Here is a 576,716-nt window from a genome sequence, read left to right as displayed (position 1 = left end):
CCACGTTTGGCCCAACCCGGCATGGAGCCCGCGGCCGGCCGCCTTCGTAGGAGCAGACAGAGGGCAACCCTGGGGCCCCCGTGCCTCTGCCCCTAAGTGACCCTGCCCGTCGCAGACCAGGCCGCCCGCCTCTGACTGCCGCGTCCCCCCCGCCAGCTCCGGCCCGGCCCTCTAGAGACTCCTCACTCCCTGGAGGGCAGGGCTGACTGCCCCTCGGCCTCCCCCCCACCTCTGCCTGTCCGTCTGCCGTCCCTGAGTCAGGACACCGCTTCTTCCGTGAGGCTCCCGGATTCCGGCCTGGGGCCCCGCCCCCCTCCCCACGCCCCCACGAGCTGTGTCGACCACCAGGATTGTCACCTCAAGAGACCCCGGAAGACAGACTCCCCGGGACGTTAGAATGGGATTTTTGTGTGCAGATGGGCCACCGCAGAGCTGCCCGGAGCGAGACGAGGTCACTGGCCTGTGTGCGGGCGTCCTCATGGGGGGCATTTGGACCCAGACACACGGGGGAGAAGGCGATGTGACGGCAGAGACAGAGACGGGGCTGGCAGTGGCCTGGGACCGACCGACCCCAGAACCCGCGGAGGAGCGGGCCCCAGCACCTTGACCTCGGGCTCCAGGCCTGAAAGGATGCGTCCCCTGCCCCAACCCCGCCCCCGTCTGGTGTCCTGTGCCGGGGCTGCAGGAATCCCACACCCGGCCTGCAGGGGGGCGGCGCTGTGCTTGCTGACACCCAGGACCGTCACCGGTCGCCTCCCCTCTGGGCATGACGCCCACTCCTCCTCGGGGAGGACCCAGGGCCCAGGACCCCCGTCCCACACGTCCCTGTCACGGCGACCTCCCCCCTCCCCCAGCCACCCCTGGGGCATCTCAGGCCCCAGAAAGGAGCCGCAGCGGCGTGGTGACCTCGGCGAGTGGCCACAGGCCACCGCACCCATCGCCAGACCTGAGTGTGGCCATCTGAGAAGGGACCCACCAGCCCCCCGACCCAGGCGCCCCGTTTCACAGGGCAGGTCCTCGTGCCGAGTCCCTGGAGGGGGCTGTTGAGCAGGGGTGACTGAGGCCTGTGAACATGTGGGCCGGAGAGGTCCTCCCCAGGAGCCCAGGCGCAGTGAGCCCAGGACGTGTCCATCCCTCCCCTGCTGTACCCCACGGAGTGAGGAGAAAGCCCCAGTGAGCCCCAAGAAGAGACAAGACACCCAGAGGACTACACCATCCATAGACGGGGGACTGAGTGTCCCCCTCATTCCCTGAGAGTGAACGATGTCTTCTCCGGGGCCGCCAGACTGGCCCATGTGCTCCAAACACCAGCTTCAGTGAACCAGCCGGACAGAAAACCCTCTTCCAGGGTCCCCTGTGTTAATAGACCCAGTCTGCGGGGGAGGGGGGCCGGCCCGAGCGAGGATGCACGTGCTCCAGCGCCGGACACTCACTGCCCGTCCCCCTGACCCTCCCCCTGTCCCTCTCCTGCTCCCTGTGGCCTCACCCCCTCAGGAACCCTCCTCTCCAGGCTCCGAGCACCCACATTTCCCACCTCCACCCCGTCACTCTCCACTTCAATTTGCCTGTTTCCCCGCCAGGTGAAGAGGAGGGCAAACGTCCCGCACTGGTGTTTTCAGCAGTGTAGACGGGGCTTCCTTTCTCTTCCCGGCTGGGGTCTGGCCGGACACCAGGTGCCTTCCAGCGGTGCGGGGCTAGGCGCCGCCCTGCACGGAGCAGCCCTGATCCCACGCCTACAGCGCTGCCTGCTGGACACCAGGTGGTTTCCAGTCCTGCAGGGCTCGGGCGCCGCCCAACAGGGAGCAGCCCTGATAACCGCACCTACAGCGCCACCTGCTGGTCTCTCCGTCCTCCCATCCGGCACAGTCTTCACCTTCCCCGGTGCCTCGAATGGTCCGTCTCCTCACTGTCTGACGATCAGCCCCTCCTCCCCACCGCCATCACCCCCAGCTCCACAAACCTCGTCCAGCCTCAGGGATGACCCAGGACTCTCGCTGGGCTCCCCTGCCTGCCCACCCTTGGTCGCTGTCCTCAATCCCCCTGTGCAGACGGGTGAGGATCCCCTCCAGATGCTCCCAAACGCTTCACCCCTACATCCTCCCCGGGGTCGGCACCGTGTCCTGTTGGGATGGTCCACCGTCACCAAGACCCCAACTCCATGGCGAGGGCAGGCATCAGGCCTGCTACATGCACTGCTGTGCGTCCTGCTGTATACACTGGCATGACCCTGCCCCAGGATGCAGGAAAGGCTGCCCTACGGTGGGATGTGGGGAGACGACTGACCACAGGGTGGACGTCAGGTCTCAGCTCACCAAGCAAGGGCAGCCGGGTTCTCACTCCTCGGACCCTTTCTCACCCAGCCTGTGACCGGCTTTGTTCCCACCCCTGTTGTCCCTCCATTGGCCTCGCTCTTGCGAGCAGAGCAGGACAGTGTGGTCAGCGGTCACAGGCTGAGGCACACAGACACTGGCTGAGCAGCGTGCACCCATGCTAACCACACGGAAAGGGCACTCCACCAGGGCCCGTGTGGTGTGGGTTCACCTGCCCACAGAGAGGCCAGGCCTCTGCTCCTGACTCCGGGAGGTCACCTTGAATCTGACGGGAGTGTCTGCTCCATGGGCCTCGCTCCAGGCTGGTTTGTGCTAAACGGCATGATGCACGGTGGGGTTTCCTAAGTCCCCCTCGGGGGCTGGAGGCCAAGGTCAGGCACATGGTGGTCCCCACGCTGACATGACAGACCCCAATAAACCCTGCACCTCAGGAGTCAGGTGGGCTTCCCTGGGCTGCCACAGCTGAGGACGCTGGACCCTGCTCCTCACCTCTGTCCTCGCTGATTTTAATCTGCATCCTTCACCGTAACAAACCCAGACTGTAACAGCTTTAGGGAGTTCTGGGAGCCTCCAAGAAAAAAGGAGCCGGGGAAGGGGTCTCTGGGTCCCCGACTCTGCAGGTGGGGTCAGAAGTCGGTGGGGAGGATCTTGGGGCCCTGAAATCTGAAGGGCCCCTCTACCAGGGGAGGGGTAGGAGACCCCGGGTGGAAGTTAAGCTGAGTCCAAGGCCCTCCTGCGTAGGAGGCATCCTAGCCTCGGGGATCCTGAAGAGGCCGGCTCCCTCCTCCCCTCAGCCCCCAGGCCTGGTCCCTGCTCTTGAGAAATTCCCTAGGGTGGGGTCCTGGTGCTGGAGGTGCCCCGATGCTGTGGCCTCCTGAGCCTCCAGGGAGGATAGCGGGAGTGGGGGAAGACTTGTTCACAGAAAGGGAGCTTCTGCCAGAACAAAGCCTGGGTCTGCTGCCCCCGACCCCAGGTGCACTGGGGCAGGAACGTGAGAGCGAGGCTCCGTCCCCTCCCAAGACACACAGGACACATGGGCGCTGGTCACTGGACTCCCACACAATATTAAAATCTCCCTCGCAGGACTGTTGGGTGAGAGACACCACTTAAAGACTATTAACGGGGCCAGGGGGGCCCAGGGGGTGAGGCTGATGTGGGGAGAGTTGGATAATCACCCAAGGTTGTGCTGTCCCTGCAGGGACCCCCCAGGTAAGCCCAGGTGGAGGTGGACCCCTCAAGTCAGAGCCCTCATGGCTCAGACACCCATATTCCGGGCATTTGGGAGACCAATACCCAAGCACCCCCAGTACTTGCGTGCACCTGCTGCAGTTAGGGCCTGCCCTGTCTTCCTCATGGCCAAGTTCTTACCCCTCCCAGAAGGCCTCTTGGAGGCTAATGGGATGGGGGTTCCATGGCAGGAGCAGGGGTTCACGACTGGGTGGGGGTGTGCACAGCAGGGCCGGAGGGTCTGTGGTGGGCTGGAGGCCACGTGGCAGGCAGGAGGGCTCCCACCCATCTTGCCGGTCCACACGTCATGGTCGGAGGCCTGCACACAGTGCACCAGGCTGTGGATGTGGTAGAAGGTGCAGTGGTCCAGGGACCGGTCCAGCCCATGCAGGTGTCTGACCACAGAGCGGTGGCCGTGCTCCCACACTCCCAGGTATGACACTTCAGCATGGCCTCTGGAATGACCGGGAGGTCAGCCAGCAGTGCCCCCCACCCAACCTCACTAAGTTACCACAAGAAACAAAAGACACCTCTGTGCAGAAAGACAGAACATCACCAGCCTGATGGTGTCCTGAGGAAGGTTGGCTGGCATCTGGGAACTGACTGCTATAGTGGGTTGAATGGGGGGGCCCCCAAAAGTTATGTCCACGTCATGCCCCTCAGAATCTGAGGATGGAACCTTATTTGGAAGTAGGGTCTTTGCAGGTGTAATTAGTTATGGATCTGGAGATGAGGTCATCCTGGATCAAGGCGGCTGTAAATCAATGACAGTGTCCTTCTAAGAGACCAGAGAAGAGACACAGACACAGAGGAGACAGCAGGTGAAGACGGAGGCAGAGATGGGAGAGATGTGGTCACAAGCCCAGGGACGCCTGGAGCCCCCAGAAGCTAGAAGAGGCAGGAAGGACCCTCTCCTGGAGCCTCCGGAGGGAAGGTGGCCCTGGGACCCCTTGATCTCAGACGTCTGGTCTCCAGGGCTGAGAGAGGACAGGTTTCTGTCGCTCTGAGCCTCGGTTTGTGGTCGTTTATCACAGCTACCCCGGGAAGCTAATGCAGCTGGTGAGCAGCTCCCTGCCCTGATCTAAACCCTCCCACCTCCCTTTAGGGGCAGCCCCCTGCGCCTGTGCTGTTTGCACAAACCATGTGGCTCATGCTGAGCCCCGGCTCCCCTTCTGGGCACTGGCATTTTGGAGGGTGAGGGCAGACAACACCACGTGACCAGCCCCCAGCCGGGTGCCAAGTGTCTAATGAGCCTCCCTGGGGGGACGGGGGTGGGGGTAACTGTCATGGTTCTGCCCTTCGTCGCTGGGGGAAGAGACACCCTAGAGACCCTCGAGGGAAGGAGTGGGCATGAAGGGTCATGAGGTGACCGGAGCAGGGGCCCTCCCTCCCGTGCATCCCTACTGCGTGCTGTGACCCATCTCAGCTATGAGTACACAAGCCACAAGCCTGTGCTGGGTCCTGTGAGCCTCCCAGCCAGTCCCTGAAGGTGAGGGCGGCCCTGCAAACCCCAGCCTTCTCCTCCACGTCTAGTAGGTGGAAGACCCACTTCTCCTTGCCATTCCAGAAGCGGTTCTGGGGCTGTCCTGGGAGGGCTTCTGGGGTTATGCGGGCTGAGCCCCTGTTGCTAAGCCCCCACTTCCCCACAAGAACGTCCAGAGCAAGCAGTTTGTCCTGTTGCCCGAATGCCCCCCTCCACCAATATTCTCAGGAAACAATCAGAGAGGACGCTCATTCACACGCCCCTCCCAGCACACAGGGCTCTCCTGGGCAGGCCCCTCCCAGGGCATGGGACCCACCTGGGCAGGCCCCTCCCAGGGCATGGGACCCACCTGGGCAGGCCCCTCCCAGGGTATGGAGGACACCTGGGCAGGCACCCAGCAGCCCACGGGGCTCATGTGGGCAGGTTCCTCCCAGGGCACAGGGCCCATCTGGGCAGGCACCCCTACAGGGCTGGGCACACAGGAACCGTGCACATAGCCCTCATTGCAGAGCACCCCCAGCCCACCTGTTGGTCAGAGCTGACCCTGAGCACCTCAGAGCAGGGCTTGAACTAACAAACAGCAGCTCCGACAGGTCTGTGACCCTGGGCTTCACTCATGTGGCCTCCCTCCACCGGGTCTTCCAGAGGGTTCCGCTGCACCTGGGGAACTGGGCTCCTGTCTCCACCCACCACCCCTCTTCTCCCTGACTCCTGGGTTCTTCTCAGTAGGAGAGGGTCTTCTTGAAATTGTCTCCCACTCTTGAACCAGATAAAATGTTTAGAGAACAAGCCAGAGCTGCAGCCCCTTGTCTATCCTGACCCTCAGGACCCTACACCTGTTCCTTGGACCTGGCCAGTGCAGCAAAGGCCCATTTTCTGCAACTATGAGCCCCTGAGGGGCGAGGACTGGCTGACCTGGGCAGCCTGACCTGGGCGGCCAGCCCTTCCCCAGGTGTGCCTGGGTTGAGCTCTGTAGAGACACCCCTCCAGGCAGCAAGAGCCCCTGCAGCTGTGCCTAAGGCCATACTCTCTGCCCCATCAGCCGCCACAGGGCTGGGCTTGTGGAAGGGAGTGAGGGCCCACGGCCTTGTGGGTGGCCCGGTCTGAGTGGGGCTCTGCTGGACCTTCCACTGGAGTTGCCGGGCTGCTACCTGCTAAGGAAGAGGATGTGTCGCCCATACCTGCCGTTGGAAGTTCTCCCCAGGCAGAGGTGAGGAAGGAAAAAGGCAGTGGGGGCCAGGAGAGGAGGGGTAACCCAGGTAGGGAAATGGAAGGCTTCCAGAAGAGCATCTGGGGCCAGGACCACCCTGTATGGCCTGCGGGACCCTACTCAGCAAGCATGCTGTCACTGGCGTGGCTCCAAGCCCCTTCCTCTAGCCGGTAAGGTCCTTGCACATATTTAGGCTCGCTTCCCTGGGAAGGGTGGATAAAGTTCAGGAGCAGCTGGCTGGGGGTCAGCTAAGGCTAAGTTAGGAACGCAGTTAAGGAATTTAGCATTTTTTAATGTATGGAAAGATGCAAGAATCTGGGCTCACCAAAATCGTTTTTTTTGATATGTACCACAGCTATCTGGGGCCTGTATCCTATATTTGCATATCCTGAGTTTCCTCAGAGCTCACTGGCTCATGTTGGAGGGCTGCAATCACTGATGACTGACCCTCTCCTCCTGGTCAGGAATTTGACCAATATTAGGGAGACATTTTGTGATCAAATTTTGTCCCATGGTGCTGGGAGGCTCATCCCAGGTCAGGCGAAATTTCTCAATATGCCACTCCAGGTGCTAATTTTCGGATTAGGCCCTATTGATAATTAAAGATTCTCTGGATCCTCTGTCTAATTATGATCCAGTCCACATTTTCCCTTGTTGCTCCTTCCCATACCTAGAATCACATTATTACGATTATTTTATGTTATAAAAGTGATCTACTTCCTTAAGATTTTCAGCCACAGAAGTTTTGCTGGAGGCCCGGTTACACACTGGGTACTGCAAGAGACAACAATCTTATAAAATACACAGGATATAAGTAATGCAGCTGGTAACACTGACAAAGACATAGTGCAGCAGCAAGACACAAAGCACAAATAATTTGGAAATAAAAACAAATGAAAACAATGATTAGCATAATATCAAGTCCACAGGAGAGCCAGCTGGAGACGACAAATTCTGACAGGATCAGGTAGAGAGAAAAAGATAAATGTTTCGTCTTTGTTTACAAAGTCACACTTTATTATCAACTTGTTGTAGGTCATAGCATAAGAGAAAATGTTTTTCCGAAAAACAAACATTAAAGCCAGTATATTTCCCAAAGTCATAAAGTTATAAATCACATTTACCAGTTTTTTCAGTCCCATGTCATTAATTCCTGTTGATCTGGATCAAATAATCAGGTTCCCCATTAGTGTTATCATTTGTTACCCAATCCAGTGATATTATGTAAAGGCTATGAGAAACTTACATTTGTTTAAAAGTTCCTCTTTATTAGTCGTCTTGAAAATCTTCATTTTGTAAAGGCATCAGGACAAGACTTAAAATAGCACGGTTAGTGTGGTGAGGGCCTGCATTACACTGAGTACTCACTGTCCCCCACCAAGCGGTCGGATGCCAACATTGACCAGGCACTGGTGTCAGGCCTGAGCCTCTGAGGTGGGAGAGCCAAGTTCAGGACACTGGCCCACCACAGACCTCCTAGCCCCACATAATAACAATTGGCGAGAGCTCTCCCAAAGATCTCTGTCTCAACGCTAAGGGCCAGCTCCACCCAACGGCCAGCAAGCTCCAGTGTTGCACACCCCATGCCAAACAACTAGCAAGACAGGAACACAGCCCCACCCATTAGCAGAGAGGCTGCCTAAAATCATACTAAGTTCACGGACACCCCAAAACACACCACTGGATGTGGCCCTGCCCACCAGAAACACAAGATCCAGCCCCACCCACCAGAACACAGGCACCAGTCTGCTCCACCAGGAAGCCTACACAGGCCACTCACCCACTCGGGGAAGGCACCAAAAACAAAAACAACGGGAACTACAAACCTGCAGCCTGCAAAAAGGAGACCCCAAACACAGTAAGTTAAACAAAATGAGAAGACAGAGAAATATGCAGCAGATGAAGGAGCAAGGTAAAAACCCACCAGACCAAACAAATGAAGAGGAAATAGGCAGTCTACCTGAAAAAGAATTCAGAGTAATGATAGTAAAGATGATCCAAAATCTTAGAAATAGAATGAAGGAAATACAAGAAACGTTTAAAAAGGACCTAGAAGAACTAAAGAGCAAACAAACAATGATGAACAACACAATAAATGGAATTAAATATTCTCTAGAAGGAAACAATAGCAGAATAACTGAGGCAGAACACACAAATGACCTGGAAGATAAAATAGTGGGAATAACAACCACAGAGCAGAATAAAGAAAAAAGAATGAAAAGAATTGAGGACAGTCTCAGAGACTTCTGGGACAACATTAAATGCACCAACATTCAAATTATAGGGGTCCCAGAAGAAGAAGAGACAAATAAAGGGTCTGACAAAATATTTGAAGAGATTATAGTTGAAAACTTCCCTAACATGGGCAAGGAAATAGTAAATCAAGTCCAGGAAGCGCAGAGAGTCCCATACAGGATAAATCCAAAGAGAAACCCGCCAAGACACATATTAATCGAACTACCAAAAATTAAATACAAAGAAAAAATATTAAAAGCAGCAAGGGAAAAACAACAAATATCATACAAGGGAATCCCCATAAGGTTAACAGCTGATCTTTCAGCAGAAACTCTGCAAGCCAGAAGGGACTGGCAGGACATATTTAAAGTGATGAAAGGAAAATACCTACAACCAAGATTACTCTACCCAGCAAGGATCTCATTCAGATTCAATGGAGAAATTAAAACTTTTACAGACAGGCAAAAGTTAAGAGAATTCAGCATCACCAAACCAGCTTTACAACAAATGCTAAAGGAACTTCTCTAGGCAGGAAACACAAGAGAAGAAAAAGACCTACAAAAACAAACCCAGACCAATTAAGAAAATGGTAATAGGAACATACATATCAATAGTTACCTTTAATGTAAATGGATTAAATGCTCCAACCTAAAGACATAGACTGGCTGAATGGATCCAAAAATAAGACCAGTGTATATGCTGTCCACAAGAGACCCACTTCAGACCTAGGGAAACATACAGACTGAAAGCGAGGGGATGGGAGAAGATATTCCATGCAAATGGAAATCAAAAGAAAGCTGGAGTAGCAATTTTCGTATCAGACAAAATAGAGTTTAAAATAAAGACTATTACAAGAGACAAAGAAGGACACTACATAATGATCAAGGGATAAAACCAAGAATAAGATATAACAATTGTAAATATTTATGCACCCAACATAGGAGCACCTCAATACATAAGGCAAATGCTAACAGCCATGAAAGGGGAAATTGACAGTAACACAATCATAGTAGGGGACTTTTAACACCCCACTTTCACCAATGGACAGATCATCCAAAATGAAAATAAATAAGGAAACGCAAGCTTTAAATGACACATTAAACAAGATAGATTTAATTGATATTTACAGGACATTCCATTCAAAACAACAGAATCCACTTTCTTCTCAAGTGTTCATGGAACAATCTCCAGGATAGATCATATCTTGGGTCACAAATCAAGTCTTGGTAAATTTAAGAAAATTGAAATCGTATCATGTATCTTTCCTGATCACAAAGCTATAACACTAGATATCAATTACAGGAAAAAACTGTAAAAATACAAATACAAGGAGGCTAAACAATACGCTACTAAATAACCAAGAGATCACTGAAGAAATCAAAGAGGAAATCAAAAAATACCTAGAAAAGAATGACAATGAAAACAATGACAACCCAAAACTTATGGGATGCAGTGAAAGCAATTCTAAGAGGGAAGTTTATAGCAATATAATCCTACTTCAAGAAACAAGAAAAATCTCAAATGAACAACCTAACCTTACACCTAAAGCAATTAGAGAAAGAAGGACAAAACCAACCCCCCAAAGTTAGCAGAAGGAAAGAAATCATAAAAATCATATCAGAAATAAATGAAAAAGAAATGAAGAACACAACAGCAAAGATCAATAAAATTACAACCTGGTTCTTTGAGAAGATGAACAAAATTGATAAGCCATTAGCCAGACTCATCAAGAAAAAAAGGGAGAAGACTCAGATCAATGGAATTAGAAATGAAACAGGAGAAGTAACAACTGACACTGCAGAAATACAAAGGATCATGAGAGATTACTGCAAGCAATTATATGCCAATAAAATGGACAACCTGGAGAAATGCACAAATTCTTAGAAAAGCACACCTTCTGAGACTGAACCAGGAAGAAATAGAAAATATAAACAGACCAATCACAAGCACTGAAATTGAAACTGTGATTAAAAATCTTCCAACAAACAAAAGCCCCGGACCAGATGGCTTCACAGGCGAATTCTGTCAAACAATTAGAGAAGACCTAACACCTATCCTTCTCAAACTCTTCCAAAATATAGCAGAGGGAAGAACACGCCCAAACTCATTCTATGAGGCCACCATCACCCTGATACCAAAACCAGACAAAGATGTCACAAAGAAAGAAAACTACAGGTCAATATCCCTGATGAACATAGATGCAAAAATCCTCAACAAAATACTAGCAAACAGATTCCAACAGCACATTAAAAGGATCATACACCATGATCAAGCGGGGTTTATCCAAGGAATGCAAGGATTCTTCAATATACACAAATCAATCAATGTGATACACCATATTAACAAATTGAAGGATATTAACCATATGATAATATCTATAGATGCAGAAAAAGCTTTTGACAAAATTCAACACCCATTATGATAAAAACCCTCCACCAAGTAGGCATAGAGGGAACTTACCTCAATATAATAAAGGCTATATATGACAAACCCACAGCCAACATCGTCCTCAATGGTGAAAAAATGAAACCATTTCCACTAAGATCAGAAACAAGACAAGGTTGCCCACTCTCACCACTATTATTCAACATTGTTTTGGAAGTTTTAGCCACAGCAATCAGAGAAGAAAAAGAAATAAAAGGAATCCAAATTGGATAAGAAGAAGTAAAGTTGTCACTGTTTGCAGATGACATGATACTATACAAAGAGAATCCTTAAGATGCTACCAGAAAACTACTACAACTAATCAGCGAATCTGGTAAAGTAGCAGGATACAAAATTAATGCACAGAAATCTCTTGCATTCCTATACACTAATGATGAAAGATCTGAAATAGAAATTAAGGAAACACTCCCATTTACCATTGCAACAAAAAGAATAAAATAACTAGGAATAAACCCACCTAAGGAGACAAAAGACCTATATGCAGAAAACTATAAGATACTGATGAAAGAAATTAAAGATGATAAAAACAGATGGAGAGATATAGGATGTTCTGGGATTGGAAGAATCAACATAGTGAACATGACTATACCACCCAAAGCAATCTACAGATTCAATGCACTCCCTATCAAACTACCAATGGCATTTTTCACAGAACTAGAACAAAAAATTTCACAATTTGTATGAAAACACAAAGGACCCCGAATAACCAAAGAAATCTTGAGAAAGAAAAACGGAGCTGGAGGAATCAGGCTCCCTGACTTCAGACTATACTACAAAGCTACAGTAATCAAGACAGTATGGTACTGGCACAAAAACAGAAATATAGATCAATGGAACAGGATAGAAAGCCCAGAGAGAAACCCACGCGCATATGGTCACCTTATCTTTGATAATGGAGACAAGACTATACAATGGAGAAAAGACAGACTCTTCAATAAGTGGTGCTGGGAACACTGGACAGCTAAATGTAAAAGAGTGAAATTAGAACACTCCCTAACACCATACACAAAAATAAACTCAAAATGGATTAAAGACCTAAATGTAAAGCCAGACAATACAAAACTCTTAGAGGAAAACATAGGCAGAACACTCTATGACATGAATCACAGCAAGATCCTTTTTGACCCAGCTCCTAGAGAAATGGAAATAAAAACAAAAATAAACAAATGGGACCTAATGAAACCTAAAAGCTTTTCCACAGCAAAGGAAACCATAAACAAGACGAAAAGACAACCCTCAGAATGGGAGAAAATATTTGCAAATGAAGCAACTGACAAAGGATTAATCTCCAAACTTTACAAGCAGCTCATGCAGCTCAATATCAAAAAAACAAGCAATCCAATCCAAAAACGGGCAGAGGACCTAAATAGACATTTCTCCAAAGAAGATATACAGATTGCCAACAAACACATGAAAGGATGCTCAACATCACTAATCATTAGAGAAATGCAAATCAAAACTACAATGAGGGGGCTTCCCTGGTGGCGCGGTGGTTAAGAATCTGCCTGCCAATGCAGGGGACACGGGTTCGAGCCCTGGTCTGGGAAGATCCCACATGCCACGGAGCAACTAAGCCTGTGCGCCACAACTACTGAGCCTGCGCGTCTGGAGCCTGTGCTCCGCAACAAGAGAGGCCACGATAGTGAGAGGCCCGCACACTGCGATGAAGAGTAGCCCCCGCTCACTGCAACTAAAGAAAGCCCGCACACAGCAACAAAGACCCAACGCAGCCAAAAATAAATAAATAAAATAAATTTAAAAAAAAAACTACAATGAGGTATCACCTCACACCAGTCAGAATGGCCATCATCAAAATATCTACAAACAATAAATGCTGGAGAGGCATTTATTGGAGAAAAGGGAACCCTCTTGCACTGTTGGTGGGAATGTAAATTGATACAGCCACTATGGAGAACAGTATGGAGGTTCCTGAAAAAACTAAAAATAGAACTACCATACGGCCCAGCAATCCCACTACTGGGCATATACCCTGAGAAAACCATAATTCAAAAAGAATCATGTACCACAATGTTCACTGCAGCTCTATTTACAATAGCCAGGACATGGAAGCAACCTAAGTGTCCATCGACAGATGAATGGATAAAGAAGATGTGGCCCATATATACAATGGACTATTACTCAGCCATAAAAAGAAACGAAATTAAGTTACTTGCAGTGAGGTGGATGGACCTAGAGTCTGTCCTACAGAGTGAAGTAAGTCAGAAAAAGAAAAACAAATACTGTATGCTAACACATATATATGGAATCTAAAAAAAAAAAAAAACAGGTTATGAAGCACCTAGGGGCAGGACAGGAATAAAGATGCAGACCTACTAGAGAATGGACTTGAGGACATGGGGAGGGGGAAGAGTAAGCTGGGACAAAGTGAGAGAGTTGCATGGACATATATACATTACCAAACATAAAATCGATAGCTAATGAGAAGCAGCCTCATAACACAGGGAGATCAGCTTGGTGCTTTGTGACCACCTGGAGGGGTGGGATAGGGAGGGTGAGAGGTAGGGAGACGCAAGAGGGAAGAGATATGGGGATATATGTATATGTATAGCTGATTCACTTTGTTATAAAGCAGAAACTAACACACCATTGTAAAGCAATTATACTCCAATAAAGATGTTAAAAAAAAGGTTTTATTATATTTAACAACTGATTTTCCTCTCAAAAACAAAAAACAAACAAACAAAAAAATGAAAAAGAAATGAAGGACACAATAGCAAATATCAATAGAACTAAAAGCTGGTTCTTTGAGAAGATAAACAAAATTGATCAAACATTAGCCAGACTCATCAAGAAAAAAAGGGAGAAGACTCAAATCAACAGAATTAAAAATGAGAAGGGTGAAGTAACAACTGACACTGCAGAAATACAAAGGATCATGAGAGATTACTACAAGCAACTGTACGCCAATAAAATGGGCAACCTGGAGAAATGGACAAATTCTTAGAAAAGCACACCATCCGAGACTGAACCAGGAAGAAATAGAAAATATAAACAGACCAATCACAAAGCACTGAAATTGAAACTGTGATTAAAAATCTTCCAACAAACAAAAGCCCCGGACCAGATGGATTCACAGGCAAATTCTATCAAACATTTAGAGAAGAGCTAACACCTATCCTTCTCAAACTCTTCCAAGATATAGAAGAGAGAGGAACACTCCCAAACTCATTCTACAAGGCCCACCATCACCCTGATACCAAAACCAAAGATGTCACAAAAAAAGAAAACTACAGGCCAATATCACTGATGAACATAGATGCAAAAATCCTCAACAAAATGCTAGCAAACAGAATCCAACAGCACACTAAAAGGATCATTCACCATGATCAAGTGGGGTTTATCCCAGGAATGCAAGAATTCTTCAATATGTTCAAATCAATCAATGTGATACACCATAATAACAAATTGAAGGATAAAAACCATATGAGAATCTCAATAGACTCAGAAAAACTTTTGACAAAATTCAACACCCATTTATGATAAAAAAAAAAACTCTTCAGAAAGTAGGCACAGAGGGAACCTACCTCAACAAAATAAAGGCCATGGGATTTCCCTGGTGGCGCAGTGGTTAAGAATCCACCTACCAATGCAGGGGACATGGGTTTGATCCCTGATCCAGAAGATCCCACATGCCATGGACAACTAAGCCTGTGCCACCCAGCTACTAAGCCTGCGCTCTACAGCCCGTGAGCCACAACTACTAAAGCCCGCGTTCCACAACTACTGAAGCTCACGCGCCTAGAGCCCGTGCTCCGCAACAAGAGAAACCACCGCAATGAGAAGCCCATGCACCGTGAACAAGAGTAGCCCCCGCTCACCATAACTAGAGAAAGCCTGTGTACAGCAACGAAGACTCAACACAGCCAAAAATAAATACATTTATTTTAAAAATAAAAAAATAAAATAAAGGTTATATATGACAAACTCACAGCCAACATCATTCTCAATGGTGAAAAACTGAAACCATTTCCTCTAAGATCAGGAACAAGACAAGGTTGCCCACTCTCACCACTATTATTCAACACTGTTTTGGAAGTTCTAGCCACAGCAATCAGAGAAAAAAAAAAAGGAATCCAAATCAGAAAAGAAGAAGTAAACTGTCGCTGTTTGCAGATGACATGATACTATACACAGAGAATCCTAAAGATGCTACCAGAAAACTACTAGAGCTAATCAATGAATTTGGTAAAGTAGCAGGATACAAAATTAATGCACAGAAATCTCTTGCATTCCTATACACTAATGTCGAAAAATCTGAAAGAGAAATTAAGGAAACACTCCATTTACCATTGCAACAAAAAGAATAAAATACCTAGGAATACACCTACCTAAGGAGACAAAAGACCCGTATGCGGAAAACTATAAGACACTGATGAAAGAAATTAAAGATGATAAAAACAGATGGAGAGATATACCAAGTCCTTGGACTGGAAGAATCAACATTGTGAAAATGACTATACTACCCAAAGCAATCTACAGATTCAATGCAATCCCTATCAAACTACCAATGGCATTTTTCACAGAACTAGAACAAAAAATTTCACAATTTGTATGGAAACACAAAAGACCCCGAATAGCCAAAGCAATCTTGAGAAAGAAAAACGGAGCTGGAGGAATCAGGCTCCCTGACTTCAGACTATACTACAAAGTTACAGTAATCAAGACAGTATGGTACTGGCAAAAAACAGAAATATAGATTAATGGAACAGCATAGAAAGCCCAGAGATAAACCCACGCACATTATGGTCACCTTATCTTTGATAAAGGAGGCAAGAATATACAATGGAGAAAAGACAGCTTCTTCAGTAAGTGGTGCTGGGAAAACTGGACAGCTAAATGTAAAAGAATGAAATTAAAACACTTCCTAACACCATACGCAAAAATAAAGTCGAAATGGATTAAATGCCTAAATGTAAGGCCAGACACTATAAAACTCTTAGAGGAATACATAGACAGAACACTCTATGACATAAATCACAGCAAGATCCTTTTTGACCCACCTCCTAGAGAAACGGAAATAAAAACAAAAATAAACAAATGGGACCTAATGAATCTTAAAAGCTTTTGCACAGCAAAGGAAACCATAAACAAGTCGAAAAGACAACCCTCAGAATGGGGGGAAATATTTGCAAATGAAGCAACTGACAAAGGATTAATCTCCAAAATATACAAGCAGCCCATGCAGCTCAATATCAACAAAACAAACAAACCAATCCAAAAATGGGCAGTGGACCTAACAGACATTTCTCCAGAGAAGATATACAGATTGCCAACAAACACATGAAAGGATGCTCAACATCACTAATCATTAGAGAAATGCAAATCAAAACTACAATGAGGTATCACCTCACACCGGTCACAATGGCCATGAACAAAAAATCTACAAACAATAAATGCTGGAGAGGGTGTGGAGAAAAGTGAACCCTCTTGCACTGTTGGTGAGAATGTAAATTGATACAGCCACTATGGAGAACAGTATGGAGGTTCCTTAAAAAACTAAAAATAGAACTACCATATGACCCAGCAATCCCACTACTGTGCATATACCCTGGGAAAACCATAATTCAAAAATAGTCATGTGGGACTTCCCTGGTGGTGCAGTGGTTAAGAGTCCGCCTGCTAATGCAGGGAACATGGGTTCGAGCCCTGGTCCAGGACAATCTCACATGCCGCGGAGCAACTGAGCCCATGTGCCACAACTACTGAGCCTGTGCTCTGGAGCCCACGAGCCACAGCTACTGAAGCCCATGCACCTAGAGCCTGTGCTCTGCAACAAGATAAAGCCCGTGCACAACAATGAAGACCCAATGCAGCCAAAAATAAATAAATAAATTTATTTTAAAAAAAATAGTCATGTACCACAATGTTCATTGCAGCACTATTTACAACAGCCAGGACATGGAAGCAACCTAAGTGTCCATCAACAGATGAATGGATAAAGAAGATGTGGCATATATATACAGTGGACTATTACTCGGCCATAAAGAGAAACGAAATTGAGTTATTCGTAGTGAGGTGCATGGACCTAGAGTCTGTCATAGAGAGTGAAGTAAGTCAGAAAGAGAAAAACAAATACCGTATGCTAACACATATATATGGAATCTAAAAAAAAATGGTTCTGATGAACCTAGGCAGGACAGGAATAAAGATGCAGACATAGAGAATGGACTTGAGGACATGGGGAGGGGGAAGGGTAAGCTGGGACGAAGTGAGAGGGTGGCATGGACATATATACACCACCAAACGTAAAATAGATAGCTAGTGGGAAGCAGCTGCATCGCACAGGGAGATCAGCTCAGTGCTCTGTGACCACCAGGAGGGGAGGGTTGGAGGGAGACGTAAGAGGGAGGGGATATGGGGATATATGTATATGTATAGCTGATTCACTTTGTTATATAGCAGAAACTAACACAACATTGTAAAGCAATTATACTCCAATAAAGATGTTTAAAAAAATAGCATGGTTAAAGATTTGAGTACAATGCAACTGGCAGGAAATTTGGATTTAACATTTTAGAATAACTAGTATTATGGTTGAGAACATATCAGGATTGGGGCCTTGCCCCAGTATTCCCTGACGGGGGCCGGCTAGCCACAAGCAGCAGGGCTCCTGGCTGGCTAAGCCAAATTTGTTACTGAGTCCAAGCTCACTCTGCTCGTCACACGACAGGCCAACGAATTGGAGACGAGGTGCTGAGGCAAGGAATAGGACTTTGTTCTAGGACTTTGTTCGGAAAGCTGGCAGACCGAGAAGATGGCAGACTAGTGTCTCCAATAAAGGGTTTGGATGCCAGTTTCTTTCATAGCACAGAGGGGGTAGGAGATGAGGAAGTAAAGTAAAAAGGCCATAACATTTGCAAATGTCCCCTGGAATGGCCAGCCTCGGAGAGGGGATGTGTTAATTTCTTCTTTCTTGCAGCCATCCGCAGGTGGACGGGGTCAGGATGCACAAAGGCACTTTGGTTTAACGTTCAGGCAGAGGGGCAGGGTTCCCCGAGGCAGGACATTCTGTATGATTATAATAACAAAAGCAATGAAGAGCAAAGTTTAAAGTCAAAGAAATAGATCAAACTTGGAGTCCGATTTAGCTCTTCCCTGTTACAGGGACAGGGAGCTTTGTCAGGGCCTGACGGAGGAACGAGGCCCAAGACAGGGCTGTGGGTGTAGAGGGGAATTAGTGTGGGGACTGGCCATAGACTCTGGAGGAGGAGCTGACAGTCACTGGAGCACAAGGACAGTGGGACCCTGGAAGGCCCCAGTGTTACCGAACCAAACTTGGTTCCACGCACCCATGGGTGGTAAAGCCAGTCTACTGACACCGGCTGTGGTGAAGGAAAGCAAAGCATTAATTGTAAAAGCACCAATACAAGGAGGACGGGTGGCTTGTGCTCTAAAATCCAAACTCCCTGAAGGGTTTCAGCAAAGCAATGTTAAAAGGCCAGGCGAGGGAAGGGGGTTGCAGGGTATGCGATCAGCTGGTGCACAGTTCTCTGGCTGATGGTGAGGTAACAGGGCGGTTAACATTATAAATTCTTAGGCACCAGTAGCTCTGGGGCTACGTGTTCATGATCATCAAGTAGTTAATTTCTTCCATTTGGTGGTGGTTTTAGTATTTGTAAAACAACTCGGGAAGTGTGCATCAGATACTATTATCTAGGTACTTCAGAGAGGAGTTACAACAAAGGATGTGAAGGAGGGGTCTGTCCCGGGAAGGCCCCAGAGGGTCCTGCTCGCTTACAGCAGGTGTCTGGGCTCAGCAACCAGGGAAGGTGAGTACCTCCTGGGTGTGGGGAGCTGCAGGATCCCAGTCCTCTGAGGGGCCTGTTAGCCCCCAGGGTGAGATGGGGATGCAATGGCTGGACAGAGGCGTCTGGCCTGGGAGAGGGGTCCAGGCTGGAAATGTCACTGGAATCATCACAGGGAGGGAGAGGAAAGGCCAGGCGGAGGCAGGTGGGTCACAGCAGACTATGTGCAGGTGACTGCGGTCCTGATAGAAGCAACTCAGAACCAGAAAGGAGTGGCTGTCAGGGGCTCAGCTTCATTCTCTCGTTCCTTTATAAAACTGCTATGACAGTTTGAAGCACCGCCAGGAGACTTCTGGGCCCAGCGCTGCCATGGCTTCATCAAAGGGGCCCTGGTGGAAAACAGAACCACTACAGGCCCCGCTCACATCCCCACTGGGAATGAATCCCATCAGGGCACCGGGGCTCACAGACTTCAGTGAACCCCTGCCCTCAGGACTGGTCTTCCTCCTTGCTCTCACCTGCGGGTCAGAGGCCCAGGCACCCACATCCTGGCTCCACCCCCCTCCCCCTGGGACTGAGTAGTATTCCATTTTATGTCTGTACAACATCTTCATTTTTCTGTCAATGGACAATTTGGTGGTTTCTCTGTCTTGGCTATTGTAAATAGTGCTGCCCTGAAAATAGGGGTGCACGTGTCCTTTCAAATTATGATTTTCTCCAGATCTAAGCCCAGGAGTGGGATTGCCAGATCCAACGGGAACTCGATGTTTTGGTTTTTAAGGACCTCCATACTGCTCTCCACAGTGGCTGCACAAATTTATATCTCCATCAACAGTGTAGGAGGATTCCCTTTTCCCCACGTCCTGTCCAGCATTTATTCTTTGTAGATTTTTCTTGGCGATGGCGATTCTGACCGGTGTGAGGTGATACCTTATTGTAGTTTTGATTTGCATTTCTTTAATAATTAGTGACGTTGGGTATCTTTCCATGAGCTTATTTTTTATACAGTGTGAGTAAAATTTACCTCTTGCAATTGGCTTCTTGGAAGTTGGCCCAGTTTTGAATTCTTTTCCGATGATTTACCCCAGGGCCTTTCTTGAGGGCAGGTGACATTTAGAGCCCTGCAGGCCTAGTGAAGATTAAAAACAAAAAACAAAAAACAGTAAGTAAAGTTTAACTCGTGATATTTTCTTCCTGAAAATTTGCCCTCTTTTGAAATTTTTGTCGATTTCAGACCGTAGGACATTTTTTGTGGGCAGGTGTCATTTACAGCCCTGCAATCTTTGTGAATTATTAGTGACCATCAGCACCGGTTTTAAAGTTGTTGTTATGGGAAATGGCCACAAGGCAGCAGCATTTCTTCATGCCCAACTCCGGTTAGTTGGGCAACCAGAGCCTGAGCAAAAGTCCTCTTCCTGGGTTTTCAATTAGAGTGGAATGTGCCTGAAGAAACACCCAAGGCTTGTGTCTCATGACTTCTTCCCCCTAACCCTTTCTCCCCGGGACAAATCCCAACTCCTGAAACACCACTCTGCTGAGGATGCTGTCATCCATAGATGGGGCAACCCTGAGGAAGGAGGCTGGAGGTGGGAAACCCCCCACCAGGAGACATGGAGCCCAGGAAACTTTTCAAAGCTCTTCCAGACCCGAGGCTCCACCATCCTTTGGGTGCACTAGGCTTGCTTTCACTGTAGGAGGGTCCGGCTGGATCTGGAGATTGTGGGCTCACACAGAGGGGAACAGGCACTCCAGGGGCTCACTGGCTGGCTCGCTGGCATCCTCACTGGCGCACTGGCACATCCTCCCCAGCTCCCTCAGCCCCACGGCAGTCCAGCTTTGGGACACAAGCCTGCTCAGGCTCCAGGGATGTGACACAAGCCCAGGTCACCAAGGACTGAGGGGAATAGAGTCAGCGTTTCTTTTTTTTTTTTCTTTTTAATGTTTATTTTGGATTGGAGTATATAGGTGATTTACAATGTTGTGTTTTTTTTTTTTTTAAGGTGTACAGCCTCTTGATTCACTTATACCTAGACATATATGTGTTCTTTTTCAGGTTCTTTTCCCATATTGCTTATAACAGAGTGTTGAGTAGGGTACCTTGTGCTATACAGTGGGTCCTCGTTGACTATTTTATAAATAGTAGAGTGCATATGTTAATCTCAACCTGCTAATTTCTCCCTGCCCCCGACCTTTCCCTTTCGGTAACCATAAATTTCCTTTCTATGTCTGTGAGGTTGTCTCTGTTTTGTGAAGAAGTTCATTTGTATCCATTTTTTTTTGGTATCCATTTTTAGATTCCACCTAGAAGTGATATCATATGATACTTGTATCTCCCTGTTCTTACTTCACTTAGTATGATCATCTCTACTTCCTTCCCTGTGGCTGGAAACGACATTATTTCATGCTTTTTTATGGCTGAGTAATATTCCATTGTGTTTATGTACCACATCTTCTTTATCCATTCATCTGTCCTTCTACACTTAGGCTGCTTTTGTGTCTTGGCTATTGTACCTAGTGCTGCCATGACCGTGGTGGTGCAGGTGTCTTTTAAAATTCTGGTTTTCTCTGAATCTATGCTCAGGCAAGGTTTTGATGGGTCACATGGTACTTCTACATTTAGTTTTTTAAAGAACCTCCATACTGTTCTCCATAGTGGATGCACCGATTTACATTCCCACCAACAGTGCAGGAGGGTTCCCTTCTCTGCACACCCTCTCCAGCATCTATTTTGTAGACTTTTTGACGATGGGCATTTTGACCAGTGTGAGGGGATACCTCATTGGACTTTTGATTTGCATTCTATAATAATTAGTGATGCTGAGCATTTTTTCATGTGCTTTCTGGCCGTCTGTATGCCTTCTTTGGGGAAATGTCCATTTAGATCTTTGGCCCATTTTTTTATTGGGTTGATTGTTTTTTTGATATTGAGCTGCTTGAGCTGTTTGTATGTTTTGGAGATGAATTCCTTGTGGGTATCTGAGGGTTGTCTTTTTTTTTCGTTTATGATTTCCTTTGCTGTGCAAACGCTTTGAAGGTTAATTAGGTCCCATTTGTTTATTTTTGTTTTATTTTTCATTATTCTAAGAGGTGTATCATAAAAGAACTTGTTGAGATTTATGCCAAAGCGTGTTCTGCCTATATTTTCCTCAAGAGTTTTACAGTATCCATCCTTACATTTAGATCTTTAATCTATCTGGAGTTTATTTTTGTGTATGGTATTAGGGAGTATCTAATTTCATTCTCTTTTCAATTGTTTAAGGAACCTCCACACTGTCCCCCACAGTGGGTTTTACCATTTTACATACATTCCCAGCATCAGTGCAGGAGGGTTCCCTTTTCGCCACACTTTCTCCAGCATTTCTTGTTTGTAGACTTTCTGACAATGACCATTCTGACCGGTGTGAGGTGATACCTCATTGTAGTTTTGATTTTCCACTTCTCTAATATTTAGCGATGTTGAAATTTTTTCATGTGATTTTTCTTTTAAACAGTGTGAGTAAAAGTTACCTCTTGCAAATGGCTCCTTGAACATCTACCCTGTTTTCAATTCTTTTTTTTTTTTTTTTTGAATTCTTTTTCGATGACCTACCCCAGGACATTTCTTGAGGGCAGGTGTTTTTTTACTTACAGCCCCGCAGGCCTTGTGAATTTTAAGTGCCCACAGCACAGGTTTTAAAGTTGGTGTTATGGGATAACAGCCACTGGGCGGCAGCATTTCTTCAAGTCCAAATTTTTTTTTTTTGTAATTTCATTTTTATTTTATATTGGAGTAGAGTTGATTTCCAATGTTGCGTTTCTTTTAGGTGTACAGAACCTTGATTCAGTTATACACAGACGTATATCTATTCTTTTTCAGGTTCTTTTCCCATATAGGTTATTACAGTGTTTTCAGTAGAGTTCCTTGTGCTCTTCAGTAGGTCCTTTTTGATTATCTGTTTGATATATATTAGTGTGTATCTGTATATCCAAACCTCCTAATTTATCCCTCTCCCTACCTTTCCTTTTTGATAATCAGAAGTTGGTTTTCTAAGTCCGTTGAGTCTGTATCTGTTTTGGAAATTATTTCATTTGTATGAATTTATAGATTCCACCTGTAAGCGACATCTTAGGATATTTGTCTTTCTCCTTCTGACTTACTTAACTTACTATGATTATCTCTAGGTCCATAGGTGACTGCAAATGGCATTATTTCATTTTTTTCATGGCTGAGTCATATCCCAAGTGTACATGTATCACTCCTTCATCCATTCATCTGTCGATGGACATTTAGTTTGCTTCCATGTCTTGGTTATTGTGAATAGTGCTGCAGTGCACGCTTGGGTGCACTTGTTTTTTCGAATTCTGGTTTTCAACGCATATACTCTTAAAAGTGGGACTGCTGGCTCATATGGTAGCTCTATTTTTACCTTTTAAAGTCACGTCCATAGTGTTCTCTATACTGGCTGTTACCAATTACATCCCACCAGTGCCACAGGAGGGTCCCCTTTTCTTAACCCCCATTCTAGCATTCATTGTCTGTAGTCTTTTGGATAATGGCCATTTTGACGGGTGCGTGGGGTATCGCCTTGCAGTTTTGATTGGAGTATCTCTAATAATATGCCACGATGAGCATCATTTCCTGTACTTTTTTTTAAATGGTGCGAGTTGTTGATTTTTTCTTCTTGATAGTTTGCCCTGTTTTTAATTATTTCCAATTGCTTTGCCACTGGAAATTTTTTGAGTGCAGGTATAATTTAGAGCCCAGCAGTCCTTGTGAATATTAAGTTTCCATAAGCAATAGTTTTCAGATTGCTGTTGCCAGAAATGTCCACAAGGCGGCAGGATTTTTTCGTGCCTAACTGGTTCGTCCGGCAACCAGAGCCTTAGCAGAAGTCCTGATTCGGGGTTGAAATGTGAGTGGAAATTTCCAGAACATACACCCAATAGCTGGTGTCTCATTAGGTCTTCTTTTTATTAAATTAATTTCTATCTTTTAATTGGAGTAACATTGACATGCAATGTCTGTGTTGTAGGTATACACAAACTATCTCATTTATACATACACATATATCCAACCATCGCTAGATTCTTTTTTCATATAGGTTATTACAGAGTGTTGGTAGGCATCCCTTGGTATATACAGGTCCTCGCTGATTATCTATTTTATATGAAAGAGTTGGTATTGTTTAATCCCAACCTCCTAATTTATCCCTTGACCCCTTCTGTCCCCTTTGGTAATCATATGTTTTTTAAGTCTCTGAGTCTGTTTATGTGTTCTCAATTTGTTCAATGGTGTGTATTTTTAGATTCTAACTAAAAGTGATATCATATGATATTAGTCTTTCTGATTCTGACTTACTTTACATAGTATGATTATCTGTAGGTTTATCTGTGTTCCTGCAAAGGGCATGATTTCATTCACTTACATGGCTGAATCATATTCCATTGCATACATGTATCAGGCTACTTTATCTGTTCATCTGTCCATGGACATTTTGTTTGCCTCCATTCTTGGCCCTCGTAAATGGTGCTGCAGTGCACACTTGGGTACATGTGTCTTTTCGGATCCTGGTTTTCTCTGCATCTACTCTTTGGGGTAGCAATGCCAGATCATATGGTAGCTCTGTTGCAATGTAAATAGAAGTGAGTTTTCTTTCTTCTTCTCCTTAGAGCAAGGAAAACAAAGGAAACAGCAAACAGGCTAGAGGAGAAACAACCTGCCCTGAAAGAGTTAATCACTCCTTGTTTTACTTTGTCACTAATTTGTAGTAACTAGATTTGTACTTTACAAAGCTAACCTCACTCCCTGACACTATGTAATTTATATAGTTCGGCACCCATCACCCCTAACTCTGTGTGAATTACATCCTATGCCTCTCACTCCCTAACCTTATTACTTCCCGGCGCTTACGTTCTATACGCCCCTCGTAAGAAATCACCCCTGGTAGTTTTTGCATTTAAGAAACAAGGTCACTGGCCGATAAACCAGAGGCAAACGGACGCAGTTACCAGACTGCCGGACCCCAATTACCGGGCGGCCTGACGCCAGTTATGACTGTTTTGAAATAATGCAAAGGAAAGTAAGAATGCAAGACCTTCACTACTTTGATCCTTATACCCCGGACTGCGAGAGCCCCACGTATAAAATCTTCCCTGATTCCCAAGGCGGGGGCACAGTTCCTGAGGTGCTAGCCGGCTGTGTCTTCCCTTCTGCCTGGAAGAAAAATAAAGCCATCTCTTTCTTCCTCCAAAATCCCTGTCTCCGTATTTCTGTTCGGCGTCTGTGCACAGGGAAGCCGATATTTCGGCAACACTTCCATAATGTTCTCTATAGTGGCTGTTACCATTTACATTCCACCATCACCACAAAAGGGTTTCCTTTACTCCATGCCCTCTACACCATTAACTCACTGTCGATTTTTGATGATGGCCTTTCAGAGCGGTGTAAGGTGATCCCTTGTGGTAGTTTTTGACTTGGATGTCTCTGCTAATTGCTAGGTTGAGCATGTTTCTATGGGCTGTTTTTCTTCATAAACAGTGTGAGGAGAATTTACCTGTTCAAATTGCCTTCTTGAAAGTCTGTCCTGTTTTCAATTATTTTTGAACACTACCCCTGGACATTTTTTGATGGCAAGTATCATTTAGAGCTCAGCAGTCCTTGTGAATATTAAGTGCCATAAGCAATCGTATCGAGGTTGCTTTTGTGGGAAAAGTCCACAAGGCGGCAGAATTTCCTCGGGCCCAACTCTGCTTACCCCGGGAACCAGAGCCTTAGGGGAAATCCTGTTTGGGGCTTGTAAATTAGAAAGAAATGTGCCAGAACGAACACCCAAATCTTGTGTCTCATTACCATTTTAAAAATTAGATTAATTTTTATTTTTTATTGGAGTAACATTGATATACAATGTTGTGTATGTTGTAGGTATACAGAATCATTTTCAGTGATACATATAGACATATCTAGGCATCTTCAGCATCTTTACTCACACTTTTTTTTTAATTAAAAAGAAAAGGACAAAGGAACTTCCCTGGTGGTCCAGTGGCTAAGACTCCATGCTCCCAATGCAGGGGGCCCAGGTTTGATCCCTGGTCAGGGAACTAGATCCCACATGCCGCAACTAAGAGTTCACATGCCACAACTAAAGATTCTGCATGCCGCAACTAAGACCCAGCACAGCCAAATAAATAAATAAGTATTAAAAGATAAAAGGACAGAAAAAATGGTCAACATCACAGATAATTAGAGACATGCAAATCCAAAAATAAAAGAGGTATCACCTCACACCAGGCAGAATGGCCATCAGCAAAAAGTCTAAAAACAATAAATGTTGAAGAGGTTGTGGAGAAATGCATACCGTCCAGTGCTGTCAGAGATATGTAAACTGGTAACAGCCACTAATGAGAACAGAATGGAGGTGCCTTTAAAAGGTAAAAATTGAGCTACCATATGATCCGCCAGACCCACTACTGGGCCTATAACCTGAGAAGACCAGAATCGAAAAGGCAGAGGCACCTAAATGTGCACTGCAGTAACATTTACAGCAGACAAGACTTGAAAGCCACCAAAATGTCCATCAACAACATGAATGGACAAAGGATAAGTGGAACATATACACAGTGGAGTATCAGCCAGGAAAAAAATGAAACATTGCCTTTGGAGCACCATAGATGAGCCTAGAAATAATCATACTATGTGAAGTAAGTCAGAAGAGAAAGACAAACATCCTCTGATATCATTTACAGGTGTTATCTAGAAATTGATACCAATGAACAAATTTCCACAGAGGAAGACACTCACAGACTTAGAAGAAAAACTTATGGTTAACCAAAAGGAAAGGTGGGAGGAATGGATAAATTAGGATACTGGAGTTAACATACATATACTAATACATGTAAAATATATAATCACCAAAGACCACCGTGTACCAAGGAAGGTCTACTCAACACTGTGTAATAACCTACATGGGAACAGGCTCTGAAGATGAATAGATATATGTATACGTATAACGGAACAAGCTTCTGTACACCTAGAACAAACACAATGTTGTAATCAAATTTACTCTGATAGAAAATAAAAATTAAATTAAAAACAAACAAGAAATAATGAGACATAAGCTTCTGGGGCTTTGGCCTGGCACACTCCACCCCAAATGACAACTTAGGAACACAACTTCCAGAAAGGCTCTGTTGCCCTGGTAACCAGAGTTGGGAATGCAGAAATCATGCCTCCTTGTGGCCGTACCCCGCAAAAGCATCTTTAACTCCAGTGCGAATGGTCACTTAATATTCACAAGGACTACAGGGCTGTAAATGACACCTACCCTCAGAAAATGTCCCGGGGTGGTGAATTGACAAAAATTTTCAAAACACGGCAAAATTTCAAGAAGATAATTTCAGGAGGTAAATTTTTCTCACTGTATTTTTTAAAGAAAAAAAAAGAGGACATGGAAAATTGCTCAACATCACACGTAATTAGAGATATGCAAATCTAAACTAGAAAAAAATATCACCTCACATAAGTCAGAGTGGACATCAGCAAAATGTCTACAAACAATAAATACAGAAGTGGTTTTGCAGAAATGCGTACACTTTATGCTGTTGGAGGGATGTAGACTGGTAATAGCCACTAATGAGAACAGAATGGAGGAGCATTTAAAATATAAAAATTGAGCTACCATATGACCTGGCAGACATACTACTGGGCCTATCAACTGAGAAGACCAGAATCAAAAAGGCAAAGGCACCCAAGCATCCACTGCAGCAAGATATAGAATAACCAAGACATGGAAGCAACCAAAATGTCCATGGACACGTGAATGGACAAAGAGGAGATGGTACATGCACACAATGGAATATTAGCCACAAAAAAGGATGAAACAATGGCCTTTGCAGCACTACTGATGAGCCTAGAGATAATCATACCATGTGAAATAAGTCAGAAAGAGAAAGACAAATATCCTATGACATCATTCGTAGGTGTTATCTAAAAATTGATACCAATGAACAATTTTCCACAGAGAAAGACACTCACAGACTTACAAGACAAACTTATGGTTAACCAAAAGTAAAGGTGTGAGGAATGGATAGATTAGGATACTGAGGTTAACATACATATACTAATACATATATAATATATAATCGCCAAAGGCCACCGTGTACCAAAGAAAGTGTACTCAACACACTGTAATAACCTACATGGGAACACGATCCCAGGATGAATAGATTTATGTGTACGTATAAAAGAACCATATTCTGTATGCCTAGAACAAACACAACAATGTAATTAAATTCAGTCTGATAGAAAATAAAAAATAAATTAAATAAACAAGTGAAGAAATGATTTCCCCGGTGGCACAGTGGTTAGGAATCCGCCTGCCAATGCAGGGGACACAGGTTCGAGCCCTGGTCCGGGAAGATCCCACATGCTGCGGAGCAACTACACCCATGCGCCACTACGACTGAGCCTGCACTCTGGAGCCCACGAGCCACAACTACTGAAGCCCGCACACCTAGAGCCAGTGCTCCGCAACAAGAGAAGTCACGGCAATGAGAAGCCGTGCACCAAAAAGAACAGTAGCCCCCACTCACCACAACTAGAGAAAAGCCTGCGCGCAGCAACAAAGACCCAACGCAGCCAAAAATAAATAAATAAATACATTTATAAGGAAAAAAAAGCGAGAAGTAATGAGACATAAGCTTTTGGGGTTTGTCCTGGCACATTCCACTTTAGTTGACAAGCTAGGAACTCGACTTCCAGGAGGGCTCCGTTGCCCTAGTAACCAGATTTGGGAATGGAGAAATGCTGCCGCCTTGTGGCCGTTTCCTGCAACAGCAGCTTTAAACCCAGCGCTAATGGTCACTCAATATTCACAAAGATTGCAGGGCTGTAATTGACACCTGCCCTCAAAAAATGTCCTGGCATCGGGAATTGACAAATATTTCAAAACACGGCAAACTTTCAAGATGATAATTTCAAGAGGCAGATTTTTCTCACTGTATTTTTTAAAGAAAAATAAAAAGACATGGAAAATTGCTCAACAACACGCATAGTTAGAGACATGCAAATCTAAACTAGAAAAAATACACCTCACATCCGTCAGAGTGGCCATCAGCAAAAAGTCTACAAACAATAAATACTAATGTGGTTTTGGAGAAATGAGTACCCTCTATGCTGTTGGAGGGATGTAGACTGGTAACAGCCACTAATGAGAAAAGAATGGAGGTGCCATTAAAAGGTACAAATTGAGCTACATTTAATCTGGCTGACCTACTACGGGGCCAAGAAACTGAGATGACCAGAGTCAAATAGACACAGGCACACAAGCGTCCACCACAGCAAGATATACAATAACCAAGACATGCAAGCAACCAAAATGTCCACTGACACATGAATGGACAAAGAAAGATGGTACATGTACATAATGGAAAAATGGTACATTGTGGAATACTAGCCAGAAAAAAGAATGAAAAACTGCACTTTGCAGAACCATAGATGAGCCTATAGGTAATCATACTACATGAAGTAAGCCAGAAAGAGAAAGAAAAATATCCTATGACATCATTTATAGGTGTTATCTAAAATTGATACCAATGAACATATTATCACAGAGAAAGACACTCACAGACTTAGAAGAAAAACTTACGGTTAACCAAAAGTAAAGGTGTGAGGAATGGATAAATTAGGGTACTAGAATTAATATACATATACTAATACATGTAAAATATATAATTGCCAAAGACCACCGTGTACCAAACAAAGTGTACTCAACACCCTTTAATAACCTACAAGGGAACAAGATCCGAGGATGAATATATATATGTGTATATATAAATGAACCAGGTTCTGCACGCCTAGAACCAACACAACATTGTAATCAAATTTACTCTGATAGAAAATACAAATTAAATTAAAAGAACAAACGAGAAATAATGAGACATAAGCTTTTGGGGTTTGTCCTGGCACATTCCCCTCTAATTGACAACAGAGGAACAGGACTTCCAGGAAGGCTCTGTTGCCCTACTAACCAGAGTTGGGAACATAGAAATCCTGCCGCTTTGTGGCCGTTTCCTGCAACAGCAGCTTTAAAACTAGTGCTAATGGTCACTAATAATTCACAAAGATTGCAAGGCTGTAAATGACACCTGCCCACAAAATATGTCCTATGGTCTGAAATCAACAAAAATTTCAAAAAAGGGCAAATTTTCATGAAGAAAATATCACGAGTTAAACTTTACTCACTCTTTTTTATTAATAAAAAAAAAAGACATGGAAAAATGGTGAACATCTCAAATAGAGACATTCAAATCCAAACAACAGAGAGGTATCACGTCCCACCAGGCAGCTTGGCCATCAGCAAAAAGTCTACAGAAAATAAATGCTAAAGTAGTTGTGGAGAAATGTGTACCCTCATATGCTGTTGGAGATATGTAAACAGGTAATGGCCACTAATGACCACAGAATGGAGGTGCCTTTAAAAGGTAAAAAGGTAAAAATTGAGATACCATATGATCTGCCAGACCCACTATAACTTGAGGATACCAGAATCGAAAAGGCAGAGGCACCCAAACCTGCACTGCAGCAATATGTACAACAGTCAAAACTTGGAAAGAACCAAAATGTCCACTGACACATGAATGGACAAAGAATAAGTGGCACATGTACACAGTGGAATATTAGCCTGAAAAGAGAATGAAACATTGCCCTTTGCAGCACCATAGATGAGCCTAGAGCTAATCATACTATGTGAGGTAAGTCAGAAAGAGAAAGACAAATATACTACGATATCATTTCTAGGGGTTATGTAAAAATTGGAACCAGTGAACATATTTCCACAGAGAAGACACTCACAGACTTAGAAGACAAACTTATGATTAAACAAAAGGAAAGGGGGGGATCTTCAAGATGGCAGAGGAGTAAGATGTGGAGATCACCTTCCTCCCCACAAATACATCAGAAATACATCTACACGTGGAACAACTCCTACAGAATACCTACTGAACGCTGGCAGAAGACCTCAGACCTCCCAACAGGCAAGAAACTCCCCATGTACCTGGGTAGGGCAAAAGAAAAAAGAAAAAACAGAGACAAAAGAATAGGGACGGGACCTGCACCTCTGGGAGGGATCTGTGAAGGAGGAAAAGTTTCCACATACCAGGAAGCCCCTTCACTGGCAGAGACGGGGGTGTGGCAGGGTGGAAGCTTTGGAGCCACGGAGGAGAGCACAGCAACAGGGATGCAGAGGGCAAAGCAGAGAGATTCCCGCACAGAGGATCGGTGCCGACCAGCACTCACCAGCCCGAGAGGCTTGTATGCTCACCTGCCGGGGCGGGCTGGGGCTGGGAGCTGAGGCTCGGGCTTCAGAGGACAGATCCCAGGGAGAGGACTGGGGTTGGCTACGTGAACACAGCCTGAAGGGGGCTAGGGCGCCACAGCTAGCCGGGAGGGAGTCTGGGAAAAAGTCTGGAACTGCCTAAGAGGCAAGAGATCATTGTTTCCGGGTGTGCAAGGAGAGGGGATTCAGAGCACCCCCTAAACGAGCTCCAGAGACAGGCGCAAGCCATGGCGATCAGCGCAGACCCCAGAGACAGGCATGAGATGCTAAGGCTGCTGCTGCCGCCACCAAGAAGCCTGTGTGCGAGCACAGGTCACTCTCCACACCTCCCCTCCCGGGAGCCTGTGCAGCCCGCCACTGCCAGGGTCCAGTGATCCAGGGACAACTTCCCCGGAGAACACATGGCGCGCCTCAGGCTGGTGCAACGTCACGCCGGCCTCTGACGCCGCAGGCTCGCCCCGCCTCCTCTGTACCCCTCCCTCCCCCCGGCCTGAGTGAGCCACAGCCCCCGAATCAGCTGCTCCTTTAACCCCATCCTGTCTGAGCGGGAACAGACGCCCTCAGGCGACCTACACGACCTACACGCAGAGGCGGGTCCAAATCCAAAGCTGAACGCCAGGAGCTGTGCGAACAAAGAAAAGAAAGGGAAAACTGTTCCAGCAGCTTCAGAAGCAGCGGATTAAATCTCCACAATCAACTTGATGTACCCTGCATCTATGGAATACCTGAATAGACAACAGATCATCCCAAAATTGAGGGGGTGGACTTTGGGAGCAACTGTAGACTTGGGGTTTGCTTTCTGCATCTAACTAGTTTCTGGTTTTATGTTTATCTTCGTTTAGTATTTAGCGCTTATTATCATTGGTAGATTTGTTTACTGATTTGCTTGCTCTCTTCCTTTTTTTTTAATATATTTTTTTTTCTTTTTCTCTTTTTGTGAGTGTGTATGTGTATGCTTCTTTGTGTAATGTTTTCTGTATAGCTTTGCTTTTACCATTTGTCCTAGGGTTTTGTCTGTCCGTTTTTTGTTTTTTGTTTTTTGGGGGGTTTTTTTGGTATAGTTTTTAGTGCTTGTTCTCACTGGTGGGTTTGTTTTTTGGTTTGGTTGCTCTCTTCTTTCTTTTTTTCTTTTTTTTTAATTACTTTTTAACTTTTTTTTACTTTTAATAATTTTTTTATTTTAATAACTTTATTTTATTTTCTTTCTTTCTTTCTTTCTTTTTTTCTCCCTTTTCTTCTGAGCCGTGTGGCTGACAGGGTCATGGTGCTCCGGCCAGGTGTCAGGCCTGTGCCTCTCAGGTGGGAGAGCAGAGTTCAGGACATTGGTCCACCAGAGACCTCCCGGCTCCACATAATATTAAATGGTGAAAGCTCTCCCAGAGATCTCTATCTCAACACTAAGACCCAGCTCCACTCAACAACCAGCAAGTTCCAGTGCTGGACACCCTATGCCAAACAACTAGCAAGACAGGAACACAACTCCACCCATTAGCAGACAGGCTGCCTAAAATCATAATAAGGTCACAGACACCCCAAAACACACCACCGGACGTGGTCCTGCCCACCAGAAAGACGAGATCTAGCCTCACCCACCAGAACACAGGCACCAGTCCCCTCCACCAGGAAGCCTACACAACCCACTGAACCAACCTTAGCCACTGGGGGCAGACACCAAAAACAACGGGAACTACGAACCTGCAGCCTGTGAAAAGGAGACCCCAAACACAGTAAGTTAAGCAAAATGAGAAGACAGAGAAACACAGAGCAGATGAAGGAGCAAGGTAAAAACCCACCAGAACAAACAAACGAAGAGGAAATAGGCAGTCTACCTGAAAAAGAATTCAGAGTAATGATAGTAAAGATGATCCCAAATCTTGGAAACAGAATGGAGAAAATACAAGAAACGTTTAACAAGGACCTAGAAGAACTAAAGAGCAAACAAACAATGATGAACAACATAATAAATGAAATTTAAAATTCTCTAGAAGAAATCAATAGCCGAATAACTGAGGCAGAAGAACGGATAAGTGACCTGGAAGATTAAATAGTGGAAATAACTACCGCAGAGCAGAATAAAGAAAAAAGAATGAAAACAATTGAGGACAATCTGAGACACCTCTGGGACAACATTAAATGCACCAACATTCCAATATAGGGGTCCCAGAAGTAGAAGAGAAAAAGAAAGACACTGAGAAAATATTTAAAGAGATAATGGTTGAAAACGTCCCTAATATGGGAAAGGCAATCGTTAATCAAGTCCAGGAAGCGCAGAGAGTCCCATACAAGATAAACCCAAGGAGAAACATGCCAAAACATATATTAATCAAACTATCAAAAATTAAATACAAAGAAAAAATATTAAAGCAGCAAGGGAAAAACAACAAATAACATACAAGGGAATCCCCATAAGGTTAAGAGCTGATCTTTCAGCAGAAACTCTGCTAGCCAGAAGGGACTGGCAGGACATATTTAAAGTGATGAAAGGAAAATACCTACAACCAAGATTACTCTACCCAGCAAGGATCTCATTCAGATTCGATGGAGAAACTAAAAACTTTACAGACAAGCAAAAGCTAAGAGAATTCATCACCACTAAACCAGCTTTACAACAAATACTAAAGGAACTTCTCTAGGCAGGAAACACAAGAGAAGGAAAAGACCTACAATAACAAACCCAAAACAACTAAGAAAATGGTCATAGGAACATACATATCGATAATTACATTAAATGGAAATGGATTAAATGCTCCAGCCAAAAGACATAGACTGGCTAAATGGATACAAAAACAAGACCCATATATACGCTGTCTACAAGAGACCCACTTCAGGCCTAGGGACACATACTGACTGAAAGTGAGGAGATGGAAAAAGATACTCCATGCAAATGGAAATCAAGAGAAAGCTGGACTAGCAATTCTCATATCATACAAAATAGACTTTAAAATAAAGAATATTACAAGAGACAAAGAAGGACACTACATAATGATCAAGGGATCAATCCAAGAAGATATAACAATTGTAAATATTTAGGCACCCAACATAGGAGCACATCAATACATAAGGCAAATGGTAACAACCATAAAAGGGGAAATCGACAGTAACACAATCATAGTAGGGGACTTTAACACCCCACTTTCACTAATGGACAGATCATCCAAAATGAAAATAAGTAAGGAAACACAAGCTTTAAATGATACATTAAACAAGATGGACTTAATTGACATTTATAGGACATTCCATCCAAAAACAACAGAATACACTTTCTTCTCAAGTGCTCATGGAACATTCTCCAGGATAGATCATATCTTGGGTCACAAATCAAGCTTTGGTAAATTTAAGAAAATTGAAATCATATCAAGTATATTTTCTGAACACAACGCTATGAGACTAGATGTCAATTACAGGAAAAAGTCTGTAAAAAATACAAGTCTGTAAAAAATACAAGTAGTGTATTGTTTAGCATGGAGGCTAAACAATACACTACTAAATAACCAAGAGATCACTGAAGAAATCAAAGAGGAAATCAAAAATTACCCAGAAACAAATGACATTGAAAACACGACGACCCAAAACCTATGTGATGCAGCAAAAGCAGTTCTAAGAGGGAAGTTTACAGCAATAAAATCCTACCTCAAGAAACAAGAAACATCTCAAATAAACAACCTAACCTTACACCTAAAGCAATCAGAGAAAGAAGAACAAAAAAATCCCAAAGTTAGCAGAAGGAATCATAAAGATCAGATCAGAAATAAATGAAAAAGAAATGAAGGAAATGATAGCAAAGATCAATAAAACTAAAAGCTGGTTCTTTGAGAAGATAAACAAAATTGATAAACCATTAGCCAGACTCATCAAGAAAAAAAGGGGGAAGACTCAAATCAACAGAATTAGAAATGAAAAGGGTGAAGTAACAACGGACACTGCAGAAATACAAAGGATCATGAGAGATTACTACAAGCAAGAGATTACTATACGCCAATAAAATGGACAACCTGGAAGAAATGGACAAATTCTTAGAAAAGCACAACTTTCCGAGACTGAACCAGGAAGAAATAGAAAATATAAACAGACCTATCACAAGCACTGAAATTGAGATTGTGATTAAAAATCTTTCAGCAAACAAAAGCCCAGGACCAGATGGCGTCACAGGCTAATTCTATCAAACATTTAGAGAAGAGCTAACACCTATCCTTCTCAAACTCTTCCAAAATATAGCAGAGGGAGGAACAGTCCCAAACTCATTCTACGAGGCCACTCTCACCCTGATACCAAAACCAGACAAAGATGTCACAAAGAAAGAAAACTACATGTCAATATCACTGATGAACATAGATGCAAAAATCCTCAACAAAATACTAGGAAACAGAATCCAACAGCATGAGCAGAAGCAAGAAAAACTATAACCCTGCAGCCTGTGGAACAAAAACCACATTCACAGAAAGACAGACAAGATGAAAAGGCAGAGGGCTATATACCAGATGAAGGAACAAGATAAAACCCCAGAAAAACAACTAAATGAAGTGGAGATAGGCAACCTTCCAGAAAAAGAATTCAGAATAATGATAGTGAAGATAATCCACGACCTCGGAATAAGAATGGAGGCAAAGATCGAGAAGATGCAAGAAATGTTTAACAAAGACCTAGAAGAATTAAAGAACAAACAGAGTTGAACAATACAATAACTGAAATGAAAACTACACTAGAAGGAATCAATAGCATAATAACTGAGGCAGAAGAACGGATAAGTGACCTGGAAGACAGAATGGTGGAATTCACTGCTGCGGAACAGACTAAAGAAAAAAGAATGAAAAGAAATGAAGACAGCCTAAGAGACCTCTGGGACAACATGAAACGCAACAACATTCGCATTATAGGGGTCCCAGAAGGAGAAGAGAGAGAGAAAGGACCAGAGAAAATATTTGAAGAGATTATAGTCGAAAACTTCCCTAACATGGGAGAGGAAATAGCCACCCAAGTCCAGGAAGCGCAGAGAGTCCCATACAGGATAAACCCAAGGAGAAACACGCCAAGACACATAGTAATCAAATTGGCAAAAATTAAAGACAAAGAAAAATTATTGAAAGCAGCAAGGGAAAAATGACAAATAACATACAAGGGAACTCCCATAAGGTTAACAGCTGATTTCTCAGCAGAAACTCTACAAGCCAGAAGGGAGTGGCATGATATACTTAAAGTGATGAAAGGGAAGAACCTACAACCAAGATTACTCTACCTGGCAAGGATCTCATTTAGATTTGATGGAGAAATCAAAAGCTTTACAGACAAGCAAAACCTAAGAGAATTCAGCACCACCAAACCAGCTCTACAACAAATGCTAAAGGAACTTCTCTAAGTGGGAAACACAAGAGAAGAAAAGGACCTACAAAAGCAAACCCAAAACAATTAAGAAAATGGTCATAGGAACATACATATCGATAATTACCTTAAACGTGAATGGATTAAATGCTCCAACCAAAAGACACAGGCTTGCTGAATGGATACAAAAACAAGACCCATATATATGCTGTCTACAAGAGACCCACTTCAGACCTAGGGACACATACAGACTGAAAGTGAGGGGATGGAAAAAGATATTCCATGCAAATGGAAATCAAAAGAAAGCTGGAGTAGCTATACTCATATCAGATAAAATAGACTTTGAAATAATGTTACAAGAGACAAGGAAGGACACTACATAATCATCAAGGGATCAATCCAAGAAGAAGATATAACAATTATAAATATATATGCACCCAACATAGGAGCACCTCCATACATAAGGCAACTGCTAACAGCTATAAAAGAGGAAATTGACAGCAACACAATAATAGTGGGGGACTTTAACACCTCACATACACCAATGGACAGATCATCCAAAATGAAAATAAATAAGGAAACAGAAGCTTTAAATGACACAATAGACCAGATAGATTTAATTGATATTTATAGGACATTCCATCCAAAAACAGCAGATTACACTTTCTTCTCAAGTGCACACGGAACATTCTCCAGGATAGATCACATCTTGGGTCACAGATCAAGCCTCAGTAAATTTAAGAAAATTGAAATCATATCCAGCATCTTTTGTGACCACAACACTATGAGATTAGAAATGAATTACAGGGAAAAAAAAGTTAAAAACACAAACACATGGAGGCTAAACAATACGTTACTAAATAACCAAGAGATCACTGAAGAAATCAAAGAGGAAATCAAAAAATACCTAGAGACAAATGACAATGAAAACACGATGATCCAAAACCTATGGGATGCAGCAAAAGCAGTTCTAAGAGGGACGTTTATAGCTATATAAGCCTACCTAAAGAAACAAGAAAAATCTCAAGTAAACAATCTAACCTTACACCTAAAGGAACTAGAGAAAGAAGAACAAACAAAACCCAAAGTTAGCAGAAGGAAAGAAATCATAAAGATCAGAGCGGAAATAAATGAAATAGAAACAAAGAAAACAATAGCAAAGATCAATAAAACTAAAAGCTGGGTCTTTGAGAAGATAAACAAAATTGATAAGCCATTAGCCAGACTCATCAAGAAAAAGAGGGAGAGGACTCAAATCAATAAAATTAGAAATGAAAAAGAAGTTACAACAGACACCGCAGTAACACAAAGCATCCTAAGAGACTACTACAAGCAACTCTATGCCAATAAAATGGACAACCTGGAAGAAATGGACAAATTCTTAGAAAGGTATAACCTTCCAAGACTGAACCAGGAAGAAACAGAAAATATGAACAGACCAATCACAAGTAATGAAATTGAAACTGTGATTAAAAATCTTCCAACAAACAAAAGTCCAGGACCAGATGGCTTCACAGGTGAATTCTATCAAACATTTAGAGAAGAGCTAACACCCATCCTTCTCAAACTCTTCCAAAAAATTGCAGAGGAAGGAACACTCCCAAACTCATTCTATGAGGCCACCATCACCCTGATACCAAAACCAGACAAAGATACTACAAAAAGGGCTTCCCTGGTGGCGCAGTGGTTGAGAATCTGCCTGCCAATGCAGGGAATACGGGTTCGAGCCCTGGTCTGGGAAGATCCCACATGCCGCGGAGCAACTGGGCCCGTGAGCCACAATTACTGAGCCTGCGCGTCTGGAGCCTGTGCTCCGCAACAAGAGAGGCCGCGATGGTGAGAGGCCCGCGCACCGCAATGAAGAGTGGCCCCCGCTTGCCACAACTAGAGAAAGCCCTAGCACAGAAACGAAGACCCGACACAGCCATAAATAAATAAAATTAAAAAAAAAAAAAAAGATACTACAAAAAAAGAAAATTACAGACCAATATCGCTGATGAATACAGATGCAAAAATCCTCAACAAAATACTGGCAAACAGAATCCAACAACACATTAAAAGGATCATACACCACAATCAAGTGGGATTTATCCCAGGGATGCAAGGATTCTTCAATATACGCAAATCAATCAATGTGATACACCATATTAACAAATTGAAGAATAAAAACCATATGATCATCTCAATAGATGCAGAGAAAGCTTTTGACAAAATTCAACACCCATTTATGATAAAAATTCTCCAGAAAGTGGGCATAGAGGGAACCTACCTCAACATAATAAAGGCCATATACGACAAACCCACAGCAAACATCATTCTCAATGGTAAAAAACTGGAAGCATTTCCTCTAAGATCAGGAATGAGACAAGGGTGTCCATTCTCACCACTATTATTCAACATAGTTTTGGAAGTCCTAGCCACGGCAATCAGAGAAGAGAAAGCAATAAATGGAATACAAATTGGAAAAGAAGAAGTAAAACTGTCACTGTTTGCATCTGACATGATATTATACATAGGGAATCCTAAAGATGCCACCAGAAAACTACTAGAGCTAATCAATGAATTTGGTAAAGTTGCAGGATACAAAAATAATGCACAGAAATCTCTTGCATTCCTATATACTAATGATGAAAAATCTGAAAGAGAAATTAAGGAAACACTCCCATTTACCATTGCAACAAAAAGAATAAAATACCTAGGAATAAACCTACCTAGGGAGACAAAAGACCTGTATGCAGAAAACTATAAGACACTGATGAAAGAAATTAAAGATGATACCAACAGGTGGAGAGATATACCATGTTCTTGGATTGGAAGAATCAGTATTGTGAAAATGACTATACTACCCAAAGCAATCTACAGATTCAATGCAATCCCTATCAAATTACCAATGGCATTTTTTATGGAACTAGAACAAATCATCTTAAAATTTGTGTGGAGACACAAAAGATCCCGAATAGCCAAAGCAGTCTTGAGGGAAAAAAACGGAGCTGGAGGAATCAGACTCCCTGACTTCAGACTATACTACAAAGCTACAGTAATCAAGACAATATGGTACTGGCACAAAAACAGAAACATAGATCAATGGAACAAGATAGAAAGCCCAGAGATAAACCCACGCACCTATAGTCAACTAATCTATGACAAAGGAGGCAAAGATATACAATGGAGAAAAGACAGTCTCTTCAATAAGTGGTGCTGGGAAAACTGGACAGCTACATGTAAAAGAATGAAATTAGAATACTCCCTAACACCATACACAAAAATAAACTCAAAGTGGATTAGAGACCTAAATGTAAGACCAGACACTATAAAACTCTTAGAGGAAAACATAGGAAGAACACTCTTTGACATAAATCACAGCAAGATATTTCTTGATCCACCTCCTAGAGTAATGGAAATAAAAACAAAAATAAACAAATAGGACATAATGAAACTTCAAAGCTTTTGCACAGCAAAGGAAACCATAAACAAGACGAAAAGACAACCCTCAGAATGGGAGAAAATATTTGCAAATGAATCAACGGACAAAGGATTAATCTCCAAAATATATAAACAGCTCATTCAGCTCAATATTAAAGAAACAAACAACCCAATCCAAAAATGGGCAGAAGACCTAAATAGACATTTCTCCAAAGAAGACATACAGATGGCCAAGAAGCACATGAAAAGATGCTCAACATCACTAATTATTAGAGAAATGCAAATCACAACTACAATGAGGTATCATCTCACACCAGTTAGAATGGGCATCATCAGAAAATCTACAAACAACAATTGCTGGAGAGGGTGTGGAGAAAAGGGAACCCTCTTGCACTGTTGGTGGGAATGTAAATTGATACAGCCACTATGGAGAACAATATGGAGGTTCCTTAAAAAACTAAAAATAGAATTACCATATGATCCAGCAATCCCAATACTGGGCATATACCCAGAGAAAACCGTAATTCAAAAAGACACATGCACCCCAATGTTCATTGCAGCACTATTTACAATAGCCAGGTCATGGAAGCAAACTAAATGCCCATCGACAGACGAATGGATAAAGAAGTTGTGGTAGGGCTTCCCTGGTGGCGCAGTGGTTGAGAGTCTGCCTGCCAGTGCAGGGGACACGGGTTCGAGCCCTGGTCTGGGAAGATCCCACATGCCGTGGAGCAACTAGGCCCGTGAGCCACAACTACTGAGCCTGCGTGTCTGGAGCCTGTGCTCCACAACAAGAGAGGCCGCGATAGTGAGAGGCCCGCGCACCGCGATGAAGAGTGGCCCCCGCTTGCCGCAACTGGAGAAAGCCCTCGCACAGAAACGAAGACCCAACACACCCAAAATTAAATAAATTAATTTAAATAAAAAAAAGAAGTTGTGGTACATATATACAATGGAATATTACTCAGCCATAAAAAGGAACGAAATTGAGTCATTTGTTGAGACATGGATGGATCTAGAGACTGTCATACAGAGTGAAGTAAGTCAGAAAGAGACAAACAAATATCGTATATTAACGCATGTATGTGGAACCTAGAAAAATGGTACAGATGAACCGGTTTGCAGGGCAGAAGTTGAGACACAGATGTAGATAGAGAACAAACGTATGGACACCAAGGGGGGAAAACCACGGTGGGGTGGGGATGGTGGTGTGCTGAATTGGGCGATTGGGATTGACATGTATACACTGATGTGTATAAAACTGATGACTGATTAAAAAAAAAAAAAGAATCCAACAGCACATTAAAAGGATCATACACCATGACCAAGTGGGGTTTATCCCAGGGATGCAAGGATTCTTGAATATACACAAATCAATCAATGTGATAAAACATATTAACAAATTGAAGGAGAAAAACCATATGATCATCTCAATAGATGCAGGAAAAGCTTTCAACAAAATTCAACACCCATTTATGATAAAAGCCCTCCAGAAAGTAGGCATAGAGGGAACTTACCTCAACGTAGTAAAGGCCATATATGACAAACTTACAGCCAACATCGTTTTCAACGGTGAAAAACTTAAACCATTTCCTCTAAGATCAGGAGCAAGACAAGGTTGTCCACTCTCACTGCTATTATTCAACATAGTTTTGGAAGTTTTAGCCACAGCAATCAGAGAAGAAAAAGAAATAAAAGGAATCCAAATCAGAAGAGAAGAAGTTAAGCTCTCACTGTTTGCAGATGACATGATACTATAGAGAATCCTAAAGATGCCACCAGAAAACTACTAGAGCTAATCAATGAATTTGGTAATGTTGCAGGATACAGAATTAGTGCACAGAAATCTCTTGCATTCCTATACGCTAATGATGAAAAATCTGAAAGAGAAATTAAGGAAACACTCCCATTTACCATTGCAGCAAAAAGAATAAAATACCCAGGAATACACCTACCTAGGAAGACAAAAGACCTGTATGCAGAAAACTATAAGACACTGATGAAAGAAATTAAAGGTGATTCAAAGAGATGGAGAGATATACCATGTTCTTGGATTGGAAGAATCAACATTGTGAAAATGACTATACTACCCAAAGCAATCTACAGATTCAATGCAATCCCTATCAAACTACCAATGGCATTTTTCACAGAACTAGAACAAAAAATTTCACATGTTTTATGGAGAAACAAAAGACCCTGAATAACCAAAGCAATCTTGAGAAAGAAAAACGGAGCTGGAGGAATCAGGCTCCCTGACTTCAGACTATACTACAAATCTACAGTAATCACGACAGTATGGTACTGGCACAAAAACAGAAATATAGATCAATGGAACAGGACAGAAAGCCCAGAGATAAACCCACGCACATATGGTCACCTTATGTTCGATAAAGGAGGCAAGCATATACAATGGAGAAAAGACAGCCCCTTCAACAAGTGGTGCTGGGAAAACTGTACAGCTACATGTAAAAGAATGAAATTAGAACACTCTCTAACACCATACACAAAAATAAACTCAAAATGGATTAAAGACCTAAATGTAAGGCCAAACACTATAAAACTCTTAGAGAAAAACCTAAGCAGAACGCTCTATGACATAAATCACAGCAAGGTCCTTTTTGACCCACCTCCTAAAGAAATGGAAATAAAAACAAAAATAAATAAATGGGACCTAGTGAAACTTAAAAGCTTTTGCACAGGAAACCACAAACAAGACGAAAAGACAACCTTCAGAATGGGGAAAAGTATTTGCAAATGAAGCAACTGACAAAGGATTAATCTCCAAAATTTACAAGCAGCTCATGCAGCTCAATAACAAAAAAACAAACAACCCAATCCAAAAATGGGCAGAAGACCTAAATAGACATTTCTCCAAAGAAGATATACAGATTATCAACAAATACATGAAAGGATGCTCAACATCACTAATCATTAGAGAAATGCAAATCAAAACTACAATGAGGTATCACCTCACACCAGTGAGAATGGCCATCCTCAAAAAATCTACAAACAATAAATGCTGGAGAGGATGTGGAGAAAAGGGAACCCTCTTGCACTTTGGTGGGAATGTAAATTGATACAGCTACTATGGAGAACAGGATGGAGGTTCCTTCAAAAACTAAAAATACAACTACCATACGACCCAGCAATCCCACTACTGGGCATATACCCTGAGAAAACCATAATTCAAAACGAGTCCTGTACCACAAGGTTCACTGCAGCTCTATTTACAATAGCCAGGACATGGAAGCAACCTAAGTGTCCATCGACAGATGAATGGATAAAGAATATGTGGCACATATATACAATGGAACATTACTCAGCCATAAAAAGGGATGAAACTGAGTTATTTGTAATGAGGTGGATGGACCTAGAGTCTGTCATACAGAGTAAAGTAAGTCAGAAAGAGAAAAACAAATACCGTATGTTAACACATACATATGGAATCTAAAAAAAAAAAGGTTCTGAAGAACCTAGGGGCAGGACAGCAATAAAGACGTAGACATAGAGAATGGACTTGGGGACACAGGGAGGGGGAAGGGTAAGCTGGGACGAAGTGAGAGAGAGGCATGGACATATATACACTACCAAATATGAAACAGATAGCTAGTGGGAAGCAGCCGCATAGCACAGAGTGATCAGCTTGGTGCTTTGTGCCCACCTAGAGGGGTGGGATAGGGAGGGTGGGAGGGAGACACAAGAGGGAGTGGATATGGGGATATATGTATACATATAGCTGATTCACTTTGTTATACAGCAGAAACTAACACAACATTGTAAAGCAATTATACTGCAATAAAGATGTTTAAAAAAACACCCAGAACAGACTGTTAAGGGGAGGCCTTCGAGCTGTAGCAGCTACTTGTGACATACTTCAGGAAGCTGAGAAGTTTCCCCTGGGGCAAACCCTCCACAGTGTATGTTCCTCACTGTGTCCTTTCTTTGCTGGAGCAGAAAGGGGGCTATTGGCTGACTTCTGGGAGAACGAGAAAGTACCAAGCCATTCTCCTGGACAGCCCCAACGTAAGACTCCAAGTCACTTCAGCCCTAAATCCAGCCACGCTGCTCCCGATTGATGCTGCACAATCCCCAGAGCGTGACTGCCTGCATGCCATCCAGCCAGTGCACTCTAGCAGACTGGATTTAACAGACCAAGCCCTGGCCAAGCCAGATATGGAACTGCTCATCAACGGAAGCAGTTTCGTGGACCAAGGTAGGTGATGAACTGGGTATGCAGTGGTACCCCTTGAAAGGATTGTTGAGGCAAAAGCCCTGCCCCCAGGGAGCTTGACGCAGAAGGCAGAAATCATTGCTCTGACAAGAGCCCTGCTCCTCGCTGAAGGGAAGTGAGTAAATATACACACAGACTCCCGCTACGCATTCTCTGTGGTGCATGCTCACGGGGCGATCTGGAAAGAAAGGGGGCTTCTCACCTCAAACGATAAAGACATAAAACATGCTTCTGAAATCCTGTCACTATTAGGGGCAGTCCAGAAGCCCTCACAAGTGGCCGTAATGCACTGCCCAGGCCACCAGAAGGGTGAGACTCATATAATAAAGGGCAATCAATTATCTGACCAAGCTGCAAAGACAGCAGCAAAGGAAAGGGGTTAACAAGCCACGATAGGGTCACTTCGCCTGCAGATCGACTTGTCAAGATATCAGCCAATGTATTCAGAAAAGGACAAGGAGAGGGCCAAAGAGTGGGGTTTCACTCTTGACCATAACTCACCTGGCTGGAAATGTAATGCACAAGGAACTGTTTTGATTCCTGAGGCCCTCTTGGACACTGTGCTGAAGCACATTCATGACAGTACCCATTACAGGAGAGATGCCACCCTGCGATGGAGTCAAAAGTATATAATGGGACCTCACCTACAAAAGACTATCCAGCGAGTCACTTGGAATTGCATGATTTGTGCTAAAAATAACCCCATAACTGCTGTCAGACCTCCCCAGATGGGGACTCAGCCCAAAGGGACCTGCCCCACCGAGGACTGGCAAATAGAATTTACTCAAATGCCTCGAGTTGCAGGAAATTCCAGGTACCTGCTAGTGTGTGTGGATGGGTGGAAGCATATTTTTCAGGATGGGTGGAAGCATATCCCCCCGGACAGAAAAAGCCTCCGAAGTGGTTAAACACCTCCTTAAGGAAATTATCCCCCGGTTCGGACTACCTAACACCCTTCAGAGTGATAACGGGCCTGCTTTTGTCTCTAGCATAACCCAACAAGTGTCTAAAGCACTGCGAATTGATTGGAAGCTGCATTCATCCTGGAGACCACAATCAATGAATGGATTCATTCATTCATTGATTGTGGTCTGAGAAAATGAATCATACATTGAAAAGGAGCATTGCTAAAATACGTCAAGAAACTAATTTAACTTGGGATAAGGCCTTGCCAGTTGCCCTGCTACAGATCAAAGTGGCTCCCAGAAGCAGGCTTAAATTAAGCCCCTTTGAAATACTGCATGGTAGGCCATTCCAGGTGTCTGCCCGGGCAGGGGCATCTGTAAATGCTCTGAAAGACCTAGCTGTTGTTAACTATGTTAAAGCTTTGAGCACTATACTAACTTCTGTTCATGAGTTTGCTTCCAGCAGGTCTGCCTATCCAACTGAAGTAGCCTTACATCCTTTCCGACACGGAGATGGAGTCCTTCTTAAAACCTGGAGAGAACAAGGGCCTGAGAACCAGCTGACCGCAAGGGGGATAGGCCCACACATGGTACTACTCACCATGCACTCATCTGTCAAACTGGCTGGGATAAAGCCTTGGATTCATCACACTCGGATTAAAGCTGCACCACCATTATCAAAAGGTGCCGCAACTCCTGAGAGGCCTGGAGAGCAGTGGGTTTGTGAACCCTTAGAAGACTATTCAAAACTATTCAAATCTACAGAAGAAAACTGACATGCGCTTGGGTTTGGTCATGTAGATCATGAGCTTTGAGTTTTAACACACAACAAAAAAGGCAAACCAGAAAGAAAAGCAAGTAACACTGTGGACTTTGTAAAATGAAAGATTTCTACTTGTGAAAGACCTGATTCAGAAAATCAAAAGACAAGTCACAAACTGGGAGAATGATATTTGCAAACCCATTATCTAATAAAGGATTTGTCTCAAAATATGCAAAGACCTCTAACACAATCCCATTAAAAATAGGTAAAGAGCTGAACAGACACCTGGCCAAAGAAGATATACAGATAGCATACAGAAATATGCTCACCATCATATACCATTAGGAAATTACAATTAATACCACAATGAGATACCACTGCACGCCTATCAAAACTACTAAACTACAAAAAAAAAAAAAAAAAAAAAAAAAGACAATACCAATAACTGAAGGGTGAAGAATGACAGGAACACTCCTTCATTGCTGGTGAAATGTATGTACATTTGGAAAGAGAGTTTGGTAGTTTTTTCCAAAGCTAATAAACAAGGACGACCTGAGGATCCAACATCTAGCCCCTAGTACTTAGACGACTGCTTTGAAAAACAGTGTCCAAACAGAAACTAGCATGCAATAATGCACAGCAGCTCTATTCATAAAGGCTAAGAACTTAAAGAAATTATGATGTCCTTCTGAAACTGGCATATGTCTATGTCAAGGGGAGCAGGACATAACACCTCAAAATATACCTCTTTGACGTAAGGATTATTTGGGGATGATTAATTTTTAAAACCAGCAGACACAGGAGAATCTCTGAAAACTGAGTAGAAGCTGCCCTTTTGGGAGGGAAATTTACATTTATAAGGCAAATGTCCATGTGTAAAGGTGTCTCCCTCTCAGTACCAGGAATAGAAGAATAAATATCTCAAGAAACTCTTATCAAAGGAGAAGGCCTGAACTTAAGTCTGCGTTAACAACCATTTTCTTGTTTACTGTGCTTTGCCCGATAGCCTCCGTTAACTGGTTTCCCCCATCCTGCATCATCTTTCTTTTGTTTTTAGCTGAAGATGACATTTAAGGTATGGCTTGGGCCATTTCAGGCAGTTACTCAGTTTTCCTGATTATCTCCCAACTGTACCAGAGGTATACGTGTTATTAAACTCCTGTTTGCTTTTCTCCTGTTAATCTGCCTTTTATTACAGGGGGGATCTCAACCAAGAACCTAGAAGTGTAGAGGGAAAATTATTTCTCCTCCCATACAACATGCAATGGAATACTATTTAGAAATGGAAAGAAATTGGGGCTTCCCTGGTGGCGCAGTGGTTGAGAATCTTCCTGCTAATGCAGGGGACACGGGTTCGAGCCCTGGTCTGGGAAGATCCCACACGCCACGGAGCAACTAGGCCCGTGAGCCACAACTACTGAGCCTGCGCGTCTGGAGCCTGTGCTCCGCAACAAGAGAGGCCGCGACAGTGAGAGGCCCGCGCACCGCGATGAAGAGTGGCCCCCGCTCGCCGCAACTAGAGAAAGCCCTCGCATAGAAACGAAGACCCAACACAGCCAAAAATAAATAAATAAATAAATAAATAAAAGTCTGTCTTCTAAAAAAAAAAAAAGAAATGGAAAGAAATTAACCATCAACCTATGTAAAGACATGGATGAATCTTACATGTATAATGCTAAGTGTGCCAACCTAATAATGATGATGATGATGATGATGCAGGAGACTGCAAACAGGAAAAGAGTTTATTTGGGGGACTTCCCTGGCAGTCCAGTGGTTAAGACTTCACCTTCCAATGCAGGGGGTGTGGGTTCGATCCTTGGTCAGGGAGCTAAGATCCCACATGCCTCGTGGCCAAAATAGCAAAACATAAAACAGAAGCAGTATTGTAACAAATTCCATAAAGACTTTAAAAATGGTCCACATCAAAAAAAAAAAAATCTAAAAAAAAAAAAAAAAAAGAAAGAAAGAACTGCATTTGGGAGACACAGATTCCAGTAACCCTTAGAGAGTGTCCCAGACAAGAGAAAGAGTCAGGGGCTTATAAAGACAAAAGACAACAAGGTTGTTAAAAGCCGCCTGGCAATAATTGTGATTGACTCTGACTTGAGTCAGAAAATATTTGTCCTTAAGGAATCACGAGTTGTTTTAGGGTAAGGGTCTGTTAAGTAGATAGACTGTCATGAACTACTTTAAGGTAAGGATACAGTAAGTATATAGGCTGTTACATCAGTAAGTTTCTGGCAGATGTTCTGGATGACCTTACCTGGTCAAAACATCAGATTCCTTTCAGGCTGAGATGTGATAAGTCACAGTTTCTTAATGGCCTTCCAGCTCCATTCCAAAGAGCTCTCTTATCAATACCAATTCCATTTTGATTTTCCTTTCACAAGTGAAAGAATCCAGTCTGAAGAGGCTACATACACACTGTATGACCCCATTTATATGACATTCTGGAAAAGGCAAACTAAGAGATGGTAAACAGATTACGTGGGGGGTTAGATGTATTCTATATGAGGTTTTAGTGATGGACCTCTAAGAGATGGTAAACAGATTACGTGGGGGGTTAGATGTATTCTATATGAGGTTTTAGTGATGGACCTCTAAGAGATGGTAAACAGATTACGTGGGGGGTTAGATGTATTCTATATGATATTTTAGTGATGGACCTCTGCCACTATGCATTTGTCTAAACCCATAGATTTTTACGGCCCAACGAGTCAACTGGAACCTATTCAAATCTAGTAATCAAGGAAGTGGGAGTGTCATGGGATGGAATATAGAATATGCCAAATAATCTAACTGCATTAGAAGTGTACGAAAAAGACTCACTGTCGGTGGTGGGGTAAAAGGTGCTGGACTCAGAAACTCTGGAAATGAACAGAATGTGTAGACCAAAGGCAAAATGAGCTGTACCTAAACACTGGACCCTATGTTATGAAGGTCGTTCCCATGGGGCTAGGAGCTAAGAATGCTGAAACCACTGTATCTGTGATCTGGAATAGAATGAGAAATGAAGTAAATGAATGAAAGACGGTGGGAACCAGGTTTGTTACTGTTTGAGTGGGAAGTTGCCGATAAGCAAGGGGAGAAACGTGATAATGTATCATGTTGGAGATATTATTATAAACTCCACATTAGCTTGATATGGATACAGACAGTTCCACATAGAAATCTGTATAATTAGGTGTATATACCGTTGGGGAGGGGGAAATTTCTCCCCCTATCCCTCTTGAGTTCTTGTGGCTAGACTAATAATAAAATCGACACAACAGGAGAAAAAGAAACAAATTTAATTCCTGCACACAGAGGTCTCATAGAAGTAGGACCTAAGAAGTAGTCAAAGCAGGTAGCTTTTATACTTTTAGACCAAGAAACTATAAATTTCTGAGGAGTTGACAGGCCAAAGAAACATAGGTTTTGGGTGCTCGATTAGTGAAGAATCTAAGCAGAGTTTGGGCTCAGGGTACTAAATTAAAGAAGTAACAGTGTTTGTTTACATAAGCTCTACACCTTTCACATGGGAGATATATTTATTTACCCTGCTTTTAGGGAGATAGAGAGGAGGGTCAGAGTGTCCCTCTTGCTCTGTGCATTTCTTAAGTAACTTTAATTCCAAACAATCTGTCATACAGAGTGAAGTAAGTCAGAAAGAGAGAAACAAATATCGGATATTAATGCATATATGTGGAATCCAGAAAAATGGTACAGATGAACCTATCTGCAGGGCAGGAATAGAAATGCAGACGCAGAGAGTGGATATGTGGACATGGCGGGGAAGGGGAAGGTGGGATGAATTGGGAGATTAGGTTTGACATAAATACACTACCATGTGTAAAACAGATAGCTAGTGGGAACCTGCTGCACAGCACAGGGAGCTCAGCTCAGTGCTCTGTGATGACCTAGAGGGGTGGGATGGCGGGGTGGGAGGGAGGTTCAAGAGGGAGGAGATACAGGTATACATATAGCTGATTCACTTCATTGTACAGCAGAAACTGTAAAGCAGAAATGCTTTACAACGTTGTAAAGCAATTATACCCCAATAAAGAAAAAATCGCTACGCCATTGTGCAGATTTTGGAGTGGCACTCCCTGAGCGACAGCCACGCACACAGGTTGGAATACATGCGTAAATTTCCTTGCATTGTCAGCTGAGCACAGTTAGCTCCCAAATGTAAGTTCTTAACACCATCCTCTAATAAAAGGAATCAGAGCTCTTTGAAGAAATGGCTGATACTAAGACTGAGATGGTAGATATACATGCCAAGATAATCTTGAATCTTTTATCAGAAAGTAAGGAAGTACCAAGAAAAAAAAAAAAAAAACCATAGATGGAGTGAGGAATGATGTCAAAGGAAACAGGAGCCAATGAGAAGAGGTGTCAACAGCCAAAGCAAGAATAAACTGAACAACCAAATACCCGCAGTGCTGAATTATAACCAAAAGCTTAAAGTAACTATCCAGGTGTCCACACTGGTAAAAATAAACGATGGCATAGGTTTTTTATAAATGTGATTGAACAGAAATCTCCTATGCAAGAGAATTCCCAATAATTGATAGAGACACTTGGCCATCCACCAGGGAGGTGGAGCTGACCCCGCTCTCCTGAGGTGTGGGCGCCACAGAGTGACTTCCTCCTGGAAGGTCACTGAAACAAGAAAAGTCTGAGAAACTGTCAGGGCCAAGAAGAGCCTCAGGGGTCGTGATGAGTAAATGTTATATAATACCCTGGATGGAATCCTGGAACAGAAAAGGGTAGAATGAAGGGAACCCGAATAAAATATGGACTTTGGTTAATAGTAAGGTATTGATATTTATTTATTCATTAATGTCACCATTGTGTAGAAAACTAGGGAGGAGAAAATAAAAGTCAAATAAGAGAAACTATTGCATCAAACTGGAAACCAAGAGGAAATGGGCGATTTCCTAGTGAAAACACACATTAACCAGATGGACCCTAAAATAAATACGCACAAACCAATTAGCCATCCGGGGACCTCTCTCCTCTGCTGGTTCTCCTCTCATCACTCTGGGGTTTTCATTCCTGGGACAGGGAAGGAACAGGGACAGAGCTGTGTGGCAGCTCCCCTAAGATCTGAGCCCACCCAGTGTCTTCACCTCCCCAGCCAGGTCCCACCCAGTGAGGGGACCATATGGAGAAAGTCTCAGGAGTCTTGCTTCTGATGTGGCACCTAGGACTTTTTTGATTCCAAGGAAATGGACACATTTACTGAAATAAAATAATTTTATATTTTTTAAATTTTAGAAACAAATTAGTACTTGCAAGTGGCAAGTTTAAGAGTGAGTTTGGACCTGGCAGGTCGAGGGGCTCGTACCCTCTCAGTGTGACCTGTCCCTCTCCAAACCTGTGTCCTGCTAAGTGACTGTGGGGTCCCCATGCACAGGCACAGTCTCTCTCACCGCATCCGGGGCCTCCAGCAACTCCAGGCTGACACCAACTCAAATCCATTTTACCAGACAGGGTTTCTCCTTCCTTGGGTTCCATGAAAATCACAGCTTTAAATGCCTTTGGTCCAGCTTGGGTCCCATTCTCATCCTGGAACCCAACACAGGAACCAGAGGATGGAACTCAGGATTGGCTAAGATTTAGATCATCAACCCATCTTCAAGGTGGGTGAAATGTAGGGTCGGCCTTTTGGAGCTGTTTGGACAGAAAGCAGGTAAAAAGGAGTTCCCAAAGGAAAGTGGCAGTGCTGGGCTTGGCCATGAGACCAGATGCTGGGTGGAGGAAAGCAGCAGATTCCCTGTCACTGACAGCCCACTGCACAGCTGTGGGATCTGAAGGCCAAGGAGGGAAGGAATCCACTTAGGGTCAGGGCTGCGGCCACCCATCCAGGGCCCTTGCTGTCCTCCCAGGATGACAAGAAGCTCTTCCGTTTGCTGTAAAGCAAGGTTGCTGACGGTGGTAAACTCAAGGCTCCTGCTTTGTGAATCAGGTCCTTGAATCTCAGATACAGGCCCAGAATAGCCCGTGTGTCCTCAGAAGAAACAAAGACCTCATTCCTGCCCCTGGAGGGTGGGAGCCCGGGAATCACACCTGCCCCCTGGCCACATCAATCACCCATCTCCAAAGAACAAGTCTGCTCATTTTCCAGTCTCTTCTCTCTCCTTTACAAAGAGCAGAGACCAAATGCTAGGGTGGTAAGGAAACTCTTGCTCAGTGAAGCAGGGGGAGGCTCAAGGATTATTTCATACCATGGAATGCAGAGTTGGCTGCCTTTCCAGAGGTTCAGGGACCGGGCCCTGGACACACATGACTCTCCAAGACGATGTGTCCTCAGTGTGAAACTGTCAAGTGGGAGGCCCAGCTCCTCCCATATCTTTAATTCTTAATGAGTATGAATGTGAAAACCTTGTTACAACTGGAAGGCCAAAGGATTGCAGGACCACGGTCTGCAGCCTCGCTGTTGTGGCCAGGGTCACAGCAAGCGCTTAGAGGGTACTACTGCTCTTGACAGGCTAAGAGGCTGCGAGGGAGGAGGTCCTTTTCTCACCCGCAGGGATGTAGGGAATTGAAACATCCCAAGGGTAGCTGTTCAGTTGCCCGGCAGCACGGTCAGCTCAGTAGTTGGCCAAGGGGGCTTGACAGGGCCCAGGCTGGCCTGAGCTGGAGAACCACAGATGCCTTCCTGGATGGTCAGAGTCAAGGGCTGCCCTGGCTGAGACGTGCTGGTCTACTGATGTCCACCCAGACGGGACAAATGCTCCACCAGTTCCCAGGAGGGCCCCACCAGCCTTCAAGGCGGCAGCATCTGGGGGTTGGCAGGTCACTCCACCCCGTCCTGTATAAATCCACACGTGTCCACTGAGTGTCCCACGTGTGAGGGCTGCGCTGAAACCTGGGCTGCCCAGACAGAGTGGGGTCAGCTCCACCCTTCTCAGGTGCCTGACCTCTGAGGCCTCACAACCCTTGACTAAGGTTGAGTTGGATGTGAAACAGTCAGTGACCAGAACAGACATTTCATTCTTCTACAGAGCCCGGGACTGAGGGGCAGAAAAACAGACATCCAGCTCAACCCTCTGACTCATGTGTGACCCCGGGCAAACCATGTCCATCCAGGAGGCTTCAGGGAAAAGGAGAGGAAAGAGGAGGAAGTGACCAGTGATGCTTAAAGCTCACTCTAACCCTAACACTCAAAACCTAACACCCTCACCTAGAACCCTAATCCCCAACCTCTAACCCTATACCCTAACCACCCTAATCCCAGACCCTGAGACTGTCAACTCTGACCTCTAAAGTCTAAACCCTGACCCTTAGCCTCACCCTAACCCCCTCACCCTGACTCTACAGCTCTGACAATAACCCTAAACTCTCACCCCAACCCCAGACCTAAACACTAGCCCCAGTCTAGCCCTGACCCATACCCTAACTCATGCCCTAAACCATACCATAACCCAAACTAATACCCTATCCCTAACCCTAACCCTTAACCCTTAACTCTAACCCTGCAAGATAACCTGTAACGGAACCCAAACCCGCACACTAAACTCCGAACCTGAACCCTGAATCCAAACCTTGAACTCTGAAGCCCCTAACTTGTAACCCTAACCCTGAACCGCAAACCCCTATACCCAGCAAGAGTCCTAATCCTAATTCCCAAACTCTATTCTGAGCCCAAGCCCAAGCCCAAGCTCTGAGCTGAGCCCTGACCCTAGCCGCTAGCCTTTAGCCCTTAGCCCTTAACCCCAAGCCCTTTCCCAATCCTGAGACCTGAAACTGAACCAGAACCAGAATCTATGACCATAACCAGACACCAGAAACTAGAAATCATAACCAAAACTATTAACAATAAATCCTAACCATAACCCTTAACACCAGCCTCAGCCCTAGTCCTAACCCCCTAAGCCACTAACACCAACGCCAATCTAATCAAGTCACACAAATACATCTTAAAAAATGAAAACTACAAACCAGGAATCCCTTCTAAATACAGATGTAAGAATCCTCCACAAAATAATAGCAATATGAGACCAACAGCACATCCAAAGGATTATGCACCATAAGCAAGTGCCTCTACACCAGAATTCCAGGTTGTTCAACATATTAAAGCCAAGCAATGTAACAGACCACAATAATTCTGTGAAGTAAAAACACATGGTCATATCAGTTGATGCAGAAAAAGCTTTAAACAAAATCCAATGCTATTTCATAACAGAAACGCTCAAGAAAGTAAGAGTAAAAGGAAATTTGTTCAATATGATAAAGAACATTATACAAAACCCACAGCAAACGTCATGCTTGATGCTAAAGAACTAAAGGTTTACTCTTGAAATCAAGAATAAGGCCATGATGCTGGCTTTCACCACTGTTACTCAATATTGTACTGGAACCTCTACGCAGAGCAATGAGGAAAGATGGAAAACCAGCCTTCCTTATTGTGGGTTCCACATCAGCAGATTCAGCCAGCTCTGGATAGAAAACAAAACAAAACACAAGTCCAGAAAGTTCCATTAAAAAAAACTTGAATTTGCCACGTGCCAGCAATTATTTCCATAGTATTTTTGTTTTCTTCATAACTATTTACATATCTTTTACATTGTAATATGTATTATATGTAATCTAGAGATGATTTAAAGTGTACAGGAAGATGTGCTTAGATTATATGCAAATACTACACCATTTTATATAAAGGACTTAAGCATTCACAGATTTTGGTGTTCACAGGGTGTTCTGGAACCAATCCTCCACAGATACCTAGGAATGATTGCATAAACTCTTAAAAAAACCATGGGGATAAATAATCATGACCTTGGATTTAGCAATTTTCTTAGATCTGACCCCTAAACACAAGCAACAAAGAAAAAAAAAAATAGATAAATTGGATTTCCTCAAAATTAAAAACAGTTGTGCACCAAAGATGCTATCCAGAAAGTAAAAAGACAGCCCACAGAATGGAAGAAAATATTTCCACATCATATATCTGATGGGAGTCTTTCCCCAAAATATATCAAGCACTTTTACAGTTCATCAACAAAAAGACAAACAGCTCAGTTTTTAAAATGCAAAAAGGACTTGAATAGACACTTCTCCAGATAAAACATACAAATAGTCTACAACACATGAAAAGATATCAAACATCATTAGTCATGATGGAAATGCAAATTAATACCATAATGCCATACTCCTTCAAACACACTAGAATGCCTATAATAAAGAAAACTAAAAATAACAAATGTTGGCAACAATGTAGAGAAATTGGAACCCTTACACATTGCTTGTGGAAATGTAAAATGGTACAGCCTATGGGTACAATAGCTTGTGATTTCCTCCAAAAATAAAAATACAATTACCCTATGGCTCCACAACTCTACTCCTAGATATATACCACAAAGAATTGAAAACATGTGTCCAAACAAAAAATTGCACACTAATATTCATAGCAATACTGTTCACAATAGCCAAAAGTTAGAAACAATTCAAATATCCATCAGCGGGTGAAAAGATAAACAAAATGGGGTGTATCGAAAATCTGCCATGTCTTTCTGCCATATAAAATAATAGAGTAAAAAGCTGCAGCCACTGTGGAAAACAACATGGCAGTTGCCTCTAAAGGGTCACTCGGTAAGCTAACTGCCTGCACAAGATTCTTGAGTTTGAATGGGTTGCATGGTGAGACTGGCCCTGGGAGAAAGGCTGAGTGTGGGATAAGCTGGGGGCGGTCCTCCCCGGCAGGAACCAGGGGGGCCGGCTGGCTGCCAAGGAGACTCTCAGTTATGATGGTGGCCCATGTCTTCTGCGTCCGCGAGACTAGGGGATGCCAGTGGGTGCCCAGAACATGTTACTGTGGGGAATATATTTTATATACGAAGTAAAGTACATACTGAAAAAATGGAGACTAAAATAAAGGTGACTGATAGTTGCGGGGGAAGCACTGGTAGTGAGATCCATCCAGGGTCTGGCTCTAGCTTGTCAACACTGCTCTTACCTCTGGGACTAAGTGGGCTAGAAAAGGTGCCCGCCGGGCAGTCATTCTGTGATGGGTCTTTGCTGAGGTCAGCTACTCTTACCCGTGTGTCCCTGCACAATCTTTTGCTTTTATGAGTCTGTGCTTTGGAAACAAATTGCACGTTTCATGTTCCATAAGCCTCAGGGGTGGAATTTCTGGTATGACGGCTTGTAGCTGCTGAAGAAACGTGTTTGCTTGTGCCTCTTTCAAAGGAAGCAGCAAAGGGAAAAAGCTGAAGTGAGGAAAAAGAAAAATAAAGTTCCCATTTCCGCAGCAGGACTTAAATATCCTTTCAAGTATCATCCAGCATCCACTCAAAAGTCTTTGTGAAGAAGTACTAGTAATGAAATTAATTAATATTTCAGGCATTTATTCCCCCATTTTGTTTTGGGGCAGCCGGCATTTTGATCAGGGTGGCAAATTCTGTGCAATGTCATTGCATCTGCATTAGCCCTCGTGGGCCAGTGTGTGTAACCTGACGGGTGTTTATCAAATGTGAGCGAGGTATCAGGGTCAGGGCAGGAGAGGCAAAGGCGGCACATTCCTGACCTGCCCTGGAACAGCCGCCTCTTTGGGGGCTGGTGTAGTGACAGTCAAGGGGAGGGAACACAGTCCCCTGGCACAGGGTCCCAGACTAAGGAATCTCCCCAATCATCTGGGCACAAGAGCAAAATCAGGTGACCTTGGTAAGAACGTAACATCTTTGGGGTTAGTTACACCTCTGAAGACGAGAGAGACTGGATTAGATGATGGATTACATCCCATCAGAACTCTATACCATGACCGCGTCAGTTAGTGTCCGGATCCCTGGGATGCCAGATTCTCACAGAACTTGAGTTCAGTGGGGGAACTGCGTCATCTCGCTGCCTAGAGAGTGACTCTCAGCCCTCGTGGTGCTAGAATCACCTGTGGGACTCAGATACCCAGGTCTTACCCCCCAGAGAGATCTGGCTTCCATTTGCTTGGAGCCCAGGCATCATCAGTTTTTAAAAGCTCCTCAAATGACGTGACCAACAAGGGCTTAATTTCCAAAATATACAAACAGCTCATACAACTCAACAACAACAACAAAAACACACAACCCAATCAAACATGGGCAGAAGACCTAAATAGACATTTCTCCAAAGAAGACATAGAGATGGGCAACAGGCACATGAAAAGAGACTCAACATTGCTAATTATTAGAGAAATGCAAATCAAAACTACAGTGAGGTACCACCTCACACCAGTCAGAATGGCCATCATCAAAAAATCTGCAAACAATAAATGCTGGAGAGGGTGTGGAGAAAAGGGAACCCTCTTGCACTGCTGGTGGGAATGTAAATTGATACAGTCACTATGGAGAACAGTATGGAGGTTCCTTAAAAAACTAAAAATAGAGCTACCATGTGATCCAGCAACCCCACTCCTGGGCATATATATGGAGAAAAACATGGTTCGAAAGGATACATGCACACTGATGTTCATTGCAGCTCTATTTACAACAGCCAGGACATGGAAGCAACCTAAATGTCCATCGACAAAGAATGGATAAAGAAGATGTGGTGCACATATACAATGGAATATTACTCAGCCATTAAAAAGAATGAAATAATGCCATTTGCAGCAACATGGATGGACTTGGAGATTCTCATACTAAGTGAAGTAAGTCAGACAGAGAAAGACAAATATCATATGCTATCATTTATATGTGGAATCTAAAAAAAAATGATATAAATGAACTTATTTACAAAACAGAAACAGACTCAGACTGAGAGAAAGAATTTATGGTTACCGGGGGAAAGAGAGGAGAGGGATAGATTGGGAGTTTGGGATTGACTTATACACACTACTATACTTAAAAGAGATAACCAACAAGGGCCTACTGTATGGCACAGGGAACTTTGCTCAATATTCTGTAATAACCTAAATGGGAAAAGAATTTGAAAAAGAATAGATACATGTATATGTAGAACTGAATCACTTTGCTGTACACCTGAAACTAACACAACATTGTTAATCAACTATGCTCTAATATATTATAAAATAAAAATTTTAAAAATAAAAAAAAATATTGTATGTAGATATTCCACCCTCAAGGAGGTGAAGCTCAACTCCCCACTCCTTAAGGATGGACTGCATAGAGACTTCCTTCCAGTGAAGACAGCGTGGAAAGGGTAGGGGATGGGAGGGTAACTTCACGGTGAAGCAACCTGACAAACACTCTCTTTGGCCACGTGGTTGAGGTCAATATCAACAGTGATAAGTCATGTTGATAGAATGTACGTTTCATATGATATGATGTGATGAAAATGGCACTTTACCTCTGTGGCCTTCCTCCTCAAAACTCAAAATCCAACTTTAATAAAGAGAGAAACATTGGGACTTCCCTGGTGGCGTGGTGGTTAAGAATCTGCCTGCCAACGCAGGGACACGGGTTCGAGCCCTGGTCCGGGAAGATCCCACATGCTGCGGAGCAGCTAAGCCCGTGCGCCACAACTACTGAGCCTGTGCTCTAGAGCCTGTGAGCCACAACTACTGAGCCCATGAGCCACAACTACTGAGCCACGTGCCACAACTACTGAAGCCCATGCGCCTAGAGCCCGTGCTCCACAACAAGAGAAGCGACCACAGTCAGAAGCCCGCGCACCACAACCAAGAGTAGCCCCCGTTCACCACAACCAGAGAAAGCCCGCACGCAGCAACGAAGACCAAACACAGCCAAAAATAAATAAATAAAATAAATTTATTTTTTAAAAAAAAGAGAAACATCAGATAAATCTCAACTGAGAAACAGTCTCCAAAATACCTGACCAGTATCCTCAGAAGTGCCACCAAAAAGAAGAAATGACTGAGAGAAATTGTCACAGCTCAGAGCAGACTTGGAGTCCTGCCAACTACATAGGAAATTAGGGAGAAAAGAGAGAAATCAAAAAAAAAATTATGGACATAGTTAATAATAATATGTCGATATTAGTTCATAAATTGTAACAAATGTTAATAGTGTAAGATGTTAATAATAGAGGAAACTGAGTGTGGGGTATGGGAAGTCTCTGTACAATCTTCCTAATTTAACTATAAATCTAAACTGTTCTGAAAAAAAAAAAAAAAAGAAACTGTGTATTGATAAAGGCAACTCTACCATGGGTTTAGAAAGGACACCGGCCACCTGCATTCTGTCAAGTACAGACGATAAACAAAATCAAACAAAGATTTATGTGAAGTTGTTTATAATGAGTTATTTATTAGTGTGGGAGCCAACTAAATCAGAAAATGGTCGAGTAGATTATGACATAATCACATGGCAGAATATTTGGCAGCATTGAGAGTTATGTTTTCTACAGATATTTAGTGGCAGAAAATGCTTACAATAAAGAGTCAGAATAAGAGATTTCAAAATTGTGTGTTACTCAATTTTATTTTTTTCATTATTTAAAAATAAAATGTAGACATTGCTCTAAAGAGGTTACCAAATTATGTACATGTAACTGAATTTTAATTAAAACATATCTGTGATACATGTAAATACATAAAAAGGTGGCTACCTTTCAGTGGAATGGTTATGGGTGGATATAGCTCTGGCTTTTTATTTTGAGATTTTTCAAATGAGGAAGAAAGTTTAAAAGAACAGTATAATGGATACCCATATGGCCTTTAACCAGATTCACCACGTTAACATTTTGCCATATTTGTGTGTGCATGTGTGTATGTGTGCATGTTTGTGCACACATTTTTGTTCCATTATCACATCTAAGAATGTTTAAAATAACCCCATAATAATGGTTACCTATCCATATTCGAAATGTCCCCCCAAACCAACTGCAATTGTTTACTAGGTAATCTTTAATCTTTTTCAATCTAGAAACAATCACTCCACTTTTTCCCCATGACAGTGACTTTTGGAACATTCCAGCCCAGCTATCTTATAGAATGTAGATTATGGTTGATTATTAACATATTGTTTTCTTTTTATCTCTTTTATAATTTTTTGCCATGAGCACTTTTTTTTTTTTTTTTCCGGAAAATAACAAAAAGTTTAAAAAACTACCATTTTTTTGGAATTCGTTAGGTGATACTTAACAGGAGTTGGGTTTGTTACCAAACTTGGGTCTGTTCATCCGTGTGCAATAAAGCCAGTCTACTGACACTGGGTCGTGATGAAGGAAAGTACAGAGTTTATTGCAGGGGCCAAGCAAGGAGAATGATGAGCAGCTAATGCTCAAAAGACCCGAACTCCCCGATGGCTTTCAGGGAAGGTTTTTTAAAGACAGTGTGTGATCTCAGGGTATGTGATCAGCTCGTGCACAATTTTCTGATTGGTGGCTTGATGAGGTAACCAGGTGAGGTCACAGGGGTTAGCGTTATCAGTCCTTAAGCTCCAGCCAGTCTGGGGTCTCCGTGCTGGTGGGCAGCATGCAGTTAACTTCCTCCACCTGGTGGGGGTTTTAGTATCTGCAGAACAGCTCAAGGACATTACTATCTACAGCCCCTGAGGAGGAACTAAAGGTCCTTGACTTTGTTTTATGGCTAAACTATTATTATTTTGTCTTGCTTGACTGCTTTCCTTTGTTTCTGTTTTTTTTTTTTTCACTTCTCTGGTTAAATTTGCTCTTTGAAACTTGGGGAAGGTCTAGGAGGCTAAAGCTTTTCTATAAACAAGAGGCAGGTGACACCGGGGGAAGGCCCTACAGGGTCCTGCTTGGTTTCAGGTTGGGGAGGGACTGGTGGCAATGGTGGGCAAAGAGCCAGGAGTCCACAGATTTCTCTCTGACAGTGAGCATGGATGGTCACAAATCTCCCACCCCAGCCTCAACGGTCCTGTGATCCTGCAGGAGGCTTGGCAAACGGCCTGGAGATCCTGCACGTGTTCTCAAGGTCAACGTGTGGAACCAAGGGTTTGTAATAAACTCTCTCTTCACCATCAGTGGACTTAAGCACATCAGCAGTGACCACCTCCTCCAGACCCAGGGAGGCAGTGAGGAATAAGTGTGGTGGCTGTAAAATGTTCTTCTGAACTGGGGTCCTTCTTAAACTGAGAGGGATGCTATTAATAACTGAGCCGAGAGGACAGGTATAAACTGAGAGTGTCCCAGGCAAACGGGCGTCTGCAGGAATCAGAGGGGTTGAGGTCTTGCTTTGGAGACACAAAGAAGGGCTTCTCAGAACTGATGCCAAGGAGGTTTTTCTAAGCCCAGACCTAAGTGCCTTCGCACAAGGGTGTTCACACCACTGGTGCCTGGTACCAGATGCCCAGGGCTGTCCTGAGCTACTCTCAATGGGACACCCCAGCTCAGCTTTGTCCCTGCACAGAGCTATGGAGAGCCTGGCTTGTCTGAGAGGCTCAAACCAAGACGTTTTTGTTTGCTTTATTTACACGTGAACATTTAGATATTTTTTTGACACTTCAAAACCACGAGACCAGAGAGCTTTGCATTTTAGGAGAAAAGGATGATTAAATGGGCAGGGGGGGAGGGACTTCCCTGGTGGTGCAGTGGTTACAAATCCGCCTGCCAATGCAGGGGACACGGGTTCGAGCCCTGGTCCGGGAAGATCCCACATGCCGCGGAGCAACTAAGCCCATGTGCCACAACTACTGAGCCTGTGCTCTAGAGCCCGTGAGCCACAACTACTGAGCCCATGTGCCACAACTACTGAAGCCCGCGTGCCTAGAGCCCGTGCTCCACAACGAGAAGCCACCGCAATGAGAAGCCCGTGCACCGCAATGAAGAGTAGCCCCCGCTCGCTGCAACTAGAGAAAGCCCACGCACAGCAATGAAGACCCAAAGCAGCCAAGAATAAATAAATAAATGAATAAATAAGTATACAGCCGACAATTAGCATCTCTGCATTCCTTTCTGCCTCTTGGAGATAGTCCTGATAATTACGAGTCGTGAAAAGATTAAAGCCTGAAAACCACTTTGAACTTCTTGAAGGAAAACACCAATTTTTCATTTTGAATCATGACCAGAACACCCACTGAGAAAATGCATGTTTCTTGGTGGTGAGCACACTAACTTGTGGATTGAGGAGGAGAGGGAAACGCAGTAGCCAAGAGCAGGCAAAGGGGCAAGGGTGGAGGGTCAAGGAAGGGACAGACGTGAGAGGGAAGGAGGGCGGCTCTCAGAGCTGACGGGGCTCCTTCAGGCAAGGATCCGCTGCACACATGCTCATCTCGCGCGGACCATCCTCCCCGTTCTCTGCAACGTGTTTGCTGCCTTTTGTCTCTGGTTTAAAATACCTTGGAAGAGTTGAACCCCTGTACCAGCAGCAGGACAATCAGGAGAGTGATTCTACAGCCAGGCTGGGGAAAAATTCCCTCCCTCCTTTCCTGGGCCTCACACTCACCAGCAATGGGCTGGGCACTGCAAGGACAGAGGCTGCCTTTGATTTCTCTGGGTCTTTATCTGCTTCCGTGATCTTGGGATCGCTGGAGTGTGAATGATTATCCCACTTTCTAACCAGAACAGTCACAAGTCAGGAAGTAACCTCCTCGATGAAACTGTCAGAATAGTCCCTCCGTGGCCTCAGTCCATCATTCCTCAACCCTTACAACCCATTCATTTTCCTCTGGACAAAGTGAGCCTGGAAGGTAGAACAACACCCCTGCTATCCTGAGAGCCACCAGCTGAGTCACAGCCCCGCTGAGTCACAGCCCCACCGAGTCCCAGTAGCTGATGCAACTAACTGTGGAGTCAAGTGGGTTCTTCTGGCTGGGAAGACCCGGGCAGGGCTCCTCACTCCAGACCATGATCCCTCCTCCTTGAAGCCCCAGCTCCGAGGCTCAGATTCTGCAGACATCACCCGGCCCCAGCGAGGTTCGCCCGTCTCGCCTGGGTCACCGTGTCTCTCCGAGGCCACACCTGCTCTGAGCTTTCAGGGCACGTGCAGGTGAGTCCTCCCACACCTGGTCCTCTCATTTCCTGCCATTTTTCTCCTCCAGCGACCTACTCAAAACAAGAGCCTGTGTGTTCCCAAATTTCATGGTCAGTTCTCAGTGCTCGCCCCTCAGCAGCATGTGACACAGGTGATCACACCTGGTTCCCTGATGCAGGTGGCCTCCCGACACTGCACCCCAGTCCTCCTGGGCTGGCCTGGGGCTTCCCGGGGCCACCCCTCTTTCTCCCTGGCCAGTCTCCTCAGATCCTGTGGCTTGAAATACCACCCACCTGCTGGCCACTCCCAAGTACACCCAGCTCAGTTTTTCCTCCACGCTCCAAACTCGTGTATCCAGCAGCTTACCTGACATCTCTGCTTGGAGAGCTGATATTCCTCTCCAAGGCAGCATTCCCAGAGCTAAATTCCTCCCCAAAACCTGCTCCGTCTCAGTTCAGGCCAGTGCCATCCCTCCTTTGCTCAGGGCAAAACTTGGAGTCACCTGGACTCCTCTTTCTTCCACACCTCACGTTAATTGGGCAGGCTCTGCGTTCACGACGCATCTGGTCTGTATCTCTCACCACCTCCGCAGCCCCTACCCTGGCCCAGCACCACTGTCATCACCAGGACGACGCAGACCTGAGTGTCTTCTCAGCCCAGCAACCAGCATGTCCGCCACAGCCTCCTCTGCTCTGAACCACCCAGGGGTCGCATCTCTTTCAGGGCAGCAGCCAAAGACCCTGTCTTCTAAGGGGACCCGGGGTTTGTTTTCATCAGGCATGGTAAGACACATAGACATGGGAATTACTGTCATGAAGGAAGATTTTTTTTTAATTAATTTTATTAATTTTATTTTTGGCTGCGTTGGGTCTTCTTTGCTGCACGCAGGCTTTCTCTAGTTGCAGCGAGCGGGGGCTACTCTTTGTTGCGGTGCACGGGCTTCTCATTGCGGTGCCTTCTCTTGTTGCAGAGCATGGGCTCTAGGTGTGTGGGCTCAGTAGTTGTCGCTCGTGGGCTCAGTAGTTGTGGCGCACGGGCTTAGTTGCTCCGCGGCATGAGGGATCTTCCTGGACCAGGGCTCGAACCCGTGTCCCCTGCATTGGCTGGCGGACTCCCAACCACTGCGCCACCAGGGAAGCCCCATGAAGGAAGATTTTATATTGACAGCTCCCTAGAGTCAGGAGGCACGCCACACAGGGCCATGCGGGGAAGCCCCAAGGCCAGTCCGGAGGCTGCCTCTATGGGAAAATGTGGCCAAGAGCCTTTACTGTGGTTTCCACAGGAAGGTGCAGGCAAGGCTGGTAATGGTGTAGGGACTGGGAGGTTTGAATGACTGAATAAGCTGCCCCGAGTTTCCCGGTTCCTGGCCTCGGGGTGAGCAGGCCAGGGGAGCAGTGGCCTGGACGGTGAGAGTGTATGGAGGGAGGGGCTGGGAGTGGGCTCTGAATTGGGTGGTTTGCATGCTTATTGTCTCTGGGGATGAGCTGACCTGGGAGGAGCAGTCCCTCCAGGGTCAGCAAGGCCCCAAGATGTCAAAGCAACAAAAACACAGAATAAGGAAGACACAGTTAATAGCTGTGGTGCCTCCCTGAGCTGTGCCCTCCGCCGGCTTCCTGGCCTCCTTGCCTACTGGCTGCACCTCAGCTGCCTGGCAAGCTCCTCCTGCCTTGGGGCCGAGCCTCGGCAGGACAGCTCCTGCCCAGCTCCCTGCAGGGCTCTCTCGGGTCTCCTCGTGCTCTTTGCTCGGATGACACCTTCTCAGTGGGTCTGCTCTGCCCACCCAGTGGTTTAAACTTGCACCCTTACCCTGTGCTCCCAACCCCCTACCCTGCTCTGCTTTTCTCTTTTCTAGCACTTCACACCTTCTTATATGCCCCATGATTTACTTTCTTAAATGTTTACCGTGTTTCTGTCTTCTTGACCACCGTGGGAAGATCTGACGTATCCCAAGTGCCCAGAGCAGTGAGCCGCACACAGCTGGCCCAAACCTGGATGAACGACGGGAGTTAAAGAGCCTTGAAGGACAGACGGAACCCCTGTGCTGCAGTTTTGGAGGCGAATAAACTCAGGCAGCCACTTCACAGCTTCTGAGAAACCCAGGTTCTGACTTAGGGAAGAAGAAAGGGCAAAGAGCCAGCGCAGGGAGAGGGACCCCGTCCCTCCTGAGTTGTAGGCTTTTCTCCCACGTGGCCAGTAGCCTCCAGCTAAGCCAAAAGCAAGAGCAAAACTCAGGGACTTTCCCACAAGGAGAGCAGCATGAGGTGTTCGGCTTCTATTGTGTGCCTCTCGGTTCTGCTGTCACATTTGTTTTTTACTGAGATGTAATTCACATGCCATAAAGTTCACCCTTCTGAAGTGTGCGGTTCAGTGGGCTTTGGTCTATGCCCAGACTTCTGCACCGACCCCCAGGAAGACACTGCACAGCCCTTCACTGGAACCCCCAGCCTCAGGCACCCAGACTCTCTCTCCGTCCCTGTGGATATGCCTGTTCCGGATGCAAACAGAGGCGGGGTTGTACAACACCTGCCATGCTGCTGGCTTTTTTCTGTGGCCACATTTGACCAGCACCTGATCCAGAAGAGAAAGGCCACTTTCCCCGGGCAGTAAGCCTGCAGGAGGTGGATTTGGGCTTGAGAGGCGGAAATTGAAAACTGATCACAAACTCTCCAGGATGCTCGAGGTTGGGGGTGGATTTGTAAGTAAGTAAGCAAGGGCTCCTGTGCCTGCAGTGCAGAAAGCCAAACTGTGATGACAGGATTTTGTAGCAAGGATTTATTAACAGGACACCAACCAAAGGAGCGGGAGACAAGCCTCAGTTCCACTCCAGCCTGGTCTTTGAGTTGGGGGTGCTTTAAACGGGAACAACAAAGAGGCTGGGATTGCTCATCAACTTGTGGCATTTCTGTGACATTACTTAATCATGGTTTCAGGGGTCAAGACGTCTCCGGTGGCTCATGGCTCAGGGGTCTGTTAGCTCATCTTGCCCTGGAGAAACAACCTGAGTGTGTATGTTAATGATGATATATCGACAGCAGCAGGGTTTTTTAATTTATTTATTTGGCCGCGCCGGGTCTTAGTTGCGGCACTCGGGATCTTCGTTGCCATGTGCGGGATCTTCATCGCAGCACGTGGGATCTTTAGTTGCGGCATGCAAACTCGTAGTTGTGGCATATGGGATCTAGTTCCCTGATCAGGGGTCGAACCCGGGCCCCCTGCACTGGGAGTGCAGAGCCTTAGCCACTGGACCGCCAGGGAAGTCCCAGCAGTTTTCCTTAGTACGATTGTTAGGTACGATCTTATCAATGCCAGCAACCTTAGTCACCTGACCTTGGTTGATTAGTGTTCAGTGAGCACAGGATTGAGGTCAGAGGGGACAAGAAAGGGAATAAAGTTATGGACAGAGAGATTAATCATAGGCAGTAGGAGAACTCGGTTTTCGGGGGACTCAGTTTCAGAAATAAGGCTGTGTTCCCCAGGACACCCACCACGGCTCAGTTTCACGGTACAGATTTTCCTTGGGGCTGCTCTGGCCCCCATCTCCACCCGCCCCCTGACCAAGGGGCAGGGGAAGCGCAGGAGGAGCCACAGGCTGGGACCCGAGATCACTGAGGAAGCCACGAGTCCCACTTCCGGGGCTGGCAGAACTTGGAAAGTGCTCCACAAGGATCGCTCCAGACCTGAACTGGTCCCAGCCTAAGGCACAGTAGCCCTGCCAAGTGTTAGGTCAACTGAGCATTCCTGCTTTGGTCCAACTCAGAGCAGAGCCTGGAAACCGGCCCCGCCTGGCGCCGTCCTGCAGGAGCCGCTCAGCTAATTTATGCCCTCAGCAGTGACTGATCACAGGACCACACCCCTGGGCGGCTCTCCCCCAGGTTCCCGCGTTTAGGCTGAAACCACCATTGTCAGGTGTTAGTTCAGGGAAATTTCTCTCCCAGTCATCAAGAGCTGACCGTGGCTGGTTCTGCTGCTGGACAGTAGGTCTGTTTTTCTTTAAACACATCTGCTGGGCTTCTGGCAGAGCTGCTGTAACGCTTAGACCCCAGGCCTCTGCTCGGCTGTTTGTGAAGAACCTGCCTTGCAGCAGGACACTGCTGGTGGCTCAGAACATTGTAAAACTTGCAGAACCAGATGCCGTCCGCCCTGGGGAGGGGCCCCGCTCTGGTGCGACAGTCAGGCAAAGAGCGAAGCCAAGGCTGAGCTGGGGAGGGACAGTCGCAAAGGCACTGTTGTGAACCCGCTGGTCACTGCGTGTGCAGGAAGGAGGAAGGTGGGTGAAGGGAGGAAAGCCAGGCGGGGTGGCACAGCTCCCGCACGGCGCTCAGGGCGCGGTCCCCCATGGGTGCCCTGCTGCTGGGGAGCCGCAGGCGGACGCCAGGCGGCCGGGCTTCGGAGGCGCTCAGTCGCCTGCTCGCTGCTTCACCCTTAGCTCATCGCCAGCCTCGAGTGCCGCTGAGGTTCTGTCACCTGTGCCAAGACCCTCCTCAGCTCCGCAAGAGTCTTGTCATCGGCACGTTTCTCTCCCTCATTAGCCTAATAACTCCTGGAGACCAGGAACCAGATGGCCTTTATGTTTATACCCCAATACGTACCCGATACAGATTAGGACACTTTATAACGGCTGGTTAAATTGAACGAAATTTTAGGTCAGGGAGAGAGGGTGAATTTTGGGAGTTCAGCTGTCACCTCTTCTTGGGAAAACATTTTATTGTTCACAGACACTTGGCGGTGGGATAACTCTTACAAAAGAGCAGTTTTTATGAGTTAAGTGTAGATGATCCAGCCCATATGGATCAAATTTCCCTGCAAGTACAAGAACATACTTTTAGAAATGGAGCAGAGATGGGGGGAGGGGGGAAAGAGAGGGCTTTCAGAAGGAAGGAATTTTAGAGTTTACCGGACCCGAGTGCAGGAGAGGGAAGAGGCAATGCCGCCAAGTCCAGGGTGTGGCTGGATTTTGTCACTGCTAATGAGAAGCAGGTTTGAAAATATGCTACAGCTACTTAAAAATCTCTCCACGAGTGACTTCCTGCTGACCCTTGCCCTCTTCCGGGCCTACTGACCCCAGTGCTAGCACTGCAAGGGAAAGATGAACAGCTTACATTTACGTGCTAACCCGTAGTTTTGTCCTAAATGGATCTGAAAAGAAATGTTAGACAGAGACACCATTCTCCACAAAACGGAACCAGGGCTTCTTGGAGATGGGGCTGATTCCAGGGACGGGTCAAGGAAACGACCAGATGACCCTAACTAGCTCGTGCTGCTGAGAGGAAAGGTGAGGAGGGGTAGTGGACCTGAAGGAACCCCTGCCGGGGCAATGAAAGCAGCAAAGTAAATAATGATAATTCTGGATTGTGACCCCTGTAAACTAAGCATTCTGGAGTCCAAACCAATGTAAACAAACAGCCGAGCAAGGAACTTAAGCGCATGTGCTGAGCCTAAAGGGGGCCAGGCACACGGGCTGCACGTCCTGGGCAGGAGGGAGGCTGCTTCTAAAGGGTAGCCGTTGGCTGCAAAACATGGAGGAGCCTGTGAGCAATTTTCCTTACACAGGCGTAGCCCAGTACAAGCTCTTTCCTGTTCAAACCGGCAGGTTTACGGTTAAACGAAGCAGGCCTTATCTGCATCACAGATGGGTGTGTTTACATTTAAGCACTGAAACCGGTTTGCTTAATAAGATTTGAGCTTGACGCTGCGACTTCTCCTAAAAAGCCATTCAGCCTCTTCACAACCGTCCGGAGGTCACTGGTTCAGGGCCTTGACTTGCTCTAGCAAAAATCCAGGGCCCCTGGAACCCTTCTCATAGGCTGCCCCTAACACCGCCAAAAGCCCTGAGATAAACACCCAGTTACCACGGGACTGAGCAAAACTGGTGAAACCATCTAAAAAAAAGTATTGAGATGTGAAGGCCAGAGGCTGGGAGACAAGGAAATTCCAAAATACACAAAATTAACCACGAATCTCTCTAAAAAATTACTCTTCTGTTGATATTTCTTCAGGAATTTTAAAACGCCAAATTCCCCCCATGGTTTACGTTCCCCCCCGCCCAGACTTGATCTGCTCTCCCGAATTCCCCCCCTCCCCCGCTGGCCAGCGCCCGTCACCCCTCTCCCATCCTCCTCCCTCCTTCACCGTCCCTTCCCGGCCCTGGGAACCGTTTCCCCCTGTTCTGTGACCCTGAGGTGACCCTTCCCACAAACAGACCAGAACCCAGCGCCCAGGCGCCCAGCCTGACAGGCCCCTGGGACCCCGTCGACCTGCGAATGCTGGTCTCGGGGGTCGGGGAGGGGCGTCCCGCCAGCTGGCCAGCCTGTCGAGCCACAGGGGCTTTCAGGGGTCCCACCCTCACAGCCCGAGCAGAGCGCTATGAGGGCCTGGTAAGACCAAAAGCCCTGCCCGGCTTCTGCAAACCACACGTAACTTGGTGTGGCCTCTACAAAGGCAATGCAGCGCTAACTGCCCGAATTTGGAAGAGACACATCCTGAGACCCAGGACTTCTCTTCAGTGATTAGCCTTCACTGGTGCAAGTACAAAACTGTGTCTTAACAGCTACTCAGTGTAACGTCGTCTGCCCTTACAAGCTCACCAGTGGTCACCTGGTTGAATAAATCGCGCGCCTCTGCACGTGGACCAGCGCACGGCTGTTAAAAAGAAAGCAGCAGGATTAGGTGCACTCGTACAGGAAAGCCGCAGGGTGTCTGGTAAGTGACGAAGGCGACGTGCTGAGCGCGAAAATACGTGTTCACAGAAGCCCGTAAGCACAGAATGTTTCTCGCAGGGTTCCCAAGGAGCCTAGTAGTGGCTGCCTGAGGGAACTAGATGGAAGGAAAAGCCGAGGAGAGAGGGAAGCTTGCTTTTCTCTTTCTCCCCAAAACTGTAACTTTACAATTTTGTTCATGTATATATTTACCTATTCAAAAAAATGAAGTCTTAAAAATATGTATAGTTTTGTCTCTAATAAAGTTGGGGGAAGTGAAAGGTTACTGAATTTAACCCCCTGTGGGCCTGGCACTTACCCCGAAGAGACACAGAGAAGAACACGAAGTGGTCTCTACTCAGAGGGAAAGGGCCACTGTGGCCCCCAGCAGGGTCCCCCGGGGTCAGGACGTGGACAGGAGCCAGCCAGCCGAGTCCTGCCCAGGAAGCCGTGCGTTTATTGCTCAATCTGCCAGCACACTGGGAGGACGGTCACTGACTCAGGGCTCGAGGCCAACAGCCTAACAGGACACAGAGGTGACCAGGTCAATGTTCTGGAAGCGATGTTGACCTGCAGGTCAGGCTGGGCCACTCCCAGTCCTGACACAGCGGAGGGAGGGGCTGCCTGGCCCCAGGCGTGTGAGCTGGTGTTTGACCTTCCCTGGGGCCCAGGTTCTGGGCCCCCAAGTCCTCTGCGTCCCGGCCACCCCACGCCCACCGCACCGCCCGTGGCCCTGCAGGCTGTCCGCCCGCCGTCCTCCCCGGCCCAGTCCCTGCACCTGTCACCCCCCCAGTCTGGCCTCCTCAGGAAGGTGCTTCCCCCTCCAGGCGCCCCAGCTCAGGGGTTTTGATCTGAAGGTCACACAGATGGACCTCTAGCCACTCCTGGTACCTTCTCCATCTCAGTCCGCTTTCCCTAACGAGTTATAAGCTCTCTGAGGGCGGGGACGACGTTATTCCACGTTTTACCAGACTCCCACTCAGGACTTTTCCAACAATCGAATGACTTAATCTCCCCTTCCTGATCATCACCATCCAAAAGTCAGGCTTGGCCATCCTCACCCAGGCCATCCCGTGGGCAACCCTTAAAGGGATAGTTGAAGAGAAAGCACTGTTTGCTTCTTATTTAACTAGGAAAATAAAGGAAGGGTGATCTGTCCTGGTCATAATCCTTAGAGGCAGTCCGCCAAGGAAATGAGACGGCCGGGTCCTCCTGATGACGACCCGCCGCTGACCTACAGGTCGACATCCCACTGACCGCAATGGCCACCGTCCAGACTGACAGTGAAAATTCCACTCCCACCACACAGGGACGGGGTCCCCCGCCCAGAGCTGTTTCTGGGATGTTGGTTTTTCCTGTCCCCAAGGTCCCATTGTGTGTCCCCATCCCTGCTGTGTCTGCAGGAGGCACACAGCCATCCCATGGTCTCAGAGTTAGGAGCGGAGCCCACCTCACTCCCGAGGGGGGAGACCTCAGTGCCCCTCCACGCACACACAACCCACACCAGCCACCTGGGGTCAGGCTTGGTGCAGGCTCACACCACGGTCGGGCCTTCAGTCCCCCTGGTTTTTCTTCCTGAAAGCCTGTGCTTCCCCAGTTCCAAATAAAGTGCAAACCCCATCTCCCCATCACCAGCACATGCACACACGCATACATGCACACACTGCACATGTGTATCACACACGCACACATACACACACACATATGCACATGTGTATCACACACATGCACACTGCACACGCGGAGCACACACACTGGCTCTTCCGACTGATAAGGAAACGCGGTCATTTTTATCCAGATCCTGGGTCCACACCTGCCCTGGGTAGCTCTGTGGCAGCTCCCTGTGGACTGCCCACCGCATGGGCATAAGCTGTTCCTGCTCGGCCCTGACAGCAGCCCAGGACAAGAGGCACAGGCCCACCTTCTGTTTCACCCCATCTTTGCTCAGCTTTTGGCTTGAAAGGTTCCGAGGCAGCTTCTGGATCCCCATTCATGTAAATTTCCTGACGTTAGCGTAGTGGCTCTCAGCCCCATCCCACCTTTCAAATTCCCAGTGCCTTTACTTCCCTCCAGACCAATTAAATCAGGATCTCTGGATGTGGAACTCAGAAATCAGTGGGATTTTGTTTTGTTCTGCTTTCTTCACAGCTACCAAGTGGGTATAATTTTCAGCCGCTGTAACTGAGAACCACTGCCTGGCAGTAACTAGCTGTGTCAGGTTAGGACGCTCTGGACTGCAAGAAACAGAAAATCCCAGGTCAACAGTTTAAACACTAAGAAATGTCTTATGTCCTCCAACAACAAGTTCAAAGGTGGAGCCGTTCTGGGGCTGGGTTAGCTCCCTGACGTGATGGCATCACCACCTCTGTGCTGGGAGGGTCCGTCTCACCTCATTAGCCTCTTCCTCGATTCCTGGCACTACATCCTCACACAGACAGGTCCATGGGGCTCGGCAGCAATGGGACGGGGCAGGGGCACGCTGCCTGGGGTATGGCCTCCTCACCTCCCTTCTGGAAGTCAACTCTTTGGACTTGTCACGTGCCCTGGCTCTTTTCAGTGATGTCATTAGCTTATCTGAAACTCACTTATATTTTGATCACTCTGGCCTCAGGGAATTCGATCTGGTAATTCTGATTAAGAGCGCGCTTCACTGAGCTCCTCCAAGACTGAATTCCAAACTGGGAGGAGATGAAAAAATGGATTTAAAGACGCAGTTGGTGGGGGGACAGCTATAGCTCTCGATTCCGACGGCCACACTAAGCAGCACCATCCAGGCTCTCGCTGGGGACACACCTGCCGGTTACAAAGTGCGGTTGCCTGCTGGTCCCTTGAGCCCACCTCCTGCGCCTGTCCCCCTGTCCCCCTGTCCCCCTGTCCCCCTGTGGGTCAGCGTACCTCAGCCTCAGCTGCACATCAGACTCATCCGTGGCTGAAAACACACTCATGTCCACCTCCAGAGATTCTGACTTAACTGGCCTAAAATGCAGTTTGGACAGTGTTATGGGCTGAATTGTGTCCCCTGAAAATTCGTATGTCAAAGCTGACCCCCAGGACCTCAGGATGTGACTGTATTTGGAGACGGAGCCTTTAAAGAGGTGACCAAGTTAAATGAGGTTTTTTAGGGCAGAATGTAATCCAGTAAAACTGGGGTCCTTATACGAGGAGGCGATTAGGACACAGACACACAGAGGGAGGACCATTTGAAGACGCAGGGAGAGGACGGCCGTCTACAAACTGAGGAGAGGGGCCACAGAAGGAACCAACCCTGCCCACACCTTGATCTTGGACTTCCAGCCTCCAGAATTATGAGAAAATAAATTTCTGTTTTTAAGCCACCCAACCTGTCGCATTTTGTTACAGCCTCCCGAGCAGACTGATACAGATGTTAATATTTCTCACCCCCTAAGTGATTCTCACAAGCAGCTGGGTTGGGAGTCAAGTGTTCAAAAGAGTGCCACCTGGGCCCCACCCCATGGGTTTACCTGATCAGGTGTGGTAAGAGCTCATTAGTGGTTTTGAAGGTCCCCAGGTAACCCCACCCTGCAGCTGATCCCGGATTATTTGGATGCTCATCTGGGCACAATTCACAGTGACACAAGCACCCAGGAAGGGGAGCGATGGGCCACATTCCCAAAATTCTCCCCGCTTTGGGATTCAGCACAGTTTACTGGGGTGACTGGGGGTTATTTACACTTTACTTCTTAGCTTGGGTTCCTTGGATTCCTTTCACTAGAACTGCTTTCCTCTTCCTACTAAGATGACATCAATCACCCTGAAAATTAGAATTTTGATTGGGGGAGGAAGAAGAGAGTGCAGAAGTATAAAATAAAAAGAAAAATCACACCTCTCTTCCACCCCACCAGCTCTCCCCAAAGATAATAATAGTTACCACTATTAATAATTAACAATGGTCACCAATATTAATAATTTCTTATGTGTCCTTCCAGAAAATGTTTATGTATATACCATCATGACTAGCCTCTAAACTTTTACACAAATGGGATCAAACTATACATGCCCTATTACACTCTACAGATATGTGTGTATACACACATTTGTGGCTATTGTTTTTAACTTAATAGCACACTGCAGCTGAATTCTTCCCTTTGGCTTTTCCATATGCAAGTTTCTCCCATTTAAAATGGATCTTGCGGTCCCCTCACCCACCTCCAACCACCGCCTCACTTCTCGCAGTTTCCACACAGTTTTCACATGTCTCTAAACCTTCCTTGACTTTCCCGGTGTCTACTCTTGAGGCTCTTGGGATTAACTGCTTCTTCCCCAGCACTGTGGCCAGAACGTTGTAATTATGGTGACTGTGGGATGAATTCCTCAACGGCAGATACAGAAAAGAAGAAAGGTGTCTTGGGGAGCTTTCTAGCTCATTCCTTTTAATAGTAAGTGGAATTTGATTTTGCAGAGAAACTACAGACTATTTAATCATTTCCACATTGACAGACATTGAGGTTTATCGTTTCTGGCTTTTTTTACTGTTACACCTAGTGCTGCAGTAAATACCCTTAGGCAGATATTTTGGCTTATGCCGTATGGTGACTTCCTCCAAGAGACCTGGGTCAAAGGATGTGTGTACTTCTACTTTTCACAGATGTTACCACAATGCCCTCCAACAATGTGTTCCAAGTCACCCTCTCCCGGGTGTGAGAGAACCTGCCTCTCAAATCACTACCAGCACTGCGGGCCCTCACCTCTGGCACGCTCGTCAGTCTGACGCGTGAAAAACAGTCCCAGGGCTGTGATTTGTGTTTCCTTCATTACGATCCTGTAAGAGTCACGTTTTAATGCTCTGTGCCTTCATTCGCTGCCTGGGTGGGGCTGGGGGAGGGAGGGTGAAGGAAGACCAGTTTCTGCAAAGGCAGGGATGAAACTGGGAAGACCACCGCTGCCAGGAGGAGGTCTCGCGTTTCCGAAAAGGTGGAAAGTCTACGGGGGATGGGCAGCCTCCTGCTGGGCACCAAGTCCTCCCAGACATGCCTCTGTCCCAAGCTGACGCCCACTGTGAGGTCTTCAGTGGGTTCCAGGGACCCTCCTCAGTCCTCAGGCTGCCCGGGGGAGGGGGCCGGCCGATGCCTCTTGCTTCCCTGACCAAGGGCTGCTCTGAGTTCTCAGGTCAGTGGCAGGAGCACACATGGATGAGACACAGTGGGAGCCGACGGGAGGGTGGCCAGCCCTGGGCAAGGCAGCCAGAGGTTTGAGGAAGATCCGGGGAGAGAGGAGCCAGACCAGTGGGCCCTCACCTTCCACGGAGGGAGGGGGATTCAGGGCTCAGAATCTCTGACGAAGTTCTAGAACCAGCACCCCCGTCCCACCACTGTGAGCCCTGGGCCAGCACACGGCAGGTACACAGTCAGTATTAGCCGAACACAGGACGGACGGGGCCGGGGCAGGGACCACCCACGGTGAAGAGCCCCGTTTCTGAGAACCCTGGCCTCTCCCTGGTGGCGGCCAGGCTGGCAGCTGGTCCAAGGGCACGGATCACACTGCCTGGGTTCCTCACTGCCGCGATTTGGGCCAAGTTACAGCTATCTGCCCCGTTTCCCATCCGTAAAAGGGGGATGAGGATACACCTGACATCATAGGTTAGGGGAAGCGGTAAATCCACTATATAACGTGAAGTGCTTACGTAACAGTCAATCAATGTTCCCGTCGTCATACGAGCCTCTGACTGCCCCTCTGACCCCACCCAACCTGCCGGTTCCCTTCTGCAATGGCCCCAGCAACCGTCCTCGGGGTCCTCAACGCCCTCCTGGATGGTGGTCAGATCTAGCGAATAACAACACCGAGCACCCAGCTAAGTCTGAATTCCAGATAAGCGGTCTAAGGACATCTCACGCATACTTTACTGAAACATTATTCATCGTTTATCTGAAATTCAAGCTTAACTGGGCAGCCTGCATTTTTATGTAGCAACTTTACCGCCGCACGCATTGGCAGGACTCCCCTTCTCCTTTTCCCCTACAGGAAATTGTAAAATCATTACAATATCTTGGACTATTTTCAAAACATCATCTCACTATTTACAGTAATGTGTTTATTCTTTTCCAAAGAATGTCCTTTGCACCAGAGCACTGTTTCCTAAACTTGTCTGATTGGAAGAAGAGCCTGGGGTCCTGGATCCCACCCCAGACCAACCAAATCAGAGTCTCCAGGAAACGGCCTTGGGAGCATGTTTTTGGCAAGCACCTCGGTGATCCTAAGACCCGGGACAGGCAGGTCTGGGAAGCACTGGGAAAAAGGCCATCTCTGCTCAGAGAACAGAAGAGATCATCCCCCCAGGGAGGTCTTGTCTCCACTGGGCTTGAGGTGGATGGAAGGAGTGAGGAGGAAGAGCTCCGTGAACCTCTGACGGCCAAACGAACGAAGACGTGGCCCTGGGAAGCAGACCACAGCCACGCGAGCCTCCTCGAGCACACGATGGAGGACGGCGGGGCCCCTGTGGTCACTCTGGGGCGCCAGGGCCCCGCACCCCGGCTGTGACTCTCCAGGTCAGCCTCTATGAGTTCCAGAGTTTCTGTGTTTCACCTTTCAAAACTGTCACAGTGAACAGTCCTTGACTTCCTCCCCTTCCTCTTTAATGCCACTTGATTTTTCTCCATCTTTGACATCGATCTCTGCTTCCAGCCACACACTTCTTCACAGCCCTGCCTTTCTTTTCTGAGTAAACTTTTATAAGATGTAATACAGGGGCTTCCCTGGTGGCACAGTGGTTAAGAATCCGCCTGCCAATGCAGAGGACACGGGTTCGAGCCCTGGTCTGGGAAGATCCCACATGCCGCAGAGCAACTAAGCCCGCACGCCACAACTACTGAGCCTGCGCTCTAGAGCCCGCGAGCCACAACTACTGAGCCCGCGTGCCACAACTACTGAAGCCCGCGTGCCTGGGGCCTATGCTCCGCAACAAGAGAAGCCACCGCAATGAGAAGCCCGCGCACTGCAACGATGAGTAGCCCCCGCTCGGCGCAACTAGAGAAAGCCCACGGGCAGCAACAAAGACCCAACGCAGCCAAAAATAAATAAAATAAATAAATTTTTTAAAAATGTAATACAAATTGCGTAAAGTGCATAAGTAAGCACACAACTAAAGAAAGTTTTCACGAGGTACAGACACATGGACAAGCAGCACAGAATCCAACACGCCCAGAAACTCGGAGACCCTCCTGTCTCTCCTTCCCCGGCTTCAGTGCCCCTCACAGGCTTGCCTGTCCCCCTCTCCCCCGTGTCGTGCGAACAGAGCTCCACGGGGTGTCTCCTTCCCGACCCGAGGGCTGTGCGGTCCCCGCTGCGCGGATGTCCCAGCACTCGTGCCCGCTCCACTGTCGACAGATGCCTAGGTTGCTGTTAGTTTGGTCATTACTAATGCTGCTCTTGCACTTGACTTTTGGTGAACGTATTGAAGGGTGAATGAAGAATGTGCCGCCCCGCTTATGCCGCGTTGACATAATGATGGTTTGGAGCTGAGGGCACTTGTTTCAAATGTATACATATACTCAAGACTTTTTAGAAGCTTGCTCTCTGGGTTTCTTCAACCTGAGGTTTATAGAATTAGGTCTGTAAAACTGTTTGGATGCCTTTCAAGGTTACAGTATTCTTCTGTCATAGTTGGCAAAAATCAGTTCCTAGTACTAATACTGTTAATTTACTTTGTTCACAGAACACAGACCATCAGTGCAACACAAGTAAAAGCACCAAGTAAAAAGCCAGTGAAAAACTGAAAAAAGAAGAGAGCTGCTAATTAAAGTTCAAATAGTTGCATATTTGTGTATATAACTATCAAAAAGGTATTTATTCAGTGCTAACAACCTTGAGTATTATTTTATTCACAAATCCATTATAAAATCTAGTTCTTTATACAGTTTCTTACATTACACTTTAAAATAAACGTCTGGAGAACTCTTTAACAGGTTTTAAATAACTGTCACTTTGGTAGGTCAAGTGGAGTAAAAGTTGATGAATGAAAAAGAATTTTCATAGTGTGTCTTTTAAAGGCCTGTGTCTTCTTAGACTATGCCCAAGTCAGACAGTTGGCCCAGTTCCTTAGGGAAGTGAATGTTAGCACCTGTGTGTGACAAAGGTCACCCAGCTCCAAATGGAGCTGCGCCTGTCTTCCCAGTCCTACGACATTCTTCTCTCCCGGAGCCAAATTCAGACTGGTTTCATCTGCTCACAAGTTGGGGGCGGGGAGGAAGGGCTGTGGCTTGCCTCTTGCCCCCCGGGGTCAGACAGAGTTTCCAGGCTGACGTCTCCCACTGTCTGGGAACCTTCACAGGTGATTCTCAAACTGTGAACTTTGAAAACTGTAAAATCCGCCTTCACATTCCTGGGCTCTAGGACTTAGTGAAACCCGATTCTGTTTCACTAAGTCAGGATACAAGCAGGGTTAGTCTGATTGAGATGGTGTGGGACGGTTAGATTTGGAAATTTCTCTCGGAAAACCAAGTAACCAGAAGTTTGCTCCAATCAGCTGGTGGAGGCCACCTTTAGGGCCATGCCTCCTCATCGTGAGGTGGGTGATACAAAGAGTGTAAGCTTTACTTTTTAAAGACAGACAAACATATGCATATGGTTGTCACATGTACCCATGTGTGGGTAGATGTCCCACTTTGATAGATATGCCACATACACCCGTACATATATACACAGTCGATCCTGTTGTTCACAGATTCTGTATTTGCGAATTCACCTGCTCTCCAAAACTAATTTGTAACCCAAAATTAACGCTCACCGTGCGTTCGTGGGCATTTGTGCACACTCTCAGAGTGGAGAGGAATGTGTCACCTGTCTGCACGTTCCCAGCTGAGGTCAAACAAACAGGGCTCTGCTTTCTGTTTCATGTCACACTGTCAGCAAGTGCCCTTTCTGTGGCCTATTTAGTTTCCACATGTTTTTCACATTTCATGCTGTTGGTAACGGCCCCAAGCATGCTGCTGGGGTGCTGTCGGGGGCTTCTAAGGGCAGGAAGGCTGGGATGTGCTGCAGGGAGAAGATGCACGTGTGGGATGAGTCTCATTCAGGCCCGAGTTACGGGGCTGTCACTGAGAGTTCAGTGTTAATGAATCAACAATTTATATTAAATAAGGTGTCTTTAAACAGAAGCACAGGGACTTCCCTGGTGGCGCAGTGGTTACGAATCCACCTGCCAATGCAGGGGACACGGGTTCGATCCCTGGTCCAGGAAGATCCCATATGCCACAGAGCAACTAAGCCCGCACGCCACAACTACTGAAGCCCGCATGCCACAACTACTGAAGCCGACACACCTAGGGCCTGTGCTCTGCAACGAGAAGCCACTGCAATGAGAAGCCCGGGCACCGCAACGAAGAGTAGCCCCCGCTCGCCGCGACTAGAGAAAGCCCACGTGCAGCAACGAAGACCCAACGCAGCCAAAAAATTAATTAAATAATTATTTTAAAAGTGTGAATTAAACAGAAGCACACAAAACAAGGTTATGTGTTGATTCGCTGATGACAGTGCTGTGTCACGGGACCTACCCCTGTACTTCCCTTGGGGCGACGAGCCAGTTTCCAGAACAGACCGGCTGCGGAGGCTGTGCAGCCGACCAGACCGAGTGTGGTGGCACCTCTGCCTTTGTCACTCCCGGGTCAGCAAAGGGCGGGCCCTCGGCAGCTGCTGGCTGAGAGCTGAGTGGTGGAAGGTTCCAGGTTTCTCCACAGGCTGTGCTCCTACTGTGCGCCGGGTCCACCTGGGGGGTCCCACTCTCGGTGGGTTGCAGCTCCAGGGCTACGGGGCAGCAGGGCCTTCCCTGCCCCCACAAGCCCGCAGAGCCCCTTGGGCCCCACTCTGCAGCCTGGATCCAGGCTCCCTTGGGAGCCCGAAGGAAAGAGGAAAAGGAAAAACCAAGTGTTCACTGTGTCTCTGGCACCAGGGAAATCTGGTCATTCCTTACTACTATTTGACTCATGTGCAACATTTTCGATGCAAATCTTCAGGGAACTTAAGTTCGCAGGAAGGTTCTGGATGTTTTCTTCCTGGGCTGCGTAAGCCCATCCGGAAGGCATTTCTGTCCCAGTCCAGGCCAGACCACGTGAGCACTCGGTTCAACTCCAGGCCGGAAGCACACCCGCCACCGCGGACGGGATTTGTCCCTCCGGGAGCGGAAGACAGGCTGTGGGCCCCTGGATGGCCTCCCAATATCCTCTGACACAGTTAACCCTCTGATGAAGTAGATTCCTGGGTGTAAGCATCTGAGATCCTCAGTACTTTTCACCCTTGGGGTCCTTTAAGAATTATGGATTTTGAGCGGAGACAAAAGGAAAGATCGTACCTATTTTTAAGTGAGATCAAAGAGCTAGTCTCGCCCTAAGAATTGTTTGGTCTGTACGTTCTGAGTGACAGGAGAGTGAGGAAATGTTGCTAGGCAACGCTGCACATCCCCCCAAAGCCCCTCATCCCCAGCCGCGGGCTCTTGCTGGACAGGAACATCGGGGTGCATCCCCTGAGGGCTGTCCTCTGGTCAGCCATTCTCTGTCTCTCAGCAGCTGGACTTACTGGGTGCTTATGAGTCCCCCTGCCAGGTTCTGGGGATGCATGGATCGAAAGAGGAGAGTCCAGCCTGGTTTCAGAGGGAGACACAGAAATGGATGGTTATACGATAGAGTAGCAGTTGCTCTGGTAAGGAAATAAAAGCTGCTTCATCTACACAGCTGACACCAGAGTTCTCCATTGGGAGGAAACTGACTTTATCTGGGAAAATGACTTGGTAAAACTTCTGGGTCAGGATTTGGTGCACGAGGGCATGGAGGCTGCCTGGGGAAGAGTCCAGGGGTGGGAGGGAGTTCCTGGAAAAGAGGAGAAGAAACGGGAGGGAGGACAGGGAGCTCAGCTGCGAAAATCCTGGCTGCGGCCCAGCTCAAGAGCCATGTGGATTTAAGTGCTTTGCTATTAAAAGCACTTCCTGTGACCCATAAACCTTCAGGAAACTTTCTGCTGATCCTGGCAGAATTCGGTTCGCTGTTACCGTGGAGGAGTGATCGGAGAGGACAGGCCTTGACTCTTACACGCTGACATCAGGGCAGAGGTGAAAGATGAGCCACATCACGGAGAGAAAGAGCAGACCGTGGGGCCAAGGCTGGAAACCGGCTAGGCTTGACCTTGAGACGACCAATTCAAAGAAACCTCGGGCGGGGCCCGGGTGCAGTCTGAAAGCTGGGTGACGGCACCTGAGTGCTCCATCCAGGTGTTGGGGCGGTGAGGGCCTGCCGTCCTGTGGGCCATCCTGCAGCGCAGGCGAGGGATGAGTCAGGGAAGGTGCCCAGAGGGGCTGCCGCCCAGGAGAGCTCCCGATGGAGGAGCGCGGGTGCCGATGAGAAGGGCGTGCGCAAAGGCCGTCTGCAAATCGGGGTGTTTGCCTCGGAAAAGGAGAATGTGCCATAAAGGGATGGGGCCCCATTTAGTGAGGAGCAGAGCAGAGGCAGAGAAACTCAGAGATGACATCTTAGCTTCTGAAAGACAACTGCCCCCTCTGCTCAGATTCAGATCTCACAGAGAAGATGGGAGAGACAGACGCCAAAGAAATGAGGCCGCGTCTCTGCAGGCGCGAGTCCCCAGGTGCCCAGAGGGCAGCCTCCGCTGTGGGCGGTGAGTCCAGGGCCCACAGGAGAAGCAGCCGCCCTGCAAAGACAGGATGAACACCGAGGAGCCTAAGGCAGTGTGCCCGTGCTCCTGTTGGTGAAAGCTTGCTGGCTTCCTTATTTTAGGAGGAAAAATGCTTCCTTTTCTTTCCATAGGAAGGCTCACGACCTCTCCTTCAGCTGGAATTTCCTGAGCCTCTCACATCACGTCAGTTCTCTGGCTTCTGCTCTGACAAAGGTAATTTCAGGGCTTAGGGCAAAACCTGTGCTTCCTCCCCGGCGGTGCTGAATAGGCAGAAAATCTGTCCTGTTGCGACGATGTTGCAGGGCCCGGACTCCGGGCAGGGTGTGTCGGATGCGCCTGCCCACACCCGCCTGCGGATCCCCTGCTTCGCTGTGAGAGCCACAGCTAACCTGCACTCGGCAGTTACTCACCGAATTGGGCAGGGAGGGCAGGGCAGAGCGCGCCTAGTAAGGGGGTGATGCTGGGGCAGGGCGTCCCGCAGAGGGCCTTGAGATGCTGAGGAAGAGCCTGCCCCGCTTTAACCCGAGCGCCCAGGGCCTCAGGGGTGGGAGGAGGAAGGCGGAGGGGGGACCAGGGCTGGAAGGGGGCCGGAGCGCCATGCGGCGTGGTCCCTCCAGCCTGCCGGAGGTCCTCCAGGGCACTCCGCGCAAGAGGCAGGACTCTGACGGCTGTTCCGTGGAGGAACCTCCTCGTTTGTAAATGTTTGTGGAAGGAGAAGCAGCCGTAATCTTCCTTCTCGGCCCCTGTGGTCCCCCTGCCCCGCCCAGTGACGCCTGCGTTCCCATAGGAACCAAGCAGTCCGCTCCCAGTGACGCGGAAGGGCTGCTGCCTGGAGCCTGAGGGGTGCCCGAGGGCCAGAGATCCGCGGGACCGTTTTCCTACACAGCCTTCAAAGCCCTCGCAGAGGCGGGCAGGCCGCGCCCCGCGCTGGTGGGCAGACGCTGCAGGACGTACTCGGGTCACGGCTTCGCCACCTCGTCCTTCGAGTTTGAAGGTAGCAGACGTTCTCCAGCATCAGAGGAAATCGGCACCTGAGGGCACTTTAAAATGTCACTGAAAATGAAGTGTAACCAACCAAGAGGTGAATCAAAATAGAAAATTAAGGGAGGGAGGGGCCATGGTAAAAAGACTGGCAAAGAGGATGACTCCACGTAAACAAAGAGTGAAGACTGTTCCACGGCAGAAAGTGTGGTTTCAGAAGAAAACGTAAACCTCGACAGCATAAAGCTGGCAAACTCAGGAGGTTGGGAGAGAGGAGGAAAGGAACTGTGAGAAGTTAATCTCCTTCAAATCAAGGCATTAGTAGATACTATCCAAAGTTGTAACAGAGTTATTTTAAAATAAATGCTGGGAATTCCCTGGCAGTCCAGTGGTTAAGACTTGGAGCTTCCGGTGCAGGGGGCGGAGCTTCCATCCCTGGTCGGGGAGCTAGGATCCCTCATGCCGCGTGGTGCAGCCAAAGCAAGCAAACAAACAAACAAACAAACAAACAAGAATAACCGCCGCCTATTAATGCTTTCCATAAACCCTTTTCTTAACTTTAGCAGCTTTATTTTAGAAACGAGTATTTTTTTATGGTGAGGAAACATCTATCTGAAATTCAGCAATTCCTTCCATTTTACTTCCGTTTTTTTTCTGTTAAACTCAAGTACAGTGACTCAAAATTGAATGTTTAAAATAGGATGCTTGGGGACTTCCCTGGCGGTCCAGTGGTTAGGACTCTGCGCTCCCAATGCAGAGGGCCCGGGTTCGATCCCAGGTCAGGGAACTAGATCCTGCATGCTGCAACTAAGACCTGGTGCAGCCTAATTAATTAATTAAGCAATTAGTTAATTAATAACATCGGATGGTTGCGCTCACCGCCGTGGAGCAGCATTGAGAGGGTGAAAGGTATCTCACACAGAGCGTGAGGCAGTATCTGCAACATAATCTTAACACGTTAATGAGAAGCAGGCAGACAACCCAGCAGAAAAACTGGGCAGAAGACTCGGACAGGCGCTTCACAAAACAGACACCCGAAACGGGCAATAAACGCGTGGAGAGGCACTCAGCCTCACTAGCCTTCAGCAAAATGCAAATTAAAACCACACAAGCTACTACTTGACTCCCAGAAATAGCTAACATGAAGAAAGGACACCAGGCCACGTTGAGTGCAAACAAGGCTGGGGGTCCTAGAACCCTCGTGCACTGTCTGTAAAGGTGAACGGATGCCACCGCCTTGGAAAAGTGGCCTTTCTGACTAAAGTGGACTGCGCATGCTCCGTGACCCAACAACTCCACTCCTGGGAATATCTAACACAAGTGTGCACACACGGGCTTCCCTGGCGGTCCAGCGGTTAAGAACCCGCTTTCCAATGCAGGGGAGGTGGGTTCGATCCCTGGTCGGGGAACTAAGATCCCACATGCTATGTATGGGGAAACTAAGCCTGCACGCCACAACTAGAGAGAAGCCCACGAGCCACAACGAACACCCGGTGCGTGGCAACTAAGACCCGACGCACCCAAAAATAAATAAATAAATAAACTTTTTTTTTTTTAAAAAGTGTGTACACACAGGCTGAAACATGGACAGGAATATCTAGAGCAGCATTATTTATAACAGTCCCAAACTGAAATACACAAGTGTCCACGGACAACTGAATGATTTGTGGAATACAACGGAATACTAGACAGCCATGAAAACCAGCTACAGAGACATACACCGATGTTGATGAATCTCACAAGCATAATTTTTTTTAATTACTTAATTAATTAATTTTTGGCTCGTTGGGTCTTCATTGCTGCGCATGGGCTTTCTCTGGTTGCGGCGAGCGGGGGCTACTCTTCGTTGTGGAGCACGGGCTCCAGGCGTGCAGGCTTCAGTAGTTGCAGCTCGTGGGCTCAGTAGTTGTGGCGCATGGGCTTAGCTGCTCTGCAGCATGTGGGATCTTCCTGGACCAGGGATCGAACCCGTGTCCCCTGCATTGGCAGGCGGATTCTTAACCACTGCGCCATCAGGGAAGCCCCCATTGCTCAATATTTGAACAGCTTTAATACGATCCTTTCACTGTGACTCAACGTTATTCTCAAAGAATCTTAGCACTAGATACCATGGTGTCTGTTTAAATAACGAGAGAACAGTGCGATTCTGATTTATATTTATTAGAAATGAAATCACTTTATTCAGGAGAGAAAGTGCGAATCAGCTTATACAACATGAATTCTGATTTGTGCTAATTTCAAAGTTATGAACTTGGGTAAGACTTTACGTCAAGTGACTAATGACAAACGCGGCTAATCATGCCTTTGGAGACCTCAGTCAACTTGGATTCCCTTCTGAGAGTGCATTCTTCCTCTCCTGTAATACAATGCCATTCTTAATTATTAAAAGTCACCCACACCAGACATGAAGTTATAACCAATTTAAACATTTATTTCAAGTTGGACATCCCTCTGCACACATGTATGACGTTCCTTCTATGGAAATATAGAGAAAGAAGATGGGTGTGTCCCGTTCCACTTAACAGACATCTGTCTGGCATTTCAGATGCAGGGTGCCTGCGTGTCCCCACAGAGCTGGCCATTAACCGTCACCAGGTAGGTGAGGTCTAGCTTTGGACCATTCATGAGAGCAGGCTATCCAGAGGGTGTTTCTAATTTAGCTGAAATGACTTCTCTCAAATCACATCACGGATTTTCTTGGCCCCAATGCTGAAATAATTGGACCGAAGATCAACCTCAGCCTACAGTTAATTTTTACCATCTGCCTTTTTATATATTTCTCCATTGGGGCTCTTGATTCCTCCCATGAATCTTCCTACTTTTCTAAATTCTTTCCATTTTCTTAACAGAATCATAGACCATGTTTTATCTCTTTCCATCCCCTTCAGGCTTTATTCTTCATTCACGAAAATTTGAGCTGAAGAAAACCCAGAAGACTCACATGACATTAATTAATGCCAGAGGGTAAATGAACTTTACAATTACTAACTAATGATCATATGAGATACACTTCAGAAATGATTGTATATGTTAGGCACCTGAACAAATGAAGCCGGGCTTCCTTTGGGATTTTACTTTTAAGAAAAGGAGTTGAAAATTAAAGGAAAGAAAGTGGCTCTAACGGACTGTGGATGCTTCACTCATTCCACACCTGCTCCCCGAGAGGCTCTCTGCTGCGCTTGCTGGGGAAAAGGAAGGTTGGACGCGGCCCCGATAGGAAGGCGTGTAAATGCGTGTACGAGGTGGAGTAGGATGGATCTACGGAGGCCGGTGATGCCATAGGACTTAGAAGGGCTGTGGGTATCATCTGAGCTACTTTGAAGAGTGGGCTGGCAAATGCACATGGGTAGGTCTGGAAGGGCATTCCAAACAGAATTATTCACTTTACGGTTGAGGAAACCAAGGTGCAGGGAGGTTAAGCCACCCAAGGCCATGAATTTGAACCATGAGCTATCTGATTCTGAAAAGTTTTTTTCCAGTCTAGATACACACAACAGTGTATTAGGGGTGCTCTTTTTTCCCTTTCTAAAAAAATAAATAAATTTATTTATTTATTTATTTTTGGCTGCATTGGGTCTTTAACGAATTTTTTTTTTTTAATTTTTATTTACTTATTTATTTATTTTTGTCTGTGTTGGGTCTTCGTTTCTGTGCGAGGGCTTTCTCCAGTTGTGGCGAGCGGGGGCCACTCTTCATCGCGGTGCGCGGGCCTCTCACTATCGCGGCCTCTCTTGTTGCGGAGCACAGGCTCCAGACGCGCAGGCTCAGTAGTTGTGGCTCACGGGCCTAGTTGCTCCGCGGCATGTGGGATCTTCCCAGACCAGGGCTCGAACCCGTGTCCCCTGCAATGGCAGGCAGATTCTCAACCACTGCGCCACCAGGGAAGCCCCTGCACTGGGTCTTTGTTGGTGCACGTTGGCTTTCTCTAGTTGTGGTGAGCAGGGGCTACTCTTCGTTGTGGTGCGCGGGCTTCTCATCACGGTGGCTTCTCTTGTTGCAGAGCACGGGCTCTAGGCGCGCGGGCTTCAGTAGTTATGGCACGTGGGCTCAGTAGTTGTGGCTCGCCAGCTCTAGAGCGCAGGCTCAGTAGCTGTGGCCCACGGGCTTAGTTGCTCCGCGGCATGTGGGATCTTCCCGGACCAGGGCTTGAACCCGTGTCCCCTGCACTGGCAGGCGGATTCCCAACCACTGCGCCACCAGAGGTGTTCTTTTTTCCCCAGGCCAAGACCATGCAAACAGTTCAAGTGAAAGGCAGGGTTTTGTTTTGTTGGTTTTGCTTTTGCTTGCTTGTTTTCGATTTAAATTAAGGCTACAGGGGCCCCTCAGGGAACCCATGCACGTGGGGTGGGAGGTGGGGTGGGAGGGTGGCACCCGGTGAAGCCCCGTCTCCTGACAGTCTCCCCAGCCTCCACCTCTACGCTTCTCATCCTACGAATGTGTCACCTCTCCTTCAGCACCCCAAACGTTCCCAATCCTAGGAGCTGCAGGGCCGGCCTCACCCTAATTCTCAAATGAGAGCCTTGACTCTATCTGGGCAGAACCCTTCACTGCCAGCCATTCATAAGTTGTTGCTCCGGTGTCCTCCCAGTTCCAAAGAACTGTGGCTGGAAGCAGTGGGAGTCGGGATGTACGGCTCCCGGCCACTCAGAGTGGGGTGGGACAGAAATGACACAGCTCCAGGGTACAAACCAGAGCCTCCCAGAGAGGTCATACAGCTAGCTCATCATCAAGGACAAACACTGCACCCCATCACCACACCACCAGCGTGTCTGCTCGGGCTCAGATGGGTTCCCGGCTGACCCCAGAAGCGGTCCCAGGAATTCTGAGATTCAGAAATTCTGTGATTGCTTACCTATTTGAGCTTAAATGTCATCTGTGCTGACTCAAGGTAAAAGGCCAGTGGAAAGCAAGACTTTGGGACATGAAGTAGCTAATATACTTGACAGTTATGGTTGTAACGAGGGTGGTAGTAGTAATGGTGGTAGCAATGATGGTTAGGGTCGTGGTGGTAGTAATGGTGGTGATGGTAGTAATGGTGGTTAGGGTAGTAATGGCGGTAGTAATGGTGCTGAGGGTAGTAATGGCAGCAGCAATGATAGTTAGGGTAGTGATGGTGGTAGTAATGGTGGTGATGGTAGTAATGGCGGTAGTAATGGTGGTGATGGTAGTAATGGCGGTAGTAATGGTGGTTAGGGTAATAATGGCAGCAGCAATGATAGTTAGGGTAGTGATGGTGGTAGTAATGGTGGCGATGGTAGTAATAGTGGTTAGGGTAGTAATGGCAGTAGCAATGATAGTTAGGGTAGTGATGGTGGTAGTAATGGTGGTGATGGTAGTAATGGTGGTTAGGGTAGCAATGGCAGTAGCAATGATAGTTAGGGTAGTGATGGTGGTAGTAACGTTGATGATGGTAGTAATGGCCGTAGCAATGATGGTAAGGGTAGAAGTGAAGAAGGACTGGTTTCTTCATGTTGCACTACAGGGCTCAGGAAGAGAAAAAAGCTAAGCTCAGGGCTTTAAACTCTTGGCTCAAGTCAAGGCCTGGTCAAAGAAACAGAACTCCCATGGAGGCCCTAACAGAATTTCTTATTTTTATATCACAGGCTGAGGACTAGACCCAAAATCTAGTCGTGCAAGCTTCTGAATCACAAGACAGTTCAGCCTTCAGCCTTGTAAAGTCTCTTATGTGAAGGGTTAGAAATTGTTAGTATGGCACGTAGGACCTTGAGATTGAGATGAGGACATCTGGATGGGTTTGTAAGAGTCTGACAACCTTGTACCCCAAATCCACAGAGACTTCCTTATCAGTAGCAACATGCCTTCCACAGCACCTGAGGCCACTCACCTGAGGTAAGTGTCTTTTAAGGAAATGCCTATTCTCCTGAAGACTTACTTTCACCTCTGCTCATTACTTCCAAACCCATAGTTACAGTCAGACCCATGCATCCTAGGTCTGTTCCCAGATAACTTATAAACCGAAACAACTCAAGATTTTGTTAAGTTTATGTCCACGGTCACCTGAGATGGAAAGAAATGTTGCACTGGATAATGGGGACTATTATTCAAGATCCTGGACTTTGTGTGCTGGCTCTAACAATCTGGTTCGTTGGTTGACTGAATTGTGGGCCCGACGGTAGTCTACATTTAACAAGAGAGGCCAGAATTTCCCTGGGATAATGTCAAGGAAGGAATCCAAAGATTTAGGAATATGAGAAAGTTGAAAAGAAATTATTTTGTGCAGCCCACCTCCTCACCACCTGATTGTCTCCCAGGAGGACCTGGAGACTCCCTTTTATTAAGGCTCTGAGAAATGCTTTGGTGAGTAGAGAACCAGGAGCCTTGAAAAGCCCTGTGCGAATGACAGCGGGAGCCTCTGCACTGAAATGGGCTTTCTGATCAGCAGGAATGGCGGGGTTCCGCAGCAATGGGTCCAGCAGACAAATGGGTGCAATTACTGTGATGTGCAAAAGGGGAGAAGACTGTCTGAAGTACAGAGATCACAGTCACCTCTGAAATGGAACGGCACCCTACCAAGGTTACTTCATCCACACAAGCAGAAAAGTTCTAGGTCAGCAGAAGCATGACTGAGTGACCAAAAAAGGAAGCTATTTCTCTTTCGACTCCCAGACCTTTGTCAGCTCACAGGAGCCCCAAACCCTGATGAAGAGGAGGCCAGATCCTCTTAGGAAGGAATCCTCAGCACTGTCAGAAATATAATAATCTGAGTCTTCGTCGGAGCCCTCCCCACAGGGACCTGACCTTACGGTCAGTTACCAGGTGACTGTGCGTCTAGGAAAGGAAACAACCAGACTTTTGAGGGCTGAGTCAGCACCGAAATATGTCAACGTGAACCTCTGGAAAGCCAAAACACCCCTGTTTCTACCACCCAGCGCACATCGATTTTATTCTACCAAGAACTGTAATCCATGCTTTTGAGAAACAGCTGGAGGTTTCCTCTTGGGCTTGTCTAGAGACTGAAAAGTTGACCAGGGGACACCAGATCAGCAGGCACTCAAGCTGCCATCATGAACTGGGTGCTGTGTGAGCCACCAAGCCACACGGCTGTGCACGCACAGCAGGAATCACCATCAAGTGAAAATGACTTACTTCTTTTGATGCATGAGAGTCCCTTGGTCAGAGTAAGGTTTTGCAGGATACCATGATGGTAAATAGAACATTCTTTGAATCCAAGAATAGTGGGGTTAGCAGAAGCACTGCAGGCAGGGAAAGCAAGTCCACAGCCAGAAGAGTTGTCTGTTGTAGTGAAGACAAACTGGCACCCTGTCCACGGAGGAAAGGGGTCTAATGCAATCAACCTACGACCACGTAGCTGGCCTGTCACCACCCCCTCTTGGAAGCAGCGCCCTTTCGGGGAAGAAGCATGGGCTCTGCCACCAGCAGGCTGGGCGCTCAGCAGCAGCAGTGGCCAGACCAGCCTTGGGGAGGGGTTGTCCATACACACAGCCTTCATCCCTGTCGCTATGACCACTGTGTACAGGGGGCCACTGAACAAGTGGGGGCGTGGGGAGCTAACATTCACACGTTAATGTCATCTTGTTCACCTGACTTCTGAAAGCCTCCTGTGTAGTGGATGCCGCTGGAAGCGCTCACAGGGGACACAGCCATCACCGTGCTCTGCCCACTCCCCAGGCTCCCTGCCAGAGTCGCCAACCAACCGGCCAAGCCATGAACCGCCATCTACGAACCTGTGCAGATCCTTATGGCCGGCTCTCTCTCCAGCTGGGCACGGCGCTCACAGTTCCGTCCACTGGGAAGCTCTCTCTCCGCGCTGTCCTCCAGGGAGGCCCTGGAGAGGGTCTGAGTGCAACCGCAGTCCCTTCTGTGCCGGTGCAGCAGGCTGTGCAGAAGCACCTGTAAACCAGACCCAAGCTTTCACGTCCTCTCATATGGACACAAGGAGCTTCCACGAGGGCTTGAGTCTGGGGTGGGGGCGGGAGGGCGATGCAGCAGGCAGGAGCTGTTATGCGACCCTAACCTCCCGGACCTGCCTGAGCCCAATCTTGTAAATGGTTGGTTAGGGAACCAGCTGGGAAGCAAGGCTGGGTGCTGCCCCCGAATGCTTTGCACCAAGGAGCGTATATGTGCTGTTTCTTCCACAGCAGGGTTCACAGGTGCAGGGGTCAGGGTAGAGATGATAGGGACCCTCTCACCATCACCTGGTAAACCATTTCCAGCCTTGAAAACTGGATCTGGAGGCCTAGAGTTCTTGGTTGTCAAGGGGGGGAGTCTTCGTCAGAGGCTGCAACAAGGTGCCACTGACTCACGCTGAGACCTGGCTACTTGGGGCTCCTCACACCACTGACCCACCAGGCAGACAGAGAAGGGGACATGCTGAGCTGGCTTTCCCTGGGGACAGGGGGTGGGCCCTAGATCGTGGGGACGAGAGACGACCAGCTGGGGCGTCCAGGGGTTTAGTGGGTCCTTCTTAATACTTCCGTGTCCCAAAGTAAAATCTAAGGGAAAACTACAGGCAGGACCACAGACGCGTCGAACCACTCAGAAGCAAACGTTTCTGTCATCCCACCAGCTAGAGAATGTCAACCATGCGATGGCAAAGGGAACTTGGAATGGGGGGTGAAAAACAAAAAGGTGACCATATCAACCCAATGACAGTTACAGAAATGAGAACTGTAGTAGTTTTAAAGAGTAAAATATAATGAATAAATAAATATAAAATATAACACGTCAGTTAAGTGTTAAAATTACACATACACACGCACCTATATTTCCGCTTTACCTCTTGCTTATTATTTTAGATAAGGAAAATGGGTGGTACTTAACCCGTGCAGTTCATAGACCACATTTGAAGCCACATCTGGATCTGACAGAGGGGGCTGTGCATCACCAGAGATCCTGGACTTTGAGATGGATCCAGAGATTGCTGGGACTCTGTGTCTCTCCACTTGGCGGGAGAGGGTACATTAAGGAGAGCGAATCCTGGTGGTTGGACCCGTGACGTCATCAAACAGGAGTTAAATACAGGCGGATACACGAGAACAGATGCTGAGCCACAAATGAGTGCCAGCTATTTGCCCTCTGCTTCCAGGTAGGACTGGACAGGTGGAGGTACTGGCGGGAGATTGGCAGGAGGAGGGAGGCAGGGCCCCTCCCCCTCCCCCCTGCTCCTCTGGCTGTGTCTCATCTGTGCTGCAGCTCTGGCTGGGCAGCTCCTCCCCCAGGGCCCCAGCCCCACCAGGCAGCCCCGGTGGCTCCAGCTCACACGGTGGTCCTTGCTCTTGGACACCTGGATTCACCCCCTCTCAATGTCCTTTCTGCCTTTCCTGAAATTGCTAATGTCTGGGACAGCTTGCCTTCCACCATGTTCTGTGGGCTTCCTCAGACATTGCTCCAAATTCCCCAGATCAAATTCCCACTGTCAATCTGTGCAGTTTAGGCTGTTTCCTGAGCCTGGCTGCTACCATGTGTGCTGTCACACCACTAGAATGTATAATGAATTTCCATCATCTCCCTGACTTTTGCTTCCCACAAAATCCAAACAAGCACAAATGTTTGTGAATCAATTGAAAAATCAAAGCCACACACAGCAGTGCCCTGCAAGGAACATCCAGAACCGAGACTGTTCCGGGAAGCTTCAGGATCACTGCAGCCTTGCCCTAAGAAAAGGACACAACTGTTTTGCAACAAACGGTTGCATGTCCTGTCATCACATCAGTGTGACATGCTGTGAGGGCGGGGTCACAGCCCCCGTGGGCTGTCACGGGTCCCCAAGTTCATCTCTGCCCAAGTAAATACGCGAGGCGGTTAATTTCCATAAAGGAAATTTGTGTTCTGGAATTCAGCTCTTAGAAAATGGAATATTAAAAAACTTGGAATTTTAGGACAGATAAATGAGGAATTAGTCAGATGCTTTACCAAAATATATATATATATATATATTTTAGGTAAGTATAAAATTCACAATATCTTTAAACACTGAACCCCTGTGATGCATTTCAAGCACCATTTTCAGGAACCCTTGATCATTACGACTCTTCTGCTGAGGCAAGGAGACGGGTAAATTACTCCTCTCCAAGCCATCTCCAAGCTTTCTGTTCCCCGCTTGAAAGAAGCTTCCCTCCCCTGCCTCCTTTCTTTTTGGCTGTGCCGCACTGCAGCTTGCAGATCTTAGTTCCCCTACCAGGGTTGAAACCCAGGACCAAGGCAGTGAAAGTCCTAACCACTGGACCGCCAGGGAATTCTCATCCCCCCCTTTTTTGAATGCTTAGGTAGTCAGGTGTTTATTTTCTAGTTCTCAACAAAAGCTGTAAGATTTTCATTTTTGGTAAGCACTGTGTCTTACCTTCTTGTTTATGGGGTGAAAGTAGCAGTTAACAAGCATGGTTCTACGTGAAGCAGCAGAAGCCTACTGGCTCTAATTAGGGTAGAGGCAGGTCCAGGCCAAGGTGACCTGGCCAGGTTACTCTACTCTTAGGTCACCTGGGCGCTGGTTAGGAGTTAGGGGTGTCTACCCCACCACACACCTACTGAATCCGCATTCAACAAGGCTCCCAGGTGATGCACATTCGCAATGAACGTGGAGAAGCCCCGCGCTGTGGTGTAGGGGTTCCCACTGAAGCCATGAAACAGAATGGTTGTGCTTGGTGCACAGACTGGAGGTTTGAACCTGCTGGCTGTCCCTGGCAGGTCCCGCAGGGCTCCCCACATACCTGGGGCCTCTTCTGAGACTGGGTTCTCCTCTCCTCCCCAGCCCTGCCAGCACAAGGAGCACCTGTGGCCTCAGAAATGTGAGGTGACACCCATTGTCCTAATTGACTCACCAAATTGCACCAAGGACTTTTTGACTCTACGTAATAGAAATTGGGACTTCCCTGGCGGTCCAGTGGTTAAGACTCTGCGTTTCCACCGCAGGGGGCAAGGGTTTGATCCCTGGTCGGGGCACTAAGAGCCCGCATGCCACGTGGTATGGCCAAAAAAAAGAAAAAAAAAAAAAAGAAATCCACTTACACCAGCTGAAGGGGGAAAAAAGGACTTGAGCATAAGGACGGGCATGTAGATCACGAAACTCAAGGCAGCCTCGTGGGGGAATTCCCAGGACCTAGAACGTTGTTCCAAGTCTGCACATCCCGTGTCTTCTGTCTCTGTCTACATGACCAGCCCTAGCTGTCTCCTCACCTCCCCACCATCCTCACCTGGAAGGTCTCCTTTCAGATAGAAACTTGGGGGGACCTGGATTTATTTTAATAAGGCACGGTCTCACTTACTAATGGCTTTACACAGAGAAGGAAATCTCTGGCTAAAAGGGTGAGCTTGAGGCATCACCCACTGACCTTGGCTGACTGCCCACTTGGCCAATTCACAGACTACCCGCTGCTCTAGGAGAAGGAGCTGAAATTACCGACTAAACTGGTGAGGATTTGCAACGTGAACCCCACCTCCTTCCTCCAATCCGCCTCTAAAGTTCTTTACCTTGGAAGGCTGACCCTATACTCCTGGCAGTCAAGGCTCAGAGACAGTGGTCAGGGAATTAAATTCACAGCCCGTGCAGGCACGCACCAGGGAGAACTCTGCCAACAGACTGAACGGTAACCTTGCTGCTGGCATCTGCACTGCCATTTGGGGTCCCACTGGCTTGTGAATGCGGCATTGTCCTTTGGGGCCACACAGTCGGGAAACAAACAAAAGCTGCTCAGTTAGCACTGCATAGCTCTCCCTAGGGGTGGGCGGGGACCAGCAGGAGCAAAGAACCAAGGACAAGTTTCCCAAGTCGACAGTTTGATCAGAGCGGTTTTTGCTGACTTCCTCTTCTGTTTGTTTTAAGTGACAGGCTTGGGGTTTGGCAATACGGGGTCCTGTGATCTGAAAATCAAATACTGACAAGCAGCCAGGGAAGCAGACAGGAAACAAGGTCCAGGTTTAGATGACAGCGCTGCTTCTTTGGAAAGTGGAGTGATGACCGCAGGCTTACATTCCACGCCAGGCTGCATCCAGGCAGCACTGCTGTGACTTCCCAGCAAGAGCTCCCGATGCCTGTGGGTGTAGAGACACCAGCCAACACAAAGCTCCTGTGGTCTGAATGTGTGCTTGAATGTGTTACTGCAGAAGCCTGATCTCCCTTTTTGCCTCAGATTTCTTAGTATTCATCTTAGAGATTCTGGAAAATTCTAGCTCTAACACAAACTACTTTTCTTTAACCATGCTCTCTCCTAGTGAACTTATTCAATCCCCTAGTTTTAATGCTATCTACTGGCTGATGAGTCCTAAGTGTGTATCTCCCCCAAGCTCCAGGGCTGGATGTCCACCTGGGGACCGAGATTTCTAATCCCATCTCAGACTCAGTGTGGTCACAACCGAACTTCAGAGCTCTGCCTACCTCTTCCACCTCCCAGTTTTCTTCAACAAGTTCATGGCCATCCTTCCGGCAGCCGCAGCCAAAAACTGAGGAATCATAATCAATTCCCCCCCGGCGACCGAAACAAATGCACAACCTAGAAGTTGTGAATTAAGTTTTATTTGGCCGACTTCTGAGGACTTAAGCCCGGGATGCAGCCTCTCAGAGGGCTCTGAGGGACTTCTCTGTAGAGGCAAGGCAGTGCTGGCGAGGTTCGGGAGGGGGGGGGAAATGGAGCCAGGATACATAGGAGCTTTTGCAACAGAAACCAGGTCGTCAGAACATCAAAAGATTACTGTTAATGTAGCGCTCTTCTATGTATGGGAAGATGCAAGAGTCTGGGCTCATTGAAATCATTCCTTTGATGTGCACCCTAACGATCTAGGGCCAATATCCTGCTTTTTTCCATCCTGAATCTCCTCAGGGTACACAGTCAAGGCGGCTGCAGTGGCTGGTGGCTTGATGACCACAGCATACTTTGTTTACTGATAAGGCAGGTGACATTCTTCATCCTCACCCCTTTCCTAATACCACTAGAAAACAGCCCTCTACTCCCCTCAAATATACCCCGAATTCATCAAATTCTCGCCATCTGGCTGATAGAACCAGAGTACAAGGCACCTCTGTCTCCACCTAGACCATATTGTGAAAGCTTCCCTTCCTCCCCCTCTCTCACTTTTTTATTTTTACTGTTTTTTATGCTTTAAAAAACTTTTTTATTATAGAAAGTTTTAAACATATAAAAAGTAGAGAGAATAATATAATAAACCTACTTAAACCTACCACCCAGCTTCAAAAAATCAACATCTTGCACATGTTATTTTTATATTTTTTCCCCACAAACACTGGTACTTTGTTTTGTTTCAGAATACTTTAAAGCAAATCTCTTATATCATGACTTTTTTCCTATAAAGACTGTAGTATGCCTCTGTAACTGATAAAAAGTTTTTAAGAAACATACCCACTATACTATTATCATATGTCACAAAATTAAGTTTTTTTCATATTGTACATATTGTCTTAAGGACCTATTCTTACAATTGCTCTGGTGGAATCAGGATTCAAACAAATTCCACATAGTATATTTGGCTAATCTGCCCCTTAAGTCTCTTTTGTAACCATCCTTCCCTTCCCTTTTTATGCCATTAATTTTGGGAGGACCTGGTCGCTTGTCCTCTGGAGTTTCCCACATTCTGGATTGATTGACGACATCCTCATGATGTCATTTACATTGTTTCACTGTCCCTGCCATTTCCTATAAGGGGCAGTTAGTATTACAGGCTTGACGAGATTAGGTTCCATTTTTTCCAGCAGACTATACATAAGTGGTGCTGAAAGCCTCCTAGTGCCTCACCCAGGGGTACCGTGTCTACTGCCCCAGTTTTAGTGAAGCTATGGTTGATCTGTGGGTTCAAGTGTCTTACTTAATTTTAAATAGCCTAAAATTCAGAACTCCAAATCAAAATTAATGAAATGGTGCTCTAATTTTACAGATTCTATGGGAATTCTATTTGGGAATCAAAGCCCAGAGCCTACACAGTAGGTGGGATGGGTTGAAGATAAGGGATGGGGTTGAGACCTGGAGATGAGGTGTCTGAAAACCGCAGGCCACCTGCCTCCCTGCTGGGATCACGTACTGAGTGGACACTGTCCTGAGGGGCCAGGTCTGGCCCTCACCCACCCCCGAAGCAGCCCCTGGCTCTGTGCTGGCCTCCTGGAGCAGGGCCTCTGCTGGAAAGGGGCTGTACCAGGCATCACACTGGCTTTTACTTTCTACTTTAAAGAGAAAATGCCAGCTGCTTCGCAAGGACCAAAAAATCCAGGTCTCACAAGAGTGGACCAGGCATCCCTCGCATATTTTAGGAAAATGATGAAACGACCTTTTGAGTTCTGAGAGTTTAAGAAAAATCTGTCAAGAGAGCACTGGCCAGCGAGAAGCTGGGGACGCGGAGGTGGCAGTTCTGCGTTTAGGAGGGGCCACGGCGGGGCAGGTGCTCTCAGCCTTCACGTCTTCCTGACCACCAGCCCCCATCCACCCACTGCGGGCTGCACCCCAAAGAAGACAGGCCGATGGGACTCCCCTAAGGACCCCTATTATGAGGGGTATCCTGTGTGCACTAAGAGGGAGGGGAAGGAAGGAAAGGAAGGAGATAGACTGCACTTCGAGGCTATCACCTCCCAAGAGCACATAAGAGCTTATGCACAACTGGTCTAAAATCAAACTACAGCCTGTGACTTGCATTCCAAGCTGTGCAGAGGGACAGCTGAGTTAATCGCAGCATGTGCTACCTTGTTAAATTCCTGTAACAAGCCTATGAGATGGTAGGGATCACTCATCTTTACTTTGCTGATGAGAAAACAGAGGCTCAGAGAAGTAAATCCTATGGATCTAAGTCTTACAGCTAGTAATATATTTTATTCCTGAAAATGAATTCTGGGACTTCCCTGGTGGCACTGTGGTTAAGAATTCACCTGCCAATGCAGGGGACACGGGTTCGAGCCCTGGTCCGGGAAGATCCCACATGCCACGGAGCAACTAAGCCCATGCGCCACAACGACTAAGCCTGCGCTCCAGAGCCCGCGAGCCACCACTACTGAGCCCGTGTGCTGCAACTACTGAATCCTGGGCGCCTAGAGCCCATGCTCCTCAACAAGAGAAGCCACTGCAATGAGAAGCCCGTGCACCACAACGAAGACCCAACGCAGCCAAAAATAAATTAATTAATTTAAAAAAAAAAAAAGAATTCTGCAGCACTGTCCTCTGAAAGACCTAGCAACAATGATAAGCCCAATAGCAGTGAGCACCTTAGAGGGCCTTACAGCATTTCTCACTAAAAAACTAGGCTGCCTTAGAGAAATGTCCAATTCCAGGTATGCGGAAGACAGTGTACCAAGGAACTTGGAAGATATTGCCATATTGGGAAAAAGAAGAGTTGTGTCAAAGGTGTTATCAGCCAATATGAGAGCCAATCAAAGGTCAGAAAAACCCTCTCGAGTTAGCTTATAATATGAAAATTAGAGCATAAGAAATAATTGCAGAGGGCAGAAGCCCAGTAAATGTGTTAAAGCTCAGAGCTCATCATGATGTCTTTGTACAGATCACTGGTCGCCTCTGGAAGATGCTAGGAAACCATTTTGTTGTTTGGAAAACCTGCAAATAAAGGGAAAACCCAGGCATGTACCCTTCTTTTCCTATATGAACTATATACCTCAGGGTAACCAAATAATTGACGAGAAGAAGTTTCCTTTTACAGGAGTAGACCAGCTAACAATTGAAGAAGGAATGACACAATTAGAATGTCAACATTTTGACCCTCTAATGAAATAACGGATCCGGGCAGGCACTGATCTTCCACACCCGCTACGTACAAACAACAGCTCTTGTGGGTCTGCTGTTAAAAGTGTTCTTGCCAAAATGGAGCCTGAGTGTGACTCAGCCTTAGATAGGACACCAATTTTCAGGAAATAAGGAGACAGAAGATCATGTTAAATGACACCACGGGGATGCAGTTCGCAAAATCTAGACTGTGGGAGCTCGACAGCAAAAATGGCCCAGTTTCTTCAACATCAAAAAAAAAAAAAAAAAAAAGATGTTGATGGGTAACTGGGGGTACCTATCAGTTAAAAGAGATTTAAGAGACATAATGACTGATTCAAATGCATGAACCTAATTTTTAAAAGAACCAAACTATTTAGAAATATGAGAAGATTGGAGAAATTTGAGCACTCTGAGTATCTGATGATATTAAGGAATTCTTGCCAGTATTTCAGGTGTAACAGTATTGTGATTGTGTGTGTGTGCACGTGCACACAAACGCATCTTTTCAATCTTGAGTTTTAGTAAGAATTTAAAAATCCAAACATTTCATAGAGGACCAGGAATTTCCAAATTACACAAGCCCATGTCCTTCACATTCACACACCCTGGTGACGTGTAGCCTGGCAGCACAGTAAGTTCTTTTATTTTTACTATCTGTAGAAAACTGGCAAATTTATATTACAGAATTACCAGACGCAATTTTAGACATTTCAACAATGCTTATGAACACTTTTTTTGATGTCTGGGTTTGCTTCACAATAACATGAGATGGGGAAAGTGGGTAGGGAAATAGATGAAAGACAGTTTCACCAAAACATTGATAACTGTGGAACTTGGTTTGTGGGGACACTGGGGTTCATATACCTTCCCCTATTTTTAACATTTTCCAAAATGCAAAGTTAGCAACAACATAAAAACCGCCCAGAGCCAACCATTTCCTACAAGGTGATGTCTTAGTTCTCAGGATCCACTATCTTTAGACAACAGTTCCCATCTCCTACCTCATCTTCTACTTCTGGGTAGTAAACACTTTTTGCTCATTTTGTCTCCCCAAATGAGATGCAGATTGCAGACCTGGAGTACATGCATCCTACTGTCCTGTTGCTAAGACCAACCCTTCCATCATCCCTCCAGGCATATTATTCCTGGCTCTGTCTCCTTCAATACCTCCCATTTCATGATTTCCCTTCTCAACACAACCCATCCATAAACATATATCTCACTTTCAGCACCGATACTGTTAGTTACCTTTCTGTGTGCCTGTGACTGTCCTCCTTACCTGGACTGTAAGTCCCTTAGACCAAAAGCCTTGTCTTGTACTTATTGGTACACACTGAAGACTTAGCACGATGGTCCACAGCAGGTGATTAGTAAATACGGTTTCGTTAAGTGGCTGTAATCACTCAATTAGATGCTAGCGGTAGAGCTTTGAAAAAAAAAGATGATGTCTGAAAGCAAAGTGAGGAAAAAGCAAAGCTAGAAGTGAGGCAGTCTGCCCGGAAGAGAGAACAAGTACCTGATGACAGCCTTCGGGGCACTCGGGGCTTAGCGTGGGAAGATGGTGTCTTATGACCTTAGCAGGTAACTTCAGCAGATTTCCCCGAGACTCTAAGTGAAGTGCCATCTGGTTCACACACAAGGGGCTTTTATTTCCTGCTTACGGCAGAACACTCCTGCCTGCCCCAAATGTTCAGCTGCCAAAGAGCAGCTGAAATACTGCTGAACATTTTGGCTGAAATACCCTCAATCACTCACTAAGTGGCCAATACTCAGTTCCCTTTAATAATCTGAATTCCTTTTTAAAATGTATTTCAAATAGCCAAAGGAAAAGAAAGAAAGGTTATTTGAGAAACGGAAAGCCTGACCCTGCCATTTACGTGACTGCTGTCCCTTTGTTCCCTAATCCATATTTTTTTAGTGTGATAAATATATATAATATATTATATATATATATATATAATTTACCATTTTAACCATTTTTTGGTGAACAATTCAGCGGCATTAAGTACATTCCATTGTTGAGCAACTACCACCACCTTCCGTCTCCAGAACTTTTTCATCTTGCAAAACTGAAACTCTGTCTCCGTTAAACTCCAGCTCCCCAGTCCCCCCTCCCCCAGACCCTGGCCCCCACCATCCTACTTTCTGTCTCTGTGACTCTGGCTCCTTTAGGGCTGTCACATGAGTGGAAGCATACAGTATTTGTCCCTTTGTGTCTGGCTTATGTCACTTAGCATGATGTCTTCAAGATTAATCCATGTTGTAGCCTGTGTCAGAATTTCACTCCCTTTTAGGCCGAATAATATTCCGCTGTATGTATAGCCCACATCATGTTTATCCATTCATCCACTGATGTCACTTGGGTTGCTTCCACTTTCTGACTACTGTGAATAACACTGCTATAAACACAGGTGTGCAAATACCTGTTTCAAGTCCCGACTTTCAATTCTCTTGGGTGTATACCCAGCTGAACCCATGTTTGGAAGCCATTATTTCCAGTTATATATTAAATACTTCTTAGGCATCCCGAGTATTTCCTTTCTTCCCCATCTTATTTTTAAGGTAATTCTAGAAGATTTAGCCTCAATTTCTAGCCATTGGTAAACCCCATGTAAAAGTAACCGCCTCTAAGTGTCATAAGATTGTCAGGTTGCTTTGGGAGCAGGATCCAGGCGGGTGTGGACGGGCGCCGTCTGAGTCAGTCCTTCCCGCCACACCTGGGCATGATTTAGAAAAACAGATGCTTCAGTCTCTAGGCTTGAGGACTTGGAATAACTGTTCAGTAAACAGCAGTCACACAGGATGGAAACAGAGAGCAGGCATCTGAAGCCCCATGTAGAAAGGGCCGAGTGGGACCGATTCACAGGAGCAGCCCGCAGCGGGAGTTGGGGGTGGGAACAGACTGCGGAGACAAGGCCTGCGTGGACGCAGTGAGTCATCAGCTCCGCCCTGGCTGCAGTTTACCTGCTTTGGGGAAAGGGATCCTGTAATACATGCTTCCTGTTCAGAGTTGTTGTGAGATTCGGGCTTTGAAAACACAAGGAATCATATAATTCCTAAGTATTCCTGTGAACCCTCCATTATGCTTAATGCACCCTTTCACAAAAAAATAGAGGGCAGGAAAAAAGAGAATTCCCAGCCCTTTAAGAGCAGCAAGTTCCTCACTGATACTATGTATAAAATGGACAACTGATGGGAACATGCTGTTAGCACAGGAAACTCACCTAGTGCACTGTGGTAACCTAAATGGGAGGGAAGTCCAAAAGGGAGGGGATATCTGTATGTGTACGGCTGATTCATTTTGTTGTGCAGTGGAGGCTAACACAACATTGTAAAGCAACCATACTACAATAAAAATTAATTTAAAAAAATAAACAGGGACTTCCCGGGTGGCACAGTGGTTAAGAATCCACCTGCCAATGCAGGTGCCATGGGTTCGAGCCCTGGTCCGGGAAGATCCCACGTGCCGCGGAGCAGCTAAGCCCGTGCGCCACAACTACTGAGCCTGTGCTCTAGAGCCCGCGAGCCACAACTACTGAGCCCACGTGCCTAGAGCCCGTGCTCCGCAACAAGAGAAGCCACCGCAATGAGAAGCCCGCGCACCGCAACGAAGAGTAGCCCCTGCTCACCGCAACTAGAGAAAGCCCGCGCGCAGCAACGAAGACCCGATGCAGCCAAAAATAAATAAATAAATTTATATTAAAAAAAAAAAGCTCAGCCATCAGGCTAGATTTGGCACACACACACCCCCAATAACAACAACAACAACAAAAAGAGCAGGAAGTTCCTTGGGTTCTCTTTCCCTCTTAACCTTGCACTGTTAGAAAACATGAATGACCTTTTGTAAAAGGCAGGTCAGAGCCTCTAGATTACAACTGATTCCCTCACAGAGTTTCCAAAGTCAGATCACTGTTTCACTGAAGGCTGCAGAAGACTCTGGAGAAATGTCTGGTTTATTCTTCGAGCAGATTTGGCCTAATGCTTAAATCCATCACTGAGTACAAATACTCTTTCAATTCAGAAGGTAGAGAACAAATGCACTTGAAAAAATCTGAATGAATCCCTACAAAGGGAGAGATGCTGCAGATGAAACCACTTTGACGTGAACAGTTGACGTGACAACAGAAGCGTCCTAAGCGTTGGGCAACAAGCTCCTCTTTCCACGAATATTGGAGAGAAAACCCAGGGGTGCTGTGCTAGATTGCTCCGTGTCTGCCGGGAAGGGGTTTGGCCAGCAGCGTCATCTTCTGGGTCCAGGCTCTGTTTGGAACATGACGGAAGCACCACTGGAGGTGGGAAAAAGTCTCCAGCCTCTATTTACTGCAAGAAACACCGTCGCAGAGGCCTGGCAGAAGAAACAGGGAGTCTTACGAGAACATCATCTCAACAATGCAACACCCTAGGCATTTGAACTGTTTCTTAACAGTTTTAGTGGTTTTTAACAGTTTAGTGCTTTTTAGGAGAACCAGTCCTAGTTGCTGAGACCAAGCCCTCATAAATGAGCCATTAAAAGAATCTAACAGACAGCAATAGCGTATTATAACCATCAGTTTTGCTAAGAACTAAATGATTCTTAAGTTCAACTACTACTAGAAAGCCCTGCTGTGGACCACAGTGAGTCATCAGCTCCACCCTGGCTGGAGTTCACCTGCTTTTGGGAAAGGGATCCTGAAATATTACTACTAAAAAGAAAAGATAATTATGCAATGTGATAGAGCTGCTAATTATCGCTACAATGTATAAATGTATCAAAGTAACATGTTGTACACCTTAAATTTATACAATGTTATATGTCAAATAAATTTCAATTAAAAAAGAAAGTAAAGATTTTTACAAAGAATCTAAATGAGAATTAAACAAAGGAAACCCTGTTGCTAAGATTCCATTAAAACATTTTTTTACCACTGTGCAAACCTACTATACAGTACATGGGGACTCAGGAATTGATCTGATTAACACATTTGTGAAAGCTAAGTCTAACTGGACTGACTTTTTTTTTTTAATTATTATTTATTTATTTATTTATGGCTGTGTTGGGTCTTCGTTTCTGTGCGAGGGCTTTCTCTAGTTGTGGCAAGCGGGGGCCACTCTTCATCGCGGTGCGTGGGCCTCTCACTATCGTGGCCTCTCGTTGCGGAGCACAGGCTCCAGACGCGCAGGCTCAGTAGTTGTGGCTCACAGGCCTAGTTGCTCCACGGCATGTGGGATCTTCCCAGACCAGGGCTCGAACCCGTGTCCCCTGCATTGGCAGGCAGATTCTCAACCACTGCGCCACCAGGGAAGCCCTGGACTGATTTTTAAACGAGTCAACGGAAGAGGCTGCACAGAAGGCCCAGTCCTGTCACTGTTACCTTTGGCAGGTGGCTTAGTCCCACTCTGGAGGTGCCTTCAAAAGCAGGTTCAGGAAAAACAATAACAAAACACTCAGTCCAAACACATGACTTGCACACCTGGCGAGGAATTTGGAACTTGAGTTTGCATTTATGGGACATAAAAAAGGAAGTTCCAGGGAATATTAAATCTCATGTTTCCAGAGAGCAACCCAGGGTCTTCCACTTTAAATGGACTTAACCTGCTTCTAGTGAGTACTACCAATACCTGAAATGCTTTATCTTAGTTTGAATAATAGTTGAATAATAGTTTCATTGAATAATAGTTTTATTCTGTTACCTTTTTTAAAAAACTGTAAGTTGCAATAAGAGCACAAAGAATTTCCATACATCTTTTGTCCTGATTCTTCAAATGTTAACATTTTGCCACACCTGCCCTGACTTTCTCTGGCTCTTGCTTCTTTCCCTGAATCATATGAGAGTAAGTTGCAGACATGATGTCCTTAAGTGCAGATAGTTAGTGTGTATTTCCCGGAAGCAAGGACAGTCTCTTACATAACCACAGAACAAAGACCAAAACCAGGAAATTATCATCACACAATACCATTATAATCTACAGGCCTTATTCAGATTTGGCCAATTTAGCTTAATAATGATACTGAGCAGGGCCCTGTGGGGCTCCTGGGCACAAAGCCTTTCTGTGTCCCCCATTTCTTTTCTTTTCTTCTTTTTTTTTTTAAATAGTAGTATGTTGGTTTTTTTTTTTGGCTGTGTTGGGTCTTCATTGCTGCACGCGGGCTTTCTCTAGTTGTGGTGAGCAGGGGCCTCTCATTGCGGTGGCTTCTCATTGCAGAGCACGGGCTCTAAGCACGCGGGCTTCATAGTTGCGGCACACAGGCTCAGTAGTTGTGGCTTGCGGGCTCTAGAGCGCAGGCTCAGTAGTTGTGGCGCACAGGCTTAGTTGCTCCTCGGCGTGTGGGATCTTCCCGGACCAGGGCTCGAACCCGTGTCCCCGGCATTGGCAGGCAGATTCTTAGCCACTGCGCCACCAGGGAAGCCCCCCCCCCCCCATTTCTTTGATCACAGGAAACAGACTTCTTCCAGCCCCCGTGACCCTCCCTGAGTCCCAATGGGCAGATTCAAGCAGTTGTTAGTTAGGGGAGGGAAGGGATGTGAGACCAGGGAGAAACAAACAGTCAAGAGCAGCCTTGGGGCAGGGTCCTGTTTCCCCATCAACAGAGAGACACAACAGTATCTTTGAGCTGTTTTGCAGATACTGAAACCCCCTGCAGGTGGCAGAAGTTAACGATTAACTTAACGAAGTTATGCTGCCCACAAGCATGTAGACCCCAGACCAGCTGGACCTGAAGGTTGATGATGCCGACTCCCAAATACCTCACCACCAACCCATCAGAAGAATGTCCACGAGCTGACCACGCCCTCTTTGAACAATTACTATAAAACTTCTCACTGTCTTCTCCAAGGAGAGGGACACACAGTTTTTCAAGGCAGGAGCCCACTGTGTCCCCCTTTGCCTGGCAAAGTAATAAAGCTCTCCTTTTCTATTTCACCCACAACTCTCTCCCAGATTTGATTCAGCACCGGTGCACACAGAAACTGAGCTTTCAGCATCAATAACATCCTTTCAGCAAAAGAAAAGCCTGGCTCCTGTGCTGCACTTGCTGTCGTATTTCTTGAGTCTCCTTTAACCTGGAACAGCTCTCAGTCTTTGTCTTTCACAGGCTTCACAGTTTTTAAGACTACATTTCAGTACACTGTAGAAAGTCCCTCCATTTGGGTTGGTCAGCTGTTTCCTAGTGACTCCGTTCAGGTCATGCACCTTTGGCAGAGATTTCGTAGCAGCCATGTGTTTTTCTAGTGCATCGTATCAGGAGTTGATGTATAATAATTGTTAACAGGAAAACTGTATCTTGGTATGCCCTTCTCAGTGAAATAAGAAACCATGAGAATTCTAAACTATCATCGGATTCGTAATAACTGCAGTAGGATTCTTTGTTTACGTATCAATTTCCAGTCGTAGGGAGAGTAGAGACTGGGTCTCATCCACGTTTATGACTTAGCAGCAGCGAAGGGCGTGACCTCCAGTTGGCACCCACCACGGGAGTGAGAACCACCCGTCTTTCCTTTTGGTTTCCACTGTCTCCCCCCATCTCCGTTTCTTCCTCAGCTCAGACAGGGTCAGACGGCCCAGTCCAGGTGCAGCTCCCTCTCAGGACGTGCTGTGTGGCTCTACCGGTGAGCAGTGGGTAAAACGTCCTCACCCACCACTTGACAAGGTCAGAGCATTGAAAAATAAACGATTAAAATCTGAGGGACTTCCCTGGGGGTCCAGGGGTTGAGACTCTGCCTTCTAGTGCAGGGGATGAGGGTTCGATCCCTGGTCCGGGAGCTGGGATCCCACATGCCTCGGGACCAAGGGATCAAGGCATAAAACAGAAGCAGTACTGTAATAAATTCAATAAAGACTTTAAAAATGGTCCACATCAAAAAAAAAAAAACCTTTAAAATACGATATGCCAAATAGTTATCTCGCTTCTGCTAAACACTGAAGTTGTGTAAAGTGGATTAAAGAACTAGACCACAAACAGTCAAAAAGTGTTCTTTTTGCAATTTCAGAAAAACTTAGGATAAAACATCATCAGTTTCAGGATTCTCCATAAACTGGTAATAACACTTAGGCTCTTGCCATAGCCTATGTGCAAGTGGGCGCTGGCAGATGACAAAATAAGTAAACGTATCAGCAATGCAATATTTAATGAGAAAGAGATGATCATGATTGTTTACCAGTGTGAAATAAAATTCATATTTTATGGCAAGACAAAAAAAATTTAAACATAAAAAATTCTTCTCTGCCCTTTGGCCTCCTCTCTCCCCTCCCTGTGCATCGTGTATCTGCATTAGGCATCCACCAAAGCTCCCCATCAGCAGAAATACCTGCTCAACCATAAAGAGTAACATTCTCCCAGCATCAACAAGACAACTCCTTAAAAGATAACATTCCTTCTTGATCTTGTAAGCGCTCACATGGCCCACCACGACTGTGCTTAGATCTGGATTATGTAAACTGTCAGTGATATGTCATTGGAAGGGAATTCCCTGGAGATCCAGTGGTTTAGGACTCTGCATTTTCACTGCAGGGGCCTGGGTTCGATCCGTGGTCGGGAAGATCCTGCAAGCCGTGCGGGGCAGCCAAGTGAAATAAAATAAAATAAAATAAATAACTAAATAACTAAATAATGTCATTTGATGTACAGCCCTCTGTCTCAAAAAACTTGACTGTGCCTTGACTTCTAATGGGTGGAAGAATTCTCAGAGCTTTCTGAGATGTTCTTCCCAGGTTATAATCCTCAAATTTGACTCGAATAAAATTTTCCATTTCTTTCTTAGATCGACTGATTAATTTTTCATGGACACCAGTTTTTTATTTCTTCATGGGTTCTCATTTGTGGTTGTGACTTTATATTATTTGCAAATAACTAATATTATAGCCATCATCCCCCACCTTCTGGCGCTTACTGTGCCATCAAGACATCAGCTCTCAGCCTAACTGTCCATTTTCCAGAGATGATCTGTCTTTTCTCTCTGGTTTGTTTTAATGTCTTCTCTTTGTTTCATGTTCGTCAGTTTAAGTATGTCTCTAGGCCTGGGTTTTTGTGGTTTGTTGGACTTCCTGGTCAATGACTGGTGTTTTCCCATCAGCTGGGGAAAATTCCCCGCCATTAATTCTTTAAATATTGCTTCTTCTTTCTCTCTATTCCCTCCTACTGAAATCCTAAATGCATGTCTCTTTGATGTCATCCTATGCTTTCTGGGTCTTAACTTCTTTTTTACACTAAAATAAAATCTGTCTCTCTGAGCTATATTCTAGAAAAGTTCTTTAAATGTGTCTTCCAGTTGATTGTTTTCCTCTCCTGGTGTAAGGCTGTCCGTTAAGTTTATTTTTTGTTTAAATTTCAATTATTACACATTTTATTTATGAACACTTTAATTATTTTTCAAGTAAGCTTATTCAACTTACAGGCTCTTGTTACTTGCTTACATTTTTGTGCTGACTATTCAGAAAGGAACATGAGAAAATCCACACCCTGAAAAAGCTTACCATGTAGTAGGAAAACAGGCAGGTAGAAAAACTGAATCACAGTATCACAGGGGAAACGCAACAGGGAACGCGCAACATATAATGTAACCAGCTCACCAAAAGCTTCCCGGAAAAGGTGACAAACTGCAATCAAAACCACAAGTTAATCCGTATTTCTACAATGGCGCTCATATGGTATCAGCTGCTGCACAAACTAGATTTTTAAGAGAATTAAATAGAATCAACTCCCAGCTACAGGAGAAGCACACGTCCGCTGACTCTGAAAATCAGCCAGTCAGTGGGAGTCTGGGAAGCTAGCTGTCTCTTAGGCTGAGTCCGACACCCATTTTCTGTGCTGTTAGATACCATCCGTTTGCCCCCAGATTCATTCTCTAGCCAAGTTTCCTTTTTAGCCTTGTCTTCACCTCCACCCGCCCCTGAGAATCGCTGCAGGAGGGAGACGAGGGCTGGACGGCAGTGACATGTACTTCTGGGGGGCAGGCCCGGGGGGCAGCTCTTCCACTGGCCCAAGGGTGGGGACAGCTTCCCTGGGAGCCTCAGCCTTCCCTGCTGGTTCCCTTCCTCCTGTCTATTCTTTTAAAAATCATTACTTCACTCGAAAGTCTTTCCCCAAATTTTAGCTGAATGTGCCTTCCGACTCCTGCCAGGGCCCTGACGCAGCTCTCCCACCCCGGCTTCCACAGAGCATGAGCACAGTAGAAAGGAACGACAATAAGTTTATGGCAACTTATTAAGATTTTGGAGCCGAAAGCAACCGGAATGGAAAGAAATCCAAAATGGTGCCTGTGTACTTCACCTTGGACAGCACGTACTGAAGAGATAACGTGACACCTGTTTCCTCCCACCTGGCTGCTGCCCACACCCAGTTCCAGCCACTGGGGTCAGCGTGGGCCTCACGGGCAGGGCGGGGTCCTCCGCAGGCTGCCCCAGGCACACTTGGTGCTCCCGTGACCCTCCCAGGTTTGACGGTTCACTAGAACAGCTAACAGAACTCAGGAAGCGCGAGACTTAGGAGGGCAGTGTTACTTTAAAGGACACACGGGGGCAAGATCAGGGAGAGTCCCAGATGCAGAGTTTCTGTGCCCTCTCTCCCTCCCTGCACACCAAACAGGGAAGCCCGGGCGTCCGTCTAGAACTTTGACTGGGGTTTCATTATGTGGGCAGGGTTGAGCAAATCACTGGTCACGTGACCGATCCCGATCTCCAGCCCCAATCCCCTCCCCCAAAGGTCAGGGGGTTCAAGGTCCCAACCTTCTAATCACAGGGTTGGTCTTTCTGGTGACCAGCTCCCATCCTGAACCTGTCTAGGGACCCACCAAGGGTCACTCCATTAGCATAACAAAGACTATCACTCAGGAAATTTCAAGGGATTTTAGAGGTTCATGCCAGGAACCCAGGACAAAGACCAGAAACAATCTTTATCATGCAAAATTGATCACCAATGCCTTAATGAACTTGTAGCTTCTCTCCTGAGCACTTGATTTTCAACCCTCATATTAGCAGTGGTGGGACTTAGGACACAAGTCAACATACATCTAGGGTTTCCCAAATTAAGGATTTGGCAAGTTATGACAGATGTCATCAAACTTATGAATTGATATCTGTATATTTAGCTCACTTTCTAAAAAGATTTGGGACTACGAATGACTTCTTCTCAAAATACTCCATTATAAGAAAGGGTAATTCATCCAAACCATAGAAAATAGTCTAAGTGGAGGCAATAGTATTAAGCTGAAACTCTGCAGGCTTAGGTCTGAGTCTTAGCTCTGGGGCAACATGACTGTCCCTTGTCTCAGCTGTTTGACTGTAACTGAGCAGGACCTTCTGGGGCCCTCCCGGGACAGGCCCTCCCCATATCCTCTGCGTTAGCTCCTCTCTGAAGTACCTGGATAACAGTAGTCGATGCACACTCCTGAGTTGTTTTGCAGATGGGAACTGCCCCCCCCCCCACCTCAAATGGAAGAACTACTTGATGATCATGAGCGCACAGCCCCAGGCCTCCTGGAGCCTCAGGACTGATACTGTGACCCCTGTGACATCACCCTGCTGCCTCACCATCAGCCAATCAGAGAATCGTGCGCCAGCGGATCACGTACCCTGCGACCCCCCCACCCCAACTCCCTTCAGGGAGCTCGAGGCTTTTCAGGGCAAGAGCCACCTCGTCTCCTTGCGTGGCCCTGCAATAAACCTTTCTCTGCTCCACACTCCGACCTTTCAGTTTGTCTGGCCTCACTGTACATCGGGCACATGAACTTGCGTTAACATCATATGTGGACAGCAAGAGCTGCAAGAGATGGTACCTGCAATCCGACGATGACCACGAGTCAACAGTTCACACAACCTTCAGAGAACCAGTGCTCTCAGGGTATTTTCAAAATATATATTTCAAGTGTTTAATCTTGGAAACTTTCCATCCTTATACATCTTTAGCTGTTACCCCACAAGTCTCCCCTGATCCTCCAGATGGAAATGATCTCATCTTCTTGAGAAATAAAATATTGCCCGCCATATCAGTAAAGAAAGGATGTCACAGTCATCAGCAACTGCAGCCCTCCAACCATGAGCTGGTGCGCCCTGAGGGGACTCAGGAAGGAAACAAAGAATACCTGCCATCTAGCAGCCATCAGACTGCAGCCACTCTGGTGAGCCTTGAGGAAACTCAGGATGTGAAAACAGAGGATACTGGCCCCAGAGAGCTGAGGTGCATATCAAAGGAATGATTTCAGTGAGCCCAGACTCTTGCATCTTCCCATACAGAGAAAAGCACTAAATTCATTGAGATATCTGGTTTTCTTTAGTTAACAATAATCTTTTGATGTTCAGACTACCTGTCCTTTGTTGCAAAACTTTTATATAACCTGGCTCTCCCCTCGCCTCCTTGGAGCAGTTCTCTCAGGGTTACGTGAGATGCTGCCTCCCGGGCCTGAGGTCCTAAGAACATCTGCCAAATAAAACAGAACTCTCAACTTTCAGGCTGTGTAATTTTTTTCAGTCAGCATTCTAAACCTCAGCATCACCTTGTCTGTATAAGCCACATAGATGTTTTTCTTATTCGTTCCTGCACTGCAGCTTTGGGGGCATGTTCTGTTTCACTTCTGACTGGGTCTCTTAAGGGCAGAGCCTGGGACCCTGAATCACTGTTTCCTCAATGGGGGAAGCACACTGCTGCTCTCCTTGTATGAGCTCAGAATGACTTTTAATGAATAAATATCAGCAAAAATGTATATATACACATACACACTTACACAAATATTTTCATACTTAACACTCAAATTAGTACCAAGTGGGACTGAGATTTTAAAATAAATTCTCTATTTAGTAAATATTTATAAAGCTAATTTTTATATTAAGGTAGAGATTTATCATTTTTCAAGCTTGTGGAAAATAAGGCCCAGTAAAATAAAAAATCAATATAACTTATCTTTCAAAAACTACTTTAGGGCAAATAATGTTTGTATTTGCTAGTAGCTATTCAGTAGGATTTATATTTAGTAGGACACATAATTGCCAACTTGCTTGCCAAGAACGTGAGATTCCTCTAGAGGGAAACGAATAATGATCTCACTTAAATTTTTTAAGGTTTAAAAATATCTACGGTTTAAAAGTAGACTGGGGCTTCCCTGGTGGCGCAGTGGTTGAGAATCTGCCTGCCAATGCAGGGGACGCGGGTTCGAGCCCTGGTCTGGGAAGATCCCACATGCTGCGGAGCAACTAGGCCCGTGACACAATTACTGAGCCTGCGCGTCTGGAGCCTGTGCTCCGCAACAAGAGAGGCCGCGATAGTGAGAGGCCCGCGCACTGCGATGAAGAGTGGCCCCCGCTTGCCACAACTAGAGAAAGCCCTCGCACAGAAACGAAGACCCAACACAGCCATAAATTAATTAATTAATTAATTAAATTTTTTTTGAAAAGTAAGAAAAAGTTTGGCATTACACTACAAACTGTGAAAGCGCTACCTTCTCCTACATTAAAAAAAAAAAAAAAAGTAGACTGAATGAACCACCTGAGCTGTGCCGCTGTGCAAAGGTAGCACGTCGTCATGTTGGTGAAACGTGTGAAACAGAAAAAGGTATAAAGCAAGCAGACAGACTTTGCTGTACAGCAGCGATCGGCACAACACGGTAAATCGACTATATTTCAATAAAGAAAAAAAGAGAAAAGAAAGAAAATCTATTCCATGTAATTTAAAACAATAAAATAATTAGCACATTAAAAAAAAAGGCCGACAGCTTTGGGGGAAAAAGGATGAGTTTAGCAGAAAGTATGAGAATACGAATGTGGACATAGTGAGGGAAGCGTACACGTGTAAACCGATGTGGCCACATTCGGGAAAATAGGAAACACCCTTTTTTAATGGTTAGTGATTAGCTGCCTGTGACAGAAACCAGGAAAGGGGACCCCTGCCGTCCCCCGGGCCTCGTGAGTGTTAGGGGACGACCGCAGGCCGTGCTTTGAGGACCCTCCCAGAAAACCACCAAACAGAGGACCATGGGGCCGCCCCGTCTTCACCGCCCGGAAGACGGAGAACCAGGAAGTCGGGCCCCGCCGCCGCCGCCGCACCAGGACCAGCGCTTCACATCACACAGCCGCCCGCGAACAGCAGCACAGCTCACGAGGCCCCGAACAGAAGCGCGCATCGACATCAACAGGAGAAGAGAGAAACTGTTACAGTCACACAACTACACAGCAAGGAGAATAAACAACTGCCACCATAAGCGAGAACATGGACGAATCTTACAAATACTGTTGAGCAAAACAGTCAGACACAAGGAGTACAAAACAGTCAAAATGAATTTTTGTCATCAGAGTCACGAGCCCGGAGAGGGTCGCCCTTGCGAGGAGGGCAGTGACCGGAAGGGGCGCGAGAGGGTTTTCTAGGGCTGGTGTCGCCTTGTGTCTCATTCTGGGTGACCCGTTACACAGCTGCTGTGGTGAGTTTACTGAAAAGTCATCAGTGTATACATAGAATTGAGTGCTTTCCGTAAGCATTTTCTTCACTTCCATACAGAAGTTTGGGTTTTTGCCTCAGCTGCGGATCCAGGCCCGCACTGCCCCAGCCGCGTCCACACCAGGGATGGGTGCCTCCACACGGCTCTAGCATCCCGAGGCTAAGGACCACACCAAGACTCTGCTCCCGGAGGAACCCCACGGCCAGCCTGCCTGTGGGTGACACGGCACTGCAGCCCACACCTCACTTTGATCTTCCTAACCTGCGAGCAGCAGTTTGGAAGCCAGTCTAAGTAAAATTCCCAGATTTGCGGGTCTGACAGGTGTAGCTGTGAGTGGGAGAGACATGAGGCTTGGACGGGGCTGCAGTGGAGTTGTGTGACCGCCTGCAGACCAGCCCACTCCCCTTCTGCCCGCTGGTGCTCCTGCCGTGGCCTCTTCCGTGCAATCTCACCGGGTCTCAGGGACAGTCATGCTTTATCACTTAGATTTTTATCGTGAATGAGTTCAGGTAAAGCAGCACAGTGAGGGAGAACGGAAGTGCCATGACACAGAAGACCAAAGAATGCCTGTCTTGTTCTTTTTTCCCTTGTGCAATATTCCAAACATATAGAAAAATATAGTAAATGTCTACCCATCACCCAGCTTTATCATATTTAAACATCTTGCCATGTTTGATTCAGATTTTTTTAAAGAAACAAAACTCCATAGATACAGTTAAGTTTCTCCATTTCGTTCTCCTTTTCCCCAGAGGTAAAGATCAGATTTAATTTGGTATACATCACCCTATGCCTTTTTATGATTTTAGAAGAGGAAGAAAACAGCCTGATTTGGGGAGAAAAGAGGGAAAAAGAACTCCTGCTTTAATTCCACTTGTGATGTGGTCAGTACTTTATTTAGTATTTTAAACCGTCCTCACGATATATCATTTGAATCTCAAAACCACTAAGTGTGATGGGCTGTACATACAGGATTTATCACCTCCAATTTATAGATGAACTACTGAAACTCAAAATACATAGCTGCCTACGTTTAAATGGCAAGTAAATGGCAGATCAATTTTCCAGTTGTAAAGAAATAGTGGTCGCTTTCAAGGAGAAAGTAATGTAGGTTTTTCATGAGTCAATTATATCTAAGTAAGTATTTTAAAATACTAAAAGCAATACTAATTGGGGGTGAGATCAACATGAATTGATGAAAAATCTGAATTACAAGATGTTACAAGTGCAATTCATTTCTATTTAGCAAACTCAAACTAGGCTGACAAATGTCTGCTTCAACATAGGTCCTGGGGTTAGCGAACACAGAGCGTGACCTGCAGCTAGGTTTCTGGAGCGCGAGAATAAGCATCTCTATCACACAAGTTTCTAATTAAAATGACCTCAAGGTCTAGCCTGCCCGACTTTCCACTGGTGTTAGGAATTCCCTCCTCAGTATCCTGTACTAGTGGCAGAATTCACCTCGAACGAAAGGCACATGGTGGTGGTTTAAAGTCCCCCTCGGCCCCAGCAACATTTCGCTTAAATACCCCTCTATTCTGTTCACTTGCTCCGCAGTTAGTTAAGGGCTTAATTTCAACACAGCCCACACCTGAATAAACAGATGCCTGTGTTCACGCAAGAGACGGCAGGAAGTGCGTGGAAGCCGCCGCAAGCAGAAGGGTCACCCGGGGCAGAGTCTATTATCCCCACCAGGGAGGAATGAGGAGCTGACCGCCAGGAACATCCCCAGGGGAGGCTCCCGCAAAACAGTTTCGTAGGATGGGCTGAACCGAGGCGTTGTTTTCATCTTGGCCTCAGACCACATCCAGGCCCCCATGGTCTCCTTTGAACACTTCGATGCAAACAGCTGCCAGAGAAGGGGATGCAGAGCCTCCCTCCTGGAGCCTGCAGACTGACAGGGGACGCCGAGCCCTGATGGTGCACAGAAGGGCGACCGTCATATTTCTGTAGACGCAAACGGGCACAAAGATGGCGCAGGAGAAGATCGCCATCCAGGGCTCCCCACCTCAGGCTCTCCTGGGTCCTCTCTCCCTTCTCCTTTCCTCTCCCCACCCCAACCTTACCAATCTTGCTGTGGAGTTTTTTCAGGACGCTAAATTTGTTTTGAAGGTGGTTTTCCAGCTTTTTGATCAAGGAATGCACGGTTTTCTAGTGGCGATTAAGGTTTAACGCGTTACCTCTCCTGGAAGGAACTTTCCCAGGAACAGGCATTGGGCAAGGCCCTGGGGAAGATAACCAGGGTGGGATGGCTTTTAAATGGACAACATGGCCTCACACAGACCCCGGACTCACCTCCTAGCAGCTCTCCACCAGCGCCACGCAGCACAGGTCTGAGGAAAAGCAGCTCCAGATGCATCCCCTTCTTGAAGATCCCAAAGCTGTGGGCAAAGTATAGACGGCGGGAGGGCCAGGTGGCCAGAAGAGCCGTTCATTCCTCAGTCTTCAAACAGCTGCTGAGAGGAAGCACATTCAGGATGGCGGGGCGAGACGAAGCCATGTGCTCTTGGGAACAGACAGGGGCCAGAAAACCAGGGCCCCGGGAGCCGGGGGCACGCGGCGGCAAACTGTCAAGTGGTCAGGGTTGGGAGGCAGGGAAGGGGCAGCGGCAGGAAGCGACCCCGCTCCCTGCGCAGCTCGGAGAAGGCTGCCGGGCCTGGACAGGGCCTGCTGTGGGCGGCGAGGGGCCGGAAGCGCGGCCGGAGGCCGGAAGCCGGCGTGCGGGCGGCTGTGGCGGAAGCCCTGGGGCGGGGCGTGCGCATGCCTCCCGCTGCAAGGGCGCCCCGGGGCGGGAAGCTCAATACCAGCTTTTTCTCACTTCTTCAACGTCTGCATTCCGTCTAACCCAGCAAAAACTGGGTAAATCATTTTAAATCAGGGAGACAGGCCAGCCTGAATTAAAGAAAAGTCCAATACCCAAAAGTATAGAAGGAACCGTTAGCTGGAGTTACGCGGGGATGGAAATGGCGGAGAAATGAGTCGTCTTTACTTTTCGCCCTTTCTTCTTCTAACTGGCGATGAGTATACATTTTTTAAAATATAAAAATAGTAAATAAATTAAAGCAAGGCATTTTTATTCATTTGAAGTTCATGCATAGTTAATTGGGTATCAAAGTTGTAGCAACTCATTTTTTAAGAGTAGTTTGCAAGCAATGAGGAGATATCCTTAAAGATTCTGTTCTTGGGACTTCCCTGGTGGCGCAGTGGTTAAGGATCCGCTTGCCAACGCAGGGGACACCGGTGCGAGCCCTGGTCCAGGAAGATCCCACGGGCCGCGGAGCAACTAAGCCCCTGGGCCACAGGTACTGAAGCCTGTGCTCTAGAGCCCGTGCTCTGCAACAAGAGAAGCCACCGCACTAAGAAGCCCGCGCACAGCAAGGCAGAGTAGCCCCAGCTTGCTGCCAGCGTGCAGCAACAAAGACCCAAGGCAGCCAAAAAACTTAATTAATTAATTACTTAATTAAATCTATTTAAAAAAAAGAGAAAATTACCTTCAAAAAAAAATATTATGTTCTTAAAGACATTCAACCATCTTCAACCATCACCCTTTGTAGTAGAGCAAAGGCAAGTGTCTGCTTATTCCAAAATGAGATTCCAAAATTCGGAATTAGTGGGTTACAAATTTAGAAATTTATGGTAAGGAAAGTGGTTGCCGTGTTGGTGGTTCTCCTCCAGGTCCACCTATAATCCCAGGATTATGCAGAATGGGCCCTTCCACTAGAGCTCAAGTGCTCAGACAAGTCGGTGGAGGTTGGGGGAGAGGAAGGAGAAAAACATAACCACACCCTGCACATTTTGGCAACTCCACCACTGTGAGGTAAGGAGATGTTCTTTCCCACCGCAGATGAATTTTACCCTAGGTGAGATGGAAAGGACCGAACACCCAAAAGTCCAGTTCTATTCTTTTCCTGTGCGGAAACAATATTAAGTGTGCAAGTCCAATCTGTCTCGCCCATTAGTGCTTGTCTGCAGTTTGTCTGGTCTCTTCTTCCACAGGGACAGTGCGCTCTCTGCATCACAGGGTGGTAGCCCTGCCTTCTGTGCTCCCAGAGAAGTGGCACAGCTCGTGGTCCCCGCGTGGCCTGGCGCCCAGCTGCCTGAGTTCAAGGCCAGGCTCTGCTGCTAACTCGCTTTGTGAACTTGGGCAAGCAGCCAGTTTCTGCCACGGACTCCTCATCAACGAAACGGAGATGCTAGAGTTGGGGCGGGGAGAGGTGGGAGAATTAAACAGCTTACTTTTCATAAAGTGCTTAAAACCTTGCCTGGCGTACACAGCCTGCCTCCTGGGAGAACTGACGGTGTTTACAGCCGAAGAACACCCTCGGCCAGCTTTCAATCCCCTCGGTGCCGACTCAGCCTGCAGCAGGGCGTGGAACTGCTGACTGCAACCAAGTAACTGCCTGGTGAATGCAAGCTGTCATGGACTGAAGGTTTGTGTCCCCCAGAATTCGTGCTGAAACCCAAACCCCAAGCTGATGGTGTGAGGAAATGGGGCCTTTTGGAGGGCTTCATCTAATGACGGGATTAGTGCCCTTACCAGAGACCCTCTGACGTGACAGCGGGAGGACACAGGGAACAGCCAACCGTCTGTGAACCAGGAAGCAGGCCCTCACTGGACACCAAATTTGCCGGGGCCTTGATCTTGCGCTCCCGGCTTCCATAACTGTGAAAAACAAACTCAACTTGTAACTGTTGTTTACAAGCCACCTAGTTTATGGGATTCTGTTTCAGCAGCCCGAATGGATGAAGACAAAACTTGAAGATCACATTCATCAATATTGGAAACTTCTGGACAAATCTCAAGGATTCTCAATTAGCTTTCTAGAGTATTTAGCTCAAAGTTTCTTACAGACCCGGAAGAATATTCTAACAGGCACTTCCAGGTTCTTTGATCAGAGCAGCGTAAAGTTTGGTTTAAAAAAAAAAACAAAAAACTTTTACGATCCTACTTTACTATTAAACTTCATTCTAAGTCAGCCAAATTTGGGCTGAAACTTTGGTCAGAGTGGAAGGCCTAGAGCAGTGTTTCTCAATACCGCATCAGTCACAGGGGTGCTTTAAAATGATCTGTTTTAGCTTTTCAGGTCCTCATGTAAGCCCTGACCAAATATTTCCAAAGGCTGAGTGTTCTACCTTATGCGACAGTCCATGGCATGTTTAAAATGATTATTAGAAAGTTCTCTAAGCTGAAATAAACTTCATCTCCCTATTCTCTTGCTTTTCATGGTTTCACAGAATAAGTAGTCATTTGTATGCATGATAATACTTAGAATATTTAAAGCCAGTTAAAGTAGATTCTCCTAGGGATTACGTACTTGAATAAACTTGTAAGGTAAAACTTCTTATAATCAAATTTACTGTTGAAAATCTCTTAAATTGCTTACAAAGTAAAATCCTAATAAAGCCGATTTTACCTCCAGGATTGGAATAGATTGTTCCTTGGGCTAGGCTGCAGATGCAGGGGTTGGCTGGCAGTAGAGCCACATTGTAGGAAAAATTCTTACCTTTATTCAGTTGGAATGAAGGCATATTGTTGACATTATCCATGTGATGCAACATTATGAAAAATTTCCTTAGAGTTTTCCATTAAAACAAAACACTTATTGTGTACCTTCGACATGCCAGGCATTGTGCCTGTGGGGACACTTGTCATTCATTCCCCGATAAATATGGAAAAGCAGACACTTTATCAGCTGAATGGGGAAGTCACTTCCTGAGACAAAAGTGACCTTTGAAGAGAAGATTGAGGAGAAAAAAGTTTGGTAACATGAAAGCAGTATTCTTCAGAAAAAAAAAAATCTGATAGTGTTGCAAACAACTCTGCTGCTATATCTTGAAAAACAGGTTCACGAAGGGTCACCTCCCAGCCCTCTAATAGTAACTATTGGACTCATCATTGAAGGAACACTGGTTTGCAGCAAATTCCCAAGTACTTTTAGGATTGATTTACAAGAAACTCTAAATAATACCATGTATTTAGCAAAACAAAAAATACTCTTTCACTAGGAAAAATCACAAAGATATCTTCATGGGGACTCCTCAATGAATCCTTTTAAGATACGTACTTCTAAGGAAAGAAGTCATTCTAGAAGCAGAAACTAGACTTATCTTGTTTTATAAGCTGTCATAAATTAACAGCAACCACAAAAAGCCCCAGCAGCGATCATAGCAGGATCTTCCTGAGAGGGACCAATGGCGGACAGTTACAGCAAAGATTCACAAGTCCCTCTGCCACCTGCTGAACTTGGTTAAAACAAAGATCAAAGGCAACCTTGATGAGGAAATAAATTCATTAATGTCCAATGCTTGATGGATATTAAAGAAAATGGAAAAAGGCATTCCCATCTTCCTTAAGCTCCAGTCTGGGAAGGGAGGGTTTCTGGTAGCTGGTGTGTGCTTGAGTCATGGGTTTTTAAAATTTTTTTAAATTAATTTTGATTGGAGTATAGTTGATTTACAATGTTGTGTTAGTTTCTGCTTTACAGCAAAGTGAATCAGTTAGACTCATATATACATCCGTTCTTTTTAGATTCTTTTCCCATACAGGTCATTACAGAGTACTGAATAGAAGTTCCCTGTGCTATACAGTAGGTTCTTATTAGTTATCTATTTTATATATAGTAGTGTGTATATGTCAATTCCAATCTCCCAATTTATCCCCCCCCTTTCCCCCTTGGTAACCATGTTTGTTTTCTACATCTGTGACTCTATTTCTGTTTTGTAAATAAGTTCATTTGTACCCCTCTTTTTAGATTCCACATACAAGGGATACCATATATGTCTTTCTCTATCTGACTTACTTCACTCAGTATGACAATCTCTAGGTCCATCTATGTTGTTGCAAGTGGCATTATTTCATTCTTTTTTTATGGCTGAGTAATATTCCATTGTATGTATGTACCACATCTTCTTTAACCATTCCTCTGTTGATGGACATTTTGGTTGCCTCCATGTCCTGGCTATTGTAAATAGTGCTGTAATGAACACTGGGGTGCATGTATCTTTTCAAATTACACTTTTCTCCAGATACATGCCCAGGAGTGGGATTGCTGGGTCATATGGTAATTCTATTTTAGTTTTTTAAGGAACCTCCATACTGTTCTCCATAGTGGCTGCACCAATTTACCTTCCCACCAACAGTGTAAGAGGGTTCCCTTTCTTTCCTCCACACACTCTCCAGCATTTATTTGTTTGTAGATTTTTTGATGATGGCCATTCTTCCTGGTGTGAGGTGATACCTCATTGTAGTTTTGATTTGCATTTCTCTAATAATTCGTGATGTTGAGCATCTTTTCATATGCTTTTTGGCCAACTGTATGTCTTCTTTGGAGAAATGTCTATTTAGATCTTCCACCTATTTTTTGATTGGTTTTTTTTTTTTTTTTTTTTTTGCTATTGAGCTCTATGAGTTGTTTGCATGTTTTGGAGATTAATCCCTTGTTGGTCCCTTCATTTGCAATTTTTTTTTTTTTAAGGTAGTGGTACTACCCTCTCCCCAAGCTGATTCCTCCACCGCTGGTGCCCAACAGCAGCACCTTTGCCAAAATTTGGCAATTCAAAGTGCAGAAAAGATAATGTTGTGGAAAAGCACCAAGTCTTGAGATCTTACTGCCATTGACTTTGTAACCCTGAACAGCATCAACCTTCATTCCCTTATCTGTAAATTAAGGATATACGGCCAGTGATTTAAGGGATAGAAAAAGGATCAAATAGATGCAAACTTCAAAAAGCATTGTGCGAAATGTAAAACCCCAGACAGGTAAAAATATAAAGGACTATAGTGATTTAGACAATTCAGAGGAAAAATCTAGTGTGAACGTTTTATTTTGACAAAAAACAAACTTTACAAATTTTACATTCTAAACTCCCAAAGTTTCACTTATTTGAAAAGTAAGAGACAAGGCATCCTGGACTCCAAGATTTCAGGCATGAATAGACTAGTGCCATATTTTCAAGTTTTATATGCTAGCTGCACTTTATACACCATAAAAGTGAAGAGAGCTGTGACAAATTCACTAGTGTCCAGTGCACCTGTAAGAAACACACCGACACACCTGGATTTTCTAACCACAGTTTCACATCAACGACCTCTGAGTAACTGGCGTGCATTATTTCCATTAATGGTAGGCACAACTCCACAAACATCAAATTACACAAATCACTTGCTTTTTATAATCTCAATTTAGAAATTGAAAAAATAAGAGGAACAGAGTTAAGTAGCTGAAAATGCTGCACTTACTGCACACAAGTACATCATGACAAGGAATGCTAGAAGTTCCCCCAGGAAAGATTTTTGAAATTTTAAAGTATATTTTATCTGAAAAGTTGAATTCTTTAATGTGAAAAGCATGTTAAGTATTGACTCAATCCCTAAAGATCTAGCAAATTATAGATTCTGTGCAATTAGGCACTAACATACACATTTGAGAGATTAACACTGACTGTTCAGTGGAACGGGGAGGTGGTTCCGCAGTGTTTTTATGGTTCAGTTTGGCTTCACACGTCCTTGAAACCGAAGACTCAGTGAGAAGTTACAACTTACCCCGCACTAGATACAGGCAATGTGTGTATGATCCGGAACAAATGACTGCTTTTCACCTTCAAGGAACCTAATTTTGATTTATACAAAATTAGATTTTCACCCACATGTATGGATAAAAGTGCTTCTCAAATGTATATATCCCACTTCCATAATCCTAAAACAAAAGTAAAGGCACACAAATGGACAATAGTTTATATATTTTATGTGAATGTTTTTCGTTAGTCTTTAAACGAAATCAATTGCTGTCTAGAGAGGTGTGACCAACTTGTTACAAATTTCTACAACTTTGGAAATTAAAGATCTAAGAACTCTCTAAACACTGCAGTTCTGTGCAATTCATGTATTGGTTCATTCACTCTGCAATCTGTTAACTCACTCTGTCATCACTACAGGCCGCAATACTTATATTTCAGCAACTATGAGACCAAAAAGACCAAGGGAGAAGGACGTTTTGGAATTAGTCTCCCACAAGTCGTTTTGAATCTTGTTACAAGTGAATTTAATATGCCTGTGAGTTAAACTGAACAATAATTATAAAGACACTCACCCTAACATATCTGAACGAAATATAGTTAAGAACCACAGTTAAACAAGTCTTTAATTTTAATGACCGATATTTTTTCACTTATATGTGAAGGGATTCAATAGCCAGCAGCATTTAAATATAGAAATAGTCCCATCTATTTTCTTTTCCCTTTTATAAAGTGCTATTTTTAACTGGGTAGATTTACTAGCCAGCTTTCCAATAACTTCACTCCATGTCTCTAATAGATTCAAGGAAACACTGGAAAATTGAAAAGATTGAGTATTTTAAACATTTGTAAAACATTGCTACAAAGTATTGAGACTATGAATGTATTTCATTAGTAAAATAAAAAGTGTACCTTATGTGAGAATCATTAAGTTCATTTAATAATTACTTCACAGAAGCATCAGTTCACTAACATTTATGTCAATTTTTGTTAATAATCTAAACCAGAAATAGTTTCTGTAGGCAATTCAACTCTAAGCACTGCCAAATAGGGTCATGCCAAGTAGAACCAACGGTTAAATGACCCCCAGAATAAAAACTCCGACAAATTCAGACTTTTGGAAAAGCAAAACAAGTTAGTGAGAATCAGAAGCAGAGGCAATATTTACTTAAAAGTACCATAGGTTGTTAAAAGTGTTTTCTTTAAATAAAAATTTGTGTAGTTATTAATAATGTACCTTAATACTAAGTGCAGTGGTATTAGAGATAATTAAGAGGAAACCACACAACAGATTAACTCAAAAGTGAATGCTGCCTATTTCTTTAGTTCAGTGACCAAAGTTGAAATTGCTTTTGAAAAGAGGTGAACACTACTTACAAGTAGGGTACCAAGAGATTCCCAATTGTATTCACATTATTCTCTAATTAGTATTTGTGCATTTCAACTCTGACCTGACCTTCAGTAGCATCTTAAAAAACAAATGCAATTAGTAAAAACACAGGGTAGTACGTCGGTTTGTTCACACTTACAAACACTACCAGCTTCATTACAATTTGCATTTCCTGTTGCTCTTGGAAGAGTCGCCACTATTAAAAACAGATACGAATGTGCAATGCTCCTTACTCTGCACGGTATCCGGCAATGTTTCAATCAAAGGGACCCTCAATCATCAACTCAGCACCTGATTTAGATACACTTTCAGTCCCTAGAAACAGGGACTCCAGCGCAGAAGGGTGGCAGGGGGAAAAGAGGCCTAGGTCAAGGTTTGAGGAATCGCTTGGAAATCCACTGCAGCCATACTGCTAAGGAGAATTCCTCCCCATCCTTTCCAACCCCCCGAAGTAAGAATGCAGCATTTAGCTTAAGTCTTTTCTGGTCTCACTTCCTTGTCTACACCTAGTACCCTATTCCTAAGAGGACAAACAAGTCTTAGAACGTTCTAAAAGAAATCATTTTTACCCGAATACATTGGACTTGGGTCTCAATTTGAATGAGGATGAGTGGCCTTTAAAAGACCGGTCCTCCTCTTCGTCCTCCCCCTCCTCCAGGGGCTGCTCCGGGTCTCTGAAAGAGGGTGTGGTGTGGATGATCTGGGTTCGGAAGCGGATTTTGTTGAGTCTGGGTTTCATCCGCCCACTAGAGCTGCCCGAGGCTTTGCGACCCGGCTCCTTCGCTTTGCCCGCAGCCAATCCCTCGGCCAGGTGATGGTGATGGTGATGGTGGTGGTGGTGGTGGTCCCCGCCGTCCTCCAGAGAGTGCGAGAGCCTGCCGGAGATGAGGGTCGAGGGCAGCACCCTAGAGAGCCTCCAGCGCCCTCCCCCGCTGCCCGCCGCGCTCTCGGCTTCGTCCTCGTCCAGGGCGCCCACCAGGGTCCGGATCTCCTCGGCGGTGCTCGGGCTCAGGTACTGCGAGGGCTTCTTGCCGCTGTAGTCGCGCACGTCCACGTCCGCGTCGTAGGCCCCGACCAGCAGCTTCACCACCTCCACGTGCCCGTGCATGGCCGCCAGGTGCAGCGCGGTGTAGCCGCCGCTTGTGCGCGCGTTGATGTTCACCGGCAGCCGGTGCTGGCCCGCGAAGCGCACCAGCAGTGCCAGCAGCTCCTGCCGGCCGTGCTTGGCCGCCCAGTGCAGGCAGGTGAAGCCGGTGATGAAGTCGCGCTTGGCCAGCAGGCCGGGCTCGCAGGCCAGCAGCCCCTCTAGGATGTCCCAGCGGCCGTCGGCGGCCGACAGCATCCACGCGTGCTCCAGCGGGTCCAGCGTCAGCGCGCCCGCGCCCTCCTCCTCTGCCGCCGCGCCGTCCACGCCCCCGGGGCCGCGCCGCAGCTGCGGGGAGCCCCCCGCCGCCTCCCGGGGCGCGGGGCGGCCGGGCCGCGGCGCATCGCCAGGCACCTCGGGCCGCGCGCCCTCTTCCGCGGGGCCGCCGCGGGGCCGCCTCCCCGGGGGCGCGCTCGGGGCGCCGTCCGCGGGGTCGGAGGGGTCGGCGGGGTCTGCCGCCGAGTGCCCCGGCTCCCTGAGGCGGCAGCGGGCGCGCTGCTCGGGCGTCCCGCCCAGGGCGCCCCCGACGGGCTGCTCCAGCTCGGCCTGGTCCCGGGCCCCGCTCTCCACTGGACCCTCCATGCGCGGCCGCGCACCTGGCCGGCTCCGGACCGACGCGGCCAGCCCCTCCTGAGGCTCCTCGCGCGCCGCAGCGGCCTGACTAGCCCCCACCGCCCCCCGGCCGCACCCGCGGACACGCCCCCGCCGGACGGACACGCCCACTTCCGGCCTTCGCTCTGGCCGCCTCACCGCTCCCGCAGGCCCCTCTCCTCTCCGCACCGCCCCCTTTCGGTCCCCGCGCAGGCCGCAATCAGTGCTCTCCCCGGAGAACACGCCCTGGCTCCACCCACTTCCGGACCGTGAGCGGTCCGCAATGGCCGCTCCTGCCAGGGGACACGCCCCGACCCCGCCCACTTCCGGCGCCCGCTCCGGCCGCAATCTGTGCTCCAGCCCCGCCCCGGCTGTCAGAAAAGCCGCGGCCGCTTTTCCGCGCGTCTTTCTCCTCGTGTCCCGAGTGTGCTCCATTCTCTCCCCGGCACTAACTGGTCGTTCTCTAAAAGGTCTGGGCACTCCTGTGACAGGCCCGCTTCGCGCGCGCGGCATCTGGGCGCGGTGGAGACGCGCGGCCCGCCCCGCCCCCTAGCTCACTGAGGCCACTGGACCCCTCCTCTCATCTCCCCTCCCCTCCCTCTTGGACCCCTGCCCCCCGCGCCATCCCGCCCGGCCCCCCACGTCACTGAGGCCGCGGGACCCCTCCCCTCAGCTCCCCTCCCTTCCCGACCGCACCCCGCCTCGAGCCATCCCGCCCGGCCCTCACGTCACTGAGGCCGCCGGACCCCCCACCGCCGCTCCTCCCTTTCTCCCTCCCGCCCGCGCCGCCCCGCCCCGTCCCGCCCCCAGCGCCCCTCCGCCGCCGGACGCGCCACTCGGCCCGCTGCAGCCGCCTCGCTGGCCCTCCGCCCGCCCAGCCCCGCCCGGACCATGTCTTCCGAGGTGGCGCGGCACCTGGTGAGTCCCCGATCCCCCGCCCCCCTCCCCGGGACCCCCGCCCTCCTGCCACGGCCCCTCCCGGCGGCCGAGGCTTCGCGGGGCTTCCCGTCTTCCCCGAAGTTGAGTCTGAAGCGGGGGCGGTTTCTGTAACGGTCCCGAACGCGCGAGAGCGGGCCGGTGGCAGGCTGGCCCACTGGACTCGGCCTCCCAGGCCTTCAGAAGCCCCCCATTTTACCCAGTATCGACCTCCTTGGGATTGGAGCCTTTTTCTCCCGCCTTGGCGCCCTTTTCCGTTAAAAGAACTGATGTGGCTGATTTGTTCGGTGTTCTGTACCTTTCAAGTCCCTTTTATGCACTGATCTCATTTCAGAGTAAGCCGTGGGATGGTCACAGTTGTGTCCTCGGCCATTCCAAGCTGTTCCTTGCCCTTTTCACTCTCATTCTCTTGTGAGTGCCGTGGAGTTTTCCAGACGCTATACATTGTGGAAGGACCACTTGCCTTTTGAAAATTTTGTTTTAATTTCTGATACTATAAATATCAGTGCTCGTAATCCTTGTAAACAAAAGCTCTTCGGGGGCCTGAGACCAAAAAGTTTGAAAAGTGCTGGTCTAAGCAGTCTCCCAGATTAAAAGTTTAGCTTGTGGGGACCTGAGGGGTTGGGTGATGTTCCCAAGTCACACAGCCAGTTTGATAGAGCCTGGAGAAGGGTTTTTGTCCTGATTCAGCCCAGGTCTCTTTCCTCTGTGTCCTGTCGTTAGGGAGGTCTCAGCTTTCCTGTCTGGACTGCCTTGTTACCGTTGCTGTTTGTGTGCACGTGTGGGTGAGGAAAATGTGTTTTAAACTCTTTGGTTCAGAGTGAAGTTCAGTCTTCAGAATTAAACTTGGGCTGGAGAGAGTTTAATCATTTAATTGATGGTGGATTTCTTGTCAGTTGCTGTGCTTATTTTGCAATAAGTTTACCTTTGATTAAAGTTTTTGAGATAATTGTAAATTCTTGTGCAACTGTGAGAAGTAACAGAATTCTCCAGCACCCTCTACCCAGTCTTCCTTAATAATAACACGCTGCCAACCACAGTGAAGAGCACACCCAGGACACTGACACTGCTGTGTGAGGACAGAGCTCTCCTTCGCCCCAGGGCCCTTCGCTGCCCTTTTGTAGCCACAGCCGCTTCCGTTCCACTCCACCTCCTCCTTAGCCCCTAGCAACTACTGCAGTCTGTGATTTCTTTGAGTTTGTCATTTCGAGACTGTTATATAATGGGATCGCTCAGTGTGTAACCTGTGGGGATTGGGTATTTTTCATTCAGCAGCGTCTTCTGGAGGTTCATTCAGGTGTCGCAAGTATCATTAGTTTGTTCCTGTTAATTGCTGAGTAGTACTCCAGGGGGTGGATATACCACACTGTGTTTGAAGGACACCTAGGTTGTTTCCAGTGTTGGGCTGTTATGAATAAAGCTGCTTTAGTAATGTTACATGAGGAAGAGGTAAGTCGTCAGTTCTCTGATTCACATGACAGTTGCATGTTTAGTTTCGTAAGAAACTGCCAAACTGTTTCCCAGAGTTTCTGCACCGTTTTTCATTCCCATCAGCAATGTATGCGAGATCAGTTTCTCCACATCCTCCCCAGCGCTTGGTGCTCCTGTTTTTTTATTTAGACCTTCTGATAGGTATGTAATGATATATTGGGGTTTTAACTTGCATTTTTCTAATGGCTAGTGATGCTAAACATCTTTTCATGTGCTTGTTTGCCATCTGTATATTCTCTTCAGTGAAATGTCTCTTCATTTCTTTTGCCCATTTTCTAATTGGATTTTTTTTCCTGATTTTTTTTTTCCTGATTTTAGAGGTTTTTAAAATATATATTCTAGACACCAGTCCTTGCTATGTGGTTTGCAAATGTTTTTTCTCATTTTTTGTGGGGTTTTTTTTCATCCTCTTAAAGAAACTTGTGCAGAGCCAACATATTTTAAAGTTTTGATAACATCCATTTTATCAGTTTTTCGTCATATGGATTGTACCTTTGTGTCAAGTCTAAGAATCCATTGCCTAACTCAGAATACCAAAGGTTTTCTCTTATTTTTTTCCTAACAGTTTTATAGTATGTTTTACATCTAAACCTACGACCCATTTTGAGTTAATTTTTGTACAAGATACAAGACTTAGGTCAAGGGTCATTTTTGGCTTATGGATGCTCCAGCATTTGTCGAAAAGGCTATCTGTCCTTTCTTGAATTGCTTTTGCACTTTTGTCAAAAATCAGTTGAGCGTGTTTGTGTGGATCTCTTTCTGGGGTCTCTGTTAGCATGCAGTCTTGATTCCTGTAGCTATATAAATAAGTCCTGAAATAGAGTCGACTGATTCTTCTCACTTTATTCTTATATTTCAAAAAAAATTTTGGCTATTCTAGTTTCTTTGCCTTTCATTATAAATTTTAGAACAGTCTTGTCTACCTACAAAGAATTTTGCTGGGCTTTTGATAGATATTACATTAAGTCTATATATTAGTTTACGGAGAGGGACTTTTAAACTTACAAATTTAAATTCCTTAATAGTTATCTGGCTATTCATGTTGTTTCACATTGGGTCAGTTGTGATGGTGTGTGGTTTTGTGATCCATTCCTTCCAAGTTGTCAGATTTCTGCGTATAGAGTTGTTCATAATAGTATCTTATAATCCTTTTGATTTCTTCAGTCTGTAGTGACAGTCCCTGTTTCATTCCTGATATTGGTAATTTGCATCTTCTGCCTTTCTTTGTCAGTCTTGCTAGAAGTTTGTCAATTTCATTGATCTTTTCAAAGAACTATTTGTTTCATTGGTTTTTCTCTATTATCTTTGTATTTTCAATAAACTGATTACTGATCTTATCTTTATTTCCTTTGCTTGCTTTTGGTTTATTTTGCTCTTCTTTTTCTAAGTTCTTGAGGGGAGACCTTAGATCACTGATTTGAGACTCTTCCTCCTTTCTAATATAGGCACATGGTGTTAATGAATTTCCCTCTCAGCAGGGCTTTAGCTGTGTTCCACAGATTTTAGTATGTTGTATTTTCATTTTCATTCTACCTTTAGTTTTTAAAGAGCTCTGTGTTAAATCTCACTTGAAACTCTTCAGATTTTCAGACCTTTTTTTTTCATAGAAGCAGACATTAAGACTCAAAGATATGTTGTACAACATAGGGAGTATAGCCAGTATTTTGTAATAACTGTAAATGGAAACTGACCTTCAAAGGTTGTATTAAAAAGACTCAGGGAGGTTTAGTGCATGCTCAAGGAATCACACTAGTGATGATGAGGTCTGCTTTTGGCCATATTTTGCCTGCCACTGTCTCCACATGTCCCCCATTAGTAATTGCATAAGTTTTATGATTCAAGAGATCTTGACTGTATATTTATTGCTGACTCTGATAGTGGATCTTGTCATGACGTTGGCTACCTTTTCCTGTCTCTTGAGAAATATACTCATAATTTTCCGCTTCTTCAGACTATCCTTACCAAAGCTTTTAAATGGTGTCCAGATCTCTTCAATTTCAATCTGCCTCTGTCATTTCCTGTTTCAGATGCTATACTTTTGAACTCTTATGTTTCTTTTTCAGTTATCATTCAGTGAGGATAATTTTTGTATCTTAGAAGCTTCCTTCATTTGTTTTACTTTCTACCTTGAAGTTGTGACTTTTAATTCTTCTCTTTTATGTCCTGGAGTTAATTACCGCCTCAGTGTTTCTGATCTGGAGAGACATCCCTTCCCACTGGTCCAGGTCCTGTAATCATCATAAGATAATGAAAGACCGAGTTCCTGTCCCATCTTCTCTGAAGCTTTCCCAGAGCACTTTAACCTGTGGCAGTCTGTCGTACTGCTTGTTTGCCACTGGTCATGTGCTTCCTTGCAATACCTCCTAACTTATGTTTTGTATTGTTACTTAACTTTTCACATCAATTAAATTTTAGCGAACCTTGCATTCCCCCCCCCCCCTCCTCAGTTAAATGATCTGTCTTCAGGAAAAGCAACCTGTAATATTCTTTGTATCCTCCATAGCCATGATTATACATCTTTGAGGACTGGTGTTGAATATTTTTTATATGGGAAGTATGTTCACCTTGAATCATTTTATTCTTGTTGAATGTTACACACATCAGTTATAAATTCTTATAGGCAGCCAGAAGCTGTTAGTCTGCATTTATGTGCTAACGAGGCTCCACCTTCCTCCAAGCCTTTGAGGTTTTTCCAGGCTGATTTTGATCCTAACACAGTTCCAGACTGTAACTGTTTGTATTGATTATTTATTTATTTATTTGGGTGTGTGGGAAAGGAGGAAGAGAGTGTTTTAAATTTTTATAGTTTACTACAGAATAGACTTACTCTTCTCAAGAATATTTATTAGCCCTTTATTTTTTATTTTATCTATCTATCTATCTATCTATCTATCTATCTATCTATCTATTTATTTTTGGCTGTGTTGGGTCTTTGTTGCTGCGCGCAGGCTTTCTCTAGTTGCGGCAAGCAGGGGCTACTCTTTGTTGCAGTGCACGGGCTTCTCATTGAGGTGACTTCTCTTGCGGAGCACGGGCTATAGGTGCGCGGGCTCAGTAGTTGTGGCTCGCAGGTTCTAGAGCACAGGATCAGTAGTTCTGGCTCATGGGCTTAGTTGCTCCGCGGCATGTGGGATCTTCCCGGACCAGGGCTCAAACCCGTGCCCCTGCATTGACAAGTGGATTCTTAACCACTGCACCACCAGGGAAGTCCCTGGCCCTTTATTTTTAACCATACTAAATTAATTTTCTCTGCTTAAGATTTTAAGTATTCCTGGTACAAAATACCTGATTCTCAAGGCTTTTTCAATGAGAATAATTTTTACACTTTCTTTTGATCATATCTGGGAGGAAGTTTGATTTAGATGATGCTTTATTTTAAAATTTTATTTAACACCTTTTACAATTTGTGTCTACCACTGATTTGAAGATCACAGAAATAAGCAGCTCACAGTCTCAATAACAAAACCACAAGATTAAAAACTACCATTTTAAATACCTTTAAAACCAATCATGATTTAGTATGCTTACAATTTTTTATTATTACTTTTAGTAAATATGCATATTTTGTTCGAGTGTTCTTCCTGTCTTTGAAATTTTGTATTTGGCAGTTACACTTATTTGAAATTAACTCCTTTCTTTGTATTTCTCAAAAAGTCCGGAGATTTCTTCATTGAGGATCTAGCTGAAGCAGTTTAGATACAATAGAACTCAAAAGTTCCTTACACTATGTGATTCGTTCCAGAACTAGTCATTGCAAAGGTGAGCTTTGGTGTGCTAATCTTAAAGTTGTCCAGAATTGTGTTTTGGTGGCCTCTTTTTCCTCATTTGTTTTGGTTAATTTAAATAATGCCACAGGGAGGTACAGGCTCCCTTTTGGCTATCTGCAGGCTTTCCCTGTCAGAGGCAAATGAAGGTGTGTGGTTAGACTTTTACCAGCTTAGGGACGCTCTGAGCCCTGGGTTTTCTGGAGCACTGCCAGGTGCCTTTCCAAGGACAGGATACTTTTAGACCATGTGTTTGGAGCATCTGTTTCGAGAAACATGGTGACCATATTCTCTCAGGAGCCATGATTGACTACATTCTAGAATTTTCAGATTTCTTTCAGTCTGCTTTTTCTGACACTAGAAAAATTTAAATTATGGAATAACTAAATTGTTGGGGCAAATTTTAAAAAATGAACCGGGTATTGAGACTACAAAAGGAAGGTAGAGTCAAACAGAGCATGTGAAATATTTTTGAAATGCAGCCTTTGGGAGAAATGAAGCGGAGGAAAATGAACCTAGGTGTCAGAATTTCACTCCCATTTCTTTGCGTTACAAGGGAAGATGCTTGGAGACGCAAGTAAGCAGAAGTGGCAGCTGTGCCATATGAACATGGAGGGCTGAGGCTGTGGAACCTCTGTTAGGGGAGAGGAATAAAGATACACCCTCTCAGCCATGTTCCATTTAAGGCCATCTGGAATCCTTACCTGTTGAAACAATCCTAAATACTCTGACATCTAGGCCTGAGACAACTGACAGATGGAGATGTAAGCATATGGCAGTTTGGTAGAGGTTGCGTGGTAATCATTTAGTTCACAAAGGATGTGTTTCAGAAATGCTTATTACCAGAAGTAGAAATTATACAGGAGGAATAGGGTTGTTTTCTGGGATGTCAGACCTGAGTAAAACAACTGAAGTAAGTATTAAAATTATGACATATGCTGAAAAAATAAAATACGCATCGTGAAGCATAAGAAGGGGTTACGGTTGGGGGAAAGGAGAAGAGGCAGTTTCTGTTTGAGATGTGTGTGTGGGGAGGGACCAGGAGGACGGGCTGGTCCTGCAGGTTCTTGCCAGTTGTGATGGGGTCCCCGGCCCTGCCAAGCCAGTATCAGGCAGCCTAGCGTCACACAACCACAGGGCTTACCAAAGATGAGGTGCAAGAACTGTGGGACGTCTTCTTTGGTCTCCTTTCGCTCTCCTCTGAAGAACCGGATCAAGGTTATCCTGCCCTCTATTCGGACCATGTTTATGGAGACAGTGAGGAGTCCTTTTGTTCTCATCAGACAGTGTGATTGATATGTGTAGAAAAAGGCCATAAGTAATGAAATGCTAGGTAGAGAGTATATTGATGGATACCATAAATGTTTTGTGAGTGGTCCGTACTCGTTTTTTCATGGACAGATGTAGTTGTGCACAGTGTTATTTTCGCTTAGTTCAGTGTATACTTTTTAACTGGACTATTACTTTGCGTTATTAATTCAGCCAGGATTGCTTGAATGATTTTCAAACATTAAAAGATGTCTTTGTTATAAAGGAGCTTTGTTTTAAGATGAGTTGTTAACTGGGGCCATCCTGTATGTGTAAGTGGGAAATTGTCCTCATCGGCAAATTGGTAGCTAGTGTGCTCAGTCTGCAGGGCAGTGACTCAGGGCTTCAGAAACAAAGGCATTGAGTTGTCCCCACCAAGTCTCCTCTTGTGAAAGTATAACTAGCTTAGGGAAAGTTAGTCAGAGGTCACTTTCCTAACCCCTGGTGAGAACTCGGGAACGGAAAAAGGAGCTTGATTAGCAGTGAAAACAGGTGGGCAGTTGATTTAGGACCAACCTGGGTGAAGAGACTGGAGCGCAGGGCAGCGTGGAGAGGGCTGCGGAGGAAGGTGGGAAATGCTGCATGCAAACGTGGCCTGTTTCAGTCTTTGTCTAGAGCAGTAATTATCATTTTTCATTATTGCCCTTTCTGGAGAAAAATGAAATTTAAATCAAATTTAGTTCATTAATAACATTTAATTAGTCTTATTAAATTAATTGTTCCAATTAATTAAGTTTTCCCTAATGAGAGGAATTTAGTACTAAAGAATAAATTTTTTCAGATAGGGTTGATTGAGCTTTGGAGGTCCACAAACCACTGATTTTTTTCTTTTTTGGTCCCCCAAGAACCAATTTCTACCACCTTAGTGGTGGGGGGATACCCCCATTGAGAATGCATGATCTAGAGTTAGTTTTTCTAGGAATAGGGCAACAGGTGTACTTTGTCTGCTGCTGGATTTGAAAACTTAGTCTAAGACTGTAAATCGTCTGTACATTATGGGTTAAATAAGGCATTTGTGAACCTACTCAGGACCTTAACTGTAATGTTGTTTCTATGGAAACAGTATTCTAGATCCAAAAAGCTTACTAAAATGAACTTTTGGAAAATACAACCTATATGTGAGATGGTGATTTGTACTAGCTTTAAATTTATATAAAGAGTGAGGCCTTTTTGCCAAAACTCAATATTGAGCTTAGTATTAAAGGAAGAGATGGCCATGGATTAGCAGGGAAGTAATATTTTAGGCAGGAAGAAGATTCTTCATCTCAGACTCAGCGTATATACTCAATCTTAAAATATCACGAGATGCCTTTCAATTGTGTTCGCCAATCATGAAAAAAATAGCTTTAAAATTTAATGCATATTTTTTAAAAACTAAAGGAAACTTTAACCATTATTTTCAACTTCTTTAGATGAATCTTTACTTTTTTAGTGGTCTGGTAATCTCTAAAGATCTTTGCAAACACTAAAGTATTCAAGGTATATTTTTGTATGGGACACCACTGGGGTAACTGAGTGCTCCCCATGCTAACATGCATTCACTGGGGCAAGTGCTTGACTTGCATTATCACATTTCTCCTCCCGACTCCACGAGCCGAGTACTGTTATCTCCGTTTTGGGGGTTGAGGGTTAACTCTCTCAAAATTTGTTAACAGACTGTCTCTTGTTTTGCTCCTGCTGTGCTGGTGCCTCTTTGGCCCGGGCCCTGGCACATGGCTTTGGCAGTTGCTTAGTGCTCCCGACCTTTGTATCTCTTGCCACCATAAGCAGTTAGCTCCAGCAGCCCTCTTTTTTAAATTTATTTTTATTTTTTATTTATTTATTTTTGGTTGCATTGAGTCTTCGTTGCTGCGCGCGGGGTTTCTCTAGTTGCGGTGCACGGGCTTCTCATTGCAGTGACTTCTCTTGTTGCGGAGCACAGGCTCTAGGCGCACGGGCTTCAGTAGTTGCGGCATGCAGGCTCAGTTGTGGCTCGCGGGCTCTAGAGCGCAGGCTCAGTAGTTGTGGCACACGGGCTTAGTTGTTCCGCGGCATGTGGGATCTTCCCGGACCAGGGCTCGAACCCGTGTCCCCTGCACTGGCAGGCGGATTCTTAACCACTGCGCCACCAGGGAAGTCCCAGCAGCCTTCTTAAGCCATACATTTACACTGATGTCATGTTAACCCTTCTCTCTTGTGACCTCGGTCATTGAGACAATTTCTAGGGGCTCTCTGTTTTGGGAAAAGATAGGCTGCTTGTCATATAGTAACAGAGATTCTGTTGTGTGGAAAAGAATTATAACTTCCAGTTTCCACATGACTCTGAGAGCCAAAAGAACCTAATACTTAATTGTAATTTGAACAATTGGAGAGACTATTTTATTCTCATTGCATATTTGAATATTTTCTTTTTTATTGCTTCTCACAAATAATCATACATGTATCATCTAAATCATTTGGTTTGTCTTCAGATATTGTTTTTGTTAGCTACTGCTTTCCCATGTATTGATTACTTACTTTTACTTAAAAATTTTTGTTATATCTTTAAGAATTAACTTTTTTATTAAGCTATAATTCATGCACAGTGAAATTTACTTTTTTTTGAAGAGGCCTGAGAATTTGCATTCTAGCAAATTCCCAGAGGACACTCACACCTCTTTTTTTTTTCCCGCAGTTGCATTTTTAATTAATTAATTTATTTATTTATTTTTGGCTGTGTTGGGTCTTCGTTCCTGTGCGAGGGCTTTCTCTAGTTGTGGCAAGCGGGGGCCACTCTTCATCGCGGTGCGCGGGCCTCCCACTGTCGCGGCCTCTCCTGTTGCGGAGCACAGGCTCCAGACGCGCAGGCTCAGTAATTGTGTCACGGGCCTAGTTGCTCCGCAGCATGTGGGATCTTCCCAGACCAGGGCTCGAACCCGCGTCCCCTGCATTGGCAGGCAGATTCTCAACCACTGCGCCACCAGGGAAGCCCGAAATTTACTTTTTTAGTACAAAGTTTCATGAGTTCTGATGAATACATACAGTCATGTAACCAGAGCCACAATGAAAAATAGAGAACTGTTCCAGCATCCTCCACCGCACATTCCTTGGTGCTTCTTTGCAGTCCTCCTCCTAGTGTCTATCACTGATCACTTTTCTGCCCCTATTGCTTTGCCTTTGCCAGAGCGTCATGCATATGGGATTCTCATAGCCTTTGAGCTGGCTTCTTTAGCTAAGAGCAGTGCCTATGAGATTCATCCATCACGTTGCTCATATCCCTCTATTGCCAAGTGCTATTCTGTTGTGTGGATGGTCCACAGTTTAGTTTGTTCATCCATTTTCCAGTTGAAGAACATTTGCGCTGTTTCCAGTTTTTAATAAAGTTACTACATACATACATTCACATACAGGTTTTTATTTGAATAATAGTTTTCATTGTACTGGGGTTGATATCTAGGAGTAGGATTGCTGAGTATAAGCGTGTGTTTTTGTTTTTTTTTTTGGCTGCGTTGGGTCTTCGTTGCTGTGCGTGGGCTTTCTCTAGTTGCAGCGAGCAGGGGCTACTCTTCATTGCGGTGCGCGGGCTTCTCATTGCGGTGGCTTCTCTTGTTGCAGAGCGCAGGCTCTAGGTGCGCAGGCTCAGTAGTTCTGGCGCACAAGCTTAGTTGCTCCGTGGCATGTGGGATCTTCCTGGACCAGGGATCGAACCCGTGTCCCCTGCATTGGCAGGCGGATTCTTAACCACTGCGCCAGCAGGGAAGCCCGGTAAGTGTGTTTTAACCTTAGAAACTGCCAAACTGTTTCTCAAAATGTTTGTGCCAAAATTTGTATTCCCGCTAACGATGGTTCTGCATCCTTGCCAGATAGTTTTTTTTAAAAGTCATTCTGATAGGTATGTAGTGATACCTTGTGTTTTAATTTACATTTGTCTAATGACTAAGGATATTGAGCCTCTTATGTGCTTATTTGCCATCCCTATATCTTTGGTGAAGCACCTGTTCCAGTTTTTTCCCCGTTTTTTTAAATTGAGTTATTGTCTTTTGAGTTGTACAAGTTTTAAAAAATATATAGATATTTCTGACATAAGTTCTTCATGAGATAAATGATTTACAAATCTTTTATCCAAGTATGTGTCTTGTTTTTTCATTCTCTTAACAGTGTGTTTTGAACAGCAGAAGTTTTTTAGTTTATTAGGTTCAGTTTATCATTTTTCTCTTGTGGATCATGCTTTTGGTATTGTAGCTAGGAAATCTTTGCCTTCTTCAGACAGAAGCCCCTTGACTGGAGAGGAGGAGCCTCTGTGGGGGACGCAGGGCGGAGGGGACCGGCGGCGGGGGGCTGTGTGTGGAAGCTTCCTGTGGCTCATGGACACCTGGCAGCACAGAGCCCCGAGGGGAGGTGGTCGCCACTCCCCATCATTCGCTCTCATCCTGGAAAGTTCCAGGCTTTGACTCTCACGGGGCTGGCATACTGTATGCTCACCGCCTCTGTTGAGCCACCTCTGAAACGCCTCCTGCCGCAGGGCCTGATGGATCTCTAGCGAGTGACCCGTGTGATCGCGGCCGATTTCAGCCTCCCGCCTCCTCTCCTTCAGTGTCCTGCTCGCCACCCTCCTTTAGCCTCGCCTTCTAGTGGGGAGCACCTTGACCTTGTCGTCATCCGTAAGGGCACCCCTGAGATCGCAGTCTGACCACGCCTCCCCTCTTCCTGTTCACTCCACCAGGTGCTCCCGGTCCCACGGTTCTCTCATCCCGCCGCCTTTCCCTTCCCCTCACATCCTCCACGCCCTCTTGTCGCTTCGTGGCACGTCTCAGCCGCCTCTCTCGCTTCATCGTTCTCCCCCAGCAAACCCACGCCGCCTGCAGTCAAGCGGTGCCGGACTCCGCTCCTGCGTCCTCACAGCTGAATGCGACGGAGGAGCATTGTGCTGAGTGGTCTTCCTTCATGTCGTGACCACTCGGCTCAAGAGGCCTTGATGCTGCCGACAGACTGTACCGCATGTTCCTCGTTCATTCACCGTCTCATGCTTCTAGGTCGAGGGTTGGTAAACATTTTCTTTAACGGGTCAAACAGTAAACATTTTTGGCTTTGCGAGCCATGTGGTCTCTGTGTACACTGTGTCCTGAAAGCAGCCGCACACGGTCGGTCAGGGAATGGGAGTGGTACTCGTTCTCTTCCAACGCTTTCTTCCAGGACTCCATACTTCTCCGGATTTCTTTCACCCTCTTTGACTGTTCCTTCTCAGTCAGTTGGACTGATTGCTCCCAGTGCCCCAAACTTGGAGAGTCCGAGTCCCCCCAGGGCTCAGTTCTGGGAGCCCTCTCTTTTCTAAGCACCTTCACTCCCAGGGTGACTCACCTCGTCCCACAGCGCTGAGGACTTGCCGTGTATGGGTGACATCAGAATTGTCACCTCCAGTCCGGGTATCTCTGCTCTGTCCACTCGAGCACCCTGCTGCCTACTCAGGACCTTCACTTGAGTGTCCAGCAGGCATCTCCAGTTCCAAGGAGAGCCGCCTTCCCTAACCCCTCCTTCTGCAGTCTTCCCAGTTCCAGGAAGGGACGCTCCCTCCTCCCCGTTGTTCAAGCCCAGAACTTTGGAACCGTTCTCCGCATCGCTCCACATTCTACACTGAGCCTTCAGCAGGTTCCATTGGCTCTGCTGTCGAGGTGGATCCAGAATGTGCCCACATCTCACCTCTTCCACCACTAACAGACTGCCATGGGTTAATGCAGTAGCCTTGCACCTTGTCTCCTTGCTTCTGCCTTGCCATCCTTCAGTGTCCTCTCAACACAGTAGCTGTAATGAATCTTTTACTACAAAGATAACTCACGTCCCTTTATGCTAAAAGCCCTTCAAAGCCAAGTTCTTCAGTACGCCATGGGAACCCTGTGAAGTCCGGCACCACTCTGCCTCTCCCTCCCTTTGCTGCTTCACCTGCTTGCTGTTCTGGGGACCCAAGAGCGCACACAGCTGCCACATCTTTGCAGGTGTCCATTCCCTCTGCCAGGGATGCTCTTCCTCCAGGCGCCCCTTCACCTGCTCTGCTCCCTGTGCCCCTTCTGGTCTTCGCTGAACTGCCGTCTTCCCTGCAATCACCCTGTTCAGAACGGTGGCCCTGACCGGTACCCCACGCCTCCTCCTCGTTTCCTACCCCCATCCCCCTCTGCTGCCTTATTGTTCTCTACTGCATTTATTATTCTCTGTTATCACGTCATAGCATGTGTTTCACTTCGATTTTTGCCTTTCTTCCCCTAACTGGAATGGAAGCTCCATAATGACTTAATTTTTTTTCTTCTATTTTATTAAGTTATTCAGCCCCAAGGCCTCGGACAGTTCCTGGAATATAGGAGGCACTCAATTCATATCTGCTAAATAAATGCATTTTTATAGATATTTGAGGAAGACATATTCTTTTTTCTACATTAGTCTTTGTTAAATTCACATAAGGGATAATGTTAATGGATATCAAGAAGAAAAGGAAATATTTATTCTCCTCCCTTTAGAATCAGACTCTATACATGCTTGCTCATATGTATAAATAATTTTTACTTGTAACCATGGTGTCAACAAAATCTTATATTCTTTTTTTGCCAGTTAATATCACATATAATTTCTCTTAATTTTCATAATTATTGCTTCTAATCTTTGTAAAAATATTCCCTGTTGCCAATATTTCAGTATAGACTCTTAGAATATGCAACTTTATCCTTCCTTTTGAAGATTTATCTTTTTCTGACTTACAAAAATGGGGTAATTACTTCTAAACTGTTACCAGTAGTGTAGTATTAACTATTATAGTATTAACTATGTTCTGTCTGAAAAGTAAACCTGACTGGCTTAGTGAGTTGGGCTGGATTTTTAGTGCTCGTATCAATGTGGAAGAGTACAAGTCTTATGGAATCAGGGGACACTTTTTAAAAGAAATGGGAACTACCACTGTATTTGTTTTTAATAACCCTGTAAAAATTACCCTAGATTTATTATACACTTGACTAAAGAGTCCGGTGATTAGGTGGAAGCTCCTTGAGGGATCCGGGGGCCCGTAGGAACCTTAAACTCAAATCTTCTTTCCTGCTAAGCACTGCGGCCTATCAGTTTACCTTTGTCTGAAAGGCGTGGAGGTGCTCCTGGCCTCACTGGGAGGCTGAGGGAATGTCCCGCCCTGCTGCCTTCTGCTGTCCTCCTCGCACTTCAGCTGAAGCCGCTGTAGGTTACACTGCACTTACTGCAGCTTCCAGCCACGCCAGGGGTGCATTCATGCTTTTGCACACACTGACTCCTTTACATCCTTTTCTCCTTTGCTAGGAAAATTCCTATTTCTCCCTCAAGGCTCAGCTCAAGCCTTTTCTTGGCAGTGCCATCTCTAACCGTGCGGGGGTCATTTCACCACGAGCCACTCCTGTGCCCTGTCCATAGTTGTATGCATGTCTCCTACCTGTGCTCAAATTCAAACCGCAAAGATATGACTTATTCACCTTTGAGCCTCAAATGCCTGGGGTCCTGAAAATGTAGGTCTTTTAGTAAATACTGTGTATATTTGTGGAATAAACGAAAAGCAATGTATATTGATAGACTTCCCACTTATTCTTCAGTATTCTTTTCTTCCCCAAATGTTCCTCGTCAATTTTAAGTCCTTTAAACGAGTTCTTCTGCCTTCCCCTGTCCTAAGTAATTGACTTCTCAACTTTGATTGGCTTGTCACCTAGCCTGCCTGGGACATACTTCCTCTCCCTGGAATGCAAACCATCTACTTTTCATTTAAATAAGCCTTTCCGTATCAACTAGGTGTGGTTGTGTTGTGTCTTTCCTTAATCCACCTTGTCTGTACTTGCAGTTTCCCATGACTCATCCTTCATTCTCCATCACATCACATACTTTTCCTCATTGCTTGCTCACAGGTCATACATTCTGAGTTGAAAGCGATCTTAGAAGATCAGAGCAGGAACTGGCGCCACAGTTTGCCTGGGTCAGCAGCTGAATCCTTCCCGGGCAGCCCATCCCATCTTGTTAGACAGCTTGAGACCTTCAGAAGTTTCTCTTTGCTGTGTCAGGTCAGCCTCTCTAGTTCATTCACGGGTCCTGCTTTTTCCCTTGGGAGATTCATCTCCATGAAACAGACTATAGATGTTTGAATATGCTTTGCTGTCCCCTGATGCTGCAACAGGCCAACAACATTGGGGAGAAGTACCTCACACAGAACTAGAAAGTAATTTTTAGAAGGCTTAAAAACTTCTGTATAAGACATGAAGCCATAAGAGAACTCGGAAAAAACTTAGATTCCTGTTTTTAAAAAACTTGGAGTGTGGAAAGATTTTCTAAGCTTTACATTTAAGGAAGAACCCATAATAGAAAAGATTGATAGATTGAGCTCTATGGAAACCGAGAAGATCAGTGACAAATCCAGAAAAGACATTTGTAATACACATGACAAGCATGGAGTTACATCCAACAGCTCTCGTTAATAAGAAACAAAAAAGGAATACCCTAATAGGCAAATGGGAAAACGTGAACTGGTGATGAATGAAAATATACTATGTACTTTTTAGGCCAGTAACCTGAAAAAAAATGTTCAGAATACCAGAAATCAAATTAAGATTTCAGTTTTTGCCTAACAGATTGACACTTAAAAATTGTTAACACCTGTATTGATGATGACTATATAATGAAATGATACTTTATTTTTATACTGATTTTGGAAATGTAAGTAGTTTGGCAATATGTTCATACCTCTGACCAGTAATTACATTCTAGGGATTTCTTGTGAGAAAACTTATCAGATAGATGTACACAGTGATCAGTGGTTGTACAGGTGTGTGTGGGGTCCTCAAGGAAGAGCCAGGAGTGTTAGAGATTGACTTGGGGGGGGCATGGGGTGGGGGAGGGTAACGCCCTGGAGGAGAAAGGGGAGGAAGCAGAATCCCCAGAGAGACCCTCAGAGGCCGTGCGGATCCGGCAGAGTCTGGGCCAGCCCAGTGCCTGCCAGGGCAGCCTGCGCGGGGCAGAAGAGCCCAGGTCCTGACACCGCACCGCGCTCAGGCCTCGGCTAGGCTTCCTGGGAAGGCGTGGTGTGGGGCCAGTCCTGCAGGCCCAGCTGCTGGAGGCCGTCAGCTCATTGCATCCTGTGTAGCCAGAGGGCAGTTCTTGTTGGAGGGACATCTGCGGGGCACACCGTTTGGCTGCCACGGAGGAGTGTTCATGGTAGTGTTATTTAAGTGACACAATTAGAAAGGGTGTTTTTTCCTGTAATAAACATAAAATACTCCTTTTCTAATTAAGTGGGGGAAATTAATTTCAAAATAAGATTGCATTTGTATCTGAAGCAGCTACTGTAAGGGTTTTTTTTGAGCTTAAAATCCCTAACTCTTTTTCATATGAATTACTATCAAGAATTTTCCCATCTTGATGATCTTTTGAGGCTGCATATGAGACTTTGTAGTTACCCTTTAACTTTTATGTTTATTGGAGATGGTGGTAAAATTGAAGTGATATTTTGATGGAACTTGGCCTACCCTAAGCTGCCCTCGACCAAGACTGTCTTGGAGGGACAGGAGGCCCACATGTTGCTTCTTGTGACGGTGCCCAGTCTTATTGATTCAATTGGATTGTTTCTTTTTTTCCCTGGTTGTAATTAGTATCCACTTCCAGAATCAACTTCTGTATAGTTTGAATAAGGTAATTTTACTACTTGTTTTTAGGAAAATTTTAGATGAGTATATTAACTTTATTTTTAAAGTTTACTTAAGCTGAAGATTTAATAAAATGATTTAAATAATGCATCTGTGGACTCTTTCAAAGTATTGTTTTAAGCCAAAGAACGCGGATCTCTTGAAACCCATAAAATAGGCCCAGATAACTATTTTGACCTCTCTGCTCTTCATTCTCTCTTACTTTTTTTTTTTTCTGGCCTAAAGAACTCCAAGCAGTACCAGAGGACAATTTGAAAACCGTGGTTCTATTTCTTGGATTAGCTTTACAAAGATAAAAACTGTGAGAAAGTGAAGTTAAAATGAAGCTATTGTAACCCAAGTCATAATTCTGTTCCTCCAAAGCTCACTGTTGCACCTAGAGAGGTGATGAAGCATTACAGGACTGTTTCCAGGCGAGTCAGAAGAGTTGTCAGGAAATCTAGGGTCCCGTTGTGAATCACCGAATTTTCCCCATAACTGACCGGGAGGAAGAAGGTCACCTACCACCTGTCTCCAAGGGACCCCAGGACAGATTGTGTGCAGTCTCTGTTGCGTTGCCCATACTCCCCAAACTGATATTTTGAAGAAGGTGGAGAACCTGATCTTCCCCAAAATGTTCTGGCATTTTTTTCTGTGATTCGTTATATACTACAACTTTTAAAAAATGTGTTAGACTTTGGCAGGAGTTAAAAGTACTGTATAAAGTTTTTCTTTCTAGGATGTAGGTGTAGAGATTTAAATACATGTGTGTTTGTGTATGTATGATGTATGCTTGTATTTAGAATAAAAGCTACTGACTGTCGTCATATGTAGATGGTGATTTTGTTAGTTTCCCTGGTGCCTTGGAATGAGATTTGATTGCCTATTATGAGCTTGTGTTTTCTCTGAGATAAGTTCTTAAGATCAAGGGCCGTGTCTTTTCCTCCTAAGACCCAGTTCCCAGCATAGGATTTGCTAAGAAGCTAGTCAGTGGTGGAGCGGACTGGAATTCCACTTCCAGTTTTTTTTAAATTTAGTGTTTGCCACTAGAGGGACGGGGTCAACTCTTGTCCCTTTGTTATTTTACCTTCAGTAATGTTAATTTATTAAAAACTGTTTTCATTCTAAAATGTGTTTTGGAAATTTGACTAGTCAGGTAGTACCAGTGGAAAATACTAAAAACAACTATTTATAATACTTTTATGTGACTCATTTTTACTTCCCGATCAAAATACTTATCCACAGAGATTTAAAGTAAGCTTTTTGGCAGGTGTTCAGAAACACAGGAAATGAATAAACAAAAGTGGATATTTGATATGAACTTACATAAATGACAGAAGTGTAACTTTGGTTTTATTAGTCAAAGTTTAAAGTTTAATCATAAAGGAGTACAAACCCTATCTCATTTTTTCTAAGCAAATTTTACACATCAATGAAACTGCTTCCTAAGCAGCATTTCACAAAAATTTTGATATGCTCTCCATTATATTAAAACCCCAAAACTACTTTCTTACTGTAGTTTTTTAAAGATTAATTTTCATTAGAGTTCTGTAGTTTATGAAGTTCAGTTAGACGTGGCGGCACCTGCTCCCATCCCGACGGCAGCGGATGGCTGCGCAGAGGCTCTGCTCGCTTTCCCTCCGGGCCTGCGCGGGGCCCTGAGCCGGAGCTTCGGGGGCACCTGGGTCCCGACAGCAGGTCCCAGCCCAGGCGGACACTCCAGGCCTCAACCCGCAACTCGTCTGCCCCCGCTCGGCTTCTCGCCTCTTCGTAACTTCGCAGCCAGAGACGATGAGCGTTGTGTTTCCAGCAAACTTTCCCTCACGGTTCACTTTATCCAGATAAGAAATCCGGCCTCCCTTCCGGGGCTCAGGGGTCATCCCACCTTATGCCGCCTCGCCTGATGTTTGGCCGTCTCTTGGCCCAGCGCAGTGTCGTTGTCTTTCCTCTTTGTGCGTGCGGCCGTGACCACTGCTCTCTTTTCCCAGTGCTCTCACTCTTCTGTGCTGGCTCAGAACAGGGGCTGGGGGGAGTCAGGGAGGTGTGTGTACAGTTAAAACCACACTAGGCCAGTTCTGGTGGGCTTCGTATCATTACGTGCTTTTCACTTTTTAAATGGTTAAGTACACAGCCAGTGCCTGTGTGTTCATCCCGAGCCTCGGCTGTGCTCGTATACGGGGCCTCTTCCCACTGGCCAGAGCCACCTGTCGCCACAGTGCGCTCAGTTGGCTGCTCAGGGTTTGGACTCGCTACGTGTCCTGTTAAGTCCCAGGGCCAGTCTTCAAAAGCTTACTTTACCCAGAAAGTACCAGAGGAAGGGGGTCGTTAGCGTTGCGTAGAACGCAGTCCCCATGTGCCCCGTGTGTCTGTGTGGCGTTGCGTTCACAGCCCAGGGTGGGGGGAAGGGCGGTTCGAGGCGCCAGACACGCCCCTCCCTTGCCGCAGGGTCCGTCCCCGTCCCCTGTGTGGGCAAAGCTGTTCACTGCAGCGTAGTTCACTGTAGTTAAAGACAGTGCCTCCTCATGTTGTGTAGTTTACAGAACAGAGCGCTGTCCTGTAGAGGGAGTGACACGTTCTGCCGAAACAGCCTGCACCAGAGAGGTTTTTTTTTTTTTTGAGAGGGAGTGTTCATTTTTTATTTATTTTTTAAACAGAGTCACAGATTTATTTATTTATTTTTGGCTGCGTTGGGTCTTCATTGCTGCGCGCAGGCTTTCTCTAGTTGCGGTGCGTGGGCTTCTCATTGTGGTGGCTTCTCTTGTTGCGGAGCACAGGCTCTAGGCCCATGGGCTCAGTAGTTGTGGCTCGCAGGCTCTAGAGCGCAGGCTCAGTAGTTGTGGCGCACAGGCTTAGGTGCTCCGCGGCATGTGGGATCTTCCCGGACCAGGGCTCGAACCCATGTCCCCTGCATTGGTAGGTGGATTCCTTTTTTTTTTAATTATTATTTTATTTATTATTTTTGGCTGCGTTGGGTCTTCGTTGCTGCGTGTGGGCTTTCTCTAGTTGCAGCGAGCGGGGGCTACTCTTTGTTGTGGTGCGCGGGCTTCTCATCGCAGTGGCTTCTCGTTGCGGAGCACGGGCTCTAGACGCGCAGGCTTCAGTAGTTGTGGCTCGTGGGCTTAGCTGCTCTGCGACACGTGGGATCTTCCTGGACCAGGGCTTGAACCCGTGTCCCCTGCATTGGCTGGCGGATTCTTAACCACCGTGCCACCAGGGAAGTCCCCCCACCATAGATTAAGTGGAAAGGAAACACCCGCTGCAGAGCATGGGTTATGTGCCATGTCTGTGAGCCAGAGACTGCACGTTCCCAGCACGCACATCCTCTACCCGCAGGAGGTGGCCTCTGGGGAGAGCACTGCCAAGGCTGCAGGGAGTCAGGGGAGGAAGGGAACGTACTTATTCTGCTCTGTGTTCTCATTGGCACTGTTTGCGTTTTTGCTTACTACATCCACGTTCCTGTTACTTTTTAAAAAGGCCACGTTTCCTCCGTGTCTTGCACTGCCCTCCAGAGTAGGGCGGCAGTGCCCTTTAGGCGGTTGCTCGGAAATTAAATTCCCACAGCTTCTCTGGTACTGTCTTCCCCACTCCCTGCATACAGGTGACTGAGTACTTGGTCTACACTTGGTACAGTAGAACGAACACCAGCTTTGCAGTCAGAGTAGACCTGTGCCTACAGCTTACTGGCTTGTATGGTTTAGGGTGAGTTACTTAACCTTTCAGAATCCTAATTTTCTCGTGCAGGCTGTGGAGTGGTAATGTGTGTAGCTCAGATCTGTCCTGAGGATCAAATAAGAGCACGTACTCCGTGAGCTGGCATGGTGATGGGCATGTGGTAGAGGTTCTATACATGATAATTTTTACATTTTTGTGTGTGTGGGTGTAAGTGCAATAATGTGTATCATGTGTTGACTATCACATATTACTTACCTGTGCAGATATCCTTCCAGCAAGAAAACCACAGTTTTAAACATGAGTCACTTATGTAGATCACAAGTCAAAGCTTGGCGATAATGACAATATTGGAATTCCTTTTTAATGTAAGTACATTACTTAGATATAGGTTTTTTTGGAGTAATATCTGTGTTTTCTTTTTCAGCTCTTTCAGTCTCACATGGCAACAAAAACAGCTCATATGTCCCCACAAGTATTTGACAATGAAGAGAAAGTGAGTATATCTTTTAAGTAGACCCACCTTGTACTCTGGATGCCTCTGTGGTTTCAGAATAACTACTGAGAGACCTGACAGACTTTTGTTGGTACTTACCTTGAATATGAATTAACTGTTATGTTGATCCAAGTTAAAAATCAGTGACGAACTGCATCACTGTCGACTGTCCACAGCGTCTCTACCCTGCCTGACGTTAAGCAGATGCAGGTTCCAGCTCTGCCACGGCAGGCGGGGGGAACCTGGCACTGCTGTAGCGGGCGTCCTCGCAGACCTTGGTGATGACAAGGTGGGACGCCACAGGATGGCCCTGTCAGAGCCTTCCTGAGTGCGAGGTCAGACCTTAGTGCTTCTGAGGGCCTTCTGAGGGCCTGCACAGGATGCGTTTGGGTAATTTGTATTAAAAGTTATATTTAAAAAGAGGGAGTAAATTTAATTTGGTGAACGAGGCAAGTTGTCCGTGTTTTGAAAGAGAAAACTGTAACCGTGAGCACGGGTCACGAGATCCCTTTCCTTTAGCTCCGTGCTCCAGCAGCCTCTGCCTCCCCACACGTGCTGAGGTCCCCCCAGTTCTGATACCACCGAGCTGGCCACCGAGCTGCCATCATTTTATCTCTCCTCTCTCACTGGTGATTGTAGTCTGTTCCATCTTTATTTTATCACCTCGCAGACTTTGAATTACTCTTAATCTGCCTTCTAACACGTTGCTTTGCTGAAACTACTGCAGTTGTTTAGTGACTGATGCACTGAGTGCTCACTGCTTAGTCCTCATTTTCTCCAGCCCCTCTTCTTCCTTAAATGATGCTGACCACTCCCACATTTTTGAAAAGCTTCTTTTATTTCCATGACACTAAAATCACGTGCTTTAGAACCAGGAGGGATTCTATAGGCCGTTTAGTTCAACTTTTGTGCTTCTCCGATAGAAACTCTAACAAGTACTGTTCTAATCCTCTTGAACGCTCTCACGGCCAGCTGGGAAGCATAGTGTGTTTCTTCATTCTCTCTTCTTTTTAAATCACAGAGATAACAGGCTTACCTGGTAAAAGGGACTCGAAGGGCACAACTCGTTCGTGGACTAGTTTTCTGTTGCTCCGTAACAAATGGCACGGACTGAGCTGCTTGAAACAGCAGCTGTTGATTAGCTCCCAGCCTGCGGGTCGGGAGAGCCAGGATGTCTCCCTGGCTTCTCCACCCAGGCCTCACGTGCAGGAGGTCGGCTGCTGGTTCCCAGCTGGGACCGCACCCCACCCCACCCCCGACTCTTCCAGGTTGTCGGCAGAGTTCCGTTCTTTGCTGGCCGGTTGCTGCCAGCCTCTGGAGATCATTCTTAGGTCCTTGCGACCCATACAGCAAGGGGAACTGGAAAGGCAAGGCCCCTTCATGCTTCAAATCCCTTCCACTCGGAAATCCTCTGTCCCTTTTAAGGGTCCACCCCGGATAATCTCCCTTTCTAAGGTTAACTGATTTGGGACCTTAATGACATCTGTAAAACCCCTTCACCACAGCACCTAGATTAGTGTTTGAATAACCAGAAGGTGTGGGTACACCCGGTGCCAGCAGTCTTGGGGTCCTCGTGGGAACTCTCCCACCATATACAGTGAAAAGCTCGTCTTTCTCACCTACACCTCCAGGTCCACTCCCAATAGTCTGCCACTACCCTTTGAGACATCTTCATCCATATTCATATATATATGAGAATATATGAAAAGATTTTTTCTTTTTGAAACTCAAATCACAGTGAATAAATCACTGTTTAGATACTTAGCATCTGAGATTTCTCCACGTGTGGAATGTGTCAGTCGTTCAGGATTCCATCGTGTGGATTCACTACAACTTGTTTATCCATTTGCCAGTTGTTGGACCTTTGCTTGTTTCTTGCCACTTCTGACTGTTTGGAGGAAAGCTGCTACGACCATCCGTGCGTCAGTCCTTGTGTGGATGGGTGCTCTTTATCTTGGGTGCTGGCAAGCGGGGTTTTCTGGCTGTGCAGTTACGTGTATTTAACTTTATAAGAAACCACTGCCTGCCTTCCAGAGCAGCTGTGCCATTTTGCATTTGCAGCAGCGAACTTATCAGAGTTCCCATTTTTGTTCATCATCTCCAACACTTGATGTTATCAACCTTTTAAATTTTTGCCATTTTAGTGGCTCTTCAGGGGTATCTTATTGTAGTTGTGCTTCACATTTTCCTGATAACTATTAATAATGTTGAGCACTCTTTCATTTGCTCATTGGCTATTTTGTTATCTTTTTTGTGAAGTGTCTGTTCAAGTGTTTTACCCATTTTTTTTTTAATGGGTTGTCTTGTTATTGAATCTTACAAAATTCTTTATGTATTCTGAATACAAGTGCTTTGTCATATATATACTATTTTCTCCCAGTCTGTGACTTGCATATTCCTTGATGACTCTAAGTTCTTAATTTTGATTAAGTAGACAAATAGGTAAATAATAGATTGTCACAATACCACACTCCTTGGTGATTGTAGCCTCAGATTAGGTACTGTAAGTCCTTCAGCTTGTTCTTTTGTACAATCAATCTAGCTGTTCTAAGTCTTCTGCCTTCCCATATGAATTTTACCATCAGTGTGTCGGTTACTGTATTGACAGCATATATTTGGGTCTTGCTCTTTTATCCAGTCTGACAATTTCCTTTTAATTGAAAAGTTTAGACCTACATTGTCTAGTATGGTGGCCACTAGCCACACGTGGCTATTTAAATTTAAATTAGTTTAAATTAAATAAAATTTAAAAGTTCCTTCCTCGGTTGCATGCGTTACATGCAGGTGCTCAGTGTCTGCACGTGGCTGGTGGCTCCTGTTGGCAGCTCAGCATTGTCATGGAAGGTCCTGTTGGACAGCTAGCTGGCTTAGACCACTTCTGTTTCATTATAGACACAGCTGTTTTAAGTCTACCAACTGGCCATGTGTTTTTTTTTTACGTTTTTTTTTGAATTGTATTTTATTTTTTTATACAGCAGGTTATTATTAGTTATCCATTTGATACATATTAGTGTATACATGTCAATCCCAACCTCCCAGTTCATCCCACCACCACTTCCCCCCTTGGTGTCCATACATTTGTGGCCATGTGTTTTCCATTTGTCCCATTTGTTCTTTCATTTTTTTTTTCTTTTCCTGCCTCCTTTTGGATTAATGGAGTATTTTTATGATTGCTTACTAGCTAACCCTCTTCGGTCTTTTATTTTTTTAAACAGTAATTGATGTGGGCTTTAACTTATCACTCACTGCCTTCAGTGTTGCAGCACTTCCTGTATAGTGTAGAAACCTTATGACAGTGTAACTCCATTCCCCTTCCCATCTTTTGTGCTGTCACAGTCATGCATCCTGCTTCTCCATGTATCATAAATCCTGTAATACACTGTTGTTATTGCTTTAAACAATCTATATTTTCAAGAAATTAAAACAAGCAAAAAATTCTCTTAACATTTACCCATATTTTTACCTTTCTGACAGTCTTCATCCTTTTTGTAGATCTGAGTTTCCATCTGTTGTCATTTTCCTTTCTCTTGGAGAACTTTTAGCATTTCTTGTCGTGTAGCATTTCTGGTCGTGACATTTCGTAAATGTCATTTGTACATTTAGCAAATGTAGCTGTCTTCATTTGCCTTCACCTGTGAGGGGTGTTTTCATTGGATTCAGAACTCTGGGCTGTCACTTCTTCTTTGGCGCTTTACTGGTGCTGTTCTGTCGTCTTTTGGTGCGCGTCTTATGTTGTACTTGTCTGTAATATGCCTCCCCACCCCTGGTTGCTTGTAAAGCTTTCTTCATCCTTACATGTAGATGGTTTGCTCTGATGTGCCTGGCCGTGGGATCCTTTGGATTTTTTCGTTTGTAGTTTGCTAGAATTCTTGGATCTCTGAGTTCATGCCGAAACAATTAGAACGTTTTCAGTCACCATTACTTAGACATTTCCTTCCTCCCTCCTCTGGCTCCCATTTCTTTCCCACCCGGCATTCCGATTATAGGTATGTTAGACCATTTGATATTGTGGCAGGTTTTGAGGCTCTGTTATAGTTTTATCTTTTCTATGAGAGATTTTTAGCTTGGATAAATAGATATTTAGCATGGATAATGATATTGAACAAAGTTTCCTTCCATTGTTTCATCTGCTGTTAATACTATTCAATAACTTTTTAATTTCTGATGTTGCATTTTTCCATTCTAGGAATTCCATTTGTTGCCTTTCGTTGTTGTCGAGCGGTTTCACGTTTCTCTTATAATTCCCTGTCACGTCACCCATTATATGCATCTCTTTTTCCTGTAGAAAAAGAGCACATTTTTCTTCTTTAACATATTTATCAGAGTTCTTTTTAAGTTCTTATCAGCTAGTTCAACATCTGGCTCATTTGTGGATCTCGTTTTTTTGACTGTTATTTTCCTTGACTATGAATCACATTTTTTTGCTTCTTCCTATGTAGTGCTTTGGTTGTATAGTAGATGTTGTGGATGATACACTGTAGAGGTGCTGGCCTCTGTCGTCTTCTGAGGAGTGTTGGCCTTTGATCTAGCACGCAGTTAAGTCACTGGCTGCTCACACTGATCTGTGTTATGGCAGGTCTATTTCAGCTGTGCCTTCAGTACCAGAGAGGTTTCTGATTCCTGGGATGTGATCCTCACTCCTAAAGTGAGGCCCATCTAGGGTTTTGTGTGTTTACTGAGCCCCTGTAACTTACAGACTTTAAATTCAAGCTCCCCAGGCTGGCCCTCTTGGAAACTCTGTTTGGCTCCTTCCGGTTCCCATTTCCCCTATACATGTGCAGTTCAGCACTCAGCCAAAGATTTGAGGGTGTGTATGCAAAGGCTGGACTCCCTCCTTTCTGGGATTTTCCCTTTGAGGTTTCAGCTGACCTGCCTGCCCTTGCCTCCACTGGCTTCTGACCCCAGTGAGACTCTCACCTCCATCCTGCACTCTGTCTGCTTGTGCGGCAGTGACCGGGGTCTGCCCTCAGGAGAAGCTAGCAGATGTGTGTGTCTCAGTGACCGAAGGAACTGACTGTAGTTGTTATTAGCAAGGAGGTGGGTGTGACATAAGTTACTCTGCCGTTACTGGGGACTGGAACTGTATCTGTAATTTCACACTGTACCTCTTTCACTTGACATTTTAATGTGGGAATTTAAGTTCTTAAACATTTATCAAAAACATCTTTCATGACTTTTACACACTTCATTTTGTGAATGATTATGCCATAGTTTACTTGAGTATTTTCCTGTTTTGGGAAATCAAATATTTTTATGTCATAAGTAGTGCTGGACTCTCATCATAGGAAGATAATAAGAAATATGTGTTTTGAGGGTCTGGACACAGGTTTCTCACAAACTTAACCAGTTGTATCTTGGGGGAGGTATAATGATCAAAAAGCCTTTAATTTTTTTTCTGATAAATTATGTTTATCTCTAATGTGCCTATATCCTGTTTTAGTAAAACTTTAAAAAATTGTTGCCGTTGTTTTTGTTTCCTTCCAGCAAAAAAAAGAAAATACTCGTTCTTTAGCCATGTCTGGCCATGTTGGTTTTGAGAGTCTGCCTGATCAGCTGGTCAACAGATCGATTCAGCAAGGCTTCTGCTTTAATATTCTCTGCGTGGGTAAGTGCCCAGCCCCCCTAGATTCTTCCTTCCTGCCCTGTGCTCACTTCCTTCTTGTCATGAGCAGCATGGTGCCCACGTTAGCAACTTAAGATCATGATTACAGATTTTTTTTCAGTTATTTAAATTCTATCAGTTTTGGTTTTCTTAGCTGTACTGCTTTAAACTTTTTGTTTGTTCTTTAAACATTTCAGTGCTTTCTTCAGAGTTCTGAGTAACTTAGCACACGTGATTCATTCTTATGCTCTGCTGGTGACTCAGTGGACCAGCCTTCGTATGTATGTATTTCAGGGACAATCCAGCCTTTGAAGTATTTGAAATATTTGGGATCCGTGAAACCATTGTAAGAGTTTACTGTTCTGTTTTTCTTCATCCATCCTGTGCACCTGTGAAGATGTCCCTGCATTTCTTTCAGGGGAGACTGGAATTGGAAAATCAACGCTGATTGACACATTATTTAATACGAATTTTGAAGACCATGAATCCTCACATTTTTACCCACATGTTAGTCTTAAAGCACAGACATACGAACTCCAGGAAAGTAACGTTCGATTGAAACTGACCATCGTGAACACAGTGGGATTTGGTGACCAAATAAACAAAGAAGAGAGGTACATGCTTTCCTCTTGTAATAAAATAGGTTTTTCTTATTTCAGGATATCTGCCTTCTTGTCCTATGTGCTGTGATTTGATTTTCAACTGTGGAAACCCATGCCTTTCCTCCCAGACTTAAATTTTTTAAATAATTAAGCAATATTTTATTATTGTTAACAAATTGACATTTTTCTATCCAGTTGTCTAATTTCTTTAGAGTAATTTGAATCACATTTTTAAAATGTGTTTCAGCAAAAATAGTTTTAGTTATTTCCTGATATGACAATTTGGTGTATATTAAGTGATTTAAACTAACTTTCAGGCAAGACTTGTCTTGTTGAGAAAAAAAAACAAAAAACAAAAAACAAGGCATATATGGCAAATATATGATTGCCAGATCCATGGTGCATGAATTGTTTTGTGAAATTCTAACTAAATTAGCCAGGTACATTATTAAGCATTGCAGGAAAGGTTTGATAACGAAATTTTTATTTGTATTTTATATTAGGTCACTATTTTTGTCATTATTTCTACGGTATTATAATTATTCTTTTTTAAAAATTTTATTTATTTATGTATTTATTTTTATTATTTTTCCGGGGGGGCTGTGACGGGTCTTAGTTGCGGTACGCAGGCTCTTTGTTGTGGCGTGCGAGTTTTTTCTCTCTAGTTGTGGTGCATGGGCTCCAGAGCACGTGGGCTCTGTAGTTTGCAGCACATGGGCTCTCTCGTTGAGGTGCACAGGCTCAGTAGTTGTGGAGCGCGGGCTCAGTAGTGTGGTGCGCAGGCTTAGTTGCTTTGCGGCCTGTGGGACCTTAGTTCCCAACCAGGGATCAAACCCGCGTCCCCTGCGTTGGCAGGCAGACTTTACCATTGGACCAGCAGGGAAGCCCCTCCTATGGTATTATAAAGATTGATTATAGATTCTATATGAAATTTAAACTATAAAAGGAGGAAATAGACTGGGGCAAAGCAATGACTGTTTGTTCTTTCTCCTTTTTGAAAATTATATATTTTCATTATTAGAGGTAGTTTCCTAGGTCCTAAAAGTTTGCTTTAGAGGGAAAATATGTTGCATCATTGACTGTCTTTATGTGTTAGCCTGTTCAGAACACTTGTGTGTTCTGCTTTAGATTTCAGGAAACAGTTTTGTGGGCTTTCTGGAGGAAGCAGGTCGGTGGAGGAGGCAAAGGCCTTTTCTGTATAGAAATCACTTACATTTATTCTTAGATATTTGGTAGTTTTGATGATCTTGTAAATGGTATCTTTTACAAATATTTCATTTTCTATTTAGTGTATGGAAATATAATTGATCTTGCATATAGCCACTTCTGTGAATTCTCTGATTAATTCCAATAACTCGTCTCTAAATTTGTTTAGGTTTTCTATGTATGTAACAGTATAATCTGAAACTAATGGCATATTCCTCCTTTCTAATTCTTTTGTTTCTTCTTTTTAAATAAGTTTTATTGCTGTATAATTTTTTTTTTAATTTATTTGTTTTTTATTTTTGGCTGCATTGGGTCTTCGTTGCTGCGCATGGGCTTTCTCTAGTTGCAGCGAGCGGGGGCCACTCTTTGTTGCGGTGCGCGGGCTTCTCATTGCGGTAGCTTCTCTTGTTGTGGAGCACGGGCTCTAGAGCACAGGCTCAGTAGTTGTGGCTCGCGGGCTCTAGAGCGCAGGCTCAGTAGTTGTGGCGCACGGGCATAGTTGCTCCGCGGCATGTGGGATCTTCCCGGATCAGGGATTGAACCCGTGTTCCCTGCGTTGGCAGGCGGATTCTTAACCACTGCACCACCAGGGAAGCCCTATTGCTGTATAATTTACATAGAATAATACAATGCATTGTTTGCTTAAGTGTACAATTTCGTTACTTTTGACAAATGTGTAGTTCCTACCCACCACCACGACAGTTATAGGAAGTGTCCACAGCCTTGAGTCCCCTCACGTGCCCTGCAGGCCACTTCTTCCCCAGGGGCTCCCCCGGGGCAGTGCTTTCTCCTGGGGCGGGTGCTGTGCCTTCTCCTCGGCACCCTCTGGTGAAGTCTCGGTGCTTTGGCCTCCCTGAGCGCCTGTGTCTCCTCCGTCCTCAGTGGGTCTGCCAGGCTTTGTGCTCTCTTTTGTGCTGGGCCCCAGAAACTTGTCTGCAGGCAGTGGGCTGGGAGGCTGTAGACTCCCCTCATTCATCTCCCTCCCAGTGATCAGCGTTCTCACTGCCTGTTGTCCTGTGTCTGAAACCCCCTTTCCATGTATTTTTGTCCGGGCGGGGGCGGGGGCGGGGTGTGGATCCAGTTGCCGCTCCTCCAGCAGCATGGCTGAAGACAGTGGTCTTTATTTCCTTTCCCACATTTTAATGCCTGACTGCACTGGGACTGGCAGTACTCCACTGGAGTCAGTGGGGATAGTGGGCGTCGTTGCCTTGCCCTGACTCCAGAGGGACCGCTTCCTTTTTGCCCTGAATTATGCTGCTTTCTTTTTTTCAGTTAGAATAAGGAAGTTACTTTATATTATTAGTAGAGTTGTTTTTTTAAAATCATGAATACGTATTATCAGATTTTTTTTTGCATTCTCTGGAAAAGATTGTAATTTCTCTCCTTTAATAAGATGAATTACAGTAACTGACTTTTTATTGGTAAATTAACCTGGCAGTCTTGGATACCATTTGGTATTCTTTTTATATTGTGCTGTATCTGATTTTTTTTTTCCTTTTAGTATTTTTGCATGTTATATCTATAAGTGGGGTTTTCAACCAGTATCTTATACTATCCTTTTTTTTTTTTTAAATAAAGGTTATGTTAGCCTTCTAAAATGAGTTTGGGGAGTTTTTCACTCTGTTTTTTGGAAAAATTTGTGTAAGATTAGAGTTATTCTTCCCTGGAATGATTGGTGGAACTTGCCAGTAAAACCATCCGGGCCTGGAGTTTTCTGAGAAGATTTTGAGTTATTAATTAATTTTCTTTAATGATTATAGGGCAATTTGGAGTTGTTTTTTGAGACAGTTTTGAAAAGTTACAATTTTCCAGGAATCTGTTTCATCCAAATTCCCAAATATATTTACTTAAAGATGTTGATAATATTCTTCTAATATATTTTCATTGTCTTCATCATCTGTAATGACATCTACACCTCCTTTCCTGGTACTGGTTATTTGTGCTTGTTTCTTTTCTCCTTGGTCAGCCTCGACGAAGTGTGGTAAGTTTACTTGGTCTTTTCAAATTTTGGCTTTGTCGACCCTATCAATTTTATACTTATTGTTTTTCCTATTTTATTAATTTCTGCTCTTATATCTGTAATTACTTTTCTTTGGATTTTGATCTAATTTGCTCTGATTTCTCATTGATTCTCAGCCTTATGTATTTAAGATTATAAATTACCCTCTAAGCATGGCTTTACCCATACTTACCCTCTAATAAGTGTGGCTGCGTCCCACAAATTTTGATATGTAGTATTGATATTTCCAATTTCAATTAACTTTTAATTTTTTCTTTTATTTTATCCTGAAGAACAGACACATTTATCACTATGTAGCAACCTTTTCCTCTTGTGAGGCTTCTGTGTTGTCAGACGTCACTTTCTTGTGGAGGCATGTTCTTCTGTTCCTTCACTTCAGCCTTTGGGTACTCTTGTGCTTTAGATGTGCTTCTGATCAAGCATATGGTTTTCTTTTTAAAATCCACTGTGACAATATTTATTTTTTAATTGTGTGCTTAGTCCATTCACAGGTAATATATTTACTGATATTTTACCTTTAAATTTACCATTTTATTTTGAGTTTTCTGTTTGTCGTGAGTTCCATGTTTCTTTTTCCTTTCTTGCTTGATTTCTATTCTTGTAGTTGTTACCCTAGAAATTACAAACATAATCTCTAACCTAATCAAGGTTTAAGGTTAATTAATATTTGCACTTGTCCTCGATGATACAAATAGACAATAAAATGGAATTTTGAACAGTTAAACTCTGTTAACCTCCCCCCACCCTGCCAACTCACTCTGTCATGTTTTCTCTTTTTCCTAACCACACAAGACATTATTATTATCATTTTATATAGCCAGTATTTACTACCCTCTTAACCAAAATTTTCTGTTTTACTCTCATACTTGAAATTTTAGTTGGGTATACAATTCTGGGTGGGCATTTATTTTCTTTCCTCCCATTGAAGATACCATTCCACTGTCTCCTGGCTTCTGTTTTTACTGCTGAGAAGGCAGCTGTCAGTCTGTCTTCCCCTTAAGAGTATCCTCCTTATTTTCCTCCAGTGCTTTTAAGATCTTTGTTTTCGTTGTTCTCCAGTTTTACCATGATATATCTAGGTTTTTATTTATTTATAATTTATCCTGATTGTGATTTGTTTGACTTCTTGAGTCTGAACAGTATCATCAGTTCTTTTAAAAAATCTGAGACATCATCTCTTCAGATGCTGTTTCTGCCCCTTCTGAAACGGTGTTAAATGTATGTTAGACCTTCTTGTTATGTCTTCTGTGTTTATTAATCTCTGTTCCATAGTTTTATCTTTTTTTTTTCTTCTCTCTGTTGTTCTCTGGATAATTAGTTTGGATTTATCTAGTATATTACTCTAGTATACTGATTCTCTCTTTAGCTGTGTCCAATATGCTTTTAAACTAATCCATGAGTTTTTCATTCTGGTTATTATAGTTTTCAAATCTGTACATTCTGTGTGGTTCATATTCATATCTGTAGGATCACTTTTTGTTACTTTACTATTCCCAGCATGTATATTCAAGTTCGCCTTTATTTCTATTTCTTTTGTCTCTATTTTGTAACTATATCTTATAATTCCAGTACATTGCAATTTTGCAGTTATTGTACTGATGTTTGTTTTTTCCTTTGGTTCTTATTCATTGTGCCTCTTCTCCCCTATATGCTTGGTTGTTTTTTTATTAGAGTTCTCATGGTCTTTGAAAAGTTATTTGCAGAGATATTCAGAACAGATTTGGATTTGCTTACATTAGGTCCCTCTGGGTGTTAATACTCAGGATCCTAGTTTCGTGGCTTGAGGTTCTCAGAATCAGAGGCCATGTGTGAACCCGGGCCATGGATTCGTGTGAGGGCTGACCCCGTGGCCACAAGTTCTTGAGGCTGGTTCTCCCTCTCCGTTTATTTTCCCAACTTCATTTAGTGCCAGGGCAACCTTCCCTCGGATCCTTGGGGAGAGGGGAGGAACTGTGGGTTTACTTCTAGCTCATTCCTGCACTGAAGGTATAGATCTGAGGACCTCAGCCCAGTGTGGGGAGGCAGTCTCCTCTGTGGACCTGGACTTTGCTTTCTTCCTTCTTGTCCCACAAATCCTTCGGGAGCAAAGCCGAAGAACCACATTGACAAACTGGCCTCCGGATGAAACTAGCACTGATGCTTTTAGTGCAGGGGCTGGTAGACCTTTTCTGTGTACCAGGCCAGAGAGTAAATATCTCAAGCTTTGCAGAACCTATGGCCTCTGTCCAAACTACTCTGCTTGTAGCGAAAAAGCAGCCTTCAGACTATGAATAACAAAGGAACGTGGCTGGATTTGGCCCATTTACCAAGCCCGCTCTGGTCCTCTGCTCACCTCCCTGTTTCTACTCTCTTCAGTTTTGACGTGGTTACTTCCTTACCCTTTATGAGTACTTTGAAAAAGGAGGTGGTTTTTGTATTTTAAGCCAGTGTCTTTCATTTCATTGAAGATTGAACCTGCAATGTACTGGAAACAGAAGCCTAGAGGAAAATACTGTGGAAGAATTTCTAATGTTATTATTACTTATTTAACAAAAAATGTTTATGGTTTTCATTTATGACAGGCATTATGCAAAGCATTCAGATAGAGGAATGTTTATGGCTATTTATAATTGATCTATTTTAAGTCATTAATAGAAGCTTCTTTGGAAATTTTATGTTAAATATGTACTTACAGATTAATTTTTACTGTTTTATTATTTTGGGGATGGCATCACGTTGGGTCACATTTAGACCAGTTTCCCAAGGATGGTGTTCCCAATAGTACATCTGATGTGGTGAAGGTGTGCCGTTGTGTTGTTGTGTGGAGAGCACAGAAGCGTAAGGTCCCGTCTCTGTCCCCAACTGCGTGCCGTCTGCCTGGGGATAACAGGAGTTCTGTGAGTTTGAAAGAAGGAGGTGATGATCCTCAAGGACTGGCAGGGCCAGGCGTTCCACTGAGTGCACATTTATTACTACCTCAGCTGCACAGTTACTGCTCCGTTTGGGGGCTACGGAGATAAGTGTAAAGGTGTCCAGGGAATTTGATAGAGGATCCGTTTGCTGCTTTTTTCACTTGGAAGCCCAGATTTGCCTGATGAGAATAGTTACGCATAGAAAGTTGAGGTTCACAGGCGGTGATTTAGCATACCAAAATGAAGTGGACAGTTCACAAACTATTGACTGCAGTGCATCATTCTGTGAGCTGTACCCTGAAGGGTGAACAGCCTGGGACAGCTGTGGGGGCAGGCGCGCCAGGCGGGAGGAGGGGTCCAGGCAAGGACTCGCGTGTCGGCTGCGACGGGCTTTCCCTTGCTTGTAAGTAAATGAGAATAAAGTCATGCCTGCGTCACCAGTTAGGCGCTTCCACGTGGGTGTGCCCTTCCTCCTTACTATGTTAATGCTTTCCACGCCTCACGATCCGATTTCAGAAGCAGGGAGTCATGGAATTTGACTTAAGTACCTTTTAAGTTGTTGATACTCATGCCTTCTCTCAGCAGAATAATATGCCATGTCCAGTTTGGTTGCAATTAGACGCCTACCCTCCTTCAGCAGCCTGGCAAGTGTGGGAAGCCGTGCCAGAAGGGCTCCAGTGTGTGAATGAGTGTGAGAGGGAATTAGTGTACGTTCAGTGTTGTTTCTGTAAAATGGTTTAAAGCACAGGTTGTTCTGATGGTTTCAAAGTACTGCCTTTGTACCTGCACGTTTGCACATTGTTTTATTACTTATCTGTTTAGCATAGATAGCAACTGTTCACTGGTGAAAATACAGATCTCAAACTTTAGATTTATGCATATACCTTATTAAGGTATCATGACTATATTGTATTAAATATTTAAATAATTGTTTTTTCAGCTACCAACCAATTGTTGACTACATCGACGCTCAGTTTGAGGCCTATCTCCAAGAAGAGCTGAAAATCAAACGCTCCCTCTTTAACTACCACGACTCTCGCATCCACGTGTGCCTCTACTTCATCTCCCCGACAGGCCACTCTCTGAAGACACTGGATCTCTTGACCATGAAGAGCCTGGACAGCAAGGTGGGTTTGGAAAAGGACCAACCATCGTGCTTCAGTTCATTTTAATAGTTCCAAGTTCATTTACTTGGAACTATTAAAATATCTTTATGCTATGTACATATGTCATAACTCTTATTCTGTGCATTTTAAAAACATTTGATAATTTTCAATTTTAGGATATTTTCCAGAGAAATGCAGTTTGGGAGATGAGATGCAAAGAAAAAGCATTAACATAAAATTTTAGTCCTTTTTTAGTGATTAAATTGCATGCCAGAATATGGGTATTCATTTTCATTTAACTATAGAATTTATTTGACACTAACTTTACTAAATGACACTATTAAGAGAGAAGAAGCTCACTGATTAAGATCAAGGTCTAAAGTCTCACTGCATATTACAGTAAATTACATTCTTATTTCAACCGTATCCAGAAAACCTATTTTTGAATTTCTGAGCCAATGAGCTATGTATAAATTCAGGGAGCTGTAAAAAATAGTATCCACAAATTAATTCATTTCAGATTTTTTTTATTTGTTTAAAAGATAGTTAAAGACTACTGTCTTATACTAAAAAAGTCTCCAGGGTTCTCCTGTGACCTCTGATGGTGTGAGGAATGCAGCTCCATTACCTGGCTGAGCATTTCGTGAGCTAGGACTGGGAAAGCAAGGGCATCTGGCCACTGCTGCTTTCTGTACGGAAGTCGGTGTGGAAGGCACGCGGGCCAGTGGGTACAGCATCGGTGCAGAGACGGGCTGGCTTCTGACCAGCACCGCAGTCCCCAGGCTGTGACGGGCCTGGAGGAAGCTCATGTGAGAGTCTGTTCACCTGATCGGATGTTCTAACCATTTAGCCGGTTGTTTTCATAGTTGAGTCTGATACAGGAAACCCATCTTATTCAAGGGACGTAAACCCAAGAGCGCACAGCTTTGTCTCAGGCTGCGCTTGTCTGGTGGCGGCAGAGATGCCTGCAGTACTCGCTCTGCCACCTAATCGCCCCTTGTTCCTGGCAGGTTCCTACCCTCCGAGCGTCCGTCTCCCTGCCTCTCAAACCAGAACCAGGAGAGTATCTACCTCGAAGGCAGGTGTGAGGGTGGACTAAATCGACAGTGTGTCTTGTTCTTACTACAGGGCTCCGCGGCTCCCTCCACGTGGAGAGTTACCTCCTGTGCGGGTGGTGACACGTCCCCCTCCGCCAGGGCCACTGTCGTGGCTGGGCCGGCCCTCTTGGTTCTTAGGGTCCCAGGATGCACATCAGCAACAAGCATCAGGGGACTCTGAGGAGCAAGGGTTGTTCCGACGGGTCCTGAGGGTGCACAGCACACTCGAGGCCACACGGTGCGGGGGAAGTGGGGAGGGAGGGAGGGAGGGATCGTGAACCTGGGCTCAGCCTCTGTCAGGGTCTGAGGGTGAGGCATCTGGGGTTTCACAGCTTCCCGCTTTGGTGGAGACTTTAAAGCACTAGCGTGGGAATTGGGGCTGGGAAGGGAGAGGCAGGTCGTTCTAGGCTCAGCCATCTAGGCTTTCTGAAGGGGGTTCCTCCAGGCAGGGCTGCCCGGTTCCTTACCTGATGGTAGCCAGTAGCTATGTCCGCAGCTGCAGTGGGTTTATTCGAATGGATGTCTTTGAAGTAGATGCCTCAGCAAAGGTCAGTTTCAGGCCATATGCTACAATCAAAAAGCTTAACGTCAGGTATGTACACTGGCCTGCTTCTGCTATTAATAGTGGAATCAATTAGAAGTTACTGACTTGGCATAATTTATTGAATATCTATGTATCAATATTATGATAACCGAAATAAAGAACCTGGCATCAAATTTTTATATACTTTGACTAATTTATCTTCAAAGCTGTTTACCCACAATTGCTGAATAGTTTGTTTCATGGATAGTTGGAAAAATCTTTACCTCCTTTGGAACGTATTTAAGACCAATAAATCCAAACGTACACAGTAAATCAGTGTGAAATTGGAGAAGAAAAATACATTTAAGAATAGAAAAGGAATTATGATATTTAGTTTTCACTTTCATTCTGAAAATGACATTGATGGCTCACTCTCTTGACACACATAACTACTTAGCCTGAAGTCTTTCACTAAAAACAAACTAATAACCCAAAAAACCTACAAACCCCTGAATTTGTGGAGACATCACTCTTTGGTGGGGACATTAATCATACAGAACTAGCGTTGCAGGTCAGTCGGTCTTCAGGACCCCACATCTCTTCCTCTCAGGCCAGTGATAGGACTTTTAAATGATGCTGAGAAAGGGGGACTTCCCTGGTGGCGCAGTGGTTAAGAATCCGCCTGCCAATGCAGGGGACACGGGTTTGATCCCTGATCCAGGAAGATCCCACAGGCCGCGGAGCAACTAAGCCCGTACGCCACAACTACGGAGCCTGCGTTCTAGAGCCCTGCGAGCCACAACTGCTGAGCCCACGTGCCACAACTACTGAAGCCCGTGCGCCTAGAGCCCGTGCTCCGCAACAAGAGAAGCCACTGCAATGAGAAGCCTGCGCACCGCAACGAAGAGCAGCCCCTGCTCGGCGCAACTAGAGAAAGCCCGCGTGCAGCAATGAAGACCCAACGCAGCCAAAAATAAAACAAAATAATTTAAAAAAAAATAATGCTGAGAAAGTTATTCCTTTGAGTCATGAACGTTTTTAGTTGGTATTCGTAAAATCTCCTTCTTTCAACATCTGGGTAAGAGTCTGACAATGGGGTGCAGGTCAGACGAAGTCATTGGGAAAAGGGACCTGCTTAAATAAGAGGCAGAAGGAGGCCCTTGGCCTGTTCCGTAGGTCTGCTGAGATCAGTCACCCTGATTACTTAGTGCTTAGAGTATTAAGAAAGAAAAAATTCTTAGTGAATTATGCAGCTGATTTCAGCTCACGGCTTACATTTTATTTATTTTGTGTATGATGGAATTGTCAGAGACTGAGAGAAGAAAATGTGAGATTTCTAAACCTGAATTCAGACGAAAGATGCACTTTATAAGAGCTGTGCTTTATTTATGTATGTATGGATGGATGGCTGCGTGGATGGCTGCGTTGGGTCTTCGTTGCTGCGCGTGGGCTTTCTCTAGTTGCAGTGAGCGGGGGCTACTCTTTGTTGCGGTGTGTGGGCTTCTCATTGCGGTGGCTTCTCTTGTTGCGGAGCACGAGTTCTTCAGTAGTTGTGGCACGTGGGCTCAGTAATTGTGGCTTGAGGGCTCTAGAGCGCAGGCTCAGTAGTTGTGGCACACGGGCTTAGTTGCTCCGCGGCCTGTGGGATCTTCCCGGCCAGGGCTCGAACCCGTGTCCTCTGCATTGGCAGGCGGATTCTTAACCACTGTTGTCACCAGGGAAGTGCCAGAGCTCTGCTTTTTAAAAGCAGTTATTGTAAGGCCAGCATTTGTAGGAGTGGTTGTATGTGAGTATCTGGTAAAAATGAAGCCAGTGATGCTATGTCAGGAGTCGGCAAGCTTTTCCTGTGAAGGGCCAGGTAGTAAATACTTCAGGCTTCGCAGGTCATGGGCCTCTGATACAACTACTCACTTCTGCTATTACAGAATGAAAGTGGCCATAGGAAATATGTAATGTGTAATGAATGGGCCTAGCTGGGTTCCAGTAACTCTTTATTTATGTAACCAGGCAGTGAGTGGACTGTAGTTTGCCCGTCCTCTGATCTAGGTCAAGGAAATTTGTAAGGGACTGAGTGGTTTTGAATGCAAAAACTTCAGGATTAAAAAATAAATCCTCAATCATGAGATTTTGTTTCTCTTTATTCTTAATAGGTGAACATTATACCAGTGATTGCCAAAGCAGATGCAATTTCTAAAACTGAATTACAGAAGTTTAAGATCAAGCTCATGAGTGAATTGGTCAGCAATGGTGTTCAGATATACCAGTTCCCAACAGATGATGAAACTATTGCTAAAATCAATGCTTCAATGAATGTAAGCTCTTAATTGAATATTATTTGTTTTACATATGAAAAAAGTGATTTATAAGTAACATTGCTACTAATGTATTTTCACTTCTGTCTTCCAAAACAAGGTGAGTTTTGAAAGAGTCCAGTACAGGGAAATGTTTTATTTTCTAGAGTTGGAAAAGTATAATGAGAATATATTTTTGAGCATTTTTCTTTCCTCCCTACTTTCACCTAAATGAAGTGATACATCTGTGAGTCCGGGATTCATCTTTTGTGGAACCATATTTAATTGCCTTAGAAAGATTCCTTTCTGTCCTGTCTTTAAGAACATGAGAAGACATTACAGCCTCCCTCAGAATGCTTTAGGATCTTAAAATCTTTAAGGAGAGCTTTCTAATCTGGTATTGAAGCTCATTCTCCCTTACAGGGTCGCAGGTACATATGAAATATTCACATAACTTTTTTATATTTTAATATAGAATATATTTAGTATATCTTAATTACACATAACTTAATATGATTGAGGATGACTAAGTTCCTTGTGTTACTTGAGGCTACCAAATTTCTTAAATACTTGGTTATATTTTGACGGATCATGGGTTTTGGAGTCAGACTTTACCATGTGTTCTTGTGGGAATTATTAACCTCCCTGAGACTGTTAACTTATCTATGAAATTGGGTTAATAATACCTGTCTTAAGGGTTGTGAGGATACAGCTTTGTCACTTTGTCACTGACACAGTGACATTCAGTAGCTGTTTGTTCCATTTCTCCCCTTTTGCTTTTCTGATTTTTTCATACTTTGTTCATATTAAGATACTTAAACTAAATATATAGAAAGCTGACTAATGTAAAGGAAGTGATATTAATTCCTGTGTGTTGTCTTTATATCTAATTTTGTTTTTTGTGCCCACCTGGAATAAGTTTTCAGAGGGGTGCAATTAAGAGACTAAATATTGTCAATTATTAAATATTAAACATAGTACTGTTTACATTAGACTTTTCCCCTAAATTAATCCTCAGCTTCAGACAGGACAGTCTACTCACTGCCATTAAATCTAGCTATTGTATCTTTGTTCAAAATCTTCTCCTTACTATGCTAGTTCTTCCTATTCTGCTTGATCCGTCTCCAGTTTGGGTTGTGTCTTCCTGCCCAAAGAGACCTCTCCCTCCTCTAAATTTCTATAACATTTGTATTTAGCATTAGTTTGGGACTTAAATATTATTTTATATTAGTGTTATATATGTATATATACACTATATATATATACTTTGGTTATATGGGGGTGTGTGTGTGTGTGATTTCCTCAACGTTATCTTTGTCTTTTAGGACCAAGATAATAATGAGGGAAATGATACCTGTGCTAGAATTGTTTTTGTATTCTTGCAGCAAAACAGGAATACGTGTGGGGCATGCTCAGTAAATAATTCTCTCTCTAGGGCCTGAAGATGACTCTGTAGAACAGTTGGCATACACGTGAACAGTTGTGAACACATGTTCACAGGGCACGTTTTAAAAGCTGAGGCACAGCAGATCATTTGGCTTTAACACATTTGTTATTTAGTAAATTTTCTCTTCTCTGTTTTTACTGGTATGAGATGTGATTGATGTCCTGTCTCCTTTCCAGGGACACTTGCCGTTTGCTGTGGTAGGAAGTATGGATGAGGTGAAAGTTGGAAATAAGATGGTCAAAGCTCGCCAGTACCCTTGGGGCATCGTACAAGGTAAAGGAGCTAAACGAGGATATGTGTGCTGCTGGACAGCCTGAAAGTGGCATTTAATGCGTTCTAGGAGGTGATGCTGATTTTGGGTTATGATTGGCTGTCAGAAGGGTTGGCTCTGTGCTGTTTTAGCCACGTCTGCAGAGGCCAGGCACAGCCTCCCTACTTCCTGTCTTAGATCACGTTACCAGCCCAGGTGCACCAGGACGTTCAGAAGGCGGGCAGCACTGGTCGGGTACTTTGAACAAAATTTGAGTGTAAATAGTATTGTTTAAACATAGTACGTAAACTAAGTACTAGGTAATTCTGGGACACAATAAACCACTTTGTAAATTTATATATTTTTACTCATCAAAGTATTGCCAACTATTTCCCAAACAAACCAGTCAGCCAACTAAAAATGTTTAGCATTTATCTGACTCTACGATTCGTAAGCACTTAGCACTGGCTGGGTCATTCATTCACGATGGGGAACGGATCACCCCTGCTGGTACTGGTTTCCCAGCGCTGCTTTTTTTAAATTGACAAATTTTGTAATTAGTGGAAAATATTGACAAAACTTAACATTTTTAACGTATAGAAAATATAAAGGTAATAATTGTACTTAAAAACTATTGGTCACAGTAACATATGTGACTCAGGATCACAAATGCGGCATTGTGTGACAAGAATTTGATGTTTATAGCAGGCACAGATGGTGTTCTCGAGGGTGCAGAATTTACCACCTTGAAGTTTTAGTGAAAAAATATTACATACTCTTTTCAGGCGGTATGTGAAATGTCCTGAGGACGGTTTATAAACTGCTAACAAAATATTAGTGAAATGACTGGAGCATATGGTACAGAACAGAATGTATTTCTTTCCTATTTCCTGTTTATCCTTGGCTACTAAATTTAAGCAAACCTCTGTTAATCCATATCGCCTATAATTCGGTGTGTGTAATAGAAGAATTGCTTCCTTGGTTACTTGTATGAAACAACCGTAGCTGTTAATCAGACTGATCATTTCGCTGTTTGGGTTATTTCAAATGTGTTTTCATTTACTCGTCCATTCAACAAATACTAATTATATGTCAGGACTAAAAATCGGTGTTGCTGTTTTCTGTTTTCCGGCTAGTGGAAAATGAAAACCACTGCGACTTTGTCAAGCTCCGGGAGATGCTCATTTGTACGAACATGGAGGACCTGCGAGACGAGACACACACGAGGCACTACGAGCTGTACCGGCGCCGCAAACTGGAGGAGATGGGCCTCACCGACATGGGCCCAGAGAACAAGCCGCTCAGGTGAGCGGCCAGGGAGGGAGGTGGGGTGGGCCTCTCCGTCTGCCCAGGATGACGGAGAGTCTCCCACACCATGACGTAGAGCCACCTGCTACGATTAATGCCTCTGCTTTCCATGCCGCTCTCGGAGGTCTCTGTCCTTATCCGACTCAGGGAGTTCAAGTAGAAGGGAGGACATAGGGCAGAAGCCCAGGATTTCAGCATCTGGTGAAGTGAGTACCCAAAGGAAAAATCTCTCATTATTTGGTTTTATTTTTGTATTTATGTGAAGAAGGTAAAAGTGTATTGATTATTATTTTAAAGATCTGGACTATGAATCATATTAAGTCAACTACAAAGCTGTTGTTTTTTATCCTGATGGAAGTTTTGGAATGACTACACTTAGGAAAATATCTTGTAAAGGAAGCATGAAAGTTCTTGTCGGGAGACAGAGATGAGACTGAAAATATTACCATAAAGTTACAGGAATCGTAACTTGCTCAGTGGTTAGAGCGTGAAGTGTTGTTATAAACTTGCTTCATAATTTTATATGCTGCTACCTTCCCAAGGTGTTTGTTTTTTTTGTTTTTTTTCATTAAAATATGTAAAGGTGGAACTCTAACCCTTAACAGAGTAAATCAGATTTGTTTTGACATCACATTCCCAAACGATTTTGCTCAGGACCAACGCTGTTCTCAACCTGTTACGGGACCAAGGGTTCCTCTGCGTTTCATTACTGACGTTCCAGCCGTTCCCTGGGGTCCGCGTCTGCACCAAACACCGCAGGAGGGGGGAGCGCTGGGTCCAGCTGCCACTGCACGTGACCTTCAGGAAGGTTTAATAATAGATGAGGCTCAACTTTGAAGCTTTTCCATTCTACACATGAATGAGTGTTTTAGCTCTGGTAGCGTAATTAATTAAGAATTCTATGTACTTCACGCTCCTCACCAATTTCGGGCATGCTGTGCTTCTAGTTACGGGCCAGTTCTGGTGAAGCGATGATTTTCTCTGCTGAAGAGAAAGCATCTAGCATTGGCTTCCCTTCGTGTTTCCCAGGAGGCTTCACTTCTCGCTCTTTCAAGTCTGTGGGTGGTGACGGGTCCCCACGTGCCTGAAGGAGACGCGGATCCTGAGTGACAGCAGGCGGGGCAGCCTTGCGTGCTGGAGGAGAGGGATTCAGGGGCCTGGTGGATTGGTCATCAGTCACCTGTGGAGGACTCAGAAATGCAGGTTCACAGTTTCCGGGTATGGAGCCGAAGAATCACATTTAAATGAAAATTCCCACTCAGCCCTTCAGCAGACACTTCCTGCTGGTCCCTGGCTAAGTGTGCACCGTGGGTGCAGAGAGGAAGATGGTCTTGCCCTGTGTGGTGAACAGGGGCTGGGGGAGTGAGGAGGCCCGGGCAGGAGGCTGCTGTGGGCGTCCAAGTACGAGCAGACAGAGGCCTGTGCTGTTGTGGCAGTGGTGGAGGTGGTGAGAAGCGTGGTCCCCACATGGGACTGGAAGGTGACGTCAACAGGACTCTTTGATGGTCTGGATATGGATGTAAAGGAAAGAGGAATCCAGGGTGGTGGCTCCAGTTACTGTTTTCGACCTGAGAAACTGGGTGAACAGTGGTGATGTTTATGGTTAAGAGCAAGACTTGGGAAGGGGTAGATTTCCTGGTGGGTAATTGAGAAGTTTGGGACATGTTACATTTAAGTTGATTATTAAATATTCAGGTGAAGACTTAGAGTAGGTTATTTCATAAATGAATCTGGAGCTTGGGGAGAAGTGAAGGCTGAGATGATACTTTGGAGTCAACAGTGAATAATACTGCATCTGGTGTTTGCAGTGCTCTAGGCTAAGTGCTGGTGAGGTAATACTGAATGAGACGATATAGTCCTGGCTGTCATGGGGTTTACATTCTCGCGGGAAGGGAGGCCAAAACCAAACAATTAATTGCACAATGAATTGTGGTTGTGAAATGTGCACGAAAGGAGAGGTGGTGTATCATGGGGGGAGGGCATCTGGATTTAATCTGGAGAATTAGGGAAGACTTCCTCGAGGCACGTATTGTTCTGAGCTTTTACTACCTGGGGAAAATAGAGGAGACGCACGCAGAGACCTAGAAGGCAAAGAGAGAAAGGCATCTTTAAGTCTCTGCAGGAAGATCGGAGGAGCAGAGCAGCCTGGTGGGGATTTGGTCTTTGTCCTCAGGGAGAGGCACAAACTGTGAAGCAGTGATCCCGATACCGTATTTGCATTTAAAAGATCACTCTTGGCTGCAGTGTGAGGGAGGGGTCAGAGGGTGTGCGGAGGTGCTGAGGAGCTAAGTACCAGCAGCAAGGACAGAGCTGGGTGGGTCTGAGAGACATCTGGAAGATAACATTGGAAGAACTTAGTGACTGTTCAGATACAATGAGGTAAAGGAGCAGAAGATGCCAAACGAAGACTTCTGCTGGCCTGGATCAGTGGTTTCTTCAGCTCGGCAGGTAGCTGTACCCTTCATGAGGTAGTGTCTCTGGAGGAGCACTGGCTGTTCTGTGGGGCAGGATGGAGACCGTTAGCTCAGTTGGGACCTGGGGACTTAAGAGTTTACTCTGAAACATCCAAGTGACAGTGTCACATAGGCACTTTGGCTGTTTATCTGGAGCTCAGAGGAGAGAGGAGAGGGCTGGGCCAAAGGGATGAACTTCAGAGTCACAGGCACTAAGAGGTGGTTAATTGAATACTGCGTATGGGTGAGATGCCTGGAGAGAGAAGTACATTTGGAAAGAAAGGTGCCTTGGAAACAGCCTTGAGTCCGCTGAATGTGTGTCAGCAGGAGAAGCAGACAGAAGCGGTTGAGAAGCCTAGGGTAGAGGAAGGAGGAAACCAGCAGGGTCATGTCTCGGAAGCCAAGTGAAGAGGGTCTCAAGAAGGGAGGGAGAGGTGGCCGTGCTGAAGGTGAGAGGGTTTTGCTGTGGAAGTACGGCAGTGTGATACAGTCCTGTTGCTCCCTTGACCCTGTTCTTTGACAATAACGAGGAACACGCCATCTGAGTCAAAAAGGACAGCACAGGCCAGGGCTTGCATATTTGAAGGGAGAAAACCAGTTTCATTCATGAACAAACCATTTCCAGCCTTCCTTCCAGGAAGGGGGATGTCCAGCGGGCCCAGCTTAGGACATGTGCCCGTGTCCTGGCTGGGTGGGTGTGAGCCTGACGGCCTGTCCCACCAGAATGCATCTCGTGGGAAGGAGTAGCTCGCCAAAGGTAACCAGAATAATAATACAACAGGAGAGAGAGATGGTGGGCGGGCACTCAGAACAGCCGTTTTTTAGCATTTCTTCAGTTTGGGGAGCATCTGCCCACTGGACAGGTGAAGAATGGAAAACTGGGAAAGGAGGCTCTTCAGCGGAGGCCAGGTTACAGAGTGGGCAGGAGCAGTGGCTGCAGGCTGCTCGCAGAGGACAAGCAAGGAGGACGGGGCTCGAGCTCAGTGTGAGGGAGGCCCTGCACACCTGCCCAGGAGCTGGCAGTCCTCTGCCCTTCCCAGGCCTGCAGTCCTGATGAGATGGGATTCCTTGGGTCAGGCGCAGCAAAATCTCTCTCCTCTTGGTGCTTTCTCATTTGTGAATAAATTATTTGATAAAATTCCTGTAGTTCTTTATATCCTGAGGTCTAGGACGGTTTCACCAGTGTGGTTTTAAGAACTTGTATTCTGTTTTCTTAGGAATCTTCCCATTTAATTTGGGATGTGTACAACAATAGTCACTATAATTTGGCTGGCATGTAAAATCTGTCCCTCAGTATTGTATCTATCAATAAGAACAGTTAGTTACATGAGCCTGTTAGGCTGCGCTCTGCTCTTTAGGGCCCGGCCTTTCTCTCTGCAGCCGCGCAGTGGCTCCATCTCTGCTTCACTTGAATGGCTGTGCTGAGTCATGGTTCGTGTCCCGTGTACCCACACCGATCTCATGCTTGTCATGAGGTCCAGGGGGTTGGCATTATGTGTACCCCTGTAGTCTTAATTAACTGATGTTTAATTATTTAAACTACATGAAACATGCTTTTATAAACCTCAAATCCCCAAGTTATTTTAGATGAACAAAACCAGTCTCGTTTGCCATCACTGAAGTGCTCTGGGCCCTAAGAGTCTGGAAGGGAGATTTGTGTGGTATTTTAGACTTTCTTAAGTGTTTGGCGTAATTTTTTGTGTCATAAACTTTGTGTCTTTCTGCACTTGGTCTGTGGTGGAAGCTCATCAGGCCTGTGAGAGCTGCACCTGGAGCTCAGGGAGATCCTGAGTCAGGGGGACCCAGCGATTTTCCTGGTGGACACAAGCAGTCAAGGATGCATTTTCTTCCTCTTTCGTTTTCAGCTCTGCCTTCAATCAGTGATGTTTGCAACTAGGGTAGGATGCTGCATTAAATATCACGGCAGCAGGAGAGCTCTTTTTCATTCTCAGATCCATGGCAGTCAACAGTGGTTGTATTAGTTTCACAGCCATTCCTCGCAGGCCCTCTCAGAGTTTCATTGCCACCTTTTGAAAGACAGTGCGGTCTCTTTCCTTGCAGTCGGCTCTGTAAGTTTACCTGTCACAGTGGGCGTCTGTGTGATGGATGCAGAACACGCGGGGGCAGTGTTTCCTCTCTACCTTTTGCTGAGGCATCACTGTAGGCGGGATTTATGCTGGTTAGGAGTACAGGCTTTGCAGCACGTCTGATCAAGCTCCAGCCCCAGCTTTGTACTTGCTAACTCTGTCCCTTTGTGCAGGTGACTTTACCTCTCCGAGTGTCGTCTTCTTACCTGAAGGACAGTGTTAGTGCTTGTTCTTCATGGCGCTGCGGGAATTAGTGAGTCCAGACCAGTCCCTGCTGGTAGCAGCTATTCCGCAAGTGTTTGGTCTTTTCTCTTTGCCAGGTGGCTTGATTTTCCTCCTGAACCACTCAAGTGCTTGTGTTAAGTAAATTAGTGAGAACTTTTTAAAACTTTGATTTGACATGATTTAAATACATTATTTAAACTAAGTTTGCCACTAAAGGCTATCAGTCCAGTGTAGGACCAGTGAAATGTGGGCGAAGGTGGCCTGATTGATTTAGAGGCTTCTTTAAAATGAGACCAAAACAAACACAGAAAAACAAAAAGCCTTATAAAAAGTAAAATGCCTCGAGATTAGAGGCATTTATGTGGTTATCTAGGGCATTCTGTACATTTATGAACTTTGCTCTTAAAGACAATGTGTAGGATTGTTCCTCCTTGGAATACATGCTCTGGGTACCACACACTCATGCTCAGCTGTAAGTGCTATGGTGTAACATTTCTTCCTCTGTTTTTCCTTAAATTTATACAGTTCTAGCCATGAAAGATTTCTCCAGTTATAAGATTAGTAAAATTCCTGAATTTCATCACATTTTAAATCTATTTAGCTATATTTTTATAAGTAATAGAAATTTCTAACTGTGACACAGCTGGAAAGTGAATCTGTGTTCCCTGTTAAACCTTGGGGATATTCTCCAAGTGAGCTGAAATGGAAGGGCCCTGCATTGCCGGATATAAGGTCTGTGGTTCTTCTGAAATGCCACAAGACAGACAGGCAGGCACTGGCCGCGGAGTTCCAGGACAGTCCCCGCTCTGCTTGGTTACACTGGCTCTACTTCCCTGCTAGTTTCTGTCATTAGATGAACATTTATGAAGAAACCGAAACATCTGGAGGGCTCTACTGGATAGCTGGGTCTTACAGAGATGCTGAGCTGTTAGGAGAGAGAGGCAGATGGGGTGTAAATGCCAGGAAGAGGTATAAACAAAGAGCCATGGAAGTGCTTGGGAGGAACAGTGGATTCCAGCTGGGGAGACTGGAGAAGCGAGGGACAGGACTAGTGGGTAGAGGGAGAGCTGGGAAGTGGGCAGCGGCTCGAGCATGAAACGTGTGGCACGTCTTAGGAACAATGGTTAGGTTGGTACAGCTGAAACCTTAGGGCGATTGGGTCTGTTGGACCAGATTGTGAAGTTTCTGAAGTGCTGCTATCCTGTAGATAATATAACTAATGCAGAGGAAAAAGATAAGGAGATCTCTGTTTTTGGTGGAAAAATCTTAGGAGTGGCAGGAAGAACAAAATGAAAGAAAGAGGAACTAAAAGCCTAGAGCTCAGCTGGGAGATTATTCCAGTAGTGAAGGCAGAAAAGCACAAAGATCAAGTTGGGCTGAACATGGTGTCTGTAGAAATCAGAACAAGACGGGACTGAAGTGATGTCGGGGTCTCAGGCTGAGCTCCCAGAGCCTGGTGATCGGACGTGGCAATGAGGGGAGGGGAGGAATCAACAGAGGTGGAAGGAGGGATCCGTCTGGGGTGAGATGAGCACCTCTAGGAGCACTGGCAAAGCAGGGACCCGCAGATAGACCCGCGCTCCCTGGAGCCACGTGTGCTGTGACAGTCACGGGGCCTAACCCGGACGTCTGAGTGTTCGCAAGTTTGTGACGTCATCTTGCTAACAAACATGAGAGTACCACAAATAACTTTTCAGTCTTCAGGAGACCTACGAAGCCAAAAGACACGAATTTTATGGTGAACGTCAGAGGAAGGAGGAAGAAATGAAGCAGTTGTTTGTGCAGCGTGTGAAGGAGAAAGAAGCCGTATTGAAAGAAGCTGAGAGAGAGGCAAGTATGCTGGTTTGCTGGCATGTGCACTTATTTGGGGTGTCCTGTTAACCTGGGGATAATAATCTCAAGAATTTGGAGATGGTTTTGAAAACTAGTTGTTCCTTAAAAAGTAGCTATTGTATTTTAACACATACTCTTTGGATGCAGGCTTCCCAAAAAAAGCACAGGCTGGAAACAAAAATTGTTGCCTTTTTGAACACGGTGTCTTCCATTAGAAGTAGTGGTTTATCGAGGACTTGTAAAGGACTAGGTTACTAAGAAGCGTTTTAAATACCTTAAAATACCTTTTAAATACCTTAACCAGGAGCCAGAAGTGTTTTAGCTGTGGCTTGATAAAGCCTTTTCTGAGAGTTTTGAGTCCTTGGGATTGTTGTTTGAAGTAGGTGACTCTGAAAGCTGTTAACTAGCCTTTGAGTTTGAAGTGAGGCTTCCTGGAGGTGGGTGGTCTGGGCAGCCTGGGCGCAAAACCGTCTGCAGTGCGTTTGGTTTGCTTCTGGTTCTCCAAGGATCAATTTTACTTTTACCTGAGTTAAGGTATTTTCTATAGACTTTACTGCAATGGCTGCTTTTAAATAAATGGCCACATTTAAGATGAGGGTCAAAAAGGATGAGCTGCAAAAAGGAATCTCTAAGAGAAGACAGAAATGTTAATACAAATGAACTTGCTGATGTAAGAGTTCCTGAGGAGTTATTTGTAAAGTAATTTAATGCTACAAATTTATTTTAAGTACCCTTATAGTACTTGCTATTTCAATAAACCCTGTAGTAAGTGGTTTTGTAAAATAAATAATCTAATACATCTTGTTTATAATTTGAATTTTGATCTTTATTTTGAAAAAGTTCAAACAACGGGAAAGTGAAAGTATGGGGTACCTGTGTCCCTCCCCACACCTAGATTTAGAATGGACATTTTGCCATCTTTAGTGTGTGTGTTCCCCTGGTCGTCTGAAAGCTCTGATTGTAGACATCACAACACTTTACTGCAGGCACTTCATGCATCTCTGAAGCTCAGGTGCATTTTCCTCCATAACCACAGTACTAGTACTACACCTAAGAACAGGAATAGCAATGCCACAGACTCTCCTAATCCCCAGTACACAAATTTCCCCACTCGTCCCAAGATTATCTTTTTTTTTTCTTTCATTTTTTAAGGTCAACTCTCTCATTTTATGATTTTATTTATTTATTTATGGCTGTGTTGGGTCTTCGTTTCTGTGCAAGGGCTTTCTCTAGTTGCGGTGAGTGGGGGCCACTCTTCATCGCGGTGCGCGGGCCTCTCACTATCGCGGCCTCTCTTGTTGCGGAGCACAGGCTCCAGACGCGCAGGCTCAGTAATTGTGGCTCACGGGCCCAGTTGCTCCGCAGCATGTGGGATCTTCCCAGACCAGGGCTCGAACTCGTGTCCCCTGCATTGGCAGGCAGGTTCTCAACCACTGCGCCACCAGGGAAGCCCCCCAAGATTATCTTTTATTGTTGCTTTCTCTTTGGTGATTTTTTGTTTTTGAACCAGAATTCAATCTTAGGTCTCATATTGCATTTGGGTGTTCTGTTTTGTTCAGTCTCTTATTTGAAAACAGTCCCTAGTTTGGAGTTATTTTTACTTATTTATTTTAAAATATTTATTTATTTATTGACTGTGTTGGGTCTTAGCTGCGGCAGGCGGGATCTTTCGTTGCGGTGCACGGGTTCTTCCTTGCGGTGCATGCACGGGCTCCTCTCTAGTTGTGGCACGCGAGCTCAGTAGTTGTGGCACGCAGGCTTAGTTGCCCCGCGCCATGTGGGTTCTTAGTTTCCCGACCAGGGATAGAACCCGCGTCCCCTGCATTGGAAGGCCGATTTTTAACCACTGGACCACCAGGGAAGTCCCTGGAGTTATTTTTAAATACAAATATTGAGGAAGGAGTTGTGATGAATAGGAAATAGGGTGCTGATTTTTCTTTTGATTAGTAGATGCTTCTCTTGTAAGAGTTTCTCTCTCATACATCATGGTTCTCAGTTTCTCCAGTGAGGAGAGAAGATGTAGAAGTGGTTTATAGTTGAATTTTAATTTTTAAAACCCCACATAAGAATATTTTGCTTAAATGCGTATTGTTTAAAAGGAAATTGAAAATTCAGGGTGACCAAATGGTTGAAAGAAAAAGAGAAGTATTATTTGTCAGTAGGTGCTTCATAGATGTTTATTTTTGTGATTCAAGCAGTGTCGTGTTAAGAACATTATATTAAAACTAATGAAGTTAGTTTAAACCAAGTTGTCACAAGAGTTCTAAACTTTTAATTATATAGGTTTAGAAGCAGATTACTGGCCTGTTTCATTAATATTAGTAAGTTCCCTCATGACCAGTTTCATCCTGCAAGGCTGGTACGTTAGAGTCAGGTCTGGTGCAGGGCGTCTGGGGGTCATCTTCACTCGCATGAGTGATGATTAACTCAAGAGCCATCAGTTAGGACTTCCCTGGTGGCGCAGTGGTTAAGAATCCACCTGCCAATGCAGGGGACACGGGTTCGAGCCCTGGTCTGGGAAGATCCCACATGCCGCGGAGCAACTAAGCCCATGTGCCACAACTACTGAGCCTGTGCTCTAGAACCCGCGAGCCACAACTACTGAGCCCGCGCTCTAGAGCCCACGAGCCACAACTACTGAAGCCCGCAGGCCTAGAGCCCGTGCTCTGCAACGAGAAGCCACCACAATGAGAAGCCTGTGCACCGCAATGAAGAGTAGCCCCCGCTCACCGCAACTAGATAAAGCCTGCACACAGCTACAAAGACCCAACACAGCCAAAAATTAAAAAAAAAAAAAAAAGAGCCATCAGTTGAAGGACCAAGGAGGGCCGTATAATTTACCGTCAGTTAAGTGCAGTTTTAGAGGGAAAGGAGGCTTTTTAGTAGTTACGCTGGACAACAGGTAGGTGTAAACCAGGTCTCTACTGGGCCAAGTGGGACATTCAAAGCTAGTTACATCAATAAGATACTGGCAGGTAACCCAAAACGTTATTTAAGTCTGTATTAGATGGCCTTGTTATTAAAATATCCTTGGCAATATGGTTGTAAACACATACCTCTTAATTCACCTTTTGTATGAATTTGGCTGATTTTCATGTATAGTACGGAGTTAGCTGAAAATGCAGTGAACGTCAGGTAACTGGAGTAGGGAGATGCACAGGACAGATATCATGTCAGGATACTGTTTAAATGGTTTCTTTTGTGCATCTTTTGTTAACATCATTCTGGATGCACAGCCCTTCCCCACCACAAGAAAAAGTGCACTTTATATTCATCCCTCAGGTGAAGTGCATGACCAACATTAAAATGTTACTACTTCTGAATTTTATATGCAAGTCTGTTTCTTGGTTAATTGCTCACTTAGCATTTATGCCTGTCCTGTTTTTCAAAGTATTCTAGATAATTTTCAGTAAACAAGTACAGCTGCACTAGAACCTGGACGTGGGGAGTCCAGGACGAGCAGCGAGGTTTGCACTCGGTGCGGCTGAGCCGCAGCGCTGGGTGCTTGTCAGTGACACTTCCGGGTCTCCAGCCAAGTACAGAGGTCAAGGTCAGGTCAAAGACACTGACTAGTTTGGCAAGAGAGGAATGTTGTCTCTGGTATTCACTTTTTAAAATGGATACTTTAAAAAGGATCACTGAACAACAGCGTGTATAGTGTCCTTAGAAGCAGGTTTACAAGAGACAGCGGCGCACCACGCTGGCCATAGAGGCTTCAGAGCGTCTGTGAGTAGTTTCAACAGCACAGAAGTACTTGAAACTGTGTCTGAGTTAAAGGCCTTGTAGTGAATATTGGAGCCCTTGAGTGAGCACTTCCTGCAGGTGGAGCAGACTGTCACTGACGAAAGCCGTGAACTCCACAGAATGTGAGTAAGTCACGTTCCCCCTGCCCCCTAAGACGTTTTTCTCTTCATAGTTTTACTGGAATTTTTAGTCAACCTCATAAATGATATATGAAGTACTCCATAACCTTTCAGGATATTTAAGGATACAAAGTACGCACCCTCCGTTTAAGTGTCTGTCAGAGATGTATCTCTGTTCACATAACGTAAATCTGCCCTCTGGCCTCTCTTTCCAGGCGTCACCCGCCAGCTGCCCCGCTCCTCTCCCAAATCCACGGGGTGCACGCATGCTCAGAGAGCTGCCAGTCTGTGTATTTATACCACCGATTTATTTATGTTTCTTTTTATAAAAAACATGGTTCCTTCTTTTATAAGGAACCATTTACATAAGCAAACACTAAGGAACTGATCCCTCTGGAAATGACATCCTCAGGAATAAGAGAATCTTCAGGCCTTACTTCATCTGTTTCAACCCTATTCTGTAAACTCTGCCGTCAGGGTTGCCGGCTCACTAGCCAGCCCGCTCCGTATCTGGAACATCTGATCTTTATTAGGAAGCAGCACGGCTCTCTGCTCTCTCTGCCCTCAGCCTCTGATGACTTCCTCAGTGATCATAAGCCATCTTTTCTGGAAACCAAGTCCTACTTTTTGTATAAATGTTAGGTTGCTGCCCAGAACTGAAAATACTAATTGAAAGTTTATCTAACCAGACCAGAGAATCAAAAACAAAGTTATCTTTTTGATGTAGAGTCTAGATGTTGTGCTTGTGTTCTTGGCACACAGCTGATTCGTAAGGAACCTGCTAAAGTCTCTAGATCTTTTTTCAGATACACAACAATCAAACCAGGGAATTCTCATGTTGTACTGTTACAAACTTTGGCAAAACTCATTTTAATGACTGCATTGAGTGTATTTAGCATAAGTGAATTTTAAAATGTTCTCTCTTAGAGACACAGGTGCTTTTTCCCAATTATGGTGTAAACCCAGCAAGTACAGCTGACCCTTGAACCACCTGGGTTTGAGCTGCATGGGCCCATTTATACGTGGATGTTTTTCACTCACCGAGTCCACAGGACTGCACCGTCTGTGCTTACGGAGCTGTGACACACTCGAATCTTCAACCGGCGGGGTTTGGCGTCTCCAACCCTGCAAGGTTCAAGGGTCAACTGTATTTTTATGTATAAAACTTTTATCTAAATTCAGGACTTTTTGATTTAGTTTAGATTTCAAGAAGGTGAATGACTGTGGGAAAAACATAACAGATGTTAAGGTTCTTGATTTAAATTGACACTTGCTTTCCAAACAGGTTCACCAGCGTAGTCAACAGCTATTTCACTACCACGTAGTAAATTTATTTGGAAAATAAGGGCTTTTTTTCCCTCTTTTTGATAACTTGCTTCTGTAATTTGTCCCTCACTTTTATTAAGAATGGATTTTTGAAACTTTATTTGAAGGGGCTTTGTGGGGAAAATGTAGAGCAAAAGAAAAACTCTTAAGAGGTCAAACATTTAAAAAACTGAGGTTTGTGCATGAGGCTGTTTTTATGTTTTGTTCATGCGTTTTCTGCGTGGGAGCTCATTCAAAATTACAGTTAGAGCAATTCCACATGTCGCCGCGCAGGCCGCGTGAGCAGGGCTGCGGTGGGGAGGTGCCGGGGCATGGGCTGCCCCAGCACGTCCTCAGCGGGAACCGCACTTCACTTCACAGCTCCAGGCCAAGTTTGAACACCTTAAGAGAGTCCACCAAGAGGAGAAGCTGAGGCTTGAGGAGAAGAGGAGACTTCTGGAAGAAGAAATAATCGCTTTCTCTAAGAAGAAAGCTACCTCCGAGATATACCAGAACCAGCCCTTTATGACCCCGGGTGGTAACGTGAGGAAGGACAAGGACCGCAAGAAGTAAGCGCCCCCCACCCCCCGCCTGTCTCACTGCCCCGACCTTCAGGGCGCTTCACCCTGTCTCCTTACTCCCGTCTGCTCCTGCAGCTCGTCAGTTCCTTGAGAGCAGAGAGCTCGTCCCTCTTGCTGTGCTGACTGATTCCCCAGCAGCTTAGAAGGGCACCTGGCACGTGTTCCGTGCTCCGTGCATCCTTGAGTGAGAGTCTGAAGTGAATGAACGAACGAAATAAAAATTTGCTACAACACGTAAGGGTCAGCGACCTGGGGACACTGGCTGCTCCAGGGCACGTCTAGTAACTGCTGACCACCCCCTCCCCCCGTTAGTTATGTCACATTTCATGCCTGACAGAGGCTGTATATTGGGGAGTCACAGACATAACAGTTGATAAAAAAAAAAATTCTTAGGTTTACTTTTTTAAAACAAATTCTGATAATGATTTTATGAGAATTTTTATTTTAATAAGGGAACCAGGCTATCGATTGGAACTCCTGTGCTTTGATGTCAGAGCTTGTGAAACGAGTGGTGGACGTAAAGATGCAGAGGAAGGTAGAGAGGGCCCCCGTGCATCGGGGCGGCCTTGGTAGCAGGTGGAGGATGGTCCCAAGGCTTGTAGGTCTGGGGTATGTGTTAAAGACAACGCAACCGAAGTCCTAGAAGATAAGGTTTTCTTCCTTTCTTGTTTTCACTTTACTTCTCCCACTTAAATGTCCTCATCACTTCGCCCGTTTGCTTGCTCTGTTGAGCACCCAGCCCCTCCGCGTGGGGAGCTCAGGTTCTCCCGTGCCCCAAAGGGCAGCCCTCAGGTTTACGACCACATCGTATTTCAGACTGATATTTTCAGAATATTGTAAGTCACCTTCAAAAAGGTAGGAGAACACAACATTGCCCATGATGACAGCTTTCCATTTTTGAACTATGGAGAAGTAAATCCACACGGTTTTGGGTGGATTTAATTGGCCTCTGGATTTTATGGTTTTGGGGAAGAAGGAATTCTCATGTATGATCTTTTCACATAAGCTCTTCCAGGGAGTGGATCTCTGTTTTGTCCGTTGATGTATCCACCCCCAGAGCCTAGGAAAAATGAATACACTGAATTTCAAAAGATAAACCACCCTCATTATCTGTGGGGGACTAGTTCCAGGAGGCCCCGAGGATACCAAAATCCACAGATGCTCAAGTCCCTCATATACAATGGCACAATTTTTGCAAAGAACCTATGCACATTTTCCTGTACACTTTAAATCATCTACAGATTACTTATAACACCTACTACAATGTAAATAGAATGTAAATGCTAGGTATATAGTTGCCAGCAAGTGGCAAATTCAAGTTTTGTTTTTTGGAACTTTCTGTTATTTTCTCCCAAATATTGTATTTTCTTTTTTTTAATTTTTTATTTATTTATTTATTTATTTATTTATTTATTTATTTATTCATTCATTCATTCATTCATTCCCCAAATATTGTATTTTCGATCCTCAGTCAGTTGAATCCTCAGATGTGGAACCCTTGGATCCACAGGACCAAGTGTATAAATATAATTTATAACTTCTTTTCAGTGTGCCTCGAATTATAAAGCTAAGGGGTCTTTTACCTTATCATCTCAACTTAGTCCAGTGTTACTAGATTTGGACTCCCTGACTTTATTCCATACGCATAAAACCATTTACAATCACCTTGTGGAAGTAAGGTATGGGCTGTTGTTTGCAAAATCAGGGCCAAGCCCATCGTTTGAGAGCTCAGAAAAATTTCCCCTCAAGAAATGTTGGTGTTTGTTTTTTCTTTTCCTTTCCAGAGTCCCATGGCTAGATAGCCTATCATATCCTCAATGTACATCTGCTCTTTCTGTAAAAGCTTTGTAAAACAAGTGATTTTTATTCCTATATGGTTTCCTATTGTACCAATCAAAAGGTTTTTTTTCTCTTTCCAGCTCCAGTTTTATGTAAAACAAAGGTTCCAGATCACAGAAGATCATCACAAGCGAAGTTATTAAACTGTTAGAAGTATGCTTTGATTTTCTTGCTGTTTTTACTTGCTGTATCACTTATTCTGTATCTGGCAAATGGCCACAGTTAAAGTATGAGGTCAGTACATAAGCCAGATTGGATGATGTTACTCATTCACTGTTAGACGTTCAAGTTGTTGGTTTGTGATGAACTGAGATCATTTCTCCTGCTGCCCAGAGCTTGCTATCACTTTGCTGTGACAAGAGTGTCGGTGCCTTTGAAAGTACAGGACTCGTTTATATTGTGGCTCTGATTGCATACATATTCCAAGATGAGCGTTTTGTGTACATACTAAAGGTATACTTTTGGGAATATGTTTTAAAATGTATTATGTACCTGAAACTCCAAGCTCAATAGTTTTATAGAACTTTAACATTTTTCATACAATTATTCCAACTGGTAACATGATCCTAAGCTTTTGCATCAAATTACATAATATGTGCTTCAGTGTTGTGGTCCATGGGTTGTTGTGATGAAACAATGTTTAAAGCAGAAACACTCAGGTAAATAAGCCCTTTTCTGGTGATAAGTACCTTTGGAACTGGGTGTCTTCACACTGTTTGCATGAGTCTATATTACATACTTGTTTCAAACTGTCTTCCAGGGAAAATAAATAATAAAGTTGGATCATCTTATAAAAAATATTTCTTAAAAAAGTTACTAGGAACATCTGAATATTAAAGATAAAAATTTAGATAATTCGTATTGTAAAGGATATTTGAATTCAGTGCCTCAGTATTTGCAGAACGATTTAATGGCCTCTAACTTTTTCTTAACAGTCGTTAAGTTTTCATTTTTTGTACTTGAATATTCTAAATGAAACTGATATTTACACTTGACAAATAAAATGTATCTACATATTCACTAAACTACGTTTAAAATTACTGTAACTCTTCTTTTTGCAAACTGTGATCTTAAACATCTTATCAGAACTATGAGAATTTAATTATATGTTTGAATTATTTTAAGACAGAGGTATATTACCAGTATTTTTCAGATAACAGAATGTTTTACTTAGCCCATGTCAGATTCTGAGCAGTGTACTTTTTTCATGAATTTGCGTAAGTTGCAAATAAAACCTTTCATTTTGTAGCACAGCTTATCTGGACCAACACTTTAAATTCCATTTTTGCATTTCTGCAGTTTAGTAAAATAAGTTACAAGCGTCACAGAAAAAGCTCTGCGCTTTCTTCTCAGGATCAGTAATGCCCAGCCTCTGGAAGGTGGGAGCAGGAGAGTCGGTGAGCCCCTGAGGGCAGGTAGCCTGGCCTCCCAAGCCCGGCCAGTGCCGCAGCGCTGAGCCTTAGCCCAGAAGCGACGCGGCGAGCTCAGTGAGGTGCTGCGAGTGGTGGTTGTTGGTAGCCTATTACATCAAACTGTGTATAAACAGCTCTCCTGAACTTTAATAAAGTTACTTTTAAATGCCAGAGTGGTTGTTGGCATGTTAAAACAGTTATTCAATTCCTAGTTGAAAAGGTCACGGAAACCTACCTCAGACCCGGAGGTGAAAAGAAGGGCCGTCACCTTGGGCTGCTAGTGACTCTGCTGTGAGGAAGACTCGCCACACGTGCACGCCCGCAGTGTGAATCCTGAATTCACTTCATATATCTGGGATTCCACATAAGATTTTATTTTAGAAGAGTTGCACTGCAAAGAACAAAAATAGTTTTAAACAATTACAGTACAGGCAGACCTCGGAGATAGTGCGGGCTCGGGTCCAGACCACCCAATGAAGCGAGTATCGAAATAAAGTCAGTCACATGAATTTTGGTTTCCCAGTGCACATAAAAGTTATGTTTACACTGTGCTTTAGTCTGTCAAATGTGCAACAGCTTATGTCTAAAGAACAGTGCACATACCTTAGTTAATAATTGCTAAAAAAATGCTAACCATCCAGCAAGCAGCAAGCCGTGGTAGTAACATTAAGATCACCGATCACAGATCACCGTAACAAATATAATGATGAGGAAGTTTGAAATACTGTGAGAAGTACCAAAACATGACACAGAGACAAGAAGTGAGCAAATGCCGTTGGAAAAATGGCACCAATCAGCACAGGATATGCAAATACAGTGAGGTCTGCCTGCATAACGCTCAGCTTCTCTTTATAAAGCTTATTAATACTCCAGGGTCACAGAGTGAGATATTATCCACTGGTGCTTAAGTTAATAAATTTCCTGGGAACAAAATAAAGCTAGACATGTTTTATTTTTTTCCATAAAGCATGTAAAACAGAACTGCCTTTCACCGCCAACCGTTAATCTTTGTACCGAGGACTCTGAATTTTTAAGCTCTTTCATACAGACTATGATTTCAGCTTCCAAGCGCTACAGGGATGATTACTATCCCCATTTTGAAGATGAACTCATTTTAGGCCCCATTTTCCCGTCTGGCCAGGAAATGGGAGCGCAAACTGAGGAGGGCCCCTGTGGGGCGGCCGCTCTGCGGAGGGCTCCTGCCCCTGGCCCTGGAGCACAGGGAGGCAAGCGGGTGGGTGTGGCTGGGCCTGGAAGGACTGAAGCAGCTTCCGAAGCAGGAGGGCAGGAGGGCCACCCGGATGCTGGGAACAGCAGGCTCCCGATGACGCCTGTGCACCCGGGGGACGGAGAGGATCAGTGAACAGAGAGGACTGGGAAGACGGAGGCAGGGAGCTGACGAGGGTTCACAAGCCAAGCCCAGCCCAGCGAGCAGGCGCAAGTCTGACTCTCAGGCCAGATGCGCATGGAGCCGGGGGAGAGGTGTGTTGCGGGGAGGAGCCAGGCCAGGGGCAGGCGGGCTTGGACTCAAGTCCAGGCCAGGAGTCCTACTACCTACCGCATATGCAGGAGGGTAACTAGGTCACGCTTCAAAAACACTGACACACAAAGGAACACGCTGTGTAAACCCATGAAAATGTCCTGTGGAGCTAGAAATAGAGAGGGAACAAAAATTCAAGACTGCAGTGGCACGTTAAGTTGGGAGAGTGGGATGCATGGCGTGAGGAGGTTCTCATTAACTGGGCAGAGGATAAAAGTCCCGTCAGCCGGGTAACGTGAGACTCAGGAAGGACCACGTACGCGTGGGAACACGTGTGCCTTTCAAGCCAGTAGACGGAAAACCGGTCTCATAAATGATCATCCAAAAGGAAACAAGGACATAAAGGAAATAAAACAGGTATGACAGCTAAAAAGCATTTAGTAATATGGTAGATTTAGACCCAAATAAATCAGTAATCACATGCTCTAATTTTTCTACATAGAAGTTTTTTTAAATCAGCTATGTCACTTTACAAGAGTGAGCTAAAGCTTTCTGTCCTGATAGGAAAAGGTACATCGTGTACACTGAGCCAAAAGCTGACGTGTAGCTACATTTTCGGCAAAAGGCGGCCCTGCTGGGGGGCGGCCTGGCCTCCGAGGCAGGAGGGCATCTGGCGGCTGGTTCAGGTCCCCAGACCCACGGCGTGAGGGGGCTGCGTGGCTGCCGACGTTCGTAAAGCACGCGCAAGCGGCCACCTCAACCACCTCTTACTATCTGTACGTTATGCCTCAGTAAGCCTATCTTTTTTCTTAAAGGCTGAAAATTGAAAGGCAAAAGCGGGGAATGAAAAAACAGAGTATCACTACAGATACTGGGACATTAAAGTGTCACTGATAAATTAGAAAATACAGAAGTATCAACAGAAAATAATTTTAAAAATTAATTTACTGATATAAAAAATACAAAATTTCTTAATAAAAGACAATTCATAACTAAAATCCCCCTACAGTTTGGGCCGCGAATCCTCTCAGCTGTCTCAAGAGGAAAGGCATTTGACCAGCTCTCCCGTGGTAGGTGGGACGCTGCCCCCACCCCAGAGATGCCCACGCCCTCGGCCCTGGGCCTGCGAGCGTGCTTCCTCACCTGGCAGCAGGCTGCAGAGGGCCTGAGACCGGGGGGTGGTTCTGGGTGGTCTCGGGGGGCCGCTGGAGGGACGTGTGGCTGGCGAAGCAGGGTCGGAGGGGCAGCACTGCTGGTTGCGATGCGGAAGAGGCCGTAAGCCTCGGAACGTGGGCGCTTCCTGGGGCTGGAAACGGCAGACGGGGATCCTCCCCTGGAGGCTCCAGAGGGCACAGCTGTGCCTGACACTTCGATTTTAGTCCGGTTCTGACTACCAACATCGTAAGATAAATAAATCTGTGCTGTTTAAAGCCACTACATTTGTGGTAATTTGTTACAGCAGCAATAGGAAACAAATACATTCCTTAAAAATGGATAAAAGAAACATCCCAAACTCATTTTACAAGGCCAACATGGTTTTCATTTCAAAGCCTAATAAAGACATTCTGAGAACGGACAATTATAGTCTAATCTCATACGTAAACAAACATGCAAAAATCCTAAACAAATTACTAACAAACTGAATCCAGGAACATATATTTAAAAAGATAGTTCCTCATATCCAGGAAGGCAATGACGTTTGAACATTAGAAAATTAACTAGTGTAACTCAGCATGAACGTTAAAAGAAAAATCATATGGTCATCCCTATAGAATCAGAAAATATTGATAAAATTTAGCATCTTTGAGATTTAAGAAAACAAAACAAAAAAAAAGACTCTTAGAATATCAAATAGAAGGAAACTTCCTTGATAAAGGGTATCCGCAAACAGTAACCAGCGCAGGCGTCACACTTACGATGAAACACTGAAAGCACCTTTAAGGCTGGGGGCAAGCAAGGCTGGCACAATCGTCCCCTTCCATTAGACACGTCACCGGAGCTGGCAGCCCCCTCAGGAGGCAAAAAATAAAGATGGGCTGGGCCTCAGTCCTCACAGGTGACACGGCTGTGTCTGCAGCGAGTCCACATGCAGCTGTGGCCAGAGCACGGGGACCAGGAATCCACAGGGTCGTGGCACAGCTGCCCACCGATGACGGGAGGGGGTCGGCCACCGGGCAGGCTCGAGTGTCTCACCGAGCAAAGAATCTCGGATCCCGAAGGTGTGTCCTGGGCTCTGTCCCGCCTGCCCCCTCCGGCCTCAGCCACTGCCCTTTCGTTAACTGGCTTGTGCTCAGGCTCTGCTGCCCCCAGGCCTATCTAACTGTGGTTTGGGGTCAAGGTCAAGGTCCTCCACAAGGCCCACCCACTCTCAGGTGCCTGCATGTGGCCTGTGCCTCAGTGAGGGAGGCCCAAGCAGCCTTTGCTTAAATTCCTGCCTCTGTGGAAACGGTTGCTTGTGTGGACAGAGCCACCGCAGGCCGTGGTCACCCACGAGGTCAAAGCCGCGTGCCCCCAAACCTCCAGTTCTCCTGCCCAGGCCCCCGGGAGGAGACAACCGCACAAGTAAACCACCCCAGGGCACCGGCCCCGGCACGGCGGCCTCAGGTCCCGAGAGGGGTGGTTCCAGGTCAGGAGTGGTGACCCGGGAGCCTGGGGGTAGGCCGAGCACCTGGTCCCACGAAGCCTCGCCCTGGCTCACTTGGTCGGCACCATCCTTGGTGCCGTTTCTCCACGCTCATGACGGTTGCCCCGAGGGTCAGCTTCCTCCCCCGAAGTTCTGGAGAAACAAAGTGAAAACGCAGCTGCTGGAAGGTGAGTGTCCCTTTACTGCTGACAAAGGCTACTCAGTGTGGGACTAGAGGGGGTTGTGAGATGAAGCCCAGAACTAGGGCACCGGCCCCACTCAGGCAGAACTGCACCCAGATGGCCTGACAGGAAACAGAAACACCTACTCCATGATGGTCAAGGGCAGGGCCATGTCCAGCTGCTCCTCCTGGGGCCGCCCACTCCGGCGGATTCTGAGGCTCCTGGGAGCCCTCCGACGCCCCTTGGGCTCCCGTGTGAAATCTGGGGAGCAGGCAGGCGGTGCTGCTGCCCAAGTGGACCGGGAGGAGGGTGAGGCCCAGAGGAAAGCGGCCGGAGTCCGAGGCTGCCCTGCCTCCCTGTGAGGCCGGCCCAGCTGGGGGAGCCCTGGCGTCCCTGAGTCTTTCCAAGTGAGAGGGAAGCCGTTCGTCCACAACACTTGGCATTGAGCGCCTGGCAGGTCAGCACAGGCTGGTGCCCAGAAAGCGCGTCTGCAGCTGCTGAGGGCGCTGACCTCCGGCATCAGGAAGCCACTTGGCACGCCCGGGCGAGATGACAGAAGGAGAGGGCGGCCAGCCTCCGCACCAACGCCTGGAGTGCTCGCCGGGGCCGCCCGATTCCTTATTTACCCTCTTTATTCCCCATTTCCCTGCCAAGTCGTTAATCTCAGCGTTTAAGGTGTTACCCCACGTGGCAAAAATACTAGCTTTAAAAAGAGATGCTTATAGAAGGAAACATCTTGCAGACTCCAGAGAGTCTGAATGACGGTGTTACCGAGTCCAAGCTCGTCCTGCTCACCACACGACAGGCCAATAAATGCAGAGGCGAGTTGCTGGGGCAAAGAATAGCGACTTTATCCAGAAAGCCAGCAGACCAAGACGGTGGGCTCGTGGCCCAAAGAACCATCTTGCTGAGTTAGACTGAGGCTCCTTTTATACTACAAGGGGCGGGACTAAAGCCAAGCACTTCCTGGTTCCCGGCAGCCTCCGGAGGGGAGGTGTTAATTTCTCCCTCGTGCAGTCATTCACAGGTGGGCCTGCTCAGGAGGGTCCGTGGGGGGCTAAACACAGGTGTTTGAGCTGAATGCTCATTACCTGGGAGGCAGGGCTCCCAGAGATGGGCCGTTATGTAGAGGTTAAGCTTATAGGCAGCATTCCTTTAGTGATTAACTTGTAAGAGAATACAAAATGTTCTTCCCTATTACAAGAGAAACTAGGTTACCAATGAACAAACACATCTTATCAAGAACAATGCAAACCAAGAGACAATACCTTTTCAAATGCTGAATGAAAAAAAGTCAACCTAGAATTCCATGCCAGTGAAAATATCTTTCAAAAATATGGGCAAAATAAAGACATTAAGACAAACAACAGCTGAAAAACTCCACTGCTACCACACTTGGATTACATGAAATGTTAAAGGAAGTGCTTCAGGCAGAAAAAAAGTGAAACCTAAAGGAAATTCAAATCTACACAAAGTAACTGGAAAGAGTAAACACGTAACATAAAAGACTGTTTTTCTCTAGTTTAAAAATTGCCTTGGGATTTCCCTGGTGGCGCAGTGGTTAAGAATCCACCTGCCAATGCAGGGGACATGGGTTCGAGCCCTGGTCCTGGAAGATCCCGCCTGCCGCAGAGCAACTAAGCCTGTGTGTCACAACTACCGAGCCTGCGTGCCTAGAGCCCGAGCTCCACAAGAGAAGCCACCGCAATGAGAAGCACGTGCACCGCAAGGAAGAGTGGCCCCCGCTCGCCACAATTAGAGAAAGTCCGCGTGCAGCAACAAAGACCCAACGCAGCCAAAAATAAATAAATAATTTATTTTTAAAAATTGCTTTAATATTATACTACTATATATAAAACAGATAACCTGAAAGGACCTACTGTATAGCACAGGGAACTATACTCAATATTTTGTAATATAAGGAGAAAGAATCTGAAAAAAATATAATTGTATGCGTAACTGAATCACTTTGCTGCACATTTAAAACTAACACAACACTGTAAATCAACTATACTCCAATAAAAAAATTTCTTTTAAATTGCTTTAAGATAACCAACTGTTTAAAGCAAAATCAAAATAAATTGTGGGCCTCTGTAACATATGATACGGATCAGGGCCCTGTGGGCTCCTGGGCACAGAAGCCTTTCTGTGTCCTCCATTTCTTGATTACAGGAAATGGGCTTCATTCGGCCTCCAGGACGCTCCCTGAGTTCCAAGGAGCAGGTTCAAACAGATGCTAATCAGGGAAGGGAGGGGATGCAGAGACAATAGAGGAGCAGTCAGGAAACAATAGCGCAGCCTTGGGCCAGGGTCCTGGTCCCCCTCAAGGGATGCACACAACAATATCTTTGAGCTGTTTTGCAGATACTGAAACCCCCTCCAGGTGGGAGAAGTTAACTGTCTGCTGCTCACAAGCACGGAGACCCCAGACCTGTTGGAACCAGAAGGTTGATGATGCCGACTCCCAATTACCTCACCACTAACCAACCCGAAGAGTGTCCACGAGCTGATCACACCCTCTTTGAACCACTACTATGAAACTCCTCATTACCCTCTTGAAAGGGAGCACAGTTCTTGAGGCCCTAGCCAGCTGTGTTCCCTCTTTGCCTGGCAAAGAATAAAGCTATTCTTTCCCTTCCTCCAAAACTCTGTATTTCTGTTCAGCATCGGTGCACAAAGAGCCAAGATTTTTGGCACAAACATAGAAGTAAAATGTATGAAAACAGTGGCACAAAGGCTGAGGAGGGTAGAATCAGTGTATTCGAATAACAAATGCTCACAAAATATGTGAAGAGGCATAATGTGTATCTTTAATATTGTGACAACTATCGATGACAACTAAATACACATACTTCGAACTCTAGATCAATCACAAAATTTTAAAACAAAGTATGCCTCTTGAGTCAAAAAAGGAAATAAAATGGAAACATAAAACATACTAAATTAATCCAAAGGAGTCAGGAAAAGAGGGAGAAATAATGAAAGGATGAAACAACAAAAAATAGCAAAACTGTAGATTTAAACCCAATCACGTTACTGTGAATGGTCAGAACACTCCAAGGTTAACAGGCAGAGACTGTCAGGTTGGATTTTAAAAGTAAGATACAGCTATCTGAAACACTACTTTACTATAACACTACTTTAAAGATGAAGACAGACTAAAAGGATAGAAAAAGCATATTTCATGAGAATAGGAATGAGACAAAAGCTAAAGTGGCAGCATAACTAAGACAAAGTCAATTCAGAACAAGGAACTGCACCAGGGAGAAAAGGGGTCATTTCTAAATGATAAAGGGGCCAATTCACCACGAGAACCTATCTATCTTACGTGTGTTTGCACCTAATAACCGAGTCAAAATACATGACGCAAAAAACTGATAGAATTAAAGAGACTTACAGATACCACAGACCTTAAAAGGACAAATCCACCATTGTAAATGGAAACTTCAACAATGTTCTCTCTGTAACTGACAGAACAAGTCGAAAGAAGATCTATAAAGATATAGAAGGCTTAAACAACACTATCAATCAATTTGATCTAATTGACATTTAGAGATCACAACCAACCCACAGCAGCAGGACACACGTTCTTTTCAAGTGTACACAGAACATTCACCAAAAAAGAACGTATTCTGGACCATAAAACCAGCCTCAATAAGTTTAAGAGAGCTGAAATTGTATAAAATATGTTCTCTGACCACAATGGAATTAAACTAGCAATCAACAATGGAAAGATACCTGGGAAATTCCTAAATATTCAGAAATTAAATAACACACTTCTTAGAAAAAAACCCTACAGGCCCCCCAAAAAAAAGGCAAATTTACAAAATATTTTTAACTTAATTAACACAAAAACAGACAAAAAATTTTGTGTGATGCAGCTGAAACACACGGTCGTGTTTTGTGTCGGGCCTTTAAAGAGGTGAGTAAGGCAAATGAGGTCACACGGGTGGGCTCGAATCCAACAGGACTGCTGTCCTTATAAGAGGAGGAGATCAGGACACAACGCACAGAGGGAGCCACGTGAGGACCCAAGGAGAGAGGCCTCCGGAGGAACCAGCCCTGCTCACACCTTGATCTCAGACTTCCAGCCTCCAGAGCTGTGGGGAATTAAAACTTGCTGTTTAAGCCCCCAGGCTGTGATGGCACCCCACACTCACTAAAGGGCCCCTTCTTCCCGAGAATCACTGTTCTGTGACGCCTGTGTTCCAATGTCCTGTGTTTTGTCTGGTTTCCTAGTTGTGTCAGGCGGAAGGGTAAATCCAGTGCTGTTTTTCCATTATGTCCATAAGCATAAGTCAGAACTGGCCTTTGGTCACTCAGCAATGTCTGCTCCATCTGTGATCCACGGAGAGACGACCATTCTAGAACGTCAGGTTAGAAGGCAACCCAGTGGAGATTGTAAAAAAAAACACAGGTGTAAGAGGAAGAAGAGTCTCCCAGTGATGGTGGCTTAAACAGACAAACGTTTACTTCTCTCTCCCGTGGGCAGGCCATCCACCGTGGCTTGGCTGGTCAGAGCCCCTCCTCCTCCTCCTTCTCTGCTGTCCACAGAGTTTGCTCCTGTCTTCGTGGCTGGAGATGGCTTTGACACATCCACGCCCCAGCTTTCAGAAAGCTGGGAAGAAGGGGGGTCCCCACTCATGGCCTGGGCTGGCTGCAGGGCAGTCTGGGAAATGCATTTCGCGGGAGGGACGGGGAGGGGCGGCTGTCGGTGCCCGCCATCCGGGGAGAGAGAGGCAGCCGTCCCAGTGGGACGCAGGCGCGAACTCCCCTCCACCCGGGGACAGCGGCCACGCCTGTCTCCACCGCCTCGAGGCTGTGAAGTGGCCGCACAGGGAAGCCCCTGACGGTGGCCTCATGCCTGGCACCGAGAAAGAGGAGAAACGAGCAGCGCTGAGACACTGGGCCCCAAACCAAATGCTGAGGCGTCCCGGGAGCACGGCCTCTGCTGAGTATGACGGACAGGGCTGAGTGGGGTTGCCCAGCTGTTTAACCTGACTTTGCAATCTCAATTCTGGATCACGTTTCCAAGTCTAACCACACTGACGAGACCCTGCAGGAGTCCATTAGAACAGCAGGCCCCCGACCCCCGACGGCTTGTCAGCTGTTACAGGAACAGCGCACAGAAGCTCCCACTCGCCTGGGAGACGCACAAAGGGCCGTGGACCGTGGGGAGCACCCACGCAGATGGGTTTCCCGGCCCCCGCCCCGTTTCCAGAAAAAGAGCCCTGCTTTCATCGGCCTTACGTGCTAGTCTTCCACAGAAGATTGCATCTGAACAAAGAGTTCCAGGGTTTTGAAAATATAAAATCTAGAGCACTTTTTTTTTACAATTTTACTTGGTCAATGCAACTTGACCGTTTGTACTAACAGACAATTAATTCCAAAGCCTGGAAAGTGACCTAGTCTATAAGCGAGGAGAAGCCCGCCTGCCTTGCCAGTCCTGCCCCTTTGTCCTGGGAGTCCCCTCCGAGTCCTGATCCCTGGGGGCAGCTGTGTCACCACTAATCCCTCCCCAAGCGCCACAGCTGCACGTGCCCTACGACAAGCGAGCCGCCTCACAGGACTCTCCGCGCACCCACCTCGGCAGTTTTGCATTTACTTATGCCACATTCTCCTTTTGGAGGAACCCTGGTCGCGCTGGTCGGTCAAACACAATAAACCGCAGATTTCTGTACATAAGGTTCTACAATTATTCCGGTCGTGCACGAATCTCTTCCCTTGAGGAAACTGTGACCTTGGTTCCGCTGTCTGTTATATCCACCTGTCCCACCAGGCTCTGGGTAATTGACAGATGTGATATTCACGCCCTGACGCCTTTACCTAAATTACACCGTGCTCTACTGGCAGAGCCCTGGGGTGTGCCACCAGAGACCTCCCTTCGGATTCACAGGGATTTGACTTGGCCCCAACAGAAGATTCTGAAGCCTTTGATTAAAATCTAGGTCCTTTGATGAGTTCACCGAAAAAACATGCATCAGCGATGCGGCGGGCGAACAGCTGCGAAGTCATTCCCAGGATGACTCACGTTTATCAGGGCTCTGATGCATATTTAAGAGGCGCATTAAAGGGCTGAGTCATCGGCGCGCATAGACGTGCCACGGTGCTAACAACTCGGCGGTGCTGCAGAGCCTGCCCCTCTCCCCGTTGTAAGTCAGCGCTCAGGCCACGGGGGCCGAGAAGGGAGAGCGCCCTGGACCCTCCGAGGGCCGCCGCCAAACGCGATCCAGCCCAGAGGGTGGGAGGCCGCCGCGTCGGAAACCAGCGTCAGGACTGCAGCTTCCGACGCGGAGCCCAGGAGCACCGACGTCCCAGGACACGCCCCAAGCCGGTCCTCGAAGGCCCGGCCAGGCCTGGGGTGGGGGCGGGGGCCGCGGGAGGCTCCGGGTTCTCCCTCCCTCTTCCAGCCCCGCCCCGCCCCCAGCTCAGAGGCTGCTCCCCCGCGGCGCCCCCGGGTCCCTCTCAGCCGCGCCGGAGGCAGCGGCTGCTCAGCTTCTGACTCTCACTCCAAACAGGTCATCTGACTTAGACGTGGGAAGCTACGTTCCAATGAGCCAGGTATTTACGTGGTAAAGAGTAAACGGCAGCGCTGAGGAACCTCCACAGACGCCCCGCCCACCGCCCAGGTTCCGCTCCCGCGCACACACGAAGCACATTCCGGTGCCCGCCACCTTCACACACGCTCACTCCTCCACGTCCCCTTCTCACAAGAACACGCGCGCCGCCCCCGCATCCTCACCTGCTCCTTCAACCACTGGCGTGGAGCCGCCGCAAACCCCTGTCTCCCAGGCCCGAGGGCGGAACCCGTGCGCCGACGTGCCGTGCGCCGACGTGCCGTGCGTGGGCCCTGCGTGAACGTCCCTGTGCGTGAGCTCCGTGCGCCGACGTGCTGTGCGAAGGCCCCGCGTCCACGTGGCACCTCCTGGGGCGCAGGTGCGCCAGGTCGCCCTCTGGGGCGTCACCTGCGTCCCAGCGGCTTGGCGGGCAGAGCAGCGTCCCGTCTGCGGGTCCCGGTGTCGTGTGGACCCCGTTCCTCTGATTACGAGGGCGGCTGCACGTCTTCTCTTACGGGGGCCGTCTCGTTTCTTTCTTGGAACCGTCAGGGCAAGAGCTGCTTATTTAGAGAAAAGGGCAGTTTGGTGCCAAAAAGTTGAGGCCCTGAGGGCCCTGGAACAGGGAGAGTCATTCCAGGAACAACCGAGCGGGGAGGACTGTCTCCCAGCCTAGCCCGAGGCAGAGGTTTCATCCAGGGGGGCGGGGTCCGTGGGAAGGAACCTGACTCCCCCAACCCCAGGTTGGGCCCCGGGCAAGCGCGGGAGGCAGGTGGCAGAGCCCGTCGCCGCCCTCCCGCCCCTGTCCGCCTTCCGCGCCCCACCCCCCGGATGCTCCCCTCCAGGGGACCCACACGCACGCACGCCGTTTTCTTGGCCCGTGTTCAGCCCCTGCCACTGCCGTGCGCACCCCCTCCTCGCGGGGCAGGCGTCCTGCCCGGTGCTAGCTGAGCCGCCCCCTCGGTGGCCCCTCCGCGGCAGCCCGGTGCCGGCGCTCACCTCCTCCGTGGGGGCCTCCCGGTCCCCCTGGAGCCTCTTCCTTAGCAGTTCCGGATGCTCCCCATCAGGAGCCCCCTCCCCGTTTGCCCTGCTGGCCCTCCTTCCGTCCCTGTTCAAACAGACCCACCAGCCCTCCCGAAATGGCCCAAGGCCCGGAGGGGTCCCGGGGGTCATTCAGGACCCGACCCGGGTCAGAGGAGCGTCAGCCTTTGGTTCCTTCAGCTTCAGAGTAGGCCCTGGGCGCCTCCCGTGCGCGGCTCTCGGCTCTCCGGCCTCCCTGATGTCCTTGCAAGGACCCGTGGGCACTCTGGGCCCACCCAGGGGGCCAGGAGGGTCTCCGTAACTCAGGGTCGGCCGGTTAGCAACCTCAACCCCTCTTTGTCACGTAACCTGACAGGTTCTCAGGTTCCGGGAGCGGGACACGGGCCGTGGTTCTCAGTCTGCAGGGCGCTTGCACACAGCCCCTCCCTGCTGCCCTCCCAGTCCCCCTCCTGCTTTGCCGCCCTGTTACCTCTGCCCTGCCTGGTGCAGGGGCTCCTCACGGGCCTCCTCTCCCCTTCCTTACCCAGAATCCCTTTTCTGAACCGCACACCCTCCCCTGTCCCTTCCAGCCTCAGTCCTGTGACTGGAGGTCTGGCTCCAGGCTTCCCAGGAGGACTGGGGGCTGTGGACGCACAGCCCGAAAAGGCGCGTCTAGTACGATCCCTGGAACAGCCCTCGCTCTGCTGTGGGCTTGGGGGGAGGAGGTGCGGTCTGAGGGATGGGGCAGGGTGAGGCCGCGCGGGCGCAGAACACCGCCACTGCGCACTCCACGGTGTCACCAATCTGTCCTCACCAATGAAGGGCCGGCTGTGGAGCGCCTCCCCCGGGAAAGGAGACCCGAGTTTCCCCAAGGCCAACGTGTGCCACCTCGTCAGTGTCGGGGGCAGAGCAATGACTCCTGCTCCCAAAAGCCACGGGGCTGAGGTCTCAGCAGAGTCCCAGTTCCCTGTGGACAGTGGGGTTGTCTCTGCTTCACAGGTGAGTGTCCAGCTGCCCTGACCAGCCTGGATTCGGAGGTGGCTCCAGGCCCAGGGGCAGGGGGTTGCCGTGTCCGTCCCTGTGGTCAGACTTGCCAGGCGGCCTGCGGGTCATGACAGCGCTGCCGCCCCCGGCCCTCAGGCCCGACGCACTGTTTCCACGGAGGGCCTGGCTCAGTGCCCAGCCTTGGGCACTGGTCTTGGGGATGCACTGAGCATGAGATCTGTCCACTTCATCTAACGGCCCACCTGGCGACGTGTCTCTGGCCCAGCTTGCTGGGGAGTGCGTGAAGCCTTCATCACTGCAGCACGGGCTGTCCTCCCCTCCGCACCCTGCAGGTGGTGTTACCAGTCTTCCGCTAGTTCACTGTGTTCGTTCACATAGAAGAGGGAAGTAGCTCCTGGCTAAGCTCCCCTCCAGCTCCAGTGATGTGACGGTCAAAGGCTCTGGGTGGGAGGCCCGGCCAGGAGGGCAGCGGGGTCTCCTCCAGGAAACACCCTGACAGGTCTTGGGTCGTGTGCAGCCCTCTGCCGGGCCTCCCTCTGTCTGGCTACTGGAGACAGGCCCCCACGCTCCCCCCCCCCCCCCGCTTTAGAGATTGGCAGCCTCCTGACGCCCCTCCTGCGGGTGGGTTCCAGAGGACAGGTCCCTGTGGCCCAGGCACCCGAGGCCAGACACACAGGCAGGGTAGTGAGTGTGCTGGTCTGGGAGGCCGATTCCAGGCACTCCTGGCCGACAGGACTTGAATGACTACTGACACGAAGGCTTCCCACAAGCAAGGAAGGGGCATCACCTACAGAAAGTCACTCTGCTTTTCCAGGCAAGCAAGAGCCTGCGGGGGTCCTAGAAGCCGCCCAAGCCCCACTGGCCAGGCTCAGTTCTTCCTCCCCAGCAGCAGAATCCCAGCCTGTGCCGGGAGTGGCTGTCTGGTGCCCCCAGTCCCCTCAGCGGCCCGCCACCCTGACACAGACCCCGGGTGGCCCGCTCGGAAGCTCCTGGGGGTGGCAGGGCTGTGCGCCCACAGGCTGGCAGAGGGGACGTGGGGGACACCTGCCGATTCTCCTGCCCAGCCCGGCCCCACCTGACTGCTCCCCCATCCAGACACCAGGCCTCTCCACGTTCAGTTTTATTTAAAGACTCGGAAACACAGGCATCATGGTTTGTCATCAGTCCGTCCCTCCAGAATCACACGCTGACGTCTGTGTCTAACAGAAGCAAGGGGTGCATGTGTGTGACTGTGCAAAGTGCCAACGATTTCCCACCAGAGCCCGGCATTCACTGTGAGGCTGCCATCTCCTGACTCTGTTCCCGTGGCCCTCTGATGGCCCGATGGCCCTGTCACCTCCGTGTCCTCTGATGTCAGTGCATGTGGCTGAGGACTCTACCCTGCTCCTCAGAGCATGTCGCCTTGGCCCCAAAGGCCACGTCACGACCACGGTGCGTGAAGTCTGGACCTGGGGAGTCTGAGGGTGTCAGGAGAAGGGCTGGTTCATCTTAGTGGCCAGGACGAGGGGACCCTTCCGGGCAGGACGGCCCCCGGCAGAAGGGTCTGCTTCTGCTCCTGCCCTGTCTGTGGTTCACTGGTCACGAGGGCTGATTTTCTGACCAAGGGTTTGAAAACAGCCCAAAGCAGGGGGGTGGTCGTGCGTGTCCATGCTCCCCGGAGCCTGGCCGGCGAGGAGGCCCCGACGTTGGTGGCCCCGGGGAGGCCCCAGCGCCCAGCCCTGACTCTGCGCAGGAGAGGCTGGCGACAACTTTGCTAAGACACCTGCAGGGGGGCATGCCCCCTCCACCAGGCGCCAGCCTCTCAGCATCACGTGGGCGGTGCCGGGAGCGGTCTGTGCTGTTGCTTGGTAACTGCCTACGTTTAGAAAGAAGACTTTCCTATCATCTGGGGACGAAGTCGGCTCTGGTTTCACTGGAGAACACGTGTCTCACTGAGCATGTTAATCCACGCGTGTTTTTGGTGATGACATAATTGTAGACACGCACAGGATTTCTGTGCACAGAAGGCAACTAATTTGGCAACCAGTGACAAACGCGCACCTTCTGGCTGTCATAAACTCGGTGCGTGGGACTCCCTGCATTTAAACCGGATTTTTTTCCCTTTGATTCGGAACAAATTTCTCAACTCTGTCAATCTATCATGTCCTGGAGAGAGGAAGAGCGCTTTCCCTGGGGGCGACCCGCCAGCGTGGAGCCACCGGGCAGCAACAAGTACCCAGGTCACACCCCAACACAGGAACTCTGACAACAGCGTTCCTGCCACGGCCTCATGGCAGGCCGGGGAGTGGGCTTCTGGATTTTGTTGCAGAGACATCCCAAAGGCTAGTGTGTTCAGCCTGATTTAACCCTGAGTGGCTTTATGAAGAGAGAGAGGGTTTGGGAACTGATAGGAACGTATTCCTAAGGTGTCTCTCTCACGGGCTCCTCCCGTCGGGGCTTGGGGGAAGGTGGACTCGTGGGTGCCCTTCATGGACCCCCGACAGGGAAGGTCCCAGGATCAGAGCTGCCCCTCCCCGCCCAGCTCCCTGGACCTGCAAGTCTGCATGATGCCTCAAAGCCCTCGTTATCCTCGTGGCTCTGCTCTCGAGACCAAGGTGTGTACTGAGAGCAGAGCAGTTATTTATTTAAAGAAAAAAAGGAGAAACCGTCACAAGGCAGTCGATCTGAACGGTGGTAAAAACCGCACGTTTGGACAGTGGAAGTGCTGGCTGTGGTGTCCCCTCTACAGCGCAGAAGGGAAGTTCTGCCTCCTGACCTGGGGTCCACCCTCCTGTTCCTTTACTGCCACCTCTCGTCAGAACATCTCCAGATGCGGCAGGGGCTCTGGAAGGGTGGAAAGACACGGGCTTTTCCTAACTCCCTCCAATGCCCAGGCCCCTCTGGCCCCACGAGCACCGAGGCTGTGAAGACCTGGCTCTCCAGGTTCACATGGTGCCTGTAAAAGTTCTGCCCCTTTGGTGTCTCCCCAGAGATTTTTTTCTTTCAAGCTCAACCAAGTCCTGACTAGTTTTACAAAAAGGCAGCACCAGATGTATGAAAAATAGGCAGTGAACGACCTGTTAGACATTTAGAAAGTCTAACAGCTTTGCAGTAAAAAGATGTAAGAAAGAAGCACGAGGGAGAGGGGACAGTGGTGGCAAAGCACGAGGCACTGCTGCCACCTCGCCCCGCGGGAGCCACGTGCTGGCCTTGCCCGGACGGGGCAGTTGACGACCCCGGACCAGGGCACCGTGCTGAGGGTCCAGGTGGAGGTGCCTGAGGTATAGCCGGAGACGAGGAGCAATCAGGACCCACGTGAAACCCGGAGCCGCCCAAAGGACACTCTCCAAACGCGCGGGGCCCTACCCCCCCACCGGCCCCGCCCGCAGACGGCAGAGGGGCATCCCGGCAGCCAACCACCCCAGCGCGTCTGCTCCCCGTCGGACACGGGGCGGGTGGAAGCCGTGACCTCCTCGCCCCCGGGTCCTGCGCGTGCGGGCGTCCCCGCAAGGTCCCCAGAAGGACCCGGGGCCTCGGGCGGCCGCTCCCCTGGGGTCCCTGCACCTCCGTCCCTGGGGGGCGGCAGGCACAGCCTCAGAAGCTCTCCACGAAGCTGCCGGGGAAGAGGCCGGTGCGGCCGTTCCTCTGCAGGGTCCCCTTGTACCAGCCGTCCTCACGCTTCTTGTGCACGAAGACCACGTCCCCTTCCTTCAGCTCGATCTCCGCCTCGCTCTGGGGCGGGTATGAGACCACCACGCGGTACCTGGGGAAACAGATACGCAGGGGTGAGCCGCCCACCACCTCCGGGGCTCCGGGGCTCCGTCCCTGTTTTCAGACCAACGTGCCATAAGATCCACCTGCAGACGTGAGTCTCCGCTGTGCCTCTGCCTGCCGGGCGCCTGAGCTCCGACCAGGAACAGACCCCTGGGCCTCGGCAGCTCCCGCGGTCTGAGACAAAGGCCTGCACCCCACACCTGCCCAGAAAGCCTCAGGGGAGGAGGAGGCTCTGAGGACCAGCCTTGCTCTAAGACGCCCGAGGGCGAGGGCAGACCGGCCGGGCCGCGTCCCTCGCTGCCGCCCAGCCCGGCAGAGCTGCCCGTGCCCCCCTCCAGCCGGGGACCCCGCAGGGCTCGTGTGTCCCGCTGTCCCGCCGGCCCCGAGCCCACCACCCTTACGGGGGTCAGGGCTGGTCAGGTGAGCTGGGGGCTCTGTGTGCAGATCCTCACTGTGGGTGGTCTCGTGGCCGGCAGGGCTGCCTGTTCTCGCTGCCTGCGAACCCCAGCTTGTAGGCACCACGGACCCCGCGGGCTGGGTGCCGGGGGAGGGGAGGGGAGGGGAGGGGAGGGGTCAGCAAAGGCTTCCCCATGGACCTGCCGGGCGCCGGGCACGCTCCTCTCCCTCCGCCTCCAGCCCGCCATCCACACCACCCTCCTCCGCTGGAACCCCGTCGCTCGGACTAGAGGCAAGCTGGGAAGAGGCTCTGTGCTCCCATCGCCCGCCCCCGCCAGCGCTCCGGCCCTTCCCGGTCATGGATGCCAGGCCCGCCGGTCCCTGCCACTCCCGGGCACCGCCCGCCTCTCCCTCCGCACCAGACCGACCTCAGCCCCACACTGCGCCCCCAGGTCCTCGGGGCGGGTGGGTCGAAGGGTAGGGCTGCTGGGAGAGTTGCAGGAGCAGTGGCCAGGAGTTCACGCACAGCTGACCCCGTTCCCTGCTCCTGGGCCCAGTCTGGCCAGCACCCCTGCCGTGGGCACTGGCAGAGCAGGAGCGCCTGTGGGCCGGGTCGGGGAGAGCAGCTCACGGGCGCCCTCCGTCCTCAGCTGCCTGCTCCCAGCCCCGCCCTCAGGGCCCGGGTCCTCCTCCGAGTCCCCAAAGGCCCAGGCGGCCTCCCTGGGCCAGAGATGCAGACCGTGCTCCCCCTTCCCTCCGGCCACCTCCCCACGCTCTCCGAACTCCAGGCTCTCCTGTCCCTCCTCCCTGGCAGCGCCTGGCCTGACCCTGTCCCCTGGGCCGGGCTTCCCTGTCAGCCACAGCCAGACCAACGGCCCCTGACGGAGGCCATCCGCGTCTGGCAGCTGGGGGTCCCTAGGGTCCTCAAGGGGTTCCGTCTGCAGAGCCTCTGACCTGCTGTTTCCTGGACTTGGAGAAACCGGGGTGCTATAGAGCAGAAGGTCCCAGGTCAGCTCTTCTTGAAGTGAGGCCACAGACAAGAGACCCCGGCCCTACCTGAGGGGATTCTGGGGGACGGGGACCAGGGAACGGGGGCTCTCGGGATCTGCCCGCCGACGCCTGAGGACCGAGGTGCCGAATGAGGCCGACTTCATCCCCCTCCAACCACCTGCGCACAGCCTGGGGCTGGCCCGTCCAGCTGGGGATGGTGCGGGGGACTGGTGAAGACGCTCACGTGCAGAAGACCCGGCCCGGCCCTAGGAGCTCACGGGCCCAGCCCACTCCAGGCGGTGGAAGCAGGGGGCAGAGAGGAAGCGGGTCGCGAGGCCGGCCCGGCCTCCCCAGGTGCCTGCAGCATGCAGGCCAGGCCAGTTGCCACCGCGGTCCCTTTCAGGGTGTGGATGAGGCGAGGAAGGGGACAACAGCTCCTGCCCTCCCAGCCCCGCATCCCTGCAGATAGCTGGGACACAGCAACGCCCGTGGGGTCAGCCAGCACACGCAGACTGCAGCTCCCACACCCCGGCGCCCAGGCTGCATGACTGCCAGGACCAGCACCGTGGCCCCCCCCAGGCTTCCTGCCCATCCTCCTCCTCCGAACACCCACCCCCTTTCCCTCAAATCCCCAGGAAAGAACGCGTCGAGATCATTCCTCACGCTCCCAACGTAAGTTTTAGCTTTTGCCTCAACTGCCAGATGTGAAACAAGCAACTTTAAAAAGTGTAATTTGCTAGAAAAAAATTAATTTGGTGCTTCTGAGCAATCCCGTGATTTAATGAGCCCGGATGGATGATGTGGGCTGAACGTCTACAAGACCAGCATTCAGTTTTCTGTCCAGATCCTTCCAAGACGCTGAAAGAAACGGATGCTCAGCGGCCCCAAAGGGCCAAGCGAAGAGTGGCATGATCCTGGCGTCACACGTCAGAGACTGTCCTGAGCGGCTGCGTCCACCACAGCCACGCTGTAGACATCAGACTCAGGAATCAAAGGTGCAGAATTCGAAGGGAATCCGACCGCTGCAGATGCAGTCGCTTTGCCTGTGGGGTTGGGCACGTCCTCCGTGTCACAGGAGGGGCCCTTCAGAGCACCCGTGTCGGTCCCCGTGAGGACAAGTGGTCTGGGGTCGGGGGCTGTGGTCACCACAGTAGTGTCCCTCCAGGACCTTGAAAATGGTAAGAATACTCCCTGAACACCATACTCTAAGGTCTACACACGCCTCGGGTCCCTGTGGCGGCTCTGACGGATTCCCACGAACAGCGCCTGACGACGTACACGTCTCACCTGGGGGTTCTGGAAGTCCGATGTTCGACACAGCCTCACGGGGCAAAGTTGAGGGATGGAGGCTCCGGGGTAGGTCATGTCCCCTCCCCCCCTCCAGCCCCCAGAGGCTGCGGCGTTCCGGTGGAGGCCTCTCCCTCCATCTCAAAGCCAAGACGGCGGGCCGAGCTCCTCGTCCACCTGCGAGGACTCCTGAGGTCACGCGGGCCGCCGCGGGGCCTGCACGACCTCTCCACTTTACGGTCAGCTGCTCGGTCCATCTGCCACCTTATTCTTGGTTTGGGGATCAGGGCAGAGACGTCTTTGGGAGCCTACCATGACCCACAATAGATCAAAGCAAGAAACTTCTAAATCCCAACAGAGCCAAACAGCTGAGAGGCCGGCGAGAGGTGAGGACACACGGACTGGGCGTGTGAGCACGTGGGGAGGCCCGTCAATCAGTGCGGAGGTGCGGGGACCACGGCCCTCCCCACGGCCTCACTGTCGTGTACGTGATGTCACACAGCGTCGTCTCACACGTCATCCCGTGCGTTGTTCCGGTGGTTGTTGCCCTTGGCGTTCACTACTCATTCATCCTGTTCCAGGTATTAATCTAGGTGTTTTGCGACCATTATGGCCACCAGGCACTATCATCCCCATGTTGTATGTAGGGGCCGGGACTCAAAAAGCAGACACTCGTTTGGGTGAAATGGCTGTTAAGTGGCAGGTGTTTCTCTTGCTGCACGATTGTGACGCATGTTGGGGGCGTGGACTGAGCCCAGCCTGCCCTTCACGCACCGCCCCCCGTGGCGGGCCCCCCAACAGGGGCTGGGGTGTGAGTGAGGGTGCGCCCTCCGTGCAGGACTCTTGGTCACAGCTGCGAGGTCAGTGTGACCCACCGGCCCGAGTCCAGGTGTTTCGGGAGCTGCCCCGGCCTGAAGGTCATGTTGCCATTGCCACGTCCTCAGCTCCAACCTGCTGGGGGCCGGTACATGGGAGTCATGAGGGCTGCGCGGGGTGAGGGCCGCGCTAGGCAGTAGTGGTCACTAAGGAGCTGTGCAGGGTTCTGGGGGCAGGAGGGCGCCCAGGGCCCCGGGTACAATATCCCCAATTAGACAGGAGAGTCAGCTAATGGGAGTAATTCCCTGAACTTCCTAGTTAATCCTAGACTCCCATGATTTCTTTACAACAGGGTCTTTAAGCCCTTTGCGGAGTCTAGAAGTTGAGGATCTGGGAAGGCAGAAGCCCAGGGGAGACACGAGAGCAGCTTTGACACGTTTAGGGACCTGTCATTCCCCAGAGCCCCCAACTTTGGGACCCAGAGGAGGGGCCGGGACCCCCATTCAGAAATCACAGGCAGCTGGGTTGGTCCCGTGGAAGAAAGAAGGTTCTGACGTGGGAGAGCCGCCCAAAGGTGGAGGCTCCCTTGGGGAGTGGAGGGAGAGAGGAGGGGGTGTGTGGAGTGCACTTGGTGTGTGTGTGTGTGGTGTACATGTTGGGTGTGCGTGTGACGTGTGTGGTGTGTCTCAGGCCACACGGAAGGGCTGGCATCGGTCAGTGTGGCCGGGGGGGGGAAGGATCTGCCAGGAATGCCAGGACTGTGTGCTCAGGAGATGCTCCCCTTTTTACCCTTTAGGCAGCTCTCCCAGGAGGAGGGGCACTTAGAAAGGAAAGCATTTCCTCCCCTGAGCACCCTCAGCCCTCTTTGAGGCTCTCTAAGGACCCATGACTCAAACGGGCTGGCCCCCAAGCAGGACACCAGCCTCTGGCCCCTTCCACCCGAGGCCTCGGGGGACTCAGTTTCCTGACCTGGAAGACTCTGTGCTGAACTCTAAGAAATTGTTGTCTTTGGCAAAAAACACGAATACCGGACATTTCACATGGTGTAACCCTGAAGGCAGTTTGGGGCCAGGTGTCAGAGTGGGCCGAGCCTGGAACAAGAGCTGCCCCAGGGCGGGGCTCGCTCAGGCCTATGGGGAACTCAGCCCGGGGTCACTGTGGGTTCTTTTGGGGCAGGGGGATGCAGGTCCCTCACTCCATTGCTCACTCTCCGGGCTCAGGACACCATCAGCTCCACCAGATTTCCAGATGGATCCCTTGTAAATACAAACTCAGGACCCAGATGAACTCAGAATGTGAAATGTGCTCCCGTTTTATCTGAGCCGATGGGATAGTGAGGGCCGCCTGGCGGGTTGAAACCCCAGAAACCTGCATCATCCCTGTTCCCCAGCATGGCTCCAGACCTCACAGACCACCACACCCAGGCCCGGGAGGACGCAGGCCCACCCTTACCTCTCTCTGGGCAGCAGCTTGGGCTCGGGGCGGACGGCGGCCATGGAGAGAGGGGCCTGCTGGGAGGGCGACGGGAAGCTCAGATCCAAGGAGCCCGCCTTCCTGTGCAGCGGCTCCAACCCCAAGGCCCCCTGCATCTCGCCCTCAACGGGGCAGGACCCGGCCCTGCCGTGGACTGACAGTGAGGACACTTCGGGCCCCACCGCGCCCTGGAGTGAGGCGTCCACCGCTGCCTGGGGGTCGTGGGTGGGAGAGGTGGACGGCGGGGAGCGCGACTTCTTCCTGGTGGACGCGCCGGCCAGCAGCTTCAGCAGCCCAGGCTTCTTGTCTTTCTAGAGAGACACACAGAATGGAGGCCAAGTGGGTTAGTTCTCCCGGAGGCCCTTGTTGTCAGCGAGGGGGTAGGACCCTGTCAGGAAACTCTAAACACGGCCCCGTAAAGATGCTCAGAGGAGGAGAACAGCGGAGACGGAAAGCTTTCCCAACTCTTTCCTTCCCCAGGTGTGGCACAGGTGCCAGCACAGAGCCGGGCCTGGAGGCGCCGATCCGACAGCAGCCCCGCCATCGCAGGACTGCGTTCCAGCCTGGAAACTTCACCTGGGGGTGGGCTGGGGGGCCGGTTATTCCACGTTAGCCGCCCCCCGCCCCAGGCTCACAGAACCCATGTGTACAGACACGGCCTCATCTGGAGGCCCCGGCAGCACCGTGTGGTCTGTACCACACGGGGAACCGAGGTGCGCGTGTGCGTGCACGTGTGAGTGCGGGGTGTGGAGGAGGAGGAGTGTGTACACGCAGAGATGCTTCCAGAGCAGTGTACTCGTCTTAGAATCTAGACAGTTCCAGGACCCTCCTGGGATTTACTTTTCTGACATTGGATGCGGATTAGCTGGCATGGGGTGTGGTGTGAAACAGGCAGCGCACGGAGCCTGACACGGAGCTCCTGAGTCGGTGAGGCCACCACAGAGTCTGCTCTGGTCACGGGGCCCGCCGGACCCTACGGCGGCTGGATGGGGACTCCTCTGCCCGCCCAAGCTGGGGACAGTTAGTGGTGCTGAGATCCCCTTAAAGTGCACTTAGTAGGGATGTGCATATCCTCAAGGTAAGTCAATAACACTTCAGTATGAACAAATCTGACGTTTTTCTCTACTCCCAGCACTGGTACTGATAGGAAGGATGGAAGCTGATGTCCTGCATGCTGTCCACGGGTGGCACGGGCGAGCCCTGGCCTGGAGGGGAGCAGGTGTGCGGGGAACGTGGCACAGGGCAGCCCTCTTCCAACATCCAAGAGAGATGTGTGTGGGGCACACTTAGGAGAGCTTCGGTCATTTGGCCACCAGGGGGCGCCATGCAGCTGGCTCAGAGGCGTCCCCGTCCTCCAAGCAGCCGGGCTCCTGTGGCCACCATGCAGAGGAAGGGGCTCCCAGGATGACAGTCTCCTAACCTGAGACCAGCAGGATAGGCACTGGCTCCGGTGGGCTGGTGGTCCCTGGACCTCGGGGCCTCTGGAAGGGGAGCCACGCCGCAGCCAGACACCCAAACACTGCCGGGTCTCAGGAAAAAAAGCCACAGGGTATCAAATGGTCAAGTGCGATCCTGAAGCCCAAAACTCTTAAAAGTGATTTAACTGTATGTGTGTATGCATGTGTATGTATGTGTGTATATATGTGTGCGTGTATGTGCAAGTGTGTGTGCATGGGTGTATGTGTGCATGTATGTGTACGTGCGTGTGTGTGTGCATGTGTATATATGTGTGCATGTACATGTACGTGTGCGCGTGTGTATACGTATGTATGTGTATGTATGTGTGCACGTGTGTGTAAGCAAGCACACAGGTGAATAAAACTAAGAGCCACGTGATGGGTCCCCAGAGCTCCCAGTGGCCCTGTGGTGCCGTCCACGACAGGGGGGGGGGGGCCATCACCCGACCCGCCTCGTCCCAGGGCTCCCCCAGAACACCATGCGGGCAGGGGACGTGGCTCTGACGTCCCGGCGCCCCCGTGTCCAGCCCGGGCCGAGAACGCTGCGGGCACCGGATACGCACCCGCCGAGCGGACGCGATGGAGGGCACGGGCTCGCCAGCGGGGGGCCCTGCGGCTGTCCTTCCTCCTGACGAGCACGTTCCATCAGCGAGCGCCTGCCTCTCGGACCCGCAGGAGCCCCGGGAACGGAGGGCGCGCGAGGCCGGCGGCTGCGGGTTTGGAGCCGGGCGCCCACACGCGGGGGGATTTCCTGTCACTCCCCGTGGTCAGTCACCACCGGTCACCCTCCCACTGACCTCGGCGGACGCCGCCCTCCCCAGACGTCCGCGTCCACACACCCCGTGGAGCGGAGCGCGGGCTCGGGGGCTGGTCCAGCCCTTCCGGGCCGCCCTGGTCTGCGGGCGCAGCCGAGAACCCGCCGATGGGCCCCTCGCGGGCGGCGGGAGAGGGAGGACGCGCGCTGGGGGGGATCTGGGTCAACAGCTTACGCTACAGGAGCACGGGTTTGCTGGGGTTTCCCCGGGCCTTCGCAAGCCCGGGCGGCGTGGGGAATCGCGCCCTGTTGCTTTTTGGGGCCACCGCTTTCCTCACAGCCCCCCCTCAGCACCTGGCTTAATTCCCCTCCCCTGAGCACGGGTCACTTTCCACCCCAGTGACCCTCCGAATGACCGAGGCTCAGTCATTTCAGCCTTGCTGGGGGACCCCAAACATCTGAACTGAACTGTGGGAACACAATGCCCCCTGGCCCCCCACCGCCTGCGGGGGGCAGATGGCACATCTCCAGAGAAAGGGGCCCTCGCTCCCCCAGACGAATGACGGCCCCGGCCACCCAGCCGGGCCGGCCCTTCCCCTGCGACACCCTGGCTCCCTGTGCAGCTGACCACCCCGCACCCTGCCTGCCCCTCCCCTGACAGAGCTCACCACGGCGGACTGCGCACTGGACGCCAGGAGCCCAGGGCAGCCCCGGTCCAGTCCCGGCTTTGCGTTTGGCTCACCGAGTGTTTAAGATCAGTGCAAGAGCTGGTTTAAACTATTAAAGTCCTCACAAAAATATGATTCTGTTGCTGTTTTTATGGTGTGTCTGGATATTTTTAAATGTTTGCAAAAAAACAAGTTTGCAAAATCTTTAGCTCCCAGTACATCTTTGCTTGTTTGTTTTTGGCAGGGCCACGCAGCTAATGGGATCTTGGCTCCCCGACCAGGGATTGAACCCGGGCCCGTCGGCAGGGAATCGTGGGGTCCTAACCACTGGACTGCCAGGGAATTCCCTGCCAATACATTTTTGTTAAACGAATAAAATCAACTTCACTTCCTGTTAACCCTTGCCTTGCCTTGGGAGAGCCCAGGGACCAACACAGGGCTCTCGGCTCCAACTTGTACAAAGAACCAGCCAGGGAGTTCGATAAAATGTAGATGTGGGGCTCTGCCCTCAAGGATTCTGATTCAGCAGGTCTGAAATGGTTCTGATCTAGAACCAAGGAAGTGATCAATTAGAAGCCGATGGTCACCTGTGCAACCAGATAAGTGATTCTGGAAGACGGCAGACAGGTAAGACACAGGGAAGGGCCCAGCTTCATGGGAAGGTGATCAAAGAAGGAGACTGTGTCCCCTACCTACTAAGTGCCCCAGCCCAGGGGACAGGCATGGGCTTAAAAGTCGTGCTATGAAGTGCTGGGGTGCACGGGGGTGGAGATTCTGATCCGTGTGTCTGGCTGCCTAGCTGGCTCCCAGGCGAGGCTGCCCTCCCCAGTTGCACTTTGGGTGGCAAGGGCCATCATTTGAGTAGGAGCTCACCAGGCACGGCAGCCACGCCAGGCATAGGAATGGGTGGGAGCCAGGCCTGCAGGCATGAGAAGCTCCGGCTCTCGTGCTACACACGCACCTGGGTCTGCACTCTGCCTCCCATACAAGCAATGTCATTACGTTAGAGAAGGGATTACAGGCGACATTAGGGCAACAAGCACACCGGCACACACTCACACATCCTGAAATAAAGTCACATCCTACTTTAAAAGAGTCATCTGGAAATCTAATACGAAAAAAAGAGACGTTCATTCATTATAGAAAAACTGTAAAACATTTTACAAATAATAAAATGATAGTGTCTGTCCCCAGAGGCCTTGTTTCATAAAATATTAATGCAAAAACTTGGCCAAAGGAAACAAAATTTAAAGCTTAAATTAAGAACTGTTGCCAGTTAAAAATCAATTAAAATTATGGAAAATTATCTCTGAAATTAAAGGAAATCAAAGAGAATAGAATTTGATTTATAAAATGTGACATTAAATTTTTCAGGGAGTCAATTCATTTCATTAAAACGAAGTAAACCTGTAACATGGCCTATGAGTGCCATGTCCTCCCTGTCATCTCCTCATTATCCTATGGTGATTAGGTGGAGAAATTACAACTAACACCACAGAAATACAAAGGAGTAACAAATTGTTACTATGAACAATTATACGCCAACAAAGTCGACAACCTAGAGGGAATGGAAACATACAATCTTCCAAGGCTGAATCATGAATAGAAAAATCTAAATAAACCAAATACCAGTAACAAAATTGAATCAGTAATCAAAAAACTTCCCCCAAACAAAGGTCCAGGTCTAGATGGCTTCACAGGTGAATTCTACCCAAGATTTAGAGAAGACTTATACCCATCCTTCTCAAATTATTCCAAAAAACTAAAGAGGAAGGAAACTCCCAAGTTCATTTTATGAGGCCAGCATTTCCCTGATACCAAAACCAGTCAAAGGCACCACAAACACACAAAAAGAAAACTATAGGCCAATATCCTTGATGAATATAGATGCCAAAATCCTCAACAAAATCTTAGCAAACTGAATCCAACAATACATTGTAAGGATCATACACCATGTCAAGTGGGATTCATTCCAGGGATGCTAGGATGGTTTAACATATGTATATCCAACAATGTGATACACCACATTAACAAAACAAAGGATAAAAATCATATGATCATCTCAATAAAAGCAGGAAAAGCATTTGACAAAATTCAACATACATTCATGATAAAAAGTCTCAACAAAGTACATATAGAGGAACATACCTCAACATAATTAAGGCCATATATGAGAAACCCACAGCTAAATTATACTCAACGGTGAAAAGCTGAAAGCTTTTCCTCTAAGATCAGAAACAAGACAAGGATGCCCACTCTCGCCACTGCTCTTCAACATAGTATTGGAAGTTCTAACTACAGCAATTAGGTAAGAAAAGTAAATAAAAGGCATCTAAACTGGAAAGGAAGAGGTAAAACTGTCACTATTTGCAGATGACATGATACTATATATAGAAAATCCCAAAGACTCCTCCAAGAAACTCTTAGAACTAATAAGTGTATTCAGCAAAGTAGCAGGATACAAAATCAATATACAGAAATCTGTTGCTGATAATGAACTATCAGAGAGACAAATAAAGAAAACAATCCCAGGTATAATCGCATCAAAGGAATAAAATACCTAGGAATAGATTTAACGAAAGAGGTGAAAGACCTGTACTCTGAAAACCATAAGACGTTGAGGAAAGTGACGGCAGATGATACAAATAAACGGAAAGATAATACCATGTTCATGGAAGAACTAAGGTCATTAAAATGCCCATACTACCCAAATCAGTCTACAGATTAAATGCAATCCCTATCAAAATTCTTATGGCATTCTCCACAGAACTAGAACAAACCCCAAAATTCATATAAAAGGCCCTGAATAGCCGAAACAATCTTGAGAAAGAAGAACAAAGCTGGAGGTATCACAGCCTCTGATTTCAGGCTATACTACAAAGCGACAGTAGTCAAAACAGTATGTTACTGGCACAAAAACAGCTCCATAGATCAGTGGGACAGGCTAGAGAGCCCAGAAATAAACCCACACTTATATGGTCAATTAATCTCTGACAAAGAAGGCAAGAATATACAGTGGGGAAAAGACAGCCTCTTCAATAAATGGTGCTGGGAAAACTGGACAGCTACATGAAAAAGAATGAAAGTGGACCACCTTCTTACATCATATACAAAAATAAACTCAAAATGGATTAAAGACTTAAATGTAGGACCTGAATCTATAAGACTCCTAAAAACATAGGCGTATGCTCTTTGACATCGGTCTTAGCAAGATTGTTTTGGATCTGCACATCAGGCAAGGCAAACAAAAGCAAAAATAAACAAACAGAACTACATCAAACTAAAAAGCTTTTGCATAGCAAAGGAAACCACCAACAAAATGAAAAGGCAACCTACTGAATGAGAGAAGATATTTGCAAATCATACATTCAATAAGAGGTTGATATCCAAAATATAAAGAACTCATACAACTCAATATAAAAAAAAACCCCAAACAACCCAATAAAAAAATGGGCAAAGGACCTGAATAGACATTTTTTCGAAGAAGACATACAAATGGCCAACAGACATATGAAAAGATGCTCAACATCACTATAATCATCAGGGAAATGCAAATCCAAACCACAATGAGATATCACCTCACGCCTGTCAGAATGGCTATTATCAAAAAGAAAAGAAATAACAAGTGTTGGTGAGGGTGTGGAGAAAAGGGAACCCTTGTGTGCTGTTAGTGGGAATATAAATTGGTGCAGCCACTGTGGAAACAGTACGGTGGTTCATCAAATAATTAAAAATAGAACTACCATATGATCCAGCAATTCCACTTCTGGGTACTTATCTGAAGAAAACAAAAACACTAATTAGAAAAAATATATGTACCCCTTGTTCACTGCAGCACTATTTATAATAGTCAAGATATGGAAACAACCTAAGTGCTCACTGATAGATGAATGGATAAAGAAGATGTGGTACATATATACAATGGACAACAATGTGTATATATATACTCAGCCATAAAAAAATGAAATCTTGCCATTTTCGACAACATGGATGGACCTGGAGGGTATTATGCTAAGTGAAATAAGTCAGATAGAGAAAGACCAATACTGTATAATTCCATGTGTATGTGGAGTCTAAAAAACAAGACAAATGAAGAAATAATCCAAAACAGAAACACAGTCATAGATACAGAGGACAAACTGTTGGTTGCCAGAGGGGAGGGGGTTGGGGGAGGAGAGAAACAGGTAAAGGGGATTAAGAGGTTCAAACTTCCAGCTATAAAATAAATAAGTCACAGGGATGCGATGTACACATAGGGGACGTAGTCAATAGCACTGCAACAACTTTGTATGGTGACGGATGAAAACTGGTCTTCTCGGGGTGAACATTTCATAATGTGTAAAAATATCAATTCACTATGTGGTATACCTAATATGATATAATAAGGTATTTTAATTTTAACTTAGAAAAGTCTAAAGTCCAAAGTCTCATCTAACTATCATCTAAATGAGATGTGGGTGAGCTCGAGCTATGATTCATCCTGAGGCAAATTTCCTCTCCAGCTGTGAGCCTGTGACACCAAACTAATTACATGCTTCCCAAATGCAAAGGTGAGGAAGGCAGAAAATAGACATTCCCATTCCCAAAAGGAGAAATGGGAAGAGGAGGGGGTGACAGGTCCAAGCAAGTCCAAAACTTAGCCAGGCAAGTTCCACTAGATCCCAAGTTGGAGAACAATCCTCTTTGGTCAACGCCTCTCTTCCAGGCACCCCCCCCCCCACCCCCGGCTTTGGTCAGAGGCCACCTCTGAACAGCCTTCAGGGCCCTTCATCCCTTTCCCGGAAGAAGAGTGCATGTTTGCAGCCAAACAGCCCTGTGGTCTGGTCCTGCAGAATCCAAGGAGCCCCACAGCCGTCCTCCCCTCCACCCTGCTTCCCCTGACCCCCGAAGTTCAGGCTGGCAGAGTCCTTGGTGCTTTAATCCCACCTCTATTCCTGGCTTGGCTGCGACAGCTGGTTTAGTCCATGAGTTGCACCCGTGGTCTCTTTATCAAATGGTGGTTTGGCCACATCCCTGGCGTCTCTTCAGAGCACGCTTTCTCATTTTGTACAATATGGTGAGGCTAAGGGTTTTCCAAATGTCCAAGCTCTGGTCTTTTTGGTTAACAAGCAACTCATTTCTTTCCTCTTGCATTTAACAGCCAGCCACCAGGAGGAACCACGCCTCTCCTTCAATGCTGCTCAGAAATCTCCTCAGCTAAGTACCCAACATCGACCTTCTGCAAGACACGAGGACACAGCTAGGCTGCCCTCTTTGCCACTTTCTAACCAGGGCTGCCTTCCTTGCCATTAACAGTAGCGTGTCCCTCCTTCCACCTGGATGTCCTTTAGCATTCACGCACCTACCAGAGTCTGTTCACGATCACTCTCGAAGGACCCTCGCCAGAACTGCCTTTAAGGCCAAACGTCAAGCCTCCCAGCCTCTCTCCGTCACCTGTTCCAAAGCTGCTTCTGCATTTTCAGGGTTTGTAACAGAAGCCCCTGCCGCACTCACGGAACCAGGAACCAAAATCTGTATCGGTTGTCTCAGGTGTCCATAACCCAGTACCAGAGCCTGGGCAGCTTAATCCACAGACCTGTCTTTTCTCGCCGTTCTGGAGGCTGGGGGTGCCAGCATGGACGGGTCCTTGGTGAGGACCCTCCTGGCCTGCAGACGGTGCCGCCTGTCAGGTGGTCACGTGGCCTTTCCTCATGACCCATCTAACCCTAATTACCCCCCAAGGGACCCCCCACACACTGGGGCTTCAACTTATGAATTCTGGGGGGACACACACATCCAGTCTGAAAGGGCCACAGCTACCTCAATGAGAGAGAGGAAATTCAAGTCCAGAGAGACGACGGGGATGGACCCCGGTCTCTGGCTGCAGAATCCCAGACTCTCTCGGCCACCTCACCGCCTGTCCCCGTGGCTGCTGGTGCATGAGGAGGAGGAGGCTTTGCTCGTCCTTCACCCGCCAGGCCCTACTCTGCCCCGTGCCCCAGGGCCTTACTCAGTGTTTGCTGAGCCCACCCGGTCCCCAGCCAGCGCCCCCTGAGCACAATCACGCGTCCAAGGCTGACCTGGCCCCAGCTCGCCCTCAGCTCAGGCTGGAGCTCCCTGGACCCAGCCCCACCTTCTCTGCAGAATGCTCTCCTGCCAGCCCTGGGCTCCCGCACCCGCTGTCCACCAGACACTGGCGGTAACCGCACACATCACCCTGACTTATGAGGAACAGCACCCTGCATACTCCCATCTGGCCCAGAGATCAGCCCATGTTCAATGAGGGTCATGGTGTGACCTGCACCCATCACCAGCCTCCACGGCAGGAAACCTGAGCAATGGACCCTGGGTGCCACCTCGAGATCTAGTTCAGCCGCTCTGGGTGGGCAGCCAGGTCACCTCTCTTGTGACCCTTGGTCCATCAGAGGAGCAAGCGCTGGCATCCCCAACTCCTCAATGTCCCACAGGCCGTCCTGGCCTCCCGGGGGCAGGACTGAGCAGCTCGCACCCTGGGGCCGAGCCCAGCCCAGCCAGCACCCCGAGAGGGCCCTGAACGCGGGATCAGAGCCTGGTGGTCCAGCCTCTGCCGTGTGGCCCCGTGATGCTGTCACTGTGCCCGGGGCAGGACCAGGCGCCCTGGGTGGCGTCACAAAGGCCACCACAGGGCAGGCACCGTGGCCGGTGCTCAGCGAAGGTGGGAGGCCTGTGGCCATGCACGTTCCACAGGGGCCAGAGCCCAGGCCAGGACCCGATGCTGAAGGGCAGGGGCCACACCGCCTGGCTCTTCTCCTGCCTCCCAGCCGGGTGCCCTTGAATGCGTGATTGCGTTTCCTGGGCCTCAGTCTCCTCACCTGTGGAGTGGGGGTAACGACGGCACCTGCCCGAGAGAGCTGTCTGGGGACCGGATGAAATACGACATGTTAGACATTAGCCTGCTGTCGCCAGCACCCTCTCCATCACCATGGTTACCACACAGCCACTTGGAGCCTTCTTTCTGCAACAGCCAGTTCGTCCAGTGATACATGAGTCTCCCTCCATTGCTACATCTTACTGTTTGGGAAGGAAAGTGCCACTCCTCAGCCAAAGGCACCGCGCCAGGATCTTTTTCTTCTAAAGCAGCGGTCCTCACAGGTACTGAGTTTGAGACCGCGCTTCCCACGGACTGCGATGACACACGTGGTGGAGCGGACCCTCCCCTGTGCTGTGCTGCAGGCGCCGCCAGCAAACCCGGAGCAGGAAGGAGAATGGTCTGGAGGTCTGTCACTACCCGGGTGGGTCAGGTGCTGGGTCACGTGAAGGACCTCAGGGGTCTGAACCGAGGTGGCTTCTGGGCTCTGTGAAGCCCCTGGATTTGCCAGGCTGGGCACGAGTAGCTTCTCAAAGCAGGCCATGCCCCTCCCCGGCGTGAAGAGGCTGATGGCGTGATTCAACTGAGAAAAAAGGAGGTGAAGGGCAGTGGGTGTGCAGGTCTGACCGGCGGAAGGCGTGGACGGGGCCGCGGGCCACCCGCACCCAGGCCGCTGCCGGGACGTCAGCGGGAGCCGGAGGCCAGGCTCTTTGGGGACAATAGGGACAACAGGGCGTCCTTTGCTCTCAGCCTGAGAGCCCCAAACAGGAGGGAGCTGTGACAGACGAGGACTCAAGGGAAGAGGGAGGTCACATGTCACCCTGGGTGGCGTGGCGAAGCGAAGCTTCCAGACGCGGCACGGTGCTGTCTCTCCTCCCTCGTCTGCCTCACGCGGCCCCTCTTGTAGGATCCGCGTCCCTGCCATGCGCCGGGGCCTCCCACGGCTCCAGCCGCAAAGCGCGGTGGGGACCCAGGGCTCGAAGACGCCGCCAGCTCGCCCTTGAGCAGAGACCGCTGAGGGGCCGCACGAGTGTCTGGCCGACGGCTGACTGAGGTGCCGGCCAGCAGCCAGGGAGCGGCCCGCAGGTGGCCCCGGCCCGGCCGGCACGGCGTCCAGGCCTCCCTCCGCTCAGCCGAGGCCCCGCCCCAGAGCAGGATCATTACCACCCGACGGGAGACGTTCTCCCGCACTGAGGTGCAGCCAGTTGTCGTGGCCTCGACGTGAGTTACCTTGAATTGTGTGCTGACTAAACAGCCTGTGGGTGACCTGTCAAACACACACTGCACGCCGGCTTTAATTATTAAAGAAAAGGGTGCACTGACCAGAAGTAAAGAACGTCCATGGTATAATACGGACTGGGGCTTCCCTGGTGGCACAGTGGTTAGGAATCCGCCTGCCAGTGCAGGGGACACGGGTTCGAGCCCTGGTCCGGGAAGATCTCACGTGCCGCTGAGCAACTAAGCCCGTGTGCCACAGCTACTGAGCCTTCACCCTAGAGCCCACGAGCCACAACTACTGAGCCTGCAAGCCACAACTACTGAAGCCCACACGCCTAGAGCCCGCGCTCCGCAACGAGAGAAGCCACCGCAATGAGAAGCCCGCGCACTGCAACGAAGAGTAGCCCCCGCTCACCACAACTAGAGAAAGCCCGCGTGCAGCAACAAAGACCCAACACAGACAAAAATAAATAAATCAATTTATAAAAAGAAAAAAATAATAAAGATGAAATGCCTCCCTTCCCGGGACGCCAGTGCTGGTCCTCCATCCATGGTAAGCCTTCCTCCCCAGGGGCCAAGGCCACACTGACTCAGTACGTGCTGGTCTGTTGTTTTTCTAAACCTTGAAGGAATGCATCCCTGACTTGATGTTCTTTGTTCTGACAAGACATAACACTGTGCTGAAAACCCTGCTTCTCCAGGGCAGTTCCTCAGGTTACCTGAGAGGCTGTCTTCTGGGCTAGAGTCCTCAGTTTGGCTCAAGGAAAACTCTTTCCTACCCTTAGCAGAGACTGTCTATTGATTATTTTCATCACCAAAAGTGAAAGCTGTTCTACACAACTGAGGCTGGGTGTGTGTCACACGGCAGACTTCACGAGATGCCTCCAAGATTCCCCGTCCCAGACCCAGCAGCGGGGCCGGGGTGCTGGCGGCCCTGCCCTCTGACGTGACCTTACCCGGGAGCTTCACACGCTCACGCACACACCTCGAGCACAGGCACTGTAGTTAACAAGTGTGGGACAGAAAAATGAAAGCACCTCCCAACAGACTTCTTTGGAAAAGTTTACAGAAATACTGGAAACACGTACAAGTAACAGATGAGAAGATTTCCGTGAGGAAGGAAGCCCAGAACTGAACTTCAGCAGATTTTTACTGGAAACACGAAGACCTCCAGACAACCTACAACCAACCAAACTGCAGGGCCCTAAAGTCCCAGGTCACACCCCACACTGATGGGGCCTCGGAAACTGGAAGGCCCGCCCTGATCTGGAGGCAGGACGCGTTGCCAGACGCCCGGGGACTCCAGCCACGCAGGTCTGAGAGCACCAGAGGAGCAGAGCCGGAGCCGCAGGGACAGGGGCGACGCTGAACGAGACCGTCCGCGGCTGCTCAGGGCCACTCCTCGCGTCAGGCGGCTCATCTCCCCTGTGCATCGGAGCCCCCGCGGCCCTCCCCTCGCTGTCAGGGATGGAGCACGCGGGGGTCTCTCCCTACGGGCCTCTCTCAGCCTTGTAACCGTCCCAGTAGCATCACTGGGGGTGGGCAGAGCAAGCAGGGCCCCCCGGGTGGAGAGGCGTCCTCTGCAGGCCCACCCGGAAGGAGGGTTCTGTGGGGCCGGGGTCCCATCGCTTCAGTCTCCACCTCCTGCGGGGAGAAGCCCTCAAGGAGGCGGAGGGCAGCCGCCCGCCCACCACGTGTCCGGTTGGAAGGGGGCCCTCAGCAAGGCGGGCAGAGCGTGAGGCTGACCCACAGGGCCTCCTGATTCTTTCTGACGGGCAGAGGCTGACGCGCTCTTTGGCGGGAAGGCTGTGCCTTTGTGGAGGAGGGGGGAGTGACTTTCTCTCCTCTGGGTCAGGTCCCAGCAGCCATCACGTGATGTGGGCTTGTGCGCCCCGAGGCCCCGCCTTGGGGAAGGATTTCCAGCCTCCCTCAGCCCTTGCACTGCAGAGCCAAGCTTCATACCCATTGGAAGAGTCCCAGCACCTTGCTTCGGGTTACATTACAGCTGCCAGGGACTCGTCTGAATGTGAGCTCATTTGACCTTCACCCGAGTCCCCAGGGGCACCAGGCCGGCAGCCTTGGTGTCCCCTGAGGATGTGGCACCTTGGATGCTGGCAGGCCTGGCGTGAGCGAGAGCCGGGCAGGCTTCTCTGCGGTGGGACCTTCTGCAGCCTTCCCTGTGCCAATAAGCTAATCTTTAAATTTAAATTTTATCTTGTAAGAACACGTAAGGAGACATGTACTCTTTTAGCGAGTTTGTAAGTGACCACGCTGTCTGGTAGACACCATAGGGGCACTCGCCGTAGGGACGGTCATCGGCGGATCTCTAGAAATAACTCACCGTGCTTCACTGAAGCTTTATCAATGACCTTAAGTTTCAGCGGAGCAAGCCAAGTTCTAATAGGCTGGGTTTTCCTGCAGGAGTTTTTTATTTTTTATCTGTTTATTTTTTGGTGGGCCTGGGGCTCTTCTGAAAGTGAAGGGAGGGTTCCGGCGACCTGGAAAGGTAACACCCAGCCGGCCCGGTGCAGGGAGGCCCCCAACACTGCTCTCAGTTGCCCTGCACGCCGCCGGCTCCCAGCGGGGGTGACCCTGCGGCCAGGAGACGCTCGTGACCACGGGTGGAGATACTTCTGGCATTGCGAAGCTGGGGTCCCGCGGGTAGAAGCCAGGGCTGCTCCGGGTCCTCCAGGGCAGGACTGCGCGGGCATCAGGCTCCCTCCCCGACAGCGGCCTGAGGCAGATGCTGGCCGGTGGCCTTCTGCACCCAGGCCGCCTCTCGCATCCCATCCACCCCCACCCTTGGCTCCGCGACCTGGGGGCTCAGGTGCTGAACTTGGAACAGCTCTTGGAGGCTGGGGGCCGGCGGACCCTTTGCATGGGTTTCCTCGGGGGGCGAGGAGGTGAAGAAAGAATGATCCAGGAGCCCTTGCATAGCCACAGAGAACACTGGAAGGTGCTAGTCTGCTTCTGGGACGCGGGGTGGAGGCCAGCCGGGCCGGTTCTGGGAAGGCCGCGGAGCTCTCCAGAGTCACCCCACCCCGAGCACTAGGGACCCCAGGTCTCCAGAGCCATCCACGGCCGTCTCCTGCGGCAGCAAAGAAGTATCTACGGCACTTTGGACAAGGTACAGGGCCCGGCCCCGACACTGTCCAGGGAGGGCCCCGCGTCTCCGCTGCCCCCGGCGGGCTGCCCGTGGTCCTGAAGCCGACGACACGGGCCCAGGGCCGTTCTGATTGAAGTCCCACCCCCAGGCCAGCATGGGCCTTGCTCACAGCGCCACGTGTCCTGCTCTCAGTTGTGCCCACGTTTTCCATCAACAGGGTGCCACGTCCATCGTGGAAACAGCCCCCCACCCCGAGCTCTGCTAGGACCTCACCAGGCAGACATTCATGATCAGCTCGTACCCAAACGACTCCCAGAAAACAGGGGCCTTCTTTCCTCGACCAGCCTGACACACAGCCATCAGACTCACACTTCAGCCCCTTCCTCCTGGCCCGAAAGGACAGCCACAGACAGTGTGCCCGCACCCACTGCCCCGGGGAGTGGCCGGGGTCCTGTGCTGGTGGGCGACTAGCACAGATTCTTGGTGGCCGCGCCCCCAGCACCTGCGTCTCTGAACACCCGCGGGCTCTGAAAACTGCCGCCCCGCTGGCCCTGCCCTGTCCATCTCAAGTGGGAGCCACACCCCAAAACCAGGGTGATGAGTCCAAACAGAGGCATGGCAGGTTCCCCCGGCACCACGGCCCAGTCCAGGACCGCACTTCCCGCATCTCTGTGGACCTTCTGACCCCGAGGGGGGCTGCTCTAGGGTGTGGGGACGTGATCCCCCAGGAGCAAGGGCGGCTGTGTGATGGGGTTGAGCCACACAAGTCAGCGGTTAGGAGCGAGGGGACAGAACGTGCGCCCCAAATCGTGTCTCTGTGGCATGAGGATTAATTTATTATGATGATTATATATATAAATAGAATTCACTTATGATTCTAAGGCCCAAAAGACTCAGGAAGAGCCTTCCCCTAACTGCCTAAAAGAATGTAGATGGAGGACCTGTTCCAGGAAGGGGGCGTCACCACAGGTAACTGTAGTAAAAACTGTTTGCTGAAACTTCTATGTCCACGGTTCCTGCCTGGCCCAGCAAACACGCGTTCACCAAACGTTTGCTTTTCCGTCTCCAGGTGAATTGCCTCCCTCCCGCTCTGAGTCCCAAACCCCCATCCCTGACATACTCCTTCGTCTGGGGCTGAAGATGGGATTTAAGGTGAGGGCTTCCGCCATTGGGGGAGTTCGTTTTCCTGGGCCTCTCCCATGCGCATGCTTTTAAACTTTTCTGATTTCCTCCTGTTGATCTGTCGCCTGTCAATTTAATTCTCAGATGTGCCAGAAGCACCTGAAGGGAGAGGACAACGTCTTCCCCCCGACAGGAGACACCCCAGGAAAGAGGCGCTGGGGGCTAAGGCGGTGGATGAGCCCCACCGAGAGGGGGGCCCAGGGCTCCCAGACAGGCGCGCTCAGGGCTCTCGCAGGGGCAGCCGGGCCGGGGTGCCGGGGGGGCACCCCCCTCTCTTCGCTGGCACCGCAGTCCCCTATCCCCGCCAGCCCTGTTCGTGCTTGTCGCCCTGACTGGGAGCCGTCTCCTCCCTGGACCTCGGTGAGCATTTCCAGGAGTTCATTTCTCTCTCGCCTGCTCTGTCCCCTCACACGTGTGCTGCTTTACCTGCCCCCATGTGGACCCCCGTCGTACTCATGCTGGTGCAGGTGCCGGCACCTGGTAAGCGGCCTGCGCCCACCTGCAGCTGCCCCCACGGCCAGAGGGAGGGTCTGGCACAGGCAGGGCTCCGTCTCAACCCCAAGTCCCCAGAGGAGCCTGGCTGCAGAATGGCCAGACTGGACCTCTGGGTGGCACTCACGTCTCCAGGCAAGAAGCCGGCCTCTCGACGATGCAAACTCCCCCAGAGCTGAGACAAGGGTTAACGGGCTTTAACGCAGTTAAATGAGGGAGAGTTAAAGTGCTGAGCTTTCACTTCTTTACAGATTCTTCTGGACTCAGCACTTGAGAAGCCGCGGCAGCAGGTCCTGTTCCTTTGCCATCTCATCCAATGCCATCATCTTTTCACTGAAGCAGGAAGGCCTGTTACCTCAGTAGAATTTATAGCGTAACATTAATTTCTTTAAAATGGCTTCGGAGGAGGTCAGGCCAAAAGGCAGAGACGAGAAACCAGAACAGCCCTCTAGCTCCAGGGTGTGTCCGGGCTGCTTTCGGCTTTGTCCTGTAGGACAACCTTGCCTTGAATGTACGTTTCCAACAGGCCTCTGCTTGTTTTCTGTAGAACAAATGTGGGGCTATCACAAATTATTAGATTAAATGCAACGCATTCAGATGAAATCTCTGTAAAATCTGGTATCCTTCGGAAAGGGTCTGGAACGGAACATGAAAGATAAACACGTCATTATCTACTCGGGTGTGCCAAGCTCGTGTGCTTCTGAATATTTTTTAAACAAAACAGAGGGGTAGAAATCACCTCATCCAACCAGAAAGGCAGCAGCAGGCCCGTCAGTTCCATATGGGAGGGGCTTTGTCAAGGGGATGCAGGATTTTGGAGGGTCACTTAGGAATCTAAGCTATTATTTCCATTAGCGCTGACGGGCAGCCCTGCAAGCTCTCAGGGAGGCTGGGATCTCCTTCCTGGACTTTGTGTGCTTCTTCAGACAGGCTGCTTCCAGGAAATGTGAGATGACACCCAGCCTGGGCACCAGCTCGGAGATCCAGGTTCAGAGGCCGCTGGCTGGGCCCCTCCTGCCGCTGCACGCTGCACGCAGCCCAGACCCTGGCCCAGCGGCTCCTCCCTGAAAAGGGCCCTGCCTGGGCTTCCATCTGGCCCTAAATTTCTCTAAGGAGCCGCCATCATGACTGCATGCCTGGTTGTCGTTATCCCAATAGAACGATTGGGAAAGGATGGAAATTTGGAAGAAGCCGAGGTGTCAGAAGCCAGGTGAACTCAGCCCAGCCAGGGGCTCGACGCGGCCCTCCCTGAGCTGCCAATGTAACCAGGGAGGAAATGGCCCACCTGGGAGATGGGGTCACAGGACTGGAGAGTTGCGGCATCCACTTCACCCTTCTCGAGCAGTCCTGGCAACGGAGGGTGTGGGAAAGTTTAACTAGAGCTGCTCCAGTGCCAAAGGGTAGGGTGAGTTATCCATGGGTTAGGGGTTAGTTTATCTTCTATGACTCAACTCTTGGGGCCGTTTCTACTGCCGGCTGCTGGTGGGGGACCCTGACGCCCAAGGAGACGGGAGGAACCCCCAAGTGAACCAGCAGGATGTGGGGGGACTGAGTGGGGGCGAGAAGTGGAGGCCAGACAGGGTCGGCACCCGTGAGGCCGGGGAGATCAGGAGATGTAGGCAGGAGGGGCCTTCCGAGAGGAACGGGAGAGGAGTGGAGGGCGATCGCCTGGCCCACTCGAGCCCAGGAAGCCTGCTGGGCTCCCAAGTGAGGTCCGCTGCCCTCTGAGACCAGGGGTGGGGGGCACGCCTGGGCCCCTTCTGTTCCTTGAGCCTAAAGCCCCACCCCCACAGTCCCCAGGGCCTTTTCCAGCCTTGTGGGTCCTGAGCATTGGCCCTGCCCACCACCCAAACCACACCCTTGCTTAGGCCCTGGCCTCCACAGCCAAGGCCTTCGCCCCCCGCCTTTTTTTTTTCTTTTCCCTCCTCCTCTTTTTTACTATTGTGGTACTGTGGTACCTTCCGGTTGTTGACTCATCTATATTTTTATTTTTATATTCTTTCTAGCATGTCTGTTAGTTTCCTAGTCTAATTTTATTTTTTACTTTGTTATTGTCCTCTTTTTTTTTTTTTTTTTGCCGCCCCAGGCAGCTTGCGGGATCTTGGTTCATGAGCCGAGGGTCGGGCGAAGCTCCTGCAGTGGGAGCTCCCAGTCCGAACCACTGGACTAACAGAGAACCTCAGGCCCCAGGGACTGTTCATCAGAGTGAGGTCTCATGGAGGTCCTCATCTCAGCACCAAGACCCAGCTCTACACAACAGCCTACAAAGTCCAGTGTGGGAAGCCTCAGGCCAAACAACCAGGAAGACAGGAACACAATCCCACTCATAAAAAAAAAAAAAAAAAAAAGAGACAGCAAAAAACTATGTCACAGATGAAGGAGCAAAGTAAAAACCTACATGACCAATTAAATGAAGAGGGAATAGGCAATCTACCTGAAAAAGAATTCAGAGTAATGATAGTAAAGATGATCCAGAATCTCGGAAATACAGATTGAGAAAATACAAGAAATGTTTAACAAAGATCTAGAAGAACTAAAGAACAAACAAACAGAGATGAACAACACAATAGCTGAAATGAAAAATACACTAGAAGGAATCAATAACAGAATAACTGAGGGAGAAGAACGAATAAGTGAGCTGGACGACAAAAGGGTGGAAATAACTGAGAGGAGCAGAATAAAGAAAAAAGAATGAAAAGAACTGAAGACAGTCTCAGAGACCTCTGGGACAACACTAAACACAACAACATTCGAATTATAGGGGTCCCAGAAGAAGAAGGGAAAAAGAAAGGGTCTGAGAAAATATTTGAAGAGATTATAGCTGAAAACTTCCCTAACATGGGAAAGGAAATAGTCACCCAAGTCCAGGAAGCACAGAGAATCCCATACAGGATAAACCCTAGGAAAAACACACCAAGACACATATTAATCAAACTAACAAAAATTAAATTCAAAGAAAAAAATATTAAAAGCAGCAAGGGCAAAACAAAAAATAACACACAAAGGAATCCCCATAAGGTTATCAGCTGATTTTTCAGCAGAAACTCTGCAGGCCAGAAGGGAGTGGCAGGATATACTCAAAGTGATGAAAGAGAAAAACCTACAACCAAGATTACTCTACCCAGCAAGGATCTCATTCAGATTCGACAGAGAAATCAAAAGCTTTTCAGACAAGCAAAAGCTAAGAGAATTCAGCACCACCAAATCAGCTTCACAACAAATGCTAAAGAAACTTCTCCAGGCAGGAAACACAAAAGAAAAAGACCCACAAAAACAAACCCAAAACAATTAAGAAAATGGTAATAGGAGCATACAGATTGATAATAACCTTGAATGTAAATGAATTAAATGCCCAACCAAAAGACACAGACTGGCTGAATGGATACAAAAACAAGAGCCATATATATGCTGTCTACAAGAGACCCACCTCAGACCTAGGGACACATACAGACTGAAAGTGAAGGGATGGAAAAAGATATTCCATGCAAATGGAAATCAAAGGAAAGCTGGGGCGGCAGTACTCGTATCAAATAAAATAGACTTTAAAATAAAGACTGTTACAAGAGAGAAGGAGGGACACTACATAATGATCAAAGGATCAATCCAAGAGAAGATATAACAATTATAAATGTTTATGCACCCAACATAGGAGCACCTCAATACATAAGGCAAATGCTAACCACCATGAAAGGAGAAATTGACAGTAACACAATAGTAGTAGGGGACTTTACCACCCCACTTACACCAATGGACAGATCATCCAAACAAAAAATAAATAAGGAAACACAAGCTTTAAATGACACAATAGACCAGACAGATTTAATTGATATTTATAGAACATTCCACCCAAAAGTGGCAGAATACACATTATTCTCAAGTGCACATGGAACATTCTTCAGGATACATCACATCTAGGGTCACAAATCAAGCCTTGGAAAATCTAAGAAAATTGAAATCATATTAAGCATCTTTTCTGACAACAATGCTATGAGATTGGAAATCAATTACAGGAAAAAAACTGTAAAAAACACAAATACATGGAGGCTAGCCAGTGCGCTACTAAATAACCAAGAGATCACTGAAGAAATCAAAGAGGAAATAAAAAAATACATGGAAACAAATGGCAACAAAAACATGACAACCCAAAACCTATGGGACGCAGCAAAAGCAGTTCTAAGAGGGAAGTTTAGAGCAATTCAATCTCACCTCAAGAAACAAGAAAAATCTCAAAGAAACAATCTAACTCTACACTTAAAACAACTAGAGAAAGAAGAACAAAGAAAACCCAGAGTCAGTAGAAAGAAAGAAATCATAAAGATCAGAGCAGAAATAAATGAAATAGAAATGAAGAAAACAATAGCAAAGATCAATAAAACTAAATGCTGGTTCTTTGAGAAGATAAACAAAACTGATAAATTCGAAATGAAATTCGAAATGAAAAAGGAGAAATCACAACTGACACCACAGAAATACAAAGGATTATAAGAGACTACTACAAACAACTGTATGCCAATAAAATGGACAACCACAAAGAAATGGACAAATTCTTGGAAAGGTACAATTTCCAAGACTGAACCAGGAAGAATTAGAAAATATAAACAGACCTGTCACAAGTAATGAAATTGAAACTGTAATTAAAAATCTTCCAAGAAGCAAAAGTCCAGGACCAGATGGCTTCACAGGTGAATTCTATCAAACATTTAGAGAAGAACTAACACCTATCCTTCTCAAACTCTTCCAAAAAATTGCAGAGGAAGGAACACTCCCAAACTCATTCTACAAGGCCACCATCACCCTGATACCAAAACCAGGAAAAGATATCACAAAAAAGAAAATTATAGACCAATATCACTGATGAACATAGATGCAAAAATCCTGAACAAAATACTAGCAAACAGAATCCAGCAGCACATTAAAAGGAGCATACACCATGATCAAGTGGGATTTATCCCAGGGATGCAAGGATTCTTCAATATATGCAAATCAATCAATGTGATACACCATATTAACAAATTAAGGAATAAAAACCATATGATCGTCTCAATAGATGCAGAAAAAGCTTTGGACAAAATTCAACACCAATTTATGATAAAAATTCTCCAGAAAATGGGGATAGAGGGAACCTACCTCAACATAATAAAGGCCACACATGACAAACTTACAGCAAGCATCATACTCAATCGTGAAAAACTGAAAGCATTTCCACTAAGATCAGGAACAAGATAAGGATGTCCACTCTCGCCACTCTTAAAGACGTGTGCTCCAAAAACTATAAAACACTGATCAAAGAAATCAAAGATGACATAAACAGATGGGGAAATACACCATGTTCTTGGACTGGAAGAATCAACATTGTGAAAATGACTATAGTACCCAAAGCAATCTACAGATTCAGTGCAATCCTTGTCAAACTACCAATGGCATTCTTCACAGAATTAGAACAAAAACTTTTACAATTCGTATGGAAACACAAAAGACCCTGAATAGCCAAAGCAATCTTGAGAAAGGAAAACGGAGTTGGAGGAATCAAGCTCCCCGACTTCAAACTATTCCACAAAGGTACAGTAATCAAGACAGTATGGTACTGGCACAAAAACAGAAATATAGATCAATGGTACAGGATAGAATGCCCAGAGATAAACCCACGCACATATGGTCACCTAATTTACGACAAAGGAGGCAAGAACATACAATGGAGAAAAGACAGCCTCTTCAATAAGTGGTGCGGGGAAAACTAGACAGCTACATGTAAAAGAATGAAATTAGAACACTCCCTAATACCATACACAAAAATAAACTCCAAATGGATTAAAGACCTAAATGTAAGACCAGACACTCTAAAACTCTTAGAGGAAAACGTAGGAAAAACACTCTTTGACATAAACCACAGCAAGATCTTTTTTGACGCACCTCCTAGAGTAATGGAAATAAAAACAAAAACAAATGGGACTTAATTAAACTTAAAAGCTTTTGCACAGCAAAGGAAACCATAAACAAGACAAAAAGACAATCCTCAGAAAATATTTGCAAATTAAACAACAGACAAAGGATTACAGACAAAGGATTAATCTTCAAAATATACAAACAGCTCATGGAGCTCAATATCAAAATAACAAACAATCCAATTAAAAAATGGGCAGAAGACCTAGATACACATTTCACCAAGGAAGACATACAGATGGCCAAGAGGCACATGCAAAGATGCTCAACATCATTAATTATTAGAGAAATGCAAATCAAAACTACAATGAGGTATCACCTCATGCCGGTCAGAATGGCCATTTTCAAAAAATCCAGAAACAATAAATGCTGGAACGGGTGTGGTGAAAAGGGAACCCTCCTGCACTGTTGGTGGGAATGTAAATTGATACAACCACTATGGAAAACAGTATGGAGGTTCCTTAAAAAACTAAAAATAGAACTACCATATGACCCAGCAATCCCACTACTGGGCATATACCCTGAGAAAACCGTAATTCAAAAAGAGTCACGTACCGCAATGTTCATTGCAGCTCTATTTACAATAGCCAGGACATGGAAGCCACCTAAGTGTCCATCGACAGATGAATGGATAAAGAAGATGTGGCACATATATACAATGGAATATTACTCTGCCATAAAAAGGGACGAAATTGAGTTATTTGTAGTGAGGTGGATGGACCTAGAGTCTGTCATACAGAGTGAAGTAAGTCAGAAAGAGAAAAACAAATACCGTACGCTAACACATATATACGAAATGTAAAAGAAAAAAGGTTCTGATGAATCTAGGGGCAGGACAGGAATAAAGACGCAGACATAGAGAATGGACTTGAGGACACAGGGTGGGAGGGGGAAGCTGGGGCAAAGTGAGAGTAGCATCGACATATATACACTATCGAATGTAAAATAGTTGGCTAGTGGGAAGCAGCTGCATAGCACTGGGAGATCAACTCGGTGCTTTGCAATGACCTAGAGGGGTGGGATAAGGAGGATGGGAGGGAGGCTCAAGAGGGAGGGGATATAGGGACATATGTATACATATGGCTGATTCACTTTGGTGTACAACAGAAACTAACACAGTATTGTGAAGCAATTATACTCCAATAAAGATCTATTAAAAAAAAAAGACCAGTAAAATTGATAAGCCTCTAGGTAAGCAAACTAAGAAAAAAAAGAGAGAAGACACAAATTACTAATGTCAAAAATGAAAAACCCTATGGATAGGAAAAGGTAATAAAGAAATTACAAATCATTTTATGCTCACAAATTTGATAAGCTAGATGAAATAGACCAATTCGTTGAAAGACACAAAGTGCCAGATCTTGCACAAGAAGAAATAGGCAATCTAAACAGGCCACTATCCATTAAAGAAATGGAATCAACAATTAATAACCTCCCAAAATAGCACCAGCCCAGATGGGTTTGCTGGTGAATTCCAGCAAACATTTAAGGAATAATGATGTCAATTCTCTACAATCACTTCCAGAAGATGAAAGCAGAAGGAATATTTCCTAACTCATCCTATGAGGCCAGCATCATCCTAATGCCAAAACGAGACCAAAAAAATCACAAGAAAACTACAGATCAATACTTCTCATGATTATAAATGCAAAAATCCACAACAAAGTATTAGCAGATAGAATCCAACAATGTTTAAAAAGAATTATATACCACAACCAAGTGGGGTTTATCTCAGGTATGCAAGGTTGATTCACAGCTCAAAAATAAATTAATGCAATCCATCACATCAACAGCTAAAGAAGAAAAATCACATGATCATATCAATAGATACAGAAAAAAAATTTGACCAAAATCCATCATGATAAAAACTCTCAGCAAACTAGGAATAGAGGGAAATTTCCTCAACGTGAAAAGGAACATTTACAGAAAACTTTAAGCTAACATATTTAATGGTGAGAAACTAGCAGCTTTTCTGCTAAGATTAGGAACAAGTTGAGGATGTCCCTTCTCACTACTACTCTTCAACATCATACTCGAAGTCCTAGCTAACACTAAATCAAGAAAAGGAAATAAAAGGTATACAGGTTGGGAAGGAAGTAATACAATCATCTTTGTTCACAGATGACATGATTGCCTACATAGAAAATTTCAAAGAATTCATACACACACACACACATAAGACTCCTGGAACTAATACACATTATGGCAAGTTTGCAGGATCCAACATTAATATAAAAATGTTAATTGCTTTCCTATATACCAGCAATGAACAACTGCATTTTGAAATCAAAAACACAATATTATTTACAGTAGCACCTCCAAAAGTGAAATACTTAGATATAAATTTAACAAATTATGTACAAGGTCTAAAAGAGGAAAGCTAGAAAATTCTGGTAAATGAAATCAAAGAAGAACTACATAAATGGACAGACAGTCCCTGTTCAGGGCTAGGAAGATTCAGTACTGTCAAGATGTCCATTCTTCCCTACTTGATACACAGATTCAACACAATCTTAACCAATATTCCAGTAAGTTATTTTGTGGATGTTTGCAAAGTGATTCTAAATTTTACATGGAGAGGCAAAAGACCCAGAATAGCCAACACAATATTGAAAGAGAAGAGCAAAGTTTTAGGACATACTACCAATATCAAGACTTACTATAAAGCTACAGTAAGCAAGATGAATTGTATTGGCAAAAGAAAAAGATCAATGGAACAAAACAGAGCACCCCAAAATAGACCTGTACAAATATAGTTAACTTATCTTTGCTAAAGTAACAAAGGCAATAACACAATGGAGAAAAGATAGTCTTTTCAACAGAGGGTACAGGAACGACTGGACATCCACATACAAAAAAAAAAAAAAAAAAGAAAAGCAAGAATTTAGGCACACACCTTATACTCAAAAGGGCTCATAGACTTAAATGCTTAAATGTAAAATGCAAAACTATAAGCCTCTTAGAGGATAATGTAGGAGAAATTTTAGATGACATTGGGTTTGATGATGACTTTTGGATACAACACTAAAGGCTTTCAAACCATGAAAGAAAAAAATTGATAAACTGGACTTCAATAAAATGAAAAACTTCTGCTCTGCAAAAGACACTGTGAAGAGAATGAGAAGACAAGCCACCAACTGGGAGAAAATATTTGCAAAACACAATTATGATAAAAGTATACAAAGAACTCTTAAAATGCAACAATAAGAAAATAAACAACCTGATTAAAAAGTGGGCAAAAGATCTGAACACCTCACCAAAGAGATATACAGAAGGCAAATAAGCATATGAAAAGATGTCCAATATCATATGTCATCGTGGAACTGCAAGCTAAAACAACAAAGAGATACCGCAGCACGCCTATTAGAATCATGAAAATCCAGAGCACTGACAACATCAAATACTGGTGAGGATGTAGAGCAACAGGAACTCTCCTTCATTGTTGGCAGGAATGCAGAATAGTGCAGCCACTTTGGAAGACAGTTTTGACAGTTACAAAACTAAACATGCTCTTACCATATGATTCAGCAATCACACACCTTGGTATTCACCCATGTGAGCTGAAAACTTATGTCTACACAAAAACCTGCACACAATGTTTACATCATCTTCATTTTTAATAGCCAAAACTTGGAAACAACCAAGAATCCCTCAGTAGGTGAATGGATAAACTGTGATCCACCCAGACAATGAAATATTATTCTGTGCTAAGAAGAAGTGAGTTATCCAGCCATGAAAAGACACGGAGGAACCTGAAATGCATGTTACTAAATGACAGAAGCCAATCTGAAAAGGGTCACGTAGTATGATTCCAACTCTGTGACATTCTGGAAAAGGCAAAACCATCGGGACAGTTAAAAGGATCAGTGGTTGCCAGGGGTTAGGGGGAGGAGGGATGAACAGACGGAGCACAGAGGATTTTTAGGGCAGTGAAATTATTCTGTATGATACTATATTGATGAAAACACGTCATTATATATTTGCCCAAACGCATAGAATGACCCTCTGTAAACTGTGGACTGTGGGTGCCCATGGAGGTTCACTGACTGTGGCAGATGTCCCACCTGGGGGGATGCCGTGCATGGGAACAGGTGAGGGTCTGTGGGAAATCTCTGCACCCTCTGCTCCAGAATCCAGAGAGGCCCACTAGGCATTGTGTCTCATTTTTGGCTGTCTCAGTTTTGCAGCCACTTATCCTTCACCTTACAAGGGGTATCTCGACATGCTCCACACACTGGACCCTAGAAATTTCACTGAGGGGGAAGAACCCTGAATTTTTGTTGGATTTATTTTCTACCCTCTGACATGCAATTGTCTTCCTGTAAGTCTGGAGTAGGTGCTCCTTCTCTCTCAGTAGGTCCAACCAGCATAATCACCAATGAAATGGACCAGTATGATAGTTTATGGAAGGGAAAGTGATCAAGATCCCTCAGAACTAACCTATGACTGAGGGCTGGAGAGTTGACATACCCCTCAACAGAGGGGTAGGACAGCAGAGGTGTGTTGCTGACCTCGCTAGGTAAAAGCAAACCACTGCTGGTGGGCCTCAGGGATGGGGTGGAGAAAAGAGCATTTGCCAGATCAAGAGCTGCAAAGCAGGGACCAGGAGATGTGTTAATTTGCTCAAGCAATGAAACCACATCTGGTTCAGCAGCTGCAATTGGGGTCACCACCTGGTTAAGCTTAAGATAGTCCACCGTCACCCTCCAAGACCCAGCTGTCTTCAGCACAGGCCAAATCGGAGGGCTGAACGGGGAGGTGGTGGGAGTCACCATCCTGCATCTTTCGAGCCCTTGGTGGTGGCACTGACCCCTGCAATCCCTCCAGGAATGCCCTATTTCTTTGGTTCACTGTTTTCCCAAGTAGAGGCAGCTCCAGTGGCTTCCACTTGGTCTTTCCCGCCATAACAGCCCTCACTCCACCGGTCAGGGAACCAGTGTGGGATCCCACCAGCTGCTGAGCACGTGTAGTCCAATGATGCATTCTGCACCTGGGCGGTGGGGGGGGGGGGGACACAGAAAGGGTCTGCGGACCCACTGGACCCACGTGAGAGGGACCTGTGCTAACCCTCCACTGATCAGTTGGCCTCCATGACGCCCTGCTCTGACTGGGGGGCCACGGTGGCATTTGGGGTCCCCTGGAATTTGTGTCAGTTCAGAGCCCGTGTCCGATTATTTCCTTTTCTCCAATGTGCGGCCACCCTGGTAAAAAGCTGCAGGTTCTTTTGGGAAAGGCAGGGAAAGATTAACAGTATAAATCGTTGGCAATGTAGTGGGGTCCTTCCTCAAGGGGACCTGGCTTCCCCTTCACTGAAGGGGTTCTGGGTCTGGAAGTCTGAGAACTGACCGCGGGGCCGTGACTCTGTCTTTGTGACCCAGGCCAGACTTCTGCTCACTAGACCCAGAGCTCTGCTGCTGACACGGGTGGAGCCTGAATGCCATCGCCTGCTCAGCTGCTTCTCTCCTGGGGCACCAGGGTCCATCACCCAATGCCGTGGGTTTCTTCTGATGGATGGTTTGACGCTGCTGCCCACTGTGGGAACTGTGCCCGCCTTGTCCTTGGCAAGTAACCACTGCCCCAGATCCAATCACCCTGTTGCTTTCTGGTTTCCTAATTCGTGCCCAGCTATCACTGTGGGGTCTGGCCTACGCAGGGCAGCAATCACAGAGCCCTCCTCACAAATCCCTTCTCTCCGTCCTGGGTGGGTGGGCAGGTCTTATGAGATAAACCCACGAGGACTCCAACCTCCCTCTCTGCCTCTGCCATGAGCCACGGCAGCTCTGGCATTTCAGCCTAATTTGCTGCATGTCACCTTCTGGTCCATGTTTCAGCCGAACAACCAACCAAACAGAGCCTTTCTAATCCCTTTAGGTGAGTCCAGGGCAGGCCGTAGGGTTTGGGAGCAAAGCCCTGCCAGCCTCTTCAAATAACTACTCTCCTCTTGAGAAACAGCTCTTGGCTGCTACTGGGCCTTAGCAGAGACTGGACGCTTGACCACGGGTCACCACGGTACCATGTGACCAAGCTGCCTATCATGAACTGGCTGTTATCTGACCCACAAGGCCATAAACTTGGATGTGCACAGCAGCAGTTTACCACCAGATGGAAGTGATAAATATGTGATCAGGCCCTGAGGGCACAAGGAAGCAGGCCCTGAGGGCACAAGGCCCAAGCAGTCCCTGAGGGCACAAGGAAGTCACATGAAGAAGTGGCCCAAGGGCCCATGGTCCCCACCCCTGCTACACTGCCTTCTCTCCCAGCCTGAACCTAGCCTCCTGGGGAAGTTCATTCCCTACAATCAGTAACAGAGGAAGTGAAGCCTCGGGCCAGTTTACAGCTGGTTCTGCACGGTATGCGGGCAGTCCTTGAGAGTGGACGGCTGCAGCTTGACAGCCCCTTCTGGGACGTCCCTGAAGGACAAGGTGAAGGGCAGTCCTCCCAGGGGACAGGATCTCAGGCCATGCATCTGCTTGTGCGCTTTGACTGGAAGAAGCAATGGCTGGACTGTGTGATTATAAACTGAGTCACGGGCTGTGGCCAGTGGTTTGGCTGGACCGTCAGGGACTTGGAAGGAACATGGTGGAAAATTGGTGACAAGGAGGTGTGGGAAAGTGGTTTGTGGACAGACCTCTCCGAATGGGCAGAAAATACAGAGATACATTTGTGTCCCATGTGGATGTTCACAAGGGCGACCTCGGCAGGGAAGGGTTTCCATGACCCGTCCTGTGGACACCAGTCAGCCTCTTTCCGCAGCCAGTCCTGTCAAAGTGGCCGTGGCGGCAGGGATGGAGATGACGTGTAGGCTCATTATCATGGGCGTCCACTCACCAAGGCCTCCCCGGCTGTGGCCACTGCCAAGTGTCCAGTCTGCCAGCAGCAGAGACCAGCACTGAGCCCCTGACACAGCCCATCCTCTGGGTGGTCAGCCAGCTCCCCGGCGGCAGGCTGGTTTCACTGGACCACTTCCACCACGGAAGGGGCAGCGTTTAGTTCCCACCGAAACAGCCACTTGTTCTGGATATGGAGCTGCCTTCCCCGCGTGCAGTGCTTCTGCCGAAACTAACCCCTGTGGACTTATGCAATGCCTTAATCACCCGCACGGTATCCCACACAGCACTGCTTCTGATCAAAGAACTCACTTCACAGAAAACGAAGCGTGTCAGTGGGCCCCTGCTCATGGAGTTCACCAGTCTCACCGTGCTCCTACAGTCCAGAAGAAGCCAGCCTGACAGAGAGGTGGAGTGGCCTTTTGAAGATCTGGTTCCAGGACCCACGAGTCTGGATCCAGGAGACCCCACGGGGCGTCTCAGTGTCACCACGCCCTGTGCTCAAGGTCAGTGGGAAACAAAGGCTGACGGCCGTTGTTTCCCCAGGCAGGCAGGACCGTTGACGACCCAGACCCTTCAGGAACGGAGCCCTGAGTCACCACCAGGTCAGAAGCACGGCAGCCGAGCTGCTTGCTGAGGGCGAAGGGGAGACGGAGCGGGTTGGGGGAGAAGGTGGATACAGAGACCAGGGCTGTAGTCGGCATGACGGTTTCCTCTTTGTTCTGTTAGGAATATGGCTGTGTGTGTAGGTGCACCTGTACGATATCCTTGTTTCTTCACTCTCCCATCCCTCATGATGGAACATCAGCGGTGCTGACTTTACAGCGCAGCGTTTCAGTTACAGGACACCAAGGAGGAGCGCGAGCGTCACGGAGGACTTGGCGTGCTCCCTGGGGAGGGTCGCGCGTTTCAGTGGCTCACAGCGCAGTGGTCTCACGCACGTCAGCAGAAGCGAGCTCCGCCGCTGACTGTATGTGCAGACAAAGCTGGGTCACAGAGTTGGGCCCGGGTGCCAAGCTGACGAGGGTGGATTGCGATGGTCCGTCTGCGCGGCAGCTTGGCCAGGCTGTGCGGCCAGCGGTCAACCGCTCGTCTGGATGCTGTGGGGAAGGCACGTCGCAGACGTGATTCACTCCCACAACCAGGGCCTTTAGGGAAGGGGGCGCCTTAGAGCGTGCGCCTCGATGGTCTGGGTGGCCAGTGTCAGCGGTCGAGGGCCTGGAGGGCAAGCAAGGTTTCCTAGGGAAGACCTTCTGCCTTGAGACGGTGTGTCAACTCCAGCCTACGTCCCTGCCTGTCGGCCCCAAGGTCCCAGCTTCCAGCCTCCCCGATCGTCGTTAGAGCCAGGCCCCCAGATGAGTATTTCCACCTGCACCTCTCTCTCCTATTGGTTCTGCTTCTCTGCAGAACTCTGACTGAACAAACCAATAATTAATTTTTTAGTCGTTAGCAGAAGACGTTATTCCCATCTTAGTATTAAACAAGCTGAAATCTTTGGGATTTGTTTAAGGTGATAAAAAGTGAGGCCGTGAGGACCTCCCTGGTGGCGCAGTGGTTAAGAATCCACCTGCCAATGCAGGGGACACGGACTCGAGCCCTGGTCCAGGAAGATGCCACATGCCGTGGAGCAACTGAGCCCACGAGCCACAACTACGCAGCCTGCACTCTGGAGCTGACTCAATCTGCATGACAGACTGGAAAAAAATCTCCCACGTCTTTATGAGGACACAGTGATCACGGAAGGCGGCTCCAGTGGTGGAATTCCGCACAAGAGAATCCAACCTGAGGTGGGATCACCCGTGGCCACTCGGACACACTGGACGCCCACCTTACACACCACCAGCGAGCTCTCGTGGCTGCCCTGGGTGTCCAGGTGTGAAATCCCCCCCCATCCTGATTAGTTACAGCAACTTCTGCCCTCTGGGGAGAGCTACAGAACGGCTATTACAGGTGATTCACAAATTCTTTTCCATTTCTAGAGTTTATTGCTATTTTAAAAATGAATTTTGGTTTATTGTTTTGCAGCAGAAACCCAATTTCTGACTGGAATAGTTTTCTTGGGCGCCATCCATCCTTCATGCTAAATGTCAGGTGTGAAACTGACAACTTTAAAAAAACCCTTTCTACCCGTGTTTCTTGGTGGACACAGGAAATGGAGCCTCCGGTGAGGAGATGAACATGTACCATTTCACAAACAGAATGCCAACTAACCTGGCTTCATCCCGAGTAGCCTACGTGTCTCGATTTGGCAACATTAAGTGTGCTTTTTCTGAAACTGCAAAATCAAATCCCCTTTTAATTTTTCCTTAGAAGCCTTGGGGATACAAGTTTTATTTCTGTATCTATCCCACAATTCTTATGGGATCTGGCCTTCAATGAACTATCAAATTCCTAAGAATAATCTCTCATAGTTTTGTCCAAATACCTGTGCTAAGCATGTATGAGATTAACTCACTTCCCCCCTCCAAACCCCAGGGTGGGAGATGCCATCGTGCCATCTTACTGATGGGGAAACCGCGGCAGAGGAAGCTCGCCCGAGTCCCCACAGCAGGCTGCCTCACCGCCATACTCATTCATCCACTTGTGCCTTCTTTCTCCAAATTCAGGTTTCACTGGTTATGTAGTAGTTTTGGCTCCTGCTTCCTCCCCCATCCTCCGCTGTACCCTGAACACCTGGGCACCCAGAAGGAGAAGCTGCCCAACAGGGCAGAGGAGAGGGTGTGGGCCCTCACTGGCCAACAGGGCCTGGCTTTACGCCCAGTGGTTACTAGATGCCTGACCTTGGGCCCTCATGGGCACATCTGTGCCCTGAAAGGCTCACCAGCACCGCACCAAGCGGAGACCCAGAAGTAGCTGGATTGAGTCTCAGCCCAGGACAAAGGCCAGGGGCAGTAAAAGGAGAACTGGGGGTGGCCAGGCCTTCCTGGGAGAGAGCAAAGGAGAAGGTCCCGGGCTGCCTCTGAGTTCTCTGCTGACCCAGGAGGCCCCATCCTGTCCCACTCAGGGCCTGTGCCCTTGTCACAGGGAGGGACGCTCCAGTGGCATATCCCCTCCAAAAATAAGTCGCCTGCAAAACCTCTGATGTTGCTGTTTTGACAGCTGGGATTCGTGCTTTCAGGATGGGCTCATTTTCTGTCTGAAGGTGACTCATCCACCACATGCCAGCTCTCCTCCTCCCACAGAGGGCAGTCCAGCCACAGGGAGTCGAGGGGAAGGCCTGAAGTCGCCGGGGCTCCAGCGGCCCAGGGCATTCAGCAAAGGGCCCTCTGCCCCGCCAGGGCGCCAACCCCAGCGCCGGTGCAGGCTGCCCAGCACGCGTGTCCCCGGGAGGACGCAGGCTTCCATCGACCACAGCTGACCGGATGACGGCCAGACTTCTCAGCGACTCATTCATGAAGCGGATGGGGTTCCCAAAGCCCTTGAGAACGTGCCACCTGGGCCGTGGGCTCAGCGGAGCTTCACGCGTAATCTGATTCCACTGCAGCCACACCTGAGGCGCAGCACTGATTGCAGGGCTCCCCGTGTTTGGGCCTGTCCTCCCCCAGGAGATCAGTGTGAGGACGGGGCCTGCAGTGGACTCCAGTCCTGGTGCGGTCAGACCCGGCCCACTCCCCCCGGGTTTAACGTCTGCAGGACGCCTCCCCCACCCCCGCTGGTGGGGCTGGCGGGGCTGAAGCAGCCAGCGTGTGAGGCGGGAAGGCACTGCCTGTCTCAAAGCTGGAAACACGCTGGCAGTGACTGATACATTGGTTACAGAGCGACGGCAGCCCCCTCCCAGTCCACATGTTAGGAACAGCACAGGCAACGGCTTGCTTAGTGCAGTGAGGCTCAGTGGGGGAAACAAATTCACAAACCAGTGGTTCTTCGCTTTAGGGAAAGCTGCCTGGTTGTTCTAAGAGCTTCATCTTCAAGATTTCTTCAGATTGCACAGTCCTGAGTTTTCACTAAATGTATCATTGTAACCCTCCCATCGTATATACACACACTTTGAATCGGGGGGTGTGGTTAATAAAGGACCGTTCCCCTGCACTCCCATTTCCACGAGGTCCCAACGGCAGGCAGGCCCGCCTGCTACTCTCCTGGCTGTCAGCCCAAACCCGTCCCCCGGAGACTTAGCCACAAAGGCCACACCTTGTGAGTGGGCTCGGTTGAGCGGTTCACTACTGTGGGGCCCCCTACAGCTGCACTCGAGTCGTGCGGAACCAGAAGGCAGACAGCCCAGCTCACAGGCCCCTTTCCTGGGCTGACCTCAGGGCCTCCTGCCAGCAGTTACCCTGGACTTCTCACCCCTCAACTCCTGGACGAGCCAAAAACACCGGAGGTCACGGCCTCATGGGGATGGGGGGGCCACCAAAGTCAGCGCCCTGGATCCCAGACGGCACTGAGACCAGAGTTAGGCTGGCTCCACTGCCAATGCTCTGTGACCCCAGGCAAGTGCCAGCACCTCTGAGCCTCAGGAGGATCACCAAAAATGAACATTTTAATGCAAACATCTTTAGAGGCTCTTTCCAGTTCCAATACGCTATTGCTTTGCGAAACGGAAACTCGCTCATCCATCAGCAGAAAGTTAACTTTCTTCTGACCCATAAAGTAAAGAATTTCCCACAAGTCACGTGAGTGAAACTCTCCTGGCAGCAGTTTTTCTGACACTCGTCAGTCAACAAATGTCACCAGGCCTTCTATGCACTCAGCACCCTCCAGGATCTGCCAGTCAGAGCCCTGAGACTATCTGAACTAAGTTTTAAATCAGGACTGAGCACAAAACAACAGACGCCCCCAAATACGCAGACCCCTCCTGTGTGCTGGACCTGCCGACCTCCTGCTGCGTGTCCTACTCTGTCTAAAAGCACACTGGTCCAAACCCACTAAGCTGGTTTCGTAACGCATGATGGGTTGTTTCAAACTCGGGGCCACAAGGAAGACCCTCAGCACGCTGGTGCCACGGAGAGCACGGCCAGAGCCAGGCTCCAGCGGGAGGTCAGCGGGAAGGTGAGGATGCAGGGGCGGAGGGGGCGGTGAGGGTCCTTGGTCAGGCCTGGCCCCCGACAACTCCAGCCGGGCAGCCGCGCTGACTTGAGCCGCCTGCCGCCCCCCCAGTGGCTCTTGGGCTCCCCCACTTCAGGCCACCTCCTCTGGCCCTCGCTCGGCTACAGCTCCCAGGAGGCCTCCCAGTCCCAAGGCGCCCCTGCTCCCCGTCCTCAGGCCTGCAGAGTCCACGTGCCCGTCCTGGACTCCGCCTGCCCCCTCGCCGTCGGCCCAGTGCCCAGCGCTCTGCCTGGCCCGGTGCCCGCCATGTGACAAACAGACAAGCGAGTGGGGAGTGACGTCCAGCTGGCCGGCCAGGAGGGCTCTAGCGCCAGATGCTCTCAGCTGCAGGGCGACCGCGAGCTGCTTCCACCTTCCTGGGGGCCCAGGACTCCCCTTTCTGATGACTTTCCCTGGAGTCACCCCGAGGGATAAGGATCCCCGCCACCTGGTGCTAATGAGCTCATAAAACCTCAAAGACAGGAAACAGCCGCTGAGGGACATGAGAGGTGAAATCTGGTAGTTGTTCCAAGCACAAAATAGATTTTCTAAGTGCAAAAGGGTTAACTGAAATCCTACAGAGCACCTTCTTAAAAGGCTTCCAAGATTTGGTCCCTGCTCTGCGATTTCTGGGTGCCACAAAGATGACCCCAAAAGTAGGATCCCTCCTTCAGAAGCACTAGATCCAAGTCCTTCAACGGGAAGATATGACTCCCACCTGCTGCACCTTCCGAAGACGAAACCTCCCTGTCTCCACTCCTGGGGTCTTCCCCACACCCTGGGGGGCCTCTAATCCTTCCACCCCTGGGGGCTGGGGGATCCTGCACTTGACGGCTGCACCGAGGGTCTGCTTCAGACTGGCAGCTTCGAAGTACATGTACTTCCAGGTCTCCTCGGAAGCACGGGCCCCTCCCATCCAGGGCCACCCCAGGCAGGCCCATCCCCAAGCAGAACAGATGCCTGGCCGGGCCAAGGGACTCAGGTTCTGGGAGAGTCTCCGGTGCTGGATCAGAACCAGCCCACCCAGGCCCCCCGGTTCCACACTCCGCCCTGCATTCTGGGTCCTCATCCCTGTGGATGCAGCCCGTGGAGCTGCTCTGTGCCGGCGGCCTGGCCGCAGGGCAGGCCCTGCAGGGAGCGGGTGCGACCAGGCCGGGGGGCGGGAAGAGCGCTGGGAGAGCGGCTGGGGGGCGCACACGCTGGCTCAGGGCCCTCCTGCCAGCACGTGAGTCTCTCTGACCCCCACCCCCGGGGGCCGAGCAGGGCCCACGTGCAGGGCCCGCCTGGAGCAGGGCTGACAGCCCCGACCCCCAGGGGCACAGCTAGCGACGCCCGCCTGCCAGGGACGGCCAGCAGCACCTCCACATGCAGGGCCGCCGCGCTCGGAGGGCCGGATGGAATTTCAGCGGAGCTCGGCACTGGGAACGCGGGCGCTGAGGTTCAGGTCCTTGCGGACGGTGCGGGTGGAGCTCACTGCCTTTTCCTGAGGAAAATTCAGTAACAGAAACGGCCTGGAGAATACTGCCAATTACCTTAAAAAAGCCTTTTGCCGTAATTAAACACGTGTGCACCTAGGATGGGCTCACCCAGGGATAGACGGGAAGCAGCCCGCCGCGCTCTCAGGGGGTGCAATCTGCGGCTCTGGTCTCAGAGGGGCAGGGTCAGCCCAGGGCCCCGCGGACAGGCCCCCGGCGCCCAGCTTGCCCCGGCTTCTCTCCAACGGCCGCCGCCAGCCCTGCTGCCAGAAACGGCAGCTGCGGCGCTTTGCGCTTCACTCTAAATTGGGAAAAATTCAGCTGGGGGTGCAGGAGGGAAAACACCCACAGGTGCCTTTTCAGACCGGTGCTTCTTCTCGCTGTGTCTGAGAAGTGAGAAAAGCAAGCCACACAGACGACGTGCTTGTCTCCCAGCTTTGACGCTGCCGGTCACGGCTGCCCCTGCGGACACCTGCCCGCTTCCTGCCACCAGATCCACGTCACCTCTGCCGGGAGCACAGCGGGAACCCCACACTCCCAGCACGGCTGGCACAGGCTGCTGCCTGGCCGACCCGAGCCGCCTGAGCTGAGGTGACGCGGCCGTTCCTCGTTAGGCGGGAGCTGCTGGCGGAGCATGGGCCTTGAGCGAAGCCAAGCGCCCCTAAGAGCGGAGCCAGTGACCACGGAGGAGGGCGGAGGGGTATCACTCCCCACGAGGCCCCCAAACACCCGACCCCGCTCAGGCAGCAGCCCCGTCTCTTTCACAAACTAGAAGGGGGGAACTTGTTCACAAACTAGAAGGAGGGAACTTGCGGCCAAGAACCAGAATCGGTCACGGAGCTACCACGGCGCTTCCCTTTCTGAGTCAGAGGCCCCAGGGAGCTTGTCTTCAGGAAGGTCGTCCAAGTGAGAGGGTGGGACCACCTGCCCTCCTGGGGAGACCTGGCTACGTCTCCCGCCCAGGCAGCGAGGTGGGAGAAGTGGACCACGACGGGTGATCTTCAAGCAGACGTGGACGCAAAACACAAGAGCAAAGAGTCCCTTCATGCCCAGGCACCTGCCGGTCTCAGGAGGAGGCAGCCGTCATGGCCGAGACGGAGGCCTCTCCCTCTCCAGGGAGCGTGGGGAGAGCATCCCTCTGGACCAGGGGACAGGTGGTGAGGAGGCCTGAGCATCCCTGTGAGGTGCCTGGGCCCTGAGAGCACAGGGTGGTGAGGGGTGGGTGTGCCTCTGGGGTCCCAGGCAGACAGCCTGAGCCATCTGGATTGGGTACCGTCCCCGACAGAGAGGAGAGGCTGCCATCTAGGTCGAGGGGCACACTCTAATCAAAGGCTGGCTTTACAGTGAGAGGTTTGAAAACATCCACAGACCATGGCAAAGCCAAGAGAGAGTGAGAACAAGCCGCTTCGAGAACAAGGCCAATAAAGGGAGTGGCCCCTGCCGGGGACCCAGCCCACTCTCCAGCACAGCCCGGGCAGCGCCGAGGCCTGACCACCCGACACGTCTCACTGGCTTTGGATGTGAAAGAGGCAAAACAGCTCATCAACAATTTTTTATACAGATCGTATGGTAAAATGACAACGTTTCTGGATATTCAGTCTAATAGAGTATACCACTAAAATGAACTCCACGTTTTATCTTATTTTTAAATTGTTTTAACTTTCAAAAATGTGACTTACTGGAAGACTGTAAGTTACATATGTGGCTTGAATTATGGTTTCATGGGACAGCACTGACTTAGAAATCTGGACTCTCGTGCTGGCTCACCTGAGGTCTAGCTGGTGGCAATGGAGGCAAGCTCCCTGGACTCGGATTTCTTTCCGAAATCAGCCCAACTTCCTTCACTGCTAAAGAAGAGCTGAAATGCCATCCACACCCACTAGGAGGCTGGCCTCCTCCTCTGGCTGCTGGCCCGTGGCTGAGCGGGTTGTGCTGCACGAGGACGGCACACTGAGGGAGAAGGCCCTGCTCACATGGCACGTGAGTAGATCCGTGGATTTGTTCTTAGAGGTCCTGGCACTTGGCAGAAGGTGGCTAATCCCAGCAAAGTGAGTAGTTTACAATGACTTTGCAACAGGAGGAACGAAGCATCTTGAGGGGGCACTTTTTCTCATGTGCGAGAAAACCAGCTGGGCTCCGGTCAGCCCTCCCCGAACCTGCGGTCACCGGAGCGCCACCGCTTTGCTGGCTTGGCCTCCCTCTGTGTCACGCGCCCGGTGCCCACACGCGAGCCTTAATTTACAAAACGAGATTGGCGTCTGATGCCCAAGAGGGACAACCAGCCGGGCCCGGGCCGCCCAGGGTGGGCCACTTACCCTTTCGCTTCTCCTCTCGTCGGGTCTACCTCCTGCGCTGGTGGGGCTGGGTGCCGACCGGCCGCCCGCAGGGCCCGCTCCGGCCTCCCCATTGAGGTGGACGGCGCTGACGTTGGGAGGAGTGACGGCCGAGGCTGCCGACGTGAGCGGGACGGCTGGCCGGGGGCTGTGCTGCGGGGACCCCACGGCAGGCAGGCTCTGGGCGCGCAGGGGCGACACCGTGGTGGTGGGCCGGCCCTGGGCCTGGGCCGGGTGGGCAGCTGGGAGAGAGGGGCGGAGAGAGCAGGGGGAGGTGAGTCTGTAGCCGGCAGCGTGGGGGCCACGGCCCGCCCTCCACCCGCACCTCTGCTGAGTCTCCAGCCCCAGCTGCAGCCGCAGGCGGGGCAAGGAGGCCTCTGGGCAGCCGGCCGCCCCCGCCGCACCAGGAGCCTGGAGGCGGCCTCTGAGGCTGCCGCAAACGAGGCCCTTCCCAGTTTCTCCCGTCTTTGAACTGGTGTTCTCTGCTGTAAGGAACCAGTACGCTCGGGAGGGTTTCAGAACCACCCCGTTCGGCCCTTCGTAGACCTGAATCCCTGCAGGAGCCCGGAAGAGGCCCGGGGAGGCCCTGGGCTGCCGGGCACCGCTGCGCGTGAGAGGACCCCTGTGGACAGCGCGGCCCCGGTGGGCCTCCACCCGCAAGTGGAGCGGCCCAGCCCTCGGCCGCCACACCCGCTGCTCGAGCTGGCCGAGCGGGGGCGGTTGTGTGAGGATCCACGGACCGATGGCTCACCGTCCGTCTCCCCACTCCAGCGTGAGCTCCACGGGTGGGACTTTCGTGTCTAATTCACTAACGTATTCCAAACAGCTGGAACAGTGCCCGGCACGTAGTAGGTGCTTAATAAAATTCATTCGGAATGAACGAGTCTTTGAGAAAGGAGAACCCTGGCTAAAACATCTCTACAGATTTCCCAGAACTGAATGGTTGGAGAAGAAAACAACACTCCATGAGAGAGAGGCATGGCTCACAACACAGGCCTGTGGCAGGCTCGGAATCCACAGGCCTTCGGTACAATTCACCCTCAACCTCACCCGCCCGGCAGGACCCAGACACACGCGCCCGACCCGTTGCCCTGCTGGGCCTGCTGGTCAGTGACGTCAAAGCAGACGTGGGCTGTCTGAGGACTAGCGTGGCCACGCCGTTACTCCCAGTCTCTGCCCCTCCTCTCCTCTCTATCCCGTTGTTTCAGTAGCTCTGGAGCCCCCAGATCCCGCTACCCTGCACAGGTCCACTCTGCCTCCAGGACCAAGGTCCAGTGGTGCTTTAAAGAGAGCAGGTGAATGAGTAAATGACCTACCTTATTGCCCACTCTGTCCTTTCCTTACTCTCAGGCTATCACTTCCCACTTCATGGATGGAACGGACGCTGGAGACTCCCCCAGCGTCAGGGCAACCTCTGTCCAGACCCAGCCCCTCAGCCTCCAGGGTGCAGGGTCCCACGGGGCGACCCTTCACCCTCACTGACAGCTCCCACACCCCATCTCTCCTGTCCTCAACTCCGCCCCTCCTATAACTGACTAACCAGCCCGAGGCCCTCCTCCCATACTCCCTCCTCTCTACCGGCACCTCCTTTCCTGCTGCCTTGGCCCCTAGGTGCTCGGAACAGTGTCCACATGGCCCTTCCTTCCTTTTCCCTCGACTCTCTGATGGGCCTGTGTTTGGTGTCTGCGCGTCCTCTGAGGCTTGACGGTTACGGTGAGTTTGGGTTTGCGTTTATGTCTGTGATTCCGCCTCACACGAGGGCCCATCTTCCGTCTGGGGGACCCTGCCGTGATCATCCTCGAGGATTCTCTCTCCCGGCCTCTGCTCTCTGCTTCTGAAAGTCGTGTTAGAAGTCATCTGGAGCTCGGCGTCCACCCCGTGTGTACTTTCTTCTCGTTTCGCCTCTGCTCCATCTCTGGACAAGCTCCTCTGCAGGGCTCCCGGTGTGGCCAAGTCCATCTCAGCTGTGTCCAGTCCAGAGCGTGTGTCACCCACAGAGGTTTCGTATTTAAATATATGTTTCCTTTCCAAAGTTTCAAGTTGCTTCTGTCCTATCCAGTGGTTTCTGATTCACATCCATCTACCTGCTGTTTTACTTTTCTTCTTCATAATACTATTTTTTCTTCCTTTTGTGGGATGGACATTATTCCTTCTTCTTCCTCTTGGAGGAGCTGAAATGTGCCGATTTCAAAGCCTTCTTCGGTTCTCCTGCCCGTTCTTCAGGCTGCTGGCTTCTGTGATGCAGGACTTTCCCACGAGCTGAGTGCAGGCTCGCCCTGAGCGTGAGTGTCTCGCTGCCCTGTTTCCCCTCTTTTATCCCCTTCTTGCAGTTTTGTTGCTGCTTCTGCCTGGCCTCTGGGACCTCCCCTCAGAACCAGGTGTAATCGGGTGGCTTGAGTCTGGTCCTGCAGGAAAGGTGCAGATCTAGCCCTCAGGCCAGAGCCAGACTCAGCTCCAAGTCCAGGTGGGGCTCCATTCCCTCCCTCATCCCAGGCAGGGGCTCCGTACTGACCACTCCCAGGAGGGGGCTCAGCCCTTAGACCAGTGCACCTGGCTTGGATCCCTGACGCCCTCCAGGGGCTGCCTGTCCATGTTCTCCTGCAGGAGGGGAAAGCCACCACCACCTGCTTCATCCCGGAACCCAGGAGGCCAGCATATCAACCCTCTCGTGTCCCATTTGTTTACATCCAGAGTTGCTTCTTTAAGTATCAAAAACCAACCAACCTCTCTGTGTTCACAGCAGAAGGGGGTGGGATTTCCACATGAATCACTCTTCCAGGCTTCCAGGAGTCCTCGACTCACTTCTGTCTCCTGAAATACGGTTTCTCACCCCATCATTCCATCAAATGTATCTGGACAAGATCAATTATGACTCCCCTGTCACCAAACTTAATGGGCACTTTTCTGTTTTCAGAAAAAGTATCTATTGATCTAGCCATTTCTCTTCACACCAATATCACATTGATCACTGTGGCTTTTTAATATGTCTTGAAATCAGTGTTAGCTTTCCAACTTTTTCTTTTCAAGGTTGTTTTAACTATTCTAGGTCCTCTGCATGCCTGTATGAATCTGGGAACCAGACTGTCAATTTCTACCAAAAAGTTGGGTGAGATCTTGATTGGTATTCCATTGAAGCTATAGGTCAGTTTTTGGCGAATAAACACCTTAACAATACTGTTTTCTCACTCCTGAATAAAGTATACCTCTCTACTTATTTAAGACTTCTTTCTTTCTTTAACTTGCAATATTTTGGAGTGTTCATTGTGCTGGTCTTACTCATCTTTTGTCAGATTTATTCCTAAGTAATTTATATTTTTGATGCTATTAAAATTGGTATCATTTTTTAAATGTCAATTTCCAATTATTCATTGCTGGTGTAGAGAAACAAAACTGACTTTTGTATATTGATCTTGTATCCTGTAACCTTGCTGAAACTAATTTATTGTCTCTAAAAAAATCTTTGTCTGTGTCTGTGTGTGTGTGACTGTGAATTCCTTAAGGTTCTCTATGTACAAGATCACGTCATCTGCAAACACAGATGGTCTTACTCTTTCCTTTCCCATCTCCACACCTCTTCTTCCTCTGCCTTGACTAACTGTTCTGGCTAGAATTTAACAGCACAATGTTGAATAGAACTGGTAAGAGTGGACATCCCTACCTTGACGCTGACCCTGGGGAAAGCTTTCAGTTTTTTCTTTTTTTAATTAATTTTATTTATTTTTGGCTGTGTTGGGTCCTCGTTGCTGCATCCGGGCTTCCTCTAGCTGCGGCGAGTGGTGGCTTCTCTTGTTGCAGAGCACAGGATCTAGGTGCGCGGGCTTCAGTAGTTGTGGCGCATGGGCTTAGTTGCTCTGCGGCGGCATGGGGGATCTTCCCAGACCAGGGCTCAAACCGGTGTCCCCTGCATTGGCAGGTGGATTCTTAATCATTGTGCCACCAGGGAAGTCCCAGCTTTTAGTTTCTCACCATTAAGTCTGAGGTTAGCTGTGGGTTTTCACATATACCCTTTATCAGGCTGAGAAGCTCACTTCTCTTTTCTCATTTTCTGAGAGTTTTAATATGCAGACGTGCACAGCGCAGCAAAAAAAACTTGAGTCATTTGATGCACATCTTTGTTCTGAATCCTACTCTGTCTAATTTATGTTGGATTTTGTCAAAATTTTTTTCCACATCTACTGAAATGATATTATGTTCATTTTTGAGTTTGTTAATACATTGAATTGTATTGACTGTCAAACATTAATCAAACCTTAAGTTCCTGGGATAAACTCTACTTGATCATGATGTATTATCCTTTTTACTTATCTCTGTATTTTACTTGCTAAAATTTTGCTGAGAACTTTTACACCTATGTTTTGAGTGATATTGGTCTGTAGTTTTACTTTTTAATGTCTTTGTCTGGTTTTGTTATGAGGGTAATGCTGGCTTCATGAAAGAGTTAGGAAGCATTCTCTCTTCTTTTCAATTTTCTGGAAGAGTTTCCGTAGAATTGTTATAATTCCTTCCTTAACCAATAGGTATAATTCATCAATGAAGCCACTTAGGCCTGGAGTTTTCTTTGTGAAAGGTTTTAAACTAATTCAATTTCTTTAATAAATAGAGGTCTATCCAGGTTTTTTAGTTCACCTTAAGTTATCAAATTGTGTCTTTTAAGAAATATATCCATTTTGTCTAATTTGTTAAGTTTATTGGCATAAAGTTTTTAAAAATAATAATCCCTTATCATTCTGTAGAATCTGAAGTGATGTCAGTTTTATTATCCATGGTATTGATAACTTGTGTATCTCTCTTTATTCTTTATCCATCTGTCTAGAGGTTTATCAATTCTGAATCAATTTGGATCCTGACTCCGTCACCTGCTAGTCAGGCAGCCTCAGGCAAGTCACTTAATACTTCTGAACCTCATTTTCTCTTTTGTAAAAGAAAGAAAATAGAATCTACCCTGATGGGTTGTTTTTAGTATTTAAGATTGTAGTCTGTTTGAGACGCACACATCTCACTTAGGGGCCACAGCTCAGTATTCACTAATTCAGTGATCATGGAAACCTTACAGAACACCATAAAACCATAGAGACTGCGAATAATGGGATCAACTGTGTGTCCTTCTAATTTTAACTGATTTATGGTTTTATATTTAAAGTATTAAAATCTGTTTTCTGTTCACAGCATATGGTTGGGTCTTGTCTTTTTTTTTTTCCGTAACAATCTCTGAATTCTACTTGAGGCTATTCAGATGATTTGTATTTAATGTGATTATTTATATGATTAGGTATAAACCTACATTTTACTACAAGTTTTCTATCTGACCCACGTACTTTGTTCCCGTTCCCCTCTTTTTACACCTTCTTTTGGATTAATGGAAGTTTCTGTGATTCTATTTTATCGCCTCTGTTAGCCTGTTTGCTGAAACTCTTTGCTTTGACGTTTAGCGGTTGCCTGCGTCTCTAGCTTATGGTCACCCACCTACACGTCCTCACACAGCACACGAACAGACTCAAGACTCCCGACAATGTGCACGGTGCTTCTGGGCCTCCCCTCCCACCCTCTGTGCATCTGCCATCACATACTTTACTTTTATACACATTTTTAATCCCAAACTGCACTATTTCTAGTTTTGTTTAAACAGTCAGTTTTAAAGATTTTTAAATAGTAAGGAAAAAATCTTATGCATTTATCCATGTAGTTACCATTTCTAGTTCTCCCCATTCCTTTGTATAGATTCCCATTTCCAACTGGTGTCATTTCCCTTCTTCCTAAAGAACGTTGTTCAACATTTTTCATAGTGTGGGTCCATTGGTGATGAAATCTTTTAGCTTTACTGTGTCTGAATGATTCTTTATTTTGCTTTCATTTATTTATTTATTTATTTATTTTTTTGGCTGCACTGGGTCTTCGTTACGGCACGCAGGCTTCTCTAGTTGTGGCACACAGGCTTAGTTGCCCCTCGGCGTGTGGGATCTTAGTTCCCTAACCAGGGATCGAACCCGTGTCCCCTGTATTGGAAGGCAGATTCTTAACCACTGGACCACCAGGGAAGTCCCGCTTTCATTTATGAAAGGTACTTTTACTGCGTATAGAATCCTAACTTGACAGATTCATTTCTTTCAGGATTTATTTAGTTTCCTACTGTCTTCTCACTTGCAGTATTCCTGACAAGAAATCTACCTTCATCCTTATTTTTTCCTACTTCACATGTGTTTTTTTCTCTTTCTACTTCTAAGGTTTTCTTCATCACAGATTGTGAACGATTTGATGATAATTTGCCTTGGTGTAGTTTCCTCCATGTTCCTTGTGCTTGGGATTCGCCAACTGTCACTGATCTGTGAGTTTACAGTTTTCATCAAATTTAGAACAATTTTGGTCATTATTTCTTCAAATAATTTTTCTGTCCCACCCTTTTCTCCTTTAGTTTGGGGACTCCAGTTAAAAATATATTTGGCCACTTGAAGTTGCCCCATTGCTCACTGATGCTCTTTTAGTTTTAAAAAATTCTCTTTTATCTCTGTTTCACTTTTCATAGTTTCTATCGCTATATCTTCAAGTTCACTAATATTTTCTTAGCAACGCCTAACCTGCCATTAATGCCATCCAGTGTATTCTTGATCTCACCCAGTGTAGTTATTTCTTAAAGTTTGATTTTGGTCTTTAACATATCTTCCATGTTTCTACTTACCTTTCTGAGCATATTGAATGCAATTATAACATCTGTTTTAATATCTTTGTCCGCTAATTCAAACATCTGTGTCAGTTCTGAGTCAGCTTTGATTGACTGGTTGGTTGATCTCGTCACTGTGGGGCATGTTTTCCTGCTCCTCCCCACGCCCAGTGCTTCTTTACTGCCATCAGACACAGGTGGGACGAGAGCGGTGCTGCCACTACCAGGCGAGGCCCCTCTGCACGGACGGCCCCGTGCCCTGGGAGCCGGCTGGCGGGAACAGGCGCCTTCCAGCTGCGTATCTGTGGACACTGAGAGTGAGGACCCTTCCTGTCACTGTGCTCCTGGCTCCATGCGTTCCTCACACACCCCTGCCTATTAGTCCTCAGCGTCCTGGTCCAGGGATGCTGTGTACCCGCTGGGCTTTTCTCTCTGTGCAGATCCCTCCCCACTGGGGCTCGGTCACCCAGACCCTCATCTCCGCACCACCCCCTCCAGGGCACCTGCTGGGCTCACCTTCGCGACCCTCCCCATGCCAACGCCTGGCCTTCTCTCCAGGCAGCGAGCTGGGATCCTCCTCTTTGCTCTCATCTACCGTGGGTCACTGTCCTTAGTTTTCTAGTATCTAGTGTCTCACAAACCACTGTGTTATATATTTGTCTGTTTTTTCAGTTGTTCTGGTGGAAGGGTAAATCCTGACCTCATTACTTTATCTTAGCCGTAAGCAGAAATCTAGTTTTATCCTTTGGATACAAAAATCTGGTTACATCTATTATTTAAAACCCTTCAGGAGCCCTGCTGCCCTCAGGATAAAAACTGAGGTTCCCGGACACGGTGGAAGAGCTGTCCTGCCCTGCTCCCTCCCGCACTGGGCCCCTTTGGGTCCTCAGGCCCCAGCCCTCAGCTGGCTCCGAGCCCCTCCCGCGTTCCACCTCACTCCACCACTGCACGCTCAGCTCTGCCGCTTTAAGACCAAAAGTAAACTTTGCCTCGGCAGGGAAACATCACCAACACCCAGCTTCTCCTTCCTACCTCTGGCTCAGTCACATCCAATTAGATAAAGTCACCCCACGTAGAAACCACGGTCTCTCTCCTCCCCACCCCTCCGCCCGCTCATCCCCCTGCTGGACTCCCTTTCTGCTTTGTCAGCCCACATACTTCCTATCAGTCCTTTAGGAAGCAAGGCGGCATCACCTCTCGAAGACGGTTCACAGGCTCCTCTGCAGCCGCTCCCACTTTCCTCCCTGGTCTGAGTGAGGTACCCCTCCCACTCCGTGCACCTTAGTACCCCCCAGGCCTCCACCCCAGTGCTTTTCAAATTCCACTGTAAGCGTGTGTCTCCTCGTCCTCCTCTCTGAGTGGGGGTAGAAACAGGTTTCTGGTTCTTCTCTGTATGTCTGGACCCCGGCAGAGGCCCCAGGTACCCAGCTCTCTTCCAGTGCTTTTTGCTGATGAGTGAATGGCCGTACAGGGCTCTTGCCCTCCGGTGCCATGGCCGGTGCAATCGGGCCTTTGTTCAACTGCCTGACTTTGGCTCGGGCTGAGAACACTGATGAGGGCCTCTCAGGTGCCTGGGCTGGGGTTTGCGGAAACGGGCAATCACTGCAGTGAGCAATCCACTGCCTGTGCTGTCAGCAGTGTGTTCTCGTCCTCTAGATGCAGAGTGAAGTGGAAAGTGCTGTGGGAACTCCGTGGCATTTAATTACTGAAATGATGGGGGTGGGGGAGCCTCCCGTAGCCTGGCTGTGGCAGCACAAGCATGCGGACAAGCCCTGGGCTGGAACGCGCCGGGGAAGCCGTTAAACCATCCTGCGCCTCACTCTTCCCACACGTAAAATTAAACAGATGGAAGAGCATGCCTGTCACCCATGGTGGTTACCATGGTGATCGAGGACAGAGACGCAGTGTTGTTCTGCCCTGGCCGTGCCAATTTCTTTCATTCTGCTCTCCTTCCGTTCCATAAATGAGACGGGCAGGTCACGTTCTGCTCTGAATTGGGGAGGGTGCTGTAACGGCGGGGCACGGAAAGGCCACTGCAGGGCACCTGGTGCAGAGCCAGGGCGGCCATGCTGGAGGCACACGCCGACCTCTCGGGGTCACCAGGCACAGGGAAGTGCGTGAGGCGGGCTGGGCGAGTGGATGAGAGGTTCACAAGCAGAAGGGACCTGGCTTGGGACTCGGGCTGCCCAGAACCTGCTCAGGTGCTCCCAGGGCCTAGGAGACCAGCATCTGGGTGCACGTCTCACCAGTCATGCAGCAGCAGTCAGGGAGCTCCCGGGCTCACTTGATCACTAGGTGCTCAGCGGCTGCATCGTAGCCAGAGGCTGAAATAAACACCATCAGCTGCTCTAAGCCAGGGCCAGCTGGAAGGTAACGGCTGGGGCGAGAGGTCTGGCACAGATAACATTCCTGCAGACTCTTTTAGGACAGAGACAACTGGTTCTTCCCCAGGGCCCCGGAGGCCAGTTGCAAGAACAGACCTTACTTTTCATTAATTTAAGCAAAACAACAACAAAAATCCATATATGAAGGACTATAGGCATTTACAGGGTCTCTGGGATGGCAGAGTCAGTCTTGGAGGCTCTACACCAGGGCAGTGCCAAGCCCACCCATGAGGCTTCCTTGGTACAGATCCCATTGCTGCTGTTTGGGAACACCACCCAGCACGAGGCTGAACACCAGGCACCAGAAGTCCGCCCTGCACCCACGGATGACCGGTCACTGGGCACAAGAAGTCCACCCTGTACCCACGGATGACCGGGCCCTGGGCACAGGAAGTCCACCCTGCACCCACGGATGACCGGGCCCTGGGCACAGGAAGTCCACCCTGTACCCACGGATGACCGGGCCCTGGGCACAGGAAGTCCACCCTGTACCCACGGATGACCGGGCACTGGGCACAGGAAGTCCACCCTGTACCCACGGATGACCGGGCCCTGGGCACAGGAAGTCCACCCTGCACCCACGGATGACCGGGCCCTGGGCACAGGAAGTCCACCCTGCACCCACAGATGACCGGGCACTGGGCACAGAAAGTCCGCCCTGGTCCCCTGAAAAGCTGGGTGTTTCACCACCACCTTCACCCCCAAAAGGGATCCAGGGGCCCCTCATGTTTCGTCCTCTGAAAGGGAGTCACATTCAGGATGTCTGTCCAGAATCCAGGCCGGCGCCAGCACCTCACCTGCCAGGCGCGGACGAGCAGCACTGCCCCCTACCGTGGCGAGGGGGGATTCACACACAGACAGGAGCCCCACATCTGGAGGCTGGTCCAGGTCTGCCAGGGCCACGCTGGACCAGCGCCCACTACACCCCTCAGAGCCACAGGCCATACCCTCCCCCGTAAACCAGACCCCTCTGGTCGCCTCTAGGTCAGGGGTCAGGGGGCGGCTTCGCTGTTCTCCAGGGCAGCCAATCCAGACACCGGCAAACTGCACTTGCAGCCCTGCCCCTCCCAGCTCTTCCATGCGGCCCCTGTGCCCCGCAACAGCTCATTATTTTGTCCCAGTTCTGCAACCCCATCCCTGGGGCCAGGTCACTGTCACCTCTCACCTGGACAGCAGCACCTCGCCAGTCCCCAAGCCAACTCTTCCTCCCTACTGTGCCCGGTGACGTCTGCTAAAGCGTCACCCTCTTGTTCGAAAGCCCTGGGGGTTCCCACGGCCTGGACCAGAGTTCGGCCCTGACCGCTGGTAAAGAATCACATGTGCCTTGTTGACTCCGTGCTCTGCGCGCTCCAGGGCTGTCCTCTCACAGGACGGTACAGGCGGCTGCGCTGAGCACGCGCCACACCCGCCGGGGGCACGTCCTCGCACACCATCCCGGCAGGAGGGGCCCCAGCTCACGCCCCCTGCTGCCCCTCGGGCCTTCAACCCGCCCTGCACGCTGCCCTCGCTGAACCGCTCCAGCTGGAGGACAGGGACGCGCTTCTCCCACTTCTGCGCCTTTGTTCCCTTCCCTCTGCCTGGGTGCTACAGGCGGCTCCGCCTGGGACCGACCCCTGCTGCGAAGCCCCCACCCCAGCCTCGCCACAAGCGCCCCCAGCAGGCCCCGCGCCAGGCACTCTCCGCCGCCCCCGCCCCCGCCTCCCTGAGGGCCCCGCCTCCCCGCCGGCCCCGCCTCCCCGAGGGCCAGTCCCGGGGCTGAGAGCAGGGCCCGCTCTGAAACGCTGGGCTTCCCGCCAGCGCTCAGCAATTCTTCCCCGACAGTGGGGGGCGGGGGGCGCCCGGACACCCGCCCCCCTCGTGCCCCTCGGCCGCGACTGGGAGGGACTGTGGCCTCACTGTGCTGAGTGTTGTCTGGGCTTCTCACACCCAGGAGATGCTTTCTGGAGACTCCTAGCGGGCCGTCTCTGGCTGGCCAGAGTCTAGAAAACAGTGTACTTTACTGCTCTAAAGAATTCACATGTTTTGTCCTTTAAGCCTTACTTTGAAAAGAAGAGAGATGATTTCTGAGAATAAGGTTAGGGTGGGAAAAGGAATTCTGTGTCATTTAAGTGAAATTCAGAGGTACCTCCTCCTGTTCTGGTCCCTTGTCACTGCACGGTGACAATGTTACTGGTTCTACGTGTCAGAAAGTTACTGGCCTGGCTCCCAAGAGCATCACATGAGCCACGCTTAGCGGCTCCTCTTAGCTCACTGCCAAGCTTCCAAGCAAGACGTGCTAAACCCTCTTCACGCCTTCACGATCCACCCCACACTTTCCGTCATCTCACTCTACACTGGGAGCGACCTGGATTCTCCTGAATTCCGGTCAGTCTGGCTATTGGTGAAGCTGCATGAAGGTGAAGAGTCAATGGCCATCACTCCCTCCACCCTCAAAGCATTTCAGGAAGGGACCCTCTGGATCTGTCTCATTACCGGCTCTGTCCTGGGGGTGCTGCCTAATCAGGAGACCCCCTTAGCACCTGGCACTTGGATGTAGGTGACCCACAGCGGCTGACGAGGGTGCCCAGAGGCGCCAAGGTAACCTCACTGGTCAACCCAGTCCTCTGGCTACCTGAAGTGTATAAACACCTGTGAATTCTCTAATCCATTCCAGCTGCCAGAACAGGCTAACATGATTAAGTCAACACATCCCCCAAGATTAGCACAAGTTCATGATTACGACGGGCCCCTCCATGGACTGCTCGAGACCTGGGCCAAAAGGATGCTCATGACTTCTGACCCTGAGACCACCCTCCTCAAATTTTCCAGCAGAGTGAGGCCCATGGGAGCCTGCTACGTACCGGGGGTGCCGGCGCTCCGGGCTTGGCTGGCCGCTGGCTGAACTGAGTGCCGCAGACAACTGCCCAGTGCGGGCGAGACTGCCTGGTGCTGGGCTGGAGCCTGGGCCATGGTGAGGGGGAGGGCCGGCCTCAGGGCCGTGGCCGGGCTACTCAGACTCCCACCGCCTGGGTGAAGGGTTGTGGCCATCCCCTTGGCCAGCGGAGACCCTCCGACTGCATTATTCCGGGGTGGCCCAGCCCCGCCTACAGGAACCCTGAGGAAATAAACAGAATGATGTCAGGGGAGGGCACAGATGCAACCACACCACACAGGCCATTGACGAAGGCCCTGAGAGACGGAGGCCACGTGGTCCAGGGACAAATCCTGAAGCACCACCAAGAGAACACCTGCAGGCATGCAATGCCCAGAGCTCAGGCTGGCAGCAGAGCCCCCTTTACAACGGCATGGTCTCTCGATGCGAATATTTGAGAAACAGCAAGAGAACCCTAAGAAACAGAGAAATGATGCTAATCAGATATTTTGTTCCAGAGCCACTGCCTTGATTTAGTGTAACAAACAGCTGTGTGTCCCCAACACATGCAGAAGGAATGGGCTTGGACGCATCTGGCAGGCGGCAGGCGGCAGGAAGCAGGACCCGTCTCCCTCTGGACACAGCTTCCTGGCTCTGGGGCCTCCAGGAAAGGGTGCAGACAAGCCCTGCGCTCCTCAGGGACGCCGGGGAACTTGCGGTTTCGCCCCATACTTTCCAGATGAAGCTGGTGTCGACAGCCCAGGAACACAAAAGAGCACAGGACCCTGAGACGGGCTCTGAGGGTCTCTCCTGCACGTGCCGGCGCTGAGCCGTGCACCAGCTCTGAGCATGTGGTCTGGGCTGGGAAGCTCCTGGGGTCCAGTTTCAGGGATCAAATGCCTTCCATTTGTCTAAGAGCTGGGAAAACATCCCTTCTGTCCCCTCAGGATCTCAGTCGTGAAACCCTGGAGCCACACGTGGGGGAGGGCAGGCACTGCCGCCAGGGTCCGGGGCCATGTGGGAGGGCCCCGGGGAAGCAGAGCCTCTGCGGAGCAGCTGTGGGGAGAAGGGCCTCCTCGTCCAGGGCCACGGAGCCACGGGGCTCACAAATGGTGGGCCTTTCCAGGAGGGACCGTGGGTGACGTGGCTCCCCTCCCCGCTGCTTCGAAGGTGCGAGTCGGTCCGGCGTCAGTGCAGGTTTGGGCATTGTTCAGTTGTCTTCCTGGAAGTCTTGTTCCAAAGAGAGCAGAGGCCCGGGGGTGAGTCTCCAGCGGACCTGCGTGTCCTGGGCTGTGAACCAGGGCTGGGTAATCCAGGGTTCCACCCTGCAGTGGACGCTCCCCTCCACGGAAACATCTGACAACCCTGGGTCATCCCTAGCGAATTTTTAAACTTGCTTTTCCTAGGTTATAAAAACTATCAGTAAATTTGTAAAACACAGGAAATCACAAGGAAGAAAAGAAATTAATCATCCATAATGCTCCGCTCAATAATAATGGTTAACTTCTGGGAATACGGAATCTTGCCTTCACGTGTGTGAATGGCATGTGCTTCTCGCACACACCCCCGCTGTACTCACACGTGCACACATGCACACGCATTCACACATGCCCGCGTGCCCACGAGGTCCCGCCCTGGAATGCACGCCCCCGCGTGGAGCTGCCGCGCGCGGCTCTGCTCCTCGTGGGCGCGCCTCACCTGGAGACGGGCGTCACGTAGTTCCCCGGGAACACGCCCGAGAGCCCCGTCCGCAGCGCTGTGCCCTTGAACCAGCCGTCCCGACACTTCTCCAGCACGCGGTACGTGTCGCCCTTGCGCAGCTCCAGCTCGTCGCTCTTCTGGGGCTTGTAGGCGTAGAGCGCCAGGTACCTACGGCAGGAGAGGCAGGCCGGTAAGGGGGCGCAGCCGGGAGCAGCTACCAGGAGGGGCGGGCAGGGAAGGGACCGAGCTCTCCTGGGGACCCAGCAGCCACGGCCCCCACGCCCTGCGCTGAGCCGGCCGGCGGAGCGCACGGAGGCCACGCGACTCGCCCGGGGCCCTGGAGGACCTGCCAGACCAGATGGTGGCGCCAGCTCTCTGGGCCCCCGCTTCATTCTCTTCTCTCTGCTTCATGCCTGATGCTCTGGGCAAGAGAAAGCCTTCGGGAAAACGGGGGTGAGCTACGCAGCCCCAGGCTGGGTTTTCCTCATTTCCTCTCACCTGCCTGCTTACCCATCCATCTAAGCTGGAAGAGACTCAGGGGCCCTTTTAAAGAAAAAGCAGCCCAGTTAGGGACTCCTTAGATCTGTGACTAATTGAAATTCTGCTTTTCTTTTAAGCCTTTTGGAACAATTTAGTGGTGTGAATCCTGGCCTAGGGCTTAGAAGCGGCGCCCTCAGGCACCAGCTGTATGTGCTCTGCTACCTGGGGGCTTTGTGGAACGGGTGGGTTTGACCTAACGGGAGAGTGGTTTCAGGCAAATACACTGCTCACGCTATCTGGGCAGGAAAAGTGGCGGGGCCTTCACTCCAGCAGGAAACCAGATGCATTTAAAGAAATATGTCTTGGCCGCACCACGCAACATGTGGGATCATAGGTCCCCGACTAGGGATCGAACCCACGCCTCCTGCAATGGAAGCACGGAGTCCTGACCACTGGACTGACAGGGAAGTCCCAAGCTGCATTTTTAAGAAGTGTCGTCTCCTGGGCCGCCTACCAGGACGTGCCTGATGGGCACACTGCCCCTCCCGGGCGGGCTCCTGGAGACAGGAGCTCACCGACCCCCAGAGCACCCTCCTGACCCTGGAGGCCCTTCTTAGCAGGTGACGCAGAGATGGGACACAACTCACTGGGGTCAGGCGAGGAGAAGGGAGGCCTCCTGGCTCAGAGGGGCCTTGGGAGGAAGAGGCTAGAACAGGCGGAGAGCCCCGCAGAGCACAGACGTCCCGGCTGTAAAATTCAGTAAAATGAGATAAACTAAACAAAACCCGCGCCACTCGGGTGCCCCTGCCCCGCCAGGCAAAGGCCTGGCCTCACCACTACCCTGCTCTCCTGTGAGAGGGAGACTGGGTGTGAGAGGATGGACTGGGTCTTAGAGACAAATCTGACAGGAGGAAGGACTCGGGGCCTCGGGGAGGGTGAACGAGGCCCCATCGGGAGGACCTCCTTGTCTGGGGTGAAGATTCACGCCAGCCACATGATGCCAGGCGATCAACAAAGAGCTGGGTGTCATCCTTCTGCCTGCACGTGTGTGCTGCTCGGGGGCCTCTTGGAGGGCCAAGAGGAATCACTACAAACCAAAGTCCCATGAAAACTGTGTTCACACCCAGACTGCCTCACTGGGGGGCAGGACGGGAGGGAGGATGGGGGCAGGGCCGCTGGGCTGGTCCTGGGGGGCTGTGAGCCGATAAGGATGAGACCTGCTCTCAAGGAAACAAAGTGAAACACAGATCTCACTCGTCTGCCTCATCCTGCCCTACGGTGGTGTGAGAACAGTCTTTCTGATTCTGCTGCCGGGGACGCCAAGCTGGGGGACACGTGGGCAAGCATCATGACTTGGGCATCCTCCCTCGAACCCCTGGTCTGTGGACTGAAGTCCTGCTGACTGAGGCCCCTCTTCCCAGGCTCCTGTCCCACGGGACTGCAGGGTGGGCGACCTCGAGGAGGGTGTGTGTGGAGAGTGCAGGTTCCCTTCTCCCGTGAGGAGTCCTGGCAGCTTGTCCTTCTGGGGCAGATCTTTTGTCCTCAGCTGGGATCCTGGCGGGTGGCCACCTGCTGCCCTGCGGCTGCGTCCATCTGCTGCTGAGGGAACCCAGGGATCCACCCAGAAGAGGGTGCGTGTGCCTGTCCAGCTGAGGGGACCCAGCAAACTGAGGTGCTCCCGGCACACACAGGCACACTCCTGCCTCAGGACCTTTGCACCTGCCCCCTCCACCTGGGGCTCTCCCCTCTCAGCTGCCCTCCCCCACAGCACGCTCCCCACGGGGTAGAGACGTTCGTGTTCTGTTCGCGCCCCACCCCGGGGTCTAGAGCAGTGTCTGCACCAAGCAGACGTGCACTCAACATTTACGGAAAGAACAAAATAGGGACTCTGGTTTTGAGACTAAGATCAAGACTGTTGAAGGAAAAGGGGTGTGTGTGTGGACGTGTGTCCATGTGTATGTGTGCATGTATGTATCAGCATGTGCGTGTATGTGCATGTGTTCATGTATTTGCACGTGTGTGTGTGCATGTATGTACTTGTGTGTGTGTGCTGTGTGTACGTGTGTGTGCACTGGGAACGGTTTCATCCAGCCCCGAGTTCTGCCGGACAAGCTGGGCTACGAGGATAAGTGGGGGAAGCGGGGCTATGAGTTTCCTCGTTTGGGGTCCGAGCGCACAGCTGGGACCAGAAGGAGGAGGGGGTGCCCTGGGAGGTGCTCCCGGGAGGATGGAAGGAAAGGCAGAGGGGCTGCTCTCCAGAAAGGAAAGGGAAGAAGCGAACAGAAGCAGAGGATGAGTGACACAGGCGTCGGTCCACAGGGCGCTAGGTCCAGAGGGAGGTGGAGGGCTGGCGGGACGAGGGGCCCAGACGGGAGCTGAAAGGGCGTCTCTTAACACGGATACCAACCGGCGTGCAGCCCCGGGGGGTCAGGGTCCCTCCACCAGGGCCCGGCAGGTGGCCTCTTTCTTTGCCCCCACCCACCCTTCTAGCCCCTGGGACCGGGTGACTTCAGGGGCCACCTGCCGTGGAGCGTGGAGCTGTGGATACAGGGGCTCCTGTGGGAGGGGGCGCCGTCCCTGCCGGGAGAGGACAGACCCCGGGTGGCGAGCGTGAGGCTCGGGGGTCTCAGCTGCCCAGGGCGGGCCCCCCCACCCCCGGCGCAGCGTCCGCCAGCACCCACCTCCACGGCGGAGTCAACTCAGGTTTTCAAAACAAGTGAGTGTCAGCGACCCCGGCGAAGAGCCGACGAGCCGTGTGTGTGTCTGTGATCTGGGGAGCGGCCATCAGACGACAGAGTAACGTTTCCGGGGACAAGCTGATGGTCTCACTCAGCATTCTGGGATCCCCGAGCCGTTAGGGAACAAGGTCTGTGTTGACTTCTCAGCATCTTCCCATCACACAAGAATAAGCATTCTTCAAACCGTGGGCCTCAAGTCATCTGGATTAAGCCTTTAAATCAGAAGAGGCTTCTTTCAAACTCCCACTGGTACTTTAGAGAAACACACCACGGTTCCTGATGAAGTCATAAAGGCAGAAAACAGGCAACTGAGGCGCACCTGGCTGAAACCACCAGCCGACTCGCCCGGCCTGGACCAACTGTGGGCCCCGCAGGGGCGGGGGCGCCGGCCTCCAGGACCACGGGCTCTGCTGAGGCGCGCGTCCTGAGCGAGTCTGCAGGCAGACTGGATCTATTCTGCGTCCCGCCTCCTCACGTGGGACGCCCAGAGTCTAACAGGGGGAAGCGAGGTTTCCTTCCCAGTTTCAGCTATTTATTTATTGGATGCATACTGGTTCTGGCACCCCTCGGGCGCTAACCACGCGTGGCAGAGGGGCTTACTTCCAAGGATGCCTTCAGCCCCGGGGAAACGAGGCGTCCTCCTCCTCCAAGTCATCAGAGTCAGAACTCTGCCCTACCTTGTTGACGGGGAGCTGTTGACGGGCAGCTGCACCCGTGGGGCAGCGTGCAGAGCCCCACCCCACCTCGGGTGCCATGGGCCGAGGCAGGACGAGGGTGCAGGGCAGGAAGCTGGCATTAGTCATGGTCTCGCCCAAGCCCCACGTGAGCTCTGAGGCTGGGCTACCCACCCATTTCACAGCTGAGCACACTGAGGCTCAAAAAGATGGAGAATCTGTGTTTACACAGCAGTGAGCTGGAGGCTGGTGGTTCCGTGGCCCCAGGGACCTGGCGGGGGCGAGGGGCACTGCGGGAGGCTGGGGAGACGCCCGGGCGGGCGAGGCCGGGGAGTGGGGGCTCCATGTGGGGGGCCTGTGCTGAGTGGCACCAGGGCACTAATGCCCTTGCTGTCTTCATCTTTATTTTCAATTTGTTCTCTGAGGAGTAATCCCTCCTCTGGTCTCAGGATTTCAAGTTCAGCCTCTCAGTGTGCATGGCTCGGGGGTGGAACGTAAACAAATCTGACTTCACCTGGAACACCTCTGGCCCCCCCTCCCCACGGGCGTTCTCCTGCACTTGGGGCCCGCACATCTGCGTGCAGCTTGCGCTGGGGCGGCGCTGGCCAGGGAACGTGGCATCTGTTTCCCCTGCTGTGACTCAAGAAAACGCCCCAGAGGGACCAGCCGGCTCCCAGCCCAACGCCTGCAGCTCTGCGGTCCCTGCCGTGCGCCGGGTCACTCCGTCCAGGTCCGAGTGCGGCCACAGGGTAGGGTGCATCCTTTGCACCCCTTCCCACCCCATGCCCTCAGCCGCGCCCACCAGAACTGCGTGCTGCCATCCTGGGAAAACTGGAGGACGATCCTCGATCCTCATGGAACCTGGGGGCCCCAGCCGGGCCTGTGGGAAACGGGAGAACCAGGCAGCCGCTGCGTGGTTCCCGGCGCCCCACGCTCCCTTTCCACTCCTTCCAAAGGCCTTGAGCTCAGCACAGGCCTCCACGGAGGACGCAGGGGGTCCTGCGTCACGTGCAGAGCAGGCCCGGGGTTCGCCTCTGCGCGTTCACACTCAAGGTTGGTACTGAAGGTACTGATTTCAGGCAGGAGTGGGAGCGTCTGGATCCCAGCGCCTCTTCCCCACAGCCTGGTGGCCGGCAGGGGGCTCTCGTGCCCATCGAAGAGGCGACCCCTCCTCCAGGCAGACGCAGCCCCATGTGAGGCGGGGGGAATGTCAGGCCCCTTCCCGGTGCCCTCGGCCGGCAGTGGCAGCCGTGACCGCCGAGCCTGGCATCGTGGGAACAGCAGCCAGCTGGGAACAGCCGTCATTCACCATATTACTTGCTCTTTCCTGTAGAAGATCTTCACTTGCTGTTAATTGTCTACAGACTCTAATCAAGCAGTGATTAAAGAACTCTAACGGTCATTAACTTCACACCCTTCCGCCTCCATGTGACGGCTTGCTCATTTCTTCTGAAACAAGCAAGGTTCCTTTCCATTCCTCGTGGGAGGAGTCTGCTCCTGTTCTTCTGGCTGCCAGGGCCGCATGGGCTCAGGTCAGCGAGACACGTGCCACTCGCTGACTCGCAATCAGCAGGATCAGCTGAGGAGAGGGTTCAGCACAGCAAGTTCCCGAGCTCGCCTCTCCCCACGGACACAGCAAGTCCACAACCACATGTGGGACAACTTCCTCGGAAAGGGACCTGAAAACTGGCTGAATGGAGCCTCCACCACGAAGGGTGGAAGGGCAGCATGGAGACGGGCAGGGGAAGCAGAGAGACGGACTTGCCCAGGAAAACCCCTCCCCAGCCACTGCAATCCAGTCAGGAGGGACCACAGGGGACGGGTCTCTTCCCTGAGGAGTGAGGGATTCAAGCTCCACACGCAGCCCCCAACCCTAGATCCTGTTCAGAGAGACCAGCCCCCAAACACCCGGCTCTGAAAACCAACAGAGAATACCCAGGAAAACTACAGAAGCACAGGGAATGGAAAACCCGCTCTCAGTGGAGTTGAGTGTGCAGACTCACTCAACCTAAAAACCAGCGCAAGAATACCAGACTGAACCGCTCACAGTCTACTTACTGACGCTGAAGCAACTGCCAGAGAGGCGGGGACCAGGTGGGATGGTCCCTGGGGACTGAGTCTCTGGTGGGAGCCATGTCCGTGATCTCGGGCTACCTTGCTAATGCTGGCTGGTGGGCGCAATTTTCGAATGCTCCATCTAACCTGTTAGTGTCCGTGGGCGTGCCCTGATGAAGCCCCGCCCACCCTGCACTTTGGCTAGGCCTCCCAGCCAGCTGAGCAATAGCCCTGCCCACCAGTGCCCAGCAGCTGCTGCGGCTGGGCCCACGGCCGTTTGGAGGCCAGCCCCACCCACCAGCATGCCTCAGCAGTGGCTGCAGCACCCCCACAATGGGAGGCTGCACACAGCCCACACAGGGGACCCTCGAGTGCCTGACTCTGGTGGCCAGGCAGGATTGCACCTCTGGGCCCACAGGGCATCTCCTGATAAGGCCACTCCTTCAAGACTGGGAGCTGAAGGAGCTGATTTACCTAATACATAGAAGCAAACACTGAGAGAATTAGGCAAAACGAGGAGGACGAAGAATATATTCCAATTGAAAGAACAAGATAAAACCTCAGAAAAAGAACTAAACAAAATGGAGATAAGCAATCTACCTGATAAAGAGTTAAAAGTAATGGTCAAAACGATGCTCACCAAACTCAGGAGAAGAATGGACTTCATGGATACGTACAGAATATTCCATCCCAAAGCAGCAGAACACCCATTCTTCTCAAGCATACATGGAACATTCTCCAGGATTAATCACACCAGTTTACAAAACAGGTCTCAATAAATTTAAGAAGGTGGAAATCATATCAAGCATCTTCTCTGACCACAATTGTGTGAAACCAGAAATCAATCAAAGGAAAAATTGGGGAAAACCACAAAAACATGGAAATTAAACAACATGAATGGACCACTGAAAAAAATCAAAGGAAAAATTTAAAAATACCTAGAAACAAATGAAAATAGAACCACAATGATCCAAAATCTATGGATCACTGCAAAAGCAGTTCTAGGAGGGAAGTTTATAGTGGTATGAGCCTACCTCAGGAAGCAAGAAAAATCTCAAATAAATAATCCAACCTTATACTTAAAGAAACTAGAAAAAAGAAGAAAAAACAAAGCCCAATGTTACTAGAAGGAAGGAAATAATAAATATCAGAGCAGAAATAAATGAAATAGAGACTAAAAAAAAAAACAATAGAAATGATCAATGAAACTAAGAGCTGGTTCTTTGAAAAGATAAACAAAATTCTCAAACTTTTAACTAGGCTTATCAAGAAAAAAAGAGAACTGGCCCAAACCAATAAAATCAGAAATGAAAAAAGAAAAATGAAAACTGACACCAAAGAAATAGAAAGGATCATAAGAGACTGCTGAGAACAATTATATGCCAACAACAACCTGGAAGAAATGGAAAAATTTCTAAAAACATATCATCTTCCAAGACTGAATCATGAAGAAATAGAAAATCTGAATAGACTGATTACTAGTAAGGAGAATAAATTAGTAACCAAAATTCTCCCAAGAAACAAAAGTCCAGGACCAGAGGGCTTCGCTGATGAATTCCATAAAATATTCAAAGAAGATTTAATACCTATCCTTTTCAAGCTCTTCCAAAAAATTAAAGAGGAAGGTAACCAAACTCATTTTACAAGGTCAACATTACCCCAATAACGAATCCAGATAAGGACACCACAAAAAAAGAAAATTACAGGCCAATATCCTTGACAAACATAGATGCAAAAATCTTCAACAAAATATTAGCAAATTGAATTCAAAAATATTGATACATTAAAAGGATCATACACTGTGACCAAGCGGATTTACTCCAGGGACGCAAGGATGGTTTAGCATCAGCAAATCAACCAATGTGATACACCATATTAACAAATTGAAGAATAAAAACCACGTGATCATCTCAATAGATACTGAAAAAACGTTTGACAAAATTCAACATCCCCTTATGATAAAAACTATCAACAAAGTGGATACAGAGAGAACCTATCTCAACATAATAAGAGCCATATATGATAAGCCCACGTCTAACATCATACTCAACAGTGAAAAGCTGAAAGCAATTCCTCTAAGGTCAGGAACAAGACAAGGATGTCCACTCTTGCCACTTTTATTCAACATAATACTGGAAGACACAGAGAACGGATGTGTGGACACAGGGAGGGGTGGTGGGATGAAATGGGAGATTGGGACTGACATATGTGCACTGCCATGTGTAAAACAGAGAGCTGGTGGGAACCTGCTGTATAGCGCAGGGAGCTCAGCTTGGTGCTCTGTGGTGACCTAGATGGGTGGGATGGTGGGGGCGGGGGGTGGCAGGGAGGTCTAAGAGGGAGGGGATATATGTATATGTATAGTTGAATCACTTCATTGCATAGCAGAAACTAACACAACACTGTAAAGCAACTATACCCCAATTTTAAAAAATAATAATAATACTGGAAGTCCTAGTCACAGCAATCAGACAAGAAAAAAAAAAGAATCCACATTGGAAAGGAAGAAGTAAAACTGCCACTGTTTGCAGACGACAGGATATTATACATAGAAAATCCTGAAGATACCACCAAAAAACTGCTAGAACTCATCAATGAATTTTATAAAGTTGCAGCATATGAAATTAATATACAGAAATCTAGCAACAAACTATCCAAAAGAAAAATGAAGAAAACAATCCCATTTACAATTGCATCAAAAAGAATAAAATATCTAGGAATAAATTTAACCAAGGAGGTGAAAACAGTGAAACCTATAAGACGTTGATGAAAGAAACTGAAGAAGACACAAAAAATGGAAAGATGTTTTGTGCTCATGGATTAGAAGAATTAGTATTGTTAAAATGTCCATACTCTCCAAGGCAATCTACAGATTCAATGCAATCCCTATCAAAACTTCAATGGCATTTTGCATAGAACTAGAACAAATAATTCTAAAATTTGTATGGAATCACAAAAGACGTCAAATAGCCAAAGCAATCCTGAGAAAGAAGAACAAAGCTGGAGGTATGATGTCTCTGATTTCAAACCATACAACCACAGAATGTGCGCATTAACTTGCAGTAGTCCGTTACGCTCAGGCTGGCCACAATCCGTCTGATGACCACCACGGCCAGCAGACACATTCCTGCCAAAAGGCTTATCACCCTTTGAAAGATGTATCTGACTCCCTTCTGTTACCCAAATGAAAACCTCCCCCCAAACAGGGACAGCCATGCTCCGGAAGTGAGGCAGAGGGAGTTGGCGGGGGGCTTGGGACCACACTGACCCCCTCATGCCCCAGGGCAGAGCAGGGGCAGGGGGAGAAAGAAGTCCCTCCAAACTTAAAATCCCTCAGTGACGTGGAAGTCTGTATGTGGCCGAGGCCTCCAGGATGTGCTGATGACTCTCGGGGAGTGATATTCCTGGAACTGGGTCTCCAAGGTAGAGCGGCCTCCTTGGGTGGCTGACCTGGTGTACAAGAGCAGGGGCTCTGGGCTGCCACCAGGACCCTCGGCGCCCAGGAGGGGAGGATCGGGCGCTCTCTGAACAAGGAAGAGTCACTGACAGCCTGCGTGCCAGGCATCTTGCTGGGGACGCCAAGATGAAACACCCGGGCCTCATGCTTCACGAGCTCTCCTGTCCCGCCTTGCACTTGGGGAACTACAGTAAGGCCTCACTGTCTCCCATGGACCAGGCCTGCTTCCTCAGGTAAAGAGTCCTGCACCCAGTTCTCATGAGCAAGACCACTGCCCATCCTTCCCCAGGTGCCCCGTCCCCAGGTTTCAGTGGAGGCCGTTGGAACTCATCCGGAGACCTAGTTGGAAGACGGTGCCTTCTGTCCAGTGTTGGTGAGGCCTGAATTTCTGCCTAAAGACATCGAGACAGCACTTACTAACCTACGTCCCCTCAGGAAGCTATGCAAAGACAGGTAGGTCCCAATGTCCTTGGCTTAGTTGGTTTCGGCAATAACCCAGTCACAGCAGGATGTTCAGGGATTCCTGTCTGCCGCCTGATAGAGGTGAGCGTTTGGCCTGGGCTCGAAGAAGGTGAACCTGTACCAGCGGATGTAACCGCCTTCTAGGAATCCTTCTGAAGACTGGCAAACTGCATTTTCAAAAGGCATCGTTCGCTTGAAATCCATTTTGATCTGCCACTACACAGGTTCTAAGTGTCCCTCTGGCCATATTGGACCTTGGGAACTTCCTACCTTGCCACGTTGTTTGCCAAATTCATATTCTCCACCTTAAACGGTCATTCAAGTAACTGAACTCATTGCCAAATAACAGAGCAGCCAGCAATGTGATTCTTCGGAGCACTCTTTAAATGGCGATTTTAAACGGCACATCTTTTAGGAGCTGTCATTTAACAAGAGCAGATTCTCTAAACAGACAAGCATCTCACTTCCCAACAACGGTTCATCTGGCTCGATTTGGGGATGACATGCAGCTGCTGTGCACTGGATGGCAGTGGGCTGTTAAAACACAGAGCCGGGCTTCCCTGGTGGCTCAGTGGTTAAGAATCTGCCTGCCAATGCAGGGGACACGGGTTTGATTCCTGGTCCGATAAGATCCCACATGCCGCGGAGCAACTAAGCCCGTGAGCCACAACTACTGAAGCCCACGTGCCTAGAGCCCGTGCTCCGCAACAAGAGAGGTCACCACAATGAGAAGCCCGCGCACCGCAACGAAGAGTAGCCCCCGCTCGCCGCAACTAGAGAAAGCCCGCGCGCAGCAACGAAGACCCAACGTAGCCAAAAATAAATAAATAAATTAATTAATTAAAAACAAAAACAAAAACAAAAACCCACAGAGCTGCATCTGGGCAGTTGGTGACGCCGGCTGCTCTGGCCGCCCTCTGCCCCGCAGGGCCCACGCCCACCTCCTCAGGGGCCTCTGGGGCCCTTTTTTGAGTGGCCAGTGAAAGTGTCATCAAATATCTGGACCCCCTCCCCCGCTTGTACCGAATGCCGGGGGGCAGTAACGTTGAACCCGCCAGCCTGCTGGCCAGGCGGCCCCGCCATCAGTCCTGTGAGTTGCACAGAACCAAGCGGGTGACACACTAGAAAACCCCACGTGGACACGCTACAGGGTGGTGGGGGGAGGCGCTGAAGGCTGGGACCTCAAAAACATAAACGGCAGCTCACACGTTGAGGGGCAGCTGGACTTTGGGAGCCGTGCCCTGCTGTTCAGCCGCTGGGGTGCATCCGGCCGCGGCGTCCTGGAAACAGACAAGAGGAGACAGTGAGTGGACACAGGCTCCAGGGGCAGGAAGCAGCCCGGGTGGAGTCTGGGCATCTGGCCCCCTCGGCTGCCTGACTCTGTGGCCTCCATGGGCCCGGGTTCCGCTGCCCAGGTTTAGTAGCCGTCCTTCAGCCCCGAAGGGGCCTGGCAGCCAGCGACCCCCGTCCCTCCCGCAGCAGCTCGGCCCGCGTCTGGCTCGGACAGCGTGGTGCCGTGTCCATCATGGAAAGAGGCAGTGGGGTGGCCAGCCTTCATTCTCAGGACTCGGATTCATTCCTCCTGTGTTTGGCCAAGAAAATCCAGACAAAACCTTTCATGCTACAACACGTCAGCTTATTTAGAAACCGTGTCCCCGAAAGCTAAAGAAAATCGGTCCTTTGGCAGTGGACAGAGGGGCAGCTAGAGGGTGCCAGGATGTAAAGCACTGCCTCTCCTGCCTGACCCAAGGCGCGCAAAGCTTCAAGGGTCTACTCTGCGAGACGACGGAGGGATGGCCCCCTTGCAGGAGGTTCCTGCCAAGTGTCAGGTGCACGGTGAGCTGGGTGAGGACCAAGCAGCGGGCTCTGGGCTGCAAGATGATGCTGGGCTGTCCTTAGGGAACCCCGTAGACTCAGCCTGCCAGTGGTATCATCCCCCGAGTCCCCTCACCACACACTGGCTCGTGCCGCCCCTGCCCTCCCCAGGTGGCATCCCATCTTTCTGCTCAGAGTACTGGGTGGCATGGCGAGTTGAACTCTGATCCCCAAAGATGTGCACAAGTCATAGCCCTAGTGCCTGTGAAGGTGACCTTATTTGGAATTGGGGTCTTTGCAGGGGTAATATCAGGCAAGGATCCTGAGATGAGATTATCCCACGAGACAGAAAAGAAGAACAGAGACACCAGAGGGGAGAAGGTGGCGAGCAGACACTAGGGCGACGCGTCTGCAAGCCAACGAGGTGGGGTGCTGGCGGCCAGCAGATGCTGGAGGGGCCTGGGTGGGGTCTCCATCAGCCCCATAAGGAGCCAATCCACCGACAGCTTGACTTTGGACCTCTGGCCTCCAGAACGCTGAGCAGGCACTGCCTGCTGCTCTGAGCCACCCGGTTTGTTACAGCAGCTCCAGGAAACTAACCCAGATGGGGACACCTAGGGGTATCTCAAAGCTGAGGGAGCTGGGGTGCCCTCCCCTCCTGGAGGCCCCCCACAGGGCAGGACAGGGACCCCTGAGGAACAGGGACCCAGATGAAGAGGGAGCCAGGCAGCCTTGGGCAGAGCCCTCAGGAGCTGCTGGTGCCTTGGCCCCCGGGCAGGTGGGGAAGGTGACCTGTCACCACGTGTGGGTCCCCAGGGCACAAAGAGCACTGAAGCACAAATCACAGAGAAGCACCTGGAACAGGCCTGGGGCGGCAGGATAACCCACACAGGACCGACCACCTCAGGGCCCTCTTGCTGCGTGGGGAGGGTCATTCTTGCCCATCGCTGACCAGCTCCATCCTCGAGTCTGGTCTCCGAGGCAGCCTCCCAACCCCCTCCCCCGGGGACCACAATGGGTGCCGGGACCACGGCCCGTCAGCAGCCCCTCAGGCGGACGTCAGAACTGCTTCTCCTCGTCAGGACACGGAGCTTCTGGCAGACTGAGAACGTGCGACACCCACACGGAACGCCGCCCGCATCCCCAGGTCACTGACGTCCCGGGGCCCTTCCCCCCGAGCTTCTGCACCTGCGAGAGGGACCCAGCTCCTCCGCAGACCTGTCCCTGCGGTTGCCGTGTGGATGCTGCGTAGCCAGGAAGGCGGGGACGTCCCTTTCTGCCCAGAGGCTCCGGGTCTCCTGCTCGCTGGGCACGCCTGCCCCCAGGAAGGGACAGCCCCGCAGCCAGGGAGACAGCACCCAGGCCCACGGCTCCCCTCGAGCAAGTGAGGGGCCCTCCCTGCTCGCTGACAAGGAGCAGGCAGGCGGCATCCGCCGACCACCTGAGCCCAGGCCCGGCTGGGGGCGCAGACACAGCCTGCGATCTCATGGGTTTCCTTGGGGTGGGGAGACAGGCGTCAGGCAGGTCGTTATAGACACGGGGTCCCAGCAAGAGCAGCGCCGCAGAGCACACGACGGGGGCCGAGGCTGGGTGTGGCCAGAGGGGCTCCTTGAGCACCCACTGAAGGGAGAGAGAGGAGAAGGCAAGCTTTGCAGGTTGGAAGCAGAGGCTGGAGGACCAGGGGCAGGGGAAGCCCCGGGAGCCCCTCCGAACCAGCTGTGGATCCTGGGCAGCACCTGGAAGCCAAAGACACACCTGGTAGGGAGGGCACCAGCCCACGTCTCCGCCGAGGACGGTCAGTCGTGGATCGGCGGTCAGGGTGATGAGAGGGCGACAGGGGGTCTGGATGCGCAGGAGGCCGTGGGTAAGGAGGGTAAGAGCAGGGATCAAAGCGGCCACCCCCCCACCCAGAGCTCACCAGGGACCAGGCTCTGCTCCGAGCACTTCGCCGGGAATAACGCATTTACTCCTCAGAAAAGCCTGTAGGCAGGTGCTGCTTTCTGTCACCACTTGACAAAATGAGGGAACCCAGGCCTAAGGCAGGAGGTGCGTGGCTCACAGTCACCCAGCCAGCCAGCGCCCCAGGCTGGGCGTGAACCCGGCAGCCCATGCTGGGGGCCGTGTGCACCCCCACCACCCCGTCCCCAGGGGCTTCCCGGGGAGGCGCCAGCGAGTGACCGCAAGCCCAGGGCCCGAAGCAGCACGGAGTCACCATTTCACAGGCCTGCGTCCTCACAGCCAGCAGGGCAGGCGGTCAGTCCTCTCGCTTCTGACTCTGACCCAGGGGATCCAGGACCGTCTTCCGCCTCTAGTTCCCTGTCTCTTGCCAAGGGAGACAACGTATTCGCAGGTTCTGGGGATTAGGACGTGGACACGTCTGGGCCGTTATTCCCCCTCTACCAACACAACTAGTGGATTCAGGGGCTGAAGGGCGCGAAGGAAGAGGATGAGCGAGTTTCCAGCCTTTGCGACTGGCCAGAGATGCCACGAGAAGGGATGGAGCACGAGACCCGCGGGAGGTCACGAGCTGGGCGCTGGACACGGTGAGGCTGATGCGCTTGGACACCCTGAGGATGAGGCAGCAGGGGAGGCCGACCAGGGGCTCAGAGGCGGGCATGACCTGGACGTGTACGTTCGGGGGTCAGCACAGGGTTGATCTGCCCTCAGCTCTCAGCGTGCGACCCTGGACGGGTTATGCCATCGAGCCGTGGACTTCTGCCCCGACCACGGTCGAGTGACAGGGACTGGATTTACCCTCCACCCAGAACAACTGAATACCAGACAAAATATGAATCCCTGGTTCCCAAGACTTTGGAAATCACGCAGTGAAGACAGAGGCCCTGGAGGGATGAGGAAACGGGGCCATCGCGGCCCCCCAGCTTCTAGGTTAGTTGGAATATTAGACACAGTAATTTAAAGGTGTGAGCAAGCCCTCAGGAAATGCTGGCATCATTCTTTCTGCAGCCACAGGAGGTGAAGATTCGGCCTCAAGAAAGGGCGGATGGAGGAGAGGGCTGACCCGAGACTCCGTCTGCAAACCAACACAGCCCCACACGACCGGGGAGAAGGACCTGCACGGGTGGGTGTGGAGGGCTGGCGGAGCACAGTGAACGGGATGGCGTGAGGGAACTGGACACCTAGGTTTAGCTTGTTTCTGTACAATGACGGGTGCATTTACATGGGGAAATTTACATACAAATGATAATGCCGGTACTTAGGGAGCTGGGATTTGAGTTAATATTTTTAAAAATCTGTACGTTCAAATTTTCCATCGTTTTACTATCAGCAGTGGTTTTCCACTACATTTTCAAAGTAAGATACACAGAATGACAGAGTTCAATTATCTGAGGTCTGTTTCAAGATCAAGCTCTGGCTGAGGTGACCCCATGTTTACTGGATTCTACCCATGCCGCCTTTGTGGGGGGCCAGGAGGGGACAGGAGAGGACCATGAGGGGACCCTGATGATCGGCTATGCTGCTGACCAGACCCGGGCACTGCTGGCCACAGCAGGGCCGAAGGGCCTTAGCCGGGCGGCAGGGCCCACATGACTGGCTTGGACGGAGCCAGACCCCTGACCCCGCTCTTGTCATAAGGGCCTCCTGGCCAAATAAGCTCTCCTGAAACAGCCAACCAGCCAAAGGCACCACACGGGAAGCCCCATGACCCGGCTGGGGGCTGCTGAGTCCCACTGTGCCTGGAAGGTGGCCCGCCGGGGGTCTCTGCACCCTGCTGCCTGCCGGCCACTCAGGCCGTGGTTCAACAGGAGGCGACATGTGCAGAGGAGGCTGGTCCCTGCCTCCAGGGCAGAGGGAGAGGCTGGCCAGGGCTGTGGGCCTCCAGACGCCCACCCGTCAACTCCGCGCTACAGGAGCCGGGGGGCAGCGGGCCTGTGGCGCTCCCCCAGCGCTGGGGCAACGAGGCTGCCCCACAGGAGCCACGGGGAGCTGCTTCGCCAGGAGCCTGGCCCTCGGCTGAAATCCGGCACAACGAAGGCCACAAGGCAAGTAAGTGGGATTTCACGGCAGACCCTCCATTAGAGCTGGATCGGGGGCATGAGAGGCCACACCTGTGACAACCCCTTTCCCCAAGGTCAAGGTCAAGATGGAGAACATCTAAAATTCCGCCCACTGAGCCCGGGGCTCCGACTTTTCCCCACGCGGTGCGGAGCCCAGATGAAGGCCCTTTGGGACACTGTGCCCGGTGGTGGGAGCCCAGGCTGTGACTCCCCGGTGGTGCAGGGTCCCAGCCGTCCTCCTCCGCGTCCCGTCTTCATCTCTGTTCCTGTCGACGGAAGGTGGAGGGGTGTCCCCCGCCGGCAGCTGAGCTGTGAACAGCCGAGGACACAGACGCAGCAGAGCAGGACGCGGCTGCTGAGATGGCGGTCCCTCCAGGAGCCCGGGAGGCAGCTGTGCGCTGACCCTCAGGGGTATCGTGGCACAGGGGGCCTCCTCTCAGGATTCAGGGCTCGCAAGCACCAGGCGTCGCAGGGGGTTCCAAGTTGTAGCAGCCCAGCCCCGGGAGGTCGGCGCTGACCGGAGGCAAGGCCACACCCTAAGGCACGGCTTCTAGGACACACGGGGTGGGTGGGACGGGAAGTCTGTCTGAGGTCGTTCTGTGCAGCGCCAGAGTGTCTCGTGCCCCACGCCCTCGGCTGCGACCACGTGGAACAGGCTTCCCACGGGACTGGGGCCTGTTTCCTCCTGGCTGAGGGCCCTGAGGCTGATTCCGCTCTGCTTTTTAATGGCTTACTTTTAAATGGCTCTGGGCCTTAGGGGATTAGTGAAGGCTTGGCAGAAGAGAGGGAATCGGGCAGGGAGGAAGGAAGGGAGGTGAGGGCTCCAGCTGCTTTTGGACAGAAATAACTGGGACCACAGCCCGGGGACAGGCTCTTCTGCATCCTGGCGACACCCCGCCCCTCCCTCCGGGCCTGGCCCAGCCCCGTGCGTGCGTGGCCCCGTTGTGGGAAGGTGGTCCACCGTGATGAGGTGGAATTCCTTTCAGCTGACTCGCAGCGGACGCGCGTTGGGGCTCAGCCCAGGAGCACAGCCCGACCCGGGGGAGCCACCAACAGTGTGAGGATGCCAGTGGCTCAGTCCTTGGGGCCACTGAGCCCATGGGGTGGGCGACTCCAGTGATCCCTTAGGCCTCGTTCAGCAACAGCCCACGGGCATTTGACAGGAGTCTATGCTGAGCGGCCCTGGACCCTGATTCTAAACAGTCAGGTTGTTACTAGATGCCAGAGGCTCCAGTGCTGCATTTGCCGGGGCCCCTGAGCAGTAGCTGCGAACCAGGCCTTTTATTTCCCATTGGGATTAATAAAAGGGAAAAGGGTCTCCGGTTGGCAAGCTGCACCCCCGCTGAAAGGGGGCTCCAAGTCGCTTTCCTTGACACAGACCAAGACCCTAGGAAGAAACACCTCCCTTTAATTTTTAACATGTGTCCAGAAAACTCTGTCATCACCCTAAGGAGCCGTGCAATGGGCATGTTTTACTCAGCACACACCACCCCTCCATAGCACAGGGTGAAAATCGGGCTCTCAGGAACGTGCTTCCCAGAGAAAACTTCAGAATAAAACGTCTACAGCCTGATTCTTTGCTTGTTTCCAAAAAGAACACCCAACAGCCTGCAGGGCCAGGGGTTTGGGCGGGGAGGACGGTGGGCGGGGCCTGGGCTGGCAGCTGGAGGTCGGAGGCCAAGGAACCTGGAGGAGACGGTCTGTCCGGGAGAGGGAGCCGGTGGCTCCGTGCCGACAGAACGTCCCGGTTCTCTCCATCAGCCCCAGGAAGCTGGCTGGCCACCTGAGGCAGAGGCAACCAGGAGGCCAAGCTCACCTCGGGTGCCGACCGGCCCACAATCTATTGACTCAGCCCTGAGCGTCCGAGTCCAGGTCTGCTCAGCAGTCGACAGACTCCTCCGAGGTCACACCTGGCCGTGCTGTCCCTGCTTTTGTAAGTAAGGTTTTCTTGGCGCCCAGCTGCTCCTGCCCACACGGCGGCTGCAACAGAGACCACGCGGCAGCAGTCCAGCATGCTGAGAAGTTGGCCGGCCCGCCGAAGTGTCGTCTGCCGTGAGGGGACAAGCCTCCAGCCTCTGCCCTCATCCCACGGGGCCAGCAGTGGGGACCAAACGGCCACAGCTGTGCCAAAAGCGGGACAGGCCTCCCCAGGTCATCATGAAGGGGAGCTATGGGAGAACAGCACCCCCAGACCTGCTCAGTTCAGGGGTGAAAATCTCAAAGCGCTAACGTGTTGGGGGCTGGGGGAAGGCAGTTATAGGCTACTCCTCACCCATCGGGCATCGCGAGGCTCGACTGTGAACCAACAGGTGGAGCCTTTTTCCACCAAGAAGAGTCACAGGCGGTCTCCTCGCTCTGCTTCCCCACACACGTGTCTGCCTGCTTGGTGGTCTTTGGCCACAGGAAGGTGCCAGTAGCTACTGTAGACCCCCCCCACTTCCACGTGTGTCCACAGACGAAGGCATCATCCTTGGCTTTGCACAAAATGCACAACTTTCACATCCCAACGACCTGTCGCCTGCCTTCAAACAGAAGGTGCCTCCTATGGAGGGGCGGGACTCAAGAACCCGCAGCCCCGTTCAGCGTGTCTGTCTTCCATCCACGTGTCCGCGAGCCCCTGTGTGGAGGGCCCCTGCGGGCACTGAGGGTCCGAGCACAGCTTCCGTCTCGGCCGAGCTCCCGGGCCACCGGCCGGTGGTGGCCATGGTCGGGCCACGGCTGCAGGGCCTGGGCGTGCAGCCGCACCCGTACCGTGGTCCACATGACGGGCCTGGGAGGGGCAGGGAGGGGCAGGGCCGGGCGAGGGGAGCGGGGAGGCGGGGAGGGTCCTGAGCGTCCTCATCGTCCTCATCCACGAGCCACGAGCCTCTGCAGCGGGGCCTGAAGGAGACATGGGGCCCCACGGGAGCGGCCGCAGCCCCCAGTGGCCCCTCTGGCCTCACCTGCTTCCTCCACAGGCCCACCTCCCAGCGGCCGCAGCCTCTCCCTGCCCGGCTTGCACAAAATGCACGACTCATCCCTGCAGCGCTCCCTGCGCTGAGCCGTGTCCTCGTCGCCTGGTGCACCGGCTGGTCCCAGGGGCTGGGGTCCACCAAGAGCCCTCCTGCATCTGCCCGGGCTGCTCCTTTAGCCAAGAGCTCGCCAAACGAGAGGGAGGACGGAGGGACCGGCAGCTCACCAGGCCCAGGGGCCTGTCCCTCAGCCGCCGGCGATGGCCCGGGGCCCGGCGGTCCCTGCCCTTAACGTCGCAGCAGAACAGACACGGTCGGCAGCTGATGTGGTGGACGAGACGCCCGGGCCGGGCGGCCAGTGTTCTCATCCCTGCAGCCAGCGAGTCGGGACAGCACTGCCCACGTCTGCAGAGAAAGCTCCTCTTGGGCAACGTCCTCAACGATGAGACAGTTTAGTCGTCTCGTGCTCGCTTGGTTTTTTTTTTTTGCTCCTGACAAGGCACAGAATTACCTTTGTAACTTTCTGAAAATGCTAAACACAAGCCCAGGCTCCCCGCGGGCAGTGCGCGCAGGAGCCTGGAGGTGGGCTGACAGTGGGGAGCCCGGCGCGTCGGTGCCCGCACTCCCCGCTTAGAGCCTGTCCTGGGCCGACCCAAGAGGAGGTGGCGAGAGGGGCTGCAGGCCACCCCACACACAGGTGGATGTGTTGAAAGATGCCCAGAAGCTTCCAGGAGGACTCTTCCAATTCACTCCTCAGACGCTAGAGAAATGCTCCCTTTTGATGTTCTCGCTGCTGAATTTCAAACACTCCTCTTTTCACTGATTTTAAAGCACGTCTTCCTGATCTCAGGGGCTTCTGTTGGCTTATTTGAAGCTGGCCTGTAAGCCGTGGTCTCTCTGAAGCTGAGAAACACCGAGTCTGGTGAGAGCCTGCCGTTGGCTGGACGAGGCCAGAGCCTGCTGGGTGCAGGTCCCGCCCACAGCCGTCCACGGACGGCGGGCACAGAGACGCCGGCTTCGGCTTCCGTGGGTCCCCTTTGTGCTCCGAGGTTGCCGGCCTCTGCGTTGAGCAGTTAAAGCTTACAGACAACACGGAGCCTCCAGGGAAATGGTGCCGTGGGCTGTTCCCAAACACCCGGGCTCCCCCTGGGTGCCCTGGACCCCACTTCCCACTCCCATCCCCACTGTGCAGAGCCAGGCTGGAGGACTTGCTTTGGCCACTGAACATCTCCACGCGGGAGCCTGTAGGGGCCAGTGCACCAGCGGCCACATCCCACCCCTGCCACGGCAGTGGGGACACTGCCGCCCGGGGCTGGGCCATTGTCCCTGCACAAGGCCGGGAGGTCAGAATTTTAGCGTCCCTGGGTCACGTGGTCTCTTCGCAACCACCAGCCCTGCTGTTGTGGCCTGAGCACAGCTGGGCAGACAACATGCAAGTCAGCATGTGTGGCTCTGCCCCAGCAAGGCTTCTATCTACCGAACAGGTGGCAGGCGGGCTCGGCCCATGCAGCTGCGGGTGTCGGGGTGAGGGCGCAGCGCCCCCCGCCTGTGGCGGATGCGCGGCGTGCGCGGGAAGCAGGCCTGGAGGATTGGGGCTGCCCGTTCCGGGACATAACTGGCCACGCTGCCCGGCCCAGGAGCTCCTTGCACCCCCTGGGGCTTCCCAGGCAGCGGGGGGGCGACCTGGGTCACCTGATGACAGGCCGCTCTGAGCTGTGGGCAACCATCTCCTGCTTTGACCCCCGACCTCAGCAAGCACACATCTGGACTCTGAACAGTGGAGCTGGCCTAGACAGCCTCTCTCCCCGTCCCCTCCTGGGAACCCTCCCTCCCCAGCAGCAAGGCGACCGCGGTGCTCCACTGCTCATGAGGACCTCGGCCGAGGCCGGACTTCTCCAAACGGCAGGGAGGGATGATTCATCAGGGTGGGCATCGGAGGCCCAGCCCGACCTCGCTCCCCTGGGAGCCCCACTGCCTGTGGTGGACGCGCGGCGTGCGGGAGCGAGCTGGCCACCTCACAGCTGCGCCCTCTCGGCAGCCGGCGGTGTGGGCCCTGAGCCCGTGGGAGCCATCACGGGGGGAGGTCAAGTGGCATCCCTGGAGCCACGGTGTTTCATGCTCAGACCATTCAGAATGCAGCGCGGCTGACTCGGGTCCCACGGCCACCCGAGGAGAGACGGCGGGTGGGGGTCAGGAGCCAGGACACGGCACACGGGGTGGACGACACCCCGTCCCTGCCCAGTCCCTCTGAGTCCAGGGGTCGGGGAGAAGGCCATGAATACAAGCGACAAAGGCAAAACAGTCCACGGCGGATGCGGGGGAAAGCCCTGCGGGCGGGTGCGAGCGGGACGCAGGCCTTTCCTGCGCGTGGGCGCGTGTCTATGCCGCATCCACGTGTCTGTGCTGCAAGGTGGAGGAGGGACGAGCGCGGGGAGGAGCAGGAACAGCCGCGGGGGGAGGGGGGGAGCCAGGCCAGCACGGGCGCACAGGTGCAGGGCTGGTGCGGGCGGCGCAGGGGAGAGCGGTGGAGATGCTGGAAAGACGGCAGGGTGGTGGCCTAAGTCTGAAGGGCTTCTCAGGCCACGCTAAGAGCTCAGAGCTCCTGTGAGGCAACGGGCACCTCCAGGAGCACCCAGGTGAAGGTCAGCGTTACCGCAGGGCCCGAGGGGCAGCCAGAGGCAGGCAGCTGGAGTGTCTGAGGATGCAGACCCAGAAGGTGGCGCCGGAGGTGGGGGCAGAGGGGGCGGGGTTGGCCTCTGGGTCCCACCCACGAGCACGGACCTACGCTGGCACCTGCCATTCGCCGGCCTGGTGGCTGGCCCTCAACTCACAGGCGCTCAGCACCACCCCTCCTGTCTCCCGACAGTTGAATTAAACGGGTCCACAGACAGGTTGCAAACTGCTTCCCTTGACCTCTCACCCTTTCTGACGACGCTCACTAAAGTCCTGAGCCGGGTCACAACTTTCACTTCAAGTGCAACTGCGGGAAAATGGGTCCCAGGGCCCGGTCATCTCATTCCTGGCTCCGACACTTCGTCTCTCGATTGACTGGCCTGTCGTGCGGCAAGCAGGACCAGCGTGGACTCAGCAACAGCCTGGCTCCAGGGCTGCCTGGTCTGGTTGGCTGAGAGCAAGGTGCCCCCTTTGCTTCCCTGGTGGACGGAACCAGTGCCCCGTCCCACAGAGGAGGGCTCTGTACACGCGTGGTCACTTCTGGTTCTGTCCACAGGGAGCACGTCAGCCAGTGTCACGAGATGCTGAAGACACAGCAGCGCTAACCCAGACTTTCTCCCGAGTCAGAGGGCTGAGGCGGGCTGGGACGGGACCTTGAGAGGCTGAGTCACGGGCACTTGAGAAGCACCTCACATCCCCCTGGGCTGTCTGAATGCTGGTTGAGACCAAGACACACCTCCCACCAGGGCTTCGGGGGCCCTGAGGCGGGGACCCCAAAAGGCACTGTTGCCTGGCCTCCCTCACACCCACCCGGGGACCAGGGGACGGGGAGCAAGCGGAGCTGAGGAGGGAGCCCCGCCCCAGCGACGTTACCTGGGTGGGAGCGCTGCGGGATAGGTGCGCCAGGTCCCCGATCCTGGCCGCGGCCCGGGGGTCGCTGGAGCTGATCAGCACGGGCGCGCTGATCTCCATGGAGCGCCTGTGGCTGGCGGCCTGTGTGGACTTGTGCGTCACGCTGAGCGCTGTGAAGGAGTGCCGCTTCTTGGCATTCTTCTTACTGTCCACACGCCGCTGGAAGGCGCTGACCGCCCCCGTGCTGCCCGAAGTGGGACCAGGGGCCGCGCTGGCCCCCGCGCCGGGGTCAGAGGGCACGACGGCGAGGCAGCCGGACGCTGAGGCCGGGCCCAGCCTGTCCATCTCCATCAGCTGCTTGGCGGCGGCATTGAGCTAAGGAGAGAGGGGAGAGGCAGGCGTCAGTGGACAGCAGCTGCACCCCACGTCCGGCCTTCCGCTCGCGCCTCAAAGCCACCAGCGCGTTCAAGCTGCCAGGCCCTTCCAGCAGCACGTCCAGTATGAACGGTGCAGAGAAAACACAGCGAAGGCCAGGGCGGCATCTGGACATTCTACTGGAAAGCTGTGCTTTCCAGGGGCTGCTCCCTTCTCCCCACTTTGGCCGAGCGGGGCTGCCTGGGAAACACCCAGAGGGGGTGCCCAGGGTGGGAGCGGCCCCCATGTGCTCCCCACCTCGTGCACCAGCAGGACGCAGCTTCCCCGGCACGCGGCCACCCTAGGCTGACCGGACTCACGGTGGAGAGGCCTCAGGCTGCCGGCAGAGCCCTGCCCGCAAGGTCCGGGGAGGGGGCAGAACAAGGGCCCTCCTGGAACAAGACACACCTGTAGACCAGGTGGGGACAGTGGGGTCCAAGGGAAGCAAGACCAGAGACCAGGGTGCGAGCTCAGTGCTGGCGCTGGGTCACCGTCCCAGGTGCCAATGTGAGGAAGGGTTTGAAGCCTTTGTGGGGCGGGGGCGGTGCTGGAAGGACACACTGGATCCTGACAGGAGCAGGAGAGGAAGTGTGTGTGCCAAGGGAACCTTCAAGGGCACGAGGTCCCTGCAGGCAGGTGAAGGCCACATGGTGCCGGCTGTGGATCTGCAGGGCGCCTGGTGCAGGCGCCGTGCCACGTCCTCCTGTGAGCCTGGAGCCGTGGGCCAGGCCAGGAAGGGCCCCTCGGCCCTGCAGGTCCTCCCTCACATACGGACCGGGGTTTGCGGCTGGCAGCATCTCAATGAGTTAAAACCAAACAAAAGCAGCACCGCTGGATTTGCGCAGCGAGAGGGAGGGATGCCCTGTGTCCACAGGCCAAGCCGATCACAGGTGCTGGGTGTGCAGCCGTCTTCAGACGGCTCAGGCACAGGCTGTCAGCATTTCCACTACAAACTCCTGTCCTTCGCGGGGGTTTGTAAAACTCACCCCAGGCCCCAAACCGTGTGATCTAAGTCCAGGATTAGCCCTGAAACGCTGCCTCCAATCAGGCTCAGCTGTCTCGCTCTGCTTTAAGGCTTTATTCATTTGCCCTGTCAGCAGTGCTGCTCGGAGAGCAAGCCGGTGCCCAAGCCCCTCCCTCGCAGCCTTTGGGGGCCCTGTGACCCCCGCGGGCCGGCCTCCTTCACCCCGTGTTCTGCGCCCGCCTGCAGGGCCAACAGAAGAGCAGAAGCAGGAAGCGCCAGGCACGACGCCTTTGCTATGGGCACCAGAACCCGGTCTAGGCCTGCTTCCATGTGGCAGGCTTCTGTACAGAAATAAGGGCACCGATGACGCCCCTGGGTTCAAATAATCCCATTCGTCCCCAGAGCAGCAGGCCTGGAGTCCCTCACTCAGTCTCCGGGGACCCTGCTGAGTCAGTATCAGACACCGCAATTTCAGGATCAGGAAATCCAGGCACGGGCTGGCAGTGTGCGCACGTCCAGACCTGCGCAGGCAGGTCACCAGACCACTGGTTCTGTCCAGAGGGCTCTAGACTGAACGGAACCTTTAAAACAGGAGTAAGACTGGAAAGCCAGGCCCAGGGGAAGACGTCAAGGATAAGAGCAATCGGTGGGACGCGCCCAGCGGTTTTCAAGGAAAACAACAGGGAACAGGCGAGCACACCGACCCCTTCGCCCTGACCCAGGGGGAGGACTGTAGTCCCCACACGTCCGCACAGGAGCAGCGGGCCGTGACCGCGCCCTGGGGAGCGATGTGTGTCCTCCCTTCCAGGACTCAGAGGCTGGAGGACAGGGCTCAGACGTAGGGACAGCACGTGTCTCTGAGCCCCGCCGCCCGTCTGGTCAGATCCAGCTGCACTTCAGTGGGCGCTGCCACCCGGGAGCCTTTCAAGACGCAGATTCCGGCTCAACAGGCCTGGGATGGTGCCCATATCTCTGCATTTCCACAGCCCCCAGAGACCCTGCCGCTCTCAGGAGAGCCGGCTTCAGAGTGGAAGCCCCCGCCCCGTGAACCATCCACGTGACCCTGGACGGCGGCTCTGCTGGCGCTTCCTTTAATCAACTCCTCCCACCCGGGGGCTGAGGACAGCACAGGTCGTCACGCTGGCAGGCGGCTGTTATTCCTCAGAGCTTCACAAACTCGGCAGCTGGCGAGGAACGGTCTTCACCTGCCCGAAGCTTCTGTGAGGAGACACTGCAGGAGCACCCCTTCGCTGACAGGGGCAGGCAGGCAGCTGATGGGCATTTTGATCAGTGCTTCTTGGGTGTAAAACACTCTGCTTTTCACCAACTAAACCGTCTGTGGGGTGGTGAGAATGGAGCCCCAGCTCCCCTCCCCCCTCCCAAAGGCTGTATCTGGGGCACAGCTGGAGCCCCGGGCACCAAGCCTCTCAACAGCTGGCCGGGCTGGTTGAGCGCAGGTGGCCTGCTGATGACCAGCGGCCAAGCACGTCGGACCGAGAGCCGCTGTCCCCCCCAAAGGCTCGTGTGACCCTTACGCCAAGTGAGCAGGTCCCAGGCGGCAGGACCACCGCTCACGCCTCTCTTCTCCATCTCACCGGACACACCACGGCTCCCCTCACGCACGGCATGGGGGTGCTTGTCCAGCCCTGCAGCATCTTCAGGGTCCAGTGAGGTATACCTGTGCCTTTGGCAGTTGGAGGGGTTGGGTTCATTTTGGAGATTCAAATGTCTTTAAAAATCAGACCTTTTTTTGGCACGAAAATTAGGTCACGCGAATTCTCACACTGGGAGGCCAGCTACAGTTACCGAGGTTCGGGCGGGGAGGTTCTGTTCCCTTCCTTTTGTTACAAGCATGTGCCGGTGACCTCGCGGGCCTGCTAGCAGCCCCAGCCTGTGTTTAGCGGGACGCCGAACGCCAGACGTCTGTAACACCAGGTGCCAGGCTGTCCCCACCCACTGCAGGGTGTGTCCTACACCTGCTGTGGGACAGGCCCCCACGTGGGAGGAGGTTCCCATCCTTCGAGTTAACATTTCACACAGTGGGCAGCGAGGCCGGGGGCCCTGAGGGTGTGGCGGAATCACAGGACGACCGCCCCTGGCTGCCTCCCCGCCAAGCCCCCGCCGCCCCCCGCGTTCCCACTCGAGCCTGCTCTGTCCCCAGGTGCCTGAGGTGACGAACGAGCCTGCAGTTCTGCTGCCGAAGTGAACAGGTGAACTGAGGCCGCTCTCTGGTACCTGAGGTTAAACGAGAAACATCCATCCACTAAGGCCAACGCGGGTCCACACCGGAGCCGCACACAACTGCCTCGTATTGCAGGAAAAGGCTGATTAGAGGCAAGGATCTGGGGAGAGATGATGTCTAAAAATGGAAGCAGGGAGGGGCAAATGGCATTCACTTCAGCCCCCATCACCCCGGGCTGGACAAAGCCCACCTCTGCCAGCCGCCAGGTGCTCCCCATGAGGGGGTGGACCGCCGTCCGCCAGCCCGCAGCCCAGCTGTCCTGCCAACGCGGCCCTGCTCCGAGGCGCCCCCTCCTCCTGGGCTCACCCCGCCTGCGGGAACGCGGCCGCCCTCTTCGCCCTGAGCCCCTCTGCAGGGTGTGTCTGAAAGCCGAGGGCCCCGGATTGGAGGTTCCAAGGTTCCTGAAGGACCTGTGGTAATTCCCCCTGAAGGTGAACTTAAAGGAGACAAAGGCTGTTTTCCAGCAAAAGAGGGGGGCACAGGGCACCACTTCCTGTGCACATTCTAGGGAACCGAGCGGGGCGAGGTCCCCAGGGACGCGTGGCTGGGGGCTGCCTGGGCGCTTGCAGGGCACTTCTGACCAAGGTGACCAGTCCCACAGGGCCCTTTTGCCTTCAGGAGGCCACGGAAGTCCTTACTGAGGAAGGAGGGGCCTGCTGACACCCGGGGAGGAGACAGGAGGCGGGAGCCCTGGGTGTCCAAGGAGGAACAGCAGGCAGAGGGGCCGGAGAGACACGTGGTTGGGAATGGGGGCCGGGGGTCAGTGAGGCCGGGGCCCGGCTCTCCTCTGTGTGGGTGGAAGGCATGGAGGACTCCAGCGGGAGGACCCCCTGACTTCTGTCAATTTTCCAACAATGTCGTTGGAAAATTCTCACAATTTAATGAAGAAAGCAACAGAAATACTGATGCAGCACCGTCCCAAATTTGTTCACAATGTACGTAAATTTACGCGTAGAAAAGAATAAAGGGAACAACAGCACGCTCACAACGTTTCTGTTCATTCTTCTCCTACACGTGTATTTTATTCACATTTACTGGTAGGATTATGGGTGACTCCGATTTTCCTCTTCACACTTTTCTGAATTTCCCTGTTTTGAACAATAGCCAGGTGTATCCGGAAGTCATTAAAAACAAAACGAGCAGATTAGGCTGGGACGGCGTCCGATGTATGGGTGAGACTTCCCGGGCCGCGGCAGTACCATGTTTTTTCCACTTCGTACAAAGCCTGAGGTGCCGTAAGAGACCTTGCTGCTCCCCAGTTCAGATGCAGTGGCTTTGGGAGCCGAGGTTTCACGGCGGATCCGGCAAAGGTTTCCTCCCCGTGGGTGGCTTGGTTAGGAGCCCGGCTGGGGGTCTCTACGGGGAGCACAGGCCTCAGAGGGCTCACCCCCAGCACCACACTCCCACGGGCGCCACAGGGGTGTGTGAGAGCTCAGAGGCGGACAAGAACCTACCAGCCAAGGCGGGAGGAAGGCTGAGAGAGGTGGCCCGGGCAGGCCGGCCGCCCCGTTCCCCCCACCCCCGTGAATGCTCGCCTGTGAATGCTCTGGGGTGGGGGAGGACGCCACTGTGGGTCCGTCTTCTTAAGCAGGTGGAGCTCAGGCCTGGGGGCTCCCCTCCCTGCTCCCAGCTGGCGCAGGGCGGCAGTTCTAGACCAGGGGGCCAAGCCCTCGGGCGGGAGGCCCAGGTCTATGCTTGAGGGCGAGGCGCTAGCGAGCTCCACTGCCTCTGGATCTGACCCATGTTCCTCCACTGAGATTTGTTGGTAATAAAGTTAGCACTTAAATTTCCATCTCTTAGACTTTCATCTTTCTCTCAGCTGGATCTGAGAACAGGGTAGGAAGACTTCTCTGGGGACTTCCCTGGCGGTCCAGTGGTTAGGACTCTGCGCTTCCACTGCAGGGCCCGGGTTTGATCCCTGCTTGGGGAACTAAGATCCCACAAGAAGAAGAAGACCTCTGTAACTAAAAGCTCAAGGACAACTCAATAAACTCTCCCCAAAACTTACATATTTAAGAACATATTAACATAGGAACAGTGTTGCAAATTTAGCAATAAGAAGTCCTAACAAGAGCAGGTTTCAAACACACGTTCGCCCCCCTTTAAATACAAAGGTTTACAGAAGTGTGAATTAACCCCTGGGGATCATTTCTCTGTAGCCGGTCCTGAGCCGAGCCTCAGCCATCAGTTCCCGCGTGGGGAGCTGGGCGTCACGGCCCAGCCTTCCGATCTGAATCTGCACCCCCGCCCGGTGACTGCAGGTGACCGGTGCAGCCCCCTGAGAGCCCAGGCTGGCTGCTCTGGCCTGGCCCACACGCACGCCGCCACCTTGGCCTTGGCCTCCAGCAGGACTTGAAGCCCGATTATTCCCGCGGAGGCCCCGCCCTGCACAGTTCACAGATCCTCATTCTCCAAATGACAGTGTTCCTTCACTCGGAATGAAACGAGAAACTGTTCCAAATGGCTTTTTAAAGGATCAAAGATTTTCTTCCTTATCCATACAACAGCCTCAAAGACAACACCCTCGCAGTAGAATACAATTTTGCGAGGAGACTCGAGGGCTCCTACTGCCCGCAACGTGGGGCTGGACACGCCGTCACGGGAAACGAGGTCGCCACGCGGCCCTCACAGCACCAGCACCGCTCCACGCCCGGCACCCAGGCCCAAGGAGGGGGAGGCCATCACCCCGTGGCACAGACCGGGAGCCGAGGCCGGGAGGAGCGCGGGCTGGGCCTCCAGCCGCCTCTGTGCCCAGGCGCGGCCTGTGGGCTGCAGGGAGGAGCCCGGATTTACTCTGAGAGCCACGGGCCCCCCGGGGGCTGTAGGCAGGAGTGAGGCCCGAGTCACCTTCATGAAGACGGTCTGGTCCACGTGTGACAACGGACCCCGGGGAGGTGAGACCGCTGGAGGGTAGGCTGGGAGATGGTGACAGATGACAGGGCTGCTCTCAGGGGCCCAAGACCCAGCACAGCTGAAAACTTTTCGCCTAGAAGGTTCTCTCTACATTCGTTTTACGCTATCAACCCCCAGGTAAAGGCAGGGCTAGAAATGAAGGACACGGCTTGGGGGTGGTCAGTGGACAGAGGCCCAAAGGCCGTGGCCCTGAGCAGGGCGGAGATGTGGACTCACCCACTTGCGGTGCGTGCAGCGAACTCAAAGGTCAGGCCGGCCTCCCGTGGCCCCCGCCCCCACCCCCCCTCGGCCCGCTGCTCCTCCCCCCTCCCCTCCTGCCCCCAGGGGGCTTCTCTGAGGGGCCCTCTGAGCAGGAGAGCCCGTTACAGTCCCTTCCCCAGCCTCCCGGCCCCTCTCAAGCTCTGTCTGCACAGAGGATACACTGCCCTCTAGGCTTCATCTTCTCTTCATCCTTCTCTCGTCCAACGAGAACGTGGGTTTCAAGACGATTCTCCCCAGGGCCTGGCACACGGCGGGTGCTCAATAAAAGAGTGACTGAAGGGCTGAGCGAGCAGAGGGGTGGCCGGTGGCCCCTGCGGGCCTGCGAGGCACAGCTCAGACAGGCTGGAAACCTGCTCTTTCAGCCCAGGGCTCAGACGCGCCAACAGACACAGAGGCACAGGAACGGCCGCCCAGGGAGACCACGGAGTCCTCATCGGCTTCACACCGTAACTCCTAACTGCTCTCGCTTTGAGGATTTGGAAGAAATAAAAGCAACAGAGGACAGCTCTGAGTTTCTCTGAGGAGGCTGGGCAGAAGGTGAGGCCAGAGCTAGCTGCGCTTTCTCCCTTTGCAGTAACTGGCGAAGTCGAGGCGGCTGCAGAAGGTGGCGCCCCGAGTACACGCTGGTCCCCGAAGGGTCCAGGTCACCAGCGACTCACAGCCTCCTTCCAAACAGAAGTGCCAATCAAAGGTAACGGGAGAGACACCACGACGGAGGCCCAGACGGTTAATCTGGGAAGTAATTCGTGGTCAAGTCTTAGAACCACTGGGGAAGCGGTGGCTGGCACTGCAGGGCCATCTCCCCACAAATGCTCTCTGCTCTGGAGGGAAGGCACCCGGAGGCCCCATGACCCTTTCCAGCTGCGCAATCAGACTCGCTGTGCCTTCCGCACTGAACACAGGCTTGAACCTCAGCCAAGGCATACTCTGCTGTCACCTTATAAACACCCAGAGCCAAATCTCTCCACGGCTAAGTGTGCTTTCACCTTCACCAAGGAGGCCCACCCAAGGGGCAGGTGGCCTCGTAAGCAGGTTTCCGCCTGGGTGGGCGGCCCCCATATCGATGGCCAAGGCCCACCCTTGGGGCCAAGTGGAATCTGCAAAACAAGCCTCTTCCCCAACTTATTTCTTAGACACGGGTCCGCCCAGACCCACCGCGTCAGACTCGGGGCTGGGCCCGGAGCTTTCCAGGGGACTCTGACGCTCACTGAAGTTTCTGAGTCGCTGGCCTGGATGACTCGGTAGGGAAGGTAGGGATGTGGATACCCAGGAGGGAAGCTGAGCGAAGGCACCTGTCGAAGCCACGGCCGAGGGGAGGGCAGGTGGGTGGGGAGGGCCAGGCAGCCTGCGGGGACAGGGAGGCCTGAGGAACCTGTGTCCCTGAGCAGGATGAGGATGAGTGGACGGCGGGTGAGGACAGAGAGATTCTGAGTCAAAAAGCGTCCAGTGGAGGGAGCTCAAGTTGGCTGAAAAAAATCCCATCCTGCACGTACTTGGTTTTCAGGGTTACTATTGCCCATGTGAGCGACACGTGATGGGAAGGAAAGAAAGCAGCTGGAGCCTGGGCAGAAACGGTCAGACACAGCACAGCTGGCTGCCGTTCCGCCGGCTGGGCGAACCGAGGCCCCAGGAGAGGCTTGGGCTCAGCGGGCAGCCAGGCCTGGCTCCTTCCAACATCGCCGGCACTTCAGCCGCAGGTTGAGACGCTGTCATCCCTGCTTGTCTACTGAAGATGGAAGTCATCTCTGCTTTCTTCTGGGCCCACCTGCAGCTGGACCTCCAGGCTGTGGGCAGGGCTACCACACAGAAGCTCCCGGGGAAGCTGCAGGGGCCGGTTTCACAAGGCCTTGCTAAGTCCCACCATGTGCTTCCAAGAAGACAGGCTGAAGGTGTCCCAGCTAAGACCTCAGAAATGGCTGACGGCTTAGCCCTTATACTTTGACCACTTCTGTGAAACACTGGCCCAAAACTCAACAACACTACACAAACGCACTAACTGCCTACTATGTGCAACCACTATGCCAGGACCCAGAAGGGAAAAGAATTGTTACTAGTCTGGCCTCAAAGTGGCTGCTTATGTAGTTATGAAGACAGAGACGATGACAGGAAAACTGAGACATTACATGTCACTTTGTGTGTAGTACATTACAAGATGTCAACTTCACAAATTGTTCAAAAAACACTAAAGGAGGGAGTCATCAGGGAGAGCTGGTCCCTACGCACATACCTATCTCCATGGAGGAAAATCCCAGTGACCACACCCCAGCGCCCAGATCATGCTTTGGGGTGCAGACCCGGATCCCGGCGGGGCCACCCAAAGGGCACTGAAGTCCTGCTCCCCGGGAGCCCCACCGCTCCTCCCCTCCGTCACCTCCCTTGCTGAGCCTGCCCTCTGGTGACTGGGCATCGCCTGTTGGGTGAAGTGCATTAAGTCTTCACGAAGGCACAGTCGGCACCCGGACACAGAAACGCGGGCAGGACTCATATTCAGGTCCGGCGGGATGTCCCTGCCCCCAGATGCCCACTGACGTAGAAGCTCGTGAGAAACAGGTCGTGCAAACGGAAAAACAAAACGGAGCTTCAGGCAAGATCACATCTCCCCCACGTTCTGCGGCAGGAACCCCTGAGCGGCGTCTCTCCTGTTTCCTTCCTGGGGTTTTGTCAGGTCACCTCTGATGTGGCAGAATCAGGGTGTCCTGAGAGTTAGGATCTGGGTGAGGAAGCAGGGGTCACACCTGCTCGGAAGAAACGGAGGAGCTGCCAGCCCACGCCACCCCACGCCACCCCACTGGCCCACCTGGAGCACTGGCCGCAGGACGGTGTTTGGACTTGGTTGTAACCTGTCTCCACAGAGGATGAGGGCCCCAAAGGCTTCCACCCAGTCCTCACGTCTCTGATGAAAGCTGACTGTTTACTCTGGGCCCTGGGCTGGGGAGACTCGGCACGGGAGAGCCATGGCTGACCTACTGCTTTCCCGTTCTGTCAAAAGTACCTATTGCATCCCAATTTTATCCTTATTTGTCCCCCCCCCCCAGTTTTACTGAGGTATAACTGACATATAACCTTGTATTAGTTTAAAGTGTATAACATAATGACGTGTCACCCTTATTTCAAAATTCTAAACCATTGCAGGTTTACAAGATGGGATAACAAGGACCATTTTTACCCTCTCACCTGAAATGCTAAAACCAAATTTATGAAACAGTTTTCAGACATGGGCCATCAGGTAGCTCGGCAGTGAAGAACCTCATCAACTGCAGGACATGGAGTAGAGAATGCAGCTTCGCAAGTGGGGATGGGGTAATCAGCCCCATGTTAGAGGCGCCCTAGTCCTGCCTATCAAAGGGCAAGACCGAGGCACAAAAGCATCATACTGTTTCTGTATAACTTACATCCCAGAACAAGGCTTGCAAATATTTGTAGGAATACAAAAACATCCAGCACTGGAAAAGCCAGAATTCACAACACTGGCATCCAATTAAAGATACCAGGCAGGCAAAGAAGCAGGAAGATGCAGCCTATACATCAACCATATAGACATTCACAGAAGCGAAAAGTCGGCCAGTGGAGCAGAGCCAGAAGCAGCCCAGGACACAGAGTCCGTAGAGAAGCACGACGCAACATCCCGAGCACCCCGCGTCCGAGAGGCAGGGCAGCGTGCATGTCAGGAGACACACCGGGGCACGAGGAAGACGCCCTCCACCTTCCAGAGACGAGCCCCGGACACCCAGCCCAGCCGTCCGCGTTGCAGAGGCCCCGTCCACCTGTCCACCTGCCGTGCGCTTCCCACCTGCTGCCCCTGCCGAGGCCGCTCCCGCCTCTTTCCACACAGGTGGGGATGGAGCAGCCTGCGCCAAACCAACCCTCCACGGGGAAGAACGCGGAGGTTTCGACAGGTTCCGGGGCCAGGCCTGCCCACCCGCCGGCCACGAGAGAGGCCACGGGACGGGAGAGGTGTGGGAACAGCTGCAGCCACGTGAATCCACCTCGAGCTTCACAGAGAAATGACCACACATGGCTGCAAGTTTCTGGTTCTGAACCGTGTCCGGGTGAACTGGTATCGCTGCCTTGTCAGGCACGGGCCTGGGGGTCTGCGTGGCTGCCCAACGAGGGTCCCGTCTCCGTGTCTCCCTCTGGAGAGCCCGCCTGGCTGCACACCCTCCCTAACTTCTAACAGCCTGACGGTCACACAACCATCCCCGTGTCGGCGCCAGGACCACTTCAGAGAAGTTGGCAGAGCTGGTTGTTTGTAGGCAGTACAGAATGATGGGAGGAAAGGAAAGGAAGAAAACGTAGCTAGAAGAGGGCCTTCATCCCAGAGAGCCCCTCTGCTCGGAGCCGTGGCCCCCGCTCGTGGGGCTGCTGAGAGCGTGGGGAACGGCCAGCCGGCCCCTCGGCCGCTCTGAGGGTCTCCCACCTCCTCAGAGGCCTCGGTCCCCTGAGAAGTGCCACACGCAGATGCCAGTGGCTGCAAACCATCACCCTCTGGGCGTGTGGCGCTGGACCACCACTCGGGACTGTGCCTGGTACCTCACGGGGTCCTCCTGGTGTGCTTTTGGACGTGGCACCGTCCATACTTGCAGAGGGAGAAACTCGGTGCTGACACATCACACAGCTCAACGAAGCTCAGGCAGCCTGCAGGTCCAGTCAGACCAGGAGCAGCAACTTTCCAATCCCCGGGCCCGCATCCCCCAGCGGGAGCAGGAAGTTAGAACCCCACTCCCCTCTCCCACCGCCCATGCTGGGCACGACACGTGGGGTTTCTCGTCCAGGAGCCGCGCCCCCTCAACCAGGGACACCCCTGCAGGTCTGTCCACCCGCATCCCAACTAGAATGTAGGGTCTGTGGAGGCGCTGAGGTCCAGACGGGGCTCGGGCCTCCCGCGTCCATCTGCTTCTCCCCTGAGCTTGGGCGTGGACCTTCCACTAGAAGCCACAGACCCTCCCCAGCCTCCTCCCTGGAAACGCTCTGCCTGCCCCAGGGCCTGAGCTGAAAAACCAAGACAACGGTGAAGAAATAACCAGCAGTTACTGGTGGGGGGGCAAACCCAATGCATGAGGGGCAGCTCCAGGCTGTGGGCCTTTGAAACAATAGAGACAACTTCAGAGCTGCGTGTTCCCAGGGAAGTTGGCAGCTTCGATACCATATTTAGAGACGGAGGCTCAGAATAATATGCTCTCTTCGTAAATAAAGTGACAAGGAGACGGCGGTGCTACGGGTGCAAGAAGGGCCAAGTTCAACATGGCAATTAGCTGAGGCTTAGACGACATCCGCCCTAATTTCCGCACTGAAGACAAGGCCTCTCAAAGGGGAAGCAGCTGCCGTTAGTAACCGCACCATTTTGGGCATTACATCCATTCGGCTAAATCAGGTTTCAGTTTTTGCCTCCATCATCTCCCAGCGTCTGTAAATAGCATCCCTTCAGCAGTTCGCCCTCGCAAGTCACACGATTAGCCGAGGTCGAGGTCGTGGGAGCCACCGACAGACAGAGGCCTGGATCTGATTCCCCGAGGTCAGAACCCTCTGGACGCGCACTGGCCCTGGGATGAGGCTGCCTCACTTTCTGGGGCTCATCCATCCTCCCCCATCTCTGAGTCCAGAAACCGGTGCCTGTAGGTGCCGCAGGGCCCTAGGAGGCGGGAAGGATCCTGATCCCTGATGTGTGGGGCAGTAGAAGGGGAGGGAGCAGGAGCCAGAGAACAAACCCTCCAGGTGAGTGCGCGGCTCCAGGCTTAGTACACAGGCTCTCAGCAGACGCCACTAGGATGCATCCATCCAGCTAGTGGAGGGGTGGATGTGGGCTGGCTCTGACGGCAGGAGGGAGACAGGATTCCCGGAGCACCACTTGGAGACACCCTGCCTCCACCCTCCAGCCCCTCCCATCGGTGGCCCTGGGCTCTATCCCATCACTGCCTGCAGCCCCTCCACTGGGCTCCTCCCTGCACGCTGCCCTCACCCACCACTGCACCCGCTCCGTGCCCCGGAGCCATGCCGCGCACCAGGCCTCTGGCAGGTCCACACTGCGGCAGACCACGACCCTTCCTCCCTTGGTTCCTGCCCCTCGCACGCCTCAACGCCGCCCCCCGCCCCGCCCCTCCCCGGGCAAGTCCCCCGAATCACCTCCTACGCAGTCTTGAACCCTGTCGTTCTCCACAAATAACCTTCTGCCAAGAGGCTGAGATGAGGACAGCTGGGCACAGACCTTCAACACCCCGACCTCCGCACCTCCAGAATCCCCCTTGTCTCCTCTTCTCTCCAAGGGCGGGCCCTCCTCCAAGACCCTCCCCTCCCAGCCCAGCTCCTCCCTGAGAGCAGGTTAGGCTCGCCCCTCCCTCCCTGGGCCTGGACAACCGTGACAGAGCTCTCGCTGCACCCGCGGCACGGTGCTGACCTCCACCCACACCTGTGGAGATGGCGAGCCCCACCCGGGTCCTCAGTGCCCAGGGACGCACAGGCCGCCCGCCGTGGCCTGGCCCATCAGAGCGGCCTCCACTGCGTTTCAGCCCTAGGACTCCAGGGTCAGCCGGGGTCACCACGAGGCTCATCATCCCTCCTCAGAGCTTCCCCCCCCCCCCACCTCTGCTTCCAGACGCTCCCATCCCCAGACGCAGCTCCCTGGGGTCAGCTCTTCTCAGTACGGGGCAGGGGTCCCCGGGGAAGCTGCCAGGAAGCACTGGCCCTCGTGCTGAGGCCGGGGCAGCCTCGTCTTTCCAGGTGCCCGTTATAGTAACTGGTCACAAGGACACGGGCGGCCGAGTCAGCTGGCCTCCAGGAGCCCAGAGCACAAAACAAGGAAACACACCGACATGTCCAAGTTTGATACGGGTGACACCGGACATACAAAGAGCGGGAGAATTCCCACCCAGAAGGCCCCAGCCGGCAGGAGAGCTGATGGCTTCCCGGGCTCGGCCCTCTGGGCTGCCCTCCACCAGCCATCACCCACCTGTCCTTGCGGGCAGGGGGCGGGCTCGCCCACCCAGTGAGGCTCGGATGTGCACCCGCTCCGGGCACACCGGGATGGAGGCGTGCTCAGGCTGTGTGCACAGACCAGCATACATATCATGGTCCCCACACCTGGGGGCCCTGAGTGAGCATGGCAGGGACTGGAGGAAGCCCTTACCCCGAGGGGTCAACCCAGGTGTCTCCTCCAGAAGGCATGGGGGCTCCAGCCACAGTGAGGCTGGGAAGTGAGACAAAGTGTCCTCAGAAGGAGGGAGCCCCGGCCAAGCTCACCACGCGAGGAGGGGCCTCAGGGGAGTGAGCCGTGGAGGGCAGACCCCAGGGGAGGCACAGGGCGGGCGCCAGGAGAGTCTGATGAAGGAGGTCTGGCGACCGCATCCTCCCTCTGCTTCCAGGCAGCCCGCCTGGGTTCGCCCCTCTGAAGGCCATGCGTTTTCCTCTTCAGAGTTGGCTAGTCTGACAGCTCTCCTGCCTCAGTCTGTATCTCCAAGTCCCCAGAGCCCCGGCTCTGCACAATCCCTGCGTTCTGCAAATCCAAAAACTGGCCCCTAGCCACTTGTCGGGCTGCTGTCACTCTCGCAGTCATTTATTAAGCACCTGCCACGTGCAGGCACTTTGCCAAGCATGAGGGACATTAAGAACGAACACGGGGGGCTTCCCCGGTGGCGCAGTGGTTGAGAATCTGCCTGCCAATGCAGGGGACACGGGTTCGAGCCCTGGTCTGGGAAGATCCCACATGCCGCAGAGCAACTAGGCCCGTGAGCCACAATTACTGAGCCTGCGCGTCTGGAGCCTGTGCTCCGCAACAAGAGAGGCCATGATAATGAGTGGCCCCCGCTTGCCGCAGCTAGAGAAAGCCCTCGCACAGAAACGAAGACCCAACACAGCCATAAATTAAAAAAAAAAAAAAGAACGAACACGGGGACCAGGGTCTGGGTGGGAGCCAGTGCAGAGGCTGAGGAAGGACCGGAAGGGGGCTCAGCACGGCTCATTAGGTGAGCGGGAGTGCAGGGCTCCCGGCACAGGGACCCGAGCCTGGAGGGGAGCGGGGAGGCCTGGGTGGCTGGGGTCTCGGCGCAGGGACAGGGACATGGGGGCTCGAGGCACTACACCCTCGAGGCAGCGGAGCCCGGGCTGAGGGAAGGAGGCGGCACAGGGCGGATGAGAGAAACAGAGCTTCCATTACAGTGAGGACGCACGCGTGTCAGGGAGCGGGTGTTGGGGCAGGAATTATTCTAAAGAGACACCAGGACATGATCTGAGGACCCCCAACCTGCACCCATTCCTGCGGTCGTCCCGTCTACCCTTGGGAGGTAGATCCCACCCACGTGCCAAAGGCTCCGGCCCAGTGTCCCCATCCTGCGCCTGCGCCTCCGATCTGGCCGACGCCCACTCAGAGGTTTCCCAGGCAGCTGGGTGCTTCCATTCCTCATCTGCCCTCTTTCGCACGGCGTCTTGGGTGTTTGGGGGACAGGTCATCCTCCCGTTTGGCTGACGAGCAGTGAAGCTCCACGCACGGGTCCCTGGGGGCTGGCGCCTGACCCCAGGCCCTCAAGGCCCAGAGCACGGAAGGGAGGCCCTGCCACGTGTGGGGTTTGTCCTCCGAGGACAGGAGTGCCCTGGCCCACTCCGCTCTGTCCTGAGCGACCCCCGACGAGCCGGCAGGTGTCCGTGGGCTATGCCTTGGTCCCACTGTAGAGATGGCTGCTGGACGGTGCCTGTCCTTGGAACCAAGGGGGATGAAGAACAGGAGGTGGGTTCCAGGACGCAGGAGGAGGAGCTGGGAAGGCAGCGAGGAAGGGTCTGGGCCAGGGGATGTGCCGACGGACGAGTGCCCCTCTCCCAGAGCCAGCGGCCCGGGCCCTGCTGTGGATGCAGCCAGCAGCTGAGGAGAGTGTGGGTGAGAGGAGGGTTTCTGCAGTGCGTCAGACATATGGACGCTTCTGGAGACTGGATACCCGCTCAGAAAACAGCACGAGGCCAGGCCAGCTCAGACTGGTTTAACCTCTTGTCCCCCAGCCCACTCAGCGAGCCCCAGGAAAGAGCCTGCCTGGGATGGGAACGGGTGCCGCGTCCCCAGAGCAAAGGTCACTCCGGAAAGGTCCTTCTCAGGCAGGTGTCACGGCTGGACTGCACGCGGGGCCCTAGCAGCCTCCCCCCATGCCCTTCAAACCACAGCTGCAGGGCTGGAGAGGGCTCCCTGTAATTCAGCCCTGTGAGGGAGTGATTTAAGACAGGGCAACACCCAGGGGGATGACCACCACCCCAAACTGCCATTCGCCGACACACGCCCCACTCCCTCCCGGCCCAGGCCCAAACCTGCAGACCCCAGATCCACCCTGTGGCCTCAGATGCCTGCTTGTCGCCCAGAGGAAGATGGTCTGAACTCTATCACCCACGCGGGATGCCCTCGAGGCCGCGTGAGGGTGAGTGTCAGCTCAACGCTTCGAAAGGGAGTGGGTACATAAACAGCGAATCAGCCTCGGGAAACACCTGGCCAGGGCCTCCTTCTTCGGTGCTTGCTGAGGTCCTGGGTCTGTGGCTATTGCCAGGGCCCCTAGGGCAATTGTGCGGGGCTGGGCGCTGTGCCTGGGGAGGTGCAGGACTGGAGTGAGGGCCCTGCTCTGCCTCGGCCCCTGGAGGAGAGCCCAGCCCCCGGCTCAGGGGACCTGGGGGGGCAGGAGGCTGTGTTCAGAGCAGAGCGCCTGGGAGGGCGGTGGGCACACAGGAGCCCCTACGCCCTTGCACTGAAGGACCGTCTCCAGGGTCCAGTAGTCGAGCCCCAAGGGCACTGACCCCCAGTTGGCTGAGTGTCTCAGCCACGAGAGCCTCAGGAGGCCCTGCAGACTGGTTTCCAGCCCCGAGCCCACACTCTCGGCCTCTGGGATGAGCCCGAGTCCCTTCCAGAGCAGGCGTGCCAGTGTGCCGAGCTCGGCCTCCCGCAGGGGCACCACTACCTGCCTCAGGTTCCCTACAAAATTTTTTCTTAGCTTCTTAAACTGCATTTTAAAGAGAAGTGCAAAAATGTTAGCTACACTACTTCACAGCTGCACAACCGCACCAGCACCTCCCAGATCAAGCTTCGAAGCCTCTCCACAGCCCGGGGGCCTCCCTCTTGCTTCTTGCGCTTGGTCTCCCCCAGGGTACCCCCTTCCATCAGCCGGGGGTGTGGGGGGAGTTCTGCTGCTCCTGAACTTTCTAAAAGGGAAAGTCTTCAGTGCACTCTGTTTTCCATCTGGTTTCTTTAAAAAATGTGTCCGTGAGCTGCATCCATGCTCTTAAACGTCCGTCCTTTCACCTTCTCTGCCCCCCATTGGGCAGATGTCCCAGCTCCACAACTCGTCTGAGTTAACTTCATTTTGGGGCGTTGTCACAGGCCCCTGGGATCTTTCTGTGAGTGGCTCCATGAGAGTCTGCCTTGGAAGAGGTTCCACTGGCCAAAGATGTCGGGGGCACAGACTCTCCACGTCTGGACAGCGCTGTGGTGGTTTCATGCATCGAGTTCTTGGGTCTGAAGCCGCAGATGGAGAAGACCACCTCCCAGAGTTGAAGCAAATGCACAAGTGAGGCCGGAGGTGCTGTGGACTGTGGTCCTCGCCGGGGTGGGAGGGGGCAGAGAGCAGAGTGTGTGTGTGCACGTGTGTGCACATGTGTGCCCCTCGCAAGTGTACCAGAGAGGGGAGTGTGTGTGCGGACTTACTGTTGGGGAGGGTCTGAGAGTCGCCCAGGGAGTTGCTTCAGAGTACATGTAAGAACCGCGGGTTCAGGACATGGAAGGGAAGGGGAGGAAAGGGCTGGAGATGAGGCTGGAAAAGCAGAGGCTAATAAGCGCAGAGAGACTGGGCCACCCACCCCAGCCAGCGGCCTTCATCTGGCAGGTACCGGAATCCACTGGCCCACAGGGCTCAGCAGGGGCGAAGCTGGCCATGTCCCCTGCATCGTGTGTGGCCCGCCCTGGGCTGGGGGAGCACAGGCTCTGAGCGAGGACGCTGGGGGCCGGGAGTGGAGCCCAGTTGAGAGCCGCCGGCCTGCGATGGCACCCGGCTCTGGGCCTCTGCGGAATGGGGGGCGGTCCTGCACACGTGGGGTGCGAGAGGCCGGACAAGGACTCCTCAGGAGGGTCCGGGGCCCACACCCCGTGAGCACTGGCTGAAACGACTCCCGGGGGTGACGCAGTGCGCACAGGCGCGGCGTGGGGTCAGCCTGGGGACGTGCGCATGCGGACATGTGCTGACAAACAGCAAACACACACACAGCCCATGGCGACCAGGGGCTGAAAGGTCAAAGGTTCTGAACGCTCCTCGCTTGGCCACCGCCCATAACTTATTCACTGGAAACCCAGAGCATCTCGGTCACAGAAAAGAGGCAGGAAGCCAACAAGCCTCAAACAAGCCCGAGCACGCTCCACTCCAGGGCTGGAGCTGAGGAGCCACCCCAAACCCCAAGTCCGGGGAGCCTCAACGTTCCCTTCAGCTGTTGGCCGTGTCCCCGGGGAAGCTGCTTCCTGTGGTGAGCTCTTCTCCCCGGGGTTCTGGGGGCAAGCCCAGCAGAACCTGGAGGGTCTCGGAGAAATGGGGCCGGGCCCAGGTTTCCCATGAGAAGTAGGGAAGATCCGCACGGGAGCCCTGCCTCATTGCCCACGTGGCAAGATGATGCGCTGGGACGGACCACCCCCAAGAGGCGGAGGCAGTTCTCACAGCCTCAGGGTTGAATAAAACCCACATGTCATCCCCATCTGAACTCAGATTACTGTGGGGTAACCTTCTTCCCCTGAGGAGAGGTCACCTCTGGTCTGGTGAAGCAAACAACAAACGGCAAGAGAGGGCGTGGGTCTGGGAGCCTGGCCTCACCACCATGTGCAGGAGGTGTGAGTCTGGGAGCCTGGCCTCACCTCCACGTGCAGGAGGTGTGAGTCTGGGAGCCTGGCCTCACCTCCACGTGCAGGAGGTGTGAGCCTGGGAGCCTGGCCTCACCTCCACGTGCAGGAGGTGTGAGCCTGGGAGCCTGGCCTCACCTCCACGCGCAGGAGGGGTGAGCCTGGGAGCCTGGCCTCACCTCCACGTGCAGGAGGGGTGAGCCTGGGAGCCTGGCCTCACCTCCACGTGCAGGAGGGGTGAGCCTGGGAGCCTGGCCTCACCTCCACGTGCAGGAGGTGTAAGTCTGGGAGCCTGGCCTCACCTCCATGTGCAGGAGGGGTGAGGGGTGAGCCTGGGAGCCTGGCCTCACCTCCACGTGCAGGAGGGGTGAGTCTGGGAGCCTGGCCTCACCTCCATGTGCAGGAGGGGTGAGTCTGGGAGCCTGGTCTCACCTCCACGTGCAGGAGGGGTGAGTCTGGGAGCCTGGCCTCACCTCCACGTGCGGGAGGGGTGAGCGTGGGAGCGCAGCCTTACCTCCACGTACAGCAGGGGGAAGATCCCGATCTTGTCTCCCAGCATTCCCTCCGCCCAGTTGTCATCCACTCTTCTGATTACAGTCAGGACTTCATCCTGGAATTGCCCCGTGCAGGCAAGCACAGGGACACGCACAAAAACAGAACCAAGAGATCGGTTAGTGTCATTGAAGGTAAGGAAAGACTCTAAGCGATGACTCATTCTGAGATCGGTCGTGAAAACCGTCCCTCCCCACATCTTCACCCAGGATCTCTCTTCCTCTCCCATATTGATTTTAGCGGCAAAGAGCCTCCAGGGGAAGTGTGTGATAATTCACAATCTAGTGAGCACTTTAAAATTCATGTTCCTAATATTTGCTTATAAATAAAATGGTTTTCAACAAATATAAATTCAACTAAGTATAAAACTTTCTATGTTCCTGCCTCCACCAAAGCACAAAAGATGACCCAATCCAACTCCATTTATTTAGAGTCGTGGAAGCTCTGAATAACCCTGTTAAATCCGTGTCGTGCCAGGCAAGTAGCAAGGACAGAGGCAGAAGGTGGGCAGACGCAGGAAGAAGGAGGGGTGTGAAGCAGGGACACAGGCGGGCGGTGAAGGAGGACTCGTCTGGTGCCCCCGGAGGTGCCACGAGCCGCGGGGACAGAAGACAAGGGCGGGGGAGAGGACGAGGAGCGAGGGGACGACCGGGCAGCAGCAAGCGTCGGGGGGCCATGCTGGTGCCGCACGGGGTGCAGTGGAACCGTCCATGGGCTGTCTGCCCAACCGCCCTCCACATCAAAACTGCCTGCCTTTATCCCCCAAGACCTGCATGGACCCCAGAGGCCTGCCTGGCGCTGCAGTGCGCTCAGGAGCTGACAGCCAGAGCAGCCTTGTGGGTCCGGCTGGGTCTGAAAGCACAGCCTGCCTTACCAAGGGGCCTTCGACCCCTTCGTGTGAAGCAGTGATGTGGGGTGTGGGCCCCTGGGGTCAGAGGGATGTTCCAGGCCAATGGACTTCCTGACATCACCGGAGAAGCTGCTTCCCCGCGAAAGGAGGGGCCGCACAGTTTGGGGAGTTTATCTGGGGCGAGGGGGGACGAGGTGATGGGCGCTGGACGTGCCTGCCAGAGGACATGGGGCGGGAAAGGCAAGGCCGGGAGTCTGTACTGGCAGGTCCCCATGCTCCCTTCCAAACCTCCCCCTCCTAGGGGTTTAGGGGACAGCGCAGGGGCAACCGCACCCCTCCTTCTCCAGGTCCTCACCCCAATTTCCCAGCTTAAACAAGTACCAAATAACAAGGGCTGTGTGACTTCAAAATATTTCTTTTCCCAATTGATACAGTCTAGAAAACGCAACAGACACTGAGGGAATCTAGGCTTTCCCACATTTCGGGGTGGCTGGTTCTCCACGGCAGGGTGACACCGACAAGGGTTTCCTTGTAGTCAGTGCTCGGCCATCAAGGCGGCGGGCTTTCCTGATAAGCATTAGGGCCAAAGTGGCCGAGTGGCTTGAGAAGGGATGAGCAGAGAGGGCACCCTGCTTATCTCACATAAAGTTCATGACCAGGAGAGCCCTGTACCCATAATAAACTCCACTCAGGCTCAGCCAAAGGGCGGCCCCCAAGACCTCGCCAACGGTGCAAAGGAAAAGGTAACTGAAGGCTTCCTACAAGCCAGAGCTTTTGCAAGAGCAAAATAAAACAAAAAAAGACACTTAATTTTGTAAAATTAAAAATTAAAAAGAAAAAATACCAGATTAATTTTGGTAAAAAATAAAATACCATAATATCTACACGGTTATTTGAGACTGGTCTAGAAATTAGAGCCATAGAAATAAAAGGAAAAAAATAGGAAGTATAAATATTGGGAAGAAAAATCATATGATTTTCTACCTAGAAAAATAGAGCAGTAGTTTAAAATTAGAATAAATAAGAATTTGAGAAAGGCTGATAATTTTAAAATAAATACATGAAAATCATTGGGTTTCCCATCTACCAGCGATAACCAGTTAGAAAATGTGATTAAAATTGGCTAATCATTAAAAAAACAAAGTTAATTCTCTAATTCACTGTATATGCCAAAATTAATTCCCTAAGTATTAAAGATTTAAATGTTAGAAAAAAACCTTGAATAACCAAGAAGAAAATGTGAATAGACGTTTAATCTTGAGGTGGGGAATGGTCTTAAGAAGTAAATAACAGGGGCTTCCCTGGTGGCGCAGTGGTTGAGAGTCTGCCTGCCAATGCAGGGGACACGGGTTCGAGCCCTGGTCTGGGAAGATTCCACATGCCACGGAGCAACTAAGTCCGTGAGCCACAACTACTGAGCCTGCGCGTCTGGAGCCTGTGCTCCGCAACAAGAGAGGCCGCGATAGTGAGAGGCCCGCGCACTGCGATGAAGAGTGGCCCCCGCTCGCCGCAGCTAAAGAAAGCCCTCGCACAGAAACGAAAGACCCAACACAGCCAAAAATAAATAAATAAAAACAAGCTCCTGCTTTAGAAAAAAAAAAAAAAGAAGTAAATAACAAAGATTTGGTTACAAAAAAATGAAATTCTCTATGTTAAGAACAGCAAGAACAAAACAAAAAGGGAAATACTCTAGAAAAATACTTGCAGGACAAACTGGAGACAAAGACCTAATATCCTTGCTACATAAGGACGTAAGAGACACAGCAGGAAAGAGAGACACATACTTTAAAAGAAAAACAGGCATTTTATGTCCAAATATCAACAAGGAAAAAAAAAATTACTAGACATCCTAAAAGGCAAAGAACAGTTTGAAGAGACAGAGCAAGCATCAGAACCAGACTCAGATATGGCAGGAATGGTGGAATTATCAAACAGGGAATTTAAAACAACTATGCTAAGGGCTCTAATACATTAAGTAGACAGCATGAAAGAACAGGTAGGCAATGCAAACTGAGAGATGGTAAGTCCAAGAAAGAACCAAAAAGAAATGCTGGAGATCAAAACACTGTAACAGAAATAAAGAATGCCTTTTATAAGCTTATTAGTAGATTTAACAGCTGAAGAAAGAATCTCTGAGTTTAAGGATGTCTCAACAGAAACTTCCAAAACCGCAAAGCAAAGAGAACAAAGACTGAAAAAGAAAATAAACAAAAACCCCAAACAGAACAGAATATCCCAAAACGGCAGGATAACTACAAGAGGTGTAATATACACGTAACAGGAATATAGGAAGGAGAAGAAAAAAAGGAACAAAAGAAATATTTGACACAATAATGACTGAGAATTCTCTACCCTGAAAAATAACCCTTCAATAGTGAGAAAGAAATAAAGACTTTCTGAGACAAACAAAAATTGAGGGAATGTGTTGCCCGTAGACCTGCCTTGCAAGAAATGTTAAAAGAAGTTCTTTAGAGAGAAGAAAAGTTACATAGGTCAAAACCTTGATTCTACATAAAGAAAGAACATTGGAGAAGGAATAAGTAAAGGAAAAATTAAAAAAACAGTTTGTTCAAAATAATAATAGCAACAATGTATCTAATTACATATGCTTATGTACATACCATATATATGTATATCATATATATAGTGTGTGTGTGTATATATATATATATATACACTTATGTATGTTTATATATAAGTTAAATGAATAACAGCAATGACAAAAAGGACAAGAGGAAGGAATTAGGATTATTTTGTGATTATAAGGTACCTGCACTACCTGTGAAACAGTACAGTGTTATCTGAATGTGGACCTGGATTAGTTGTAAATGCATATTGCAATCTCTAGGCCAACCACAAAAAAAGTTTTTTAAAGGTACAACTGATATGCTAAGACAGGAGAGAAAATGAAATCATTTAAATTGCCTAGTTAAAACTGCAAAAGGCAAAAAAAGGATGGAAAACAAAAACAGGAACAAAAGTCAAAGACAACAAATGTGGTAAATATTAATTCAACAATATCAATAATCACTTTGAATAGCAATAGTCTAAATCTACAAATTGAAAGACAGAGATTGTCAGTGTAGATCAAAAAAACAATACCCTACTATATGTTATGTACCAGAAGCCCATTTTAAATATAAAGATATATATAAATTAAAAGTAAAGAGATAAGGAAAGATATACCATGCTAACACTAATCAAAAGAAAGCAGGAGTAGCTATACTAATTTCAGGAAAAGCAAACTTCAAAGCAAGGAAAGTTATGAGGGATAAAAAGGGGCATTACATAATGATAAAGGTGTCAATTCTCCAGGAAGATAACAATCCTTAACATGCATGCACCTAACAACAGAGTGTCAAAACACGTGAAGCAAAAACTGATAGCGCTACAAGGAGAAACAGATGAATCCACTGTTACAGACTGGAGACTTCAATGCCCCACTATCAGAAATGAACGAACCAGCAGGCAGAAAATCAGTAAGGACCAAGCTGAACTCAACACCACCATCAATCAACTGGATATAATTGACATCTATAGACTACTTCATCCAGCAATGGCAAAATACACATTTTCTTTGAGGTCACATGAAACATTCACCAAGATAGATGACATTTTGGGCCATAAAACACACCTTAACAATGCTAAAAGAACAGAAACCATACAATGTCTGCTCTCAGACCACAGTGGAATTAAACTAGAAATCAATATCAGAAAGATAATTGGAAAATTCCAAAATACTTGGAATTAACACAATTCTAATAACATTTGGTTCAAAGAAGAAACATCAAGAGAAATCTTAAAATATTTTAAAACAAATGAAAATAAAAACACAATTCGTCAAAATTTATGGGCTGCAGTGAAAATAGTGCTTAAAGGTAAATTTATAACACTGAATGCATATATCAGGAAAGAAGAAAGATCTAAAATCAATAAACCAAGCTTCCACCATAGGAAACTAAAAGAGAAGAGCAAGTTAAATCCAAAGTAAGCGGAAGAAAAGAAGAAATAAAAATTAGAGCAGAAATCAATGAAGTTGAAAATATGAAATCAATAGAAAAAAAATCAACAAAGAGCTGCTATTTCAAAAGATCAATAAACTTAATTAGCTTCTAACCAGGATAACGAAGAAAAAAATAGAGGCAACACAAATTACTAATATTAGTAATGAAAGAGGGGACATTACCACAGATCTCATGGGCATTAAAAGGATAATAAAGAAATATTATGAACAATTCTATACCCACAAATTTAATAAACAAAGTGGACCAATTTCTTTAAAGACGCAATCTGCCAAAACTCACACAAGAAGAAATAGACAATCTGAGTAGGCCTATATCTGTTAAAGAAATTGAATCAATAATTAATAAACTTCCAAAACAGAAAGCACCAGACCCAGATGGGTTCTGAATTCTACCAACATTTAAGGAAGAAATTATGCCAAATTCTCTAACAATTTATTTCAGAAGACAGAAGCAGGAGGGCTACTTTCTATCTCATTCTATGAGGCCAGAATTATACAAACTAGACAAAGACACAGTAGGCAAAGAAAACTAAAATGTCTCTCATGAACATAGTTGCAAAAATCCTCAATAAAATATTAGCAAGTTGAATGCAACAAAGTATAAAAAGAACTATATAGCATGACCAACTAGGATTTATCCCAGATATGCAAGGCTGGTTTAACATTCAAAAATCAATTACTGTAATCCATCACCATCAACAGGCTAAAGAAGAAAAATCACATCCTCACATTAATAGATGCAGAAAAAGCATTTGACAAAATCAAACAATTCATGATTAAAAAAAAAAAACCTCTCAGTAAGCTAGAAATAGAGTGAAGCTTCCTCCACTTGAAAAGAACGTTCACAAAACCCTTCAGCTAACATCATACTTAATGGTGAGAAATGTGACGCTTTTCCTAAGATCAAGAACAAGGCAAGGATGTCCCCTCTAACCACAGCCTTTCAATATCATAGTCAAAGTCTTAGCTAATGCAATTAAAACAACAAAGGGAAACAAAAGGTATACAGATTGGGAAGAAAGAAACAAAACTGTCTTTGTTTGCAGATTACATGATTGTCTATGTAGAAAATCTGAAAGAATCAACAAAAAACTACAACCAATGAGCAATTATAGCAAGGTTTCAGAATATAAGATTAATATATGAAAGTTAAATATTTTTCTATATACTAGCAATGAACAAGGGGAATTTGACATTAAAAAATGTAATACTGTTTACATTAGCATGTAAAAAAATGAAACACTTAGGTATACATCTAACAAAATAAGTACAAGAGCTACATGAGGAATATTACAAAACTCTGGTGAAGAAAATCAAAGACGAACCAAGTAGAGAGATGTCTCACGTACATGGGTAGAAAGACTCGGTACTGTCACGATGTTCTTCTCAACTTCTAGATTCAATGCAATCCTGATAAAAATCTCAGCAAGCTTTTCTGTGGATGTTGACAAACTGATTCTAAACTTTATATGGAGACGCAAAAGACCCAGAATAGCCAACTCAACACTGACAGAAAAGAACAAAGACTGACACTATCCGACTTCAAGACTTACTATAAAGCTACAGTACTGAAGACAGTGTGGGATTGGCGATAGGATATAAAAACAGATCAATGGAACATAACAGAGAGCCCAGAAATAGACCCACATAAATGTAGTCAACTGATCTTTGATGAAGGAGCAAAGGCACTACAATGGAGCAAAGACAGTCTCTTCAACAAATGGTGCCAGAACAACTGGACATCCACATGTAAAAAAAAAAATGAATCTAGACACACACCTAACACCCTTCACAAAAATTAAGTCAACATGAATCATAGATCTAAATGTAAAATGCAAAACTATACAACTCTTAGAAGATAGCACAGGAGAAAATCTAGATGACCTTGGGTTTGGTGATGACTTTTGGATACAGCATCAAAGACTGGTCCATGAAAGAAAGAACTGATAAGCTGGACTTCATTAAAATTAAAAATTTCTCCTCTGTGAAAGACGCTGTCAAGAGAATAAAAGGACAAGCCACAGACTCGTGAAATATTTGCAAAAGACATATCTGATAAAGGACTATTATTCAAAATATACAAAGAACTCATAAAACTCAACAATAAGAAAACAAACAATTCGATTTAAAAATGGGCCAAATACCTTAACATACACCTCACTAAAGAAGACACACAGATGGCAAATAAGCACATGAAAAGATGGTCCACATGATATGTCATCAGGGAGATGCAAATTAACACAACAATGAGGTAACACTACATTCTATTAGAAAGGTCAAAATCCAGAACAATGACAGCACCAAATGCTGGTGAGGGTGTGAAGCAACAGGAACCCTCGTCACTGCTGGTGGGGATGCAGAAGAGCGCAGCCACTTTGGAAGACAGCCGGTGGTTTCTTACAAACCTAAACATACTCTTACCATACAATCCAGCAATCACACTCCTTGGCATTTACCCGATGGAGTTAAAAACTTACATCCACACAAAAAACCTGCACATGGATGTTCACAGCAACTAAACTTGGAAGCAACAAGATGTCCTTTAGTAGGTTAACGGATAGATAAAACTGTGGTCTATCCAGACGATGGAATATTATTCGGTGCTAAAAAGAAATGAGCTATCAAGCCATGAAAAGCCAGGGAGGAACCTTAAATGCATATGATTAAGAAGCCAGTCTGAAAAGGCTATATAGATTGTGCGATTCCAACTATATGACATTCTGGAAAAGGCAAAACTATGGAGACAGTAAAAGGAACAGTGGTTGCCAGGAGTTGGGGGGAAGGAGGGCGGAACAGGTGGAGCACAAAGGTTTTTAGGGCGGTAAAACTGCTCTGTATACTACACACGTGCATACGTGTCATTACACATTTGCCCAAACCCACAGGATATGTAACCCCAAGGGTGAACAATAATGTAAACTATGTGCTTTGGGGAATGCCAAGTGTCAGTGTGGGTTCAGCAGTTGTAACAATGTCCCACCTGGGGGGGGGGGGCGGTGGATAACAGGGTGGCTGCGCCTGCGCGGGGGCGCGGGCATCGGGAAATCCTGTACCTTGTGCATGAACACAACACTGCTCTACAAACAGAGTCTATTTAAAAAAAATAGCTAAAAGTACCCCAGACTGATGAACGCGAACATACTATAGCACTCACAAAATATAGGTGCAGTTCACACACGTACCGTGGAGAGGAAACAAAGTTGGACACGTGAGTAGGTTCTGCACGATCCGTTTATTGGAAGTTCAAGAACAGACATGCTCATCTACAGTGTTAGAAGACACGGAGGGAAGCTGGGTGCCGGGGTGCTGGCACCCCACCATTTCCCCACTGGGTAGTGATTATAGGACATATTCTTTCCAACCACCAAGCTGCATAATTTTGATTAGTACACTTGTCGGTACATTACACTATACTTAGATAAAAAGCTTGTTTTAAGGTCACAGTCTTTCCGGTGTGGACAAGCCACGGCACGCCCTGAATCCTGCCTGTGGCCCTGATGCACCTCTAAAGGGACGTTGCATCCTGAGGAAGCCAACACGAGGCGAAGAGTGTGAAGCACAGAAAACCGGAGAAGTGGGCACCAAGCCTGCGGGTTGAGGAGGCCAGGAGGGGCCGCGCCTTCATCACTGCACTGAGGATCCAGGCTCACTGCCGGCCACCCAGGAGGCTCCGGTGACTGAGAAGCAGACACAGCTCCAAGTAAGGGACAGCTGCCCCCAAAGGAGCCCCGCCTCTTAAGCCGGGGAGCTTGCCGTCACCCGAGGGCCACGAGGGGCCAAGCTACGCCTCCCCCAGCTCAGCAGCATCCCCCGGGCATCCCCTAGGTGCCCGGCACCAGGAGGAAAGCATCCCTCACCACGGAAAGCTCAGCACCCACGCGCAGGGCAAGTGCAGCAAAATCCCAGCGCAGTGCAGCACGTGGGTCCCGAATCCAGTCACATCAAACTGCTCCGGCGAGGCCGGGACATGAGCAGACGCAAATCCGGGCCGTGACCCGAGGACGTGGCAGGACCAGATGCTCCTCTTCAGCTCACGCAGTTTCGGGGGGGGAGGCCGGGCTCTGCAGGGGGCAGCCACACCCAGAACACCAGCAAGTGACTAACTTCCCGAGGTCGCGGAGGACGGGTTCCCGCCGCTCTGCTCTGCCTCTAACCCAGCTCTCGCCAGGGACACAACCTCGGTGAGGAGTGCTGAGCACCGGGCAGCACCGCAGAGCCACCAGCACCAAATGCCGTGGTCCTGCAGCCAACACCTTCTCCCGCCATCCACGCATGACCGGGAGAGCGATGCCTGGATCCCCGTCAGGCCTCGGATTTGCAGTCGTATTTCACAACCCCGGGGCCGGTGCTTTCACAAGGACAAGGACAGGGGAGGCACCTGCTCTGCGGCCTCTTGGGAATGCGGAGAACCACCGCCCCCAAACCCTAACTGCGTGAGACAGGGCGGGCCCGAGCCGCATGGCGCCCGCGTGCCACGGTCACGAGGGGCAGCCTGGCACGACGCCAGCTGAGCGGACGGACGAGCGGGGAGCTCTGCGCTGGGCCGTCGCCGTCCAGGCCCCCACACACTTCCAGGCCGGGCCGCGGAGTTGGCGTTGCAGGATCTGCCGGCCGTACCGTGCTGTCTCTGCCTCGTGCTCAACTCTCCTGTTTCAGGAGGGAAGCAGCCAGAGATGTGGAGCGTGACGGGGCCTGGCTGAGGGCCAGTGAGACTGTGGACGGACAGTGGGCAGGCTGGCCTGCACCCCGGGTCCCCAGCGCTGCCCGGTGCGGAGGAGCAAAGGGCCTCTTCCGGACACCACAACGCCCTGAGGGATGGCGGCGGGGCAGACAAGGTCTGGGCCAGTCTGGCAGCATCGAGGATTTTCTGGACAAAAGCTGCTTCCACGACATCATTTCACTTTCAGACGCACGACAACTTCACCTATAGGCTCCTCCGCAAGCGTTCCTCTCGCGGGTCAGGGGCCTTCCCTGTGCCGCCTCCCCGTCCCCCTGTTTCCAAGCTCTGAGGGACACCGAAGGCCAGGGCCCAGCGGCAGAGCTCCCTTGGAAGTGGGTGGCCTTGGGGTGGTCCCACGCGACCCTGAACACAGAGTGGTCATGGAAGGAGTGGACCGCCTTCCCGCACAGGCTCAGTGGGCAACGCACTTGCAAAGGAGTCGGGCACCACCTAAAGGGGCCTTAACTGCACTTCTGATTAACTCACCGAACTCCGCAGTGTTGGTACGTGATTCCTACCGGGGGGAAAGCCGAGCTGCAAACAGATGGGGCTGTTAGGAAGCCCAGGCCTGAGGCTTTCCCTCCCTGACCTGCCAGGAGGCTGGAGTCTCTGTCCTCCCTGAAGTCCCCAGACACCAAAGCGTGGCTGGTGGAGTGCACTGTCCTCAACACCACGTCAAAGGTATGTCTCACACTCCGAAGGCCCGGCCCAAAACACCCGGAGAGTTCCCGCAGCGGCTCCTCTGGGGCCTGACAGTTTCCTAAACACGCTGTGGGGCAGACCACACGCACGGAACCTGGACACGGGCCGGCTGCCCGCCCTCCCGGGGGCCTCCCTGCTCCTCCGCTCCTCTTACTTGCAACCAAGTGGCTTCTAAGAGACACCGAGGGTCAGACAACAGGATGGCCCTTCAGAAACGTGGCCACGCGGCCTGTCCGCTCAGCGCTGACGCCCACTCAGCCGGGCCACGGCCGCGGCCACCTCGCGCTGCCCCATCCCTGACAGTCCCTCACTGCCAGCCGCAGACAGAGCGCCGGTCACTCTGGTCCCAGAGAAAGGGGAAAATCCCAAAGGAAAGAGCTCACAAACCCCCTGCACCTTCTGCTGCAGACGCAGCACAGGACTCCCCCCGATGGCTCCGGGGTCCCAGGGGAGGCTCTGAAGGGACCGGCTGCTGGGCTGTCCCCTCCTTCCTGGCTTGTGCGCCGCAGCTTAGCTCCAGACGCTGCTGGGGGCTGGGAGGGCTCCTCCAACCCCGCCTGACGCCGAGAGAAGGGGCTGGGTGGGGACAGTCTTCAGAGCCCAACCTGCTCCGAGCCTCTGGGAGGTCGGTCCCCTTAGGAAAGCCGCCTCCTTGGAGGAGCCCGCAGGCTGCTGCCCAGCTGGAGGGCGGGTCCGGGAGCCGCCCAGCCAGAGCAGAATGCAGCACTGCCTGCTCCCTCAGGCTCACTCGCTTTGGTCACTAGGTCCCCGAGACTTCCAGCCCGGGAAGCATCCCAACTGCCCCTCAGGGCAGAGGACATGCAGTGGGTCTGGGCTGCCCACGACGGGCACGGCGGCCTTGACAGGAGGGCTGAGGGGTTCCACACCCCCGGGCAACCCTCTCCAAGACGCAGCCACCGGGACAATACAGGTACAGGCGACCCGTCCACAGAGTCTCAGCTCCAGGCGGCGGGGGTTTGTGGAGGAGTCCCATCTCCCCCACCACGAGCATCCTGGGCCAACACAAAAAGTGATGCGCATCTGACAGAAGCAGGAAGCCAGCGAGGGTGGAAGCCAGAACTGGTTGAGTGCCTATTTTGAGGTTGGTTCCCTAAATGCCTTTGTTCACTGAATCCTATCAACTCCATTTTATCATCAAAAAAGAGACTCAGAGGTGAAGTAAATGTCCCCAAATCACCATATAAAAGTAGAAGTGTCACAATTCGAATCCCTGTCTCACTCTAGAGTCCGAACCTCAAATACATTTGATTTCTATCCACCTACGTCTGTCTCCCAGTCAGAAGAACATAGTTTGGGATTAATGCTAGGTTCATTCACAAAGGAGAGAATCCCCACATTGGGGACGGACGATTAAACACTCAGCGGTGTAAGAGGATCACGTGGAAGGATATTGTGGTGACACCAGCAGGAGGGAAGTCTGCCCAAGTCAGGACAGCCGGTGGTGTTTTAAAAGGGCTTTGCTGGGCTTCCCTGGTGGCGCAGTGGTTGAGAATCTGCCTGCCAGTGCAGGGGACGCGGGTTCGAGCCCTGGTCTGGGAAGATCCCACATGCCGCCGAGCAACTGGGCCCGTGAGCCACAATTACTGAGCCTGCGCGTCTGGAGCCTGTGCTCCGCAACAAGAGAGGCCGCGATAGTGAGTGGCCCACGCTTGCCACAACTAGAGAAAGCCCTCGTACAGAAACGAAGACCCAACACAGCCATAAATTTAAAAAAATAAATAAATAAAAAACAACTCTAAAAGGGCTTTGCCAACTCAAAGCATCCCTCCGGCCATGCAGGGCTGGGCGGGTGGGAGGGTGTGAGATGGGGACTAGCAGGGAGCTGTCGCCGTGTCCACGGGTGCTGTGGCCTCTCCGAGGGGCCGGCGTAGTGATGGCGGGTCTCCAGTCTCCGCTGCAGGGCAGGTGCAGATGGCTCTGAGATGAGACACACGTGGGATCCTAAGGCCACAGGGCTGAGGCCACACAGGTGATCCCAAGTGCAAGGTCCCTGCACCCAGCAGCCCCTGACCCCAGCTCCTCCCCGTCACGTGGAAGGCACTGCACACGTGGGCCTCCGGGGACAGCTGGGAGCCACCGGCTGACAGAGCAGGGACGCTGCACTGTCTCCTTTTGTCTTTTTACCTGCACATGCCCAGCTTTTTGGAGTGGGACTGCTAAAAAGTTATAAATTGTGCTTTTCATAGCTGCTTTACAAGAAGTAATTATCCACTCTCTTCTTCAATGAAACAAAGGCTTTGGTTTTAGAATGACTTTAATTAATGCAATTTTAACAGGACTGTTCAGAAGCTGACACCAAGATAAAAACCTTGCTTTGATGCACACGCTTCAAGCCTTTGTAAACCTCATCGATCCCATCACAGTGAAGGTTTTTAAAGGTAAGTTAGCACCCTCCATGGGCTTTAGACACCCCTGCTTTCCTTGCTGAGTCCAGAAGGGAACATATCCAAACAACAAAACATTCCCTGGAGGCAAAACCAAGCTGGCTCGGACCATGTGGTCACTTCAGGTGACGAAACGGAGGCTGTTAGAACCAGCATTCCAGGCAGGTGGAGGGAATCCCTCAGGCTGCCATGTGGGGTGGCGGGGATGCGGAGGCGGGAGGCGTCTGGAGAGGAGAGATGAGAAAGAACAGGTGCTTGGGCGAGGGGGCTGCGCCCTAACCTAAGGCGGGGGGGGTAGAGTGGGAGCTGGTGAAACGCTTGTGTGAACACAGTGGGGAACACACGGGGGAGTCAAAGGACGGTCTTCACCGGGAATCACACCCAGGGGCCTCCAGCCCTCCAGGTTAATCCACAGACCGAGAGACAGCAAGCCCTGGAAGAGCAGCCTGAGGGATGCGTGGCCCAGCAGCTCCCACACCTCCGCTCCCCAAAACGGGCTCAAAGGTCAGGTCCCGGGGAGCCCTGAGGACCGCCCCCCTCGACAGCGCTGCCCGCACAGCCCAGGGCGCCGGGACCGCACCCCCACCGGGACGCAAAGTGGCAGCAGCGCCCACCACAGGACGAGTCTCAGAGAGCCATCCCGAGTTCTCACTGTTCCCACGAGGGCGGCTTTAATGTTTCTTTTGAAATACCTAACACTGACCGCCTCCTGATCAGACACCCCACACACCTCCTGGGTGACTCGCACAGCCCGTCACTCTCAGAAGCTGTCCCTGCCATTCCTGCCTCTCCCACCCGAAGTCAGGCTCCCCGGATACAGCACAGCTCCCGGTGGGATGAGCAGGCAGGTGCCCCTCTGTCCCCTGTCCAGTGGGCTCTGGTCTTCGCCCTGGAGTCGAGAGCCCCAGCAGAGGCCCGCACGCGGAGCCGGAGGCCTTCACCAGAGACGCTGGCTGCTCCGGCTCTGCGTGTGTCCGCTGGGTGAGCCTCCCGCCACCAAGGCTGTGGGCGGGGCCCTGTGTCTGTCCCTGTCCCTGTCAGCCCCTAACGGGTCTGTCTCCTTCAAGGCCTCGATCGACCCTGGGGGTGGCTGGGTCCCTGCTCTTGATCTTGAGTGAGAGCACGGAGCACCAGGGCCCAGGGTCTCTCTCAGGGTGGGCTGGGCAGAGGGGCGAGCGCGAGGGGCTCTGTCCGCCTGGCCTCACACTCTGCAGCCTGCGTTCCAGCCTCAGGAGGAGAGGGAGCGAGGGAGGGGGAGGCCTGACCCTGCGTCCAGGGAACCTGCAGGGCCAGATGACAGCTGGAATTAGCATCAGAACACCTTGATTGAAGGAAGACGGGAAGAGTGGAATCCCTGAATGAAAACAGATCATTCGTCGTCAGGCTGAACAATGGAACAAGACATAAATAGCAGCTGCAACAGCCTGCACAGAACAGGCCAATTGTGCTCAAAATGGAGCGCAGGTACTCACAGCCCTGCGGACAGCTTGGCACCACAGCCAAGCTCTGCTCTGAGCAGAGGAGAGAATCACAGTGAGCTGGAAGTGCGCTCCAAGGTCAAGATCTGAGCTGGAACCCAGTTCTGTGCTGACAACCGCGTGTGCAGAGAGACTGACAGAGACACAGGACACGAGGACGGAGGAGGGCCAGGCCCGTGCCAGCCTCGGGCAAGCGACGCAGCCTCTTAGCGCTGTGCTCTGCTAAGGAGCCACCGACCAAAGCCACCGCGCTGGCCAGGCACGGTAATAACCACTTGCATGAGTTCTCTCACAACAGGAGATCCTGAGGGGAACTCGGAACTAACAAGCTAACGCCGCCGGAAGGATTTGGGAGGGGTCGAAGGAGGGAGGGGACGCCAGCCCAGAATAAGCTCTGCCAACCTCCCAGAAACCCTCACGCTGGAATCCATCTTGGATGAGAGATGTGTGTGCCACCAGGAAGGGCCCTGAGTCAGACCAGATACAGGCCGAGAAAGATGACCAGCCAAAGACAGCCCGGGAACAAACCCGATCACCGTGGAGCCCGAGACTGCGAGCCGCGTGGCTGAGCAGTCCTCCTGGGTTCCCTGACCTGCTGCTCTCCTCCCGGGCGCCCCTTCCCCATGAAGTCTCCTGCTTCGTCAGCACGTGTGTCTCCTCGGACAGTTCATTTCCGAGTGTTAGACAGGAGCCCACTCTCGGGCCCTGGAAGGGGTCCCCCTTCCTACAACAGCTTCAACATCGGGAAGACAGGCTCCCACCTCTCCCCGGGGACCCTGGCGGGCAGTCATGAAGGTAATTAATCAATTGATGACGTAACTCGTTACTGACATCGGGGAGAAGCAGGTGTTCCAGAGTTCCAGGCGCCCCTGCCCTCCCAGCCCTGGAGTGGGAGGAGGTGAGGAAGCCAGGAAGGAGGCATGTTCACGAGGCCTGAGGCTGCCACCTCTGTCCTCCACGCTGCACCCCCGAGGCCGGCAGGCCAGAAACCAGGCCCCTCCACATCTCACCCGCACCCCAGGACGAGCGCACGGGAAATACTACTGGTTTGTCTAAGCGGGTCCCGTGGCCTCACTGGCCACCTCAAGCGGCCCAAGCACACGCATCCACCTCCTGTGCTCTCCAAGAGGGCGTGACGGGCTGGCCACTGGGCCCAGCTCCCACTCCCAGGACCCGACAGGGGGTCTCTGCCACAGTCTCCCCAGCAAGCCCCCTCCCAGGGCCTGTGAGCCCTGGGCACACAGTGACTCCGGCAACGAGGGTCCTGCTCCCGTAACCGGCAGGCGCCTGTCGGGCTGGGTGCCCGCTCCTTCCACCCGGCAGACCCTCAGCAAGGAGAAACCACTGCTCTCCCCACGGGGAGGCACAGGAGGGCCGGGATTCCCGCTGGCCAAGCGCCATGCCCAGGTTCCCTGCGGGGGCTGCCGTGGGAGGCGGGCGCGCTGGAACCCACTTACCTTGCTGAAGGTCAGGCAGTCCTTGTCCTGGTCTCTGTCCTTCATCTCGAAATCATAGAGTGCTTTGCCCTGGGGCGGGGCCTGGGGCAGGGGCCGCACGCCCTGGACGTAGCTGGCGGGCAGGAGGCCGTGGTACCAGCGCTCGTCCACCCGGTGCCGCAAGACCATGACGTCCCCCTCGCTGAACCTGAGGTCCCCGGGCTCCTTCCCCTCGCAGCTGTGCAGGGCTTTGCTGGGGGACGGCTGGGGAAGGCTCTGGAAGCAGAACACAGCGGTTACTCAGCAGCTGCCCACCCGGCCCGCCTGGCACCTGGCCTGAGGGGCCCCCAAGTCTGAAAGCCCAGGTTGGGGAGATACCTCAAGGGAGCAGCCCCCCATTCCAGGAACACGGGGCCAGGCCCTGCGGGACAGGGGGTCTGCAGAGGGTCCCGCGACAGGCCCCAGACCTCCACGCGGGCTGCCACACTCCGCAATGGAAGGACGCCGAGGAGGGCGCTGGGAGACCTTCATCCGAGGCGCAGAGGGAGATGGGACCCCTCGCCGGAAGGAAACGCAATCCCCCTGCCCGGGCTCTGGCTCCAGATACCCTGGGTGCTATTTCTATCCGCCAGATTTCCAACAACTACCATCCCACAGCGTCCCTTCCCTGAACCTCCACGGCAACTCAGAACGTGCGTCCAGGGGCTTTTCGAGCGGAGGAGACAGACTTGCAGGACCGTGCTGCACCCTCCCATGTCACTGCCTCACAGCCAGGGGCACGGGCTCGAGGTCCACAAGGGACCCCCAGGGCTGGGAGCTGTAACGAGGGGTTCCGGCCGTCACGGACCCCTGCCCCCCGCCCGCCACGGCTCCCAGCTTCCTGAGGCCACGGCAGCCTCGTCCACAAGTACAATTTCAAGAGCCTGAGACAGGATCCTCTTCAGGTCATGGGATGCGCCCACCCTCCTGTCAAAGGTCAGCCAACCCACCCACCTGTCTGACCTGCCATCTGGCCACAAGCAGAGCCCTGGGCTCCCTGCTCTTCAGCAACGAGGGGTCCGGGTTTCTCTCCCCCTTCTCTGCAGCAGCCAAGTTCCGCTCAGCTGAGCAGCCTTGCCAAAGGTAAGCTGCCCGCCAGGAAAAGCACACGGAGCCTCACCTCGTCCCTGTGTCCACACCCAACAGCTCCCCAGCAGAGGCCGTGTTTCCTCCCCAGGGCTGCCCGGCCAGGATCCTTTTGCTGATTGAATCCACCTACACAGAGGCACAAAGCCCGAAGCCGCTGCATACAAGAGGCTCTCCGAGGAGACGCGACAGCGCGCAGGCCGGTCTCTGCGCTGATGCCTCCGCAACACCCGGGACGGCAGTGGAGAGAGGACCTGCGGCAGAGGGACGCTCGGCCACCACCAGCCAGGACCACAGCAGCACCAGAGGGCTTTCCTGGAGGAACCCAAGGGGGAAAAGCCACAGCCAGCTCTGTGCTGGGGCACGACGGGCGAGCTCAGGGAGAGCGATGGCCAGGAGAGAAAGGGAGCCACGTGACTCCACGGCCAGGGGGCAGCGAGCCCTGCCGTTGGCGCTCCATCAGGACACTCGGTCCCCCCCACCGCCCCCCATCTGGCAACACCTGGAGACATTTCTGGTCGTCATACTGGGAGGTGGGTGCTCAGGATGGGCCCACCCAGAGCTCCTGGCTGAGTGTCCGTCTGAACCCCACCCCGCCCCTGAGGTTAAATTTCCCAAAATTAAGGAGCTTCCTCGTCCTACGTGAACTTTCAGTCCTTCACAACTAGAAGCCTTTGTTTTCGCAGTGGGCGTGTTTCACCGGTGACCCTGGAGAAGCTGGGACACCCATCAAGGTGAGAGGTGTCGGGGGACCTCCTGCCGCCCTGGAGCGTGGGCTAGGCGAGCGCACACCCCCCCATCCTTTCACATCCCCCCCCACAAGGGCCACGCTCGAGAGCTGCTCTCTCACAGCCACAGATGGAGGCCAGCTGGGAATCGTCCCCACCGGGGAATAAATGAGAGCAGAAGGGCCGGACCCACCCTCCCCGCCTGCGGGCCCTGCGCCCGCCACGCCCTCCCACGCCCCCCCACGCCGTCCCGTGCAGGGGACGCTGAACTTCCCCGGGCCTGCGCACCACCCCACCAGCCCCGATACAGAGGCCGCGGGCATGCACGGAGGGTCAGCGGAGGGGCACCGAGGTGCCACCCCGGCTCCGGCCCGTGTGGCCCGCACTCCGGACGTTCAAGGGGGGCTTTGTCCTCCGCCAATTCTGCAGAGCGGGCACGGCCCCCCGAGCCGGTCTGCGTGCGGGCCCTGGCCTCCCGGGCCGGCCTCTACCAGCCTCTAGGCTGGCTGTGACCGCAAAGATCTGCGCTTCCAACTTCCCTCCCACGAGGTGATTCAGGTCAACCCAGCTGCAGGCTCCACACCCCTGCCTGGCCCTGCGCGCCTCACCCCCGCCGCTGAGGGCGCGCTTCTGCTGCCCCCGCGCCCGCCTTAGCCGCAAGCGCGGCTGCCCCCGCCGCCGAGGGCCCTCCGGGGACCCGCGCGCCCCGCTTCCACCCCACCGCCCGGCCCTCCCCTCTCCTGCCTCGTACCTGGGCCCCGCGCTCTCCCCCTCCTGGGGTCCGCAGGGCGCCCTCCGCCCACCGTGGTTCCCCCGCTAAACCAGGGGCTCCGGAACAGGCCGCAGCGCTTGCCCGGCCGCCCCGGGCGCTCCTGAGACACGCTGAGGAGAGGCGGGTGAGAGAGCGGCCAACGACAGATGTGTCCTGGCAACCGCTGGGAGCCGCGCGCCTTTGGATCTGGGAAACGCCGGGCCGAGCCTGGGGTGAGCGGAGGAGAGGCGCCAATCACCTCCCGGAAAGGGGCAGGAGCGGGCCTCTGCCACTGCCTCAGGCAGCCGCCCTGACCCCGAGGTCAGAGCGCGGGGCCGGGAGCCAGCAGGCAACCTCACCGGCTCCGGCCGGCCTGCTGAGGCAACCACGCCCCGCCTGCTCCCGCCGGCCAACCAGGAGGCCGCGAGAGAGCGAGGAGGCGGGAGCAGGACGGGCAGCGCGGGAGACACCCCTCACTAACCCCCGCCCCAGACCGCGGAGACCAGGGGGCGGAAGCCTCTCTCAGACTCGGGCTGCGCTCCTGGGAGGGAAGAATAAGAGACGCCGCTAGAGGGGCAGCTGCCCCTGGACCGACCTCCCAGCCCAGCACTGCTCAGAGCCGGTGGCTCTCGGCACCTCCGGCCTCTCATCTTCAGAGACCTTGATGACGTGAGCTGATGAGTCCCCGATGAGGGCCCAGGGCAGGCGGACGCTCTGACAGGGGAAGACTCCGCAGACGTCACGGCAGCAGCCAGAGGAGCCCTGAGAGCAGCCCCTGGCCCAGGCCGAGGACGTCCACGGGGTCTCTGCAGCCGGTCCCTCTAAGGCCTCACCGCGCACTCCCCTCGGAGGAACCGCGAGTCCAACACTGCCATGGAGCCCCCCTCTGGAGGCTTGAGACGTTCAGGAAACAAAATACAATAAAAGGGAAATGAAAGAGAAAGGCAACTGGGATGCCTACAGGATAATTAACAGCCACCCCGTGGGGCGTTCGTGATAATTAAGACAGATGCCATCAATCTCACGGCTCACGACTCGGACGTGGAGGAGCTACGGGATCTCACGCGTGCACAGCAGCCCCAGCTCTGTCTTTCACTGGGATCGACGTGTAGGCGGGCTTTACAGACGCCCTGCTTGCACCAGGCTGCCCACGAGGCTCCCGAGGGGGCTGCCCGGGACCGGGTCTCACTGCCCAACCCCCCAGCAAGTTGGGGTGAAGAGTGTGGACACGGAACTCACTCAGCCTTTAGACCCTAAGGACGCACCGGTTCTCCTCCCACGCTGCTCCCCGGGGCGGCACGTGTTACCAGTGGAGGCCCCGGGACTATCTGCCCCCAGGACAGATACCACGTGCTTTCGTTTGCCGTTGCATCCCTGACCCTGGCCTGGTACAGATCACACGCTCAAAACACCTACCGAACGGATAACCCTGTGGGCTGCCAAGCCAATCCCCGGACTAGGGCCTGGCTGAGGGCCTCGGCCTGGAAGGACTTTTCCCAGGATGGGAGGTCCAGGATCCATGCAGCTCTAAATCCTGTTGTTAACACCGGCCGGGCCCAGAGGACCCGAGGAAATCCCAGTGATCATTCAAAGAGGAGCCAGGCTGAGCGAAGGCTTGGAGATGGAGACCCAGGGCCTGGCCTCCTGGGGGAGACACAGCCGGGTGAGGTCTCTGGAGCGTGAGTGGGCCGCAGGGGGAGAGCGCCCAGCCCCAACCAACCAAGCGTCACGGGATCTGAGAAGGCAGCAGAGACAGCCAGTTGTCCCCCGAGTCCACCTGACCCTCCTGTCGGGGAGAACGTTCCAAGTTTCAACTGGGGCCAAGCTCACCAGCTAAGACCCTTACCTCCCAGCCTTGCTCGCAAGGAGCCTTGGCCACACGTCAAAATTCCAGTCAATGGAGGCAAGCGAGAGGGACTTGTGCCAATTCTGGGCTGTGTTGTGTTTGGTAATGACATTTTTTTTTTTTTTGAGTCTTTATCGAATTTGTTACAACATTGCTTCTCGTTTTTTTTTATGTTTTGGTTTTCTGGCTGTGAGGCATGTGGGAGCTTAGCTCCCCGACCAGGGATCGAACCCGAACCCCTCGCGTTGGAAGGTGAAGTCCCAACCACTGGACACCAGGGAAGTCCCCTGTAATGCCATTTAGAAGGAAATTCCAATTCCTGTCCCTCCGCTCCTGTGGCTTGAACAGCATGGTGGGGGTGGGCGGGGGCAGCTTTTCCCACCAAGATTACACTCCAAGCAAAGGAGGGACGGCCCCGGGTCCTCAGATGACGCTGTGGAGCAGAGCCTGGATGTCACGGGAAAACAGGAAACTTCATCCTGATTGAGCCGCCATGTTTTGGGATCCTTCTCATCAGCAGCTTAGCCTGTATCCTGGCTAATCCGAGGGATCTGAGGTGCGAGTTACGATTTCTATGCTCATAAGCGGTTTTCAAGCCAAAGTGTTTACTCTGACATCGCCGTGGAGGTTGTCACATGTATACTTTCCTTCTAACACAGATGCTCTCAGATTTACAATTACCTGAAAAGGCACGTGTTAATAATGTATTTAACCAGAACATCCCTGTTTGTCTCCCAGTTTACAAATTTCACCTGTAATGAAGCTGTCACTATATCACACTCCAGCTGGGAGGTCCCTGGGTTTCACCTTTATTGTTGGTTAAATTTTGAGTTCCTTCTTCCCTTTTTCTTATTAAAAGCTACCCTCGGATCCTGGCTCTTTCTTTGATCCTTTCGTGCTGTTGGTTTCTTCCTTCCTTGTGTTTGGACGCTCGCTTCTCCGAGAATTTATGGAACAGCACGCTGCACCAGGTCCCGCACCAGGCTCTGTGCTGCAGGGAGTAAAACATCCCCCACCCAGAAGGTCACGGAAACATGCGACTGAGACAAGTGCACAATGTGTCCCCACGCAGGTGGGCGGAGGGCCCACCAAGGGCTGCCCTGTGATGTGACCACGAGGGCAGAAGCTGCCTTTAGCTGAGTTTCATGTTTCAGCGAGATTAAGGAGGCTTAAAGAGCCAACGTACCTTTCTTTTTCTTCTTCACCTTTTTTCTTCCTGTTCCCAGACTCCGGCAAAGGCTGTCTCTCAAGTGTCTGCTCCACTCTCTCGGGGGCAGATTCCCCCATGCTCCTGCTGTTCTGCTGGAAGGTGGTGAACTGTCAGGGGAGGTGGGATCCGAGGGGGACCCCTGGGCCTGGCGGAGGCGCCCCGCGGCTACGGGCACGAACGGGGCTGTACAGGCAGAGCCACCGCTGCGCCAGGTCAGGGGTGCGGCTCGCGCGAGCTCTGCTCCAGTGAGCTGATACAACCCGATAACAAAACCATCCTGTCGTAAGAAGAAAAAAGCCTCTTCGAATGGCACCCTCCTCTTCGCAGAATTTATGCTTCAGCACTCAATTCACCCTTCCGAGGGCGCGAAGCCCGTGTCTAAGCCACCGCGGAACTCCGGCTGGAAAGAGACAAGGGCTCAAAACCCAGTCCCGCGGAGACGCAGGTCGCAGTGAAGGGGGAGAGCGACTCGGGACCACCCTTAGAAAACGCAGCTCCTGACAGAAGTGGCTCCGTTTCCATCTGGGGGGATGTTTACGGCCCACATTCGTGGAGATGCTGGCAGTGAAGGTAACTGTGCCGGACAGCGGGGGCACTCACACTGGACAGTCCGCACGTGGCCGGGCTCGGGCTCACGCTGACGAGGGTCCCCGGGGACACTGCTGGCGGGGCCACGGTCGCCTTCACTCCGTGACACGAAAAGGTCCACCACTCAGTGCGCGCCCTTAGGGCCCGGCCCGATCCCAAGTCCACTGAGGCCCGCGGGCGTCAAAGTGCCGGCAGCTCCCGACAACACGGCTGTGTCCCTGGGCACTGGCTTTTCAAAGTTCCCACAGGACCAGAGAACGCCTGCCGCATTGTGGCCGACACGGCTTCACAACGCTCTGTGTCGACTGCAAGCTCCCTGTTTCTGGTCTGTCTTGGTGGCAATCGACTGCAAGCTCCCTGTTTCTGGTCTGTCTTGGTGGCAATCTCCGCGTTTCCGGTCTGCGTCTGCAGCAATCTCCCCGTTTCCGGTCTGTCTTGGCGGTGGTGGCCGCTTTCCAGTCTGTGTCCGCAGCATCTCCCCGTTTCCGGTCTTGGTGGCGGTTGCCGCTTTCCGGTCTGTGTCCGCCGCAGTCTCCGCCTTTCCGGTCAGTGTGCGCGCTGGTGGAGTCGCAGCGGGAGAAGCCTCCCAGGCGCCCTCGTGCCGCAGTCTCTGGGGCGGGAGGAGGGGCGGCCTCAGATCCTGGCGGCTGGGGCAGTCGGGGCTCAGCTCCTCCCCACGAGGGCCCCTCGGAGCCTCCACGTGGAGGAGCACGGAGATGTCCCTGAGCGGCCTGATGGCGGGCGCCCGCCTGCGCTCCCGCCCCCGACCAAGGGGATGGCGCATCGGCTCCACGAAGAGGCGCCTGGTGTCGCGTGGGCGCCAGCCGGAGGGCGGAGGAGACACGCAGATCCAGGAGCGGCGCAAGGCAGGCCGCCCACGCGGGAAGCGAGGCAGAGACGGGCGGGGCGGGCTGGGTTCGCTCCAGCCTCGCGGACCCGGTCCCCGAAGTGCACCGGACGGACCCTGCTCCCCCGCCCCTCGCGGGATGACCCGACCCAGGACGACCTCCAAGCCGGCCCTGTGTTGGTGTTACATTCCCGCGCGGGAGCGCTGACAGCCTGGTTCCTCGCCCAGGAGCCCCTGCTCCCCACGCACCGTCGTCACAGGTCCCGACGGCAGACCCTGGGCCGGTGCTGGGCTTTGCTTCCCACCCACCCGCATGGGGAGGGGTGCTCTGTAACGCCCGGTTCACAACGAAAATCACAGTTCTTCTGACAAGTATGGAAGGGTGAGGTAGAAGGTCAAGGGGAGCAGCGGCCAGCTTCAGAGCCCGAGTCTCCCCTCATCCCGGGGCAGCAGGGCGCCCAGCCACGTGCGGAGCAGGCTTTCCGCTCAGCCCTGGCTCACCCACCAGAGGTCATCAAATCCATCCTCCCGCATTTCCCAGGAACACCAAGAGGCTAAAACTGGTGGTACGTAAGGAGTTTTTTGTCTCTTAATGGAGAAGCCTCTAGGGAAAAGATTCGTAGAGGATGCTAAGGCAAACAAGTGTTCCAGGAGCCTGGACGTGGTCCTAGAAAAGGCAGACGCTTCTAAGTACAGAAGATGGCCAATAAGGAGCCCACCTCTCCACCAGAAATACAGGTCAGATGGGTGCAGTGAGGACATCCCCTGCCTGGCACTTGCACACGGCCCGCTCTATATCGCATCGGATGGAAGTCAGATCAGAAAAGTCTAACCCTCGTGTGACGCCTTCTCTCCCCTGCTTTGCTTCCAGAGGACCCCCTTTATCCTGACTCACAGTCACTGTCACCCCTTCGTTGTCAGGACCGGCCGCTTTCTCCTGAGCACCTGGGCTGCACCCCTTACAACCCACCGGGTCCTCACAGCAGCCCTGTGAGGCTGGCCTTTGTTACTGATGCTCTGCAGGCAGGAAGCTGGGGCACAGTGCAGTTCGGTAACTCGCCCGGGGCCCAGACGTGGTGAGGGCGCTAGGCGGTCTGCCTCCCAAGCCCAGGGCACACCCGCCACTCACGCTGCTCCTGAGAACAATGCGACCGCTTATCTCGCTGCTACCCCGAGCCACGCACGCCAGGTAACCTGATTACTGCTCACAGGAACCCTTTGAAGTGGGAGTCATAACTACCACTTTTTAAGTGAGAAAAGTTAAGAGGCAAGTCAGCTCCAGGATGTCATGGGGCTGGTTAAGAGGGGGCCAGCTCTTAGCTCTTCACCACCACCCACACCGGAGAGAGGGGGGCCCCCAACAGAGCCCTGATCCTTCTCTGTTTAGTGTGGAAGGAAAAGGAAAGGTGGATCGTTGACCATTAGGCTGGGAGGATCCAGACCTGTGTTTGCATTTATCCAGTTTAGAGAAGAATTGCTCATTTTTCCACTTTCTGGGAAGACACGCCCAAACTGCAGGCTGACTGTGAGAAGCTCCTAGTCACATTTTGGACAGTGGTTACCGAAGGAGAGTGTGACGGAGTCCCTGGAGGGGTCTATTTGGTGGCGTGCATGCCCAGGTGCTCCCCGTGGGGGATGAGGGGCTCCCCCCCAGCCCCAGGACTGTTCTGGCCTCGATCCAGGGATGCTCAGCCAGTCATATGTCCGACACGTTCCACCCAGCCTCCTGCGGGAAGTCCACTCACCAGAGCCTGCATTATGGGGTCAGCGGGGCCTTGCACTAGGATCTCCAACCACCTTGGAAGAAGGCCTGGGTGTCAGGAAGGAAAGCAAAGGCTTCCCATCAGCATCTGTCCTTTTTTCAGGAAGGGAACTAGGGGTAGATGGTTCCTTTTAGGCCCTTATTTCAGCCCACACTAACCACCACATTATCTTTAAATACTTTTTAAAACATCATTGTTTCAATGCTACCAAAAAAAAAAAAAGAAAAAGTAATACGGGAAGGTAAGGGGAAAATAAGGTATTTGTAAATATCCAGGTTAAAAAAATAATAAGTTTCCTTAGGAATCCAGCTCTGAGGGCCAGAAGGGAGACCCGCGTTAGAGCAGATCCCAGGCCCTGGAGGAGCTTGGGGGTGGCTGTGCATCACCATGTTTAAGGGCCTGGCTCTGCCACATCCCAGCCACCTGTGCCTCCGTCTCCTCGTGTGCAAAACGGGCATCTTAAAGCGCCTCTCTCCCAGGGATCTTGTGAGCCTAAACGAGGGGACATCCCTCTGTCGCTCACACAAGTGCCTGGAAGCAGCAAGTCCGATGCGTGGTTCCATGTTGGTGTCAGAAAGCGAGATGTGATGTGTCCTCCAAACTTGTCCATATCACACGACACACAACGTATACACAGGCGAGCTCTGTGGAAACAAAGACCTTAGCCGGTAAATCTGATGAGGACAATTTTTTTTTTCTTTTTTTTTTTGGCCATGCTGCATGGCATGTGGGATCTTAGTTCCCTGACCAGGGATTGGACCCCGTGCCCCCTGCAGTGGAAGCGTGGTATCTTAACCACTGGACGATCAGGGAACTCCCCAACATATCTTTTGGTATTACAAGACGGAAAGGGGGAAACTTCCTGGTGCAGCTTTGCTCCAAACATATTCTGAGTGCTAGAGAGCCAGCCGGCTACGTGCTGTCGTGCCCACAGGAAGTCCCTTCTCGCCTTCACGCTCCCGTGTGACTTTAGAGTGAAAGTGGGTAGACCCCGGGCGCCAGTGCCCATTCCTGCGGCGCACCCGCCAGGAAGCAGACGCAGGGGAGGTGGCCGCTCCAGCCAGCCAGGCTCGGCTACACTCGCGGCCCAGGGCCCACTGCCATGCAGCGCTCCCACGCGGATGGGGCAGGTGAGCAAGGCTGCACTTGCCTTCTGCTGGCTGCCATGCCAAGGCCTGGCTTCACCGTTCCTTCCCCCATGAGAATAGCTCAAAAGAACCCAGCGGTTTCCGATCATTTATTATGCATGGCAGGAAATGCTTCCCAACGTTCGTGAGGACACGATTAACATCCCACGTAAATTCAAGAGCGTGGCATTCCTCGCCGCGGCCTGCTGACCCTGGGATGCTGTGAGACCCGCTGAGCAGAGAGGCGGACGCTCCCACCACCTGCCCGGCTGATTAAAGCAGGTCCTGCGCACCTCGGGCGGCCAGCCCGCTTAGCGCTGCAGGGAGAGCTGGGAAAGGCACCCCAGCACCGGTGGAGGCACACGCCTCCGTCCAGCAGGGGCTGAGCCGAGGGAGCCTGGGCCCTGTGCGCGGGGGCGGGCTGCTGGTGGGCCGGCTCTGCCTCCCTCGCACACAGTCTTGGGAGTGGGTAGGGCTCAGCGGCGCCGTCAAGGACTTTGTGCTGCGCCTGCCAGAAGAGAGCTGCCCTTCGTCCGGGCTGAGCTGCAGACGCAGAGGAGCCGGCTCGGCCTTCACAACACCTGCCGCAAGACCGGACTCGGCGCTGTAGGGCGTGCGCTCCTGTGAGACAGGGACAGCACGGCACGGGGGACACGGCAGGTAACTTGGCTGTCCCCACCCCGAGCCCAGAGAGGCCACGGGGGCCAGAGTGGGCAGAACGCAGGCAGGCCGAGGGGGGCTCCAGGCCACAGCCCTCTTGGTAAAGAGTCTCTGCTGCTGCTGTTTACGGTCAGCCTCGGCCAAAACACAGGCCAGACCAGAGCGCTCGGAGGGTCCGCAGACATCACACCATCTTCTCACTGCAGCTGGAGGGAAAGTCACCGTCCTGGACCCGCTGCCGCCCCACAGGCACCCACAGCTCAGTGTGGACGGGCTCAGCCCCAGTCCTGCCCGGGCCCAGATGGCCACGAGGCCGCAGGGAGGGCCGGGGAGCCGCAGTCCCTCCCAGAATCTTAACAAAAGACTCTCAAGAACTGTTGTTCATATTCATTCACCTGCTGAGTGTACACTGGCACCTAACATGTACCAGACGCAGTTCTAGGAACTGCTTACACGTCAGAAACAAAACAGAAAACGTCTCTGCCCCGTGGGAACACACATTTCAGAAGGGGAGAGAAATATACAAAATAAGCCTTTAGTACCTGCGGCACATTGAAGACAGCGAGCCCTGTGGACTGAGCATGCCAGCAAGAGGATCGGAGAGTCAGCGCGTACGGGCTTCACAGTTTAAGTCAGAGGGAGAGACCTTGGAAGGGCCGGGGGAGACCCTGGAGGGGCTGGGGGAGACCCTGGAGGAGCCGGGGGAGACCCTGGAGGGGTGTGAAGCCTGCAGCTTCTGGGGACACACTCCAGGCGGGGAGGACGGGCCGCAGGCCTGGTGAGGCCCCGCCTTTGAGAAGTCCTCTTTTCACACTCAGGTTGATTTCCTTTTTTTTTCTTTTCTTTTAAAAAAAAACTATGGAATTTAAAAAATATATTTATTTATTTATTTAGGTTGCGCTGGGTTTTAGTTACGACACGCAGGATCTTTAGTTGCAGCATGCAGACTTCTTAGCTGTGGTATGCGGGCTTTAGGTCCCTGACCAGGGATCGAACCCAGGCCCCCTGCGTTGGGAGCGTGGAGTCTTACCCACTGGACCACCAGGGAAGTCCCTCAAGTCTGTTTCTTTAAGAAGCAAAAGGGCAGAGAGAAAAGGGGAGGAAGAGGCAGGAGCAGCTGGGTGGCTTTGACTGATGTCAAATTCGGGCTCCCGTGATGGCCAATTCCTGGCCCTTGCTCGGCCCAGCACCCCGGGGGGGCGGGAGGAGGGTGCGTGCTCAGTATGGAGAGATCTCAGCGTCATGATTCCCGATGCTTAGGGCAGCGGAGCTCCAGACGTACAGCATGGCCTTTTGGTTTATCTTCTGTCATCTTGGAAAGAGCACCTTCCTGTGCTCAAGAGAAAAGCTGAGGAGTCCTTTGTAGATTCTGGTCTAAAGTCAACCACAGACACTGTGAAGATTCCAAATCCCTGGCTTTTCGCATGGGCTTGGGCCACGAGCTGACCCTCAGCACCACCTGTACTCAGCGCATTTATCGGGGCTCCCCTGATAAATACTGCCCAAGGTGCTAGTGACCGGCGATGAGGGACTCAAAGACCCTTCCAGAGGGTTCCCAGCCCCAACACAGAGCCTGTACACACACACACACACACACACACACACACACACAGCTCTTGAGGGGGTTGGGGTGGTGGCATCTGTTGTGCGTCTGAGTGCAGATCTGAAGTATCCACCTTGTTCCATCCGTCACCCACCCACTTCGTGGCTACTCCTCTGTGCAGGTACTGCGTGAGGAACCGAGCGTGTAACAGTGGCAGGGCGGACACAGGCGCCCTCTCACAAAGTCTGTGATGAAGATGGAACATTTATTTATATGATAACACACAGAGCTTACAGGACTTGAAAAATCTACGGGATGAAAGTCTTGATACTTCTGAGATACGCCAAGATGAGAAAATGAACGACAAAAGTAAGGAAAGAGACAGAGACATGGCACAAGGAGGAGTTTGCCGTTTCTCTTTAGTTTTACAGTAACATTTGAAATCAAACCCACACCGAGCTGGGCAGGCTGACCGCACACATTCCAATGTGACAGAAGCTGGGCAGAAGATGCTTTCCGGCACTTTCCATCAGGGAAACTCCACAGCCCGGAGCGGGAGGAGACAGACAGTTGGTACAGGCCACATGCAGCTCATCACGTACTCGCTTTGAAAATCTTTTAACCATTGCTTCCTCCGGATGAAATTAAACACTTCTTAAGGGCTAAGAACCTGAAGGCATCCCCTTCTCAAGGCCTGGTTCAGTGACTGGTAATCCGAAAACCCACTGGACCCAGAGCTGAAGGTTCCCCAGAGAGACTCCTGGACGCCATTCACTTTCACATATCCCTCTTCTTCTGTTTGCTGAGCTGCAGACACCACAAAACCGCCCGAAGATGGGAGAGCGGGAGGGCTGAGGTTGGAGGCTCCTGCGGTCTGTTTTCCCTTCCTCTGCTTTCTCGTGTCTTGGCTGTAAATCAGGCTGAGCGCTGCCCTCATGCAGCCCGGGAGGCTGTGAGCCTCTCTGCCGAAGCTCCCCGGAAGCTGCAGCTGGTGGGAGCTGTCCCCCAGACTCATGGGGATCAGCCCCCATCTCGGGAGGAGCCCAAGGAAGGCGGAGCGGCGGGGGCGGGGGCAGGCACGGGTTCTAGTCTTGACCTCTGGGGCCATTTGTTTTTTCTCTCAAGGCAAAGCTCCCAGTGATCTTCATCCACTGGAAAAGTCTTAGTGAAGAGCCCACCTGCTGATCAACCCGACTGTTTGGGCCTCATGGGGACCTGGCCTCAGTGCAAAAGCCTTTTCCCCAAGAGTTACTCTTTCCTCAGAAATCTCCAGATGGATCCACTAAGCTTGGTGGGGGTCTGCCAGTGACTCGGCCTAGAAACTGGGGACACTGGCGAGCACTGGGTGGGGGTGAAGTAGCAAACAGATGCACAGAGACGCCACTGAGAGCAGAGAACCAGGAGGGAGAGGAACAGCCTTGGGAAGGAGAGGAGCCTGGCACACACAGGTGTCTTCCCAGGGCATTTTGTGCCCATGTGAGGCGCTGTCACATTCCTGCCCCCAAAGTTACGTTAAGTCTCTCCGGTTCACATGCACAGAGATCTGGGGGCGAGGAGAGCATGCTGCCAGGCCGCATGACGGTGGGCAGCTGGGAGCCTAATGTGGAGAAGCGTCCCATTCCCAAACCCCATTTCTGGACTTCCTTTCTGTTAGTACCGCGGCAGAGGCACCCTCGACAACCCCCCTCACTGAAACAACTACAGTGTAGATGAAAGAACACTCCATCTTTGAAATGCATCGCTGGGACTGGAGGCTCACAGCACCACCTCAAAGCGTTCTTGGAAAAAACTAACACAAACAGGTAGGTAAACAAACTGTTCTAATCAAACGGTTTACAAGAAATTCAGGGGATGGTGGAACACGACAAACAACAACACAGGATGCAACCAGCAAAGTCAAGAATGGGGGACTCTCCAGGGCAGATGACCAGGTCTCTTCCACAAATCAATGGCGTGAAGAGGCAGCGGGGACACCTTTAGAGGTGACAAGAAATGGGAGAGACAAAACCTGTGCCATGTGTGGGCCTTATTTCAGACACTATCAGGGAAACTGCATATGGACTGGTATCAGGGAGTTATTATTCATTTTGAAAGATGCGATCATGCAACTGTGGTTATTTTTTTTTAAAGACATCATCTGTCACGGATACACACTGAACTGTTTAGGGGTAAAATAACAGAATTTGGTAATTTGCTTTAAAAGATCCCCCCCCCAAAAAAATGTGGAGGGAGATATGAAACAAGATTGGCAAATGTTGATAACACTGGGCACGCAGGGGCCATTGTAACAGACTGTCCGAGATCGTCACTGTATTTGAAAGTATCCGTAATTACAGAAGAAGAAACACCTTGCTCAGGTTTCAGGAAACGGAGGGTTAAAGCCAGTGGCCAACAGAGGGGCCCTGAGAGGCAAGCACCATGGTGGTTTTCACCACGAGGTTTCTGCTGAGCCGTCCTGAGGTTGGCAGCGGGTAGGCTGGGACGCTCGGACGGGAGTCCACCAAGAGCCCCCTCATGGAAGCAAAGATGAGAAGCGTGCTGGCTGCCCTGAGGGCCAAGCACCTCAACTCAGGACTCGCCAACTGACTCCACCGAGGTCTGTAAACAGGACGTTGTGTCTAACTTGGGGACTCCAGGAATATAAGGTTGGTTTAATGTAGGACGATTACGCATTTCTCACACTGAAGATTGAAAGGGAAAAACAATGTCATCTCAAAAGTTAAAGGAAAATCATTTGATAAAATTCAAATCTGACTTATGATTTTAAAATAACCTCTTAGTAAGCTGAGACCGAAGAGAATTTCCTTAACCTGGCAAAGAATATTACCAAAGCCCCAACAACTACTATAGTCCTTCACGGGGGATCTTGAGCACATTATCTTTAAGTCCAGGAACCAGCCCAGGATGCTTTTCTATCCCTCCTATCCAGCACTGCACCAGAGATGCCGTCAGACAGACGAGAAGTGATGGAAAGGAAGAAACAAAACTATGCTCATTTGTAGATGACATGATTGTCTATGTAAAAACCCAAAAATACCAGCCAGAAATTACTGGAATTAGTAAGAGTTTGGAAAGGTTACTGGATACAACCACTAATATACAAAAGTCAACTGTTTTTCTATACACAGTCAACAAGCAGAGTACATAAGTTTTAAAAATACTTTATATTTTTGTTGCTATTATAAATGGTACTAGGATAAATTTAACAAAAAATGTGCATTCTCTTTATGGAGAATATTATGAAAGTTTATTGAAAGATGTTAGAGATCGCCTAAATAAATGGAAAGAAATACTATGTTTTTGAGTAGGAAGATTCAGAAGATTCAGATTACAGAAAAGCTGTAATTTTCTCTCAAACTGGTGCATGGTTCAAATGCATTTCCGATGGAAATCTCAGCAGGATTTTGACAAACTGATTCAAAATTCATATGGAACAGCAAAGTTCCTTGTCTTGCTAGACATCAAGGCTTTAAAGAAGTTATAGTAATTATTAAAACATAATGGAATCAGGAATAGACAGAGGGAGGGGACTGAGCCAGTCCAGAAACAGCAGCACACAGAGAGAGGCGATCACGAGCGTGGGCACTCAGCCGGGAAAGGCCAGGCATTTAATAAAAGGTGTTGGCAAGATCGGATTATCTACATGGGAATAAAATGGTCCTCTACCTCATACGATATACAAAATTATTTCCAGCCGAATTACAGTCTTAAATGTGAAAAGCAAAACTATGAAAGTTTTCGTAGCTAATCTAAGGATCTAAGGTAGGAAAAGACTTTTAAAATAAGACACAAAACACTGACCATAAAATGTGTTCAACAAAACTAAAACTAAGAAAATTTCTCTTCATCACAGGACCCTAAAAAGAAAGGAAAAAGACAATCCACAAGGTGGGAGAAGATATTTACAACCCATTTCAGAAGCAAGTATTAGCCCCCAGAATACATAAATGAGTCAGCGGTTAGAGTGCCAGGAGCCGTCCCTGCCCTGCTCTCACCTGCTGGGGTCGGGTGAGACGTTCCACCTGCCCCTCAGCTTCCTCACCTATGAGGCAGGCACCACCGTAATAGAAACTACTTCACTGGGAAGGATTAAAACAGTTAATGTATCCAAAACTGCTGAGAACAGTGGCAGTAAACACTAGATGAATACTGTCTACCTGTCTTCAAAGAAAAGACAGGTAATTCCAACAGGCATTGAATAAAAGACAAACACGAATGATGCATAAGTGCATGAAGGGTTCTCAGCAGCACCGGTCACTGGTCATCAGACATTTGCAAATTACGGCACACAACATGCCACTTCAACCCACCAAGTTGGCAAACATTGAAAAGTCTGACAATAGCAAGTGTTGGCAAGGGTGTAAAAACAAGCATCTGTCTCCACGGCTGGTGGGAGAGAAAGTGGTGCCCACAGCCCTGCAGGCAGGCCCAAGAGCTCAGCCCAGGGAGTCACAAGCAAGAACACACTGCCTCGGGGACATCGAATGCCCAAGGGCTGTAAGGAGGATGACGTGTGACATGTCAATCACGGACGCCCTCCAGTGGAAACGCTGGACGCCTGAGGTGAGGACACGGCGAGTCCTTGCTGGCAGGAGCAGGTCACGGAGAAATCCGCAGCGATTCTGAGTACAGAACGTCCAGTCAACCAGCCAGACCCTGTAGAGACACTTCCGAGTCCTTGAGTGGCTGCACCCGAAGGAAACGAAGGAAGGACGGCAGGGCCTCCGGTCCTGCGGCTCCGGCTGCGCAGACACACCCTAGCCTGTCCCGCTGTCAGTCTGTAAAGTGTGCGCACGGGAACAGGCTCTCGTGTACCATGTGTCTCACAACAAAAATGCCGCTAGAAGATGAAGACTTGAATCGCTAACTTAAGCACCACACATGTTTCAACCCTCGGAGCTTTTCGCCAGGAGTGGTTTGGAATGAAGGCCAGGAGGTTCATGGTGGGATCAGGAGGGGCGGCCGTGGGAACTGCAGGCCCGACACACAGCTGCAGGCCTGGGGCTATGGGAGGAGCAGGGCGGCCGCCTGGCCTGGACACTAGGTCAGGGGGTGGGGTAATGGCTGTTTTTAATTGTTTTATTAAAGTGCCAGCACGTGGACACTGGGACACGCGTGCGCCACAGGCGGGTGTTCCCGGGCAGCAGACTGGGAGTCCGTATAGAAGAGAACCTTCCAGCCGACAGAGCTGAGGAGGGAATGGGCTGCCTGGAGGTGGCGAGTTCCACAGGTGTCTGGGACCCAAGCAGACAGGAAACAGCGCTCTGGGGACTGCTGTAAAGGAGGCCGAGCCGCTGGGGGTGGGGGAGGGGAATCCCAGGAAGTGAACAGGGTAGGGGGTCCCTGAGATCCACCTCAAACCGGAGATGCTATGATTTCTTGGCTTGCTCTGTGTGGACCGACCCACCCTGACTTTGGCGGTGCCCGCTGGGGGGATGGAGTGAGGCGCTGATCTGTACGGAAAACGAGACCAAGCGCTGCTTCCGAGCACAGCGAGGAAGTGTGGCCAGCAGCCCCTGCACTGACCTCCAGGGCCTAGTGAGAGCCATCACACCCTCTGTCAGCCTCCGGGAAAAACAAAACCAAACCACACACACAGTTTAAAACGTCTCTAAATGCAAGCCAAGGCCTGTCCCAGGACAGACTTCCCTTGCCAGGTTCAGTGATTGCACCTTCCTGTATTAACCATTACATTACTTAGAAATGGGGACAGAGAGGATCTGGGGAGGCGACATCTCTCCTGCTGCTTCCAGGAGAAGACGTGTCAACACACGTGCTCACAGAACCACGTGGAGTTCAAACTCGCTGCACGGTGGGGAAGAACCATGCCGTGGAATCAGAAGTAGATTCGGGTGTCTGGACACCCATCCTGTCCTCAGCATCTCCTTTACCACTAGAACGCATCCACAGCTTCGAGCAAGTCACTCAGAATAAAGGGTCAGCTTTGGGCTTCCCTGGTGGCGCAGTGGTTGAGAATCTGCCTGCCGATGCAGGGGACACGGGTTCTAGCCCTGGTCTGGGAAGATCACACATGCCGCGGAGCAACTGGGCCCGTGAGCCACAACTACTGAGCCTGCGCGTCTGGAGCCTGTGCTGCGCAACGAGAGAGGCCGCAGTAGTGAGAGGCCCACACACCGCGATGAAGAGTGGCCCCCGCTTGCCGCAACTGGAGAAGGCCCTCGCACAGAAACGAAGACCCAACACAGCCATAAATTAATTAATTAATTAATTTTTTTTAAAAAAAAGGGGGTCAGCTTTGCCTTCTTAAAATGTGACCTTTATAAGAACTTACTGGCACTTTACATACTAGTTCACAGATCATCAACGTGGTTTTCCTTCCAAGGTACGTGGTGGCTTTAACCTTCATCATTACTTTATTTTAATTTCTTTTTAAAAATAGATTTATTTTATTTATTTATTTTTGGCTGCATTGGGTCTTTGTTGCTGTGCGTGGGCTTTTCACTAGTTGTGGCGAGCGGGGGCTACTCTTCGTTGCGGTGCGTGGGCTTCTCATTGTGGTGGCTTCTCTTGTTGCGGAGCAGGGGCTTCAGTAGTTCTGGCTCGTGGGCTCTAGAGTACAGGCTCAGTAGTTGTGGCGCATGGGCTTAGTTGCTCCACGGCATGTGGGATCTTCCCAGACCAGGGATCGAACCCTTGTCCCCTGCATTGGCAGGCAGGTTCTTAACCACTGTGCCACCAGGGAAGTCTCCCTTCATTATTATTTTAAAATCTAAAAGATAAACCCAAACCACTTCACACCCACAAGGAGGGCTATGACCATAAAGAGACCATAGTGACCACTGGCACAAAGGTGGAGAAACTGGAACCCTTGTACTTTGCGGGTGGGAATGAAAAATGGTTTGGCCACTTTGAACAACCGTCCGGCAGTTCCTCAAAAGACTCAACAGTTACCACACACTCCAGCGATTCCGCTCCTAGATCAATGAGGACGTTCGTCCACACACGACTTGGACAGGAATATGCACAGCAGGACTCGCCACAAGGGTCCAATGAGAGCAGCCCGAATGTCCACCGGCTGACGAGCATCAGCATGAACTGGTGAGCACCTCCACGTGACACATCATGACTCGGCCCTCAAAAGAAGGGGGTGCTGACACATGCGCAAGCAAGACGAACTCTGAAAATACTAGGCCAAGTGAAAGAAGTCAGACACAAAAGGCCACATACTGTCTGGTTCCATTTATATGAAATGTTAAGAATGGGCAAATCCATAGAGACAGAAGGCAGCTGAGTGGTCCCAGGGGCTGGGGGACAGGCAGAGAGGGAGTGACGGCTACTGGGAGTGGGGTTTCTTTCTGGCATGACGAAAATGTACAGTGGTTAGTGGGATTAGTGGTGCTGGTTGCACGACTTTGTGACTATACTAAAAACCACTTAAAAAGATAACATATAAACTTAAAAACTGAAAGGTTAGCACTCTGAGCGCTTTGGAGACCTACGCTGACAACAACTGCTGACACACGTAAACCAGGTCTGTGGTCTAGGCCAGCGTCTCTAGGCCCATCTCTCCTCCGGACTTTCCCGCCGCTGCAGGAGGGCAGACGCAGGCATCCTCGTGGCCCGCACTCCCTCCGGCTGCTGCTGGCTAGCTCCCGGCCAGACCCGCGTGCAAACCCCACGGGCGTCCAGGGCACTGGCCCTGGGGCAGAACCACATCCGGGCCGGGTCACACTGGATGCTGCTATGTTGGGGGCTTTAAGTTTATCCCCCGCTACCACCACGTATATTCTTCCTGGGGGTTGAGGGGCCACAGATTCCTAGCAGAGAATGCACTTGGGGTGCTGATTATTTTACATCTCACTGAACTCTCCTTGGGGTGACATGTCCTACGTGTGCCCACGTGTGTGCCTGTGTGGCTTTTTTTTCCCCCACGTCCCCATTCGTGCAGCACACACAGAGCCCAGAGCTGGAGTCTCCCAGCCTCTTCTTCAGGGCACCCTCCCCGGTGTCACCTGGCTTACAGGTGCCTGCACCTGGGTCAGCCCTGACTGAACACCTGACGACCTGCAGACCAGGACCTGATGAGCCGGAGGGTCCTGATGGCCCTCTGGCCCTCCTTCCCCTTCAGAAATACAGGCCCCGCCTTTCCTTCCAACGCATCCTCCAGGGAAGCCTAGGCCTCTCCCTGGAGCGCGTGCTGGGAGCCCAGCACGGCTGGCAGACCAGAAGCAGCAAGACAGCTAAAAGTTCCCTCCCATCTCTGCCGTAACGTTTCAATGAAACCGCCCCGGGGGCAGGACGATACAGACACACACACAGTACAAGAGATCCCTCTGCAGCTCTGACAGCTGTGCCCTCAACCCACACTTCGCTTTTTTATGATGTCTGCCTACTCATTAAATCCCAATCCAGCCAGGGAAAAGCCACCTCTTGGCCTCATCTTAACATTACAAGGTCTGAGCATGGAATTTTAATTGATGGCAATAAAGCTGTCTGCCCAGATCCTAACGTGGTGAGCACGCAGACCCCGGAAGCCTGACAGCCGAGGTGGAGAGGGTCCTCATTTGAATTCTTATCTGCTGAAAAACCGAAATCCAGCTGATGGTCCAGTCCTTAATGAACTGGAAATCACTCTCCCAGGCACCCTTTGTGCTCGGTTGATGCACCTTTTCAAAGGTTATTTCTGCGCTGGACTGTCCTTTCACATCTGACTGGAGGTTACTGCAGATTTATTCATTCAGCAAATCCATTCTTGCAGTAGCTCTCAAAAATCAGCACACACTATCGTACGGCACAGGCCCCAACTGTGAAATTATTCACGGCCTTATTTAGAAATCCAAGCTTGCTTAAGACTGACAAGGCGGGGGCACAGTGCCTCTTAGCCCAGTGCCCTGGGCTCCCGCCAAACTTTCCTGCCAGGCTGCTCCAGGAAGCGTTTCACAGGCCTGGCTGTCCTCGGGCTCGGTGGGCTTACTTGCTTGGGGGTTCCAGGCTGTTAGAAGCCATGCCAGGTATTCATCTGTCCCCCACCCTGTGCTGTCCTTTCCTTCTCCCCCTCCCCTCCTCTTTCCTTGCTGTGCCTTCCAGTTGTCAAGGTGATTCTTTAAAAAACCATCCACTCCTTGAAATGTGGTATTTGCCTTGGTTCTGAATGATTAGGACTGATGATCTTCTGAGCTCAGACCTGCAGGAAGTGATCCCAGCTCTATGTCACAGAGGCCTCAAGTCCTGGCCACGCCAGGCTGGGTAAGCGGTGGGAACCCACTGAAGTCTGGTCAGAATTTTGTTTTTTTCGTCGCTGGTCTCTGGTGTCAGATGTGAACGAGCCCCTCCTTCCATATCTTGCACGTTCGTCCGGGAAGTCAGGAGTAGACCCTCACCCTTCTCCTCTCCGGAAATCTGCCTTCCCTCGAGCTGCACGGCAGGGACCAGGCTGACACTGCTACACATTCATTCATATTTACCAGGTCTCTGCTGCCACAAGAGGGTTTATCCAGACAGGATTCCTAAGTTGGCAAAATTTCATTCTCTATTGATTGGTCTCACCTCCTGTAATCCATCCAGTCACTGCAGAGTGTTTGTTAAATTTCGATTTTAGCTAAAACGCCACCAACACACTTTCCTTCCTTTGTTAAGTGGAAACAAAGCATAATTTAATTTTTAAAATACTATAAGCAGGTAATCAAGATTCAACAACTATCTGCCCTGACTCAACTCATTTCTACTTCAAATGCTTCTAATCCATGGTGGCTTTGGCAGTGAGGAATGTTCTAGAGGGAGAGGCAATCTGCATGCCACATTTGCTCCACCAATTTACTAAATTAAGTGGCAAGAGAGTGAAGGAACGGCCTTTTGATGAGAACAGTCTAATTAAAAGTGACTCGGAGGATGTGAGGTTTGCTCCTTTACTGCCCGCATAACCTCGGAGGTTGCACAGAGCAGCAGAGTCCTTGACGGACGTGTTCCTGGCCCCCCTTCACGACCACATTTCTGTGACTAATGCTCGTCAGGAGTGACCACGCCTCCCCTCACTGTAGCTGGTCGTTACCCACAGCCTTGTTCTGAGCGCCTGTGAACAACCTTTGATGCTTTACATACGTCTGGTCCTGGTTAAAACCCTGCAAGATGCAACATTATCCTCGTTTTACAGGTTTGTGGCTCAGAAAGGTTAAGGAAGTTGTACAGGGGCACACAGATGATGGAGCAGGGCAGGGATGTGAGTCGGGGTCTGACCCCACAGCCCATGGCCACTGGTCACACAAGCCTGGCAGAGCCCCAGCCCCGGGAGCTTGATTTTCCTCCAGAAACGGTTCGTTTGCAGGCAGGACGCGGCTCACCCACCTGAAGCATCTGCCTCTGGGTGGACATTTCACGGGGATTTTACATCAACGACGCTCCGAGCGCTGCGTAAAGAAGAGCGAGAATCCACACCAGTCCTGGTGGCCTCGGAGCAGAGGGCTGGGACGTTCAGATCAGGCTGGGAGGGGCCTCGCTGCCCCTGGACGACAGGCGTGGATCCCGCAGGAGAAGAACCTCCTCTTTACCATGGAACCTGGCCTCCGACTAGGAAACGCCGGGAAGCTGTGCCTCGGCCGAGGAGGGAGAGCGGACCGGCTGTTCTCAGCAGGGGAGAGCCCTGTGCTCCCCGTGGTCCCCTGGCCCTCCGGGGGCTGAGGAAAGAGCCAGAGCCTGGGCCTTGCTCTCCAGGGAGGGGGAAGGACCTCTCCTCTTGGTACCCCCCGCCAACCTCCCCAGAGACAGCCATGCGGGCAGGCCGGGCAGGACCAATGATGCCAGGACAACCGTCACCCTCACCCCAAACGTGCCCCGGGGCTCACGTCCTTCCCATCCTCGCCAAACCCCACGCGAGGCAGGGCGCGCTGTCTTAGTGAAGCCAGGACCGAGTCGGAGGTTCCAAGGGGGCAGACGGGCAGAGCTGGAGGGCTCGAGGGGGCCGCGCAGAGCGGGGACAGTCTAGACTTGGGAAGACGGGCAGAGGCTTGCCGGGTGGAGCAGGGGATGCAGCAGAAACTGCTCGACCTCCGGGCCCAGGTGGGGACCAGGGCGGAGCCGTCAGACTGACGCAAGACGACATCAGAGGCTGGTCCCGGGGCTGACGGCCTCAGACAGTGTAAACCTCGGCCATGGTCACTCGGATGCTGCAAAACTGCTCATTTTAAAGGAGCCACGCTGGGGCTGCGCTACTTACTTCTGTCCGGTGGAGAGGTTGTGTCGGGCGATCCGACTGCCTGGAACTCCGAGCCATCAGCCAGGGGCTGCTTTCCCCTCCTTCTGGCTGCCCAGGAGGGGAGGCCAACTGAAATCCAAGTTGGCACACAGCCCGCACCCACCCCAGGGACCTGGTCCCCAGCCAGGCTCAAAGCAGGAGCTCCCTGAAGATTTAAAACGGAAGCTGCTCACGCTGCGGCCTCCAGGGTGACACACCCATCACTGCGGTCAGGGAGAGAGTCCTGACTCCTAAACGCAGGGCAAATGGACCCCTTCTGCCACCAAGGGGGCCCCAATCTCACCAGCCAAGGGTCGGCACCCACATGGTTCCCTCCAGAATCTGGTCCTCTTCAGCCTGAGTTTGAACCTGTACACCCCACACGACAGCCTTTATCCCACAGATTCCCACATACGGAGGTCAGAGGCACTGGGACGTAATCGCTTGGGCAGATGCGTGCTCGGGAGCCGCCCTGGTTCGCCGCTCACACGGGGCCCCTCAGCTCCCTCCACACGAGCACGTGCAGGCGCTGGGGAAGGGGCTCAGCGCTTCCGTCTCCCAGGGGCCGTGCTGCTGCACAACCTCAGTCTCGGCGTCTGCCCAGCGCTTAGCTTTCGCTTCACGCGAGATCACGCAAGGATTTCCACTCTCCCTCTCGGTATCACTGGAATGGGTTTTCCGCTTTGGGGGCCTTTTAGCATCTGAAATCCAGCCTCCTCGTGGTTCAGTGAAGCAGAAGGAGAGGGAGGATGGGGGGACCTCGCGGTGAAGGGTCTGCGGCCCTCAGATCCAGGCCTCCCTCCCGTTTTCGCCGCAGCTTCGGCAGTGAAGGCGCCAAGCTGCCCAGGTTCATCTCTCCTCTGAGCTGCACTGCAGCTCTGTGGCCCTCGAGAATCTAAGCCCCAGACAGATGGGGGCTCCTCCAGTCCTAGGGCTCGCCCCTCGGCCAGCGCCAGGCCACCACAAAGGCACAAGCAGAGTTACGACCAGCAAAACATTTCTCTTCAAAGGCAGGCACCCCGCTTATTTTAATACCGTGATCTAAAAATAAAGGGAGCTAATATTATGTATCTGAAGTCATTTAAACACGGGTCGGCTCTCTCTTCCCAGGGACAGCAATTCACAGAAAGCCCCGCACCTTGCAAAGGGCGTCGGAGCAGAGCAGGAAAACCTGGCAGAACTCAGTCCCCCCGAGACTGCGCCACGTGCCACGGCGCCCTCGGGCCCAGTGAGCCGGGGCTGGGGGCTGGAGGGCGGGGGACACCGCCCAGGACTGGGGCGGCCCTGGGTCTCCTCCCTCTGCCCTTTCTCCCCCCGAATTAACTCCCAGGGCTGGGGGGCAGTCACAGTGAAGCCAGGTGACCATGGGCCAGACCCTCCACGGAACCTCTGTCAGCTCTGACCGAGAACCGCCGCCAGGAGCCCACCGTGCCAAGAAAGCTCGTCCAAGCAGGTGGTGCAGCTGTGATCTCACGAGCCCAAGGCCATGAAAACGGAGGAGGAAAACGAAGTCCGCACAGAAAGCTGCCCACGGATGTCTACAGCAGCCTTATTCTTAATCGCCAAGCGTGGAAGCACGTTCAGTAGGGGATGGGTGAGCAAACTGAGGAGCATCCGGACAACAGAGTGACACTCAGTGCCTGAAACAAGTGAGCCCTCGAGCCCTGAAAACACATGGAGGAACTTTAATGCATGTTATTAAGTGACAGAAGCCAGTCTGAAAAGGCTACAAACTGTGTCATTCCAACTACGTGACATTCTGGAAAAGGGCAAAGCTGTGGAGACAGTGAAGACTGGTGGTGGCCACGGGGCTGGGGGGAAGGAGGATGAACGGGGGAGCACAGGGGATTTCCAGGGCAGGAAACTATTCTGTGTGACACACTAACAGTAGACAAGGGTCCTTACACATCTGTCAAAACCCACAGATCCTACAACACCGGGAGTGAACCGTATCGTAGACTATGGACTCTGGGTGATGCAGAGGTAGGTTCATCACTCGTAAGAGATGTCCCGCCGGGGGTGGCGGTAGGTCGATAGTGCAGGTGGGGCAGGGGGCGTTTGGGGACTCGGTACCTTCCTCTCAATTCTGCTGTCGAAAAGTAAAGTCTATCTTTTTAAAAAGCAGACGGAATTCCTATGATGCGTGACAAGCTCTCTTCACGTCACAGACTGTGCAAAGGCCACCTGGGCAGTGATGGGCACAGTGGCATGCCTACCCGCTGACGCTCCTGTGCTGGGCAGGGGGCCAGCGCCTGGAGGAGGGACCCCAGCGCACCAAGCCCCCCGGCAGCTTGCGGCCATCTCCCAGCGTCAGCCAGGAAGGGGCGAGCCTCACCCTCCTCCGTCCGTCATCCTTCCCGCGTACGGGCCCCGCAGAGCCGAGAGCAGACTGGCCGCTGGGAGGGAGCCCGCACGACCCCCGGCAGGCCCTCAGGGTCAGGGAGCCGGCGCGGAACTCGCCTTAGCCACCCGGCCCTCTCTCTCCTTTGAAAGCTCCAAGTCCCTAAATACCAGAAGCCTTTGCAATTTGGACGGAAAAACTCTGATACATTCGCATGAAATCTAATCGCAGACCAAAAACCTTCAAACACATCTCAAAAGCTCCCTGCTCTCCAGCACGACGAGTGCAGAAGAAGGACTGGCCTTCCTGTCCCACAAGAGCCAGGCAGGGATGAAGAAAGGGCCCCAGGGACAGGCGAGACCTGACGGGAGGCCCAAGACAGGGGCTGGACTGTCCCCCTGGGCGGCCCTGCTCGTCGTGGCCATGCTGGCCATGCTTGGAAACACGGTGGGGCTCGCGATTGACAAGGAGGCCCCGAAGGGCAGATCGTGAGACACAACCACTTACCAGCAACACAGCAGAAGCTGCGGCCTGCCCTCACTCGGCCCGGGCACTGCATCCGCGGGCGCCCTCTGCTGAGGCCACGCTGTGCTGTCACCGTCCAGCCCGGCAGCCGCTCTCTGCACGTGGCCGGAGCTGCCCCACTGGACGCACGGCCTGGGATGAGCGCCAGCGGGGCTACGGCCAAGGGCTTCACAAAGACTAACAGTCACAGGGCGGCTCTGGGAGCGTCCTGCCCTGCCGGCTCGGGTCGGGGACGGGCCCGTTGAGCACGCTTACTGGTGGTCCAAGTCCCCTGCTCACTGACAGAAGTTGAGGCCAGTACAGTTAAAGCCCATGTTAAACAAAACCAAAACGGTGAAGGAATTTACAGAGTTAAGAACTGGCTGGTAAAGAGTATTCCCTTTAAAAAGAGTCACTCAGTGATTCATGAAGGAGCGAGTTTGTGTTGTGCGTCTAAAGAAATTTACAAACTTATACCCAACCGTAAGGGTGATGCAGGGTGACAGACGCATGCAAATTAAGATGCAGACGTTCTTCCTCAGGTGCTGGGATGGTAACAGTGAAAAAGTTAACAGTTTTATTCCTACAGCAGAGGACTCCATTCCTGCAGGGAGGCAAGGCCTAGGGACAGGCCACGGAGGGGGGGACCACTCCTGGCTACACCCAAACATCATTATTGCAATCCTGAGCCTCTAGATGACAACTGAGGATGTATCGATTTAACCATTTCAGGAAAAAATACATTCTTCTAAACTGTATTCCAAGCCTAGCTTTCTTAAACAGACTGCATGACACAGATGGCCCGCCGAGCTCCTGGTCCCCGGCTACACGCCCAGGTCACCCCTGCCCCAGCCCACCTTCAGGTAACGGCTCAGGCTGGCCGCCTTCTGCCCCACACCCACACGGGCCCAGCTGCTCACGGCGTCTTCCCCGCAGCCTCTCCCCTCTCCTGCCACCTCGGAGAGGAGGGTCCTGGGGCTCCTTCTGGTCACCTTCGTCTCTGCCCCACCCCCACCCCCCCCGTCCCTCCCACGCCCTACAAAACAACATCCAGACCTCAGCTCTCACACAGGCCCCAAAGCCCCTTCCCAGACGTCCTCTAGGACCCCTAGTCCCCTAGGACTTCCCTCCTTGGACCCCTTTGCTCCGCTGAGCCCGTCCTGCTCATGCCCACAAGCGCCGGGAAGGCCAGGCCCTCTCCTCGGCTCCTGCTGCCACTGGTGCCAGGGGTGCGGCCCCTCGGTCTCTACGGTAGACCACCAGCATCGTTCAGGGCTTAAGGCAAACACCACTGCCTGGGGAGAGCTGTGCCTTCCTTGAGCCAGGAGAACTGATCTCCCTGTCCAGCAAACTCCAGAATATTTCCTTCTCACTCTCCTGTGCACGTTAAGCTTGAGAGGCAGGTCCACACCGGCCAAGCCCGGGTCGTCCACTCACAACTCTGTGGCCTTGGGCTAAGTCAGGAGCCTCTCTGGGCCTCAGTCTCCTCTTTTGCAGAAGGTGGTGATGGAGACGCTGGTCTTGCAGGTTATCTCGAGGCCCCCCCGGAGCACCACTCACGGAGGGCAAAGGGCAGTAGGCACACGGCAAGCACCCAAACGTGAGGACCAGCGACTCATGAACACGCCTTGCAGTCCGACAGTCCGCTGTGGGTGCACCCCTGGCGGTACATGACCACCCGTATCAACCACAGACACAGGTGCGGCCCTGCCCTCGAGATGTTTAGGGTAAGGCCTGGCCCCGCCCCAAGGAGGGTGGGTCCGGACATCAGGCCAGGGTCAAGGATGCTGGTGCAGAGGAGGTTCCCCGCTTATTTCCAGGTCCCGCTTGGCTCCTTGGAGGAGGCAACGAACAAGGACACACGTACCTCCCAGGTGGGCTTGAGCCGAGTCCCCCGTCTCCCGTCCCTTCTCAACCCTACGGACGGGCCTCCCTGTCACCATCTCTCCTGCTCCCACCTTAGTGCAGATGGAAACAAAACCCAAGAGCTGTTGGCGGCTCCTCAGTAAGGTAAACACAGAATTACCGCACAACCCAGCAATTCACGTCTGGGAATATGCCCCAAAGAACCGAAAACAGGTATTCAAGCAAATGCCCACACAAGAAGTTCAGTGCAGCACCATTCACAACAGCCCAGAGGCGGGAGCAGCCCAGGTGTCCATCGACGGGTGATGGACACACAAAACGCATATAAACACATGGACCATTAGCCTTAAAAAAGAAGGAAATCCGGACACAGCGTACAACACGGATGAAAGTTGCAAACATTATGCTGAGTGAGAGAAGCCAGATGCTAAAGGACAGATCCTATGTGATTCCACTTACATGAGGTCCCCAGAGAAGCCGAATTCAGAGACAGAGCGTAGACAGTGGGTACCAGGGGTGGGGGAGGGGCATGCAGAGTGACAGCTCAGTGGGTGTGCGTTCCCTCTAGGGTGACGGAAGCTCGTGTAGCTGTGGGCAGAGAATGAGAAGATAACACCAGAGCTACGTGTAAAGAATGGGACAAGGTCACCGAATGACGCAGGATTCGCCGCAACGTGACCTACTCATCACCTGAAGTTAGAGCTGTTTCCAAAGCGAAGCCAGAGAAGAAAAACACAAACACCACTCGGGTCCGCCAGTCAGAAGGGAGTTTCCAGAGACGCATCTCTAATCGGGTCCCAAGTCACTCCTCAACCACCCACGACTTTCAGCAGGAGCCCAAACCAAAGTGAAAACGCACCTGTTCCAAGTGCCACACAGAACAGGGGGCACTGGGTGAAGAAGCAGCATCGGCCCCGACCCCCGCCGGGCACCACCGCCGCTGCCACAGCAGGTCCTGGACGGCATCTGTTACACTGGATTTGAGGATGAGGGCAGCTTGCTAAAGAAAAGTGCAGTTTGTGACAAGGTCCTTCTGTATATTCGATTTCCAAACGGGCATCTCTCAGCAATGGGAACTAAACATGAATGTTACTGGTGAACAGGATGCCAGGCGCGGACACTTTTCTATCTCAAGTCAGTATAAGAGAGGAATAAAGACGTTGTGCTGGTCACACAGAGAGTCGAGAAACACACATCCAAAGTCTCCGGCTTACAAGCTACAAACGCACTGCGATGACCTGGGCGCCCTGACCGTGGTGCCCGGTGCCCAGCGCACACCCCAGAGCCCCTGCGGCCCCGGCCTGCGTGAGGGGCACACGCGGGACCACACGCAGCTCTGCTGCTGCCGTCCAGTGGCACCGCCGGCTTCTGCCGCCCGAGCTCTCATCCTGCCACCTCTGCTGGCGTTTGCTTCCTGAGGACCAGACCCTCCTCCCTCACCCCTTGGCTTCCCGTCACTCCCGGCACAGACCACCCTCTCCCCCACCCCGCCCACTCCAGCTCAGTCCAGGCCCAGCCCCCTCTCCTTCGGGGCTCTGGTGAGTCCGGCCCTGTGTGCACCCCGGGGCCCCTCCTCTAACCCCTCATATCGGGCGGAGGCAGGAGAACACACGCGGCCTGGCAGACAGAACTCTGCCTCGTTTTCTTCGTGTTTCAGGGCAGGAAGCCTCGGTTCTGTGGGTTACAAAGGCAAATCTGTACTTCTGTGCTCCTTAAATAATGAAGATATTCACAGGCTCACGAGTGTTCTCCTGCCTGGTGCCCAAATGGAGGTGAAACGCAGGCAGGGGAGCAGCGCTCCGGGAGCGGGCTGAGAGCAGAAAGGGCGCCTCACCCGCTTGTGAGATTTCACAGCAAAACGCTCCCACTTCCAGGTGAATCCCCGAATGTAAGAGAAAGAACCAGTCGACGGTCAAAACCGGCTGCAGAAGAGGTAACTGAAAACACCACGACTCCGGGGCTAATCCCGCCTGCAGCTCCTCCCCGAGAAAGGGGGCTCCCCCCACCCCCGGACATCACAAGTGTCTACAGCGCAGCTTCACTGCGGGGACCCGGGTAACGTTCAGAAGAGAAGCACCCAAGGCCTGGGAAGTGCCCAGGTGGCCAGGCGTCTGGGTGAGTCAGCTAACGGACACCCTGACGCTCCTTTTCTTGGTCGCTGCTGACTTGCAGGCGGGACTGAGGCCACCTGGCCCTCAGCGGCCTTGCCTGGGTCTCCCCGTCACCTCCCGGCCGCCCTTGGTCTCTGAGAACCGGCCCCACCAAAGGCCCCCGATGGCACCAGCCAGGACTGATGGCACAGGGAGGGGACAGCTGACCACTGGCTGGCCAGACCCTAGACCCTGCAGGACCTGATTTAAAACAAGCTGGTCCAGGGCAGAGCTCGACAAAGCTGTCCAGTGGTGATGGGGACGGGCCGAGTCCGTGCTCTCCGGGACCGTGGCACCAGTTCTCATGCACTGGAAAGGCGGCCAGTGCAACCGAGAAACTGAATTTTACCTAATTTCAATTATTTTAAATTCCAACCTGAACACCTTTAAACTGCACCGGGCAGAGCTGCTATCAAGAGCGTGAACCAACAAGACGACGGCTGTTCTGAGGGCAGGAGAACTCGCGCTAACAGGTCTTTCAAGCCTTGGCCGGCACCACTCACCCCGGGTTGGGAGGGAGGAGACTTGGAGCCACGGGACGGAGACATGGTGACAGCCTGGCGATGGCGTGGGGGCCCCGTCCCGTCCCGCGTGTGGCACAAGGGGCTCGGCCTGGATGCTTGGGAGAGAACCAAGCCCCCGGCTGCCACGTCTCAGTCCCAGGAGTGTCTCACTGAAAAGCAGGGGTCCCTCATTTTCAGTGTCAGCAGCCCGTGGGTCTCCACAGAGATCCTGGGGACGGACAGTGTAGCCTGAGCTGGAGGAGAAAAGCCCCGCCCTGAACCACGACAGAGCTCATCCCCACAGATGGGACACAGCTCTTCTCTCAGGACCGCGCTCTCCCAGGTGCGGCTCTGCGTTCACGGGACGCGGGCAGGACCTGGATACAGACTCAGAACAGGGACAGGAGGCTGGGAGCTGGAAGGGGCAACACGTTCGCCCCCAAATGCTTAGCAGCTCTTTGGGGGACGCCCTGGACAGACGGTGCCCCGGAAGGAGGGCCCAGGATGTGCAAGGATCACTTGCAAGCACAGTTCAGTCAAGCCCTCTGCTGAGTCACCCCCTCCTCCACGGTTACAGCCTGGACTGGACGTGGTGAGCAGGCACCTGGGCACAGCAGCATCCAGACCTCCCCCGTGGTAGCCCCTCCCCGGGCGGCCGGCCCCAGGCCCTGGCTGTGAGAGCTGGGAGGGCTGCGTGTGCTCACAGCACGCACACACACATCCTGACTGGTTAGTTGTCTGTGGCCTTCAGACAAACTCAGGGCCCAGAGCAGACTGGCTGGCATCTCACAAGGACCGAGGCAGCAGCTGTCGGTCACTGAGAACTCGGGGAGCCGGGCACCCCACACACAGCTTCGCTGCCTTCTCAAGTGACACAGGGTTAGCAGGCCGCAAGCATCCCCAAGGGGGTGGGGGCAGAGCCAGGGCTCTTGTTCCAAGTTCCCAGGAAGGTGGTGGCAGGGCAGTGGGCCCGGAGGGCACAGCATCACGCACGAGGTGGAGCCGGGGGCCTTCCCACGGGCGTCCGCTCTCGCCCCTGGACTGCGGTGCTCCCTGCAGGCGTGGGGGCCGGATGACTCACGTGGACCAGACGCCCTGAGCTGTCCACGTGGAGACGGACACCCGGCGCCGGGCTGCACCCACGTCCTTCCCTGAGGAGGCCTCGGGGGGCTGACTCCCACCTGGTGGGCACCTGCCCCTGTGCCCACGGCCCTGCTCCCCCCGTCCTCCCCCACCCCCCGAGGCGAGCTTCCCTTCCTCCTGCATTCGCTTGCTGGCTACACCGAGGGCCGCGGTGCCCCGGCTCCAAACTGCAGAAGAAAAGGCACAGGAGCGAGCCAGGGCCCTGCCGGCTCCGAGCAGCCCCTCTCTGAGAGGCTCTGCACAGCCCGCTTGTCACCCAGCAGTGCTGAATTTCCATGGCAGGCTTTTCCTGGAATGTTCAGCCTGGCTGTACACGCTGGGTTTTGTAAGCGTTCTAATCAATAAATGAATTAGCCCACACTGCAGCCATGTCCTCCATCTGGGGCTGACAGCAGAGCGGAGAGTGAGCAGAGAAAAGCCTTGCTGGAGGATTCTTTTGTATTTCTTATCCCCCTGGTTACGAGAATATTCCAGGCAGGACCGGTTTCAGATTCACCAAGTGCAGGTGCCCTAAAGCCAGGGTTTCCCGTGTCCCCCCACCCCGAACACCCAGGGGCTCCCAGCCCAGCACCGCTGTCCCCCGCTCCTACCCCTGGGTCCTCCCCTAGGGAGCAGCTTGCGACGGTCCCTCTCTGTCCTGGCACATGGCCGTGGGTCAGCTCGGGAGGCCCGAGGGCCCAGTGAGGGCAGGCTCCTCTCCAGGGGCCGGTCAGCTCTGCTCACCAGGAGGCAGAATCTCACCTCTCCACCTTCCCCGCTTTTGTGGGCTTCCTTTCAGCTGTTTCAGCAAAGGGTTCCCAAAGAAGGCAGGCAGAAAGCAGCGTCTTCCGTGATTTATAGCACTACAGGAATGCCGCCGGTATGAATCAACAGCAACTCCTCCTGGGAACTGGGCTCCCAGGAGCCGCATGCCGACCCACCTGAGATTCTGCCCCCAAGGACCCCTGTCAGCGTCGGCGGACGTGTGCCCGCGACAGCTCAGCATCCGGCTGTGTCTCCGCCTGGACCAGGAGCTCCCTGAGGGCAGAACCCGACTTGTCCCTCTCAGCCACATACTCAGGGCTTGGCAGCTGGCACATAGCGGGCGTCCAGGCAGCGGGTGACGTGGACGTGGCAGGTGGGTAGACCCTGGGCAGCTCCAGGCCGCAAGCGTCTGCACTGCAGCAGGAGTGTCGTAACCATCGAGGTAGCGGCTCCTCCCCTCCCCCCTGCGAGGTCCTCCTTCTCACCCACTAGGTCCCTCTTCTGGCCACCCCACCTTCAGGCTCTGGGTCAGGGTTCGGCTGAGGCTGGGTGAGCCAGCACCTCCTCCAGGTGGGCCTCCCCGAGCCGTGCTGCCCGCGGTGGGTGAGGCCGCAGACCGGGCGTGGCCCCGCCCCTGCAGCTGCGTTCTCCCCGGCTGAGCCCCGGAACGCACAGTGGATGCTCAGACGTTTGCAGATCACGCAAAGGAATCAAGCGTGTTCTAACTACAGCTCTTTCTGCAGAGCACCTGTCTGCAGAGACGCACCCCAAAGGCTCCAAGGGACTGTATCTGGCATGCGGGCGCCTCCTTTGAAAAGACAGAAGGCAGGCTTCTGGCTGGAGCCACCCTGTCTCCTGGTGGGGGGGATGGAACAACCACAGACCACAAACAGCTCCCGCCTGATGCGTCGGAAGGAAGAGTCCACAGTCACTCCCCAGGCAGAAAAGGGCAGGACAAGGAAGGCCACGACACCACCAGCCACTGGGCCAGGCGGCCCCGGGTGCGGGACACCCAGCTCCAAGGACACAGAGCAGCACAGGCGTGCGGTGTGCAGCAGCAGGATCCTGGTCTGAAACCCCAGCCCCGCGTCCCGCCCAGGGCTGGGCAGGGAGCGTTCTGGCCCCAGGAATTCTGTGCAGTGATTTCAGGAGGGCGATGGTCAAGCAGGCACGCTAAGACACGACACCTACTCTCTGGCAAAACCCACTCCCACTCTGAGAGGACACAGTCCCAGGACGACCGAGTCTGGGCTCCCGGGTGGCACGGTCTCCCTGCCCTCTGTCCTCTGGGGGTCAGTGGGCTGAGCCAAAGCCTGCCACGTGTGCAGGCAGCCGTGTGGGTTAGGGGAGCGAGTCCCCGGCCCCTCTGTCCGTGGCCTGAGCCGGTGACAGTCTGAGTGCCCAGACCAGGAGGAGAAGCAGGGCCGGGGCCCCTGCACCTGCTGTGGTGGCCTCGGCTGTGGTGGCCTCTGGCTGCCCGTGGGTGGACACGGCCCAGGCCCGCACGCAGGCTCAATGCAAACTGGCAGGAAGGAGCAGACTCCGGTCAGCTGTGAGAACCCGCGAGCCCGAGCTGCGGTGCTGGACGTTTCTAAAAGGAGGCTTTCCTCTCCATCCCCGCCGGGCCAACCAGGAGGCCGCATGGACCGTGGGCACGACGGGGCAGGTGCTGCCTCCGGAAGCGCTGTCCCCAGCCTTGTCCCCACCTGCCCCCCTGGATCACAGTGAGGCCGTCACCGTGGGGCTGACCCGCCCCCCCGCACAAAGCGCCCTGCGGTCCCGGCCCAGCCAGGCAGGTGGGCGCCCCATCGCGCCCTCAGCAAGACAGGTCCTGTCCGCACAGAGTGTGTGGGGAGAAAAGTGGCAGAAGGGAAAAGAAAAAAGCCCAAAATAGAAATGAGGAAAAATACAACTGGAAACAATGGGATAAAATATTTAAAATAGAGAAAAGTGGGAACAAGCCCGAGTGTCTAACAGGAGACTCGTTACATGAAGCAGGGAAATACCGGTGATGATCTATTTCACAGCCATTAAATATCCCGTTTTAAAAACATTCTAATGAAGTGAAAATAGTCTAAACAGAGGATTAAGTGGAAAGACCAGCATACAAACATGATCCCGATCATGTCTGGAAACAAACTCGTGTGCAGAACAGCAAAGTATTAACGAGGTTTTCTCTGCATTAGGGAAAGGGCAAGTTCTATTTCTTTAGACAGTATTTTTATACATTTACACATCCCACATTTTCTGTAATGAGCATAAATAATGTTTCTAATTAGACGGAAACATTTAAAAATACATATTATTTTCAGACTGAAAAGACATCAAATACGGCTCAGCCTCTGGCGGCTCCTTGGCGGAGCTAAGATGCAAGAGTCACTCGAGGGCTTCCCTGCTGGCACAGTGGTTAAGAATCCACCTGCCAATGCAGGAGACATGGGTTCGAGCCCTGGTCCGGGAAGATCCCACATGCCACAGAGCAACTAAGCCTGTGAGCCACAACTACTGAGCCTGCAGCCTAGAGCCTGTGAGCCACAACTACTGAGCCCACGTGCCACAACTACTGAAACCCGCGCACCTAGAGCCCATGCTCCGCAACAAGAGAAGCCACTGCAGTGAGAAGCCCGAGCACCGCAACGAAGAGTAGCCCCCGCTCACCGCAACGAGAGAAAGCCTGCACACAGCAACAAAGACCCAATGCAGCCATAAATAAATAAATAAATTAATTAAAAAAAAAAAAAAAAAACAGTCACTCGAGACAGGTGACTTTGCTGAGTCGGGTGCCAGCTCTGGAGCCTGTGGACACACCTGAGGGGCAGCCGCTCGGAGCCAGGGGGCATCTCCCCACCCCGCAGGGGCCGCCTGGGCTCAGCAGTGACCCCCAGGAGCATCACAGGACAGAAGGGGCCCCCAGGCCCACTGGACCAGAGCCCCCCCCGACGCCCACGGTGGTGAGGCCCTCCCCGTCCCGTCCCCGAGCGAACACACCCTCCACTCGCCTTTGGGCACGTGGGCCTCGTCCAACCACAGCCGGCGGAGGCAGCTGCACGTAGAACACTGAAAATCAAAACAGTTTCCCACCCCCTCGAGCATAATGCAAAAACCAGACATTTCTCAGTTTCTTTTTTCTCCTGACAGCCTTCTGTTGCTGCCTTTCTGGCGATTCTTCTCACCATCTTGACAGCATCTTCAAAGGAATCATGTTAAATGGAGCCTCCCCTTCTACCCCAGACTCAGGAGAGCAAGAGTCTCAAACCAGCTTCCATTTGACCCGTTCAGGGACGTCCTGGCCACCTCTCAGGTTGGGGAACCGTGGGCTCCACAGGCACCAGGTGACCCACGAGACTGTGTCAGGTCATCACCTACTGTGCACCCAGCACCCTGCCGGGCTCCCCAGGAAACGGGAGACGGCAACAAAGTAAGGAGCCACACACAAGGCCCCCATTCTCAGCAAGTTCACCACCTGGCCAAGAGGCAGAAAACACACAGAAAGAAGGAAGATAATATTTAAGCCCTAAACCAGGCGAAAAAGACGTTTCGAGCAGTTTGCTAGAGGCGCAGGAGTGCTGGGTTTGCAGGACCCTGAGGCCCCGCCCTGAGGCCACAGAGGGCACGTGAGCAGCAGCAGGGGCACAGCTGGGCAGCACCTGAGTCCTCGATCCCAAGGGGCGGGCGTCAGGGACGAGGAGCCAGGCGGCTGCGAGGAGGGGTCAGGGCTGAGCCGATCCGGAAAGCGATGGGCCGCGAGGGGTTCATGCAGGAGACGCTGAGGAAACGGAGGCTGTGCTAGAGGGTGAGGTCAGGAGGCCGGGGCCTCGGGGACGCCGGCGGGGACCTGGGGTGTGCATGTGCTCCTGTGCGTGCCCGTGCCCAGGGGAAACCTGAGTGTTGTAGGCCTGGATACACCCACTTCTCCCAACAGGTAACGTGATAAATGTTGACTGCGTGGCTGGTGCCATGCATCCGGTTTCTGGAAACAGAAGTTCTCACTTTGCCGTCCCTGTTTCTCTTTGCTGCCAAAGGGAAAGAGGGACGCGAAGCTCTCCAACAATCTGCAGAGGAAGAAAGGACCTGGCTGCCATGGCGTCTCCGTCTGTGGATCTGAGTCAGAATCTGCACTTTAACAAGCCCCCCAGCGTGCTGTCAACACCTCAAGACGAGAAGCCGGATCCAGGTCGTAAAGCCCAAGGCCTGGGATCCCAGGCCTGTGGGCGGAGCTGGAGGGCAGCTCAGCGGTCACCCAGCTCAACACACCACGTGCCGGATGAGCAAACTGGGGTCTGAGAGCACTAACTGGTTTCCCAGGGCTCCCCCTTTTAAGATTTCATTGTCACCCAGTCTTGGGCTAAAAACCCCAAACCATCATTCCCCAACTGCACGTCCTCCCCCAGCACATGTTCCCGGAGTCAAGCACCCACCATTCCTCATCTTCCATGTTGTCACGTGAAGTCACGGGGATGGAAATCCGCAAAGCTTCCCATGTGCCTCAAAACCAAACACGGAGACATGTGTGCCAGGCGCATCCCAGCACTGCCCCGGGGTCACCGTGGTTACCGAGCTCTGCACTGATTTCCACCACGCCCAGGGCTCTGCCGATGAGACACACGTCATCCAGAAATGCGAACTCGAACACAAATGACAACCGCTCTACAAAACAGTACACACAGCTCTTAGGTGAGTAACCCCCTGAAATGGTGGTTTTTAAGGCTCCTTTGTGTAGAAGCAAAGGGTTTGAAATCTGCTCCAGTCGGGAGTAAATAATGAAAAACCTGCTCTCCAGCCAGTGGGTGGTGACGTGGCATCACTGCCACGCCGTGTGGAGCTGCACCCCGAGTCGTGGGCAGCAGAGAAGGGCCTTTGTTCCCGGGGGACAGACAAAGGGCCGGAGAGGGATAAGTAATGATTTCTTTTCATTCGACAGCTTGGCAAATCCCGGTTTGTCTTCATAATGGCAGCTCCTCAGTTATAATTTAACACCAATTCTAAGAACAGTTGACAAACGAATGTTAGTGACAACACAATGCCAGTTTCATCTGCAGCCAGAATGATTTCTTTATGTCCTTGACGAGCCCACGACAAGTCTGTCAATCTGGTCACACGGGTGTGTGCTCCGCAGACGGCACCGCCATCTGCCTTCCCGCACGTGCACATAAAGAGTCCCGGAAGCTACTGAGTGCGGGGCAGCTCCCTGGCCACCAGCTACCCCACTGTGTCCTCCATCACAGGCGAGTCTCTGGGCTGGCCACCTCCTGGCCCTCGCGGGCAAGGAAGAAAACATCAGCAAAGAGCGAAAGGACGTGTCCTGTGGGGACAGCACCTTCCTTGCAAAACTCGCAGTGAGCTGTCAGCAAATGCAGGACCGCCCTGCACAGAAGGGGTCTTTAGCCAAACGACAAACATTCTGTTCTGGGAGGCCTGTGAGTGCTAGTAACGTGGGACATCTCCGTAGGGAACACACGTCCCAGCTTCATCCCACTTGCAGAGCTGGCGTATCCACTTTAAAACCCTCCTTCCTGAGCTGGGCCGAGGGACGCCGCTGCCACGCTGCGTGCTCCTGGCCCCAACACGTTAGGTGCTCGGGTGGCCTCTGGCCTCCAGGCCCCCCCCACCCCGGGACTCCAAGTGGACTCTGCAAAAGCAGTTACTGTTACGAAGGCCGCCCTGATTGTTAACGTCCTTTTCCTACGAGTCCGGGATTCAGGTTCCTCTGCCTTCCCCGGGTTGCACATGAGGGGTGTCTGGGCTCCCCAAGCCCCTCTTAGAGCCTCATCTTTTGGGCAAACCAGAGACCTCAGGGGCCAAAGACTGACGGGCTGGTATTGAAAGGAGCAAGGTCACGATGGGGCACCGTAGCCAGGGGCACAGGGCTGCTCGTGATGGGGCTGCCTGCCCTGGTTTGGAGCGTTCATCAGGCAGGTGCGGGAAGCGGAGAGACGGACACATACTGGTGAGAAAAGGGCCCCCAGGCGCACGGGCAGGTCAGAAGCCACGTCAGGGCAGAGCGGCCCCGCGACCAGCCGCAGTGGGTGAGCACAGCATCCTGGCCAGAAGCACCAGCAGGGGCCCCGTGGGAGAAGGCGGCACAGGCAGACACTGGACACGTCCGACCACAAGCCAGGATGTGGTCCAGACAGCTCAGCTTCCTGGGCTCACACAGGCGGGGGAGAGGCTCTTCAGGGCCAGGGGAGCCCCCAAGAAGGGGGCTCTCAGAGACTCCAGGGCAGCTCAAGACGCCAGAGCACCTCAGAAATGACTCCCGTGTCCTCGATGAGCCACAGAGAGACGTGTCCACTTATCCACATCTGCAGTCCACAGGGTCTGCAGACCCCGGTGCTGCTCTTCTACCAGGGGGTCAGGACGTGATGGCTGGGCAGGTTTGGGGGTCACCGTACCCCACCCAGAGGAGGTACGGTGGGGGTCTTCACATGACTCCAGCAGAAACCAGTCCCAGGTGACATCATCACAGTGCCCGACGACATCGTCACATCCTGGGTGACATCATCATTCCCAGGTGACGTCACAGAGTCCCAAGCGACATGATCGCAGCCCAAGGTGTAAAGTAGACATGAGCCCAGGTGTCCTGATTTCAGAACTCGCTCACACATTGCTTTTTGCGAATGAGCCACTTTGTGAATCAGCGCCTTTCATTTGTTACAGGGGCATGTGGTTTCCTTCCCTCAAAGGAATTCCCAAGTCTGGGAATAATGCCACAATTGGGTCAGGGCCCCAGATTCTACGTCCAAGTGTCTTTGGCCTCGGGAAGTTTACAAAGTCCAGAAAAGACCTGAGAGTCCCCCGAGGCAACTCTAACTGGAAAATCTGAAGGTCAAGGAATCACAGCAAAAACGATTTACGATGAACTTCCTGAATTGGTTAGTACACTGTTCTGGCCAACTTCAAAGGAAAATCTTGGTGAATCTGGGCTCGGTTCAAGGGATGAGACGCAAACATGAAAAACTATGAAGATATTTTATAAAGAGCCTTAGACTTGTCTCCCTCAAAGCCCAGTTTTCTATAACAAGTCGGTTAAGAGGTGCAGCTTGTCCAAGAAAACAAAAATTAATTGGCTTTCAATTTCCAGTTGACCTTGGAAAGGAGAATTAACCCATTTGCAAAGGAGGAACTAATGTCTAAGTCAGTTTTCCAGACTCTGAGGGTCTGAGTATCCAGATTAAAATCGCCACAAGGAAATAAAAACTCCATCTGAGCACCAAGAGGGGGTCCAGCTCCAGCGGAGGCCAAGGGACTGGCGTGAACTTGGGACAGAAGGGGGTGACCGCAGGCAGGGGCCTCACTCTGACCGCAGCAGCTCTGCTCACCATCTCGGTCTGAATGCCTCAGGGCAGCAACACGCTGACCTCAGGGATGCAGGGCCCCTATGGGAAGGAACCCGGAGCACACAGCCCAGCCAGGTGACCGGAGCTCTGGGCGGGCGAAGCCAGACCCCACCTCTGCTGAGAGCGGCAGATGTCTGCCCAAAGAGACAGGACAGACACGGCCGGGGTCACATCTGGGGTCACTTCTGGGGGTCGCCATCAGGCGGCAGCTCAGCAAGAATGACACTCCCCCTCCTTGGAGGCAGCCGTGCCGGTTGGGGGGCCGACCCCAGACCCATCCACTCAAGCCTCGTCTCGAGTCTGACGTGCTGTCCACACTGCACGAGCCGAACCGCTGCTGCCAGGGGTGCAGGCTGCAGTGTAGACAGCGTGTGGCTTCTGCTTGCGGCCCCCACGAGGGTGTCCAGGGCCACTGCCCGCTTCAAGGGCCTGAGGTCGGAGGCTCTCTGACCCGGTTTCTGGAGGCTGAGACCCTCGGGGCTGCCACCAAGGACATTCCCAGGTCCCCTCCCGGTACCTGCCTGACAGAGATTCTGGTAACATCTTTCTTACTAACTGCATTCTTGGGTTTCCCTCATTCTGCCAGCTCATCCCTGAAACAAGTATTAGGTAGAACAGCTCTCATCCTAAAAACATAGTTCCATACAGCGCAGGGCCCTGTAAATTCAATTTGCAGTCTCACACTTGGCATTTGTTTGGGGGTATTTCCAACACATCAGGAAGACAGAATGCCTTCATGGGTGAAAACCAGTGCTGATGGTTTTGCCTAAAGACTTACCATAGTATTTATTTTCTTAATACTGCCTGAGGTTTACGTATCATGGCAAATCAGCTGCATGCCGCTCTGCCGAGCTGGTCCTAAAAGCACCAAGTGCACATCTTCTGGGGAAAGCTTTTGCGTGAGCTTTCTCGTGGCTCGTGTGCACTTCTGAAATGTTTCATGCTCCCCTTACACCTCATCTTCTGCTCAGATAAGAATCCATTGTTTTTCGGTCTGTAAATAGTACATCCTTCAAATAGTACAAAGAAAACAGAAACACAGCTAAGGAAGATTTGCTAAATTTTCAGTGCAAGGAAACTATTGTTCCCATCAGCATTCCAGGCAGCCTAGGACCAAAAGAATAAAAAATAACTTCCCTACAATTACCCACCCTCAATTACCCTCAATTCTGAGGATCTGATATAAAACCTGGTGACTACAGGTGACAACTCTGTGTTGTATAATTGAAATTTGCTAAGAGGGTAGAACTTCAGTGTTCTCAGCAGAAAAAAAAAGATTCAAATGTGAGAAGATGGATGTGTTAATTAACCAGATGGAGGGAATCCTTAAACAAACTTTCTTCAATTAAAAAAAATATATTAACAGGGACTTCCCTGGTGGTCCAGTGGTTAAGACTCCATGCTCCCAATGCAGGGGGCCCAGGTTCGATTCTTTGTCGGGGAACTAGATCCCGCATGCATGCTGCAACTAAGAGTCTGCACGCCGCAACTAAGAAGTTCGCATGCCACAACTAAAAGATCCTGCATGCTGCAACTAAAGATCCTGCATGCCGCAACTAAAGAAGAGATCCCATGTACCGCAACTAAGACCCGATGTTGCCAAATAAATAAATACTTAAAAAAATATATATATATATAAACAAAAAAGATGCTCCGAAAATATTCCTTCCAGTCTTTTCCCCCAATACATACACGTAAGGCAATGAACATGGGGAGGATCCCACCACACAAAGAATTTTGTATTTTTTTTTACTTTAAATGTTCCAATATCCTTCCACCCTTTACAATGGCCTCATTATTGGGATGAACTTCTTTACTAATGAATCTTTGTCCTTTTTTTCTTTTCCCCACCAGATTCTCAGGCTGGAATTGCCAGATCAAAGCTGATGTGCATCTTTTCCAGATGTAGACAAGTTGCTTTTCGACTTGTGGAAACACAAACTGGCCTCATTCTCTTCGTCATCATTGACTGTTATCTGATTTTGATTAATTTATTAGACGAGGCCTCTCATTCTTAGAGTTTATGACTAAGGTCGCTTATTTTAAACATATATTTTAGTAATTCTTCTGATGCTCAATAGAGTCCTTTGGGTCAAAGGAGGGGTGGGTTTGGAGGACGTGGGTGAGGCTGGAGATGGGGAGAGAAGTCCCTGTAGGAGAGGAGGCCAGAGAGGGATCAGTTCCCATAAAGGCAGTGCCCCCAGAGTCCAGGGGAGGATCTGGCCTAAGAGAGGAGAGAAAACCTCGGGGATCTGAGTGAGGGGGACACAGGGGAAGTGTGAGCAGCTCACAGGTGGAGAGAGCGGGGGAGGCACTCCCACCTGACAGTCGCTATCCTCCTATCCTCCCGTGAAATCACCGCTTGCATGTTACCTACCTGGGGGGGGTGTCTACCTCGGGGCGCTGTCTACCTGGGGGGGCTGTCTACCTGGGGGGACTGTCTACCTGGGGGCACTGTCTACCTGGGGGGGCTGTCTACCTGGGGATGCTGTCTACCTGGGGGTGCTGTCTGCCTGGGGCGCTGTCTACATAGGGGCGCTGTCTACCTGGGGGCGCTGTCTACCTGGGGGGGGTGTCTACCTGGGGGCACTGTCTACCTGGGGATGCTGTCTACCTGGGGGGGGTGTCTACCTGGGGGGGCTGTCTACCTGGGGGGGCTGTCTACCTAGGGGGGCTGTCTACCTGGGGGGGGCTGTCTACCTGGGGGGGCTACCTGGGGGTGCTGTCTACCTGGGCGGGCTGTCTACCTGGGGAGTCTGTCTACCTTGGGGGGGGCTGCCTTGAGAGGGAGAAGCAAGAGTGGCACTAGGAGCTTTTCTGCGGCCACCACAGGATACGCCAGGGGAACCCAGGCAATCACCACTATTAAGTCAGGTATGGAGGCTCTGCTGCAGAGCTGTCAGTCACAGGTTTAAAGACTCGGTTTTATTTCATCATTATCAACAGAATACATAACACAACCGTAACACACAGAAATGAGAAATCTGCTTTAAGGCACCATAATCTACCTGTCAGTCGTCTTTTGGCCTTTTCTCCTTGCCGAGGTTTATAAGATTTTTAAAAATATGATGATATCCGTGTATGTACCATTTGGTATCCTGTTTCTTTTTAAGAGCCAACACTTTTCTACTGAATTAGTCTTAGTAAAAATCAACTTAAATTGGATGCATAACACTGAACTCACTGCATATATGAGAGTTTAGAGATCCCTACGGTATTAATTAATAATATGGAAGCTGTTCTCCATTGTTGGCTATTTTTCACGATACTAAACGAAACCTTTGTGTACATGGTGTTTGGTTTCTGTGTGTTTGTTTTGAGGCTTATTTTCCAGTGGCGGATCCCCAGGGTGACCACGGGGCCCAAGACAAGGAGCTTCGAGTGCTCTGAGCCCATCACTCGGGTCCCAGGGGCCCGCGGCCGACCGTGACCACAGCCTCCTCCAGACTCTGCTCTTCCTCACGTTCCCGTCAATTTGACAGCTGAGAAACAGCATTTTATTGTTTTTTCAAATGTGCGCCTCTTTAATTTCTTAGACCACACGTTTCTCCACGTTTTCAGATTACCAAGATCAAATGTTTTCCAACATTAACTATTGTCATTTCCTCTATCATGAATTATTTACTTATGTTCTTTGCTGTTTTACATGATCAGGTTTTTGGTTGTTTTAAACAACCGCTTTTAACAAATTCTCCATATATTAAGAACATCCACTATCAAAATATGCTCTGTAAATATCCTTCCCAGTGTGTATCTTGTCTTGTAGATTAACGAGATTTTTAACTTGCTTCTACTGCTGTGTGTGGTCAACCTGGCCGCACTGTCTCCCTCCCCAGGCTGGGGACTTGTGCCGGGTGCCGACTCTCCTGGTCTCCCTGTGCTCTGGGTCCTGGTGTCTCCCCCTTGCGCCGGCTGACACGTGTCTAGGGGCTGCTTCTCCCCATCCACCCCACCCCCACTCCAGTCCGGCCGGCTCACCTGGGGCGAAAGCACAGGACCTGAGGCTTTTAGGATCTGCCAGGCGGCTGCAGTTCTGAGCCTGGGTGGGAGGCCCCCTAACTGGGCTGCCCCCCAGGCTCACGAGTCCGTCCGCATCAGATTCTAGCCGCAAACAGGAAACAGCCCCACGGGCGTCAGGACGTCGTAAAACGACACGAGGGGCAGGCGGGTGGCCAGGAGGCCCTTCCCCGCCCCGACCTCTAAGGTTTCCTCCAACCTCCCCGAGAGCCTCTCCTGGAGCTGGTGTGGGCAGTGGGGGCGCTGCTTCTCACAGGGCAGAGCCCTGGTCCTGGCCGTCTTCAACCAGACCTGGCAGAGGGACAGCCAGGGAAGCACAGTGTTCACCCCCAACATGCCCCGCAGGTCTCCTGTCTCCTCCCGAGGAAAAGCAGCCCAGGGTCCCGTGCCCGGAGAGGGACAGGTCACACTGACGGTGTGAGCATGGGTCCTGTCCTCTGGACAGGGACGAACCTCAGAGGGTGGCAGGGGCTCCACTGGGGGATCCGGGCACCTCCTGGGGCTTCGCCCCGTGACTGCCCGGGGAAAGCCGGTTGTTAATGAAAGATCCGAGGCTATCACCGGGAGCGGCTATCACTCCCAGAAGGAGATGTCTTTCTTTCAGGCAGAACCATTACAGCTCAAAAAATGTCCCCAGAACAAGCCACTAATCTTGGAGAGGTTTATGGCTTAGGTGGGATTAATGCAGGTCACAGCATCACAGAAGGTCACACTGAGTCCCACAGCCTCCGGGACCCTTCTCCACGCAGTCTGGTTCTGCGGGGTCCAGAGGGCAGCCAGGATGAGAAGGGGGCGGGGGGGACCCTCAGGTGCAGGGTGAATGTGCAGGTGAACAAGGATAGGGAAGGGCCGCACAGGAAGAGTCATAACGTCACCGGCAAAGCTGCCCCTTCCCTCAGGGACGCCCGGACTGCAGATCTGCCATCTCTGTGCTGCAGACATGCACCTCCCTCTGCTGACACCAAAACAGCAAAAGCCAACAAGCCACAGCCTCGAGGCCCGAGGCCGCAGTGCCCCCCACACCCAGCCAGGGCCCTCGCACCTGTTCCCGCGTCTCCAGGTGACCAGGCAGCCCAGCGTCCCCTACCTGTCACCCTGCAGGAGCCCGATGTGAATGGTACACACTCACCCGGCTCAGCCGCAGAGGAGGGTCAGAGATGATTAGGGTCTCAGACTGGACCCTCAAGGGCCCTCAGAGGTCACGGGGGCGGAGTCAGGGGCTGCGGGAACCACACTCATGTTCCTGGTTCCCCGGCTGCACCTGTCCCAGAACCACTGCTTTTTCACTTACAGCCTGACGTGCCTTGTGCGCTTCCACCTGAAGAAAGCTGCTCCTCTACAAAGTGCTTGGAGACCACAGGCGACAGCACCTCCGAGGGACCCACCCGCTCTGAACCACGTCATTCTGTGCTCTGGCTTAAAGTGCTGCCTCCAAGGAGGAGAAACTGGGGCCCGAGGCATCAGGGAGGCTTCCAGACACGCGGACGAGTGGCAAAAACGCAGCCCATACCCAGGACACGGGCAGAGCCCCTCCGGACTCAGAGGGGGATGGGGCCGTGCGGGGATGCCCCCCCTCCCCAGGCACACGTCCTGGGCGGGTCCCCAGGAAGGCAGGTGTGGCCCTGCGGCGCGTTCTGGCCAACTAAGGCCGGCGAGGTGTGTCACCCGAGAGCCGGGGCAGACATGTTTCAGATAAACGGAAGGAGCACCGACAAGGATTTGTGTTTTCCAGCCCAGCGGTTCCCAAAATTGGTTCCAAAGGACACTGGCTCCGTGAGACATCTGTCATCAAATAAATTCAGAAAAACTGTCTACTTTACCTTCCTCCTGAAGGGCCACAAGTTTTGGACACTAAATGTCTTCCAATAAAAAAAGAGTTTTAACATTTTTTAACCTAAAGTTTTCCTACATGAATCTGTCCACGGAATGTGCATTTGACAGCATTCCTGCCAACAGCCTGAGAACCAAAACCCTGGTCACTTTAGAAATACCAGGAATAATCAACTAATCAACCAGTAATTGATTCAGAGATTTCAGCCACCTGCTTAAAATATTCTTAATTTTACTGCATAGCTACTTTGGGAAAAAATCTGGCATTTCTTATAAAGTTAAACACACATTCACTCTACGACCCAGCAATCCTTCTCCAAAATATTTATCCAAGTGAGACAGGAAGTTACATCCACATAAAATCCGTTATGTGAGTGTTGCAGTGACTTTATCAATAACTGCTCCAATCTGCAAACACTCGGTTCCCTTGGGTGTTAAGTGGACTCAGTGTGATGCGTCTACACAACGGGACCTCAGGCCACAATGGGAAGAGGCTGGATGATGTGGACTGGCCACACCTGTGCTGGGCCGGGTGAGGGGCTGACTCTGGGATCCAGGGAGACCCCTTCACCCAATGTTCCGGAAAACGCAAACCACAGGAAGGAACACTGGCCGGTGGTCCCCAGGGGCTGGGGGGGGGGGTGACAAGAAAGAAGCAGATAGAACTTGCAGTTTTATATCTTGATGGGAGCAGGGCGGGGGCAGGTCACTCAACTGCAATTATTTGTCAAAACTCACAGATTTGTAAACTGAAAGTGAGAATCAATAAAAACCTAAAATGAACCCAAATTTAACTTAGGCTGAGGTGTAAAATAAGGGGCCAGATGTGTTCACATAACCCTGTAAACATCATCAGGGAAATGCAGGCCCAGCTCTGGAGCTCCTGGTTTCCATCACTGACATATTGAGGTAACCCACCTCTGCTCAGCCAGGATGATCCCACGTTTCCCTAAAACACACTGCTGGTTGGTCACCCCCTCCCAACGGGAGGGAAAGGCAGGGTGGAAGGAGAGGGAGACACACAGCTGCATCATTCACGACCAGAAGAGAGGCTCACACCGATTGCATGTGAAGAGGCGTGAAGCTCCACGCCACGTCACGTCCCTGTCAATCTGCACAAACATCGCACGAGGTGGACACAGACATCCTACCTCCAGACACAAACCAGGGTCCAGAAAAATGCAGCACCTCACCTGGCTACCCAGGCAGTAGGTGGTGAAGCCATAAGTTGAACCTGTATGGACCCTTCTAGCAACTCTAGTGTTTCCAAGGCTAGAGAATCGATACCTGTAGGGCAGCCGCCACACCTCGCGTTGGGGGCTGTGGAGAAACTGGAAGCCCCGGCACCCTGGGGGGCGGGAGGTGATGCAGCCACTCTGAGAAACAGTCTGGCTGATCCTCAGATGGCCAAACAGAGGAGAGGCACCACATGACCCAGCAATTCCATCCTAGGTGTTCGCCCAAGAAAATGAAAACAGAGCCCACGTAGAAATGTACACACAAATAGTCACAGCAGTGTTACTTATAATAGTCAAAAAGTGGAACAATTCAGGTATCCATTATCTAGTGACCAGGTGGATGAAATGCGTGTATTCATACAGTGGGATGGGACTCGACAATAAAAGGACCCGTGTTCTAAAGCTGACCGTGGTGAGGGACCACAACCACCAAATCACACACCTTATGCGGGCAAATTCCATCCCAACAAGGCTGTCTTTACAAATGGCGTATACCTATCCCGGTTTCATGAGTGAGAGAGTGACAACACAATAAATACGTCCCAGTACTCGGTAGCTGCCTTCAGAATGCACGGTAAGATTTAACTTGGAAGCAGACTAAAAATACTAATTACATTCTTACTTAGGCTAACGTTAAAATTAGTACGTATCCTCCACCACATGTCAACTCAGAGTAGAGGGAAGGGGCTGGCTCACCGGGAGGGGGAGAAGCAGCCCATCACTGAGTAAGAAACAGCAGAATCCCCAGCAAAACCTATGAACCGATGCTGACGTTCACTCCTGTAGATGTTTCTGCAAAAAGAATTCGAGCTGCACCTTGGAAATGGGGGAGAGCCGGTCGCCACAAGAAGAGAAAGGCCCGCAAGCCACGATGCAGGGGTGCGGGGGTGGCGAGGCTGCTCACTGCCCTGACTTCCCCGTGATCGGGGGGCACGGGGCTGACTTCTCCCAGGAGCTCTCTGTACCATCACAAGCTCGTCAGAACGTCGCCGGGGTGCCGGGCCTCCACCTGCCCCCGCCACTCCTCTCGCTGTGAGAGAAAGAGCAGCAGGTAGAGCGGAAAGGAGACAAGGAGTAACCGCTCCAGTGACAGTGCCTGCAGCCCTCCACGCTCGCTCCCAGGAGCCTGCCCCTCGGAATGCTGCCGTGGGGACCACGCAGGGCCTCTCGCGGTCAGCCCATCTCCTACACGAGCGACCTGCCCTCCTGCCTGAGCCACACGGGAGGGGCCCAAAGGGACCCCTTAAAAATAAAAAACATTTATTTTTATCTCCTTTAAAAATAAATATGGGGCTTCCCTGGTGGCACAGTGGTTAAGAATCCACCTGCCAATCCGGGGGACACGGGTTCGAGCCCTGGTCCAGGAAGATCCCACATGCCGCGGAGCAACTAAGCCCGTGCGCCACAACTACTGAGCCTGTGCTCTAGAGCCCACGAGCCACAACTACTGAAGCCTGTGCGCCTAGAGCCCGTGCTCTGCAACAAGAGAAGCCGCCGCAATGAGAAGCCTGTGCACCGCAACGAAGACCCAATGCAGCCAAAAATTAAATAAATAAAATTTAAATAAATAAATAAAAATACATATAGTTAATGGATAAACAAAATGTGTGTTATGTACATAAAACGGAACATGACTCAGCCCTAGAAAGGAGGGAAATCCTGACACCTGCTGCAACAAGGATGAACCTAGAGGCCAGCAGGGCCCAAATCCTGTGTGATTCCACATGTGAGGGGTCCTACACGGATGGGCACGTCTTATTCTGCATCCGATGCTCTGGCGTCCGGGGCCTTGCTGACCCTGCAGGGATGGCCCTGCCCAGCGCTGCCCAGTCTGGAGTGAGTACACGACAGGCCACGAGAGGGCCTTTCAAACGCAAACCCACCGGCCCCCATCCACACCCCAAACACCCCCGCCTCCATGAGGCCTCACACTCGGGCCACCCGCCCCTGCCCTCATGACCCGGGGCCAGGACCAGGCGACCTGGGACAGCCCCTGCACCCCAGAGCCAATGCTGAGCCCGCTCCTTCCCTGGAACTACCACGAGGCCCCAGCTCACGGCCCCCCACTCCCCCTGCCCCCGCCCAGCCCTGGTGCTTCCCCGTGTGACCCCCCCCTTGCTGTGCCCCCTCCTCTGGGGTCTGTGAGCAACAGCCTGTATTCTCAGCCGTCTCTTGATCTGTCGGCCTCACCATGCCTGAGTCATAACAAAACCCATATTAAAGCCCCCAACAGTCCAATCCATAGAGATGGAAAGTAGGATGGTGGGGGCAGAGGCAGGGGAGGGACAGGGAGGGAGTGTTTAGTGGGGACAGAGCTTCAGTTTTACAAGACAAAAAAGTTCTGGGGATGATGGGGGGGATGGTTGCACAACGATGTGAACGTACTTAATGCCACTGGGCCGCGCACTGAAAAATGGTTAAAACGGTAAATGTGCACGTGTATATTTTACCACAATAAAAATACACAGATAGCCAGAGAAACAAGCAAAAGGAGGCTAGCAGGTGCCCTTGATCTCATGTGATGAGAAGGGCGGTCACCTCTGTCCTCTTCCTCCCAAAGCCCACCCCCCAATTATGGGAAAAACAGCCAACGACCCCAAATGCGGGACAGTCTACAAAACCCCTGACCAGCACCCTTCAAAACTGTCAGGTCATCAAAGACAAGGAGAGCCTGAGACCTGTCACAGCCCAGAGGAGCCTGTGGAGACAGGACGTCTCCGCACGGTGTGATGTGCATCCTGGGTGGGGCCCTGGGACAGAAAGGGGACTTTCAGGAAACTGGAACAGACTGCGGAGGTTACTTAATAATAATGCACCCAGGGCACCACAGGAGGGAAGGGGTTAGCAAGAGGGGAAGCGGGACGTGGGGCGTATGGGATGCAGGCACAGACATCCTAAAGTAAAAAGGGAAGGGTGGAGACAGAACTGGTCCCCAACATCCTCAGGGTAACAGAGGCTCCTCTACCAGGCAGTTGACTGCACCTGCTCACTGATGAGACAATGAGAGCCCCAGGGGGACAGACATGCACAGGGTGACACCTGCCAGCAGGCACATCCCCGGGACAGAATTTTGACGGTGTAACAGGCGATCGGCACAACATTTGCCAGACGCGGCAGGTGCACGACCCGCAGCGTGAAAATCTAACTGGACCGTCTGTACGTATCACGAGAGTACCAGGTTCCATGCCAGACACACAGCGACGCACACGCCCACCCCTGAGCCAGGATGGCCCCGACACAGTATCAGAGGCTCCAGTGCCAGGGCCAGGCCGCCGTCTGCGGAAGCCCCAGGAATCCAGGGCACAGATACAGACCAGGGCTGCTGGCTCACTCGTTCAGGGGAGGGGGCATCCGGTCCTGCCAGCCGGGGCGGGGGTCCTCCCAGAAGAAGGGCAGTTGAGCTGGACCTGGATGGGCTTGTAGAATCCTGACATGGGCACAAGAGCGGACGATGTGGCAGGCGGGGCACAGGAGGGGAGGCCGGGAGCCAGGAGAGGGCAGTCCTCCATACACAGATGACCCCCATGCAGTGGCTTCCCCAGGAGACAGGTACAGATGAGGTCAGGGACCAGTCAGGCCAGGACGCCCACGAACAGCCCAGCTTCCCCTAGTGACTCCGTCCACGTCCCAGCGCCTCCACAGCACTTGATCTTGGCTGGCCTTGTGACTCCTTTCACGTACCAAGGGTAAGAGGTGCCTGGACCACCCGCCCACATTCACTCGCCACCCCCTCCTCCCCGACCTTCACCCCAAGGCCTGGGCAGGATCCCCTCGGCTTCCCGAGGGACCCCAGGACCGAAATCTAAGCTGCAGCCACGTGACCGGCTCACACAACCACCAGATGCACCTCGTGCTCTGCAGATATGGCAGAAAAGACAGGAAAGCCTTCCAGGAACAGGACGGAGGCCCACGTCATCCCCTCCCACAGGCGTGACCCTGGAGCTGCCAGTGTCACCTGGAGACCCACCTCTGGAAGAATGCAGGTCGTGAGGGCACCTCTGGGTGGTGAGTCCGGCCCCAGGAGACACCATCGACCCTGGACGGCCCGACACCTGAGCAACTAACACCCCCTTTCTCTCCCTCCTCGTGTGCACTGGTTCAAGTCAGCGTTTCTGTCTCTTGCAACCATGAGGACCTTGGTTCTATAGGCAAGTATTTCTCTTGCTGGGACAGAAACTCCTTGGCGCATAAACCCCGCCATGTGTATCTGCGTGTCCCCAGGAGCCAACATCACGCCTTCACACGGGAAACCCCACCAGCGCCCAGGACCGAACTGAGTTTCCGAGTGAAGAGAAGCAAGAGGGGAGATGAAGCAAGAGCAGTGATTCACACAGAAGTAAGGAGGGGCTGAGAGAGCCCCTCCCGGAAGGACAGTAAGAGGTGGAACCGAGGAGGGCCTGGCAGGGGCCGCGGCTACAGCTGGTTTGCTGGGTGTCTCGGGAGGACGGGAGGCTTAGCCGCTGCCATGTCTCCCGTGCGGCCGGGTCCTTGGTGTCAGTTTCCATAACTACATGTGCGTCAACTGGTGATCACATCTAAACAAGCTCAGTGATCCTCACCTGCCTGCTCTGACATCAGCCGTAAATAAATAAATACGATACAAAGGAGCTCATCTCCGCAGACGTTGATAACAGGCCTGGAAGCTGGGTTGTCACCCGGGAGGCAGACGACAGCGACCCCTCGTCCCCCCACCCAGAGATAAGACAGGGGTTTGGCCTGAGTCGAAAAGGACAAGACCAGCGGGGCACGAGGGTCCAGGGTCAGGCCTGCTTCTCATGACAGGCGACATTCTAACATCACAACCACATTCCCTGTGCTGGTTCCAACCACAGGAGGTCAGGGCAGGGTCTCTTCAGAAGCAAACCTGAAGCCAAGAAATAAACACAAACGTGAGGTCAAGGACAAGTGCATGGAACTGCTCTCATCCCTGCCTGAATATTTACAGGAAAGGGAAGCAACCTCCGATTTTCTGAATTCAAGCAGAAAGGGAGCTGAGCTGCCAGTCTGGCTGGTCCTAGAGAGGGGCTTGGGGTGATCCACGTGGGAGACCGGCCTCTGTCCACACCCTGAGCTCTGGCACCAGCCAGGCGGGTGGCTCTCACGGTCCAGCGGGAGGGTGGTTTGCATAAGAATTGCTGGGAAACTTGTTAAAATACAGGTTTCCTGCCTGGGGAGGGGCCTGGGCGGAGTCCAGAAACCTGCAGTGTGAAACCGTCCTCACTCTTCCGGGTCTGTCCTCCCACTGGGCTGTCCACCACCCGCCCAGCCCGGCCTCCGAGTGTTGTTCTCCTATTAAAATACAGCTCTTCGAAACGCTGGCAGCCACCAAGGGGCCGGGGCAGAATCCCAGACTAGAAGGAGCCTTAGAGCCTCACTCCACACGCTGGGAACTGAGGCCAGAGGGTCCAGTGGCTCCTCTGCCGACCCCCAGTCCCGCCCGCCACCAGAAGGGTGGTAAGAACGTCCGGGCTCGGCCACTACCTTCTTCCAGACCCAGTCTTTCCTGCAAATCCACAAAACTGTTTTCAGTATTAGATTAAACAAAAATTTTTTTAAAAGGTGAAACAGAACAAGACTGTGTTATAATTCCCTAACTGTCCACTTGAGTAGTAGATGTGTCAGCTTCGATTGTCATCGATTAAAATCCAGTTCCTAAAGTCACAGGAGCCACATCTCACGGCTCAGGAGCCACACGGGGCCCGTGGCCAGGGCTGGCCCGGCGCCTGCGTCTGCGCTGACGTGCTCCCCGCTCCCTTCACACCAGGAGAAACTGCTGCTTAAAAGGATTAGGCTCAGGGGGCAGTCCAAAACCTACAGCCACACCTACAGCGCTCACCTACGACAAGCTCTAGGGCTCCCGTGCTAACACTGCGCCAGCCTTGGTTTGCTGTGAAAATCTGACTTTGATGCATCTGAGCAGCTACCCCAGCAAAGCTCACGCCCCACAGCTACGCCTGCCCCGCGCCACACACTCCGTCCGGGGCTCAGCGGGCTTGGGCCTCGGTTCTCTCTGTGTAAAACGAGGGGCTGGGCCGGTTCCCGCTCTGAAATTCTGTCCCTTTCTGAGCCAAGCTGGCATTTTAATATCGCTTCTTGCACTAACACACGTGTGCCCAGAGAGACCACACGTGCACACGGTTACAGGGAACGCAGTCGTGCGGGTGGGCGGGTGGTGAGGGCAGCACGAAGCGGCCGCCACGCTGGGTCCTGCCCACGAGGCCTCTGAAGTGGGCAGCTAAGTGGGTGGCCACTCGTCTTGTCTCCGGAGATCCCACTACAGGTGGTTGAGAGGAAAGAATCCCGACAGCTTCCATCCGGCTGCTGAGCCGGAGGCTGACCTGAAATAATCTGGGAATCAAGCTCTTCCAGGACTCAGTCAAAGCCAGCAGCTCCGCAGCTTCTGACGCCTCTCAGGTCTGGGAACGCACCGCAGCTCAGCCTGGAGATGGTACACGGAGCGTCACGGGACGCTGGCCGACCCAGCAGGGGACACGCTCAGAAGGCTTTGGGGGTGCCATGTTGTGGCAGGAAAACAAACTTCCTGCTGAAGATTGGGAAATGTGCGTTATTCGCTATGCTCTTTGTTTTGTGTTGTGTTTTAGCAGACGGAAAAGTCTTGAGGCAAATCATCCAGTTTCACAGACACACTGCGATGCTGGCACCTGCAGCAATGGGCCCAGCTGGCGCTGGGGTTTTGGGAGCGGAGGCCAAGCCGCCTCTTCTCCGGCTGCCAGAGCCCCTGCTGCACTCGGGCCGCACACGCTGGCTCACACATAGCACGCACCCGGCCCCACGCGGGAGCCGCAGCGGGGACAGCGGCCGAGAGCCGACTCCTGCTCAGACCCCAGCAGGCGGTGAGATGGGCAGCCCCTCACAGTCACCGCCTGACGCTGGTCCGGGGCCCGACCAGCTCCTGCCCCCTTCTGTCCCATTTCTCCCAGAGCTCTGGCCAGTCCACGTGGGATGTGAGGAGGGCAGAGGGTCCACACCTCTCCAGGCAGATGACTCGACCCGGCTTTGGTTAACCCTGAACAACCACCACGGACCCGCAAGCCGAGAATCTCACGTCAAGAAAGCAGCTGCACATGTTGACTTAAGGTTTTATCTTGAAATTTGTCTCCGTCGTAATTAACGCCTTCTTTCTTCTATTTATAACGTACTCATATGTATATGGTTGCTTAGTGCCCTTTGTCGGAAACAGCTGAGCTTTCTACTTAATGTTTTTACTGTGGCAAAATATATATAACATTAAACTGACCATTTTAACCATCTTCAGTCACGGTTCAGTGGCATTAAGTACATCCACACTGTTGTGTAAGCATCACCACTGTTCCAGAACTTTCCATCCTCCCTAACGACTTTGTGCCCCCTTAAATGATAACTCCCCCTCCCTCTCCCGTGCCTCTAGTAACTTCTATTCTACCTTCTGTCTGTATGAATTTGACGACTCTGGGCCTCATACAATATTTGTCCTTTTGTGACTGGTTTATTTCACTCAGCATAATGTCCTCAAGGTTCATCCATGTTGTATCATGTCTCAGCATTTAGTTCCTTTTTAAGGCTGAGTAATATCCCACTGTATGGATGGACCACATTTAGCTTATCCATTCGTCCACTGATGGACACTTGGGCTGCTCCACGTTTTAGCTGTTGTAAATAATGTTACTGTGAACATGGGTGTGCAAATGTCTCTTCAAGTCCCTGCGTTCAGACCCTGCATATATACCCAAAAGTGGAATAATGGCTGGATCATATGGTAATTCAACATTTACTTTTTTGAGGAACCTCTACCCTGTTTTCCACAGCAATTGTACCATTTTTCATTCCCACCAACAGTACACAAGGGTTCCAATTTCTCCACATCCTCAACATTTGTTATTTTCTGTTTTTTTGATAGTAGCCATCCTAATGGGTGTGAGGTACTATCTGATTGTAGTTCGATTTGCATTTCCCTAATGATTAGTGATATTGAACATCTTTTCATGTGCCTATTGGCTATTTGTATATCTTCTTTGGAGAGATGTTTACTTAAATTCTTTGCCCATTTTTTAATTGGCTTGTTTGTTTTGTTGTTGTTGAGCTGTAGGAGGTCTTTTTTATACTCAGGATATTATTCCTTTATCAGATATACGATATATGATTTGTAATAGTCCTCCCATTCTGTGGGCTGTCCTTTTACTCTCTTTACAGCGTCCTTTGATGCACATAAGTTTTTAATTTTGATAAAGTCCAATTTATCTATTTTTTCTTTTTTTGCCTGTGCTTTTGGTGTCATACTTAAAAAATTATTGCCTAATCCAAGATCGTGAAGATTTTCACCTGTGTTTTCTTCTTAGTGTTTTATAAAACTCTTATGTTTCGGTTTAGCTCTTACATTTAGGTGTCTGATCCAGTGTGAGCTAATTTTTGTATGTGGTGTGAGGTAAGGGTCTGGCTTCCTTCTTTTGCATGTGGTTCCAGCTTCCCAAGCACCATTTGTTGAAAAGACTGTCCCTTCCTCACTGAATGGTCTTGTTGAAGATCAATTAACCACACATGTGTGAGTTTACTCCTGGACTTTCTGTTCTTGTCCATTGGTCCATCGTCTCTTCTTGGGCCAGTACACATACTGTTTTCACTTCTGTAGCCTTGTGATATGTTTTGAAATCTATAAGTGAGTCTTCCAACTTTGTTCTTCTTTTTCAAGATTGTTTTTTGCTATTCAGGATCCCTTGAGAGTCCACATGAATTTTAGGACGGCCTTTTATATTTCTGTAAAGAAACACCATTGGAATTTTTTTTTTTTTTTTAGGATATTAGTCATTTTATTTTTATTTATTTATTTATTTATTTATTTATGGCTGTGTTGGGTCTTCATTTCTGTGTGAGGGCTTTCTCTAGTTGTGGCAAGCAGGGGCCACTCTTCATCGCGGTGCACGGGCCTCTCACTATCGCGGCCTCTCTTGTTGTGGAGCACAGGCTCCAGACGCGCAGGCTCAGTAATTGTGGCTCACGGGCCCAGCTGCTCTGCGGCATGTGGGATCTTCCCAGACCAGGGCTCGAACCCGTGTCCCCTGCATTGGCAGGCAGATTCTCAACCACTGCACCACCAGGGAAGCCCACCATTGGGATTTTGATAGTGACTGTGTTGAATCTGTAGATCACTTTGGGAAGTATTGTCATCTTAAAAAATATTAAGTTTTCCAATCTATGAACAAGCAATGACTTTCCATCTATTTCTCTCAGACATGTTTTGTAGTTTTCAGTGGGCAAGTCTTTTACTTCCTTGGTTAAATCTATTCTTAAGTATTTTACTCTTTTTGATGCTGTTGTAAATAGGATTGTTTTTTGAATTTCTTTTTTGGGTGGTTCATTGCAAATGTACAGAAATACAACTGAATTTTGAGTGTTGATCTTATGTTCTTCAACTTTGCTAAATTCATTTATTAGCTCCAAATACTTTTTGGTGGTATCTCTAGGGTTTACTATCATAAGATCATGTCATCTGCAGACATAAATAAATTACTTCTTTCTTTTTGATGTGGATAACTCATTTCTTTCTCTTGCCTAATTTCTCTGGCTAGAACTTCCATTACTTTGTTAAATAGAAATGGCTATACTTTCTACTTTGTGATATTAAAATATTCGTTATTAAATGATGGTGAGGGACTTCCCTGGTGGCACAGTGGTTAAGAATCCGCCTGCCAATGCAGGGGACCCAGGTTCAAGCCCTGGTCCGGGAAGATCCCACATGCCGTGGAGGAACTAAGCCTATGCGCCACAACTACTGAGCCTGTGCTCTAGAGCCCCCATGCCACAACTACTGAAGCCCGGGCGCCTAGAGCCCATGCTCCGCAACAAGAGAAGTCACTGCAATGAGAAGTCTGTGCACCGCAATGAAGAGTAGCCCCTGCTCACTGCAACTAGAGAAAGCCCGAGTGAAGCAACAAAGACCCAACGCAGCCAAAAATAAATAAATAAACAAATGATGGTGAAATTTTTTTTAACGTTCTACTTGGTAAAATGAAGAGGTGAAAACTATGTACTTATACAAGATGCTTTGGAAAATATACTGAACTGAAACCAAATACTGATCAAAACAAAAGTCTGGTAGAGACTGCTGGATGTGCTTCAGAAAGCCCAAGACCCTCTGATTCTCCAGGCGATGGAGCCCCACCCCTGCTACAGGTGAGGCTTGGGACGAGGGGTGGGACTCCTCACGGACAATCAAGTAGAAACCATCCAAATCCAGGTGAGTTACATGAGGACTTGAGCCTCAAATAGCACCCCAACCAAGAAGGAAGGGCCAGTCCCCATAAAGGGCGTAAAATCAGAAGAGAAAGGAAGAGACGGCCGTCCACGAGCTCAGACGCCAGAGAGAAGGCAGCGCTCCACCTGGTTCTGGTGGAGTAAACAGGGTGAAGCTCACGGGGGTCTGAAGAGGTCAGCCCACAGCCCCTCCCCACCCAAAAGGATGACGGCGCCATCACCCCTCACCCGCCCCGCTATCACCCGTCCCCACCCTGTCGTGCATGTCACATGCTGAGAAGCATGACCAGGGATGGGCAGCAGGGGCACTGAGAAAGCCTGGGAGACCAAGACAGTGGCGGAAGAGCCCAAGTGAGGCCGGGCGATGAGGGGTTAGAAGAGGCGCTGGCGTGGGGTCAGCTCTGAACGCGCCCGGCTCCCCCCAACCAGCTTCCCGACCTCTGTCTTCTTGCATCCACGGTGGGGCTGCCTCCCAGCCCATTAGCGCCAACGGAAGTGTCCCGAGGGCAAACTGGGCACACGCGACAGCTCTGAGAACTCTAATGCGACAATAACATCGCAGGTGGCGAGTGGGGACCAAGACCTGGACGGATGTCCACGGTGAGTCGAGCCCTCCCCGAGGCCCGGTCACCTCCTCGGTGCTTGGCAGTGGGCCAGGCTGGCGCTCTGTACCCTGCTTGCCATGGGTCAAGAGAGAAGCCCTGGCCTGGAGTCGAAGCCTGACCCTTCTCCAGCTCTGGGGCTCACCCTGCACCCCGGGGAGGCCCTGCCACCCTGGGCTTAGCTCCTCCATCTGTAAAGGAGGGATGGGTCTAGACCAGTGGTCCCTGTTCAGGAGGAGGGACAACACACATGACAGCGCCAACACACATGGAAGGGTCCCTGGCCCTTGTCAGAAATGCAGGTTCTGGCGAGGCCCTGCCCAGACCTGTGGCATCAGAAACCCGGGGGTGGGAGTGGTAACAATAGGGGTCCCGGCTCCACAGAGAGGCAGCCCAGGTCGAGAGGTTTGGGGCCTATTTGCTAAAGGTCCCTGTTCTCTTCCAAAAACAGAGGCTTTTCTCTTAAAGCCACCTCTGCATTTGCTGCCCAGACCATCGGGCGTGACACACCAGCCCTGCTGGGTCCAAACCACAGCCCGGAGGCACAAGCATTGAGGCCCAGCCCCATGGCTGGGCCGGTAAAAGGGCCCTGCCTGCCCCACCGCTGGACAGGCTGGCATTAACACACAGCGGGGCAGTCATCTGTGTCAACTGCTATGCCGTGGTTATTTGGTGTTAAAATACAGGCCTGCTCCCCAAAAGGCCTGGAATATCGGCTTCCTCCTGCTGTTGGTCCATTTCACTCCCCCTTAGGCCTCTGCTCTCGTTCTGTCCACTGATTCTGTCCACCAAACATGCACAATGTGGGAGGTCAGAGTAAACTGCCCTGAGGTGGACATTCTAAAGATGCTCAGGGCTTGGGGAAGGCCAAGGTGACTTCCTCTCCCAGTGAGATGGGAATAAGCCCATTTCTCTATCCTGGCCATCAACCTTCAGCTGGACAAAGAAACTGGCAGAGCAGACTAATGACAAGACCAGGGACACCTAGACGCAGCTTGGCCTGGAGGACGGGCCGTGACACGGGACAAGCAGGTAACATTCTCATGGGAGCCGGGGCTGCCACCCAGCTCTCCGTGTGATACCCGCAGCCCCAGCTCTGCATCTACAGGCGGGGCCACCCGGTTCTCCAAGGACATGCCGTACACTAAAAAAAGAATAAAACGTGCTCAAAGCTTCAAGGAAAGCCAGAATTGTACTGACTGACTGCTCCCAGAATAGTCTACAAAAATGTTTGCAAAAGCAACCCAGCAACGGATGATGGATAAGTGAAATGTGGTCCATCCACACCACGGAATATTTTTCAGTCTTGAAAAGGAAGGACATTCTGACACCTGCTACAACACGGATGAGCCTTGAGGACATTGTGCTCAGTGACATAAGCCAGACACAAAAAGACAAATACTGTGTGATTCCACTCATGTGACGTCCCCAGAGGAATCAACTCCACAGAGACAGAAAGTAGATGGTGGGGCCTGGTGGCTGAGGGAGGGGGAGGGAGTGAGTGTTTACCGGGGACAGAGCTTCAGCTTGGAAGGATGAGAAGGTTCTGCAGATGACGGTGGTGATGGCTGCACAAGGACGCGAATGTGCTTAATGCCACTGAACCCGACACTCAACAATGGTTAACATGGTAAAATTTATGTTATGTGTGTTTCACCACAATTTCAACTTATATCAAGTCCTAGCAGAGGATCAGGTAGGCGCGTGACCGCACATCTCTGCCCACCGTCGCCACAGGGGAGGACGCCCGCCTGGAGCAGGGGGCCCGGCGAGTCTGTGGCTGAGGCTCGGGCAGCCCCCATGCTGGAGCTCCGCCCCCTCCCCCAGGCTTCAAGGTCCACTTCTGCCCTTTCTCCTCTCGACGGCCCAACTGGGCCGGATGTGAGGCTGTGCTCAGGACATCTGCTCTCCTGGGGCCCAGCTTCCTCCTCTGCTATGTAGGCCTGACCACCTTCACGCAGAGCATGGCCTCCAGCCCCAGATTCAAGGGGGTGATGGGGCCGGTAAACGGTGTGCCGGCTGGGTTCCTAGAACCACCTTTCCTCCACATTCGGGGCTGAAGCAGCCATGTGGGAAGCTGCTGACACACTTGGCCTGGGATTAACCGGTTGGCATCTGTCCCCACGACCACGTAGGACCGTGAAGCCAGAGGCGGGGACGTTAGCAAGCCCTGGGAAAGGGGCACGCGGTCACTGGCTTGGACGCCCTGTGACCTCCTGGCCCTGGCAAGAAAGGAGCCAAGAACACATCCGCAGCTCTGAGTGGACCACACCCCACATGTGCCCCGGGGTCCCTAACATCCCGTTTCAGAAGAAGGTGCACACGGGGTGAGTTCCAGCTCGCCCTGCATCCTCGAAACAACTGTGCCATGTCTCCCGTGAGAGGTACGCAGGGGGACGCACAGGGGACCCAGCATCACAGGCAAGAACCCACCTCCCAGCCGGTGGAGACCCGGGAGCTGGCAGGGACCTGGGAGCCGGCGGGGACGGGTCCTCTGGAGAGGCCCTCAGCAGAGGCAGGCTGGCCACTCCTCAGAGGAAGAGACACACAGGAAACCGGACTCGTCCTCCAGTCCCTCCTCCAAGAGGCCTGGGACCCTGACCAGCCGGCTGTCGGGCATGATTCCGGGCATCACCACGGCCACTGCAAGCAGCCCGTTCACCGCACGTGGAACCCTCCCATGTACCCGCAGGGTTCAGCCCCTCCCCTGGAATCTGGAGCCAGCCGATGCCCAGAGCAAGTGTCGGCGAGTTATGTCTTGAATCCAGGGGCCCTGGTTCAGGCTTCAGGCAGAGGCACAGAAGGGGCCATTGCAGAGTCCACTCTGTCCCTTTAACGCGCTCCATGCTGCCGTGCTCTCAGCTCACCCGCCTCCGCCGACGGCCCCTGCTCTCCTAACGCCTGTCCCCGACCCCGAGCAGGGTGGCCAGGCCTCGCTACTTCCTGCCGCGTTTCCTCCTGATGTGGCGCCACCTGTGAATTTCATTAAATCGCTCTTTACAGTACTTCCAGCACCAGTAATAAAGATGGTAAACAAAACCCAGGCTCGGAGCTGGCTGTGCTGGCAGGCACTCCCCACCCCGACCCCGGGCAGTGACCTCGTGTCCCTGGGACCTTGGACCTGGAGTGTGAGCCCCACGGAGACGGCCTTCAGTGCCCGGCACAGGCGTTCAGTAAACGTTCACTGAGCTGTGGGGTTGAACTGGTCCACACTGAAGCTCCCTCTTCTCTTAAATTGCATCAGAATTCCAAAACTGAGGCTGGGTTTGGGGAGTATTCTCCCCTGCACACGAGCAAAAGACAGAATTCCAAACCAGAGCAAAATTACCCAAACGCCGGAGACATGAGGACAGACGGAAACAGCATGTGTCAGCTGTTAAATGGGTCCCCAAAACGTGAGATGCTGTTTAATTAAAGAGAGACAGAAAGAAAATGGATCAAAATCAGTGATTAACCAGAGTAAAGCCGACTTTAGCCACTGACAAAATCACATATGCAATTCAGCCTCAGTTGAGTCTTACAAGACCTGCTTTATTTCCAAATTCTACGGGCGACACACCACCTCCTGCGGCAGCTGCTCCCCTCCCACTCCGACCCCCCGGAACAATCACACCTTTATCGTTCACGAAGACAACATCCTAACAACCCACAAACTGCACCTTGCTCCTCATGGAAACACTGTTTCCCTGGAAAATTCCATGACACCCGTTCGCAAGGCAGATGACTCTGCTGCACGTTATTACATACATAATTACCTGCATCACAAATATTTTCAAAATCGAAGCTGAGCCTTCTTGCTGTCACTTTTTCTTATGCCGTCTCCATAGCAACCTACCTCCCCTCCCCCAGAGACAAGAGAACACAGGAGACATCTTTAAATTGGCATAAATTAGAGACAAATTCTTTATTTAATCAGATACCCGGCTTACTCTAATGATTACCATCCCCCAGAACGACCCAGACATAATAACTGTAGCTTCTCAAACTGAGCCGCTGTAAACAGACCTCTCCGTTTACAATGGACGATGGTGTAATTATAAGATACGACGCTCAGACCTCCACACCCGGCACCTCGCTCCCTTCTCAGCGCACTCAGCCCCCCACCCTTCCCTCCTAATGATCCAGGATGGTTCTGCCCCGGCTCCGAGGGCTCACACACAACCAAACATAGATGACCTTCCTCACCCAAGGCAAGCTCGGGGCTAAAGCGGGGTCAGCACACGCAGTGACCACAAAGCCCCTGGGTCAGGACCGTGGTTACGACGCCCCACCGAGCCCAGGAATAGCATCTGATGCCGAGGGGGACTGCAGCAGGGGGGCGAGCCCTCTATCCTCACACTTTCAGTCACAAAGTACCTGAGGCTCAAGCAACCTCAGAGTCCAGGTGATGCCCTGAGGGTCCCAACTGCCGCCAGGCCTGCAAACGCTTTTTAGAAAGTGAACACGATCATCTCAGTACTGCACGGAGCTGAGGGAAACACACACCTACTTCTTCTTCTAAGTAAACAAATAACCCACAGCCTGCAGCTGGTTTCCATGGAAAACAGGAGGAGAGGAGGAACATCAGCTGAGGTCCAGGAGTGTTGTTCACACAGGTGTCACCTCCCCAGGTGGGTGCTGGGAAGTCACGGAGAGGACCCCGCCTGGCCCGTCCAGGAGACACCAGCCCTGCCGAGCCCAAAGGGAGCTGACCCTGACCGGGCGCCCTCAGCAGCCACCCCCCACCCCCATGAGTGAGGAATGTGCTCAAAGCTATTTTCACTGTGAGCATAAATTGTCACATACGTTGCTGTATTTTAAAAGTTAAGCTTCCAGGGGCTTCCCTGGTGGCGCAGTGGTTAAGAATCCGCCTGCCAATGCAGGGGACATGGGTTCGAGCCCTGGTCTGGGAAGATCCCACATGCCGCGGAGCAGCTAAGCCCGTGTGCCACAACTACTGAGCCCACGTGCCACAACTACTGAGCCCGAGTGCCACAACTACTGAAGCCCGTGCACCTAGAGCCCGTGCTCCGCAACAAGAGAAGCCACCGCAATGAGAAGCCTGCGCACCGCAACCAAGAGTAGCCCCCGCTCGCCGCAACTAGAGAAAGCCTATGCGCAGCAACAAAGACCCAAAGCAGCCAAAAATGAAAAATTAATTAATTAATTTTAAAAAAGATTTATGTTATATTAAAAGTTAAGCTTCCAAAATTATTTACCTGGGACATAAGAAAGCCTTTGGTTTGGCCCCCACCTCCAGTTCAGAGAACGACACCACTGAAATGACCCACAAACCCAGAACGGGGCTTTTACAGAACAAGGGGCCTGGTGTCATCAGAGGGTCGAGGCCTTGGAGAGCAGGGCTGGGGACACGCCCCGGAGCGGGGTCCCACACAGGGTGTCTCACCCCCGTGGTCTCTCTAGGACAGTGCAGGGGTGGAGGCCAGAGGTTTACCTGCACAGCTGAGAAGCAGCAGTGCTGTTGAGAAGCCCTGGTCTGGATCAGAGCAACCAGAGCCGCATAATAAGGAAAAGCAACGAATGAACCGCGTTTTAACAAAACCCACAAGAAGATTTTTAAGGGACAAGTGGGGAAATCCCACTTCCTGGACCAGATGTTCGCTACTGTTCCGATATTGACAATATTAGGAAGTTCTTGCTGGTTCTTAGTGGGCTGATGGTGTTATACTCCCTTGTTCCTCAGAGACGCTGGCTCATCTGGGGCAGAGGGAACAGGACGTCTGCAGAATTAAAGTTTCATTTCATGGTTCATCCAAGGCGGACAGACAGACAGACCGACAGGCTGAAAAGGAAAAGCAAGCGTGGCAAAATGAATTGAATCTGAATACAAGTGATGAAGACACAGGCCTTCACCAGATTTTTCTTTCATCTTCTCTCCTTGTTTGAAAATGCTCACGGCAGGCTGGGGTGAGGTAAAATTCTGGCCTTTTGTGAACGGCCTTCTGACGTTTTCCTGAACGTAGAATATTCCAATTCTCACATTCAGAACGTCTTCTGAGCATCAACATCGGCACGTTTGAAGGCCGCGGGGGCGCCGCTGGAGGATCTGCAGGCTCAGCCCCGCCATACAGTTGATCAAAGAACCGGACTTGAGGAGGAGGGAGGGGGGGAGCGAGGGGGGCAGCCTTGTGAGACAGAAACTGCAGGCATCCGGGAGTGCGGGAACCGAGACGGAGGACCTGCCCCACTCGCGGGCACAGATGGAGACCGTGGGCCTCGGGCGCAGCTGCACCACGGGGAAGAGGAACGGCCACGGGAAGCATGGGAGGCGGCCACGGCCACGCCAGCCATGCAACGGGAGCCTCACTTCTGAACAGAAGCGGCCGAGGAACCAGACCCCGTCCTCAGTGACGCCAAGGATCACGGGGCCGCGGCTGACGCTATGGGAGGGCCCGTCACTTCAGGGCAGAGCCAGCAAGGGCTCCTCAGCTGCAGCTTGGTCTGCGCCGTCCACCCAGGAAGCCAATTCCTGACAGCGGTGCGTCTGCTGTGTAGACGGCTGTCCCTGCTTTCTTCACCTGCCCTTCCACGCGCTCCCTGAAGGACAAGGGCCAGGGATACAGGCTGGGCCCCGCCGTGCTCCAGACCAGAGAAGCCCAGGGCCCCCACTTTGCTGGGGGGGAGCCCCCATAACAGGTTCACCAGGGAAGCCGTCCGTGTCTCGGGGCATAAGGGCGCCAGGCGACCGCAACTGCAGGGCAGGGGTCCGGGCTGCAGACACAGGCCAGAGCGGGGGCTTGGGGCCCCTGACCAGCCGCGACACGGGGCCAGAGCAGAGCCATGAAAAGCCAGGAAGGGTGAGAAGGACGAGCAGGGTCTGCGGGAAAGCAGGGCTCGGTGCCACAGCCCACGGGGGCCGAGGAGGCTGTGGGGTCTGTGGGAGTCCGTGATTAAAGGACCCAAACTGCGGGCAGCCCTCCTGCAAAACCTGAACCCCACTGGCCCGTCGGGACCCCCTGGCATCACCTCTGCAGACCGGGGTTTAGAGTTCGGGTTTTATTCTGTCCTCCTGTAAACTGGCTACAGCCGTACCCCCAGGGCTGCCTTAAGAGAATGTGGAGACAGTATGTATTATCCACCACCTCCCACCCCAGGCAGCTGCCCACAGTCTCCTCAGAGACGATGTCGGCTCTCTCCTCCCTCCCAGGACCTCGGGGCCGGGCTCTGGCCGAGCACCCTGGTCCCACCCACAGATGCCAGACGCACCCCCTGGGCTGTGACCACCGAGCTGTCCCCAGATGTTGACAAAGTCCCAGGGGCCACACACGGGGCCCTGAACTGTGTGGCAGCCCGTCATGCCCCTCCCCACCCCCCATGCCCCTCCCCACCCCCCCAGCTCTGAGTCTTATTTTAGACTATTTGTCACCTGGGTGTTTAACCCCTGTTTCTCACTGTCGAGAATTTATTCTTCGGGGCCATAAATTTTACCACCACATACACGATGCTGCAGCTGTGGTCTCACGGGGTGAGATCATGGGTGAGTTTTACTTCTTTCATTTACAACCCATGCAGTCAAATGTCACTCACGGTCCTGGAAGGTCCTGGAAGTGACCATCCCCTGCATCCGGGAGGGACCTCTGAGGGGGCTGCTTAGGGCTCACGGTCCTGCAGGGAGCTGACCACACATGGCCTGACTGCCCCCAAAGCCATCGCAGCTGCTGAGCCCACCCACTGGGCAGCTGCCACACTGGACGTGTCCCTGCTCACACGACACCCATCTCCACGACACCGTCACCTCTCCCACCTCCCAGATTCCGAGCTGAGGCTGCCAACCCGGGCCCATCGACGGTCCGTGGGACCTAGGGGAAGCCAAGCGGGGCCTTTGTGCAAAGGGCAGGAAAGAGGCTTTTCTCCCTTCTCCTGCAGACTCCCCCCACCCCCTTCCCCCGCCCAGCACGGTGTTTTTTATGGTATTTCATGCTGGTCTCTGGGTAGGAGGTCCAGGCAGGGTCATCACGGCCTCAGAGACATCCACCCCCCTGGGACTCCGGGGGGGCCCAGCCGGGTGGCAGGACCACGTGGGAGCCCAGGCACCATGTCCCAGCAGGCCCACTGTCCCTCAAAAGCACAAATCAAAGACAGATCATTAAGGGTATGAAATCCCAGCTCGGGGGTCCCTGGAGGACCTGCCGCTCTGGCACCTGGGCTCGTGGCCATCTGGGTGCCGAGTCACGTCCACAAACAGGACCTCGTTTGCTCCTGGGAGGAGGAGGGCCTGGTCCTCCCCATTACTGAGGACAAGACACAGGGTCCCAGAGATGACACCTGAGGACAAGGAGCTTGCAGGTGGCAGAGGCAAGATGGAAATGCACGTTGGTCTGGACCCTCCCTTCCAAACTGCGCAGTGGACGCTGGGACCCCCAGTGGGGGCGGGAGGCACACAGAGACCCACCCCTGCACGTCCTTCCTGTGCCCATGGACTTGTCCACAAGAAAGGGAGACAGCAGGTCCCCCCACGCAAGGTGGTGGCTAATGGACTCATGCAGGGCACTTGTGACCAGGACCACAGAAGCCCTGCTGGATAGGGGCTGCCATGCTCCCTGGCTCTGCGCGCCCGTGTGCAGGAACCCCCCAGGGTCGTGTCCCAAAAGTCAGGAGTCAGACTGTGGGCAGAGGTGAGGTCACCCCGCTGAGCCCTGGCACAAGGGGGCCTGGCAGGGTAGGGGCAGTCATGCTGGGGACACTCCCGCGCACCTAGCACAAGCCACCCAGGGTCCATTCCGGTCCCTGCCCAGACCCAGCGGCAGGTTCAGGTGAGCCCGCGATCCCGGCACAGCGACGGTCCCGTAGCTGTGATGCTGGTCCTCCGAGCATCACCCAAGTCCAGTCCTGTGACCCGGGCTGCCCTCAGCCAAGGGCCAAGCCGCGGCCTTCCCATCAGGCGGTCTAAGCAGCAGGAACCCAGGCGGGAGGCTGCGCACCAGCGATTAAATGACCATGACTACCAGGGCAGGACCCCGGCCACGGCCAAACTGCCAGGGCTGAGGGTGAGGGTGGCCCAGCGTGAGCCGGGGCAGCAGGGGACAGCACCTGCAGACCAAGGGCAGCCTCTGCCACCTGCTGCTGGAGGTGGCCTGTGGTGGGCCCAGGGAATGACCACCCCAGAGGCCACCTGACACACCTCGAAGGTGCACAGGGATTCCAGGGAGCCAGCTCCACCCTGACTGACCAGCTCATGACCTTGAGTGAGACCCAACCCCTCTCAGCCTCTGAGAGGCTTTGAACAACACGGCCTGAAGACGCCTAGTGTCCAGTGTTAACACACAGGGATTCCTGCTTTTGAAAAGCGCGTGTCTACACATCAGCAAACACAGGTCCCCAGAAGCTTCCGGAAGGCCCACAGATGGACACGTCGCCACCCTTTTCACTGTGGGACAGGTGCTGGCAACAGGGTAAGTCAGCACCCAGAGGACGGAACAGAGAAACCGTCCAATGACCTGACTTACTCTCTCCCAAAGTCAAGAGGTGACAAAAAGCAGAAAAGTAACTTTAGAAGCCCAACAGCTCACAGCAGGTCCAAAGGCTATTTTAAACACCTTATCAGAACTCTGAGTCAAATGAGTAACTAAAAAACCAAAAATAGCAAGTGCTCAGAAAAAATAAAACGCGATAGCAGAGCCATCTGGCACAGTCAGAGGCTGCCTGCGGGGAAAGAGGCATCTTTCCAGAAAAGGACCCAAAAATAGCTCCAACGAGAGAGAAATCCACCACATATGCCAGGTTAGGTGCAAACAGGGACTGAGTTAAGCAGGTCTCCAGAGAACGTGGGGTCCCAAGTAAAACAGCTGGCTCGATGTCAGCCGGGAGGGGGTGGGGACGCCCCGTGGCTGGACGCTCGGAATAAGCAGCAGACACTTGCCTGCAGGCCGGTCGCCTGGACGGGCTGGGGAAGCCCTCCGTCTCCGCTCCTCCCTGAGCACCCTTGCCTGCAGGCCGGTCGCCTGGGCGGGCTGGGGAAGCCTCCGTCTCCGCTCCTCCCTGAGCACCCGCCTGGGCACTGGAGGACACCAGGGCCCCTGCCTGGCCATCGGCCAGCGGCAGGGAGATGAGCCTGCACCAGGATGGGCCACCAGTGCACGGAGTGGCTGCCCCTGGCGGAGCCTGCACGCGGCACGGGGGTCCCAGCCTGAGCTTAGGGAGGCTTCCTGCGGGTGAGGGGCCGGGGTCCCCACCACGGGTGGGAGCCGGCCCGACGTGGGAGCTCGGGCTTCCTGGGGGCGCTGGTGTGGGGGTGGAGGCCACAGCCCTGTCCACGAACCCAGAGCCCTTGGGGCTTTTACCAGAACATCCTGACGTGGAGACCCCGCACACCATGTGCACACAGGCCGAAGAGGCTGCTCTGCAGCCTTCAGAGCTCGTTTACGACCTCCTCTCCTCTGGTGCTACCTGGACTCTACATGGCCACCACCACTCACTGGCCGGAGGCCTTGGGACACCCTTAGTTTGACCTACTATGTTCCCTGTAATTGCCAGAAAGTTCTCACGTGAGAAAAAGAATGATCTGGGTCTCAAAATGGATGGGGCATACTTATCTTTCTGCACAACTATTACAAGCAAATGTAGAGGTGGAAACATCCCAAATGTCCACCAATGGGTGACGGGTAAACACAATGTGGCATTATCCACACATAAGAATATTATTCAGCCGCTAAAAGGAATGGAGTGCTGATTCCTGACACAAGGGATGAGTCTGGAAAACCTTATCTGAGTGAAAGAAGTCAGTCTCAGAAGGTCACATACTATATTGTCCCATTCACGTGAAAACCCAGAAAAGGGAAATCCAGAGACAGGAAGTAGACCAGTGGTGGCTCAGGGCTGGGGACAGGAGGGAGGGAGCGGGTGATAGAGGATCATTTGGGGGTGATGGAAACTCCCTAATATTGACTGTGTGATGGTCGCACTCTTCTCTGAATGGACGAAAAGCCCCTGAACTGTATACTCTGTGTGAATTCCATGGTATGTGAATTCTATCTCAGTAAAACTGTTAAAAGTAAAAAAACGTAAACATAGGATGGATGACCAGGGATGTACTTTTCACTCCCCCAGCTTCTCTTCCTGGGGAGCACGAATTGTTTAATCTGATTACAGTTCTCTTACAGTGAGGCCTCTGGCATGTCCTTTGGGATCCAAAATCCAACTGTTAGGACTATTAAGACATTTTTCTTTGCAATTCCAATCTATAATCTCTGCTTACTCACCTCTGAACCAGGCTAAGTGATTTCTCTCCACACTGATATTTCGGTCGTCAACAGACCTGCATCACAGCTGCCCAGGCTGCTCCGCTCCGGGTCACAGGAGCCGCCGTCACCACGCTCCTTTTGTCTGAATTGCCCTTAATTTAACACGGCTGCTGCAGTTGATGTAGCATCTCTTGCAAGAATGTCCTAAATTAAAAATTTATAGAACCAGGACACACGAGTACATGCTCAAGACCCACACGGTGACCCGGAGTGTTTCCAGTGTCCGTTCACAACGGTCAAAGTCACAGCTCATGGGTTCCTGCTTGGACCTCCACCAGGGGCGCCACCCTGGAGCCCCAGGGATGGAAACAGTTTCCAGACTTTAAAGTCAGGCCTTGGAAACTACAGCTGAGGGTAGAAATACCGCTCCACAGCTGGAACGCACGCGTGAACTGACTCCTTCACGCCGAGTGATGGGTTCCTTCTGTCCCACTGTTGCCTGCCATTTCAAGATAAAACCCAACTTGAGGACCACATTGGCAGCTGCAGAAACTACCACATTTGCACACAAGTGACTTCATCCAAACCAGCACAATGTGCACCAGGCTAATGAAAATTAAATCCTAATAATAAAAGTCTTTTTCCCACAGTAATAAATGCCATAAACACTCCACATTTTGAAAATGATGCCTGCTCAAGAAAAGAGATTTGTAAAACTCCTTCTCCTGTTCTTTGTATCCAAGCATCTCAAATCACTTTTTGGTAAGCCACGATTTCCCCAAACATCCCCATGAGGCTGGGTGCCAGCGACGGGCCCCCTTTTGGGTACAGACACGACCATGCAGAAGCAAAGTGGCCTGTGCACCAAGCGAGTCAGTGGCATCTGCAAACGGCCCCCAAGGAACCAGCTCTGGGTGACCGTAAACCAGCCCGTTCTCACCTCCGTCACTGTTTCCGCATTTGGGAAACGAGAGCAAGGAAAACGAGGTCAACGGTTTTCAAGCCATTTCCTCCAAAAGGGCAGCCGGGTCGGAGGAGCTGGGCCCCCTTCATCAACCAGAAAAGCACCACTGTCACCCGTTTCCGTTAAGCAGGGGGTCTTCTGCTGAAAATGTGGAAATGAAGGTTTCCACAAGCCTGGCCTGAATAACCCAAAGGTTGTTCTTTTCTAACCAGAGAGAAGCCCCGGCCTAGCCACCGCGTCCACCACATGCCTGGTGACCCCGTGACGGAGGCCCAGGCATGGGCATCCTCCAACGTCAGGTGGCGAGAAGGGCTCATTATACCTGGAGCGTCACCTCCATCTTCTGGACGGCCTTTTCCTCAATTACAGTTTCTTCACGTAAAAATGTGGGAAAGGTCTGCACGTGCAGCGATATGACACAGGGACAGTGCCCCACCCCGAGGAGACCCAGAGGGCACCCGGCGGTGGCGGGGGGGGGGGGGCTCTCCCTACTGCTAGGCTGCTGAGAATGACCAGAAACAGCTCAATGCTGCAGGCGGGGGCTACCCCAAACTCATGGATTCATAGTTGACCCTACTTTCATCTGAACAGGATTCACAGTAGGGACTCAACAGTCAAGAACACCAAGACCTGACCAGAGACCCCTGGGCTGCTCAAGTCCTCACGGACCCTCCATGGATCAGCAAATGCCCCCTTCATCTCACAACCGGCCCTACTGCCCTGTCGGCCAGGAACCCTCCCCCCCGCGTCTCTAAGCGCACACCCTCCCGCCTGCCCCTCAAGGGCCATCGTCCTTGCCCCCCCCCGCCCTGCCCCGCACACGGCGCCCCTACACCTGCCATCTTCCCCATTTCTCTCCAATTGCATCTGCGTATTGTCCACGGCCGCTTTCCTTCGTGCCCGCAAAGCTTAAAATATTCCTCAGCTGGTTTTTGCAGAAAAGATTTGCTGATTCCTGCATTAAAGCAATTATTTAAATTAATTGGAGCTATCTCCCCCGCAGCTGATGACTCTCTAAAAATGATTAATTTGAGCCTCAGTCTTGTGTGTCACACCTACTGGTCATCCCATCCCGGGGGCGTCAGGCCATTTGGCTGGAAAAGGAAGAGACAGCAGACACAATGGATTTTTTTAAACAGTTTGCAGGTGACTTTAAGTGCGCACGGGCTGTGGAAATAAAACAAGAAGACAAACGTGCACCAGTCACACAACATAATTAGGTGCAAGGGAGGCTGGTAACTTGCCGTCCCCATTAACTATCTGCTCATCAGTGTCGTGAAATTCCACGGGAGAAGAATCTACATTTTGGAAGTTTACGACCCATCAGCAGCAACCTATAAAAATAAGACGCTGCTCTGATTGCAATTGAGGGAAACAGCTTCATCACAGCTTTTGTTAAAGCTCACATACACAAAACCACCCAATTACAGGAGGATTTAAAGCAACAACAGAGTCAGAAAGCCCTGAGAAGCTTCCCTCCTTCTGAGTCCTTCATCACAACCGTGGACAGATGGTTCAAGATCCACAACCCCGGCTGCTTCCAGCCGCCTGCAACTGCGTGCAGGGCGTGACCCCCGCCTGACGCCAACCAGGGGTGCACCTAAGACCGCGGTCTGTTCCACCAGCGGCTGGAGGACCTAGACGTGCACTGCGGGGGGCGGGCCTCTCGGGGCTCACAAGAGATGGTCAGAACTGCTTGACGCTGCGGACAGGCAGCCGGGAGTGATGCAAACACAAAAACCATTTTCTGGGCTTTTAATTTCAACTTTGATTATTTAATAAGACATCAGATTGATATATTTCCAGGATATATATTTGTAATTCACTAGGAAGTCATTTGGTGAGAGAGTATGAAAAATGGAGAACACTGCTGTAAATAACAACGAGGCTTTTTCATCTCGCTAAATAAAACTCTTTGTGGAGAAACTCCAATCAGGTGGTGATGGTCATTTTTCCGCAGGAGGGTGACACAGGAAGTCGGGGGGTCCAGCACATAATCCCTGCCGGTCGGGCAGTGAGGTGCACGGAGCCGAGCACTTGGACGCAGAGGCTGCAGCCAGGGCTCCCCCAAAGTCAGGCCCCACGACAGGTCCCCTCAGGACACCCGAGGCCTCGCCCTCACCGGGAGGCACGTTCGCAGTTTTCCGTCCAGAAGAAACTCAACCCTCAGCGAGATCACAGGCTCCTGGAGCCTCGGGTTTCGGCTGGAGCTCAGGGTCCCTGCCCACGTCCCCACTCAGGCCAGGCCCCAGGGAAGCCGGATGCGCTGCGGGGCTGCCTCTTTCCGCAGAAGAAGCCTCTATTCTTCAGACTGAAAAGAGCACTTCAAACGTATTTTCGGATTCTTTTATTAAAAACAGAAAGTGCTAGAATAAATGCCAGCTGCTATAAATGCCCAGAAAAGCAAACACTTTCTCCCTTTCAATGGCACTTAAAGGAGCAGCCTGGAAAGTAGGCACGTTTCTATTGTATTCATAGATGTCAATAAATAACCAAATTGTAACGTTTTGCTTTTGCAGCGGTGCCTCTCAGAAAGTCCCAAAGCCACGCCCACAGCAGCAGCGCATGATGTGCCGGTGAAACTCTGAAGCAGGATGAAGCACTTTGCGATTAATCATCCCCCAGGCAGCTGGGACCAGAGTGGATTCCCCTCCTCACGAAGCAAAGCCGTCTGACTCCCTGGACACCACGTGTCACACGCCGTCTAGCCCTGATGTGCACGCGTGTGGCCCACGTGTCTCGGTCCTGGGAGGAGAGAGGCCCCTTGGAGCACAGAGGCTCCTTGGAGCCGAGGGGGAGAGAGGACAGAGACAGGCACGCTCCAGACCAGACGGTTGTTCTTTTCTGCTTCCAGAGCTTACGGAAGCAAGAGCGAAAGCCGGCAGGTGGCGAGTGGGACCATGAGACTGGCAGCAGGGACGTCTTCCTGGGCCCAGGGTTCTCCTCTGTTGTCTTCCTGCTCATCAGACCGGGCCCCGCAGGGAGCACACCTCCACCTGCACGGGGTGCGGCCTCCACCCAAGGAGGGGGACCAGAGTGGAGGGGGCCCCATGCCACTGCGATGGGCACGCATGCACATATGTTTACGTGTGTGGCCTCAAGCGCAGCCTGAGCTTTTCTACATGTCGTTTTTTAAAGTCTATGGTTGTCTTTCACCCTCTAGAACAAAACCCTAAACGAGTTAAATCAGGATGACGAACTTTTTAAATTGGGCAATTATTGGAATTTCAAGTAGATTTTAGAAACCCAACCCAAGATAACAGAAGGTCCACCATAATGACAAAGCAGCGGTGGGTGTGCACAGGGGCAGGGCCCTGTCTCCCCCACCTGGGGGTCTGAGCACTGTCCCGGGCTGTCCCGTCCACGGCGGGGACCCACTCCAACACCGAGAGACCCGGCTGCCTGGCCTCGGGCGTCTGCACGGCTCAGTACGGTGCCCTGTCCTGGTAAAGCAACTGGCCTCTTCAGATTAGAATTTCAAACAAGTTCACAAAGAACAAACATAACTGCCTTCACTCTTTGCTGAAGCTCTAAGAATCCAACTTTCCACTGTTTAAAAAAATGCACACGCACTGAATTCGTCTTACATGGGATTTTATTCACATCGATTCAGAAAGAACCGTTTACCTGGCAACACATCCTGCCACAGGATTCTGGTCGACACCCAGAAAAGCAATTGCCCTTCAAATCCCCAGGAGCAATTGGGAGAACATTCCAGATGCAACGCAGCGTCCACCAGGGTACATAATCCACACCGGTGATGTGTGATTATCCTACAGGCGTGACTCAGACCCAAAGGGGATGGGACACTGACACTGACCCGTCAGTCCTGTGTTTTAATCACAGCTACGACCTTGGTGTAAGGCTGCCAAGGGCACCTTGAAATAAATGGAAATGCTAACACTTTCCATGGCTGATGAGGCCACCATCTCCCGGGACCTGCCTGGGTGCAAACATGGACCTTGGCTGAGTGTCCCGCTGGATGCTCGGCTGCCTCGGTGGGCAAATAGGTGCTAGAAGGGGGCATAGCGGCCCCCTCGCAAACCCTGACCAACAGCCCCACCCAGCTTGGAGAGAGAACTGGGTGGAGGGGCTGCTTCAGGTGGAGGGAGAGGGGCTCCCCTGAGTGGGCGGCTGGGCGGGGCGTGGTCACTACGAAGGCTGAGTGACCCCGAGCGGAGCCTGGGCGGCGGCAGGGGTGGCAGGACGGTGGGAGACCAGCGCCCCCACCCCCGCCCCCCGAAACGGCCGCGGCAGCACTGGCCACACCTTCTGTGTCCACCCCATCACTTGTCATTTTGATGGCCAGGATCGGAACCGGCTCGTCGGAAGACGGGAAAGACCGCTGATAATGGTTGGCCAGCAAGCCCCCCAGAACTCCTAAGGGAGAGGCCACCCTGGAGGGGGACACGGATCTGCCCACAGTCGGCCCAACAGTGTCCTGGGTGGGACACGCGACACCACCTCCGCGGAGACGTCAGGTCCCTGGCACAGCACGAGCTCCACACGCACCATGTCGTTAACCCCACTCACAACTGCTGCGTGTCCGGTTATAGACGAGAAAACGGAGGCCTGAAGCGCTGAGGAGCACGCCCCCAGCCGGTGAGTAAGGGGCAGAGTCACTCGAGAGCCCACCCCCCAGGATGATGCCCCAGAGAGCGCAGGCCCTGGGGACAAGGCACTGATGGCCTGGGTCCTATGAGCTGTGTGACCTTGGACAGGTAACCTGCCCTCTCTGGGTCCTACCTCTGCATCTGTAACGTGGAAAAACTATTCCTGACCTGACAAAGCTGCTGTAAGGACCAACTGGTGGGGGGGGGGGGGGGCTGGGGGGTGTTACATGGGTTTGGGTTTTGTTTTGGGGGGTTACCTGCACGTTTCAAAACCAAAGAGTTTTCCAGGCCATTATGTTGGTCCCTGTTGGGACCTGGACTCAGGACACCTCCTGCTGAGCCAGGATAGGTGGCCTGAGCGGGAGGCAGGAGGAGCAGCGACTGAGCAAACCAGGGCGGGGGAGGGGTGCAGGGGTCAGAGAGAGCTAGGCCAAGGTCAGCGGGAAGACAGCTGGAGAGGGGAGCTGGCAGGTGGCACACACCCTCGGCCAGGCTCTCCAGGGGCTGCTGGCCTCCTGGGCCCAGTGTTCAGCTGGGTCCCCACGCGGGGGAACCGCCAACAAACTCCCACCACCCGAGGGGTCCGGCTGGGTCTCTTTCTTGCAACCAAAAGAGCCTTTAAAAAACCAGAACAAGCCAGCCTCTGGTTTGCTTAATAGCCCTGGATCCTTCTTCAAGTGATTTCTTCGGCCCCTCGATTTCCCTCCCACGAGGAACTCTTCGAGGGTAGGAAACAGTGTGGCCTAGCCAAGAGGGCCCTGGGCTGGTGGGTAAGCGCCCTGGGGACCTCCAGCTCTGGGACCAGGACTCAGGGAAGTCACGGACGCAGGACGCTGTGCGTTCACCTGCTGCGGGAGGACTTTAGTCTCAGCCCCAGGAGCTGTGAGTCTCAGGACCACCTTTCTTACATCAACCTCTTACTCTCTGGCTTCACACCCAGAGCCAGAGAAGGGAATTAGAACCTGAGTTTCCCCAGAGCTGCGGTGAGACGCCCACCTCCCTGGTCATGACGCCCACAGCCCAGCCCTCCCGCTGCCGCTCCGGCCTCCTGCACGCTCCTCCAGCCTCAGAGGACACAAACCCGTTTCCCTTACAGACGCTCATCCTGATCAAAACCACACACACACACAGTATCTTCAGTCTAAAAGAAAAAGCACATTTCTTTCCTTCAAAACCTCCATACACACACAAAAAGTCAATTTCCATATCTTATGCTGAGAAACCCAAAGTTCTCAGGAGTTTCCATGAAGACATCATTTAACTTATTTATTAATTCAGTGACTATGTACATATTCATTTCACTGTAACACAATTATTTTTGCTCATTACATATTTTGTGCTGCCAGAGACACCTATGAAATCTAATAAGCAGCTTCCAGAACTACACAACACCCCAATCAAAAATGTTAATTAGATCTAAGTGAGCGGCACAAGATTTTTAACCAAGTGAATTCCAGGTGGGAGGGAAGGCCGAGCCATCATCTGCCTCACGTGACCAGGGCTTGATTCTGAAAAACACCGTATCTGACTTCAAAGATTTGGGGTCCAAAGCTGACATGATATAGTCGTCCCTGAGTACCCATGGGAATTGGTTCCAGGACCCACGAGGATACCAAAATCCACAAAAGCTCCAGCCCTCTGTATGAAATGGTGCATATGACCTATGCACATCCTCCGCAGACTTTAAATCACCTCTAGGTGACTTACAATACCTAATACAGTGTAAGTGCTGTGCACACAGTTGCTCGTGCAGCAAATTCAAGTTCTGCTTTTTGGAAATTCCTGTATTTTTTTTCTTTTTCAAATATTTTCAGTGAGAACCCACAGATATGGAAGGCCAACTTCCATGCCTAGAGAATGGAAACCATCCAAATACACTGTCTCTAGGTCACCTGCTACAGGAGATGCCAGGTGGGCCCAGGGCTCAGCTGGCCCAGACACCTGCCATGGAGCAGGACACAGGACAGAAGGCCACCACGGCCTCCAGCTTCCTCAGCATTCGTCAGGCCTGGGAAAGGCCCTGTGTTAGTTCACATTGGGCCCTTCATAATGGAAGAGAGAACATCGTAAAAGAGCTCTAAAAATCACAGTGACAGGGAGGATAAAAATGTGGTCCTGTGATCCTGAAGAAGTTACAGAACGTGACTTTGCAAAGAGGAAATGCACGGGAGGGTGTTTTGCTTGGCACAGAAGGGAACCTCACCTGGACCGCAGTTAGTGTAGCGGGACAGATGTGGTTCAGATGTAGGAAGGGAACCTCACCTGGACTGTGGAAGGGAACCTCGCCTGGACCGCAGTTAGTGTAACGGGACAGATGTGGTTCAGATGTAGGAAGGGAACCTCACCTGGACTGCGGAAGGGAACCTCACCTGGACTGCAGTTAGTGTAACGGGACAGATGTGGTTCAGATGTAGGAAGGGAACCTCACCTGGACTGTGGAAGGGAACCTCACCTGGACCGCAGTTAGTATAACGGGGCAGATGGGGTTCGGATGCACGAAGAGACGCTCACCTGGACTGCAGTTTGTGTAACGGGGCAGATGGGGTTCAGATGTAGGAAGGGAAAGTATTTGGGTTTTAGGATGTGTGCTTGTTTGTTTTGCTTATACCTTAGCATAGAAACATGCTTGAATAACCAGAAGAAAATATTTGGTTTGTTAGGTCTGCTGGCTTCCAGAGTATGTTAGATGCTTTGGAAGATAGAAAAAACAATTAAATGAGGCTCCTGCTCCCTAGAAACTTCCAGTTTAGGAAGGAAACCCTACCTCAAAGGAGAAGGACGGATTAAACAAACAGGCTTACCTGCTTGTGACCCGCACGCCATCAGGCAGTCAGCCAAAATAAATCAAAAGAACTGCCTTGTCTAATAGGCTTTGATACTCCTTACATCTAGAATCTACCCGAGGATCAAGTGGAAGCGACTCCTGCAATTTTCCTCTGAGCATTCCTACCCTGAGTCATTCGGAGAGTTTTCAGATTCCTTTACGAGAGCAGGACCTCAGCGTGGTAGGGACACTCAGGCCTCCCTCCTCCCAGGCCCACCCCACACACCTCAGAACCCCTGTGTTTGCTCTTTATCACTGATTCTAGCCTGGTGGGGTCACATCCCCCCGTGAGAATCTGATGGCCACAGTCCCCAGGGAAACAGAAGCTCCATGAGTAATCACATACAGTCCCCAGGGTCTCGGGGCTCCCAAGTCCATCCTTGGACCCTCTAAGGAGCCATGGTCCCAAGGTAAGAAACCCCTGCCCCAAATTACTTCATGTCCAATTATTCCTGCCTGGTTGGTGACATTCATCAGTCCCACCACAAGCACCTTTATAGACATGAACAAAAACCACTCACCTGGCCCCTTCTGTGCACCAGCCCCAGGCGGCACTAATCTTCCTGCTTAACAACCCTGCCAAGGGGCCACCACTCCTGTTTTCACAGATGAGAAAACAGTCCCCTCATCCCAGCCGTGGGGTTGGGTGTGTCTCACTGACAGACAGGTCCCCGCGCCCAGTAGACAGAGCTTATTGTCTCAGATTTCGGAACACTGGAAAGTAACTGCCCCCAGGTCACACGGCCAGTGGGTGACAAAGCTGGGAGAAGCCTGCTGGCCCAGACCCAGGGGAGGGCTCTCTCCTCTGCCCCTCAGCCTGGTCCTCAGTCATCTTCTCTTCCTTCTTCCACATCTCAGCTAGAACCAGAGCCTCCCCTGCGATCTTCAACCAGCCTCACCCTGACGACTCCATCCCCACCTCCAGACACCGGGGTCTTTCTCCCCTAAACAGGCATCATCTCTGCCGAGAGCCGTCCAACAATGCCCCTGCTCCCATGAAATTAGGTTCAGGGCTGAGCCTGGCTTCTGCCTCCATAACAGCCTGGCTTCCTGCCTCCACACCCCTTATGCCTTTTGACCCAGAAATCATGACCGTGTTGGTCTCCGAAGCACAGCATGCCTTGCAGGTGGCATCCTTCCTACTGGAGAATCTGTCTCATGACTGTTCACACGTCCTCTTTCAAGGTCCCTCCATCCAGCCCTCTCTGAAATGACTTCTCAACTAACTGGCTTCCTCCTCTGCACTTCCATATGTTTTATGAACGTCTACAATTACCATTTAACTCAAGCTTTACAAAATAACTATGGTACAGATGGTCTTTCCCCCATTAGGTTGTATACTGGTTATCACCCTTTGAATTCTCAGCACTTAGCACCGTGCCGAGCAAAGAGCTGGGAGCCAGGAATGCAGGTTGACTAAGCGAATTTTCCCAGTATGTCATCCAAAAGCAGGAGAAGAAGGGCCCCAGGCAGAGGCCTCTCGTGCATATGCCTATATGCCTCTCGTGCATATAAACAGAGAGGATCATGGCGACACCTGCTTGTTCTCTCATGTGCTTCAACATAAGTGATCCTGATAAGTGAAGTATTACCATAAAATGTTGAAAGAACTCTCAGGAAAAATAAATCAGCACTTATCCTATAAATAATTTAAATGCATGTTAAAAACTAATCTACTGGCATGACAGCTTAAAGCTAGTGGAAAATGAATTATCTTCTATTAAGATCACACTGTTCAAAACTACTCACTTCCATTTTAAGTTCACCCACCTAGAAAAATCCCCTAGTGGAGGCAACTTTTTTCCTTTTACTGATTCTGGAGATCCTTAAAAATAAATTTTCTGCTCAGAGCTCACTTTTAAGCCAAAGCAATATCCTAAGATTTCCGATTTGCTGCTCTCTGAGCAATCACGGGACTGGCCTCGTTAAGGGGAGCTATGAGTGCACCTTGTCTACTCAAACGAATGTGCAAACACCAGCTGGTTCATGAAGCTGTTAAACAGACAATGGCCAAGAGCTATGTGTTTACCTCCAGGCTGCTCAACCTCACCAGCACACATGTCTCAGTAAGAGAACCTCTTCTGTTTCTGTGACACAGGATGATGTACAGACCCCTCAGGGAGGCGGCCATTGAGACAAAGCCACACAAAGATCAGGTCACAAAAGGGGGATAAAAACGAGCACCAGGGACATGGCGGGGAAGTCCCACCATCCAGGCACCAAACTGGCCTCAGCCCTGACTCTGGAACTGGGATTCGGATCCCAGTCTGAGATGTGAACAGGTCTGCAGCTTCCGCGCAATTGACCAGGACCAGGACCACCAGCGGGGGGGTGCCCTTCCTGGGGGCCTCTCAAAACACCTTGAGGGTGGGCTTTTATTGTCAGACCCAAATATGTGCACAATGTGTATTTCGGAAGGAGGTAGAAACAGTCCCCCTTTTAGGCAACTGGACGGAATCTCCCCATCAGATGACATCAGCTTGAACAAGCCCAAAAGAGAACCCAAAATACATGGGGAGGGAGAATGTCAGTGCTTGTGCTGGTCCCAGCACCCTCAGGGCCCTGCCCTCATGGTCTGCCCGGGCTGCCCCAGGACTCCTTCTACACAACGGTCAGGTTCCCACTTTGTCCTCTGAAAGGCCATTAAAACCTCCCACCTCAATTCATGACCACCATCAGGAAAAATCCTGTCTTCCAAATAAACTGCATTTACTAACGCTTCACCTTCCTGGTCCCTACCACATACATACTCATTTCCCAGTCCAGGCGTCTGCCCCTCTGGACGTGGGCCCCGTTGCCACACCAAGGGACTTCCCAACGCTGTGTGACGCAGAAGAAAGGCCACCGTGCTGGGTCAAGTCTGGCCAGGCTGCTCGCCAGCAGAGTGAGTATGGCCCGTGGGCTGCGGATCGCTGAGCCCTGGTCTTAAACATTTTCTGTGAATACGGCCTTAACAGGAAAGGAAATGAAGAACTCTGCCATTTGTCCAAATTATCTCAAAACAGAATAACCCATCTTTACCTGAAATAGTCACGTAATGGACACCTAGGCCAGGGATGGCTTGGCTGGAGGTTGGAAGGGCCCGGGGGGCCGGAATGAAAAGGAGAAAACCTGAGCGTGGGCTCTGCCCCCTCTCACCTCAAGTCTGGATCTTTAAGGCTCTTTCCAACTCTACAATTCTGTCATCCTGAAACCTGTGGCGCAGTCTGTATTCGATTTCCATGAAGAAAAACAGATTCTAAAACTCTAAAAGATGGCAATTTAAAAAATCTGAATAAAAAAATAATATACGCTCACTGTGGAAACTTAAATAGAACAAAAAACATGAAGAAAAAAGTTAAAATTCCCCTTAAGTCCCACCACCCAGAGATGACCCCACAGGGCCAGCATCTGTGTAGACACACACGTTACAAGTGCTACACGCATCCACACTGAGATCCACAGCAGGCAACAGCTCTGAACTCACGTGTTCATTTGGAAAAGAAATCCTGGCCTCAGCCACGGCCGTCCGCTTCTCTAAAAGACACCAGCTGCAGTTAGGTGCTGGGCCTATGGAACGCAGGGGCCACGTGCGCAATCCACGCGTGCTGCAGCTGGAGCTCCCTGGGCGACCTGCCATCTCATCCCAAGTGCAACGGGGAGAGGAAGAGCCCACCAGACACAAAGACCCTGCCCTCCGGCTGGGCAGCTGACAGACATTCACATGACACAGCGGGGGAGGTGAGGAGGGGAAATCACACAACTAAAGGGTGTATCTCTCATCCGCGAGGAGAATAGGGGTTGATATTGCAAGAATGTTTTAATGATTTTAAGTAACAAACGCAGCCTCGGGGGAAGGGAGCCCACCGCAGGCAGGAAGGGCAGTTAGGGTCAGCGTGTGGTGAGCAGAGGCTGCTGACCCCTCAGCTGCTTGCTTAAAGGCTCGGGAAGCTGGAGAGGTGTTTTCAGGAACGTGCATGCCTGGCACTGGGGACGGTGGCCTTTCCTGCAGACAGGCATTCGTGACTCAAGACCCAGTGCCCGAGGACCCCTGCACATGGCGCGGACGGCCAGCTCCTCATCAGCACGTCCAGTGCAGAAGGTTCCAACGGAGGCAGTCGCTCTCCACACCCTTTGCCGCAGGGTCACATAAATGGAAACGCCTGTGACTGGGAAACGGGAAAGTTGGCTCAAAGCCACCGGAAAAGGAATGGGTTTTACCAAAACCAAAGGAAGCAGCTACAATTCAGTTCTCTGCACATTCATGTATTTTATGGGAACACAAAATGAGATTTTCACAAACAAATCCACATAAAACACGAATAGAAACTCTTCAATCTATGAAAGAGACTCAGCCAGGAGCAAGCGTCCAGCCTCTTCCTCCCAATCTGGAGTGTGTTAGGGCCTGAAGGGCCATCTGGGGCACAGGGCAGGGGCCTGGGAGGGCACTGGGAGGGGCAGGGCCTCCGGAAGGCATCACCAGGACCAAACTCCCAGAGGCGCAGACAATGTTTCCAGATGTTGTCTGGAAACGTCTGCCAGACAACAGATGCTAAGGAGGAAACGGCATATCTGTCCTGTGTCCAGATGAACTTACTGTCCCACTTCGGGCCTGAGGGTCCTGACGCTGCCGTGAGCCCAGACCCCAGCAGCCTTCTGAGAAGGACAAAGAAGGAGCAAAGGCTTGGAGCACAGGGAAGGCAACACACAGCTCCTTTCCTCTGCCCCTGCAGAGTAACTGACAGCAAACCCCATCATTTGGCTCGAAGAAGACAAAAACCCTGAATTCTAAGCAGACTCTAGACAAGACACAGATATGACAAAGAAATATAAGGACAGTCAACCAGACAGACACTTGCAACCAACAAAAACCCAGTGAGCTGTTTACACTTTGTAAATTACTCAGGAAAAGAAAAGTCGAAAAGCAAGCAGGGCCTCCACGAACTCCCCCTCCCCACCCTCCCCTCGCTCAGACCCACCCTGGCTGCAGTCCCACCTGGGCCCAGGCTTGCCCAGGCTCCTGGGCTTGGGAAGCTGTCCTGTTCACCTGGGGGCCTCTGAGTCCCCGAGCCCATCGTTCGCTCTGAACTGAGAGGACAATTGCATGTCTCCGCCGGCTCAGAAGTCTGCCCGGGAACTGACCCTGAGTCCCACTTCATCACCTCTACCGTCATCACCTCCATTACTGTCATGACTTCCATGACCTCCATTACCGCCATGACCTCCATCACCTCCATCACCTCCATCACTGCCATGACCTCCATGACCTCCATCACCGCCATCACCTCCATCACACCGTCATCAAGGGCACCCTCACAGCACAGGGCAGGGGACCCTGAGACCCTGGAATCCACCGGGATTCCACCCGTCCTGAGACCCTGGAATCCACCGGGAGGTGCTATGAACTTAGCAGAAGCAGCTCTCCTCCTCCTGGTCACACAGATACATCCTGGCCGTGCTGAACTAGCAGAGACACACGGCATCATCCAAAGGTGGCCTCTAGCCACAGTGAAGCCACAGCTCAGGTCATCAGGTAACTCCTGGCAAGGCTGCTCTGTGGAAAAGGGCTGACCCCTCCCAGGACTCCTTGGCCCACAGGAGTTGAGAAGCCCAGGGAGGATCGCCCAAACCCTTCTGTCCCCTCCAGGAGGTGAGGAAGCTGGGGGAGGGGAGTCCTGGAGATGCAGCAGGGGGCGCATCAGGGTGCAAAGTCATTTGTGTGCAAAGACCATTCTCGCTGTGCATCCTGACACCACACAGCTGCCCCAGGAAGGCGGAGACTCCTTCTCAGGCCAAGAGGAAAGCTAGCCGCGTTGACGGCTGCTCACCAGGTAGTCCTGGATGTCAAAACAGGCCAAGAAAGGCCCTTGCTCCTGGACTGACGGGTCCACGGCCGGAGAGGCAGACGCCCGTCCTTGCTGGGGGATCTACATCATCAACTCTCACCTGCAAAGCCCACCCAGGTGGTCTGGACCTACCTGCACAGCTTCGACAGGCTTGTCGGTAAGTTATAGACTTAACCAGGAAATCTGGACAGGATTTTGCCTCTTTGTTCCAACAGTGTGACCAGGGGAATCTACAGCTGAGTGGGTTTTGAGGGCAGAGGTCCCCAGTCCCAGGAGTGACACCAGAGGCCCAATAACAGCCTTGGAGGGGCTGCGTCCCTCGTCACGCCACGTGGCCGCAGCAGCCTCCCCGCCCACCTCCTGCCCACCGTCCCCGTCAGGTGCACGAGACACAGCACTCTCTCTGGACACACACACCCATGGGGTGCCTGACCACCCCGACGGAACAGCAACTGCTTGGAGGAGAAGCTGCGTCGAATGATGGGACAGGAGTGGGACTCAGAGCCTGAACGACCCAGATTTCCAAGGTCACGGCTGCCCAAGCCCAACTCAGCAGTCAGCCCAGGCCCGAGACTCTCGGAAACGGGGTCTGTGGGCAGCACAGGACAGGGGCCCAGAGCACGAAGTGGGTCAGAGTGACATACGTGAAGGTCCTCGGTCACCATCACAGCCCCCGAGGTAACGTTACAGCAACCTGGGGAATCTATTCAGGGTTCTCATTCCAGCTGATAAGAACATGCTGGGCACCATGACTCGAAGCCCCATATCCACCAAAGAGACGGTGGCACCCTCCCAGGTCAGAGCTGCCAATCCTTCCCGGCAGGGAGCAAGCTGAAGGAATATGCAATCCCTGTGTGATTTCAGGGAGAAATCGGCCTTTGTTAACCTTTATTCGGAAGTCTTCAAATACGACAGTATTCAAACTGAAAACAACATGCAGTCGTTATCAATAAATCAGGAGCCACTGGTTTGAACCCATCATCAGGGAAGTCACAACAACCCCTCACACCACTTTTCTTTTTTTTTTTAAGTTTTTCTTTTTTTTTTTTTTTTTTTTTTTGATGTGGACAATTTTTAAAGTCTTTATTGAATTTGTTACAATATTGCTTGCGTTTTATGTTTTGGTTGTTTGGCCGGGAGGCATGTGGGATTTTAGCTCCCCAACCAAGGATTGAACCCACACCCCCTGCACTGGAAGGGGAAGTCCCAACCACTGGACCCCCCCCCCCAACCCCCCCAGGGAAGTCCCGGCACCACTTCTCTGAAAATGTAAAATTCACGCGTTAGTGCTCACACTCAGGGACTCTGCCCTGAATCATCTGAAGGTCCTGACACAGACGCCTCGGGGCACTTGCTCCCCTGCGATCCGTACGTCAGGATGGAGCACTGGCCGCATCAGCACCCAGGCCGGGGAGCCACCAACGACTGGGAGACACGAAATGCACCCCGGCCTTGATGAGACGGGTCTGACCCTCCCACCTACAGCTGCAGAGACCGGTGCCAAGCCCAGCCAGCGATTTCCACAGCTGGTTCCATCTGCAAAGGTCACCGCAAATTAGCCACAGAAGCGGGGAGGACAGCTCACAGCCAGCATTCCCTAAAGTGACAGCAAAGAGGGGAGACCCCTGCTTTTGCCAACATGGGGCATTTCATGCAGGAGCACAACAGGCCCACAGAGCAGCTTAGGGGCCCCCAGGGCGTCCCTGACTCACAGGACAGCTCAGTAACTGCCATGAGTGACCCCCAGGTGACCAAGCACACCTCATCCTTGGTGCAGTGAAGGCAGTGAATAAAAAGACGCCAAACCAAACAGTTAAGATAAAGCCTTGCAGTCTGGTGGGGGGAAGGGGGTGTATGCTGCATCATTTACACAATTTACACACAGTGGCCCGTGCACTGTTACACGTGCACCGTTACACAGAAGCCACAGCAAAGCTCAACGGTATCATTCAGGATTGAAGCACAGACCAGACACTCTGCTTGAAATAAATTGTAAGTAACAAAAGATGTGTCCTCAAAGCAAAGACACAACTTCAAAAGCCTACAATCATTTAAAACACTCAGCGGGGTGCGGAGCCGCTGTCCCGCTGGAGAGGAAACCAGGGGACACCCAGGCCCCACCCAGGCCGCCTCCAGCCGGAACCGGTAACTGAATTTCCAATGAAATGCTAACTCCTTGCTAAATGATGCCATTTAAAGAGAATGATAGTCCCCACAGCCTGGAATATAAATCTGATAACATGCCGTGCGGATCAGAAAAGGCAACAGTCCGATTTCCATGCAGTGAACTTTCAAACGCTCCCCTAACCCGGCTGCCCCCCGGACGCCGCCCCGGGGGCACGTCAGCCCCGAGGCCGCACTGCCTGGTCGTCCCTGAGATGAGCTCAGAGTCCTCCACCCCGGCATCGCCCCCCACCACGAAGGCACTGCAGGTGACGGAGAAGGGAAGCACCCCTCCCCCACGGTACGCCTGCCGCCGCAGAAAACAGACACCCGGGCAGGCGACAGTTTTGTAACCACTTACCTCTGGGACTCTGGGCCCTCCTCCTACCAAGAGCTGGATTTCACTCCATCCCGGGGTTAGGGGGGGGGGCAGGACTCCGTGCCCGTCAGGGCCCCGAGAACAGCCTGCGGACGAGGAGGCCTGGCGGGCAAGTGACCTACGTCATCAGCCGGGCGGGAAACCCACGCTCTCGGGGTTCAGCGGGGTCCTCAGCACGCCTTCCTGAAGCCCCCGGCGGTCACCACACCGAGGCCCCCAGAGCCTGTGTTGTCCGCACATCCCGTCACTGCGGCGGCTCCGAGGCCGTCCTGGCGCAGCCCCAGACGCTCCGAAAGCGCATTACGTGGGCACAGATCTCCCGAGAGGTAAAGAGCGCGCGAGACTTCAGCCCCTGACCGCGGTGTCTGGAGCTCCACCGCCAACGCTGCCGCCCCCGGCCGGCTCCGCGGCCACTGGCGGCTCTTGGAATGGGGCCAAGGTGTGTCGGCGTGTGACACACGTAGCAGGCTCCGCGCCGAGCCTGACAAAGAAGGCAGAGCACCCGTTAACGTTCTGTACTGAGCGATGCTCACGTGCTCACATTTTGGATGGAGTGGGTCAAATAAGACACATCGTTAAAACAATTTCACCTGTTGCTTTTTAACTTTTGTAATGTGGCCACTAGAAAATTTTAAATTTCACAGTTGGCCCACATTCTACTCCTACAGACAGCGCTGCCTGGAGTATAAAATTCAGAATCCGACCTATCAGAAGACTTTATTTGAACACATGGTTAATCCGTTAGCTTTTTGTAAGTGTTTCTGAGACATGTAAGTGCAGATGTCCACAGGAAAAATTCTGTATTCCGTCCATTTCCATGACCACAAATTGCGGAGCCCTGAGGAAATCTGGGCCCGATTTTAACGCTCAGTCCAGGGTGGGAAGCCTCAGATGGACGGCAGAGGCTGCTGCATAAGAAAACTGGACAGGGAGACACTGCCGGAGACCCGGGGTCACGGACCACATTTCCATAATGTTCGTTTCACCGTGTGACTGGAGAACCCTTCAAACGTAGAAAGAACCCACGGCCCCTCTCCCCAGACTCAGGGCGGTCACCCGTGTCGCACGGGCCTCTGTGGTGAGCGGTTACCTCTGGCTCCAGCCCTGAGTGACAGCACGCCTCCCTCCCCTCTCTCCACGCCGCCCAGCTCTCCCTCCACATAGTCTCCTTACGTTCCGCCAGGAAATTCTCCCACCAGCCAGCCCCTCTGACAATGTAGCAAGCGACAGCAGGGCGTATCCTGGTTTCTCCCCCAGCCAGGCAGCCTGGTGAGGAGGAAACGATGGGACCTCGGAGGTGACGGGAAAAGGATTTTACCCCCAGCTCAAACCTTGCCATCCCGCCCAAGCAGAGCCCAGAGTCCTCCTGGGTACAGGCCCTGCTGCACCCCCAGCTGTGCCGGCTCCTCCACTCCTCTGGGCCTGCAAAGCGGGGGCAGTCACAGTGGCCAGGTCGCTGAGCTGTCACAAGGACTGAGTGAATTAATGAGCTGAATTTATTGCTTCTGTACGAAACTTTTTCCTAAAGGAGTTATTTTTAAGAGAACAAATGAGCAGAACAGTGTCAGGCTCCTAAATAACATGGCTGCAAAAGACCCTCTGTCTCCAGGGCCCCTGTCCAGCTGGTCGCTGACCCTCCTTCCAAGACCACGTCCGCTCCAAGCACCTCGGGACCCCAGGCCTCCTCGTCCGTGTCCCCTCTCTACCCGGCCGGCTCCCAGGTGGCAGGGCTCCCCAGGCCTCTGCACTTGTCTGCGAGCTGGGAAGGGCTTCCAGGAGACATCTCCCCGATCCCTCCAAACTTTCCCGGCCTCTGTGGTTCGGGCCGGTACTGCCCAAGGCCGGCGTCCACGCCGCCTGAGGACTCTGACAAGCCAACACCCGGCTGCACCAGGACCGGGCACGTCAGGACCTCTGGGATGGGCCACGCTGCAGCATTTGGGGGATTTCAACGTGCAGCCCAAGTCCAGGAGCACCGGGCTAACGACGGACCACGGCTGCAATGCTTTCAAGGATGATTTCTTCCATAGGTAAAGGCATCCTCTATAGATTGCAAAGAAAGCTCACTGCCTTTTTTTTTATCCTAAATTAATCCAATTAGAGGATAAAATACACACATCACAAAACGTCTCCACTGAAGCTGAGCTAGTTCAGCTGGCACTTCACTTGCTCTCTTGGCCGCATCCCCATAATGCCCGCAGCCTAAGCTCCAGGGGGTCAGAGACTGGACGTCAGCCTCTGCGAGGTCACAGAGCCGCGTGGATGCCGGGAGGGGACGCGCAGCCCTGCTCCCCCGGAACACAGGCGGGGGGCACAGAGCAGGCACTCGGGACAGCAACCCGCGCTCCTGTCTTTGCCTGTCCCTGAGGGAGGGAGCCCCGCACCCGTGGTCGGTGAGGCGCTGCGGCAACCCCTGAGCTGAGGGGGTTACAAGTGCAGATGACTGTCAACGTGAATGCAAACAGCAGCATGATTAATTAACGACCGAGGCTCTCCGCCAGACGCTTGACTCTGATTAAACCGAGTCCAGGAGCCAAGGCCCAGTGGGACGGACGGTGCTTCCAACGTCCGACGGAGATGTCTGAACGGTCAGGTGGGCGACGGCCAGGGCAGCGCTCAGCCAGGCCGCTGGGCCCGCTGCCCGCCCCCCACCCCCAGAGCCCAGAGCACCCGCGGATGAATAAACAGAGAAGGGAGAGAGGAAGGAAGGGACTCGGAGCTGAAGCTGGACAGTGCAGACGGGACCTCAGACCACAGCTCACCTGGGCTCAGCCTGTTCCACGAAGAACAAAAACAGGACGGCTTTTTTTTTTGGTAGAGTCACCAATCAGAACCGTTCCAGAACCTGTCAATTCACCTAAAATAAATGTTTAAACCACCGTGGTCTCTGACACTGCAAATATCTGAGACTTAAGAGGACACCAGCTGTAACCAGCGCGGCAGCTTCACTTTCGAATACACCCCCGTTGCGTCCTGTCTCCTACGTCCTGGATGTGTGTGTCAGCCTGAGAAATTATCCCGTTCCCGTTTTTAAATGCTGTGGTTTCTGCCTGACTAATGCCGTCTTTAATTATACATCATCGAGCATCTTACTGTGACCTAATGGGGCCCATCACTCATCAAAACGGCCCCATCGGCAACCACGGTCCCCAGAGCCAGTTACATAAACCTCGCTCCATTTCTCACAAGTGTCCACCTGCACCTGCAGACACCGGCACACACACCTCCAGCCCCAGCATCTCACCCTTTTCTACAGAAGACACGACCGCACGATGCCAGCTTTCTGCCGGCCCCACGTAGCACAGTGACAGCTAGCGACACTCGGGCCTCCACCCGGGTGGCCACACGTCCAGGTCCTTCACGCCACGCGCTCTGCCTGGGCAGCACCCAGAAGGCCAGCGTTGCCCGAGTCCTGCGGCAGCTGGCGGTAGAGCCAGAGGGACCCGCGGGGATAGACAGGCTGCAGGCACGGACAGGCCTTTCCTGTTGCCACAGGACACAACAGGCCAGCTGGACGGGCTTTCTCAGCACACGACACATTTCAAGCAAACTAAGGTCAGCAGAGGTCAGCTAGTCCCCAAACTTTCATTCAAAGGGATGAACTGCCAACCAAATTAATGACTGTAAATGTGTAACTTATAAAATGATATCTGTATATGTATGTTTTCTATCTATTAGTATATGTGTGTGTATATATATATATATATATATATATATATGTACACAAATCCATTTACATATATTGAAATGTATTCACTACTGAGTGCGAATGAACAGGTCAGGCTCTAATTCTGGACAATTTACCTTAACAGCTGATGATTACCCTCTCATACTTATAAGAGAAACTCAAGTTACTAAACCAAGTGCCCTAAGACCTAGAATCAGAAAGATATAACTAGAAAGGCCACTCAGTGGACAATGAAGAATAAATCACTTTTGAAAGAATTGGGAATCGTGACAGTGTGAGACCTCGTACGTACGCCCTCTTGAATAATTGACGCGACATCTTTCTCTGGCCCCTTTATGGGTCTATGTTTAGAATTCCATTTAGGGCAGCAAGATTTTCACCCAACGTGAATCAGATGTGTTGACCAAGCAGCAGATGGGAAATAACAAATACACACAGAGCGTTTCTCTGCCGTGCGAGCATCAGAGCTCATCCCGGGCTGCCCGTGGCGCGTGGACCCAGTCCTGCCTGCAGCGTGCTGTCCATGCACCTGCTCCCCGAGGGCCCCAGCAGCGGCTCTCTGGACTCACGTCCTGCTAACAAGCCTCCCAGTGGCACTGACAGCTGTGATTCCAAGAAGCAGGCATTTCGGCCATTTCTTTCTCCTTCTAAGGAGGTACAGCCAACACCTCTCTCTTTTGGACAAAAAGAAGACCCACTCTCTGACTCACTCCAGGGTCACCAAGAGGGGAAAAAGGAATAGAAACCAGAAAAAGGGGAGAGCCCAGCCCTCCCGCCCACAGCCAGTGACTCCCCTGGGTGGGTGAGGCCTCCTCCGGTCCCGTCCCCGGCTGGGGACACGGGAGCAGAGTGAGCTGAAGGGGGGCGGTTCGTTACTTTATCCCGAACACCCCAGAGTGTGTGGCTCCAGTGGGTGAGGCAGAATGAGACAAGAGGGACATCCCAAGCTTGGGGAGAAAGGATCGCAAACAAATATCCAGATGCAGACTCTGCAGGTCCCCCAGCCCTTGCCCCCAGGTCCCTCCCCAGGCTCCCAGCCCGACTTTGTTGGGGGTCATCCATTCCAATACTTATTACGATGAAAACCCAAGACTCAAGAGTAACACCAGCCCCGCCAGCCCTGCCAGCAGAGGTTCCGAGGTGCTCACGCACAGCCGGGGTTCTCCCGGCTCCTTCTAGGTAGGAACCTGTCAGGCCACAGCCTTGAGGTGCCCAGGCGCCCACGCGCTGCTTGGTCAGCACCTTGCAGATGAGGACTTTGCAGCACAGAGGTCACACCGCGCCCAGCACGGACCTAGGCGCCCCTCGAGGATGTGTGGAGGGGGCATCAGCCTGGCCCCAGGCAGCCCACGTGCACCGATAACCATCATCTGCCCCGGCTGCCAAGGTCCTGCTTCTGCGCAGGGCGCAGACCCAAGGAATGGCATGGGCCTGACCCTGATGAACTTGCAACGTGCATGGGTGAAAAGACCCAAGACCCCGAAGGCAATCAGGGAATAGGTTCTGGAGCACAGACATTCAATGAGAATGTAGGAAACTGGCTCCGGGAGTGCACAGGGCGCGTGAGTGCTGGGAGGTAAATGGGGGACAGACAGTAAGGACAGGGCAGCCGGGCGGGGGTGTAAGAAGCAGGACAGACCACGTGTCGATGCTCCTCTGCAACATCCCAGGGACACAGGAAGGAGGCGTGGACAGACCTGCGCTCGACGCTGGAGAAAGTAGTGGTCCGACATAAGCCAAGGGCAAACGCCCAGCAGGAATGAAGAGCAGGACAGTTCCTGGCCGTGCAGCTGGGGCCCAGGTGGGGCAGGACAGGGACCTAGAACCTGCCCAAAGGGAAGAGTGGAGGGCACCTGTGACCCAAACAGCATCTTAGGGCGGTCACCCGGCTGGGGGCACAGCGGACTGGGGACAGCGGCACCCGGTGGGGAGTTTGGCCAGCAGGGATCCGGCCGATGTTGCAGGGGCAGAAAGGAAGATGTTAACTGTCCCTCCCAGGAGTCATGATGAAACTTGGTGACGCAGACACAGCTGAAGGGGGAAAATCAAAGACGACCCCAAGCCCCAGAAGATGTCAATACCAGGGCAGGCCCTTCCACTCAGCTCATCAGACAGCCCTGCCGTGAGCACGGGACCAGCCCAGAGGCCCAGGCTCACCTGTCTCCCCGTCCCACCTGTCTCACCCCAAGCCCTCAGAGGCGGGAGAGCCTGCCTGACCATGTCCTTTGCCCCACCCCCGTCTCTTAGTTCAGAACCTTGTGCCACTTTTCTGCCGTGTCCAGATCCTGGCCTGGCACCTGACAGGCTCCTGGACACGAACATGACTCCAGGCCAGGTGGGCCCCTGGCTGCAGGTGGACACATGTCACTTTCAAAACTTCTTGCCCATTTATATTTTCAGCCTCAAACAAATCCCAAGTTTTCACACTTGCTATTTGAGTTGAAAAACCAAACGTTGGCTTCCAAGCATAAAGTGCTGCCCTGCTTCTCACACTCACCTCATCCAACTTCTCCATCCTACAAATCCTCAGCATGAATGCAGCCCAGGCCCCAGAATCTCAGGCACAGAGCAAGCCAGGGGTTGAAAAGGTAAAAGTCAAGCTGCTCAGGGAAAATGAACTCTGGTCATTCTAGGACTCCAGGCAGTTTTTATCCAAACTAGTCATCCAGGTCTCATCCTCACAACATTTACTTTAAATCTGACTTACTTTTTATTTAAACCTGTTCCAAATCAAACCTCACGTAACTGCCATAATTTTTTTAGTGGACCACTTGGCATAAATAGAAGAGATCATTAAAGGAAACAAATGTTAACGTAAAGCCCATCACCAGGTGCCATCAGGGACGTCTGTGGCCACCGTGGCAACGCCGCTGGGAGCACCAGCGCCCTGTGTGACCCTCCCCTTCTCTGTCACCAGGCCAGGTCACACTCCACCAGCGAGATGCCACCTCTGTGCTCACTGGTGGTCTGTTTCCAGGTGGTGTCAACAGGGCACAGGCCACGTGCCCCTCCGGTCCTGACACCTCATCTTGCACAAACACACTGGCTTTTGTTACCTTCAGACGGGCTTGGGGAGGGAAACAGGTGCAATTTTTAGGTCATGTAGAATTGGGAGGATGATTATAAAGAGTTAAGGAATCCAACGGTTTATCCATCAACAGTAAATATTTATGTCTTATGTAGAAATCTCTGGAACACGTGTAGGGACAAGGTGGTGGTACTTCAGCTTTGTGTGTAGGAGAAATTAACGCACGGCAGCTCTTGTTGCCAGGACGTCTCCGCTGTTTCAGATGCGCTTCGTGCTGCATTTGCTGGTGAGGTGGCAGGCAAACTGTGCCACTTCCTAGGCCAAAATAATTCTTACCCCAAGTACCTGGGTGCTGGTTGTAGTGCCTGGTACGTAGTAGGTCCTCAGATACGCCTTCAGTGAAGTAGAGAGGCATGCATCACCGGCCCATCTGCACGGCTGTGTGACGGCCCCCTGTGCCCCAAGTGCTCCCGCCCGGCTCGGCACCGCCCAAAACCCACCCTCCCGTCCCTAGCCCCTCGGCTCCACAATAACTCACACCTGCTTCTGGTGCCGGCGGGTTTCTAGATGTCACTCACTGCTTCTGTCGACCTGAATTCCTGCAGCGAATTCTAATTCACTGAAACTCACAGAAATTCACGGGAGCAGCGGACACACATCCCAGAAGTAGAAGAGCCAAGATCCTAGTGTCTTCCGTTTGCAGATGAGCACCGTGGACTCATTCCCACCGCAAACACTCGGCAGGCGAGAGGGCCGGTGTCACTCGTCATCCACACGCCAGCGCGGCCAGAGTCCAGCTCAAAGATGCAGCCTGTGAGCAGCGTCCGCATCGAGCTGCTGCTTCACACACTCTTATTCCAACTTTGCTCAGAGGGAGAAGGGAGACATGTCACAGTTCTTAAACCGTTCCCCACAGCTGACACCTCTGACACCCTCGTCTTTCAAGGTGAATTAGGATTCCAACAGGACAGACATCACACATGCATCAAATTCTTCAAATCCGAAGATCTACCAAGGAAGGCAAATCTGACAAAAAGTGACCTTTGTCTCTTCAAGCGCCATAAAGAGCATTTCTCCCTAACTGAATCCTTGATGTTTTATTTCAAAAACGTACCTTGAAAAAGAGCACGTTAACTGTGAAAATAAAGATTAAATACAGATTGAACTGAAATGCACCCTTGAAACAACTGTATAATTGAGATGCAATCTCGTCCTGCTCTGGCGAGCCTCACACGCTGGATGAAGGAACAACGGTGTGAGTCCGTCCTGCAGAGAAGGGAGGTGTAGGTGGGCCACCCATCCTGCAGACGAGGTAGCTATGCTTCCCTCTCAGCAGAGCCCTGACCAGTGTGTCACGCTGAGCAGGATTACGTTCCCGGCTGCCTTCCTTAAAACAGATGACCTTTTGGACTTTTTTTCACTTTAATGACACTTATAAGGATCAAGCACGCTACCTCGATAACAAAGATAAAACCTGGAAGCAATTTAAAGGTGAAACAGGTTCAAGCCCTTGGCTAGACGCTCATCGACACTCAACAATCCAGTCAAGGGAACTCGGCGGACTTTGAACCTAGAGGCACAACACGCATCTCACACACACACACACACACACACACACACACACACACACACACACACACACACCCGTAATTTAGGACACCGTATACTGACCCCACTAGCAGTGAGGTGGGCCTGTGGAGCGCACCTCAGTGGTGATTCGAGGTTTCGAGATGCATGTTAGTCGTGGCACCGAGCCAACGGCCCACAGGGTGCGCTAAGCCTGCACCTGCATTGCCTCTGTCACCCAGTAAAGCAGACAGGTGCCCTCACTCACTGATAAGAAGGCCCAGAAAAGCTAAACCATCTGCCAAGCGATTAACACACACCCCACCCCGTGCCAGTCCTGGTTGCCCACCAAGTCCCCCACCCTCCATCCTCACAGGACCCTGAGGAGCCCAGGGATCCCTCCGTCACCTAGTTCGGGATGGGGGTGGGAAGGGGCCGCAGCCTCAGGGGGAGGTGGTCCTGGGTCCCAAACCCCCCCGAGATGGGCTGGTCCGGGCTCCGGCCGGGGGGAAAGCGAGTGAGGATGGCCGAGTCAGGTCTGCTCCCCAACTTGGAGAGTGACCACTTGGCCTCTCGGAATGTCACTAGGACGAGATGCCCAAGGCCCCTGCATCTAACCTTGAGACACCTGGGTGGGGCTGGGGTGACACCAGGATGGTGGCAGAGCAGAAAGACGGATGAGGACGCGTCCCTGAGGACAGAACGGAGCCCCGGACAAACCCCAGGCACCCCGGGCTCCAGACCTATGGCTGCCAGTGACCTGCCCCCAAAGCCACCGCACTCCCCGGGGACCCCCTCCACCACACTCCGCACCAGCCCGCCACAACAGCCGAGCCAAAAGCAGCTGCAGCCGCGTGCAGAGTGGACCTCAGGGCCCAGCCCACTTGGTTTGGGACCAGGGTCTCTAATTAACCAGGTTCGTGGCAGGGAGAGGCGTCTAACCAGGAAGCCAGTTAGCCGGTGCGTCCAGAGTTCGCCTTTCAAGGTCACCCCAACTCCAGTGCCCCTGAGCGATGGGGTCTCGGAGCTCAGCTTCCCATGTGCTAACCAGCTGCCTCTCTGAGCTGCGGTCGGAAAGCGAGGAGACACACACCACCCGGCCCGCCCTGCACACAGCAGACGCTCCATCAACGGTCACGCATCCCACCGCCCTTCTGAAAACACGTCCCGAAGGACTTGCCGTGACTCATGTGTCACAAAGGCTGGCATCTGCCCCGGCGTCACAGTGACCACAGTCACCACCGTCTGCCGTCCCGGGAGCTGCCTGGCTTTCGTGAGGCCTCCAGGCCTCTTCTCTGGAGTCCCCGTTACACCCCAGACCAAGCCACAGCCGCCCACCCCCACGACGCAGTCATGTCCTAACCCTAACCCTGCACCGGACGGTCAGGGCATCCACCCCACGGAGGGCTGCCGCCTGGCCAGCCACTGCCCAGGCCGTCACTCCTGCCCAGGGAGTCTGGATTCCCAAGCATGTTGATGCAAGTGTGCTTACATACTTACATATAAACATAACCTCTAATTAAATAGTATGCAAACCAAAGAAATCTAAGTGCACAAGAAGTCACTCCTTGGAAAACCAAGGTGACTGCTTAGGAAAGACTCACCAAAGAGAGACAGCTTTAAAACTGCCACATCAGCAGGAACAAAAACAGAGCACATTGAGGGGGGATTATTTAAAATCTGGAAGGTGCTCCACTCAGAATGTTTGGAAAGTCTCTTGGTTCCCAGTCCACTTGAAAGGAACAAATAGGAAATCATAGGTTGTGACTGAAAGACAGGTTGGAACGCAAAGAACAGTCCAGATCCTGCATCCAAAAAAATGGCGAATTATTATATGTGTGTATAAGATAAAATATCTAATAGACACCATTTGTGTGATTCATTTCACTCTCTCATTACTGGGTCCCAGTCACACTGGCCAAGAGATACATAGGTTTCCAACTTAAACATCCCCAAGTACCTGCAGGCAAACTAATCAGGTTCCAACACGGTTTCCCATCAGCAAGAGCCTTACCCAAGCCTTCTAGAGTTCTTTGATTGTGATAACGTCCTCCCTTTAACCTTCACAGAACTCCGGCCGACACCTGCCCCGTGCCCACAGGAACCTCCTGAGAGCACAACGGCTTCAGCCCCTAACGCCAGCTCCATCAGGGGACACACCCACCTGGCTCACCCAGGATGGTGACCGGCCCAGTGCAGGTACGTAGCAAAAGCTCTGTATGCCAAATATAAGGCATATAAGGGATTCCCACCAAAATAATCACCAAAAAATTGGAACTGTCTGATATATTAGAGCCTTATTCAGACACATTAAAAAGTACTCTCTGAATTACTCAATTGAGAACCTCAAAACCCTCTTGGAAAGACAAGTTGCACTGAAAACCTCCATCAATGTAGTTAGGGTGTTTAAGGGGTCACCTTGCAAAACTGTAAAACAGAACAAAAAACAGATTAGGCCAAGAAACTCGGCAATTGCGATGGCAGCGCACTCAGAGGGCTAAGGCGGCTCTGAGCGCCAGCACAGGATGGCAAGCATTTGCTAGCCTTGGGCATCATAACACGGTGTAAAAGTTCCAGGAGCGGCACAGTTAACTGATTCCTGATGCCTCGTCTCAGAGGGACAGGTGAAAGCAGAGCTCCGCCCACCAGGCTGGAGGGTCCAGGCAATGCTGGTGAAAGATGTGAGTGAACGGTGTGGAAAGTGCTTCAGGAACCAAACGGAGTGAGTACATTCCCAGCAGCCACCTGTCACTAAATTAACAAACATTTAAGCGGATATCTGCTAATCTACCCACCTAAAATGTCCACACGTCCCAAAGGAAGGTTGGAGCAGCAACTCACTGGGAAACGGGACTGTCTTATATTTACAGTCACCTACTACTACGGCATATATGGTACCCATTGATAACGAGTGCCCATCTATTAAACAGCATGCGGCAACACCCGGGCCCAGGACTTAATCCAGTGGACAGTCAAGTACCAGAGCCTATTTGGAAGTGATGCCCAGCTGAAGGCTTTGCCCGCACACTCACAGAGCTGCTTACGGCGCAGCCCTCTATGCGGGACGTCTGGTTGCCCGAGAAGACTCCCAGTGACTACTGAAAATCAGTAGATTAAAGGCTAGATGATACTACAGTCCACAGGGCCACTACTTTTTCTTTCTTCTCTGAAAATGATCAAATGTAATATCAGATTTAATTCAGACTCTTCCTAGGACCCAAGCTTAATCCCCCTGGTGAGTGGGACCTGGAAGAAAGGACCGATGGTCACACAGAGATAACACAGGAAAAAGAAAAAAAGGAAACGTGTTCCAGAGTCCGCTAGGCTCAGACAGCCCTGGACATAGTCTGTTAGCTGTATGTATGTGTCCAGAGAGAAAGTCAACCAATCATCCCAAAATCCGGGCGACAAAAAATTAATGCCCTGGTACTAAGTGTTATGAATAGAAGTTGTCAGTTCAGCCCCTTCACAAACGTCTTTAAATGCCACAAATGCCACGGAGCCCAGGAGCTGCCTCAAGGCCGGTTGTTACCCCGCACCCTCCTGATCAAACACGACTCACAAAACGTCCCCACTGGAAGCATCATTCCAAAAATCATTTAGTTCTCCGAGCAGGAGGAAGTAACCTTGTTATTTTGCAAATAAAGACCTTTAATAATACTTTAGATAATAACAGCAAGGCAGGAAAGAAAAGTTTGAAAATCTGTAATAAGAACACTTGTAACTGGATTTAATCACAATTAAAACCAAATAAATTAACATCAACTCCCCTTCAGCAGTGATCCCATTTGTAAATATTCCTTGACTATTCTTGACTTGAGAATGGGCATTCTCCCTGATTCTCCATTTCCCTGATCTATAGGAAAAGCCCAGTTTGGCAAAGTCTGACTTTTAACTACAAAGCTTAACACTCAAGGGCTTAAGTTCCTAACCTCAGAGACACTGCAGTGCTGAGCAATTCGGATGAAGAACTTTCCCCTCACCTCAGCACTTCACATTTGGGAAGGATTAGTTAAATGGTTTATACACCACCAGATCTTTAAAAGGTCAAAAGTAGAGGGATACGGTTGTGCTTTCTAAAATGAATGATATTTGCAATAAATCAACAATCTTTTCAAGCTTTTCTACATTTAAAGAAAATACAAAACATGAGTAGTTCCTTGTTCCTCACTTAAACCAGCATCCCACGGGCCATCCTCCCCCCAGCAACAGTGCCCAAGGTGGCCGAGGGTGTGAAATGACACACGCTAAGTAGCTCTTGAAACCAAATCACCGGAACCCTCAAGATAAGGTCTTTGAAACAGAAGCAGTCCATGCTGTACAATGTAGCTGCACACACACACACACACACACACACACACCCCTCAAATAACAACCCAGTGGGAACACAATGGGCCTAAGAACCCAGGGGAGGACCAGGGCTGCCTGACAGGCCAAGTCCTGAAGGGCTGAGCCAAACATTCCTGGGCTCCAGGTTAACTTCTCCCCTCCTGCTAAAGGAGTTTGTACTTTGCATTCTTGCAACCCAGGCACTCACTTGCCTCTGCCAGGTCCTCCCTGGCCAGACACCAGGCAGGAGGCCCACCATCTTCCCAGCAGCCAGAACCTGGGAAAACACTAGGTGCTAACTTCAGTCCAGGCGGGCGAGGGTGTGGAGAGGGCTGGTCTGGGGGTTCAGGAGAAGAAGGCTGTGTCTGGGGAGATGGAGGGCCCAGCAGAGTTAAAAGGTGGGGAAAGAGGCCCAGCCCTGCGAGGGACTGAAGGGGAGCAGGGGGGCAGGGAACCCTGCCCGCCTCAGGGAAGGCCGGGGGCTGCCACACACGCACAGGCCGCCACAGAGCAAGTGCAGGTGGAAAGGGATTCCAGGGGAGAGGATGGGCGGAAGGCAGGTGCCAAAGAGAAGTTCAAAGGGGAGGGGGCGGGAGGGGAGCACGTGATGTCCAAGAGTTGCCAAGTGGGACTTGGAGGGTTACACTCACGGAGTCCCTGGGGGGAAGCAAGTCAAGAAAGAAGGCCATTGCGGAGCACCTCTGGTCCCCTGCCCTTCCTCGCTGCCCTCCCCCCACCAGCACACTCACACCTCTGCGAAGCGCATACCCACCTTTGCTGGGGGCGCGCTCCTGCTGGTTGCCAGCTCGCGCAGGCTGGCGTTGGCGCTGGTCGCCGCGGGGAGGAGAACCGGGGAGCCAGGGGCGCTGCCCCCAGCACCCGCGAGCGCCGAGGCCGCCCCCGAACCGGGGCCGGGGCCCGGACCAGGACGCGCGGGCGGGCTGCTGCCAGGGCTGGCGCCGGCGCGGGGCCGCTGGCGGATGCCGTCCAGCAGGCGCACCAGGAGGATGTTGGCGGGCAGCTCGTCCACGCCGCAGCCCACGAGGATGCGGCACTCCGGGCAGCGCAGCTCGTGGCGCGAGCACACGATGCTCTCCAGGCAGCGGCGGCAGAAGGTGTGCTGGCAGGGCAGCACCTTGGCCGTCGTGTCCAGGCGTTCCAGGCACACGGAGCACTCCAGCAGGTCCAGGAGCGACGACTCGTCCATGTCCCCGCCCAGCCTGTCGCCGTCGCCCTCGCTCTGCGCAGCGGCGGCCGCCCTGGACGCGCACAGCCTGGGCGCTCCGAGCAGCATGGGGGCGGCGCCGGCGGCGGCGCGCACCTCTAGGTCCCGGGGCCGTTGCGGAGGCCGCCGCGGGCAGTGGGCGCCAGGGTCGCGTCCGAACAGCCGCTGGGGAACCGGGCTGCGCCGCGACTTCCTTCCCTGCGGCTGGCAGCGCCAAGTGGTGCCAACCGGCCTGCGTGGCAAGGATCGGAGCTCCGAGCCCCGCGAGCCCCCTCCGGGCCGCCGAGCCCACCCAGTTCTTCGGCGCGAGGCGCCCCAGAATACGGGCTACACCTGTCCCTCCGCGAGTCCGCCCCGCACGGAGTCCAGCGGCGCTGCCGGGCGGGCACAACACCCGGCGGCTCTGCGCTCGTAGCGGCCAGTCCGATGCCGTGGAGGCGGGGGCGCAGCGTGCGCGCTCCCCCGCACCGCCTCTGTGCGCCCTTGGCCTGCCCGCGAGTGGCTGCCCAGCTGGCGCGGCGGGACCCCTCCTTGTCCTCGGCCGCGAGCACGTGCGCGGGGAGCGCGCGGAGGTCACGGTCACTGCGGGGAACGGGGAAGGGGCAGCTGCGCCCTGGACCTGCCTCCGCCTGGGCGCACGCAGCCACCAGTCCTGCCCTTAGGGCGCCTCCAGGGCCCCCAGGAACTCCGGGGCGCTCTCCCGCGCAGGCTCGGGCCTGTCCCCTCTGGCGCCCGAGCTTCCCTTCGCTCTCCGTGAGCCTCGGAGCGGGATGTTTCCGCCTGACGCCGCCGCGAAGGAAAGTTTGGGCGGCGCTATGCGGACCGCCTCCCTGGGCAGCGGCGGCCAGCAGCTTGGGGACGCAGCCAACACCCGGGCATCCTCCTCGACGACGGCCCGGTCCCCTACCCGGCGGCGCGCGGAAGTGACAGCTCCGGAGTCGGGGTGGGCGCGGGGCGCCGAGGGAAGCGGAGGGAAGGGCGCCGGGGTCCTCCCGGCGACGCGCGTCCAAGACTGCGCCGCTGCCCGCCGGACCCCAGCCTCGCGCAGGGCGCCCTTGGGGACGCGCTCGACCCCCTTCTCGGGAGGCGCAGGCGAGGGGAGACGCGGTCTCCTTCCCGGCGCCCGCCTTCGGGCGCGTCAGAGCGACGCAAGAGCGCACGGAGGCCCGGGGGCCGCGGGGCCGCGGCCGGTGGCACAGATTCCCTGCCGAGCGCTGCCCCCTCGTGGCCGCTCTGGGCCCAGTCCGGGGTCGCCGCAGCCTGGTCCAGGGCAGGACGCTGGACCGTGCACATCTCCGAACGTGGGCTACAGCAGAAGGGCGCGAGGGTCCTGTTCCCGGTCGGTCAGGCTGTCTTGCAGTTTGTGAAGCTAAGTGTAGCTTTTTTAACTTTCCAGGGAGAAAGTAATACTTGTTGAGGCCTCCATGCCACGAACGTGCATCTTTTTGTTTAATCCTCTAAACAGCCCTGTCGGGTAATTATTTTAACCTCATTTTGCACGTGAGGAAGGTGGGGCTTATAGTTATGAAATCATTGTGGCTGCATTTTGTTCATGTTTGTGTCTCCAGAACCGAATGCGTGGAAAAGATCACAGGCCACTATGATACCAGCTCCCTACAAGCCACATATTTTTACACTGTAATATCCCCAGCGCCTAGGGCAATGCCTGGCACATAGTAGGTGTTCAATAAATATTTGCAGAACTAATGAAAAAACAGCCTCCAAATCCTCGCCTAGTGGTGATTTGAATGCACATCTTAGCGTCTCTTTTCCAGGTATACTGAGTCACACCCTTGGTCCATGAAGTGAGGCTGCCATTTCATTGAAACTTTGCTCCTGACCTCTGACGGCCGCAGGAGACTTGCCCCACCTGCCTTCCGGGTTCTCCTAGTGTGGATTGTGCACGATTATTCACATCAGCACTGCCAGTGAGAGATGGAGGCGTCTCTCCCGTGCTGCCCGGGGACCCAGACCTCGGGCCAGGCCTCCCTGGAGGGGCCACACATGGCCCTCCTTCCACCCTTTGACCCGCACTCAGAATAACAAAGGACCCAGAATGCTTGATCCAAAAGCAGGTGGCATGGACACAGGACTCGGGGAAGCTGGGAGAGGTAGCAGAGAGCAGGGGCTGTCTAGGGTGACGTGCCCTGGGTGCTTTGGGTTTCAAGCAGCAGAAACCAGCTCTTGCAAGGTTTTAAAAGGAACCAAAGAGATCATGGGAATCAGGACCCCAGGCTAAGAGCTGGGCCAGGTCACTGCAGATGGGCCCCGGGGTGGGTGGTCTCCTTCCCTCTCTTGTACCAGCTGCCTCTACCTCCCAACCCACATGACAGGAAACATGGTCAAACTCCAGAAGCATTTTGTTCGTGCCTTCAGCCACTGACAAAAGACACTCATCTGACACCGTCGTGGGCTGGAAGTTTTAAACCCCTGCTACCCAGCTTGGCCCAGGTGGTCGCTTTCTGGACAAATGGGTGCTGGCTGCAGGGGGGGATCATCTGAAGCCTGGCAGCACCTCAGGGGTCACCCAGAAGGAGAGGAAAGGGTTCCAGGACCCGTGGCGTGCTGGGCAGAGGGAACTGCCCCTGCGCTCGGCTCCCCTTGTTACACACAACCAGGGCCACATAGGGCAAACACGGGGCCACCGAATCACACCTTTCTCACCTTGGGCCCCTGCCTTGACCCACTCCCGTAGCACAAGCGGGCTGCGGGCCAGGGGGCCCCAGAGGCCAGGAGGGCTGCGTGGCAGGGCCTGCGGGGCTGTGCTGGGCCTGGGGGACTGTGCTGGGCCTTGCAAAGGCGGATGTGGCGGCCCAGGCCCACCCCATCTTTCTGCTTTTCCAGAGAAGTTGGGGGACTGCTTTTTAGGTGGGTTTCCCTGTGTTCGACGGTCGGCACCCTGTTCAGTTCTCAGAAAAGCACCCTATTAGCCAAACAAAGTGAGTGTGGCCCCATTGGCCCCCAGATCCCCTGTTGGCAGTTTCTGGTTGAAGCAGCCAAAGGAGGTGAGCTGCAGCATAAGGGAACTTAAGGGTGTGATCTGAATAGTGGAAGCATTACAAGCACAGGTTTCTATCACTCAGTTAAACTTGCACGTGTTCAGTCAGCCAGCTGTATCCGTCCATGATGGAGAAGCCTGGCGTAACAGCCGTTCGTATGAGGAGACCTTGGGAACTCAGGCGCCCACAGCACAATGAGCCAAGATGAGCGTCAGCGTGGCCGCCTGGGGGGGATGATGGAATCTTAGGATGCGTGAGGGGATGTGAAGGGGCAGGAATCATCTCACTGCACCTCGGGTTGTCGGACCCCATCGGCAGGATTGTTTCCAATTCTGGGGACTAGATATTAATGACAGGATGGAAAAGGATCCAGAGGCCTTGTCCGTGAATTTAGGATGAAGGAATAGAGAGCATCTGTCCAAAGAGGAGACAGCTCGGAGGACACAGGACCCGGCTGCCCAAACTGATGGAGCCCGGGGACCATGGCCCAAGTGTGCGGGTGATTCCAGGAGTCCCCTGGGCAGCCCCACTGGCTGAAGGTGGCCTGCGGGCGGGGACTGGCCCTGGAATGTCTGACGGCCGTCGCTGCTGCCCCAGGTATAAAAGAGGGTGAGCCCAGACCCCTGGCAGGCTGGGTCCTCCCAGGGCAACTGCCTCTGTGGGATGCGGGGCCTTGGAAACAGAGCCTGCCCCTTGGGGTGGGGATTCGTGGGCGACACGGAGTAGAGTCCAAGACCAGTCTCCGGGCTTCCCTCAGTCCAATCGGGTGGGGACTTGAGTGATTACCTGAATGTGAATTTGCTCAAACTGATGGAGCGGGCCATCCAGTTAAAGAAATAAGTCAGCGTCGCCTCAGCTCTGCAGGAAGGACCCTTGCACTCGGACAAGGCGCCTCCTTGTTGCCCACTGCAGTTTCCATAGCGCTGTGACAGAAATATTGCAAATGCTTTCAGGTGTTAAAAATAATCCTACCATTGCCTATGTTTTTGTTCACAGTCTTCAAAATAATTATAATAGGGGCTTCCCTGGTGGCGCAGTGGTTGAGAATCCGCCTGCCAATGCAGGGGACACGGGTTCGAGCCCTGGTCTGGGAAGATCCCACATGCCACGGAGCAACTAAGCCTGTGCGCCACAACTACTGAGCCTGCGCATCTGGAGCCTGTGCCCCGCAACAAGAGAGGCCACGACAGTGAGAGGCCCGCGCACCGCGATGAGGAGTGGCCCCCGCTTGCCGCAACTAGAGAAAGCCGTCGCACAGAAACGAAGACCCGACTCAGCCAAAAATAAATAAATAAATAAATAAATTTACTAAAAAAAAAAAAAAAGAATTATAATAGATTCTCCTCCAGTCTGGAGACACAACACACTTTATTTTAGTTTGGCCCCAGATCTCAGAAGATGCTCAAAGCTGTGTGCTCTGCATAGCTATCGGCTAAAGCACTGGGACACGTTTAACCCAATAAAGAAAATCCCTTATTTAAATTACAGTCATGAGAAAAATGAATGAAAATTGAATGTAAAGAAAAGTTTCCAGAATAATCACAGTGTAATTGACATTGAATAATATTTAATATCTGGACTCATGTCTTTGGTAGGAGTACATCTTAAATCATCCAAGGGGTGGTTGTCAATTGTAAATAATACTGATGCGTTTTCTAGAAAAATGTGAAATACTTGTGAAAGATGTAGAGCTAATGAAGAATCATCAATCTCATGAAGAAGAATAACAGAGCCTTTTCTCAGATAAGATAACGTTCACCTCCTTCCGAGGAAAGGTTGGAATTTTGAATCTGCCAAGCGTTTCCACTCTGAGCTGTGGTGAAACACACAGACCCTCTGGGTAAAATGCGTGTTGAAAGCCTGCGTGCGCCTCAGCGGACAGGACACACCGCTCGCTCATGGGGCCCCAGAGGAGGGATTGGGGACCCTCCTTGGAAAGCCGGGTCACAGCCTCCGTGTGCCTGGGATGAGGCTTCCCCGAAAAGCCCCATGAAGGCAGCAGAGGGGACTCAGATGGAATCACAGACTCCACATCGGGACGTGCACACCCCCCAGCCTCACACCCGGCCTCCTGCCGCCAGGGGGCTGCGGGCCCTGTGCGGACTCCGCTGGGTCGGGCCTCCGCTGGCTTTATCATCAGCCCCTCCCACTTCCCGTAAATGGTACCTATTTCCTCTTCCCCAGGCGCCGGGGATGAATGTGGACCCTGCCCGCGGGACTACGAATACTTTAAACCCCGGTTTTTCTGGTTTGCTTTCTGCTAGGAAACCACCTGGTGGGCCTGGTGTGGACTCACCAGGCCTAGGCTGTCCTGGGGTGTCACAGCGAGTGGTCCAGTGTCTTCCGCCACATGAAAAACCGCCCGCAAACTTGGCGGCTTGAAACCAGGGCACTAGTTATCTTGCTCACACATCAGTCTCTTGGGCTCAGTGGGGACAGCTGCTCTCCCCCGCCGCCCCCCGCTCGGCTGTGAAGCCCATGTGCCTGGCCTGCAGTGAGGCCCATGGTGGCCGGAGCTGGTGGCCTCTCCCTGTGGCCCGGTCCCCGGGAGCGAGTGGTGGGAGGTGTCGCCCCTCAGAAGTCACGCAGGCACCCTCTGCTCCCGCTCACCCAGCAGTGGGCACAGCAGCTTGTCGGGGCGAAGAGCTGCGGAAATGCAGGCCCCCTCTTGATGCGGGGGGAAGTTTCAGAACTTGTGATTGAAAATATCCGTTTTCCTGGGAGAACACCATCTCCCAATACAGTGGGTTTGCAGCCTCCTTCTAGAGACGGGCTCTGAGCTGCTGGAGGTGAAGGGCCCAGGGTGAACGTGGCGGGGTCAGAGCCAGCCCTGAGCCCTGCATTTCCTGTCCTGACGGTGAGCTTTCCCTTTGGGTCAGTCAGAGCCTGCTCTAGTCACATCCTCATATTCAAATATTGAGCGGTGTAATGGGTGTGTCATATCATTCCCAGCTGTTAAACTCCCACAACAAAGCTGCATTTCAGCTATCAGTAAACATAAACCTTTGAAAGTACAGATCAGTGTGTAGAAAATGGGACTTGGATCCGTGTATGCAGCAGAGCTGGGTCACCACGTGGCAGGTAGAGGGAGGGGAGACTTCGGTCACGATGAGCAACGGTGGTCTATTAACTCACAAACAGAGTGGACCGCCCACAAAGCAGGAAGTTTCTCAGCATGAAAATATTCAAGCAGCAACGGAGTCACTGCCTGTGCGTTTGTTAGGGTAACCGTGGCTCCGTAATAAACAAACGCCACAGTCTGTGCGTGGACACAGTGAAGGTCCACTTCTGACTCGTGTCCAGTGTGGCATCCCAGGTGGTGGGGGTCATGATGTGGGACCACACCCTCCGTGGTGATGCCTGGCCTGCTCGGGGTCAGGGAGCCCCTTCCAGCCAGAGGACGGTGCCTGAGTGACACAGGTCACCTCTGCCCCCATCCTCCCGTGTGAACTGTACATGTTCTCACCTGATGCCGGAAGGCATGGACAGCCGCCTCCCAGGACGGTCCCAGGCCTGACCTTCCAGTGACCGGCCATCTGGCGCTGACCGTCAGGTCACAGGTGGAGGGAACTCTGCACTGGCCGCTACGAGCCAGTTATCTTGAAGGTGCCCATGGCTCTGGGTCCATGATTCTCAAAATGTAAGTTCTAAGCGTTGCCAACGCAGGGGTGGGAAGGGTATCTCTCAGTCCCGAGAGTGACTTTGTGGGTCGTGGCTCCGAGCACGGCTTGGGAGGGGGCCCTCGAGTACCCGAGCATCTCTAGGTGCCACGGGTGAGTGGCTGCAGGGCTAGGATGTGGACACCCAGGGACTCTACCACGTTCCAGCCACGGCAGATGCCACCTGCCCATGGCACTGGTTCAGGGTCAGTCGGGCCTGTTGTAATTTCCAGCGTCCTGGGTCCACTGCCCCGGGAGTCACCCACTCGGAGCCGGTGCTACTTCCAGGAGGAAGCAGTGGATCCTGCTTCCAGGCACCCCAGGAGGACAGACACTTATTACCCACCTTATGCCTGCTGTGCAGAAGTGCCCATGTGTACCAGATTCCTGCATCCCTCTCCACCCTCCCACCCGTTGTCACACACGAGACTGAGACATAGAAGAGGGAGCTAGTGAAAGGACCCTCCTGGGACCCTCGGTCACTGAGAAGAGAGATTCTCTTTTCTAAGGAATATTTGTCACAGTGCCGGGAAAGGAGGGCTGTGGGACTCCTGTACTCAATTCCCCATATATGGGGTGGCAGAATTTAAGATCAGAAGTTCTTTTTATAGTGATGAGAACAGAAAGACCACTGAAAAAATCTGAGTCATTCCAAGGCTACTGTCTTCAGGAAAAGAAAATGGATTCGACATCCTTTTTTTTTTTAAACATCTTTATTGGGGTATAATTGCTTTACAATGGTGTGTTAGTTTCTGCTTTATAACAAAGCGAATCAGCTATACATATACATATATCCCCATATCCCTTCCCTCTTGTGTCTCCCTCCCACCCTTCCTATCCCACCCCTCTAGGTGGTCACAAAGCAGCGAGCTGATCTCCCTGTGCTATGCGGCTGCTTCCCAGTAGGTATCGATTTTACATTTGGTAGTGTATATATGTCCATGCCTCTCTCTCACTTCATCCCAGCTTACCCTTCCCCCTTCCTGTGTCCTCAAGTCCATTCTCTACGTCTGCATCTTTATTCCTGTCCTGGCCCTAGGTTTTTCTCAACATCCTTTTAAATTTACCTAATTGCATCAGGATTAGCCAAGCTGAATCTCTAATCTATTGATACAAGTTAAACATAATTTGCACCCACATTTATGAAGTCTTATTTTGCCTGTGAAGTATAACGGGATGGTAAGTATCCACATCTCGTAAATAGAAAACATATTTTTATTAATCAGCCATGAGCTGTGTTCGAAGGAACCAATGTAATTAAACTTGCAAAGCAATCCATAACAGGTCATGGGAAGCCCATCAGAGCTCCTGGGTTTCCTGTCTGCCTGTGTGTAGCGATCGCTCACCTGTACTTACTTGGGTCACCTGGAATTAAACCCAAAAGCCGTTTTAAGAAGCCACAAGGTGCTGAATTAAATCAGATCCTCAGAGTTGGAGCCCCACATGGTGGCCCCTCCTCAGACCTCTCTGCGTCTGAGTTTCGTGTGAGGGATCGTGAGGCACATGCCCTGCAGGGAACGTCCCACAGCCGTGTTCCCCAGAAAGCACCCTGCTTTCCACTGTGTCCGTTCATTCATCCGCTGTCCATCCGTCCAGCAGATACACTGCCCGCTGGGCACTTGCTAAGGACTCACTGCCAATGAGACAGGACCCTCCCCTCTGGCACAGAGTAGGCGCTGGATAAACATATATTGCACATGCGTGACGGTGTGTGGTGAGAACAGGTCGGCAAGGGCCCCAGTATGAGGGCCGGGACCTGCCCCTGCCCCTCCCCAGCCTGGCCCTCTTCCTCCGCAGAGAAGCCTGGCTCCGCCTTCTGTACCCTCTCAGACAAGATTTTTGGGGCCAGTTCTTTGGGCTCCGTGATGCAGAGGAGAGAGGAAGGAGGGGGAAGGACCAGAGGCAGGTGGGCACAGGCTCAGACAAGGGCTGGGAGCTGTGATGGGCCCATTGGGCCCCCACACCTCGGGTTTGCCAGACTCTGGACTTGGGTGTTGGCTTGGCCAACGGGGCCTCCGCTTCCAGAGTCCCTTTTCCAACATGTGTCCAGGGGAAGGTGGGCACGAGACGAACATGTGCAAGGTTTGGGGCAGAGGCTTTCTCTCCGATGCTGTGAAGCCGGCGAGAGAGGAACCACGGCACAGCCGCGATTGTGGGACAGCAGCCTGGCACCGGGTCCCGGCCGGGGCAGACAGGGCTCAGCGGAGGGCACGGCTTCCCCTGCGGGCGGCCCTGAGCTGAGGCTGCAGGTGACGGACAGGTGCCCCGCAGTCCTTGCTCTCACTCACGTGACCTTCAACCTTCCTCCTGATGGTCGGCCCCACCGACCTCAGGCCACAGCCTTGCCCTACAGTTACGGGTGCCTGGTTCCCTCTGTGTCACTCCCGGTGGCTCTGCATCCCCAGTGGAGCCCCGACCAACACAGGGGTTGTGACCTGTGCTCCCTCCCGGCTTAAGTGAGAAACCATGTGTTCAGATAAGTATAAACTGATGGGAGGGGAGGGGATTGTTAAAGAACCACTGTGTTTGCTGCGGATTAAATACCCTGCTGACAGAACTAAAGGCACCATGACATTTCTTTTTTTTGGTTGTAATTCTTTTATTTTAGTTAATTCAATTTTTAAATTGAAGTATAGTTGATTTACAATGTTGTGTTAGTTTCAGGTGTACAGCAAAGTGATTCAGTTATGCGTATATATATATTTATTCCTTTTCAGATTCTTCTCCCATATAGGTTATTACAAACTATTGAGTAGAGTTCCCTGTGCTATGCAGTAGGTTCTTGTTGTTTATCTGTTTTATATATAGTAGTGTGTATATGTTAATCCCAAACTCCTAATTTCTCCCCCCACTTCCCCTTTGGTAACCATAAGTTTGTTTCCTATGTCTGTGGGTCTGTTTCTTTCTTTTTTCTTTTTTGTGGGTCTATTTCTGTCTGTAAACAGACTCACAGTGAAATTTCTTTTTGCTGCTGGGCTGTTTCTTCCATCGTCTTCCTGAGATAGGCCCCTGGGTCACGGCTTTATAAGCCTAATGCATGCAGAGGTCAGAGCCTTACAGGTGGTCTGTGAGCAGAGGTGAGGACAGAGGTAACATCGACCGCTCCAGCAGAACATGACCTCGTGGCAGAGACGTGATGCATCCAGGGACCGCGGACGTCACAGCTGGAGATGCCCCACGAGACGCCCGCAGCGCCCGGCGGGAAGGCCGGGGCTCCGCTGCGCCCGCCTGCATCAGTCACAGTGGCTGGGTCTGGTTTGACCCCTGGGGATATGGGTCTGCCAGCCGTCCTTCCTTCGCCCTCTTCCCTGAGGGGTCACTGTGTCCTTCTGCCTCTATGAGCCTCTGCGGCCCCAGAAAACATGACTGTGAACAGAAGTCGTGCAGAGAGAAGACAAGAGGTTGGGATGATTTCTCCTGAAAAAGCGGGTAATTGTGGAGGTTGAGCTGACACATCGGGGAGCTGCTCCCCAAGGAGGTGGCTGTGAATTCCCAGGGCCGCTGTGGGAGTTCCTTTCATGGTAACGGTGCACGAGAGGAGACCAGAGACAAAGGCAGGTGCGTGTCTGGACCCATGCTCAGTGGCCCCCTGACACGCGGCGCTGGTCCCTCACAGGTGAACCGGGGTAATGAGTGTGCCCGCTCACCTCTGAGCGGGACGTGGCAGATGGTATGCCTGCAGTGCCCATCATGGAGGATGTCACTTTGGGGCGGCACCGAGCCATTCAGCCCTCCAGCGGGAACGGGCAGGGTGCTCGGTAAAGGTCAGCCTCCTCTCTTTCGCCGGGCAACGCCCTGCAGGGCTCTTTCCGGGACCGTTTCCTGCACCACGACTGCTCCTTCTGTGGATTTTACGGGACCTTCATTGCTTTGCGGTCGGCCCCCTGGCCCGTCAGCCTCCTTCCCGGGCTCCTTTTCTCAGACACAGCAGTTCACCAAGTACCTTGCTGGAACACGTGATCTCTCGCAGAGCTTAGCAGCCTGCATCACTTACTTACCAGGCCTCCGGAAACTAAGGCTCCTACGCAGCTCGGGGGCCCTCGGTCCTGCTGGCCCTCCCACCGGCCTCCACTGGGTACATTCTGACAGGTGAGGGGCTTTTAAGATAACAGCTCCAGATCTTAAAGATTATTATTCCTAACGACCCAAGAGTTGTCAGGGGAAAACAGTTTTCAAGAGCTGTTCTCTCCTCATTAAATTATCAGAGTATTTTGGGATTAAAAGTTTAGGGGAACTTGGCAGGGTTTAGCTTTTTAAGACACATTCTGAGATGCCTTTGTATTATATTAGTATGATGTTTTTCTTGTTTTTTTTTTTATGGGGGATTCTTTTAGAAATATACACACTTGTATGTTGTGTACAAGTACATTTTTTGCTGCTCTACACACACCGTAGACTTTGCAATCCTTAGAAGCTGAGCAGGCTTCTCCCTGGTCAGCCTGAGGGTCCAGGTGGAGGCTGCAGGGCCCCTAGGTGGGCGGCTCAGGCACCCCGTCTCTGAAGCCACCCCGTTAGTCACCTTTTGGGTACAGAACCCTGCATCTGCCGCCACTTCGTTACCAGGCCCTGCCCCTCCCCGCTCCCCGAGTCTTCAGGACCAGCCTCTACCCCCTCGGAGCCGTCCTTTCTCCTGTCATCTGGGCCCTGTTTTAGCAACAAATCTCTCCTCCCTCCTCCTTCGCTCACCATTTCTGCTTCTGTCTTCATTCTTATCCTTTTAACATTGCCTTACGCATAGTAACTACATAAACACGATCACCCAGCGTGGGGTTGGTTCTTTTACCTTTTCATCAGTGATATTGTCCAGGTAATCGGCCGAGCTCGGGTTGGGGAGCAGCCGCCTCCCCACCGCCCCCTTCATGCCTCTGCCCGTCTCCCCCCTCCCAGAGTCCACTCACACCTCACCCCTACTTCTCAGCTGCAAACCCTGGGTGGTCATCCCAAATGACAGCGAGGGTTTAGTCCTCATGCGTCTCAGCTGGAAAACCTCACTGATTGACTCCAGCCCTGCCCCCTGGGCCCCCAGCCCCGGGGCTTGTAAGCCAAAGCCACAGCCTTGCCTTTTCTTGCGTTTTCTTTGAACTGTAAGTTTCTGTTTCAGCTCTTTTTGTGTTTCTTTTTTTCCCCTGAAATTCCTTATTGTCTCCCTTTTCCTTGCATTATTTGCCTATTTGCCTTTATTATAACTTCAATCCTTTTTCAAACACTGCATCATAATACTCACTCTTTTGAGTCTGTGCTTTTCCCTGGAGGCCTCCCCGTCTTACGCTGGGCCTACTGCCGTCTTCCTGGCTTGGCTTCTTCACGCCTCCTGGGGTAGAGCCCCGCTTTGCTTCGTCATCCTTGGTCTACTCCCTCATTTGGTGAGAGCCCATCCTCAAGAATTCCTGAGAAATAATGCACAGGACAGACTTGATAGACTGAACACCATTTTCTTGGATTTCCAGGCTCTGCAGTACAATCATCAATTTTTCTTAAAATTTTCCTCCTATAAATTCCTGGAAAATCTGCATACAATATAATAAACACGCTCAGATTCAAGAAATAAAACTGAAAACCAAAGTGGTTAGTACCTGCCCTGCCTGATAGCTACTGCAGGGAAGGACCTGGTATCTCGGAAACCCTGTGTGATCCCAGGAAGACAGTAGGTTATAGCCCAGGACGCTCTAGATACTAGAATGACAAACCGGAAGAGACACGAAGTAAGCGCGACCAAGGACAGAAACGCGGGAATTCAAACCCAAAGAGGGGGAAAAGTCCGTGTGAGAAGGACAGACTCCTGCTCCCAGTGGATTTGGGAGCCGGGACCAGCGGAGCTCCCGCTTCTACAGCAGCAGCAACAGAAATCACCCGGCACCCCGACAGCTTCACCCTTTTCCCGAGCCCGCCAGGGATCTGCGGATGAAGGCGGCCGGCTCCCCAGGGTCTCAGGAGACGCAGACTTAGGGCTTGCTTAGGTGGGTAGGCGCCCCGACACTGGTGAGGACACTCGGCTACACTCTCACTGCATTTCTGAAGGCTGGGGGGGCTGCCCGGGCCTTGGACGTGGAGGATTCAGACCCGCTTGTGGGCTCTTCTCCACCCGCATGGCGGGGAAGTCACAGGGCTGCAGGAGGCCTCGGGGAACCCCTGTGATGCCGGTGGCGGTGCCCACAGAAATACCCCACCCCGCCCCCTCCCCCTCCCCACGCCCCAGCCCCTGCCCAACAAAGCTTGGACATGGAGGGGATCAGTGCTGGGAACCCCAAAGCATCTGCGACAAGGGCGCAGAAAAAAGCCCCCTCTCCTAGCGGAGGGCAGGAGTACGAGCTGGGCCCAGATCTATAGCCGAGACAGACCATGGAGAAGACCACGCCACTGCCCCAGCGATGGAGCGCGTGCCCACAGCTGAGTCCTAATCAGGACTGCAGAGCTGCTGCGAGGCCAGCGGGCAGGAGTGAGCACGGGGTCGCAGAACGGTCGAGTGAGGAGAGAGGGAAGCGGAGGGAGGACGCTGGCTGCGGGGGGAGGGGAGTTAGTGTCTGATGGGGACAGAGTTTCAGCTGGGATAACGACCAAGTTCTGGGGATGTACTTACTGACCCCGGACTGTACACTGGAGGACGGTTTTTAATAAATATTATGTTATGCGTGTTTTACCGCAATAAAAATAAAATCAGTCTGACGGCTGACGTGCCCCCACCCCCGGGGGGACGTGAAGCCTGAAGCACAGCAGCTCAGCCCTGGACCCGGACAGTGGCTCAGCTCCTGTCGGCTGGACCGGGATCACCTGAGCCAGCAAGGTTCCCCCGGCTGCAGATGCCCCATCTCCCCAACACACACTCTGCCCAGTTCCCTGAGGCTCAGGTGCTCCCGTGGGACCATCTCAGCAAGGAAGATGCTACCACGGTTTTGAGGAAGAGACAGAGCTTCTGTCTGGTGGGAAACATGGGGAGATTCCCTGAGCCTACCGTTTCCCCTTGTTAATATTTGGGACATTTTCTTGCCTCAGCTTTGCAGATTCTCTTATTCTTTCTATGTCTTTACCTGACTGGCCATTTAACGAGACCCCAGGTGATTGTTTATGCCCCCAGGTGAGCACAGGGACGTCCAGCTCTGGTCCAGGCGTCACCACCACGAGCTCCCTCACGATGCTAGGCTGGGATTGCCACGGCCCGGCGGGGTACCCGGCCCTCAGCCACCGTCTCTGCTGCCCTGGGCCCCGAGTCCCTCTTATCCGGGTCCCTTCCTCCTTCATCATTTGGAGACCTCGCTCCTGGATGGAGAAACCAAGCAAAATAAGAGCAGAGCCCTTCTGGGTCGCACTGTCCTCTTCTGAGGACAAGCCGTGGGCCCTTCTGCTGTCCTCGGGTCTTAGGAAAGCCCTCTTGGGTTTGTTTCACCATTCTACAGCCTTCAGCTCATTCTAATCTTAAGCCTCCCTGGAAAGATTCTGACAAAATCTGGGTCACCCCACTGCCTCTCCCCCCTGTGCAGGAGGCAGAGATGAGAGGCCACACGCCTTTTAGGATCCTCCAGGGACGGCAGTGTCACGGCCAGCCTCAGCTTGGTCTCTGGCCAACTTGTAGAAACGTCAGGAATTTGAGGGACGTGGAAGTCCGCTCCATCTGGCTTTTCGGACTGACGGCATCCTTGCCCTCAGCGGGAACACGCGCCTCTTATTTTCCTGAAAGATTCACACAGCTTTCAGCAAACGCAATGAGCAGCCTTGTCCTTGCAGGTGCCCTTCTCATTTGAAAATCTTAGTTCTTCAGTCTCCAAATTTCCCCTTCTCACCAAAGCAGAGACTTGCTGGATGTTTTTAATGTATGAGTTTGGTTGACATCAACCTAAAGGCAGAACTCCCGAGAAATAAAGACATGCTGGCACCTGGCTGGTTCATTTTCTCTTTGTGATCCTTTTGCTGTAGGTTTTTCCTCAGAAGGGAGAGAAGGAGGATCTTTGAGAGGCAACAGAAGAAGCCACTGTTGGAGCTTACCTGGGGAGAAAAGTGCCTTCCCGGGAGCTGTACCAGGAACCTGCCCCCAGAAGGTCCACAGAGATCTGTTTTGCAATCAGTTTGCGCTGGTTCTAAGAGAGCCCAGAGCATAAGATCAGCACAAAAAAGGTAAACCTCAACATTGTTCAAAATCATGAGTGTGCCACTGCTTTCACTGTGAGTCTGAACTATCTACTGCACCAGGGCCCTGACTTATTTCTCTTAGCATAACATCCTCTAGGGCCATCCAAGTTGTCACAAATGGCAAGACTTCCTTCTTTTCATGGCTGAATAACACTCCATTTTATGTATATCTACTACAGTTTCTTTATCCATTCAGCCCTTGATGGACACTTAGGTTGCTTCCACATCTTGGCTATTGTAAATAGTGCTGCAATGAACATGGGGGTACAAATATCTTTTTGAGTTAGTATTCTTTTGTTTTCTTCAGATAAATACCCAGAAGTGGAAATGCTGGATCATACAGTAGTTCTATTTTTAATTTTTTGAGGAGCTTGCATACTGCTTTCCTTCATGGCTGAACTAATTTACATTCCCACCAACAGTGCACGAGGATTCCCTTTCCTCCACATCCTCACCAACACTTGTTATTTCTTGTCTTTTTGATGACAGCTATCCTGACAGGTGTGAGGTGATACGTCATTGTGGTTTGGATTCGCACTTCCCTGATGATTAGGCCCTGTGATGTTGAACATCGTTTCAAGTGCCTGTTGGCTGCCTGTCTTCTTTGGAAAAATGCCTGTCCAGATCCTCTGCCCATTTATATATATTTTTTCTCCAATTAGGTAGGTTGCCTTTTCATTCTGTTGGTAGTTTCCTTTGCTGTGCAGAAGCTTTTTAGGTGGATGTGTATTTTTGTTTTTGTTACCTGGTCGTTTGATGTCAAATCCAAAAAATCATCACCAAGACTGATGTCAAGGAGCTTACTGCCTGTGTTTTCTTCTAGGTGTCTTATGGTTTCAGGTCTTATGTTCAAATCTTCAATCAGTTTTGAGTTAATTTTGTGTATGGTGTATGATAGTGGTCCAGTTTCACTCCTTTGCTTGTAGCTATCTAGTTTTCCAACACCATTTATTGATGAGGCTGTCCTTTCCCCATTGTATATTCTTGCCTCCTTTGTCATAGATTACGTGACCATATGTGTATGGGTTTATTTCCAGGCTCTCTATTCTGTTCCATTAATCTTATGTGTCTGTTTTTATTGCAATAGCATACTGTTTTGATTACAATAGCTTTGTAGTACAGTTTGAAATCATGGCATGTGATGCCTCCAGATTTGTTTTTCTTTCTCAAGATTGCTTTGGCTATGTGGGGTCTTTTGTGATTCCATACAAATTTTAGGGTTGCTCGTTCTATTTCTGTGAAATACGCCATTGGAATTTTGGTAGGGATTGCATTGAATCTGTAGACTGCTTTAGGCAGTAGGGACATTTAACAATATTAACACTATGACATTCTGAAGTTACACTGTTTACTCACTTGTTTATCAGTCCCTTGTCTGGTTTTCCACAAGATTCTGGGGACTTAGAACAGTGCCCGGCAGCAGTAAGGATCTAATAAATAATTGTTGGATGAATGAATGAAACGATGACTCAAGGAAAGAACAGCACCCCCAGAAGCAGAAGTAAAGGTGTGAACAGTGTTGCCAGGTGGATACTATTTACATTCACCAAGTTTCCAAGGTTCTTTCAGGTTTAATCCCCACTGAGCAGAGGGTGAGGCTGTGACCCCGGCTCTGGCACAAGCATGTTGCCCTCGCTTTGATGTTGTAGGTCCCATCACAGCCCTCGGGCCGCTGTCACGAGCATGGCGAGGGGGGAGCCACTCTCCTGGGCACGCGTTGGCAGATCATTGTATGCTGGCACATCAGCCGCGTCCTTTGATGTTTCGTTCAGAAGAAATGCGATCTCTCCAAAAGACGCACGTCCAAATCAAATGCCCAGGGTCCTTGGCTCCAGGCAGCCTTAAGAACAGCTGGAGGTCCAGGTCCTGGACTCACAATCCCCACCTTGTATTTTTATAATCTGTTTTATTGGGTTTTTCTTTGATTGTTTTCCCTTGGTGTCTGTCTGAGAAAAATCACTCAAGACAGAAAATTTATTAGTACTATCTTGAGTGTATTGCCTGACTTTTAAACACAAAAGCTGATGAGTGAGATACGTGAACTGTATGATGTGTCTTAAGGGCCGCCAGCTCCACCTCTCAAGCACCTGTGTGTGGGGGGCTGTGGGGTGGCTTGTGGGCAGAAAGGAAACCCTCTGAGTTGCAGTAAGGGGCCCCCACCACTGGGCAGTGTCGGCCGTGGTAGCATCAGCAAGCTTTTCTATTTTGCAGAAGGCACCATGTAAAGGCAATAATTTAAAGGTATTTGATGCTGAAAGCACTTTGACACATGATCGTACCTGCTCATTCCATCAGTATGACAGATAAAAAGAAAAACAAATTTTATTCCACCCAGTGGACGAGGAAATGAAATCCCAGAGAGGTGAAGGGACTTGCCCAGAGACACACAGCTCCTATGGCTGAGCTGGGCCCAGATGGGCTCCTGGGCTCCAGGTCCACCACCTGCCCACTCGGCCGCACTGCCCAGGAGACGGGCAGCGGTCATTCGGAAAGCCCTAGGCTCAGAAACTACACAAATCTGTCAGAAAGAATAATAATACCAAATATAGGGCTTCCCGGGTGGCGCAGTGGTTGAGAATCTGCCTGCCAATGCAGGGGACACGGGTTCGAGCCCTGGTCTGGGAAGATCCCACATGCCGCGGAGCAACTGGGCCCGTGAGCCACAATTACTGAGCCTGCGCGTCTGGAGCCCGTGCTCCGCAACAAGAGAGGCCGCGATAATGAGAGGCCCGCGCACCGCGATGAAGAGTGGCCCCCGCTTGCCACAACTAGAGAAAGCCCTCGCACAGAAACGAAGACCCGACACAGCCAAAAGTATATAAGTAAATTAATTAATTTACAAAAATAATAATACCAAATATTTACCAAGTGCTGAGTATGTACAAGACTCTGCTCGTTCAACATTCACGGGGCGCCTCTTGTATGGAATCCTGTTCTGGGCTCTGGAGACACAACAGTGACCACAGAGGGGAGCAACCTGCCCTCGTGGTGCTTCTGTGCTCCACGAGCGCACCTGTCTCTGCAGGTGACCCGGGGGCCCCTCCTGCGCACTTCTGCCCCCACCCGCCAGGTGCCAGCATCACCTACTCCCAGTTAGAATGACCCAGCGTCCCCAGACGTGGCCAAGGTCCTGAGGTCGACACTGGGTTCCAGACGGAAGAACCGGGCTCCCCTTGTCACCTGCTGACCCTCCTTCCTTTAAGGCTCAGCCCCAAAGTCACCTCCTTGTGCATCTTGGGGTCCTGGCCACAGCCCCCAGCCCAGGCTCCCACCATGGCATCACGGGTGGTGCGGAGGGGGACAGGGGTAGGACACGCAGACCCGGGCCTCCTCCCTGAGGAGCTGGGATGGATCTGTGGGCAGGAGGAACCAAGTGCATTTTTTCAGCAGGAAAGAGATGTGATCAGATTTAGTTTTAGCGACTCAGCCGCCTCCACGCTGGGTGCAGAGGAGGGGCCTTTCTAAAGAAGGATCCGAGGCAGTGATGACAGAAGCCTAGACTGGAGGACGAGAATGATGGCGTCTCAGGATGGGGACCCTTGGCTGCCTCACCTTTGCTCTGCGTGCAGGAGCCCTGGGCAACCTTTCCGACAGACGTCAGGCAGCTGCTCAGACACCTCCCCAGAGGGCGAGTAGACCCTTCCCTTCTGCACAAGGTCCCGGGTCTCTGCCACTTCCCAGCGGTTCCTTGTGCTTCTCTTTGGAGCCACTCGGTGTCAGACCACCACGCTTTTTAGACAGCCACCACATCCCCACCAGGCCTCCCCTTTCCAGGTCAAGGACCACCAGTGTCTGACCTTCACCAGCTCGCTCACGTCCAGCCGGTCCCCGACACTTGGGGCTGCAGTGACACAGCACTGTGGGCTGGCCGGGGAGGGATGCGGGCTCACACCATCCCTCCAGCAACATGAAAAAAATGAGCAAAAACTCAGGATCAACCTTGTTGGAACTCTGGAAAATAGTCAAAGGTCTGCAGCAAGCAAGTGAATGTTCAATCCAGAAAGGGTGACTTGGTGTGTGAGGAGCCCGTCGGACCAGGAGCCGGGGGACCAGACACTTCCCAGAGCTCTCGGGACAGAGGACAGGCTCCGACCAGGACGCCGCCCAACTTTGCGACAGTGTCGTGTCGGACATCAGGGCATCAGAGGACATCAGCCTTTGCTCCCGTGGTCTGTGGTCGACTCCGCCCTCTGCATTCGGCCTCGCGATGGACAAGGACCCCCGAGCCCACACATCTCAGCTCAGTCTTTGATCTAAGTTATAGGTGTTACATGAATCCTATCAGGTTCCATTTTATTTATTTAAGCCCCCAGACACCTGTCTTTCAAGTGTTTTGAAATTTTACTTTGTAACCAGCTCATAAACTATCCCTCCTAGATTTGCATTCTCTGTCATTTCTAAGGCACCCTGTCAACGTCTTCCCTGAAATTGATTAAAAAGTGTTACACAGAACTGGACAGTACGGAGCTTCCATGGGAGCACCCCTGGTTCCGTGGGAACATTCATCCATCAAACGCACCCCCATGGACGTCTTACACCCCAGACGGCTGTGCTCAGGAAAGAAAATTGGTTTATTTTGTCTCGGCTTAAATCTGTTTAAAAGTCTACTCCAGAATTTTGCTGAAAACTGACTCACTCCAGAGATCATAGTAGCTTCCAAGATTTCTCTTTCCACGTTTAGAAAACTGAGCCAGTGCTGACTCGCCAGCCTCGGCCGTCCCTCCTTCCGCCTGTGGTGTAAAGAGCTCCCGCCTCCAGACTGCAGTGGGATGGACTCTGGGCTGTCAGGTTAATTGGCGGGCTCTTCCCCAGCAGCGAGAGATCACCGGGGCAGGGAGATGCCTTCCGGCTGGAGCCTCGAGGGCCGCTCAGTCACCGTCCTGGGCAGAAGAAGGAGGAGGTGCAGGTGGAACACCCATCCTCCCTCCCCCGGGGGCCCCGGTCATGCCCGACCCTCGCTCACCAGCTCCCCGCTCCTTGCTCCAGCCAGAAGGGGCTTCCACTCTTTAAAGAGCTTCTGAAACACTTGCTCTGTGTTTCCATTGGAGCAAACTTAGCTCTACTGTGTGCTGAAGGAAAAGGCTGCATCGAGAGGACTGGGCCCCTGTCCACACTCTGCCACTTACCAGCCCTTATTCTCTTTCAGCTTCTGTTTCTTCATGTCTAAAATGGGAATAACAGTGACACCTACCTTATAGAATTACCATAGGATTAAATGAGATAATGCTTGTAAGCACAGTGCTTGGCACTTAGAACACGTTTCTCTTCTCTTAAGGAGCCCAGAGGGGCACAGCCAGAAACCACCACAACCACCTTGAATGGATGTGACAGCTGGAGCTGGGGCAGCTGTTCTGTAGCCATGCAGCAACAGGCATGAGTATGAGACCAAAAGAATCGCCGTTAACGGTTATCACTGAACCCCAGAAACAAAGCCTTAGCTTGGTATTTGGTGAGAAAAAAAAATTCCATTTGTTAAAGGCACTAACAATCTTCCGGTTTCTCAGTTACTTGCAGTTACCCCTTTCAGCCAGCCTGCCTAAGTCAAGCCACTAACTAGATGTGATTTGTCATAAGTCAAGAAAGAAAATCATCTTCATTTAAGACAGCAAACCAGAGGTTTGTAGTGCATGTGTGGGGCAAACGTGCCCAGTGTGTGTACTCAGGTGCCGGCAGGAACACTCGAGCCCTTTGTTCCCCAGCCAGGTCTCCGCCTCCTTGCTGGGCAAGATGGCCAGGGAGCTCGCCCTGCACACGAGGAGGGGCAGGCGGCAGGTGCTCCTGGAGGGGAAGCTGTGCGGTCCCGCGTTTTGGCGTCACAAGGGCGCCTGGGCAGGGAAAGGAGGCCCAGCCTGTGATTGGAGGCAGCGTCAAAGCCGGCAAGTGGGTGGCTCGCTCTCCCCCCGCCCTCCACCCCCGGCCCCCGGGGGATGTACAAGTGCAGCTGGAAAACCTACAGGTCCCACAGGCGCGGCGAGGGGGTCTGTGGCAGCCCCGGGGCGCGGCAGGCCCTCTTGGGTCGGCGTGGGGGGCGCTGCACACCCGGCAGGTGGACGGAGCGGCGTGGGCGTGCGCTGGGGGGCTCTGCCCGCACAGGTGGTCGCCCTGAGGCCCCCGAGCGCGAGAGGCTGCCGGCACTCGCCTGCAGCCCCCCAGCCCCATCGAGACGTGGCTGCGGGCCGCGGAGCCGCTCGGCCGAGCTGGTCACCCGAGAGGGCCATGCCTCTAAGGGCGGGGGGCTGCCCAGGGCCAGGGCCTCCCTCCTCCAGCCGCGGTGGGCCCTCCGTACGTGGGCCGGAGCCGCCAGCTGAGCCGGGCTGAGGGGCAGCGGTAGGGGTGCTCCGTGTTGACCGGGGGGTCATTACCTGGGCGCGAGCACTCAGGAAGACTCACCAGCTGTGCGTCAAGACGGCGCCCCGCTCTGGGTGCCGACGAGAGCTGCCCGAGGCCCTGGCAGGGCGGCCGCCTCCGGCGGGTCTGGTTTAAGGGCCCGGACATGTCTTTGGTGCTGTTACCGAGGAGGAGTGGGGCTCAGGGCCGCGGAGGAAGGACTGGGACCCATCTTCCCGCATCACCTCTTTGCCCAAAGGGCCTGCGTGAGGGGCTTTACTCCGTCCTCTGAGGCGGGGGGAGCAGGCCCAGCGTCAGGGCCCTGCCGGCCCTTCCTCCTGTGGGGTGACTGTGGGCTGGGCTCCTGGGGCCCTGACGAGGGATGGGCCGGCTCGGGGCAGTGGGCAAGGCCCCTGGGATGTGACCGCTCCCATCTCCCCCCACCCTCCCCTCCCCGCCTCATTTGAATCAACCAGAGGGAGGCGCGCCAAGTTCCCGGAACTTCAACCTGTGGGGTGCGGTGCAGGGGCATTGGTCGCCCACATGTTGAGAATATGGATTAACCACTTTTCAGTGCCCCCTGTTGTATCCCCACACACACATAACAGGACTTGTATCCTTAGCAGAACATTCATGATTTCCGAAGTCACTGTGAATTAAGGGATTTAAAAAATTACTTTGCATTTGTCAGCCATGACGATGTGCACCTGTGTTTGAAAGCTCATTTGACAGGTGTCCAAGCCGAAGAGTTTCAGCCCACACCCAAGGCCGGTGCCTCTCCGCCGAGTCCAGGGGGCCGAGGCTGCGTGTGGACTCCCACCCAGGACAAACGCCAACCTGACAGAGGTGAGAACACGACCAGCAGTGACACGGGAGGTGAAGCAGGCTCCCGGGCTGCACCAGGCACGCAGCGTCCCTTCGCACATGACTCACCAGCATCCCTGGAACCCCAGCAATGCTGCTGCAAGGGGGGCCCGGCCTCAGCTTGCGCACGTTCGTGTGTGTACGAGTACACACTCACATAGTCATTCACACGCTCACACCCATCATTACACACTCACACGCACTCACACCCCAGCCCACGTGGCACCTCTCAGGATCCCCGCTGGAGAGGACAGAGTCTCCCACCTGAGTGATTTCCATCCTGCGTGGCTGGAACCAGGGAAATCACATGGGAACTCCGAGCCAAGGCTGCAGAAAAAGACAGGGGGACGGTTAGGAAAAGTCCTAAAACGGAGGAAAGTATAAGCAACACACAGAACTGCCAGAGAACTGGCCTCACCTCAGGAACGAGAAAGTGACCAACTAGATAGTAACTGGACACTGGTGATCCTTCCCGAGTTCACAAATAATGAATCATCGTGTGTGCACCCGAAACTAACCTAACGTTATACATCAGTTATACCTCAATAAAGCATGAAGCTCATCCTCTGAAAAATAAAATAATATACAGTAAGCAATCCAGTTCTTAAAAATGGGCAAAAGACTGGAACAGACACTTCACAGAAGAAAATAAGCACATGAAAACATGCTCAGTCTCACCCGTCATCATGGAAACGCAAATTAAAACCATCAGGAGACAAGGCTTCACACTCACTGCCATGGCTGATGTTAGGAAGACGGACACAGGGAGTGTTACACATTCCCAGGGAAAAAGGGAAATAATGACGCAGCACCTGGGAAAACAGCCCAGCACTGTCTTATTCAATCAATCATGTACCTGATCTGTGAAGAAACCATTCTTCTCCCATCTGTCCAGTAGAAATGAAGACCTCCGTCCTCTCAAATCCTAATAAAGAAAGTTCATAGCAGCTCTATGCATAATTAGCAAAAAGCTGGAAATAACTCAGAGGTTATTTATAGACAAATTGAGGTACGTCCGTACAACAGAACACTACTTTGTGATAAAAAGAACTGTTGAAACTCAAAACACCTACAGTGTACCCCACGAGTGTTACATTGCAGAATAAGTAAAACTGGGCCCTGGTGATAGAAACGGGAGGGGTGGGGGGCCTGCAAGGGCCGGGGGGTTCTGGGAGAGGGAGGGGGTCTTGACTGGAGTGGAGGCTACACAGGTGTATGTATTTGTCCAAACTCATTCAGCTGAACTCTTCAGATCTGTGTGTTTTACTTTATGCAAATTATACTTCAATCAGGGAAACAAAGGTATGAGGCAGGGACCAGGGAGTCTGCCCCGGTCCCCCGGGAGGGAGAGACTTCCCTGCCCTTTGAAGTTCGGTAACAGATCAGCTCAATTAAGAGCAGAGGCAGAAAAAGAGGCCAGGACCTCCAGGAGGTTTGGTGCTGAGGGGAGAGGGACCTGCCCGCTGGCGGTCCAGGCAGGACGCCAGACTTGGTGGCCGAGGAGCCCCCTCGGGGCCGCCCGCACGCTTGACCCCGGGCACAAGAATAAAGGGGTCTGCCAGGCAGGGGTGCTGAGACCCCTGCTGGGTGGGACCCGGAACCCAGAGGAAAAGTGGTGTGCCTGGCCCACCTCACGGGCAGAGACTCCCAGACGCCCGTCTGAGGGCGGACCTGAAGTAGAACGGCGGGTTTGTGCAATCCAAGAGCCAAAAACAGCCCTGACCAATACGCCCGTGCTTTCCAAGTGGATTCTCCCATCAACACTTATTTAGTATTTATGTCATCGTGATTGAAGGGATTTAGCGTCTATTATGTGTCGCGCACCAGGCTGGACACGGAGCCCCAGCGGTAACCGGAACTGATAAATCCTCGTGGTCATGACGGGAGAGGAACACGTAGCTAAATTGTCAGGTGGAGAAAATAAAGCAAGAAGAGAAGACGATGCATTCCGGGGCTGGGAGGGTCCTCTGCATGAGGGAGGGGAGGGTCTGGACAGTGGGACAGGCACATCCTGGCCCGTTGAGGGGGCGGGAAAGGAGCGCAGCGGGCAGAGGGCGGCGGGCGAGGTGCAGATGGACGATGGAGCTTCTGAGCTGAGGACTGACCAAGGCCGAGCCCAGGGCAGGTCTGTAAGGCCTGCCTGCCTGGCAGCCCAGCCCTTCCCCAGAGCCGAGACCCGGGAGGGCTGCTGTGTCCTCTTCGCGCGTGGGCCCGTCAGCGAGCCCGGCCGCGCTCAGTGTGACCACGACGGAGAAGAGCAGGAACCTGCCCCCCAGCATGGCCGGGGCCGGTCCTCACGGCCTCCTCGGAGGGCCGGCTCTCCGACCTGGCCTCCTGCAGACAGGCTCTGCCCCCGCGTTTCCACCAGCTCGTTGGAAGCTTGGATCGGCTCTGAACAGACAGCAGCTCCCCAGGGACTGGGACTTGGGATGGGCGTGAAGTGAGCCGTGTCACCCTCTGCTTCTCGGCGAGAGCGATCTTGGCCGGACCAGGAGCTCCAGGGCCACCGGGGGCAGCAGAGGGCGAGCCAGGGGCGGCTTTCCAGGCAGCCAGTCCCCTGGGCCAGGTGGCAGCCAGACCCCCACCTCCCCGTCCTGTTAGTATAGCCAGAGGTCACACCTGGGAGAGGGACTCAGCCCAGCTCTGCTGCTCTTGGGCACAAACCCCGAGGCAGCTGGGTGAGCACGTTGAGATGCTGTTCCAATAAATTTGGGGAATTTTTGTGTTTTACCATTTTTGCCCCAGAGAACATTCAGAACTAAGAACTGGTTCATTTGATGCTTCAGAAAATCAGACTATGTTCAGTCAAATCTTACTCCAAAAAAGAAAAATTGTGACTTCCCCAAAGTAAAAATAGTTTAATATGTTGAGCCCATGCTTAAAGCACTAATATAACCCCTCTCTCCATAAATTACGTCATCTGGGCTTATTTTTATGAAAAGGAATTAAACTTAAGTTTGAAGGACTTTCTGACATTTCTTAGGAAACTGGAGGATTCCTGGAGCATCAGAAAACCAATGTTAGTGATTCTGGTTCAATATTGTGATTACTGTTACTGATTAAATTTCACAGCTGAACCAACACGAGTGAATAAACACATCGCCTTTCCTTCAATTATTCACACAGTCAATCACCATTCGTTAAGCACTCATTGTTTGACGAGCACCGCAAACCTCTTTAAAAGATGGTCAGGACCCCACAACCAGCAGTGGTGTCCTGACCCGAGGACACACGCCTTGCACCCTCCCATGTGGGGAGTAACCACGAGTCAGCCCTGTCCGCTTCTCCCTGGAGTTTGTCTCCATTTGTCTCTTGAGCTGTCCAGAAGCAATCCAGAAATTTCAGTTACCCTCGCCCCCGCCCCACCCCAAAGAAAAAGAATTTAAAATGTCACAAACATGAAGTCTTCTTGAGCAATCGTAATGAGAGCCGATGGACCCTGGTGACCCAGCCACCTGCTTTTTTTCTTGTATTTGAAAAGCACATTCTTTCCTATAACTTACCCCTCTCCCTCTTGGGTTATTATTTCTAAGGGTCATATACCAAATATTGATTTGAGCCAAGAAATATTCAGAAAATATTCTAAAACAAACATTCCGCATACTTTCCTGCGCACTGTGGAGACTGGAGTGGGTCAGCGTAAGGAAGTGGAGAAATCCCCCTCTAGGGAGAGAACTGGGTTAGGGATAAACGTTTCGATCAACTGTTTGTGACCTCGATGGAGGAGGGGGAGATTTAACAGCGAAGCAGAAAAGCACGGCAGAGCCTGGTCTTTCTGGGGAACCGGCCAGGATGGGGCCCGAGGCTCCTTGTGCCACAGCAGCTCAGGGCGGATGAGAGATGCAAACGGGGAGGAGAGCGGCTTCCTCTACGTCTTCCGGGTTGGGAGCGGAGGGGGTCCACCTCCACCGGCGTGGAGAAGCCCCCTGGGCTCAGAGAGCGGGGTGGGGCAGACTGAGCTGGGGAACTGCAGAACTGGGGAACTGAGGCGGCTGCAGACCCTTCTGTGTAAGGTGCCCACCAAGCGACACAGACGGAGTCTCCCTCTGCAGCCAGCTTCCGGACGTGGCGAGGGGAAGCCAGGGTCCCAGACGGAAGGCGCAGGGCGCACAGACGCACAGCAGAAACCCAGGGCGGGGAGAGCGCAGGGGGCCCTTCCCTGCTGCGGCCACGCGGCCTTCAGGGGGCGGGGGGCCTTTGTGGTCATCCTACGTCTGTGCAGGTCCTAAGTATGCAGCAAACGTATAGAGTCTCCTTCCACATTCTTTATAGTTAACACTTTGTTGTCTCTTAAAAAACAGTTAAGAACATCTAGCTAACATGTAATATGTAATATGTAAAAAAGACATATTGAGCCCAAAAGACTCATTGAACCCAAAATGATCACTGCAGTCAAGCATTAGTTGCCTGCAGAGGGAATGTCAGACACACAGCCACTCAAAATCCTGGCTTTTAGGCCATGGGTGTACTACCCACACCAGTGCTGTCCAAGGGAAATAGAATGTGAGCCACAGATGTATGGTAGAAAGAAACAGGTAAATTAATTTTAATACTGTGTTTTATTTAACCCAGTGTATCCAAAATATCAATATTACTATTGCAACATGTAATCAATTGTAAACAATTGAGATATTTTACAATTTTTTCGTGCTTAGTCTTTGAAATCCAGCAGGTGATCTATGCCTACAGCACATCTCAACTTAGACCAGCCATTTCCAAGAGCCAGAGAGCCACGGGGGCCAGTGGCTGCACAGACACCCAGCACACTTACACACACACACACACACACACACACACACACACACACCCTCCTAATTTTGTTGTTTATTCTGAGCAAATGAAGAATAGCTCCAAAGAGGGAAAAGCTGAAGTTCTGATGAGGTTTTCCTGGCAACATTTTTGCGCTAGCATGATCCATAGATTTTATGTAAAAGCTCCATAAATCTCCGTGTTCCATAAAAGCTCGGCAGAGAAGAGAGGCACTTTCTCAGAATCGAGGGCCCCCTTGAGTGCCTGCATAATGACAGTCCCATGGCATTGACGGAAATAAATATGAAAACCAACTTAATCGGATCACATAGAGCTTCTTAAATCAAAGGAAGAGGGGCTCGGTTGCATCTCTGTTCTCAGATTCTAAGAGAAATGCCCCTAGAAGAAGCCTGGCCCGAGCGTCCCTTGGGTTTTCTCCAGGGGGCCAGGAGAGTGGCTCCAAACAGGACAAGCAGAGAAAAGCTTGCTGTTCTGTGAACCCGACTGAGATGGTCGGACAATTGGCTGCTCTGAGGAAAGCACACCCTAAAAATACACCTAAGCGCCCCTCCCAGAGGCATGCTTGGCAGACCTCGGGGGGAAGGGGGCGGCGAGGAGAGGAAGACAGGCTGCCGAGGACGGCTGGACTCTGCCCTTGGCCTCCCTGCACTGCCCCAGCTCCCTGGTTCCAAACAGCCCATAATGAACCCATAGTCTCCTAGGATACCTTTACTTCAAAACACCTTTGTTTGAAATTCTTGCCTTCTGGGTCCTTCAGGAAAAACGGTTTTCTTTCTTCTCCATCTTATTCACAAAGGGCACATTTCACATGGTAAACAAAACGGTTCTTTTAAAAGGAGACAGAGGGGAAACGGTGGATGGTCCAAAAATGAGGAACATGACACTACCTGGTAATGAGATCTCTTCTAAAACATAGGAACTGCTCAGGTTCGTTAACTCTCTTCACTGTTTTCATGGTCCAGACACAGGACTATATTGTGTGTGAGGTGGACCTCTCTCCTACTCTCCATCCACCCAGAGGTGAACCCACAGGAAAAGCTAAGGTGTGGGCACTTGCAGGACGCGGCTGTCAGGGGCCTCAGAGACACCCAGAGACTGGAGAACAGCAGCCTGTAGAGGTTCCTACTCCCCAAAAGATCGGTTCGCTTTTTACAAAAATTAAGAGAAAAATGGAAAAGGAATATGAACAGTCTCAAAAGAGCAGACCCTGGAGGCTGCCCATGAATGCCCTGCAGTTCCCTGGTCCTGAGGGCAGGACATGTGGTCCTGGGGCCGGAGGGTCAGTGGGCGGCATGGCAGGGCCTCAGCTGCAACTTCACCGCAAGTTAACGCAGAGGAAGACCTGACTCTGAGAGTTCACAGCTGCTCTGAGCTGATGCTCCAGGACTGCACCGGATAATTGCCCAAGGTGGTTACATTTAATCTCCCCACCACGTTATGTTACCTCTTTGGGGAGAGAGCCTGAGCTTAATCTTTAACGCCAAAGATATGATCAAACCCTGAAAAGTTAATAAATTAATCATGCCTAGCAAGAGAGAGCAAAAATATTCTGCTGCAGCTATTATATTTATGGACAAAATTAATGGCCTGAATGCTTAGAAAAATTGGATTACACAGAATTTCTCAGTGTTTATCAAATTACTTTTTCTTCAGCTTATGCAGATATACTCAGAGACCTATAAAATCCTGTTGCACTTCAGTAGATAGAAACAGCTGGTTGGGACGGTAGCGTGTCCTCAGAAACGACGACAAGAGAGGGGCCATCACCCTCCCACCACCCAGGACCAGGGTCCAGCTGGGCCGAGGAGCTATTTGTTCATTGGTTGCTGTAACTGGAACACCGAGCTGTCCGGAGAGAGACCAGAGACCGTGGCAGGGCCCCCTCGGGGATGGGGGGCAGAGCAGGGCATCAGGTGCTCAAAGTGAGAGCTTCCTTTTCTTCTCGGGTAGTCAGGAGCCCCGAAGACAGTGGGAAAAGGCCCCTCTGGCTCCGAGGAAAGTCGTGGAGGGGTTTGGGGTCACAGAGGGTGGCCGGCGGGGGAACCAGGGATAGCCGGAGGAGGGGCACCGGGTGGTGCCCAGCTGCTCCAGTGCCCGGCTCGGTCCAGGCAGGTCCCCGGCAGGTGCAGAGGGCGGGCGGGGAGGCGGGAGAGGCTGCCATGCCTCCGGCTCCCCTTCCCCTTCAACCTTGCAGACTCTGGCTGCTGCCCCCAGACCCCAGCTCATAGAAGCCTCCGGTCAAGACGGGTCTGGAGCACAGCCAGAGCCCCTCCCACAGGGAGGACCAGGACAGGACGGGTGAAGCGGTAATGCTCTCTCTCTCTCCCATTTGTTCAAGTGGAAATAGCCTATGAGTTTGCTTTGCTTTGTTTTGTCTTGCTTTGGAAAATAAAAAGCTATACATGCTCATAAAATTTTCACCTAATTCAAACACAAATTTAAAAAAAAGTAAACACAAACACACAAAAATCACCCATGATCTCACCACCAAAACCAAAAACCAGTTTGGATATTTTGTATAAATGACTGTGCACAGACTGAGGCCTGAAGACGCTTAGACTTTGATTTCCTGTAACTGGGCTCCTCTTGTCTGGACCCCCAGTCCCACTGACGTGGGGAGGTTTGGTGGGTGGAAGATACTTAGATTTCCAATTCCAAGCAACAGACTCGTTTTGGGTCGAAAACAGTGTCTTTCAGGTTAACGCAACCTCCTCGGAAGTAACTGGTCAGAGCTTCAGGGTTTCCAGGCCAAGAAAACTGGAAGTTAAAAGTAAACACAAACACACCGGCACGTGCTGTTTTCAGGCAGCCAGCCTGACCCCATCAGGGGTCACGCGTCAGGGAGGGCGTTCCCCCCCAGAGTCCACCTGCTTCTGCCCCGTTGTCGAGAGGGACGTCCTACCCACCCGGCCCTCGGCCCTCACATCCACGTCCCACATCCTGGCCCAAGTCCAGTCACCTCTGCTGGTGGGACAACTCTCTGTTCAGCCCCCAGACTTGGACGTGAAGGCCCTTCCTCCTGGGGGTGGCCGTCCTCCTGGCTCAGCCCTCACGGTGAAGGGGAACAATGAAAAGTAATTGATTCCATGCTTTCGAAACACCGTTCCTGTTGGACATGAAGCGCAGTGCTGGTACCCTTTCTGTTTTAACTGCGGACTTTGAATATCACCGGCCCCCTGCCCCCTGCCCCTGGGGCCTGCCCCGCCATCTCCACCCCGTTAACCTCTCACACTTCCAGGCTGTTTATCACCACCCGCTCCCGGCCCCCCGCCTCTCAGGCATCCCTGCTCGAGACCCCCACGCACATCAGAGGTTCCCTCAGGGGGGTCTTCCCGCTCCTGTCCTCACAGCTCACAGAGCCAGACATTTGGGATAAAACTCAGAGGGAGCGGCCCCCTGTTCACTCATTCCTAACACACTGGGTCCTGCTCAGATGAAGACTTCGGCAGAGTTACTGGTTTGCACAAAAGAAACCACCCTTTCATGTGACAGAAATACTCTGGGGTGCTTCCCATCAAAACATTACAGGCTTGCTTCCCAGACACAGACTGTGCCTTAATTGCACTCAGAATGCCCGAACGTGAGCTGAACAGACAGGAGTCAAATCCCCTTCTTTCCTCCAGCCCCCGAGCTCCCCCCTCCCCCCGACCTCACCCCACACAGACACTTCAAAGCAGGACTTCAGAGGGAAAAGAACTGAACAATCTAACCCTCATTTGTTTAGGTTCCACCACCTTATAGTTTGGTGATGCTGTAAAATTTTATTTTAACAGAATGAGTCAGATAAAGACAATTCCATGAATACTGTTTTTTCACTTAAAATTGGCAATTCAGCTTATTAATTTTATTTTTTTAATTCTGTTCTAATTAAACTATAATGAGAGATAACCCCATGGTTTCTCTCCCCTTAATAACTTATTTAGGGATGAAATAATTCTGTTTTTCTATTCTATAAAGTTCCTTTAAGCACCGTCGCAAGTTTCCTTACTGGAGCGAGGCTGAAGCAAGGGCCTCTTCTGATTCCTCCTCTTCATCACCTTCCTGCTCATCAGGCAACAAGCTGTGTGGAGATTCTGCCCCTGAAGCCTGCCCCGCCTCCACCCCAGCCTGCCCCCAACCCTGGCTGGGCCACACCACCACGGGACCCCAGGGCCATGTGGCCTCCTGGCAGCGGGAGCCCAGCTCCGGGCTGCCCCCATCCTTCCAATTACTCTAAAATAGCCCCAGCTTAAACCCAGGGAAGCGGTAACCATGGGACGAAACCCAACTACTTCAGTGTGTGGCTCAGTCTCCACCCTGAGCCTTCCACCTGGATCAAGGGCTCATTCATTTCATCTTCTAATGTCTGTCTTTCCAACACCTGGCCAGGTGACATTTGGATAACTGTGCCATGGGTGCTTATGAAATCTGTTCATGTCAGGAAATCATTGTTTCTACTAATGTGCTCTTATGCAAACATGGGATTTTGCTGCAATTCAAAGGTAAACTGTAGTGAAGTTTACTCTTGTATTAACTATTCTTAAAAAATAAAAGTTAGGCACATGACCAATGTAAATAAAATTTCAAGAAATAGCCTCTTAAGTGAATAGATTTCATAAAGTAATTCGGAAAATGAAAGTGGCATACAAATGACTACTTAGAAGTCATTCTTGGCTATTCGTTAATTCAGGAAGCCTGTTACTCTACCTGCCTCTGGGGAGCAACGTGTTTCCAGGCCTCCTGCAGATTCCGGGGACAAACTTCACCTTATTTACCTCTGCAGTGGCAGTTCCTAGCTAGGGCCACGGTTAGTCCTCACACATGTTGCACAAAGGTGCCTCGTCTGGGTGGAGAAAACCCCACTCATGAGGGTGGCCAGCTGTGCGTGGACTGGACTGAAGTCCCCACCTACCCCCTCGCCCAGGAGCCCGTGCAGTTGAACATCGGACATAGCTGGACGTAGGGGCTGTCTTCCTATCACGGGGCCTGGCCAAGCAGAAGTGCTTCATAAGTGTTGGCTGAATTATATAATAAAGTGAATTCCTTTACTCAGTAATATTTATTTAGTATGTGGACCAAAGAATTTAGGGCAGCTGTTATGAGTAGTTCCTGATTCAAAAGGAATCATCACCAGGAAAAATTACCTCCTGGTCACGTGTGGGGCAACTGTTGGCTCCCCACGGGGTGCTCCCCTTCAAGCCCACGGAATCAGCAAGCTCGGCTGTGGCCCCCTGCAACCGGGGGAGTTGATTTTCCATCCTGACCTCTGAGTCCCAATCAATGTTCATTTTAATCAAGGGCTTGGTGACCACAATCTAAGTTTCATGTGAAGCACCTGCCTGAGCGAGCGGTGACAGAGGCGCCTGAGTGTGGCCGCCCGGAGGCCTCTGGTCTCAGCTGGAGGGAAGGGGCCTCGTTAGTGGGAAGCGATGGGGAAAGGCAAGTGCACTCGGTGTACACGTCACCGCAGGTGAGTTTCACAAGACTGAGCCGCGGGCAGAGGACTGGGTGGGGGGCCTGAGCTCTGACCCTTTCCTTCGCCCTGTTACACCTTCCTCGGATGGGGGAAGCAGAACAATCGCTGTGCAGAAGCTCGCTCTGGAAAATACCTTGAAACAGAATCCAGGAGGTTGAGGTGAAGGCCGACAGGTCGTAACTTTAGAAGTGAAAGAAATCTCGGAAGATCTGTGGCATGTTTAACACAAGGGTGGGAGGTGGGCAGCCCTCAGAAGGGAGCGGTGGTAATTACACCAGAGGAAGCCCTGAGGAGCCTGCAACAAAGCCCCAGAGACAGAAAGGAGACAGTCCACGCACTGTTTGCGTGACCCTGGGGGTTTGAACACGGAGGCCTCACCGTGCCCGACACAGTGCAGTCCGGGCACTGGCGTGCGGCCGCGCCTGGAGAAAGAGAGTTTTTGGCAGAAGGTCAAAGAGAGTGAATGGATGTGAGGAGAGCGGTTGCGAGGAAATGGGGGCGGGCACCGCTCTCAGGTGAAAGAAATCTAGAAAAGTAAAAGCTTGTTTGCTGAAGAAAACGCGCACCCTACTCTGCTGACTGGGGGCCAAGATGGGTGTGACCCCCAGGGCATCGGGGGCCGCCAGTGGGGCTGAGTCTCCAGTGGGAAAGAGCAGAAACCCAGGGCGACCTGAGGCTGTGCACCCACCTCCGTGTTCGCTGAGTGGCAGTCGGGCCAGGCCGGCCGGGGAGAGGCCAGGTGTGGCGGGGAGGACTGGACCCATGGCGACCGAGTGACCACAGGGGGGCCTGGGCGTGAGCGTCTTTGCAAAGGCCTTCCCCGCGTCAGCTCTGGGCCCTCACGGTGACCCGGGAGACAAAAGGCACAGAGGCTGCTGATTCCAGGACCATCCACACCGCGTCAGTGGTTCCCCTCCCCAGGGCCCTCCCCGTCGGCAGGTGGACCTGTTTCTCCATTCATTCATTCACTCATTCATTCATTCAGCTATCATTTCCTGCTCCCCTGCCTGCACCAGGCACTGTTACATGCTGTGATGTCCATCACACGGTGGACGGGCTATGGCACCTCTTAACTTTAAAATAACCCTCCCGAGGATATTAAAAGTCCTGCTTCGTTTATGTGAAATCCACTTAAAAGAGAAATTTAAGGGATTTTAAGTAGCATACCACGATTTGGTCCGAGAGGGGGTGGAGCTTTCTAGGGAAAGCGCTAAAACACAGGGTGAGCAGAGGACAGAGCCTGGTCCCCTGGCTGCGAGGCTGGGGGTTTAGGCCGAGGTCACCTTCAGGAGCCCTTGAATCCAGGCTGGTTGGAAACTTTGTTCACACAGGCTGGGCGTTGCAAGGTAGCAAGGGGCAGTTAGAGGTGGGCCCATTCTCTTTGGAGAAGCCCGTCGGGAAGTAAACCTGAGACCGTGGCACAGGCTCAAGTGGACACTGGATGGAGGCTCCCCGAGGGCGTGAAGGAAGGAACCGCGGTGAACAGGTATAGAGTCGGCACCGGGATCCCTGACCCGAGATGGCTAGTGTCACATTCACAGGGGCCTCCAGGCTGGGAGCAAACCACCAGGCCGCCCCGATGGCTGTGGGGTCACCCCCCGGGCGTCCCACCTCCCACTGGGCGGTCACAGCCTCAGTGTAACCCTCAGCCCAGGCCATCAGGGATGGTGGCGGACACGCTGTGCGGGCCTCCTTGGCCACAGCTCCAGTGAGCACAGGCGAGACGCACAGAGAAGGGAGCCTGGAACACCCTCCCCGGGGGTCTGGGTGGGTCGGGGGATTTGGCGGGCCTGCTTCCTGTCCCTGCAGGTCGCCCCCCCCTCAGCTTCTGGTCCCGTAAGTGAGATCCACAGGACAGAGCCCCGTCCCCGTGGACCGGAAGGGCCGTTTTCCTTTGGAAACTGCTCTTTCCACGCATGTGGGAGGGTCCACGTTAATAACTTGCAGGCCGGGAGCGGCCTCACGTTGCCAAAGTACGTTACAGGGATGCTGTTGACTGAACTCTGCGTCCCCAGATTCCTCTGCCGAAACCCTAATCCCCAGTGCGGGGGTGTTGGGGCCTGGGGGGCTGATGAGCTCACGGGGGTGGAGCCCTCCCGATGGCGCTGGCGCCCTGATGAGAAGGGCTTGCTTCCTCTCTCTCTGCCCCGTGAGGGCACACAGGAAGGTGCACGTCTGCACACCAGGAGGAGGGTCCTGAATCTGCAGCCCCCTGACCTCAGACGTCCAGCCTCCAGAGCTGTGAGAAATAAATTTCGTGGTTTAAGCCCCGCAGTCTATGGCATTCTTGTCATGGCGGCCCGAACAGACTGAGACACCTCAGCACCTTCTGTTTTAGAATCTACCTTGAAGGTTCTGAGAGTCATTGTGAAAAGATTCAAAGAGATTAAGGACTATTTCCAATTTCACCAGCTTCTTATAGACACACCGGCAACATTATGTGTAAGATGCAGTTTATAAATTGCCCCAATTTCATATTTCTATTGAACACAGCCATAGAGAAATGCTTTCGTACATTCACGATGACATTGATCTCATCTTCTTGAAACCCCAGTGCCGTTTTAACCAGAAATAGAAACAGCAGCCGCAAGGCACGTCACCTCGAAGTGACGATGAGGAACCCAGGGTAGACGCCGAGAGGGATTTCTAACAGGCGCAGCCGCAGGCGTCAGCCGAATGTGACAGGAATGGCCGGCAGCAAAGCGCCATTTTACATCTCATTTCAGTGTTTTATTTTTCCTTCTGTTATTTTGTACATAACAGTTTTCTGCAATGAACATGCATTACTGTTGTCATTAGGAGAAGAGCGATATCTTAAAACCGCCCAGTTGTCCTCTTTCTGAGGCTTTTTTGAGGTTTGGGGTCGCTCACTGCAGGGACAGCAGTTCCACGAGCCCGTAAGTCCCCGGGGCCCTGCCACTGGCTTAGGGTCACCAGCAGTCAGTGTTCACGACGCTACTCCTGTGTCATCCCCAGAAGGCGAGTCCCGTGATGTTTCTGTTCAGAAAAGCACAGAAGCATCTGCACGGATTATGTGAGTTTTCCATCAAACAGCGTGACTCTCTCAGTTCTCACGCTGCAGAAGCCTGAGCCGTCGGTGAAGGACAAGCGCCTTTGTGAGGCCCGTCCGGGGCGCTGCCAGGCAGAACGGCCACGCACACGTCTGCTCTGAATGGTCCACTCCTAGCAGACAGGCAAACAAGAGGCCGCTCAGGGAAGCAGCGTCGGGGAGGGCCTGCGCCTTACCAAGGTATTTAGTATTTGGCCGGAAGCTCACTTCCTGACCTTCGTGTTGTTTCCCCAGGGCAGCCGGTACCTGCAGACCTCCCCTCGGACTGGGGCCCTGCCCCCTGGAGGCTGGAGCTGGCGGGATGGCCGTGGCGGGGTCGTCGTGTCAGGGTGGCCGGGGCAGGGTCGCCGTACGGTTCCTGGGTTCTGTCGCCCCAGGAGCACCCCAGAGCCCTGTCGGTGGGGATACAGACGATGTCTGTGCTGACTTCGATGGTCTCGGAGTTACATTAACTACAAAGACCCACTTGAATAACTTGAAGAGTTTGAATAGGGGCCAAACTCAGTAACAAAGCACAGAACCCCAGACTGGACCAATCCGTAAAGTTAGCTTCCTTTACTGCAATGTGGGCAGGATAAGCCAGAGGCGTTTAGTTGATTTGCCAGATAATTAAGAGTGAGATGGATGGATAGATAAATGAGTAGAGAGACTGATTATCTTTTTAAGGCCATATGAAGCTGAACAGTGGTTGCATTTTGGCAAGAATCAGTGAGTGAAAAGATCAAGCCAGCACGTCTAAACCCAGTGGTATTTGAGTCGGACCACAAGACGTCTCCTCCAAGATGACCTGGATGTTATGTTCTTTCCTGAGGAAGGAGGCAGAGCTGCCCCCCCAAAATAAGATTCCCCCCGGCAGCTGGGAGAATGGGGCAGCCGGGCCGAGCACCTTTCTAAGACCAACAACGCCGGAATGTTCCCAGACACTTTACTTATTTCAAGGTGTGAGCATAGGCCCTGGACAAACATGTCTCCCCAGATGTTTTCTCCAGCTGACCTAGTGCATTTGAAACCCAGTCCTGCCCCGGCACCAGCTCCCACCCTGGACACACACCGTGGACACAGGAGCAGACATGCCGTAGACACAGGAGCAGGCATGCCGTGGACACAGGAGCAGACACGCCGTGGACACAGCCGCAGGCGCGCAGGAGCTCAGCTTGGCCTGTTGTGATCACACACCCTGACTGGCACCATCTCCCTGCCCTCAGATAGAAGCCAAGGCCAGGAGCAGTTGTGTGATTTGCCGAGTGGCACAGAGGTTCGCCTTAACCCACGCTCCTTGCCGGGGCATTGCCAAGAGGTCTTCGACACAGCTCAGGGTCTTACATTGTTCCCTTCGGGATCCTTGCATCTCTCAGCCTACCTTTTCCTAAAGCAGTGGCTACTTGGGCAGCCACAAGGAAAAGAAAGCCTGTGTTCTCATGGATAGGAGACGTTTCCTGTCTGGCAGGAGAGAATCTGGTTGATTCCATTGGCTTAATAAAAAAGTAAATGTAGAGCTGAAAGGCTTACTGATCCGTAAACAATGCACATCAAATTTTGTCTTCAAAACACTAGCTGGCCTGTCAAATTGTCTAGTAAACTCAACTGGAATATTTCCCTGTTGTTCAAAAGTGGGGAAAAAAATAACTGAGACTTACTTCTGAACTTCAGACTTTATCTAGTAACAAGCCAGAATGGGAGTAGGCAGAGCCATTAAGAATGATTGGAGAGAGATTAGCCTGCACTTTGCAATACAAACAGGTTTGAATAGACACCTGTGTGTGTCACAGGGCTGCTCGAGGGCACACATTCCTCCGGTTTTCAAATGACGTGTTTGTATATTATTAAATCGTCTGTAACCCTAGTGCACTGAGGCCTCTCATGAACTTCTCAAGGTGGGCAGGTGTGCCTCTGAAGTGAACTATCCATTTACTCATAAGAAAAGCACTTCCTTCAGAGCAGCAAATCGCTACACTGAGAATGATGTGGGCAACCTCAAGCTGTTAACAATTACCCCTGTATCAAGAGTCCATTAAAGTTCTCTAAAAGGAAGCAAACAAAACTCTAAACCCCTTGCTTTTTGAGAGAAATCAGTTGTAAAGTTTAAAACAAATCAGGCTATCACAGTGACAGCTGTTGGATGAAAAAACAACATCCTAAAATACAAAGTAAATCACACGGAAAAAATTGCTTTTTGTGCTGATGATAAAAATGTATTTTTACAAAAATCTGCTGTGAATTTGGGCTCACGTTTCACCTATGAGCTGTGCGACTCAGAAGATTCATCTCTGCAGAGGTTAATCCCTCGCTGGTTTCAAGTGGAGAAGGACCTGGGTGTCCATACTGAGTTGCTCCCCCAAGGAAGGGACCAGACATGAATGGAATTAGAGGTACAGGAATTCTGAGAACCAGTCTGCGCCGTCACTGGTGGGCCCCTGGCCGGAATCAGGCAAACTGGCCCAATGGGCTTCGGGCGGACACAGCAGCTCTTTTCACCCCAGCAGTTGGAGCTGCATCCTGAGTGGTTCCAGAGTAACCTTGGCCAGAGGGACGTTTTGTGTGGGGTTTGGAGGGTGAACGTGGAGTAGCAGGTGTGTTCTCGGAGCTGAGAAGGTGGGTGCCGGGCGCCAGGAGCTGCCGCAGCCCACACGTCGTCACCCGTGTGCGGCTCCCCTGGGGCAGCAGGGCTGCTGCTTGGTCTCCTCCTCTGGCTCCTCTGCATCCCAGGGAAACAAAAAGACGCGCAGGGAGGGAGAAGGACGCGTAGCCTGCCACGTGCCTCAGCGGTGAACAGAGTGTACGCGCACAGCATTAACGTAATGTAGATGCTGAAGGTAACCTCGCCCAAGTTAGGAGCAGCTGGGCTGGGGAGGCCGCAGGGAAGGGAAGCACGTGTGTTGCGGGATGAGGTGTGTCGGAGAGCCCGTGGAGGTGGTAAATAAACGTTCGGCTTCCCAGGAGGAAGCCGGCGCTAGCGCCCAGAACTGGAAGTCCAAGACGGAGTGATGTAAGTGACTCGTTGGAAGATATGCAGGTGAATTCCAAAATAATCAGAAAAGAAAGTGTTTGCCTCCAAGGATCTAAAGGAAGAGGGCAGGGGATTGCTACCTTCATAGGAGCCACTCTTCTCTGTAACCATGTAAATGCACACATTAAAATTTTTGAGTGGAAGTATCCATTGCCAATGTCCAAACTTAGAAGAATTGTTAAATGTTCTATCCAGTGATAGAACATTAAGTAGCCGTTAAAATTATGTTTCCAGAGGATTAGGTAAAGTGAAATACTCAAAATGCAGATAAAGAGGACAGGACACGAAGTTGCACTTACAGCGTGATTGCAATTATGGAACCAAAAAACGCTGAGGACAAGGTCGAAATAATTAACATCCAGACGTTAACTGGTGATCTTCGGTGGTGAGATTATGAACGTTTTAGGTTATTCTCTGTTGCCCAAATCCCTTTCGACATGCCCAGACTGTTCTTACAGGAAAAAATAAGTGTAATTATTTTTAAGCTCTCGTATAACAAAAATCCCCCACTGAAATTTACCAGCCTGTCTTTTTACCTAAGTGTATAAAATGTAAATAGTATCAGATATAAGAGAGGTCATTGTACGTGGAGTTTTTCTCTTGTTCGCTTCCCAGCAGCTGCTCAGCCATTCACTGGCAACACAGTCAGACGTGGGTGGGAGCACTGAGCCCCCAGGGGCCCCCCAGCGCCCAGTGCCCGGCAAGCATTACAGCGAAGGGCCACGGTACTTCTGTTAAAATACTGCATTTGTTTTGGCAGGTCAGCGTTTGGCAGGTGCAATCTGGAGGTTGATTAGACTGTGGTCTCCTTCATCTGTGTGACTTCCTCACGCCCACCTTATTCGCTCACTCGTTCATTCGTTCACTCCACAGATGTGAGCTCACACACGCGTGACGCTCCGTGTGGGACGCCAGGATGCATCCTTCCTCACGGGCTTCCTCTTCAGCAGGACACGCACGAGCACACAGAGGACGGGGACACAGGACCCCACGTGGGAAGGGCCCTGAGGAAGGGTCTCCGAGGGAGTGGAGAGTGTGGGAAATACTAATTCTCAACTCTTGGCACTTCTGTATGGGGTCAGGCCTGTGAAATATTCTCCTGTTACCCATTCCCTACATGATTCACCATTTCACAGAAGTGGGCTCTTTATAAAATCAGTGTTTAGACAAAGAAACAGCAGTCAGCCCCGTGCAGCGGGAGCGGCGCACCCTGTGATGCTGGCTGGAGTGGGGGCGGGGAGAAGGAAAGGAGGGAGGGGGAAGGAGAGAGGAGCCCCTGCCCCCAACCCCGCCCTTGGTCACCCAGGCTGCCCACCGGTGGGCGTTTCTCTCTTAGTCTCCTGATTTTCTGAGCCTGCGGGGCTTCTAACCTTTCGCAGTAGATAAGAGAGCTTATCTCCGTTTCCTAAGACAGCACATTTCTCCCCATTCCCACCCCAGGGAAATGTCAGTTACTAGTGGGGGCTGTCTTTCCACCACCAGTAAGTCTTACACTCACTCAAGATGCTGAGTCTGGTTTTAGATGTTTCACAAAGCTGTGGTAGGCTCTGCAGATGGAAATAACTGGGGGGAACAAAGGAGCTCAAGGAAGAAGTGAGGACAGAAATCAGAGGTGAGAGATGCTCTCCAAGGAGGTGAGAGGTGGAACCGAGTGTGGATTAACCCCAGGAGAGCGGAGAGAGAAGGGCCGGGAGAGACCCTCCATCCCACCCTCTCCACTTGGCCCCCTGCATCATCCCCCCGGGCGGTAGCCACCCCCTGGCCTCCAACTCTGTCCCAAAGAGGTTGCCCTAAGATTGGACCATGACAGAGCTTTCCAAACTTGAGCGAGCAGGGAAGTCACTTGGAACAGGAAGGTCACCTGGAGCAGGGAGGTCAGTGGGATCGAGGGCATAGATTAGAAAAGCGTCCAGGAGGTCAAACTGAAGGTGGGACCACACGGAGCTGCGAGGGCGCCTCACCTGGAGGAGAGCTGAGACAGAGCCTGGGCGCAGCTTGGCCAGCCGGGTGGGATCCCCATCAAAATTAACCCATTCGGGGTTTGCTGCCCACAGTTTCTGAGGAGTATGAGGGCATATCCCTGACAGGTGAAGAGGGAGGGCTGTAGAATTAAACGCCCCCAAGAACACGTAAGCCTCGTAAACTGATGATTCTTCTGCTTTCAGGTAAACTTCAAAACGTTCTCATAGGGACTTCCCTGGCAGTCCAGCGGTTAAGACTCTGTGCTTCCACTGCAGGGGGCACGGGTTTGATCCCTGGTCAGGGGAACTAAGATCCTGCATGGCGCGTGGCCGAAAAAAAGAAAATGTTCCCATAAATAAAATCCCATTAATAAACTTTGTTAAATATGACACAATGAACTGACAATTTTACGTGTTTATACTATGGGCTCATATTCCCCATATGCTGAGAGTTTCCACTGATTACAGAGTGATTATTTCTTGGACCACTAACCCCATTTCCCCAAAGCCATGAATAATGGTAGAAATATGAATCTGTCTAATGGAAGAATGAATTTGTTGATTTTTAAACGAAGACATCAATATTCCACATTTCCAAGTTCAGTGTTTCCCCCCTCTGTTAATTTTTCTGATGCAGTGCAAATAGGTTTTATAAGACTCCTGTGGTTTCCTTTATTAAAAAAGCACACTGATCTGTGCTACAGAGCTGAGTGACAATATTACAGGTCATGAAGAACATTTAGCATTTTGAACATTTGTGCTATTTAAGCTCCCAAGGTCATTCACAGGAGGATCAATTTCAATTACATTTCAATTTACCGCTGACATCATGGGGAGAGGGCGTCTCATCGTGAGAAGGGGAACACAGGGAGCTAAGAGCACGGACGGACGCTCACCTTTGCCCCCTCCCAGCCCTAATCGGAGCCTCCTCTCCACCCAGGTCTGCGTCCCCCTCCCTGGAGAGGGTTCCTTTGTAAGAAGCAGTGTCCAGGGTACAAATCCTGGGCAAACAGGGAGTAAAGAGAAGCCAGACGTTTATTTCTTTATTAGCAGCACGTGTTGGCGTGGCCAAGTTCAGTCAAATAAACGCAGAACCTCATTGCTGGGGATAAAAGCAGGTGAAGCCCACCTCGTTCACCCTGCCTTTGACCTGGAGCAGCCCGTCTCGTTCTGCGCTGGGGTGGGGAGGGGGTGGGAGGTGGGGTCACACCGCAGGCAGGCTGGCTGCTCACTTAGCATCTCCCCTCCCGCCTCCAGCTGGCAGGAGCCCCGGGCCCAGCACGGGCAGGTGCCCCCCGGGCTCGGTCTCTCTGCTTCTCACCCTGCCAGGACAGAGGCTGCTCCCCTCCTGAAATAAGCCCATCGTCTTCAATCAGGATAAACTCGGTATAAAATCCAATCCCTCCCCTGGCGCACGGTGCCCGCTCCCTCCGAGCCCGGCTCAGCCCTCTCGGGTCGGCTCCCCGCTTCTCCCCATGTCCCAGGCACGTCGGGGTCCTCTCCCCGTGCGGCTGCGGCACAGCCCTGCTCCACCCGAACACCTCTCTGCCTTGCCCTGCAAGACTCTGTCCTTCCCTCTCAGAACCATCCAACCCCCTGTATCGGCCAGAGGCCACCTCCTGGGCTCTCTTCCCCGTCTCGGCGGCCTGCCTGTCCCCTGCGTATCACCTCACTCCACTCTGATATTTCAGGCATCTGTTCGTAAGCCGGGGCCCTCGTCAGGATCTGCACTTTTAGGAAGACATGGTGAGCGCTTAAGTCATGAATATTTGTTTTCCTGCCTTTTCTGTCCACGGAGCCATGACAAGCACGGGCGGCCGGGCTCTCAGGAGGACAGGTCTGGCACCCTGACCACTAGCAGCTCCAGGTCAGAGCACCTCCAGGGAACGGGGAGGGGCTGGGCCAGGACGGGCCTGAGAAGCCAGCTGTCCGGTCCGCTCCATTTCTGCACAGTCTCCGAGCTGCCAATTCCACACCACAGACGTAGCTTTGGTCATTTTACTCCGAATAACTTATCACTGAGCACCCACGTGGGCATAAAAACATTTTATCCAATACTCATAATTTGAGTAGTAACTCTAATTTATGCAGCATCGTTTCCTGGAAGGAACTTGGGGACACACTCTGTTTGTAGGTAACCAGAAGGACACTTGCTGGGGAGTCGTTACAACAGATAAAGGCAGGTAACGTCGGGGGTCAGCTCCAGGAAAGGAGCTTCCTGGTTTGGCGTGTTTGGTCCGATGCCACCTTTTCAGACAGTAATTAGACAGCAGGAAACTGTCACCAGCAAACGATAACAATCCCACCCACACAGCCCAGGTGTCCTCCACCCCAGCCTGCTTATCACCTCCAGAAAGTATATTTCCGTTCCTTGGTACCTCGATGGCCCTGCCTCTCCCGAGTGTAGACACCTCCAGGCCAATTCCTCCTGGTGGTACCCAGCACCTCTCGTCGTGCCCGCTTCCTGGGGGTTCTCCGTAGGCATTCGCTGAATGAGTACGTGACACGTGAACACATCAACACAGAAGATGCCGTTTTGATGGAATGAGTGTGTATGCAGAGTCTCTCCCTGCTCACCCAGCAGGAGCCTGGTGTTAGGACACAGAGGCTGAGCACCGATGACCAGGATGTGGGCAGCTGCACTCACTGGAAAGTATCCAATCTGCTGGGAGAGCGTCCCTCCCAACCTGGGCATGTTTCCTACGGGCACGGGAGTCCCACCGAATCTCTACGATCATGTGCAGAGGTGGGGTTGCCCACAGCCCCTCCGCTGGGTCCCCGCCGGGCATCTGTGAACGCTCGACGGTCGGGTGGGCGGGGGGGACAGGCAGGTCAGGGCTCAGGTGCGAGTGTCCAGCACATCTCCGTTCTGCACAGACCCCGAGACCCATTCCCCCAACCGTGCTCTGCAATCTTGATTTACGTTCTTTTTTTCTTTTTTTAATGCTATTTTTAACCTTTTGCTGTTGCTGCCTCAGTCTTTCAGGAAAGTCAGAAAAACAGAAATCACATATCTTCAGATCTCCAAAGCCTTAAACGATGAAGATAAGCAATAATCTCACTTGTTTCTTTCCTTCTCTTAATCAATGAAATTACTTTGTACCTTCATTTTCATTGGACATGGTGGCATAATGTTTTAGATTTTTCAAAGAGAGGAAAAAACCTCTTTGGCTTCTACTGCAGCATCCATATTCTGTGCCCATTCTAATATTTCTCCTTTTTACCTCTCTTGCAGTATCAGTGTCGTCTCCTTTTGGTAAATTTTAAGTCACCATTTAATTTCCAGTAGAAAAAAAAAAGTTACACCGAAGATAATCTTCATCCTCAAACACGCGTAACAAAACGAGTATGCCAGAAAGTCAAAATTATATGCAATAGAAATTCTAGATTAGCCCAGAATATGTAGTTCCCGTTCGTTTTCCTAGGTTCCTACATTAAAAATTTTAGTAATTGTAATTTATCACAAACCATCAGTTTGGGCTCAGCATGGGATGTGTAAAAGGAACAAATTTCAACATTCAGGGTAAAATTCTCATTTAAACCTTGTCTGTCTGGATAATCGTTATGTTGGCAAATAAGTCGGACGAACTGGGATCTGTTCGTCCTCAGAAAGGAGTAGATGCTGCACTCGGGACCCTCACCTAGTCCACACATTTCTGTTTCCCTCTAAGCTTTTCCTTTCTCACGTAAGAAGTAAGATGCATGTATCTGGGCTGAGGAGACCAGAGGGAAAAGGAGGGGCTGGAAGGCGAGCCGGGAGGGGTCACCCCCGTGTGCGAGTGGGCTGGTGGTGGGAGGGCGGGAGACACTGCCTCCTTCTTAAGGATCACAGAACTTTGGAAAGCATTGACCAACCCTGAAAGGCAGGTCTTTTCAAAATGTTTGCTTCAAATGTCTTCCTCATCCCTCGTTCCATGGGGTGTATATTTGTCTGGAGTTTCACGGGGTGTGTATGGTTATCTGGAGTTATATGGGGTGTGTGTTATTTGGAGCGATTTGGCGTGCGTATGATGATCTGCAGTTGCATGGGGGTGTATGGGGGGGCGGGGGACAGGAGTGCAGTCCTGGTGACTCTGCCTGCAGCAGCTGTGGGGAGAGGAGGGCAGGACCGGGCAGGAGCAGTGAACGGCCATCTCGGTGGGGGCCCTTGGGTGCACACACTTTGATGAATGTGGTTTTAATGCTAATTTAGCTTTCTGGTGTTCCCGTGCCCAAAGGCTCCGGTTGTCCTGAGAGAAGCAAGACCCCCCCCACTCCAAAGAAGGGAGTCAATGATTTTACAGATTCCACGGGTGTCTTTGGGCAGGAAGTCAGAGCCAGGCGCGAGGGGCGGTGGGGAGGCCCCTCCGCCCGCCGCCCCCTTCCCGGGCCCTGCGTCCAGTGCAGGGAGACGCCTCTAGATGGTGCAGGTGAGTCTGCGTGCGGAAGGCTCCAGGAGCTGCGGGAACAGTCAGGGAGGAGGCCCGGGAGACCGGGAGCCCGGGAGCAGAGAGGAGTGGGCTGACAGCACGCAGGGCAGAGCCCGGCAGCTCTGCCGGCCACCAGCCACTCCACACCTGCTCCCGGGACACGGCCGGCGGCCACCGGGGAACCCGGTGGCCCCGACAGGACGGAGCCTGGCTTTCTTCCCGGACCATCTTCTGCTGGGATTGGAAACGGATCCCCCAGTCGGGTCCAGGTAAGCCTTGTCCTTCCCTCTTGGTTTCCTGAGCTCTTGGGCTGTGGATGAGACAGAGATGTCACTGCCGGGAGACAGCCCGGGTGCATTTCTGAAATGCGTGTCATTTTTAGGTTGCGTTTGAACAAGCTTTCCCGGTTACTGTACGTCTGCGCTACTGGTTCTAAGACCTGAGATTGTTCTTTGTTTTCAGGAAAACAGCAGAAACCCCATTTTGCTCTGGGCTGTGCATCTGGCGAAGGAGCCATACTCTGTGTGCCCAGCGGGCTTGGGATCTCGGCTACTGAGACGCCAGGGTCTCCAGGAGCCTGAAAGTTTGCTTCCTGGGGAGGCAAGCAGCGGCTGGGGTCCCACCCCGGGTCCCCTGAGCCACCTTCCCTTCAAGACTGAGGCCGAGGTTATGGCCGCCGTGTTTTTGGGGTGCGGGGGACAGAGAGTGAGCGGGTGAGGATGCACGTCTGGTGGCTTCAGCTCTCACTTCAGCCAGGAGTTTCCACTCGATGCCCTGACAGATCAGGGGCAGCTTGGGTTCCGGCACCAGAGCGGCTGATTCCCCATCTCCCCGCCGTAAATGCACCTGCTCCGTGGAGGCTGGAGGTGTTAGGGGAGCGGGGACAGCGGTGAGGGTCCAAGAGGGACGTTAAAGCCATAAGGAGTGGAGTGAGTTGATACATCAGCAGAGAGGAAGCCCCGTCCGTCCATCAGGGGAGCTTGATGGAGCTGGAGAGACTTGGGATAGGAGGTGACGGCTGACAAACGGGGTGGGGAGGGGCTGAGGAAGCCCGGCCTCTCCTGCCCTGAGGTTCTGAAGTCTGAAGTCGCATAGTGAGACATTCTCTAACCGAGAGTGAAACTGCAGCTAATTCAAAATATTTAAGAGGTAAAAATCCATCATGAGCTAAAGGAGAAAAGGGATCAATTCAAATAACAGAAATATTTCCCACCCAATTTCATGCGCTGAGATTTCTAAGCCTTAAAACCTTCCAAGTTACGTCTCAGCAGGGTCCACCATAAAGAGAGCAACTCAGCAAAGCTGGGGAATGAGCATTAGTCCTGACGGCTGCCCCGTGTCCCTTGTCACTGGAGGAGAGGATGGGGGCCCTGCCTGGGCTTGGTCAGCTGGGGTCTCTCTGTGCCTAACCACCCCCACCCCCCACCCCGCCAAGTGAGCCAGGCTATGACAAGGGAGAATCCTCTGACAGCACATTTGGAGGGTAATCCTGGAAGCACATGTCTTCGGGAGGAAAGAGTCAATAAAATTTCCCTGAAATGTTTGATTTTCACCCTCTGGCTACTATCCAGTTTCTGAAAGTAAACAGGGTTTTCATGTTGCGGCATGTTCGTATTTGTGAAGCTCAGACGTGGGGGCTCGCCCTCCTCCTTGGGTGTCACTGTGTCCCACGCCTCGTGCAGCCCCACCATGCTCAGACCTGGCCTGTCCCCCACGTCACGGGGTGCAAAGCCCACTGACTCTTTTAACTGGGGCGCATCCTCCCATCAAAGTTGCTGAGGTCCCAAAGGACCACAGATGAAAGCCAGGTCACCCGAGTCTTCTTTCTGACTTCTGTGGCTTCCAAAAAATGAAGTTCATTCTCAAGGAAATGCCCAGGAACCCAACTTCAAAGACTCCGGTAAACCTGAAATTCAAACACAGAAGCGGTAAACAGGATGGCGCTTTGGAAGCCAGCCCGGTGATGAAATGTTCACCCCGCCGTCTCCCTCCTGGCCCCTCCCCGGGTCCTGCCTGCACACCTCCCTGCAGCTCTCCCCCTGGCCCTGGTTTCCTCAATTATCCCCGCGGACACCTGCCTGCTCGTTGCTTTGACGCTGTTCTCGGCTCTGCCTAGGTAATTCCGCCCACCAAGAGCATCGTTAATTAACTTGCATTAAGCTCACTTAGCACGTTAGATCCACTAGGAAACGAAGGCCGGGCCTCCACCCTCTGAGAGCCTCCCCGCCATGGCCGAGGTTGCTGTCCACAGTGAGCTCACATGCCCGGGTGGGACCTGTATTCAATCTCAGATTACTTCCCCCGGAATAAAGCAAGCGACGATGAGCTGACACCCGGGCCCTTAGCCTCTGCCCTTCGTTTCTATGGCACTTTACATGTTCATGCTTGTCTTCCCTGCTTTTCAACTAAGGGGGTCGGGCCCTAGAAAGGGGAAGGGACTTGTCCGTGGCCACAGCACAGGCGGCAATGCGACACCAGCCGTGGCTGACGAGGGCGGAGCACCGGGCGACCAGACTCAGGCTGTGTCCCTCGAGGGCAGGAAGGGGAGCTGACACCAGACGCTCAGTTGCTGCCTCTGTGGGGATGAGCAGAGAAAGTGCCAGGACCACCCCGCCCCCAGGTGCGACAGGTAGACCTCAGGTCCGGGGTCGTGTCAGCCTAGACGCCACACGTGTCTCCCTAGACGCCACACGTGTCTCTGGGAGTCTCCCCGACAAAGGTTTGGTGGCAGAGGAAAGCGGGTGGAAAGGCGGCACTGCTGTTCGTCTACAGAGCAAATGGGTGACTGTGGGTGATTTCAGGCGGTTCAGTCTGATGCACTCGAGCAATGAAGAGAGATTTTCGCGGGGCCTTGGGGGTCAGGCCCGGCCTCTGTCAGCACAGACAGTGGCACTGCACTGCGTTTCTCTCCACTGTCTGTCCCAAGGGCACCAGGCATTGTCCGGGGTGGGCGCCCCACGTGGTCGGAGCTCAGGAGAAGCGTGGCCAGGGTCTCGGGAGCAGGGTGGGCCTCACCCAACAGCGCTCGAGGGGTCCCACCCTCCAAGGCGGCTTTGGTGCCCCCCTCGAGCACGGAGGGCGCTCGGTGCTCATACATCTGGGTGGTAGGTGGGATCCATCATGTCAGAGAAAGGTCGCCAGCCATTCTAATCACACCATGGGGTCAAGGGGCCCAGGAACTGCCAATAGGCAGCAGATCCCATTGGAGCCAGCCCTCTGGGTGCAGAGATGCGGTACTCCAAGCCTGGCGCTCAGGTCATCCAAGGTGGGACAGGCACACGCCAGGACCCGCGGAAATGCCCAGAGCTCTGGCACATGGTTCTCGCAGAACTAACTACCAGGAGGCCTTCCTCCGTCTCCGGCAGATGGGTCACTGGGTGCGTCCAGTGGGGCGGTGGAGACCAGCCTTCCCCGGGGAGACGCACCTGCAGTGAGAAGGCGGCCATGCCCCCTGGCCAGCTTGGTCCTCCAGACGCTCTCGGGCGGTGAGTCAGGCCGGTCCCTCACTTGGCAGGGAGGGGCCCTGCTGGCGAGTCCCTCTCCCCACGGACTCAGCAGCCCCCGCCCGGCTGCCTTCACCGTGGCCGTGAGGGCCCCGTACTCGGAAGCCCAGCTCAGCTGCGGTGTTTCCAGATCCCTCAGGGTCGACACCTTTCAGAGGCTGGATACAGCAACTAAAAGGTGAGCCCAAACACTGAAATAAGATATTAGTCTCCCGAAAATAATAGGGAGAGAATTCTGCCAACAGCACCTTAATCCTGGCATAAAGCACTTTCTCAGGATGTGAAGACAGACACGCGAATCCAGATTACAAATGCAAACCGAGAGGCCACCGTTTGACAGCTATCGGGCTAAATCTTTTCTACTAAAATGTCCATGTTGCCATATTTCCAGTTCCATATTTCTTAAACTTTGTGCCCGGGAGAGAGAAGAAGGTAGGATTTCATGGTGGGTTTAATGTATGTTTACTGTTCACTCATTCATCCAAGTCTTTTCTGAGCATCTGCTCCATGGTAGGCACTGCCCTGGGACCCGCAGGCGGTGGGGCAATGCCCCTACTTTGGGGCACTTGCCTTCTAGTGAGGACAGAGGAGCCACAGTCCAGAGACATGAATGACACTCCCGTAAACCCAGTGCCAGGAAGGAATACGCGGGCGTGCGGAGAAGTGCCTGGGTGAGAGTGAGGGGCGTCCTGAGAAGTGGAATCTGAGGGGTGGCCAAGGAAAGCCCGGGTGGGGTGGACCCGAGACGCCCCACCCCAGCTGGAGGGCAGTGTGGCTACAGCAGAAGGAAGGCGGGGTGAACAGGAGGAGGTGAGAGAGGAGACCAGGGATGGAGTGAGCAGGGCTGGAGGCCATGGTGAGGAGTCTGGGTTTCAGCGAGGACAGTGGGAAGGCAAACAAAACAGTGACTCAGGGCTGCCCGTGTCATTCTGGGACCGTCAGTGCCCACAGCAAGACCAGGTGGTATACTTTGAAATCCACCCGCCCCCCCCACCACCCCCCACCCCCCACCCCACCTTGAGTCAGTCTGTAGGAGCTTCTTTCTGAGAGCGCTGCTGGGGTTGGAGGGGCAGGATGGCCGCTGGCGCTGGAGGGTGGGAGTCGGGCAGTAGGGGCAGTTGGGTTTTCAACTCGACATCTGCTCTCTTTGCAATGAACAATGACAGAGGGACCCTTTCTGAGAAAACCTTTAAAGACTCCAACTTGAAACATGCTTCCATTTTTTTTTTTTTTCATGTAAACTGCTCATTTATTAGCACTGGTAGCTTATATTTTTAAAAGGCTCAAACTGGAAAGGAAACACTTAAGGTTCTTGTAGAGTCAAACATGGCCCTCCACCCCTTTGCAGCCCTGCTGGATACTCCCGCAGTCAGCCCAGGGGCGCTTGTCAGCTCCACTCCCCAAGTCTCACCTGGAGAGATGGAGACGTGCTTCCCAGCACTGGGAGACAGATGGAGTTGGATGGACAGAACACTGCCCTGATGGTTCAATTCAGAAACCTCTTCTTCCAGGTGAGCTGTTAGGGAACTGAGCTAGGGATCGGTTTAGCACCCGGCTGGCAAGTCAGAGCCGCCAACCGTAGATAGGGGTTTACGGTTTAACGGTTTGATTGAGGCCTGTGTTCTTGCCTAACGAACAACACATCTGGCCCAGAAAAACCCCAAGTTTTAAAACTATGGAGACACGCTTTCTTAAATGCACTTCAGGACTCTCAAAGTCCATTTTCTTTAAGATTCAGTTCTTAATAATGACTCAGAATGGCTGTTCATAAAACTTCCTGCCCGTAATGAAGAAAATCAATCGGAATGTACACTTTGGGGCTACTTAGATGTTCCATCCTCTGCAGAAAGCCAGCCTCTCCAAGAAGTGCAGCCCAGAGTGGGCAGCGGCTGCTGGGTGCAGGGCGGCATCTGTAAATGGCACATTTGCACAGTGTGGTTTTCTCAGATGGGTTCCTTTATGGGAGATAAAATGTCCAATAAGTGTCACTTAAGTTCAGCAGAACCTCTTTTAAAGTTTAGCTCATTCTTAGAGGGATTTGGAGAGAGAGACCTGTGTGAACACACAGCAGGCATCTGATCTACCCGGTGCCCTCCAGCAGGGCCAGCCCTGTCCCCACGACCCCTGAGGTCCGAGCAAATGCCTTGGTGCCCTGTTAGCTCTCATTTAAGTTATTTTGCTCCCCGTTTTACAGCCGGAGGAAACCAAGGCAGGGATGTCCCAGTGACTGGGGACACTCAGTTTTGAGTCAACTCTCAACACCAAGAAACCAAACTTTCCCCCAAATTGCTGCCTGTTGGTTTCCAGCCTAAGCTTTCCACATGAAAATCATCGTCCAAACAGACCACACACAGCTCTCGGCCCTGACTTCTTCGACTGGCTGGGGCGTGGGGCGACAGTGCTTGAGAACCCTGATGGCTTTCCCAGTTGTTGTTCTGAAAGCGAATATTTATTCTGTGAAGATTGCAAAAGTCAGAACAGTAGAATGTTGGCCTCTCCTTATGTTTACAGAATCAACAGAATCGAGACAACCACAAATGTGTGTCCTTGTTCCCTAAGGAACCGCCCGTTTGCCTCCTGTGGCACCAATTAAATAAAAGTGGGGCCTCTGGAGATGCAGGCCTCCGTCAGGCCAAGCATCCTTCTGCCTGCCTTCTGGTTCTCAACGGTGGCCTGGTCGGTGCATCTGGGGCTGTCCTTCCTGTTTACCTGAAGAACACTCCCCAGGGCTTCTCTGGAGGCTTACTTTATGCTCTGAATCTTGCTCAAGGTTTTGTAAGAGGATCTAAAAGAAATAGAAGGCCTGACCTCTGCTCTCATGGCCCACAGAATGGAAAGGAAGAAGCAGGACAGACAGCCTCACAGTCACACAAACAAGGGGACAGAGTCCTCTGGGGACGGGACAGCAGTGCCCATCACCCGCCCTGCACTTTGTCTGTGCCCTCTCTGAGGACGGGGGGCTCCCTCTGGTCTGTAGCCGGTGCCTGGCACACAGTAGGTGCCCAATAAATGTTTACATAAACCAGCCTTTGTGGACACCGATTGCCTTCCAATGTTTTCCTTTCATTTACTCTGCTTAACAATCCGTGAAATGGGTCACCACCTCTCCTCGCAGACACGCAGTGGAGGCTCAGGGGTCAGTGAGGCCCAGGAGCTTGTCCTGCTAAGTGGCGGCACTCCCACGCGGGCCACTTGACCCTGGTGTCCTCCCTGGGCTCCTCCAGAGGTCAGGTCTGGGATGGGGGGTGATGGCTGCTGCAGATTAGATCGAAGTTTAACTTTATATCATAACCATTTCAGGGGCGGGGAGATTTGGAGGGATTTCTAACGCCCCAGCAACGCTGAGCTCCAGGTCCCTTGGCAGCCGCTCCTGCCGGCTGGGCCCCAGCGCCCGAGCGCGTGTGGTTTGGGGTGGGAGGACACGGGGAGCTTGAGCAGAAGACAGAACCTTCTCTTTCCAGAGCCAGGCAGGCTCCCTGTTCCCAGCGGCAGCGCCGGGACAGCAGGAGGCCCGAGTCCAGCCAGATCTCCTCAACTCCAGAAGCCTTGCCTCTCCTCGGGGGTTGGGCTGGACGTGTCCCGCTGGGGTTGGAGCAGAGTGGGCACGGCCGTGGGAGGCAGCAGGGCTTGGGAAATGATGCTGGCGGGGCGGAGAGGGAGGTGGGTGGGAGCACAGCCTGTGTGTCCGCTGGACGGGAGCCCACGTCCTGCTCCGCGTGCTGGGGCTGGTACCCTGGACGGTCGTCGCTGTAACGACTCCCAGTTCCCTGAGAAAGGACAGTAGTGCTAACTCCTGGGATTACTGAGCGGATTCCAGCGCGACGAGGTCAGCAAAGGACCGAGAACGGGGCGGGGGCTCCGTTAGCCCTGTCCATACTCGGCGTGCCCTCGCGGGCTGAAGTTACTACAGCAGCCGGACCTCTGCTTCTCAATCATAACTTTGGTTTCATTTACCCATGTCCATCTGAGATGTCTGTCTTTCCCCGGAAGAGCCTGTCAATCTGTCCCGGCTCCAGAAAGCCACTGGGACCCTGCAGTGACAGGGCCGGGTCTGCGAGCCCCATGGAACACGGCGCCTGGCAGGCTAACCCCCGTTCACCCAGTGGCACCCTGACCACACTCCAGCCATGCCGCCTCCGCTGCCCCTCCTCCCCCGCCCAACACACACAAGCCGCAGGCGCTGCATCCGCTCTTCCTCCTGCCCTGGGCTCTCACCCAGGACGTCTGTGCCGCCTCCACCCCTCAGGTCTCCTTGTCACAGAAACCCTCCCTGGCCGCACTCTGTATAAACAGCAGCTCCGACCCCAAAACTCCTGTGTAAGGCCTTGCTCACACCATGTCGTGTAAATGTGCCCGTCTGTGTGTGAGCCCAGACTGGGCAGGCGATCAGTGAGTCTGTGTGGAGATGCAGATCGCAGCAGGGACCGGGGTGGGCACCCTGCCACCGCCAGAGAGGGGGCTTCCTCCCGGGTCCTCAGGGCCACCCGGGGAGGTTGCAGACGTGACTCTCCTGAGCCCCCAGGTCTGTCTGGAATCAGCGAAGCACGTCGGGGAGGGGACGGAACGAGCTCAAGTTAAAGGACAACCAGGAGACGGACCGGCTGGGCTTCAGGCGGAGGACAAGGGGCAGCGGGTGGCCCCCCAGGCCCGCCCCTTGGACCCCCCAGCACCGGGCCCCATGTCGCAGGCGCCCGGGGCACACGCACTGGACACCGGGCCAGGGAGGAGGGTCGCCGCAGCCCCGTGCCCACGCCCGCCACCTGTCCGCCGTCGGGAAACGGGGTCAGAGTGAGGACACGCCACTCCTGGACCAGTCGTTCTCAGGGCAAGAGCTGCACTTCTCCCCAAACAGTCCTCGCGCTGACTGTTCACTGCCCGAGACCCTCGGGTCCTCTGGTTGTCCGCTCTCGCCTCATAATTAATCTCACCCCGGTGGGAGGCAGGAGGGCTCTCCCTCCCCGCAGCCCTGCCGCTGACTGACTGACATCTCCCCGCCGCTGACATCTCCCCGCCCAGGCTCTCTCCCTCCGTCCCTCCCCTTGCTCCTCTCCTCACTCACGGCATTTTGGACAAACAGCTTGTCTGAACTGTGCAACTCTGGCCTCAGAATTCTGGTTGGAGGGGTGTCTTACAGTCTCTGTTCCTGGGGTGCCATAGGTAGGGCGCATGTGTGTGAAATGCAAAAACAAACAGCTTGGGATGAGGCTGGGACCAGTCTGGGGAGGTGGGGGGAATGAGGGCCCAGGGCAGCCTCCTGTGGCCCTAGCAAAGAGGGCAGAGGTTTGCCAAACTCAAGCTGCAAGTCTGGCTCTCAGCACCCCAAGCTGGATGGCACCTTAACCAACAGCCAGAGAGGTCTGTCCTGGGCATGAGTTTGATACTCAGGGAGGAGGACGAAGAAATGCTTTGGGGGTGGGGACAGGAGCCTTCGTATCCCTGGATGGCTGAGCATCTAGGAGTTTCAGGTGAATCTCGTTTTCTTCATCACTGAGCATTTTGGAGTTGGCACTTCTTGGCTGTGGGAAGTAGCAGACACCTGAGCCCCCCTGGAGATGTAATGTCTGCTCCTTACACACCCCTGCCCCTGCAAGAACTCCTGAGGGTTAATGGTTTCCTCTTGGAAAGCTTTCAAATTGTGTTCATTTGCGTTTACATGATCTGCTTCCTTCAGCTCTGTGTGTGGATTATTCTCCTGTTGGGTTTAATTTAACCAAGTTTGCAGCTGTGCTAACAAATTCACCGATGCCCCCCTGCTTTCAAATGGCTTTTTCTGACTTTTTTCTGGCTTTACTTCAAGACCAACTCCACACTGAAACGCGCCAGCATCGGGACTGTCTGCTTGGAGTACCTACTTCTTCAAAACCCATTTCCTGTGACTGAGCTTCGCTGTGTCTCTGATTCTAACAAGTTAGTTTAATATTTTAATGGTCAAAATCAATGATTTCTAAAAATCACTGTTAAAAACAAACCAAAAATGCACCTTCTCTAAAGCTGTCAGCTTCAGCCTCTAGCAGGAGGGTCTGCGTGTTTCCTAAACATGAGGGTCCCTTGCAGGCCTGCTCGTCACAAACATACTGTGAAACTCTGAATCTTTAAGAAAATATCACAAACATGCAGATGTGCAAAGACACCAGAAGCTGCCAAGTTTAATCTTTTTGTGATTTTTTAAATGAGCTCGTTGTACTTAATTAGACTTAGGAGAGACCTGGCCACCTGGTAAGAAGGTGATTATTAGGAACCACAGAGATTTAAGGGGCGTTTTGGGCCTGAGTGTCACGTGAGCCCTTAAAACACTCCTCCTAAACTCTGCCTGGATCCGTTTGTACTTCAAAGACCAGTAACCTGCTTTTAGAAGACACTCGGCTCTTCTCAGAGCAGACAGAGCCCAGCAGGCTTCTCCTGGAGGTGAGGTCAGGACCCACACAGCCGCCCTCCTGCCCGGGCAGACCTTACGAGGAGAGAGATGCCCGTCCCCAGGAGAGGGGACTGAGCACCGCAGCCCAAGCTACAAGACGACACTTGTTGGAGCTTGTCTGTTAAAAACAGGCTCCTTGAGACTGTGGGTCCAAAGATGCCATAAACCCTGTCGGTATAAGAATTCACTCCTGGGTTCATCGACAGTGTGATGTCTTGCTGTCTTGCATCTAATAAGGGCTAAGAAAGTGATGAGTTTGTGTGAATGAGAGACTGAGCAAGAGAAGATAGTCTGCCTCTCGGCGGGAGCTCGCTCGGCCCAGGAAAGCCCTCCTGGCCTTTCACAAACACCGAAGGCCCCGCTGCTCTCGGCTCGGACGCCTCATGTTAACGAGGTGGTCTTCCCATGAAAAGGTAGTATGTGTCTCAAAGTGGAGAAAGCACCGAGCCCGTCATAACACCTGGACTCATTTTCCTATTGAAAGAATGATCAGGAAGGGCAAGTTCTTCAAGAGCCAGAGGTGAAAGGCCACCGGGCCTCTCAGGGAGGCTCCGGGCAGAGCTCTGGGCCAGAGTCCAGGTCGCGTCTGTCCACCTTGGCTCGTCCACCTGGCAAACGCCAGGGCAGCCCCGCGAGCGACGGCATCCACTTCCCGTCGAGGCACAGCTGCCCCCGCAGCGCGAGCTCCGTCCCCGGGGCAGTGACGGGCACGCCGGCCCCTTGGGCAGCCCCTCCCTGACCAGGTCCAGGTCCAGGTCTAGGTCCTGACGCCATCCTCGGATAAAGGAACAGGAACTCCCGGAGAAATGGCTCATCCCGGGGCGGAGCAGGGACCGCTCGGCGTAGTGAGATGTGCATGCATCCTGGGTGGGGTCCTGGGACAGAAAGGGGACATTAGGGAAAAGCCAAGGAAATCTGATCAAGTATAGACGTTAGTAATAACCACGATGCACCCGTATAGGCTCAGCGGTTGAGAAAACGTTTCCTACTAATGTAAGATCTTAACAAAAGGGGAATCTAGCTGTGAGGCACATCCCAGCTCTGCACTGTATTTGCAACTTTCCCAGTGATCTAAAACTGTTCTACGGTAAGAAGTTTGTTTTAGTAAAAACCCCTTGTTTAGACTCAGTTGCGTCCTCTGCTCCTGAGCCATCTTCCAGCATCGGGTCCTGGGCCGTGTCCAGCGGGAGGGCCTGGAAGTCGGAACAGACCTAGAACCAGACCTCCTGCATCCGGCCCTGCTCCTCGCTCTCAGTCCCTCGGTTTCCTCCTCTGTAAACGGGGTAACAGCTGCCGGCGTGGGCGCCGCATGACTCACGCGTGACGAGTGTTGTGTGCGCCATGCGTGTCGCTGTAACCCCTCCTTACTACCTGCTGGCCCCCAGTCGTTGCTTGTCACCTTGCAGCTCAGGAAGAGGGTGGCTCTCCTGTTGCTTTGCACGCCTGCCCCCTGGCGTCACCTAAAACTCTGGGGCCACTGGCCTCTGTGGGAGCAGATTGGGTGGGATGGAGGACCCGGGGTCCTTCCCTGCAGGACAGTCGGACGGCCGCTGTCTTACCACGAACATTAAGGGCAGTCAAGCTTGTGGCTCCAAGGAGGACAGTTCCCAGTGTTGGGGGTCAGTGCGGGGCTGTGAACAGCGATACTTACGTGTGCGGCCGGGACTCCCGACAGGCCCTCCAGAAATGCACCCTCACTTTCCTCCCTGGGCAGGTGGGTCCAGGAGCCGCTGGTTGCAGGCTGGACCGGCCAGCGCCTACTCACTGCTGGGGCTCAGGCTTCGAAAACCCTGGAGGCTGAGCCCCGGCCAGCCTGGAGGACCATCCGGCATCTAGCGGCCTATTTGCACTAAAGGCAGGGAGGTGCATTATAAACACCTGGTGAAGCACCCTCGTAGGAAATACTTTAGATTTGGGGTGCAGGTTGCCGTGTTCTGGGCACGTCTCTGCAGAAAGTTCTAGAAGAAAATTCAAGAAGGGCAAGGGGAGAATAGCCAGGTGGGGCGGGTAGAGCACAGATGCAGGAAGAGGCACGGAGATGCAGGAGCCCGCCATGCCCGAGGCCGCCCTCTGGGTCTCTGTGTCTCCGTTCTGGGCCAAGCCCTGCTCATCATTAGCAAGTCAGCCGGGCGGCGCTATTTGTTTGTTTTCAATTTAGCCAAATTCTCACTCTGGTGCCGCCACAGCCATAGCTACGAGAGGCAGAGCAGGGAAAATCCACCCACCTCGTTCAGACTCTGGTTTGGCAACACTCGGCCTGTGGGCCAGACGCCCTGTTTCTGAACCAAGCCCACATCCTCTTTGGCTGGGCTGCTCCCGGGCCCGGCGGGCTGGGAGGGGCAGTGGCTGCAAGGCTGGCGCGCACACCAGCCAGGAGGGCTGGGCGGCCGCCTCTTCAGCCATCACACCCGTGAGCCATACAAATAAATACAGCAAAAATAGGATGGGGGGAAATGGGTCATTTCAAATGAGGTCTTGGAGAAACAGAACCTGACTGTGTATCTAAAAAGGTGGGGTGGGGTTGGGACCGCAGCAGAGAGAGGCGCAAAGCAGAGGAGGGGAAACTTCACACTGACGTTGTCTTTGACCCAGCAATGCCAAGGGAGGGGGCTGAGTCCCACGGGCTCATTTCTCCGAGGTGGTGCCTGGTCACCGGGATGAAGCAGGTGCTGCCCTTCACTGGGCACGTGGGGTCCAGCTGTCGGGGGCTGAAACCACGGCTCCTGTAAACTGAGCGTAAACAGTGATTTCTTCAGCTCATGGATGAGGACCTGCAAGGCAGCAAAGCTGCTTCCAGGAGCATCTGAGGAACTGGATACTTAGAGGCGGTTTTTCAAGGATGTTAGGATAATAAAACAGCTAAGGTCCTGCAGAGCCATGAACTTATCATCTTTGGGGTTATCTTTTCTACGAGGCCAAAATCCGCCCTTCAGATGCCTGGGCTTCCCTTTGGTGCAGCAAAGCCTGGGCCCCCTCCCCTCGGGCCCCCCGGGGGGCCGTGCTGTCCTTCCAGGGCCCTCATTTCCCAGGTTGGGTAGTTTTCTGAGTCCCGGTCAAGCTTCAGCCCCAGGTGACAAGGGTGCACACAGTAGCCAGAGGATAAGCCGGCCTTGGACCAGGAGGTGGAGGCTAGACCAGCGCCCGCAGGGCTGCCGAGATGCCTACTCCCAGAATCCCGCCTGGGGGCAGCAAGGCTCAGGCGGGGATGGGAGGGGTCTTCCTGGCCCTTCTGCTTCAACCCCCAACAAACACAGGGGCTCCGTGGGGCCCTGTCCCCTCACTGATCCTCCAGGCCATGGCCGAGGAGAAGAAACCTCCCCACCACAAACACGAGATGCTACAACCCCGGTTTTCATAGTTTAAACAACCGAAATGATTTTTGCACCATTAGGAAATAAATACTGCTTTTCCATCTTTGACATCCTGCTTTTTCCTCTCCACGTGTGTGAATATGTGTAATGTACGTAATAGCATGATAGGTATAGCGGGACATCACATACATATTAGTCTTTTTTTTTTTTTTTTAAAACCAAAGGCACATATGGCCAACCCAATTTTTTTTTTAATTTTATTAATTAATTTTTTTTTTTTTTTAATTTATGGCTGTGTTGGGTCTTCGTTTCTGTGCAAGGGCTTTCTCTAGCTGTGGCAAGTGGGGGCCACTCCTCATCACGGTGCGCGGGCCTCTCACTATCGCGGCCTCTCTTGTTGCGGAGCACAGGCTCCAGACGCGCAGGCTCAGTAGTTGTGGCTCATGGGCCTAGTTGCTCCGCTGCATGTGGGATCTTCCCAGACCAGGGCTCGAACCCGTGTCCCCTGCATTGGCAGGCGGATTCTCAACCACTGCGCCACCAGGGAAGCCCCATATTAGTCTTTTTACTGTCGGGGACATGCCCCCAAGCAGAGCTTGGAGCCCTGGGTGAGAATCCACCCGCCCCAGGTGTCTGTGTGTATCTGAGTCACCTGGAGACCTAATCAAACAGCAGATTCTGGTTCAGCGGTGAAGCCAGGGTCAGGGGTGAGGGAGCTCCGCCCTGCTGACAGGGGATGCTGGGGTGCTGGTCTGCGGACACGCGCCGAGCAGAGCACAGGCTCAGGCCCTAACCCGTAGGAAGCCGCTGGCCCAGAGGCCCACCTGGAGGTGGTGTGGCCCAAACACCGGCCGAGGGGGAGGCCAACCGCACTCCCCCACGGCTGGCATAGGAACTGTTCGGGCACTTCAGGCTCTGCTGCATCTCAGGTTCAGTGCTCTTTAAAAAGCGGGTATTTAGATAATCACCCAGAACATCACGCTGCAGGGTCACCCACACCTGAGGAGCCCAGACGGGGTCAAGTCCCCGACCCACCGCAGTTTACTTGCTACGACCTGGCTCCCCACGTGTGACTGAGACCGACTGCAGCTCCGCCCCTACGCTGGTCCCCGAGAACCAGGTGAGACGGTCCCCGGGGGGCGCTTGGCACAATGCCCGGGGCCAGGCGGGGGGCTCTCCACCCGGACCCGGGATGGCCCCGCGCGCTGGGCTCAGGCCCGCATCCTCACACCCGCCCCACGTCCATCCCCACGTGGGCGCGTGCACGGCCCTGCTCTGTGTCCAGATGTCCTACACGTGCCGTGCACTGGGCTGGGGCGGGGGCCCTGAGGCGTCTCCTTCTCGCTCATCCGCAGGGTTTCCGTCCTTTGTCTCTGGGAAGTTGCCGCTCTGCTCACATTGTTCCTTGGGGAGAATTTTATCCTGAGGGCTCTTACTTTCCTTCTAAAAAATCCGCATATGAAACCCTCAAACAAACAGAGATACACAGGGGATCCCCTGGTGGTCCAGTGGTTAGGACTCAGCGCTTTCACTGCTGTGGCCCGGGTTCAGTCCCTGGTCGGGGAACTAAGATCCTGCAAGCCTCGCAGCGTGGAAGGAAAAGAGAAAGAGAAATCCACAGTCTAGTTTTACCCAGTGATTGTGTCCTCGGAAGCTTTGAGGGAAAGAGGGAAAGAAATTGGTCTGAAGTAAAATTGAGGCAATTAAAGGATCAAACTCACAACTTCTTCTGCAGACACTTTCACCTGCAGCCTCAGCACCTAATCCTTTTCAACTTTTATAACCACCTTGTTTGGCAGAAAGATCAGGAAGTCACTTGTTGCACACAGGACGGTTAGAAGCCTCTTGGATAATAAAAAAGGATGAAAAGACAAGCAAGAAACCTGTAAACGCTAACTGGGAAGACCAGAGAGGAGCAGGCACCCCCTCCTGCCCTCCCATCCTGCAGACCCTCGAGCCCTTGTCCCCAGCACATTCATCGCAGCCTCGGGCAGCACTAAGCGCCGAGCAAAAGGAAATTCTACCTTTGATATTCTTAATTTTTTTTCCTGGTTTTCTCTGTGAAATATGAAGCCGCAACTGACTTGATCGCAGATGTACAGGATTGGCTGGTGTCCGCTCAGCCCCAGTGAAGGGGTTCTGCTTGGCGTCCCTCTGTGGCCCGATCCCGTTGGGGAGCTGCTGTCCTGCGTGGGATCGGGGCCCCTTTCCAGGGGCCTGGGCTCCTGCTTGCAACCCCACACGCAGCTCAGGGGGAGGAGGGACCACCCAGCACCTGCCCACAGGCAGAGCCCGCCGAGCTGAGGCCTTAACGACAAAGCGCTGTGGCCAGGCCTCCTGGAGAGACGGGGTCCCTCTGTGGGACTGAACCAGAGACGGCAGAGCTGAACTCCACTGTCCCGAGGTCAAGGCTCTGGCCCCGCGGGGACCTGGTGAGACGCCAGGCAGTGGACTCCCTGCGCCCCACAGGGTGTCACCCCAGGGGCCCAGCGGGGACAGGCCTCCAATGCCCTGCTCGTCCTGACGTCTGGAAGCTTGTTGTACAGCTCAGCCAACAAAACATGTTGACAACAGAGATAACAAAGACAGCCCTTGAGCAGCTAATAGAATGCGACGTGGAAACGTCGTTGAGTTCTTGAAATTTACTACGAGACGGAAGTGGGTGCAGGACAGACCAGGAGGAGAGGATTCTTCAAAGTCAGCCCGATCAGAACCCCCAGGCGTGCTAATGGCCCAACCGCCGTCCATCCAGGGCTTGGGTGATGATACGTTTATTGTGCATGTTGGGTCCCAGTTGCAAATGGGGAGGTGTCCCTCACAGATAAGGGACCTGGGCCTGAGTTTCATAGCCTAATTTCATTAGCACTGCTCTGAGGCTGGTAGTACCTGGTTTTTCCAGTTTTCAGGAAATACACCTTTGCCTGGGGGTGGGTGGTGAGCGGGTACAGAAGACACGGGCTGGGGGAGGGCCAGTGCGGGGAGGGGCCAGGGAGGTGGGCTGCGAGACATGAAAGGCCCAATATTGAATTTCAGCTGTGATGTGATAAAACCCCAGGCCGGGCTCTCTTCACGTGCCAGCCAGCACCGGGAGCCGAAAGCCCGGGAAGGGCAGAGACTGCCCTCTGCAGCAGTGCCTGAGCGGAGGATGAAAGGGAGCACAGACAGCCCAAGGTAGGAGGGAAACCCAAGTCCCTCTGAGGCCTGCGGAGGTCGGGGAGACGGTCCGCAGGGCTGGAGCCCCCTAGGGTCTTGCTTGTTTGCAGTCTCTCTGGGACGTTTGTGGTTACTGAAGGACGGAACCATGACCCTGGGGACGCAGGGAAAACCACACCCCAAGACACAAATTTTAACTCTCTGGGGGAATATGAAATAAAGAGCAAGGTTTTAGGACGTTAGTGTAAAACAAGCAGGTTGCATAACTGAGAACAAAAAGCCTCAGATTGTTAAAAAATACATTTTCAAGTCTAAGCTGAACTTCGTAGGATTTAATTAGAATGAATGACGTACCCCTACTCTAAGCGTGCTTTTGCGAGGCTGCGTGGTGTGTAGAGTTGACTGCAGTTTGGGGGCTTTGATGGAGAAGGACTGGGTCTCCCGGGAGAAGCCTCCCCCCACCAGGGCGGGGACACTCCTGCATGGGCAGTGGGTTCACCTAACAAATGGCGTCGAAGCCAGCGTTTTGTGAGCTCTCGTCTGAAGTTACTTCAGTGCTCTTGGCTTCCTAGAATTGGTTTGCTATTTGCTGTTCCTTTTGCTCATAGAAACTTGGTTCTTTAAATAGGGGTCTCTTAGTTGTCAAAAAACGATCCTTGTTTCCATCACTGGTTACCGTGGGGTTTTTTTCCCAAAAGTGTCTGCCTTGCTGTTTAAAATATGAACTTTCATTTCCCATATTTTGGCTTTCACACTCCATTTAGGGGAAGGATGAGAGAAATGTTGGTGGGTTGGTCATGTGACCTGGGCATGGAAGTCACGTGACCTGGGCGTGCATCCAGCTGGGGCACAGACTCACTGAAGGCCCGCAGAAAAGTCCTGGACCACTCGGAGCCTCAGTTTCCTCGGGACTGAGCCTCACTGCCCATCCCACAGGGAGGTAGATGGCCACCTAGACAAGCCTAGATACTTAGAACATCTGAGAGGTGAGAGACTGAAGGGCCTTCTCTGTCCTGCCCGGTGGGGTCTCCACTAGCCACAAAGGACTGTATATTTAAAGTGATTAAAACTAGTTAACATTCAAGATACAGTTCCCCAGTCACACCAGCCGTACTCAAGGGCTTAGCGGCTGTGTGGACAGTGGCCGTCGTCCTGGATGAGGCCGGGCTCAGAAAGCAGTGGGGAGGTGAGTGTAGGACCAGCTGGGGCGGGAGCCGGGGCTGGACTCTGCTGGAGCCCGGCCCACAGATAGTCCAGAGAGCGCGGGCATCCTTGCTTCCGCCTTCTGTCCACGTCTTTTCAGGTAGAACTGACAGAATGAAGGGCCCCCCGTTTGCAGGTGGCAGGTCGGGGCTAGGCACCCCCGTGAGACCCTCGGCCTGGGAATTGCCCTGCACTGGTCAGAACACCCGAAGAGCCCAGGTTCATTCTTCTGCTGAAATGGCAACTCACTCTTGCGGTTGACGGAGTGTTATAAAGAGTCTCTAGAAAGTTCTCTCATAGCTGTTCTGTACCACAATTCTGGGAGACACCCGACTACAGAGTTGTGAGATGAGACCGTTGGGGTCAAGGGGACGTGGGTCTCTCCATTATTTCTCACAACTGCATGTGAATCTACAGTTACCTCAGAACGAAAGGGTTAATTTTTTTGAATGTTTCCCCCTTGTAGTTCCTACAATGCAAGTCTTTTTAAAGTTAAGAATGTCTGCCCTGGGCACCCGAGGAGCAGATTGTGAATGACCTTTAAAAGCACATTGAATTTTTTCTCACAGCTCCTACAAACGTCCCCTTGACTAAACCTGGACTTCGTGAAGGTCTTTTTGCACTTTACATTTGCCCAAATTTCAAACAAGGACTCAGCGTAAAACTACTTGATGGCATTTCCCAAACTCTGAAGCGTCTCTGTGTGTGGGCCCCAGCGATCTGAGTCAGGGCTGCGAGGGCCTGGAGCCCCTTCCGGGCTGGATGTGGGCCTGTGAGTGACCGGCGACCTTGACCGCCAGCAGAGCCACAGCATTTGGTTCCCTTTGATGGTTTGTTGCTGACGAAATCACTGCAGGAGCTAGGACATGGCAGCCCCTCCCCTCGGCGTCCCCGTGAGGTGCCTTCCTTATCCTAGATCAATGCCAGGGGTGTTGGTAGGTCTTCATCATAACCGTTACAGACCGAGGGTCTTGGAATTTGAATTCAGTGTTTCTGCTCCGTCTCTTGGATGAGGTGGTGGCACGTGGCCTTGACGTGTGTGTGTGTGTGTGTGTGTGTGTGTGTGTGTGTGTGTGTGAGACATCATGCCGGCCGGCGGGGGGGGCAGGGTGGTGGCCTTGGGTGGGAAGCCCTGGTTTGACTTCCTTCATCCCTTCCTGGTTGTGTGAATGTAGACAGTGACCTGACCTCTTTAATCCCCAGTTTATCAGTAAGATGCACACAATGAACCCACCTGTTTCATAAGATTTTCACGGGCAGTAACTTGGGTTAGCATTGGGGAGTTAGTGGCTCGCGGCGGGCAGGGCGCTGGTGGCCTCAGGAAGCCCGGAGGAGAGGCAGGGGTGGTCTGAACGCGGCCCACGCGGCCCCTGGCAAGTTCACGTTCCCACCTGGTGTCTCCGTGGATTTCCCCTCTGCGCTTTACGGATAGAGTCTGCACAGGGAGACCATCTCTCCAGGGGTTTACCAAACTGCAGGACGCGGGGAGAGCCAGGGGTGGGAGGAAGGACCCAGCTTCTGGCCGCATTCCCCCCACCCCGCCCCCAGTTTCCCGGAACACAGCAGGGGTCCTTCTTACAAACAGCAACTTGGAAACGTAAGCGACGGCCCGGACACACGACACGGGGCTCCTGCCTGTGTCCTTTGGCAGCACAAGGACCCCTCGCGCAAGGCAGTGGCCTCACGCTCAGGCCAGAGCGGTTAAGAGCCACCCTTGCCGTGAACCTCCCTGCAACCCACCACCCACCTAAGCCTGAGCGGCCCAGGGCCCCTGCATGAGAACCGAGTTCATTCTGACCACAGGGCTTCAGGAAAGGAACAATTATAACCCCTCTGCCAGTAACAGTCACTTGGTGCGTCTGTACTTCTCAGAATCGCTGTAATCAGAAAGGCAGTTCCACCTTGGACGTGCAAATCTGATGTTTGTCCCCCAAGACCTTGGCTCGTCCCCCTCTGGGTCCCCCTGCTCCTTGCAGAGATTCCAGGTGAGGGCGGCCTGGGTGTAAGCTTGCACTCTGAGCGGGCCGGGTGGCTCCTTCCCCACCCCCTCCAGGTGAGGAGGGAAGGGCTGGGTGGGGCCTTTGCATTTGCATCCTCTTCACTCTGTGTCTCCAAAGTCGAGTCGGGGCGGACCGGGCCTGGCAGTGGTCGCTGCTCTGCAGACTTCGCCCCACGCCCCACCCCCCACCCCCCTGCATCTCTTGGTCTCGGACCCAACAGTCCTGCCGCCAGGAGTGTTTTCTAAGGAAGAATCAGAGTCCCTCACACTGTGTGATTTGTATACGTTGTCGTCACATTGATGACAATAGTGGAAGACACTGGGATAAACACGAATGTCCAGCCAGGGGTTGGGTTACCTGCTCCTGGACCTGTGAGGTGGGATCCACGTCCTCAGCCGTGCTCCTGCTGACCATGTCGTGACAGACGGAGATGCTGGTTAAATTATTAGGCAAAAAGGATACAACGCGCTGTATACAACATGACTCTCAACTCTATATGTATATAAAATGGAAGGAAATAGATCAAAATCTCAATAATGTTTCGAAGAGTAGGACTCTAAGTGACTTTTAAGTTTCTTCTTCATACTTCTACATATTTGAAAACTTTCTAAGAAGTTTTTATAGTCAGGAAATTATGAAAAAAACGGAACAAATGTCGGAGACCGAGGCCGGGTGATGAAGTCCCCATCCACCTTTCCTGAGGGGCCAGTGGAGGCGGAAGTGAGTCCCCCATCTGGCACCTCAGGCCCCAGCCCCCCAAAAGCTCCGGAAAATATCTGTCCTTGATGGTCTTGTCTTGAGAACTTCTGTTCTGCACCGTTTGGGAGGATAACGTTTGACTACCATCCCCGGCGCCTATGACCTCAACCCACCCTCATTAAACATTCTGAGGTTCCGATCGCCTGCTTTGTTCAGTAAGTGTCACATCAGGTCCGAAAACCAGAGTTAGAACGTGGCGACCGTCGAACACAGGGCTGTCAGTTACCGCCGGAGAAACCGCCGCCGGGAGACGTGGTGCGCGCGTGGGCGGGGCTGAGCCAGAACTGCCCCTCGGAGCCCGGCCTGCTCGGTGTGGTCAGGAGCCCCTCCCCGGAGCTGCCTTCCTCCCCGGTTGCTGGTGGGAGTTCCGTGCCCGTCCCCCCTGGGGCAGTGTGTCCTCAGCTGCCAGCCCCTCCCTGAGGGCCTCGTGGAATCAGTTCACTCGTGGGTCACGACTCGCACCCTGCCCAGGACCGGGATGCAGTGTGTGCGGTTCCACGTGGCAGAGAGAAGTGCAGGCCGCAGGTGCCGACCGTGGGTAAGTCTCTTATTTCACTTAGACGCGCGCGTGCCGGTGTTTTACGAGGGGCCCGAGCCCCGGGGTGAAGGCCTGCGGGAAAGCCCGCATCTCAGAGGGTGCGTCGTCCCCGTTTCCCTGCACCGTCTGTGCCAGGCTCTGCGTGACCACGCAGGACATGGTGGGGGAGAGCCTGGCCCGGGCATCAGGACAGCCCGGTGGCCCGGCCACTCCCTCCGCTTCCAGGGCCACGTTCGCAGGGGCCCCTCGGCCCGGCGACTTCCTTGGAACCAGGGTCCCTTGAAAGCTTACGACTTGAGTCGTTTCATCCCAGAAAAGTGAGGTGCGGAGGGACGCAGCGTCAGGTTGTGACAATCGGGAGGCCCCCTCACGGGCCACAGGGTGACCCCTCGTCCGGCTCCTCTTGTCCGGGCCGGACCCCTCCTCCACACCTCCTCCCTGGACTCTTTCCCCTCCGCCACGGGCGGTCTGGTGTCCACTTTCCAGACTTGCCTCCAGAGGCCGCTGCTGTAGCCCCTGCTGTAGCCCCTGCGTCACCAAACTCGGAAAGTCCCTCTCCTCCCCAGCCCCTTCCTCTCTGGGAGAGCACGGCGCCCACCCCAGGGCGCAGCCCCGGCCGCCTCTGCTCCCGCCAGCCCCGTGGGTGCCCTGACCCCGGAGCAGACTCGGCCCCCAGAGGCCCTCTCTGGCCTCACGGCAGCTGCTGCTCTACCCCCGTCACCCCCGACCAGCACACACTCCGCCAGGCCTGATTCCAGCACGTTCTCAGCCGGGAACCCCTGGCAGCCACGGGGCTGGGCGCCAACTCCACTGCTTCCCTCCCTGGTCCCTGAGCTCCGTGTCTGCTCTCCAGCCACGGAGGCCGCTTCCTGGGGACGTGCCAGCGGGGAAGGCTCTATTTCATTAGCCCTGCAGCTCCCAGATGCTCACGACCTGCGCCTTCGTCCTGCCCCAAACCCACTGCCTTCTCTTGTCCGGGAGCCCGCGGGACCCGCTCCCCCTGCCGGTCTTTCTGACGCGCCTTAAGCTCACAGCATCCCGGTCCAAAGCCTTGCTCTGGAACTTTACCCCGGGGGTGGGGGGTCCAGCAGAGGGCAGCCCGCAGGCCCGGGGTGGACTCCAGGAGCCCCTTAACTGGAGGGTGACGGGCGGAGAGGCAAGTGCCCGGCTCAGCTCCGCCACCGCCCAGCCGCGGTCCTGGAGCCACAGAGTGGCTGTGAGATGCCCGCCAGCTGCCCCTCTGCCCTCGGCCCCCTGCCGCCACAAGCCTCGGTCCATGGAGTGCATCGCCTGTTTGGGTTTTGTACCTGCTGAAGGAAGGGATATTTCACGGTTATTAACGAAAGTGATAGCGATCCCGGGTGTTTATCTTGGATTATGCGATCGTTATAAGATGAAGCAGCCAGCCCGTCGGCCTGTGGCTGATGCGAGAGCAGGCGAGTCTGGACGACGAGCATGAGGGGAGGTGTTGGGTGTAAACCTGGTCTTCAAACAGCCAGGCTGCATTCCAGACTTCGGAGGCGCTGCTGTGTGCAGGGGCCTTCTCCCCCCTTCTTGTCCTCAGCCCCGGCCTGGAGGAGGATGAAAGTGGGGGCGGGCGTGCGTTTAGGCTGATAATGAGGGCGAGGCTCGCGGGCATGCTAACGTGGCAGCTTCAGTGCTTCCGGTAACAGTTTTCATTTTTTTTTTTTTTTTTTATCCAAAGCCTGCTTAAAGACAAACATTTTTTGTTAAGCTGCTGGTAGTTCATTTTCTGCAGGAACCGTGCAATTAATCTTGTTTACATTAAAGAGACAGGTTGCCTTTGTCAGCTTTCCTGAGCTATAATTAAGGAAGATCAAAAATGTTACGAAGACACAATACTTAGTGCAGATGCCGCCGAGCCACAGCTGCACCCATTAGAGGGGCACAAGGAAAGCCAGCATCCTTCCCTTCGGAATAACTCGGATCCATCAGAAAGCGAGGGTCCTGAGGTGTCTTCCCTCCACAGGTTCCCTGGTGGGCCTGGTGAGAGAGGCGGCTTGGGCGTCAAACGGTTTTTTATGCCCCGTCAATTATGCTTTAAATGCAGCTGGAGGCAAGAGCGTCTTTCCTCACTCAGCTGAAGCGCATCCAGGTGTGGGGCTGTGGATCCGAGGCTCGGAGTCTGGGCACTTAAAGCAGAAGGTGGTGAGGAAGGTGGCGGCCACGGACCCTGGCAGAGTCATCGAGCCCATGGCGGGGGTTTGATTTACAGCCCTCGTTTGACGACTATTGTTAGGAAACGAGAGATTAAATATGTAATTATCTTCCCAGTGACCCTTGGCTAAAGTCACTGAGGGACAGGGTACAGGTAAGCAGGTAGAGAATTCTGAGGCTGGTAAAACACCAGATGAGATGCAGGTCTGCACAGAAGAGGCGTTGAGTACGATGGAAGGGGAGGCATGCGTTTCACCATTTTTCCAAGAGGAGTGGGTGCGGAGTGTTTTTCCAAGCATAGTTTCAGGGCTGGTGGCCGCATGGATGCAGCAGGGGCCGCACCGACCCAAAGGTAGCAGGGTCTCCAAACCTGGAAGAGGGCAAGTCGGCTTCAGAACATCTGGGAAATTCTGTTAATTAATGAACCATTCAAATGATAAAACATTAAGATGGGGAAATTGCAGCGCATATATCGCAGGTCTCATCAGAACCATCTGCCGAGGGCACCCCCATCCTCCTACTGGATCTGGAACAGGGTCCTTGTTCTGAAGAGCAAATGGTCCAGGACAAGAATTTATTGCATAGAAATGCTTCCTGTGCTACCCGGGCTGCCATAAGTGAAAGATTTTATAAGGTAGATTCTCTACAGCACATCATTACAGTGTGCAGCATGCAATAAAACATTCCCAGACATATGAAGAGGACGGAAAATGTGACCCAACGATCCAGGAAAAAGCAGGACCCGGAGACAACCCAGATGTTGGAATTCACAGACAAGACTTAGGACGTCCAATATTAGTAGTGTTGCCAAGAGCTTTCGCTGTGTAGCGTGCATGTAACCATGGGCTAGTAGAGGTGGAAGGACACAGAAATCGTCTAGCCTGAGACCCTCGTTTCCCAGTTGAAGAAACAAGCCTCTTAGTGGGGTTCTTACCCAAGGCCCCACCCTGGTCCAGCGCTCTTTCCTCTACAGCACATTACCTCCATCTCTATAGGGTTATACAAAGGATGTGACACAAAGGCCTCAGACATGCATGTAAATTCTGATAAGACTAACCCCCTTCCATCAAGACTGCTTTATATCGAATTCCTTTCAATTTCCCTGAAGTTCACTACCTGTTGGAACGATCATCACAGAAGCCTCTGGTTGAATTCTTGTCTGACCTCGGACACAGCGTTGCCCAGAAAAGAGGAATAACAGGAAGCTCAGCTCTTTGCGATCATCTGCCAAGTTTAGAGGTTCTCTGGGACCAGCCCTGTGGTGTGGCCACTGGAATTGGGGCCCACTAGTCTGGATGTGCACGTGGGACAGATGCTGAGACAATTCGACCCCAGCTCCTGTTGGGGGACTGAACCAGCATAACCAGGAGGAAGGGAAAGAGGGCGCCCCCAAGACAAGAGCCCCAGGCTGCACAGAATCCTCTCAGGATGCTGGGAACCCCCAGGATAGGTAGTTATCAGCCTGCGGAAGAAGCACAAGAAACGGGGGTGTAGTAGAGCCTGGGGTGTGCCTCCCAGATGCTGGGAGGATGGATGGCGGGTGGCTCGCAGCTGAGTCCCCCAACCTGGCCACTGCCCTTGGGTGGAGAAAGCCGCCTCGCCCGAGTCACAGCCCGTCCTGGTGCCCTTGCTCCCATCCAGGGCAACTCTGTGGGCCCACACCAGCCAATCTGAGGTCTCTGCTGGGACTACATCACAGCCCCACTTCTCAAGCCCACCTCCCGGTAAGCATCTTGCACGCAGATCTCCAGTTCAGGGAGTCTCTTGGGGAAGAAGAAAAGCAGGTGACGGAGGAACTCAGAGCCGAGGGGAAGCTCAGGCAGAGCTAAGGGGAGAGCATCCGGCAGGCGTCAGGCAGGGAGCCAGAGCCCGGGGGAGGTGAGGTCTCCCTGTCCCACCTGCAGGCACCTTACGTTGGAACGTGAAAGAATGAAGGTCCCTCGCACCCCCTGACTGACCAGCCCTGGCTGCCCACCTGCTGGTGACCGGCTTCAGCCCTTGTCAAGAAACTCAGTCTTAGAGGCTGTTGTCAGCTCTGCTGCACCTGTGGCAGCAGCTCCCCAGCCAGGAGGCACCGTCCTGTGGTTGGAAGTCGCCAGGGCACCGTGGCCACTGCGGAGCCCGTGACCGTGAGCATCGACGATGCATTTGTCCCGCTCGCTGCACCCACAGTTCCAGAGGCAGGAGTTCCAGCTGCTCCCAGACACACCAGAGTCTTCAGAAACCTCAGGACGTGAGGGCACTGGCCTCAGTCAGCTCACAGGCCTTTAATGTGGAAGGGGCGTGTTACCCTGAGGTCATTTCCAGCCCCATCTGCCTCTAAGGCAGCATGAAGACCTAGCCTGTGAGAAATCACAGGCTGTGTCCGGCACTGTTTCAGCTGAGTCACTCCGGAGTTCGGGAAGAAATGAGAACATCTGTTTCCCGTGTGGCCTTCAGGGCTGGCGGGAGTGGATGTCACTTATGTGGGCTCCTCAGTTGGCAAGATTATTTCACACAGCCCCGAACCAGTCCTCCAACCTCAAATGATTCTTGTTTATGGGCAAGAGTAGGGATCTCATCACAATTGTTAGGAAAAAAAGTTTTCATGGTCAAGTAAATCACAAGTCATGCACCGGTTCTGAGGCTGGTCCTGAGGAGCAACGGCAGGAGGATGGTGATCACGGGGGCAACTGGATGCACCAGGCGACGTTCTGACAGATGGGACACGGGCCTCTACCAACACGACACTTCGTAGGCTGGGAAGACTGGCCTCACGGTAGCCCTGTTCTCCCATTAACTGAAAAGCAAAATCATCAAATATTTCATGTGTGTGTGAATACCAATGCCATTGCTTTAGAGTATGCTTTAGAATAATTATTTTTTCAAGATAGCCTATGTCCGTAGAAAAAAAATATATCAAGCAATATAAAAGTATGAAGAAGAAAGCAACAAAAAAAATTCTACTTTTGCCACCCAGAAACAGTCATTACTAACATTAAGTTGATGTTCGAAGTGTGTGCATATACGTGTGAATGTGTGAGCGTGCCTGTGCAAGTGTGTGTGCACGTGTGTGCATGTGTGTGCATGCACTTGTGTGTGCGTGTGTGTGTACCTGTATGTGTGCACGTGTGTGTGTGCGTGCATGTGTGAAGTCCTCAGCACACCTCCAGTGATGAGTTTCTGTCGGCCTTTCTTGCATTGTTTCCACCATGCGGCCTGGGCCGGCCCCGTGGCACCCATGGCGGGGCCCCTCCCTCAGGCTGTGACGGCAGTTGTGGTCTGAGACCCTGGACATATGACAACCCTCCCCTGATATCTTCAATACATACATATTCACATCTTATTCCTCCCAGCCTTGGGTGCAAGTCAACTCAGGTTTAAGGAATAGAATGACTACTTACCAAAAAAGTTAAATTAGCCTATGTTCCTATGGAATCGATGGCACTTTTTATTGTGATAAAAAGCACATAAAAATATTTACCACTTTAACCCTTTTTAAGTGTACAGTTCAGTGACCTTAAGTGCATTTACATTAGCGCCGGGGCTGGCAGCTAACATCAACTCAATGGCAAAAAAACGGAAAACTTTTCCCGTAAGATCAGGAACAAGTCAAGGCTGCCCACTCTCACCACTTTTGTTCAGCGTAGTATTGGGAGTCCCAGCCACGGCAAACAGAGAAGATAAAAGGAATCCAAACTGGAAACTAAGTAAAACTGTCGCTATCTGTGGATGACATAATTTTATATATAGAAAACCCTAAGACCCCAAGTCAAAACTGTTAGAACTAATAAATGAATTCAGTAAAGTTGCAGCATAGAAGATCAATAGAGGGCTTCCCTGGTGGCTCAGTGGTTGGGAGTCTGCCTGCCAATGCAGGCGACGCGGGTTTGAGCCCTGGTCTGGGAAGATCCCACATGCCACGGAGCAGCTAGGCCCGTGCGCCACAACTGCTGAGCCTGCGCTCTAGAGCCTACGAGCCACAACTACTGAGCCCGTGTGCCGCAACTACTGAAGCCTGGGCGCCTAGAGCCTGTGCTCTGCAACAAGAGAAGCCACCTCAATGAGAAGCCCGCGCACTGCAATGAAGAGTAGACCCCGCTTGCCGCAACTAGAGAAAGCCTGCGTGCAGCAACAAAGACCCAATGCAGCCAAAAATAAATAAATTAAAAATAAATTTAAAAAATATATCAATAGACAAAAATCTCTTTTATTTTTACACACGAAGAGTGAACTACCAGAAAGAGAAATTAAGAAAACAATACTATTTACAAGTGTATCAAAAAGAATAAAATACCTAGGAATAAACTTAACCAAGAAAGTGAGAGACCTGTAAACAGAAAACTGTACGACATTGAAAGAAATTGAAGATGACACAAAGAAGTAGAATGATATACTGTGCTCATGGATTGGAAGAATTAATATTGTAAAAATGTTCATACTACCCAAAGCAGTCTGTGGATTCAGTGCAATCCCTATCAAAATTCCAATGGCATTTTTCACAGAAATAGAACAAAAAATCTTAAAATGTGTATGGAACCACGAAAGATTCTGAACAGTGAAAGCGATCTTAAGAAAGAAGAACAAAGCTGGAGGCATCACACTTCCTGACCTCAGACTATACTGCAAAGCTACAGTCATCAAAACAGTGTGGTACTGGCATGAAAACAGACACGTAGATTGATAGAACAGAGAGCCCAGAAATAATCCCACACGTATAGTCGGCCCTCCAAATACACAGGTTCTGCATATGAGATTTAACCAACCACAGATCAAAAATATCCACCACGACCATGCCCCCCCCCCCCGCCAAATTCCAGCAAGTTCCAAAACCACAACTTGAATTTTCCTTGTGCTGGCAACTATTTACATAGCTTTTATGTTGTATTAGGTATTATAAGTATTCTAGAGATGATTTAAAGTATACAGGAGGATATACATAGGTTCTATGCAAATATTATATCATTGTATATAAGGGACTTGAGCCTCTGTGGATTTTGGTACCTTCAGGGGATCCTGGAACCAATCCTCGTGGATACCAAAGGACAACCATATGGCCAATTAATTTACGATAAAGGAGGCAAGAATATACAGTGAGGAAAGGACAGTCTCTTCAATAGGTGGTGCTGGGAAAACTGGACAGACACATGAAAAAGAATGAAACTGGACCACTGTCTTACCACACACAGAAAACTAACTCAAAATGGACTGAAGACTTGAATGTAAGGCCTGAAACCATAAAACTCCTAGAGGAAAACATGGATCGTGAGCACCTTGACATTGTAATTGGTGATTATTTTTCTGAGTCTGATGCAAAGGCAACGGCAGCTACAGCAGAAATAAACAAGTGGGACAATATCAAACTGAAAATCTTCAGCACAGCGAAGGGAACCACCAACAAAATGAGAAGGCAGCCTACTGAATGGGAGGAAGTGTTTGCAGATCACTTTCCAACAGGGGCTGGTGCCGGGAGCCACCGTTTCCGCGTGTGCGCGGGGGACCAGCAGGACCTCCCTTCCTGTGCAGCGTCTGGCCTGGCACCTGCAGTGGGTACAGCACCTCTTCACTGAGGGCCCCAGTCCTTCCCCCACAGGGAGAGTTTGCTTTGAAAGAGCCGCCACCTCACCCACAGCAGGAATAACAGCCACTTCAGGTTAAAGACAGCAGTGTGGGGACTTCCCTGGCGGTCCAGTGGTTAGGACTCCGTGCTTCCACTGCAGAGGGCGCGGGTTCGATCCCTGGTTGGGGAACTAAAATCCTGCATGCCGTGTGGCACGGCCAATTAAAAAAAAAGAAAAAAAAAAAAAGGCAGCAGTGTGAGCCCCGTGGCCGTGATTCTCGTGGTCACAGTTAGACTGTTCAAACTTTTCGCAAAGAAAATACGCTCCTTCAGAGCAGAGGTGCGTTTGCTCCATGTGGCTGGACAGTTACCGCCCGTGTGCCCCCCCCCCCCCGAGTAACCTCAGTCCACACTGAGCCCCACGTGCAAAACCCTCCCACATAAATCCATCTTGTGCAACGTCCTGAGGAGCGGGCAGGCAGGGACCCCCCTGTGCCCCCAACTTAGAGGACAGGGGATGAGGCTCAGGCCAGGCCGCAGGTCTCGGCCGGGCTGCTCCGTGTGCAGCTGCGGTGGACACAGCGTCCACCCCGTCCCGCTCGCCCTGGACGTGCTGGGAGCGCACACTGTGCAGCCTCCAAGGAAGGAAGTGCTGGGCGGTGATCAGACACCAGCACCAGGCAGAGAGACAGACAGACAGCCCAGCGTGGACTCGGGCTCCTGCACCATCAGCCAAGGAAGCCGCACGGCCAGTTCCGCTCAGAATTGGGGTGCACGTGGCAGATCTTCACATCCAGACGAGTGGCTGCCTGTCTCAGCTCAGCGATGCCACCCCCTCCAGTGTCTCTAAAAGGACCCTCAGGACGCCGGCAGTGACCCCGGCTCCTCGCCTTAGAGAAAGGACAGGCTGGGACACGAACGTGGTGAGCTTGTAGACGACTCTGTCTCACACCAACGTATAGTTTAACCCCATGGGGAACGAGCCGGGCGGGAACAGGGGGCTTGGACCAGCCTGTGGTCCGTGAGGCTGTGACCTCCCTCCGTCCCTGCGGCCTCAGGGCACTCCTGGCTGACCCCCAGGGGCCTTCCCTGGGTCACCTCCTCACTAGCCCGTCCCTGAACAAACGTGAAGAGAGCACGAAAAACAACTCTCAAAGCAGTAGAACAAGCCCCTGAGCTTGACAGGAAGGATCCTAATTTACAAGACCCTGGCTTCCTGCTGGGACCCCAAGTCGGGGCACCTGGTGGTTACTTACCCCCGGTACCACCCACCTCCTCCCTCCAGCCTGGCCACGTCAGCGGGACTGAGACGGGATGCTCGGAGCAAACAGACACACAAGCCCCTGCCCCTCCGCTGCTGGGGGTCCTCTCGCCCCTCCGTCCTCAGGGGGGTCTTGGGGAGCATCCTCACTGCCCCGTGTGCCTGGGTTCCAGGCATCTGGGGAGCTGACGCCCCGTCCAAAGGGGAGAGGAGAGAACAGGATGCACTGGAACCAAACAGCTCCCAGACTCTTCAAAGGGCTGGGGGGGGGGCGGGGGGGGGGGGGAGAGGGGCCTCACAGCAACAGAGCCGCCAAGGGAGGCTGGGGGTCAGCAGCTGTGCCAGCCCCGGCTCCCGTGAAGAGTCCAGCTCTCGCGGGGCCGCAGAAGGTAGATGAGACCGAGTCCACGTTGAGCCGACGTGGCCCTCCGACCCTCCCTGCTCCAGCCCCACCCAGCCCCTCCTGTGCCCCCAGGACGCTTGGCAGAAACAGGAGCAGGTCTGGGCCGGGGCCCCGGCTCTGCCACCTCGTACGCTGGGGCCTCAGGCGAGCTGCGCAACCTCTCTGAGCCTCCACGGGCTCAGCCAATCAGCAGGGGCCCAGTGAGTGGCCACCTCCTAGTCTCGCGGGAGTAACAAGCGTGTGCACGCGCGAGGCCTGGCCGGGGCTGCGCCGCCCCCCACTCGCCCTCCACAAAGTCGAGAGACGGGTGTCTGCCCGCGGCAACGCCTGAGGGCTCTGCTCCCGACAGACACTCGGGCGCCTGAGGAAACCCGCTGAGGTTCCTCTTGGCCCCCGTGGTTTCCGCCAGCGGAGGGCAGGCAGGGGCTGCGGCTTCCCCACCAACGGAACCTGTGAGGAGAGAGACCTCCCCGCAGCCCCCTCGCCAGCTGGGATCCCACGGTCTGGCCCGCTTGCCTGCCGGCCACACGGTCATCCCCAGGCCGGGCGAGGGCCCGGGCCGCGCTGGGAGCGCCTCCTCGGCGCCAAGTCTGCGTGAGCGCAGGACGTGTCAGGATGGAGGATGCTTCGCGCGGGCGAGCGGGCTGGCGCTCTCAGCACGCGCACGGTCTGTCCCAGGTGAGCTCTGGCGAGGCAGCGCGTGGACGGCGCTCCGGCAGACGCTGTCATCGTCTTCCCTTCCGCGTGCTCACGGCTGGTGCGGGGAGGCGCTGCGGGTTTCCTCGTGGAGCTGCAACCGGCAGACGTGTGCGTGGTGACCAGCACGTCCGCGGGGCAGGGTGGCGAAGGGGCACAGGAAGGCTTCCTGTAGGCGGCAGGCGCCGGTCTGGTTGGGGGTGGCCACCTGGTGTAGACCGTCCATCCCACCACCTGCATGATGGAAATGAGTGTGCTTTATTGTGTGTTAACTGCACCCCAATGAAGCTGGTTGCTTTTTAAAGTACAGTCTCAGCAATAAGAACACAAGTGTCTGTGCCGCGAACCAGAGCGACAAGCCGTCGGTTCTGAGGCCATTCGAGACTCTGAGAGTTTCTAGCCCGTCTGCACGCAGGGCCGCCACGTGGTGAATGGTGGCCCCGACCCGTCCCTTCCAGCCTTGGGAGGCCGGGGGCGGCCGAGAGCCCAAGGGCACAGCCCCGCCCGTCCCCACACCGAGAGCCCCTCTTCCCTCTCGGGGCTCCAGGCCTCAAAGGGGGGCTCCAGGGCAGGAGCAGACTTGGGGGCAGGGGGCTGTCTCAGCCCCCCCTTGCCTCCCCCTCTCTTTCAGGCCACCACCTGGAGGCCCCCATGGCCTCTGCCACCCATGCGGGAGCCGTCTAATTACCCGCAGTCACGTCCCGGAGCGGGAGCCAGCTGAGGGCCTCTCGGGCAAATAATAATAGCAGTGGTTTCCAGGTCCTAATTGCTTCATCGCTGCTTGGAACCGATTTAGAACCTATGGATCCCACTGCCAATGGAGTATTTCCTTCAACTTCCTTTACTTAAAGGGTATCTTCACCGTCAAGTTAGTGTCTCTTATTTGCCTGAGGTGGTTGGGATTCCAGGGTGTGTCTTACCGAATCGCCTGTCACGTCCTTGTTTTGGTCGTGCTGTTGAGCAGAACCGCTGTGGCCAAGCTCCACCCGGGCTCCAAGCCTCACGGCCCTGCCAGCTCCGTCCTCCAGGGGTCCAGGTACGGGAAGAGCTGGACTGGGGGTGGCAGGGTGGGCTGGGAGGGTTGGCTTCCCAACATCTCTGAGCAAAGAAAGGAGATTGATGAGCTGGGGTAGACGTGCACAGCGGTCCCTGAGCAGAAAACGAGAGCGGTGCTTGACTTCATGGAACGCGGTGTAGGCCATGACTCACTGTCTGCTGCTGAGACAAGAGGACAGAGCAGTGACCTGGAGCGACTGTGCCCTCCCGGGTCCCAGCCTGCAGGCCCTCCTCCTAGCCCTCTGCCTTTCCAGGGCGATTCCTGGCTGACTCCCGGCCGTGCTCCCTTCTCTGGGCCAGGGGCAGCCTTCCTGACCTCCCCACACATGACACCCCACGTGCTCCCATGGCACCCACTGCTCGTTCCCCTTCTCAGTGTTTATCTCACGGTCCCACCAAACTGGGGGACATCACCTGGCAGGGATTGTGTCAATTTGTGGTTCAGCCTGGTCTGGAGTAGGTGTTCAATAAATATTGCATGGATGGATGGATGGATGGATGGATGGATGGATGGACAGATGGTTGGATCATGGATGGGCAGATGGATGGATATGGTGTGGATGGATGGCCTGCATATTTAAGTGCTGGAGAGCAGCTGCTATTATGTTTCAACAAAATTTCATGTTTATGTTTACATAAGAGTCCTAGAAAAACTTCCCTTTTGTAATTTAAAGCGATGTATTTTAGTTAAAACAACCTTCCTGATTTCACCCTGGAAATGCTTTCCCTCGATTTTGATAAGGCAATAAAATAGGGACTTTTTTTTGAAGTTTCACCAGGCCCATCACTTCTACAAGGTCCTTTCAGCTGTGAGGCATTAAATGAAGTAGAAATGAATCTGTGAGCACAGATCTTATGGCAGGAGGTTTGGACAAGGATAACTGCCCTCCCTCTGAACTTTCTGGATGAATAAATCTTGGCCACATTATTTTCACAAGCCCCCTCCTCGGGGTCCAGCCCCACTTCTATCGCTGAGCAAATGCACAAGCTCCTGCTGAATATGAAGTAGCTTCTGAGAAGCCCAAACGGGGGCTGACAGACAATAATAATACTGCTGGTGTTTAGGGAATCTTTTGAGGCCACGGCTGTGCACAGCACCTCAGAAAAAATTGCCATCGTCACTGGTCTATATGTAGGAAAATAAAAGCAAACAGGAAAGGCTGAGTGACATAGAAGATGTGAACAGAAATGTCCAAGATACCAGTTTCCTCGCTCTTTCCTGCCTTCCTGGATTCTGCTGCAGAAGAACAAATGCCCCAGATAAGATTCAAAATAGCTCGGCATGCTTATCTGTGTTAGCAGTGACCCTTCAAAAGAAAAGTCAGAAGTGGTCAAAGATTAATGCATGTTGCATGCATTTTATTTATTCTATGTGTGCAAGAATATCTATTTTCTGAGTATTATTTCAATTGAAACTAACAAATGAAAATAGGGGATTCTCATTTTAAACTTTCAACTCAAATCACCAGATGCTTTGTCAACTTCTCCTGGGAAGGCCCCAACCAAGGGTTCAGGCCTGATGCGTTTGACCTTCTGTGGCCTCTTGGAGACGGACAGCGTGGCGGCTGGGTTCACGGGGCAGTTTGCTGACCCTGAACCGGACCATCCCCACGGCCGAGTCCACCGGCTGACGGGAGGAGGTGTTTCCGTGCCCCCGACCGTTTCCCCACCACTGCCATGGTTACCGGGCTCAGAGTCGGTAACAGGTGGGGGGCAGGGCGCTGCCCTGCACAGGGTTGGGGACCCCCAAAGTGAAAACAACCGGGGGTCACGACGGGGAGCCACTCGGCTCCACCAGCTCCCAGGCGCCGCTGGAGCAGGGCCGCCCTCTGTGACGGCTCAGACCTCGGGGCTGCACTCCTGACCGGGCACTGCCCTCGCCTCCCTTCCTGACCCCCTTCCTTCTTGGGCAGTTGGGGTTGATGATGGAAATGCAGCCAAAGCCACAGGCTCTGCTTCGCTTTCTGCGTCCGTCTGAGGGTTTGCTCATCCAGGAGCCTGGACGGCCCTGAGCTGCGGCCCGGCCCTTCTCAGGTTTACAGGGAATCCCTCCCAGGTGCAGCTATATTTAGATGTCAGTTAAGTTAGAAACCTTCGGCCTTGTCCTTGGCAGGGCCCCAGGGTTGCCGGCAAGGGAAACCCACCGTCCCGACCCAGGCCGGCTGACCCAGGGGCCGGTTCCTAAGTTCCGGCCTTTGTTTGCACCTTCCCTCCCCACCTGGCGGGAGCAGACCCAGTCCCCTCGCTTGCCCCAGCTTGCTCTTTGCTGGAAGGAAAACATCCAGGAGTTCACCACCAGGTGGCTGGTGCTTTAATCTAGCCTCGTCCACTTGGTGTTTTCAACCGTAAACGTAGTTCTGAGGGCAGGACTGTGTGTGGGAACGTGGGGAAGGCGCTTTTTGTGTCTCTTCAATAGATTTCGGAAAACCAGCCCCTCCCCAGAGCCACCTGATGTTACTGGGGTGAGAGGCCAACAGGGGAGTGATCCGGAAAGATCTCAGCCCAGGGCCCTGCCCGCGTCCCCGTGTCTCTCCCTGGGGTCGGCGGGGCATCCTCCCCAAAACGTCCTGCCTCTCCTCCTGGTCACACAGCTCACAGGGCCGCCCCTAATTCGTGGAAAGGGGTCGCTCCCCATAACCTCCCTCAGTCCGCGGTCACCCCTCCCTCCTCCCTCCCTGCCAAGAAGTCTTTGTTGAAAAGCCAGAGGCTGTTGCTGCAGAACTGCTTCCACCTGTGTGTGGGGAGCTTTACAAACCAGCCTGAGCCGCCTCTGGGGAGCCGAGCCTGCCCTGCACCCCCTGGGCCGGTGGCCCACGGGATGGCGTTTGTGAGAGTGATGAACAAGCACCGACACCCACGGCCCCGCCTGGACCTCACCGACCCCCTTCGCGTGGGGAGCATGGGGTCAGGAGGCCGACGGGGCCGCTCGGACGGCCCGCCAGGGTGAGAGGCGGGTGGACTCAGAGTTCCCAGGACAGGCCCCGCGCCGGCCGCCGGCCACGTGTGTGTGTGTGGGGTGCTTCTCCCGAAAGTGCGTGTTCCCCAGAAGTCTCACTGAGCAGAGTCCTGGCGGTTTAGAGAAGAAGGCCCGTCTCGCATCGCCGGCTGCCCCCGCCCTTCCCCGATCCCCAACTTTCTCCAACAGTGAGCTCGTGGCAGCTTTCCTCCCGGGGCCGGGAGGAACCTGATCTGTAGACACGAGGTCCTCGGAGCAGGAGTGGGTCCCCGCGTCAGGGCTATGGCTCGAGGCACCTGCTCCGTCTCTGCGTGGGTTTCCGTGACCAACGGTGGTCGCCCAGGGGACTAGGGGTGGGGGTGACCTTGGGGGCTTCCCTAGAGGAGCTGACCGGAGTCTGAGTCGGTGGTTGATTCTGGAAGCTCCTCCCACAGGCCAGCGTCAGAACGGGGTGTGTTCTTTTGTCACGAATTCAAACCCCGTGTCCAGGCGAGACAGCAGTGGCCCGAATGTGGCTGCTGGGGAACGAGGAGCCCAGGTGAGCCCACCATCGCTCCGTGCACCAGGCTCCCAGGTAAAATCGCTGTGCGTCGGAAACACAGGCCTCTGATCCTGAAAAAGGAGAAGTGACAATAACGGCAGGGCATTGGTTTGGTTGGTGAAGCGGGCTGCAGTCGCCCTGTCCATGTGGCAGCTGTGTGGCCTTGGGCCAGCCCCTGACCTCTCTGGGCCTCAGCTGGCTCAACAGTAAAACTACAGGGTTGGACCCAAGTGTGCTCTGAATGGCTCCAACGGGTGCCAGGGAGGAAGCTCACATCGGGCAGGGGCGGCAGGAAGCGGGGGCGCTGGGGGGGTCTGGGTTCTGACCTCTCTCTCAGGGCTCCCCCGCGGCTGGAGGATCAGGACCTGCTTCTTCAGACCCTCCGAGCAGGAGGACAGTAGCCGTCACCCTGGGCTTTTGCACCGGCCCTCAGTGGGCTCTGGCCCTTCCTCTCTGGAGCTCTTTCCCCGGGAGGGCACGATGCTACGGGGGCCATGGGTGGAGGCCGTCCAAGGGGCCTGCGGGCTCAGCTTAAAACCTGCCTTTTCTTTTAGGGTGTATTCATTTCTGCTGCGCCTGCCGGGAGGCCCTCAGACCCGGGGACAGTGAAGGTGGGGCTGGGCGGGCCGGGGTCCCGGAGCAGCCCTCGCATGCAGCCCCCGCATGGATGAAGTGTGTCTTTCAGGTGACCCCTCGGGAGAGAATGGCCCACAGGGGAGGCGGCACACGGATGGCCTGGCTGCCCATCCTGGTGGTAAGTGGCCAGGGCACCTGGGTAGGTTCCAGTGGGAGCTCCCACCCGGCCGTGCCCTTCACCAGCCGTGTCCTTCTCGGCCTGTTTGTGTGACAGCGACACGGGCGATCACACACCCCCGTCACTGCGCTCTCCAAGGCGCCAGCAAAGCCCGGACTGGCCCCGGGCCCGAGGTGGCCGCTGCTCGGAGCTCCCCTCGCCGGCTGCGTGCTCTGCGCTCCTGCAGCCACGGAGCTGGGGAAGCCAAGCCCCCGGGCTCCCCAGGAGTAGGTGCCCGTGGGGAGGGGAGTGGGGGGAGCTCCTGGGATGGAGCGTTTGGGATGGAGCCTCCGACAGCAGGGCGGGGGCTGCCTGGTCATTACCGAAGGCGTCCAATCAGCGCCGGGGGCCGCAGGGCCCCGCCAGATCCTTCCGCCACAACTTCCGGACGTAGAACCCGAGTCGGGGGGGCGTCTACCAGGGCGCGTGGAGGCCAAAGGAGCCCCTTACTCGAGGCAGGCGTCCCTGGCATGCTGGGCCGGAGCGGAGGACGCCACCTGCGGCGAGAACGAGTTCTACAACCAGACGGCGGGTCTGTGCCACGAGTGTCCCCCGTGCGGCCCGGGGGAGGAGCCCTACCTGGTAAGACCCCGAGCCTCGCCCGCCGGGGAGTGTAAGGAGCGCAGGCCTGGGTGGGGGTGTTAGGCCGGAGGCCGCAGCGTCCTGCCCCGCGTGGCTGGCGGCCTGGACGCGGTCTCTCCTCCTCCAGACGAGCTGCGTGCCGATGATCTCAGCTCCGGGAGCCCCAACGCGGCTGCGGTATTTGGGGTCCTCGCGCAGCCCCGAGAGTCGGGCGCCCGGGCCTGCAGCTCCACCGGCTTGGCCGGTTGAGTTTATCCGGGACCGGCGGGAGCGGCAGCGTGGGGCCGGGCGCCGCGGGGCAGGAGGGCTTAGAGGGACCGCCATCGGGTCGTGGCGGGCGCGGCCGCTGACTCACCTGTGTCCCCGTCCCTGGCCAGTCCTGCGGCTACGGCACCAGAGACGAGGACTACGGCTGCGTCCCCTGCCCCGCGGAGAAGTTCTCCAAGGGCGGCTACCAGATCTGCCGGCGCCACAAGGACTGCGAGGGCTTCTTCCGGGCCACGGTGCTGACGCCGGGGGACACGGAGCACGACGCCGAGTGTGGGCCCTGCCTGCCCGGGTGAGCTCAGGGCCGCCCCGCCCCACCTCCTCTGCCGCCCCGGGCCCCACGGCAGGCAGCCAGGCCTGCGGATCAGCGGGGCGCACATGTCCAGGGTCGGGGTCCCTCCCTCCACCTTCCCCGGGATGGGCTGCCCACCCAGGCTCCACGTGTGTGTCCCTAAGTGGACATCGTCATCATAGCACCTCTGAGTACTCAAATCAAGGAGATCTGTTGAATACTTTCAATGAGACAACACATGTGGAATGCTCTGGAGGAAAGAAAACCAAGATTCCATACCAATGTATTATTTTTGGTATTTTTAGTATTCTAGGAAAAACTTAGCGTAAAAAGCTACTAATAGAAATATTTGAGACGTATGGTGCCTGTAATTCCACCACAATTCTGTTATGTGTCAAAAGTCTTCCAAAAAAGCAAAGTGAAAGTACAATTAGCCTAAAAGACAGAAAGAGTCTTCCTTCTTACAGACAAGACAGTAGCAAGTTCCCCTTGGGAGAAGGAAAGTACAGCCCTGACACCCAGTGACTACCTCCCTCTGGTGGCCACCCAACCTGTGCTCACACGGGCTGCAGATAGAGACTGAGAGCAGTGGTGAAGGCCACTGGTGGTGGTGACAATGGTAGAGGTGATGGAGGTGGTGGAGCTGGTGGTGACAGAGGTGATGATGCAGGTGGTGGTGATGCAGGTGATGAAGGAGGTGATAGAAGTGATGGAGGTCATGGTGGCGGTCATGGTGGTGATGCAGGTGATGATGGAGGTGGTGATGATGGCGGTGGTCATGGTAATGACGAAGGTGATAGAAGTGATGATGGAGGTGATGGCAGTGGTCATGGTGGTGATGCAGGTGACGTTGATGGACATGGTGTTGATGGCAGTGGTCATGGTGATGATGGAGGTGATGATGGCGGTGGTCATAGCAGCAGTAGTGTGAACAATGCACCATATTTCGCAGCCGGCTTGTCGCTTGTTATCTGCCTGCCCCTCCCACCTGGAATCACTGTATTGAATTAAGAGGAGATAGAAAATAAGACTACATGCAAACAAGAGCAGTGGACGTTAGTCTATAAAAAAAGGGAAGTGCACAGAGATCCTCCGAGTTAGAGACAGATTGAAAGTGAAAGACTCTTTAAGATGAGGGAGATATTTTAAGCTTGCAGAAATTAATCTTATTAGTTCAAATTTATGCTGGGAAGCATCCATTTCCTCCGCCATCCCCCTGCTGGTGACCATCCCCACCCCGAGTCTCTGCAGCTTTCGGCCTTCGGTTCAGACCCGCCTCCTGAGCTGCAGACCTGCATGGCCATGTATCTGCCTGATAAGTCCACATCCCCATCCCTGACACAGAGTACGATCCAAACATATTTGTCAAACGGGTAAAGAAAGCAGGGGAACATTATTTCTCAGTATGCAAAAAAACAGGTAGCTACACCCAGGGAGGATATTAGGCTGTTCTTTTAGAAAGTTTGATAAGAATAAAAGTTCTATAGCTGCCAGCCTTTAATTTAGTTGTGGAGGTTATTGTGTTGCCGTGTGCCCACCAAAACGAACATATTGGAAGAAGCAGAATTGAGGTTTTCCCACCAGTGACACAAGCATTGCTGAGGACTTTGTGCAGACACTGCCTGAACAAGAGAACTTCAGTAGGACTTTGACTCTAGGTGGCTGGAATCAGTCCCTCGTAACATACACTTCCTAGGTCTTTGCCTTGACTGGTTTTTATCGGTGCAGACACATAATTCACGAGAGAAATGCAGTTTCGAGGATTAACTACAGCTGTGCCGAGGAAAAGCTTGCACACCTGGCCTTGCTCACCTTGGGAAGAAAATAGTGCTCTTTGCAAAACCTCAGCTTACTTTGAGAGCTTCCGGGTGTGAGAATCGGATCTGACAGTCACAACCTAGCGTAGCAGCTCCCGCACTTACTTTCATAAACCTCTGACTTGAGAGCCCACCAGGTGGGTAGTAGTGAGACAAAGAGGAGAACTTCTTTCCTCTCTTTGCAGTGGAAAATTGGTGACTGCAGCCCAGTGGGGCAGGCATGCCCAGTCGTCTAGGGTCCAGGAAGGACCCTCCTTGGTGGCTGGGGACGGGGGCCAGGAAGAGGACAGGGCTGTCTGAGGCAGATGCTCAAGGCAAAGTGCAAGGGGCCGTGGGGCTGTGGTCCCTGTGGCCAAGCGGAAGGTGCAGGCAAAGCTGTGGGGATGGGCAGGGGGCAGGGATGGAGGGAAGACGGTGCTGATGAGGCAAGTCTTCACTTGGTGCCGCTGCAGGTCCCGTACAGACTTCGCGGCCGCGTAGGGCGCTGTCGGGCTGCGTCCAGAACAAGGAACCGGGCCGCTTGGGGAACAGACAGAGCCGGGACCAGGGCAGGGGAGTCGTGGGAGCGGGGGGAGCAGAGGCAGAGGAAGCCTTTAGAGCGGCTGGAAGATTCTGGTGACGCGGAACTGCAGACCGGGTCGTGTGGGATGCCTGCCCAGCCAGCCGTGAGGGTGGTGACACCTCTTGCTGGGACGTGGGTGCAGGAGGTGGAGGGGAGATGGAGGAGGGGTGTGTGGAATTCGAGGCGGTCGTAGTGTCCAGACCGGGACACCTAACACGTGGATGGAGGCAGGTGTGGAGCTCAGGTCCGACCTGGGAGTCACCTGCACATTCGTGGTCTGGATGGGATGATTCCACGTCGTAGGGCAGGAAGCGGGTGGGTGAGGCTCGCCTGGGCCTCTCCGACCCAGCTCAGCCCTGCGAGTGCATCCTGGGATCTGTGTGGCCGTGTCCCTGCCTGTGGTTTGGCAGGCGCTGTGTGTCGGTGGGCAGCCGGGCCCCGGCTGCACAAGGAGCCGTCCACGGGCTTTCCTGTGAGAAAGGCTGTGCAGGAGGCCGGGGAACAAAGCACGCAGAGAGGCTGGATTTCACTGCCTCCCCACGACAAGCTCCCGCTGGCCGCGGCCACTCCCTGCCGGGCCTCCTAGGACAGAGGGAGGACGGGGTGAAGTTCATGGTGGCTTCTGCCGGCCAGCACGGGGGGAGGGCACGGGAGCGTCCGCTAGCCTAGGAGCCCCGAGCGGAGGAAGTCCTTGGGGAGAAGCTACACCCCATCGACTCGGAGGAAGATTCCAGAGGCCCCGTATGAACCGAGTCTTGTCTTGGGCCCCTCTCCTTAATCAACCCTTGAAGAACAGGAGCAAAAAGAAAAAAGAACTAGGGGAAAGTCACAGTGTAGACCAAAGTGTAGGCAGTCTGACCTTTGCATAAAGGCAAAGGGCCACGGGGCCCGAAGGGAACAGCCAGCTTCGGGTGGAGGGAAGTGAAGCAGCTGAGCCGCATCCTCACCCCCGTCCCGCCCAGGACAGGCTGCGTGACCCCAAGGAGAAAAACCTAACGTTTCTGAAAATTTCTGTGCGCAGCAGGTGCTAGAGACCAGCGAGGGGTTGAATGCAGGCCCAGTTAGGAGGAGGCCCCTGACAGCTCCTGGAGGAACATGCCAGAAACCCTGAGAACCTGCTTCTCGCCGGGCCTTCAGCTCATCACACCCCTTGGCCCAGGAGCCTCGTCAGGCAGGGGCAGAGCTCAGAGAGCCTCCCCGGGAGGGGCCTGTGTGCCAGGAAGACGGAGGAGGGCCAGGGTGGGGGAGGGTCTCACCTAGGCAGAGCCCATGCCCAGGGCCAGTGGCCGGGCCCGGAGGGGAGGAAGGCCCATGAGACACCCTGGGGCCCCATCAGCTTCTGTGCTGGAGCCCTGGCCCCACCCATCCCTGCCCGCGCCTCCCCCGCAGCACCCAGCACAGGGCACCGGGGACCAGGACGGCTGGGCTGGAGGGGAGGGGTCACCCCGGGGCCCTGGCCCGGCCGGCCCGGAGCAGACGCGCCGGCAGGTGGCTCTGGAGACGGCAGACGTGCGTCTGAGAGCTTAACTGTGAGCCTGCCTGATGCGGCTTCTCTGGCGGGTGTGTTGCGATCGGTTAATTCATGTTTACAGGATGCACGGGGACCTGGGGATGAAGGGCCCTAAGGAAGGGCAGGCGGTTATGATCATCACGGTGCTGGTAACCGTCCAGCTCTCGGAGGCTGGAGTCCAGACCCCTCCGGCCTTACCGCTGCCGTCACGGGCCGGGGTGGGCACGGCTAATAAAAAAGAGATTGAAAAACAACCGCAGGCAGGTCCAGTGGTGGGGAGGAGTTTTCATCGCTTGAACTGAACTAGGGAAGACATTGGCAGCAGCTCACTTGTTCAGTGACTTCTCACCATGTGGCGAATGGCTCCGCGTGTGTTTACGGGAAACGGGCCCAGAGAGGGGCTGAAGCCTGCGGTGGGGGGGTGAGGTGAGGGGGCCTGGGTGGGCCCGGGGTGCGGCCTGCAGGGAACTGGGCCCTCGTGGAGGGCCCCCCGGGCTGCAGGGTCCCGGCTGGCACGCCGACATCAGTGGGGCATCGCTGGGCGTGAAGGCCTGCGGACAGCCGTACCTGAAGGCCTTGACGTTTTCTTTAAGTGGGTACGGCCACAGCGTGGGCTCACCAGGCGTCCTTATCTGAGGAGAAAGCGAGGGACTCTCGGTCGCGACCTGGCTGCGCTTCAGGCCGTCTGCCCTGACCGCTGTAGACGTGGCCACGGTCTCTGCTGCTGCCACGCCCTCCGGCCAGCCCCGCTCGGTCTCAGTCAGCAAGCGTCCGTGTGGTCCAGGAGGTCCCAGAGTCCCAGGGGCTCCTGGACACCTCTGCCCGTAACGCCGCCAGGCTGCAGGCTGTGCCCGTGCTGCAGGGGCGCTCCTCCTCCGAGGGGCCTGCCCGCCCTCCCCTGTGTCCGGCTTTGGTGGCGGGCATGCCGAGTGGTCAGCACGCGCCGTGCTCACGCCTGCTCACCTGTCTGCTTTGTCTTCTCCCCGCCCCTCCCACCCCCCCCCCCGCAGCTACTACATGTTGGAGAACAGGCCTCGGAACATCTACGGCATGGTCTGCTACTCCTGCCTGCTGGCGCCCCCCAACACCAGGGAATGTGAGTGTCTGCGCTCTGGCAGCGGTCCTGGCTCAGCCCGATACCTCGCGTTACGCGGGAGCGTCCCACCCTGGCTCGTGACCGTGAGGGCACAGAGATGATCTGTGCGCTGGCCGGCAGGCTGCAGGTCCGTGGGGCGGGGCAGGGTTGCAGTGGCAGAACCACAAGTCAGATGCAGGTCAGCACCAGTCGTGGGACCTCTGTGAGCCTCAGTTTTCTCATCCGTAACGTGGACCATCCATCTCTCGCGATCTTTGCGAACGCGATCTTTGCAAACACCCACAATGCCAAGGTGTTTTGTTGAGTGCTGCAAAGGGTTCAGCAATTGTGAGTTCTCACGTGTGTTTTATAAACCAGACGAGGCCAAGGGAATATGAGGAGTGATCACAAAGCACGTGCGGTAACCGTGAGTCTCTCAAGTTTAGAATCTCACCTCGGGCTGCTGCTTTCCTGCTCTAATTTTGGTTTGACGTTCTTGGGCGTCCATTTATGAGGAAGGGCCAGGAACCTCTGCTTCAGAGAAGGCGGTGTGTGGCCTCTCAGGTCTGTGGTCGGGAGACACGAACGAGGTGGGACAGGTGGACGGATGGACGACGGGACGGCTGGGAGGGAAGTGGGAGTCTGGTCCTGGGCTGCGGCCCTGCTGCTCCCATTCCAGAGAGCTTGAGGGTCTGCACTGGGGCCCTGCCCTCCTGCTTCTCCATAAGGCCTTGCCCACCCCGCTTTCTCACAATATCTTGTCAGGGAGACTAGAACAAGGGCCTGCCTCCTGAAAGCACCAGGAGGAAGGGGAGGAGGGCAAGAGGAGAGAGTGGCACCGCTCCTGCCCTTGGGATCAGCTGGAGGAGGTGCCTTGGGCGGTGGGAGGGCGTTCCCTCCCTTCCAAAGTCCTTAAGTAGATGAACCTGGCAAGGACAGTTTGCATGTCTTTAAAGCTGAGCTTTCCCACCCAGCCAGATGCTAATTAATTCACAAATTAGAGGAGGTCCAGAGGCCTGGGCTGCCACTTCTGTGGCTTCTGCTGGGGAATCTAAACAGTTCAATCCCAGGGGGCTTTGGGATGAAGTCCTATCTCGGAAGACGGCAGACACTCCCCCACCTACTGAGAAAAAGCTCTTTGCTGTGTAACCTGGGATTCATGCAGCTCTTCCCCATGGGCCTTCATCTGAAAGCTCACGGGGCCTGTGTCCTCGTCCGGGGGGGGGACCCCACTAGCCACCCCGAAGCCGGAGAGCTCTCAGCCCGGGAAGCAGCCCCTCCTCTCCTCCAACACGTGGCCCATCACATGGGGAAAGACAGCAGAGTCCCCGAATCCAGCAGACTTCGACAATGAGCGCGTAACCTCCGGCCCCCAGCCCGTAATTAACTGCTTATCTCAAGAGCAGCCCCCAGCCGGGCCCCCAGTGGGTTTGCAGGATCCAGCCCTGAAGGAGGCCAGCAAGGAAGGGAAGCTGAGAGGGGACCCGGAGTCCTGCTGTGTGACCTTGAAAGTCACCTGACCTCTATTTGTCCCTCTGGGAAATGGGGAGATGCAGCCAAGAGAGGCTTTGTGGGCTTACGTGGGGAGTGGAGCCTGCGGGATAGGGGGTCTCCAGAGTGGGCTCCACCTCTGGGGTTGGCACCTTCCTCTGCGCTGACCTTTTATCTGGGGCTCCTGCTCAGGGGTCAGCAGACAGGGCCAGAAAGGCTGATTGTGACCAACTCACAGGGCTGCCAGCAGCCCCATCCCGGGAAAGCCAGGAGTTGGTCAGGTTCCCGGAGTCGCCGGCTGGATGCCTGGGTCCCACCGGTCGGGGGCCCAGAGCCCCTTTGCTTCCAGCCTTTGGTTGGATGTGATCGCCTGGGCTGGACCCCCGTGAAGCCAGCCCCTTGACACCCCTGGTTGCTGGACAGTGGATCCTACAGACCACATCAAAGAGAGCATGGCACGGACCCCACGTCTCAGTGCTGGAGCAGCCCAGCCAGGCCAGGCCGCGGGAAGCCGTCCTGCAGGCCGAGCCCTGGGTGTGCCCCCTCCCTGCGTGCAGTGCCTGCCCTTGAAGAAGGAGGCCTCTCTGCACGGCGGAGCAGTGCAAGGCGGGGCCTCGCGATGAGCTTCCACTCCTGGGAAGGTCCTTGACTTTGTGCCCAGTTTCCTCCGTCAGGCGGACACCCCGACCCCCGTCCAGCATTGTGGGGACAAAGGTGCCCGAGGCGCCCGGTCCAGGGCCAGCTCTCTGCCCAGCAGTGGTGCCGCTCGAAGGTGAAGCCTTGGTCCCAGCGGCGGGATTCCAGCTGTTTCTTAAGGCAGAGCTTCTCAGCCGGGAGGGCGCACAGCCATCGCCTGCTCCTGTCGCAGCCCCCGTGGGCTCCAAGCTGCGTCCCCCGAGAGCAGCCAGGCCCTGATGCTCCGCCGCTGCCCCAGCTTCTGCACTGGGGCCACCCCGTGAAGCCGTACGAATCCATCAATCGTCCCTAAAAATCCAAACTGTGCCCTACATGGAGGATCCCAGCCGGACGCTGATACAAACTGGTGTATCCACAGCTTGTGGATTAACAGACCGAGGGCCCCAGAAACTCCGGTCGCCCGCGCCCCCCAACCCCGGCGTGGAGGTGCGGCCGCATTAAGCCACGTGCTTGGGGCTCAGAGTCCCCAGAGGACGACCCCCACTCAGGGGAGGGCCGAGCAGACCCGGACCCAGACGCAGACACACCTGCTCTCCTCTGGGGTCTCCTGCCTCGCCTCAGCCCGGTTACAGAACGCCTCCTCTTCGCTCCCTTGTGGATGCAGGGACGGAGCGCCGACCACCCAACCCCGAGGAACATTCTTATCTCAGGAGCCAACCCGGGAGGCACGCGCTGGATGGACAGAAACCTCTCGACACCAAATACTGGTGCTGATGCCGAGTCGGTCATCGTGGGACCAGAGTGGAGCCTGGGGCGGGAACTCGGAGACTCGGCTGTGCAGGGTCCCGGTGGTGCTGTCCCGAGGGCGCCCGCCCACAGACATGCCCACCCCTCGATGTGCCCAGAACAGTCTGTCTGATCCACTGAAGATCAGCGAGGAGCCCAGGGCTGTGCAGGCGACACCAGCTGGAGGCCCCTGGGGGTGTCGTGAATCAGCGCAGAGGCCCAGCTGCCACCCGGCGGGTGCGGGGCACCTGCGGGGCAGGGGATGTGGTCACTGTGTGCCAGCCCCTCCCGTCGGGGGGGCAGAGGCATTTCCTAAGCCCAGCCGCCGGCAGCTCTGGCTATCTCTCTCTAGACCACAGGCCTGGGCGCGTCTGTGTACCCAAGCCTGTCACCAGCGGCACGGGCAAGCCCAGCGGAGAGGGACAGGAAAAGACAGAGACGACAAACACCCACACGCAGAGCCCACGGGGATTTGTCTTCCTGAGACGCGGCTTCAGCTGCCTCAAGCCCCTTAGATGGCCTGGTTCCCAGCAACCTATTTGCTTTTGAAAGGAAATCGGGTGGTGCTTGAAGCTGCCCCCCCCCCCCCCCCCCGCCCCAGGAGAGATGGTGAAGTCAATGCCATTTAAATCTCGCTTCAGTCACGAGATGTGTCGGACACTGGTAGGTGGGGGAAAGGCCAAGGGACGTCCCTCTAGGCCCTGGACGCACTCAGGAGCCCACCCGGGAGAGGATGCGAAGACCCACCGCGGCCGCCCACACCCCTCGGCCCCACCCTCTCAGCGGGAGAGCTAGGACTCACTCGAGGGCCAGTAGTCAGCAGTGGTGGGGACCTTGGGCGCGAGCCTGGCGTGGGGAAGGGGCTGCCCCGCCGTGTGCAGAGGGCAAAGGGCAAAGGCTGGGAGCTCAAAGGGGTGAAGGCCCTGGGCTGCAGAAACCGAAATCTCCAGCGGAGGTGTCTCTGGTCCTGGGACATCTGAGCAGCCGGCGGTGTTCTACGGACGAGGGAGGCCGCCCAGGGGGACAGAGGCCCGGCCGGGCTGCGGGGACCGTGTGTCCTCCCCCCTCCCCCACCGCGGGGGTCTCCAGGCACAGTTCAGTTTCTAACAAACGGAAGTGTGGTCACTCGGGGCCAGTCCCCCACTGCCCGTCCCTCCCAGCCTCCACCCTCTCCACCCGCCCGCCTCCAGAGCTGCCCAGGTCCTGCAGGGCCAGGACGGCCAGCTGTGGACATGGGGGCCCTGCGCACCTGTCCTCACTCGGGCAAACCCGAGGCGCGAATGACCCTGGACCCAGAGAGACAGAAGCCAGGACAGCAGGAAACTTTTTCTTTTAAATTTAATTAATTAATTAATTAATTTTGGCTGTGTTGGGTCTTCGTTTCTGTGCGAGGGCTTTCTCTAGTTGTGGCAAGCGGGGGCCACTCGTCACCGCGGTGCGCGGGCCTCTCACCATCGCGGCTTCTCTTGTTGCGGGGCACAGGCTCCAGACGCGCAGGCTCAGTAGTTGTGGCTCACGGGCCCAGCCGCTCCGCGGCATGTGGGATCTTCCCAGACCAGGGCCCGAACCCGTGTCCCCTGCATTGGCAGGCAGACTTTCAACCACTGTGCCGCCAGGGAAGCCCAGGAGGAAACTTATTAAAACATGGTCGTCTTTACGAATCACAAAGCTCAAGTCTGACCTAAGGAAGGTCTACCACCCGGGCGATTTAACAGGACAAACCCCTGCTGACTCAACCGACCCCAGAATCAGACTGCGACACCGTTTACGAAGGAACCAAGTTTGTGACTCACAGTTTTGAGGGAAGGAAACCTCATCTCTGTTCTTAAACCATTTGGTCACAACTATTTTTAAAACGTATCAGAGGAAAATTCTAGAGGAAAATACATCAAAATGTCAACTTTAGACCATGAGGCTATGGGTGATCCTTTCCTTCTTTCTTGGGTTCTGATATTTTCCAGATGTTTAATCACGAGCATGTATTCGTTTTATAACTAGAAAAAGTATTACAAGTACGTCCCTGTTCGATGCAATGGAAGGAATCCCTCAGGTGTTTCCCCCCAAACACACGCGGGCACACACCTGCTTCCCTCTTCCCCACGGGTGCTCGTGGAGACGGAGTCTGAATCCCTCGGATTGAGCAGCTGTGAACCCGTGTGGCCCACGTAAGGAGCAACAACGCCGGCGAGGTCAGGGTACTCTGTAGGGTTGTCATGAGCTCTAAGAGGTGAAGGGGCCCCCCAGCCCAGCCCCTTCCCCACGAGAATTCTGGATCCCTGGGGCCGGGGGCGCTCAGCCCGTGGCCTGTGCTCCGTCTCCAAGGCTGGGGCGTCCGGGTCCTTTCGAGGGACCCATGGTCACTGCCGTTCCCCACAGGTGTGGGAGCCGTCTCGGGAGTCTCTGCCAGCTACCTGCGCACGCCCGGCAGTAGCACCCTGTCCCCGTCCCAGCTCGCCCACAAAGGTAAGGCGGCGAGGGTGCCGGCCCCAAGGGGTGGCCGAGAGTGGGGGGGGGGGGCAGGAGGGTCATCAGGACGGGACCTTCCGCACCTGGGATCACTCCCCTCACGTGACAGCCGCGCTTGGGCCCCGGCTGCTGGAAGTTAGCAACTTTCTCTGCAAGGAGGGGAGCCGATCCCTCCACGGGTGCCGGGGCCCCTTGGACCACGCTGGTGATACGGGCGTGCGCGGCAGGGAGTCGGAGGGGAGGCCAGCCCCCTGGGCTTTGGGCCTGACTTGGGGAGCCTTGCTGGCTTTCAAATGAACCTGCCCACCTGACACTTCAATACTTGTTTCCAGTAACTGTGCTTCACCCCCAAGCCCTCAAGGCTGGGGGGCTGCAGGGCCCTGGCCTTGGTGTCTCTCGGAGCAAGACTGGATACTGTTCCCGTGCTGCCCGGTTGGGAAGCACGTTCAGGGCCCAGGTCTCAGAATCCCAGGACGCGTGGCCCACCAGCCTGACCCCTGCGTTCACACAGAGCACCAAGGCAGGAACTTAGCTGAAGTTCTGGACCTCACTTCCTCCAGGACGGAGGTGGCACCAGCACAGAGGAAAGGAAAACACGAGGACCACCCAGATGCACCCCACCCGGAGGGGCAGTGCCTGGCTACCGGCTCTAGTGCCTTTTAACAAAGAGGGGCCGGCCTCCCTCCAGGGTCCGGGGGCCTGGGTACCCGGATCCTGCTTTGGGAGAGCGGGCCCTGCTTGGTTCCCTCAGAGAATTAGGACGGGTCTCCCCTTTTTGGGGAGATGTGCAGAGGAGGTGCGTGCCAGCCCGGGCACACCTCTGCCTGGGCCCTGGGCACACGGAGCCCGAGGCTGCAGGAGAGGCTGGAGCCACACCGGGTATCAAGGCTCGGCCCTCGGAGGCGACGCTTCCACCATGGCTCTTGCTGGGAAAAATCTTGGGTTGAACCGTTTTCAGGACAGTTTAGCACGTGGGCCCCCTTCTCTCCACACCCACCTGCCCGGTCCCCAAAGAAGTAGAACCGAGAGCAAACACCAGGGAGCAACCTGGGTATCTGCCGCTGCTGGCCGGCAAGGGGGCCGGACGGGCGGTCCCGACGTGACGGCCGGAGTGGACTTTTAGGGCTCGGTTCTCAGACGAAGCCAGCCTTTTGGATCCCGAGGGTCCCCGGGAAGGTCAGCGGCAGGGGCGCCCGAGCCCCGAGTCACGGCCTTCTCTCCCGACCGCAGCAGAGCTCTCGGGCCAAGGACACCTGGCCACGGCCCTGGTCATCGCTATGTCCACCATCTTCACCATGGCCGTCGCCCTCGTCCTCATCATCATGTTCTACATCCTGAAGGCCAGGCCTCCCGCCCCAGGTGCCGCCCCCGCGCCCCTGCGCCCGCCCGCCCCCCCATCGCTCCCCACCCCGACGCGAGCCGGCCGCCCACGCCCTCTGTCCCCCGCAGCCTGCTGCCCCAGCGCCCCCGTGAAGAGCCCGGAAGCCCCCGTGAGCGAGGAGGAGGAGAAGAAAGAGGTCCCAGGTTGGGGGCAGCCCCTGGGCCGGGCGTCCGGGAGGGCGTGGGCTGAGGGCCGGGCGCGTGCGGCCCCTCCGGGGAGGCCGGACGCTGACGCCTCCCCGACCCTCTCCCGTCCCCACAGACAGCGTGGTGATGTTCTCCGAGCAGGATGAATTCGAGAAGCTGACGGCAGCTCCGGCGAAGTCGGCCAAGAGGTGAGTCGGGCGCGGCAGCCCCCAGCGCGGGCGCAGGCGGGCCCTCGGGGGTGCGAGCGGGAAGGGGCGCCAGGCCGCACGCGCCGCCCCCGCCTGCTGTCCGCGCCGGGCTCCGGGTCCTGCACCTCCAGGTGGCGCTGCGGCGGGGCTTCGCTTCTGTGACCCACTTGCCAGGACACAGGGCTCTGTGTTTTTAAATCGCTCTTCAGCCAAACCACAGGAGGCGAGCAGGGTGCCTATACGGAAGAATGTTGTTCTCCGTCCGCGTGGAGTGATTTTGAGAGCGTGACTAGGGCCGCGGGCTGGGTCGGGGCAGGGGAGTGACGTGAGCCCCCCTGCCCCCCGTGGGAGGTCCCGAAGGCCCCCGCCCCACCCCCGTCGGAGGGGGTCCCCGGGCGCAGGCTGTGTTCAGCTTTGTTTCCAGTAACTCCAGGCGTCTGCGGGGTGCGGCGCCGGCCCGGGGCCCCGTCTGCTCGGTGGAGACTCGGGTGTGGACGGCCGGGAGGGGGGGAGGCCCCAGAGCCGTGTCTCTCCGTCTCGAGTCCCGTGCCCAGAGCCGCTCGGTAAAGCGCGGACAGCTGTCGGCGCCCACAGGCCCCACTGCTGGGGCAGCGGGTGAGGCCAGCCAGCCCGGGCGCCCTTAACCCTAACCCTGTCTCCATAGTGAGAACGACGCCTCGTCGGAGAAGGAGCAGCTGCTGAACCGGAGCCTGGACAGCGACGACGGGCAGGGCCCCCCGGAGCTGTGCCTGCTGTCGCTGGTGCACCTGGCCAGGGAGAAGGCCACCGCCACCAAGGCGGCCGGGGTGAGGCCCCCGCCCGGCCCCCAGACACGCCGCCCTCCGCCGAACGGGCACTGCTGAGTCCGGGGTTCCTCCCACGAGCCCCGCCAGGAGACAGGTTCAAAAGGAGGCATTGAGGACAGAAAAGTTAGTTCCCTTATTATGCAGCTTTACAGAAGAAAAGGAGAAATAACAAACCAAGAGGAGAAAGTTTAAATGGCTTGGAAAGCACAGGACAGCAACATCCTTTGTAAACATACTGGAATATACCCACCCAGACAAGGCACACGCACACGTGCGGCTGCCGCCCGGAGAACGGCCGGGCGCCGCGGGGGCCGAGGTGCAGCCTCGGGGTCACTCCCGACAAGGATGCGCCCTGGCTGCCCAGCTCAGCGACCCCCGGAGGGGGCCTGTGGGGTCATCCCAAGAGATGGTGGCTCCGAGGGCCACGTGTGCACCCCGAGCCGCCCGCTCTGGAGAGGAGAGCGGCCACATGGCTCCACGCCTGCAGGAACCCGCCCGCAGGCTGGGGCCCCCAGGTCCGTCCTGCCACACAGACCGAGGCCAGATGTGGCCTCTGGTCGTCTTTGAGTCTGAATGTCCAGTGGAGCCCAAGAAGGCCCTGTGAGCAATGAGGGCGCCGGAGCTGGGTGACCCAGGGGAGAGGCTTCCTTCTGCGAATCAACCTGACAGCTGTTCCTGCCAGGACGCAGTTCAGCCTTTCTGATGGGAAACGGGAAGGCGGCTGCCCGGCAACACTGAGGTGGAGGATTAGGTCCTTTGCTGCCGTTTTCCCGCTTTCTGAAACTTAATACCTTTTTTCGTAGATTCAGAGTCGAAGGAAGAAAATACTGGACGTGTATGCCAACGTGTGTGGCGTCGTGGAAGGTAAGCGGAGGGCCAGGGGGCACTTACTTCCCGGGGACCCTCTCTGGCCGTCTGGCTGGGTTTGGCTCTTGTGACTTTAAGTTTCTCTCTCTTGTTCAGGTAGGTAATTTCTGTTCTACTATTCAGTTCACTAATTCTTTCCTCTTTATTCTGCTATATCTACTGAGCTTTTAATATCTTATTACATTTTTCAGTTCTAACATTTCCATTTCGTTTTTTATACTTTCTTTTGTTAACCTTTCTATTTTTTCTTATCTGTTTCAAGTGTCGATATGTTTGTAATTACTTGTTGAAGCACTTTTATCGCGGCTTCTCTAAAATCTTTGTCAGATATCCCAACATCTCGTTATCTCAGTGGCGGCATTTACTGATTGTCTTTTTTCACTCATTTGAGATCTTCCTGGTTCTTGGCCGTGATGAATTGAGTTTCTATGGAAACCTGAACAGTTTTATGTGATGTTCTGAGACTCAGGGTCTTGCTTGAAGCTTCTGTGCAGCTGGCTTCCTCTGACACACCTGTGCGGGGGAGGGGCACCCCTTGTCACCGCCAGGTGGCTATAGATGTGCGGGTTCCCACTCGGCCTTCGCTGACACCCATGGGGGTGCGGGTGGGCATCTGCTCCTCCGAGTGGCCTCCACCAACACCATGGGGGCGGGGAGGCTTGTTACCAGCTGATGAGGAGGAAGCCCACGTTCCCACCTGGCCCTCCCGACACACCTGGTGCTACGGCCTCCTGGGGGTGTACGCCCAGGCTCCCGCTCAGCTTTGCTGGCCTCGGAAGGAGTGGGAGCAGGGCTGTTCTGGGTGTCTGGCTGTAAGAAGGCAGTTACCGTCCGAGTGTTTTCTTCTTGCTGAGAGAGCAGGCTTCTGTTGGGTGTTTTGTGTCTGTGCTTGTGGGTGTGTCCCGGGTCTTCAGCTGTGCTACCAGGAGGAAGAGGGACGAGCAGGTCTACTGCATCTTCCAGAAGTGGAAACACGTTCTTTTTTAAGTGCCCCTGGCTGAGTCTAACGTACAGCGGGGTCTGAGGAACGCTAGGCCACTGACTTGGCAGTGACTTGGCTCAGATGACACCCACGCCAGGCTGTCCTTGGAGCACCGTTCATGAAGGTGACCGTGGTCCCCATAAAGGGACTTGATACTGGCAGGGGCACCTAAGGGTGGCCTGTATCAGAGGCGTTGGTGATGGCTCACTGCGTCCTAGAGGGCATCCGACAGGGCTGCTTGGATCAGGGGAATGGAGGGGCTTTGCGTGTGGCTGGCAGTGTCCCGGGAGTTGTTCGCCTTCAGCATATATTCTGTGTGGTTTTCTGCATTTGTGTTTTATTTTACAGTTTTAAAAAAGAGAGTCTAGAAAGCCTTTTCGAAGATGTCACGCTTCTGCCGATCTCTGACTGTGGCCCTTTGTCGCACAGGCCTCAGCCCCACGGAGCTGCCGTTCGACTGCCTGGAGAAGACCAGCCGGATGCTCAGCGCCACATACAACTCGGAGAAGGCCGTGGTGAAGACGTGGCGCCACCTGGCTGAGAGCTTCGGGCTCAAGCGGGACGAGATCGGGGGCATGACGGACGGCCTGCAGCTCTTTGACCGCATCAGCACGGCCGGCTACAGCATCCCGGAGCTGCTCACCAAGCTGGTGCAGATCGAGCGGCTGGACGCCGTGGAGTCCCTGTGCGCAGACATCCTGGACTGGGCGGGCATACCGCCGCCCGCCGCCCCGCCACCCCCCGCGTCCTGAGCGGGGCCCGCGGACCCCGTTGCTGGGCGGTCTCCTGCGCACCAGGGACCGCCTCGCTGGTCTGAGGAACGGGAGGAAACAGGCCCGTCTCCCGGTCTAACGAAAGACAGAAATCCACGTGGACACGCCGGCCCGCCGGCCTCACCGGCCCCGGCAAGTCTGCGCATCCGTGCGGCCTGCCCGCCACTCCCTCCTCCGCGGACACGGTCGGCGCCACCCGTGTGCACCAGCAGTGCCGGGAGGACAGACGTGAAGCCTCTGGTCCCTGGCTGCGGGCAGTTCACAGCCCGGGAGAGAGAGACGTTCGCCTGGAAGACGGCACACAACCCGAGTGGGGGGAGCGCTTCCTCTGGGAGATGAAGCAGGTGGGCGGGTGTCCCCACGAGGAACACAGCTCCAAGGCTGGGAAAGCTGCAAGAGGCAGGCCCCGTGCCACGCCCTCCTGCTCCAGGCTCGGCGTGGGTCTGAATCACCCACGTGGCCCTGGGGTCACCGTCTCCCTGCAGCCCTTCCAGTCACACGGAAGCCCCTGCCACCTGCCCCACGCGCTGGTCCGCAGGGCGTCCGGTCAAGGGCTGCCACAGCCGACCTCGCCACTGCGCGAGTCCTGCCTGGGGGCCAGGGGTCCCTGCACCGCTTCCCGCTCTCATCCGCACTCGGATGGCACCCTCTGCGGCCGCAGTGCTCAGGGACACAGGCCACTGGCTTCAAACAGAAACAAGTGGTCGGCTCTGCTTGGAAAAGGAAATCACAACTTCCTGAGGGGCCAGCCGCGTAACCCCAGGGTTCCTCGTGGCGCCTTCCGAGCCCGTCACGGAATGTGGGCCTGCAGCCATGGAGCGCCTTGGGCTCGGGGTCCGGGGACCTGGTCTGCTCGTGCCAATGTGGGCCATTTTCTTCCCCTCCCAAGCCTCAGTTTCTGTTCTGCAAATTAAGAGGTTAGTCTGTGATTCTGCATCAGGGAAAATAAAGTTCAAGTGAGTAAAAATGAAATGGAGCTGGAGGAGATGCCAGGCCTTCCATGGATGTGAGCACAGTGTGAATCACCGAGTGAAATGCAGATACAAACTCTCAGAACAAGTGTTCTCCCAGTAACTACAGTGTTTGGCAGACGCTGAGAGAGCAAGTTAGTAGACAGGCCTTCTTGGCAGATTCTCTCACTATACCTGCTGTCGCCGGGAACCGGGCAGAGAACACACCAGGGGGTTAATTTTGAGTTCACTGCTCAGCCCCCCGGGAACAGGTCTGATAGTGGTTGTTCCTAAATTAAAACCAGTCTCGGGTTTATGTTTGTAAAATTACAAGTCACATGACTGAGCAAATGCTTTTGGGGGGGAAGTCAGTCGTGTGCTTAAAGCAACCAGCGAGTTCCCACCAGTGAACGTGGAACACACTGTGACAGGATCACAGTTAGGCCCTGAATGTTTAGTATCGTCATGTGCTGCATCTGTCTGCTGCTGTTCTTCAGAACCTACTTGGTGTATCCTGCAGGCTGCGTTCTCCACAGCACAACCTAAGTATCCTTCTCGTTCCTCCGTGGACCCTTGGTGCCCCTTTCCCTGCTCTGTGATAATGGTGATGAGGCCTCCCCTCGGCGAGGCTGCAAACGTCCGGGGAGGAGCAGGGGCGGCCTCGGTTCACTCGGTTCTCGGTTCTCGCTGGGCCAGAGGTCCAGCGGCACCGGGCCTGTTTCGTAGGCTCAACCTGCCATTTCTAGGGCGTTCATCCTCTCAGAGCGACACGATCCCTTGTCATTTGCTTCTCTGGAAACAAATCCAAGAACAGGTTACTCTGGTGAGCTTTAGCCTACGTGGTGGGATTCAGATCAATGAGACCCCAAGAATGATCACTGAGCAAGGCTGGGGCTCCACTGCCAGTCTGTACGGAGATGGCCACCACTTCTGCTGGAACAAAAACACTTAAGAGCACACCCAGGCCGGAGCAGTGGCCCTTGGCCAGCGAAGTCTTAGTCATCAGTATTTGCGTCTAACTATGTACATGTCGCTTATTTTACAAGTTCAGTTAACAAACCAATACAAAGGAGAGTCCTGACTGCTCCAGGGAGCCCTCTCGGGGGTGGAGTCGGGTGTTGTCCCTCTGCTCCTGGCTGGCGCCTGTGTGAGACGAGCAGCCCCGTCAGAGGCTGGGCGGGGGTCCCAGCCGGCCCTGTCCCCTCCAAGGGCACGCACCCTCCTCGGCAAGGGCCACCTCCCTGTCAGCGGGAGCAGAGGGGCTGGAGCAGAAGCCCGGGCGGCGGGGGAGTGTCGGGGAGGCAGGATGGGAAGAGGAGGCCCAAGGAGGGGAACAGTGAAGGGGCCCGTGGACACCAGACGGCCGGGGGACCACAGGAGGAGGAAAGGGGCTCGGGGACTTGGCAACGACATAGCGGAAGGTCCACGGCGGGTCAGCAGTTAGAACAGGTGAAGACCAGAAAGAGAGACACAGCTCCTGGAGAACTCCCAACCCTGAAAACCTCTGCTGGCACAAGACACAACCCACACCTCGGTGCCGCCACGGGAAGGCGGCCAGCCCTGTCCTGGCCGGCACCGTGGTGTCCTGCGGTCGCAGGGCACCTGAGCACGGCAATCACAGGTGACAGGGACAGCCACCCGCGTGGCCTTGTTTTCTGCCGCCCAGGGCTCTCCTGCCCGTAATCTTCACAACAGTCCTGTGCAGGATCGTCCTGACTCTATAGTCTCCTCACTCAAACAAAACCTTTTGTGAGCGTGCCACACACCCCTCCCTCCGTGTCCTGAAACAACAGGGCAGCCCAGCTTCCAGATGCAAAACCTGCGACTCAAGAAATGCCGCTGCTCAGGGTCACACCACCTGGGCCAGCACTTCCCAGCCCACCTGCCGAATCTACAACCAAGAACCTGGGCGGGGCTTCCACACACACCAGCTTCACACCTGGACGAGCCCCTCGCCCAGAGCCCTGGTGGGGACGATGTCACACTTAGAAGGACCTGAGGCGCTTCCACACCCTCCCGGACACCCCAGGATGGTGAACTCAGACGTCGGGGGTGGGGCAGGATGCTTTAAAGCCCACCCAGGCGACTGTAATGTGCATCCAAGATTGACAGTCACTGTGTGAGACAAATGACTGCTAACTGCTGGAAAATGGGACTAAAAGGGTCAGCTGTGGAGTCATGGAGAATGAGACCAGCGGCTGGAACATACTCCACTACATGCACCTGTGTGCTTACATATACGTAAACCTTTAAACTGCACACGTGTACAAAAACACCTTCAAACAGCAGCAAAGCATTAAAAATGAGAATAGGAGTTCTGTTTTCTTTCTGCATCCCAGACTGTGCTCCCTGTACCTGGAGACCCCTTAGACCTGCACCCTCACAGGTTTTAGTTCTTTTTAGCCACATTAAATATGGCTGTTCACAGTTTAGTTTTACTCGTGTATTTACCACTTTCTTCGCTATTTCATCTTGCCTCTTCAACCTTCTGAAACCATTCTGCTTTTTCCTAGAGTACACCCTTTAGAGGTTGAAGTGGAATTTATTGGTAGTGAATATTTGGTTTCTCTGAAATGTCCTCCTCTTGCCCCTGTCTTGGGAAGGGTGTTGATGAGAACCCCCAGGCTGACGGCCGGCCCTTTGAATCAACCTGTCTTCTCTCTCGGGCCACGTGTAAGCATCTGGTCTTCAGTGTTCTTTCATTTCTTCCTATACGATGTTTCTAGGTAGCGATTTCTTTGTACCTCTCTCGCTTCTAATTCATTTGGCTTCTGGAACTGGAGATTCATATTTTCCATCCTTCTCCGTAATTTATCCTTAGCCATTACTTTTTCAGATCTCTCTGCTGCAGTTCTTCTTTCTGGAGCTTGTTTATACATATGTTAGCTCTTTTTATGCTTTATCCTTTATGTAAGAGAGTCTTTTAGGTTTTTCTTGTTTCCCTATGGGCATTCTGCATAGTCGCTATGACCAATTTTCCTTTTAATCTTATCCGTTGAATGTCTAATTTCATTGGTTATATTTTCACTTCTAGAAGTTATTTTTCAAAACTTTGCAGTCTATGTTGTTAGTCCCTTGTTTCTTCGTTGTATCTGCAATCACCTCGTTTCTTTAAACCGAGGCGACAGGACTCATACCGTACTTCAGCATCTCCACTGCTCAGGCAGGCACCCCCCACTCACCCTCCGCAGACCAGGGTTTCCCCAATTTCATCACACGTGTTGCCTTCAGGGGTCCCAACTCTGCAGGGATCACGGTTCAACCCACCCCACTGATGGCCCCTCGTCTCTGCCTTCCTGGCTCAGGGCCCCTGGGCCCCAGGCCTCCATTACCCACCTGATTCTTCTGCGTCGCCCTCAGTTCTGGCTCCCAGGGATCCTCTGCTTTGCCACCAGCTCGGGGCGCGGGGCGGGGGGCCGTGTCCCCGACATTCTTAGCTGCACCACAACCTGGGGGGTGGAGTCGGCCACCCGCTGGAATCAGGCTCTCTACCTGTGACTGCTTCTCACTCCAGCAGGCATGGGAGCTGGAGGAGAGGTCGTGAGCCCCACCCAGAGCCGGGTGAAACCCAGCACCGCGAGCGCTCGCCTTCGCCTTCCCCCTCGCGGCAGGTCTCCCCAGCCCGTGTCTCTTCCAACCTGCGTGAGGGCGACAATGACAAGACCCAGTGCAAGGCTCTGACGAGGACTAAACAACAACACAGGTAAGAACTCAGCTCAGTGTTGACAAGTACCAAAAACTTCTTTCTCTGATCCTGCCTGTTAATTTTTCCAGATGAGTTACGATGATTTTCCCAAGTTCCAAAAAGAATTCTTTTGGAATTCTGATTGGGATTAGTTTTAGTTGAAATGTAGAGCAACTCGGGGAGATGTGGCCTCCCACCCGGAACACGGAGTCCGTCCCCATCAAATCCTCCCCGATGTCTGGCAGCCAAGCTTGGACAGTTGCTCATTAGGTTCTGAACCTTGTTACGTTTGATTCCTGTTTTACAGAAGTTTATTATGTAAACTATTAACTTCACTACTAACACTGAAGTGAAACAGTAATTTCTAATTAGTGATTGCTGGAGTATTTAAAAGCTCTGCAATTGTACGTTTATCTTGTAACCGGACATCCTGCTAAGGTTCCGTAAGCTCCCCAGGTGGGCACCTCACCTGCACCTTCTTCCCCAAAGTTACGCTTCCTTAAACATCCACCATGTGTCACAGGACTTTAACAGGCATGTGTGTCCAGTGTTTCACAGTAACTTTGCTGATTTCATGGCCCTTTAAACATACTGTAGGTGAATTTTATCAGGAATCTAAGTTGAATTATAATATTTTTAGGCATTTATTGAGTGTATGGCTTTCTACCTTTGCTCAGCAAATACAGGAAACTATATATTTTTTTATTACCAGAAAGCCAACCTGGTATTTCTAGAATGCATGCTACCCTAGTTGGTCGTAGATTAATGTTCCTGTAACATATGGTTGGTGTTGATTTGTTCATATTTCTTTGAAACTTTTGAGCCTTTTATTCTTTCTTACTTTGACAACTTCTGGTGCTGGGTTCATGCTATCTGTATAAAATGAATGTTTTTTCCTACATTCTGGGCCAGTTTAAATAGCTTTAAATATTTCCTCTTTGAAATGTTAAGACAGTTCACCTGCAAAACATCTGGAATTAATGTCATTTTAAAAATTAATTTTCACGCTTTTATAAGACTTTAATGATTTTCTATTGCAGACTTCTTGAGGCAATTCTGATAGTTTGTCTTTTTCTAGAAAACAGTCCATTCCATCCAGATTTTCAAATTTATCAACATAGGGCAATACAGAATTTATTCATAATTTTAAAAACCTCCCTTACTTATCCTAAATACGTATTTTTATTCTTCACATGTTCCTGGCTTTCTCTGTTTTGCCATGTCTGTATACGTATTTTAGTTTTCAGTTAAAAGCAATCTCTTCTGCTTTTAATAGTGGTTACTCTGACATTTTCCAAAAGCACTCTTTATCCTTCACTTTTCTGTCAAAGTCAGTACTGAAATGGAATGGTGAAAATGTAGAAAACTGCTCCTAACTAGCTCCCCCTCTCCACCTAGATCCCAGGGCCCCCGTTAATTCTGTTTTTGACATCGATTAATAGAGTCTCATCCAAATACTCTTAACTACTGCTTTCCCCATTATTTACCCTTTTAGGAATTTAACATTTCATTCCATGTTATACACAAATTACAACAAATCTTTAAACCTATTTACGTTTCAGTGGTTTCAGAGCCCACTACAGTCTTTTGGTACGAGGTTGAGTTAATAAACTCAATTTTAAGTTGGTTAGAATAATCTGTGCAGTTTCTTTTCTCAGGAATAGTACGTAAGCGGATAACTTCTGAACACCTGCAAACCTGAAAACACCGACGACAGGCATGCTCATCACTAGGTTTAAGTCCTCCCGATCGACCTCTGGCATCGCAGGAGCTGGCCTGCTTTTCTTCTCCTGCAGGTGGCGGGCCCATCATCCCTGGTGTGTGCTCACAGGCCTTCAGTCCCCACTGGACTCCGGCTCTCAGCTCAGCTCCTGCTCGGCCTGTGCCCTGTGGCCCCTTCGGAAGGAAGCACCAGCCCCGCCGCTGTGCGCCCGCCGCCCTCTCCCGGCACCTCCCCTGCTGCCCAGCACTGGCTCCACCTCCTGAAGCACTGATGATGGGTTTCTCACGTTCACTGTCGCTTCTGCATTTTTAAGTGCCTGTAAGCCTCACCATCACATTAGCCAGCTCTTTCTTTATGGGTTTCTGTTTCTACTTCACAGACAGCACAGTTTCTTACCTTCTTTTGAAGAGGCCCAAATTTCCTGAGACTTTCTTCCAGATTCTGAAAATGAGATTAAATGCTGATAGAGGATAATCTCTGTGAGTCTGCAGGATGATTTCTTCTGTGTATCAGTTTTCTGTCCTACGCCCCGAGCTCTACCCAGACCTCTGGCTACGTCACTCACCTCTGATGGCAAGAGAGCTCTCTGGGTGCGGGAACTATGGTGGCTAAAGTGTGTGTACATATGCTTCTAGAAGGGGGACTTTTAACATATTAAGAAAACAGAACGATGACATGCTCTAACCTTGTTCCCACATGCATGCCAATTTATTCCAAAGAATTTTCCTACAGCATTTTTACAAAACGTAACCCCAGGGTCATTAACCCTGAAAATGCCATCGTGTACATTAGTACCACCTTAGCTGAATGGAAAAAATCCACATTCCACAGCTTCTACAGGTTTCATTTTAAAGGTTAAAAAAAATTTTCCATTTTTCATGATAAATGATGCTGCTCGTAACTTTACTTGGTGGTTACTTTGGTGATTTTTACAATCTTACAAGTAGCAACACATAGGTAATACCTATAAATAATAATGAGCCAGCCTAAGGGTTTGCACTGGCGGCCAGGGAGTTGCATTTTGTTAAACCCAAATTGAACAGAGTTGAATTCAGGTTAATACAGAGAAATGCATGCTCTGGATGTGTCGTCCTTTGTATTTCTTGAAGCATCAGATGAACTGTAAAGAGTTCAAAGAGCTTCTTATTACTCCTGTAAGAGAATGAGCACATTAATTGAATTACGCGCACTTAGGGGCAGTGAGAGATACGTTACGTGTAAATGTGGGCAGATGGGTAACTAAAGGATTAACATGCCAAGACAAACAAAACAGCTTGTATGAAATAGGCCTAAAGTGGAAAAGTATTCAAGGAGAAAAGAGAATGCTTTATCATCCTGAAACCTGCACCCACCCTATTCACTACTAGAGCGGACTTTTCCCTCACGGCCGGAAAGAGTGAAATACTTGACCACCTTATTTTAAGTAGGCTGGGCTTCCTAATGTAGCAGAATATTACTTGGCCTCTTGACTTGGCTCCAAAATACCTTTGCAACCATCCTCTGTAAAGTAACCAGTCAGTAACTTCACTTTCGATCAGTGAGAATGACACCTGGTAGCATGTTTCCTATTTCCTTGTGTACATCCAGCTGTTTGCCTCTCCAGTAACCCACGTGACCACCACCCGATACAGAAGGGTTTACAGATTTACGCTAAGACTTGCTTGGGCGTCAACTACTCCCAAGTCCTCATTCAAGCTTCGTTCTAGCTCTTTATCTACGTCTGAAATGAACACAAACTACAAAACACATTGCCAGCCGTAAAGCACTCTGGCCCCGGGACACAGCTGCACTGGGCACTACTTCAACAAAGCCCAGGGATTAAGAGCTGAGAAGGAATTAAACCTAAGTGACGCCACTGCAGCCTTGTGCCACCACAGAGGGTAAACGGCAACAGGCCTCCTCGAGAATTTACTGATTACAAATCAAGACAATCACAGCCAGTCAGCCTGCAGGAAAAGGAAAACAATGAACTGACAAGTTTAGCTGATAGCAGAGCTAAACTAATAATTTGGTGAGTTGCGTGTGAGGTTACAATTTGACAATTAATAATTCCCTACAGTGTGGTACGGTGTGCGACACCAAACAGAACAGACAGACCTGCGGTCACACAACCACAAGTAATTTCAGGACGCGTCGTATTCACGATCCCTGCGTGCTGAGGCCTGGCGAGATGGCCCGTTTCACTGCCATGGAGGTCACAGGCGGGGGGACGGGGGCGGGGTGGGCAGAGGAGCTGAACCGGCCCAACACTGCACTGCCATAAAAACGCAATGGACACAAGGTGCTCAGAGGTGCCTCAAGAGAAACACGAGCGTATACAGGATTCCAGGAAGACACAGCTTAAAGTCTATGTCCTTTTTTTATAATTTAAAAACTGGTTATGCCAGTGTGTGCATTGGGGAAAGACGAAATATGAAAAGAAAGCCCTCAATTCTTGCAATAAAACCAAACTAGTGGCAGTAGCATGCCCATGAGAGTTTGTTACCAGCATCATTTAAAATCTTTTCTGCCTGATTCATTCTCTTCCCTAAACTCACTGCCGTCAATAATAAGGATCTACACAATATATTTTTTTATTCTCTCCCTTGTTTTCACCCGTTGCATCACAGAAACCAGTGTGCAGGAAGCTGTTCGAGGGTTCACTCTGTCACTAAGCGCGTGGTCTCGGATCAGTGTTAATATTCTACACATTTATTGGAAACTTTGCTTTAGTCATCACAGTTGAGCCACTACAGGGTTCGGAAACATCTACATGATCACAGTTAGATACGTTCTAATAAAAACTGTTAGAAATACGAAATTCTTACTTGATTTTGGACAGTTTCTGTAGGATGATGCTGAGCTTCTCTAGGACGTGGAGATCAAGCTTCGGGCCCCGGAGCAGCACCGAGCAGGTCCGGAAGAAGAGGGAGCAGCTGCACACCTCCAGGAAGGGCTGCAGGAACCCTGCAAGACAGGCAGGTCCGCGGTGAGGGGCCAGCGCACCTGGGGGCGGGCCTCACCAACACTGAATTGGGTTTTCATTCTTTCCCCTCTTCAACTATGGGGAAAAGTGCCATCATCTGAAGAATTAAAATACTACTGGCTCTTGCTGAACGATGCAAACCGAAAGTAAGACCATTTCCCCTGGTGTCAAACTTCCATTAAGCGGAATCTAGAAGAAAGTCCGTAAGAGGACGCTGTTTAAATACTTAGCGGTAAGAAATCCTGTTGGGGTAGTAATTTTTTAAAAACCCTAAATTTAAGAATTGCATTTACGTGCTAATGACAACTTACATAATCGCTGAATAGGAAAAAAACTTTTTAAAGCATAAGAGCAAAAGTGGGAAAGATTCATTAAAAAAAAAGACTGAAAAATTTTATAAAGTAAAAAACTTAAATGTCTATGTAGAAGAAATTAGAACAAATTAAAAGGCGAATGCTCTAAAAAGCAAAACAAAAGGGAAATGCCAAACTTGGCGGGGCGGGAGTGGGGGGCAGAAATCTCCTCGTAATATATTTGCCAGAAGAATTGATATTTTACTATAAAAAGAGCTCTTATAAATCATTAAGAAAAAGATGGACCTAATATTTTTAGAAATGAGCAAAGGGTACAAGCAAGCAACTCACAACAGAACAAAAGCAGTAAAAATATTCAACTCAGTACTGATGTAATGAAATAACTGGAATTTGCCAAATTCATATGAAAAGACTTAAGTCTGTATATCCTTTGACTCTGACAGAGACGTATACAAAGGTGTATGAAAAAGAGTCCCTGTAAAGTCTGTAACCGTGAAAACTGAAAGCTCCACTGAACAAAACAATGTGTAAAAATGCTTTCCAAGGTGTAAATCACTTATATTTGTAATTAGGGAAGCTTGGACAGAAACAAAAATCATACAATAACATTAAACTGTGGCCTTTAAAATAGTTAAATTCCCCTGTAAAACTCAGGGGCTCCCACAGTGGAGACAGAACTTTATTTCAAGCACAAATCAGTGACTAAAGGACATAAGAATAAGAGAAATTTGCACTCATCATTCTTTTTGAGCACGTAAGCACAGCCAGAAAGACTCTATGTCAGCATTTTGATGGTGTACTGAGTAAAAATAAACTATTAAGTAGTGAAATTGGCAAAACCCAAAATAACAGTCGGAGGAATGTTTTGGTAACAGGAAGTGAAAGCTGGTGCATGGAGACAAGGTCGGTGTGCCCTTTGCACGGGACCCCGAGGTGAGACGCAGGAGGGGAAATGCACACCTCCCCACAGGAGTCCACCAAGTGTCTACATGTGTTTCGATCTCAGACACACAGACTCTTTCTGAAGAATGAACTTTAGGTTACGAGTATGGTGCACATAATCTGCAAATAGATTAAAAATACACCGAGAGTTCAAGCAGCTTCGTTAAGCAACGGTACACCTTCCTCGGTTCACATCCTGAGACCCGTGGTGCAAGTCACTCTCAACCGGAAGGCTGACCACTGCACAGCTGACGAGTGAGGTCCGGGGAGAGGGACCAGTCCCCGGTCACGGCCGGAGCCACCTCTGGGGGTTCTCAACACTGCTACAGGTCACAGTATCAATGCTTTCCATTTAAAAGCCCCCAAAACACCTAAGAAAGTTATGATAGTTGTTTGTAAATTGCAAAAGTGTAAGAGAGTGCATCTCCCTTTATTTTGCTTTACTTTATGTGTAAATCAGGTCCTGGCATGAATAAAAACACAGACATTTACAAGTAAGCACTTCCAAATAAAAGTGAACTTCCTTGTATGACCTCTGTAATGGAAAAAGGCCAAGACCATCCAAAGAGTTTAATATACCCGCATATTTTAAAAGTAAAGCTTATAAAGGTCTCTTAGAAGCAAAAGAGGTCCACTGGCTTGATTTCCAACCTCTCTTCTGACCTGTGAGACAGACATTAAATAAGAGAAAGGAAATTCTAAGATTCATATATGCCTTAGGTTAGGTTTACCTATAAGGGTGAAACATTGTAGTCTTAACATTTTTTTCAGTACTACAGTGTTTAACTTAATTATATATTTTTTAAGCTTAGAAGAATTTCAATTTGAATACACGTGGCCAGTACGAGACAGGAAAAGAAGAACCGAAGGCCCAAAAGGCCAGGTGATTCCTCTTCTAAACTTCACTGATGTCTTCACTGATTAAAATGGGAAGATAAAAGTGCTTGAGAGAATTTCTCTCCCCAACACCTAGTCATATGGATCAAAACTCGTAAAACAAATGAAACAAAAAACAAAAAACCTCATTTACAAAACCAAACCCACACACAGACACAGGAAGGGGAGAAGTCCTCGTCACGACCTTAAAACTGGCAGCAGGCGGCCCAGGACAGAAGCACGAAGTTCCAGAGCAGGGCCTGAGCCCACCTCGACGCCCCTCTTCCGCAAGACACGGGGGAGGGGACACAACCTCGGGAATTCTCACCAACCCCCACCCCCCCCACCCCCCCCCACCGCCCCGGCAAACCCGCAGGGGAGCCACTGCCACCTCTTCACTCTTCCGACAGGGAATCAACTGAAAACAAAGTCCCAGAGCGAACTGTACTGGGAACCAGCTGGAGCCAAGAGAATTTCTCTATGGGAACAGGACACCCACGCCTCCCACTAACTAGATTAAATGAACCCAAACGAGATATTTTAGCAGAATCCGAGAAGTGAGAACACAGCCCTGAGAATCTGGCAAAGAGCATGTCACCACCAGAGCCACCGGCTTCAGGAAAGAATGGATACATTAGGGAAAAGGGCTTTCAAACTGTGGCACGGAAGGGAGAGAAAACCTGGATGGGGACGAACGGTAGGCAGAGCATAGAAGGCCCGCCCCGTCCACGAGGACAGGGAACCAGTCATCAGAGACAGATGAACCGGTTTGCAAGGCAGAAATAGAGACACAGATGTAGAGAACAAACGTATGGACACCAAGCAGGGGGCAGGGGGGGGATGAACTGGGAGACTGGGATTGACGATATATACACTAATATGTATAAAATAGATTTAAAAAAAGAGAGAGAGACAGCACGTCAACTCGGTGAGCATGTTACAGCAATCAATCAATCAATCAGAAAGGGATATAGCACACACAAGGCAGAGTCAAACCTAAAAGAAAACACAAAGAACAGAACAGTTTTCCACAAGAGTTCTGAGGTCTCAGTTAACCTAATAAGAACAAGGCTAGTCAATAAAAATAAGAAAGAAAAGATGATAAACAACAGGATTTAAGAGAGAGAGAATCAAAACACCACCATTAAAGAAGTAATAAATTAAAACATCAAGAAACCGAAAGGACAGAGCTGAAAATCAGATTACTATCATAACAATCCGATCATCACAGAGAGTGAAAACCAAAATGAAAGGACCAGAAAGAAGCCAAGATATGGAAAACCATCAAAAAAGATCCATGAGGACAACTAGTGTTCCTAACGATATGAAGTTAATAAAAGAAAAATATTACATATTATTTTATATGTGAAATGCTAAGTGGACACAGAACTGAACCTGCAGATCCAACGAGCACAACAGCAACCGAGACAACATCCAAGGGCTACACCCTGGGCTTGAGGGAGGAAGCAGCCATCAACCACCCACCCAGGAGAGCAGCAGGGCACCACTGCTGGGAAGGCCGGGCTGCCCACTGGCCTCTCGAGACAGCTGCAAAGCACCGCGTGTGACCCAGCATGAGCACTCGGACGGGACCTCCGTGAGTGTAGGCGCCCCGGCAGCACTTCCAACACACGAAGCAGCCTCCACAGCACCTCCTAAACTGGGGGTGCACGCAGGCGAGGGAGCAAGATTAAGAGATTGTTCAGGGGCTTCCCTGGTGGTGCACTGGCTAAGAATCCGCCTGCCAATGCAGGGGACACGGGTTAGAACCCTGGTCCGGGAAGATCCCACATGCCGTGGAGCAACTAAGCCCGTGCGCCACAACTATTGAGCCTGTGCTCCAGAGGCCGCGAGCCACAACTACTGAAGCCCACGTGCCTAGAGCCTGTGCTCCGCAACGAGAAGCCACCGCAGTGAGAAGCCCGCGCACCACAACGAAGAGTAGCCCCCGCTCGCCACAACTAGAGAAAGCCCACAGGCAGCAACGAGGACCCAACGCAGCCAAAAATAAATAAATAAAATAAATTAATTAATTTAAAAAAAAGAGATCATTGAGAATTAAGAACAGAAATGCAGAGGCTGCAGTCAAAGGACTAATCCTGAGCCCTGAATGTGATTAAATGTGAAACTAACATAAAGCGAAGAAGAAACTAGCATGAAGCAAATGTGCAGATTCTGCGGTCACAGGAAAGATACAAACTAAAGGGCCGGGAAGTGGAGGTGGGGGAAGGAGAGAGCGGTGGTGCCAGTGCCCCTCCCTCCACGGCTGGGTGTCAGCACTGCCTAAACTGAGCGGTGCAACCAACAGGGCACACTTAAAAATGGTTAAAATGGGAGATTTCGTGTTGTATGTATTTTACAATAAAAAAGGTAAAATAGAGAGACTCGATGTCTTTCACCTTATTTCTTAACAGAAGGAACTTGTGATCATTTTTGACTCAACTCCGCTTCATTTTTCCCGTTAGATTAAGCACGTCTCATTAAATAATGTGTGTAACGAGTCCCCTGTGTTACAGTGTCTCCACCTGCCACCCACCCACCCGCCCCCCTCCTCCAAGGACACACGCACAGGACGGTGTCTGCAATCACATCCACCAAACGCTGATGATGGTATTTCCAAATGACAAGGTTTCTGGGGATTTTTTTGGAAAAAAACACTTAATGCTCTCTACAGTTCTTCCTTGCTTGAATTTTTTTTTTTTTGAGTACTAAAAGTTCATTTATATTTAATTTTCAAATTGTGGTTAAACATGCGTAACATAAAATTTACCGTTTTAACCATTTATAAAAGTGTAGTCTTTGTTAGTGTGAAGTGCATTCACGCCGTTGGGCAAACATCCCCCCGATCCCGCCCCCCCCCCCCCCCCGAGCTGTTCATCTTCCCCAGCTGACTCTGTCCCCGTGAAACACTAGCCACCCCTCCAGCCTCTGCCCTCACCATCCTACTTCCTGTCTCTATACATCTGATGATTCTAGGGCTCTCACATGAGTGGAATCATACAGGATTTATCCTTCTGTATCTGGCTTATTGCACTGAGCATAATGTCCTCAAGGCTCATCCAAGGTGTAGCAGGTGCCAGAATTTCCTTCCTTTTTAAGGCTGAATAATATTCCATGGTGTGCAGACCACACTTTCTCTTGCTGCCTTCAAGATTCTCTGTCTTTGACTTTTGACAGTTTAGTATCATGTGTCTCCGTGTGGGTCTCTTTGGGTTTATCCTGAACTTCACTGAGCTTTGGAATTTGGTTAGCTACTTAGATTTGTAAAACTGTGTCTTTCCTCAAATTGGTAAGCTTTCAGCCATATTGTTTCATAGCACCTTCATGAATTCTCTTAGCTGGATCTTCTGGATAACTTGTTGCAGCACTTGCTGCTTCCTCGCGTACTTTTATGTTATGGAGGCGGCTTCTTTCCTGAAACCTCATGAACCAACCTCGGCTGGCTTCAGACTTTTCTCCTGCAGCTTCCTCACCTCTCTCAGCCTTCACAGAATTGAAGAGAGTCAGGGCCTTGCTCTGGATTAGGCTTTGCCTTAAGGGAATGTGGTGGCTGGTTTGATCTTCTATCCAGACACCGAGACTTTCTGCAATCAGCAAGAAGGCTATTTTGCTTTCTTATCATCTGTGTGTTCGCTGGAGGAGCACTTTTAATTTCCTTCGAGAACTTTTCCTTTGCACTCACAGCTCGGCTAAGTGTTTGTTGCAAGAAACCTGCCTTGAGGCCTATCTTGGCTTTCGACATGCCTTCCTCACTAAGCTTCATCATTTCTAGCTTTTGATTTAAAGTGAGAGACATTTGAGTCTTCCTTTCACTTGAACACTTCGAGGCCATTGTAGGGTATCAATTGGCCTAACTTCAGTAGTGTTGTGTGGCAGGGAAGAGCGGCCGGCAGAGCAGTCAGAACACACACATTAGTAAGTTCACCATCTTCTAAGGGTGCAGTTCACGGCCCCCCCAAACCATTACAAGAATAACATCAAAGACCACTCATCACAGATCACCGTAACAAATATAATAATAATGAAAAAGTTTGAAACACTGTGAGAATTACCAAAATGTGACACAGAGACAGGAAGTGAGCAAATGCTGGGGGAAAAATGGTGCCAACAGGCCTGCTCAAGGCAGGGTTGCCACAAACCTTCAGTATGTTTAAAAAAAAAAAGAGTGCTTGCAAAAAGCACAATAGAGAAGGGTGTGCTTGCAAATGTACATATTTTTGGATACTAAGACTTCCTGGCTTTTTGCCAGTTTCCGAATTTCTATTACTTTTATAATAAAAGTAAATTATACTTAAAAAAAACAAGGTGTGCAACACGTACTCAAATACATCACTGCCATTCAGGTGTGTCACCTTGGACAAGGTGGATTCTGGGGCACACAAGAGAATAAACTAACAATACAAACACAAACTTAAATGTTCTATTTAAACTACGTCTGACAAGAACAGGAAGGTGTTCTTTAAAATAAAGTAAGACTCATGTTCTTACACAGCTAAACCCAGAGAAGTAACAGCTTTCACCATTGACAGGAAGGAAAAAAAGAAACCGCAGAGTAGTTTTCTAAAAGCACATTGCTCAGTTATTGTATGATTTACATTCACGCCCCAAACAGATGATCAGAAGCCCTCAATCTAAAAGTGACAGTGTGCTCACAATACGTATGTTCAGGTAAATCAACGCAGACCTCAACTTACACTCACGGAAACGCGTCACAGCAGCTTCCAAAGAACTCTGCCTGCACAGCGAAGGGCACCCCTCACGCTTGGGGAGCAGCGGGGGTGGGCGGAGAAGGGACCCTGCGGCAGCAGGAGCCCAGGACGGGCGGAGCTCCTACCGCTTCTCCACCTCCGCACCAAGGACCAGTCTTCTTGAGCTTCCCACCCAGCGCCGGGAACCCAGCACACTTTCCCCAAATACTGTCACAACAGTCACTAAACAAGGCGGCCACCAGACTAGGTGGCTCCAGTCCCCCCAGGTCACAGCCCACCAGACAGAGCAGAACCCAACCAGAATCTGACAAACCGAACTCAAGAACAACGATCCTAACAGCCAAATGAGGCAAACATTACATTAGAGACAAATACACAGGTGCTTCGCTTTGCTTCTGTGTCTTGCCTACAAACCCTCTGCCCGAGGCCGGCCACCGGGCACCCGCCCTCGTGCGCTCACTCCCAGGCGGAGCTCGGGCTTCCCGTCTGCGGTCTCCGCTTCCTGAAAGGCATCATCAGAAATGCAACACAGGGAAGAGGAGCAGCTCCACGTGAAAAAGAATGGCCGAAGCTAAATGGCTGCTTCGTGCAAGTCGGGAGCTTACCTGGGGTCCAAACAACAAGGCAGCCAAAGCGAATCAGAGCGCCGGGCTCGGCACCCTCGTCCGTATCCGGGCTGCGTGAGGAGCCAACACCCGCAAGTCGGAAGAGCGCGTTACACCAGCACTACCACCGGAGGGAACCGGGTCCCCACCCCCTGCAGGTGGGGGCGTGTCTGAGGGCCCCGCTCCCCGCCAGCCTCAGGGACGACACGGGACACAGAGCGCAGAGAGAGGCTCGAGGACAGGGGTGACGCTGCAGAGCGAATCCGCACAGCCGGGGGCCCCTGGAAACTGTGCCGAGTTAGTGGAGATGTGGACGAAGGGCTGGGGTGGGACTAAAGACTCTACCGCACAGCATGTAGCGTGTAAGAGGCCCCAGGGCCTGACCCGCAGAGCCACACTTTCAGGACGGATGTGACACTCACTGGACTCCACTGTCATCTGCAGCAGGCTGTCGATGGCGCTGGACAGGAGCCCTTTGCTGGAGACCTTCAGGTGGCTCAGCACCACCGGGACAGCCTGGCACTCCAAGAACAGGTTCTTCCCTTCATCCGCCTTCAAGTCCAGACACAGGGAGTCAAACGCCTGCGCCAGGAGGTCGGCTGAAAGACAGGGCACCAAGCAGCGCTGCGTCAGTGGTCCAGCTGGTAACAGAGGCGGACGGCAGGAAGGGAACACCGCCACTCCACGGATCCAAGAGGAAAGGAAACTGCTCGACCAGACGCGACAGGCTGAAGGCAAACGGGGAGAGGCATTCCGTTATGACAGGGCAAATGTCGTTCAGAATTTCCCTACTGTAACGCCACAGTCACAATAAACACCATTCCTTTTTTACATCAAGAAAGAAAACAATGGATGTGTAACAGTAAATACCACAAGTAATGTTAGTTCCCACATCTGACTGTCACTGCCACATGCTTCCACAAATCTCAACAGCATTAGTACCGCGATCTTGACAAGGCTCCTGAGATGACGTTTTCTCGCTACTGCTGCCACGCGGTCACCTGTTTCAAAATGTAGGTTTATACAAACGTGCTCAATGGGTTTTAAACGAGGGTTTCTGCCTTCTGATCCAGACCAAACAGGAGCCCCTCAAAGAGCCTCAGGAGACTGACCTGCCCGGGGTCTCTTGTGATGCCTCCACCGTGACGAATGGCTGGAGGTCCGACCACGGCCGACGCAGGGACGGCACCTGCGGTCAGGGGCCCTGGAACGTTCTCCAAGATGTTCCACGGGTGACCGGGAAGCACTGATGTGGCCGGGATCAACGCAGGTGAGTTAAGATGCTTCAATGGCTACAACAATTCACACCGCGCTTTCAAGTGTGCAAGAACATTCCAGTTTTCTAAAACTCTTTCAACACACTATTCGGAGCAATAGAAACTGTTCATGCTGTTCACGCACTAGTGAGTTAGTTTTTCTGCTGAAAGTTCTGTTTAAAGAAGGCTCAGAAGTGTTCTGAAACACACTGAAAATATGATAGGATCACCACTAAAATTCCTGTCCTCTGGCCTCAGGTTTTGTCTCTTCTTTGGTGTCCATGCTATGTAAACTAAAGAAATAATTAGAACCCTAATTACTAAGAATGAGAAGCTGCTGGGACTTCCCTGGTGGCGCAGTGGCTAGGAATCCGCCTGCCAATGCAGGGGACACGGGTTCGAGCCCTGACCCGGGATGATCCCACATGCCGCGGAGCAGCTAAGCCCGTGTGCCGCAACTACTGAGCCCACGTGCCACAACTACTGAGCCCGCGTGCCACAACTACTGAAGCCTGCGCGCCTAGAGCCCGTGCTCCGCAACAAGAGAAGCCACCGCAATGAGAAGCCCGCGCACCGCAACGAAAAGTGGTCCCCGCTCACCGCAGCTAGAGGAAGCCCGCGTGCAGCAACGAAGACCCAACACAGCCAAAAATAAATAAATAAATAAATTTATTTATTTAAAAAAAGAATGAGAAGCTGGGAATAACCTGTGTGAAATTAAAACACACGTGAAAGAATTTTTAGAACTTAAGATCTGTGCCTCTGCGTCAATTTATAACACCCTTCATCTTTACTTCTAGTAGCATCTAGCCCAAGGCACACTAGTGCACTTAACTTCTGAGCTTCACAGAGCACTGCAAAGCGACCGTGTATCTAGGTCGGCAAAGCCGCAGCTGCTCTCCGGAGCTGCCTTGCTGAGGCAGGAGAGCGCAGACGGCCCCTCCCGGGGACAAGCACCTCTATCGGTGCCGCCCCGCTGCATCTGACACTAAGTCCTCTGCCTTCTCATTTGGCATTGCCCCAGATTAAACAGGCCGACGGCTGCACGATACAGCAGATTTGCGAACTTAAAAAGTAGTAGTCCTTTATTAATTTGGAGGGGGTAGAAAGATGGTATTTGGTTATTTTTTTAAAGTGGTCTAATCTTTCGGGGGAAATTAAAAGTTACCTCCTTACTTTAATTTCCCTAATAGTGAAGATTTCCTAAAACCCAATTTAACCTCTAAGAGTATTCTAAAAAAGTTTAGTTACCACCTGTGCCAAACCTGGTTTCTTTCTATACACATGCCGTACTACGGAGTGTCTAAGAAACGTCCCGACGTTCAACGAGACCACCTTTTAGTCCTGATCAGAGGCCATCGGTGGGCGACGGCCGGCTCGAGAGGATCGCATCGAGTCTCGGCAGCGACTCCGCCTCTGCGGCCGGGCCCACCTGGGACTGTGACCGCAGAGGTGGCAGAGACGGCCTGGGGCTCCCTCGCTCCAGCCAGGCAGCCCCTGGTGCGGTGTAGACAGGCGCAGGCAAGGGGCCACGTGGGGGAGGAGCCCAGCCCAGCCCCGCCCAGCCTCCCAGCGGAGCTGAGCCCAAAGAACCAAGGGTTTACATGGTCCATATGAGCAGCGACAGAAACCCAACGGCATCCAACAGATCGATTCTGTCTCAGGTGAAACCAACCCTGAGCCGTTTAATAACAGCAGACAGTAATGACGGCCACGGCGAGAGTGGCTAGCGTACTGCTTAGGGGCCTGCTGGACGCCAGACTCTTGGCTAAACCTTCTCATTCAATCTTGAGAACACAACGTCGCGGTGGAAACACAGAAAAGGGAGGGGCCGATGCTGCACACCACTGACGGGGCTGAGCCTGCGGCTGCAGAGCTGGGCTCTCACCTGCCGGTCACGCTGCCGCCTCCCCAGGCCAAGCCTTCCTGCCCCCGAGCACGGCAGTCACCCCGCACCCCTCTAAGCCGGAGGCGTGAGGGCATAATCACAAGCACACAAACCCGCGCAGGTCGAGGGCCGAGATGGGTAGGGCAGGACCACAGAACAAGCCCTGACGCACGCGTTAAGTCAGACAGGAGAGGCTGTCCCCAAGACAGGTAATCCCAGCAGGTAAGATTCTTACCACTTCTTCTAATCCTCGTATCCTTACACGGATCAAGCGAGTGTGCATGCACAGAGAGTTGTATCAAAATGTTTCACACTGATTCCCACACCTATGCATTATCATTGTTGATGACGCAGGACATTTCTCTGTCCTCGAGAAAGATCTGGCTCCCTTCCAGTTCGTTCTTCTGTAAAAATGACAACCCCACATCCCTCCTCAGATCCCCGTGGGGAGTAACCCTGAAACCACCGTGTGTGGCTAGAAAAAGACCGGCAACAGCGCGAGAACCCACCCACTTTCTCCACCATCGCAGACAGCACACCAGCAACCTGGGACTTCCTCCCCTTTTGAACTGTTTCCTTACAATAAGTCTTATTAAAGGTGACGATACATCTTGGTGGCTCCTGAAACCAGAACGCACTTCAAAAGTGATCATAAATTACAGTGCAATCAGAGCTGTACATGTCCCCTCCGGTGGCACATCCCCCGATCGCTTAGCTTTGTGTGACGGGTCGGAGAGCCGCACAGCAGCGACGGAGGGCGCAGGCTTAGCCTCCACGTGTCACCTGCAGGACGCAGGTGAGACAACGCTGACCCCTCGCCACCCTGCTGGAAGGCTCAGAGCAGCCAGTACGCAGCGCTTAGCCCAGGACAGCAGGCGCTGTGGAGGCGTTTGCTATTATTACCTCTTTGATGGTCTCGGGAAGTCACACTGGAGGGTCACGAGGTGGGCTTCAGAAACGGACGGAGCTGAGCTGAACCACGCTGTCAAACACTGCTGTGTGGCCCTGGCACAAAGGTCTAGGCTCTGTGACCTAATAACCACTCAAATGGGGATAACCATATTCAGACAACATACAAAGGGCTTGACATGACAGTGTCAAATCCACACCAAGGATCACTACCTGCGTCGATTCTCAGGAACAATCTACCTGCGCTGTCCAGTCAATGGAACAGGAAATCACCTTACAGACCCACATATGTTTGGGTTATTAAGCATTTAATATTATGTGTATTATCCATCACATCTATGCTCCACTGTTTCTACTAAATTTACCGATCTTGTAACAGACACTTCTATTTTATAAGTAGGAAATGTCCTCTCACCAAGTCTACTGTTTAATTTAAGAGCTTTTCTTACGTTTACTTCTTTACTTCTCCCGGAACTTGCTGCAGTGCGCGGCAAGACAGCGTGCCTCAATCCCCTTTCCCCACACTTGCACCACCGCCCCTAACGACGCTTCCTACATGCCCTCCTGCTCCCCTGGCTCTTCCTCGGCTTTCTGGCTGAGACCCAACAGTCCCCTTCTAGCCCTCAGGACCTCTCTGGGGCACCTGACAAATGAAGGCTAACAGGGAACCAGGGGACCAGCTCCACAGGGACTGGCTTATTATTCTATGTTCTTAAAAAACTGACTTGGGGGCTTCCCTGGTGGCGCAGCGGTTGAGAATCTGCCTGCCAATGCAGGGGACATGGGTTCGAGCCCTGGTCTGGGAAGATCCCACATGCCGCGGAGCAGCTGGGCCCGTGAGCCACAACTACTGAGCCTGCGCGTCTGGAGCCTGTGCTCCGCAACAAGAGAGGCCGCGATAGTGAGAGGCCCGCGCACCGCGCTGAAGAGTGGCCCCCACTTGCCGCAACTAGAGAACGCCCTCGCACAGAAACGAAGACCCAACACAGCCAAAAATAAATATAAATAAATAAAAATTAAAAAAAAAAAAAAAAGAATGGTAGCAAAACAAATTATTAATATAGATTCCAGATTTTTTTTTAAAAAAAAAAACTGACTTGGACCAGGAAGCAATCAAATTCATTAATTCAGTAAGTCCACATGAAGTGCCAGTTGTGTGTCAATTCTGGACTCTTTTCCTATTATCATGTTTTATATCAATATTACTCATTTTTTATTACACATCACAATTGTTTTAAAATCTGCTAAGGCAAGCCTCTGCCCCAGTGCTGCTATTTCACTTGTTTCCTTTAAATTATCACGCTCACTGCAAATATTTTTTCAAATAAACTTTTCTACTACTCTCTCAACTTACACAAACCATATTGGAATTTTAATTGGTATCATTAGATGCAGCCACCTGGGGTGTCTTATAGATTTTAATACTCTTGGTCTTCCCGGGTAAGAAGAATAAAAGTCCTTTACTTCTGCCCTTTAACTTTGGCGATAATCTTTATCAACCTGTTCATTCACCCATTATTTACCAAATCTTTACTTGTGTCCTGTTATATTTCACAACAGATGAGGTTTTACAGACACCATGTTAGATTAATATCCACATTTTTTACATTATTTTGTTTTGCTTACATGAACAAGATCTCTTTTTTCCACACATTACAGCTGTTTGTTACTGATGGTCATGGTAGTTACGCTCTAGTCACGATTAGCAGTCAAAATCAACAGATTTTTGTGAACTTCCTCTGGAGCCCATTTTCTGAAACCCAGCTTAGGCCTTAGTCCACTCGGGCTGCTGTAACAAAATGCCAGAGACTGGACGGCTGGGAAAGGACAGAAGAGTCCTGCTCGCGGCTCTGGGAGTCTGAGGTCGAGGTGCTGGCCGGTTTGGTGTCTGGCGAGGGCCCTCCTCCCCCTTCACGGTCTTCTTGCTGTGTCCTCGTGTGGTGGAGGCCCGAGGGAGCGCTGTGGGGTCTTGTTCATCAGGGCACCACCCTCACGACCTGAGCGCCTCCCAAAGGCCCATCTCCTGACACCACCTCCCTGGGGATTAAGGTCTCCTCATGTGAACGTTGAGGGCGAGACACATTCAGACCACAGCACACTGATCTCTCAGCCAGTTTCTCTGTCTGACTTACACAGAGTACCCATGAGTTACCAGTTTTCTCTATTCCTTTCCAATGTTCATCCCCGTTTGTTTAAGGTCACCGCAGGTGGTCAGCACGTCCAATACTGTGCTGCACAGAAGGGGGACAGGAGGCACCGAGTCCCTTCCTGCTTATTTCTCCTTTCCATTCGTTTCATCAGTAATGAGTATCACCTTGTATCAAATGACACTATCATGTATGTTGACACGTGGTGAACTCTGGCTTGGGCTAATACCCCTTCTCACAAGCAACCTTTCAGACAGTCACCACCCGATCTGTTAGAACTCTGGGAACCGTAACCACAAGGAAGAAAATAACTAACACAGACGCACAGTTTGGTTCTTCCCTTAAATTCCTTACAATCAGGAGAATACACTTCAGAGAAAGTAGTCACTGTGCACTTAAAAAAACAACCACCCAGACTGAGTTATATAATTTAACAGGGACGATAGAAAGGTGGTCTATTTATTGTTTGACTACATTGGTATCACTCACCTTAACACAAGTTCTCATATTTAATAATCCAAAAAAGATAACTACTTAGAGCTGTATTTCAAAACTGTACTAAAAACGGCCAACTCTGATGGAAACATTTTTTTTTTTTGGCCGTGCAGCATGCAGGACCTTAGTTCCCCGACCAGGGATCGAACCCGCGCCCCCTCGCAGTGGAAGCGCGGGGCCTTAACCACTGGACCACCAGGGAAGTCCCTGAAGGAAACATTTTTAATGCATTCATTTCCTCGTTCCCTCGTATACATCAAGCACCAGGCTGGGTGCAGGGTGTGCAGTGGGCAACAAGGCAGTAAACTTACACACGAGTGTGGGGGCTGAGAAACTTTTTCTGTGAAGGGCCACATAATAACTTTATAGGCTCTGGAGGGCAGGCTGTCTCTGTTGCCAACTACTCAGCTCTGTTGTTATACGGCAAAAACAGAGACAACAGGAAACAAATGAATATAACTGTGTTCAAATAAAACTTTATTGACAAAACAGGTGGTGGGCCACATTTGTCCCATGGGCTCTAGTCTGCCAAGCGCTGCTCTAGTGGGAATCAGTAAACTATTAATAGCAATCTCAATACCATGTGGGAAACGCAAGGGCGGTGGCAGCAAAGGTTGCTATGGGCACGTGATCTAAGAGCATCAACAAGGGCCTCTGGGAGGGGCAACAAAGCCAACCCACCACTCATTTTTCTCAAATTCAGCAATTAAAGTAGTTTTTAACAATGGGTCACCAGTATAAAACAACTTAAAAAAGCTCATTCTGAAAATGTAAAATATATTTAACTATGTAAGAACTGCTCCACTACAGAGGATTCTCTTCTGGTTATTGACAAGAAATTATACCACAAGCACATCTGAAAGCTTACCTTGTGTGACTGTTTTGAGAACAATTAAAGTTGATAAAAATCTCAGTGGTAAACTGGAGCTCTTAAAGAAAGCAGCTGTCTTTGGTTTACTCTCCACAGAATGCTCGAAAGAATTATCTTGAAGGCCCTTAGTCACTACTCCTTTGAATATGTCTTCACCCAATCTCCTCAATGTTGACGTCATAGTCGAATGCTGTTAAAAACATGTACTATCTTAGTACACTTACTCATGTTCAGAAAATATGTATTTTAAATACTACAATCCAATATATGAACTAAAAATAAGCCAATCTTTTGCTAACTAAAAACAGATTAAATGGAGATGAAAATATGCAAAACTGGAAAGCAGTAATTTTATAATCAACTTTAAAAAATTATTTATACTACATATTTCTCTAAAAGAAATGGGTACAACTAAGAAATTAGAAACAGTAATTTCCAAAGAATTAAATCAGGAGAAGCACTATGACAAGATTCCATTTCAAAACATTTTAGAGCAGATCGTGAGAGATCTCTGGCACAGAGCAGCCAAAGGCACAGGGGGAGGCCCGTGGGGTCTGTGCTGCCCACTTTCACCACTGCTGGTGAAGAGCCCAGCATCCCACAGTGCCGGCTCACATGCGATCATCTAGCGCCTCGCTGCTTTACAGCCCAGTCAGACTGTAAATGTCACCATGATTGCGACACATTTTATCAATTTCAGAAGAATAAAATGCTGGGTTAGAACCATGGACAATTCTCAGGGCGAATCAACTCAAACAAGAAAATGAGCAAAACAGAAATGATGGCATGTTAACTACCTCTAAAACAACACAGGCCCTGACGGTTTTCCACAAATACGGTAAGAAGCCAACACAGGAAAAGCATTCAAACTGCTGCAGATGGGAGTACTGAAGCCACACTGAGAAATAACTTAAAATTCCCTTTGTTATAAACCCATTCTCCAAACCCATATCACTGACTTTTGTAACAGCTTCCCCCATCCTCTGGGGATTTCTGACCCATCTATTCCCAAATCAGCACTGATCTTGCAATGTGGATAAAAAGTCTCAGCTCTAGAATTTCTGCACATAAAATCAGAGACAGATATACTGAGATTTTATGAGTGTCAGGGGTCAAATGATTTGGTGGTGAGTTGCACAAGCAGTGACATCTAATTCACATATATTATCAGTAAGCTTTTGATATCATTAGGAAGAGATAATACATTTGTGCCTGAAAGCCTCAGTGTAAAAAGGTAATAGAAGAAAATATTTCAAAATCCTACTCAGAATAATGCATTAGAAAGACAGGATTAAGGGAATTTTGCTTATGTTTAAAAATAAGCTTTTTGTTTTCTTAAACGTGTGTTGATACTACTTCCCTCTAAGTGGAAACAGAAGAGAAACCAAAGTCTTTGCTGAAGAACAACGTGAGGTCTCATGCATCTGTGCTCAGTGTGGCCCAGGACCTGCCTCCGGGGGTCGCTCGTCCCAGGACTTCAACCATATTTTGTAGGACAGGTTGCCTTCTCTACTATAAGGCAAAAAACATGTCAAAAGCAACTCTGACCCCCCCCAGGTTAACAAATCTTTTAAAATAGAAAATAAGATTTCTGGCCACAAGACTGAGTAGGTATTACCTCCCCCTAGTCTTCCTGCTCTGAGGACAACTAAACCCCCTGGACACTGTACAGAAAACAACCACCAGATGACTAAAAGGCGGACAGAAGAAAGCAGGCTGGCTGGGGCCCCAAACACCCAATACGGCTTCAGACTTCCCAGATCTGGAGCCGAAAAAGCGGCCACCAAAGGACAGAGTATGCCCACCCTAACGCCAAGCGCTTATCTCTGGCCACAGGGGGGGAAAGGGAAGACCTGCGAGACAAAAAATGTGCAGACAAAACTGCGCTCCAGCCAAACACCACAGAACAGCCTGTGGCCCAGCCCCCCAAAGCCAGCAAGGTCGTCAGGAAGGTGGGGACTCCCACCCCCGCCAGGCGGAAAGGCAGCGTCAGCGGAGGCCACGCGGGAGCAGTGAGGCGCCCCCAGCCCCGCCCCAGGTAGGGAGGGGCCCAGACCCCCCCCCACCCACGGCCTCCCATGGCCACACAGGCTGGCGGGGAACCGGGGCTTTGACTGAGGAGGCCCCTCGTCTGCAGAGCAGCACCAGCTAGGCAAGACAAAATGTTTACTAACATCGGAGTCTCATGACACAATGCCGGAATGTCCAGTTTCCAACAGAGAATCACTAGTCACACCAGGAGGACCTCAAACTGAATGAAAAAGGAAAACCAATGCTTGCCGACACCAACATGACAAACACGCTAGAGGAGCTGTGACGAAATGAGAAATTACAGACATTTTTGAAACAAATGAAGAAAAAACCAGAAAATCTCATCAAAGAAAAAGAAAGTCGTACCAAAGAAAACGTAAAGAAGAACCAAATAGAAATTTCATAACTGAAAACACAACAACCAAAACAAAACACTCAATGAACAGCCTGAACAGCAGAACAGAGGGAAGAATCAGTTAAGTGGGAAATACAATAACAGAAATTGCCCAATCTGAACAGAAAGAAGAAAAAAAAAAAACTGAGGGAAAAAAATAGAGACTCAAGAAACTGAGGGACTGTCACAAAAGCTGTGACAGCGACGACAATCAGAACCCTGAAAGCAGCAGCAAGCCAAGCGGGGCCAAAGGAACAGCGGAAGGACGGCGGCTGGAAACTCGGCAGATTCAGCAGAAAACCATCTACAGAGGCTGAGGGAGCCGAGCAAGCCCCAAAGAGGACAGACCCAGAGACCAACGAGACACAGCACAGCCAAACTCATGAAAACTGAAGAAAGAGAACAAAACTGAAAGCGGTGTCAGAGAAATGAACATATATGGGAAAGCAATTCAAATGGCAGCAGACTTCTTAACAGAAACCACAGAAACTGACTAAAAGGAAGTGGCACATTTTTCAAACGCTGCAAGAAAAGAAGTGTCATCCCCAAATCTGATATCCAGTGCAAATATGCTTTAGAAATAAATGATGGGAAAATCAGAGCATTCTAAGATGAAGGAAAAGCTTCTGCACAGCAAAGGAAACCGTAAACAAGATGAAAAGACAACCCTCAGAATGGGAGAAAATATTTGCAAACGAAGCAACCGACAAGAGATTAACCTCCAAAATATACAAACAGCTCAGCAACTCAACAGCAAAAAAAACAAACAACCCAATCAAAAAATGGACAGAAGATCTAAATAGACATTTCACCAAGGAAGACAGACAGATGGCCAAAAGGAACATGAAAAGATGCTCAACATCACTAATTATTGGAGAAATGCAAATCAAAACTACAATGAAGTATCATGTCACACCGGTCAGAATGGCCATCATCAAAAAATCTACAAACAATAAATGCTGGAGAGGGTGTGGAGAAAAAGGAACCCTCTTACACTGTTGGTGGGAATGTAAATTGGTACAGTCACTATGGAGAACAGTATGGAGGTTCCTTAAAAAACTAAAAATAGATTTACCATATGATCCAGCAATCCCACTCCTGGGCATATGTCCCGAGAAAACCACAATTCAAAAAGACACATGCGCCCCAGTGTTCACTGCAGCACTATTTACAATAGCCAAGACATGGAAACAACCTAAATGTCCACTGACAGAAGAATGGATAAAGAAGATGTGGTATATATATATATATATATATATATATATATATATATATATATATATATACACACACACATATACATACACACATACAGTGGAATACTGCTCAGCCATAAAAGGGATGAAATAATGCCATTTGTAGCAACATGGGTGGACCTGGAGAGTATCACACTAAGCTAAGTCAGACAAAGAAAAACAAATATATGATATCGCTTATATGTGGAATCTAAAAAAAAAAAAAAAATGATACAAATGAACTTATTTACAAAACAGAAACAGACTCACTGACTTAGAAATCAAACTTATGGTTACCAAAGGGGAAAGGTTGGGGCAATAAATTGGGAGTTTGGGATTAGCATATACCTACTACTACATATAAAATAAATAAACAATAAGGACCTACTGTATAGTATAGGGAACTCTGCTCAATATTATGTAATAACCTAAATGGGAAAAGAATTTTAAAAGGAATAGATACATGTATACATAGAACTGAATCACTATGCTGTAGACGTGAAAATAACACAACACTGTTAATCAACTATACTCCAACATAAAATAAAAATTAAATTAAAAAAAATAAAAAAGAAAAGCAAGACAGCTTGTCACCAGACTGCCTAAGGGAAGTTCTCCAAACAGGAGAGACGGAAGAAGGAGGCTCGGAACATCGGCAAGGAAGAGCACGGTGGGCTCAAACACGGGTGAGCAGACAGACTTCCCTGCTCATCTTGAGGTCGTGTGTGACAGCTGAAGCAAAAACGGTAACACTGTCCAGTGTTAGATTTGTCCTCAAGAAAACCTACTTTACCAGAGCCTAACCTACTGGACTTTTATCGGAGTCTAATCAGACTAGGGGAAGGGAAATGACACCCAACTCCAGTGAACTCTATGCTCCTGCCCCACCTCAGGGGCAGAAGACCCGAGAGGCACCTGTGAAGTTCACAGGCCAGGGACACGCGTGCCCTGGAAGACTGAGACTTGATCACACAGCCACAGAGCACTCCCCTCCACACACCTGCCACCACAGCACTAAAGGCCTGTTTGCAGCAGCTCCAGTGCACAGTACGGCAGGTCCAGGTAGCAAGAAAGAATGACAAGGCACACCAAAAGGCAAAACACAGTTTGAAAAGCCAGAGCAAGCAACAGAATCAGACCCAAATACGGTAGGAATGTTGGAATAATCAGACTGGGAATTTAAAACAACTATGATTAACATGCCAAGAGCTCTAATGGAGAAAGGAGACAACATAAAAGAATAGATGGATAAAATAGGCAGAGAGATGAAATTCTGAGAAAGAACCAAAAGGAACACTAGAGATGAAAACCACTGAGAATGGAGAACAGCTTTGCTGGGCTCATTAGTGGAATCTACGCGGCTCCAGAAACAACCTCTGAGCTTGACGATACCTTCTGCAGAAACTTCAGAAACTAAAAAGCAAAGAGAGGGACTTCCCTGGTGGCGCAGTGGTTAAGAATCCGCCTGCCAATGCAGGGGACACAGGTTCGAGCCCTGGTCCGGGAAGATCCCACATGCCATGGAGCAACTAAGCCCGTGCGCCACAACTACCAAGCCTGCGCTCTAGAGCCCGCGAGCCACAACTACTGAGCCCGTGTGCCACAACTACAGAAGCCCACGCGCCCAGAGCCTGTGCTCCGCAACGAGAGAAGCCACGGCAATGAGAAGCACTCACACCGCAACGAAGAGTAGACACCGCTCACTGCAATTAGAGAAAGCCCGCACGCAGCAACGAAGACCCAACACAGCCACCCCTGCCAAAAAAAAAAAAAAAAAAGCAAAGAGAAAAAAAAAAGGACTGAAAAAATGGAACAGAATATACAAAAATTATGGGACAACTACAAAAGGTGTGACATACGTACGGGTAATGGGAATACCAGAAGGGAAAGAGAAAAAGAAACAGAAGAAATACTTGAAGCAATAATGACTGAGAACCTCCCTCAAATTAACGTCAGAAACAAAAACACAGAACCAGGAAGCTCAGAGAACACCAAGTAGGATAAGTACCAAAAGAAAAAAGAAAACAAAACACTACACCAAAGTGTATCATAAACTACAGAAAATAAAAGCTAGGGACTTCCCTGGTGGTGCAGTGGTTAAGACTCTGCACTTCCACCGCAGGGGGCACAGGTTCAATCCCTGGTGGGGGGAGTAAGATCCCACATGTCGCGCAGCTGGAAAAAAGAAAGAAAAGAAAAGCTAATGAAAAGAATCCTAATAGAAGCCAGAGGAAAAAACAGCTCACCTATAGCAGAGCAAAGATAAGAATTACATCCAGGTTCTCTCCAAAAACCACATAAGTACAAAGAGAGCAGAAGGAAATATTTAAAGTGTTGAGGGAAAAAACCTGCCAACTCAGAATTCTATATACCGCAAAATCATCCACCAGAAATGAAGTGGAAATAAAGATTTTCTCAGATCAACAAAAACTGAAGGAATTTGTTACCAGTAGACCTGTCTTGCAAGAAATACTAACAAAAATTCTTTAGAGAGAAGGAAATTATATATCTTGGGAAACCTGGATGTACACAAAGTAAGAGCATTAGGGAAGGAAGAAGTACAAGTAAAATAAAAACACTTATTTTTCTTATTCTTAACTGGTCTAACAGATAACAGTTTGTTGAAAATAATAGCAATGTATTCGATTATGTATGCATGTGTGTTTATATGTGCATGTGCGTATAACATATATACACACGTGTGTGTGCTTATGTATAGGAGTAATGAATGACAGCAATGATACAAAGGAATAAAACACAGAAGGAAAGAATTAGGAATATTTTGTTCTAGTAAGGTACTCAACCACTAAAAAAAGTAAAAAAAAGTAGTACAATTGACATGCTAAGAAAGGATGGAAAGTAGACTATCATATGTCCAGTTAAAGCCACAAAAGAAAGGAAAAGAGTAGAAGAACAAAACAAAGAACAATGTCAACAAATAGAAAACTGGCAACTAAGGTAAATATTAACCAAACAGTATCAATAATCACTCTAAATAACAACAGTCAAAACACACCAATTACAAGAGACTGTAATAGAAGATCCCTATACACTGTCTACAAGAAAACCCACTTTAAATCTAAAGACACATACAAATTAAAAGTATTCAATAAATGGATAAAGAAAGATATACCATGCTGACAGTAATCACAAGAAAGCTGGAACAGCTTTGAAATCTTAATTTCAGACAAAACAGGCTTCAGAGCAGGGAACGTTACCAGGGAAAGGAGGGGCATCACATAGTGATGAACGGGTCAATTCTCCAAGAGGGTATAACAACACTTTGGGTACGGTGATCACTTTTTAGATACACCACACCAAAGGGCACGATCTGTGAAAAATAATTGATAAGCTGGATTTCGTTAAAATTAAAAACTCTTGCTCTGTGAAAGGCACTGTCAAGAGAATGTGAAGACAAGCCACAGAGAAACACCTAGGCTAGGAGGTACACCCTAGGAGAAAATACCTGCAAAAGACACATCTGATACAAGACTGTTATCCAAATATACAAAGAATTCTAAAAACTCAGCAAGAAGAGAACACACAACCCAATTAAAAAGTGCACAAAGGACCTGGACACCTCACCAAAGAAGACATGCAGACGTCAGGCAAACAGAAGACGCTCAGGGAGACGCAAATTAAAACCACCGTGAGATACTGCTACACACTATTAGAAGGGCCCAAACCCAGAACACAAACAACACTGAATGCTGGCAAGATGTGGAGCAACAGGAACCCTCATCACTGCTGGTGGGAACGCAGAATAGCACAGCCACTTTGGAAGACAGTTTGTAGTTTCTCAAAAAAAAAAAAAAAAAAAGCACATTCTTACCATACTATCCAATAATCACGCTCCTTGATATTTACCCAAAGGAGGTGAAAACTTATATCCACACAAAAACCTGCACATGGATGTGATAGCAACTTTATTCATAATTGCCAAAACTTGGAAGCAACCAACATATCTGTCAGTAGGTGATGGATAGATAAACTGTGGTCTATCCAGGCGATGGAATATTATTCAGGGCTAAAAAGAAAAGGGTTATCAAACCATGAAAAGGCAGGGAGGAACCTTAAATACATATGACTAGGTGAAAGAAGCCAATGTGAAAAAGGTACATACTGTATGATTCCAGCTCTATGACATTCTGGAAAAGGCAAAACTCTGCAGACAGTAAATGGACCGGTAGTTTCCAGGAGTCAGGGGTTGCGGGGAGGGCAAGAATAGGCACAACACAGAGGATTTTTAGGGCAAACGATTTTTTGTATCAAATTATTCTGTGTGATACTACAATGACGGTTACATGCCCTGATACACCTGTCAAAACCCACAGAACGTACAACACCGAGAGTGACCCTGATGTGAACCTCACACTGTGGGTGATGAGGACGTGCACGTGCAGGTCCATCGACTGTGACAAAGGTCCCATCTGGTGGGACGCTGGTAGTGGGGAGGCTGTGCACGTGTGGGGCAGGGGTTTACGGGAACTCTCTGTGCTCCATTTCGCTGTGAACCTACATTCACTCTAAAAAATAAAGTCTGTATATTAAAAAAGCAACATAAGAAACCTTCACGGTGATGAAACTGTTCCGTTACCTTGACTATAGCCATGTCGGTATCATGGTTGTGGTACTGCAACTAGTTTTGGAGTAGGTAACCTTTGGGGGAATGGAAACAAGTGATCGCTCTATTATTTCTTATGACTACAAGTGAATCTACAACTATCTCAAAATAAAAAGCTTAATATTAAAAAAAGTACTTGCAATTTGACAATTGTTAAAACTAAAATGTTAAAAACCCATCAGTAAATGTCGAGCCAACGAATGGGAGAGTGGCAAGAATGGAGAGTGGCTACTTTTCACTAGAAAGTGGGTGCAGGCTGGCAGTGCACACAGAGTGGTGCTGAGTGGAGATCTGAAGACAAGAACAGAGTACAAATTATCTGAAGAAAAATGAGAAGACTCTTCTGGAAGGAAGATAAAACAAAGTTTCACTCAATTCTGTGAGTCCAGCCTTTTGCGGCTGAAAGCAAGCATTCGGCCAACCTTTCTCAGAAACCATCACACGAACAGCAAAGTCAACAGTGACGTTAACAGACCAGATGATTTATATAACTTTGGTGAGACACACAGTTAAGGTCAACTGTGTGTATGTGCGTGCACGTGCACGCACACACACATGCACACGTACTCGCTCGCGTGCGCCGTGAAGGCAAAATATTTAGGATATCCTCAGGAAAGACATTTTCCCTAAACCTCAACCACCCCACTACTTACCCACCAGCCCTGCACTTAGCAGTTTAGCGGTGCGCTTCCTGAGCTCCACAGGACCAAGAGTAAGCTACCCGAGCGCTAATCTGTTTTTCTCCATGTTTAACCAAATGAAAGCTGTAACAGCATTTATCAATACTAACTGGGGAAGTAACATTTTACAAACCTACTACAACTCATAGCACAACTGGTTATATACACACATCATACTTGGATTAAATAACCCTTACATGAGCTGGTAACACCTACCCTTCATTTTATAAGATGCTGGAATAATTTTCCCTCTTTGATTAGGTTATCCTAATAATCACTGTTCCATTTAGCTAGTGTGTGTTTACTGGCATAAACACAAAAAACCAATTTCTGTTACCTTCAGAACAATATGAAAAACTATAAAATAAATAATGAGGCGGGGGGGGGGCAGTTGGTTTCAACAATAACCTAACACAGTGAAACTCCTTATTACACAATTCTGAAACTCAAAAACAATGTTACACCCTGAATCCGATCTACAGCATTGAGAAATAGGGTAGTAAAAGCTGAAAGAAGAGAAAGTGGTGAACAAAGCAAGGGAGGCAAGGAAAAGTCCCGAAACAGAACAGGACATGTGGGGAAAGCTGTGAAAGAGTAAGATCAAGAGCAACAGGATTTTACTTGCAGATAGACTCCCATTCACCAATTACCTGTGTTCCAGCATCGAGCTGCCTTAGAGACCAATATATAAACTTTACAAAAGGCTCGTGAAGCTTGGCATTCACAAAAGGCATCCACTGTAGCTGCTCTGTCATCACAGGCAAAAGCTAAAGATAAAATGATGGAAAATACAAACACACACTATTTTTAGATGTCTGAAATCAATTATCACAATTTTCCAAAAATTATCTTTTTCCAAAAGAAAAAAAAGAGTTCTCTAACAAAAAATCTTCACTTTAAAACCATATGTAATACAATAAGGAAATATGTATTTGAAACATTATATATGTATTCCCTTGACCCAGCAATGGCACATCTAGGATTTTAAGATTAACCTATAAAAACACACGCTGAATCTTAAATGGTTAAATAAACTTATGGTGCATATATAACCATTAAAAATGATAATGGCATCTATATTTATTGCCATGGCATATCCTGAGGTTATAAAAGCAGGTTACAAAAAGTGTAATAAGATTCCACCTATATAAAATATGTCTGTATGAATTTATATTGAAAAAGACATAAAAAAAGATGTTTTTAAAAAATATTAACAGTGAGATTTCAGTAACTGGAGTGATATTTACTTTCCTCTTTATATGTCTGTCTTTCATAAATATCTTAATTAATGTCAACTTATAAAAATAATGCAAATTTTTAAAAAGGTATTTATGAACGCTGCTTCAACAGTATGTCATTTTGCTGAAAGATTAAGACCACAGTGATACATTCTAAACCTTTGATGAAATAATCCCACTTCTGTTATACTAGCCTAAGAAAATCACCTAAAATAAACCCCTTCAAAAGCACATGCACAGGGCTTCCCTGGTGGCGCAGTGGTTGAGAATCTGCCTGCCAATGCAGGGGACGTGGGTTCGAGCCCTGGTCTGGGAAGATCCCACATGCCACGGAGCAACTGGGCCCGTGAGCCACAACTACTGAGCCTGCGCGTCTGGAGCCTGTGCTCTGCAACAAGAGAGGCCGCGATAGTGAGAGGCCCGCGCACCGTGATGAAGAGTGGCCCCCGCTTGCCACAACTAGAGAAAGCCCTCGCACAGAAACGAAGACCCAACACAGCCATACATACATACATACATACATAAATAAAAAGAATGTAAGCAGACAAGAATATCATTAAAAAAAAAAAAAAGCACATGCACAAAGACATTTATTATTACATTGTTTCTAAAACATGGAAGTAACTTAATTGCCTAGCAAAGGCTAGGTCAAGTAGATAGCTAGCTACTCAGTAGACTAAAGATTATGAACAGAAAAATATTAATGATAAAAATTAAGTAAAAATAATAAAAGCTAGGATATAAAACCATATGTAATTGGACCCCAGATGCGATAAATAAGGTGTAAAGATAAACCTCTGAGTCTGAAAGGACATATATGATCTACGCCCTCCTCTGGAAACAGCCCCCCTGTCTTCTTCTGTGTCACCAACTTCTCCCGCAACACCCAGCTCTCCTCTGCTTCTCGGGCCACTACCATTCTCTCCTGCTGGCTGGTCCTCACTCACCTGACCATTAAATACCGGAGTTCCTCGACTCAGCGCTAGCCAGTCCGGACTCACAACTCCCACATCCACACGCCCAGCTCGGGCCTCTCCGCAGAGCCCCAGCCCCCGGAGCCACACCTACACCCACACCCACACACGCACACGCGCTCTGGTGTCTGCAACTCAACTCGTCTAAAACTAACTTACCAACGGTGGAGGCTCAAACCCAGATCTCGTGTAGTATTTCCTACTTGCAGTGAACGCGACCAACGTTCATCCCGGTGCAAAGTCAGGAGCCTGGGCGCCAACCCTGAGAGCCCACCTTTTATACGGGATCCATCACCAAGTCTCGTCAATCTTCCCCCCTAAACATTCTCTAGACGGCCCATTTCCAGCTCACGGCCACACTGTCCTTTCCCTGAACCACCTGCGTTTCCTAACTGTCCTCCAGACCTGCTCTTGCATCTCTTTGACCCTCTTGCCGCGTCACAGCAGACATGACCCTTTCAAAGCATAAATCTGACGCTATTTTCTCCTGAAAGCTCTTCATTAATTTCCTCCTAGTCTTAGTTATTTTCTAGAATGAAATTTCAAGCAAAACAAAACTTTACAGACACCCGAAATTGGGTACTTTTGTGGATGAACAGAATTTGATAACCACCTACTCTGTTAAGGTCATAATCACAGGAACATTTTGCATTCTTAATCCCCCCACCCTTAAATTACAGTATTTAAAACTGGTAAGGAAGGAAAGTGTTTCATTGCAGAGAGAAATCTTTCAGCTGGGACCACACACAGGCATACAAGATAAGGTACACAGAACTACGTATAAAGTGCTTCTGTCACAAACAAGGTACATAACCCAAGGAAGCACGCAGGAAAATTACAAGTGTGAGATATTCAGTAAGTTCACTAGGTTACCAGCATGAAGCTGGGGAGGGGAGGTGAGGGGAGCGGGGAGGAAGCGGAGTGTCCCAGGCCTAAGGGCCCAGGGAACGCCAAGACCAAGAGCACCTCGTGTCGGCCTGGTGTCTTTCCTGTCTTTCACGGTGGTGGTGGTGAATTTTCTGGTAATCGTTTTAGTGAGATATAATTCACACACCATACGAGTCACCCATGTAAAGTGTACAATTCAGTGATTTTTAGTACATTCAGCGAGTTGTGAAACCATCGTGAGAATCCGTTTGAGAACATTCCCATCACCCTCCCCCCCAAGACCCTAACCATTAGCAGACACCTCAGCATCCAGTCCTCACAACCACTCGGCTACTTGCTCTACACTGATTTACACGGTTCCAGGATTTTCCTATAAATGGGATCACACAACATGTGGTCTTTTGTGACTTGCTTCTTTCACTTACAGTATTTTCAGAATTCACTCACGTTGTACTATGCAAGGATACATCATCCCCTTTTACCACCAAATAATATTCCACAGTCTACATACACCATTTTATTGAGCCATCTGTCAGCTGATGGGCATCTGGGTTGTCTCCACGTGTTGGCTATCGTGCGTCACGTTGCCATGAACATTCACATATGAATCTATGTGCGCACACGCCTGCATTTCTCTTGAGTACACACCTCAGAGTGGAACTGCTGACTCGTATGGTAAATCCACGTTTAATCTTCTCAGGAACTGCCAGGCCATTTTCCAAAGTTCCTACTACACCTTTTTACATTTTCACCAGCAGCGCATGAGAGTTCCGATTTCTTCACATCTTGGTCAATGCTTAAGATTATCTGGCTTTTTGATTTTAGCCATCCCAGGGGGTGTGAAGTGACAAAACAAAGTGACTCTGATTTGCATTCCCCAAATTATTAACGTTGCTGAGCATCGTTTGACGTGCTTATCGACCATTTGGGTGAGTGTTAGAGAACCGTCTATTCAGACGCACTGAGCATTTTCAATTAGGCTGTCTTTAATTACTAAGTTGTAAGGTCTTTTTGTTTAAATACTCGAGATGGAAGTCCCTTATCAGATCTGATTTGAAAAATATTTTTTCCATTCATTGGGTTGCCTTTCACTCTCATGATAGTATACTTTGAAGCATAAAAGTTTAAAAAAATGTTTTGACTCAAACTTCACTTTTTAATTAGCTAGAATTTTCTCTATAGTGAAGGTCTGTCTTCTGTTTTGGTCTCAATATCTGCTTTTATCAAGGCACTGCCAGGTGAGCAAAGGATGGAAAGTACGCATTTTGAGACATGCCAGAGCACTCTATTCTCCCTAACAAAGGAAAGTGTTTAACCAAGCAGGATACAAGCCAAAAAACCCTACACCTAGGAATATCACATTCAAATTTCAGAAAATCAAAGAGAAAGAAAAATCTTGGGAAAATACCGGACCATACAGAGGTGCAAGAATAAGCATTACACCGGACGACTCCTCAGAAACCACACGAGGAAGAGGAGAAGGGAGTGAGACATTCGAAATGATGAGAGAAAAACCACCAACACAGAATTCTGTATTCAGTAAAGTCATCCTTCAAAAGGAGAAATAAAGACTTTTTCACCAAACAATAATTCAGGGAACTTCTCACCATTAAACCCACCATTCAAGAATGTTGAGAAGTTTCCTGGTGGCCTACGGGTTAGGATTCCAGGCTCCCACTGCTGTGGTCCGGGTTCAACCCCCTGGTTGGGGAACTAAGATCCTGCAAGCTGTACAGCGCCACCAAAAAAAAATACACACACACACACAAAATCAAAAAAAAAAAGAATGTTGAAACATATTCTTCAGAGCAAAGTGAAACGATACAGGTCAGAAACTGGGATCTACATAAAGAGCATTAGAGGAGAAATAAATGAAAGTAAAATAAAATCTTTTATTTTTCTTAGTCTTAATTGATCTAACAGACAACAGTTTGTTCAAAATAATAAGGGCAATGAGGTGTTCAGTGATTATATACCTTATGGCTCAGTGACGTGAATGACAACAAAGTGCAGGAACTGGGAATACAGCTGACCCTTGACCTGTGCAGGTCCACTTAACACATGGACTTTTATCAATGAATATATAGTTGGCCCTCTGTATTCGTGGGTTTCACATCCATGGGTTCAAGTTTCCATCTGTGGTTGGTTGAATCCAAGGATTCGAAACTGGAAGATACACAGGGCCATTTTATAGAAGGAGCCTGAGCACCTGCAGATTCTGGCATACCGGGGCTCCCAGACCCAACTCCCCCGATACGGGTGTTACAAGGTGTTACAAGGTGTCTGCACTACCCTTGAAGTTACAGTCAAGGGTTATTTGATAGTGGACTTGGATTAGTTGTAAACACAACTATCACAAACTCAAGAGCAATTGCTAAAAAAAGGAAAAAAAAGAAGTATAATTGATGTGCTAAAAGGGGAGAAAAAAATGGTGAACAAAATTAAAACCAGAAAAGGCAGAAAGAGTGGAAAACAAAGAGAAACAAGTAACAAGGACAATGAATAGAAAACAGTAACACATAGGGTACATACTAATCCAACTGTATCAATAATCACTTTAATGTCAATGTCCTAAATATACCAGTTAAAAGACAGGGACTGCCAGAATGAATACTAAAATGATAATACTTCTCCTTCTATTCTTTCTAGTTCTATTTCTTCTATATTCATTTCTTTATCCTGTATTTCTACGTCTCCTATTCCTGGTTTGTTGAGTGTTTTTATCATGAGAAGGTGCTGAATCTTGTCAAATGCTGAACATGTGGTTTTTGTTCTTCATTCTGTTAATGTGGTGAATTACAATGATTTTTTCCATATGTTGAAACATCCTTGCATTCCAGGAATAAATCCCACTTGATCATGATGTATAACCTTTTCAATGTGCTGTTGAATTTGGTTTGATAGTGCTTCATTGAGGATTTTTACATGAATCTTCATGAGAAATGCTGGCCTGCAATTCTGTTTTCTTGTATCTGTGTCTGGCTGTGGTATCAGGGTAATGATGGCCGTACAGAATGAGTCTGGAAGTGCTCTTCAACTTTCTGCAAGAGTCTGAGGACGACTGGGGTGAGAACTTCTTTAAATGTTTGGTAGAATACTCCAGTGAAGCCATTTGGTCCCAGGCTTTTGTTTGTTGGCAAGCTTTTCGACTACTGATTCAATCTCCTTACTACTTGTAAGTCTGTTGAAATTTTCTATTTCTTCATGATTCAGCCTTGGTAGGTTGTGCGTTTCTAAGAATTTATTCTTTTCTTCTAGGTTATCTAATTTGTTGGCATACAATTTTTCATAATATTCTCTTATAATCCTTTTCATTTCTGTGGCATCTGTTGTAATGCTTCTTTCATTTCTTTCTCTTTTTTTTTGGCCACACTGCGCAGATTTCGGGATCTTAGTTCCCTGACTAGGGATCGAACCCAGGCCCCCTGCAGTGGAAGTGCAGAGTCCTAAACCCTGGACCACCAGGGAAGTCCCACCTCCTTCATTTCTGATTTTAGTTGTGTCTTTGAGTCTTCTCTCTTTTTTTCCTTAATTTAGCTGGAGGTTTGTACATTTTTTAAAACTTCAAAGAACCAACTCTTAGTTTCATTAATTTTTTTCTATTGTTTTTCTATGGTCTGTTTTATTTACCTTTAATCTTTATTATTTCCTTCCCCCTGCTAACGCTGGGTTTAGTTTATTCTTTTTCTGGTTCTTGGGGTATGATATTAGGTTGCTTTCTTCTTTCTAATGTAAGCAGTAGATACAAATTTCCCTCTTAGCATTCATTGCTTTGACTGCACCCCTTAAGCTTTGGTACATGTTTTTATTTTCATGTCTCAGGCATTTTCTAATTTCCCTTTTTAATTTATTCTTTGACCTCCTGGTTCTTCAAGAGTATGTTGTTTATTTTTCATATATTTGTAGATTTTCCCATTTTCCTTCTGCTACTGAATTCTAGTTTCATCCCACTGGGATCAGAAAAGATATATAAGGTCAGTCTTTTAAAATTTGCTAAGAGTTGTTTTGTGGCCTTATGTATAGTCTATCCCAAAGAATATTCCATGTGCCCTTGAGAAAAATGTATATTCTGCCACTGCTGGGTGAAATGTTCTGTACATGTCTGTTAGGTCTAACTAGTCTACAATGTTATTCAAGTCCTCTGCTTCATTTATGATCTTCTGTCAGATGTTCTTCTATCCATTATGGGGTACTGAAGTCTCCTAATACCAACCCCATGTGTTGCTATTTATTTCTCCCTCTAAGTCTGTCAATGTTTGCTTTATATATTCAGGAACACTAATGTTTTAGGCATAAATATCATTGTTATACTTTCTTGGTGAATTGCTTCTTTTATCATACTAAAATGTCCTTGTCTCTTGTAAGTTTTTGATTTAAGGTTTGTCTATTTTGTCTGAACCACCCGGCTCTCTTTTGGTTACTGTTTGCACTGATTATCTTTTTCTACACTTTTCACTTTCAGCCTATGTGTGTCCTTAGATCTACACGGAGCCTCTTATAGACAGCAAATAGCTCAAAGCTGGGTTTTTCCCATCTATTCAGCCAGTCTTATGCCTTTTGACCTGGGAGTTTAATCTGTTTACATTTAAAGTGATTACTAGTAGGGAACGACTTGCTATTGCCATTTTGTTAACCGTGTTCTGTTTGCCTTACAGCTTTTTGTTCCCTTCTTCTTGTACCGCCTTCCTTCATGTTTCACCGATTTTTTTGTAGTGATATGCTCTCATTTGCTTCTCATTTCCTTTTGTGTAAAGTTAAAACAATTTTTTAAAGTGATGTAAACTAAACTTCAGTTATATACCAAAACACTACTTTTCTACAGCTCCTCCACCCCACTTATATTATCGATGTGACAAATTACATCTTTATATGATGCATAACCCATTAACATAGATTTACAGGTTTTTTTTTTTATACTTTTGTCTTTTAAACTCCATGCAAGAATTAAAAGTGGATTTATGCACCAAACTTACAGGTTACTATATGTGTCCATGTATTTCCCTTTACCGTAAACTCTATAATATAGCTTCATGTGGCTATTTAGTGTGCTTTCATTTCAAATGGAAGGACTCCCTTTAGCATTTCTTACAGGGCAGGTCTATTACTAATGAACTCCCTGAACTTTTGTTTATCTGAAAAGTCTTAATTTCCCCATCATTTCCGAAGGACAATTTTGCCAGATAATTGTATTCTTGGTTGGTGGGTTTTTTCTTTCAGTACCTTGTATATACCACCCACTGCCTTCAGGCCTGCAAAGTTTCTCCTAAGAAATCCACTGATAGAGCCATATCTCATTTTATTGTGCCTTGCTATACTGCACTTTGCAGATATTGCAGTTTTTACAAATTGAAGGTTTGTGACAATCCTGCATTGAGCACGTCTATTGGCACCATTTTTCCAGCAGCATTTGTTCACTTCCTCTGTGTCACATTTTGGAATTTTCACAATATTTCAAACCCTCCACAAGCAAAAAGATTACAACTTGCAAGCATTTTGAAAGGTATGTACAATTTTTTTCTAGACATAAAACTACTGCACACTTAATAGACTACAGTACAGTGTAAACATAACTTTTATATGCACTGGGAAACCAAAAAATTCAACTGACTCGCTTTATTGCAGTGGTCTGGAACCAAACCCACAGTTATCTCCCAGGTGTGCTGTATTTTTACAAAAGCTCACTTGAATATGAAAAGTCACTTTTCTCTTGCTGATTACAAGAGTCTGTCTTTGACTTTCAACAGTTTAATTATAATGTGCCCGAGAGTGGGTTTTTTGGGGTTTATCCTAGTTGGAGTTTGTTAAGCTTCTTAAATTGTATGTCCATTTATTTCCTCAGACTTGGGAAGTTTTTGGCCATTTTTTATTCAAATAATCTTCAAAACAAATCTCTGCCCCTTCCTCTCTCTTCTCTTTCTGGGTCTCCCACGGTGTATATGTTGGTCCACTTCGTCCACCTGCTGGGCTTCTGCAAGTCCCTCAGGTTTTCTTCAGTTTTCCCCATTCTCTCTCTTTTTTTGCTCCTCTGACTTAATGACTTCAAATAACCTGTCTTCATCTTTGCTGATTCTTTCTTCTGCCTGATCAAGTCTGCTGTTGAGCCTCTCTAATGAATTTTTTCAGTTCAAATTATTATATTCTTCAGCTCCCAAATTCATTTGGTTCCTTCTTATAATTTCTACTTTTTGATATTTTCAGTTTGCTCACACTTCATTTTCCTAATTTTGCTTAGTCGTCTATTTGTGTTCTCTTTTAGCTCACAGAACATCTTTAAGAGAGTTTTAAAGGTTTTTTTTGTCTGGAAGTTCAGAGAGCTGTGTTTTCTTATAGTCGGTTTCTGGAGCTCTGTTTCATTCCTTTGATAGAGCCATATGTCCCTTTTTCCTTGAATGAATGCCTTGTGACTTTTTTTTGTTTTAATTTTGGCATCTGGAAAACACCACAACCCCTCCCAGTCTTAACGAGTGGCTTCATGGAGGGGAAGACCTTCACCAACCAGCCCACCAATCAGCTTGTGGTTCTGGGACCTCTCAAAACTTTTCTAGGGATGTGTCTTCTCTGGGCTTGTGTGTGTGCTTTAACTACAACTTGAAGCTGCGGATTACACTCCAGGTTGTACTGAATTACTCCTTTTGCAATTTCTTTGAAAATATTCCACCTACCTATTTCTGAGTCCCACAAGAAAAGCAGTCTTATTAAGGCATACCATACTCAGTTTGATCATCTACTTAAATGTACCATACTTAGTCCCAAATGGCTTTTTGTGTTTTAAAATATTAAATCGATCTGCAAATGATAATGGGTCATGACTGTGATAAAATATACAACAAAGTGTGTTAGGTGTTCCCAGAGGCAACTGGTAGAGCCATTATTTTGCAGGAGTATTTTCACAGCTATACTAGTATTCTTAAAATAAATATAGGGGTCATCAAAGTGATTCAATACATGCTGTCACAAAAAAGGCTTCATTATTTTAAAATCACAAATTGTACATACTCCTAAAAAGATCTGAATAGTTGCTTCTCTGTTGGCCACAAATATATTCAGTTAAGTAATTCATTAGTTTGGTACTATTTATCCTTCTCTTATTCTATTAAGAAGGCTATTAATAAGTTTTAACATTATTCTACCTTTACTAATATACCAGGGACCATATAATAAAAATATTTTAGTTAAAGATCTAGGCGCAACAAAAACTGTAAATCCAGAATAAGTTAATAAATAACGATCCTCACTTAAGGATGATGACAAGAATCCCATGCCAAATATGTGCTCAACATTCTCCTCTTATGCCATTAACCTGATGTAAAAACAGAATATTACATGACCCATATTCCACCTGCTAAAATGATCGACTGTTAGCCTTAATATCCTAGGACTGCCCTATTGCCTCTAGCTCTAACAGATGATATTTCTATACAGAACTTTAATACTGGAGGCCTTCCTCATTAGCAGCTACTTCTAAAATGTGGTTAGATATAGACAGAATAGTTGATGCAGATGCTAAAAGAGACAAATTCTAAACGAAGATGTATTTGTTTCCCATTCCTGCCATAACAAATTACCACAATCTTACTGGTTTAAAGAACACAAATCTATTATCTCACAATTCTGTAGGTCAGAAGTCTGACTGAGTCTCAACCAGGTAAAATCAAGGTGTGAGCAGAGCTGAGTTCCTCCCTGGAGGCTGGGAAGGATCCCTGTTTTGCTCCTTTGGGTTGTGGTTGTAGGATGGAGGTCCTCGTTTCCTTGCTGGCTGTCGGCAGAAGGTAACTCCTAGCTTCTAGAAGCAGCTTGCGTTCCTTGGTTAATGACCCTCTTCCTCATCTTCACAGCCAGCGAGGATGCGAGGATGCGCTGAGTGTCTCACCTACTCTTCTGCCTCTTTTGTCTGGCCTGAAGTGCTCACGTGATTACTGGACCCACCCAGATCATCCTGATTAATCTCTACTTGAGGGTCAGCTGATTAGTAACCTTACTTTACTTTTGCCATGTAAATGTGACACACTGACAGGTTCCAGGGATTAGGTTATGAACATCTCCGGGGCCATTATCCTGCCTAGCACAAAAAGCATTTAGAAGAAACTTTTTAGGTAAGGATGAAAACCGGAAATAATTTCCTCAAATGAAATCCTGGCCTGTATTTAATAATTCGTTAAACCAAACAAACAACTTTAGATATCCACTCTTCAGAGTTTTAATGTATTTCTTGTAGAATGCAACCATCAATCTCTAATGACAATTTATACTGACTGGAAATCCTGAGTATCAATATCCAAATTAATGTCTGTAATTTAAGAAAATGGTCATTTCTCTTTGTTAATGAGAAGTCCCTTGAAAATACTATTTAACCCTTCATGACAAAAGGCAAAATAAAATTATTTTAGTGGGATCTGAATCCTAAAATGATGCGTACCAGGAATTGTTCCTATCACTGATTATCTGCCTAACTCTAATACACAATTATTTTACCATTTTTGGAGTAGGTTTTCAATTTCTGGTCTGCCTTTAAAAAGAAATTCCCATCATGTTACAAAAAATATAAGTATGAATTAATTTGAATTAAGTCTGAAATGAATCTTTTTAGAACTGACTATTGGTATAATCAACTTTCGATCAAAAATACTTTCAATATTTTTTCTGTTGTAAAATGTACCACTTTTTCAATCTTCGTGTCTACTGAGTCATATATTTCAAATTAAAAAACAAACCTTCACACACTTCTGCTGAATATCATTTCTCTGAGAAGCAAATGTGGGTAGTGCCTTTTCACCATCCATTCCAGATTCTTCATGTTTCAATTTGCTAAGGTGATGATCCGAAATCCAGTCCATGAAGACAGTTAGAAGTTCATAAACTTGTCCATTAAGTGGTACCTATATGCCAAAAAACTAAATCAAGCACTTCTTTCAATTCACAGCCTCCTAAAACTTCAAAGGCAAGTTTTAAATTTGGTAAGTGATTACGGAATAATTTATCTAAAACACTAAAAACATGTATTGGATGACAAAGCTCCTCCAAATGAAAGAAATTCCAAATCAAGTATCTCTAATTAATATTAGAAACATGTTAAATGCTGGCTGACAGAAGGGGAGAAACCCACCATAACAAGGAAATTGAAAGAACTGCACCTTATAACCAAAAGAGAGAATTTTCATTAAAATTCTTTATCCAAGTTTGATAACGGAGAAGAGTAAAATTGGCCTTAACTCAAGAGCATGAACCACCATAACTAATAGATTTTAACAAATTTAAAGGTCTCAAAAGCTAAACAGTTTCCACCATGAAACTTCAAATCTTCTTTTTCCCAAAAAAGTTGTTTTCCTTTACACCATAACATTCTATAAATAGGGTATGAAAAATTTTTCCTGGAAATCCTGTTCTCTGAGAGTCTACCAAAATGGGAGGAAAATAAGAACAAAGTGCCATAAAAAAATTATAAATTCAACTAAACTGATTTCCGTGTTCCTTCAAATCACTTTTAGTCAGTTTAATTCAACATTTATCACACATGTTCCTTAAACAGGAACTATGCTAGATTTAATTTTAGACAGAGAAATACAAAAGCAAGTTAATAAAAAGGCAAAATTAAGCAGACAGCAATCCACAAAAACAGAATCAGATGAATGAAAACAAAGTTATACTATTCTGACCAAGAGTCACTTTTAACTTTCTCAATTTTCTTCACATAGGAACTTCTGATGAAAACTGCAATCATCTTGACTAACCTGAGTATAAATCTCCACTTTTTCCAATTTACTTTATTCTTTTTTTAATTAAAAAAATTTTTTCACGGGACTTCCCTGGTGGTGCAGTGGTTGGGAATCTGCCTGCCAATGCAGGGGACACGGGTTCGAGCCCTGGTCCGGGAAGATCCCACATGCCGCGGAGCAACTAAGTCCGTGCGCCACAACTACTGAGCCTGTGCTCTAGAGCTCGTGAGCCACAGCTACTGAGCCCGAGTGCTGCAACTACTGAAGCCTGGGTGCCGAAAGCCCGTGCTCTGCAACAAGAGAAGCCACCGCAATGAGAAGCCTGCGCTCCGCAACGAAGAACAGCCCCCGCTCGCCGCAACTAGAGAAAGCCCGCGCGCAGCAATGAAGACCCAATGCAGCCAAAAATAAAATTAATTAATTTTAAAAAAATTATTTTTTTTCACAGCCAGCATCCATGACAGCAAAAAGGCGGGGGTGAGTTAAATACGACCTTTTCCAACCACTAAACCCTCTGCACACAGCCGGGGCCTGGTAGAGGCGAGGGCAGGCGGGGCGGCCACAGGCTGGGGCAGCCCCATTGGGAGCGCAACGTGGGGCCCAGGAGGGGGTCCTTGCAGGTCAGAAAGGGACCCTAGGCCTGGAGCCCCCGGGAGGGCCATGCGGCCGGTGCTGCCGCCCTTGCTGTGGCCGCCGTGCTCCTCCTGGACGAGACGCGGAGGCCGGGCCAGCGATGCTGTGGGCTTGGCTCCCTCCCCGCCCGACGTCAACAGCCCGCCCCGAGCTGACCTCCCACTGCAGGTGCCGGAGGGGACGCAGGCCGGGTCCTCTGTGCTCTCGGCAGCACGGCCCAGAGCCGCGGCACCTCCCTGCTGACACCCCGCAGCACCGCCAAGCGGGGGGCCCGAGAGCTCGGCACAAGCAGCTCCCCCAGGCCTGGCCCTGCGGATGGACGAGGTCCCCGGCCTTCCGTCGAGGAGGTGCTGTGCGTGGACCCGTGCGCAGGACTGGGAGCGCGGCGGCTCCTGCTGGATCCGGCCCTGCCGCACCGCGCCGGCCTGTCACAGGCCAGACGGTGCCCACCCCGCCTCTGCTGCTGGGGCTCCCGTTGCCTTCCTGAAACAGGGCCATCCCCCCAGTTCACTCTATGAAAAACTAGAGCATTTATCAAAACCACTGAAGCCCAGTGAGGTATCACTACCCCCCCACCGCAAAGGTCAAAATGAAAAAGACTGCAAACACCAAATGTTGGCAAAGTTGTCATACACACATTGCTAGCAGGAGTACGAATGGTACAACCACTTTGGAAAACTGGCAGTTGCCCCAAAAGTTAAACATACCTCTACCTTATGACCCAGAAATTCCAGTCTTGGCTATATTTCCAAGAGGAATGAAAACACATGTCCCCAAAAAGCCTTATACACGAATATTCTTAGCAGCTGAATGTTTTGTTTTGTTTTTGCAAACAAAAGCATATTTGAAATATTATAGCAATACTTTTCTACAAAGAAATTATCACAGTGAGTCCTTTCACACCAAGAAGAATGTTTGCTAAAGGGGAAAAAAAATAAGGAAGAGAAAAATGTCCTGGCTTTCCAGTGGAGAAATCATATCATACCTTATAAGGTTTTGAAACTGGTACTTTTTCCTGTTTTAAACTTTTTGCTTCGTGAGCGGCGTGGGGATTTCCTTTCAATCTCTGTATTGTCATAAACTCATACTTCCTCTGTGACAGTACATATCCATGAATTAAAAAAAAAAATTATATTAAAAGTGAGAAAGTCCAAAGGCAGTCCTTTTAAATTTCACTTGTGTCTCAAGAGAAGAGCAGGTACCTTACCTGTAAATTATCTAAACGAGCTTGAACTCTTTTAGCCTGAACCTCCAACTTCCTGTTTTCTTCACTTACTTCATTTAACTAAAGTAGGAAAACATTAGATATATCAATAGAAACCTCAAGCCGATTTCCTACTAAAGTTTTCCCAGTGTACTATCTTATCTAGTCTGTGTTACCAAGCAACATAACACAACAGACAGAGGTAGCACCCATGATTAAAGATCACAGCTAAAACCACCATTTGGTCCTAAAACATTAAGAGTGTCTAAGAAAGTTTACTTCATTCTATGAAAAATGTGCAAGTCTCGTAACATCTTACACGTGTACATTTTAATAGGAAACGTCTTTTAGTAGAACTTTTTATTGAACTATAATGTATGTACAGAAAAGTGTACAAATCATTAAATATCACCATAATGAATTACTGGGATTGGAGTAAATGTATCTGTTAATTTAGGAAAACTGACATCTTTACCATATTGAGTCTTCTCATCCCTGAGCATAACATAGCCTTCAACGTATTTCGGTCCTCTTTAGCTGCTTTTAATAACATTTTGTACTCTTCACTATGCATGTTCTATACATGTATAATCTTTCTTTAGATTTATTCCTGGATAGCCATTGCTTTTTGATGCTACTACCCATAGTATCTTTCAATAAACATTCACTACTTGATTATTGTTGATATACAGAAATACACTTGGTATTTTATATACTGAACTTATACCCAAAGATTCTCCTAAATTTGCTTAATTCTAATAACTTGTCTGTATGCTCACTTGGATACTTACTACATCTGTGCATAATCATGTCATCGGAGGATAATTCTTATTTCTTCCTTCCCGACCCTGCCTTTCCTCTCCTCACTGCACTGACTGGGACTTCAGCACAAAGTTCAACAAAACTGTAACAGTGAACACCTTTATCTTGTTCTGATCTCAAGGGAGAAGATTTCAATAACTTACATTAAGTGTGATTCAGAAGTTGGTTTTTTTTTTTTTCTTTGTAGATACTCTATGAGAATTAAGTTCTCTTCTATTACTAGTTATTATCTTTGAGTTGGTGCTGAATTTTAAATCAAGGAATTATATGATTTTTCTCCTTTTATTAGATGATGTGTTGATTTTCAAATGATAAACGACCCTTGTATTCCTGGACTAAGTCCACTGAGTTGTATTATACTTTTTTTTTTTTAATTAATTAATTTATTTATGGCTGTGTTGGGTCTTCGTTTCCGTGCGAGGGCTTTCTCTAGTTGTGGCAAGCGGGGGCCACTCTTCATCGTGGTGCGCGGGCCTCTCACTATTGTGGCTTCTCTTGTTGCGGAGCACAGGCTCCAGACGCGAAGGCTCAGTAATTGTGGCTCACGGGCCCAGCTGCTCCGCGGCATGTGGGATCTTCCCAGACCAGGGCTCGAACCCGTGTCCCCTGCATTGGCAGGCAGATTCTCAACCACTGCGCCACCAGGGAAGTCCCTGTATTATACTTTTTGTGTACCTCTGGATTCAATTTGCTGATATTAAAATTTTTTGCATCTGTACTCACGGGAGACTGGCTTGCATTTTTTTTTTCTTGTAATGTTCTTGACAGGTTTAGTTTCAAGGTTATGCTGGCCTCATACAACAAGAAAGGGAGCATTTCTCTTTTTCTGTTTATGTAAATAAGGTACATGATATTTCCTCCTTAAAAGTTAGCCATTAGTCTTACTGCTCCTTCTTTGAAGGTAAGGTGTCTTATTTTTCTCTGATTTTATCTTTATCTAAAGTCTTTGTGTCTTAAAATAGCGTGCTTATATGGTTTTCCTCAGTATTTACCCTGCCTAGGGTTAACAGAATTTCTTAGAATCTACAGGTTGGCATCTTTCACCAGCTTTGGATATCACCTCTTCACATATTATATTTTTGCCTTATTAACTACTTTTGGAACTCCCGTGTTAAACTTCTTCATTATGTCCCACATGCCTCTCTTGTGAATTTTCCAACCTTTCTCCACTCCTATCAATAGGTTCAAACTCGTAATAATGCACACTTCCCGTCACCACACACTCATCAAACACACGCAAGATTATCAAGGATTATATCCACCTAAGAGACACATATGGGCAACAATGCACCTATACTAGAAGTTAAAGAAACCCTTCTCAAAAAAGAGTGCTCGCCTGAGACTGTGATGGGAAAAAGCAGTCTCTCCAGGATGAGGAGGCTTCCAGACAACAGTGAGTCAAGGTGACACTCTAATTGTGGGAGTTTAGACCTGATTCAGAGAAGCCAGAGCATCACATTAAGTGAGAAATGGGGGACCTAGTTATCACTGCCAAGGGGAAAGGTTGTAACAAGTAGTGAAGAACACACAGCTAGCCAAGGGATTCCAGGAGCCCAGTTCTATCCCAGAGTACGAGCTCACCAACATGTGGGAATCCACGAAGCTCCCCAGCCCAAGGCCTTAACCACTGAAGTGACGAGCTTTACCCGCTTCTGCTCATCTACGCTTCCCTCCCCACGAACACACACGATCACTCTCCTGTCCCTCTTCCACAGAGCCCTTCACTTTCACATCTTTCAGGCAAAAACTGGCAAAGGGAAGTGGAAAAAAAAAAAAAATACAACTCATAAGAATTTTGTGCAACTTGAGTATTATTAAGCACTGAGCTAAACCACAGCACTTAATACATAAGGGCAGTGCAATGTGACACGGTGGGCATGAGCTCACGCTCCCCAGCACAGGATCAACACATCACAGACACTCCAAACATAAAGAGTGGTGTGTAACAGCAGGTGCAAGAACAGCACAAAGCTACAAATCAGCGCCTAAAGTACCCAGGTTAGCAGGTTTTCTTTTGCTTGTTTTTAATCTAGTCATTGCTACTAATAGTTTAAAAAATTTCAAGTTGTCAAACATCTCAGCTGGTTGTCAGAACAGATGATGAGAAACCAAGAGCTTAAGAATACTTTATTTATATTTGGAAGTATTTTATAATAAAGGCAACAAATAAAGATAATCAAGGTTTTCTCAAGCCAGAATATGTTCTAAGATTTTGACTTAACAATTTGTTAATCTATATAGTTTTAAGAATGTCTTATAATCTAATATAGATAAAATAGGTCTTACCTGTTTTTTTAAGCTATCATTCAATTCTTTCAATGCATCAAAAGAGGACCTTAGCCTCCTGCTTTCTTTATTTCTTTCCTTAAGAACTTCAGTTAAGTGCTCCACTTCTGCATCATGTTGCTAGGAGGGAAAAAATACAGATTCTATGTCACTAATGCCACTGAACATAAATTAATTAAAAATTAGAACTCCTTGAATCACACGGACTTTAATCAGTGTATTTAAGCATAACGACTAATACTGCAAATGATTTATAAAAACTGTATAATCAACCAAACTAATAACAAAGCATTAAAAACATATGTTAAATACCTATTAAAACATAGGACACAAATTGATTAGCAATTAGGCTACTTTCTGCTTCTGCTCAGAAAAATCCACAACAGAAACACACTGAAATAATTTCTATTTGACATCATGGAATGATAAAACAATGAAGGATTTCTGATCCTTTTCAAGAGACTAGTTAATTATTCATAGCGTTCTGAATTAAAATTTAAGGTTTAAATTACCCTTGTGGAGTAGAAGAAATATGCCATAGACAGAACAAACTAATTTCTTGTTCTCATAAATTAGCTAAAATTGTACATCTCAGAAAACTTAAATAATAAAATTTCCTGAGCCCCAAACTATTCGACTTTCCTTAACCGGTTTTATAAATGATTAAAATCACTTTCCCCTCTAATTCCATTTAAATGAGAGCGCTTTTAGATTTAAATTGTGAATACTTATATAGTTTCTTTCACCTTTTACTCTCAAATTTATGCGTAATGTATTAAAACAAGCAAGTTTCCACAGGAAATCAAGAAACTGAGTTAATTTCCTTCTTTCAAGTAATCATCTAGGTTCCATTAAAATAAAGCAGTTAGCTTTATACTTACTACAAGTAGCAAACACACAAATCCAAAGAGAAAAAAATCAAGGCTAAAACTGGGATGGAGAGCGCTGAGAATCCAAGCATTCATTCTTTGCCCTGTTTAAAAATCCAAGCTTGTGATGGGGGAAGGGTAAGCTGGAACAAAGTGAGAGAGTGGCATGGACATATATACACTACCAAACGTAAAATAAATAGCTAGTGGGAAGCAACCGCATAGCACAGGGAGATCAGCTCGGTGCTTTGTGACCACCTAGAGGGGTGGGATAGGGAGGGTGGGAGGGAGGGAGACACAAGAGGGAAGAGATATGGGAACATAGGTATATGTATAACTGATTCACTTTGTTATATAGCAGAAACTAACACACCACTGTAAAGCAATTATACTCCAATAAAGATGTTTAGAAAAAAAAAAAATCCAAGCTTGTGAAAAAAACTAGCTTTATGCAACTTTATTATTACATTAAATGACTCCTGAAATAACTTAGGATATGGTCACAAATACTATACGTATTTTAAAAATTAAATTAATATTCTCACTGTACAAATCTTCCACCTCCAGAAGAGATTAAAAATGTATGACATGGGTTCCATTTCCAGAGGGCTCTCTTACCGATTAAACTAATTAAACTAATTAAACTAACAACTAATTAAATTAAACTAACAACTAATTAAAACTAAAAACCGTACACAAAACACAAAAAGCTACTACCTAAGGAATGTCAAAGGGAAACAAAACCAGGGAATAGTAGAAAGGAGGGAAAACCTGGAGAAGAAACCATCAAGGGGCTGAAGTTTCCTGGGTTTCGTTTTCCCTTGCAGTCTTGCCCCAGGGCAGGTCCCAGACACTGCTAATCGGAGAGAAACTGCTTTTCAGGGCTGCGAAACCAGGAAGAGGGGACCCCACGAGCCAAGGAACGTGCTCAAATCTGGATCAGCCCTGAGCCGGCGAAAGCAGCAGAGCAAAGGAGCAGAGACAGGAATTCAGTTTAAAAACAGCCCCACTGCGCGTAGGCACCTTAAAGACCCAGAGCATCAGAGCAAAGGCTGAGAGCCCCCAGCGGTGCCCGCGTGACAGGTTCCAGAGCAACAGCACAGGCTTTGGAAACCGAGCGACGGGGGCACAGCCCACACGGTGAGAAAACACTCAGCCTCGACCCACTGGGCTCACTGCTTAAGAAATGAATACATACAACCACCATTCTTCAGAGTGTTATGAAAGGATCCAGAATCTATACAAAATTAATAATATCCAAAAGGTCCCGAAGACAATCCCAAACTCACTGCACATACAAAGAACCAGAAAAATGTGATTAGGTTTCAAGAAAAATGCCAACCCTTACGTGATCTAGAGTGGAATTTTTAACTGAATTCCAAATGCCAATGAATGCAAATGGAAAGACAGAAATTCTCGTAAGAAAAACTGAAAATAATTGGAAAATTTAGAACTTTAAAATGCCAGAAATAAAAAAATTCTCTAGACGAGCTCAATTGCAACATGGAAATGAAAGAAGAAACCGTGATCCCGTGATCAAATCTGAAGGACGCACAAGAAAAGGACTGAAGAGAGGAACAGCCTCAGAAACCTGAGGGGTGACAGCAAAGTGGGAGGGGGGGGGAGGGTGCTTGCTGGGGGGTGCGGGGAGGCGGGGGAGACGGGCAACTACGAGGAGCGCGTGGGAACTCTGGGGGCCGGGATACTCTTCTTCTTGGTCACGGCGCCCATCACGAGACTGCACGCGCTTTCAAAACAAATAGTAAATTCTCCTCTATATAAGTTACACGTATAGTAACCCATCTCTTGATATGAAACAAAGAACAATACCATACCAACTACCTGACAGTCTCGATAAAAATATTTAATCTGAATATAAATGTTAGGAAACAATCAGGCAAATACAGAATAAGACACACTCTTTTAAGACTACAGGCCAAAAGTCTTCAAAGAAAAGCCTCACAAAAAGCCAAAGTGGTGATGTGGATTGCTCTCGATCCAGAGAAACCAATGAGATTTGCCTGCATTTTGTCTAGTTCCTTGATCAGAGAACAAAACAAAAAGCAATAAAAGACAATTTGGGGACCCACTGGGAAAGCGAGCGTGGACTGTGTATGTATTTTAAGTTAAATTATACAATTAGCACGCGTTTCCTTTTCAATAGTGGTGCGGAGAACACCCTCATTCTGAGGCGATCCATAGCACGGAAGAAGGACTTAGCGTGCTGGGTCTTGATTTTTGCAACCCACCTTCAACTGGTCCAGGAGAAAACGTGAGGGCGGAGAGGCTGAGCAAACGTGCAAATGCCAACGAGCAGGGAGCCCAAACCAGAGGAGGAGGGCCCTGCGTGCTGAAGTCAGCGCCATGCGCTTACCTCCTTCAAGATCTGGAACCTTGTAAGAACCTCTTCTCTGACACCTTTAATTTTATTCAAGGCACTTTCATGTCTGAAAAGCAGCTCTTCTCTCTCAGCCAGAAAACGTTCTCGCTTTTGAAGCTCTTCAGCAAATTCCTGTTGCGCTGCAGTTTCACACTGTATGGAAAGGGCAGAGTTTAGTGTTTTTCGGAAGCACACGCACCAGCGGTACAAGTGAGAGTCTCACTCACTGAGATGGTAGCTCAATCGAACGGCGTTTCGGACACAGGGGAACCAAGTGAGCGCAGACGCAGCAACAGCCAGACCGGCGTGCAGATGACCCTGTACTTTGCAGGATCCACCAGTGAGATTCCACCGTGAGGACTCGAGAGAATTTGGGGTGCAAGCGAGGTGAGCACCGCGGAGCTCCCCGCGCCCGCCGGGATGCCCTCCACCCCTCCCCTTCCCATCGCCTGGGCTGCCCTCCAGCCACCTTCCCTGCCCTGAAGCCACCAGCTGAGCTCCCCTGGAGAAGAAAGCCTCACACCTGAAGAGGCGCTCCTGTGCGGCCCAGAAATCCTCTCCCACCTCCCCCCATTCCCCACGGCGCCTATGCAAACCTACTCCACCCTCCACCCTGAATCCATCACCTCCTCCAGCCTCTGTGCAGGCAGCCTGGTCTCTGCCTTCACGGGGGCACAGAAGACAGCGCGGGGAGGCAGCCTTACAAAGGGAGGCCGGCCTCCCACTGCCTCTGCCTCCTGGGGAGACTGCTGCCACGCAGTGCTCTATTATTTCCAACGCTCCCGTCGCATCAGAAATGAAATCTCCCTGGACCCCGCCCACTGGCCTCCCCTGCTCACAAACTTCTTTAAAATGTTGTCTACGTTTGCTAAGCCCTCTTGACATCCCAGTCACTCCTCGACGTACTGATACTTTCATCTGGCCTCAACCCACGTCCCCTACTGAACCAGCTGCCCAATCACTGAACCCACAGGTCCCGCTGCAGCCCTGGTTTCACGCATCGCACACTCTGGTCCCCTCCTTCCTCGCCTCCCTGACACCACCTCCTCCGGGTCCCCTTTCCCCTCCGCGGGCTCTACTCCCTCCCCTGCCCTTCAATTACTGCGCTCCTCAAGACTGGGGGTTAAGCTGCATTCTTTCTCCATACTTCCTCTGCTTGGTTCCATCCACCCAGGGGCTAAAAGCACTGCGCACGCAACTCACTGTTTCCAAACTGCGGTGCTCAGCTCTTTCCCCCAAGCTCCAGACTCAAGTCCAAGCTGCCTATTAACATCTCCACCTGTGTGCTTTCAGGTAGCACAAAACAGTCATGTCCAAAATTGAAATCAATTAGCCATCAGGGGAATGCAAATCAAAACCCCAAGACAGCACTTCACATCCACTAGGATGGCTAGAATCACAAAGACAGCGAGAAACTGGAACCCTTGCTCAGCACTGGTGGGGCGTAAAATGGTGCAGCCGTTTTGGGAAACAGTTTGACGGGTCCTCAAAAAGAAAAACACACAGGGCTGCCGTACGACCCAGCAACTCCACACCCAGGTACACACCCAGGAGAGGTGAAAGCACATGTCCACACAAACCTTAAAACACGAGTGTTCACAGCCGCGTTAGTCATAATAGCCAAAAGAGTGGAAACAACCCGAATGTCTACCAGTTGATGAATGGATAAAGAAAACGTGGAACATCCTTATAATGGAATACTATTCAACAATAAAAAGGAACAAAGTACTGATACATGCTGCCACATGGATAAACCTTGAAAATACCATGCCAAGTGAAAGAAGCCAGCTACCTCATGCTTATATGAAACATACTTACTACATATTTGTATGAAAAATCCAAAACAGGCAAATCCATCGAGACGGAAAGTAGATTAGTGGTTACCTAAGGCTGAGGCGAGTATGGGGAGACATGAGGAGAGACATGCAATGGGTAAGGGAGTTTCATTACTGGATAATGAAAATATTCTAAAATTGGCTGGGGTGATGGCCAGTGTAACTCTTTGAGTATACTGAAAATAAATGAATTGCACACTTTAAAAAAAATTAAAGAGGCCCTTCCACCATGTGACGACACAGCAAGAAGATGCTGTCTATGAACCCGGAAGCGGGCTCTCATCAGACCCTGACCTGCTGCTTCCTGCAGTGCCCGGCAGGCCCTGTGAAGGTACACCTCCCTCCTCCCTTTCCTGGGATGGCTCACGGTCAGGCTCTCCTCTGACCACCAGTTCTGGACGCGGAAGCTTTCTGCACAGGACCAGCCTCCCCTCTGAACACCCAGCAAGGCCTCAGTCCCAGCGGTTCCTGAGGCAGATGGATGAGGCCCTCAGAGGGATGGGTTCTACCACAGTCACTGGAAGATTCCCCATCATCAGTCAACCACTGGCAGAAACGTGCTGGAACCTTTTCACCTTAGCAGATGATGAAAGCCAAGAAATTCTGATATGGTGCTTATGTTGTCTGATTAACAAAGAACCACAGAATTCTGGAGAATTGAAACCGAACTCCTGGACACAGTCTTGTTACCTCGTGTACTCTCAAGGTCTTTAGGTTTGCACTGTAGGTTACTATCCTGTTTGGCTTAAAAATATGGTTTTATCAATTTAGTGTCTGAACTCAGAGAGAATCACATTAATGGACTCAACACTCAAAGGCAGAAAATACAAACTACAACAGCCCTGAGACACCCATCCGATCACGGGGAAAAGAGACCACCAGGATGCTGCCGACAGGAGCATAAGCGGACGGGCACTACCCCCACCCCCCCCCCACCCCCCCGCCGGAGGACCACGTGGCGCCCGTGCTGCCTTTCCTCACGCGTCGGGGAGCAAACGGAGCTGCCTGCGGGGCGCAATCTATCCTGCTGCGCATCTACACAGAAATCAAGTCCTGGTGGTTTATTTACAGGCTGGAATACAAAACGGCAATTAAAATGAACGAACTAGATCTACATTTTCCACGTATGTAAATCTCAAAAATGTAATAATAATGACGCAAGGGAAGTTGTGAAAACATATCCACAACGTGTCATTACATAAAATTTTAAAACACTCGAAAACAACGCATACATACGAATACATAAAGGGTTTAGTTAAAACATAACAGAAATGATCCACACTAGCTTTAGGGGAGGGCTTTATCCTGGGAAGAGAAGAAACGGGATGGGAGACAGGTGCTTCATCTGTAATTGAAACGCTTTACTTCTTTAAAAATATCAAATAGAAATATTAATAAAATGTTAATATACTAAAATACTGGCAACAGGCACACTGCTGATGTTTTTCTACATGTCGTATTTTTTTAAAAACTAAAATACAGGGAATTCCCTGGTGGTCCAGTGGTTAAGACTCTGTGCTTCCACTGCAGGGGGCACGGGTTCGATCCCTGGTCGGGGATAATAGGATCCTGCATGCCACGTGGTGCAGCCAAAAAATACAACATTAAAATTTAAGAAAACAAATTAAAAAAACAAAAATACAGTGTTACTTTGTAAAATAAAGAAAATGAAGAAATTATTTCCTGCACAAAAAGTTAGAATTTTTTAAAAAATGGAATTAATTAATCCTCTCCTTCTCTAGTTTTGTCCCCTATCTCAGCAAAAAGCAGCCCATTTCCAATACCCAAAGAACTGACCTGCATTTCCCCCTGAACTACAAGCCTATCGCACATCTCCCAAATTGAAACAATCTCCAAGACCTTCTGATCCCACCTCTTCACGATGCTTAGAGCCCCTGGCTCCCCTCCACCACCAGGGCCCTCACCCTAGCCCAGGGCACTGCTCCTACATCTTCACACTGCACCTGCTCCAGGCCTCACCTACTGACCGCGTGAGACCTGTGTCTGCATTTCACTCTCGAACCTGATCCATTCCAGATGAAAATCTCGATCTTTCTCCCTAAATCCATTCTTCCTCCAAGTGGTACAAACCAGAAACGCGGGAATCATCCTCAACACCTTATTCTCTCTGCACCATATCCAACACTTCACCCCAAGTCCAAAATAAATCTCCAATCTACTCACTTCTGTTTCTCTGCCGCCATCCCAGTCCGAGTGGCCAGTATCGCTCACCGGGACCACTGCAGTAGAATACCCTATCTGGGCTATCAACTTCCACACCCGTCCCCTCCAATCCATTTCTTTAAGGAACTCTGCAGAGTCCCCTGCTACATTTCCCTTGAATGAGTGTTACCAGGCCTCAGGGGCTTCTCATACCAGAATGTCTGTCTACAACGGACCTCTTTCACTGGGCTAAACGCTACCCAACCTTCAGCGTCTGACTTCAATGTTATTTTCTTAGAAATACCCTGCCTGGTCTCTCGGTCCACTCCAATCAGGTGTTCATATTATAACTATATCATTCACTAAAATTTGTACAACTGTAACTACATGGGTACTTAGGCATCACTTCTAATAAGCTATGCATGGCAAGGACCATATACTCTATTTACTTCTATATACTCAGCACTTAGCATCAAAAAGCATATTAAGAGGTGTTCAAATATTTGTTGAATGAATGATATCACACAACATACCAAAAATGTATGTTTAATGACAACACGATAAAAGACCACAAAGTAGTTTTTTAAATCAGATTAAACTACAAATTAATTAAACAAGATTAACCCACTCTACTTCATTTTTTAAATTAAATATTTATATCTTTATTGTGTTTGCTATACACGATAGCTATGTCCTTAGAACCCTTACTCTTTTTTACCCTGTAAAGTACGGTCGAAGGCATCTTCTTAACACACTGGCTTCACCCTGGTACTCCTTGGCCTGAGCTGTCAGCATCTTCTCTCCCGACAGGCTGGTGACCTCACAACCTGATAAAGCCCTCCTTCCAAAGTGTCTCACCTCCAACTCCTTGTACCAAGAATGTCCTCCCCGCTCCTCTCCTCTTGAACTTCTGCCTCTCTGTCAAGTTACCACATTAAGTCTCTCCCTGAGCTTTCCCCCAGCGATTTTAGGCCAAAATAATCTTCTGAAATGCTACAGTAATTATAATCTTATTTTTTATTTAGAATTATTTAGACAAAATGATACTGGCTTTTAAAAAACATTTATTTCATGTGTATAAAAATGTAACGTATTTCCAACTAGAGGAATTTCAAACAGAAATTGTTATTACATATACTTCTGCTTCCTTCTGTACTCCCACTTAGTGGATGCTTGAGAAAGACATGAATTACATCCTTTAGAGACAAAGAAGAGAAAGGCCACTGTTCTGAACTGAATTCTGGTGAGAGCTGACAGGAGAACTTTTTACATATAGGTACTTAAAACAATGAATCTAGAACACCTACTTCAAAAAGCATACCTTACCAGCAAATTCTCTTTTATTTCTTCAGTAAGGATGGAATGGAAATAAACACTTATCTAACACAATTAAAACGAAACACCTGTGTTCGTGTTTCCTCAACGTTCGGCGCTGACAACATCAACATTTCCGGACCCTCGGTTCAGCCTGCGGGCTCACCTGCAGTTTCCGGTATATCTGGAGTAACTCATCGTAGATCTGGCTGACCTGACGCGGAAGCACACCCTGCCTGTTTGAGGCTCTGGACGCAGGGGAGCTGACACGTTTCGAAGGAGAGTCACTGGCGTCACTGCAACAGTCAGTCCAGTTCCTTGAATCTGAGGCCAAATTAGTTGGCCCGGCAACTGCTAAGAAAATTAAACTTACATTAAAAACTGAATTTATAGTTTTAAATATCCTCATAGTATTGTTAAACAGTTTCAAGGACTATATGCAGAGAGAAAGAGTGATACAGCAAACGGTTAACCTTTAGAAACTTTGGATGAAAGCCACACAGGAATTCTTTGCGGTCTTTTTGCAACTTCTCCGTAAATCTGAGATTACTTCAGAAATGAGTGCGCGAAAGCACTTATGGATTAACTGCCTAGACCAAGAAGTGGAAAGTTACCTCAGAAACCCCAGAGCACATTCCCTTCTCTCCCTTACACCAAACTAACCACTAACCCAAATACAGTGTTCATCATTGTTTCCCTTCTTTTTAATTTTTACTACTTATGTTTAAAAAATTATTTGTTTTGCCTGTCTTTAAACTTTATGTAACGTCTGTAGTTAAATAATCATATAATGACGTAACCTCTATAACCTCCCCCGTTAAATAACACGTTCCTGCATTAACGACGGCGGCAGGTGCACCACCCTCCACTGCGTCACCTGTGCTGTGTTTTTCGCGCACGGACACCTGAGCGGGGCGGCCTCGCCCCTGGCCCCTGGCGCCCACGGGGAGCGCTCCCCTAGAGCACACGATTGGCAGCAACACTGCAGGGTGGCAGGGTACGCGTGCAGAGTCCACTGCCCGGGGCCCAAAGCTAACCAACTCCCCCGACAGCAGTGGAGAGCGAGGCCCTCCTGCTTCGCTTCTCGCCAGCACTGAGCTATCAGAACTCACGCTCTGCGAACACCGAGCACAGTGGTTTTCCCTTGCGTTGGCCTCCAGCTGGGGCAGCAGCCCCGGCTTTAAGAAGGGCTCTCCCACAGTACTCCCCGTCTTGGACAGACTGGGGAGCCAAGACAAAAAGTAGGAATGTTTAAAAAGGAAAATGTCTCCCTTCCCTCACTCAGCAGACGCCCTTCAAGGGGAGACACCCTCTCCAGGCTCCCGTCCACCCAGCACCGGCCTGAAGACTCCTTAGTTCTGTCAGCCTTTACACACACTCAGCATTTGTTCAATGGTCATCCGTGGGAAAATCCACCGCACAGCAGGAAACACAAGCCGGCAGAAGTATTCTTCATGCTCCCCGTACACTGAGATGAATGGCGAAGAGGACGGAGCCGCGAGTGTCCTGTGTGTGTGGGAGATGCATAGGCTCCCGGGGGCAGCCGGGTCCTGCAGCCAAGAGGGGAGGGCACCACCCCGGCTGCCTCTTTTCCTGAAATCCTGGCAAAACTAGGATAGGCAGCCAGGTACACAGAGAGCAACTACTGGCTCAGGGCCAAAGGAAGCCAGACCTCAAGTGATCTGGACTATTTTCCTAAAATGTTTAAGGAAGAGGCACCTACTACCATAATTTTACTCACTTCCTAACAAATACTGACATGAAAAAGAACTGAAAAAATTATAAAAATATTCAGTTGATTATTAAGCACTTTTGAGAAACTTTGAGAGTGTAGAAATTCTACTGCAAAATCATGAAGTTTATTTTTTCTTCTCCTTTAGCTTCACGACAAGCACAGTAGCCAGCTCATGGCTTACAAAGCTCCAGGACACAGATATACAGACCCCTGAGAACCAGCGTTATTACTATGGGGTAAGCTTTACGCGCCCTACTGGACAGAGGTACTGTTTAAATGGCTGTTCTAAAATGAGTATTTCTCTTACCTTTGTTTATCTCTTTAAAAGACTGCTTGTTTATTTCGGAGGTACTAACTCTATGATCATTCCCAATGAACTCTTCTTCTGTTTCCCGTTGTTTTAAATCTTGAAAAGAATCCAGTTCATCATCTAGGCTTTAAAAGAAATTCTATCACAGCATGGAAGATTTCTACAGCATTTAAAGCAGGTGAGACTGCTTTTCAAATATTAACAGCGTCACAACTGAGAAAAATGTAACAAGTAAACATGTTTAAAAAAGCAAAAGGAAAAATTATAAAGTACCAGTCACTGATGCTGAAAACTCACTACAAAGTTCCTTCTACACATTCAAACAGGCTCAACTGCAAACTGCACACCCTGCCGACGCTCCACACTCCTCCTTCTGACCCCGGACACTGCTGTGAGGCAGATCTGACAGGCACTGCTTTGTCTAATTGTAACTAAGAGAACCAGTGTTTAAGGTGACAAAACGGAACCCTAAAGTTCAATTAACTGACAGGTGACATAACCAGCAAAAGGTGAAGCAGAACTAGAATCCCAGGTGTTCTCTCCAAAGAGATCACCTGAACGTTGACATTTCCAGACCAGTGCTGTTCAAAAGGAATATACTGCAAGTCACAAAAGATAGCTTAAAATTTCTGGGAACTCCCTGGCAGTCCAGTGGTTAAGACTCTGTGCTCTCACTGTCGACCGCCCAGGGTTCAATCCCCCATCGGGGAACTAAGATCCCGCAAGCCTCTCGGTGCCGCAAGAAGAAAAAACAAAATTCTAACAGCCATACTGAAAACATAAAAAGACATGAAATTTTAACAATATACTATATTTAACCCAGTATATCTAAAAGACTGTTATTTTAACATACAATCAATATTTTAAAATAAGACATTTTACATTCTTTTATCCATCTTTAAAATCAGCTGTGTATTTTATACTCACAGCACATCTCAATTCAGACCAGCCCCATCTCAAGAACTCAACAGACACCTGCGGCCTGTGCTGGGCAGCTCTACGACTCCACACTAGATCACAACTAGGGACTGTGGAAAAACTGTCCAATGTTAGAAACTTTCACAGTCCACAAGCTTCAACTTGTAACTTGAAATTACACCCAGACCGCTTACCTTAAAGATGATAAAACTATCAGTTAAATATATGAAAATAATTTCCATGAATTCATAATTAACTTCCAGCAATTTTCTCTTTCCTTCCTCTATATTCGATCAACCCCATGTCCAAATCTTGACTCCAGATCAACTAAGTGACTTTGTGAGCACCAAAGGAAACGGCAGTAACAGTAATGATGATAAATAGCGGTGCATCTGAGTGCTTCTCTACGTACTGAACACTGTTCTAAGTCCTTTACATGGATTAATTCGTTTAATCAGAGAATGAAGCAATTCAAGCTCCAAAATATCAATCACATTAACAACAGATACCTTAGGCACAATTTTCTGTTTTTCTCTCCACAATTACCCTGTTTCATTTTGTATACGTACACATTTTTATGGTTTAGCGTTATTTCAAAATGTCTGCTCCCTCTCGATACCTAAGCACTTCCTTCTGCCACATATTTTTGGCACTAATAGTATTCAACTTAGAACTTTATTTCACCTCAGCCTCCATTGTATTTACAGTGGTTTTACCCAGAGTAAAATCTCTTCTACAAAACCGCTGACCCCTCACAGCCCAGCACCGCATCATACGTATGCTATAGGCATTGATACCAACCCCCTGGGCTGACTTCTTCCGTCTCTCTGCTACCTGGGACACAGTGCTCACCACACCAGGAGACACACGACACAGACTAAGTTAATACCGCCGCCTAACAAACTTGTACTCGTTTTTACCCTAATTCCTTAGTTAATTAAAAAAAAAGGGGGGTGCTTCCCTGGTGGCGCAGTGGTTGCGAATCTGCCTGCCAATGCAGGGGACACGGGTTCGAGCCTTGGTCTGGGAAGATCCCACATGCCGGGGAGCAGCTGGGCCCGTGAGCCACAATTACTGAGCCTGCGCGTCTGGAGCCTGTGCTCCGCAACAAGAGAGGCCGCGACGGTGAGAGGCCCGCGCACCGTGATGAAGAGTGGCCCCTGCTTGCCGCAACTAGAGAAAGCCCTCGCACAGAAACGAAGACCCAACACAGCCATAAATAAATAAATAAACAAATACTTTAAAATTAGAATTAGAATATCACCATTAAAAAAAAAAAAAAAAAGGGTGGGGGGGAGCAAGGTCTTCATTTGGGTCCTGGATGAAGAGCCATCTATCACACAGTGTAACTTTGCATTATGCCAGCAAACACGACGCTAGGTTTGTGCTTTTATCAAATTCTCCGTAACACTCACTCAGTTTCTCTAACCACTCAGCAGCCTCCTCTCAGAGAAAAGCACACACAGGCAGCCCCTGACCCTCCTTAGTTTCCCGAGATGCCCAGGGGAGGCCCGAGCAGGACTCGGGGTACCTTGCCAACTGACGGTCCCGCGCTTGAGGGCACCACGGGGGGATGCGGGGCCGCGCCTCCTCTCATCAGAGTAACATCTCAGCGACGGACCAGCTTCATCTCCACGTGAGTAGAAACCGAAGTCCTCTGTGAACAGGAAAGAAGACGGCAGAGGCTGCTCACTAAGGTCAGATATCAACGACCTCATTCTCGACCCCGAAACGTAGGAGAACAAAGCTACATAGCGATTTCCTGTCTGTGTGTCTCCCTAATGCAGACTTCCAGAAAACAGGCATCAAGTCTGCTCTTCAAACAGCACTGACGTTCATCCCCGCCCCCCCGCACGTGACGCCGGCAACGACGCGGGGAAGCAAGCAGAGCAGGTGCCTCTAACCCCGTTCTATGGGTCGGAACCTAAGGACCGCAGGCGGTAGGCGAACTCCCCGAACGTTCAGAATCCGCCCTCCTTCCATCTCGTCACGACATCCCGCCAGTGCCCAAACGTTCAACACTTTATTTCTCCCCTTTATGCACTTCAAGCATTAAACGCTGCACAATAAACTACATCTGCTGCGGTGAAGAAAAGAGCGAGCGCCTCCCCAGCCGCGCGGACACCTGGCCCGCCGCCCTACCTGGGGTGCGGGGAGGCCGCCGCCGCCGCTCCGCCACGTCCGGCCGCCGGCGCCCGGGCTGAAAGAGAACGACGGAGCGGTGACTGGGGCGGGCCGGGCCGCCCGGCGCCCCCGCCCGGCACAACCGGCCTCATCCCGGTCCCCTCCCTGCCGCCCCGACACGCGCGCCGGGTCTGCGCACAGAGGCGGCCACCGCGGATCCACCGGGCCGCGCGCCCGCACCTTTAAGCGTGAAATCGGCTCGGACTCGCCGCTCTGGGGCGGGACCGAGGCGGTTCCGACCCGCATGCAAGTCACAGCCGGGAACGCCTGCCACGCATCTGCGCGCTGACGCGCCCGGCCCTTCCCGCTCCCGGTGCCCGCCGAGAGCACCCTCCCCGCAAGCGCACGCACGCCGCCGCCGCCAGGGGCCCTGCCTCGCGCCCACGCTCCGACCCGCAGATCCGGCGACCCGCGGACTTGGCATGGGCCGACAGGCAGGGCGGGACCTCACCTCGGAGGGGCAGCCGCCCCCCACGCCGTAGCGGCTTTTGAGGCGCTCCACCATCAGGTCCTGCCCGGGCGGCTTCACCACCCTCAGCTCCATGGCCGCGGCCGCCGTCGTCTCCCTGGTAACGGCGCGCGGCCGGGCGGGGCGGACGCAGCGGATTTGCGCCGTGACGCACGGCGCGCCGCGGCCGCCTACGTCTCCCCGGCAAAAGTGCTCTGATCTGCGGTTGGGCGGGCGCCTCGGACGTGCGTCACGACGCGCGCACGCCCCGCCCCCGGCGTTCCGTCGGCGCGGACATGGCTGGGCCCGGCCGCTGGCGCAGGTCCGTGCTCGCGGGCCGTGAGGGCGCGCGCGGGGCTCTCCTGTTTTCCTTTCCTTCCCAAGGGTCGCGCCGAGGCGCAGTCCGCGCGGGTCCGTCTCATAAGCGCTCGAACCCCTCGGAAGCAGCTGTGAGACACTAATCCTGGAGAAGTCGGTTTCGGCCAAAGCATTCGTTACCAAGCTTGTGAGTCCACAGTTGGGATGCTTTAGGGCGCCTCCGAGTGCCTCCCGCAGCCTGGAATCCCTCGGGAGACGTGACAGGCACCCGTGTCCCCGCCGGGCAGCCGCGCGCGGGGACCCGCATCCACCCACCCAACCCGCATCCACACACAAACACACCCACACACCCACCCACACCCGCATCCACACACCCACACTCGGGAGGGTCAGGGCCGTCCACCGCGCCCGGCACACGGACCCCACGTGACCCCCGCACTACGGGCGGTCAGCAGGTGCTGTCCCAGGACAGCCTGTTTCCAAACCCCAAACGGCGCGACAGCCCCACTGCCTCACTACCCAAAATGAGGCGGCTCCGCTGTAAAGAACCCCGGGGGGGCGGAAGGCACCGCCGGCAGTGGTTGGAATACGCAAAACGTGCTCTCCCGGGGTGCTCTGTGGTGCCACACGAGTAGGCTGATGAGAACGTCCCTCTTTTTCTGTCGAACTTCTGACACTAGCCATTTCCAAGTAAGTTTTCAGTGTATACCCAACTGGAAAACAGTCCTCTCCTTGGGAGCTCTGGAAATTAGGTGGCAGTTTGAGTTTACAGATCTTTAATTATCTCCTTACTTTGGTTCCAGAATGAAAACACAACTAGATGCACAAGTAATGAATATTTTAAATGTCATGGCTGTTAACAATTGTCACTTTATTTTTGCTACAAAATTCACCAGAAAAAGGTACTGCAACAATCTAGTATAAACCAAATCTTTAACCAAAGAACATGGTATAGACCTTTTTAAAATACTCATACTTTACAGTTTGAGGTAGTAGAAACAGATGACAGGTTTTTTAAAAAGTCTAAATACTCAACTTACTTAAAATGTAAAAATTAATTTAATACCTTGGGAAGAGCACAGGAAGCTACATAACATTTTAAGGAAAGAAGGTACTCTGTTAGCTATACAGGAGGTGCAAGAATTGATAGAAGAGCACTTTGGTTGAGTCTCTACCCTCTGGCTCTACCCACTCACAAGTGAATCTTTATTCATAAATGAGCACACCAAGAGTGAAAATTACCAAATATATTCCAAATCTGAAATAAAAACTATCCAAGTCATGGTCCCTTTATCCAAACAGTAAGTATATCCATGCAGGAAGTCTAGTATCTCAGAAGAAACTAAAGTTAAGTTGCATATATCATATTCCTTCAATAGTTTGAGAAGGTCTATTGCTTTTAACAAGATTGGTATTACTCCATTTTAATACAAACATGTCAGGAGTACATAAACACAAGTACACCTGAAATACACCAGTGTTTAAACTTTTATTTCACACCATGCAAGGTCAATTATAACACATTAAAAAGTGACAACAGCTATAAGCTGCAATTTTACATTTATACATTGGAAATGTCCATTTTCAAAAGCTGAACATAATTACCATGTTGTCATAACAGCTAGGCTTCAATTCAACTGTTTATACAGGTAAAATCTACTATGAAAAACAATGATTTATATCTGTCCACATTCTGTGATAATAATTCTTCGACTAACAGACCCTTTAGGAGAACCAAATGATTCAATCTTTTTCACAGTATCCATGCCATCTTTAACAAACCCAAATACTACATGCTTAAAGTCCAAATGCTCTGCTTTTTTCAGTGTTATGAAAAATTGAGAATTATTGGTATCCTTGCCTCGATTGGCCATGGATAGTAAGCCAGGACTGGTATGTTTCACATCAAAATTTTCATCTTCAAATTTATCTCCATAAATGGACCGTCCTCCTGTTCCATCGTGTTTGGTGATATCTCCCCCCTGAAAAAAGATTTCAATTAACAGGAATCTCAAATAAAATGTTAAAATACATACAGAACTAACCACTAAAGGGTAGGTCCTAAACACCCAGCTTCTTTGAGAATGTAGTCTGAAAACTCAGAAATACCCAGTTGTGAAAGAAGACAAAAAATGAAACGATCTTTTTCCCACCCTTGATTTCTAGCAGGTTCAAGGCATTAAAAATATGAACCGTTTTAGGCTGAAAGTTTTTGTGGGGACAGAAGCTGGGGGTGTGGAAATGCTAAAGAAGTCTAAAGAAAATTACAAGCACGGAGAAACACCCAAATTTCCCAAGTTGGTGTGCTGCACGTTTCTAGACACCCATTGTGATGTGGAGTTAAGACTTACTTGGCAAACAAAATCTGGAATCACTCTGTGAAAAATGGAGTTCTTGAAACCAAAGCCCTTCTCTCCAGTGCACAGTGCTCTGAAGTTCTCGGCAGTTTGAGGAACAATGTTTGAAAATAATTCCATGGTTATACGTCCCAGAGGCTCATCATCTGCGCAAACATCAAAAAACACCACAGGATTTGTCTCCTTTGCTCTCGGTGATACCTGTTCTTCCTGGAGTTTCAATAAATTCTGTTGACATTCTTCAAATTTTTTCTTAAAACAATCAGCCATTTCTTTAGTTTTAAATCTCACTGCAAGCTGTTCCACTTTGGCTTCTCCATCTATTAAACAACAAACAACACAGTGACCTTTGTGTTATAATAACTGTTATAAATTGTTTTATGTATTTGTTATCAATTTTAGAAAAATCCCCAAACCGGAAAGAAGCATTTGCGTGTAGAGCTCACCAGCATAATCTGAGGCAGTCCAAACTAAAGCATTGTTGGAAACATTCAAGGGTTTCAGTTCCATTGTTCTGGTGATGACGTGGTTTGCACACACTTTGAGCACCTGGTCTCTTCTCATGAGGACCCGGTAGTAATTCTTCATCGTGTGCCAGAGGATCTTCATGTCTCCAACCCCACGCTCCTTCCACTGACTGGCCTCTCGATCCCACCTGTAAAGTTTGGCTCTCTCTTTAAATAAAATTTCTTCATCTTCTTCTCCAGATTTTACTTCTACCTGTGACAAGAGATGAAATTATCTATAAGCTGCTGCTTATAAAATATTCCATAACAAATTCCAAGATCCAAATTCCTTAAGACACTGGCATGAACAGAATTTGAAACCTGTTAACATCCTAGGGTTACAAATACATCTGATTTGGATGAGGCAGGAAAAATTTGTCATTACACATTTTCCTCTTATGTAACATTCTTCCTCATTTTGGAAACTAAAATACATTCTTTTACAGGAGAGGTTTCAAAAAAATGCTTGTTCTTAAATATTATCTGCTGATTGAGGTTGAAACTGATAAGAGTAATTTGCCTGAAACAACATTCTTGTCCAGAAAAAGTACAATTTACTTTTTATTGAAAGGACTGTGGCAAATATGAGATTAGATGTTGGTTGGGGTTTTTTTTTTTGCCCCTAGAATTATGTTACTGAAAACAAACATGAAAAATCAAGTTCTTCCCAAGGATTTCATATAGAATTTACCAAATAACATTTGTATACAAATTTTTTTAAAAAGACTATTTGAACTTAAAGGCTGAACTTCTAATAAAGAGCTTCCATTTGAAATGGTCAATGTTCTGAAAGAAATGCAAATAAGGCCAGCCCTACAAATCAAGCCCATGTCAAGTTTTAAACTTAAAATGTGAAGTTATTAGTAAGGTTTTCATTCTTCAATATTTACCTCTGGTAA

General features: G+C 50.9%; 5 protein-coding genes and 1 long non-coding RNA gene across 24 annotated transcripts; 3 read left to right on the top strand and 3 right to left on the bottom strand.

Moving 5' to 3' along the window:
* The first annotated feature begins 62,299 nt into the window (after nucleotides 1-62,299).
* On the top strand, nucleotides 62,300-65,351 carry LOC137777915 (uncharacterized). The gene is made up of 3 exons (XR_011076674.1): nucleotides 62,300-62,476; nucleotides 63,054-63,243; nucleotides 64,396-65,351. It is a non-coding gene; the product is annotated as an uncharacterized lncRNA (long non-coding RNA).
* Nucleotides 65,352-119,659: 54,308 nt separating this feature from the next.
* On the bottom strand, nucleotides 119,660-123,559 carry SOWAHC (sosondowah ankyrin repeat domain family member C). Its single transcript, XM_068565100.1, has one exon. It carries the CDS (start codon nucleotides 123,481-123,483, stop codon nucleotides 122,323-122,325), a length of 1,161 nt encoding a protein of 386 aa, XP_068421201.1. The 5' UTR covers nucleotides 123,484-123,559; the 3' UTR covers nucleotides 119,660-122,322.
* A 737-nt stretch (nucleotides 123,560-124,296) lies between these two features.
* On the top strand, nucleotides 124,297-180,149 carry SEPTIN10 (septin 10). The gene is made up of 11 exons (XM_068565200.1): nucleotides 124,297-124,410; nucleotides 144,714-144,782; nucleotides 150,267-150,387; nucleotides 150,803-150,998; nucleotides 158,044-158,230; nucleotides 161,980-162,141; nucleotides 163,744-163,840; nucleotides 164,954-165,122; nucleotides 171,588-171,720; nucleotides 177,273-177,460; nucleotides 179,392-180,149. The coding sequence occupies exons 1-11, from the start codon at nucleotides 124,384-124,386 to the stop codon at nucleotides 179,405-179,407; spliced, it is 1,365 nt and encodes a 454-aa protein (XP_068421301.1). The 5' UTR covers nucleotides 124,297-124,383; the 3' UTR covers nucleotides 179,408-180,149.
* A 14,471-nt stretch (nucleotides 180,150-194,620) lies between these two features.
* SH3RF3 (SH3 domain containing ring finger 3) lies at nucleotides 194,621-409,918 on the bottom strand. 4 transcript variants are annotated; one of them, XM_068564640.1, is made up of 11 exons: nucleotides 395,996-396,040; nucleotides 319,548-319,668; nucleotides 310,188-310,442; nucleotides 294,514-294,609; nucleotides 275,391-275,744; nucleotides 264,269-264,342; nucleotides 253,194-253,364; nucleotides 251,485-251,738; nucleotides 239,588-239,847; nucleotides 202,282-202,613; nucleotides 199,572-200,967 (listed from the first exon to the last, which is right to left on the bottom strand). In XM_068564640.1, the coding sequence occupies exons 2-11, from the start codon at nucleotides 319,632-319,634 to the stop codon at nucleotides 200,706-200,708; spliced, it is 2,145 nt and encodes a 714-aa protein (XP_068420741.1). In that variant the 5' UTR covers nucleotides 319,635-319,668; nucleotides 395,996-396,040; the 3' UTR covers nucleotides 199,572-200,705. The 4 variants fall into 4 exon arrangements, with proteins under 4 accessions (XP_068420738.1, XP_068420739.1, XP_068420741.1 ...); XM_068564639.1 differs by lacking the exon at nucleotides 395,996-396,040 and adding an exon at nucleotides 319,007-319,071 and having other exon boundaries at nucleotides 319,548-319,645; XM_068564637.1 differs by lacking the exons at nucleotides 199,572-200,967; nucleotides 319,548-319,668; nucleotides 395,996-396,040 and adding exons at nucleotides 194,621-197,329; nucleotides 409,397-409,918.
* Nucleotides 409,919-490,706: 80,788 nt separating this feature from the next.
* Nucleotides 490,707-507,480, top strand: EDAR (ectodysplasin A receptor). The gene is made up of 11 exons (XM_068563910.1): nucleotides 490,707-490,757; nucleotides 491,256-491,378; nucleotides 491,756-491,937; nucleotides 496,837-496,922; nucleotides 502,191-502,277; nucleotides 503,514-503,639; nucleotides 503,730-503,804; nucleotides 503,923-503,995; nucleotides 504,660-504,801; nucleotides 505,605-505,665; nucleotides 507,080-507,480. The coding sequence occupies exons 1-11, from the start codon at nucleotides 490,707-490,709 to the stop codon at nucleotides 507,400-507,402; spliced, it is 1,329 nt and encodes a 442-aa protein (XP_068420011.1). The 3' UTR covers nucleotides 507,403-507,480.
* CCDC138 (coiled-coil domain containing 138) lies at nucleotides 504,918-572,743 on the bottom strand. Of its 16 annotated transcripts, XR_011076459.1 has the most exons (17): nucleotides 572,640-572,743; nucleotides 572,147-572,204; nucleotides 571,536-571,661; nucleotides 569,084-569,206; nucleotides 567,208-567,395; nucleotides 561,724-561,882; nucleotides 558,481-558,600; nucleotides 555,376-555,453; nucleotides 555,154-555,261; nucleotides 552,534-552,698; nucleotides 541,373-541,489; nucleotides 531,756-531,948; nucleotides 524,615-524,920; nucleotides 516,589-516,727; nucleotides 514,178-514,222; nucleotides 511,710-512,011; nucleotides 509,098-509,165 (listed from the first exon to the last, which is right to left on the bottom strand). XR_011076459.1 is itself a non-coding variant. In XM_068563895.1 (16 exons), the coding sequence occupies exons 1-16, from the start codon at nucleotides 572,730-572,732 to the stop codon at nucleotides 508,110-508,112; spliced, it is 2,235 nt and encodes a 744-aa protein (XP_068419996.1). In that variant the 5' UTR covers nucleotides 572,733-572,743; the 3' UTR covers nucleotides 504,918-508,109. The 16 variants fall into 16 exon arrangements, 15 of the variants coding, with proteins under 15 accessions (XP_068419996.1, XP_068420002.1, XP_068419997.1 ...); XM_068563895.1 differs by lacking the exons at nucleotides 509,098-509,165; nucleotides 511,710-512,011 and adding an exon at nucleotides 504,918-508,326; XM_068563901.1 differs by lacking the exons at nucleotides 509,098-509,165; nucleotides 511,710-512,011 and adding an exon at nucleotides 504,918-508,326 and having other exon boundaries at nucleotides 524,615-524,791.
* Between the last annotated feature and the right edge of the window lie 3,973 nt (nucleotides 572,744-576,716).

This window comes from Eschrichtius robustus, chromosome 15 (assembly GCF_028021215.1).
Source record: "Eschrichtius robustus isolate mEscRob2 chromosome 15, mEscRob2.pri, whole genome shotgun sequence".
NCBI lineage: Eukaryota > Metazoa > Chordata > Mammalia > Artiodactyla > Eschrichtiidae > Eschrichtius > Eschrichtius robustus.
This window is presented reverse-complemented; position numbering and strand designations above follow the sequence as displayed.

Excerpts from the sequence above, each read along its gene's own strand:
- SOWAHC (XM_068565100.1), bottom strand. The coding sequence starts at position 123,483 with ATGGAGGGTCCAGTGGAGAGCGGGGCCCGGGACCAGGCCGAGCTGGAG.
- SEPTIN10 (XM_068565200.1), top strand. The coding sequence starts at position 124,384 with ATGTCTTCCGAGGTGGCGCGGCACCTG. Across the intron at positions 124,411-144,713 it reads CCGAGGTGGCGCGGCACCTG|CTCTTTCAGTCTCACATGGC; the intron begins GTGAGTCCCCGA and ends TTTCTTTTTCAG. Across the intron at positions 144,783-150,266 it reads TATTTGACAATGAAGAGAAA|CAAAAAAAAGAAAATACTCG; the intron begins GTGAGTATATCT and ends GTTTCCTTCCAG.
- SH3RF3 (XM_068564637.1), bottom strand. The coding sequence starts at position 409,918 with ATGCTGCTCGGAGCGCCCAGGCTGTGCGCGTCCAGGGCGGCCGCCGCT. Across the intron at positions 253,365-264,268 it reads GTCCAGCTGCCCCTCAACGT|GTACCTGGCGCTCTACGCCT; the intron begins GTGAGCTGCCGT and ends CTCCTGCCGTAG. Across the intron at positions 251,739-253,193 it reads TACGTGACGCCCGTCTCCAG|GGTTCCTGTAGGCGGGGCTG; the intron begins GTGAGGCGCGCC and ends TTATTTCCTCAG.
- EDAR (XM_068563910.1), top strand. The coding sequence starts at position 490,707 with ATGGCCCACAGGGGAGGCGGCACACGGATGGCCTGGCTGCCCATCCTG. Across the intron at positions 496,923-502,190 it reads GCCCCCCAACACCAGGGAAT|GTGTGGGAGCCGTCTCGGGA; the intron begins GTGAGTGTCTGC and ends CGTTCCCCACAG. Across the intron at positions 503,996-504,659 it reads CCGGCGAAGTCGGCCAAGAG|TGAGAACGACGCCTCGTCGG; the intron begins GTGAGTCGGGCG and ends CTGTCTCCATAG.
- CCDC138 (XM_068563895.1), bottom strand. The coding sequence starts at position 572,732 with ATGGAGCTGAGGGTGGTGAAGCCGCCCGGGCAGGACCTGATGGTGGAG. Across the intron at positions 558,601-561,723 it reads GGTTCCAGATCTTGAAGGAG|CAACATGATGCAGAAGTGGA; the intron begins GTAAGCGCATGG and ends TTTCCCTCCTAG. Across the intron at positions 552,699-555,153 it reads CAGTTTCAAAACCTTATAAG|GTACCACTTAATGGACAAGT; the intron begins GTATGATATGAT and ends TTTGGCATATAG.